We start from the raw sequence: 576716 nt of genomic DNA on the forward strand, positions 1-576716 counted from the left end.
TGTGCTGTACCCTAATACTGACCCAGTGCTCATACCTATGTCATACCTCTCAACATCACCCTCTCCAGGAGGACACAATGCTCTGCTCCTGCTCTTCCCTCTTACTGTATGATTGCCATTACCTGTGCTGTACCCTAATACTGACCCAGTGCTCATACCTATGTCATACCTCCCAACATGACCCTCTCCAGGAGGACACAATGCTCTGCTCCTGCACTTCCCTCTTACTGTATGATTACCATCACCTGTGCTGTACCCTAATACTGACCCAGTGCTCATACCTATGTCATACCTCCCAACATGATCTCTCCAGGAGGACACAATGCTCTGCTCCTGCTCTTCCCTCTTACTGTATGATTACCATCACCTGTGCTGTACCCTAATACTGACCCAGTGCTCATACCTATGTCAAACCTCTCAACATCACCCTCTCCAGGAGGACACAATGCTATGCTCCTGGACTTCCCTCTTACTGTATGATTACCATCACCTGTGCTGTACCCTAATACTGACCCAGTGCTCATACCTATGTCATACCTCCCAACATGACCTCTCCAGGAGGACACAATGCTCTGCTCCTGCTCTTCCCTCTTACTGTATGATTACCATCACCTGTGCTGTACCCTAATACTGACCCAGTGCTCATACCTATGTCATACCTCCCAACATGACCTCTCCAGGAGGACACAATGCTCTGCTCCTGCTATTCCCTCTTACTGTATGATTACCATCACCTGTGCTGTACCCTAATACTGACCCAGTGCTCATACCTATGTCATACCTCCCAACATGACCTCTCCAGGAGGACACAATGCTCTGCTCCTGCTCTTCCCTCTTACTGTATGATTACCATCACCTGTGCTGTACCCTAATACTGACCCAGTGCTCATACCTATGTCATACCTCCCAACATGACCTCTCCAGGAGGACACAATGCTCTGCTCCTGCTATTCCCTCTTACTGTATGATTACCATCACCTGTGCTGTACCCTAATACTGACCCAGTGCTCATACCTATGTCATACCTCCCAACATGATCTCTCCAGGAGGACACAATGCTCTGCTCCTGCTCTTCCCTCTTACTGTATGATTACCATCACCTGTGCTGTACCCTAATACTGACCCAGTGCTCATACCTATGTCATACCTCTCAACATCACCCTCTCCAGGAGGACACAATGCTCTGCTCCTGCTCTTCCCTCTTACTGTATGATTGCCATTACCTGTGCTGTACCCTAATACTGACCCAGTGCTCATACCTATGTCATACCTCCCAACATGACCCTCTCCAGGAGGACACAATGCTCTGCTCCTGCACTTCCCTCTTACTGTATGATTACCATCACCTGTGCTGTACCCTAATACTGACCCAGTGCTCATACCTATGTCATACCTCCCAACATGATCTCTCCAGGAGGACACAATGCTCTGCTCCTGCTCTTCCCTCTTACTGTATGATTACCATCACCTGTGCTGTACCCTAATACTGACCCAGTGCTCATACCTATGTCAAACCTCTCAACATCACCCTCTCCAGGAGGACACAATGCTATGCTCCTGGACTTCCCTCTTACTGTATGATTACCATCACCTGTGCTGTACCCTAATACTGACCCAGTGCTCATACCTATGTCATACCTCCCAACATGACCTCTCCAGGAGGACACAATGCTCTGCTCCTGCTCTTCCCTCTTACTGTATGATTACCATCACCTGTGCTGTACCCTAATACTGACCCAGTGCTCATACCTATGTCATACCTCCCAACATGACCTCTCCAGGAGGACACAATGCTCTGCTCCTGCTATTCCCTCTTACTGTATGATTACCATCACCTGTGCTGTACCCTAATACTGACCCAGTGCTCATACCTATGTCATACCTCCCAACATGATCTCTCCAGGAGGACACAATGCTCTGCTCCTGCTCTTCCCTCTTACTGTATGATTACCATCACCTGTGCTGTACCCTAATACTGACCCAGTGCTCATACCTATGTCATACCTCTCAACATCACCCTCTCCAGGAGGACACAATGCTCTGCTCCTGCTCTTCCCTCTTACTGTATGATTGCCATTACCTGTGCTGTACCCTAATACTGACCCAGTGCTCATACCTATGTCATACCTCCCAACATGACCCTCTCCAGGAGGACACAATGCTCTGCTCCTGCACTTCCCTCTTACTGTATGATTACCATCACCTGTGCTGTACCCTAATACTGACCCAGTGCTCATACCTATGTCATACCTCCCAACATGACCCTCTCCAGGAGGACACAATGCTCTGCTCCTGCACTTCCCTCTTACTGTATGATTACCATCACCTGTGCTGTACCCTAATACTGACCCAGTGCTCATACCTATGTCATACCTCCCAACATGACCTCTCCAGGAGGACACAATGCTCTGCTCCTGCTATTCCCTCTTACTGTATGATTACCATCACCTGTGCTGTACCCTAATACTGACCCAGTGCTCATACCTATGTCATACCTCCCAACATGATCTCTCCAGGAGGACACAATGCTCTGCTCCTGCTCTTCCCTCTTACTGTATGATTACCATCACCTGTGCTGTACCCTAATACTGACCCAGTGCTCATACCTATGTCAAACCTCTCAACATCACCCTCTCCAGGAGGACACAATGCTCTGCTCCTGCTCTTCCCTCTTACTGTATGATTACCATCACCTGTGCTGTACCCTAATACTGACCCAGTGCTCATACCTATGTCATACCTCCCAACATGACCTCTCCAGGAGGACACAATGCTCTGCTCCTGCTATTCCCTCTTACTGTATGATTACCATCACCTGTGCTGTACCCTAATACTGACCCAGTGCTCATACCTATGTCATACCTCCCAACATGATCTCTCCAGGAGGACACAATGCTCTGCTCCTGCTCTTCCCTCTTACTGTATGATTACCATCACCTGTGCTGTACCCTAATACTGACCCAGTGCTCATACCTATGTCATACCTCTCAACATCACCCTCTCCAGGAGGACACAATGCTCTGCTCCTGCTCTTCCCTCTTACTGTATGATTGCCATTACCAGTGCTGTTCCCTAATACTGACCCAGTGCTCATACCTATGTCATACCTCCCAACATGACCCTCTCCAGGAGGACACAATGCTCTGCTCCTGCACTTCCCTCTTACTGTATGATTACCATCACCTGTGCTGTACCCTAATACTGACCCAGTGCTCATACCTATGTCATACCTCCCAACATGACCCTCTCCAGGAGGACACAATGCTCTGCTCCTGCTCTTCCCTCTTACTGTATGATTACCATCACCTGTGCTGTACCCTAATACTGACCCAGTGCTCATACCTATGTCATATCTCCCAACATGACCCTCTCCAGGAGGTCACAATGCTCTGCTCCTGCACTTCCCTCTTACTGTATGATTACCATCACCTGTGCTGTACCCTAATACTGACCCAGTGCTCATACCTATGTCATACCTCATAACATGGCCTCTCCGGGAGGACACAATGCTCTGCTCCTGGACTTCCCTCTTACTGTATGATTACCATCACCTGTGCTGTACCCTAATACTGACCCAGTGCTCATACCTATGTCATACCTCCCAACATGACCTCTCCAGGAGGACACAATGCTCTGCTCCTGCTATTCCCTCTTACTGTATGATTACCATCACCTGTGCTGTACCCTAATACTGACCCAGTGCTCATACCTATGTCATACCTCCCAACATGATCTCTCCAGGAGGACACAATGCTCTGCTCCTGCTCTTCCCTCTTACTGTATGATTACCATCACCTGTGCTGTACCCTAATACTGACCCAGTGCTCATACCTATGTCAAACCTCTCAACATCACCCTCTCCAGGAGGACACAATGCTCTGCTCCTGGACTTCCCTCTTACTGTATGATTACCATCACCTGTGCTGTACCCTAATACTGACCCAGTGCTCATACCTATGTCATACCTCCCAACATGACCTCTCCAGGAGGACACAATGCTCTGCTCCTGCTCTTCCCTCTTACTGTATGATTACCATCACCTGTGCTGTACCCTAATACTGACCCAGTGCTCATACCTATGTCATACCTCCCAACATGACCTCTCCAGGAGGACACAATGCTCTGCTCCTGCTATTCCCTCTTACTGTATGATTACCATCACCTGTGCTGTACCCTAATACTGACCCAGTGCTCATACCTATGTCATACCTCCCAACATGATCTCTCCAGGAGGACACAATGCTCTGCTCCTGCTCTTCCCTCTTACTGTATGATTACCATCACCTGTGCTGTACCCTAATACTGACCCAGTGCTCATACCTATGTCATACCTCTCAACATCACCCTCTCCAGGAGGACACAATGCTCTGCTCCTGCTCTTCCCTCTTACTGTATGATTGCCATTACCTGTGCTGTACCCTAATACTGACCCAGTGCTCATACCTATGTCATACCTCCCAACATGACCCTCTCCAGGAGGACACAATGCTCTGCTCCTGCACTTCCCTCTTACTGTATGATTACCATCACCTGTGCTGTACCCTAATACTGACCCAGTGCTCATACCTATGTCATACCTCCCAACATGACCCTCTCCAGGAGGACACAATGCTCTGCTCCTGCACTTCCCTCTTACTGTATGATTACCATCACCTGTGCTGTACCCTAATACTGACCCAGTGCTCATACCTATGTCATACCTCCCAACATGACCTCTCCAGGAGGACACAATGCTCTGCTCCTGCTATTCCCTCTTACTGTATGATTACCATCACCTGTGCTGTACCCTAATACTGACCCAGTGCTCATACCTATGTCATATCTCCCAACATGACCCTCTCCAGGAGGACACAATGCTCTGCTCCTGCACTTCCCTCTTACTGTATGATTACCATCACCTGTGCTGTACCCTAATACTGACCCAGTGCTCATACCTATGTCAAACCTCTCAACATCACCCTCTCCAGGAGGACACAATGCTCTGCTCCTGGACTTCCCTCTTACTGTATGATTACCATCACCTGTGCTGTACCCTAATACTGACCCAGTGCTCATACCTATGTCATACCTCCCAACATGACCTCTCCAGGAGGACACAATGCTCTGCTCCTGCTCTTCCCTCTTACTGTATGATTACCATCACCTGTGCTGTACCCTAATACTGACCCAGTGCTCATACCTATGTCATACCTCCCAACATGACCTCTCCAGGAGGACACAATGCTCTGCTCCTGCTATTCCCTCTTACTGTATGATTACCATCACCTGTGCTGTACCCTAATACTGACCCAGTGCTCATACCTATGTCATACCTCCCAACATGATCTCTCCAGGAGGACACAATGCTCTGCTCCTGCTCTTCCCTCTTACTGTATGATTACCATCACCTGTGCTGTACCCTAATACTGACCCAGTGCTCATACCTATGTCATACCTCTCAACATCACCCTCTCCAGGAGGACACAATGCTCTGCTCCTGCTCTTCCCTCTTACTGTATGATTGCCATTACCTGTGCTGTACCCTAATACTGACCCAGTGCTCATACCTATGTCATACCTCCCAACATGACCCTCTCCAGGAGGACACAATGCTCTGCTCCTGCACTTCCCTCTTACTGTATGATTACCATCACCTGTGCTGTACCCTAATACTGACCCAGTGCTCATACCTATGTCATACCTCCCAACATGACCCTCTCCAGGAGGACACAATGCTCTGCTCCTGCACTTCCCTCTTACTGTATGATTACCATCACCTGTGCTGTACCCTAATACTGACCCAGTGCTCATACCTATGTCATACCTCCCAACATGACCTCTCCAGGAGGACACAATGCTCTGCTCCTGCTATTCCCTCTTACTGTATGATTACCATCACCTGTGCTGTACCCTAATACTGACCCAGTGCTCATACCTATGTCAAACCTCCCAACATGGTCTCTCCAGGAGGACACAATGCTCTGCTCCTGCACTTCCCTCTTACTGTATGATTACCATCACCTGTGCTGTACCCTAATACTGACCCAGTGCTCATACCTATGTCATACCTCTCAACATCACCCTCTCCAGGAGGACACAATGCTCTGCTCCTGCTCTTCCCTCTTACTGTATGATTGCCATTACCTGTGCTGTACCCTAATACTGACCCAGTGCTCATACCTATGTCATACCTCCCAACATGACCCTCTCCAGGAGGACACAATGCTCTGCTCCTGCACTTCCCTCTTACTGTATGATTACCATCACCTGTGCTGTACCCTAATACTGACCCAGTGCTCATACCTATGTCATACCTCCCAACATGACCCTCTCCAGGAGGACACAATGCTCTGCTCCTGCACTTCCCTCTTACTGTATGATTACCATCACCTGTGCTGTACCCTAATACTGACCCAGTGCTCATACCTATGTCATACCTCCCAACATGACCTCTCCAGGAGGACACAATGCTCTGCTCCTGCTATTCCCTCTTACTGTATGATTACCATCACCTGTGCTGTACCCTAATACTGACCCAGTGCTCATACCTATGTCATACCTCCCAACATGATCTCTCCAGGAGGACACAATGCTCTGCTCCTGCTCTTCCCTCTTACTGTATGATTACCATCACCTGTGCTGTACCCTAATACTGACCCAGTGCTCATACCTATGTCATACCTCTCAACATCACCCTCTCCAGGAGGACACAATGCTCTGCTCCTGGACTTCCCTCTTACTGTATGATTACAATCACCTGTGCTGTACCCTAATACTGACCCAGTGCTCATACCTATGTCATACCTCCCAACATGACCTCTCCAGGAGGACACAATGCTCTGCTCCTGCTCTTCCCTCTTACTGTATGATTACCATCACCTGTGCTGTACCCTAATACTGACCCAGTGCTCATACCTATGTCATACCTCCCAACATGACCTCTCCAGGAGGACACAATGCTCTGCTCCTGCTATTCCCTCTTACTGTATGATTACCATCACCTGTGCTGTACCCTAATACTGACCCAGTGCTCATACCTATGTCATACCTCCCAACATGATCTCTCCAGGAGGACACAATGCTCTGCTCCTGCTCTTCCCTCTTACTGTATGATTACCATCACCTGTGCTGTACCCTAATACTGACCCAGTGCTCATACCTATGTCATACCTCTCAACATCACCCTCTCCAGGAGGACACAATGCTCTGCTCCTGCTCTTCCCTCTTACTGTATGATTGCCATTACCTGTGCTGTACCCTAATACTGACCCAGTGCTCATACCTATGTCATACCTCCCAACATGACCCTCTCCAGGAGGACACAATGCTCTGCTCCTGCACTTCCCTCTTACTGTATGATTACCATCACCTGTGCTGTACCCTAATACTGACCCAGTGCTCATACCTATGTCATACCTCCCAACATGACCCTCTCCAGGAGGACACAATGCTCTGCTCCTGCTCTTCCCTCTTACTGTATGATTACCATCACCTGTGCTGTACCCTAATACTGACCCAGTGCTCATACCTATGTCATATCTCCCAACATGACCCTCTCCAGGAGGACACAATGCTCTGCTCCTGCTCTTCCCTCTTACTGTATGATTACCATCACCTGTGCTGTACCCTAATACTGACCCAGTGCTCATACCTGTGTCATACCTCCCAACATGACCCTCTCCAGGAGGACACAATGCTCTGCTCCTGCTCTTCCCTCTTACTGTATGATTACCATCACCTGTGCTGTACCCTAATACTGACCCAGTGCTCATACCTATGTCATACCTCCCAACATGACCCTCTCCAGGAGGACACAATACTCTGCTCCTGCTCTTCCCTCTTACTGTATGATTACTATCACCTGTGCTGTACCCTAATACTGACCCAGTGCTCATACCTATGTCATACCTCCCAACATGACCCTCTCCAGGAGGACACAATGCTCTGCTCCTGCTCTTCCCTCTTACTGTATGATTACCATCACCTGTGCTGTACCCTAATACTGACCCAGTGCTCATACCTATGTCATACCTCCCAACATGACCCTCTCCAGGAGGACACAATCCTCTGCTCCTGCACTTCCCTCTTACTGTATGATAACCATCACCTGTGCTGTACCCTAATACTGACCCAGTGCTCATACCTATGTCATACCTGCCAACATGACCCTCTCCAGGAGGTCACAATGCTCAACTCCTGCACTTCCCTCTTACTGTATGAATACCATCACCTGTGCTGTACCCTAATACTGACCCAGTGCTCATACCTATGTCATACCTCCCAACATGATCTCTCCAGGAGGACACAATGCTCTGCTCCTGCTCTTCCCTCTTACTGTATGATTACCATCACCTGTGCTGTACCCTAATACTGACCCAGTGCTCATACCTATGTCATACCTCCCAACATGACCTCTCCAGGACACAATACTCTGCTCCTGCTCTTCCCTCTTACTGTATGATTACCATCACCTGTGCTGTACCATAATACTGACCCAGTGCTCATACCTATGTCATACCTCCCAACATGACCTCTCCAGGAGGACACAATACTCTGCTCCTGCTCTTCCCTCTTACTGTATGATTACCATCACCTGTGCTGTACTCTAATACTGACCCAGTGCTCATACCTATGTCATACCTCCCAACATCACCCTCTCCAGGAGGGACACAATGCTCTGCTCCTGCTCTTCCCTCTTACTGTATGATTACCATCACCTGTGCTGTACCCTAATACTGACCCAGTGCTCATACCTATGTCATACCTCCCAACATGACCTCTCCAGGAGGACACAATGCTCTTCTCCTGCTCTTCCCTCTTACTGTATGATTACCATCACCTGTGCTGTACCCTAATACTGACCCAGTGCTCATACCTATGTCATACCTCTCAACATCACCCTCTCCAGGAGGACACAATGCTCTGCTCCTGCTCTTCCCTCTTACTGTATGATTGCCATTACCTGTGCTGTACCCTAATACTGACCCAGTGCTCATACCTATGTCATACCTCTCAACATCACCCTCTCCAGGAGGACACAATGCTCTGCTCCTGCTCTTCCCTCTTACTGTATGATTGCCATTACCAGTGCTGTTCCCTAATACTGACCCAGTGCTCATACCTATGTCATACCTCCCAACATGACCCTCTCCAGGAGGACACAATGCTCTGCTCCTGCACTTCCCTCTTACTGTATGATTACCATCACCTGTGCTGTACCCTAATACTGACCCAGTGCTCATACCTATGTCATACCTCCCAACATGACCCTCTCCAGGAGGACACAATGCTCTGCTCCTGCTCTTCCCTCTTACTGTATGATTACCATCACCTGTGCTGTACCCTAATACTGACCCAGTGCTCATACCTATGTCATATCTCCCAACATGACCCTCTCCAGGAGGACACAATGCTCTGCTCCTGCACTTCCCTCTTACTGTATGATTACCATCACCTGTGCTGTACCCTAATACTGACCCAGTGCTCATACCTATGTCATACCTCATAACATGGCCTCTCCGGGAGGACACAATGCTCTGCTCCTGGACTTCCCTCTTACTGTATGATTACCATCACCTGTGCTGTACCCTAATACTGACCCAGTGCTCATACCTATGTCATACCTCCCAACATGACCTCTCCAGGAGGACACAATGCTCTGCTCCTGCTATTCCCTCTTACTGTATGATTACCATCACCTGTGCTGTACCCTAATACTGACCCAGTGCTCATACCTATGTCATACCTCCCAACATGATCTCTCCAGGAGGACACAATGCTCTGCTCCTGCTCTTCCCTCTTACTGTATGATTACCATCACCTGTGCTGTACCCTAATACTGACCCAGTGCTCATACCTATGTCAAACCTCTCAACATCACCCTCTCCAGGAGGACACAATGCTCTGCTCCTGGACTTCCCTCTTACTGTATGATTACCATCACCTGTGCTGTACCCTAATACTGACCCAGTGCTCATACCTATGTCATACCTCCCAACATGACCTCTCCAGGAGGACACAATGCTCTGCTCCTGCTCTTCCCTCTTACTGTATGATTACCATCACCTGTGCTGTACCCTAATACTGACCCAGTGCTCATACCTATGTCATACCTCCCAACATGACCTCTCCAGGAGGACACAATGCTCTGCTCCTGCTATTCCCTCTTACTGTATGATTACCATCACCTGTGCTGTACCCTAATACTGACCCAGTGCTCATACCTATGTCATACCTCCCAACATGATCTCTCCAGGAGGACACAATGCTCTGCTCCTGCTCTTCCCTCTTACTGTATGATTACCATCACCTGTGCTGTACCCTAATACTGACCCAGTGCTCATACCTATGTCATACCTCTCAACATCACCCTCTCCAGGAGGACACAATGCTCTGCTCCTGCTCTTCCCTCTTACTGTATGATTGCCATTACCTGTGCTGTACCCTAATACTGACCCAGTGCTCATACCTATGTCATACCTCCCAACATGACCCTCTCCAGGAGGACACAATGCTCTGCTCCTGCACTTCCCTCTTACTGTATGATTACCATCACCTGTGCTGTACCCTAATACTGACCCAGTGCTCATACCTATGTCATACCTCCCAACATGACCCTCTCCAGGAGGACACAATGCTCTGCTCCTGCACTTCCCTCTTACTGTATGATTACCATCACCTGTGCTGTACCCTAATACTGACCCAGTGCTCATACCTATGTCATACCTCCCAACATGACCTCTCCAGGAGGACACAATGCTCTGCTCCTGCTATTCCCTCTTACTGTATGATTACCATCACCTGTGCTGTACCCTAATACTGACCCAGTGCTCATACCTATGTCAAACCTCCCAACATGGTCTCTCCAGGAGGACACAATGCTCTGCTCCTGCACTTCCCTCTTACTGTATGATTACCATCACCTGTGCTGTACCCTAATACTGACCCAGTGCTCATACCTATGTCATACCTCTCAACATCACCCTCTCCAGGAGGACACAATGCTCTGCTCCTGCTCTTCCCTCTTACTGTATGATTGCCATTACCTGTGCTGTACCCTAATACTGACCCAGTGCTCATACCTATGTCATACCTCCCAACATGACCCTCTCCAGGAGGACACAATGCTCTGCTCCTGCACTTCCCTCTTACTGTATGATTACCATCACCTGTGCTGTACCCTAATACTGACCCAGTGCTCATACCTATGTCATACCTCCCAACATGACCCTCTCCAGGAGGACACAATGCTCTGCTCCTGCACTTCCCTCTTACTGTATGATTACCATCACCTGTGCTGTACCCTAATACTGACCCAGTGCTCATACCTATGTCATACCTCCCAACATGACCTCTCCAGGAGGACACAATGCTCTGCTCCTGCTATTCCCTCTTACTGTATGATTACCATCACCTGTGCTGTACCCTAATACTGACCCAGTGCTCATACCTATGTCATACCTCCCAACATGATCTCTCCAGGAGGACACAATGCTCTGCTCCTGCTCTTCCCTCTTACTGTATGATTACCATCACCTGTGCTGTACCCTAATACTGACCCAGTGCTCATACCTATGTCATACCTCTCAACATCACCCTCTCCAGGAGGACACAATGCTCTGCTCCTGGACTTCCCTCTTACTGTATGATTACAATCACCTGTGCTGTACCCTAATACTGACCCAGTGCTCATACCTATGTCATACCTCCCAACATGACCTCTCCAGGAGGACACAATGCTCTGCTCCTGCTCTTCCCTCTTACTGTATGATTACCATCACCTGTGCTGTACCCTAATACTGACCCAGTGCTCATACCTATGTCATACCTCCCAACATGACCTCTCCAGGAGGACACAATGCTCTGCTCCTGCTATTCCCTCTTACTGTATGATTACCATCACCTGTGCTGTACCCTAATACTGACCCAGTGCTCATACCTATGTCATACCTCCCAACATGATCTCTCCAGGAGGACACAATGCTCTGCTCCTGCTCTTCCCTCTTACTGTATGATTACCATCACCTGTGCTGTACCCTAATACTGACCCAGTGCTCATACCTATGTCATACCTCTCAACATCACCCTCTCCAGGAGGACACAATGCTCTGCTCCTGCTCTTCCCTCTTACTGTATGATTGCCATTACCTGTGCTGTACCCTAATACTGACCCAGTGCTCATACCTATGTCATACCTCCCAACATGACCCTCTCCAGGAGGACACAATGCTCTGCTCCTGCACTTCCCTCTTACTGTATGATTACCATCACCTGTGCTGTACCCTAATACTGACCCAGTGCTCATACCTATGTCATACCTCCCAACATGACCCTCTCCAGGAGGACACAATGCTCTGCTCCTGCTCTTCCCTCTTACTGTATGATTACCATCACCTGTGCTGTACCCTAATACTGACCCAGTGCTCATACCTATGTCATATCTCCCAACATGACCCTCTCCAGGAGGACACAATGCTCTGCTCCTGCTCTTCCCTCTTACTGTATGATTACCATCACCTGTGCTGTACCCTAATACTGACCCAGTGCTCATACCTGTGTCATACCTCCCAACATGACCCTCTCCAGGAGGACACAATGCTCTGCTCCTGCTCTTCCCTCTTACTGTATGATTACCATCACCTGTGCTGTACCCTAATACTGACCCAGTGCTCATACCTATGTCATACCTCCCAACATGACCCTCTCCAGGAGGACACAATACTCTGCTCCTGCTCTTCCCTCTTACTGTATGATTACTATCACCTGTGCTGTACCCTAATACTGACCCAGTGCTCATACCTATGTCATACCTCCCAACATGACCCTCTCCAGGAGGACACAATGCTCTGCTCCTGCTCTTCCCTCTTACTGTATGATTACCATCACCTGTGCTGTACCCTAATACTGACCCAGTGCTCATACCTATGTCATACCTCCCAACATGACCCTCTCCAGGAGGACACAATCCTCTGCTCCTGCACTTCCCTCTTACTGTATGATAACCATCACCTGTGCTGTACCCTAATACTGACCCAGTGCTCATACCTATGTCATACCTGCCAACATGACCCTCTCCAGGAGGTCACAATGCTCAACTCCTGCACTTCCCTCTTACTGTATGAATACCATCACCTGTGCTGTACCCTAATACTGACCCAGTGCTCATACCTATGTCATACCTCCCAACATGATCTCTCCAGGAGGACACAATGCTCTGCTCCTGCTCTTCCCTCTTACTGTATGATTACCATCACCTGTGCTGTACCCTAATACTGACCCAGTGCTCATACCTATGTCATACCTCCCAACATGACCTCTCCAGGACACAATACTCTGCTCCTGCTCTTCCCTCTTACTGTATGATTACCATCACCTGTGCTGTACCATAATACTGACCCAGTGCTCATACCTATGTCATACCTCCCAACATGACCTCTCCAGGAGGACACAATACTCTGCTCCTGCTCTTCCCTCTTACTGTATGATTACCATCACCTGTGCTGTACTCTAATACTGACCCAGTGCTCATACCTATGTCATACCTCCCAACATCACCCTCTCCAGGAGGGACACAATGCTCTGCTCCTGCTCTTCCCTCTTACTGTATGATTACCATCACCTGTGCTGTACCCTAATACTGACCCAGTGCTCATACCTATGTCATACCTCCCAACATGACCTCTCCAGGAGGACACAATGCTCTGCTCCTGCTCTTCCCTCTTACTGTATGATTACCATCACCTGTGCTGTACCCTAATACTGACCCAGTGCTCATACCTATGTCATACCTCTCAACATCACCCTCTCCAGGAGGACACAATGCTCTGCTCCTGCTCTTCCCTCTTACTGTATGATTGCCATTACCTGTGCTGTACCCTAATACTGACCCAGTGCTCATACCTATGTCATACCTCCCAACATGACCCTCTCCAGGAGGACACAATGCTCTGCTCCTGCACTTCCCTCTTACTGTATGATTACCATCACCTGTGCTGTACCCTAATACTGACCCAGTGCTCATACCTATGTCATACCTCCCAACATGACCCTCTCCAGGAGGACACAATGCTCTGCTCCTGCACTTCCCTCTTACTGTATGATTACCATCACCTGTGCTGTACCCTAATACTGACCCAGTGCTCATACCTATGTCATACCTCCCAACATGACCTCTCCAGGAGGACACAATGCTCTGCTCCTGCTATTCCCTCTTACTGTATGATTACCATCACCTGTGCTGTACCCTAATACTGACCCAGTGCTCATACCTATGTCATACCTCCCAACATGATCTCTCCAGGAGGACACAATGCTCTGCTCCTGCTCTTCCCTCTTACTGTATGATTACCATCACCTGTGCTGTACCCTAATACTGACCCAGTGCTCATACCTATGTCAAACCTCTCAACATCACCCTCTCCAGGAGGACACAATGCTCTGCTCCTGCTCTTCCCTCTTACTGTATGATTACCATCACCTGTGCTGTACCCTAATACTGACCCAGTGCTCATACCTATGTCATACCTCCCAACATGACCTCTCCAGGAGGACACAATGCTCTGCTCCTGCTATTCCCTCTTACTGTATGATTACCATCACCTGTGCTGTACCCTAATACTGACCCAGTGCTCATACCTATGTCATACCTCCCAACATGATCTCTCCAGGAGGACACAATGCTCTGCTCCTGCTCTTCCCTCTTACTGTATGATTACCATCACCTGTGCTGTACCCTAATACTGACCCAGTGCTCATACCTATGTCATACCTCTCAACATCACCCTCTCCAGGAGGACACAATGCTCTGCTCCTGCTCTTCCCTCTTACTGTATGATTGCCATTACCAGTGCTGTTCCCTAATACTGACCCAGTGCTCATACCTATGTCATACCTCCCAACATGACCCTCTCCAGGAGGACACAATGCTCTGCTCCTGCACTTCCCTCTTACTGTATGATTACCATCACCTGTGCTGTACCCTAATACTGACCCAGTGCTCATACCTATGTCATACCTCCCAACATGACCCTCTCCAGGAGGACACAATGCTCTGCTCCTGCTCTTCCCTCTTACTGTATGATTACCATCACCTGTGCTGTACCCTAATACTGACCCAGTGCTCATACCTATGTCATATCTCCCAACATGACCCTCTCTAGGAGGACACAATGCTCTGCTCCTGCACTTCCCTCTTACTGTATGATTACCATCACCTGTGCTGTACCCTAATACTGACCCAGTGCTCATACCTATGTCATACCTCATAACATGGCCTCTCCGGGAGGACACAATGCTCTGCTCCTGGACTTCCCTCTTACTGTATGATTACCATCACCTGTGCTGTACCCTAATACTGACCCAGTGCTCATACCTATGTCATACCTCCCAACATGACCTCTCCAGGAGGACACAATGCTCTGCTCCTGCTATTCCCTCTTACTGTATGATTACCATCACCTGTGCTGTACCCTAATACTGACCCAGTGCTCATACCTATGTCATACCTCCCAACATGATCTCTCCAGGAGGACACAATGCTCTGCTCCTGCTCTTCCCTCTTACTGTATGATTACCATCACCTGTGCTGTACCCTAATACTGACCCAGTGCTCATACCTATGTCAAACCTCTCAACATCACCCTCTCCAGGAGGACACAATGCTCTGCTCCTGGACTTCCCTCTTACTGTATGATTACCATCACCTGTGCTGTACCCTAATACTGACCCAGTGCTCATACCTATGTCATACCTCCCAACATGACCTCTCCAGGAGGACACAATGCTCTGCTCCTGCTCTTCCCTCTTACTGTATGATTACCATCACCTGTGCTGTACCCTAATACTGACCCAGTGCTCATACCTATGTCATACCTCCCAACATGACCTCTCCAGGAGGACACAATGCTCTGCTCCTGCTATTCCCTCTTACTGTATGATTACCATCACCTGTGCTGTACCCTAATACTGACCCAGTGCTCATACCTATGTCATACCTCCCAACATGATCTCTCCAGGAGGACACAATGCTCTGCTCCTGCTCTTCCCTCTTACTGTATGATTACCATCACCTGTGCTGTACCCTAATACTGACCCAGTGCTCATACCTATGTCATACCTCTCAACATCACCCTCTCCAGGAGGACACAATGCTCTGCTCCTGCTCTTCCCTCTTACTGTATGATTGCCATTACCTGTGCTGTACCCTAATACTGACCCAGTGCTCATACCTATGTCATACCTCCCAACATGACCCTCTCCAGGAGGACACAATGCTCTGCTCCTGCACTTCCCTCTTACTGTATGATTACCATCACCTGTGCTGTACCCTAATACTGACCCAGTGCTCATACCTATGTCATACCTCCCAACATGACCCTCTCCAGGAGGACACAATGCTCTGCTCCTGCACTTCCCTCTTACTGTATGATTACCATCACCTGTGCTGTACCCTAATACTGACCCAGTGCTCATACCTATGTCATACCTCCCAACATGACCTCTCCAGGAGGACACAATGCTCTGCTCCTGCTATTCCCTCTTACTGTATGATTACCATCACCTGTGCTGTACCCTAATACTGACCCAGTGCTCATACCTATGTCAAACCTCCCAACATGGTCTCTCCAGGAGGACACAATGCTCTGCTCCTGCTCTTCCCTCTTACTGTATGATTACCATCACCTGTGCTGTACCCTAATACTGACCCAGTGCTCATACCTATGTCATACCTCTCAACATCACCCTCTCCAGGAGGACACAATGCTCTGCTCCTGCTCTTCCCTCTTACTGTATGATTGCCATTACCTGTGCTGTACCCTAATACTGACCCAGTGCTCATACCTATGTCATACCTCCCAACATGACCCTCTCCAGGAGGACACAATGCTCTGCTCCTGCACTTCCCTCTTACTGTATGATTACCATCACCTGTGCTGTACCCTAATACTGACCCAGTGCTCATACCTATGTCATACCTCCCAACATGACCCTCTCCAGGAGGACACAATGCTCTGCTCCTGCACTTCCCTCTTACTGTATGATTACCATCACCTGTGCTGTACCCTAATACTGACCCAGTGCTCATACCTATGTCATACCTCCCAACATGACCTCTCCAGGAGGACACAATGCTCTGCTCCTGCTATTCCCTCTTACTGTATGATTACCATCACCTGTGCTGTACCCTAATACTGACCCAGTGCTCATACCTATGTCATACCTCCCAACATGATCTCTCCAGGAGGACACAATGCTCTGCTCCTGCTCTTCCCTCTTACTGTATGATTACCATCACCTGTGCTGTACCCTAATACTGACCCAGTGCTCATACCTATGTCATACCTCTCAACATCACCCTCTCCAGGAGGACACAATGCTCTGCTCCTGGACTTCCCTCTTACTGTATGATTACAATCACCTGTGCTGTACCCTAATACTGACCCAGTGCTCATACCTATGTCATACCTCCCAACATGACCTCTCCAGGAGGACACAATGCTCTGCTCCTGCTCTTCCCTCTTACTGTATGATTACCATCACCTGTGCTGTACCCTAATACTGACCCAGTGCTCATACCTATGTCATACCTCCCAACATGACCTCTCCAGGAGGACACAATGCTCTGCTCCTGCTATTCCCTCTTACTGTATGATTACCATCACCTGTGCTGTACCCTAATACTGACCCAGTGCTCATACCTATGTCATACCTCCCAACATGATCTCTCCAGGAGGACACAATGCTCTGCTCCTGCTCTTCCCTCTTACTGTATGATTACCATCACCTGTGCTGTACCCTAATACTGACCCAGTGCTCATACCTATGTCATACCTCTCAACATCACCCTCTCCAGGAGGACACAATGCTCTGCTCCTGCTCTTCCCTCTTACTGTATGATTGCCATTACCTGTGCTGTACCCTAATACTGACCCAGTGCTCATACCTATGTCATACCTCCCAACATGACCCTCTCCAGGAGGACACAATGCTCTGCTCCTGCACTTCCCTCTTACTGTATGATTACCATCACCTGTGCTGTACCCTAATACTGACCCAGTGCTCATACCTATGTCATACCTCCCAACATGACCCTCTCCAGGAGGACACAATGCTCTGCTCCTGCTCTTCCCTCTTACTGTATGATTACCATCACCTGTGCTGTACCCTAATACTGACCCAGTGCTCATACCTATGTCATATCTCCCAACATGACCCTCTCCAGGAGGACACAATGCTCTGCTCCTGCTCTTCCCTCTTACTGTATGATTACCATCACCTGTGCTGTACCCTAATACTGACCCAGTGCTCATACCTGTGTCATACCTCCCAACATGACCCTCTCCAGGAGGACACAATGCTCTGCTCCTGCTCTTCCCTCTTACTGTATGATTACCATCACCTGTGCTGTACCCTAATACTGACCCAGTGCTCATACCTATGTCATACCTCCCAACATGACCCTCTCCAGGAGGACACAATACTCTGCTCCTGCTCTTCCCTCTTACTGTATGATTACTATCACCTGTGCTGTACCCTAATACTGACCCAGTGCTCATACCTATGTCATACCTCCCAACATGACCCTCTCCAGGAGGACACAATGCTCTGCTCCTGCTCTTCCCTCTTACTGTATGATTACCATCACCTGTGCTGTACCCTAATACTGACCCAGTGCTCATACCTATGTCATACCTCCCAACATGACCCTCTCCAGGAGGACACAATCCTCTGCTCCTGCACTTCCCTCTTACTGTATGATAACCATCACCTGTGCTGTACCCTAATACTGACCCAGTGCTCATACCTATGTCATACCTGCCAACATGACCCTCTCCAGGAGGTCACAATGCTCAACTCCTGCACTTCCCTCTTACTGTATGAATACCATCACCTGTGCTGTACCCTAATACTGACCCAGTGCTCATACCTATGTCATACCTCCCAACATGATCTCTCCAGGAGGACACAATGCTCTGCTCCTGCTCTTCCCTCTTACTGTATGATTACCATCACCTGTGCTGTACCCTAATACTGACCCAGTGCTCATACCTATGTCATACCTCCCAACATGACCTCTCCAGGACACAATACTCTGCTCCTGCTCTTCCCTCTTACTGTATGATTACCATCACCTGTGCTGTACCATAATACTGACCCAGTGCTCATACCTATGTCATACCTCCCAACATGACCTCTCCAGGAGGACACAATACTCTGCTCCTGCTCTTCCCTCTTACTGTATGATTACCATCACCTGTGCTGTACTCTAATACTGACCCAGTGCTCATACCTATGTCATACCTCCCAACATCACCCTCTCCAGGAGGGACACAATGCTCTGCTCCTGCTCTTCCCTCTTACTGTATGATTACCATCACCTGTGCTGTACCCTAATACTGACCCAGTGCTCATACCTATGTCATACCTCTCAACATCACCCTCTCCAGGAGGACACAATGCTCTGCTCCTGCACTTCCCTCTTACTGTATGATTACCATCACCTGTGCTGTACCCTAATACTGACCCAGTGCTCATACCTATGTCATACCTCCCAACATGAACCTCTCCAGGAGGACACAATGCTCTGCTCCTGCTCTTCCCTCTTACTGTATGATTACCATCACCTGTGCTGTACCCTAATACTGACCCAGTGCTCATACCTATGTCATACCTCCCAACATGACCCTCTCCAGGAGGACACAATGCTCTGCTCCTGCTCTTCCCTCTTACTGTATGATTACCATCACCTGTGCTGTACCCTAATACTGACCCAGTGCTCATACCTATGTCATACCTCCCAACATGACCCTCTCCAGGAGGACACAATCCTCTGCTCCTGCTCTTCCCTCTTACTGTATGATTACTATCACCTGTGCTGTACCCTAATACTGACCCAGTGCTCATACCTATGTCATACCTGCCAACATGACCCTCTCCAGGAGGTCACAATGCTCAACTCCTGCACTTCCCTCTTACTGTATGATTACCATCACCTGTGCTGTACCCTAATACTGACCCAGTGCTCATACCTATGTCATACCTCCCAACATGATCTCTCCAGGAGGACACAATGCTCTGCTCCTGCTCTTCCCTCTTACTGTATGATTACCATCACCTGTGCTGTACCCTAATACTGACCCAGTGCTCATACCTATGTCATACCTCCCAACATGACCTCTCCAGGAGGACACAATACTCTGCTCCTGCTCTTCCCTCTTACTGTATGATTACCATCACCTGTGCTGTACCATAATACTGACCCAGTGCTCATACCTATGTCATACCTCCCAACATGACCTCTCCAGGAGGACACAATACTCTGCTCCTGCTCTTCCCTCTTACTGTATGATTACCATCACCTGTGCTGTACTCTAATACTGACCCAGTGCTCATACCTATGTCATACCTCCCAACATCACCCTCTCCAGGAGGGACACAATGCTCTGCTCCTGCTCTTCCCTCTTACTGTATGATTACCATCACCTGTGCTGTACCCTAATAGTGACCCAGTGCTCATACCTATGTCATACCTCCCAACATGACCTCTCCACGAGGACACAATGCTCTGCTCCTGCACTTCCCTCTTACTGTATGATTACCATCACCTGTGCTGTACCCTAATACTGACCCAGTGCTCATACCTATGTCATACCTGCCAACATGAACTCTCCAGGAGGACACAATGCTCTGCTCCTGCACTTCCCTCTTACTGTATGATTACCATCACCTGTGCTGTACCCTAATACTGACCCAGTGCTCATACCTATGTCATACCTCTCATCCTGACCTCTCCAGGAGGACACAATGCTCTGCTCCTGCACTCCCCTCTTACTGTATGATTATCATCACCTGTGCTGTACCCTAATGCTGACCCAGTGCTCATACCTATGTCATACCTCCCAACATGACCTCTCCAGGAGGACACAATGCTCTGCTCCTGCTCTTCCCTCTTACTGTATGATTACCATCACCTGTGCTGTACCCTAATACTGACCCCGTGCTCATACCTATGTCATACCTCCCAACATGACCCTCTCCAGGAGGACACAATGCTCTGCTCCTGCACTTCCCTCTTACTGTATGATTACCATCACCTGTGCTGTACCCTAATACTGACCCAGTGCTCATACCTATGTCATACCTCCCAACATGACCTCTCCAGGAGGGCACAATGCTCTGCTCCTGCTCTGCCCTCTTACTGTATGATTACCATCACCTGTGCTGTACCCTAATACTGACCCAGTGCTCATACCTATGTCATACCTCCCAACATGACCCTCTCCAGGGGGACACAATGCTCTGCTCCCCCCTCTTACTGTATGATTACCATCACCTGTGCTGTACCCTAATACTGATCCAGTGCTCATACCTATGTCACACCTCCCAACATGACCCTCTCCAGGAGGTCACAATGCTCTACTCCTGCACTTCCCTCTTACTGTATGATAACCATCACCTGTGCTGTACCCTAATACTGACCCAGTGCTCATACCTATGTCATACCTCCCAACATGACCCTCTCCAGGAGGACACAATGCTCTGCTCCTGCTCTTCCCTCTTACTGTATGATTACCATCACCGGTGCTGTACCCTAATACTGACCCAGTGCTCATACCTATGTCATACCTCCCAACATGACCTCTCCAGGAGGAAACAATGCTCTGCTCCTGCACTTCCCTCTTACTGTATGATTACCATCACCTGTGCTGTAACCTAATACTGACCCAGTGCTCATACCTATGTCATACCTCCCGACATGACCTCTCCAGGAGGACACAATGCTCTGCTCCTGCACTTCCCTCTTACTGTATGATAACCATCACCTGTGCTGTACCCTAATACTGACCCAGTGCTCATACCTATGTCATACCTCCCAACATGATCTCTCCAGGAGGACACAATGCTCTGCTCCTGCTCTTCCCTCTTACTGTATGATTACCATCACCTGTGCTGTACCCTAATACTGACCCAGTGCTCATACCTATGTCATACCTCCCAACATGACCCTCTCCAGGAGGGACACAATGCTCTGCTCCTGCTCTTCCCTCTTACTGTATGATTACCATCACCTGTGCTGTACCCTAATACTGACCCAGTGCTCATACCTATGTCATACCTCCCAACATGATCTCTCCAGGAGGACACAATGCTCTGCTCCTGCTCTTCCCTCTTACTGTATGATTACCATCACCTGTGCTGTACCCTAATACTGACCCAGTGCTCATACCTATGTCATACCTCCCAACATGACCTCTCCAGGAGGACACAATGCTCTGCTCCTGCACTTCCCTCTTACTGTATGATTACCATCACCTGTGCTGTATCCTAATACTAACCCAGTGCTCATACCTATGTCATACCTCCCAACATGATCTCTCCAGGAGGACACAATGCTCTGCTCCTGTACTTCCCTCTTACTGTATGATTACCATCACCTGTGCTGTACCCCAATACTGACCCAGTGCTCATACCTATGTCATACCTCCCAACATGACCCTCTCCAGGAGGACACAATGCTCTGCTCCTGCACTTCCCTCTTACTGTATGATTACCATCACCTGTGCTGTACCCTAATACTGACCCAGTGCTCATACCTATGTCATACCTCCCAACATGACCCTCTACAGGAGGACACAATGCTCTGCTCCTGCACTCCCCTCTTACTGTATGATTACCATCACCTGTGCTGTACCCTAATACTGATCAGTGCTCATACCTATGTCACACCTCCCAACATGACCTCTCCAGGAGGACACAATGCTCTGCTCCTGCGCTTCCCTCTTACTGTATGATTACCATCACCTGTGCTGTACCATAATACTGACCCAGTGCTCATACCTATGTCATACCTCCCAACATGACCCTCTACAGGAGGACACAATGCTCTGCTCCTGCTCTTCCCTCTTACTGTATGATTACCATCACCTGTGCTGTACCATAATACTGACCCAGTGCTCATACCTATGTCATACCTCCCAACATGACCCTCTACAGGAGGACACAATGCTCTGCTCCTGCTCTTCCCTCTTACTGTATGATTACCATCACCTGTGCTGTACCCCAATACTGACCCAGTGCTCATACCTATGTCATACCTCCCAACATGACCCTCTCCAGGAGGACACAATGCTCTGCTCCTGCACTTCCCTCTTACTGTATGATTACCATCACCTGTGCTGTACCCTAATACTGACCCAGTGCTCATACCTATGTCATACCTCCCAACATGACCCTCTACAGGAGGACACAATGCTCTGCTCCTGCACTCCCCTCTTACTGTATGATTACCATCACCTGTGCTGTACCCTAATACTGATCAGTGCTCATACCTATGTCACACCTCCCAACATGACCTCTCCAGGAGGACACAATGCTCTGCTCCTGCGCTTCCCTCTTACTGTATGATTACCATCACCTGTGCTGTACCCTAATACTGACCCAGTGCTCATACCTATGTCATACCTCCCAACATGACCTCTCCAGGAGGACACAATGCTCTGCTCCTGCTCTTCCCTCTTACTGTATGATTACCATCACCTGTGCTGTACCCTAATACTGATCCAGTGCTCATACCTATGTCATACCTCCCAACATGACCCTCTCCAGGAGGACACAATGCTCTGCTCCTGCACTCCCCTCTTACTGTATGATTACCATCACCTGTACTGTACCCTAATACTGACCCAGTGCTCATACCTATGTCATACCTCCCAACATGACCTCTCCAGGAGGACACAATGCTCTGCTCCTGCACTTCCCTCTAACTGTATGATTACCATCACCTGTGCTGTACCCTAATACTGACCCAGTGCTCATACCTATGTCATACCTCCCAACATGACCTCTCCAGGAGGACACAATGCTCTGCTCCTGCACTTCCCTCTTACTGTATGATTACCATCACCTGTGCTGTACCCTAATACTGACACAGTGCTCATACCTATGTCCTACCTCCCAACATGACCTCTCCAGGAGGACACAATGCTCTGCTCCTGCTCTTCCCTCTTACTGTATGGTTACCATCACCTGTGCTGTACCCTAATACTGACCCAGTGCTCATACCTATGTCATACCTCCCAACATGACCTCTCCAGGAGGACACAATGCTCTGCTCCTGCTCTTCCCTCTTACTGTATGATTACCATCACCTGTGCTGTACCCTAATACTGACCCAGTGCTCATACCTATGTCATTCCTCCCAACATGACCTCTCCAGGAGGACACAATGCTCTGCTCCTGCACTTCCCTCTTACTGTATGACTACCATCACCTGTGCTGTACCCTAATACTGACCCAGTGCTCATACCTATGTCATACCTCCCAACATGACCCTCTCCAGGAGGACACAATCCTCTGCTCCTGCTCTTCCCTCTTACTGTATGATTACCATCACCTGTGCTGTACCCTAATACTGACCCAGTGCTCATACCTATGTCATACCTCCCAACATGACCCTCTCCAGGAGGACAAAATGCTCTGCTCCTATACTTCCCTCTTACTGTATGATTACCATCACCTGTGCTGTACCCTAATACTGACCCAGTGCTCATACCTATGTCATACCTCCCAACATGACCCTCTCCAGGAGGACACAATCCTCTGCTCCTGCTCTTCCCTCTTACTGTATGATTACCATCACCTGTGCTGTACCCTAATACTGACCCAGTGCTCATACCTATGTCATACCTCCCAACATGACCTCTCCAGGAGGACACAATGCTCTGCACCTGGACTTCCCTCTTACTGTATGATTACCATCACCTGTGCTGTACCCTAATACTGACCCAGGGCTCATACCTATGTCATACCTCCCAACATGACCCTCTCCAGGAGGACACAATGCTCAGCTCCTGCACTTCCCTCTAACTGTATGATTACCATCACCTGTGCTGTACCCTAATACTGACCCAGTGCTCATACCTATGTCATACCTCCCGACATGACCCTCTCCAGGAGGACACAATGCTCTGCTCCTGCACTTCCCTCTTACTGTATGATTACCATCACCTGTGCTGTACCCTAATACTGACCCAGTGTTCATACCTATGTCATACCTCTCAACATGACCCTCTCCAGGAGGACAAAATGCTCTGCTCCTGTACTTCCCTCTTACTGTATGATTACCATCACCTGTGCTGTACCCTAATACTGACCCAGTGCTCATACCTATGTCATACCTCCCGACATGACCCTCTCCAGGAGGACACAATGCTCTGCTCCTGCACTTCCCTCTTACTGTATGATTACCATCACCTGTGCTGTACCCTAATACTGACCCAGTGCTCATACCTATGTCATACCTCCCAACATGACCTCTCCAGGAGGACACAATGCTCTGCTACTGCACTTCCCTCTTACTGTATGATTACCATCACCTGTGCTGTACCCTAATACTGACCCAGTGCTCATACCTATGTCATACCTCCCGACATGACCCTCTCCAGGAGGACACAATGCTCTGCTCCTGCACTTCCCTCTTACTGTATGATTACCATCACCTGTGCTGTACCCTAATACTGACCCAGTGCTCATACCTATGTCATACCTCCCGACATGACCTCTCCGGGAGGACACAGTGCTCTGCTCCTGCTCGTCCCTCTTACTGTATGATTACCATCACCTGTGCTGTACCCTAATACTGACCCAGTGCTCATACCTATGTCATACCTCCCAACATGACCTCTCCGGGAGATCACAATGCTCTGCACCTGCTCTTCCCTCTTACTGTATGATTACCATCACCTGTGCTGTACCCTAATACTGACCCAGTGCTCATACCTATGTCATACCTCCCAACATGACCTCTCCGGGAGGACACAATGCTCTGCACCTGCTCTTCCCTCTTACTGTATGATTACCATCACCTGTGCTGTACCCTAATACTGACCCAGTGCTCATACCTATGTCATATCTCCCAACATGACCTCTCCAGGAGGACACAATGCTCTGCACCTGCTCTTCCCTCTTACTGTATGATTACCATCACCTGTGCTGTACCCTAATACTGACCCAGTGCTCATACCTATGTCATACCTCCCAACATGACCCTCTCCAGGAGGACACAATGCCCTGCTCCTGCTCTTCCCTCTTACTGTATAATTACCATCACCTGTGCTGTACCCTAATACTGACCCAGTGCTCATACCTATGTCATACCTCCCAACATGACCTCTCCAGGAGGACACAATGCTCTGCTCCTGCTCTTCCCTCTTACTGTATGATTACCATCACCTGTGCTGTACCCTAATACTGACAATACTGACCCAGTGCTCATACCTATGTCATACCTCCCAACATGACCCTCTCCAGAAGGACACAATGCTCTGCTCCTGCACTCCCCTCTTACTGTATGATTACCATCACCTGTGCTGTACCCTAATACTGACCCAGTGCTCATACCTATGTCATACCTCCCAACATGACCTCTCCAGGAGGGACACAATGCTCTGCTCCTGCTCTTCCCTCTTACTGTATTATTACCATCACCTGTGCTGTACCCTAATACTGACCCAGTGCTCATACCTATGTCATACCTCCCAACATAACCTCTCCAGGACACAATGCCCTGCTCCTGCTCTTCCCTCTTACTGTATGATTACCATCACCTGTGCTGTACCCTAATACTGACCCAGTGCTCATACCTATGTCATACCTCCCAACATGACCCTCTCCAGGAGGACACAATGCCCTGCTCCTGCTCTTCCCTCTTACTGTATAATTACCATCACCTGTGCTGTACCCTAATACTGACCCAGTGCTCATACCTATGTCATACCTCCCAACATGACCTCTCCAGGAGGACACAATGCTCTGCTCCTGCTCTTCCCTCTTACTGTATGATTACCATCACCTGTGCTGTACCCTAATACTGACAATACTGACCCAGTGCTCATACCTATGTCATACCTCCCAACATGACCCTCTCCAGAAGGACACAATGCTCTGCTCCTGCACTCCCCTCTTACTGTATGATTACCATCACCTGTGCTGTACCCTAATACTGACCCAGTGCTCATACCTATGTCATACCTCCCAACATGACCTCTCCAGGAGGGACACAATGCTCTGCTCCTGCTCTTCCCTCTTACTGTATTATTACCATCACCTGTGCTGTACCCTAATACTGACCCAGTGCTCATACCTATGTCATACCTCCCAACATAACCTCTCCAGGACACAATGCCCTGCTCCTGCTCTTCCCTCTTACTGTATGATTACCATCACCTGTGCTGTACCCTAATACTGACCCAGTGCTCATACCTATGTCATACCTCCCAACATGACCTCTCCAGGAGGGACACAATGCTCTGCTCCTGCTCTTCCCTCTTACTGTATGATTACCATCACCTGTGCTGTACCCTAATACTGACCCAGTGCTCATACCTATGTCATACCTCCCAACATGACCTCTCCAGGAGGACACAATGCTCTGCACCTGCTCTTCCCTCTTACTGTATGATTACCATCACCTGTGCTGTACCCTAATACTGACCCAGTGCTCATACCTATGTCATACCTCCCAACATGATCTCTCCAGGAGGGCACAATGCTCTGCTCCTGCACTTCCCTCTTACTGTATGACTACCATCACCTGTACTGTACCCTAATACTGACCCAGTGCTCATACCTATGTCATACCTCCCAACATGACCTCTCCAGGAGGACACGATGCTCTGCTCCTGCTCTGCCCTCTTACTGTATGATTACCATCACCTGTGCTGTACCCTAATACTGACCCAGTGCTCATACCTATGTCATACCTCCCAACATGATCTCTCCAGGAGGACACAATGCTCTGCTCCTGCACTTCCCTCTTACTGTATGATTACCATCACCTGTGCTGTACCCTAATACTGACCCAGTGCTCATACCTATGTCACACCTCCCAACATGACCTCTCCAGGAGGGACAGAATGCTCTGCTCCTGCTCTTCCCTCTTACTGTATGATTACCATCACCTGTGCTGTACCCTAATACTGACCCAGTGCTCATACCTATGTCATACATCCCAACATGACCTCTCCAGGAGGACACAATGCTCTGCTCCTGCACTTCCCTCTTACTGTATGATTACCATCACCTGTGCTGTACCCTAATACTGACCCAGTGCTCATACCTATGTCATACCTCCCAACATGATCTCTCCAGGAGAACACAATGCTCTGCTCCTGCTCTTCCCTCTTACTGTATGATTACCATCACCTGTGCTGTACCCTAATACTGACCCAGTGCTCATACCTATGTCATACCTCCCAACATGACCTCTCCAGGAGGACACAATGCTCTGCTCCTGCACCTCCCTCTTACTGTATGATTACCATCACCTGTGCTGTACCCTAATACTGACCCAGTGCTCATACCTATGTCATACCTCCCAACATGACCCTCTCCAGGAGGACACAATGCTCTGCTCCTGCACTTCCCTCTTACTGTATGATTACCATCACCTGTGCTGTACCCTAATACTGACCCAGTGCTCATACCTATGTCACACCTCCCAACATGACCTCTCCAGGAGGGACAGAATGCTCTGCTCCTGCTCTTCCCTCTTACTGTATGATTACCATCACCTGTGCTGTACCCTAATACTGACCCAGTGCTCATACCTATGTCATACATCCCAACATGACCTCTCCAGGAGGACACAATGCTCTGCTCCTGCACTTCCCTCTTACTGTATGATTACCATCACCTGTGCTGTACCCTAATACTGACCCAGTGCTCATACCTATGTCATACCTCCCAACATGACCTCTCCAGGAGGACACAATGCTCTGCTCCTGCTCTTCCCTCTTACTGTATGATTACCGTCACCTGTGCTGTACCCTAATACTGACCCAGTGCTCATACCTATGTCACACCTCCCAGCATGACCTCTCCAGGAGAACACAATGCTCTGCTCCTGCACTTCCCTCTTACTGTATGATTACCATCACCTGTGCTGAAACCATACTTACCTACATTGTAAGTCTCCTCTCCGGGAGAAGCCCGGAGAGGAGACGCTGCATGTGTCTTCGGGGGGCGGGGCCGGACTGTGACATCACTAAGCCCCGCTTCCACATCGAAAAATGCCGCGATTCGCGGGTCCGCGGGAAGGGGGCAGGGCTAAAATGACGCGATTTGCATCATTTTAACCACTTCTCCACCCGACGGACCCGCGAATGCGGGAGGTTATCTCTCTATCCTGGTCGCATCACTAGGGTGCGAGCAGGATGCGGGAGACCTGCCCACTCTTCCGGTGGGTGCGGGGGGCTACCCCAAAAAACGGGAGACTCCCGCAGCTTCCGGGAGAGTAGGTAAGTATGGCTGAAAGAAACACCTTTCTTATCCATTAATCTTTTCAGCACAGGTGCCGGCAATCATAAATTAAGAAAAAATTACAGGAGCAGAGCATTGTGTCCCTCCTGGAGAGGGTCATGTTGGGAGGTATGCATTACGTACCCAGGCTGGGATCACACAAAAGTTGGGACTGCCCCAGGAAAGCAGGGACTGCTGCTGCAGTGATAAGGGGCAGACATATAATACAGTATATATATGATGCACCCAGGCTGGGGTCACACACATAATACCCCAGGCTGGGGTCACACACATAATACCCCAGGCTGGGGTCACACACATAATACCCCAGGCTGGAGTAACACAGAAGTTGGGACTGCCCCAGGAAAGCAGGGACCGCTGCTGCAGTGATAAGGGGCAGACACATAATACCCCAGGCTGGGGGTCACACAGTGCACAGTGACGTCACACAGGTGCTTCCCCCGTACACCTGTCTCTGTTGCTAGGGGCCACCTCCCTGTTGCTAGGGACCGGTGTTTGCGTTCCACGCTGAAAGCCGCGGACCGTACCATGTTTGTGGCGGGGAGGGGGGCGTCACGTCCCGCAGGTCAGCGGGAGACCGGCGCCCGGATCACCCCCGCAATACCCGGCCGGGGTTCACCGGGGACCCTCACCGGACTGCCCAGGCCGGCGTCACACCCGCGGGTCATCCTCACGTGACCACACGCCCACCCCCTGTGCCGGGCGCAGTGGTGCGGTCCCGGATTGCAGTGAGCTCCGCTGTCCGGAGGGATAACACAGGGGCCGGCAGAGTGTCAGCTCCGGGGACAAGGAGCCTCCATCCCCCTGTGCCCGGGCTCCCCTCAGACCGGTGAGTGAGTGAAAGAGCGCCCCATGCCCTCAGCTGGAGGAGGAGGAGGAGGGGGGCATGAGTCAGCAGCGGGGGGAGGATGGGGGGCACCTATTATATACTGTATATATATTATATGTCAGCAGCCATTGTTATATAGTGTATTACCCCCTGCTGTGTGTCTTTGTGTGACATTGTCATTATACACTATCACTGTGTGTGTGTGTCAGGTGTATATATACTATGTGGTAGTGTGTCTCTGTGTGACATTGTCATTATACACTATCACTGTGTGTGTGTGGCAGGTGTATATATACTATGTGGTAGTGTGTGGCTCTGTGTGACATTGTCATTATACACTATCACTGTGTGTGTGTGGCAGGTGTATATATACTATGTGGTAGTGTGTGGCTCTGTGTGACATTGTCATTATACACTATCACTGTGTGTGTGTGGCAGGTGTATATATACTATGTGATAGTGTGTGTGTCTCTGTGTGACATTGTCATTATACACTATCACTGTGTGTGTGTGTGTGGCAGGTGTATATATACTATGTGGTAGTGTGTCTCTGTGTGACATTGTCATTATACACTATCACTGTGTGTGTGGCAGGTGTATATATACTATGTGGTAGTGTGTGTCTCTGTGTGACATTGTCATTATACACTATCACTGTGTGTGTGTGTGGCTGGCAGGTGTATATATACTATGTGGTAGTGTCTGTGTGACATTGTCATTATACACTATCACTCTGTGTGTGTGTGGCAGGTGTATATATACTATGTGGTAGTGTGTGGCTCTGTGTGACATTGTCATTATACACTATCACTGTGTGTGTGTGTGTGTGGCAGGTGTTTATATACTATGTGGTAGTGTGTCTCTGTGTGACATTGTCATTATACACTATCACTGTGTGTGTGGCAGGTGTATATATACTATGTGGTAGTGTGTCTCTGTGTGACATTGTCATTATACACTATCACTGTGTGTGTGTGTGGCAGGTGTATATATACTATGTGGTAGTGTGGCTCTGTGTGACATTGTCATTATACACTATCACTGTGTGTGTGTGGCAGGTGTATATATACTATGTGGTAGTGTGTGGCTCTGTGTGACATTGTCATTATACACTATCACTGTGTGTGTGTGTGTGGCAGGTGTTTATATACTATGTGGTAGTGTGTCTCTGTGTGACATTGTCATTATACACTATCACTGTGTGTGTGGCAGGTGTATATATACTATGTGGTAGTGTGTCTCTGTGTGACATTGTCATTATACACTATCACTGTGTGTGTGTGGCAGGTGTATATATACTATGTGGTAGTGTGGCTCTGTGTGACATTGTCATTATACACTATCACTGTGTGTGTGTGGCAGGTGTATATATACTATGTGGTAGTGTGTGGCTCTGTGTGACATTGTCATTATACACTATCACTGTGTGTGTGTGGCAGGTGTATATATACTATGTGGTAGTGTGGCTCTGTGTGACATTGTCATTATACACTATCACTGTGTGTGTGTGGCAGGTGTATATATATTATGTGGTAGTGTGTGGCTCTGTGTGACATTGTCATTATACACTATCACTGTGTGTGTGGCAGGTGTATATATACTATGTGGTAGTGTGGCTCTGTGTGACATTGTCATTATACACTATCACTGTGTGTGTGGCAGGTGTATATATACTATGTGGTAGTGTGTGTCTCTGTGTGACATTGTCATTATACACTATCACTGTGTGTGTGGCAGGTGTATATATACTATGTGGTAGTGTGTGTCTCTGTGTGACATTGTCATTATACACTATCACTGTGTGTGTGGCAGGTGTATATATACTATGTGGTAGTGTGTGTCTCTGTGTGACATTGTCATTATACACTATCACTGTGTGTGTGTGGCAGGTGTATATATACTATGTGGTAGTGTCTGTGTGACATTGTCATTATACACTATCACTCTGTGTGTGTGGCAGGTGTATATATACTATGTGGTAGTGTGTGGCTCTGTGTGACATTGTCATTATACACTATCACTGTGTGTGTGTGGCAGGTGTATATATACTATGTGGTAGTGTCTGTGTGACATTGTCATTATACACTATCACTCTGTGTGTGTGGCAGGTGTATATATACTATGTGGTAGTGTGTGGCTCTGTGTGACATTGTCATTATACACTATCACTGTGTGTGTGTGGCAGGTGTATATATACTATGTGGTAGTGTGGCTCTGTGTGACATTGTCATTATACACTATCACTGTGTGTGTGTGGCAGGTGTATATATATTATGTGGTAGTGTGTCTCTGTGTGACATTGTCATTATGCACTATCACTGTGTGTGTGGCAGGTGTATATATACTATGTGGTAGTGTGTGTCTCTGTGTGACATTGTCATTATACACTATCACTGTGTGTGTGTGGCAGGTGTATATATACTATGTGGTAGTGTCTGTGTGACATTGTCATTATACACTATCACTCTGTGTGTGTGGCAGGTGTATATATACTATGTGGTAGTGTGTGGCTCTGTGTGACATTGTCATTATACACTATCACTGTGTGTGTGTGGCAGGTGTATATATACTATGTGGTAGTGTGTGTCTCTGTGTGACATTGTCATTATACACTATCACTGTGTGTGTGTGTGTGTGGCAGGTGTATATATCAGTGTTTGTATTGCTATTATACTATGTGATAGTGTCTTTGTGGGTGTATAGTGGGGCTGGGGCTGAAATGCCAGCGATCGGAATACTGACCGCGACATCCTGATGGTTAGACAGGGGTCAGGTAAGTATGCTAACCGTAATCCCCCCAACCCCTCAACCCTAACCCCTCAACCCTAACCCCTCATCCCTAACCCCTCATCCCTAACCCTCCCTAGTGTTGCCTAAACTTAACCCCCTCTTTCTGCAACCTAAACCTACTAGATCCCGTATAATGTATGTATGTGTGTCTGGGTCCGGATCCCGTATAATGTATGTATGTGTGTCTGGGACCGGATCCCGTATAATGTATGTATGTGTGTCTGGGACCAGATCCCGTATAATGTATGTATGTGTGTCTGGGTCCGGATCCCGTATAATGTATGTATGTATGTGTGTCTGGGACCGGATCCCGTATAATGTATGTATGTGTGTCTGGGACCGGATCCCGTATAATGTATGTATGTATGTATGTATGTATGTGTGTCTGGGACCGGATCCCGTATAATGTATGTATGTATGTATGTATGTATGTATGTATGTGTGTCTGGGACCGGATCCCGTATAATGTATGTGTGTGTGTCTGGGACCGGATCCCGTATAATGTATGTATGTATGTATGTATGTATGTATGTATGTGTGTCTGGGACCGGATCCCGTATAATGTATGTATGTGTGTCTGGGACCGGATCCCGTATAATGTATGTATGTATGTATGTATGTGTGTCTGGGACCGGATCCCGTATAATGTATGTGTGTGTGTCTGGGACCGGATCCCGTATAATGTATGTATGTGTGTCTGGGACCGGATCCCGTATAATGTATGTATGTGTGTCTGGGACCGGATCCCGTATAATGTATGTATGTGTGTCTGGGACCAGATCCCGTATAATGTATGTATGTGTGTCTGGGACCAGATCCCGTATAATGTATGTATGTGTGTCTGGGTCCGGATCCCGTATAATGTATGTATGTGTGTCTGGGACCGGATCCCGTATAATGTATGTATGTGTGTCTGGGACCGGATCCCGTATAATGTATGTATGTGTGTCTGGGACCGGATCCCGTATAATGTATGTGTGTGTGTCTGGGACCGGATCCCGTATAATGTATGTATGTGTGTCTGGGACCGGATCCCGTATAATGTATGTATGTGTGTCTGGGACCGGATCCCGTATAATGTATGTGTGTGTGTCTGGGACCGGATCCCGTATAATGTATGTATGTGTGTCTGGGACCGGATCCCGTATAATGTATGTGTGTGTATCTGGGACCGGATCCCGTATAATGTATGTATGTGTGTCTGTGTATCACTATCACTCTGGGTGTATAGCGTGTACATAGGGGGTCATTCCGAGTTGTTCGCTCGTTGACGATTTTCGCAACGGAGCGATTAAGGCAAAAATGCTCATGCGCTAAGTATTTTAGCACAAAACTTAGTAGATTTACTCACGCCCGAACGAAGATTTTTCATCGTTGAAGTGATCGGAGTGTGATTGACAGGAAGTAGGTGTTTCTGGGCGGAAACTGGCCGTTTTCTGGGAGTGTGTGGAAAAACGCAGGCGTGCCAGAATAAAACACGGGAGTGTCTGGAGAAACGGGGGAGTGGCTGGCCGAACGCAGGGCGTGTTTGTGACGTCAAACCAGGAACGAAACTGACTGAACTGATCGCTATTTGTGAGTAAGTCTGGAGCTACTCAGAAACTGCTAAGAATTTTCTATTCGCAATTCTGCTAAGCTAAGATACACTCCCAGAGGGCGGCGGCCTAGCGTGTGCAATGCTGCTAAAAGCAGCTAGCGAGCGAACAACTCAGAATGACCCCCATACAGCGGTGAGGTGACTGGCTGGGGAGGCACTGGCTAGTATCAGCACTGATGTACACACACATATATGATTTGGTGGTGAGTTTTGACTATAAAAATGATTAGGATAATACAAAGATAATAATATATGTTATAAATATCTTCTTTGTATTATTCTAATCATTTTTTATAGTCAAAACTCTGGAGTATGACAGGGGGAGGCAGTGCCTACCTACCTCACCTGCCGCACCTCACCACACATCACTGATATACAGTGTGTCTGTGTAGCTATCACTGTACAGTATGTATGAGTACAGTGTATATATGTGTCTTTGTGTTACTGTCACTGAGTATAGTGTGTATGTGTCTTTGTGTTACTGTCACTGAGTATAGTGTATGTGTCTGTGTTACTGTCACTGAGTATAGTGTGTATGTGTCTGTGTTATTGTCACTGAGTATAGTGTATGTGTCTTTGTGTCACTGAGTGAGTATAGTGTATGTGTCTGTGTTACTGTCACTGAGTATAGTGTATGTGTCTGTGTTACTGTCACTGAGTATAGTGTGTATGTGTCTGTGTTATTGTCACTGAGTATAGTGTATGTGTCTTTGTGTCACTGAGTGAGTATAGTGTATGTGTCTGTGTTACTGTCACTGAGTATAGTGTATGTGTCTGTGTTATTGTCACTGAGTATAGTGTATGTGTCTTTGTGTCACTGAGTGAGTATAGTGTATGTGTCTGTGTTACTGTCACTGAGTATAGTGTATGTGTCTGTGTTACTGTCACTGAGTATAGTGTATGTGTCTGTGTTATTGTCACTGAGTATAGTGTGTATGTGTCTGTGTTATTGTCACTGAGTATAGTGTGTATGTGTCTGTGTTATTGTCACTGAGTATAGTGTGTATGTGTCTTTGTGTTACTGTCACTGAGTATAGTGTATGTGTCTTTGTGTCACTGAGTGAGTATAGTGTATGTGTCTTTGTGTTACTGTCACTGAGTATAGTGTGTATGTGTCTGTGTTATTGTCACTGAGTATAGTGTATGTGTCTTTGTGTCACTGAGTGAGTATAGTGTATGTGTCTTTGTGTTACTGTCACTGAGTATAGTGTGTATGTGTCTTTGTGTTACTGTCACTGAGTATAGTGTGTATGTGTCTTTGTGTTACTGTCACTGAGTATAGTGTGTATGTGTCTTTGTGTTACTGTCACTGAGTATAGTGTGTATGTGTCTTTGTGTTACTGTCACTGAGTATAGTGTATATATGTGTCTTTGTGTTAGTGAGTGTGTATATTGTCTGCTCTTTATCACTGAATGTAAAGGTGATGAGTTTTTGTTTCCATGTTGCTTTTGCACTGAATAATTCATGGACAGATAATGGTATATAAATGTGTGTACTGAGCCTGATGCATCGGGCTAGCTAATAGTGCATGCTGTCAGGATAGCCTTGTTGTAAGGACGCAGGGTTCAAGTGTCATTGTGTAATGTCAGGTATAGAGATCTGAGTGATGATGACACAGCTGCACTGGTACCTACCTTTGGTGGCCCTACCCTGAGAGGTGGGTGCTCTGTCTGATCCTCCGGAGCTGGGCTGTATATTAGCTATGTGTATGTCAGGTTGCTGGTGTCTGGAGACGCAGGAATAAGGTACTATAGTGGGGGGACTATGTGCACATTATGTGTAGCCATAATCTAGTGCGCGCAGGTTTCTATATAAATCACTGTTACGCATTATAGACACCAGGGGTCAGTCCAGTTAGGAGAGAGTTTGAAAAAGTGAGTTTGTATATCACATGACTGTGCGCACCCAAGAAATGCAAGATCCAATCAGAATGCCAATCTGCAGCAGTCGCCGGCTCGCGGCAAGTTTGTGCAACTTTTCTACAAAATGCAACGGGGGGGGGTGAAGTGAGGAAACCATCCTGGACCCTGAACAAGTGGCAGCTGTGATAGTAGGACCATATAGAGGCTGGAAGTGGCCATAAGGAAAGTACTGGAGGTTCTTACAAGATCATTTTTGCACTTTTTAGTAACGGTTGATGATTGCAGGCGGCTCTTTCTAGTATTTTGAAGTGAATGTAGAGTTATTTTGAAGCGTTTTTATCAAAGTTTTTAAAACGCTGGAATAAACACTTTTACCTTCCATCTGCAAGTTAAAAAATACCTCTCCCATCAATACAACATCCTCCATGGTGAGACCGGATGGGCCAGCTGGTTCTTATCTGCCGTCACAGTCTATGTTTCTATGGACCTTTTCCACATAATTTACACCTCCACGCAGGACCACCATCAGAGGGGGACTCTTGAGCCTGGACAGAGAGGGGGCCCACCCCTGGCTCCTACTGCGTAACCTGGAGTCTCCTGCAGGCAGGCTCCTCCCCCACACCCTCCCGCAACTGCACTCCTGGCTCCACCTGAGGAATGTGGAGACAGCAGTCACTACGCCGGAGCATCTGGTAAAGTGGCGGAGGGGGTGTGAGCTTGGTGCAGTCATCCATCCTGCCCGGAGAGCGACATCCCCCGTGCCCAGGAGGGGTTTTTAGGAACCACCAAGCAAATAACTACCCAGCCTCAGCCACAGCGCTGCCCAACACAGCTCCTTACCGGGACATGACGACAGCTATGTCCTTGCCCCACGCTGATTTGAGCTGAGGAGCGGCCTCTGCTGCCCCATACATGGTGGAGAGGAGTGGGAATGCAAAATTGCGGGAGCCAGGGATGCCCCCTGTGTCTGCTGCCACTCCATCTGCCCCTTCCCTATGTCTCCCCCGTAATCCCCTGCCTCTGCTGCCCCGTACATGGTGGAGAGGAGTGGGAATGGAAAATTGCGGGAGCCAGGGATGCCCCCTGTGTCTGCTGCCACTCCATCTGCCCCTGCCCCTTCCCTATGTCTCCCCCGTAATCCCCTGCCTCTGTGCTGCCGCTCCATCTGCTCCCGCCCCCTTCCCCATGTCTCCCCCGTTATCCCCTGTTTCTGCTGCCACTCCATCTGCCCCCGCCCCCTTCCCTATGTCTCCCCCGTTATCCCCTGCCTCTGTGCTGCTCCATATGCCCCTTCCCTATGTCTCCCCTGTTATCCCCTGTCTCTGCTGCCGCTCCATCTGCCCCGCCCCTTCCCCATGTCTCCCTCGTTATCCCCTGCCTCTGCTGCCGCTCCATCTGCTTCCGCCCTTTCCCCATGTCTCCCCCGTTATCCCCTGTCTCTGCTGCCACTCCATCTGCCCCCGCCCCCTTCCCTATGTCTCCCCCGTTATCCCCTGCCTCTGTGCTGCTCCATATGCCCCTTCCCTATGTCTCCCCTGTTATCCCCTGTCTCTGCTGCCGCTCCATCTGCCCCGCCCCTTCCCCATGTCTCCCTCGTTATCCCCTGCCTCTGCTGCCGCTCCATCTGCTTCCGCCCTTTCCCCATGTCTCCCCCGTTATCCCCTGTCTCTGCTGCCACTCCATCTGCCCCCGCCCCCTTCCTTATGTCTCCCCCGTTATCCCCTGCCTCTGTGCTGCTCCATATGCCCCTTCCCCATGTCTCCCCCGTTATCCCCTGTCTCTGCTGCCCCGTACATGGTGGAGAGGAGTGGGAATGGAAAATTGCGGGAGCCAGGGATGCCCCCTGTGTCTGCTGCCACTCCATCTGCCCCTGCCCCTTCCCTATGTCTCCCCCGTAATCCCCTGCCTCTGTGCTGCCGCTCCATCTGCTCCCGCCCCCTTCCCCATGTCTCCCCCGTTATCCCCTGTCTCTGCTGCCACTCCATCTGCCCCCGCCCCCTTCCCTATGTCTCCCCCGTTATCCCCTGCCTCTGTGCTGCTCCATATGCCCCTTCCCCATGTCTCCCCCGTTATCCCCTGTCTCTGCTGCAGCTCCATCTGTCCCCTCCCCCTTCCCTATGTCTCCCCTGTTATCCCCTGTCTCTGCTGCTCCATCTGCGCCGCCCCTTCCCCATGTCTCCCCCGTTATCCCCTGCCTCTGCTGCCGCTCCATCTGCTTCCGCCCTTTCCCCATGTCTCCCCCGTTATCCCCTGCCTCTGCTGCCGCTTTATCTGCCCCCCCGCCCCTTCCCTATGTCTCCCCCGTTATCCCTTGCCTCTGCTGCCTCTCCATCTGCCCCCGCCCCCTTCCCCATGTCTCCCCCGTTATCCCCTGCCGCTCCATCTGCTCCCGCCCCTTCTCCGTATAGAGTTACGGCACAGGAAACGTGGCGCATGGGGGCTGTAAACGTGAACCCGGGCCTGGTAGAAGATTTTAATACAGTAACTAGGCGCGGGTCTGGGGAACTGTTTATCTGAGGGGATGATGGGGGGGAACTAAAGAGAAATAACGAGGTAATTATTGTTAATGAACAGGGAAGGGTGTATGAGCTATCGCATTCATCTACGTGGGGTACAGTTATGATAACTGGGGCGCAAAAAAGGGGCACTGTTCCCCCAAACAAGCATGCAACTGGGAAAAGCCATGCTGCACTGCAGGTAGGGCAGATGTAACATGTGCAGAGAGACCTGCGTAACACCATGCTGCACTGCAGGTGGGGCAGATGTAACATGTGCAGAGAGACCTGGGTAACACCATGCTGCACTGCAGGTGGGGCAGATGTAACATGTGCAGAGAGACCTGGGTAACACCATGCTGCACTGCAGGTGGGGCAGATGTAACATGTGCAGAGAGAGTTAAGCTGGGTACACCCTAGTTGACACGTCGTCCGATCCGGCGGATCGGGCCGACATATCGGGCAAATTGTCTAGTGTGTACACGCAGGGCCGATGGGGTATGTGATTAACGAGGCCCATACTGCAGAATGCTGCATGCCCGCTGGGTCTCGTTGCTGCGATATTGGGCTGGGTACACATCGTATAGTGTGTATCCAGCTTTAGATTTGGGTGGGTGGTGTCCAAACTGAAATCTAAATTGCAGTGTAAAAATAAGGCTGTCTAACTTTTGTGGGCTACATGTAAAAGCAGCCGGTATTTACCCTGCACAGAAAGTATATAAATGTATTTCTCTAACGTCCTAGTGGATGCTGGAGACTCTGTAAGGACCATGGGGAATAGACGGGCTCCGCAGGAGACATGAGCACTTTAAGAAAGAATTTAGATTCTGGTGTGCTCTGGCTCCTCCCTCTATGTCCCTCCTCCAGACCTCAGTTTGAGACTGTGCCCGGACGAGCTGGGTGCTGTTCAGTGAGCTCTCCTGAGCTTGCTGTAAGAAAGTATTTTGTTAGGTTTTTTATTTTCAGGGAGATCTGCTGGCAACAGACTCCCTGCATCGTGGGACAGAGGGGAGAGAAGCAGCCCTACTCTCTGAAGATAGGTCCTGCTTCTTAGGCTACTGGACACCATTAGCTCCAGAGGGATCGTACACAGGATCTCACCCTCGTCATCCGATCCCAGAGCCGCGCCGCCGTCCCCCTCGCAGAGCCGGAAGACAGAAGCCGGGTGAGTATGAAAAGCAAGAAGACTTCGAAATCGACGGCAGAAGACTCCGTTCTTCACTGAGGTAACGCACAGCACTGCAGCTGTGCGCCATTGCTCCCACACACCTCACATACTCCGGTCATTGTAAGGGTGCAGGGGGGGGGGGGGGGGGGGGGGGCGCCGCCCTGGGCAGCATATGGACCTCTTTTGGCAAAAGTACACATATATACAGTTGGGCACTGTATATATGTACGAGCCCCCACCAAGTAAATGTATATTTAAGCGGGACAGAAGCCCGCCGTCGAGGGGGCGGGGCTTCTTCCTCAGCACTCACCTGCGCCATTTTTTCTCCACAGGTCCGCTGAGAGGTAGCTCCCCGGGCTCTCCCCTGCAGATACACGGTAGAAGAGGGTAAAAAGAGAGGGGGGGCACATAATTAGGTTCAAAAATCTATGTAAACAGCAGCTACTGGGTTAACATTAAGTTACTGTGTTATTCCTGGGCTTATAGCGCTGGGGTGTGTGCTGGCATACTCTCTCTCTGTCTCTCCAAAGGGCCTTGTGGGGGAATTATCTTCAGATGAGCATTCCCTGAGTGTGTGGTGTGTCGGTACTTGTGTGTCGACATGTCTGAGGTAAAAGGCTCCCCTAAGGAGGAGATGGAGCAAATGTGTGTGTGAGGGGTGTCTCCGTCGACAACGCCGACACCTATTTGGATATGTGTAATTAAGTGCTAAGGTAAATTTATGGCACAAAAGATTAGAGAACAGACAGGAAATCTACCCATGTCTGTCCCTATGTCGCAGAGACCTTTAGAGTCTCTCAATGCTCACTATCCAAAATAATAGACACTGATATCGACACGGAGTCTGACTCCAGTGTCGACTACGATAATGCAAAGTTACAGCCAAAATGGCAGGAAAGTATTCAATATATGATTATTGTAATAAAAGATGATTGCATATCACTGATGACTCATCTGGCCCTGACACAAGGGTACACATGTTAAGGGGAAGAAAGCTGAGGTAAATTTCCCTCCAGACAAGAGACTGCAGCTTCCCACAAAGAATTCTCAGGGAGTATCCTTTCCCTACTAGGGCCAGGATACGATGGGAATCTTCCCCTAGGGTGTCACGTTTGCCCAAAAGGTAGCGCTGACTTAACAGCTATCCTCAGGGATCCTGCAGATAGCGTGCACATTCTGGTACACTACTCAGACCGGCGATTGTGTCGGCATGGGTTTATAACGCTGTAGCAGCGTGGACAGATACCTTATCAGCAGAGATTGAGACCCTAGTATGTATATATATATATATATATATATATCTATATATATATATATAGATATATATATATATAAAAGATGCTGTCTTAGATATATATATATAAAACATGCCCAAAGAGACATTAGTCTACTGGGTTCTAGAGTCAACGCTATGTCGATTTCTGCTTGACGTGTCCTGTGGAACTTGCAACGGACAGGTGATGCCGACTTAAGAGGCATATGGAAGGTTTACCTTACAAGACTGAGGATTGTGTGGAGAAGGGATATCGGACCTGGTCTCCACAGCTATAGCTGGTAATTCTGATCTTTTGCGTTATATTCCAACACAGCCTAGGAAAGCACGACATTATCAAATGCAGTCCTTTCGATCACAAAGAAACAAGAAAGTCCGAGGTGTGTCCTTTCTTGCCAGAGGCAGGGACAGAGGAAAGAAGCTGCACAACACAGCAAGTTCCCAGGAACAGAAGTCCTCCCCGGCCTCTACAAAATCCACTGCATGTCGCTGGGGCTCCACAGGCGGAGCTAGGCCCGGTGGGGGCACGTCTTCGAAATTTCAGCCACAAGTGGGTTCACTCCCTGTTGGATCCCTGGGCAATAGATATGGTGTCTCAGGGATACAAGCTGGACTTCGGGGAGATGCCCCCTCACCGACGGCCCTGCCGGCTTCCCCCCACGAGAGGGAAATAGTGTTAACTGCAATTCACAAATTGTATCTTCAACAGGTGGTGGTCAAGGTTCCCCTCCTTCAACAAGGAGGGGGTTATTATTCGACCATGTTGTAGTCCCGAAACCGGACGGTTCGGTCAGACCCATATTGATTTTAAAATCCCTGAACATATACCTGAAAAGGTTCAAGTTCAAGATGGAATCGCTAAGAGTGGTCGTCGCAAGCCTGGAAGGGGGGGATTTTATGGTGTCTCTGGACATAAAGGATGCATACCTTCATGTCCCCATTTATCCACCTCATCAGGCGTACCTCAGATTTGTGGTACAGGATTGTCATTACCAATTTCAGACGTTGCCGTTTGGTCTCTCCACGGCACCGAGAATATTTACCACGGTAATTGCGGAAATGATGGTACTCCTGCGGAAGCAAGGGGTCGCAATTATCCCATACTTGGACGATCTCCTCATAAAAGCGGGATCAAGAGAGCAGTTGCTGATCAGCGTAGCACTTTCTCTGGAAGTGTAACGGCAACACGGCTGGATTCTAAATATTCCAAAGTCGCAGTTGGTTCCTACGGCTCGTCTGCCTTTCCTAGGCATGATTCTAGACACAGACCAGAAAAGGGTTTATCTCCCGATAGAAAGAGCTCATGACACTAGTCAGGAACCTATTAAAACCAAAACAGGTGTCAGTGCATCACTGCACTCGAGTCCTGGGAAGGATGGTGGCATCATACGAGGCCATTCCCTTTGGCAGGTTCCATGCGAGGACCTTTCAATGGGACTTACTGGACAAGTGGTCCGGATCACATCTTCAGATGCATCAGTTAATCACCCTATCCCCCAGGGCCAGGGTGTCTCTCCTGTGGTGGCTGCAGAGTGCTCACCTTCTCGAGGGCCGCAGATTCGGCATTCAGGACTTGGTCCTGGTGACCACGGATGCAAGCCTCCGAGGGTGGGGAGCAGTGACACAGGGAAGATATTCCAAGGTCTGTGGTCAAGTCAGGAGACTTGCCTTCACATCAACATCCTGGAACTAAGGGCCGAATACAACGCCCTACATCAAGCGGAGACCCTGCTTCGCGACCAACCGGTACTGATTCAGTCAGACACCATCACCGCAGTGGCTCATGTGAACCGACAAGGCGGCACAAGGAGCAGGGTAGCGATGGCGGAAGCCACCAGAGTTCTTCGCTGGGCGGAAAATCACGTAAGCGCACTGTCAATAGTGTTCATCCCGGGAGTGGACAACTGGAAAGCAGACTTCCTCAGCAGACACGACCTCCACCCGGGAGAGTGGGGACTTCATCAGGAAGTCTTTGCACAGACTGCAAGTCGGTGGGTACTGCCACAGGTGGACATGATGGCATCCCGCTTCAACAAAAAATCTACAGAGGTTTTGCGCCAGGTCAAGAGACCCTCAGGCGATAGCTGTAGACGCCCTGGTGACACCGTGGGTGTTCCAGTCGGTCTATGTATTTCCTCCTTTTCCTCTCATACACAAGGTGCTGAGTATAATAAGAAAAAGAGGAGTGAGAACAATACTCATTGTTCCAGATTGGCCACGAAGGGCTTGGTATCCAGATCTGCAAGAAATGCTCACAGAGGACCCGTGGCCTCTTCCTCTAAGACAGGACTTGTTGCAACAGGGGCCCTGTCTGTTCCAAGACTTACCGCGACTGCGTTTGACGGCATGGCGGTTGAACGCCGGATCCTAGCGGAGAAAGGCATTCCGGATGAGGTCATTCCTACGCTGATGAAGACTCGGAAGGACGTAACAGCTCAACATTATCACCGTATATGGCGAAAATATGTTGCTGGGTGTGAGGCCAGGAATGCCCCTACGGAGGAATTCCATCTGGGCCGTTCCTTCACTTCCTACAGTCAGGAGTGAATTTGGCCCTAAATTGGGTTCCATTAGGGTCCAGATTTCGGCCCTATCCATTTTCTTTCAAAAGGAGTTGACTTCTCTACCTGAAGTTCAGACGTTGTAAAGGGAGTGCTGCATATTCAGCCCCCTTTTGTGCCTCCAGTGGCACCTTGGGATCTTAACGTGGTGTTGAGTTTCCTGAAATCCCACTGGTTTGGACCACTCAAAACGGTGGAGTTGAAATATCTCACGTGGAAGGTGGTCTTGCTATTAGCCTTGGCTTCGGCTAGGCGTGTGTCAGAGTTGGCGGCTTTGTCACATAAAAGCCCCTATCTGGTTTTCCATGCGGCTTGAGCAGAATTGCGGACTCGTCCACAATTTCTGTCAAAAGTGGTTTCAGCCGTTCATATAAACCAACCTATTGTGGTGCCTGTGGCTACTACTGACTTGGAGGATTCCGAGTTACTTGATGTGGTCAGGGCTTTGAAGGTTTATGTAGCCAGAACGGCTAGGGTCAGGAAAACAGAATCGTTGTTTATCCTGTATGCTTCCAACAAGCTTGGTGCTCCTGCTTCAAAGCAGACTATTGCTCGCTGGATCTGTAACACGATTCAGCAGGCTCATTCTGCGGCTGGATTGCCGCTGCCAAAATCAGTTAAGGCCCATTCCACTAGGAAGGTAGGCTCTTCTTGGGCGGCTGCCCGAGGGGTCTCGGCATTACAGCTGTGCCGAGCGGCTACTTGGTCAGGTTCAAACACTTTTGCAAAGTTCTTTAAGTTTGATACCCTGGCTGAGGAGGACCTTGTGTTTGCTCATTCAGTGCTGCAGAGTCATCCGCACTCTCCCGCCCGTTTGGGAGCTTTGGTATAATCCCCATGGTCCTTACGGAGTCCCCAGCATCCACTAGGACGTTAGAGAAAATAAGATTTTACTTACCGGTAAATCTATTTCTCGTAGTCCGTAGTGGATGCTGGGCGCTCGTCCCAAGTGCGGACTTATTCTGCAATGCTTGTTTATAGTTATTGCTTCAATAAGGGCTATGTTATGGTTGCCTCAGGGTTGGACCTGATGCTCTGTTGTTCATACTGTTAACTGGTTGTTATAAACACATGTTATACGGTGTGATTGGTGTGGCTGGTATGAGTCTTGCCCTGGATTACCAAAATCCTTTCCTTGTACTGTCGGCTCTTCCGGGCACAGTTTCTCTAACTGAGGTCTGGAGGAGGTACATAAAGGGAGGAGCCAGAGCACACCAGAATCTAAATTCTTTCTTAAAGTGCCCATGTCTCCTGCGGAGCCTGTCTATTCCCCATGGTCCTTACGGAGTCCCCAGCATCCACTACGGACTACGAGAAATAGATTTACCGGTAAGTAAAATCTTATTTTCCTCCCCTTTCATGGCAACAGGGTTTGTTCCAGATACAAAGTTACATGCCGGCCATGGTTCCAAATCTGACTCAGGCCCAGTGTGCCAGCGTGTCTCTTTTTCTGCCTGTGCACACCCATCCCCCGTAAAATCAGTCATTACTGGTCCAGCACATCGTACATCGCCTCTAGCTCCGTCTTGGCACAGGGCCGCCTCCTTCACCAGCCTCCACATTCCTCTAAAATATTGCTGGATTTAACCTCACACCTTAAATCCTATGAGCGAGGGGCAGTTCACTACAGAACGTTTCTGTATTTCCATCACACTAGGAGAAACGTTCTTTCCTTCCTCTGTCTGATCACACTACAAAGTGGCGGAGCTCATTTCAGAGTAGTTTAAAGGGATAATATCTGATTGGAAGTCAGCTGAAGTAGACTGTAAGCTCTGCTGATTATTTCTGTGCTGCTTTGTGAAGTCATTTTGTTGAAAAGTGGGCAAATTTTATATAAATGTTTAAAGCAAATTGGATACAAAATTTGTAACAAAATGTTATAAAGAACCTGTTTAGTGTAACGCCCCCTACAGGTGCTGCCATATCGCAGCGCACTGGCCAGAAACAGCTGGGAAAAGCCGTTGGATTGGCTAGGTTGGCAGGTGACTGCGGATCACAGCTATTGGCCGGTGAGTGTGGGTGGCCGGCTCTCGCCCAATGTGACTAGTACACGCGTGGTTTCTGTCCACTGGCCCTGTAGCTTTAGTTGTAGCCTTTTCTAGTAAGGGCCCTAAATGCATTAATCTCTCTTTGCTGCTTTGATCCTCAGCCCATAATCTTTACTATTCAGTTGCTCTATTTTGGGCCATTTTTCCCACTTTTGGCTCCTCCTGACCCTCTCCTTGCTGAGTATTGATGAGTAATGTTTTTTATTTAGAAGAATGTCACTTTCTACTTTCGGAGTCTCTCTTGTTGCTAGGGAACATGTTTCTGTAAAGTATTTCTTACAGGAACTTTGTTTGCGGCTCTTCCCCGTTTGTGCAGCTGTATCTATAGCCTTGTTACTATTCTTTGCTAAACAAGCTCATGACAAATGCAGGACACACAAAAGTAAACAGTTCACTTCCCCAACTGTCAGCCTGCGTGTTGTGTGCTTTGTATCGGTGTCACAGACTCCCTGAGCTGCGTCGCTTTGATTTCACCTGCACGCCTGCCTTGCTGTAGGTGGCCGCTGGGCAGGTGGTGCTGGCGTCTCGCACGGAATGAGATTATCAGGTCACCCCGTGTGTGGTCGATTGGAGGGGCAGAAGCATGAGAACAATCTGCTGCTCTGTCCTGTGTTTCCATTGTGCAGCATAAGGCACCAGGTGCACAGCGCAGCCTTATCACGCCATGAGATTGTCCCACATTGTAGTGCTCATCCAGTGTCATAATGTGTACAGGTCCCTGCATCCTGTGCCTCGTGTGATAATGTGTACAGGTCCCCGCATCCTGTGCCTCGTGTGATAACGTGTACAGGTCCCCGCATCCTGTGCCTCGTGTGATAACGTGTACAGGTCCTGCATCCTGTGCCTCGTGTGATAATGTGTACAGGTCCCTACACCCTGTGCCTCGTGTGATGTGTGCAGGTCCCTGCACCCTGTGTCTTGTGTGATAACGTGTACAGGTCCCTGCACCCTGTGCCTCGTGTGATAATGTGTGCAGGTCCCTGCATCTTGTGCCTCGTGTGATAATGTGTGCAGGTCCCTGCACTCTGTGCCTCGTGTGATAATGTGTGCAGGTCCCTGCACCCTGTGCCTCGTGTGACAATGTGTGCAGTTCCCTGCATCCTGTGCCTTGTGTGATAATGTGTGCAGGTCCCAGCACTCTGTGCCTCGTGTGATAATGTGTACAGGTCCCTGCATCCTGTGCCTCGTGTGATAATGTGTACAAGTCCCTGTGGTGGTGGTGGGGGGGGTTAGACTGCACACCGTCATTCCAAATGTAATAAGAGGTGCTACCATGCTGAGACTTGCAGTTCCACACAGAAAGAAGAAAAATTGCAGGTGCACACCCTTGGCGCCAAGCACTGCTTATAGCAATAATAATAGTAAACTCTAGTTTAAAAATGAGGTGCTTGGCATAAGTTTTGGCCAAATATATATGGGACCATCCACTGCGTCAAGGTGACCTCATCATCAGGTGGGCCACTAACACTAAGAAACAAATCTAGGGCATGGGACCCCCAAGTCAGCGCAGGCCAGACACCCCAAGGCATCACACTAGTGAGAGGTTAGTGTTAGTAAGTGTTAATAAGAAACATAAGCGATGTGTTACAGAGTGTGACATGGGTGAGAGGTAATAGGTGTTAGGTGCTGAATTAGTTATTACAATGTGGTGCCCCAGGGCAATCGGGCCACACCAAGCCATAGCCCCGGTGCCCCGGACTCATTATGGGATATAAACAACATGGAGTCCTCTTCTGTCCACCATTCTGTGTGTGGGAGTTGGCAAAAGAGAACTGAGCGCCGTGCGATGGGGTGGTGCCATCTAATATATTTCATCTGTCACAGAGCGGCCGGAGGAGGAGCGTTAAATAATAAGCTAATATAAGTGTGAAGTTGACTTCAACGCTTTATACCATTAAACTGTGTGAAATATTAATTCTATACCTCTAATCTAGTCATTATCTGCAGTCATTTCTCATGTTCTATTTCCACTTCCTCTCTCTTTTACTTTTATCATTGGTTCCAAAGGTTAACGCCATTGTGTTACAAACGACTGTGTTATCGTCAGCGACAGATACAGTGTAAGCCAATGGAGGTCGCCACTCATTGGCCTCGCGTCCTGTAAACCCCGAATGGCGAATTACGGGCATTAGTCAGGAAAAAAGGGCAACACGGGAGACTAGGCAGACATTGGGGGGTTATAGAAGAATAATGGGGTAACAGCAATATACCACAGACACACTTCAGTATATAAAATGGTCAGTTTTACTGCGACATACACTTCCGACCAATGCAAGCTCGTTCTTATCCATAGCCGGCATCCGATATACTCATGCATAAATAGTAAGGATTTAAATAGAATCAACCAATGAGTATTAATGGAATGAATTGCGCAGGGTTCAAGGTAACCTATGCAGGCGCAATGTGTGGCAGCTGCCAGTCCTTTCTGATAGTGACTAGTAGTAAGCTAGGCACATAGGCAGCCAATATGGAGGTGGACGCATCTTTGGATGTACACAGCTCCGCGTATGGGCGGGAATGTGCGATTTTTCCAGTGCACTTTTCATTTTGCTACAGACTAAACCTGCCCCTTATTATTTATCCCATGTTACCCTTGTAATAGATAAACCTTCACATGAGCCTATTGCCATAAATATGCCGCTTTAACGCACCTCTGTCCCTCCTGCATTTTGCGAGTTAGTATGGCGGCATTTGCGGAACTGCAGACGTTTCCGGTGGAGATAAATTGGGTGGAGGGAGCGGATTGTTAGCGAATTACAATATTCAGTGAATTGTGTGCATCTGCTAGATGAGATTGTTGAAATTATATAGTGGGCTGGATGCTCCGCTCACCACACAGCAAAATTCACGCTCTGCTCTCGGCTACCTTGCTCCGCAAACCGCGTTCCAAGGCTGGTTTCACACTGATATTTTGTGATTAGTTAGTAAATGACCTTCACTATGTATAGATAAGTGCGTTCCAGTTTACTAAAATCCCATTTTGTGCGTCCTGCGATTGGCAAGGCGGAAATCACGCCCCCATATTCTAACTAAAAAATAAAATATAGAACCTATAGCACCTATAGAACCGATCACATTTGACTATATGGGGGGAATTCATGTGTTTATCGCGCCAACTACACGACCAATCTCCCAGCGAAAGTGATGAGACATCACGGGGCACAATTAAAAAAAATAATTGTGCTTGTCGCTCCCAAACTGACCGGGTTTAGCCGCATAAAATGGCTGAATCTGAACAAAGTGCTGGGCACGACGCGACAAGATGGGTCACTTTTCGCTCATTTCTTCTCGCCACCTCCAGGAGTCGCGAGCTGAAATGCCGGCTGCCGTTCACACCCTGAATGGAATGACTATTAAATTGCTCCATCGGTCACCATCCAGTGTATGACGGTGCTATAAACAGTTGAATTCCCCCTATGAGGGGATCATTTCTTGGCGTATCGCAGACTAGTCGTGTACTAGAGAACGCAGCCTTTCTATAGTGAAGCTGAACCAATGGTGCGTGATTTTTATGGCCATTGGTAAATGCCGCTTACACATGATACTCTGGGGCAGATGTGTTAAGCCTGGAGAAGTGATAAGTGCAAGGTGATAACGCACCAGCCAATCGGCTCCTAACAGTACATTTACATATTGGAGCTGATTGGCTGGTGTGTTATCACCTTGCACTTATCACTGGTTTATCCCTTCTCCAGGCTTATTACATCTGCCCCTGTATTTCTTATCTCTCTCCCTGTGTGTAACATGTCGCTGTGGGACTTGCTGCTTTGATGCGTCATGTTCTCCGTTTAAAGAAAAATGAGCTTAGTTTAGCTGTGCAAATAGTATAATTAGTATCTGGCGTTTTATCTGTGGCGTCTGCGTTTGGACAGACACAGAAATGTATTATTGATTAATAACGGGAGAGCGCACGTGAGCCAAACACAGAGCCCCAATCGTAAAGGCGTTACCGGGAAATGTCACGTTGGAAGATCTGCCTCGTCCGCTGTACGCAGCAATCGTTTCATCTGTGATATTTCCTGAGTGTATTCTGTTATGACGTAGAGAAGCGTGGACTGCGCTGTTCTGTCTCATTCGCACGTTGTCTGGGCTGCCACGTTCCTTTCTCGTAGTCCATCACCTGCTTCCTAGTGCTACTGACTTTGGCGCATTTACGGACATCATTTGACCGGCTAGCGCTGAGTGTGTAAGCCCGAGGGCCGAGCCATGTTCAGGTATATCTCCGATGTTGTTAGATATGCATATATACAGGATGTGCATTGCACCTGCGCAGATAGTTTAGGATTACTGAGATGGCCGACGGCTGCTGGATACTGCTCCGATGGACGCAGCGCTCGGATCTGAGAGGCCGGCAGCGGGAGTCTTTTGACTTCAGACTGCTCCTGCAGCATTGGCTTTTTTTTTAACTTGAAGCCCGAGGTGCGAGGCTTCATCACCCAGTGTCTGTGACCAAACGTGCTGGGGGCGTAGGTTCTTGGACCCTTTCCGAAAGGAGAAGGGCCCCGTTACTCCCCTACCCCTCAGAGCCAAAAGGCCTACTGAGGGGAAAAAGGGAATGTGGGTCCCCCCTTGCCGAAGCGCAGAGGGACCCTCGTGTATCCCCAAGGTTGGCCGAAGCTTCCCCCTGGGGATCGTAAACAGCCTCTGGTCCTCCCCAAAAGGAGAGGGCCTCGGCAACTAGGGGAGAGGGTGGCCAATAAGGGTCTCACCTAAACCCCGAACAAAAAACTGTGACGTGACACACTACAAAACATAAATAAGTGCTGGTGTTGTGCAAAAGTACAAAACACGTGCGTGGGCAAATAAATAAATAAGCCCTAGTCAGAAGGGTGCTAAAAGTGCCTTCGTGCATTGGGGGTCCGAATCCCCAGTGCATTTCCATTCCAGTTCCAGGGGCACAAAACACCTCGAGCTTCTCCCGACCTCTCAGCCAGACCAAGCTTCATACCCACTCTGTGCCAGGGTCAAACCCCAGCCTGCAGCATTGGCATATATTGCACACGCAGCTGCTGTGCTTTTACAGCCATTTCTGAGTCTGGCCCCTGTGCTTGTAGGATAGCTGGATGGGGACCGCCACCAGGGTATCATGGAGCGTGATTACAGTCAGTGGGGGATTCAGATGACTGCCTGGAAGTCTAGAACTGTTCTACACTTGATTCACGTATCTCCAGCAACCCGATATAAATAGAACAATGTTTGTCATCAGCCTGGAGCTTTGTTCCTACGAATATATAAATCAGGCATGTCCAAACTGCGGCCTTCCAGCTGTTGTAAAACTACATATCCCAGCATGCCCTGACACAGTTTTGCTGTCAGAGAATGCTAAAGCTGTGTCAGGGCATGCTGGGATGTGTAGTTTCTCAACAGCTGGAGGGCCACAGTTGGACATGCCTGATATAAATCATTGAGGTTGATGCAGGGTATGCGTCTTCCCGTTACCACGATGAGTGTTAGCGGCACGACAAGCCGCGATCACTCATTCCCGTACTGTCTGTATATTTCAGCATCACTCCAGTCGCAGCATTTGCTGTTTTCTGGAGTCCCACTGGTCCAGCTCTGTCCATCATTCAGTCAGGAGTCCCAACATTTCTTAGGGGAAAATTGGGACTATCGAAGTACCTAAACCACACCCTAATGTGCCCAAACCAAGCGCTTGACAGACAGAATTCAGGACTACCCCATGAAAATCAGGACTCCCGGCAGTATTGTGAGTAGAGGTCTGTTTTCCAGGCCAGCGTCTAGCCGATCTGTGCGGGCGTTAAATGGCTGCGGAGCTGGGCGAGGACCAATCACAAGCTGCAATCAAGATTGTGGCAACTAAAGTTTTTCCTACTGCTCCGTACTCACTCGCACCCCTTCTCTTGGCTGTGGTAGAAATGGAGCAGGGCTACGGGGAGTGGACACCTTAATAAAAATATTGGGGCAGATGTATTAACCTGGAGAAGGCATAAGGAAGTAATAAACCAGTGATATGTGCAAGGTGATATAGGCACCAGCCAATCAGCTCCCATATGTAAATTAACAATTAGGAGCTGATTGGCTGGTGCATTTATCACCTTGCACATATCACTGGTTTATTACTTCCTTATGCCTTCTCCAGGTTAATACATCTGCCCCTCAGTCCTAAGTGGTAATGTAGCTTATGTAGAATAGGAAGCCTCACCGTAGCAGAAACCGCAGGCGCCGTATAACCTCTGCACACACAGTCATAGGGCCTACTTCAGATCTGATCGCAGCAGCAAATTTGTTATCTAATGGGCAAAACCATGTGCACTGCAGGGGGGCAGATGTAACATGTGCAGAGAGAGTTAGATTTGGGTGTGGTGTGTTCAAACTGAAATCTAAAGTGCAGTGTAAAAATAAAGCAGCCAGTATTTACCCTGCACAGAAACAATATAACCCACCCAAATCTAACTCTCTCTGCACATGTTATATCTGCCCCACCTGCAGTGCACATGGGGTAATTCTGAGTTGATCGCAGCAGGAACTTTGTTAGCAGTTGGGCAAAACCATGTGCACTGCAGGGGAGGCAGATGTAACATGTGCAGAGAGAGTTAGATTTGGGTGTGGTGTGTTCAAACTGAAATCTAAATTGCAGTGTAAAAATAAAGCAGCCAGTAATTACCCTGCACAGAAACAAAATACCCCACCCAAATCTAACTCTCTCTGCAAATGTGATATCTGCCCCACCTGCAGTACACATGGTTTTGCCCATTAAATAACAAATTTGCTGCTGCAATCAGATCTGAATTAGGTCCTATGTCTTTACCAGTATTCTGTTACATAAAATATAAATGTTTGTTTGAACTAGTGGGATAAGTAACGCTACTTATTTATCAATATAATTTAGAATAGTTGCAGTGTTTTCAGTCACCAACTGCCCAGTGACAGGAACTAACGCTGTCCCTGTAATTACCAACTGCCCAGAGCTAGGCACTAACGCTGTCCCTGTAATCCCCAACTGCCCAGAGCCAGGAACTAACGCTGTCCATGTAATCCCCAACTGCCCAGAGCCAGGTACTAACGCTGTCGCTGTAATCCCCAACTGCCCAGAGCCAGGTATTAACGCTGTCCCTGTAATCCCCAACTGCCCAGAGCCAGGAACTAACGCTGTCCCTGTAATCCCCAACTGCCCAGAGCCAGGTACTAACGCTGTCGCTGTAATCACCAACTGCCCAGAGCCAGGTATTAACGCTGTCCCTGTAATCCCCAACTGCCCAGAGCCAGGTACTAACGCTGTCCCTGTAATCCCCAACTGCCCAGAGCTGGGAACTAACGCTGTCCCTGTAATCCCCAACTGCCCAGAGCCGGGAACTAACGCTGTCCTGTAATCACCAACTGCCCAGTGACGGGAACTAACGCTGTCCCTGTAATCCCCAACTGCCCAGAGCCAGGTACTAACGCTGTCCCTGTAATCCCCAACTGCCCAGAGCTGGGAACTAACGCTGTCCCTGTAATCCCCAACTGCCCAGAGCCGGGAACTAACGCTGTCCCTGTAATCCCCAACTGCCCAGAGCCAGGTACTAACGCTGTCGCTGTAATCCCCAACTGCCCAGAGCCAGGTACTAACGCTGTCGCTGTAATCCCCAACTGCCCAGAGCCAGGTATTAACGCTGTCCCTGTAATCCCCAACTGCCCAGAGCCAGGTACTAACGCTGTCCCTGTAATCCCCAACTGCCCAGAGCTGGGAACTAACGCTGTCCCTGTAATCCCCAACTGCCCAGAGCCAGGAACTAACGCTGTCCCTGTAATCCCCATCTGCCCAGAGCCGGGAACTAACGCTGTCCCTGTAATCCCCAACTGCCCAGAGCCAGGAACTAATGCTGTCCTGTAATCACCAACTGCCCAGAGCCAGGTACTAACGCTGTCGCTGTAATCCCCAACTGCCCTGAGCCAGGAAATAACGCTGTCCCTGTAATCCCCAACTGCCCAGAGCCAGGATCTAACGCTGTCCCTGTAATCACCAACTGCCCAGAGCCAGGAACTAACGCTGTCCCTGTAATCCCCAACTGCCCAGAGCCAGGTATTAACGCTGTCCCTGTAATCCCCAACTGCCCAGAGCCAGGTACTAACGCTGTCCCTGTAATCCCCAACTGCCCAGAGCCAGGTACTAACGCTGTCCCTGTAATCCCCAACTGTCCAGAGCCGGGAACTAACGCTGTCCCTGTAATCCCCAACTGCCCAGAGCCGGGAACTAACGCTGTCCCTGTAATCCCCAACTGCCCAGAGCCGGGAACTAACGCTGTCCCTGTAATCCCCATCTGCCCAGAGCCGGGAACTAACGCTGTCCCTGTAATCCCCAACTGCCCAGAGCCGGGAACTAACGCTGTCCCTGTAATCCCAAACTGCCCAGAGCCAGGAACTAACGCTGTCCCTGTAATCCCCAACTGCCCAGAGCCAGGAACTAACGCTGTCCCTGTAATCCCCAACTGCCCAGAGCCAGGAACTAACGCTGTCCCTGTAATCCCCAACTGCCCAGAGCCAGGAACTAACGCTGTCCCTGTAATCCCCAACTGCCCAGAGCCAGGAACTAACGCTTTCCTGTAATCACCAACTGCCCAGAGCCAGGAACTAACGCTGTCCTGTAATCCCCAACTGCTCAGAGGCAGGAACCAGCCAGGGACTAACGCTGTCCCTGTAATCACCCACTGCCCAGAGCCAGGAACTAACGCTGTCCCTGTAATCACCCACTGCCCAGAGCCAGGAACTAACGCTGTCCCTGTAATCCCCAACTGCCCAGAGCCAGGAACTAACGCTGTCCCTGTAATCCCCAACTGCCCAGAGCCAGGTATTAACGCTGTCCCTGTAATCCCCAACTGCCCAGAGCCAGGAACTAACGCTGTCCCTGTAATCCCCAACTGCCCAGAGCCAGGTACTAACGCTGTCGCTGTAATCACCAACTGCCCAGAGCCAGGTATTAACGCTGTCCCTGTAATCCCCAACTGCCCAGAGCCAGGTACTAACGCTGTCCCTGTAATCCCCAACTGCCCAGAGCCAGGTACTAACGCTGTCCCTGTAATCCCCAACTGCCCAGAGCTGGGAACTAACGCTGTCCCTGTAATCCCCAACTGCCCAGAGCCGGGAACTAACGCTGTCCTGTAATCACCAACTGCCCAGTGACGGGAACTAACGCTGTCCCTGTAATCCCCAACTGCCCAGAGCCAGGTACTAACGCTGTCCCTGTAATCCCCAACTGCCCAGAGCTGGGAACTAACGCTGTCCCTGTAATCCCCAACTGCCCAGAGCCGGGAACTAACGCTGTCCCTGTAATCCCCAACTGCCCAGAGCCAGGTACTAACGCTGTCGCTGTAATCCCCAACTGCCCAGAGCCAGGTACTAACGCTGTCGCTGTAATCCCCAACTGCCCAGAGCCAGGTATTAACGCTGTCCCTGTAATCCCCAACTGCCCAGAGCCAGGTACTAACGCTGTCCCTGTAATCCCCAACTGCCCAGAGCTGGGAACTAACGCTGTCCCTGTAATCCCCAACTGCCCAGAGCCAGGAACTAACGCTGTCCCTGTAATCCCCATCTGCCCAGAGCCGGGAACTAACGCTGTCCCTGTAATCCCCAACTGCCCAGAGCCAGGAACTAATGCTGTCCTGTAATCACCAACTGCCCAGAGCCAGGTACTAACGCTGTCGCTGTAATCCCCAACTGCCCTGAGCCAGGAAATAACGCTGTCCCTGTAATCCCCAACTGCCCAGAGCCAGGATCTAACGCTGTCCCTGTAATCACCAACTGCCCAGAGCCAGGAACTAACGCTGCCCCTGTAATCCCCAACTGCCCAGAGCCAGGTATTAACGCTGTCCCTGTAATCCCCAACTGCCCAGAGCCAGGTACTAACGCTGTCCCTGTAATCCCCAACTGCCCAGAGCCAGGTACTAACGCTGTCCCTGTAATCCCCAACTGTCCAGAGCCGGGAACTAACGCTGTCCCTGTAATCCCCAACTGCCCAGAGCCGGGAACTAACGCTGTCCCTGTAATCCCCAACTGCCCAGAGCCGGGAACTAACGCTGTCCCTGTAATCCCCATCTGCCCAGAGCCGGGAACTAACGCTGTCCCTGTAATCCCCAACTGCCCAGAGCCAGGAACTAACGCTGTCCCTGTAATCCCCAACTGCCCAGAGCCAGGAACTAACGCTGTCCTGTAATCCCCAACTGCTCAGAGGCAGGAACCAGCCAGGGACTAACGCTGTCCCTGTAATCACCCACTGCCCAGAGCCAGGAACTAACGCTGTCCCTGTAATCACCCACTGCCCAGAGCCAGGAACTAACGCTGTCCCTGTAATCCCCAACTGCCCAGAGCCAGGAACTAACGCTGTCCCTGTAATCCCCAACTGCCCAGAGCCAGGAACTAACGCTGTCCCTGTAATCCCCAACTGCCCAGAGCCAGGAACTAATGCTGTCCTGTAATTACCAACTGCCCAGAGCCAGGAACTAATGCTGTCCTGTAATCACCAACTGCCCAGAGCCAGGAACTAACGCTGTCCCTGTAATCTCCAACTGCCCAGAGCCAGGAACTAACGCTGTCCTGTAATCACCAACTGCCCAGAGCCAGGAACTAACGCTGTCCCTGTAATCACCAACTGCCCAGAGCTAGGAACTAACGCTGTCCCTGTAATCCCCAACTGCCCAGAGCCAGGAACTAACGCTGTCCCTGTAATCCCCAACTGCCCAGAGCCAGGAACTAATGCTGTCCTGTAATTACCAACTGCCCAGAGCCAGGAACTAATGCTGTCCTGTAATCACCAACTGCCCAGAGCCAGGAACTAATACTGTCCTGTAATCACCAACTGCCCAGAGCCAGGAACTAACGCTGTCCCTGTAATCACCAACTGCCCAGAGCCAGGAACTAACGCTGTCCTGTAATCACCAACTGCCCAGAGCCAGGAACCAACGCTGTCCTGTAATCACCAACTGCCCAGAGCCAGGAACTAACGCTGTCCCTGTAATCCCCAATTGCCCAGATCTAGGAACTAACGCTGTTCCTGTAATCCCCAACTGCCCAGAGCCAGGAACTAATGCTGTCCCTGTAATCACCAACTGCCCAGAGCCAGGAACTAATGCTGTCCCTGTAATTACCAACTGCCCAGAGCCAGGAACTAACGCTGTCCTGTAATCACCGACTGCCCAGAGCCAGGAACTAACGCTGTCCCTGTAATTCCCAATTGCCCAGAGCCAGGAACTAACGCTGTCCCTGTAATCCCCTACTGCCCAGAGCCAGGAACTAACACTGTCCCTGTAATCCCCAACTGCCCAGAGCCAGGAAGTAACGCTGTCCCTGTAATCACCTACTGCCCAGAGGCAGGAACCAGCCAGGAACTAACGCTGTCCCTGTAATCACCCACTGCCCAGAGGCAGGAACCAGCCAGGAACTAACGCTGTCCCTGTAATCACCCACTGCCCAGAGCCAGGAACTAATGCTGTCCCTGTAATCCCCAACTGCCCAGAGGCAGGAACCAGCCAGGAACTAACGCTGTCCCTGTAATCACCCACTGCCCAGAGCCAGGAACTAACGCTGTCCTGTAATTACCAACTGCCCAGAGCCAGGAACAAATGCTGTCCCTGTAATCACCAACTGCCCAGAGCCAGGAACTAACGCTGTCCCTGTAATCACCAACTGCCCAGAGCCAGGAACCAATGCTGTCCTGTAATCACCAACTGCCCAGAGCCAGGAACTAACGCTGTCCCTGTAATCCCCAATTGCCCAGATCTAGGAACTAACGCTGTCCCTGTAATCCCCAACTGCCCAGAGCCAGGAACTAACGCTGTCCCTGTAATCACCAACTGCCCAGAGCCAGGAACTAATGCTGTCCCTGTAATCCCCAACTGTCCAGAGCCAGGAACTAATGCTGTCCCTGTAATCCCCAACTGCCCAGAGCCAGGAACTAACGCTGTTCTGTAATCCCCAACTGCCCAGAGGCAGGAACTAACGCTGTTCTGTAATCCCCAACTGCCCAGAGCCAGGAACTAATGCTGTTCCTGTAATCCCCAACTGCCCAGAGGCAGGAACTAACGCTGTCCCTGTAATCCCCAACTGCCCAGAGCCAGGAACTAATGCTGTTCCTGTAATCCCCAACTGCCCAGAGCCGGGTACTAACGCTGTCCCTGTAATCACCAACTGCCCAGAGCCAGGAACTAACGCTGTCCCTGTAATCCCCAACTGCCCAGAGCCAGGAACTAACGCTGTCACTGTAATCCCCAACTGCCCAGAGCCGGGAACTAACGCTGTCCCTGTAATCCCCATCTGCCCAGAGCCGGGAACTAACGCTGTCCCTGTAATCCCCAACTGCCCAGAGACCCGGGAACTAATGCTGTCCATGTAATCCCCAACTGCCCAGAGCCGGGAACTAATGCTGTCCCTGTAATCCCCAACTGCCCAGAGCCGGGAACTAATGCTGTCCCTGTAATCACCAACTGCCCAGAGCCAGGAACTAACGCTGTCCCTGTAATCCCCAACTGCCCAGAGCCAGGAACTAATGCTGTCCTGTAATCACCAACTGCCCAGAGCCAGGAACTAACGCTGTCCTGTAATCCCCAACTGCTCAGAGGCAGGAACCAGCCAGGAACTAACGCTGTCCCTGTAATCACCCACTGCCCAGAGCCAGGAACTAACGTGTCCCTGTAATCCCCAACTGCCCAGAGGCAGGAACCAGCCAGGAACTAACGCTGTTCTGTAATCCCCAACTGCCCAGAGCCAGGAACTAACGCTGTCCCTGTAATCACCAACTGCCCAGAGCCAGGAACTAACGCTGTCCCTGTAATCCCCAACTGTCCAGAGCCAGGAACTAACGCTGTCACTGTAATCCCCAACTGCCCAGAGCCAGGAACTAATGCTGTCCTGTAATTACCAACTGCCCAGAGCCAGGAACTAATGCTGTCCTGTAATCACCAACTGCCCTGAGCCGGGAACTAACGCTGTCCCTGTAATCCCCAACTGTCCAGAGCCAGGAACTAACGCTGTCCCTGTAATCCCCAACTGCCCAGAGCCAGGAACTAATGCTGTCCTGTAATTACCAACTGCCCAGAGCCAGGAACTAATGCTGTCCTGTAATCACCAACTGCCCTGAGCCGGGAACTAACGCTGTCCCTGTAATCCCCAACTGCCCAGAGCCAGGTACTAACGCTGTCCTGTAATTACCAACTGCCCAGAGCCAGGCACTAACGCTGTCCCTGTAATCCCCAACTGCCCAGAGCCAGGCACTAACGCTGTCCCTGTAATCCCCAACTGCCCAGAGCCAGGTACTAACGCTGTCCCTGTAATCCCCAACTGCCCAGAGCCAGGTACTAACGCTGTCCCTGTAATCCCCAACTGCCCAGAGCCAGGTACTAACGCTGTCCCTGTAATCCCCAACTGCCCAGAGCCGTGAACTATCGCTGTCCCTGTAATCCCCAACTGCCCAGAGCCAGGAACTAACGCTGTCCATGTAATCCCCATCTGCCCAGAGCCGGGAACTAACGCTGTCCCTGTAATCCCCAACTGCCCAGAGCCAGGAACTAATGCTGTCCTGTAATCACCAACTGCCCAGAGCCAGGAACTAACGCTGTCCCTGTAATCACCAACTGCCCAGAGCCAGGAACTAACGCTGTCCTGTAATCACCGACTGCCCAGAGCCAGGAACTAACGCTGTCCCTGTAATCCCCAACTACCCAGAGGCAGGAACCAGCCAGGAACTAACGCTGTCCCTGTAATCACCCACTGCCCAGAGCCAGGAACTAACGCTGTCCCTGTAATCCCCAACTGCCCAGAGGCAGGAACCAGCCAGGAACTAACGCTGTTCTGTAATCCCCAACTGCCCAGAGCCAGGAACTAACGCTGTCCCTGTAATCACCAACTGCCCAGAGCCAGGAACTAACGCTGTCCCTGTAATCACCCACTGCCCAGAGCCAGGAACTAACGCTGTCCCTGTAATCCCCAACTGCCCAGAGCCAGGAACTAACGCTGTCCCTGTAATCCCCAACTGCCCAGAGCCAGGAACTAACGCTGTCCCTGTAATCCCCAACTGCCCAGAGCCAGGAACTAATGCTGTCCTGTAATTACCAACTGCCCAGAGCCAGGAACTAATGCTGTCCTGTAATCACCAACTGCCCAGAGCCAGGAACTAACGCTGTCCCTGTAATCACCAACTGCCCAGAGCCAGGAACTAACGCTGTCCTGTAATCACCAACTGCCCAGAGCCAGGAACTAACGCTGTCCCTGTAATCACCAACTGCCCAGAGCTAGGAACTAACGCTGTCCCTGTAATCCCCAACTGCCCAGAGCCAGGAACTAACGCTGTCCCTGTAATCCCCAACTGCTCAGAGCCAGGAACTAATGCTGTCCTGTAATTACCAACTGCCCAGAGCCAGGAACTAATGCTGTCCTGTAATCACCAACTGCCCAGAGCCAGGAACTAATGCTGTCCTGTAATCACCAACTGCCCAGAGCCAGGAACTAACGCTGTCCCTGTAATCACCAACTGCCCAGAGCCAGGAACTAACGCTGTCCTGTAATCACCAACTGCCCAGAGCCAGGAACCAATGCTGTCCTGTAATCACCAACTGCCCAGAGCCAGGAACTAACGCTGTCCCTGTAATCCCCAATTGCCCAGATCTAGGAACTAACGCTGTTCCTGTAATCCCCAACTGCCCAGAGCCAGGAACTAATGCTGTCCCTGTAATCACCAACTGCCCAGAGCCAGGAACTAATGCTGTCCCTGTAATCACCAACTGTCCAGAGCCAGGAACTAACGCTGTCCTGTAATCACCGACTGCCCAGAGCCAGGAACTAACGCTGTCCCTGTAATTCCCAATTGCCCAGAGCCAGGAACTAATGCTGTCCTGTAATTACCAACTGCCCAGAGCCAGGAACTAATGCTGTCCTGTAATCACCAACTGCCCAGAGCCAGGAACTAATGCTGTCCTGTAATCACCAACTGCCCAGAGCAGGGAACTAACGCTGTCCCTGTAATCACCAACTGCCCAGAGCCAGGAACTAACGCTGTCCTGTAATCACCAACTGCCCAGAGCCAGGAACCAACGCTGTCCTGTAATCACCAACTGCCCAGAGCCAGGAACTAACGCTGTCCCTGTAATCCCCAATTGCCCAGATCTAGGAACTAACGCTGTTCCTGTAATCCCCAACTGCCCAGAGCCAGGAACTAATGCTGTCCCTGTAATCACCAACTGCCCAGAGCCAGGAACTAATGCTGTCCCTGTAATCACCAACTGCCCAGAGCCAGGAACTAACGCTGTCCTGTAATCACCGACTGCCCAGAGCCAGGAACTAACGCTGTCCCTGTAATCACCTACTGCCCAGAGGCAGGAACCAGCCAGGAACTAACGCTGTCCCTGTAATCACCCACTGCCCAGAGCCAGGAACTAATGCTGTCCCTGTAATCCCCAACTGCCCAGAGGCAGGAACCAGCCAGGAACTAACGCTGTCCCTGTAATCACCCACTGCCCAGAGCCAGGAACTAACGCTGTCCTGTAATTACCAACTGCCCAGAGCCAGGAACTAACGCTGTCCCTGTAATCACCAACTGCCCAGAGCCAGGAACTAACGCTGTCCCTGTAATCACCAACTGCCCAGAGCCAGGAACCAATGCTGTCCTGTAATCACCAACTGCCCAGAGCCAGGAACTAACGCTGTCCCTGTAATCCCCAATTGCCCAGATCTAGGAACTAACGCTGTCCCTGTAATCCCCAACTGCCCAGAGCCAGGAACTAACGCTGTCCCTGTAATCACCAACTGCCCAGAGCCAGGAACTAATGCTGTCCCTGTAATCCCCAACTGTCCAGAGCCAGGAACTAATGCTGTCCCTGTAATCCCCAACTGCCCAGAGCCAGGAACCAACGCTGTCCCTGTAATCCCCAATTGCCCAGATCTAGGAACTAACGCTGTCCCTGTAATCCCCAATTGCCCAGAGCCAGGAACTAACGCTGTCCCTGTAATCCCCAACTGCCCAGAGCCAGGAACTAATGCTGTCCCTGTAATCCCCAATTGCCCAGATCTAGGAACTAACGCTGTCCCTGTAATCCCCAACTGCCCAGAGCCAGGAACTAACGCTGTCCCTGTAATCACCAACTGCCCAGAGCCAGGAACTAATGCTGTCCCTGTAATCCCCAACTGTCCAGAGCCAGGAACTAATGCTGTCCCTGTAATCCCCAACTGCCCAGAGCCAGGAACCAACGCTGTCCCTGTAATCCCCAATTGCCCAGATCTAGGAACTAACGCTGTCCCTGTAATCCCCAATTGCCCAGAGCCAGGAACTAACGCTGTCCCTGTAATCCCCAATTGCCCAGAGCCAGGAACTAACGCTGTCCCTGTAATCCCCAACTGCCCAGAGCCAGGAACTAATGCTGTTCCTGTAATCCCCAACTGCCCAGATCTAGGAACTAAGGCTGTCCCTGTAATCCCCAACTGCCCAGAGCCGGGTACTAACGCTGTCCCTGTAATCACCAACTGCCCAGAGCCAGGAACTAACGCTGTCCCTGTAATCCCCAACTGCCCAGAGCTAGGAACTAACGCTGTCCCTGTAATCCCCAACTGCCCAGAGCCAGGATCTAACGCTGTCCCTGTAATCCCCAACAGCCTAGATCAGTGTTCCCAAGCCTCGGTCCTCAAGGCACTCTAACAGTCCAGGTTTTAAGGATAGCCATACCTGAGCACAGGAGATTTAATTAGTTCTTTGACTGAACCATCTGTGCTCAAGCATGCTCTTACATGGACCTTACTTACAGAACGATTATCTTCAGTTTGGTTCTGATTCTGAACCTCCTCTCGCTCACTGACATTAGTGGGTCATCCTGACTGCACACACAGCCGCGCTCTCTGCTGATAGCTGGCCATGCAGAGCTGCGCTACCCCCGTCACGGGCAGTTACTGGCAGTGTTCCTCAGCAGCGACGAGCAACATGAGAGCACTTCTCACTAACAGCAACAGAGACAAAGGAGCGGTCTGTGTCAGGAATCGCAGTAATTACACATTGCCTGATCACATGACCACATCCCCTGGGCTCAAGCTGCGTCTTGGTGGGGGGGGGGGGGGGGGGTAGCGGCAATTGTCTCGTTGTGTCAGGGATGATGTCTATGCTATAAAGCATCTTTGTCACTGTCCTAGTGATTGTGTGTGAGGAGCCGTGCAGCGTAATACAGAGACACTTGTCCTGCACATGGGTGATGTGACTTACTGTATACACGTTATATATCTACTGCATGTCTATAGAGAGCCAAAAAGAAACTACCAAAAGGTGAATCGGGCATAACTGGAGCTGTGTTTCTAATAAGTGGGCTGCTACCTGATATAGGTAAGTATATATATATTGTATACAATTTAGTATATAAAAAAAATATGATAATGTTATAGACCCAATACACTTATCTGGTTAATGGAACTTCAATCAGGTGACCGTCATATCGAACATAGAGTATGCAAAAGAAAAAACAGCAAACATAGGGGCAGATGTATTAACCTGGATAAGGCATAAGGAAGTGATAAATGCAAGGTGATACACCACCAGCCAATCAGCTCCAATATGTAAATTAAAAGTTAGGAGCTGATTGGCTGGTGCGTGTATCAACTTGCATTTATCACTGATTTATCACTTCCTTATGCCATCTCCAGATTAATACATCTGCCCCATAGTGTGTACCAATATTGTATACAGTTGTGCTCGTAAGTTTACATACCCTAGCAGAATTTGTGATTTTCTGGCCATTTGTCAGAGAATATGAATGATAACTCACAAACTTTTCTTTCACTCATGGTTAGTGGTTGGGTGAAGCCATTTATTGTCAAACAACTGTGTTTACTCTTTTTAAGTGATAGTGACATCAGAAACTACCCAAATGTCCCTGATCAAAAGTTTACATACCCCAGTTCTCAATACCGTGTATTGGCCCCTTTAACATCAATGACAGCTTGAAGTATTTTGTGGTAGTTGTGGATGAGGCTCTTTATTTTCTCAGATGGTAAAGCTGCCCATTCTTCTTGGCAAAAAGCCTCCAGTTCCTGTAAATTCTTGGGCTGTCTTGCATGAACTGCACGTTTGAGATCTCCCCAGAGTGGCTCAATGATATTGAGCTCAGGAGACTGAGATGGCCACTCCAGAACCTTCACTTTATTCTGCTGTAGCCAATGACAGGTCTACTTGGCCTTGTGTTTTGGATCATTGTCATGTTGGAACGTCCAAGTACGTCCCATGCGCAGCTTCAGGGCTGATGAGTGCAAATTTTCCTCCAGTATTTCTGATAACATGTTGCATTCATCTTGCCATCAATTTTGACCAAGTTTCCAGTGCCTTTGTAGCTCACACATCCCCAAAACATCAGCGATCCACCTCCGTGTTTCACAGTAGGAATGGTGTACCTTTCATCATAGGCCTTGTTGACTCCTCTCCAAATGTAACGTTTATGGTTGTGGCCAAAAAGTTAAATTTTGGTCTCATCACTCCAAATGACTTTGTTCCAGAAGTTTTGAGGCTTGTCTCTGTGCTGTTTGGAGTATTGTAAGCGGGATGCTTTGTGGCATTTGCGTAGTAATGGCTTTCTTCTGGCGATTCGACCATGCAGCCCATTTTTCTTCAAATGCCTCCTTATTGTGCATCTTGAAACAACCACACCACTTTTTTTCAGAGAGTCCTGTTTTTCAGCTAAAGTTTTTTCGTGGATTTTTCTTTGCATCCCGAACAATTTTCCTGGCAGTTGTGGCTGAAATTTTTGTTGGTCTACTTGACCATGATTTGGTTTCCACAGAATCCCTAATTTTCCACTTCTTAATTAGAGTTTGAACACTGCTGATTGGCATTCTCAATTGCTTGGATATCTTTTTATATCCCTTTCCTGTTTTATACAGTTCAGTTACCTTTTCCCGCAGATCCTTTGACAATTCTTTTGCTTTCCCCATGATTCAGAATCCAAACACATCAGTGCAGCACTGGATGAAAGATGCAAGGGTCTTTCAGGAGTCCAGAAACTCACTGACCTTTTATACACGCACACTGATTACAAGCAAACAGATCACAGGTGAGGATGGTTACCTTTAGTAGCCATTCCAACCCGTTTGTGTCAACTTGTGTGCATGTTATCAGGCCAAAATCTCCAGGGTATGTAAACTTTTGATCAGGGTCATTTGGGTAGTTTCTGTTGTCATTATTATTTAAAAAGAGTAAACACAGTTGTTTGACAATAAATGGCTTCACCCAACCACTAACCATGAGTGAAAGAAAAGTTTGTGAGTTATCATTCATATTCTCTGACAAATGGCCAGAAAATCACAAATTCTGCTAGAGTGTGTAAACTTATGAGCAGAACTGTAACTGTCACTGCAAATATATCATGAGGCGAATTAGGGAACAGGCTATTCCCAAGAAACACCTAGCAACCTCAGTATTGAAAAGTTAAAACACACGGTTTAATAAAAGCAATGACATACAATGGCTGAAAAACACACGTACAAGAGGGTGTAGTACTGCTGACCGGCGGTCTCCTGACCGCCGGTCAGCTTACCGACGCCGGGATCCCGGCAGCATACCGACGCCGGGATCCCAGCGGGGAGGGGCGAGTGCAGCAAGCCCCTTGCGGGCTCGCTGCGCTCGCCACGCTGCGGGCTCGGTGGCGACCTGCGTTCGCCACGGGTTCTATTCCCACTCTATGGGTGTCGTGGACACCGACGAGTGGAAATAGTCCCTGTTGGTCGGCATGCCGACCGTCGGGATAGTGACCCGTCGGGCTGGTGGAGGAGGTCATGTGACTGTCTGTCAGCTGACCGGCGGTCACATGAATACCACCCGTACAAGATTACAAGTGTTTCTTGGGAATAGCCTGTTCCCTAATTCAAGGGGAATAATTGGATCTCTTGCTGCGCTTTGGTGAGCTGCTTGGGTTCCGGATCAGGGGATCAATGAATTGGTAATTTTGGCCAAGCGCTATATGTACTAGAATATACTGTGTGGAAAACAAAAATAATATAAATAATAAAAAATAAATAATATATATAAATAAAAAAACAAGGGCAAGGTTTTAAAATAAAAATAAAAAATATGATAATAAATAATAGATAAAAAGAAAGAGATAAGTGCAATAGAAGTCTGAGATAAAAAATAGTTTACAGCTCCTTTCTAGTATTTTTTGGAGCTTTCAGACACTCGGTATTGGCTGGATAGATACAGTTCTTGTGGGCAGAGACTATCCCTGGCTTACCCTGTCTCCACATGCTGTACGATTGCCGCTCTCGGCGCCGGATTGCTGTGACCGGAAGTTCGGGTGTCCGCTTCCGGTGACGTCAGACGCAGGTGGCGGCGGTGCTATCTTCTTCTCCTGTGTCTGCTCCTTCACTCACCAACGCGTTTCGAATCCTGGTGAACAGATAAATTAGGTGCAATAGGATGCGCTAATTGTGAAAATAGCTTATACAATATAGATTTCACTTGTGTGCAATATTAGAAATTGATACTTCCCTTAATACTTCCTATATGCATATGCTCTTAAATTCATTCCACATGTAAAGAGATAGAAAAAAATGCATATAGTGTAGTATATTTAAATAGGGCAAGATTTAATACAATAATGGTCACAATATACAGTGTACATTTAAAAACACACATAAAATGCTGATTAAATTTGTGAATAACTTTTTCACCCAAATGGAGGGTGATAAAGGTGGAGGATTACCAGATGGAAGTGTTCAGTGGGCGTTTCAGATGTAACCTTAGGGTAACTGGCTCCGGAACCGGGTTCCCTCCTCCACGTCCCAATCGTCTGGTCAACCTTTCACCTGCTAAAGGTTCAATGGATACTCCACTCTCCTGCTGCTAATCCTGCTCTAGCTAGCACTAGGCTAATAGCACACATGGATTGTCAAAAATTAATACAATTTATTTTAAGTAATAATGTTAAAATACATACATATGTGATACAATATAAAACAATGAGCTATAGTCAACCTGGGGTGTTAATAATCTTGCCTGTTCCTTATAATGTTCCGGACATACCGTAAATATATGTAAATTCCATTGGTGTTGAATTGACTGACAGCGCAGTCTGGGGAGAGGTAGATGATACACTGGCACCTTTGGAGGATTAATAGTCCCACAATAAAGCTGAATTGGCTGTAGGGTCCTCACCAGAGATACAGTAGCTTCTTTGCGTTTAGTCCAATCCCTTTTAAAGTCCAGTGGAGTAAATAAAAGTCCAGTTGGTTCAGGAAAAGATGAAGTCCATCCAATAAAGTGGGGTGACCAGGGAGCACCCTAACGCGTTTCGCAGCTTCAACCTGCTGCTCTTTCAAAGGTGACTCATAAAGTGAATTGGTAGTATATTTATACCTAACCTAATTGGTCAATCAAGGTCACATGATTAGGACAATCCATCTGTTACAAACTTCATTATAGCAAAAAAACATTTTTATGTGCAAGTAGCTTATTAATATATCGACTCAGAGGCAATTATAACATAAACCATCTTAATATTTTGATGACATAGATATTTATTTAGTTTCATATTGCATAATTCCCGCGTTTTTTCGGACTTGGAACGCAAACAGGGTCACGTGATCTCTAATCCGTGGCCCATGATTTGCATCCCCGTCAAATAAGAAATTGATATCTACAAAGATACCCTCCGTCATGGATCATGTGACACGAGCGCCGGTCACATAATCTCCGTCTGTGACGCGGAGCTCACGTCCAATTACAGCCGCCGTAATGAGCCGGAGGAAATGCTCAATGAAATGGTTCCGGCTACATGCTGTAGAACGCAAGCGCCGGTCACGTGACTTACGTCCGTGACCCGCAGCCGGCGTTATACTGAGTCCGTCATTTATGTTACAAAACTTCTTAGTCTAGTATATTATAATGCATTTACATGTCAGTCTGTAACTGGACCGTGGTGTGATTCCATATTTCTCTGACGTCCTAAGTGGATGCTGGGACTCCGTAAGGACCATGGGGAATAGCGGCTCCGCAGGAGACTGGGCACAACTAAAAGAAAGCTTTAGACTACTGGTGTGCACTGGCTCCTCCCACTATGACCCTCCTCCAGACTTCAGTTAGAATCTTGTGCCCGGCTGAGCTGGATGCACACTAGGGGCTCTCCTGAGCTCCTAGAAAGAAAGTATATTTAGGTTTTTTATTTTACAGTGAGATCTGCTGGCAACAGACTCACTGCAACGAGGGACTAAGGGGAGAAGAAGCGAACCTACCTGACTGGAGGTAGCTTGGGCTTCTTAGGCCACTGGACACCATTAGCTCCAGAGGGATCGAACACAGGACCCGACCTCGATCGTTCGGTCCCGGAGCCGCGCCGCCGGCCCCCTTACAGAGCCAGAAGCAAGAAGTGTTCCGGAAAATCGGCGGCAGAAGACTTCTGTCTTCAACAAGGTAGCGCACAGCACTGCAGCTGTGCGCCATTGCTCCTCATGCACACCTCACACTCCGGTCACTGATGGGTGCAGGACGCTTGGGGGGGGCGCCCTGAGGGCAATATAATACACCTTGGCTGGCAAATCTACACCATATATAGTCAGGAAGGCTATATAGGTGTAAAAATACCCCTGCCAGAATTCCAGAAAAAGCGGGAGAAGTCCGCCGGAAAAGGGGCGGGGCTATCTCCCTCAGCACACTGGCGCCATTTTTCCCTCACAGCTCCGCTGGAAGGACGCTCCCTGGCTCTCCCCTGCAGTGTCCAGCTACATAAGGGTAAAAAAGAGAGGGGGGGCACTAAGTTTAGGCGCAGTATATATAATATAAGCAGCTATAAGGGAAAAAACACTCATTTATAGTGGGATCCCTGTGTTATATAGCGCTCTGGTGTGTGCTGGCATACTCTCTCTCTGTCTCCCCAAAGGGCTTTGTGGGGTCCTGTCCTCTGTCAGAGCATTCCCTGTGTGTATGCGGTGTGTCGGTACGGCTGTGTCGACATGTTTGATGAGGAGGCTTATGTGGAGGCGGAGCAGATGCCTATAAATGTGATGTCACCCCCTGCGGGGCCGACACCTGTGGATGGTTATGTGGAAGGAACTACGTGACAGTGTCGACTCCTTACATAAAAGGTTTGACGACATACCGAATATGGGACAGCTGGCTTCTCAGCCTGTGCCTGCCCAGGCGTCTCAAAAGCCATCAGGGGCTCTAAAACGCCCGCTACCTCAGATGGCAGACACAGATGTCGACACGGATACTGACTCCAGTGTCGACGACGATGAGACTAATGTAACTTCCAATAGGGCCACACGTTACATGATTGAGGCAATGAAAAATGTGTTGCACATTTCTGATGTTACCCCGGGTACCACAAAAAAGGGTATTATGTTTGGAGAGAAAAAACTACCAGTAGTTTTTCCTCCATCTGAGGAATTAAATGAATGGATAAAGCGCTCACACGCTTGTCAAAGAAGGTGGCACTACCGTCTCCGGATAAGGCCGCCCTAAAGGAACCTGCTGATAGAAAGCAGGAGGCTATCCTGAAGTCTGTATATACACACACGGGTATTATACTGAGACCAGCTATTGCTTCAGCATGGATGTGCAGTGCTGCAGCTGCGTGGTCAGATTCCCTGTCGGAAAATATTGATACCCTAGACAGGGACACTATATTGCTAACCGTAGAGCATATTAAAGATGCAGGTTGGCATCTAAAATAAGTGCAATGTCCATTTCTGCCAGGAAAGGGGTTATGGACTCGGCAGTGGACAGGTGATGCAGACTCAAAAAGGCACATGGAAGTTTTGCCTTATAAAGGTGAGGAGTTGTTCGGGGATGGTCTCTCGGACCTAGTTTCCACAGCAACTGCTGGGAAGTCTGCATTTTTACCCCATGTTCCCTCACAGCCAAAGAAAGCACCGTATTATCAGGTAGAGTCCTTTCGGCCCCATAAGGGCAAGCGGGTTAAAGGCGCGTCCTTTCTGCCCAGAGTCAGAGGTAGAGGGAAAAAGCTGCAGCATACAGCCAGTTCCCAGGAGCAAAAGTCCTCCCCCGCTTCCTCTAAGTCCGCCGCATGACGCTGGGGCTCCACAGGCGGAGCCAGGTACGATGGGGGCCCGTCTCAAAAATTTCAGCGATCAGTGGGCTCGCTCACGGGTGGATCCCTGGATCTTTCAAGTAGTATCTCAGGGGTACAAGCTGGAATTCGAGACGTCTCCCCCCCGCCGTTTCCTCAAATCTGCCTTGCCAACAACTCCCTCAGGCAGGGAGGCAGTGATAGAGGCAATTAACAAGCTGTATTCCCAGCAGGTGATAGTAAAGGTGCCCCTACTTCAACAAGGACGGGGTTACTATTCCACAATGTTTGTGGTACCGAAACCGGACGGTTCGGTGAGACCCATTTTAAATTTGAAATCCTTGAACACCTATATAAAAAAATTCAAGTTCAAGATGGAATCACTCAGGGCGGTTATTGCAAGCCTGGACGAGGGGGATTACATGGTATCACTGGACATCAAGGATGCTTACCTGCATGTCCCCATTTACCATCCTCACCAGGAGTACCTCAGATTTGTGGTACAGGATTGTCATTACCAATTCCAGACGTTGCCGTTCGGTCTATCCACGGCTCCGAGGGTCTTTACCAAGGTAATGGCCGAAATGATGATACTCCTTCGAAAGAAGGGAGTTTTAATTATCCCGTACTTGGACGATCTCCTGATAAAGGCGAGGCCCAGGGAGCAGTTGTTGGTCGGGGTAGCACTATCTCGGGAGGTGCTACAACAGCACGGCTGGATTCTAAATATTCCAAAGTCACAGCTGGTCCCTACGACACGTCTACTGTTCCTGGGGATGGTTCTGGACACAGAACAGAAAAAAGTGTTTCTCCCGGAGGGGAAGGCCAAGGAGCTGTCATCTCTAGTCAGAGGCCTCCTAAAACCAAAACAGGTGTCGGTGCATCACTGCACGCGGATCCTGGGAAAGATGGTAGCTTCCTACGAAGCAATTCCATTCGGCAGGTTTCATGCAAGAACCTTTCAGTGGGACCTGTTGGACAAGTGGTCCGGATCGCATCTTCAGATGCATCGACTGATAACCCTGTCTCCAAGGACCAGGGTGTCTCTGCTGTGGTGGCTGCAGAGTGCTCATCTTCAAGAGGGCCGCAGATTCGGCATACAGGACTGGGTCCTGGTGACCACGGATGCCAGCCTTCAAGGCTGGGGGGCAGTCACACAGGGAAGAAACTTCCAAGGACTATGGTCAAGTCAGGAGACTTCACTACACATAAATATTCTGGAACTGAGGGCCATTTACAATGCCCTAAGTCAGGCAAAACCCCTGCTTCAAAACCAGCCGGTACTGATCCAGTCAGACAACATCTCGGCGGTCGCCCATGTAAACCGACAGGGCGGCACAAGAAGCAGGACGGCGATGGCAGAAGCCACAAGGATTCTCCGATGGGCGGAAAATCACGTGTTAGCACTGTCAGCAGTGTTCATTCCGGGAGTGGACAACTGGGAAGCAGACTTCCTCAGCAGGCACGACCTCCACCCGGGAGAGTGGGGACTTCATCCAGAAGTCCTCCAACTGATTGTAAACCGTTGGGAAAGGCCACAGGTGGACATGATGGCGTCCCGCCTAAACAAAAAGCTAGAAAGATATTGCGCCAGGTCAAGGGACCCGCAGGCGATAGCTGTGGACGCTCTAGTGACACCGTGGGTGTACCGGTCGGTTTATGTGTTCCCTCCTCTTCCTCTCATACCAAAGGTACTGAGGATAATAAGGAGAAGAGGAGTAAGAACTATACTCATTGTTCCGGATTGGCCAAGAAGAGCTTGGTACCCGGAACTTCAAGAAATGATTTCAGAGGACCCATGGCCTCTGCCGCTCAGACAGGACCTGCTGCAGCAGGGGCCCTGTCTGTTCCAAGACTTACCGCGGCTGCGTTTGACGGCATGGCGGTTGAACACCGGATCCTGAAGGAAAAGGGCATTCCAGAGGAAGTCATTCCTACGCTGATTAAGCTAGGAAAGAAGTAACCGCAAACCATTATCACCGCATATGGCGAAAATATGTTGCGTGGTGTGAGGCCAGGAAGGCCCCAACGGAGGAATTTCAGCTGGGCCGTTTCCTGCACTTCCTACAGTCAGGGGTGACTATGGGCCTAAAATTGGGTTCCATTAAGGTCCAGATTTCGGCTCTATCGATTTTCTTCCAGAGAGAACTGGCTTCACTACCTGAAGTTCAAACTTTTGTTAAGGGAGTACTGCATATTCAGCCCCCTTTTGTGCCTCCAGTGGCACCTTGGGATCTCAACGTGGTGTTGGATTTCCTAAAGTCACATTGGTTTGAGCCACTTAAAACAGTGGAATTGAAGTATATCACGTGGAAAGTGGTCATGTTGTTGGCCTTGGCTTCGGCCAGGCGTGTATCAGAATTGGCGGCTTTGTCATGTAAAAGCCCTTATCTGATTTTCCATATGGATAGGGCAGAATTGAGGACTCGTCCCCAATTTCTCCCTAAGGTGGTATCAGCCTTTCATCTGAACCAACCTATCGTGGTGCCTGCGGCTACTAAAGACTTGGAGGCTTCCAAGTTGTTGGACGTAGTCAGGGCCCTGAAAATTTATGTTTCCAGGACAGCTGGAGTCAGAAAGACTGACTCGCTATTTATCCTGTATGCGCCCAACAAGTTGGGTGCACCTGCTTCAAAGCAGACTATTGCTCGCTGGATCTGTAGTACGATTCAGCTTGCACATTCTGCGGCTGGACTGCCGCATCCTAAATCAGTGAAAGCCCATTCCACGAGGAAGGTGGGCTCTTCTTGGGCGGCTGCCCGAGCGATCTCGGCTCTACAACTTTGCCGAGCAGCTACTTGGTCAGGGTCAAACACATTTGCTAAATTCTACAAGTTTGACACCCTGGCTGAGGAGGACCTAGAGTTTGCCCATTCGGTGCTGCAGAGTCATCCGCACTCTCCCGCCCGTTTGGGAGCTTTGGTATAATCCCCATGGTCCTTACGGAGTCCCAGCATCCACTTAGGACGTCAGAGAAAATAAGAATTTACTCACCGGTAATTCTATTTCTCGTAGTCCGTAGTGGATGCTGGGCGCCCATCCCAAGTGCGGATTGTCTGCAATACTTGTATATAGTTATTGTTTAACTAAAGGGTTATTGTTGAGCCATCTGTTGAGAGGCTCAGTTGTTATCATACTGTTAACTGGGTATTGTATCACGAGTTATACGGTGTGATTGGTGTGGCTGGTATGAGTCTTACCCGGGATTCAAAATCCTTCCTTATTGTGTCAGCTCTTCCGGGCACAGTATCCTAACTGAAGTCTGGAGGAGGGTCATAGTGGGAGGAGCCAGTGCACACCAGTAGTCTAAAGCTTTCTTTTAGTTGTGCCCAGTCTCCTGCGGAGCCGCTATTCCCCATGGTCCTTACGGAGTCCCAGCATCCACTACGGACTACGAGAAATAGAATTACCGGTGAGTAAATTCTTATTTTATAATCATTTGGAATTATGACTTCCGGAATATGGACCACAATTGATTCTACATATAGAGCTGCTTGGCAAAAAATTAAATATAAAAAAATAAATATAAATATAAAAATAAATATAAAAAAGGAAAGAACTATTAAACCCTTCAAATACAATAACTAATGAGATATAGATGATATAAATACAAACAGAATATTTTACAACAATCACAAGTAACCTCAGTGGTAGACATCTTAACCTTAGATCTTACTTTCTCTGACGTCCTAGTGGATGCTGGGAACTCCGTAAGGACCATGGGGAATAGCGGCTCCGCAGGAGACAGGGCACATCTAAAGAAAGCTTTAGGATCACCTGGTGTGCACTGGCTCCTCCCCCTATGACCCTCCTCCAAGCCTCAGTTAGATTTTCTGTGCCCGACGAGAAGGGTGCACACTAGGGGCTCTCCTGAGCTCTTTGTGAAAGTTTTAGTTTAGGTTTATTATTTTCAGTGAGACCTGCTGGCAACAGGCTCACTGCATCGAGGGACTAAGGGGAGAAGAAGCGAACTCACCTGCGTGCAGAGTGGATTGGGCTTCTTAGGCTACTGGACATTAGCTCCAGAGGGACGATCACAGGTTCAGCCTGGATGGGTCACCGGAGCCGCGCCGCCGGCCCCCTTACAGAGCCAGAAGAGACGAAGAGGTCCGGAAAAATCGGCGGCAGAAGACTTTCCTGTCTTCAGATAAAGGTAGGCGCACAGCACCGCAGCTGTGCGCCATTGCTCTCAGCACACTTCACACTCCGGTCACTGAGGGTGCAGGGCGCTGGGGGGGCAGCGCCCTGAGACGCAATAAATCGATAGAAAACCTTTTATGGCTAAAATAAATGCATCACATATAACTCCTGGGCTATATGGATGCATTTAACCCCTGCCAAAACATACAAGAAAACGGATGATAAGGACGCCGAGAAAGGGGCGGAGCCTATCTCCTCAGCACACTGGCGCCATTTTCCCTCACAGCTCAGTTGGAGGGAAGCTCCCTGGCTCTCCCCTGCAGTCACTACACTACAGAAAGGGGTTAAAAAAGAGAGGGGGGCACAAATTAGGCGCAGTATAAACAATACAGCAGCTATAAAGGGAAAAACACTTATATAAGGTTATCCCTGTATATATATAGCGCTCTGGTGTGTGCTGGCAAACTCTCCCTCTGTCTCCCCAAAGGGCTAGTGGGGTCCTGTCCTCTATCAGAGCATTCCCTGTGTGTGTGCTGTGTGTCGGTACGTTTGTGTCGACATGTATGAGGAGAAAAATGATGAGGAGACGGAGTAGAGTGTCTGTAATAGTGTTGTCACCCCCTGGGGGGTCGACACCTGAGTGGATGTACTGTTGAAATTGCGTGACAGTGTCAGCTTTGTATAAAAGACAGTGGTTGACATGAGACAGCCGGCTACTCAGCTTGTGCATGTCCAGACGTCTCATACAGGGGCTCTAAAGCGCCCGTTACCTCAGATACAGACGCCGATACGGATACTGACTCCTGTGTCGACGGTGAAGAGACAACCGTGATTTCCAATAGGGCCACACATTGCATGATTGAGGCAATGGAAAAAGTTTACACTCTTCTGATAATATAAATACCACCAAAAAAAGGGGTATTATGTTTGGTGAGGAAAAACTTCCTGTAGTTTTCCTGAATCTGAGAAATAAAATGAGGTGTGTGATGATGCGTGGGTTTCCCCCCGATAACAATTGATAATTTCTAAAAAGTTATTGGCAGTATACCTTTTCCCGCCAGAGGTTAGGGTGCGTTGGGAAACACCCCCTAGGGGGGATAAGGCGCTCACACGCTTGTAAGAACAAGGGCTCTACCCTCTCTGGAGATGGCCGCCCTTAGGGATCCTGCTGATAGAAAGCAGGAGGGTATCCTAAAATGTATTTACACACATACTGGTGTTATACTGCGACCAGCAATCGCCTCAGCCTGGATGTGCAGTGCTGGGTTGGCGTGGTCGGATTCCCTGACTGGAAATTTGATATCCTAGATAAGGACAGTATATTATTGCCTATAGAGCAATTAAAAGATGCATTTCTATATATGCATGATGCACAGCGGAATATTTGCCGACTGGCATCAAGTATAAGTGCGTTGTCCAATTATACCAGTAAAGTGGTCAGGTGATGCGGATTCCAAACGGCATTTGGAAGTATTGCCTTAAAAAAAAAGGGGATGTACCCCAGGTCGCCTCTCAAAATAAGACGCCGTATTATCAGGCGCAGTCCTGGTTGGCAAGCGGACAAAAGGGTTCCTCTTTTCTGCTCGTGACAGAGGGAGAGGAAAATGGCTGCAGAGATCAGCCAGTTCCCAGGAACAGAAACCCTTTTCCGCCTCTGCCAAGCTCTCAGTATGACGCTAGGGCTTTACAAGTTCAGGCACGGTGGGGGCCCGTTCTCAATGAATTTCAGTGCGCAGTGGGCTCACTCGCAAGTAGACCCCTGGATCCTTCAGGTAATATTTCAGGGGAGGCAGTTTTGGAAGCCATTCACAAGCTGTATTCCCAGCAGGTGATAATTAAGGTACCCCTCCTGCAACAGGGAACGGGGTATTATTCCACACTATTGTGGTACCGAAGCCAGACGGCTCGGTGAGACCGATTTTAAAATCTAAAATCTAAAATCTTTGAACACTTACATACAGAGGTTCAAATTCAAAATTGAGTCACTCAGAGCAGTGATTGCAAACCTGGAAGAAGGGGACTACATGATGTCTCGGGAAATCAAGGATGCTTACCTTCATGTCAAAATTTACCCTTCTCACCAAGGGTATCTCAGGTTATGGTACAGAACTGTCACTATCAGTTCAGACGCTGCCGTAGGGATGGTCCACGGCACCCCGGGTCTTTACTGAAGTAATGACCGTAATGATGATATTCCTTCGAAGGAAGGGAATTTTAGTTATCCTTTACTTGGACGATTCCCTGATAAGGGTGAGATCCAGGGAACAGTTGGAGATCGGTGTAGCACTACCTCAGGTAGTGTTGCGGCAGCACGATTGGATTCTCAATATTCCAAAATCGCAGCTGGTTCCGACGACTTGTCTTCTGTTCCTAGGGATGATCCTGGACACAGTCCAGAAAGAAGGTGTTTCTCCCGGAGGAGAAAGCCAGGGAGTTATCCGAGCTAGTCAGGAACCTCCAAAAACCGAACCAAGTCTCAGTGCATCAATGCACAAGGGTTCTGGGTAAAAATGGTGGCTTCCTACGAAGCAATCCCATTCGGCAGATTCCACGCAAGACTTTCCAGTGGAACCTACTGGACAAATGGTCCGGGTCGCATCTTCAGATGCTTCAGCGGATAACCCTGTCACCAGGGACAAGGGTATCCCTCCTGTGGTGGTTGCAGAGTGCTCATCTTCTAGAGGGCCGCAGATTCGGCATGCGGGACTGGGTCCTGGTGGCCACGGATGCCAGCCTGCGAGGCTGGGGAGCAGTCACACAGGGAAGGAATATCCAGGGCTTATGGTCAAGCCTGGAGACATCACTTCACATAAATGTCCTGAAGCTAAGGGCCATTTACAATGCTCTAAGCTTAGCAAGACCTCTGCTTCAAGGTCAGCCGGTGTTGATCCAGTCGGACAACATTACGGCAGTCACCCACGTAAACAGACAGGGTGCCACAAGAAGCAGGAGGGCAATGGCAGAAGCTGCAAGGATTCTTCGCGGGGCGAAAAACCATGTGATAGCACTGTCAGCAGTTTTCATTCCGGGAGTGGACAACTGGGAAGCAGTTTTCCTCAGCACGACCTCCACCCGGGAGAGTAAGGACTTCACCCAGAAGTCTTCCACATGATTATAAACCGTTGGGAAAAACTCGACAGGTATTGCGCCACGTCAAGGGACCCTCAGGCAATAGCTGTAGATGCTCTGGTAACACCGTGGGTGTACCAATCAGTGTATGGGTTCCCTCCTCTGCCTCTCATACCCAAGGTACTGAGATTGATAAGATGGAGAGGAGTAAGCACTATATTAGTGGCTCCGGATTGGCCAAGAAGGAATTGGTAAACCGGAACTTCAAGAGATGCTCACGGAGGATCCGTAGCCTCTACCTCTAAGAAGGGACCTGCTCCAGCAAGGACCTTGTCTGTTCCAAGACTTACCGCGGCTGCGTTGACGGCATGGCGGTTGAACGCCGGATCCTGAAGGAAAAAGGCATTCCGGATGAAGTCATCCCTATCCTGATCAAAGCCAGGAAGGATGTAACCGCAAAACATTATCACCGCATTTGGCGAAAATATGTTGCGTGGTGCGAGGCCAGTAAGGCTCGACGGAGGAAATTCAACTGGGTCGATTCCTACATTTCCTGCAAACAGGAGTATCTATGGGCCTGAAATTGGGGTCCATTAAGGTTCAAATTTCGGCTCTGTCAATTTTCTTCCAAAAAAGAACTAGCTTCAGTCCCTGAAGTTCAGACATTTGTTAAAGGGGTACTGCATATACAGCCTCCTTTTGTGCCTTTAGTGGCACTTTTGGGATCTCCAGGTGGTTTTTGGGTTCCAAAAGTCACATTGGTTTGACACACTTAAATCTGTGGAGTTAAAATATCTCACAGAAAAAGTGGTCATGCTGTTGGCTCTGGCCTGGGCCAGGCGCGTGTCAGAATTGGTGGCTTTATCCTGTAAAAGCCCTTATCTGATTTTCCATTCGGACAGGGCGGAATTGAGGACTCGTCCTCAGTTTCTCCCTAAGGTGGTTTCAGCGTTCACCTGAACCAAACCTATTGTGGTGCCTGCGGCTACTAGGGACTTGGAGGACTCCAAGTTGCTAGACGTTGTCAGGACCCGGAAAATATATGTTTCCAGGACGGCTGGAGTCAGGAAATCTGACTCGCTGTTTATCCTCTATGCACCCAACTAGCTGGGTGCTCCTGCTTCTAAGCAGACTATTGCTCGTTGGATTTGTAGTACAATTCAGCTTGCACATTCTGTGGCAGGCCTGCCACAGCCAAAAATCTGTAAATGCCCACTCCACAAGGAAGGTGGGCTCATCTTGGGCAGCTGCCCGAGGGGTCTCGGCTTTACAACTTTGCCGAGCAGTTACTTGGTCAGGAGCAAATACGTTTGTAAAATTCTACAAATTTGATACCCTGGCTGAGGAGGACCGGGAGTTCTCTCATTGGGGGCTGCAGAGTCATCCGCACTCTCCCGCCCGTTTGGGAGCTTTGGTATAATCCCCATGGTCCTTACGGAGTTCCCAGCATCCACTAGGACGTCAGAGAAAATAAGAATTTACTTACCGATAATTCTATTTCTCGTAGTCCGTAGTGGATGCTGGGCGCCCATCCCAAGTGCGGATTGTCTGCAATACTGGTACATAATTATTGTTACCAAAGAATTCGGGTTATTGTTGTAGTGAGCCATCTTTTCTAGAGGCTTCTCTATTATCATGCTGTTAACTGGGTTCAGATCACAAGTTGTACGGTGTGATTGGTGTGGCTGGTATGAGTCTTACCCGGGATTCAAAATCCTTCCTTATTGTGTACGCTCGTCCGGGCACAGTATCCTAACTGAGGCTTGGAGGAGGGTCATAGGGGGAGGAGCCAGTGCACACCAGGTGATCCTAAAGCTTTCTCTAGATGTGCCCTGTCTCCTGCGGAGCCGCTATTCCCCATGGTCCTTACGGAGTTCCCAGCATCCACTACGGACTACGAGAAATAGAATTATCGGTAAGTAAATTCTTATTTTTATCACAGACCATTTTTTACGTAGTCAGGGTATTAGTCCATTTCAAATGAGTTTTAATATTAAAGAATCTTATACATATATGTATAAAAAATATGCGTCATACTATAAGTATCCAGACTTCAGGTATCCAGCAGTGTATATAAAACATAGCATCTTTCTCTTACGTCCTAGCGGATGCTGGAGTCCACATTAGTACCATGGGGTATAGACTGGTCCACTAGGAGCCACTGTCACTTTAAGAGTTTGAGAGTGTGGGCTGCTGGCAGCAGCCTCCCTGCTTCGTGGGACTAAGGGGGGGGGGGGGGAGCAGTGTCCGCCCTGAGGGGTCTGAGCCATTATCTCCGGTGACAGTACACTGAGCTCCTGAGGGTGCTGATCGTTAGCCGCTCCAGGCGACCGTTCACTCCCGCAGCATGCCGCCAACCCCCTTACAGAGCCAGAAGACTTCGGTGGCGAGTGAGTGAGTCGGTGTGAAGATGGCGGCAACAGGGTAGGGAGCGCAGTACTAACTGCGCTCCGGGCTTAGCGGTACATAGTGCGGCGCTGTGAGGGGCGCCCCGAGCCAGCACCTGTACCCTACACTGGTCAGAAAGCCTGTCAGGGTCCCCGGATCGCTGCCAGCAGAAATCCTCAGGCCAGTATAATGTAATGTAGAGCGGGAAGCAGCGCCATGTTTGAGGGGCGGAGCTTCTCAGCAGACCCAGCAGCGTTCAGCGTCATTTCCCTGCCTGCAGTTCCTGTACAGCAGACGCTGACAGAGAGAGCTGTCCCTCCAAGCAACTCCAGCTATCCTGTGCGGTACCAGGGAGTTGTAGAAAGGGTTGGCTCCAATGTCTGTGTCTCTCTGTAGCATACTTGGGAGGAGACTGTGTCTGACCTTTCCCTGTGTGTGGGTGTTATTATCTCCCATAGCCATGTCTAGGGACTCTGTGTCATATGCTGCAGAAGATGTTTCCTCTCAGGAGGGATCCATTCCATGTACACAGGATTCTAATGCTTTATCTCAGATCCCTATTGAGCCTGAGTGGTTAACTTCTATCAAAGGAATGATCTCTCAGATCTCTACTAGGGTAGCTAATACTGAGACTGAAACTCAGGTGTTAAAAGAAGTCTATGGCGGTTTGGTCAGGCTCTGTTCCTATTCTTACAAAATCCCCTAACATGTTGCCACAGAAATGTGCACTTGCCCAAATTATGCAAGATGATACAGACTCTGACACGGCAGGCGGTGATGGGGATGTGCTGAGGCGGGCGGCATCCCTTGCAAAGCGGGTGCAGCTTATGATTGAGACCATTAGAGATGTGTTAAATATTACTGACACAACACCTGAGCAGGTTGAGGAGGCTTACTTCACTGACAATAAGAAAGCCTCGCTAACCTTCCCTGCGTCTAAAGAATTAAACGCTATATTTGAAAAATCCTGGGAAAACCCGGAGAAAAAATTCCAGATCCCAAAAAGGGTTCTGGTTGCTTTTCCCTTCCCTGAGAAAGATAGGAAAAAATGGGAAAACCCACCCATTGTTGACGCATCTGTCTCCAGACTGTCTAAAAAGGTGGTTTTACCTGTCCCTGGATCTACCATGGTAAAAGAACTGGCTGATCGTAAATTTTACGCTAAGCTCAAATCCATTTACACGGCTTCAGGAGTGGCGTTAAGGCCCACTATTGCCTGTGCATGGATTTCTAAAGCCATAGTAAAGTGGTCAGGCACATTACTAGAGGATTTGGATACAATGGATAGTGACATTGAATTGTTTTTACGGAATATACAGGATTCTGCGGGGTTCATGGTGGAATCCATGAAGGACCTTGGTACGCTGACTGCGCGGATTTCTTCCATGTCGGTCTCAGCCCGCAGGGGACTCTGGCTACGCCAATGGTCTGCAGACGCGTAATCCAGGAGAAGTGTGGAGAACCTACCCTACACAGGTCAGGCTCTCTTTGAGGAAGCGTTAGATGCGTGGATTTCCACGGCAACCGCGGGTAAGTCACCTTTCCTCCCCTCTGCTACACCTTCTACGAAGAAACCGTTTTCTTCAGCTGTGCTGCAGTCCTTTCGGACCGCTAAGGCAAAAAAGTCCAAGCCTCCTACCACTTTCTTTAGGGGTGGTCGTGCAAAATCCAAATAGCCTGCACCCACAGGCTCCCTGGACCAGAGACCTGCTTCTGGTTCCTCAAAATCCTCAGCATGACGGTGGACCGCAAAGCCTGGAGGACGGGCTGCGTTTCAGACACGTCTGGGTGTCGTCCGGCCTGGATTCCTGGGTACAGGATATTGTGTCCCAGGGGTACAGACTGGAGTTTCAAGAACTCCCGCCACACCGATTCATCAAATCAGACTTGCCAGCTTTGCTGACAGGCAGGGCTATCCTACAGGAAGCCATCCTAAAATTGGAAAAGTCACATGTCATTGTCCCAGTTCCACCTCATATGCAAAACAAGGGTTATTATTCAAACTTTTTCGTGGTACCGAAACCGGATGGTTCAGTCAGACTAATTTTGAACTTGAAATCGTTGAACCCGTACCTGAAGGTGTTGAAATTCAAAATAGAGTCTCTTAGAGCAGTGATTTCCAGTCTGGAGGAGGGAGAGTTTCTGGTATCCCTGGATATCAAGGATGCGTACCTCCACATTCCGATTTGGCTGCCGCACCAGGCTTATCTCAGATTTGCACTGTTGGACAGTCACTATCAGTTTCAAGCACTGCCATTCGGCCTATCCACAGCAATGAGAGTGTTCACCAAGGTGATGGCAGAGATGATGGTTCTCCTCCGCAGACAGGGGGTGAACATAATCCCATATCTGGACGATCTGCTGATAAAAGCATCGTCCAGGGAGACGTTGCTGCAGTCCATTGCTCTCACGACTCATTTGCTCAGTCACATTTGGAGCCGACAAGGAGGTTGTCTTTTCTGGGAATGATCCTCGTCACGGAAGTGCAGAGGGTGTTTCTGCCAGATGAGCAAGCGTTGGTGATTCAAACAATGGTCCGGGACGTCCTGAAGCCAGCCCGGGTATCTGTTCATCAGTGCATTCGCCTTCTGGGGAAGATGGTTGCCTCTTACGAGGCTCTACAGTACTGAAGGTTTCATGCTCGGTCCTTCCAACTGGATCTCCTGGACAGGTGTTTGGGATCTCATCTACACATGCACCAGAGAATACGTCTGTCTCCAAAGGCCAGGATTTCACTCCTCTGGTGGCTGCAATTACCTCACCTTCTGGAGGGCCGCAGGTTCGGGATTCAGGACTGGATCCTTCTAACCACGGATGCAAGTCTCCGGGGCTGGGGCTCAGTCCCTCAAGGGTAAACCTTCCAAGGAGGGTGGTCAAGTCTGGAAGCCGGCCTGCCGATAAACATTCTGGAACTAAGAGCCGTCTACAACGGTCTTCTACAAGCGGCCCATCTTCGGAGAAATCGGGCCATTCAAGTGCAGTCGGACAATGTAACGACAATGGCTTACATAAACCGACAGGGTGGAACGAAGAGCAGAGCTGCAATGTCAGAGGTAACAAGAATCATCCTCTGGGCAGAAAAATGCGCGTTGGCGCTATCAGCAATCTTCATTCCGGGAGTGGACAACTAGGAAGCGGACTTCCTCAGCAGACACGATCTCCATCCAGGGGAGTGGGGTCTCCATCTGTAGGTGTTCAAGGAGGTAACAGAACTTTGGGGTGTACCTCAAATAGACTCGTCTCAACAAGAAGCTTTGGCGATATTGTTCCAGGTCGAGGGACCCGCAAGCAGTGGCGGTGGACGCCCTAGTGGGTTTTCCAGTCGATGTACGTGTTTCCACCACTCCCACTGATTCCAAGGGTGCTAAAGCTCATAAGGAGAGCAAGGGTTCAAGCGATCCTCATTGCTCCAGACTGGCCAAGAAGGTCTTGGTACGCGGATCTTCTGGATCTACTGCTAGAAGAGCCGAGGCCTCTTCCTCTTCGGGAGGACCTTCTGCAGCTGGGGCCGTTCGCCTATCAAGACTAACCACGGCTTCGCTTGACGGCATGGAGGTTGAACGCCAGATACTAGCTCGGAAAGGCATTCCGAACAAGGTTATTCCTACCCTGATACAGGCTAGGAAAGGAGTAACGTCTAAACATTACCATTTGGAAGAAATATGTATCTTGGTGTGAGTCCAAGAAGTTTCCTACGGTGGAGTTTCAACTGGGACGGTTTCTCCTCTTCCTGCAAGCAGGTGTGGATATGAGCCTGAGGTTAGGATCCATAAAGGTCCAGATTTCGGCCCTATCCATTTTCTTCCAGAAACAGTTGGTTGCCCTCTCTGAGGTTCAGACTTTTTTGAAGGGCGTTCTGCACATCCAACCTCCCTTTGTACCGCCTATGACGCCCTGGGATCTTAACGTGGTGTTGCAGTTCCTCCAGTCGGACTGGTTTGAGCCTCTACAGGAGTTTGAGGTCAAGTTTCTCACGAGAAAGACTGTCACTTTGTTGGCCTTAGCTTCTGCTAGACGTGTGTCGGAGTTGGGGGCTTTGTCATGTAAAAGCCCATACTTGATCTTCCATGAGGCTAGAGCTGAGCTCCGGACAAGTCTGCAGTTCCTTCCAAAGAATGTGTCTGCATTTCATGTCAATCAACCTATTGTGGTGCCAGTTGCGACTGACTCCTCAATTTCATCAAAGTCCTTAGATGTTGTAAGGGCTTTAAAAATGTGAGCCGTTGCTGATGATTCAAGCTAGTTAGCTTGGTTTGCCTTGTATGTGTGAGCTGGTGTGAATCTCGCCACTATCTGTGGAATATCCTTCCCTCGAAGATGTCCGTCTCCTCGGGCACAGTTTCTAGACTGAGTCTGGTAGGAGGGGCATAGAGGGAGGAGCCAGCCCACACTCTCAAACTCTTAAAGTGCCAATGGATCCTGGTAGACCTGTCTGTACCCCATGGTACTAATGTGGACCCCAGCATCCTCTACGGACTACGAGAAAAGGATTTACTGGTAGGTAACCGAAATCCTATTTTTTCTGCTTTTTTATTTTTATTTTTTAGATGCGCATGTGCTCCTGTTGCCCTGGCTACTCAGCTGCATTTACACTTACAGCTCCCTGTGCCGGGGGTGGAGTGTGGATGTGGATAAGTATTGGGAAGGGCATGAAATGTGTCCCACAATGACCGCCTGTCGGGCTCAGATGAGCCTGTTGGCGTGGCATATCTTGTAGGTACTCGCAAGTTGGGATGTGACGACGATGACAGAAGCTGACAGCATCGGATTTATAAGATACACCAGGTTATGCAGCTGTAGAGCTACAGCCTCATAGCAGGATTACATGCCCCCAGACCCGTCTTACCGGAGCTGCACGCCCCGTACCGTACTCCTTGTGCTGATGCCTCAGTGGGGTCGTTGTTAGATAAGACCTCCCCATTGGACTGGGTACCTGCCTTACGGAGGGTGGTCACTGTGCCTCCCCCCAATTCCTCGGGTAGCAGCTGGCAGCATACAGAGAGTGGCTCCTGGAAGTCAGGCTGGATTTAGAGAAGATCACAGGGCATCCATTGTTTGGCAAAAACGAATAACGCACTTAAGTCTCTGTCCCGTCCTTGAATTAACCCATGAGTGTCTTTTGTGCAGCTGACGACCACCTTCGGCTCAGCATGGCTCCGGGTGACTGGGGCCCCCTCTGCCCGGTTGCAGGTGACTCTTAAGTACAAACCCAGTGACTGTTGTTGCCACACATGCTAATACATCCATTAAATGCAATAGTACATGGCATGCAACATAATACTGGGCGAGAGGGGGTGCCAGACGGGCTAATCCTTTCTCTTACCAGAGATGGAGGACAACCCACCCCACCTCAAGTGTCTCAGCGCTTCATGCCTGAAGCAGAGGCCGTGGCAGGTTACAATAGTCCCATACCTCCTTGCAGGGAACTAGAACCTGTTTGCAGTCACATTTCTAACCCTAACAAGGTGCCTTTCCTTCCTGGTGTAACTTCAGCTGTCCCTGTGCATAGACGGAGCTTTGTCTCTCACTATCGCCGGTACAGCATCTGTGATCTGTGGTGTGGGCACCTGAATGGTCTTTCTATCGCTGTATGTCCTGCAATGCAGTCTGACTGCGTCCTGTGGGATTGATTGGACGTTCTGTATTTATGGCTGAGCCGGGTCTGTTAAGCAGTAGGTTTTATGGCTTCTGCTTGTATCGGAGAAAGCTTATTTGTAGCTGTAAGGCGGCATTGATTCTGTGTGGTGGAAAGAGGAAGCGTAATATTTCCGGAAGGTCTCTGGGCTGCTCCCAAGAACAAAACAATTAAGCTTTCTCCACTCCATTCCCTTTATGTGGTTATATTGTGCGTCCTGGTATTACATTGCTCCTAGCGCAGTGCTTGCCATCAGTAGCCGCCTCTCGCCAGAGATGGATAAATTGGCCCTCAGGCTGCTACAGTCACCTAACTGGTCTTCCCAATACATAGGCTCTCACCACTACAATCCATTCTGATTGCAGCTGCGAGGCTAATCTTCCTCGCTAGACGTTCATCGTCTGCAGATCCGCTCTGTCAGTCCCTCCATTGGTTACCGGTATTCCACCGTATTCAATATAAAATACTTTCTCTTATGTCCTAGAGGATGCTGGGGTCCACATTAGTACCATGGGGTATAGACGGGTCCACTAGGAGCCATTGACACTTTAAGAGTTTGAGTGAGTGGGCTGGCTCCTCCCTCTATGCCCCTCCTACCAGACTCAGTTTACAGCTAGGGGAGCTCTACAGAGCTTCTCTGGTAACAGTTTATTTTTAGAGTTTATTATTTTACAGGGAGGCTGCTGGCAACAGCCTCCCTGCTTCGTGGGACTAAGGGGGGGGGGAGTAGTGACCGCCCTGCGGTTTCTGAGCCACTATCTCCGCTGACAGGACACTGAGTTCCTGAGGGGATCGAACGTTCCCCGCCACAGGGGATCGCTCATCCTGGCAGCATGCCGCCACCCCCTTACAGAGCCAGAAGATCAGTGACGAGTCATTCACCGCCCCCCCTAGCAGGTGGGCAGCCGGTGTGAAGATGGCGACAACAGGTTATGGAGCGCAGTACGAACTGCGCTCCGGGGCTCAGCGGTACATAGTGCGGCGCTGTGAGGGGCACCCTGAGCCAGCGTCTACACCCTACACTGACCTCTAAGCCTGTCAGGGTCCCAGGATCGCTGCCAGCATGATTCCTAAGGCCAGTATAATCTTCAGAAGAGCGTGAAGACAGTGCCATTAAGGGGGCGGAGCTTCTCAGAGCGGACCCAGCAGCGTTCAGCTTCATTTTCCTGCCTGCAGAAACGCTGTCGGTGAAGCAGTCCCTCCATATCAACTCCAGTTATCTCTTACGATACCAGGGGGTTGTAGAAGGTGGAGGTGGGGGGGGGGGGGGGGGGGGTAGGCTGTGTACAGACTGTGTAACCTAGTAAGGTGCACAGTCAGCGCTGGTTGGGGTTGCCCTATACCTTGAAAGCGCTGTGTGTGGGTTGACTCCAATCTCTGTGTCTCTCTTGCCATTCTTGGGGGTGAAACTCTGTCTATCCTCCCCTGTGTGTGTGTGCGTGTGTGTGTGTGTGTGTGTGTGTGTGTGTGTGTGTAGTGTTTGGGGTTTCTATTTAGCTATGTCCAGGGACTCTGTGTTATATGCTGCAGAGGATATGTCCTCTCAGGATGATCCCATTCCATGTAATCGGGATTGCACTGTTTTAGCGCAGATACAAGCAAGGGAGTCTGGTTATCCTCTATCAAATTTATGATTTCCCAGATTTCTTCTAGGGTTGCACAGAATGAATCTCAGGTTTTACAGAACTCTATAGCAGTTTGGTCCAATTCTGTTACCTCAGGGCCCCCCACTGTAGGTTCCCATAAATGTGCTCTTGCCCAGATTATGCAAGATGACACGGATACCGATTCTGACATAGCAGACTGTGATGGGGGGTTGTTGCGGGGGGCCGCATCTCTTGATAAAGGGGTGCAGTTGATGATAGAGGCTATTAGGGATGTGTTGAATATTGCTGATACAAAACCTGAGCAGGGTGAGGAGGCTTACTTCACTGACAATAAGAAAGCCTCGCTAACCTTCCCCGCGTCCAAAGAATTAAATGCTATTTTTGAGAAAGCATGGGAAAACCCGGAGAAAAAATGCCAGATCCCTAGAAGGATTGTGGTTGCTTTCCCCTTCCCTGAGGAGGATAGGAAAAAATGGGAAAACCCACCCAAAGTGGAGGCGTCTGTATCCAGACTCTCGAAAAAGGTGGTATTACCTGTTTCAGGATCTACCTCCTTAAAGGAGCCGGCTGATCGCAAAATTGATACTACGCTCAAATCCATATACACTGCTTCAGGGGCGATTCTACGTCCCACTATTGCCTGTGCATGGATTTCCAAAGCTATAGTAAAGTGGTCAGGCACGTTACTTGATGATTTGGATACAATGGATGAAAGTGATGTTGAATTATTTTTACGTAACATTCAGGATTCTGCAGGATTTATGGTGGAATCCATGAAAGACCTGGGTTCCATGGCAGCAGGGATATCTTCCATGTCTGTCTCAGCTCGTAGGGGACTTTGGCTGCGACAGTGGTCTGCCGACGCGGAATACAGGAGAGGTGTGGAGACCCTACCCTGCACAGGTCAGGCTCTCTTTGGGGAAGCGTTGGTACAGCGGGTAAGTCACCTTTTCTTCCCTCAGCTGCACCTGCTACGAAGAAACCTTTTTCTGCATCACAGTCCTTTCGGGTTGCTAAAACAAGAAAGGCCAAATCGTCCATCACCTTCTTTAGAGGAGATCGACCAAAATCCAAGAAACCTGCTGGTTCCCAGGAACAGAAGCCTTCAGGTTCACCAAAGTCCTCAGCATGACGGTGAACCTCGTGGCCTGGAGGTAGGGCCGGTGGGGGCAAGACTCAGACATTTGTCACGTCTGGGTGTTGTCCGGCCTGTATCCCTGGGTACAAGATATTGTGTCCCAGGGGTACCAGCTGGAATCTCAAGATCTCCCTCCTCGCCGGTTCTTCAAATCAGGCTTGCCAGCTTTGCCGGCAGACAGGGCTATCCTACAGGGAGCCATCCAGAGGTTGGTGGAGGCACAGGTTATTGTACCAGTTCCTCCCTAGATGCAAAACAAGGGTTACTATTTGAACCTTTTCGTGGTACCGAAACCGGATGGTTCGGTCAGGCCCATTCTGAACTTAAAATCACTAAACCCCTTTCTGAGGGAGTTCAAGTTCAAAATGGAGTCTCCAAGGGCGGTGATATCAGGTCTGGAGGAGGGGGAATTCCTGGTATGCCTGGATATCAAGGATGCGTACCTCCACATTCCGATTTGGCCGCCGCATCAAGCTTATCTCCGTTTCGCACTGTTGGACTGTCATTTTCAATTCCAGGCCCTGCCATTCGGCCTCTCCACAGCACGAGGGTATTCACCAAGGTGATGGCGGAAATGATGGTTCTCCTCCACACACAGGGAGTGAACATAATTCCATATCTGGACGATCTGCTGATAAAGGCATCGTCCAAGGAGAAGCTGTTATAGTCCATAGCTCTCATGACCCAGCTTCTCAGGGAACATGGTTGGATCCTGAATCTTCCAAAATCACATTTGGAACCAACCAGGATGTTGTCATTTCTGGGAATGATCCTCGACACGGAAGTGCAGAGGGTGTTTTTTCCAGAGGAAAAGCGTTGGTGATACAAACAATGGTCCGGGATTTCCTGAAGCCAGCCCGGGTGTCGGTTCATTGGTGCATTCGCCTTCTGGGGAAGATGGTGGCCTCTTACGAGGCTCTACAGTACGGGAGATTTCATGCTCGGTCCTTCCAACTGGATCTCCTGGACAAATGGTCGTGATCTCATCTACACATGCACCAGAGAATACTTCTGTTGCTGAAGGCCAGGATCTCACTCCACTGGTGGCTGCAATTACCCCACCTTCTGGAGGGCCGCAGGTTCGGGATTCAGGACTGGATCCTTCTAACCACGGATGCAAGTCTCCGTGGCTGGGGCGCAGTCACTCAAGGGGAAACCTTCCAAGGAAGGTGGTCATGGCTGGAAGCCGGCCTGCCGATAAACATTCTGAAATTAAGAGCTGTCTACAACGGTCTTCTCCAAGCGGCCCATCTTCTTAGAAATCGGGCCATTCAAGTGCAGTCGGACAATGTAACGACAGTGGCCTACATAAACCGACAAGGCAGAACGAAGAGCAGAGCTGCATTGTCAGAGGTAAGAAGAATCATCATCTGGGCGGAAAAACACGCGTTGGCGCTGTCGGCTATCTTCATTCCGTGAGTAGACAACTGGAAAGCGGACTTCCTCAGCAGACACGATCTGAGGTGTTCACGGAGGTGACAAATCTTTGGGGTGTACCTCAAATAGACATGATGGCCTCTTGTCTGAACAAGAAGCTTCGGCGGTGTTGTTCCAGGTCGAGGGACCCGCAAGCCGTGGCGGTGGACGCCCTAGTGACTCCGTGGGTGTTCCAGTCGGTATACGTGTTTCCTCCACTTCCAGTCATTCCAAGGGTTCTAAAGCTCATAAGGAGAGCAAGGGTTCAGGCAATCCTCATTCCTTCGGACTGGCCAAGAAAGGCTTGGTACGCGGATCTACTGCTAGAAGAGCCGAGGCCTCTTCCTCTTCAGGAGGACCTGCTACAGCAGGGACCGTTCGCTTATCAAGACTTACCGTGGCTACGTTTGACAGCATGGAGGTTGAACGCCAAATATTAGCTCGGAAGGGCATTCCGACCAAGGTTGGTCGGAATCTCCTTTCCTACCCTGATACAGGCTAGGAAAGGAGTAACGCCAAAGCATTACCATCGCATTTGGAAAAAGTATGTGTCTTGGTGTGAATCCAAGAAGTTTCCTACGGTGGAGTTTAATCTTGGAAGATTTCTCCTCTTCCTCCAGGCAGATATGGGCCTGGGATTAGGTTCCGTAAAGGTACAGATTTCGGCCCTATCCATTTTCTTCCAGAAACAGTTGGCTGCCCTCCCTGAGGTTCAGACTTTTTTGAAGGGAGTTCTGCACATTCAGCCTCCGTTTGTGCCACCTACGGTGCCCTCGGATCTTAACGTGGTGTTGCAGTTCCTCCAGTCGGACTGGTTTGAGCCTCTACAGGAGGTTGAGGTCAAGTTTCTCACGTGGAAGGCGATTACTTTATTGGCCTTGGTTTCTGCTAGACGTGTGAAGTTGGGGGCTTTGTCATGTAAAAGCCCCTGCTTGATCTTCCATGAAGATAGAGCTGAGCTCCGGACACGTCAGCAGTTTCTTCCGAAGGTTGTGTCAGCATTTCATATCAACCAACCAACCAACCAACCAACCAACCAACCAACCAACCAACCAACCAACCTATTGTGGTGCCAGTTGCTACTACTCCTCAGTTTCATCAAAGTCCTTGGATGTTGTAAGGTCTCTGAAAATCTATGTGAAGAGGACTGCTCGTCACAGGAAATCGGACCCTGTTTGCCCTGTATGATCCCAAGAAACTTGGGTGTCCTGCTTCTAAGCAGACAATCTCTCGCTGGATCAGGTTCACTATCCAGCATGCGTATTCTACGGCAGGATTGCTGTGTCCTACGTCTGTTAAGTCCCTCTCTACTTGTAAGGTGGGTTCTTCCTGGGCGGCTGCCCGGGTGTCTTGGCTTTACAGCTTTGCCGAGCGGCTACTTGGTCTGGGTCGAACACGTTTGCAAAGTTCTACAAGTTCGATACTTTGGCCTCTGATGACCTCAAGTTTGGTCAATTGGTTCTGCAGGAGCCTCCGCACTCTCCCTCCCATTCTGGTAGCTTTGGTACATCTTGTAATGGGTTTTTTTTTGCAGAGAAGCAAAAAGGAGACTGCTTTATTGTCTCTCTGGGGCACACTTTGTATCAATAAACTTAATAATGAGATTGATATGTGGTACACTGTGAGTTTAAAGATAAAACTTAACTTTTATTTTTCAGAACAGATGAAAATATTGTTGTATAAATCCACAACAAAATTATTTTTTGAAAAAATGTTTTGTTAAAAAAATATTAAATAACAAGGTAATAATATGTTACTCACTTAATGGAGGTAGGTGGCAGGAAGTTTGTCTGCACATCCACTGTATTTTAGGTGAGTATTAATATTTGACGTTAATCACAGCGAAAGTTTGAGATCCCTTTTTCTCTGTCAACTCATGAATTGTTATATATCAGTACCTTCATAAAAGAGAAACAAGAAACCCGGCTTTTCCAACTCCGGACTCCTTGTAAAGAGTAGGCATAGGCACATATACTGCAATGGATATTCAAGGTGTGGGTTACTTGATTAATCTTGGGTGCAATGATGGAAGGTATATTCCTGAATACTACAGTACCCGGTATTCCCAGAGGGTCACCCTTTCCGGTACTGACCAGGCCCAATGCTGCTTGGCTTCCAAGATCAGACGAGATCGGGCATGTCCAGCATGGTATGACTGTAGATAACTGGGTGAACAACCATCAGCGTGTAAGAATACCCAATGGTAAAAAGAAATATTTGAGCAGAGTTGGACAGAATGGAGTAGTGGATAGGAAAATGCTTGAAGAGAGAAACAAGCAAAATTTGGAAGGAATGGTAATCCAATTTCCTTCAGTCTGTCCTGAAGATGTGTCACAATGCTCATAGATGAGAATCAAATCCAGGAAAGGATTTTATATGGACAGGGGTGCAAATAAACATCGGAACCATATGAGATACTGAATCTTGGTGTTAGTGCTCTGGCAATTATGAAACAGTAACATTGTCAAATAACCAATTGCAAACCCCGGAGGTAGCTTTCAAACAAACCCCAATATTCATATGCGGTTATCCTATATTATGTATAAGGTATGAAAAAATATATTGAGAATACCTAGGAAGGATTTGCACAAGACAGATTCACCACAGGAAAATACTAATAATAATATACCTTGGGGGTCATTCCGAGTTGTTCGCTCGGTAAATTTCTTCGCATCGCAGCGATTTTCCGCTTAGTGCGCATGCGCAATGTTCGCACTGCGACTGCGCCAAGTAAATTTGCTATGCAGTTAGGAATTTTACTCACGGCTTTTTCTTCGTTCTGGTGATCGTAATGTGATTGACAGGAAGTGGGTGTTTCTGGGCGGAAACTGGCCATTTTATGGGCGTGTGGGAAAAAACGCTACAGTTTCTGGGAAAAACGCGGGAGTGGCTGGAGAAACGGGGGAGTGTCTGGGCGAACGCTGGGTGTGTTTGTGACGTCAAACCAGGAACGACAAGCACTGAACTGATCGCACTGGCAGAGTAACTCTCGAGCTACTCAGAAACTGCACAGAGATGTATTTTCGCAATATTGCGAATCTTTCGGTCGCAATTTTAAGAAGCTAAGATTCACTCCCAGTAGGCGGCGGCTTAGCGTGTGTAAAGCTGCTAAAAGCAGCTTGCGAGCGAACAACTCGGAATGGGGGCCCTTATTCACTGACCATATCGAAGTTAGGAATGAGTAACTAAGTGATTCGCAGTAATACCATTTGCTGTCTCTTTAAGAAATAAAAGACATAAAGTTTACACATGGAAACCAGCACACTTTTTGTTAGGTGCACACTGTTGCTAACGGCATAAACTACTGTCTGTCTCTTGCTTCACAATTTGCAAGGGCAGGCAATTGCACAAACACATATATTTCAATAGAATAAACAAGCTCTCTTTAAGCAGGAATACTTATGTTATGTTGCGCTCCTGGCATGGTTAATTGCTGTGTACAAAATAGAAAATTTGCTGGTACACAGATTGAATCCTTATAAATGATCACCCTGTAATATTTGAGTGCACAAAGTTTTAAGTATGTGTGTGCAATATCCAATATCCAGGGAAAAGCAGCAGGTACTGTTGCTGTGGGAGCTAATGCTGGGAAGCACAAATCCCTGTCTGTGCGGCATGCACAGAGCGGGATGAACTTGTCCCCGCTACCAACGTGTAGCGCTAGTGGTAGCTGGGGATAAGAAGCCTGTAGAGAGAGCTAGTAGGAGCAGCAGGGAGCTGTGTTTAATACCTGAGGCTGTGTGCTGGAGATGAGTCCGCTCGCCGGAGCTCCGTTACGGAGATCCCGGAAGTCGGGCGCCGGACCGGAAGTGACGCGCGTTTCGCTGGGAGGAGCTTGTTCACCTGATCATCCTGAGCTTTGTTACATCCCCATGGCACTAATGTGGACCCCAGCATCCTCTAGGACGTAAGAGAAAATAGGATTTTAATTACCTACCGGTAAATCCTTTTCTCGTAGTCCGTAGAGGATGCTGGGCGCCCGGATCCTGCAGTGGTTACTTAGTTCAGTACTGCTTAGTTCTTGGTTTAGTACTGTTTTGTTACTTGGTTAAGTACTGTTGTTCAGCCGTTGCTGATGTTTCAAGCTCGTTAGCTTGGTTTGCCTTGTATGTGTGAGCTGGTGTGACTCTCACCACTATCTGTGTATAATCCTTCTCGAGAAGATGTCAGTCTCCTCGGGCACAGTTTCTAGACTGAGTCTGGTAGGAGGGGCATAGAGGGAGGAGCCAGCCCACACTCTCAAACTCTTAAAATGCCAATGGCTCCTAGTGGACCCGTCTATACCCCATGGTACTAATGTGGACCCCAGCATCCTCTACGGACTACGAGAAAAGGATGTACCGGTAAGTAATTAAAATCCTATTTTTACTCACACACAAGGCTATTAACCAAACAATGTACATCACTTCACTCATCTCATACTATCTCCCTACTAGAGATGAGCGGGTTTGGTGCCTGAGAACCGAACCCCCCCGAACTTCACCACCCGGTCCCGGATCCGAGTCAGGCTCGGGTTTTCCTGTCTGACTTGGAAAACAGAATGAGACAAAACGTCATCATCCCGCTGTCGGATTCTCGCGGGGTTTGGATCCCATATAAACAGCCGCACTTCGCTGCCATTTTCACTCCGGCATTGGAGAGTATAGCGAGAGGACGTGTCTCCGTCCTCAGTGTCCTGCATCAGTACAGTGGTGGTGTCTTGTGCTACATCAGTCCAGTCACAGTGGTGGTGTCCTCTGCAGCCATGTCCAGTGGTGCTGTGTTGTCCTGCATCAGTCCAGTGGTACTGCCATATATGTCCAGCGGTACTGCCGTATATGTCCAGCGGTACTGCCGTATAATTCCAGCGGTACTGCCGTATAATTCCAGTGATCCTGCCGTAAAATACCATTGGTACTGCCGTATAAGTCCAGTCCAGTGGTGCTGTCTTGTGCTGCATCAGTCCAGTCGTGGTGTCCTGTGCTGCATCAGTCCAGTGATGGTGTCCTGCGCTGTATATTATTTACTCCAAATAAAAGGGTTATATACATTACTTATATTATTATCCAAATAATGTTTACAGGATTTGCCCTGTGTGGTGCAGGGGTACGCTCTCCTGTGCCGCATATTATTATAATAGCGCCAAATAAAAGGGTTTTCTCTAACGTCCTAGAGGATGCTGGGGACTCTGTAAGGACCATGGGGATAGACGGGCTCCGCAGGAGACATGGGCACTTTAAGAAAGAATTTAGTTCCTGGTGTGCACTGGCTCCTCCCTCTATGCCCCTCCTCAGTTTGATACTGTGCCCAGAGGAGCTGGGGGCTTTTCAGTGAGCTCTCCTGAGTTTGCTGATAGAAAGTATTTTGTTAGGTTTTTTATTTTCAGGGAGCTCTGCTGGCAACAGACTTCCTGCATCGTGGGACGGAGGGGAGAGAAGCAGCCCTACTCTCTGAGTGCAGGTCCTGCTTCTTAGGCTACTGGACACCATTAGCTCCAGAGGGATTGGTACGCAGGATCTTACCCTCGCCATCCATCCCGGAGCCGCGCCGCCGTCCCCCTCGCAGAGCCGGAAGACAGAAGCCGGGTGAGTATGAGAAGAAAAGAAGACTTCACAGGCGGCAGAAGACTTCATGATCTTCACTGAGGTAACGCACAGCACGGCAGCTGTGCACCATTGCTCCCACACACCTCACATACTCCGGTCACTGTAAGGGTGCAGGGCGCAGGGGGGGCGCCCTGGGCAGCATTTGGGACCTCTGGTTGGCAAAAATAGAACATATATACAGCTGGGCACTGTGTATATGTATCAGCCCCCGCCAAAATTACAGTTTAAGCGGGACAGAAGCCCGCCGCCGAGGGGGTGGGGCTTCTCCCTCAGCACTCACCAGCGCCATTTTTTCTCCACAGCACCGCTGAGAGGAAGCTCCCCGGGCTCTCCCCTGCTGATACACGGTAGAAGATGGTTGAAAAGAGAGGGGGGGGGGGGGGGGCACATAATTAGGCGCAAAAATATTACATACAGCAGCTACTGGGTTAACATTAAGTTACTGTGTTATTCCTGGGATATATAGCGCTGGGGTGTGTGCTGGCATACTCTCTCTCTGTCTCTCCAAATGGCCTGGTGGGGGAACTGTCTTCAGAAAGGACATTCCCTGTGTGTGTGGTGTGTCGGTACGCTTGTGTCGACATGTCTGATGAGGAAGGCTATATTAGAGAGGAGCGGGAGGAAATGAATGTGGTGTCTCCGCCGACGGCGCCGACACCGGATTGGATGGATATGTGGAAGGTTTTAAATGCTAGTGTTAACTCTTTGAACAAAAGATTAGACAAGGCTGAAGCCTTGGGACAGTCAGTGTCTCAACCCGTGCCTGATCCTATGTCGCAGGGACCGTCAGGGTCTCATAAGCGCCCACTATCCCTAATTGTTGACACAGATACCGACATGGATTCTGACTCCAGTGTCGATTACGATGATGCAAAGTTACAGCCAAAATTGGCTAAATCCCTTCGATATATGATTATAGCAATAAAGGATGTTTTGCACATCACAGAGGAAACCCCTGTCCCTGACACGAGGGTGCATATGTATAAGGGAAAGAAGCCTGAGGTAACCTTTCCCCACTCACACGAGCTGAACGAGTTATGTGAAAAAGCTTGGGAATCTCCAGATAAAAGACTGCAGATTTCCAAACGGATTCTTATGGCGTATCCTTTCCCGCTAACGGACAGGTTACGATGGGAATCCTCCCCTAGGGTGGACAAAGCATTAACACGCTTATCCAAGAAGGTAGCCCTGCCGTCCCAGGATTCGGCTACCCTCAAAGATGCTGCTGATCGCAAACAGGAGGTTACCCTAAAGTCCATTTATACACATTCGGGTACCTAACTAAGATCGGCAATCGCGTCGGCCTGGGTGTGTAGTGCTGTAGCAGCATGGACGGATACCTTATCTGAGGAGATTGATACCCTAGATAAGGATACTGTATTATTGACCCTGGGGCATATTAAAGATGCTGTCCTATATATGAGAGATGCTCAAAGAGACATTAGTTTACTGGGTTCTAGAATAAACGCTATGTCGATTTCTGCCAGAAGAGTCCTGTGGACACGGCAGTGGACAGGTGATGCCGACTCAAAAAGGCATATGGAGGTTTTACCTTACAGGGGTGAGGAATTGTTCGGGGAAGGTCTCTCGGACCTGGTCTCCACAGCTACAGCTGGAAAATCAAATGTCTTGCCTTATGTTCCCTCACAGCCTAAGAGAGCACCGCATTATCAAATGCAGTCCTTTCGATCACAAAAAAACAAGAAAGTGCGAGGTGCGTCCTTTCTTGCCAGAGGTAGGGGCAGAGGAAAGAAGCTGCACAACGCAGCTAGTTCCCAGGAACAGAAGTCCTCCCCGGCCTCTACAAAATCCACCGCATGACGCTAGGGCTCCACGGGCGGAGTCCGACCCAGTGGGGGTACGTATTCGGAATTTCAGCCACATATGGGTTCACTCCCAGGTGGATCCCTGGGCAATAGAAATTGTTTCTCAGGGTTACAAGCTGGAATTCGAAGAGATGCCTCCTCGCCGATATTTCAAATCGGCCCTACCAGCTTCTCCCCAAGAGAGGGAGACTGTTCTAAATGCAATACAAAAATTGTATCTTCAACAGGTTGTGGTCAGGGTTCCCCTCCTTCAACAAGGAAGGGGTTATTACTCGTCCATGTTTGTAGTCCCAAAACCGGACGGTTCGGTCAGACCCATAATAAATTTAAAATCTCTGAACCTATACTTGAAAAGGTTCAAGTTCCAGATGGAATCGCTAAGAGCGGTCATCGCAAGCCTAGAAGGGGGGATTTTATGGTGTCTCTGGACATAAAGGATGCATACCTTCATGTCCCCATTTATCCACCTCATCAGGCGTACCTCAGATTTGCGGTACAGGATTGTCATTACCAATTTCAGACGTTGCCGTTTGGTCTCTCCACGGCTCCGAGAATTTTCACCAAGGTAATGGCGGAAATGATGGTGCTCCTGCGGAAGCAAGGTGTCACAATTGTCCCGTACTTGGACGATCTCCTCATAAAAGCGAGATCAAGAGAGCAGTTGCTGAACAGCGTAGCACTTTCACTGGAAGTGTTACAGCAACACGGCTGGATTCTCAATATTCCAAAGTGGCAGTTGGTTCCTACGACTCGTCTGCCTTTCTTGGGCATGATTCTGGACACGGACCAGAAGAGGGTTTATCTCCCGATAGAAAAGGCCCAGGAACTCATGACTCTGGTCAGGAACCTATTGAAACCAAGACAGGTGTCAGTGCATCACTGCACTCGAGTCCTGGGAAAGATGGTGGCATCCTACGAGGCCATTCCCTTCGGCAGGTTCCATGCGAGGACCTTCCAATGGGACCTACTGGACAAGTGGTCCGGGTCACATCTACAGATGCATCGGCTGATCACCCTGTCCCCCAGGGCCAAGGTGTCCCTACTGTGGTGGCTGCAGAGTGCTCACCTTCTCGAGGGCCGCAGATTCGGCATTCAGGACTGGATCCTGGTGACCACGGACGCAAGCCTCCGAGGTTGGGGAGCAGTCACACAGGGAAGAAATTTCCAAGGTCTTTGGTCAAGTCAAGAGACTTGTCTTCACATCAACATCCTGGAGCTAAGGGCCATATACAACGCCCTGCGTCAAGCGGAGACCTTGCTTCGCGACCAACCGGTTCTGATCCAGTCAGACATCACCGCAGTGGCCCATGTAAACCGCCAAGGCGGCACAAGGAGCAGAGTGGCAATGGCGGAGGCCACCAGAATTCTTCGCTGGGCGGAGAATCATGTAAGCGCACTGTCAGCAGTGTTCATTCCGGGAGTGGACAACTGGGAAGCAGACTTCCTCAGCAGACACTACCTACACCCGGGAGAGTGGGGACTTCATCGGGAAGTCTTCGCACAGATTACAAGTCGGTGGGAACTGCCACAGGTGGACATGATGGCGTCCCGCCTCAACAAAAAGCTACAGAGGTATTGCGCCAGGTCAAGAGACCCTCAGGCAGTAGCTGTAGACGCCCTAGTGACACCAAGGGTGTTCCAGTCGGTCTATGTGTTTCCTCCTCTTCCTCTCATACCCAAGGTGTTGAGGATAATAAGAAGAAGAGGAGTGAGAACAATCCTCATTGTTCCAGATTGGCCACGAAGGACCTGGTATCCAGATCTGCAGTAAATGCTCACAGAAGATCCGTGGCCTCTTCCTCTAAGACAGGACCTGTTGCAGCAGGGGCCTTGTCTGTTCCAAGACTTACCGCGGCTGCGTTTGACGGCATGGCGGTTGAACGCCGGATCCTAGCAGAGAAAGGCATTCCGGATGAGGTCATTCCTACGCTAGTAAAGGCTAGGAAGGACGTGACGTCTAAACATTATCACCGTATATGGCGAAAGTATGTTTCTTGGTGTGAGGCCAGGAATGCTCCTACGGAAGAATTCCATCTGGTCCGTTTCCTTCACTTCCTACAAACTGGAGTGAATTTGGGCCTAAAATTAGGCTCTATTAAGGTCCTGATTTCGGCCCTATCCATTTTCTTTCAAAAAGAATTGGCTTCTCTTCCAGAAGTTCAGACTTTCGTGAAGGGAGTGCTGCATATTCAGCCTCCTTTTGTGCCTCCGGTGGCACCTTGGGACCTTAACGTGGTGTTGAGTTTCCTAAAGTCACACTGGTTTGAACCACTTAAAACGGTGGAGTTGAAATATCTTACGTGGAAGGGGGTCATGTTATTAGCCTTTGCTTCGGCTAGGCGAGTGTCAGAATTGGCGGCTTTGTCACATAAAAGCCCCTATCTGGTTTTCCATATGGATAGAGCGGAATTGCGGACCCATCCTCAATTTCTGCCAAAAGTGGTATCATCTTTTCATATGAACCAACCTATTGTGGTGCCTGTGGCTACACGTGACTTGGAGGATTCCGAGTTACTTGATGTAGTCAGGGCTTTCAAAATTTACGTGGCCAGAACGGCTAGAGTCAGAAAAATAGAAGCATTGTTTGTCCTGTATGCTGCCAACAAGGTTGGCGGCCCTGCTTCAAAGCAAACTATTGCTCGCTGGATTTGTAACACGATTCAGCAAGCGCATTCTACGGCTGGATTGCCGTTACCAAAATCGGTCAAGGCCCATTCCACTAGGAAGGTGGGCTCTTCTTGGGCGGCTGCCCGAGGGGTCTCGGCACTACAGCTGTGTCGAGCTGCTACTTGGTCGGGTTCAAACACCTTTGCAAAATTCTATAAGTTTGATACCCTGGCTGAGGAGGACCTCATGTTTGCTCAATCGGTGCTGCAGAGTCATCCGCACTCTCCCGCCCGTTTGGGAGCTTTGGTATAATTTCCATGGTCCTTACGGAGTCCCCAGCATCCACTAGGATGTTAGAGAAAATAAGATTTTAAACCTACCGGTAAATCTTTTTCTCGTAGTCCGTAGAGGATGCTGGGCGCCCGTCCCAAGTGCGGACTACTTCTGCAATACTTGTATATAGTTATTGCTTCAATAAGGGTTACGTTATAGTTGCATCGGGCCTGAACTGATGCTATGTTGTCTTTCATACTGTTAACTAGGTTGTTATCACAAGTTATATGGTGTGATTGGTGTGGCTGGTATGAATCTTGCCCTGGATTTACAAAATCCTTTCCTCGTACTGTCCGTCTCCTCTGGGCACAGTTTCTCTAACTGAGGTCTGGAGGAGGGGCATAGAGGGAGGAGCCAGTGCACACCAGGAACTAAATTCTTTCTTAAAGTGCCCATGTCTCCTGCGGAGCCCCGTCTATCCCCATGGTCCTTACGGAGTCCCCAGCATCCTCTACGGACTACGAGAAAAAGATTTACCGGTAGGTTTAAAATCTTATTATTATCCAAATTATTTTTACAGTCTTTGCCGTGTGTGTGTGTGTGTGTGTGTGTGTGTGTGTGTGTGTGGTTTAGGGGTACGCTCTCCTGTGCCACCAATATTGTGCATGTATTACATCTGGGCAAATTCCAGCACGTCCCATGTTGTTTGTGCCGCACACTTGTGTCGCTTAGCTTAGTCATACAGCCACCTCATTGCACCTCTTTTTCTTCTTTGCATGATGTGCTGTTTGGGGCCTAGTTTTTTTTAAGTGCCACCCTGTCTGCAACTGTAGTGCCCCCCCTAGATGGGCCAGGTGTTTGTGCCGCACACTTGTGTCGCTTAGCTTATTCATACAGCTACCTCATTGCACCTCTTTTACTTCTTTGCATGATGTGCTGTTTGGGGACTAGTTTTTTTAAGTGCCATCCTGTCTGCAACTGCAGTGCCACTCCTAGATGGGCCAGGTGTTTGTGTTGTACACTTGTGTCGCTTAGCTTAGTCACACAGCGACCTCTGTGCAACTTTTAGGCCTAAAAATAATATTGTGAGGTGTGAGGTGTTCAGAATAGACTGGAAATTAGTGGAAATGAATGTTATTGAGGTTAATAATACCGTAGGAGCAAAATTACCCCCAAATTCTGTGATTTTAGCTGTTTTTATGTTTTTTTTAAAAATCATCCAGATCCAAAACACGAGGATGGAACCAGAACAAAAACCAAAACACAAAAAACGAAAAGTGCCCGCCGCACATGTGCTCCAGCGCTGCGTCCGAGGGTGTTCCATCCTGTTCCTCTGTGACCCCATCGGCCGGCCGAGTTACCGCGGCATGAAACCCCGGCAGTCTTCAGCTGCTTTACGAGCGAGGATGCAGGATGCATACTGCACATGCGCAATACGGGTCCTGCGTGCGCAATGTACGGAACATCGCTACACCGCGTGACTTCTGTCACTCCCTCCACTTCTGAATCAGGCCCTGTCTGATTGGTGCCCTGGTTTTGGCAGCACTGAGCGTGACAGTGAGCGCAACGTGCAAGCCACAGTGCACCTCATGCCTCTGTGATGTCACTGGCTCCTAGGGAAATGATTGGCTGCCCTCTCACAGACCGCTGCCTCTATATACAGGTGACCAATGCACTCAGACGTACCGGTTAGTTTATGTCCGCTCTTTCTGCAGGTTCCCCCCCCCCCCACCGCCCTGGTTATGTGATGCCGTGACGGAGCGTGGAAGGTCCCGGAGATGATATGACGACCGGTTCCCGCGAGCTGGGTACGGATTACCAGTACTGACGCTACATTGCCGTATCACCGCACATCATGCCATCCTTGCCTAATGAGTCTGGTATGACCTTTGTGTTCTCACGTACATTCCATTATCACCATGTATTTATGTGCTGCAGCGTAGACGCGATTAACCCTTCAGTGCACCAGCAATCCTTTCATCTTCTCTCCCTTCTCATTTGGAAGATCGCCATGCATCGTCCAGCCTGTCGCTAAGCTCAGCGTTGCCGTACCCGCCCAATGGTCCAAACAGGAGAAAGCTCAGGAAGAAGAGAAAAAATGGCACAATCATGGCCAACGTTGGCGGAACCAAGTATGAGATTGGTGAGTCCGTCTGGCGGAACACATTGTGTTGGTAGTTCTTTGTTGTATGGGTCCACCAGGGTGTCCGCGGTCAGTCCTCTGAGATCCAGGGCACAGGTCACTTGTGTTTCCATAAAATGCTTATACATATAGTACGCCTTTCTCCGCCATTTCCCTGCTCATTTACGGAGAATACCACTCACAGATAGGTTCATCCATAGCCCTATTCACCAGGTACATATAAGGGTTTACACCGGGGATAGCACTGCTGTCACAGCAATGGCGTCCCCATGTATACAAGGCCTATGTAATAAGTATCCCTGCAGCGTTTATACCGACTCCCATAGCGCCATCTCATCATTGCAAGAACACATTAAAACCATCAGGAAAATTATTACTTGAATCACTTTTAAAGCATTTTTTTACATTTCTTGAAATAACTAAATCTATGGCCCGAAATGTAATTAGCCACCGGTTACCTTAATGCAGGTTACCGAGGGTCAAAGGGGGTCATTCCGAGTTGTTCGCTAGCTGCCCTTGTTCACAGCGCAGCGATCAGGCTAAAAATCGGCATTTGTTGTTTTGCACAGGTTCTAGCGAAGTTTTCAGTCGCACTGACGGCCGCAAGAAGATTGACAGGAAGGGGGCGTTTCTGGGTGTCAACTGACCGTTTTCAGGGACTGTTTGCAAAAAGGCAGGCGTGTCTGAAAAAACACAGGCGTGGCTGGGCGCTCACCGGGCGGGTGTATGACGTCAAATCTGGACAGGAATAGGCTGAAGTGATCGCAAGTGCTGAGTAGGTTCAGAGCTACTCAGAAACTGCACAAACTGTTTTTGCTGAGCTCGGCTGCACAAGCGTTCACACTTCTGCTAAGCTAAAATACACTCCCCAGTGGGCGGCGGCATAGCGTTTGCACGGCTGCTAAAACTAGCTAGCGAACGATCAATTCGGGATGACCCCCAAAAACTGATGAGCTGGACTTTTTCTTATTTAAGTCCGTGTACTCTAATGCTTGTCTCAATGGGAGTGAAGACAGAATTAAGGTCGCAGACCCGGAGTAGGTGAAAAGTGGGGACAATTCTTTACTGTCAGGTACTTGGAGATGGGAGTAACAATTGCTTTTTCTTAATTTAAAAAAAAATTGCTTAAAACACATAAAAATCACATAACAGACCTATGTCTTTATACCAAAATAATCTGGAGGCTTCAGGTCCTCATTCAGCTGCAGTTGCAGTTTTGCTATTTTAGTAAAACTGCAACTGGCTGCGACTGCATGCTGTGGGGCCGCCCAGCATGTAAATACCTGGCAGCGGTGCAGTGCAATTGCGACCGCATCGCTGATTTGTGGATGCCCCCTGCCTCCGCAGCCAGGCTGCAAAGGCTTTCTCAGGGCAGGCATTTTATGGGTCGCAGCGGCAGCGTGTGATTTCACGCGGGCATCCCGAACTGCCCCCAGTTTCTGACACCACGCCAGCCGAACGCCACGTCACCACCCATGCAACACCGCGTCGCCACCCCGTGCTGCCCCACGAACGCCTCTTCCTGTCAGTCAGGCAGAGACGTTCATATAACTGAGATGTAGGTACTGCGCGTGCGCACTGCGGGGGCAGATGGTGAGATGCGATCGTATCTCAATTCCGTGTGAAGCTGAATACGCCACTTAGTTTGTTGAACACACCCGCTTACTATCATTTGACACCCTGTGAGAAGCGACGATACGCTGCTTATGGCCACTAACCGCCTTCTACACTTTACCCACAGTTATTTGCCACTTTCTTTGTGGGGGGAGGGGGGGGAGGGGTAATTTTCCCCCTTTTCTCTGCACCTTCCCCGGTGGCGTACCATTGCATTACTGCGCTGTGTTCCTGCTGGCTCCACAAATTTTCTAATTACACCGTGCGACACGCGGGAGCGAACTTGTTGAAAATAACCCATGACGTGAGTGATAATGTAACCCGTGGCTTCTGCGATGGAACTCGCGTCTAAGTGGATAGGTCCCTAAGTGTAACGAGCAGCCCACCTTAGCCTTCCGGTGGTGAGTAGGCCCCTTTAGTGTTGTATTTATGAGTGGGGGGCACTATGATAAATTAAACACGGGGGAAATGTATCAAAGCTTCTAGAGAGATAAAGTGGAGAGAGATAAAATACCAGCCAATCCGCTCCTAACTGCCGTGTTACAGGCTATGGGGTATATTCAATTAGGGTCGAAAGCTGCTGTCTGTTGAAAAGACGGCAGTTTTCGACTTTTTAAGGTCGAATAGTGATTCGACCTATTCAGTCCCAACAGTTTTTATTCGACAAATCGTGGAATTTGACTTGTCGAATAGTACGTGAATTGGCGGTATAGCTGCCGATTCACGTAGGTATAGCTGCCGATTCACATACTTTTGAGTGAAACGGGGCCAAATTCGACAGGATTTGGCCCCGTTTCCAACCATCTCAGTCCGACATAAAAAAATGTCAGGCTGAGATGTGGGACCCAGAGGAGGAGGGGGGGGGGGCGCAGGGAGACGGGGAACAGCCGCCGGCATACAGGGGAGAGAAGCGGTACAGCACAGCGCTGCAGCAGGATGTCACACAGCCGCGCCGCTCATGGCAGCTTCCACCCGGCTCCAGCAAGTGAGGCCACACTTGCTGGAGCCGGGTGGACACTGCCGTCAGGTCGGACGGCTGTGAGACACCCTCCTGCTGCGCTACTGTAGCGCTGATCTCCTCCGTCTACCTGCAACTGTCCACGCTGGTCTCCCCGCGCCCCCCCCCCCCCCCTCTCCTCCTCTGGGTCCCCTCATCTCAATTCGACTTTTTAACAGTCGAATTGAGATGAGATTGAATAGGGGTTGTCGGATCCATTCCAACAAATGCATGTCGGAATGGATCCATCCCTAATTGAATATACCCCTATGTGTGACAAATATCAGGAAGGAGCTGGTTGGTTGGTACTTTGAGGATGATGTATCAAGCAGTGGAAAGAATGGAGAACCAATTAGCTTTTAGGAAGCATTTATCAAGTACACTATATAAGAATGGAGAATTGGAACAAAATAAGCCCCAGACTGCACAAACTCTGCCCTTATTAAGCTCCACAGTTTGGGACTGTCCTGACAGATTGGTAGAGTAGGGGGTGTTGTCCCCTCTCCTTCTGCTTGGATCAGACGAGCAGCGTCGCCGCCACACGGTCGGATATCATAAGAGTGAGAGGATAGAGGTGTGACAGTCTGGGGAGTTGGGCTCCACTTCTCCGCCCCATGGTACGCTGGGTGTTATATAAGCCCGCCATACAGTGTATGCTTTATTTTATTTATGCCGTAATAAACCTCTCCTGCCCCCTCCTGTGTACGGCAGTCCGTGTAGTGATTGAAGAGATGCAGTTTGTGAAGAGTCGGGATGAGGATGAGACGGCCAACCTTATCTGGAGCGACTGCGCGGTACAGCACGAGAAGATTGCGGAGCTCAGGAACTATCAGGTGAGTGTCTGTACAAGGGCGTGGGATTCTCATGTGGCATCTACGGTCTGTATAATGGCCCATTCCGAGTTGATCGCACCCTGCCATTTTTCGCAGCGCAGCGATCAGGTTACTACTGCGCATGCATATGCACCGCAATGCGCAGGCGCGTCGTACGGGTACAAACCGCATCGTTGCTGTGCAATGCTTCTAGCGACGAATTCATTCGCACAGCCGATCGCAAGGAGATTGACAGGAAGAGGGCGTTTATGGGTGTCAACTGACCGTTTTCTGGGAGTGGTAGGGAAAACGCAGGCGTGTCCAGGCATTTGCAGGGCGGGTGTCTAATGTCAATTCCGGGCCCGGACAGGGTGATGTGATCGCAAGGGCTGAGTAAGTTCAGACCTACTCTTAAACTGCAAAAAACTTTTTTGTCCCGCTCGGCTACACATGCGATCGCACACTTGCAAAGCACAAATACACGCGGCGACTATGCGTTTGCACGGCTGCAAAAAGTATCTAGCGAGCGATCAATTTGGAATGTGGGACAAATGTACAGTCAGGCTGCGTTATATACTCAGACTGATATAGCGTGTCTAAAGAGGCCGCCTGATGTTACACAACGTGATGTTACACAAAGCCGATTGTTAGTACATCAAACACCTCACTTTCTTACATATCCCAGGTGACTCCCAAACTTGTGTGTCTGTCCTGGGCTCCCGAGAGAGTGACGTGGGCGGCCTGCTGGCTTGGCGACAGATTTATCCCTGCTGTACAGTGCCACAAATCCCAGCAGCGAGAGCAGGGCGCAGTATTACCCACCCCCCAGCTAGCTGCCCCTTCCGGGTTACATCCTAAGGAGTCACTCTGAAAATGGGCAAATGCGTGTTACAGCGCCCGTGACAATTATTCATTTATAGGCTGTGGAGACAGGAGAGAACTGGTCAGATATGAGAACATCTTCTAATCCACAAAAATCTACACCTTATCACCACACCTGTATGTATGTACGTATCACACCTGTATGTACATATTGCACCTGTATGTACGTGTCACATCTGTAAATATTATTACACCTGCACTTATCACACCTGTACATATTGTTACACCTGCACTTATCACACCTGTACATATTATTACACCTGCACTTATCACACCTGTACATATTGTTACACCTGCACTTATCACACCTGTACATATTGTTACACCTGCACTTATCACACCTGTACATATTGTTACACCTGCACTTATCACACCTGTACATATTGTTACACCTGCACTTATCACACCTGTACATATTGTTACACCTGCACTTATGACACCTGCACATATTATTACACCTGCACTTACAGTATCACACCTGTACATATTGTTACACCTGCACTTACAGTATCACACCTGTACATATTATTACACCTGCACTTATCACACCTGTACATATTATTACACCTGCACTTATCACACCTGTACATATTGTTACACCTGCACTTATGACACCTGCACATATTATTACACCTGCACTTATCACATCTGTACATATTGTTACACCTGCACTTATGACACCTGCACATATTATTACACCTGTACATATTGTTACACCTGCACTTATCACACCTGCACATATTATTACACCTGCACTTATCACACCTGTACATATTGTTACACTTGCACTTATCACACCTGTACATATTATTACACCTGCACTTATCACACCTGTACATATTATTACACCTGCACTTATCACACCTGTACATATTATTACACCTGCAGTTTGTGTCTTGCAGAGATCTCCTGTGTATTATAGTCATACACATAAAGCGTTCTATAGCAGTCACAGTAGCAGGGAATCTGTTAGATCTGACCAGCTGCGTCAGTGAGTGTGATTGTGCAAACGCACTTTGAAAAGAAGAGAAATATTCTAGTTTGGGGGTGTCTCTCTATATACCCCTGTTACACGTCTGTCAGGCGGTACCTTGTGTCACTGGTGTGTAACCAGTGGATAGCGTGTTTGCGATGGTTCCGTGTTACACGTCTGTCAGGTGGTACCTTGTGTCACTGGTGTTTGACCAGTGGATAGCGTGTGTGCGATGGTTCCGTGTTACACGTCTGTCAGGCGGTGCCTTGTGTCACTGGTGTGTAACCAGTAGATAGCGTGCGTGTGATGGTTCCGTGTTACACGTCTGTCAGGCGGTACCTTGTGTCACTGGTGTGTGACCAGTGGATAGCGTGTGTGTGATGGTTCCGTGTTACACGTCTGTCAGGCGGTGCCTTGTGTCACTGGTGTGTGATGGTTCCTTGTTACACGTCTGTCAGGCGGTGCCTTGTGTCACTGGTGTGTAACCAGTAGATAGCGTGTGTGTGATGGTTCCGTGTTACACGTCTGTCAGGCGGTGCCTTGTGTCACTGGTGTGTGATGGTTCCTTGTTACACGTCTGTCAGGCGGTGCCTTGTGTCACTGGTGTGTAACCAGTAGATAGCGTGTGTGTGATGGTTCCGTGTTACACGTCTGTCAGGCGGTGCCTTGTGTCACTGGTGTGTAACCAGTAGATAGCGTGCGTGTGATGGTTCCGTGTTACACGTCTGTCAGGCGGTACCTTGTGTCACTGGTGTGTGACCAGTGGATAGCGTGTGTGTGATGGTTCCGTGTTACACGTCTGTCAGGCGGTGCCTTGTGTCACTGGTGTGTGATGGTTCCTTGTTACACGTCTGTCAGGCGGTGCCTTGTGTCACTGGTGTGTAACCAGTAGATAGCGTGTGTGTGATGGTTCCGTGTTACACGTCTGTCAGGCGGTGCCTTGTGTTATTGGTTCTTAGTTACACTTTGTGTTTCTTGTTGCAGAGACTGAACCATTTCCCGGGCATGGGGGAGATCTGCCGCAAGGACTGCCTGTCCAGGAACATGACCAAGTAAGTTGCGTCGTTTATCTTGGTATATGCCGTAGAAATCTGCGCTGATATCGCTGCTACAAAGATGGCTGATGTCTGGTTTTGTATGGGAGCAGCATGGCTGTAGCGTGGCGCCGTGTGTGAAAATGTGTGTGTATGGGAGCAGCATGGCTGTAGCGTGGCACCGTGTGTGAGAATGTGTGTGTATGGGAGCAGCATGGCTGTAGCGTGGCACCGTGTGTGAGAATGTGTATGTATGGGAGCAGCATGGCTGTAGCGTGGCACCGTGTGTGAGAATGTGTATGTATGGGAGCAGCATGGCTGTAGCGTGGCACCGTGTGTGAGAATGTGTATGTATGGGAGCAGCATGGCTGTAGCGTGGCACCGTGTGTGAGAATGTGTATGTATGGGAGCAGCATGGCTGTAGCGTGGCTCCGTGTGTGAGAATGTGTATGTATGGGAGCAGCATGGCTGTAGCGTGGCTCCGTGTGTGAGAATGTGTGTGTATGGGAGCAGCATGGCTGTAGCGTGGCGCTGTGTGTGAGAATGTGTGTGTATGGGAGCAGCATGGCTGTAGCGTGGCGCTGTGTGTGAGAATGTGTGTGTATGGGAGCAGCATGGCTGTAGCGTGGCTCCGTGTGTGAGAATGTGTATGTATGGGAGCAGCATGGCTGTAGCGTGGCGCTGTGTGTGAGAATGTGTATGTATGGGAGCAGCATGGCTGTAGCGTGGTGCTGTGTGTGAGAATGTGTATGTATGTGAGCAGCATGGCTGTAGTGTGCGTGGCACCGTGTGTGAGAATGTGTATGTATGGGAGCAGCATGGCTGTAGCGTGGCGCTGTGTGTGAGAATGTGTATGTATGGGAGCAGCATGGCTGTAGCGTGGCGCTGTGTGTGAGAATGTGTGTGTATGGGAGCAGCATGGCTGTAGCGTGGCGCTGTGTGTGAGAATGTGTATGTATGTGAGCAGCATGGCTGTAGCGTGGCGCCGTGTGTGAGAATGTGTATGTATGGGAGCAGCATGGCTGTAGCGTGGCTCCGTGTGTGAGAATGTGTATGTATGGGAGCAGCATGGCTGTAGCGTGGCTCCGTGTGTGAGAATGTGTATGTATGGGAGCAGCATGGCTGTAGCGTGGCGCTGTGTGTGAGAATGTGTATGTATGGGAGCAGCATGGCTGTAGCGTGGCACCGTGTGTGAGAATGTGTATGTATGGGAGCAGCATGGCTGTAGCGTGGCGCTGTGTGTGAGAATGTGTATGTATGGGAGCAGCATGGCTGTAGCGTGGCGCCGTGTGTGAGAATGTGTATGTATGGGAGCAGCATGGCTGTAGTGTGGCGCCGTGTGTGAGAATGTGTATGTATGGGAGCAGCATGGCTGTAGCGTGGCGCTGTGTGTGAGAATGTGTATGTATGGGAGCAGCATGGCTGTAGTGTGCGTGGCGCCGTGTGTGAGAATGTGTATGTATGGGAGCAGCATGGCTGTAGTGTGGCACCGTGTGTGAGAATGTGTGTGTATGTATGGGAGCAGCATGGCTGTAGTGTGGCGCTGTGTGTGAGAATGTGTATGTATGGGAGCAGCATGGCTGTAGCGTGGCACCGTGTGTGAGAATGTGTATGTATGGGAGCAGCATGGCTGTAGCGTGGCACCGTGTGTGAGAATGTGTATGTATGGGAGCAGCATGGCTGTAGCGTGGCACCGTGTGTGAGAATGTGTATGTATGGGAGCAGCATGGCTGTAGCGTGGCACCGTGTGTGAGAATGTGTATGTATGGGAGCAGCATGGCTGTAGTGTACGTGGCGCCGTGTGTGAGAATGTGTATGTATGGGAGCAGCATGGCTGTAGCGTGGCGCCGTGTGTGAGAATGTGTATGTATGGGAGCAGCATGGCTGTAGTGTACGTGGCGCTGTGTGAGAGAATGTGTATGTATGGGAGCAGCATAGCTGTAGCGTGGCGCCGTGTGTGAGAATGTGTATGTATGGGAGCAGCATGGCTGTAGTGTGCGTGGCGCCGTGTGTGAGAATGTGTATGTATGGGAGCAGCATGGCTGTAGCGTGGCACCGTGTGTGAGAATGTGTATGTATGGGAGCAGCATGGCTGTAGCGTGGCGCTGTGTGTGAGAATGTGTATGTATGGGAGCAGCATGGCTGTAGCGTGGCGCCGTGTGTGAGAATGTGTATGTATGGGAGCAGCATGGCTGTAGCGTGGCACCGTGTGTGAGAATGTGTATGTATGGGAGCAGCATGGCTGTAGTGTGCGTGGCGCCGTGTGTGAGAATGTGTATGTATGGGAGCAGCATGGCTGTAGCGTGGCGCTGTGTGTGAGAATGTGTATGTATGGGAGCAGCATGGCTGTAGTGTGCGTGGCGCCGTGTGTGAGAATGTGTATGTATGGTGTATGGGAGCAGCATGGCTGTAGCGTGGCGCCGTGTGTGAGAATGTGTATGTATGGGAGCAGCATGGCTGTAGCGTGGCGCTGTGTGTGAGAATGTGTATGTATGGGAGCAGCATGGCTGTAGCGTGGCACCGTGTGTGAGAATGTGTATGTATGGGAGCAGCATGGCTGTAGCGTGGCACCGTGTGTGAGAATGTGTATGTATGGGAGCAGCATGGCTGTAGTGTACGTGGCGCCGTGTGTGAGAATGTGTATGTATGGGAGCAGCATAGCTGTAGCGTGGCGCCGTGTGTGAGAATGTGTATGTATGGGAGCAGCATGGCTGTAGTGTGCGTGGCGCCGTGTGTGAGAATGTGTATGTATGGGAGCAGCATGGCTGTAGCGTGGCGCTGTGTGTGAGAATGTGTATGTATGGGAGCAGCATGGCTGTAGTGTGCGTGGCGCCGTGTGTGAGAATGTGTATGTATGGGAGCAGCATGGCTGTAGCGTGGCACCGTGTGTGAGAATGTGTATGTATGGGAGCAGCATGGCTGTAGCGTGGCACCGTGTGTGAGAATGTGTATGTATGGGAGCAGCATGGCTGTAGCGTGGCACCGTGTGTGAGAATGTGTATGTATGTGAGCAGCATGGCTGTAGCGTGGCGCTGTGTGAGAGAATGTGTATGTATGGGAGCAGCATGGCTGTAGCGTGGCGCCGTGTGTGAGAATGTGTATGTATGGGAGCAGCATGGCTGTAGCGTGGCACCGTGTGTGAGAATGTGTATGTATGGGAGCAGCATGGCTGTAGCGTGGCACCGTGTGTGAGAATGTGTATGTATGGGAGCAGCATGGCTGTAGCGTGGCACCGTGTGTGAGAATGTGTATGTATGGGAGCAGCATGGCTGTAGCGTGGCTCCGTGTGTGAGAATGTGTATGTATGGGAGCAGCATGGCTGTAGCGTGGCACAATGTGTGAGAATGTGTGTGTATGGGAGCAGCATGGCTGTAGTGTGCGTGGCGCCGTGTGTGAGAATGTGTATGTATGGGAGCAGCATGGCTGTAGCGTGGCTCCGCGTGTGAGAATGTGTATGTATGGGAGCAGCATGGCTGTAGTGTGCGTGGCACCGTGTGTGAGAATGTGTGTGTATGTATGGGAGCAGCATGGCTGTAGCGTGGCTCCGCGTGTGAGAATGTGTATGTATGGGAGCAGCATGGCTGTAGCGTGGCTCAGCGTGTGAGAATGTGTATGTATGGGAGCAGCATGGCTGTAGCGTGGCTCCGCGTGTGAGAATGTGTATGTATGGGAGCAGCATGGCTGTAGTGTGGCACCGTGTGTGAGAATGTGTATGTATGGGAGCAGCATGGCTGTAGCGTGGCTCCACGTGTGAGAATGTGTATGTATGGGAGCAGCATGGCTGTAGCGTGGCTCCACGTGTGAGAATGTGTATGTATGGGAGCAGCATGGCTGTAGCGTGGCTCCGCGTGTGAGAATGTGTATGTATGGGAGCAGCATGGCTGTAGCGTGGCTCCGCGTGTGAGAATGTGTATGTATGGGAGCAGCATGGCTGTAGCGTGGCTCAGCGTGTGAGAATGTGTATGTATGGGAGCAGCATGGCTGTAGCGTGGCTCCGCGTGTGAGAATGTGTATGTATGGGAGCAGCATGGCTGTAGCGTGGCTCCGCGTGTGAGAATGTGTATGTATGGGAGCAGCATGGCTGTAGCGTGGCTCCGTGTGTGAGAATGTGTATGTATGGGAGCAGCATGGCTGTAGTGTGGCTCCGCGTGTGAGAATGTGTATGTATGGGAGCAGCATGGCTGTAGCGTGGCTCCGCGTGTGAGAATGTGTATGTATGGGAGCAGCATGGCTGTAGCGTGGCTCCGCGTGTGAGAATGTGTATGTATGGGAGCAGCATGGCTGTAGCGTGGCTCCGCGTGTGAGAATGTGTATGTATGGGAGCAGCATGGCTGTAGTGTGCGTGGCACCATGTGTGAGAATGTGTATGTATGGGAGCAGCATGGCTGTAGTGTGCGTGGCTCCGCGTGTGAGAATGTGTATGTATGGGAGCAGCATGGCTGTAGCGTGGCTCCGCGTGTGAGAATGTGTATGTATGGGAGCAGCATGGCTGTAGCGTGGCTCCGCGTGTGAGAATGTGTATGTATGGGAGCAGCATGGCTGTAGTGTGCGTGGCTCCGCGTGTGAGAATGTGTATGTATGGGAGCAGCATGGCTGTAGCGTGGCTCCGCGTGTGAGAATGTGTTTGTATGGGAGCAGCATGGCTGTAGTGTGCGTGGCACTGTGTGTGAGAATGTGTATGTATGGGAGCAGCATGGCTGTAGTGTGCGTGGCTCCGCGTGTGAGAATGTGTATGTATGGGAGCAGCATGGCTGTAGCGTGGCTCCGTGTGTGAGAATGTGTGTGTATGGGAGCAGCATGGCTGTAGCGTGGCTCCGCGTGTGAGAATGTGTATGGATGGGAGCAGCATGGCTGTAGCGTGGCTCCGCGTGTGAGAATGTGTATGTATGGGAGCAGCATGGCTGTAGCGTGGCTCCGCGTGTGAGAATGTGTATGGATGGATGGTCATAGCTAGCGATCGGTAATGATTCATGAGGTGACTGTTACAGGATGAGTGGAGTACGGGGCGATAGGAGACAAGGACTAGAGAAGTCTGGGAACTCGCTGATAATGTAGCGTAGACTGAGCGGCGCACCTATTACATGTACTGTATAGAAGATAACACCACAGTAATTACTATAGACACCTCGCCTCACGCTGTGCCTCACTCTGTGCCTCATGCTGTGCCTCACGCTCCTCATGTGGCAGCATATGACGGCTGCGTATGACCTCAGGGGCTGGTTATTCTTATCGCTGGATCTCAGGTAAATAATCTTTGGGCACTAATAAAAGAGCCAGCCTACGGCCTAGATGAGAAACACGTGCGCGATGTCACAGGAGGTTTATGCAGCAACTGCCCTTTACTCCCAGGATCTGCCCCTGACTGCATTACCCACAGCTGGTGAGGGGGAGCGGCCTTTACATGTATTCTCATATCCCATTATTGCACTTCTACACCCCAGGCTGACCCCTCCCCCCCCCCGCAAAACTCTACGATGCCTACTGCCCCCACACACGTGTCACAGAAGAGGGGCAGGGCATAGGAAGCTGAGCGCGGGGCAGCTCTCCAGACTATTTCTGGCACCCTGCAAACCACACAGAGGTGGCACCAGCATTGCACATATATTATGTCCGGTGACGCAGTATATGCAGAGATATGTAGGAGGGTTCTGGGTTACATCCCGTGTTCTGCACAGTGAGCTGATCTAGACTTAGAATCAAGATGTTTGTAAATTACTCCTAAAATACCAGCAACTGAGCACCTGGGTAACACCATGCTGCGCTGCAGGGGGGCAGATGTAACATGTGCAGAGAGTTAGGTGTGGGAGGGGTGTGTCCTAGCTTAGAGCTACATTGCAGTGTGAGAATAAAGCTGTCCAGCATGTGTGGGCTACATGCAGAAGCAGCCAGTAACTGAGCACCTGGGTAACACCATGCTGCACTGCAGGGGGGCAGATGTAACATGTGCAGACAGTTAGGTGTGGGAGGGATGTGTCCTAGCTCAGAGCTACATTGCAGTGTGAGAATAAAGCTGTCCAGCATGTGTGGGCTACATGCAGAAGCAGCCAGTATTTACCCTGCATGCAGACATAATAATGTATTTGCCCCCCTTGCAGTGCAGTATGATTGCCCAGGTGCACAGTTAGTTACTGGTGTATTATGATTTGCTCTCCCCTAAGTGTATTTCCGCCAGTGCGTTACTTTTCGGGTGAAGGTGTCAGTACCTGCCTCACATAACACGGTGATACAGGATATATAGCAGGCTCCACACTCTGGATAAGTGCCGGATGCTTGTTTTATGTATTTCTGGAATGATGTCACTAATTTCTTCCAGTTTCTGGGACTTGTTATAAGAACTGAAACTGATATATAAAACATAAAAGGCCCGGATAGTGTAATACTGTGTACCGCTACGGGCCGTCAGAAAAAAAGAACTGATCTCCGCTTTTGGTAAACGTTGCCTGTGTGAGAACGCCCCATCCCACTCCTGTTTCTGCTCTCCGGTGGGAAAGGTTGCTGTGTGCGGAATGCGTATGTCATTGCGTGTTCTCTTTCTGTTCATGTTCAGTGTAAAGTCACAGAAATACTCTACGCTGCCGTCTTATATAGTGTTTTACCTGTCAGATGTGGATAGTTCATGTTCATTTGCTCCGTTCTTATACAGCTCCAACCTGCGATTTGTTTTGCAGAATGATCAAGTGTCAGCCTCACGAGTACAGCTTCATCCCCCGCACATGGATATTCCCAGCAGAGTACACTCAGTTCCAAAACTACGCAAAAGAGTTAAAGAAGAAGAGGAAGCAGAAAACCTTCATCATCAAACCAGCAAACGGAGCAATGGGGCATGGGTAATGCGCCGCGCTATTATCCCGCTATTACTGGAACAACCGGTCATATAACGTGACACACCTCCATCAAGGTGTTATATTGTCATTGGAATGTTATGAGCACCACACACAGACAGGCCTCGTTGTAATCCTACACTGTGTGTGTACGGCAGCGCCATGTTATAAACGGGTGTCACATTAGTCTTAGGTCAGGTTTTATTAAATTGGTGTTTGCGTGTTTGCATAGACTGTGAGCGGCGCAGAATAAACCGTAAGCAGACATTGTATTTCTTAGACAATAAACATTTAACCAATAGTCACCCATTCCAAATCAGGTAACCGGGTATTAATCCTGTAGGTATCTGGCACACGTGTTTGCTCCCGGCCAGTACTGTAACGCAGGGGAAACTCCTGTGTCATTGGATCATTGTGTGCCCGCAGACAGAGGCTTGAGGCGTGTGAAACGCGTTATATGTGTCGCACACGGTTTCCAGCTAAATGCGTAGGGTATTCTGTACTCTCTGCTTTCAGGATATCGCTGATAAGAAACGGGGAAAAGCTGCAGGCGCAGGACCATCTAATCGTGCAGGAATATCTAGACAAACCTTTCCTGCTGGAAGGCTACAAGTTTGACCTGCGGGTGTACATCTTGGTGACGTCCTGCGATCCGCTGCGGATATTTTTGTACAATGACGGACTGGTCAGGATGGGCACGGAGAAGTACCACTCGCCCTCAGACTCTAATTTGGTGAGTTGTGTGATCTGATTTCACTGCTGCCTGATTAGCATTGGATTGTGCCATTTGTCCGCACATATGAGCGGTACCCGTCTTCTGTATGAGACTGCAGTGTATGAGCAGGGTGGCCGTGAGGGGCCTCCGGGATGGGCACTTTGCCACCAGTAACCTCCCTCATTCCTCCTCTCACCCTAGGGACATTAGCGGATATGGTAATGTGCACAGCTGGGCGGTCGCGGCTGGCAGATTGCGGGCGTTCCTTGCTGAGTGTTGCTGCTTCTTGTGTGAGGTTATTTAGGGGATGAGCCCCTCTGTGCGGTCCCGGTCAGGCGCGTGTGGGCAGCTACGCTCCTGCAGTTAGGTTATTTACCAATCAGTGTCTTTTTACTCTTTGCCCTATAATACAGTGACAGCTGCCTCCTAATTGTAATGTTTTACAGTATTGCTGGGTCATTAAGGAGGGTCTGTCATCCAGCTGTATAGACCTTATAATGTAGTCCTTGAGGATTTCTGATATAGAGATATTGTTGTCATAAAATTTGCAGTGTCTATGACCTGTCATGTATGTCAGTATACACCCGTATCTGTAGCCTGATACCGTATAGAGCAGCGATGGGCTGTACTCTGTGCTACAGATGCAGATTACTGCCACCCAGTGGACATTTGTCAAACTGCAACAACCTTTAAATTGATTATTACATTCAAAACTTTTTTCACAGCGGTAGAATCCTAAACTAGTAAAGTGGCATAATAAAGAGGGTGGTTTTAATTGAGTGAAGTAATACACTGTAATGAACTTTGGTGTAGAGAATATACCTGGTGGTAAGTGTTCATTTGGGCAGCGCCATTCGTTTCAGCTCTATGTAGCATGATCTGGCTGCTGTACAGCGCCGCGGCATATGTTGGTGCTTTGTAGTTAGGGGATTGCAAAGATAATAATAAAGTTGGACCTTGACGTGACGTTTTACGTTGCTGCCCAGTGTGTTTTATAGAGGGTCTGGTTTACAGAACTGTTCTGGAATTCCCAGGTTACTGGATGTACACAGAACATATGGGAGAATGTACTGTCTGGCCCCTGTAGCTCTTCCTGCTTTACATCGTATCTCGGCCACATAGTAGCGGATCCGTGTAAGTCTTGTAGCATGTTAGCCTAGTGCTGATGCCCTGTGTTTTCTCTCCTTAGCAGCCATACTGCGCATGTGCAAAATCTCGTAAACATTGGCGGTGGATGCCCACGGACACCCCCATTGCGCAGATCACATACCTGCAGGCAATCCTACTGATATATAGAAAACTTCTAAGCCACAGAGTGTTTTTATCTTTTTTTTTAAAAAAAATCTCTACAAGATTTCCGTCCCCACACGATAGTTAGATGCTCGCAGATGTCATAGAGTAAAGTGTTTTTCTTTGTTTTCTGCTGTCGTACATACCGATGTTCCATGTAAGTGGCACATAGCGCTGGTTACACCCCCTCCATTGTCCTGTGCAATCCTCCTACAATAATCACACATACAGAAGCTTAAACCCACACATTAAAGAGGCTGGAAAATCACTATTGGGCGCAGCAGCAAGCTGATCACATGACAGTCAGGGCGCTGTGCCGCCCCGTTCGCTAAGTATATCCTGCTGCTGCCGCTGAGCCGCCTGGCTGGTAGTGATTAATAAGGGGATTCCCTGCCCTGTAACAGGAATGAATCGATGACGACAAAACAATCTTATTATGTTTAAATTATTCAACATATATTTCTCTATCGTCCTAGTGGATGCTGGGGTTCCTGAAAGGACCATGGGGAATAGCGGCTCCGCAGGAGACAGGGCACAAAAGTAAAGCTTTCCGATCAGGTGGTGTGCACTGGCTCCTCCCCCTATGACCCTCCTCCAAGCCAGTTAGATTTTTGTGCCCGGCCGAGAAGGGTGCAATCTAGGTGGCTCTCCTAAAGAGCTGCTTAGAGAAAGTTTAGCTTAGGTTTTTTATTTTACAGTGAGTCCTGCTGGCAACAGGATCACTGCAACGAGGGACTTAGGGGAGAAGAAGTGAACTCACCTGCGTGCAGGATGGATTGGCTTCTTGGCTACTGGACATCAGCTCCAGAGGGACGATCACAGGTACAGCCTGGATGGTCACCGGAGCCTCGCCGCCGGCCCCCTTGCAGATGCTGAAACATGAAGAGGTCCAGAATCGGCGGCAGAAGACTCCTCAGTCTTCTAAAGGTAGCGCACAGCACTGCAGCTGTGCGCCATTTTCCTCTCAGCACACTTCACACGGCAGTCACTGAGGGTGCAGGGCGCTGGGAGGGGAGCGCCCTGGGAGGCAAATGAAAACCTATTTGGCTAAAAAAATACCTCACATATAGCCTCCGGGGCTATATGGAGATATTTAACCCCTGCCAGAATACACTAAAGAGCGGGAGACGAGCCCGCCGGAAAAGGGGCGGGGCCTATCTCCTCAGCACACAGCGCCATTTTCCTTACACAGCTCCGCTGGTCAGGACGGCTCCCAGGTCTCTCCCCTGCACTGCACTACAGAAACAGGGTAAAACAAGAGAGGGGGGGCAAAATAGTGGCAAAAATTATATTATAAAAGCAGCTATACAGGGAGCACTTATTATAAGGCTATCCCTGTCATATATAGCGCTTTTGGTGTGTGCTGGCAAACTCTCCCTCTGTCTCCCCAAAGGGCTAGTGGGGTCCTGTCTTCGTTAAGAGCATTCCCTGTGTGTCTTCTGTGTGTCGGTACGTGTGTGTCGACATGTATGAGGACGATATTGGTGTGGAGGCGGAGCAATTGCCAAATATGGGGATGTCACCTCCTAGGGGGTCGACACCAGAATGGATGCCTTTATTTATGGAATTACGGGATAGTGTCAACACGCTAAAGCAGTCGTTTGACGACATGAGACGGCCGGACAATCAGTTAGTGCCTGTCCGGGCGCTTCAAACACCGTCAGGGGCTGTAAAACGCCCTTTGCCTCAGTCGGTCGACACAGACCCAGACACAGGCACTGATTCCAGTGGCGACGGTGACGAATCAACCGTATTTTCCAGTAGGGCCACACGTTATATGATTTTGGCAATGAAGGAGGCGTTACATTTAGCTGATACTACAGGTACCACTAAACAGGGTATTATGTGGGGTGTGAAAAAACTACCTATAGTTTTTCCTGAATCAGAAGAACTAAATGATGTATGTGATGAAGCGTGGGTTGCCCCCGATAAAAAGATGCTAATTTCAAAGAAGTTATTAGCTTTATACCCTTTCCCGTCAGAGGTTAGGGCGCGCTGGGAAACACCTCCTAGGGTGGATAAGGCGCTCACACGCTTATCAAAACAAGTGGCGTTACCCTCTCCTGAGACGGCCGCACTTAAAGATCCAACAGATAGGAGGATGGAACATATCCAAAAAAGTATATACACACATACAGGTGTTATACTACGACCAGCTATAGCGTCAGCCTGGATGTGCAGTGCTGGAGTAGTTTGGTCAGAGTCCCTGATTGAAAATATTGATACCCTGGATAGGGACAATGTTTTACTGTCTTTAGAGCAAATAAAGGATGCATTTCTTTATATGCGTGATGCACAGAGGGATATCTGCACACTGGCATCACGGGTAAGTGCTATGTCCATTTCGGCCAGAAGAAGTTTATGGACGCGACAGTGGTCAGGCGATGCGGACTCAAAACGGCATATGGAAGTTTTGCCGTATAAAGGGGAGGAGTTATTTGGAGTCGGTCTATCAGATTTGGTGGCCACGGCTACAGCCGGGAAATCCACCTTTTTACCTCAAGCTACTCCCCAACAGAAAAAGACACCGACTTTTCAACCGCAGCCCTTTCGTTCCTTTAAAAACAAGAGAGCAAAGGGATATTCATATCTGCCACGAGGCAGAGGAAGGGGGAAGAGACACCAACAGGCAGCTCCATCCCAGGAACAGAAGCCCTCCCCCGCTTCTACAAAAGCCTCAGCATGACGCTGGGGCTTCTCAAGCGGACTCGGGGGCGGTGGGCGGTCATCTCAAGAATTTCAGCGCGCAGTGGGCTCACTCGCAGGTAGATCCCTGGATCCTGCAGATAATATCTCAGGGGTACAGGTTGGAACTAGAGACAGATCCGCCTCGCCGTTTCCTGAAGTCTGCTTTACCAACGTCCCCCTCCGAAAGGGAGACGGTTTTGGAAGCCATTCACAAGCTGTACTCTCAGCAGGTGATAGTCAAGGTACCTCTTCTACAACAGGGAAAGGGGTATTATTCCACTCTATTTGTGGTACCGAAGCCGGACGGCTCGGTAAGACCTATTCTAAATCTGAAGTCCTTGAACCTGTACATAAAGAAGTTCAAGTTCAAAATGGAGTCACTCAGAGCAGTGATAGCGAACCTGGAAGAAGGGGACTTTATGGTGTCCTTGGACATCAAGGATGCGTACCTCCACGTTCCAATTTACCCCTCACACCAGGGGTACCTCAGGTTCGTTGTACAAAACTGTCACTATCAGTTTCAGACGCTGCCGTTCGGATTGTCCACGGCACCTCGGGTCTTTACAAAGGTAATGGCCGAGATGATGATTCTTCTTCGAAGAAAAGGCGTATTAATTATCCCATACTTGGACGATCTCCTAATAAGGGCAAGGTCCAGAGAACAGCTAGAGAGGGGATTAGCACTGTCTCAAGAAGTGCTAAAACAGCACGGCTGGATTCTGAATATTCCAAAATCCCAGTTAATGCCGACAACTCGTCTGCTGTTCCTAGGGATGATTCTGGACACGGTTCAGAAAAAGGTTTTTCTCCCGGAGGAAAAAGCCAAGGAGTTGTCCGAGCTTGTCAGGAACCTCCTAAAACCAGGAAAGGTGTCTGTACATCAATGCACAAGAGTCCTGGGAAAAATGGTGGCTTCTTACGAAGCAATTCCATTCGGCAGATTCCATGCACGAATTTTCCAGAGGGATCTGTTAGACAAATGGTCAGGGTCGCATCTTCAGATGCACCAGCGGATAACCCTGTCTCCAAGGACAAGGGTATCTCTTCTGTGGTGGTTGCAGAGTGCTCATCTATTGGAGGGCCGCAGATTCGGCATACAGGATTGGATCCTGGTGACCACGGACGCCAGCCTGAGAGGCTGGGGAGCAGTCACACAAGGAAGAAACTTCCAGGGAGTGTGGACGAGCCTGGAAACGTCTCTTCACATAAACATTCTGGAACTAAGAGCAATCTACAATGCTCTAAGCCAGGCAGAACCTCTGCTTCAAGGAAAACCGGTGTTGATCCAGTCGGACAACATCTCGGCAGTCGCCCATGTAAACAGACAGGGCGGCACAAGAAGCAGGAGTGCAATGGCAGAAGCTGCAAGGATTCTTCGCTGGGCAGAGAATCATGTGATAGCACTGTCAGCAGTGTTCATCCCGGGAGTGGACAACTGGGAAGCAGACTTCCTCAGCAGACACGACCTTCACCCGGGAGAGTGGGGACTTCATCCGGAAGTCTTCCACATGCTGGTAACCCGTTGGGAAAGACCAATGGTGGACATGATGGCGTCTCGCCTCAACAAAAAACTGGACAGGTATTGCGCCAGGTCAAGAGATCCGCAGGCAATAGCTGTGGACGCGCTGGTAACGCCTTGGGTGTACCAGTCGGTGTATGTCTTTCCTCCTCTGCCTCTCATACCAAAAGTATTGAGAATTATACGGCAAAGAGGCGTAAGAACGATACTAGTGGTTCCGGATTGGCCAAGAAGGACTTGGTACCCGGAACTTCAAGAGATGATCACGGAAGATCCGTGGCCTCTACCTCTAAGGAGGGACTTGCTTCAGCAGGGTCCCTGTCTGTTTCAAGACTTACCGCGGCTGCGTTTGACGGCATGGCGGTTGAACGCCGGATCCTAAAGGAAAAAGGCATGCCGGAAGAAGTCATTCCTACTTTGATTAAAGCAAGGAAGGAAGTAACCGTGCAACACTATCACCGCATTTGGCGAAGATATGTTGCGTGGTGCGAGGATCGGAGTGCTCCGACGGAGGAATTTCAACTGGGTCGATTCCTACATTTCCTGCAATCAGGATTGTCTATGGGTCTCAAATTGGGATCTATTAAGGTTCAAATTTCGGCCCTGTCGATTTTCTTTCAAAAAGAATTGGCTTCAGTTCCTGAAGTCCAGACTTTTGTTAAGGGAGTGCTGCATATACAGCCTCCTGTGGTGCCTCCAGTGGCACCGTGGGATCTCAATGTGGTTTTGGAATTTCTAAAATCTCATTGGTTTGAACCACTAAAAAAGGTGGATTTAAAATATCTCACATGGAAAGTGACCATGTTACTAGCCCTGGCTTCGGCCAGGAGAGTGTCAGAACTGGCAGCTTTATCTTACAAAAGCCCATATCTGATTTTCCATTCGGACAGGGCAGAACTGCGGACTCGTCCGCATTTTCTCCCTAAGGTGGTGTCAGCATTTCATCTGAACCAGCCTATTGTAGTGCCTGCGGCTACAAGTGACTTGGAGGACTCCAAGTTACTGGACGTTGTCAGAGCATTAAAAATATATATTGCAAGGACAGCTGGAGTCAGAAAATCTGACTCGTTGTTTATATTGTATGCACCCAACAAGATGGGTGCTCCTGCGTCTAAGCAGACGATTGCTCGTTGGATCTGTAGCACAATCCAACTTGCACATTCTGTGGCAGGCCTGCCACAGCCTAAATCTGTAAAGGCCCACTCCACAAGGAAGGTGGGCTCATCTTGGGCGGCTGCCCGAGGGGTCTCGGCATTACAACTTTGCCGAGCAGCTACGTGGTCAGGGGAGAACACGTTTGTAAAATTTTACAAATTTGATACTCTGGCTAAGGAGGACCTGGAGTTCTCTCATTCGGTGCTGCAGAGTCATCCGCACTCTCCCGCCCGTTTGGGAGCTTTGGTATAATCCCCATGGTCCTTTCAGGAACCCCAGCATCCACTAGGACGATAGAGAAAATAAGAATTTACTTACCGATAATTCTATTTCTCGGAGTCCGTAGTGGATGCTGGGCGCCCATCCCAAGTGCGGATTATCTGCAATAATTGTACATAGTTATTGTTAACTAATTCGGGTTATTGTTTAGGAAGCCATCTTTCAGAGGCTCCTCTGTTATCATACTGTTAACTGGGTTTGATCACAAGTTGTACGGTGTGATTGGTGTGGCTGGTATGAGTCTTACCCGGGATTCAAAATTCCTCCCTTATTGTGTACGCTCGTCCGGGCACAGTACCTAACTGGCTTGGAGGAGGGTCATAGGGGGAGGAGCCAGTGCACACCACCTGATCGGAAAGCTTTACTTTTGTGCCCTGTCTCCTGCGGAGCCGCTATTCCCCATGGTCCTTTCAGGAACCCCAGCATCCACTACGGACTCCGAGAAATAGAATTATCGGTAAGTAAATTCTTATTTTATTCTACAAACATAAAAGTGGAATTGGTGACGGTAATTCCAGTCTGTAGTCTTGTGCTATGTACAGATCATTAGATAATTCGGTGCAGTCTTTTGCTTCTGTCATCTCTGGATGGATGTCCGACCTCGTTCTCAGATTATTGGAGAATTACGGCCTGCGCAGCCTGGCATTGGCGGATGGGTTTATTGCATTGTATGAGCAGTCCGCATTCGGCTAGACTGTTTTGTGCACATGCGTGGCCTTCGTGGTTTGCGCATTCCAGCTGGTAAAAGTTTGTTTCAGCATGGCGCTGATGCCGGGCTGCTGAAACTAACTTACCAGAGAGGTAGGTTTACGCAGGAACTGTCTGTATTGCGCTGCTTTACTAAATCCAGGGTAAAACGGGGTGTGAGACTCAGAGAGCAATGCTGGTTCTTTACATGTGTCCGACAGGAGAACTTTTACAAGACTGGAAGTCAGTTTTCAACAAACAAATTAATCACCCTCCTCCACAATCATAACCATGAGGTTCCCCTGTCCGCTAATCCTAATGGACTCGCCCCGGCCCCTGTGGACATCCATCAGGATTCGGCAACCACTGAATGCAGGGGGCTCATTTAGTGCTAAGAACTCGTACACCTAATAGATCTTCATCTGCTGCTGGGATTGTCTGACAGGCCTGTCCTCTGCGAGCTCACAGCCATTTATATAACATACAAATCGTCTCCATGTGTTTCCTGTGACTGTACGTGGCCTGAGCGTGTGGAATTCTCCATCTATAATCATTCAGGAGTCTCTCTGCCCGGTGATTACCTGCAGAGGTCGCCTGTACGGATAGTGCGAGTCCGGAATCCCGACAGGGTTTTGTTTTTATTAGTTTTTACTTTTGTTGTAAGGAAGCCTCACCCCTCAGAAGGGAATTACATTACTTATTTCACTTTAATGTACAAGCTTCTTATAGATTGCTGTTATCAAATACGTCCCATTTTGACAATACAAGTGTCGCTGCGTCCTTTACAGCCTGGCATACAGAATTTACTGAATGCACAGAAAGTGTGTGGACAGTGGGTTACAATGGACAATCAGACGCAATCACTAATGTAACAACATTTAGTGAAATGCAGCTGCTGTCAATGATACAATCACAGATACTAAGTAATCATGGGCATTTAGGGGTAGGGGAGAGGAGCGGGGAAGGGAGAGGAGAGAAGTGGGAAGGGTAGAGAGGGGAGGAGTGGGAGAGGAGTGAGGAAGGGAGAGGAGAGAAGTGGAAATGGTAGAGAGGGGAGGAGTGGGAGAGGGGTGGGGAAGGGAGAGGAGAGGAGAGAAGTGGGAAGGGTAGAGAGGGGAGGAGTGGGAGAGGGGTGGGGAAGGGAGAGGAGGAGGAAAGAGTAGAGGGGAGGAGTGGGAGAGGGGTGGGGAAGGGAGAGGAGAGAAGTGGGAAGGGTAGAGAGGGGAGGAGCGGGAGAGGGGTGGGGAAGGGAGAGGAGGAGGAAAGAGTAGAGGGGAGGAGTGGGAGAGGGGTGGGGAAGGGAGAGGAGAGAAGTGGGAAGGGTAGAGAGGGGAGGAGCGGGAGAGGAGGAGGAAAGGGTAGAGAGGGGAGGAGTGGGAGAGGGGTCACCCACGTGCGCTGGACGGTCATTATTTATTTCTGGAGTCTGTCCACTTAATTCAGGAAAATCTGTGACACTCGTATGCCATACACTTTTATAGCTGTTCTAGAGACTCGGTGGAGTCTTGGTGCAGACACAACACGTTCCCGGCTCCTTTCTTATAGGGACCGATGAGGAACATTTCTCTGACGTCCTAGTGGATGCTGGGAACTCCTTAAGGACCATGGGGAATAGCGGCTCCGCAGGAGACTGGGCACAACTAAGAAAGATTTAGGACTACCTGGTGTGCACTGGCTCCTCCCTCTATGCCCCTCCTCCAGACCTCAGTTAGAATTTTGTGCCCGGCCGAGCTGGATGCACACTAGGGGCTCTCCTGAGCTCCTAGAAAAGAAAGTATATTTTAGGTTTTTTATTTTCAGTGAGATCTGCTGGCAACAGACTCACTGCTACGTGGGACTAAGGGGAGAGAAGCGAACCTACCTGCTTGCAGCTAGCTTGGGCTTCTAGGCTACTGGACACCATTAGCTCCAGAGGGATCGAACACAGACCCAGCCTCGGTCGTCCGGTCCCGGAGCCGCGCCGCCGTCCCCCTTACAGAGCCAGAAGCAAGAAGACATTCCTGGAAATCGGCGGCAGAAGACTTCGGTCTTCATCAAGGTAGCGCACAGCACTGCAGCTGTGCGCCATTGCTCCCCATGCACACCACATACTCCGGTCACTGATGGGTGCAGGGCGCTGGGGGGGGGGCGCCCTGGGCTGCAATAAGAGTACCTTGCTGGAAAATACCACATAATATAGTCATAAAGACTATATATGTGTAAAATACCCCTGCCAAATATACATTTAAAAAGCGGGAGAAGTCAGCCGGAAAAGGGGCGGGGCTATCTCCCTCAGCACACTGGCGCCATTTTCCCTCACAGCTCCGCTGGAAGGACGCTCCCAAGGCTCTCCTCTGCAGTTTCCAGACTACATAGGGTAAAAAAGAGAGGGGGGGGCACTAAATTTAGGCGCATATAATATATATATAGCTGCTATAGGGAAAAATCACTTGTGTAGTATGTATCCCTGCATTATATAGCGCTCTGGTGTGTGCTGGCATACTCTCTCTCTGTCTCCCCAAAGGACTTTGTGGGGTCCTGTCCTCGTTCAGAGCATTCCCTGTGTGTGTGCGGTGTGTCGGTACGGCTGTGTCGACATGTTCGATGAGGCTTATGTGGAGGCGGAGCAGGGGCCGATAAATGTGATGTCACCCCCTGCGGGGTCGACACCTGAATGGATGGACATGTGGAAGGAATTACGTGACAGTGTCAACTTCTTACATAAAAGGTTTGACGACATAGCAGATGTGGGACAGCCGGCTTCTCAGCTCGTGCCTGCCCAGGCGTCTCAAAAGCCATCAGGGGCTCTAAAACGCCCGCTACCTCAGATGGCAGACACAGATGTCGACACGGATACTGACTCCAGTGTCGACGATGATGAGACTAGTGTACATTCCAATAGAGCCACCCGTTACATGATTGAGGCAATGAAGAATGTGTTGCACATTTCTGATATTACCCCAGGTACCACGAAAAAGGGTATTATGTTTGGGGAGAAAAAACTACCAGTGATTTTTCCCCCTTCTGATGAATTAAATGAAGTATGTGAAGAAGCGTGGGCTTCCCCCGATAAGAAACTGTTAATTTCTAAAAAGTTACTAATAGCGTACCCTTTCCCGCCAGAGGATAGGTCACGTTGGGAGACATCCCCTAGGGTGGATAAAGCGCTCACACGCCTGTCAAAGAAGGTGGCACTACCGTCTCCGGACACGGCCGCCCTAAAGGAACCTGCTGATAGGAAGCAGGAGGCTATCCTGAAGTCTGTATATACACACTCAGGAATTATACTGAGACCAGCTATTGCTTCAGCATGGATGTGCAGTGCTGCAGCTGCGTGGTCAGATTCCCTGTCGGAAAACATTGATACCCTAGACAGGGACACTATATTGCTAACCGTAGAGCATATTAAAGATGCTGTCTTATACATGAGAGATGCACAGAGGAATATTTGCCGGCTGGCATCTAAAATAAACGCAATGTCCATTTCTGCCAGGAGAGGATTGTGGACTCGGCAGTGGACAGGAGATACAGATTCTAAAAGGCACATGGAAGTTTTGCCTTACAAGGGTGAGGAATTGTTCGGGGATGGTCTCTCGGACCTCGTTTCCACAGCGACAGCTGGGAAGTCAGCATTTTTACCCCATGTTCCCTCACAGCCAAAGAAAGCACCGTATTATCAGGTACAGTCCTTTCGGCCCCAAAAAGGTAAGCGGGTTAGAGGCGCGTCCTTTCTGCCCAGAGGCAGAGGTAGAGGGAAAAAGCTGCAACATACAGCCAGTTCCCAGGAACAAAAGTCCTCCCCCGCTTCCTCTAAGTCCACCGCATGACGCTGGGGCTCCACAGGCGGAGCCAGGTACGGTGGGGGCCCGTCTCAAGAACTTCAGCAACCAGTGGGCTCGTTCACGGGTGGATCCCTGGATTCTACAGGTAGTATCTCAGGGGTACAAGCTGGAATTCGAGACGTCTCCCCCTCGCCGTTTCCTCAAATCTGCCTTGCCGACAGCTCCCCCGGACAGGGAGGCAGTGCTGGAGGCGATTCACAAGCTGTATTCTCAGCAGGTGATAATCAAGGTACCCCTCCTTCAACAAGGACGGGGTTACTATTCCACAATGTTTGTGGTACCGAAACCGGACGGTTCGGTGAGACCCATTTTAAATTTAAAATCTTTGAACACTTATATAAGAAGGTTCAAGTTCAAGATGGAATCGCTCAGAGCGGTGATTACAAGCCTGGACGAGGGGGATTACATGGTGTCACTGGACATCAAGGATGCTTACCTGCATGTCCCCATTTACCCTCCTCACCAGGAGTACCTCAGATTTGTGGTACAGGACTGTCATTACCAATTCCAGACGTTGCCGTTTGGTCTGTCCACGGCACCGAGGGATATTTACCAAGGTAATGGCCGAAATGATGATACTCCTTCGGAAAAAGGGAGTTTTAATTATCCCGTACTTGGACGATCTCCTTATAAAGGCGAGGTCCAGGGAACAGTTGTTGGTCGGAGTAGCACTAGCTCGGGAAGTGCTACAACAGCACGGCTGGATCCTGAATATTCCAAAGTCGCAGCTGGTTCCTACAACACGTCTACTGTTCCTGGGGATGGTTCTGGACACAGAACAGAAAAAAGTGTTTCTCCCGGAGGAGAAGGCCAAGGAGTTATCGTCTCTAGTCAGAGACCTCCTAAAACCAAAACAGGTGTCGGTGCACCACTGCACGCGAGTCCTGGGAAAGATGGTGGCTTCTTACGAAGCAATTCCATTCGGAAGGTTCCATGCAAGGATCTTTCAGTGGGATCTGTTGGACAAGTGGTCCGGGTCGCATCTTCAGATGCATCGGTTGATAACCCTGTCTCCAAGGGCCAGGGTGTCGCTACTGTGGTGGCTTCAGAGTGCTCATCTTCTAGAGGGCCGCAGATTCGGCATACAGGACTGGATCCTGGTGACCACACAGGGAAGAAACTTCCAAGGACTATGGACAAGTCAGGAGACTTCCCTACACATAAATATTCTGGAACTAAGGGCCATTTACAATGCCCTAAGTCAGGCAAGACCCCTGCTTCAACACCAGCCGGTGCTGATACAGTCAGACAACATCACGGCGGTCGCCCATGTAAATCGTCAGGGCGGCACAAGAAGCAGGATGGCGATGGCAGAAGACACAAGGATTCTCCGATGGGCGGAAAATCATGTGTTAGCACTGTCAGCAGTGTTCATTCCGGGAGTGGACAACTGGGAAGCAGACTTCCTCAGCAGGCACGACCTCCACCCGGGAGAGTGGGGACTTCATCCAGAAGTCTTCCAAATGATTGTACACCATTGGGAAAGGCCACAGGTGGACATGATGGCGTCCCGCCTCAACAAAAAGCTAAAAAGATATTGAGCCAGGTCAAGGGACCCTCAGGCGATAGCTGTGGACGCTCTAGTGACACCGTGGGTGTACCAGTCGGTTTATGTGTTCCCTCCTCTGCCTCTCATACCCAAGGTACTGAGAATAATAATAAGAAGGAGAGGAGTAAGAACTATACTTGTGGTTCCGGATTGGCCAAGAAGAGCTTGGTACCCAGAACTTCAAGAAATGATCTCAGAGGACCCATGGCCTCTGCCGCTCAGACAGGACCTGCTGCAGCAGGGACCCTGTCTGTTCCAAGACTTACTGCGACTGCGTTTGACGGCATGGCGGTTGAACGCCGGATCCTGAAGGAAAAGGGCATTCCGGAGGAGGTCATACCTACGCTGATTAAAGCTAGGAAGGAGGTGACCGCAAACCATTATCACCGCATATGGCGAAAATATGTTGCGTGGTGTGAGGCCAGAAGGGCCCCAATGGAGGAATTTCAGCTGGGTCGATTTCTGCACTTCCTACAGTCAGGGGTGACTATGGGCCTCAAATTAGGTTCCATTAAGGTCCAGATTTCGGCTCTGTCGATTTTCTTCCAAAAAGAACTGGCTTCACTGCCTGAAGTTCAGACGTTTGTTAAAGGAGTGCTGCATATTCAGCCCCCTTTTGTGCCTCCAGTGGCACCTTGGGATCTCAACGTGGTGTTGGATTTCCTTAAGTCACATTGGTTTGAGCCACTTAAAACCGTGGAACTAAAATATCTCACGTGGAAAGTGGTCATGCTGTTGGCCTTGGCTTCGGCCAGGCGTGTGTCAGAATTGGCGGCTTTGTCATGTAAAAGCCCTTATCTGATTTTCCATATGGATAGGGCAGAATTGAGGACTCGTCCCCAATTTCTTCCTAAGGTGGTATCTGCTTTTCATTTGAACCAACCTATTGTGGTGCCTTCGGCCACTAAGGACTTGGAGGATTCCAAGTTGCTGGACGTGGTCAGGGCCCTGAAAATTTATGTTTCCAGGACGGCTGGAGTCAGGAAAACTGACTCGCTATTTATCCTGTATGCGCCCAACAAGCTGGGTGCTCCTGCTTCAAAGCAGACTATTGCTCGCTGGATTTGTAGTACGATTCAACTTGCACATTCTGCGGCTGGAATGCCGCATCCTAAATCTGTAAAAGCCCATTCCACGAGGAAAGTGGGCTCTTCTTGGGCGGCTGCCCGAGGGGTCTCGGCTTTACAACTTTGCCGAGCTGCTACTTGGTCGGGTTCAAACACGTTTGCTAAGGACCTTGCTTTTGCTCATTCGGTGCTGCAGAGTCATCCGCACTCTCCCGCCCGTTTGGGAGCTTTGGTATAATCCCCATGGTCCTTACGGAGTTCCCAGCATCCACTAGGACGTCAGAGAAAATAAGAATTTACTCACCGGTAATTCTATTTCTTGTAGTCCGTAGTGGATGCTGGGCGCCCATCCCAAGTGCGGATTGTCTGCAATACTTGTATATAGTTATTGCCTAACTAAAGGGTTATTGTTGAGCCATCTGTTGAGAGGCTCAGTTATTTTTCATACTGTTAACTGGGTATAGTATCACGAGTTATACGGTGTGATTGGTGTGGCTGGTATGAGTCTTACCCGGGATTCCAAAATCCTTTCCTTATTGTGTCAGCTCTTCCGGGCACAGTATCCTAACTGAGGTCTGGAGGAGGGGCATAGAGGGAGGAGCCAGTGCACACCAGGTAGTCCTAAATCTTTCTTAGTTGTGCCCAGTTTCCTGCGGAGCCGCTATTCCCCATGGTCCTTACGGAGTTCCCAGCATCCACTACGGACTACGAGAAATAGAATTACCGGTGAGTAAATTCTTATTTTTTTTAAGATGTTACAAATATAGATTATTTCAAAATTGGTAAAAAAATAGGTGTTAAACATATGATTATTACACAGTATACTGTGTAAGTGTATACTGTGTAAGTGTAAAAATATAAACTAGGGGAGAAAGGTAATAAATATAAAATATAAAATATAAAATATAAACTAGGGGAGAAAGGTAATAAAAATGAAAAAGAAGAGGAATGTAAGGCGTGGTCAGCATGTCACAGTTACTATGGAGACTGTAAAGATATTGACAACAGATTTTGTCACGTCGACACAGTTAATATGTCGACATTCAACATGTTGACACCTGAAGAATGTCACTCAACACGCTTGAAAAGTTGACATATGACAAGGCTACATGGTGGAAATGTCAAGGTTAGCACTAGGGTTAGGGTAAAAAATGGCTATTACCAAAACTTACAGAACCCTTGTAAGAGCGTGAAACCTCTTCCGTACCCTGAGGAAGCTAGCGGCAGCCGCGGAACGTGTGGCTTTCAGCAGAGTTCTTGTCGTGGTGGATTTAGATGCCATTACTGTTCTCATTTTACCTGTGTACGCCCCTGGCGCTCCTCTCCAGCTTGGGATGCGCAGAACTCCTTAACGCCACCATGTGGAATGTATTTGCTCTATAGAAATGTTTATTTTTAAGCAACAAAAGAAATGTCAAATTCTGGGGCAATGTTCACTATGACCACTTTTATGTGACCACGAGGTAGAAGACCTCTTCCAGACTGCCAAATCGGGAGGTAGTTAATACGTCAACATTCAGAATGTTACTTTGTGTACAGATTCAGAGACTTAGTCGCACACTGATATACAAGTGTCACGTATCAAAGCAGCACAGTCTCCAGGTGCGACCTTGTCTCATTGCGTTGCTACCAAGACGCATACAGACGCATGCCACTAGCAGAGTCTCTCAGGACCCGGTGCACTGAGAGGGGCAATTTGGCGCAATAGTTACAATTCTTAAAATAACATTACTATGTGTCGGCATTCTCTTGTCGACATTCTAAATGTTTACAGATCATCCTGAATTTGCCAAATCTTTATTATTAAGAGAAGAGATGGGAGGCCGATTGTATATAGCGTATGTACAGGGATAGCTGTGACCTCACATACTGCTTCACATTACATTTCTGTATGAATTGATCTTTGGCCCAAGTGTAATTAGTGCGTGAGTTGTGCGCGGTGGCGGAAGGCAAAACCAGACCCGGAAATCTCGCCGCTTTCCGTAGCTCTAACCGGCTGTTACGTTGGGGCCTTAATCTGCAGGAGGTTGTAGCTTGCTGAGATAGTATTGATGGGGTGATGTTTAGGGTCTCAGTCAGTGCGGGGTGTAAATGCAAGTTGCGGTTTTATGTCTCTGCGACTCTATAAGTGCACGTGCTATTTAATGCGCGATTCACATCTTTTGCCTGGGTGACTCAAATGCGTTTACCACTTATGACTCCCTGCGCCGAGGGGGCAGGACGGGGCTTGGAGGGGGAAGGGGAAGGCTGCTGATACGGTTATTTGTGTAGACTTTAAAATAGTTAAAATTCTATGGGCGGGAGGTAATGAAGTCCACGTTTGGCGGCCGTGCAGGATACTGGCCGCACTGTGAAGGTTTTTTTTTTTAAAGGGGCAATGAGTTACAAGCCTAAACCATGCCCTGTAAATGATTGCCCCTTTAAAAAAAAATGTCCAAGTTCGGACGGCAACCCGCCCCGCCGCCAAACTTGGAACTTCATTACCTCCCGTCCTGTGTTTGTATCTTGCTCGATTTCCTTTTCACAGGCTCCATGTGCCTTGGGGCTTATTATCTACACTTTCCGCCCATCTAGTACAAAGTGCAGGATTTTTGTCCTGTGTTTGTGCGCACAGTGAAGCCGCACCTGTCGCATTCCCTGCGCACCTGCTCCTGTTACGTGTTGGGGAGGGAGGCGCATTTTCCTATACATGCCGCATTGTCGGCATCTGCCATTTGCAGCCTAAGGTGCAAAAATGTGATTTTATTTGGGAGGCATTTTATGCTTCTGCGGAGACGCAGCTTGCGTTCAGCGGCATAAGGAATCCGGGTACTGAATGCAGAAGTTGTAGCGTACGGGGTGTTTTGGGGATGATCAAGAGCCAACATCATTATCCGTAACTGTATATGCGGCATCCATACATATTACACCTGGGGGTTTTCTTCAGCAGACCGTGTAATATGAATAGGGGCAGATTCAAATCGTCACAGACTTAAGGCCGTATCAACTGCGCGGTAAGCCTTCAGCTAATGCGCGGTAAGCCGTAGCTCCTAGGTTACGTGCCCCGGAGCTATGCATTTACTGCCAGCGGTGAGCCTGCGACTAGATAACGCAGATTTCTGTTTGCACCTCTGGAAGTTGCCATCAGAAATCCGCGTTAAGTGCGCCCCTGGGCTATTTGCAGGCTTACCGCGGGCAGTAATTAAATAGCACCTAACTCGGGAGATAAAACCCCACAGTAAGTCCGCAGCTAATTGATTTCCTGCCATAGACTCCCGGGAAAGGCGAGGACCGTGTTCCCAAAATGGCCAGAACAGTGGTTTTATTTTTGTTGTTGTTTGGTTTTTGTTTTTTCTTTTTATTGAAATTGGAAGAACATGAACTGAAAGCTTCATAAATCCACCTTTCTACACCGGCAACCACAGGATACTGCAGCAGCAATACACAGTAACATCTGCACTAGGTAATGAGAATGTCATGTTTTCTTTCTGCTGTCTTGTTCTGGCCTGACCAACATGAATAACATCTGTAGGAGCCCAGTAAAAATTCAGTTCCAGTATGGTTACTATAAGGGGTCGATCCTATTATCCGCGAAGGGTGCGATGTGCCGTTGCCGCAGCGTTTTAATGCCGACAACAGCACTTGACCTTGCACCCTTTGCAGGCTGGTTTCGGGCTGAATTCACAACAAATTGCTCGAAGCCCTATGGGGTAGTGAGCACTTTTTTGCGAAACTGGGCCGCCGTAAAGTGCCGCTGCTGTTGCTGCGATGACTCGCACCCGCAAAATCATCATGGCTAATAGGATTGACCCCTTAGTCTCTGCTCAGTTCTCCAGTTCAAGTCTGGTTCTACAGAGACACTGTTCTAATAACACCTGCCCAGTTTTAGTCCGGTTGCCAATCCGGTTCCAGTCTGGTCACTTCTCCTAGTCCAGCCCGGTCACCTCTCTGGTTCCAATCTGGTCACTTCTCCTAGTCCACCCCGGTCACCTCTCCCGTTCCAGTCTGGTCACTTCTCCTAGTCCAGCCCGGTCATCTCTCCGGTTCCAGTCTGGTCACTTCTCCTAGTCCAGCCCGGTCACCTCTTCAGTTCCAGTCTGGTCACTTCTCCTAGTCCAGCCCGGTCTTCTCTCTGGTTCCAGTCTGGTCACTTCTCCTAGTCCAGCCCGGTCTCCTCTCCGGTTCCAGTCTGGTCACTTCTCTGGTTCCAGTCTGGTCACCTCTCCGGTTCCAGTCTGGTCAGTTCTACTGCCTCTACTAGTCTCCTAGTTCCATGAGTGGGAGCTAGATCAAGACTCCCTGCTTCCTCCACGTCCCATCAATTCCAGCTCCACCCACCCACGCCTACCCAAGCCATACCCAACCCTCACCCAACCCTCAGGTGTGACAAAGATGATGCCACCTCCTACTTCTGAGTATACGGTTTTCCCTGACGCTGTTGAGTACAGAGGGTCTTGGCGTACTACTAGTGTCAGATTGCCACCAGTAGATATCCTTCGTATGTGTAGTTTTGGTAAGTTAGCGCCGGAATAAGGAATTATATCATATGGTGAGCAGAGATCACTGATGCTTGTGTTCATAGACACATAATGATAGACAAAGAATTACCTTTGAAAAAGCTGTCTAAGGACAGCGAAATGCGTCAGACCTTGCTTCCCCCTTGGTCAGTGGGCCACAAAGAGGACATCTCTTGGTACGGGATTACAACGGTGGAATCTTGATTGTGCATGGTCCAAGCATTGAAGGTTAAAGGGACTCCTGCAAAATGCACCTCCATTTGCTACCATCCAAACAGGATTGACGCTAATCGGACTTTCCCTTAAGAAATACCTCAGGACCGGTAACTAGTGATGAGCGGATTCGGTTTTACTCGGTTCTCAAAACGGCATCTTATTGGCTCACGGATGTCACGTGTTTTGGATAGCCAATAAGATTCTGTTTTGAGAACCGAGTAAAACCGAATCCGCTCATCACTACCGGTAACTATATCCATCTTTGGGAACTTTGCTTATGGTCCACGTTTAAACGCTGTAATTTCAGTGGACTCTAAACCAATCTAGGTCCTATCGGAACATTGTAATCCCAGCGGATTCTAAACCAGTACAGGACCTAAATAGTGAGCCCACACATCTGACCATTTCAAGGGGTTGTAATTACCTTTTTATTTTTTGTTGTTTTAACAGAACATATGTATTGATCTATATCCATATATGCATGCTTCATATACACTTACCTCTTGTTAGAGAGAATTGTTGCAAATCAGTTTAAGCACATTTTAAATAATAAACAATCTGTTTGATTAGATCACCATGTGATATATTTGTTATTTATAATACGATTTCATCTAAGCGCTGTTTCCTTTTGTGTATATTGTTTGTTTAAGAAGTGTGACTATGTCCTATACAGCTGCTGGGAGAACCAGCCCTGGTAGCGCCCGTTTTGGTTTCTCTTGGTTGATTTACCTCTTTTAAAGAATTTGCTTTTACTTGGCAAACACGAGTTAATCGGAGCAGCCAAGATAAGAGGTAAAACAAGGAAAATTTGTAAGTTAAAAAAATAAAGATTGCAAAATCACTAGGAACCGGTATTGCCGCAGCGACACGAGGCGCGGTTATTGGCTAACACCCCAGAGTGGTTGTCAAAGAGAATTTTGGGGACTGCGCATAATGCGACTCTTTTTGTATTCTCTATAAATGAAGCGTGGAGCTGACGAGTTGTCCTTATGACACACATCTGCTCAGACCACCCATCCGTACTCGGCGCACAGCGAATGGTGACTAACACTGATACAGAGTAAACACTGAAACGGGCAATATCATCTATTGTAATTAAATATTATAAATGGATTATTTTGTAAACAGGAAGCCAGGCCGTGCCCAGGGCTAAACAATATGATTATGAGAAATGCCGCACATCTCACCGGGAGATGAAGTTTTCTGATTCTCTAAGTGAAACCATCTGGAGATTTGTCAGGGCGAGGGGCTCTCCGAGGATCAATTCATTAACCTGGGATTCTTTAAAGTTAATAACCCAAGTAAAGCGTATTTCAGTGTGTATGTTGTATATACTGTATGTAGATGGGACATATAAGTGATTGCTGCCATGGGGGGCACCAGCAGAGATTACTTACACATTTCTCTGACTACAATCATATTGAGATGTTTCCAGACAACAGGGGGGATTACAGGCACAATGTAAATGATATGAAGCATAATACAGACCGTCTCTGCTGTACGTGGGGAAGCACTTCAGCTGCTGGTACCTCCTAATATCTCACATAAACAAACATGATATCCTATGATAATGTGATACAAATCAGATACATTTTGAGCATAGGAATCTGCAATATGAGCACTGTCTATTAGGCAGGGGAGGCAGAGTCTGATCACTGGGCAGTGACGTGCGGTCAGGGGAGGCAGAGTCTGAGCACTGGGCAGTGACGTGTGGTCAGAGGAGGCAGAGTCTGAGCACTAGGTAGTGATGTGCGGTCAGGGGAGGTAGAGTCTGAGCACTAGGCGGTGACGTATGGTCAGGGGAGGCAGAGTCTGAGCACTAGGCAGTGATGTGCGGTCAGGGGAGGCAGAGTCTGAGCACTAGGCAGTGACGTGTGGTCAGAGGAGGCAGAGTCTGAGCACTAGGTAGTGATGTGCGGTCAGGGGAGGTAGAGTCTGAGCACTAGGCGGTGACGTATGGTCAGGGGAGGCAGAGTCTGAGCACTAGGCAGTGATGTGCGGTCAGGGGAGGCAGAGTCTGAGCACTAGGCAGTGACGTGCAGTCAGGGAAGGCAGAGTCTGAGCACTAGGTAGTGATGTGCGGTCAGGGGAGGCAGAGTCTGAGCACTAGGCAGTGACGTGCAGTCAGGGGAGGCAGAGTCTGAGCACTGGGCAGTGATGTGCGGTCAGGGGAGGCAGAGTCTGAGCACTAGGCAGTGACGTGCAGTCAGGGGAGGCAGAGTCTGAGCACTGGGCAGTGGTGTGCGGTCAGGGGAGGCAGAGTCTGAGCACTAGGTAGTGATGTGCGGTCAGGGGAGGCAGAGTCTGAGCACTAGGCAGTGACGTGCGGTCAGGGGAGACAGAGTCTGAGCACTAGGCAGTGACGTGCGGTCAGGGGAGACAGAGTCTGAGCACTAGGCAGTGACGTGCGGTCAGGGGAGGTAGAGTCTGAGCACTAGGCGGTGACGTATGGTCAGGGGAGGCAGAGTCTGAGCACTAGGCAGTGATGTGCGGTCAGGGGAGGCAGAGTCTGAGCACTAGGCAGTGATGTGCGGTCAGGGGAGGTAGAGTCTGAGCACTAGGCAGTGATGTGCGGTCAGGGGAGGCAGAGTCTGAGCACTAGGTAGTGATGTGCGGTCAGGGAAGGCAGAGTCTGAGCACTAGGCAGTGACGTGCGGTCAGGGGAGGCAGAGTCTGAGCACTAGGTAGTGATGTGCGGTCAGGGAAGGCAGAGTCTGAGCACTAGGCAGTGACGTGCGGTCAGGGGAGGCAGAGTCTGAGCACTAGGCGGTGATGTGTGGTCAGGGGAGGCAGAGTCTGAGCACTAGGCAGTGACGTGCCGTCAGGGGAGGCAGAGGCTGATCACTAGGCAGTGATGTGCGGTCAGGGGAGGCAGAGTCTGAGCACTGGGCAGTGATGTGCGGTCAGGGGAGGCAGAGGCTGGTCACTAGGCAGTGACGTGCCGTCAGGGGAGGCAGAGGCTGATCACTAGGCAGTGACGTGCCGTCAGGGGAGGCAGAGTCTGAGCACTAGGTAGTGATGTGCGGTCAGGGGAGGCAGAGTCTGAGCACTGGGCAGTGACGTGCCGTCAGGGGAGGCAGAGTCTGAGCACTAGGCGGTGATGTGTGGTCAGGGGAGGCAGAGTCTGAGCACTAGGCAGTGACGTGCGGTCAGGGGAGGCAGAGTCTGAGCACTGGGCAGTGACGTGCCGTCAGGGGAGGCAGAGTCTGAGCACTAGGCGGTGATGTGTGGTCAGGGGAGGCAGAGTCTGAGCACTAGGCAGTGACGTGCCGTCAGGGGAGGCAGAGTCTGAGCACTAGGCGGTGATGTGTGGTCAGGGGAGGCAGAGTCTGAGCACTAGGCAGTGACGTGCCGTCAGGGGAGGCAGAGTCTGAGCACTAGGCAGTGACGTGCCATCAGGGGAGGCAGAGTCTGAGCACTAGGCAGTGACGTGCAGTCAGGGAAGGCAGAGTCTGAACACTAGGTAGTGATGTGCGGTCAGGGGAGGCAGAGTCTGAGCACTAGGCGGTGACGTATGGTCAGGGGAGGCAGAGTCTGAGCACTGGGCAGTGATGTGCGGTCAGGGGAGGCATAGTCTGAGCACTAGGCAGTGACGTGCCGTCAGGGGAGGCAGAGGCTGATCACTAGGCAGTGACGTGTGGTCAGGGGAGGCAGAGTCTGAGCACTAGGCAGTGACGTGCCGTCAGGGGAGGCAGAGGCTGATCACTAGGCAGTGACGTGCCGTCAGGGGAGGCAGAGTCTGAGCACTAGGCAGTGATTTGCGGTCAGGGGTGGCAGAGTCTGAGCACTAGGCAGTGATGTGTGGTCATGAGAGGCAGAGTCTGAGCACTAGGCAGTGACGTGCGGTCAGGGGTGGCAGAGTTTGAGCACTAGGCAGTGACGTGCGGTCAGGGGTGGCAGAGTTTGAGCACTAGGCAGTGACGTGCGGTCAGGGGTGGCAGAGTCTGAACACTAGGCAGTGACGTGCGGTCAGGGGAGGCAGAGTCTGAGCACCAAGCAGTGACGTGCAGTCAGGGGAGACAGAGGGGTATATTTACTAAGATTCGTGTTTGTGTCGATTTGGTGGGAGATTAAATACGAATGACATCGAATGTGTGCATTTGCAACTTTTTGATTTTTTTACGCCTCATTTACTATGCTGTTGTATTCTGCATTTTCGTGTTTTCCGATGTCGATGTCATTTGTAATTTCGGACAGTGTTTTACGGGAGTGATTAGTAAAACACTGCCGAACTTAACACAATGAATCCCGGCCGGATCTGTGAGATCCGTGCAGGGCTTCATTGTGTACCTTAAGAAAAGTGTTTAAAGTGTTAAAAAACCTGAAAAAAATTGCGTGGGGTCCCCCCTCCTAAGCATAACCAGCCTCGGGCTCTTTGAGCCGGTCCTGGTTGTAAAAATACGGGGAAAAAATTGACAGGGGTTCCCCCATATTTTAACAACCAGCACCGGGCTCTGCGCCTGGTCCTGGTGCAAAAAATACGGGGGACAAAAGACGTAGGGGTCCCCCGTATGTTTAACACCAGCACCGGGCTCCACTAGTCAGAGAGATAAAGCCACAGCCGGGGGACACTTTTATACCGGTCCCTGCGGCCGTGGCATTAAATCACCAACTAGTCACCCCTGGACGGGGTACCTTGGAGGAGTAGGGAACCCTTAAATCAAGGGGTCCCCCCCCTCCAGCCACCCAAGGGCCAGGGGTGAAGCCCGAGGCTGCCCCCCCCATCCAAGGGCGGCGGATGGGAGGCTGATAGCCTTTTGTGTAAAAAAATGAATTTTGTTTTTTGTAGCAGAACTACAAGTCCCAGCAAGCCTCCCCCGCAAGCTGGTACTTGGAGTTTTTTTTATTTTACCAAGTCCCTGGATTACAAACCTAAAGAAGAGGACCGATCTACCCCGGATTTTTTGTGAGTATAATTTTTATTTACAGGTACCCCGTGGATTCTACGGGAGAAGAGGACCGACTGCTTCGTGTCAACATAGGTAAGTATGTGTGTATGTTTTTTGTAGTAGAACTACAGGTACCAGCGGGCCCGTTTTACCCCTGCATGCTGGTACTTGTGGTTCTCCAAGTACCAGCTTGCGGGGGAGGCTTGCTGGGACTTGTATTTCTGCTACAAAAAACAATATTCATTTTTTTACACAAGGCTATCAGCCCGCCATCCGCCGCTCTTGGATGGGGGGGACAGCCTCGGGCTTCACCCCTGGCCCTTGGGTGGCTGGAGGGGGGGGACCCCTTGATTTAAGGGGTCCCCACTCCTCCACGGTACCCCGGCCAGGGGTGACTAGTTGGTGATTTAATGCCAGGGCCGCAGGGACCGGTATAAAAGTGTCCCCCGGCTGTGGCTTCATCTCTCTGACTAGTGGAGCCCGGTGCTGGTGTTAAAAATATAGGGGACCCCTACGTCTTTTGTCCCCCTTATTTTTTGCACCAGGACCAGGCGCAGAGCCCGGTGCTGGTTGTTAAAATATGGGGGATCCCCTGTCAATTTCCCCCCCGTTTTTTACAACCAGGACCGGCTCAAAGAACCCGAGGCTGGTTATGCTTAGGAGGGGGGACCCCACGCAATTTTTTTTCTGATTTTTAACCATTTCACACCCCCCTTCCCACTGATAAACATGCACGGATCTCACTGATCCGTGCATGCCTATCAGAACACGGTAAAAAAAAGCAGGTCTGTTTTAAAACTGCTTTTTTTTATGATTTGCATTTTTTCACGGCAGTGTTTGGCTATTGCTGGCAGTGATTGTGAATTTGAATTTTTAGTAAATTACCGAGTTGTATAAAATAACAGGCGTATTTGACCGATGGTGCATTCATTCGTATTTCTCTGACGTCCTAGTGGATGCTGGGAACTCCGTAAGGACCATGGGGAATAGCGGGCTCCGAAGGAGGCTGGGCACTCTAGAAAGATTTATGACTACCTGGTGTGCACTGGCTCCTCCCACTATGACCCTCCTCCAAGCCTCAGTTAGATCTTGTGCCCGGCCGAGGTTGGATGCACACTAGGGGCTCTCCTGAGCCCTTAGAAAGAAAGTATAGATTTAGGTTTTTTATTTTCAGTGAGACCTGCTGGCAACAGGCTCACTGCAGCGAGGGACTAAGGGGAGAAGAAGCGAACTCGCCTGCTTGCAGCCGGATTGGGCTTCTTAGGCTACTGGACACCATTAGCTCCAGAGGGATCGACCGCAGGCCCAGTCCTTGGTGTTCGGTCCCGGAGCCGCGCCGCCGTCCCCCTTACAGAGCCAGAAGCAAGAAGAGGTCCGGAAAAACGGCGTCAGAAGACATCAGTCTTCACCAAGGTAGCGCACAGCACTGCAGCTGTGCGCCATTGCTCCTCATACACACTTCACACTCCGGTCACTGAGGGTGCAGGGCGCTTGGGGGGGGCGCCCTGAGCAGCAATAAAAACACCTTGGCTGGCAAAAATACCACAATATATAGCCCCAGAGGCTATATATGTGGTAAATACCCCTGCCAGAATCCAAAAAAAAGCGGGAGAATAGGCCACGGAAAAGGGGCGGGGCTATCTCCCTCAGACACACTGGCGCCAATTTCTCTTCACAGTGCAACTGGAAGAAAGCTCCCCAGGCTCTCCCCTGTAGTTTTCAGGCTCAAAGGGTAAAAAAGAGAGGGGGGGCACTAAATTTAGGCGCAATATTGTATATACAAGCAGCTATGGGGGAAAATTCACTCAGTTATAGTGTTAATCCCCTCATTATATAGCGCTCTGGTGTGTGCTGGCATATTCTCTCTCTGTCTCCCCAAAGGGCTTTGTGGGTCCTGTCCTCAGTCAGAGCATTCCCTGTGTGTGTGCGGTCATAGTGGGAGGAGCCAGTGCACACCAGGTAGTCATAAATCTTTCTAGAGTGCCCAGCCTCCTTCGGAGCCCGCTATTCCCCATGGTCCTTACGGAGTTCCCAGCATCCACTACGGACTACGAGAAATAGATTTACCGGTGAGTAAAATCTTATTTTTTTTTCTTTGACTTCCAAAAAAATACGAATGCCCTCATCACTGCCGAGATTTGAGTTTAGTAAATTCCCGAGATGATACTTTGATGAAAAAACACCAAATCGGACAAAATCGGGAGCTAAGTAAATATACCCCCGTGTCTGAGCACTAGGCAGTGATGTGCGGTCAGGGGTGGCAGAGTCTGAGCACTAGGCAGTGATGTACAGTCAGGGGAGACAGAGTCTGAGCACTAGGCAGTGACGTGCGGTCAGGGGAGACAGAGTCTGAGCACTAGGCAGTGACGTGCGGTCAGGGGAGACAGAGTCTGAGCACTGGGCAGTGACGTGCGGTCAGGGAGACAGAGTCTGAGCACTAGGCAGTGATGTACAGTCAGGAGAGGCAGAGCACCAAGCAGTGACGTGCAGTCAGGGGAGGCAGAGTCTGAGCACTAGGCAGTGATGTACAGTCAGGAGAGGCAGAGCACCAAGCAGTGACGTGCAGTCAGGGGAGGCAGAGTCTGAACACTAGGCAGTGATGTACAGTCAGGAGAGGCAGAGCACCAAGCAGTGATGTGCAGTCAGGGGAGGCAGAGTCTGAACACTAGGCAGTGATGTACAGTCAGGAGAGGCAGAGCACCAAGCAGTGACGTGCAGTCAGGGGAGGCAGAGTCTGAGCACTAAGCAGTGACGTGCAGTCAGGGGAGGCAGAGTCTGAACACTAGGCAGTGATGTACAGTCAGGAGAGGCAGAGCACCAAGCAGTGACGTGCAGTCAGGGGAGGCAGAGTCTGAGCACTAAGCAGTGACGTGCAGTCAGGGGAGGCAGAGTCTGAGCACTAGGCAGTGATGAATATTTGCCTGAGTGTGATGTGTGTTGCAGTACTGAGGTCGGCCGGTAGATATAAGTGCTGACCTGGCGAAGGAGTAATGGGCAGTTACCTTGGGCAGAGGTTTTGCATTCGGACCAGAGCACAATAGGCTCCTAGTTACCCGGTACTATGACACATGACGGTCTTCTGCACTATCTGCAGCATCTGATTGGCCGATTGCAGGCTCACTTCTAAAGCTGCTTTCATCATTCATCTGGGATATATTATCATTTTATGGCCGAATATTAAAATTTAGATTTTTCCACTACTTTCCTTTATACATAGGAAGGAATATTCTATCATATCGGGCCCAATAGAGATTGCAGGTTTTTTTGCTATCAAAACAAATATTAACAAATGTTCCTGGTGCTTATAACCTGGTTGTGTTCTACTTACCTGTATCATCATCCCGTCAGTGTACAGTACTGTGTTAGGCCACAGCTTTATAAATACAGGATGATCATTTTAGTAACTGTAACAATCTGAAACAAATGAATCTCTTATTAATTTTGGTGCTGTTAAATATGGAGTGTGTAAACCTACAGCTGACCACTAGGTGGCAGGCACGCCGCACACATCCTGTAAAACCAGCCCGTTGTAATCACTGTGGTTTTAGATGACAATTGACTGAATATTTGCATTCTAAGCTCTTCTAAAATGTTAATTGTCTGTTTTCATTTTGTGTCAGAATGTATCTGCTTAACACAAATCACCAATTACCAAGTACTTTCCATTGTGTATATAAACATAGTGTAAGAAGCTGGACAGTGTCGTTAGTGGCAGTGGCACTCTTAGGGAATTGCAGAGTGAGAATTCCTATATTCTTCTGACCGGTCAACTGCAATAAGCCCTGAGACGCAGATGTGTATATATACGGTATCTATGTATCTATGCATTATATTATGTATATATGCACTCGGTAACATGTTCGGCTATTAGAGCTCTGTTCAGACTCATTCTTGATGCAGCTTTTTAATGTAACAATGAATGCCCTATAGGCGTGATCCGCACCCACAGCCGATGTCTGACGTAGTTTATCACGCTGTCATCACTTACAGACATCTTATATCTATAGGTGTGCTCTCATACACTGCGGCTTCAGTCGTACCAAACAGCCCCTCTCCGTGCACCAAAGTGTGCGTCTTACTGAGACAGCCGGTAGCGGCAGAACTACATCACTAGGTGACACTAGGTGACAGTGTTGATGTGCGACTGAACCTGAATGTGACACTAATTCTGTGCGGTTATAGTCGCAGTGCGGCGTCTGTAGTGCACTGCGGGCTGTGTCACCGCTCCTGCTAATTATGTGCAAAATGGCATGAAAACGTCATTACGCTGCACCTCTCGGAGCGGCTCAACCACACGGACGCCTCGTGCTGTATGGCGTATTGAGGCTAGGTGTATGAGAACATATCTGTGTTATAGAATGTATATGTGCACATTGCAGCGGGAGCGTCCCTGCACCAGAACACGTTGGTATCGCTCCTGTGGTAGGGTCCCTGGCGTCGGTAACCTGCTAGTTTGCCGCCTGCCCTCTGAGCACGGTCTTCTCTCCTGGATTCAGCTCAGTAGCTGTCTTCATATTGGAGGTTATTCAGGTCACATCGCTAATCAACACGTCCGCAATAACACCGTTGGCGGTGCTAGTGCGCACGTGCAGATCCCGTCCGGACAGGCAGAGGCGACGACGAAGCGTTCCGGGGCCTGCGTGGGCAAAATGAAGGCGGATCGGTTGCGTTTTTGGGGTGGCTGTGTGACATCACACGCAGCCGCTCTGATCAAGAAAATGGCGGCGTCCACAGTTTCTGCCACATCCGCTGGGCAGGCCGTTCAGCATGCAATAGAAAGGATTGCAGATTCAGCTGTTTAGCAGAATCTGCAATCCGTACTGAATAACCCCCATAATCTGGTAATCTCTCAGATGACGTATGTGTGTACTGCAGTGTGGTCTATTAGGGTACTGTCTACGTGTTATCCTTTCATCCTATACACCCCCTCGCCCACTTTAACATCCGCACGATCAGCATTTTATTACATTCTTGTAACATTGGTCATTGACCCGTTAGTCTAGTTGTGCGGAGTGCTGGAACACATGCTGGCCTCCGATAAATGTCTGCTTCGCCCACACAGGAGGCCTGGCGTGAATCCTCTATGGGAACGGCGGTTGTTATAGGCAACGTTGTGGTTCTGGTGCTGGCAGAGTAGTATTTATGGGATGAAGAACATGTCATCAGGTGCAAAAGTTTGTCCTGTTCACACACCAGACCACCATGGATGTTTTACTGACTTATTAATCATGTCGGCATTTTCTCAGTGCCGGCACAACTCACCACACCTGTATCTATAACAGTCGCAATGTGCCGCTTGTCATCTCCAGGCTGACGTCTCTTGGGATGGCTCTTCCTAAAAGAGAAACCGCCTCACACCTGGGCATTGCTTCCATCTGGAGGGTAAATGACCTGACCGACCTTTACCCTCCTCAGGGGTACTAAAAAGACCATCCAAAGTCAGCGGTTACGTATAGAATGTATCCCTTTTGTAGCACAACCCTTCCTCTTGCAGCCCCCACTCTTTGCAGAACCACATATACATGAATGTCTGCAGGGCTGCGCTCATTGGTCTGTGAGATCCCGTCGTTATATCCATTGCTATACGGTCTGTAGACGCGTCCCTCGGCCCAGTAGCCGCGAGCAGGCGTGAGGACCTGTCTGTAGAACGTCTCGTACAATGCAGACCCAGAGAACGGAGAGCACGGGCGTCCAAGATTGGGCAGACGGAGAGGTCATCTGGCGCAGATCTGACATTGCTGGGAATAGGCTGATACTGAACGCTGCACAAATTCTCCTTTCATGTCATTGTCGCTGCGGTAACTCTTACAGCTCGCACCATGGTAACGGTTTGATAAGTGAATCAAAATATTGAGCTTTGGAATTAGGCTGGTGGTGCCGTACTATTGGTTGAGATTCTGGGACCTCGCTGTTGCTACGGCAGCGGTGGCGCCAGGCTGAGTGTAATCAGAACAGACTGTTCCGTCTCTCCTAGGCCCAGTTGTACATGCACCTGACCAACTACTCCGTCAATAAACACAACGAGAACTTTGAGAGGGATGAGACCGAGGATCGAGGCAGCAAGCGTTCCATCCGGTGGTTTACGGAGTTCCTGCGTGCCAACGACCATGATGTAGCCAAATTTTGGAACGACATTTCTGTAAGTACCAATACGGTTGTTTTCTGCCGCTGAGTGTGAGCAACGGAACTATGGTGTCATTGGTAATAATGTTCCAGGAATGGGCGTTCTTCTGGTTGTGCTCTACCTCTGTGTAACGTATCTGCCAAATAATTCCCCCCGATCGTCTGTAGCCACATGTGTATACATCATTATCCTCTCCATGTCCCTATGCCCACTCCCAGTGCCGCTATCCTCTCCCACTCCCAGTGCCGCTATCCTCTCCCACTCCCAGTGCCGCTATCCTCTCCCAGTCCCAGTGCCAGTATCCTCTCCCAGTCCCAGTACTGTTATCCTCTCCCAGTCCCAGTGCCGTTATTCTCTCCCAGTCCCAGTGCCGTTATTCTCTCCCAGTCCCAGTGCCGTTATTCTCTCCCACTCCCAGTGCCGTTATTCTCTCCCAGTCCCAGTGCCGTTATTCTCTCCCACTCCCAGTGCCGTTATTCTCTCCCACTCCCAGTGCCGTTATTCTCTCCCAGTCCCAGTGCCGTTATTCTCTCCCACTCCCAGTGCCGTTATTCTCTCCCACTCCCAGTGCCGTTATTCTCTCCCACTCCCAGTGCCGTTATTCTCTCCCACTCCCAGTGCTGTTATCCTCTCCCACTCCCAGTGCCGTTATTCTCTCCCACTCCCAGTGCCGTTATCCTCTCCCACTCCCAGTGCCGTTATTCTCTCCCACTCCCAGTGCTGTTATTCTCTCCCACTCCCAGTGCCGTTATTCTCTCCCAGTCCCAGTACCGTTATTCTCTCCCACTCCCAGTGCCGTTATTCTCTCCCACTCCCAGTGCTGTTATCCTCTCCCACTCCCAGTGCTGTTATCCTCTCCCAGTCCCAGTGCCGTTATTCTCTCCCAGTCCCAGTGCCGTTATTCTCTCCCACTCCCAGTGCCGTTATTCTCTCCCAGTCCCAGTGCTGTTATCCTCTCCCACTCCCAGTGCCGTTATTCTCTCCCACTCCCAGTGCTGTTATCCTCTCCCACTCCCAGTGCCGTTATTCTCTCCCACTCCCAGTGCCGTTATTCTCTCCCACTCCCAGTGCTGTTATCCTCTCCCACTCCCAGTGCCGTTATTCTCTCCCACTCCCAGTGCCGTTATTCTCTCCCACTCCCAGTGCCGTTATTCTCTCCCACTCCCAGTGCCGTTATTCTCTCCCAGTCCCAGTGCCGTTATTCTCTCCCACTCCCAGTGCCGTTATTCTCTCCCACTCCCAGTGCCGTTATTCTCTCCCACTCCCAGTGCCGTTATTCTCTCCCAGTCCCAGTGCCGTTATTCTCTCCCACTCCCAGTGCCGTTATTCTCTCCCACTCCCAGTGCTGTTATCCTCTCCCACTCCCAGTGCCGTTATTCTCTCCCACTCCCAGTGCCGTTATTCTCTCCCACTCCCAGTGCCGTTATTCTCTCCCAGTCCCAGTGCCGTTATTCTCTCCCAGTCCCAGTACCGTTATTCTCTCCCACTCCCAGTGCCGTTATTCTCTCCCACTCCCAGTGCTGTTATCCTCTCCCAGTCCCAGTGCCGTTATTCTCTCCCAGTCCCAGTGCCGTTATTCTCTCCCACTCCCAGTGCCGTTATTCTCTCCCACTCCCAGTGCCGTTATTCTCTCCCACTCCCAGTGCCGTTATTCTCTCCCACTCCCAGTGCTGTTATTCTCTCCCACTCCCAGTGCCGTTATTCTCTCCCACTCCCAGTGCTGTTATTCTCTCGCACTCTCAGTGCCGTTATTCTCTCCCAGTCCCAGTGCCGTTATTCTCTCCCACTCCCAGTGCCGTTATTCTCTCCCACTCCCAGTGCCGTTATTCTCTCCCACTCCCAGTGCTGTTATTCTCTCCCACTCCCAGTGCCGTTATTCTCTCCTGACAATGCTAAATTCCTTGTCGTATAAACAACCCTTTATGAAGCTAAGAACACTGTACGCTGTTTGCTCAAGAAGTACCGTAATGGTACGCTATTGGCGTAGCGATCGCTCAGCCGTAGGCGAGACGCTCAAGCGTCACGTTCGCTCGCGGCCCAGTGATCACAGGACACGTTATTGGTTATGTCTAGGGGAATGATTCGCTGTAGCGTAGCTTACGCTCGAGACCACGAGGAGGTCACCAGCGATGCAGACGCTTACAACACTATACCTTTATGTTAAAACCTTATACCAATGAAATACACAGAATACCTTAATGTGAGTACAGGGTGTAAGTGCAACCTTGTGTAACCTGACTATCTACAAAGCTGCTTGAGCGTCACCGACGCTCAAGTGAACACTTAACACTATAGAAAATACACAGATACTGGTTTAGGTTCCAAGGCCTATTAACTGTATTATATCTAATATACTTGTAAAAAGGGGGTAACAGTACAAATGATACACTACAATATAACAGAGACTTCCTAACCACAGATCTAAACAATAAATACAAAAAGACAATACTACACTGACCTAAATGCAATACAGTACAATACTATAATACTATGAGAGATATAAGAGAAAAGAGGAGAGAGAGAGAGAGAGAGAGAGAGAGAGAGAGAGAGACGGAGAGAGATGAGAGAAATTGGCTCACAATAACATTAAAAAACAATATGGTTGCAGCGAAGCTTACACATGTGAGGAACAATCGCTGCGCAGTTAATAAATGCTGAGAATCTTTGTTTAGAAAGTACTTGAGCTTACCCATGCTGCCTGTCCCTATATACACAACACCCAGCTACACAATCGTCCCTACAATGCCGCATGGGGCAGAAGCTAGACTCCATTTTATTCCAAAATGTCCAAGCCTCAAAACAATGCATATGTTCTGATTTTACAATTCCAAACAATCTAAATCACCTTTCACAATGTAATCCAACTTCCTAGAACCATCTCATAATTTCACATCCCAAACAACTTCAGTATCTCTATAACCAGAGCATATGAGTTATCACAAGACCAGACCACCAGGTACTCACAAGTATCAGCCTGCCATTGCTACCAGCACATATTCAAAAGTACTGCATGGTGGTATTTATGATTAACAAGATCCCAGCTACCATCACAGATTCCACAGGGCACCAACACAAACACCCAACAATCATACAACCAAGTTACAATATCCTATTTAAACCAGAAAGCAATCTATCTGTTTCCTTATCTAGCCATGTGAAGTTCAATACTTAGCCTTTGGGAAGGAATTCTGTCCTGGGGATGTAGCCGCCATGCTGCTTGATGCTAGCTTAGTTCTGAGTGAGAGAGTCAGCCCTGTGATCTCCAGTGGGTATATCATACCTGCATTCCAGCTGTGGGGGTGTGTCAACCACAAGAAGTGTGTGTCCCTCCCAGCATGTGAGCCAGCTGCATCAGTGGCCTTGGTTATGTAACACAATGGGTGATGACCAACACATTCCTGTCTAGTGAGAAGCTATTGTTTGGCGAATACAAACCCAGAATCCTGTCTGGGTTTTGTTCTATATTCATGATGTCCACTTTCAGTTGAGACAATGACATCTCAGCCCTCATTCTCCTGTATACAAATCCAGCCCCATTTGTAAACACAGGTGTTGGCCTTCCTCATTGAGTCTCAAAAGCTCAGTGTAATTACAGACTATTGTACTCCGTCTGCGGGAAAGATACTGATTTGGAGTACAATTGATCTTCAATTACTATTCCTGTGTTTACCTTATGCATGTGTAGGTATGAGGCCCTCTTAACATGCAAACTATTGTTTGGGGGATCCCTGAGGTCAAAGAGACATTTGAGACCTACTGATGCCTGTCTCCAACTGTTCAGATGCATGACTAAGTAAGGACAAATAAATAAATGGACATAACTTCTTATGTCCATAACTATTCGCACGAGCGATTAATCTGCTCCAAACCAACACCGGAATATTGCTATTTAAATACTCTTCCGATGGGTACCAAACACTGCTGTATGACCCCTGTTAGATCCTTCGCACAATACAAAGAGGGATTCCTCCGTTCAGGGACATTCTATATTAACCAAACTTTCAGAATCTATCAAAGGGACCATAATCTATAAACTACATTAATTGTGAACATTTGTAACGAATGAGTCGCACGCTACGATCACATAAACTCTACCGTAAATGCGCATACCGCGCCTGCGTGTGCACGCTATTGCGGGTATGCGCCTCCACGGGAGAGCGTACGCACGCGCAGCACGGACCAGTGTGCGGTGCAAATATGGCAGTGTGCATTGAGACATTTTTCTGACTTTGACAGTCCACCCTTTGGCAGTCAATAATAACTGCCACAAAATATTTAAGGAGAAAAATGTAAGTCAGGGGTTAATTGATTTCCATGGTGGGGTAAGGAAGAAGAGAGGAGTAGGTGTGAAAAGGGTATGACCTAGTGAGAGAGTAGGAGCATGTGTGTATGAGTCCATGTTTGGAGGGTCATGTATCATCGTGCCGTACGTGTGGTAAATCAAGCTTCGAGGTATTGCGAAGTATACATTTGAATTCCTTCTTATCCTGTGGTACAGGTCTGTGGATGGGCTGTCAAACTCTACCGAGCTCATTTCGGCTGTGGTTGTAACAAAATGGGGATGCACATTTTAGTTGATGATACATGAATGGGGGAGGTATGTGGTTGCTGCTATCTGTGCCTGTATTCCCTATCGTCTATGTGTGTCGTTACCTGAGGGTTGTAGAGATGAAGATAAAGAACACTTATGGAAAATGCAATGATATTCTATGTCAGGGGAATGTACATCTGTCGTCGAAGTCGTTTTCGGTATCTGTTGAGAGTCGTCTTCTTTGCGCTGTTTTGCTCCTTAAGCATGAGCAAATAGCTTTGTCTAAGCCATCAGATTTACAAAAAATGTTGGGCTAGCGTGAATTTAAAAGTACTAGGGAAACTGGGGATCCATGGCAAAGTTCATCAAGTGTCCATATTTAAAGTTGTCAAATCTTCTTCATCTTTGGTCTTGTCTGTGGTCTTTGTCTGTATACCGTCTCGTCAACTTCCTCGTCCAAGGGGGTCTTTGTATCTTGGGGAAAAGCAGAAAAACAGGTGAAAGAAACGGACCGTATAATCGCATTTTCATCACATTCTGGTTTCTATCATTGGGTCATAAATCAAATCCAGGTTAATTACAGTTTCCTCACTCCTCAAGCTCATCACTTTTGTACTTTGTTTGCACCTCATTAAAGCCTGCCCGCATCTAAATATCAATCCAATCGATATAATGACACCCAAGATACATAGTAGAAACTTTCCAACATCCATTATGACTCCTTGAGCCCAGTCTCCCAAACCGGAGAACCAATTTCGCGGGTTCAACCATGACACCCAACCAGTCAGCTCATTACCTACAGCAGCAAGGGTGAGATTGTGTTTTCGACGAAATTCCCGCTTCAATTGGAGAATATCGTCCATCTTTTGGTCTATGACCTCTACCGGATCCTCGGTGCTATTTGTGATATACGTGCAACACTTTATGCCGTACTGTGTTGCCAATGTAACACAATATCCACCTGTTACTGCTGTAAGATAATTAAGAACCATTCTATGCTGAACTAGTTCTGTTTTGTAAGCTTGAAGTTCTCTTCCAGTGTATCTAAACGTGTCATCATACATTTCAGTGATATTATCTAACAAATTGGCGAGTGCGGAAATGTATTTATAATTCATCACACCTCGAGCGGTGCGAGTGAAATCTAACGCTACCAGAACCTGAATCCCGGTGGATTCATGGATAAGATCAGAGGCCGGATGCTCTAACCTTTCTGACAGTTGTCTTTTAACCCGGTGCTCGTAGTGAGTGTGAGTATAAGGAGCTTGGGCACCACGGTGTATGTCCTTCATTTTGTCATGTGTAAAAGTCATCACTTCAGGCAATACTTTTCCAATATAACACAATCCTTCAGAGTTTGGGGCAAGCCACTTGTACGCCTTTCTCCCGCATATGAAATATGCATCATCGGGGAGAACATAAGGGACGGAGAAGGACATGACCATGTTACAAACCTTCCAGGTGAAATCTCCTGACCCTAATTCTTCCATCTGTCTAATGCACGTATCAGTTTGTACGATATGTGCACAGTATCCTGGTGATACCTCTCCAACTCTAGTAATCCTATTCCCTAAGGTATATCGATACCGGAAAGATTTTCCTCTACTGGCTATGTGGCGTACGAGCTCTGTATCTGTAGGCATTCTATCTGCTCTGTGTGAAAAGGTCATGGTAAGGTTGCTCCATGACACTTCCCAATTTCCCGGCTTACGGGGATTGGAGATATTAAAACATAAGAGGGACCTATCCACATGGTATTGGTGGAGCTTCAAACTAGGAGGGCTGGAGATGTTAAACCTCCGGTCCACCGGTCTCCCACCACTTAGCTCAAGTACCTCCCCTAACGTTAAAGGAAATGGTACTAGCCCTGATTTGCTGTGTCCCTGAGGTACTTGAGAGCATACCCAACAATCGGTCTTGTTTAATACGTTACCCACTAAGGAGTGATAGTCACTCAATGGATGCCGGTCCATATGGATATTAAAACTAGATTGGCATTTCTTTGTTACAGAGCCTACAGATACAACTTTCTTTTTGAACTAACATTCCTTCACAGTTGTTTACAAATAACATGGTTGTTAGATCGTGCCCGGTACTCGCCTTTGCTTGGTGATTGGGTTGCTATTGGAAATTTACACCTCCGTCTCAGTCATCAGGACCTTTCTGGATCCTTTCTCGACCTCACTGGTACTCTCACCGAAACAGACTGCTCTGGTCAACATCATGGTCAACAGGAAAATCCATATCACAGTCTCTTGGGGCAAGTCCATCTTACAGGAGGAGAAAAGAAGAAATTTGTAAAGGGGGTATAAGAAAATCAGTTTGAGGGGGAGAGAACTCGTTACGATAATAAGTTCTCTCGTTTTGTTGTTCTTCTTGTTCTGCTGTCCTCTCAAAAGGTGCTGTCTCTCAGTCTTCCAAACGAACATTCTGGTGATGCAATATTCCTTCCTAACCGGCGATCTTTCTGTAAGGAGAAAAAAAAATCTGGCATTACCATTGGTCCAACTGAGGGGTGACATACCATCTTTAAACCATGGAAACATGAGTGAGAAGAGAGAGAAAATAAAAAAAAACAAAAGAGATAGAGAACAATTCATGTGCATATATACATTACATAACTCGACAATAACCATCAATAAGAAAAGAGAAACAAAGCATTTTTAAACATTGTAAGAAAACATTGTTAGCATTAGAAAAACATTGTCAGACTTATTAGGCTGTCATATCTATGTATCTACTGGTCTCCTTGAGCAGTCCCTCCCCACCAGCACTTGCATTACTCCACTGTCTGTATCTGGCCAGAATACATAGTGGCGGATAGGTCATGCTGGGGTTTGGTAGACTTCTGCAAGGACCAAGTGGGTATGCAATGTGTGAATTCTTACCAATACTCGTCAGAGATGGGGATAGAGAGTGAGAAAAGAGAAAAAGATTTTCACGAATACATTTACAACTTTTCACCCGGTCATTCCTGTGTCTTCAGGGAATGACCTCCCACTTCATTAACCGTTACCTCAGGCTTACCATCAGTCCTAATGATCACCTTTCCTGACCACATATCATGGGTGTGGCCCAAAATTCTTCCTATGTGATCCCTGCTTGTAATTTGGTGTGTCATAACTTTTGCTCATTTTCATGTCTAGGGGGTTGGTATGCCTTCTGTGAATCTTTGATCATACAGTTAGATCTTTCCTAGGATCTGGGTAATCAGACATGATTGATCTCAATTCTGTCCGGGACCAGGGATGGCGCATTGCACTGTCCTTGACGGGAATGGTTCCCTGATCATCAGTCTTCCCATTGGGGACTGTGATCACCCTGACAGGACTAAACTCAATCACATCACCTTGTTTTGGTCTTACAATATGGGGTACATTTGTTTGTGCGTGATATAAAACATTGTACGTACCTGTGGACACGACCTCACCTGACCCTCCGTTAGGGGGTTTGATTATTGCCTTTACCAATTTGGTCGCGTCCACCTGGATGTCTTGTAGGATGGCTTCTGGAAGAGGTGCCGACATCGTTCTGGGCTCACTTTCTTGTTTGTATTCCTGAGGAAAGTTTAACATGGGGTGCGACTTGCATGGGTTAATAGTTGTACATTCAACAGTATTACAATAATCATTGTTACATTTATTACACTTATTCTTATAATCTATATTACAGTTGCTAAGAGCGTTTTTATTGTTCCACCTTTGTGCTTTTCTCTCCGCAATCAACTCCTCTCCTGCTGCCATATCTCTCCTCTCAAGATAAGAGTCAGAAAAGTCAATAGACTCTTTTTGTAATTCACTTTCCTGTTGCCATAACTGTAAACAATCATCATGTTTAACTCGTTGTTTCCAGGATTTTATGAGACTGATCCTTTGCCTTAAATTATGCAACACCTCTGAGTCAAAACTACCTATCCCGGGAAATGGTGCCTTATCCCCCGCAGTCATTCGTGTCCATTCATCACAAAAGGTCTCAGTGTGGGGACCATATTTCCCCCACATTACTAACCGAGCAGACCCTCGGTGTCTGCAAGCCTCTGGAGTCTGAATCCTGACCTCCGACCGTCTCTGTGTTGTGCACTTGGCTGCCATTGTGGACCTTTTTAACACAGAAAAACTTCCTAAAATGCACCAAACACAGAACTTCGTTGGAAATCCTTAAAGCTCTTCCACTGAACTTCTTCTGCTCCGGGTATCCCCGTTCCGCCTTCTAGCAGACACGTGTAGCCGTTGCAGGCCCTATCTCTAGAGATTTTCCTGAGAAAATTCCCTTCCTTTTTCTTTACACAAATCACGCTTGCATGTGCTCCCTACAACACGTATGAGGGCAAGATTTACGCATGGATATACGACCTCATATCACGTTGCGTTATTGGTCACACATACAACCGTGCGGTCCAATCGTACCACTTATAGACACTTGTTGCCCATAAATGGTAGGATCATTGGAGTCTCCCTACTGTGCTCCAAAACAGCCAGAGCGTAATACAACGAAAACTTTATCACACTCTGTTGCACGTTTTCACTCAGATCGTGCTCATCACGTTCCACATAGATCACACAGATCACAAAGTCCACAAAGCGGAATTCAATACCGTTTTATCACATAGATCACAAAGTCCACAAAGCGGGATTCAATACACTCATACCGTTTTCAACCCACTATCATTCTTATAGTTTTCTGATCAGAAAAATCATTTCCCGTAGTCTGATAGCTCTCCCCAGAGGCGTTACAGTAAAGTAAGGTATTTAAACTAAATTTTGGAAACTGAACAAATGTGTGCTATTGTCTTGTGGCTTCTGTATCGCCTTACTATAAGCGATATTTCACTATATAAACGCTTACCAAACACCACACAGTATCTTCTATGCTGTGTGCTTGTTTTTTTCTCAGCACGTTATCAATGCAAATGGCAAACAGGAAGGTGAGATGTGAAACTTACACAGATAAAAATGCAATTCTAAATTTAATCTAATAACATACATTGATGTAAGCACACGCATATGAAATTACATATAAGTACCAATCACTATTACTTATGATTGACTATGATATAGATTAAATAAATGCATTAAAAAAAACCTCATTAAATGATGATTTCTTTTTGACAGTGGATGGCTGATTGTTTCCTGAGTCAACTGAAAACCAGCCGCTCAGAAAAAAAAAAAAATTTGACCTTCCCAAAATGGCCGCTGCTCCTCCCCCTTCCACCTCCATGAGGGTCACACAAAATGGTGGACAGACCATGCGGCCTCTTGTCACAAAGAAAGTCATCATTCAAAACTCCTAAAGTTATTCTAGGCCTGAGTGTGTAGTTGGCACCAAATTGAAATAAAAACCAGATTTTCAAAGACAATAGCGTACTGTTCTTACCTCCGGTTACCGGGTTCCTTCAGCACTCTTTATCTAAGCGAAGCAGACGCTTATCCCGTCAGCACTGTGAGACAACCTCCCACCCTTTGCTGGAGGGATAATGTCTGCTGATCTACCTAGTGCAGATATGAGAAGTATAGGACGAGCCCGCAATTGACAATGCTAAATTCCTTGTCGTATAAACAACCCTTTATGAAGCTAAGAACACTGTACGCTGTTTGCTCAAGAAGTACCGTAATGGTACGCTATTGGCGTAGCGATCGCTCAGCCGTAGGCGAGACGCTCAAGCGTCACGTTCGCTCGCGGCCCAGTGATCACAGGACACGTTATTGGTTATGTCTAGGGGAATGATTCGCTGTAGCGTAGCTTACGCTCGAGACCACGAGGAGGTCACCAGCGATGCAGACGCTTACAACACTATACCTTTATGTTAAAACCTTATACCAATGAAATACACAGAATACCTTAATGTGAGTACAGGGTGTAAGTGCAACCTTGTGTAACCTGACTATCTACAAAGCTGCTTGAGCGTCACCGACGCTCAAGTGAACACTTAACACTATAGAAAATACACAGATACTGGTTTAGGTTCCAAGGCCTATTAACTGTATTATATCTAATATACTTGTAAAAAGGGGGTAACAGTACAAATGATACACTACAATATAACAGAGACTTCCTAACCACAGATCTAAACAATAAATACAAAAAGACAATACTACACTGACCTAAATGCAATACAGTACAATACTATAATACTATGAGAGATATAAGAGAAAAGAGGAGAGAGAGAGAGAGAGAGAGAGAGAGAGAGAGAGACGGAGAGAGATGAGAGAAATTGGCTCACAATAACATTAAAAAACAATATGGTTGCAGCGAAGCTTACACATGTGAGGAACAATCGCTGCGCAGTTAATAAATGCTGAGAATCTTTGTTTAGAAAGTACTTGAGCTTACCCATGCTGCCTGTCCCTATATACACAACACCCAGCTACACAATCGTCCCTACAATGCCGCATGGGGCAGAAGCTAGACTCCATTTTATTCCAAAATGTCCAAGCCTCAAAACAATGCATATGTTCTGATTTTACAATTCCAAACAATCTAAATCACCTTTCACAATGTAATCCAACTTCCTAGAACCATCTCATAATTTCACATCCCAAACAACTTCAGTATCTCTATAACCAGAGCATATGAGTTATCACAAGACCAGACCACCAGGTACTCACAAGTATCAGCCTGCCATTGCTACCAGCACATATTCAAAAGTACTGCATGGTGGTATTTATGATTAACAAGATCCCAGCTACCATCACAGATTCCACAGGGCACCAACACAAACACCCAACAATCATACAACCAAGTTACAATATCCTATTTAAACCAGAAAGCAATCTATCTGTTTCCTTATCTAGCCATGTGAAGTTCAATACTTAGCCTTTGGGAAGGAATTCTGTCCTGGGGATGTAGCCGCCATGCTGCTTGATGCTAGCTTAGTTCTGAGTGAGAGAGTCAGCCCTGTGATCTCCAGTGGGTATATCATACCTGCATTCCAGCTGTGGGGGTGTGTCAACCACAAGAAGTGTGTGTCCCTCCCAGCATGTGAGCCAGCTGCATCAGTGGCCTTGGTTATGTAACACAATGGGTGATGACCAACACATTCCTGTCTAGTGAGAAGCTATTGTTTGGCGAATACAAACCCAGAATCCTGTCTGGGTTTTGTTCTATATTCATGATGTCCACTTTCAGTTGAGACAATGACATCTCAGCCCTCATTCTCCTGTATACAAATCCAGCCCCATTTGTAAACACAGGTGTTGGCCTTCCTCATTGAGTCTCAAAAGCTCAGTGTAATTACAGACTATTGTACTCCGTCTGCGGGAAAGATACTGATTTGGAGTACAATTGATCTTCAATTACTATTCCTGTGTTTACCTTATGCATGTGTAGGTATGAGGCCCTCTTAACATGCAAACTATTGTTTGGGGGATCCCTGAGGTCAAAGAGACATTTGAGACCTACTGATGCCTGTCTCCAACTGTTCAGATGCATGACTAAGTAAGGACAAATAAATAAATGGACATAACTTCTTATGTCCATAACTATTCGCACGAGCGATTAATCTGCTCCAAACCAACACCGGAATATTGCTATTTAAATACTCTTCCGATGGGTACCAAACACTGCTGTATGACCCCTGTTAGATCCTTCGCACAATACAAAGAGGGATTCCTCCGTTCAGGGACATTCTATATTAACCAAACTTTCAGAATCTATCAAAGGGACCATAATCTATAAACTACATTAATTGTGAACATTTGTAACGAATGAGTCGCACGCTACGATCACATAAACTCTACCGTAAATGCGCATACCGCGCCTGCGTGTGCACGCTATTGCGGGTATGCGCCTCCACGGGAGAGCGTACGCACGCGCAGCACGGACCAGTGTGCGGTGCAAATATGGCAGTGTGCATTGAGACATTTTTCTGACTTTGACACTCCCACTCCCAGTGCCGTTATTCTCTCCCACTCCCAGTGCCGTTATTCTCTCCCACTCCCAGTGCCGTTATTCTCTCCCACTCCCAGTGCTGTTATCCTCTCCCACTCCCAGTGCCGTTATTCTCTCCCACTCCCAGTGCCGTTATTCTCTCCCACTCCCAGTGCCGTTATTCTCTCCAACTCCCAGTGCCGTTATTCTCTCCAACTCCCAGTGCCGTTATTCTCTCCCACTCCCAGTGCCGTTATCCTCTCCCACTCCCAGTGCCGTTATTCTCTCCCACTCCCAGTGCTGTTATTCTCTCCCACTCCCAGTGCCGTTATTCTCTCCCACTCCCAGTGCCGTTATTCTCTCCCACTCCCAGTGCCGTTATTCTCTCCCACTCCCAGTGCCGTTATTCTCTCCCACTCCCAGTGCCGTTATTCTCTCCCACTCCCAGTGCCGTTATTCTCTCCCACTCCCAGTGCCGTTATTCTCTCCCACTCCCAGTGCTGTTATCCTCTCCCACTCCCAGTGCTGTTATCCTCTCTACCCCCTGGTGCCAGTATCCTCTCCCACTCCCAGTGCGGTTATTCTCTCCACCTCCTGCTGCCGTTATCCTCTCCATATCCCGGTGCTGTTATCCTCTCCACATCCCGGTGCCGTTATCTCGTCGCCCCAGTGCTGTTATCCTCTTCTTACCCCAGTGCCGTTATCCTCTCCACATCCCAGTGCCGTTATCCTCTCCACGTCCCAGTGCTGTTATCCTCTCCACGTCCCAGTGCTGTTATCCTCTTCTCGCCCCAATGCCGTTATCCTCTTCTCGCCCCAATGCCGTTATCCTCTCCATATCCCAGTGCTGTTATCCTCTTCACATCCCGGTGCTGTTATCCTCTCCATATCCCAGTGCTGTTATCCTCTCCATATCCCAGTGCTGTTATCCTCTCCATATCCCAGTGCTGTTATCCTCTCCATATCCCAGTGCTGTTATCCTCTCCATATCCCAGTGCTGTTATCCTCTCCATATCCCAGTGCTGTTATCCTCTCCATATCCCAGTGCTGTTATCCTCTCCACATCCCGGTGCTGTTATCCTCTCCATATCCCAGTGCTGTTATCCTCTCCATATCCCAGTGCTGTTATCCTCTTCATATCCCGGTGCTGTTATCCTCTCCACATCTTGGTGCTGTTATCCTCTCCATATCCCAGTGCTGTTATCCTCTCCATATCCCAGTGCTGTTATCCTCTCCATATCCCCGTGCTGTTATCCTCTCCATATCCCAGTGCTGTTATCCTCTCCATATCCCGGTGCTGTTATCATCTCCCAGCCCCAGTGCGTTATCTTCCCCACATCCTAGTTCTATCCTCTTCTCGCCCCAGTGCCGTTATCCTCTCCACTTCCCGATGCTGTTATCTTCTCCCAGTGCTATTATGATCTCCATGTCCTGGTTCTGTTGTCTTCTCCTCGCCCCAGTGTCTTTATCCTCTCCACGTCCCAGTGCCGTTATACTCTTCTCGCCTCAGTATCATTATATTCTTCTCGCCCCAGTGTTGTTATCCTCTCCACGCCCCGGTCCTGTTATCTTCTTTTCATTGCAGTGCTGTTATCCTCTCCCAGTCCCAGTGCTGTTATCCTCTCCCAGTCCCAGTGCTGTTATCCTCTTCCAGTCCCGGTGCTGTTATCCTCTCCCAGTCCCAGTGCTGTTATCCTCTCCCAGTCCCGGTGCTGTTATCCTCTTCCAGTCCCGGTGCTGTTATCCTCTCCCAGTCCCGGTGCTGTTATCCTCTTCCAGTCCCGGTGCTGTTATCCTCTTCCAGTCCCGGTGCTGTTATCCTCTTCCAGTCCCGGTGCTGTTATCCTCTCCCAGTCCCGGTGCTGTTATCCTCTTCCAGTCCCGGTGCTGTTATCCTCTCCCAGTCCCGGTGCTGTTATCCTCTCCCAGTCCTGGTGCTGTTATCCTCTTCCAGTCCCGGTGCTGTTATCCTCTTCCAGTCCCGGTGCTGTTATCCTCTTCCAGTCCCGGTGCTGTAATCCTCTTCCAGTCCCGGTGCTGTAATCCTCTTCCAGTCCCGGTGCTGTTATCCTCTCCCAGTCCCAGTGCTGTTATCCTCTTCCAGTCCCGGTGCTGTTATCCTCTTCCAGTCCCGGTGCTGTTATCCTCTTCTAGTCCCGGTGCTGTTATCCTCTTCCAGTCCTGGTGCTGTTATCCTCTTCCAGTCCTGGTGCTGTTATCCTCTTCCAGTCCTGGTGCTGTTATCCTCTTCCAGTCCCGGTGCTGTTATCCTCTTCCAGTCCCGGTGCTGTTATCCTCTTCCAGTCCCGGTGCTGTAATCCTCTTCCAGTCCCGGTGCTGTTATCCTCTTCCAGTCCCGGTGCTGTTATCCTCTCCCAGTCCCGGTGCTGTTATCCTCTTCCAGTCCCGGTGCTGTTATCCTCTTCCAGTCCCGGTGCTGTTATCCTCTTCTAGTCCCGGTGCTGTTATCCTCTTCCAGTCCTGGTGCTGTTATCCTCTTCCAGTCCTGGTGCTGTTATCCTCTTCCAGTCCTGGTGCTGTTATCCTCTTCCAGTCCTGGTGCTGTTATCCGCTCCACCTCCTGGTGCTGTTATCCTCTTCCAGTCCCGGTGCTGTTATCCTCTCCACCTCCTGGTGCTGTTATCCTCTCCACCACCTGGTGCCCTTATCCTCTCCCAGTCCCAGTGCCATTATCCTCTCCACCTCCCAGTGCCATTATCCTCTCCCAGTCCCAGTGCCGTTATCCTCTCCACCTCCCGGTGCGGTTATCCTCTCCACCTCCCGGTGCGGTTATCCTCTCCCAGTCCCAGTGCCATTATCCTCTCCCAGTCCCAGTGCCATTATCCTCTCCCAGTCCCAGTGCCATTATCCTCTCCACCTCCCGGTGCGGTTATCCTCTCCCAGTCCCAGTGCCATTATCCTCTCCCAGTCCCAGTGCCGTTATCCTCTCCCAGTCCCAGTGCCATTATCCTCTCCACCTCCCGGTGCGGTTATCCTCTCCACCTACCGGTGCGGTTATCCTCTCCTCGCCCCAGTGCTGTTATCCTCTCCATCTCCTGGAGTGGTTATCATCTCCTCGCCCCAGTGCTGTTATCCTGTCCTCGTCCCAGTGCTGTTATCCTCTCCACCTCCCGGTGCGGTTATCCTCTCCTCGCCCCAGTGCCGTTATCCTCTCCTCGCCCCAGTGCCGTTATCCTCTCCACCTCCCGGTGCGGTTATCCTCTCTTCGCCCCAGTGCGTTTATCCTCACCACCTCCCGGTGCGGTTATCCTCTCCACCTCCCGGTGCGGTTATCCTCTCCTCGCCCCAGTGCCGTTATCCTCTCCACCTCCCGGTGCGGTTATCCTCTCCTCGCCCCAGTGCGGTTATCCTCACCACCTCCCGGTGCGGTTATCCTCTCCCCCTCCTGGTGCGGTTATCCTCTCCTCGCCCCAGTGCCGTTATCCTCTCCTCGCCCCAGTGCCGTTATCCTCTCCACCTCCCGGTGCGGTTATCCTCTCCTCGCCCCAGGGCGGTTATCCTCACCACCTCCCGGTGCGGTTATCCTCTCCACCTCCCGGTGCGGTTATCCTCTCCTCGCCCCAGTGCCGTTATCCTCTCCACCTCCCGGTGCGGTTATCCTCTCCTCGCCCCAGTGCGGTTATCCTCTCCTATTCCGGTGTAATTATCCTCCCTGTGTACAGAAGGCATTGTCCTCTCCCTGTGTTTTTGTCTCTATATACCAGTGTCATTGTCACCTGTGACACAAAGCTTAGTGTATGTGATCTCTGCTGCACCGCACATGGTGCAGGCTCCTGGGATGTGACCGTTTCTCTTCCTTCCCCAGGAGTTGGTTGTGAAGACCCTGATAGTAGCGGAACCTCACGTGCTCCATGCATACCGGATGTGTCGGCCTGGACAACAGCCAGGCAGCAACAGCGTCTGCTTCGAAGTGTTAGGGTTTGACATAATTCTGGACAGGAAGCTGAAGCCCTGGCTGCTGGAGGTACGCTCAGCTCTTTCATTACTCATTTATATAGCTAATGTATGCTGGCCTGTCATCCAGACCGACGCTGACATTTCCCATAATCCCATTTATCAGGGCGACCCCATAGACACAGACAGTGTAATGGCCCCATGAATAATATCTGCTCACACTGAGGGGAAGCAATTTCCCAGCGCACACACTGGACATGGCAGTTTTATTTTTCTAGTGGATTTTATGACTATCTAGTATAATATTCATTGCGCTAACATATGGTATAGCGCAGTACAATTACGGAGAAAGATTGAACATTCAAATAATAAACTGTTAATAAACATACAGTAACAATATACTAGAATAAGATGTAACAGATGGGATTGTGGTCTCTAGAGCTTACACTCTTACGGGGATACAGGGATTGGAATGTTTCATACAGAGAATCTGCAGGATGTTTAGCGGTGCTGTGAGGACCGCCCATATACACTGTGCTGTGTGCCTGTAACACTTATTAACATTTAAACCTCTCGCTCATGTGATGCCTGGTATGGTTGTCTTGTGCTGGCCTAGGCGGTCCCATGCCCTCAACTTGAACCTTAGTGTTAGGGACCCACTAGATGAGGTCACCTGATTGCGGTTGGTGCGCTCATATTATTGGCCAAAATGATGCTAAGCTCTATATTAGATTACAGAGTGTATTATAACTATTCTGAGTAGCAGTGCTTAGTACTATAGAGTGTGCACCTGCATTTTTTCTGTTTTCTGTGTGGAACTACAAGTCTCAGTATGGTAGCACCATTTATTATATTTAGAATTAGGGTGTGCAGTTCATAGTCCCCGTTCCCCTCCATATTTGCTTAGATTTGTAGTCCGCATAAGAGCAATTCTAATAATACCGTGCAGTCGATTTTTCCATCTATAATTATTGGGAGTATGGGATATGGGGATGAGTGTGAGGTCACTATAATTATTGGGAGTATGGGATATGGGGATGAGTGTGAGGTCACTATAATTATTGGGAGTATGGGATATGGGGATGAGTGTGAGGTCACTATAATTATTGGGAGTATAGGATATGGGGATGAGTGAGAGGTCACTATAATTATTGGGGGTATAGGATATGGGGATGAGTGTGAGGTCACTATAATTATTGGGAGTATAGGATATGGGGATGAGTGAGGTCACTATAATTATTGGGAGTATATGATATGGGGATGAGTGTGAGGTCACTAATTATTGGGAGTATAGGATATGGGGATGAGTGAGGTCACTATAATTATTGGCAGTATAGGATATGGGGATGAGTGTGAGGTCACTATAATTATTGGGAGTATAGGATATGGGGATGAGTGAGGTCACTATAATTATTAGGAGTATGGGATATGGGGATAAGTGAGAGGTCACTATAATTATTGGTAGTATGGGATATGGGGATGAGTGTGAGGTCACTATAATTATTGGGAGTATGGAATATGGGGATGAGTGAGAGGTCACTATAATTATTGGGAGTATAAGATATGGGGATGAGTGAGAGGTCACTATAATTATTGGGAGTATGGGATATGGGGATGAGTGAGAGGTCACTATAATAATTGGGAGTATAGGATATGGGGATGAGTGTGAGGTCACTATAATTATTGGGAGTATAGGATATGTGGATGAGTGAGAGGTCACTATAATTATTGGGGATATAGGATATGTGGATGAGTGTGAGGTCACTATAATTATTGGGAGTATGGGATATGGGGATGAGTGTGAGGTCACTATAATTATTGGGAGTATAGGATATGGGGATGAGTGTGAGGTCACTATAATTATTGGGGGTATAGGATATGTGGATGAGTGTGAGGTCACTATAATTATTGGGAGTATGGGATATGGGGATGAGTGTGAGGTCACTATAATTATTGGGAGTATGGGATATGGGGATGAGTGTGAGGTCACTATAATTATTGGGAGTATGGGATATGGGGATGAGTGTGAGGTCACTATAATTAATGGGAGTATGGGATATGGGGATGAGTGTGAGGTCACTATAATTATTGGGAGTATAGGATATGGGGATGAGTGTGAGGTCACTAATTATTGGGAGTATAGGATATGGGGATGAGTGTGAGGTCACTAATTATTGGGAGTATAGGATATGGGGATGAGTGTAAGGTCACTATAATTATTGGGAGTATGGGATATGGGGATGAGTGTCAGGTCACTATAATTATTGGGAGTATGGGATATGGGGATGAGTGTGAGGTCACTATAATTATTGGGGGTATAGGATATGGGGATGCGTGTGAGGTCACTATAATTATTGGAAGTATGGAATATGGGGATGAGTGTGAGGTCACTATAATTATTGGGAGTATATGATATGAGGATGAGTGTGAGGTCACTATAATTATTGGGGGTATAGGATATGGGGATGAGTGAGGTCACTATAATTGGAGTACGGGATATGGGGATGAGTGTGAGGTTACTATAATTATTGGGAGTATAGGATATGGGGATGAGTGTGAGGTCACTATAATTATTGGGGGTATAGGATATGGGGATGAGTGAGGTCACTATAATTATTAGGAGTATGGGATATGGGGAAGAGTGTGAGGTCACTATAATTATTGGGAGTATAGGATATGGGCATGCGTGTGAGGTCACTATAATTATTGGGAGTATAGGATATGGGGATGAGTGTGAGGTCACTATAATTATTGAGGGTATAGGATATGGGGATGAGTGTGAGGTCACTAATTATTGGGGGTATAGGATATGGGGATGAGTGTGAGGTCACTATAATTATTGGGAGTATAGGATATGGGCATGCGTGTGAGGTCACTATAATTATTGGGAGTATAGGATATGGGGATGAGTGTGAGGTCACTATAATTATTGGGGGTATAGGATATGGGGATGAGTGTGAGGTCACTATAATTATTGGCAGTATAGGATATGGGGATGAGTGTGAGGTCACTATAATTATTGGGAGTATAGGATATGGGGATGAGTGTGAGGTCACTAATTATTGGGAGTATAGGATATGGGGATGAGTGTGAGGTCACTATAATTATTGGGGGTATAGAATATGGGGATGAGTGTGAGGTCACTATAATTATTGGCAGTATAGGATATGGGGATGAGTGTGAGGTCACTATAATTATTGGGAGTATGGGATATGGGGATGAGTGCGAGGTCACTATAATTATTGGGAGTATGGGATATGGGGATGAGTGCGAGGTCACTATAATTATTGGGAGTATGGGATATGGGGATGAGTGCGAGGTCACTATAATTATTGGGAGTATGGGATATGGGGATGAGTGCGAGGTCACTATAATTATTGGGAGTATGGGATATGGGGATGAGTGCGAGGTCACTATAATTATTGGGAGTATGGGATATGGGGATGAGTGTGAGGTCACTATAATTATTGGGAGTATAGGATATGGGGATGAGTGTGAGATCACTATAATTATTAGGAGTATAGGATATGGGGATGAGTGTAAGGTCACTATAATTATTGGAAGTATGGGATATGGGGATGAGTGCGAGGTCACTATAATTATTGGGAGTATGGGATATGGGGATGAGTGTGAGGTCACTATAATTTCTCTGACGTCCTAGTGGATGCTGGGTACTCCGTAAGGACCATGGGGAATAGACGGGCTCCGCAGGAGACTTGGCACTCTAAAAGAAAGATTAGGTACTATCTGGTGTGCACTGGCTCCTCCCTCTATGCCCCTCCTCCAGACCTCAGTTAGAATCTGTGCCCGGCTCGAGCTGGTTGCACACTAGGGGCTCTCCTGAGCTCTTAGTAAAGAAAGTATTTGTTAGGTTTTTTATTTTCAGTGAGATCTGCTGGCAACAGACTCACTGCTACGAGGGACTAAGGGGAGAGAAGCGAACCTACCTGCTTGCAGCTAGCTTGGGCTTCTAGGCTACTGGACACCATTAGCTCCAGAGGGATCGAACACAGTCCCAGCCTCGGTCGTCCGGTCCCGGACCCGCGCCGCCGTCCCCCTTGCAGAGCCAGAAGACGGAAGATTCCGAGGAGAAAATCGGCGGCTGAAGACTCCGGTCTTCATTAAGGTAGCGCACAGCACTGTAGCTGTGCGCCATTGCTCCCCATGCACACCACATACTCCGGTCACTGATGGGTGCAGGGCGCTGTGGGGGGGGGGGGTGTTGGGGGGGGGGGGGCGCCCTGGGCTGCAATTAGATTACCTTAAAAATGGCAAAAAACACATAATATAGTCTAATAAACTATATATGTGTAAAAATCCCCTGCCATAATATTAATAAAAGAGCAGGTGAAGTCCGCCGTGAAAGGGGCGGGGCTATCTCCCTCAGCACACTGGCGCCATTTTCTCTTCACAGTTCCGCTGGAAGACAGCTCCCCAGGCTCTCCCCTGCAGTTTCCAGGCTCAAAGGGTTAAAAAGAGAGGGGGGGGCACTAAATTTAGGCGCAAACTATACATGTTAAGCAGCTATAGGGAAAAATCACTTTCTGTAATAGTGTAAATCCCTAATTATATAGCGCTCTGGTGTGTGCTGGCATACTCTCTCTCTGTCTCCCCAAAGGACTTTGTGGGGTCCTGTCCTCAGTCAGAGCATTCCCTGTGTGTGTGCGGTGTGTCGGTACGGCTGTGTCGACATGTTTGATGAGGAGGCTTATGTGGAGGCGGAGCAGATGCCGATAAATGTGATGTCGACACCAGAGTGGATGGATATGTGGAAGGTATTAACCGACAGTGTCAACTCCTTACATAAAAGGCTGGATGACGTAACAGCCGTGGGACAGCCGGCTTCTCAGCCCGTGCCTGCCCAGGCGTCTCAAAGACCATCAGGGGCTCACAAACGCCCGCTACCTCAGATGGCAGATACAGATGTCGACACGGAGTCTGACTCCAGTGTCGACGAGGATAAGACATATACACAATCCACAAGGGGCATCCGTTGCATGATTACGGCAATGAAAAATGTGTTACACATTTCTGACATTAACCCAGGTACCACTAAAAAAGGGTATTATGTTTGGGGAGAAAAAGCAGCCAGTGTTTTTTCCCCCATCAGATGAGTTGAATGAAGTGTGTGAAGAAGCGTGGGGTTTCCCCGATAAGAAACTGGTAATTTCTAAAAAAAATTACTGATGGCGTACCCTTTCCCGCCAGAGGATAGGTCACGTTGGGAGATATCTCCTAGGGTGGATAAGGCGCTCACACGCTTGTCAAAAAAGGTGGCACTGCCGTCTCAGGATACGGCCGCCTTGAAGGAACCTGCTGATAGAAAGCAGGAGGCTATCCTGAAGTCTGTATATACACACTCAGGTACTATACTAAGACCTGCAATTGCTTCAGCATGGATGTGTAGTGCTGCAGCAGCGTGGTCTGATACCCTGTCAGATAATATTGATACCCTCGACAGGGATACTATATTGCTAACCATAGAGCATATTAAAGACGTCGTCTTATATATGAGGGATGCACAGAGGGATATTTGCCGGCTGGCATCTAGAATTAATGCAATGTCCATTTCTGCCAGGAGGGTATTATGGACCCGGCAGTGGACAGGTGATGCTGATTCTAAAAGGCACATGGAGGTTTTGCCTTATAAGGGTGAGGAATTGTTTGGGGATGGTCTCTCGGACCTTCTATCCACAGCAACAGCTGGGAAATCGATATTTTTACCTCAGGCTCCCTCACAACCTAAGAAAGCACCGTACTATCAGGTACAGTCCTTTCGGCCTCAGAAAGGCAAGCGGATCAAAGGTGCTTCCTTTCTGCCCAGAGGCAGGGGGAGAGGGAAAAGCTGCACCAGACAGCCAGTTCCCAGGAACAAAAATCCTCCCCTGCTTCTACTGAGTCCACCGCATGACGCTGGGGCTCCACAGACAGGTGCGGTAGGGGCGCGTCTCCGGAACTTCAGCGACCAGTGGGTTCGCTCACAGGTGGATCTCTGGGTTCTACAAGTGGTATCGCAGGGCTACAAGCTGGAATTCGAGGCGTCTCCCCCTCGCCGTTACCTCAAATCAGCCTTGCTAACTACTCCCCTGGACAGGGAGGTAGTACTGGCGGCAATTCACAAGCTGTACCTCCAGCAGGTGATAATAAAAGTTCCCCTCCTTCAACAGGGACGGGGTTACTATTCCACAATGTTTGTGGTACCGAAACCAGACGGTTCGTGAGACCCATTCTAAATTTGAAATCCTTGAACACTTATATAAGGAAGTTCGAGTTCAAAATGGAATCGCTCAGGGCGGTTATTGCAAGCCTGGAAGAGGGGGATTACATGGTATCACTGGACATCATGGATGCTTACCTGCATGTCCCCATTTACCCACCTCACCAGGAGTACCTCAAGGTTGTGGTACAGAACTGCCATTACCAATTCCAGACGTTGCCGTTTGGTCTGTCCACGGCACCGAGGGTGTGTTCCAAGGTAATGGCCAAAAATGATGATATTCCTTCGAAAGAAGGGAGTTATAATTATCCCGTACTTGGACGATCTCCTTATAAAGGGGAGGTCCAAGGAGCAGTCGTTGATCGGAGTAGCACTGTCTCAGGAAGTGCTACCACAGCACGGCTGGATTCTGAATATCCCAAAGTCGCAGCTGGTTCCTGCGACGCGTCTGCTGATATTGGGCATGTTTCTGGACACAGAACATAAGAAGGTGTTTCTCCCGGAGGAGAAGGCCAAGGAGTTGTCATCTCGGGTCAGAGACCTCCTAAAAACTAAAACAGGTGTCGGTGCATCATTGCACGCGAGTCCGGGAAAAGGTGGTAGCTTCTTACGAAGCAATTCCCTTCGGCAGGTTCCATGCAAGGGACTTTTCAGTGGGACCTGTTAGACAAGTGAGGATTGCATCTTCAGATGCATCTGCTGATCACCCTGTCCCCGGGGCCAGGGTGTCTTTGCTGTGGTGGCTGCAGAGTGCTCATCTTCTCGACGGCCGCAGATTCGGCATTCAGGACTGGGTCCTGGTGACCACGGATGCAAGCCTCCGAGGTTGGGGAGCAGTCACTCAGGGAAGAAATTTCCAAGGACAATGGTCGAATCAGGAGACTTCCCTACATAAATATTCTGGACCTAAGGGCCAGTTACAATGCCATAAGGCAAGCAGAACCACTGCTTCAAAACCAGCCGGTGCTGATTCAGTCAGACAACACCACGGCTGTCGCCCATGTAAACCGACAAGGCGGCACAAGAAGCAGGATGACTTTGGCAGAAGCCACAAGGATTCTCCGATGGGCGGAGTATCACGTGCTAACACTGTCAGCAGTGTTCATTCCGGGTGTGGAAAACTAGGAAGCAGACTTCCTCAGCAGGCACGACCTCCACTCGGGAGAGTGGGGACTTCATCTAGAAGTTTTCACGCAGATTGTGAACCGTTGGGAACGGCCACAGGTGGACATGATGGCGTCCCGCCTCAACAAAAAGCTACAAAAGTATTGCGCCAGGTCAAGAGACCCTCAGGCGATAGCTGCGGACGCACTAGTGACACCGTGGGTGTACCAGTAGGTTTATGTGTTCCCTCCTCTTCCTCTCATACCCAAGGTACTGAGGATAGTAAGTAAGAGAGGAGTAAGAACTATACTCGTAGTTCCGGATTGGCCAGGTAGAACTTGGTACCCAGAACTACAAGAAATGATCTCGGAGGACCCATGGCCTCTGTGTCTCAGATGGACCTGTTACTGCAGGGGCCCTGTCTGTTCCAAGACTTACCGCGGCTGCGTTTGAAGGCTTGGTGGTTGAACGCAGGATCCTAACGGAAAAGGGCGTTCCAGATGAAATAATTCTTACGCTATTAAAGGCTAGGAAAGACGCTGCCTGAAGTTCAGACGTTGTTAAGGGAGTGCTGCATATTCAGCCCCTTTTGTGCCTCCAGTGGCACCTTGGGATCTCAACGTAGTGTTGGTTTTCCTAAAATCACATTGTTTGAGCCACTTCAGAACGTGGAGTTGAAGTATCTCACGTGGAAAGTGGTCATATATATATATATATATATATATATATATATTTCTCTAACGTCCTAAGTGGATGCTGGGACTCCGTAAGGACCATGGGGAATAGCGGCTCCGCAGGAGACTGGGCACAAAAGTAAAAGCTTGAACTAGCTGGTGTGCACTGGCTCCTCCCCCTATGACCCTCCTCCAAGCCTCAGTTAGATTTTTGTGCCCGAACGAGAAGGGTGCATGCTAGGTGGCTCTCCTGAGCTGCTTAGAGTAAAAGTTTATTTTAGGTTTTTTATTTTCAGTGAGTCCTGCTGGCAACAGGCTCACTGCATCGTGGGACTAAGGGGAGAAGAAACGAACTCACCTGCATGCAGAGTGGATTGGGTTTCTTAGGCTACTGGACATTAGCTCCAGAGGGACGATCACAGGTTCAGCCTGGATGGGTCCCGGAGCCGCGCCGCCGGCCCCCTTACAGAGCCAGAAGAACGAAGAGGTCCGGTGAAATCGGCGGCAGAAGACGTTCCTGTCTTCAACTAAGGTAGCGCACAGCACTGCAGCTGTGCGCCATTGCTCTCAGCACACTTCACACTCCGGTCACTGAGGGTGCAGGGCGCTGGGGGGGAGCGCCCTGAGACGCAATAAAAACAGAAATACCTTAGGATGGCAAAAGAAATACATCACATATAGCACATATAGCTCCAGAAAAAAGCGGGAGATAAGGCCGTCGTGAAGGGGCGGAGCCTATCTCCTCAGCACACAAGCGCCATTTTCCCTCACAGTTCCGCTGGAAGGACGGCTCCCTGACTCTCCCCTGCAGTCCCTACAGAATCAGGGTAAAAACGAGAGAGGGGGGGCACTATTGGCAGCTAAATTATAAACAGCAGCTATAAAAGGGAGTAACACTTATATAAGGTTATCCCTATATATATATATATAGCGCTCTGGTGTGTGCTGGCAAACTCTCCCTCTGTCTCCCCAAAGGGCTAGTGGGGTCCTGTCCTCTATCAGAGCTTTCCCTGTGTGTGTGCTGGGTGTCGGTACGATTGTGTCGACATGTATGAGGAGGAAAATGATGTGGAAGCAGAGCAATTGCCTGTATTAGTGATGTCACCCCCTAGGGAGTCGACACCTGACTGGATGGTTGTATTTAAAGAACTACGTGACAATGTCAGCACTTTACAAAAAACTGTTGACGACATGAGACAGCCGACAAATCAATTAGTGCCTGTCCAGGCGTCTCAGACACCGTCAGGGGCGATAAAACGCCCGTTACCTCAGTGGGTCGACACAGACCCAGACACGGATACTGAGTCCAGTGTCGACGGTGAGGAGACAAACGTAATGTCCAGTAGGGCCACACGTTACATGATCACGGCAATGAAGGAGGCATTGAACATTTCTGACACTACAAGTACCACAAAGAAGGGTATTATGTGGGGAGTGAAAAAACTACCAGTAGCTTTTCCTGAGTCGGATGAATTAAATGAGGTGTGTGATAAAGCGTGGGTTTCCCCCGATAAAAAAGTGCTAATTTCTAATAAATTATTGGCACTATACCCTTTCCCGCCAGAGGTTAGGGCGCGTTGGGAAACACCCCCTAGAGTAGATAAAGCGCTCACACGTTTATCTAAACAAGTAGCGATACCGTCTCCTGATACGGCCGCCCTCAAAGAACCAGCGGATAGAAGGCTGGAAAATATCCTGAAGGGTACGTACACACATACTGGTGTTATACTGCGACCAGCAATCGCATCAGCCTGGATGTGCAGTGCTGGAGTGGCGTGGTCGGATTCCCTGACTGAAAATATTGATACCCTGGATAGGGACAGTATATTACTAACTATAGAGCATTTGAAGGATGCATTACTATATATGCGTGATGCACAGAGGGATATTTGCACCCTGGCATCAAGAGTGAGTGCTATGTCCATTTCTGCCAGAAGAGCGTTATGGATGCGACAGTGGTCAGGGGATGCGGATTCCAAACGACATATGGAAGTATTGCCGTTTAAAGGGGAGGAGTTATTTGGGGCCGGTCTATCGGACCTGGTGGCCACGGCAACGGCCGGAAAGTCCACCTTTTTACCCCAGGTCACCTCTCAGCAAAAAAAAAAAAAAAAAAAGACACCGTCTTTTCAAACTCAGTCCTTTCGTTCCCATAAGTACAGGCGGGCAAAAGGCCACTCATTTCTGCCCCGGGGCAGAGGAAGAGGAAAAAGACTGCACCAGGCAGCCTCTTCCCAGAAGCAGAAGCCCTCCTCTGCTTCTGCCAAGTCTTCAGCATGACGCTGGGGCTTTACAAGCGGACTCGGACACGGTGTGGGCCCGTCTCAAAAATTTCAACGCGCAGTGGGCTCACTCGCAAGTGGACCCCTGGATTCTGCAGGTAGTATCACGGGTACAAACTGGAATTCGAGACGTCTCCCCCTCGCCGGTTCCTGAAGTCTGCTCTACCAAAGTCTCCCTCCGACAGGGAGGCAGTTTTGGAAGCCATTCACAAGCTGTATTCCCAGCAGGTGATAATCAAGGTACCTCTCCTACAACAGGGAAAGGGGTATTATTCCACGCTGTTTGTGGTACCGAAGCCGGACGGCTCGGTGAGACCAATTTTAAATCTAAAATCCTTGAACACTTACATAAAGAGGTTCAAATTCAAGATGGAGTCACTCAGAGCAGTGATAGCAAACCTGGAAGAAGGGGACTATATGGTGTCTCTGGACATCAAAGATGCTTATCTCCACGTCCCAATCTACCCTTCTCACCAAGGGTACCTCAGGTTTGTAGTACAAAACTGTCATTATCAGTTTCAGACGCTGCCGTTTGGATTGTCCACGGCACCTCGGGTCTTTACCAAGGTAATGGCCGAAATGATGATTCTTCTTCGAAGAAAAGGCGTTTTAATTATCCCTTACTTGGACGATCTCCTGATAAGGGCAAGGTCCAGGGAACAGTTAGAAGTCGGAGTAGCACTATCTCAGTTAGTGTTACGTCAGCACGGGTGGATTCTAAATATTCCAAAATCGCAGCTGATTCCAACGACACGTCTCCTGTTCCTAGGAATGATTCTGGACACAGTCCAGAAAAAGGTGTTTCTCCCAGAGGAGAAGGCCAGGGAGTTATCCGAGCTAGTCAGGAATCTCCTAAAACCAGGCCAGGTGTCAGTGCATCAGTGCACGAGGGTCCTGGGAAAAATGGTGGCTTCTTACGAAGCGATTCCATTCGGAAGATTCCATGCAAGAACGTTTCAGTGGGATCTTCTGGACAAATGGTCCGGATCGCATCTTCAGATGCATCAGCGGATAACCCTGTCGCCAAGGACAAGGGTGTGGTGGCTGCAGAGTGCTCATCTACTAGAGGGCCGCAGATTCGGCATTCAGGATTGGATCCTGGTGACCACAGATGCCAGCCTGAGAGGCTGGGGAGCAGTCACACAGGGACAAAATTTCCAGGGCTTGTGGTCAAGCATGGAAACATCTCTTCATATATACATTCTGGAACTAAGGGCCATTTACAATGCCCTAAGTCAAGCAAAACCCCTGCTTCAGGGTCAGGCGGTATTGATCCAATCGGACAACATCACGTCAGTCACCCACGTAAACAGACAGGGCGGCACGAGAAGCAGGAGGGCAATGGCAGAAGCTGCAAGGATTCTTCGCTGGGCGGAGAATCATGTGATAGCACTGTCAGCAGTGTTCATTCCGGGAGTGGACAACTGGGAAGCGGACTTCCTCAGCAGACACGACCTTCACCCGGGGGAGTGGGGACTTCATCCAGAAGTCTTCCAAGAGATGGTAAACCGTTGGGAAAAACCAAAGGTGGACATGATGGCGTCCCGTCTCAACAAAAAACTAGACAGATATTGCGCCAGGTCAAGGGACCCTCAGGCAATAGCGGTGGACGCTCTGGTAACACCATGGGTGTACCAGTCAGTGTATGTGTTCCCTCCTCTGCCTCTCATACCAAAAGTACTGAGAATCATAAAAAGGAGAGGAGTAAGAACTATACTCGTGGTTCCGGATTGGCCAAGAAGGACTTGGTACCCGGAACTTCAAGAGATGCTCACGGAGGACCCGTGGCCTCTACCTCTAAGAAAGGACCTGCTCCAGCAGGGACCTTGTCTGTTCCAAGACTTACCGCGGCTGCGTTTGACGGCATGGCGGTTGAACGCCGGATCCTGAAGGAAAAAGGCATTCCAGAAGAAGTCATCCCTACCCTGATAAAGGCCAGGAAGGATGTAACCGCGAAACATTATCACCGCATTTGGCGAAAATATGTTGCGTGGTGTGAGGCCAAAGAGGCCCCTACAGAGGAATTTCAACTGGGTCGCTTCCTACATTTCCTGCAAACAGGACTGTCTATGGGCCTAAAATTAGGGTCCATTAAGGTTCAAATTTCGGCCCTGTCGATTTTCTTCCAAAAAGAACTGGCTTCAGTGCCTGAAGTCCAGACGTTTGTCAAAGGGGTACTGCATATACAGCCTCCTTTTGTGCCCCCGGTGGCACCTTGGGATCTCAATGTGGTTTTGGGGTTCATAAAATCACATTGGTTTGAACCACTCACCACTGTGGAATTAAAATATCTCACATGGAAGGTGGTAATGCTGTTAGCCCTGGCTTCAGCCAGGCGTGTCTCAGAATTGGCGGCTTTATCTTATAAAAGCCCTTACCTGATTTTTCACACGGATAGGGCAGAATTGAGGACTCGTCCTCAATTTCTCCCAAAGGTGGTTTCAGCGTTTCACGTGAACCAGCCTATTGTGGTGCCTGTGGCTACTAGGGACTTGGAGGACTCCAAGTTACTGGACGTAGTCAGGGCCCTGAAAATATATATTTCCAGGACGGCTGGAGTTAGGAAATCTGACTCGCTGTTTATCTTGTATGCACCCAACAAGCTGGGTGCTCCTGCTTCTAAGCAGACGATTGCTCGTTGGATTTGTAGTACAATTCAGCTTGCACATTCTGTGGCAGGCCTGCCACAGCCAAAATCTGTAAAAGCCCATTCCACAAGGAAGGTGGGCTCATCTTGGGCGGCTGCCCGAGGGGTCTCGGCTTTACAACTTTGCCGAGCAGCTACTTGGTCAGGGGCAAACACGTTTGCTAAATTCTACAAATTTGATACCCTGGCTGAGGAGGACCTGGAGTTCTCTCATTCGGTGCTGCAGAGTTATCCGCACTCTCCCGCCCGTTTGGGAGCTTTGGTATAATCCCCATGGTCCTTACGGAGTCCCAGCATCCACTTAGGACGTTAGAGAAAATAAGAATTTACTTACCGATAATTCTATTTCTCATAGTCCGTAGTGGATGCTGGGCGCCCATCCCAAGTGCGGATTGTCTGCAATACTTGTATATAGTTATTGTTACAAAATTCGGGTTATTATTGTTGTGAGCCATCTTTTCAGAGGCTCCTTCGTTTATCATACTGTTAACTGGGTTCAGATCACAGGTTGTACGGTGTGATTGGTGTGGCTGGTATGAGTCTTACCCGGGATTCAATATCCTTCCTTATTATGTACGCTCGTCCGGGCACAGTATCCTAACTGAGGCTTGGAGGAGGGTCATAGGGGGAGGAGCCAGTGCACACCAGCTAGTTCAAGCTTTTACTTTTGTGCCCAGTCTCCTGCGGAGCCGCTATTCCCCATGGTCCTTACGGAGTCCCAGCATCCACTACGGACTATGAGAAATAGAATTATCGGTAAGTAAATTCTTATTATATATATATATATATATATATTTGGCCTTGGCTTCGGCTAGGCGTGTGTCAGAAGTGGCGGCTTTGTCATGTGAAAAGCCCTTATCTGATCTTCCATATGGACAGGGCAGAATTGGGTACTCGTCCCAAATTTCTCCCTAAGGTGGTATCAGCGTGTCATTTGAACCAACCTTTTGTAGTGCCTGCGGCTACTCGGGATTTGGAGGCCTCCAAGTTGCTGGATGTAGTCCGGGCCCTGAAAATTTATGTTTCGCTGTTATCCTGCATGCACCCAACAAACTGGGTGCTCCTGCTTCTAAGCAGACTATTGCTCGCTGGATCTGTAGCACGATTCAACTTGCACATTCTGCGGCTGGACTGCCGCATCCTAAATCAGTAAAAGCCCATTCCACGAGGAAGGGGGCTCTTCTTGGGCGGCTGCCCAAGGGGTCTCGGCATAACAACTTTGCCGAGCTGCTACCTGGTCGGGGTCAAACACGTTTGCAAAATTCTACAAGTTTGATACCCTGGCTGAGGAGAACCTTGAGTTTGCTCATTCGGTGCTGCAGAGTCATCCGCACTCTCCCGCCCGTTTGGGAGCTTTGGTATAATCCCCATGGTCCTTACGGAGTACCCAGCATCCACTAGGACGTCAGAGAAAATAAGAATTTACTCACCGGTAATTCTATTTCTCGTAGTCCGTAGTGGATGCTGGGAGCCCGTCCCAAGTGCGGACTGTCTGCAATACGTGTATATAGTTATTGCTTAACTAAAGGGTTTTGTTATGAGCCATCTGTTCATGAGGCTCATTTGTTGTTCATACTGTTAACTGGGTATAGTTATCACGAGTTGTATGGTGTGATTGGTGTGGCTGGTATGAGTCTTACCCGGGATTCCAAATCCTTTCCTTATAGTGTCAGCTCTTCTGGGCACAGTTTCCCTAACTGAGGTCTGGAGGAGGGGCATAGAGGGAGGAGCCAGTGCACACCAGATAGTACCTAATCTTTCTTTTAGAGTGCCCAGTCTCCTGCGGAGCCCGTCTATTCCCCATGGTCCTTACGGAGTACCCAGCATCCACTACGGACTACGAGAAATAGAATTACCGGTGAGTAAATTCTTATTTATTGGGGGTATAGGATATGGGGATGAGTGAGGTCACTATAATTATTAGGAGTATGGGATATGGGGATGAGTGTGAGGTCACTATAATTATTGGGAGTATAGGATATGGAGATGATTGAGAGGTCACTATAATTATTGGCAGTATAGGATTTGGGGATGAGTGTGAGGTCACTATAATTATTGGCAGTATAGGATATGGGGATGTGTGTGAGGTCACTATAATTATTGGGAGTATAGGATATGGGGATGAGTGTGAGGTCACTATAATTATTGGCAGTATAGGATATGGGGATGAGTGTGAGGACACTATAATTATTGGGAGTATGGGATATGGGGATGAGTGAGGTCACTATAATTATTTGGAGTATAGAATTTGGGGATTCTTGTGAGGTCACTATAATAATTGGAAGTATAGGGTTTGGAGATGCGTGTGATGTCACTATAATTTCTCTTGCGTCCTAGAGGATGCTGGGGACTCCATAAGGACAATGGGGTATAGACGGGCTCCGCAGGAGACATGGGCACTATAAAGAACTTTTAGTATGGGTGTGCACTGGCTCCTCCCTCTATGCCCCTCCTCCAGACCTCAGTTAGATTCTGTGCCCAGAGGAGATAGGGTGCACTACAGGGGAGCTCTACTGAGTTTCTCTGAATAAAGAGTTTTGTTAGGTTTTTTATTTTCAGGGAGCACTCCTGGCAACAGGCTCCCTGCATCGTGGGACTGAGGGGAGAGAAGCAGACCTACTTGAATGATAGGCTCTGCTTCTTAGGCTACTGGACACCATTAGCTCCAGAGGGAGTCGGAAACGCAGGTAACCCCCTGCCGTTCGTCTCAGAGCCGCGCCGCCGTCCTCCTTGCAGAGCCGGAAGATAGAAGCCGGGTGAGTATAAGAAGAAAGAAGACTTCAAAGGCGGCAGAAGACTTCAGATCTTCAATGAGGTAACGCGCAGCCATTGCTCCCACGCTACACACACACTACAGGCACTGATGGGTGCAGGGCGCAGGGGGGGCGCCCTGGGCAGCAATAAACCTCTAGGACTGGCTAAATGAGATATATAGGCTACAGTAGCAGTATATACTTTAATACCCCACCAGTATAAATAAAATTGAGCGGGACCGAAGCCCGCCGCTGAGGGGGTGGGGCTTGATCTCATAGCACTAACCAGCACCATTTTGTCCACAGCACACTGCAGAAGCTGGCTCCCCGGACTCTCCCCTGCTGAACACGGTGACAGAGGGCTAAAAAAGAGGGAGGGGGGGCACTTTTGTAAGGCGCAGTGAGTGTATAGATTTATCTATATCAGTATATAAAAGCGCTTTGTGTCTGGGAATTTTATTTCCTGGGTCATATAGCGCTGGGGTGTGTGCTGGCATACTCTCTCTCTGTCTCTCCAAAGGGCCTTATTGGGGGAATTGTCTCCATATTAATATATACAATCCCTGTGTGTGTGGGGGTGTCGGTACGCGTGTCGGCATGTCTGAAATGGAAGGCTCTTCTAGAGAGGAGGTGGAGCAGATGATTGGGGGGTCTCAGTCGGCAACACCGGCACCGGATTGGTTGGACATGTGGAACGTTTTTAATGCGAATGTTACCTTGTTGCATCAGAGATTGGACACAGCAGAGTACAGAGAAGAGGGCCCTTCAGGGTCTCAAAAGCGTCCCCTATCCCAGATAGCTGACACTGATACCGACACGGATACTGACTCCAGTGTCGACTATGATGATGCGAGGTTACACCCAAGGGTGGCCAAAAGTATTCATTATATGATTATTGCAATAAAAGATGTTTTGCATATCACTGATGACCCCACTGTCCCTGACACGAGGGTACACATGTTTAAGGAAAAGAAACCTGAGGTAACATTTCCCCCATCTTATGAGCCGAACGCTGTATTTGAAAAAGCTTGGAAAACTCCAGACAAAAAGCTGCAGATTCCCAAGAGAATTCTTATGGCGAATCCTTTCCCTGCGCAGAACAGGGTAAGGTGAGAATCCTCGCCCAGGGTAGACAAGGCGTTGACGCGCTTATCCAAGAAGGTGGCGCTACCGTCCCCTGACACGGCAGCTCTCAAAGATCCTGCTGATCGCAGACAGGAAACAACTTTGAAATCAATTTATACACATACTGGTGCTTTACTCAGACCGGCTATAGCATCGGCTTTGGTCTGTAGCGCGGTAGCTGCTTGGACAGATACCTTGTCAGCTGATATTGATACCCTAGATAGGGATACCATTTTGTTGACCTTGGGTCACATCAAAGACGCAGTCTTATATATGAGAGACGCTCAAAGAGACGTCGGACTGCTAGGTTCAAGGGCCAACGCCATGGTGGTCTTAGCTAGGCGGGCTCTGTGGACCCGCCAATGGACGGGTGATGCCGACTCAAAGAAGCATATGGAAGTTTTACCTTACAAGGGTGAGGTTTTGTTTGAGGAAGGTCTCGAGGACCTAGTTTCCACAGCTACTGCGGGTAAATCCACTTTTTTGCCTTATGTTCCCCCACAGCAAAAGAAAACTCCACAATATCAGATGCAGTCCTTTTGGTCGCATAAGTCCAGAAGAGGTCGGGGCTCTTCCTTCCTTGGCAGAGGTAAGGGCAGAGGAAAAAGAACGCCTGCTACGGCTAGTTCCCAGGAGCAGAAGTCCTCCCCGGCTTCTACTAAATCCACCACATGCCGCTGGGGCTCCACTGAAGGAGTCCGCATCGGTGGGGGCACGTCTTCGACTCTTCAGCCAGGTCTGGGTTCTGTCAGACGTGGATCCTTGGGCGATGGAAATTGTTTCCCAAGGCTACAAACTGGAATTCGAAGAGGTGCCCCCCTCGACGATTTTTCAAGTTGGCCTTGCCAGCTTCTCCCCCAGAGAGGGAAGTAGTGTTAGCTGCAATTCAAAAGCTGTGTCAACAGCAAGTGATTATCAAGGTTCCCCTGGCCCAACAGGGGAAAGGGTACTATTCAACCCTGTTCGTGGTCCCAAAGCCGGATGGTTCGGTCAGACCCATTTTAAATCTAAAATCCCTAAACCTGTACTTGAAAAAGTTCAAATTCAAGACGGAATCACTCGGGCTGTGATATCCAGGCCGAAAGGGGGGGATTTTATGGTGTCACTGGACGTAAAGGATGCATACCTTCATGTCCCCATATATCCTCCTCATCAGGAGTATCTGAGATTCGCTGTACAGGACGGTCATTACCAGTTTCAGACGTTGCCGTTTGGGCTTTCCACGGCACCGAGGATTTTCACCAAGGTGATCGCGGAGATGATGGTGCTCCTGCGCAGGCAGGGTGTCACAATTATCTCATACTTGGACGATCTCCTGATAAAGGCGAGATCGAGAGAGCAATTGCTGAAGAGCGTGTCGCTCTCCCTGAGAGTGCTACAACAGCACGGTTGGATTCTCAATCTGCCAAAGTCGCAATTGATTCCAACGACTGGACTATCATTCCTAGGCATGATTCTGGACACGAAACAGAAGAGGGTTTTTCTCCCAATGGAAAAAGCCCAGGACCTCCAGAACATGGTCAGAGACCTGCTAAAACCAAAAAGAGTGTCGGTTCATCAATGCACTCGAGTTCTGGGGAAAATGGTGGTAGCTTACGAGGCCATCCCCTTCGGCAGGTTCCATGCGAGGACTTTTCAGTGGGACCTTCTGGACAAGTGGTCAGGGTCCCATCTACAAATACATCAAAAGATAAGCCTGTCCCCCAGGGCCATGGTGTCTCTCCTGTGGTGGCTAGAGGGTCGCAGGGTCAGCATTCAAGACTGGGTTCTGGTGACCACGGACGCGAGCCTCCGAGGATGGGGAGCAGTCACACAAGGAAGAAATTTTCAGGGACTATGGTCAAGCCAGGAGGCTTGTCCACACATCAACGTGCTGGAATTGAGGACCATATACAACAGGCTACGACAAGCGGAGAATCTTCTTCGCGACCTACCGGTGCTGATTCAATCAGACAACGTCACAGCCGTGGCTCATGTAAACCGCCAAGGCGGGACAAGGAGGAGAGGACTTCATCAAGAAGTTTTTGCAGAGATAACAAGTTATTGGGGACTTCCTCAAATAGACATGATGGCGTCACGCCTCAACAAGAAGCTTCGGAGGTATTGTGCCAGGTCAAGGGACCCTCAGGCAGTAGCGGTAGACGCCCTGGTGACACCGTGGGTGTTTCAGTCGGTCTATGTGTTCCCTCCTCTTCCTCTCATCTCAAAAATTTTGAGAATCATAAGAAGAAAAAGAGTGCAGACAATACTCATTGTTCCAGATTGGCCTCGAAGGGCCTGGTATTCAGATCTTCAGGAAATGCTCACAGAAGATCCGTGGCCTCTCCCTCTCAGGGAGGACCTGTTGCAGCAGGGGCCCTGCGTGTTCCAAGACTTACCGCAGTTACGTTTGACGGCATAGCGGTTGAACACCGAATCCTAGCTGGAAAAGGTATTCCGGAAAAAGTCATCCCTACTCTGATAAAGGCTAGGAAGGAGGTGACGGCGAAACATTATCACCGTATCTGGAGGAAGTATGTATCTTGGTGTGAAGCCAAGAATGCTCCTACGGAAGATTTCCATCTGGGCCGTTTTCTCCACTTTCTACAGACAGGAGTGGATATGGGCCTGAAGTTAGGCTCCATTAAGGTACAGATCTCGGCCCTATCTATATTCTTTCAGAAGGAATTGGCTTCTCTCCCAGAAGACCAGACTTTTGTGAAGGGGGTGCTGCACATCCAGCCTCCTTTTGTGCCCCCAGTAACACCATGGGACCTTAACGTGGTATTAAGTTTCCTGATATCTCACTGAACCTCTTCAAACGGTTGAATTGAAATTTCTCACTCGGAAGGTGGTCATGTTATTGGCCTTGGCATCTGCAAGGCGGGTGTCAGAGTTGGCGGCCTTGTCTCACAAGAGCCCCTATTTGATTTCCATGAGGATAGAGCAGAGTTGAGGACTCGGCCTCAATTTTTGCCTAAGGTGGTTTCTTAATTTCATATGAACCAATCTATTGTGGTGCCTGTGGCTACGGGCGGCTTGAAGGACTCCAAGTCCCTGGATGTAGTCAGGGCCTTAAAAAATTATGTAGCCAGAACGGCTAGAGTTAGGAAAACAGAGGCTCTGTTTGTCCTGTATGCAGCCAACAAGGTTGGCGTTCCTGCTTCTAAGCAGACTATTGCTCACTGGATCTGTAACACGATTCAGCAGGCTCATTCTACGGCTGGATTCGGTAAAGGCCCACTCCACTAGGAAGGTGGGCTTTTCTTGGGCGGATGCCCGAAGCGTCTCGGCATTACAGCTTTGCCGAGCGGCTACTTGGTCGGGTTCAAACACTTTTGCAAAATTCTACAAGTTTGATACCCTGGCTGATGAGGACCTCGCGTTTGCTCAATCGGTGCTGCAGTGTCATCCGCACTCTCCCGCCCGGTTTGGAGCTTTGGTATAAACCCCATGGTCCTTACGGAGTCCCCAGCATCCTCTAGGACGTAAGAGAAAATAAGATTTTAAACCTACCGGTAAATCTTTTTCTCCTAGTCCGTAGAGGATGCTGGGCGCCCGTCCCAGTGAGGACTAAATCTGCAAGACTTGTATACAGTTGTTGCTTATGTTACAGTTGAGATCGGTCTTTGACTGATACTGTTTTTGTTCATACTGTTAACTGGTTGCGTATATTCCAGGTTATACTGTGTAGTTGGTGTGGGCTGGTATGAATCTTGTCCTTAGATTACAAAATCCTTTCCTCATATTGTCCATCTCCTCTGGGCACAGTTTCTCTAACTGAGGTCTGGAGGAGGGGCATAGAGGGAGGAGCCAGTGCACACCCATACTAATAGTTCTTTATAGTGCCCATGTCTCCTGCGGAGCCCGTCTATACCCCATGGTCCTTACGGAGTCCCCAGCATCCTCTTCGGACTAGGAGAAAAAGATTTACCGGTAGGTTTAAAATCTTATTTATTGGGAGTATAGGATATGGGGATGAGTGTGAGGTCACTATAATTATTGAGGGTATAGGATATGGGGATGAGTGAGGTCACTATAATTATTAGGAGTATGGGATATGGGGATGAGTGAGAGGTCACTATAATTATTGTGAGTATGGGATATGGGGATGAGTGTGAGGTCACTATAATTATTGGGAGTATGGGATATGGGGATGAGTGTGAGGTCACTATAATTATTAGGAGTATGGGATATGAGGATGAGTGAGAGGTCACTATAATTATTGGGAGTATGGGATATGGGGATGAGTGTGAGGTCACTATAATTATTGGGAGTATAGGATATGGGGATGTGTGTGAGGTCACTATAATTATTGGGAGTATGGGATATGGGGATGAGTGAGAGGTCACTATAATTATTGGCAGTATAGGATATGGGGATGAGTGTGAGGTCACTATAATTATTGGGAGTATAGAATATGGGGATGAGTGAGAGGTCACTATAATTATTGGCAGTATAGGAAATGGGGATGAGTGTGAGGTCACTATAATTATTGGGAGTATAGGATTATGGGGATGAGTGTGAGGTCACTATAATTATTTGGAGTATGGGATATGGGGATGAGTGAGGTCACTATAATTATTTGGAGTATAGAATTTAGGGATTCTTGTGAGGTCACTATAATAATTGGAAGTACAGGTTGAGTATCCCTTATCCAAAATGCTTGGGACCAGAGGTATTTTGGATATCGGATTTTTCCGTATTTTGGAATAATTGCATACCATAATGAGATATCATGGTGATGGGACCTAAATCTAAGCACAGAATGCATTTATGTTACTTACACGCCTTATACACACAGCCTGAAGGTAATTGTAGCCAATATTTTTTATAACTTTGTGCATTAAACAAAGTGTGTGTACATTCACACAATTCATTTTTGTTTCATATACACCTTATACACACAGCCTGAGGGTCATTTAATACAATATTTTTAATAACTTTGTGTATTAAACAAAGTTTGTTACATTGAGCCATCAGAAAACAAAGGTTTCACTATCTCACTCTCACTCAAAAAAGTCCGTATTTCGGAATATTCCGTATTTCGGAATATTTGGATATGGGATACTCAACCTGTATAGGGTTTGGAGATTCGTGTGATGTCACTATAATTATTGGGAGTATAGGATATGGGGATGCGTGTAAGGTCACTATAATTTTTTGGGGAATAGGATATGGGGATGAGTGTGAGGTCACTATAATTATTGGGGGTATAGGATATGGGGATGAGTGTGAGGTTACTATAATTATTGGGAGTATGGGATATGGGGATGCGTGTGAGGTCACTATAATTATTGGGAGTATAGGATATGGGGATGCATGTAAGGTCACTATAATTATTGGATGTATAGGATATGGGGATGTGTGTGAGGTCACTATAATTATTGGGAGTTTAGGATATGGGGATGCGCGTGAGGTCACTATAATTATTAGGAGTATTGGACATGGGGATGAGTGTGAGGTCACTATAATTATTAGGAGTATTGGATATGGGGATGAGTGTGAGGTCACTAATTATTGGGAGTATAGGATATGGGGATGAGTGTGAGGTCACTATAATTATTGGGAGTATAGGATATGGGGATGAGTGTGAGGTCACTATAATTATTGGGAGTATGGGATTTGGGGATGAGTGAGGTCACTATAATTATTGGTAGTATATGATATGGGGATGAGTGTGAGGTCACTATAATTATTGGCAGTATAGGATATGGGGATGTGTGTGAGGTCACTATAATTATTGGATGTATAGGATATGAGGATGTGTGTGAGGTCACTATAATAATAGGAAGTATAGGGTTTGGAGATGCGTGTGATGTCACTATAATTATTGGGAGTATGGGATATATGGATGAGTGTGAGGTCACTATAATTATTGGGAGTATAGGATATGGGGATGAGTGTGAGGTCACTATAATTATTGGCAGTATAGGATATGGGGATGTGTGTGAGGTCACTATAATTATTGGGAGTTTAGGATATGGGGATGCGCGTGAGGTCACTATAATTATTGGGGGTATAGGATATGGGGATGAGTGAGGTCACTATAATTATTAGGAGTATTGGATATGGGGATGAGTGTGAGGTCACTATAATTATTGGGAGTATAGGATATGGGGATGAGTGTGAGGTCACTATAATTATTGGCAGTATAGGATATGGGGATGTGTGTGAGGTCACTAATTATTGGGAGATTAGGATATGGGGATGCGCGTGAGGTCACTATAATTATTGGGAGTATGGGATATGGGGATGAGTGAGGTCACTATAATTATTTTGAGTATAGAATTTGGGGATTCTTGTGAGGTCACTATAATAATTGGAAGTATAGGGTTTGGAGATGCGTGTGATGTCACTATAAATATTGGGAGTATGGGATATGGGGGTGAGTGTGAGGTCACTATAATTATTGGGAGTGTAGGATATGGGGATGAGTGTGAGGTCACTATAATTATTGGCAGTATAGGATATGGGGATGCGGTGAGGTCACTATAATTATTGGGAGTGTAGAATATGGGGATGAGTGTGAGGTCACTATAATTATTGGGAGTATAGGATATGGGGATGCATTTAAGGTCACTATAATTATTGGAAGTATGGGATATGGGGATGAGTGTGAGGTCACTATAATTATTGGGAGTATAGGATATGGGGATGCATTTAAGGTCACTATAATTATTGGAAGTATGGGATATGGGGATGAGTGTGAGGTCACTATAATTATTGGGGGTATAGGATATGGGGATGAGTGAGGTCACTATAATTATTGGGAGTATGGGATATGGGGATGCGTGTGAGGTCACTATAATTATTGGGAGTATAGGATATGGGGATGCATGTAAGGTCACTATAATTATTGGATGTATAGGATATGGGGATGTGTGTGAGGTCACTATAATTATTGGGAGTTTAGGATATGGGGATGCGCGTGAGGTCACTATAATTATTAGGAGTATTGGACATGGGGATGAGTGTGAGGTCACTATAATTATTAGGAGTATTGGATATGGGGATGAGTGTGAGGTCACTAATTATTGGGAGTATAGGATATGGGGATGAGTGTGAGGTCACTATAATTATTGGGAGTATAGGATATGGGGATGAGTGTGAGGTCACTATAATTATTGGGAGTATGGGATTTGGGGATGAGTGAGGTCACTATAATTATTGGTAGTATATGATATGGGGATGAGTGTGAGGTCACTATAATTATTGGCAGTATAGGATATGGGGATGTGTGTGAGGTCACTATAATTATTGGATGTATAGGATATGAGGATGTGTGTGAGGTCACTATAATAATAGGAAGTATAGGGTTTGGAGATGCGTGTGATGTCACTATAATTATTGGGAGTATGGGATATATGGATGAGTGTGAGGTCACTATAATTATTGGGAGTATAGGATATGGGGATGAGTGTGAGGTCACTATAATTATTGGCAGTATAGGATATGGGGATGTGTGTGAGGTCACTATAATTATTGGGAGTTTAGGATATGGGGATGCGCGTGAGGTCACTATAATTATTGGGGGTATAGGATATGGGGATGAGTGAGGTCACTATAATTATTAGGAGTATTGGATATGGGGATGAGTGTGAGGTCACTATAATTATTGGGAGTATAGGATATGGGGATGAGTGTGAGGTCACTATAATTATTGGCAGTATAGGATATGGGGATGTGTGTGAGGTCACTAATTATTGGGAGATTAGGATATGGGGATGCGCGTGAGGTCACTATAATTATTGGGAGTATGGGATATGGGGATGAGTGAGGTCACTATAATTATTTTGAGTATAGAATTTGGGGATTCTTGTGAGGTCACTATAATAATTGGAAGTATAGGGTTTGGAGATGCGTGTGATGTCACTATAAATATTGGGAGTATGGGATATGGGGGTGAGTGTGAGGTCACTATAATTATTGGGAGTGTAGGATATGGGGATGAGTGTGAGGTCACTATAATTATTGGCAGTATAGGATATGGGGATGCGGTGAGGTCACTATAATTATTGGGAGTGTAGAATATGGGGATGAGTGTGAGGTCACTATAATTATTGGGAGTATAGGATATGGGGATGCATTTAAGGTCACTATAATTATTGGAAGTATGGGATATGGGGATGAGTGTGAGGTCACTATAATTATTGGGAGTATAGGATATGGGGATGCATTTAAGGTCACTATAATTATTGGGGGTATAGGATATGGGGATGAGTGAGGTCACTATAATTATTAGGAGTATGGGATATGGGGATGAGTGTGAGGTCACTATAATTATTGGGAGTATAGAATATGGGGATGAGTGAGAGGTCACTATAATTATTGGCAGTATAGGATATGGGGATGAGTGTGAGGTCACTATAATTATTGGGGGTATAGGATATGGGGATGAGTGAGGTCACTATAATTATTAGGAGTATGGGATATGGGGATGAGTGTGAGGTCACTATAATTATTGGGAGTATAGAATATGGGGATGAGTGAGAGGTCACTATAATTATTGGCAGTATAGGATATGGGGATGAGTGTGAGGTCACTATAATTATTGGGAGTATAGGATTATGGGGATGAGTGTGAGGTCACTATAATTATTGGCAGTATAGGATATGGGGATGTGTGTGAGGTCACTATAATTATTGGGAGTATGGGATATGGGGATGAGTGAGGTCACTATAATTATTTGGAGTATAGAATTTAGGGATTCTTGTGAGGTCACAATAATAATTGGAAGTATAGGGTTTGGAGATGCGTGTGATGTCACTATAATTATTGGGAGTATGGGATATGGGGATGAGTGTGAGGTCACTCTAATTATTGGGAGTATAGGATATGGGGATGCGTGTAAGGTCACTATAATTTTTGGGGGAATAGGATATGGGGATGAGTGTGAGGTCACTATAATTATTGGGAGTATAGGATATGGGGATGCATGTAAGGTCACTATAATTATTGGATGTATGGGATATGGGGATGAGTGTGAGGTCACTCTAATTATTGGGGGTATAGGATATGGGGATGAGTGAGGTCACTATAATTTTCTCTATCGTCCTAGTGGATGCTGGGGTTCCTGAAAGGACCATGGGGAATAGCGGCTCCGCAGGAGACAGGGCACAAAAGTAAAGCTTTTACAGGTCAGGTGGTGTGTACTGGCTCCTCCCCCTATGACCCTCCTCCAGACTCCAGTTAGATTTTTGTGCCCGGCCGAGAAGGGTGCAATTCTAGGTGGCTCTCATAAAGAGCTGCTTAGAGAGTTTAGCTTAGGTTTTTTATTTTACAGTGATTCCTGCTGGCAACAGGATCACTGCAACGAGGGACAGAGGGGAGAAGAAGTGAACTCACCTGCGTGCAGGATGGATTGGCTTCTTGGCTACTGGACATGAAGCTCCAGAGGGACGATCACAGGTACAGCCTGGATGGTCACCGGAGCCACGCCGCCGGCCCCCTCACAGATGCTGAAGCAAGAAGAGGTCCAGAATCGGCGGCTGAAGACTCCTGCAGTCTTCTTAAGGTAGCGCACAGCACTGCAGCTGTGCGCCATTTTCCTCTCAGCACACTTCACACGGCAGTCACTGAGGGTGCAGGGCGCTGGGGGGGGGGCGCCCTGGGAGGCAAATGAAAACCTTTAAAAAGGCTAAAAATACCTCACATATAGCCCCAGAGGCTATATGGAGATATTTACCCCTGCCTAAATGTACTAAATAGCGGGAGACGAGCCCGCCGGAAAAGGGGCGGGGCCTATCTCCTCAGCACACGGCGCCATTTTCTGTCACAGCTCCGCTGGTCAGGAAGGCTCCCAGGTCTCTCCCCTGCACTGCACTACAGAAACAGGGTATAACAGAGAGGGGGGGCAAAATAAATGGCTATATATATATTAATATAAAAGCAGCTATAAGGGAGCACTTAATCATAAGGCTATCCCTGTCATATATAGCGCTTTTTGGTGTGTGCTGGCAGACTTTAGTCGGTCGACACAGACACAGACAGGGACACTGAATCCAGTGTCGACGGTGAATAAACAAACGTATTCCTTATTAGGGCCACACGTTAAAGGCAATGAAGGAGGTGTTACGTATTTCTGATACTACAAGTACCACAAAAGAGGGTATTATGTGGGATGTGAAAAAACTACCATAGTTTTTCCTGAATCAGATAAATTAAATAAAGTGTGTGATGATGCGTGGGTTCCCCCCGATAGAAAATTATGGGCGGTATACCCTTTCCCGCCAGAAGTTAGGGCGCGTTGGGAAACACCCCTTAAGGTGGATAAGGCGCTCACACGCTTATCAAAACAAGTGGCGGTACCGTCTATAGATAGGGCCGTCCTCAAGGACCAGCTGACAAGGCTGGAAAATATAATAAAAAGTATATACACACATAAGATGTTATGGACACGACAGTGGTCAGGTGATGCAGATTCCAAACGGCACAGTATGGCCGTATAAAGGAAGAGGACTTGTTTGGGGTCGGTCCATCGGACCTGGTGGTCACGGCAACTGCTGGAAAATCCACCGTTTTTTACCCTAAGTCACATCTCTGCAGAAAAAGACACCGTCTTTTCAGCCTCAGTCCTCTCGTCCCTATAAGATCATATCTGCCCAGGGATAGAGGAAAGGGAAGAAGACTGCAGCAGGCAGCCCATTCCCAGGAACAGAAGCGTTCCACCGCGTCTGACAAGTTCTCAGCATGGCGCTGAGACCGTACAGGACCCCTGGATCCTACAAGTAGTATCCCGGGGGTACAGATGGGAATGTCGAGACGTTTCCCCTTCGCAGGCTCCTGAAGTCTGCTTTACCAAGTCTCCCTCCGACAAGGAGGTAGTATGGAAAAAAAAAAAAAAAAATTCACAAGCTGTATTCCCAGCAGGTGATAATTAAATTACCCCTCCTACTACAGAAAAGGGGTATTATTCCACACTATATTGTGGTACTGAAGCCAGAAGGCTAGGTGAGACTTATTCTAAAAATTTTTTTTTGAACACTTACAAAGGTTCAAATTAAGATGAAGTCACTCAGAGCAGTGATAACGAACCAGGAAGAAGGGGACTATATAGTGTCCCGGGACATCAGGGATGCTTACCTCTATGTCCCAAATTTGCCCTTCTCACTAAGGGTACCTCAGGTTCGTGGTGCAGAACTGTCACTATCAGTTTCAGACGCTGCCGTTTGGATTGTCCACGGCACCCCGGGGTCTTTACCAAGGTAATGGCCGAATTGATGATTCTTCTTCGAAGAAAAGGCGTCTTAATTATCCCTTACTTGGACGATCTCCTGATAGGGGCATAGTCCAGGGAACAGTTGGAGGTCGGAGTAGCACTATCTCGGATACTGCTACAATCAGCACGGGTGGATTCTAAATATTCCAAAATCGCAGCTGATCCTGACGACACGTCTGCTGTGCCTAGGGATGTTTCTGGACACAGTCCAGAAAAAGGTGTTTCTCCCGGAAGAGAAAGCCAGGGAGTTATCCGAGCAAGTCAGGAACCTCCTAAAAACAGTGCATCATTGCACAAGGGTCCTGGTAAAAATGGTGGCTTCCTACGAAGCAATTCCATTCGGCAGATTTCACGTAAGAACTTTTCAGTGGGATCTGCTGGACAAATGGTCCGGATCGCATCTTCAGATGCATCAGCGGATAACCCAATATCCAAGGACAAGGGTGTCTCTCCTGTGGTGGTTATAGAGTGCTCATCTTCTAGAGGGCCGCAGATTCGGCATTCAGGATTGGATGCTGGTAACCACGGAGCCCAGCCTGAGAGGCTGGGGAGCAGTCACACAAGGGAAAAATTTCCAGGGAGTGTGATCAAGTATGGAGACTTTTCTCCACATAAATATACTGGAGCTAAGGGTAAATTTATAATGCTCTAAGCTTAGCAAGACCTCTGCTTCAAGGTCAGCCGGTATTGATCCAGTGGGAAAAACATCACGGCAGTCGCCCACGTAAACAGACAGGACGACACAAGAAGCAGGAGGGCAATGGCAGAAACTGCAAGGACTTTTCGCTGGGCGGAAAATCATGTGATAACACTGTCAGCAGTTTTTCATCCCGGGAATGGAAACTGGGAAGCAGACTTCCTCAGCACGACCTCCACCCGGGAGAGTGGAAACTTCATTGAGAAGTTTTTTCCACATGATTGTAAACCGTTGGGAAATACCAAAGGTGGACATGATGGCGTCCCGTCTGAACAAAAAACGGGACAGGTATTGCGCCAGGTCAAGAGACAACAGATGTGGACGTTCTGGTAACACCGTGGGTGTACCAGTCGGTGTATGTGTTCCCTCCTCTGCTTCTCATACCTAAGGTGCTGAGAATTATAAGACGTAGAGGAGTAAGAACTATACTCATGGCTCCGGATTGGCCAAGAAGGACTTGGTACCCGGAACTTCAAGAGATGCTTACAGAGGTCTTATGGCCTCTGCCGCTAAGAAGGGACTTGCTTCAGCAAGTACCATGTCTGTTCCAAGACTTACCGCAGCTGCGTTTGTCGGCATGGCGATGGAAAGCCGGATCCTAAGGGAAAAAAGGCATTCCGGAAGAGGTCATTCCTACCCTGGTCAAAGCCAGAAAGGAGGTGACCGCACAACATTATCACCACGTGTGGCGAAAATATGTTGCGTGGTGTGAGGCCAGGAAGGCCCCACAAAGAAATTTCAACTCGGTCGTTTCCTGCATTTCCTGCAAACAGGAGTGTCTATGGGCCTCAAATTGGGGTCCATTAAGGTTCAAATTCGGCCCTGTAAATTTTCTTCCAGAAAGAATTGGCTTCAGTTCCTGAAGTCCAGAAGTTTGTCAAGGGAGTATTGCATATACAAACCCCTTTTTTGTGCCTCCAGTGGCACTGTGGGATCTCAACGTAGTTCTGGGATTCCTCAAATCACATTGGTTTAAAACCAGTCAAATATGTGGATTTGAAGCATCTCACATAAAAAGTGACCATGCTCTTGGCCCTGGCCTGGACCAGGCGAGTGTCAAATTGGTGGTTTTTTCTCAAAAAAGCCCATATCTGTTTGTCCATTCGGACAGGGCAGAGCTGCGGACTCGTCCCCAGTTCTCTCCCTAAGGTGGTGTCAGTGTTTCACCTGAACCAGCTTATTGTGGTGCCTTGCACCTACTAGGGACTTGGAGGACTCCAAGTTGCTAGAAGTTGTCAGGGCCCTGAAAATATGTTCCAGGACAGCTGGAGTCAGAAAATCTGACTCGCTGTTTATACTGTATGCACCCAACAAGTTGGGTGCGCCTGCTTCTAAGCAGTCGATTGCTCGTTGGATTTGTAACACAATTCAACTTGCACATGCTGAGGCAGGCCTGCCACAGTCTAAATCGGTTAAGGCCCATTCCACAAGGAAGGTGGGCTCATCTTGGGCGGCTGCCCGAGAGGTCTCGGCATTACAACTCTGCCGAGCAGATACGTGGTCAGGGGAGAACACGTTTGTAAAATTCTACAAATTTGATATCCTGGCAAAAGAGGACCTGGAGTTCTCTCATTCGGTGCTGCAGAGTCATCCGCACTCTCCCGCCCGTTTGGGAGCTTTGGTATAATCCCCATGGTCCTTTCAGGAACCCCAGCATCCACTAGGACGATAGAGAAAATAAGAATTTACTTACCGATAATTCTATTTCTCGGAGTCCGTAGTGGATGCTGGGCGCCCATCCCAAGTGCGGATTATCTGCAATACTTGTACATAGTTACAAAAATCGGGTTATTATTGTTGTGAGCCATCTTTTCAGAGGCTCCGCTGTTATCATACTGTTAACTGGGTTTAGATCACAAGTTGTACGGTGTGATTGGTGTGGCTGGTATGAGTCTTACCCGGGATTCAAAATTCCTCCCTTATTGTGTACGCTCGTCCGGGCACAGTACCTAACTGGCTTGGAGGAGGGTCATAGGGGGAGGAGCCAGTGCACACCACCTGATCCTAAAGCTTTACTTTTTGTGCCCTGTCTCCTGCGGAGCCGCTATTCCCCATGGTCCTTTCAGGAACCCCAGCATCCACTACGGACTCCGAGAAATAGAATTATCGGTAAGTAAATTCTTATTATTAGGAGTATTGGATATGGGGATGAGTGTGAGGTCACTATAATTATTGGGAGTATGGGATCTGGGGATGAGTGTGAGGTCACTATAATTATTGGGGGTATGGGATATGGGGATGAGTGAGGTCACTATAATTATTTGGAGTATAGAATTTGGGGATACTTGTGAGGTCACTATAATAATTGGAAGTATAGGGTTTGGAGATGCGTGTGATGTCACTATAATTATTGGGAGTATGGGATATGGGGATGAGTGTGAGGTCACTATAATTATTGGGAGTGTAGGATATGGGGATGCGTGTGAGGTCACTATAATTATTGAGAGTATGGGATATGGGGATGAGTGTGAGGTCACTATAATTATTGGGGGTATGGGATATGGGGATGAGTGTGAGGTTACTATAATTATTGGGAGTATAGGATATGGGGATGCATTTAAGGTCACTATAATTTTTGGAAGTATGGGATATGGGGATGAGTGTGAGGTCACTATAATTATTGGGGGTACAGGATATGGGGATGAGTGAGGTCACTATAATTATTAGGAGTATGGGATATGGGGATGAGTGTGAGGTCACTATAATTATTGGGAGTATAGAATATGGGGATGAGTGAGAGGTCACTATAATTATTGGCAGTATAGGATATGGGGATGAGTGTGAGGTCACTATAATTATTGGGAGTATAGGATTATGGGGATGAGTGTGAGGTCACTATAATTATTGGCAGTATAGGATATGGGGATGTGTGTGAGGTCACTATAATTATTGGGAGTATGGGATATGGGGATGAGTGAGGTCACTATAATTATTGGGAGTATGGGATATGAGAATGAGTGTGAGGTCACTATAATTATTGGGGGTATAGGATATGGGGATGAGTGTGAGGTTACTATAATTATTGGGAGTATGGGATATGGGGATGCGTGTGAGGTCACTATAATTATTGGCAGTATAGGATATGGGGATGTGTGTGAGGGCACTATAATTGTTGGGAGTTTAGGATATGGGGATGCGCGTGAGGTCACTATAATTATTGGGAGTATGGGATATGGGGATGAGTGTGAGGTCACTATAATTATTGGGGGTATGGGATATGGGGATGAGTGTGAGGTTACTATAATTATTGGGAGTATAGGATATGGGGATGCATTTAAGGTCACTATAATTATTGGAAGTATGGGATATGGGATGAGTGTGAGGTCACTATAATTATTGGGGATATAGGATATGGGGATGAGTGAGGTCACTATAATTATTAGGAGTATGGGATATGGGGATGAGTGTGAGGTCACTATAATTATTGGGAGTATAGGATTATGGGGATGAGTGTGAGGTCACTATAATTATTGGCAGTATAGGATATGGGGATGCATGTAAGGTCACTATAATTAATATTATTGGATGTATGGGATATGGGGATGAGTGTGAGGTCACTATAATTATTGGGGGTATAGGATATGGGGATGAGTGAGGTCACTATAATTATTAGGAGTATGGGATATGGGGATGAGTGTGAGGTCACTATAATTATTGGGAGTATAGAATATGGGGATGAGTGAGAGGTCACTATAATTATTGGCAGTATAGGATATGGGGATGAGTGTGAGGTCACTATAATTATTGGGAGTATAGGATTATGGGGATGAGTGTGAGGTCACTATAATTATTGGCAGTATAGGATATGGGGATGTGTGTGAGGTCACTATAATTATTGATAGTATGGGATATGGGGATGAGTGAGGTCACTATAATTATTGGTAGTATATGATATGGGGATGAGTGTGAGGTCACTATAATTATTGGCAGTATAGGATATGGGGATGTGTGTGAGGTCACTATAATTATTGGATGTATAGGATATGGGGATGTGTGTGAGGTCACTATTATAATTGGAAGTATAGGGTTTGGAGATGCGTGTGAGGTCACTATAATTATTGGGAGTATAGGATATGGGGATGCGTGTAAGGTCACTATAATTTTTGTGGGAATAGGATATGGGGATGAGTGTGAGGTCACTATAATTATTGGGAGTATGGGATATGGGGATTAGTGTGATGTCACTATAATTATTGGGAGTATGGGATATGGGGATGAGTGTGAGGTCACTAAAATTATTGGGAGTGTAGGATATGGGGATGCGTGTGAGGTCACTATAATTATTGGGAGTATGGGATATGGGGATGAGTGTGAGGTCACTATAATTATTGGGGATATGGGGATGAGTGTGAGGTCACTATAATTATTGGGGGTACAGGATATGGGGATGAGTGAGGTCACTATAATTATTAGGAGTATGGGATATGGGGATGAGTGTGAGGTCACTATAATTATTGGGAGTATAGAATATGGGGATGAGTGAGAGGTCACTATAATTATTGGCAGTATAGGATATGGGGATGAGTGTGAGGTCACTATAATTATTGGGAGTATAGGATTATGGGGATGAGTGTGAGGTCACTATAATTATTGGCAGTATAGGATATTTGGATGTGTGTGAGGTCACTATAATTATTGGGAGTATGGGATATGGGGATGAGTGAGGTCACTATAATTATTGGGAGTATGGGATATGAGAATGAGTGTGAGGTCACTATAATTATTGGGAGTATAGGATATGGGGATGCGTGTAAGGTCACTATAATTTTTTGGGGAATAGGATATGGGGATGAGTGTGAGGTCACTATAATTTTTGGGGGAATAGGATATGGGGATGAGTGTGAGGTTACTATAAGTATTGGGAGTATGGGATATGGGGATGCGTGTGAGGTCACTATAATTATTGGGAGTATAGGATATGGGGATGCATGTAAGGTCACTATAATTATTGGATGTATGGGATATGGGGATGAGTGTGAGGTCACTCTAATTATTGGGGGTATAGGATATGGGGATGAGTGAGGTCAATATAATTATTAGGAGTATGGGATATGGGGATGAGTGTGAGGTCACTATAATTATTGGGAGTATAGGATTATGGGGATGAGTGTGAGGTCACTATAATTATTGGCAGTATAGGATATGCGGATGTGTGTGAGGTCACTATAATTATTGGGAGTATGGGATATGGGGATGAGTGAGGTCACTATAATTATTTGGAGTATAGAATTTAGGGATTCTTGTGAGGTCACTATAATAATTGGAAGTATAGGGTTTGGAGATGCGTGTGAGGTCACTATAATTATTGGGAGTATAGGATATGGGGATGCGTGTAAGGTCACTATAATTTTTGGGGGAATAGGATATGGGGATGAGTGTGAGGTCACTATAATTATTGGGGGTATAGGATATGGGGATGAGTGTGAGGTTACTATAATTATTGGATGTATGGGATATGGGGATGAGTGTGAGGTCACTATAATTATTGGCAGTACAGGATATGGGGATGTGTGTGAGGTCACTATAATTATTGGGAGTATAGGATATGGGGATGCGCGTGAGATCACTATAATTATTGGGAGTATGGGATATGGGGATGAGTGAGGTCACTATAATTATTTGGAGTATAGAATTTGGGGATTCTTGTGAGGTCACTATAATAATTGGAAGTATAGGGTTTGGAGATGCGTGTGATGTCACTATAATTATTGGGAGTATGGGATATGGGGATGAGTGTGCGGTCACTATAATAATTGGAAGTATAGGGTTTGGAGATGCGTGTGATGTCACTATAATTATTGGGAGTATCGGATATGGGGATGAGTGTGAGGTCACTATAATTATTGGGAGTATAGGATATGGGGATGCGTGTGAGGTCACTATAATTATTGGGAGTATAGGATATGGGGATGCATGTAAGGTCACTATAATTATTGGATGTATAGGATATGGGGATGTGTGTGATGTCACTATAATTTTTGGGAGTTTAGGATATGGGGATGCGCGTGAGGTCACTATAATTATTAGGAGTATTGGATATGGGGATGAGTGTGAGGTCACTATAATTATTAGGAGCATTGGATATGGGGATGAGTGTGAGGTCACTAATTATTGGGAGTATAGGATATGGGGATGAGTGTGAGGTCACTATAATTATTGGGAGTATAGGATATGGGGATGAGTGTGAGGTCACTGTAATTATTGGGAGTATGGGATATGGGGATGAGTGAGGTCACTATAATTATTGGTAGTATATGATATGGGGATGAGTGTGAGGTCACTATAATTATTGGCAGTATAGGATATGGGGATGTGTGTGAGGTCACTATAATTTTCTCTATCGTCCTAGTGGATGCTGGGGTTCCTGAAAGGACCATGGGGAATAGCGGCTCCGCAGGAGACAGGGCACAAAAAGTAAAGCTTTAGGATCAGGTGGTGTGCACTGGCTCCTCCCCCTATGACCCTCCTCCAAGCCTCAGTTAGGTTTTTGTGCCCGGCCGAGAAGGGTGCAATCTAGGTGGCTCTCCTAAAGAGCTGCTTAGAAAAGTTTAGCTTAGGTTTTTTATTTTACAGTGAGTCCTGCTGGCAACAGGATCACTGCATCGAGGGACTTAGGGGAGAAGAAGTGAACTCACCTGCGTGCAGGATGGATTGGCTTCTTTGGCTACTGGACATTAGCTCCAGAGGGACGATCACAGGTACAGCCTGGATGGTCACCGGAGCCTCGCCGCCGGCCCCCTTGCAGATGCTGAAAAGAGAAGAAGGTCCAGAATCGGCGGCAGAAGACTCCTCAGTCTTCTTAAGGTAGCGCACAGCACTGCAGCTGTGCGCCATTGCTCTCAGCACACTTCACACGGCAGTCACTGAGGGTGCAGGGCGCTGGGGGGGGCGCCCTGGGCAGCAATGAAAATCCTTTTTTTGGCAAAAAATACCTCACATATAGCCTCCGGGGCTATATGGAGATATTTAACCCCTGCCAGAATCCATTTTTAAGCGGGAGACGAGCCCGCCGAAAAGGGGGCGGGGCCTATCTCCTCAGCACACAGCGCCATTTCCTCACACAGTTCCGCTGGTCAGGAAGGCTCCCAGGCTCTCCCCTGCACTGCACTACAGAAACAGGGTTAAATCAAGAGAGGGGGGGCAAAATTTGGCGAAATTGTGATTTTATAAAAGCAGCTATAAGGGAGCACTTATTATAAGGCTATCCCTGTAAAATATAGCGCTTTGGTGTGTGCTGGCAAACTCTCCCTCTGTCTCCCCAAGGGGCTAGTGGGGTCCTGTCCTCTATCAGAGCATTCCCTGTGTGTGTGTGCTATATGTCGGTACGTGTGTGTCGACATGTATGAGGACGATGTTGGTGAGGAGGCGGAGCAAATTGCCTGTAATGGTGATGTCACTCTCTAGGGAGTCGACACCGGAATGGATGGCTTATTTATGGAATTACGTGATAATGTCAACACGCTGCAAGGTCGGTTGGCGACATGAGACGGCTGGCAAACAAATTAGTACCTGTCCAGGCGTCTCAAACACCGTCAGGGGCGTTAAAACGTCCTTTTACCTCAGTCGGTCGACAGACACAGACACGGACACTGATTTCAGTGTCGACGGTGAAGAAACAAACGTATTTCCCTTTAGGGCCACACGTTACTTGTTAAGGGCAATGAAGGAGGTGTTACATATTTCTGATACTACAAGTACCACAAAAGAGGGTATTATGTGGGATGTGAAAAAACTACCTGTAGTTTTTCCTGAATCAGATAAATTAAATGAAGTGTGTGATGATGCGTGGGTTCCCCCCGATAGAAAATTATTGGCGGTATACCCTTTCCTGCCAGAAGTTAGGGCGCGGTGGGAAACACCCCTTAGGGTGGATAAGGCGCTCACACGCTTATCAAAACAAGTGGCGGTACCGTCTATAGATAGGGCCGTCCTCAAGGAGCCAGCTGACAGGAGGCTGGAAAATATCATAAAAAGTATATACACACATACTGGTGTTATACTGCGACCAGCGATCGCCTCAGCCTGGATGTGCAGAGCTGGGGTGGCTTGGTCGGATTCCCTGACTAAAAATATTGATACCCTTGACAGGGACAGTATTTTATTGACTATAGAGCATTTAAAGGATGCATTTCTATATATACGAGATGCACAGAGGGATATTTGCACTCTGGCATCAAGAGTAAGTGCGATGTCCATATCTGCCAGAAGATGTTTATGGACACGACAGTGGTCAGGTGATGCAGATTCCAAACGGCACAAAGGTGTATTGCCGTATAAAGGAAGAGGAGTTATTTGGGGTCGGTCCATCGGACCTGGTGGCCACGGCAACTGCTGGAAAATCCACCGTTTTTACCCTAAGTCACATCTCTGCAGAAAAAGACACCGTCTTTTCAGCCTCAGTCCTTTCGTCCCTATAAGAGTCATATCTGCCCAGGGATAGAGGAAAGGGAAGAAGACTGCAGCAGGCAGCCCATTCCCAGGAACAGAAGCCTTCCACCGCTTCTGCCAAGCTCTCAGCATGACGCTGGGACCGTACAGGACCCCTGGATCCTACAAGTAGTATCCCAGGGGTACAGATTGGAATGTCGAGACGTTTCCCCCTCGCAGGCTCCTGAAGTCTGCTTTACCAAGGTCTCCCTCCGACAAGGAGGCAGTATGGGAAACAATTCACAAGCTGTATTCCCAGCAGGTGATAATCAAATTACCCCTCCTACAACAAGGAAAGGGGTATTATTCCACACTATATTGTGGTACTGAAGCCAGAAGGCTAGGTGAGACCTATTCTAAATATAAAAAATTTGAACACTTACAAAGGTTCAAATCAAGATGGAGTCACTCAGAGCAGTGATAACGAACCAGGAAGAAGGGGACTATATAGTGTCCCGGGACATCAGGGATGCTTACCTCCATGTCCCAAATTTGCCCTTCTCACTAAGGGTACTTCAGGTTCGTGGTACAGAACTGTCACTATCAGTTTCAGACGCTGCCGTTTGGATTGTCCACGGCACCCCGGGTCTTTACCAAGGTAATGGCCGAAATGATGATTCTTCTTCGAAGAAAAGGCGTCTTAATTATCCTTTACTTGGACGATCTCCTGATAAGGGCAAAGTCCAGGGAACAGTTGGAGGTCGGAGTAGCACTATCTCGGATACTGCTACAACAGCACGGGTGGATTCTAAATATTCCAAAATCGCAGCTGATCCCGACGACACGTCTGCTGTGCCTAGGGATGATTCTGGACACAGTCCAGAAAAAGGTGTTTCTCCCGGAAGAGAAAGCCAGGGAGTTATCCGAGCTAGTCAGGAACCTCCTAAAACCAGGAAAAGTGTCAGTGCATCATTGCACAAGGGTCCTGGTAAAAATGGTGGCTTCCTACGAAGCAATTCCATTCGGCAGATTTCACGCAAGAACTTTTCAGTGGGATCTGCTGGACAAATGGTCCGGATCGCATCTTCAGATGCATCAGCGGATAACCCTATATCCAAGGACAAGGGTGTCTCTCCTGTGGTGGTTACAGAGTGCTCATCTTCTAGAGGGCCGCAGATTCGGCATTCAGGATTGGATGCTGGTGACCACGGAGGCCAGCCCGAGAGGCTGGGGAGCAGTCACACAAGGAAAAAATTTCCAGGGAGTGTGATCAAGTCTGGAGACTTTTCTCCACATAAATATACTGGAGCTAAGGGTAATTTTATAATGCTCTAAGCTTAGCAAGACCTCTGCTTCAAGGTCAGCCGGTATTGATCCAGTGGGAAAAACATCACGGCAGTCGCCCACGTAAACAGGCAGGGCGGCACAAGAAGCAGGAGGGCAATGGCAAAAACTGCAAGGACTTTTCGCTGGACGGAAGATCATGTGATAGCACTGTCAGCAGTGTTTCATTCCGGGAATGGAAACTGGGAAGCAGACTTCCTCAGCAGGCACGACCTCCACCCGGGAGAGTGGAAACTTCATCGGGAAGTTTTTCCACATGATTGTGAACCGTTGGGAAATACCAAAGGTGGACATGATGGCGTCCCGTCTGAACAAAAAACGGGACAGGTATTGCGCCAGGTCAAGAGACCCTCAGGCAATAGCTGTGGACGTTCTGGTAACACCGTGGGTGTACCAGTCGGTGTATGTGTTCCCTCCTCTGCTTCTCATACCTAAGGTACTGAGAATTACAAGACGTAGAGGAGTAAGAACTATACTCATGGCTCCGGATTGGCCAAGAAGGACTTGGTACCCGGAACTTCAAGAGATGCTCACAGAGGACTTATGGCCTCTGCCGCTAAGAAGGGACTTGCTTCAGCAAGTACCATGTCTGTTCCAAGACTTACCGCAGCTGCGTTTGACGGCATGGCGGTGGAACGCCGGATCCTAAGGGAAAAAGGCATTCCGGAAGAGGTCATTCCTACCCTGGTCAAAGCCAGGAAGGAGGTGACCGCACAACATTATCACCACATGTGGCGAAAATATGTTGCGTGGTGTGAGGCCAGGAAGGCCCCACGAAGAAATTTCAACTCGGTCGATTCCTGCATTTCCTGCAAACAGGAGTGTCTATGGGCCTCAAATTGGGGTCCATTAAGGTTCAAATTTCGGCCCTGTCGATTTTCTTCCAGAAAGAATTGGCTTCAGTTCCTGAAGTCCAGAAGTTTGTCAAGGGAGTATTGCATATACAACCCCCTTTTGTGCCTCCAGTGGCACTGTGGGATCTCAACGTAGTTCTGGGATTCCTCAAATCACATTGGTTTAAAACCAGTCAAATCTGTGGATTTGAAGCATCTCACATGAAAAGTGACCATGCTCTTGGCCCTGGCCTGGGCCAGGCGAGTGTCAAATTGGTGGTTTTTTTCTCAAAAAAGCCCATATCTGTTTGTCCATTCGGACAGGGCAGAGCTGCGGACTCGTCCCCAGTTCTCTCCCTAAGGTGGTGTCAGTGTTTCACCTGAACCAGCTTATTGTGGTGCCTTGCGCCTACTAGGGACTTGGAGGACTCCAAGTTGCTAGATGTTGTCAGGGCCCTGAAAATATAGGTTCCAGAACGGCTGGAGTCAGGAAAACTGACTTGCTGTTATCCTGTATGCACCCAACAAACTGGGTGCTCTTGCTTCTAAGCAGACTATTGCTAGTTGGATGTGTAATACAATTCAGCTTGCACATTCTGTGGCAGGCCTGCCACAGCCAAAATATGTAAATGCCCATTCCACAAGGAAGGTGGGCTCATCTTGGGCGGCTGCCCGAGGGGTCTCGGCTTTACAACTTTGCCGAGCGGCTACTTAGTCAGGGGAAAACACGTTTGTAAAATCCTACAAATTTGATACCCTGGCTAAGGAGGACCTGGAGTTCTCTCATTCGGTGCTGCAGAGTCATCCGCACTCTCCCGCCCGTTTGGGAGCTTTGGTATAATCCCCATGGTCCTTTCAGGAACCCCAGCATCCACTAGGACGATAGAGAAAATAAGAATTTACTTACCGATAATTCTATTTCTCGGAGTCCGTAGTGGATGCTGGGCGCCCATCCCAAGTGCGGATTATCTGCAATACTTGTACATAGTTACAAAAATCGGGTTATTATTGTTGTGAGCCATCTTTTCAGAGGCTCCGCTGTTATCATACTGTTAACTGGGTTCAGATCACAGGTTGTACAGTGTGATTGGTGTGGCTGGTATGAGTCTTACCCGGGATTCAAAATCCTTCCTTATTGTGTACGCTCGTCCGGGCACAGTATCCTAACTGAGGCTTGGAGGAGGGTCATAGGGGGAGGAGCCAGTGCACACCACCTGATCCTAAAGCTTTACTTTTTGTGCCCTGTCTCCTGCGGAGCCGCTATTCCCCATGGTCCTTTCAGGAACCCCAGCATCCACTACGGACTCCGAGAAATAGAATTATCGGTAAGTAAATTCTTATTATTGGATGTATAGGATATGGGGATGTGTGTGAGGTCACTATTATAATTGGAAGTATAGGGTTTGGAGATGCGTGTGATGTCACTATAATTATTGGGAGTATGGGATATATGGATGAGTGTGAGGTCACTATAATTATTGGGAGTATAGGATATGGGGATGAGTGTGAGGTCACTATAATTATTGGCAGTATAGGATATGGGGATGTGTGTGAGGTCACTATAATTATTGGGAGTTTAGGATATGGGGATGCGCGTGAGGTCACTATAATTATTGGGGGTATAGGATATGGGGATGAGTGAGGTCACTATAATTATTAGGAGTATTGGATATGGGGATGAGTGTGAGGTCACTATAATTATTGGGAGTATACGATATTGGGATGAGTGTGAGGTCACTATAATTATTGGCAGTATAGGATATGGGGATGTGTGTGAGGTCACTATAATTATTGGGAGTTTAGGATATGGGGATGCGCGTGAGGTCACTATAATTATTGGGAGTATGGAATATGGGGATGAGTGAGGTCACTATAATTATTTTGAGTATAGCATTTGGGGATTCTTGTGAGGTCACTATAATAATTGGAAGTATAGGGTTTGGAGATGCGTGTGATGTCACTACAAATATTGGGAGTATGGGATATGGGGGTGAGTGTGAGGTCACTATAATTATTGGGAGTGTAGGATATGGGGATGAGTGTGAGGTCACTATAATTATTGGCAGTATAGGATATGGGGATGCGTGTGAGGTCACTATAATTATTGGGAGTGTAGGATATGGGGATGAGTGTGAGGTCACTATAATTATTGGGAGTATAGGATATGGGGATGCATTTAAGGTCACTATAATTATTGGAAGTATGGGATATGGGGATGAGTGTGAGGTCACTATAATTATTGGGAGTATAGGATATAGGGATGCATTTAAGGTCACTATAATTATTGGAAGTATGGGATATGGGGATGAGTGTGAGGTCACTATAATTATTGGGGGTATAGGATATGGGGATGAGTGAGGTCACTATAATTATTAGGAGTATGGGATATGGGGATGAGTGTGAGGTCACTATAATTATTGGGAGTATAGAATATGGGGATGAGTGAGAGGTCACTATAATTATTGGCAGTATAGGATATGGGGATGAGTGTGAGGTCACTATAATTATTGGGAGTATAGGATTATGGGGATGAGTGTGAGGTCACTATAATTATTGGCAGTATAGGATATGGGGATGTGTGTGAGGTCACTATAATTATTGGGAGTATGGGATATGGGGATGAGTGAGGTCACTATAATTATTTGGAGTATAGAATTTAGGGATTCTTGTGAGGTCACTATAATAATTGGAAGTATAGGGGTTGGAGATGCGTGTGATGTCACTATAATTATTGGGAGTATGGGATATGGGGATGAGTGTGAGGTCACTCTAATTATTGGGAGTATAGGATATGGGGATGCGTGTAAGGTCACTATAATTTTGGGAGGAATAGGATATGAGGATGAGTGTGAGGTCACTATAATTATTGGGGGTATAGGATATGGGGATGAGTGTGAGGTTACTATAATTATTGGGAGTAAGGGATATGGGGATGCGTGTGAGGTCACTATAATTATTGGGAGTATAGGATATGGGGATGAGTGTGATGTCACTATAATTATTGGGAGTATGGGATATGGGGATGAGTGTGAGGTCACTATAATTATTGGGAGTGTAGGATATGGGGATGCGTGTGAGGTCACTATAATTATTGGGAGTATGGGATATGGGGATGAGTGTGAGGTCACTATAATTATTGGGGGTATGGGATATGGGGATGAGTGTGAGGTTACTATAATTATTGGGAGTATAGGATATGGGGATGCATTTAAGGTCACTATAATTTTTGGAAGTATGGGATATGGGGATGAGTGTGAGGTCACTATAATTATTGGGTGTACAGGATATGGGGATGAGTGAGGTCACTATAATTATTAGGAGTATGGGATATGGGGATGAGTGTGAGGTCACTATAATTATTGGGAATATAGAATATGGGGATGAGTGAGAGGTCACTATAATTATTGGCAGTATAGGATATGGGGATGAGTGTGAGGTCACTATAATTATTGGGAGTATAGGATTATGGGGATGAGTGTGAGGTCACTATAAATATTGGCAGTATAGGATATGGGGATGTGTGTGAGGTCACTATAATTATTGGGAGTATGGGATATGGGGATGAGTGAGGTCACTATAATTATTGGGATTATGGGATATGAGAATGAGTGTGAGGTCACTATAGTTATTGGGAGTGTAGGATATGGGGATGCGTGTGAGTTCACTATAATTATTGGGAGTATGGGATATGGGGATGAGTGTGAGGTCACTATAATTATTGGGGGTATGGGATATGGGGATGAGTGTGAGGTTACTATAATTATTGGGAGTATAGGATATGGGGATGCATTTAAGGTCACTATAATTATTGTAAGTATGGGATATGGGGATGAGTGTGAGGTCACTATAATTATTGGGGGTATAGGATATGGGGATGAGTGAGGTCACTATAATTATTAGGAGTATGGGATATGGGGATGAGTGTGAGGTCACTATAATTATTGGGAGTATAGGATTATGGGGATGAGTGTGAGGTCACTATAATTATTGGCAGTATAGGATATGGGGATGCATGTAAGGTCACTATAATTAATATTATTGGATGTATGGGATATGGGGATGAGTGTGAGGTCACTATAATTATTGGGAGTATAGGATATGGGGATGAGTGTGAGGTCACTATAATTATTAGCAGTATAGGATATGGGGATGAGTGAGGTCACTATAATTATTTGGAGTATATAATTTGGGGATTCTTGTGAGGTCACTATAATAATTGGAAGTATAGGGTTTGGAGATGCGTGTGATGTCACTATAATTATTGGGAGTATGGGATATGGGGATGAGTGTGAGGTCACTATAATTATTGGGAGTGTAGGATATGGGGATGCGTGTGATGTCACTATAATTATTGGGAGTATGGGATATGGGGATGAGTGTGAGGTCACTATAATTATTGGGGGTATGGGATATGGGGATGAGTGTGAGGTTACTATAATTATTGGGAGTATAGGATATGGGGATGCATTTAAGGTCACTATAATTTTTGGAAGTATGAGATATGGGGATGAGTGTGAGGTCACTATAATTATTGGGGGTACAGGATATGGGGATGAGTGAGGTCACTATAATTATTAGGAGTATAGGATATGGGGATGAGTGTGAGGTCACTATAATTATTGGGAGTATAGAATATGGGGATGAGTGAGAGGTCACTATAATTATTGGCAGTATAGGATATGGGGATGAGTGTGAGGTCACTATAATTATTGGGAGTATAGGATTATGGGGATGAGTGTGAGGTCACTATAATTATTGGCAGTATAGGATATGGGGATGTGTGTGAGGTCACTATAATTATTGGGAGTATGGGATATGGGGATGAGTGAGGTCACTATAATTATTGGGATTATGGGATATGAGAATGAGTGTGAGGTCACTATAATTATTGGGAGTATAGGATATGGGGATGCGTGTAAGGTCACTATAATTTTTTGGGGAATAGGATATGGGGATGAGTGTGAGGTCACTATAATTATTGGGGGTATAGGATATGGGGATGAGTGTGAGGTTACTATAATTATTGGGAGTATGGGATATGGGGATGCGTGTGAGGTCACTATAATTATTGGGAGTATAGGATATGGGGATGCATGTAAGGTCACTATAATTATTGGATGTATAGGATATGGGGATGAGTGTGAGGTCACTCTAATTATTGGGGGTATAGGATATGGGGATGAGTGAGGTCACTATAATTATTAGGAGTATGGGATATGGGGATGAGTGTGAGGTCACTATAATTATTGGCAGTATAGGATATGGGGATGTGTGTGAGGTCACTATAATTATTGGGAGTATGGGATATGGGGATGAGTGAGGTCAATATAATTATTTGGAGTATAGAATTTAGGGATTCTTGTGAGGTCACTATAATAATTGGAAGTATAGGGTTTGGAGATGCGTGTGATGTCACTATAATTATTGGGAGTATGGGATATGGGAATGAGTGTGAGGTCACTATAATTATTGGGAGTATAGGATATGGGGATGCGTGTAAGGTCACTATAATTTTTGGGGGAATAGGATATGGGGATGAGTGTGAGGTCACTATAATTATTGGGGGTATAGGATATGGGGATGAGTGTGAGGTTACTATAATTATTGGATGTATGGGGTATGGGGATGAGTGTGAGGTCACTAATTATTGGGGGTATAGGATATGGGGATGAGTGAGGTCACTATAATTATTAGGAGTATTGGATATGGGGATGAGTGTGAGGTCACTATAATTATTGGCAGTATAGGATATGGGGATGAGTGTGAGGTCACTATAATGGCAGTATAGGATATGGGGATGAGTGTGAGGTCACTATAATTATTGGCAGTATAGGATATGGGGATGTGTGTGAGGTCACTATAATTATTGGGAGTATATGATATGGGGATGAGTGTGAGATCACTATAATTATTGGGAGTATGGGATATGGGGATGAGTGAGGTCACTATAATTATTTGGAGTATAGAATTTGGGGATTCTTGTGAGGTCACTATAATAATTGGAAGTATAGGGTTTGGAGATGCGTGTGATGTCACTATAATTATTGGGAGTATGGGATATGGGGATGAGTGTGAGGTCACTATAATACTTGGAAGTATAGGGTTTGGAGATGCGTGTGATGTCACTATAATTATTGGGAGTATGGGATATGGGGATGAGTGTGAGGTCACTATAATTATTGGGAGTATAGGATATGGGGATGCGTGTGAGGTCACTATAATTATTGGATGTATAGGATATGGGGATGTGTGTGAGGTCACTATAATTATTGGGAGTTTAGGATATGGGGATGAGTGTGAGGTCACTATAATTATTAGGAGTATGGGATATGGGGATGCGCGTGAGGTCACTATAATTATTAGGAGTATTGGATATGGGGATGAGTGAGGTCACTATAATTATTAGGAGTATGGGATATGGGGATGAGTGTGAGGTCACTATAATTATTGGGGGTACAGGATATGGGGATGAGTGAGGTCACTATAATTATTAGGAGTATGGGATATGGGGATGAGTGTGAGGTCACTATAATTATTGGGAGTATAGAATATGGGGATGAGTGAGAGGTCACTATAATTATTGGCAGTATAGGATATGGGGATGAGTGTGAGGTCACTATAATTATTGGGAGTATAGGATTATGGGGATGAGTGTGAGGTCACTATAATTATTGGCAGTATAGGATATGGGGATGTGTGTGAGGTCACTATAATTATTGGGAGTATGGGATATGGGGATGAGTGAGGTCACTATAATTATTGGGAGTATGGGATATGAGAATGAGTGTGAGGTCACTATAATTATTGGGAGTATAGGGTATGGGGATGCGTGTAAGGTCACTATAATTTTTGGGGGAATAGGATATGGGGATGAGTGTGAGGTCACTATAATTATTGGGGGTATAGGATATGGGGATGAGTGTGAGGTTACTATAATTATTGGGAGTATGGGATATGGGGATGCGTGTAAGGTCACTATAATTATTGGGAGTATAGGATATGGGGATGCATGTAAGGTCACTATAATTATTGGATGTATGGGATATGGGGATGAGGTGTGAGGTCACTCTAATTATTGGGGGTATAGGATATGGGGATGAGTGAGGTCACTAGAATTATTAGGAGTATTGGATATGGGGATGAGTGTGAGGTCACTATAATTATTGGGAGTATAGGATATGGTGATGAGTGTGAGGTCACTATAATTATTGGCAGTATAGGATATGGGGATGTGTGTGAGGGCACTATAATTGATATTATTGGATGTATGGGATATGGGGATGAGTGTGAGGTCACTCTAATTATTGGGGGTATAGGATATGGGGATGCATGTAAGGTCACTATAATTATTGGATATGGATATGGGGATGAGGTGTGAGGTCACTCTAATTATTGGGGGTATAGGATATGGGGATGTGTGAGGTCACTATAATTATTAGGAGTATTGGATATGGGGATGAGTGTGAGGTCACTATAATTATTGGGAGTATAGGATATGGGGATGAGTGTGAGGTCACTATAATTATTGGCAGTATAGGATATGGGGATGAGTGAGGTCACTATAATTATTTGGAGTATAGAATTTGGGGATTCTTGCGAGGTCACTATAATAATTGGAAGTATAGGATATGGGGATGCGTGTAAGGTCACTATAATTTTTTGGGGAATAGGATATGGGGATGAGTGTGAGGTAACTATAATTATTGGGAGTGTAGGATATGGGGATGCGTGTGAGGTCACTATAATTATTGGGAGTATGGGATATGGGGATGAGTGTGAGGTCACTATAATTATTGGGGGTATGGGATATGGGGATGAGTCTGAGGTTACTATAATTATTGGGAGTATAGGATATGGGGATGAGTGAGGTCACTATAATTATTAGGAGTATGGGATATGAGGATGAGTGTGAGGTCACTATAATTATTGGGAGTATAGAATATGGGGATGAGTGAGAGGTCACTATAATTATTGGCAGTATAGGATATGGGGATGAGTGTGAGGTCACTATAATTATTGGGAGTATAGGATTATGGGGATGAGTGTGAGGTCACTATAATTATTGGGAGTAAGGGATATGGGGATGAGTGAGGTCATTATAATTATTGGGAGTATGGGATATGAGAATGAGTGTGAGGTCACTATAATTATTGGGAGTATAGGATATGGGGATGCGTGTAAGGTCACTATAATTTTTTGGGGAATAGGATATGGGGATGAGTGTGAGGTCACTATAATTATTGGCAGTATAGGATATGGGGATGAGTGTGAGGTCACTATAATTATTGGGGGTATAGAATATGGGGATGAGTGTGAAGTTACTTTAATTTTTGGGAGTATGGGATATGGGGATGCGTGTGAGGTCACTATAATTATTGGGAGTATAGGATATGGGGATGCATGTACGGTCACTATAATTATTGGATGTATGGGATATGGGGATGAGTGTGAGGTCACTCTAATTATTGGGGGTATAGGATATGGGGATGAGTGAGGTCACTATAATTATTAGGAGTATGGGATATGGGGATGAGTGTGAGGTCACTATAATTATTGGGAGTATAGGATTATGGGGATGAGTGTGAGGTCACTATAATTATTGGCAGTATAGGATATGGGGATGTGTGTGAGGTCACTATAATTATTGGGAGTATGGGATATGGGGATGAGTGAGGTCACTATAATTATTTGGAGTATAGAATTTAGGGATTCTTGTGAGGTCACTATAATAATTGGAAGTATAGGGTTTGGAGATGCGTGTGATGTCACTATAATTATTGCGAGTATGGGATATGGGAATGAGTGTGAGGTCACTATAATTATTGGGAGTATAGGATATGGGGATGCGTGTAAGGTCACTATAATTTTTTTGGGAATAGGATATGGGGATGAGTGTGAGGTCACTATAATTATTGGGGGTATAGGATATGGGGATGAGTGAGGTCACTATAATTATTAGGAGTATTGGATATGGGGATGAGTGTGAGGTCACTATAATTATTGGCAGTATAGGATATGGGGATGTGTGTGAGGTCACTATAATTATTGGGATTATAGGATATGGGGATGCGCGTGAGATCACTAATTATTGGGAGTATGGGATATGGGGATGAGTGAGGTCACTATAATTATTTGGAGTATAGAATTTGGGGATTCTTGTGAGGTCACTATAATAATTGGAAGTATAGGGTTTGGAGATGCGTGTGATGTCACTATAATTATTGGGAGTATGGGATATGAGTGTGAGGTCACTAATTATTGGGAGTATAGGATATGGGGATGCGTGTGAGGTCACTATAATTATTGGGAGTATAGGATATGGGGATGCGTGTGAGGTCACTATAATTATTGGGAGTGTAGGATATGGGGATGAGTGAGAGGTCACTATAATTATTGGGGTTATAAGATATGGGAATGCGTGTAAGGTCACTATAATTATTGGGAGTATGGGATATGGGGATGAGTGTGAGGTCACTATAATTATTGGGAGTATAGGACATGGGGATGCGTGTGAGGTCACTATAATTATTGGGAGTATCAGATATGGGAATGCGTGTGAGGTCACTATAAATATTGGGAGTATAGGATATGGGGATGTGTGTGAGGGTACTATAACTATTGGGGGTGTCACGGAAATATCATAATTTCTCATGTGAGCTGTCCTCAGATTTGTGTATTGTCAAAACTATATGTGACGTTGTAAAAAGGGATTGCATTACTACATCTAAAGCATGTGTTCAAAGCAGATATTGCCAAGCTCTGGACATTGAGGTCTGATACGCCCAATTAGTTTGTTATGCCAACAGGGGGGGGGGGGCTCTGTACACAGAACAGGGAAGTGTGACAAATATCCCTGCCTGAAAGGAATGCCCAGATATCCTATTTCATGAATAGCGTCATAAACCTCTGCAGCTTCAATACACAACTGAAGATGTCACACACAGATCACAGGCCTTCTATAGATATTACAAGGAGAGTGAACTTCCACTGCTGGATATGAATGGGCCCAGGAGAGTAAGGGTTAACCTTTCTAAGAGGTGGGGGCTGATGTGCTGAGGAGCCTGGGGAACTATAACCGTGAATCACTGATAGATTCATGTTCATTCTGATGGAAGTGGCTACCAATGCCTGAATGGATATCTAGGTGGTTATTCCGAGTTGTTCGCTCGTTGCCGATTTTCGCTATGCTGCGATTTGTTGCTAAATGTGCATGCGCATGGTACGCAGCGCGCATGCCCTCAGTTATTTAACTAAAAACGTAGCAGTTTTGCTGTTGATCGTGCGGCGCTTTTTAGTCGCACTGCTGATCGGTGAGTGATTGACAGGAAAGGGGCGTTTCTGGGTGGTAACTGAGCGTTTTCCGGGAGTGTTAAAAAACGCAGGCGTGCCAGGGAAAAACGCGGGAGTGTCTGGAGAAACGGGGGAGTGGCTGGCCGAACGCAGGGCGTGTTTGTGACGTCAAACCAGGAACTAAACGGACCGAGCCTTTCGAAATCTAGGAGTAGGTCTAGAGCTACTCAGAAACTGCAAGAAAATATTTAGTAGCAATTCTGCTAATCTTTCGTTCGCTTTTCTGCTAAGCTAAGATACACTCCCAGAGGGCGGCGGCCTAGCGTTTGCAATGCTGCTAAAAGCAGCTAGCGAGCGAACAACTCGGAATGAGGGCCCTACTTTCTTGTGAAGCTTCCTCACCCAAAACTTAATGCACTACATAAGAGTAATTAGGTTCTGATTTCTTTATTCCCTTTTTGTTTATTGAGGCTGCTAGTAACCTGTATATCTTTTTCTAAAACTCCTTATATTCTTTGTAATTTTTTTACCTTTGTAAACCCGAAGATATTTCTTAATTATAATAAAAATATAATTTTAGTTCTGACTGCTGTGTTCTTGAACTCAAGTCAAGCGAACTCCATGTTACCTATTTTTTCATGAGATATTGAAATTTGTGGTTACAGGTAAAGCTAAAGACGCCTGCAACGTCCGTAATACATTGAAAAGTCTTTGCTGGTAGCAGAGTTGATTCGCACGGCACTGGCGCAACTCTGGGATTTGTGTATCCGGAGAGTGGGCGGCTGGGGTCCGTGACAGGGGATATGCGGATGCGTGTGATGTCACTATAATTATTGGGAGTATGAGATATGGGGATGCGTGTGAGGTCACTATAATTATTGGGAGTATAGGATATGGGGATGAGTGTGAGGTCACTATAATTATTGGGAGTATAGGATATGGGGATGCGTGTGAGGTTACTATAATTATTGGAAGTATAGGGTTTGGAGATGCGTGTGAGGTCACTATAATTATTGGGAGTATAGGATATGGGGATGCGTGTGAGGTCACTATAATTATTGGGAGTATAGGATATAGGGATGAGTGTGAGGTCACTATAATTATTGGCAGTATAGGATATGGGGATGCGTGTGAGGTCACTATAATTATTGGCAGTATAGGATATGGGGATGCGTGTGAGGTTACTATAATTTTCTCTATCGTCCTAGTGGATGCTGGGGTTCCTGAAAGGACCATGGGGAATAGCGGCTCCGCAGGAGACAGGGCACAAAAGTAAAGCTTTCCGATCAGGTGGTGTGCACTGGCTCCTCCCCCTATGACCCTCCTCCAAGCCAGTTAGATTTTTGTGCCCGGCCGAGAAGGGTGCAATCTAGGTGGCTCTCCTAAAGAGCTGCTTAGAAAAGTTTAGCTTAGGTTTTTTATTTTACAGTGAGTCCTGCTGGCAACAGGATCACTGCAACGAGGGACTTAGGGGAGAAGAAGTGAACTCACCTGCGTGCAGGATGGATTGGCTTCTTGGCTACTGGACATCAGCTCCAGAGGGACGATCACAGGTACAGCCTGGATGGTCACCGGAGCCTTGCCGCCGGCCCCCTTGCAGATGCTGAAGTAAGAAGAGGTCCAGAATCGGCGGCAGAAGACTCCTCAGTCTTCTAAAGGTAGCGCACAGCACTGCAGCTGTGCGCCATTTTCCTCTCAGCACACTTCACACGGCAGTCACTGAGGGTGCAGGGCGCTGGGAGGGGGGCGCCCTGGGAGGCAAATGAATACCTATTTTGGCTAAAAATACCTCACATATAGCCTCCGGAGGCTATATGGAGATATTTAACCCCTGCCAGAATCCGTTAAGAGCGGGAGACGAGGCCGCCGAAAAAGGGGCGGGGCCTATCTCCTCAGCACACAGCGCCATTTTCCCTCACAGAAAGGCTGGAGGGAAGGCTCCCAGGCTCTCCCCTGCACTGCACTACAGAAACAGGGTTAAAACAGAGAGGGGGGGCACTAAATTGGCGTTAGAAATATATAAAAAAGATGCTATAAGGGAAAACACTTATATAAGGTTGTCCCTATATAATTATAGCGTTTTTGGTGTGTGCTGGTAAACTCTCCCTCTGTCTCTCCAAAGGGCTAGTGGGTCCTGTCCTCTATCAGAGCATTCCCTGTGTGTGTGCTGTGTGTCGGTACGTGTGTGTCGACATGTATGAGGACGATGTTGGTGAGGAGGCGGAGCAATTGCCTGTAATGGTGATGTCACTCTCTAGGGAGTCGACACCGGAATGGATGGCTTATTTAGGAAATTACGTGATAATGTCAACACGCTGCAAGGTCGGTTGACGACATGAGACGGCCGACAAACAATTAGTACCGGTCCAGACGTCTCAAAAACACCGTCAGGGGTTTTAAAACGCCCGTTTACTTTAGTCGGTCGACACAGACACAGACAGGGACACTGAATCCAGTGTCGACGGTGAATAAACAAACGTATTCCTTATTAGGGCCACACGTTAAAGGCAATGAAGGAGGTGTTACATATTTCTGATACTACAAGTACCACAAGAGAGGGTATTATGTGGGATGTGAAAAAACTACCGTAGTTTTTCCTGAATCAGATAAATTAAATAAAGTGTGTGATGATGCGTGGGTTCCCCCCGATAGAAAATTATGGGCGGTATACCCTTTCCCGCCAGAAGTTAGGGCGCGTTGGGAAACACCCCTTAGGGTGGATAAGGCGCTCACACGCTTATCAAAACAAGTGGCGGTACCGTCTATAGATAGGGCCGTCCTCAAGGACCAGCTGACAGGAGGCTGGAAAATATCATAAAAAGTATATACACACATACTGGTGTTATACTGCGACCAGCGATCACCTCAGCCTGGATGTGCAGAGCTGGGGTGGCTTGGTCGGATTCCCTGACTAAAAATATTGGCCCTCATTCCGAGTTGTTCGCTCGCAAGGCGAATGTAGCAGAGTTACACACGCTAAGCCGCCGCCTACTGGGAGTGAATCTTAGCTTCTTAAAATTGCGACCGACGTACGCGCAATATTGCGATTACAAACGAGTTAGCAGTTTCTGAGTAGCTTCAGACTTACTCTGCCTGTGCGATCAGTTCAGTGCTTTTCGTTCCTGGCTGACGTCATAAACACACCCAGCGTTCGCCCAGGCACTCCCACCGTTTCTCCGGCCACTCCTGCGTTTTTTCCGGAAACGGTAGCGTTTCCAGCCACACGCCCCTAAAACGCCGTGCATCCGCCCAGTAACACCCATTTCCTGTCAATCACAATGCGAACGTCGGAGCGATGAAAATGCCGTGAGTAAACTTACTTTCATCATAGTAAAGTTACTTGGCGCAGTCGCAGTGCGAACATTGCGCATGCGCACTAAGAGAATTCTCACTGCGATGCGATGAAAATCTCCGAGCGAACAACTCGGAATGAGGGCCATTGATACCCTTGACAGGGACAGTATTTTATTGACTATAGAGCATTTAAAGGATGCATTTCTATATATGCGAGATGCACAGAGGGATATTTGCACTCTGGCATCAAGAGTAAATGCGATGTCCATATCTGCCAGAAGATGTTATGGACACGACAGTGGTCAGGTGATGCAGATTCCAAACGGCACAAAGGTGTATTGCCGTATAAAGGAAGAGGAGTTATTTGGGGTCGGTCCATCGGACCTGGTGGCCACGGCAACTGCTGGAAAATCCGCCGTTTTTACCCTAAGTCACATCTCTGCAGAAAAAGACACCGTCTTTTCAGCCTCAGTCCTTTCGTCCCTATAAGATCATATCTGCCCAGGGATAGAGGAAAGGGAAGAAGACTGCAGCAGGCAGCCCATTCCCAGGAACAGAAGCGTTCCACCGCTTCTGACAAGTTCTCAGCATGGCGCTGAGACCGTACAGGACCCCTGGATCCTACAAGTAGTATCCCAGGGGTACAGATTGGAATGTCGAGACGTTTCCCCTTCGCAGGCTCCTGAAGTCTGCTTTACCAAGGTCTCCCTCCGACAAGGAGGCAGTATGGGAAAAAATTCACAAGCTGTATTCCCAGCAGGTGATAATTAAATTACCCCTCCTACTACAAGAAAAGGGGTATTATTCCACACTATATTGTGGTACTGAAGCCAGAAGGCTAGGTGAGACTTATTCTAAAAATTTTTTTGAACACTTACAAAGGTTCAAATCAAGATGGAGTCACTCAGAGCAGTGATAACGAACCAGGAAGAAGGGGACTATATAGTGTCCCGGGACATCAGGGATGCTTACCTCTATGTCCCAAATTTGCCCTTCTCACTAAGGGTACCTCAGGTTCGTGGTGCAGAACTGTCACTATCAGTTTCAGACGCTGCCGTTTGGATTGTCCACGGCACCCCGAGTCTTTACCAAGGTAATGGCCGAAATGATGATTCTTCTTCGAAGAAAAGGCGTATTAATTATCCCTTACTTGGACGATCTCCTGATAAGGGCATAGTCCAGGCAACAGTTGGAGTAGCACTATCTCGGATACTGCTACAACAGCACGGGTGGATTCTAAATATTCCAAAATCGCAGCTGATCCCGACGACACGTCTGCTGTGCCTAGGGATGATTCTGGACACAGTCCAGAAAAAGGTGTTTCTCCCGGAAGAGAAAGCCAGGGAGTTATCCGAGCTAGTCAGGAACCTCCTAAAAACAGTGCATCATTGCACAAGGGTCCTGGTAAAAATGGTGGCTTCCTACGAAGCAATTCCATTCGGCAGATTTCACGCAAGAACTTTTCAGTGGGATCTGCTGGACAAATGGTCCGGATCGCATCTTCAGATGCATCAGCGGATAACCCTATATCCAAGGACAAGGGTGTCTCTCCTGTGGTGGTTATAGAGTGCTCATCTTCTAGAGGGCCGCAGATTCGGCATTCAGGATTGGATGCTGGTGACCACGGAGCCCAGCCCGAGAGGCTGGGGAGCAGTCACACAAGGAAAAAATTTCCAGGGAGTGTGATCAAGTCTGGAGACTTTTCTCCACATAAATATACTGGAGCTAAGGGTAAATTTATAATGCTCTAAGCTTAGCAAGACCTCTGCTTCAAGGTCAGCCGGTATTGATCCAGTGGGAAAAACATCACGGCAGTCGCCCACGTAAACAGACAGGGCGACACAAGAAGCAGGAGGGCAATGGCAAAAACTGCAAGGACTTTTCGCTGGGCGGAAAATCATGTGATAGCACTGTCAGCAGTGTTTCATCCCGGGAATGGAAACTGGGAAGCAGACTTTCCTCAGCAGGCACGACCTCCACCCGGGAGAGTGGAAACTTCATCGGGAAGTTTTTTTCCACATGATTGTAAACCGTTGGGAAATACCAAAGGTGGACATGATGGCGTCCCGTCTGAACAAAAAACGGGACAGGTATTGCGCCAGGTCAAGAGACCCTCAGGCAATAGCTGTGGACGTTCTGGTAACACCGTGGGTGTACCAGTCGGTGTATGTGTTCCCTCCTCTGCTTCTCATACCTAAGGTGCTGAGAAGTATAAGACGTAGAGGAGTAAGAACTATACTCATGGCTCCGGATTGGCCAAGAAGCACTTGGTACCCGGAACTTCAAGAGATGCTTACAGAGGTCTTATGGCCTCTGCCGCTAAGAAGGGACTTGCTTCAGCAAGTACCATGTCTGTTCCAAGACTTACCGCAGCTGCGTTTGTCGGCATGGCGGTGGAAAGCCGGATCCTAAGGGAAAAAGGCATTCCGGAAGAGGTCATTCCTACCCTGGTCAAAGCCAGAAAGGAGGTGACCGCACAACATTATCACCACATGTGGCGAAAATATGTTGCGTGGTGTGAGGCCAGGAAGGCCCCACAAAGAAATTTCAACTCGGTCGTTTCCTGCATTTCCTGCAAACAGGAGTGTCTATGGGCCTCAAATTGGGGTCCATTAAGGTTCAAATTTCGGCCCTGTCGATTTTCTTCCAGAAAGAATTGGCTTCAGTTCCTGAAGTCCAGAAGTTTGTCAAGGGAGTATTGCATATACAACCCCCTTTTGTGCCTCCAGTGGCACTGTGGGATCTCAACGTAGTTCTGGGATTCCTCAAATCACATTGGTTTAAAACCAGTCAAATCTGTGGATTTGAAGCATCTCACATGAAAAGTGACCATGCTCTTGGCCCTGGCCTGGACCAGGCGAGTGTCAAATTGGTGGTTTTTTCTCAAAAAAGCCCATATCTGTTTGTCCATTCGGACAGGGCAGAGCTGCGGACTCGTCCCCAGTTCTCTCCCTAAGGTGGTGTCAGTGTTTCACCTGAACCAGCTTATTGTGGTGCCTTGCACCTACTAGGGACTTGGAGGACTCCAAGTTGCTAGATGTTGTCGGGGCCCTGAAAATATGTTCCAGGACGGCTGGAGTCAGGAAAACTGACTTGCTGTTATCCTGTATGCACCCAACAAACTGGGTGCTCTTGCTTCTAAGCAGACTATTGCTAGTTGGATGTGTAATACAATTCAGCTTGCACATTCTGTGGCAGGCCTGCCACAGCCAAAATATGTAAATGCCCATTCCACAAGGAAGGTGGGCTCATCTTGGGCGGCTGCCCGAGGGGTCTCGGCTTTACAACTTTGCCGAGCAGCTACTTGGTCAGGGGCAAACACGTTTGCTAAATTCTACAAATTTGATACCCTGGCTAAGGAGGACCTGGAGTTCTCTCATTCGGTGCTGCAGAGTCATCCGCACTCTCCCGCCCGTTTGGGAGCTTTGGTATAATCCCCATGGTCCTTTCAGGAACCCCAGCATCCACTAGGACGATAGAGAAAATAAGAATTTACTTACCGATAATTCTATTTCTCGGAGTCCGTAGTGGATGCTGGGCGCCCATCCCAAGTGCGGATTATCTGCAATACTTGTACATAGTTACAAAAATCGGGTTATTATTGTTGTGAGCCATCTTTTCAGAGGCTCCGCTGTTATCATACTGTTAACTGGGTTTAGATCACAAGTTGTACGGTGTGATTGGTGTGGGTGGTATGAGTCTTACCCGGGATTCAAAATTCCTCCCTTATTGTGTACGCTCGTCCGGGCACAGTACCTAACTGGCTTGGAGGAGGGTCATAGGGGGAGGAGCCAGTGCACACCACCTGATCGGAAAGCTTTACTTTTGTGCCCTGTCTCCTGCGGAGCCGCTATTCCCCATGGTCCTTTCAGGAACCCCAGCATCCACTACGGACTCCGAGAAATAGAATTATCGGTAAGTAAATTCTTATTATTGGAAGTATAAGATATGGGGATGCATGTGAGGTCACTATAATTATTAGGAGTATAGGATATGGGGATGAGTGTGAGGTCACTATAATTATTGGGAGCATATGATATGGGGATGAGTGTGAGGTCACTATAATTATTGGGGGTATAGGATATGGGCATGCGTGTGAGGTCACTATAATTATTAGGAGTATAGGATATGGGGATGAGTGTGAGGTCACTATAATTATTGGGAGTATGGGATATGGGGATGAGTGTGAGGTCACTATAATTATTGGGAGTATGGGATATGGGGATGAGTGTGAGGTCACTATAATTATTGGGGGTATAGGATATGGGGATGAGTGTGAGGTCACTATAATTATTGGGAGTATGGGATATGGGGATGAGTGCGAGGTCACTATAATTATTGGGAGTATGGGATATGGGGTTGAGTGCGAGGTCACTATAATTATTGGGAGTATAGGATATGGGGATGAGTGTAAGGTTACTATAATTATTGGGTGTATAGGATATGGGGATGAGTGCGAGGTCACTATAATTATTGGGAGTATAGTATATGGGGATGCGTGTGAGGTCACTATAGTTATTGGGAGTATAGCATATGGGGATGAGTGTGAGGTCACTATAATTATTGGGAGTATAGGATATGGGGATGAGTGTGAGGTCACTATAATTATTGGGAGTATAGGATATGTTAATGCGTGTGAGGTCACTATAATTATTGGGAGTATAAGATATGGGGATGAGTGTGAGGTCACTATAATTATTGGGAGTATGGGATATGGGGATGCGTGTGAGGTCACTATAATTATTGGGAGTATGGGATATGGGGATCAGTGAGAGGTCACTATAATTATTGGGAGTATAAGATATGGGCATGCGTGTGAGGTCACTATAATTATTGGGAGTATAGGATATGGGCATGCGTGTGAGGTCACTATAATTATTGGGAGTATGGGATATGGGGATGCGTGTGAGGTCACTATAATTATTGCGAGTATAGGATATGGGGATGAGTGAGAGGTCACTATAATTATTGGGAGTATAGGATATGGGGATGAGTGAGAGGTCACTATAATTATTGGGAGTATGGGATATGGGGATGCGTGTGAGTTCACTATAATTATTGGTAGTATAGTATATGGGCATGCGTGTGAGGTCACTATAATTATTGGGAGTATAGGATATGAAGATGAGTGAGAGGTCACTATAATTATTGGGAGTATAGGATATGGAGATGAGTGTGAGGTCACTATAATTATTGGGGGTATAGGATATGGGCATTCGTGTGAGGTCACTATAGTTATTGGGAGTATAGGATATGGAGATGAGTGTGAGGTCACTATAATTATTGGGAGTATAGGATATGGGGATGAGTGAGAGGTCACTATAATTATTGGGAGTATAGGATATGGGGATGAGTGTGAGTTCACTATAATTATTGGTAGTATAGTATATGGGCATGCGTGTGAGGTCACTATAATTATTGAGAGTATAGGATATGGGGATGAGTGTGAGGTCACTATAATTATTGGGTGTATAGGATATGGAGATGAGTGTGAGGTCACTATAATTATTGGGGGTATAGGATATGGGCATTCGTGTGAGGTCACTATAGTTATTGGGAGTATAGGATATGGAGATGAGTGTGAGGTCACTATAATTATTGGGAGTATAGGATATGGGGATGAGTGAGGTCACTATAATTATTGGGAGTATAGGATATGGGGATGCGCGTGAGGTCACTATAATTATTGGGAGTATAGGATATGGGCATGCGTGTGAGGTCACTATAATTATTGGGAGTATAGGAACTGGAGGTGAGTGTGAGGTCACTATAATTATTGGGGGTATAGGATATGGGGATGAGTGAGAGGTCACTATAATTATTAGGAGTACTAGGTGCTTCATCGCGCCCTACGGGCGCTCTTCACACCGTCGCAAGGGGCTACGCCCCCTTAACCCTTGCATGCCTTTCTGGGGTTTAATATTTGTATTATATGGAGTATTACCTGCATTCCTTTGTTAGTGGTTAAATATTCCACAATGAAAGGGCGTGCGATGGTGAAGGAGGCGCAGCCCCTTGCGACGGCGTGAACAGCACCTGCAGGGCACGATGTACAGAATGTAGCGGGTGCGGGGGGGACTGCGGATGGTGTCTGTAGATGCTGCGGGTGGAGGGGAGGCAGAAGTGGGGGTGGGGCCCGGATGGGGAAGGTTCGGGAGGTGCTGCGCGTGGGGGAGGGGCAGAGGAGTGGGGGATGCAGATGGGGGAGGGGTCCGGAGGCACTGCAGGTGGGGGAGGGGCAGGGGTGCCACGGGTGGGAGAGGGGCAGGTGTGGGGATGTTGTGGATGGGTGAAGGGTTCCGGAGGTGCTGTGGGATGGGTGTGCCGGGGGTTGGGTAGGGGACCGCAGGCACCATGGGTAGGGTAGGGGCAGGTACGGGTGTTGCGGCGGATGGGAAAGGAGGTCCGGAGGTGCTGCAGGTGGTGGAGGGGTAGGTGCGGGGGTGCCATTGGTGGGGGAGAGGTGGGTGAGGGGGTGACCGCTGATGGAGGAGGGTGTCTGCAGATGCTGCGGGTGGAGGGGGGCAGGTGTGGGGGGAGACGTATAAGGGGGGTGAATGGTGGAAGGGGCCTGGAGGTGCTGTGGGTGGTGAAGGGGTGGAGGAGTGGGAGCCACGGGTGGTGTAGGGGGTCTGGAGGCACAGCATCTTGGGGAGGGGTGGAGTGCCGCATGTGGTGGAGGGGAAGGTGCGGAGGTGTAGTGCATTGGGGAGAGGTCTGGAGGCGCTGCGGGTACTGTACATGCCATAAAAGGTAGTTGGAGGGTATACAGTAACAGGGCCAGGACAGGGGTGACAGGGTCAGTACAGGGTTGACGGGGCCAGGACAGGGGTGACGGTGCCAGGACAGGGGTGACGGGCCAGGACAGGGGTGACAGGGCCAGGACAGAAATGATAGGGACAGGATAGGGGTGACAGGGCCAGGGTAGGGGCGGCAGGACCAGGACAGGGGTGATGGGGCCAGTATAGGGTTGACAGGGCAAGCACAGGGGTGACAGGGCCAGGATAGGGGTAACAGGGCCAGCATAAGGGTGACAGGGCCAGGATAAGGGTGAAAGGGCCAGGATAAGGGTGAAAGGCCAGAATAAGGGTGGCAGGGCAAGGCCAGGGGTGACAGGGACATGACAGAACACAGGGCACGGGAGAGATTGGTATTAGGGACAAAACAGTGGTGACATTCAGATGTGTCTTACCGGAGTCACTGCTGCTGGCTGCTGCTGTTCCATTCCAACCTGTTGGGATCTGCTGCTGCTGGAGACTTGGCATGGCTGACTCTCTCAGGCTGGAGTCCTGCTTTCTCTGCCAGTCCGCATCCCTCCCCCCCTCCTCAGTCACACACCGCAGACCTCGCGCAGCTGCCGGGCACTGTGGTAAGGGGAGACTGGAAATGACTGGTTAGCTCCCAGGAGATGCTGCGGCTGGAGGGAGGAGGGGGTCATAGCATGCACGTGGCGCGGACCTCACGGCTTCCGGGCACTGTGGTAAGGGGAGACTGGGAGTGACTGGTTAGCTCCCAGGAGACGCTGCGGCTGGAGGGAGGAGTGGGTCAGAGCCTGCAAGCAGCTTGGATTTTTGCAGCGCTACCCGCCAGCTAAAGTGTGTGAATGAGCTGGGCGCACTCCACTGCGGGTGGCAGCGCTGCAGCTAGCGGTGGGGTTGCCGGGGCTGGAGATAACAGAGGCAGTATGGAACCTGCACAGCGGCAGGTGCCCCACTAAACTGCAGCTAAGAAGCGTGGAGTGTGTCAGAAAGTGACGCTCCTCCGCACCAGAGAGACCCTGCTGAGTATGCCGATGTGGGGGGTCAAGCACACAGTGAGCCGGTGCCCGTCTGTCTGTATGACATACCCCTCACACACCCCCATACCTCCCAAATGTCCCGATTTTCGCGGGACAGTCCCATTTTTTGGGGTCTGTCCCGCTGTCCCACCCGCGGGTCGCAGTGTCCGGCGGTGGGGGGGGGCAGTTGGAAAGCTCCTGTACTCGCTGTTCTGCTTAGCAGAGCAGCGGTGAATAGTGGAGACAGAGGGAGAGGGGGCATCAGGGGGTACGGATTAATGGGGGGGTTCCAGCAGCAGAGCCGGATTAAGGGGGGGGGGGGGTGGCCAGGGGATACGTACCGTTGGCCCCACAGTTTTAGGGGGCCCCCCGGCTGGAGTAGCTCTGTCCCAGCTCAGAAGCTCCCCCCGTCCTGCCAGCAACAGCGGCAGCATTGTGCTACAGTCAGCACACGCTGCTGCATATTGGCAGGTCTGTGGTGTTGCAGGGAGGCAGCAGTCTCCCTGCTTTCTTCTCCCTGTGCGGGTGTGTAGGGGGAGCGACCACGTCCTCTGGATTTAGCCCTAGCTGAGGGGTCAAAATCCCATAAAAAGAATAAAAATAAAAATCGGAATTTGCATAAGGGGGCGTGGCCGCGCGGGCCACGATTAGGCCACGCCCCCAACCCACAGCAGGCACAGCAATGAGATAGGGCTCCCCTGTCTCAAGTGCCCTGTGCCCCCCGGACTCATAATCAGCCCTGGGGGCATGCCAGCAGCTCACAGAGCGCTGGGCAAGCCCCCTCACTGACGAAAACGGGGGCCCTCCCGTGAAGCCACGCCCCCTTTTCGCCGAGTGTGTTTCCCTCCTTCTGCCTGGAGAAAGCTCCTGCAGAAAGCTGGGAGGTATGCACCCCTGCCTGTGCCATGCCCAATGCCCATGCTATCTGCTTCTGCTCCTAGTCTCCTGTAGATTTGGCCAGATCTCTGTGACTCATTTGAATAACTCCGCCCACTGTTGTGACTCCGCCCAGCGTTAGCAAATGAATCACAAGGTCACAGAATAGGGCTATTATATAGGAGATGGGATATGGGGATGAGTGTGAGGTCACTATAATTATTAGGAGTATAGGATATGGGGCTGAGTGAGAGGTCATTATAATTATTGGGAGTATAGGATATGGGGGTGAGTGAGAGGTCACTATAATTATTAGGAGTATAAGATATGAGTATGCGTGTGAGGTCACTATAATTATTGGGAGTATGGGATATGGGGATGAGTGTGAAGTCACTATAATTATTGGGAGTATGGGATATGGGGATGCGCGTGAGGTCACTATAATTATTGGGAGTATAGGATATGGGCATGCGTGCGAGGTCACTATAATTATTGGGAGTATAGGATATGGAGATGAGTATGAGGTCACTATAATTATTGGGAGTATAGGATATGGGGATGAGTGTGAGGTCACTATAATTATTGGGAGTATAGGATATGGGGATGCGCGTGAGGTCACTATAATTATTGGGAGAATAGGATATGGGCATGCGTGTGAGGTCACTATAATTATTGGGAGTATAGGATATGGGGATGAGTGAGAGGTCACTATTATTATTGGGGGTATAGGACATGGGGATGAGTGAGAGGTCACTATAATTATTAGGAGTATGGGATATGGGGATGAGTGTGAGGTAACTATAATTATTGGTAGTACAGGATATGGAGATGAGTGTGAGGTCACTATAATTATTAGGAGTATAGGATATGGGGATGAGTGAGAGGACACTACAATTATTGGTAGTATAGGATATGGGGATGAGTGAGAGGTTACTATAATTATTGGGAGTATATGATATGGGGATGAGTGTGAGGTCACTATAATTATTGGGAGAATAGGATATGGGCATGCGTGTGAGGTCACTATAATTATTGGGAGTATAGGATATGGGGATGAGTGAGAGGTCACTATTATTATTGGGGGTATAGGACATGGGGATGAGTGAGAGGTCACTATAATTATTAGGAGTATGGGATATGGGGATGAGTGTGAGGTCACTATAATTATTGGTAGTACAGGATATGGAGATGAGTGTGAGGTCACTATAATTATTAGGAGTATAGGATATGGGGATGAGTGAGAGGTCACTATAATTATTGGGAGTATGGTATATGGGGATGCGTGTGAGGTCACTATAATTATTGGGAGTATAGGATATGGGCATGCGTGTGAGGTCACTATAATTATTGGGAGTATAGGATATGTGGATGCGTGTGAGGTCACTATAATTATTGGGAGTATGGGATATGGGGATGAGTGTGAGGTCACTATAATTATTGGGAGTATAGGATATGGGCATGCGTGTGAGGTCACTATAATTATTGGGAGTATAGGATATGGGGATGCATGTAAGGTCACTATAATTATTGGATGTATAGGATATGGGGATGTGTGTGAGGTCACTATAATTATTGGGAGTTTAGGATATGGGGATGAGTATGAGGTCACTATAATTATTAGGAGTATGGGATATGGGGATGCGCGTGAGGTCACTATAATTATTAGGAGTATGGGATATGGGGATGCGCGTGAGGTCACTATAATTATTAGGAGTATTGGATATGGGGATGAGTGAGGTCACTATAATTATTAGGAGTATGGGATATGGGGATGAGTGTGAGGTCACTATAATTATTGGGAGTATAGAATATGGGGATGAGTGAGAGGTTACTATAATTATTGGCAGTATAGGATATGGGGATGAGTGTGAGGTCACTATAATTATTGGGAGTATAGGATTATGGGGATGAGTGTGAGGTCACTATAATTATTGGCAGTATAGGATATGGGGATGTGTGTGAGGTCACTATAATTATTGGGAGTATGGGATATGGGGATGAGTGAGGTCACTATAATTATTGGGAGTATGGGATATGAGAATGAGTGTGAGGTCACTATAATTATTGGGAGTATAGGGTATGGGGATGCGTGTAAGGTCACTATAATTTTTTGGGGAATAGGATATGGGGATGAGTGTGAGGTCACTATAATTATTGGGGGTATAGGATATGGGGATGAGTGTGAGGTTACTATAATTATTGGGAGTATGGGATATGGGGATGCGTGTGAGGTCACTATAATTATTGGGAGTATAGGATATGGGGATGCATGTAAGGTCACTATAATTATTGGATGTATTGGATATGGGGATGAGTGTGAGGTCACTATAATTATTGGGAGTATAGGATATGGGGATGAGTGTGAGGTCACTATAATTATTGGCAGTATAGGATATGGGGATGTGTGTGAAGGCACTATAATTAATATTACAGGTTGAGTATCCCATATCCAAATATTCCGAAATACGGAATATTCCGAAATACGGACTTTTTTGAGTGAGACTGAGATAGTGAAACCTTTGTTTTCTGATGGCTCAATGTACACACACTTTGTTTAATACTCAAAGTTATTAAAAATATTGTATTAAATGACCTTCAGGCTGTGTGTATAAGGTGTATATGAAACATAAATGAATTGTGTGAATGTACACACACTTTGTTTAATGCACAAAGTTATAAAAAATATTGGCTAAAATGACCTTCAGGCTGTGTGTATAAGGTATATATGTAACATAAATGCATTCTGTGCTTAGATTTAGGTTCCATCACCATAATATCTCATTATGGTATGCAATTATTCCAAAATACGGAAAAATCCGATATCCAAAATACCTCTGGTCCCAAGCATTTTGGATAAGGGATACTCAACCTGTATTGGATGTATGGGATATGGGGATGAGTGTGAGGTCACTCTAATTATTGGGGGTATAGGATATGGGGATGAGTGAGGTCACTATAATTATTTGGAGTATAGGATATGGGGATGCATGTAAGGTTACTATAATTATTGGATATATGGGATATGGGGATGAGGTGTGAGGTCACTATAATTATTGGGGGGTATAGGATATGGGGATGAGTGAGGTCACTATAATTATTAGGAGTATTGGATATGGGGATGAGTGTGAGGTCACTATAATTATTGGGAGTATAGGATATGGGGATGAGTGTGGGGTGGTCTTCTGTTTGCCGGCGGTCGGGCTCCCGGCGCTCAGTATACCGGCGCCGGGAGCCCGACAGCCGGAATACCGACAATTATTTTCCCTCGTGGGGGTCCACGACCCCCATAGAGTGAGAATAAAATAGTGTGGCGCGCATAGCGCGCCACCGTGCCCGTAGCGTGGCGAGCGCAGCGAGCCCGCAAGGGGCTCATTTGCGCTCGCCAAGCTGTCGGTAAGCCGGCGGTCGGGCTCCCGGCGCCGGGATGCTGGTCGCCGGGAGCCCGACCGCCGGCCAGCCGTAGTGAACCCATGAGTGTGAGGTCACTATAATTATTGGCAGTATAGGATATGGGGATGAGTGAGGTCACTATAATTATTTGGAGTATAGAATTTGGGGATTCTTGCGAGGTCACTATAATAATTGGAAGTATAGGGTTTGGAGATGCGTGTGATGTCACTATAATTATTGGGAGTATGGGATATGGGGATGAGTGTGAGGTCACTATAATTATTGGGAGTGTAGGATATGGGGATGCGTGTGAGGTCACTATAATTATTGGGAGTATGGGATATGGGGATGAGTGTGAGGTCACTATAATTATTGGGGGTATGGGATATGGGGATGAGTGTGAGGTTACTATAATTATTGGGAGTATAGGATATGGGGATGCATTTAAGGTCACTATAATTTTTGGAAGTATGGGATATGGGGATGAGTGTGAGGTCACTATAATTATTGGGGGTACAGGATATGGGGATGAGTGAGGTCACTATAATTATTATGAGTATAGGATATGGGGATGAGTGTGAGGTCACTATAATTATTGGGAGTATAGAATATGGGGATGAGTGAGAGGTCACTATAATTATTGGCAGTATAGGATATGGGGATGAGTGTGAGGTCACTATAATTATTGGGAGTATAGGATTATGGGGATGAGTGTGAGGTCACTATAATTATTGGGAGTATGGGATATGGGGATGAGTGAGGTCACTATAATTATTGGGAGTATGGGATATGAGAATGAATGTGAGGTCACTATAATTATTGGGAGTATAGGATATGGGGATGCGTGTAAGGTCACTATAATTTTTGGGGGAATAGGATATGGGGATGAGTGTGAGGTCACTATAATTATTGGCAGTATAGGATATGGGGATGAGTGAGGTCACTATAATTATTTGGAGTATAGAATTTGGGGATTCTTGCGAGGTCACTATAATAATTGGAAGTATAGGGTTTGGAGATGCGTGTGATGTCACTATAATTATTGGGAGTATGGGATATGGGGATGAGTGTGAGGTCACTATAATTATTGGGAGTGTAGGATATGGGGATGCGTGTGAGGTCACTATAATTATTGGGAGTATGGGATATGGGGATGAGTGTGAGGTCACTATAATTATTGGGGGTATGGGATATGGGGATGAGTGTGAGGTTACTATAATTATTGGGAGTATAGGATATGGGGATGCATTTAAGGTCACTATAATTTTTGGAAGTATGGGATATGGGGATGAGTGTGAGGTCACTATAATTATTGGGGGTACAGGATATGGGGATGAGTGAGGTCACTATAATTATTATGAGTATAGGATATGGGGATGAGTGTGAGGTCACTATAATTATTGGGAGTATAGAATATGGGGATGAGTGAGAGGTCACTATAATTATTGGCAGTATAGGATATGGGGATGAGTGTGAGGTCACTATAATTATTGGGGGTATGGGATATGGGGATGAGTGAGGTCACTATAATTATTTGGAGTATAGAATTTGGGGATTCTTGTGAGGTCACTATAATAATTGGAAGTATAGGGTTTGGAGATGCGTGTGATGTCACTATAATTATTGGGAGTATGGGATATGGGGATGAGTGTGAGGTCACTATAATTATTGGGAGTATAGGATATGGGGATGCGTGTGAGGTCACTATAATTATTGGGAGTATGGGATATGGGGATGAGTGTGAGGTCACTATAATTATTGGGGGTATGGGATATGGGGATGAGTGTGAGGTTACTATAATTATTGGGAGTATAGGATATGGGGATGCATTTAAGGTCACTATAATTTTTGGAAGTATGGGATATGGGGATGAGTGTGAGGTCACTATAATTATTGGGGGTACAGGATATGGGGATGAGTGAGGTCACTATAATTATTATGAGTATAGGATATGGGGATGAGTGTGAGGTCACTATAATTATTGGGAGTATAGAATATGGGGATGAGTGAGAGGTCACTATAATTATTGGCAGTATAGGATATGGGGATGAGTGTGAGGTCACTATAATTATTGGGGGTATGGCATATGGGGATGAGTGAGGTCACTATAATTATTTGGAGTATAGAATTTGGGGATTCTTGTGAGGTCACTATAATAATTGGAAGTATAGGGTTTGGAGATGCGTGTGATGTCACTATAATTATTGGGAGTATGGGATATGGGGATGAGTGTGAGGTCACTATAATTATTGGGAGTATAGGATATGGGGATGCGTGTGAGGTCACTATAATTATTGGGAGTATAGGATATGGGGATGCGTGTGAGGTCACTATAATTATTGGGAGTATAGGATATGGGGATGCATGTAAGGTCACTATAATTATTGGATGTATAGGATATGGGGATGAGTGTGAGGTCACTCTAATTATTGGGGGTATAGGATATGGGGATGAGTGAGGTCACTATAATTATTAGGAGTATGGGATATGGGGATGAGTGTGAGGTCACTATAATTATTGGGGGTATAGAATATGGGGATGAGTGTGAGGTTACTTTAATTATTGGGAGTATGGGATATGGGGATGCGTGTGAGGTCACTATAATTATTGGGAGTATAGGATATGGGGATGCATGTAAGGTCACTATAATTATTGGATGTATGGGATATGGGGATGAGTGTGAGGTCACTCTAATTATTGGGGGTATAGGATATGGGGATGAGTGAGGTCACTATAATTATTAGGAGTATGGGATATGGGGATGATTGTGAGGTCACTATAATTATTGGGAGTATAGGATTATGGGGATGCGTGTAAGGTCACTATAATTTTTTGGGGAATAGGATATGGGGATGAGTGTGAGGTCACTATAATTATTGGGGGTATAGGATATGGGGATGAGTGTGAGGTTACTATAATTATTGGGAGTATGGGATATGGGGATGCGTGTGAGGTCACTATAATTATTGGGAGTATAGGATATGGGGATGCATGTAAGGTCACTATAATTATTGGATGTATAGGATATGGGGATGAGTGTGAGGTCACTCTAATTATTGGGGGTATAGGATATGGGGATGAGTGAGGTCACTATAATTATTAGGAGTATGGGATATGGGGATGAGTGTGAGGTCACTATAATTATTGGGGGTATAGAATATGGGGATGAGTGTGAGGTTACTTTAATTATTGGGAGTATGGGATATGGGGATGCGTGTGAGGTCACTATAATTATTGGGAGTATAGGATATGGGGATGCATGTAAGGTCACTATAATTATTGGATGTATGGGATATGGGGATGAGTGTGAGGTCACTCTAATTATTGGGGGTATAGGATATGGGGATGAGTGAGGTCACTATAATTATTAGGAGTATGGGATATGGGGATGAGTGTGAGGTCACTATAATTATTGGGAGTATAGGATTATGGGGATGCGTGTAAGGTCACTATAATTTTTTGGGGAATAGGATATGGGGATGAGTGTGAGGTCACTATAATTATTGGGGGTATAGGATATGGGGATGAGTGTGAGGTTACTATAATTATTGGGAGTATGGGATATGGGGATGCGTGTGAGGTCACTATAATTATTGGGAGTATAGGATATGGGGATGCATGTAAGGTCACTATAATTATTGGATGTATAGGATATGGGGATGAGTGTGAGGTCACTCTAATTATTGGGGGTATAGGATATGGGGATGAGTGAGGTCACTATAATTATTAGGAGTATGGGATATGGGGATGAGTGTGAGGTCACTATAATTATTGGGAGTATAGGATTATGGGGATGAGTGTGAGGTCACTATAATTATTGGCAGTATAGGATATGGGGATGTGTGTGAGGTCACTATAATTATTGGGAGTATGGGATATGGGGATGAGTGAGGTCACTATAATTATTTGGAGTATAGAATTTAGGGATTCTTGTGAGGTCACTATAATAATTGGAAGTATAGGGTTTGGAGATGCGTGTGATGTCACTATAATTATTGGGAGTATGGGATATGGGAATGAGTGTGAGGTCACTATAATTATTGGGAGTATAGGATATGGGGATGCGTGTAAGGTCACTATAATTTTTTTGGGAATAGGATATGGGGATGAGTGTGAGGTCACTATAATTATTGGGGGTATAGGATATGGGGATGAGTGTGAGGTTACTATAATTATTGGATGTATGGGATATGGGGATGAGTGTGAGGTCACTATAATTATTGGGGGTATAGGATATGGGGATGAGTGAGGTCACTATAATTATTAGGAGTATTGGATATGGGGATGAGTGTGAGGTCACTATAATTATTGGCAGTATAGGATATGGGGATGAGTGTGAGGTCACTATAATTATTGGGAGTATAGGATATGGGGATGCGCGTGAGATCACTAATTATTGGGCGTATGGGATATGGGGATGAGTGAGGTCACTATAATTATTTGGAGTATAGAATTTGGGGATTCTTGTGAGGTCACTATAATAATTGGAAGTATAGGGTTTGGAGATGCGTGTGATGTCACTATAATTATTGGGAGTATGGGATATGGGGATGAGTGTGAGGTAACTATAATTATTGGGAGTATAGGATATGGGGATGCGTGTGAGGTCACTATAATTATTGGGAGTATAGGATATGGGGATGCGTGTGAGGTCACTATAATTATTGGGAGTGTAGGATATGGGGATGAGTGAGAGGTCACTATAATTATTGGGAGTATAGGACATGGGGATGCGTGTGAGGTCACTATAATTATTGGGAGTATCAGATATGGGAATGCGTGTGAGGTCACTATAAATATTGGGAGTATAGGATATGGGGATGTGTGTGAGGGTACTATAACTATTGGGGGTGTCACGGAAATATCATAATTTCTCCTGTGAGCTGTCCTCAGATTTGTGTATTGTCAAAACTATATGTGACGTTGTAAAAAGGGATTGCATTACTACATCTAAAGCATGTGTTCAAAGCAGATATTGCCAAGCTCTGGACATTGAGGTCTGATACGCCCAATTAGTTTGTTATGTCAACAGGGGGGGCTCTGTACACAGACCAGGGAAGTGTGACAAATATCCCTGCCTGAAAAGAATGCCCAGATATCCTATTTCATGAATAGCGTCATAAACCTCTGCAGCTTCAATACACAACTGAAGATGTCACACACAGATCACAGGCCTTCTATAGATATTACAAGGAGAGTGAACTTCCACTGCTGGATATGAATGGGCCCAGGAGAGTAAGGGTTAACCTTTCTAAGAGGTGGGGGCTGATGTGCTGAGGAGCCTGGGGAACTATAACTGCGTGAATCACTGATAGATTCATGTTCATTCTGATGGAAGTGGCTACCAATGCCTGAATGGATATCTAGGTGGTTATTCCGAGTTGTTCGCTCGTTGCCGATTTTCGCTATGCTGCGATTTGTTGCTAAATGTGCATGCGCATGGTACGCAGCGCGCATGCCCTCAGTTATTTAACTAAAAACTTAGCAGTTTTGCTGTTGATCGTGCGGCGCTTTTTAGTCGCACTGCTGATCGGTGAGTGATTGACAGGAAAGGGGCGTTTCTGGGTGGTCACTGAGCGTTTTCCGGGAGTGTTAAAAAACGCAGGCGTGCCAGGGAAAAACGCGGGAGTGTCTGGAGAAACGGGGGAGTGGCTGGACGAACGCAGGGCGTGTTTGTGACGTCAAACCAGGAACTAAACAGACCGAGCCTTTCGCAATCTAGGAGTAGGTGTTAGGCGCCGAGGGTCCGCTCGTCAGTGCGGCCCGGCGCCTAGCAACTAGGGACGCCACATGCGGACAGCCGCCGGCTCCCTAGCAACGCTGGACGCCGGGCGCACGGAGCCGCACAGACCCTAGCAACGGGGACGCCACTGTCGGACCGCGTTCCCCGTTGCTGGGTCTAAGTTAATCACCTCACTGGTTCCTGGCCGTGCAGCATGCAGCTGCACGGCATGTTGTAATTAGCCCTGTCTGGCTCCTGATTGGAGGGCTCCCATTTAAAGGCACTCTCAGGACTTCTCACAGACGCCGGTAATAGCTTCCTGTTTGCTGTGTCAGTTGCAGAGAGTTTTCCAGTCCTGTTCTATCCGGTCGTTCCTGTCCTCAGTGATCCTGTACTCGGAAGTTGTCATCTTTTCCTGGAGTCCAGACCGCGCACCTTTAACATCCTGTGGTGTTCGTGAGTCGCGGCGTAGCCGTGTGTTGCGGCTTGACCGCTTACTATTTATTATTTGGTTATATTGTGTTTCGGAGCTTTTTGCGGAGGATTCCGCTCCCACAAATCCACTCTGGTATCCAGCGGTGCTGGATAGGAGTAACGGATTAGTGGATTTTTGGTTGTCCTTTTCCCTGGCGGTTTGTCCGCACATACTTCTGGTTTAAGTTAGTTAGCTTGTAGCCCCTGGCCTGGTTGCTTAGTCAGAGGGCCCCTTGTTATCACCCTGTCTCGGATTTCCCTTTGTCTCCCATTAAGACCTGAGGGGGCATCGGAGTTGGGCAGACATAATCCGCCCTTCAAACGCGGCTGCCATGGGCTCAAGCAACCATAGTCTCGCAGGGTATTTCTGATTACACGGGCGAGACAACGGAGTTAGGGCGCCAGGGGTTACTAGGCTTTCCCGCTCCCGTAACCAGCATTTCCTTCCAGTACTCTGGCCTCTGTCATAAGATCTCCTCTGGTCAGAAGTACTGGAATCATAACAGTAGGTCTAGAGCTACTCAGAAACTGCAAGAAAATATTTAGTATCAATTCTGCTAATCTTTCGTTCGCTTTTCTGCTAAGCTAAGATACACTCCCAGAGGGCGGCGGCCTAGCGTTTGCAATGCTGCTAAAAGCAGCTAGCGAGCGAACAACTCGGAATGAGGGCCCTACTTTCTTGTGAAGCTTCCTCACCCAAAACTTAATGCACTACATAAGAGTAATTAGGTTCTGATTTCTTTATTCCCTTTTTGTTTATTGAGGCTGCTAGTAACCTGTATATCTTTTTCTAAAACTCCTTATATTCTTTGTAATCTTTTTACCTTTGTAAACCCGAAGATATTTCTTAATTATAATAAAAATATAATTTTAGTTCTGACTGCTGTGTTCTTGAACTCAAGTCAAGCGAACTCCATGTTACCTATTTCTCTGACGTCCTAGTGGATGCTGGGAACTCCGTAAGGACCATGGGGAATAGCGGCTCCGCAGGAGACTGGGCACAAAAGTAAAAGCTTTAGGACTAGCTGGTGTGCACTGGCTCCTCCCCCTATGACCCTCCTCCAAGCCTCAGTTAGATTTTTGTGCCCGGCCGAGAAGGGTGCATGCTAGGTAGCTCTCCAGAGCTGCTTAGAGTAAAAGTTTTAAATAGGTTTTTTTATTTTCAGTGAGACCTGCTGGCAACAGGCTCACTGCATCGTGGGACTAAGGGGAGAAGAAGCGAACTCACCTGAATGCAGAGTGGATTGGGCTTCTTGGCTACTGGACATTAGCTCCAGAGGGACGATCACAGGTTCAGCCTGGATGGGTCCCGGAGCCGCGCCGCCGGCCCCCTTACAGAGCCAGAAGAGCGAAGAGGTCCGGAAAAATCGGCGGCAGAAGACGTTCCTGTCTTCAATAAGGTAGCGCACAGCACTGCAGCTGTGCGCCATTGCTCTCAGCACACTTCACACTCCGGTCACTGAGGGTGCAGGGCGCTGGGGGGGAGCGCCCTGAGACGCAATAAAACATGTTTTAAACCTTATATGGCTAAAGAAATGCATCACATATAGCTCCTGGGCTATATGGATGCATTTAACCCCTGCCAGTTTTCCTAAAAAAAGCGGGAGAAAAGGCCGTCGAAAAGGGGGCGGAGCCTATCTCCTCAGCACACAAGCGCCATTTTCCCTCACAGCTCCGCTGGAAGGACGGCTCCCTGACTCTCCCCTGCAGTCCTGCTACAGAATCAGGGTAAAACAATAGAGGGGGGGCACTAATTGGCAGAAAATACATATACAGCAGCTATAGAAGGGAGAAACACTTATATAAGGTTATCCCTGCATATATATAGCGCTCTGGTGTGTGCTGGCAAACTCTCCCTCTGTCTCCCCAAAGGGCTCGTGGGGTCCTGTCCTCTATCAGAGCATTCCCTGTGTGTGTGCTGTGTGTCGGTACGATTGTGTCGACATGTATGAGGAGGAAAATGATGTGGAGGGGAGCAATTGCCTGTAATAGTGATGTCACCCCCTAGGGAGTCGACACCTGACTGGATGGTCGTATGGAAGGAATTACGTGACAGTGTCAGCACTTTGCAAAAAACTGTTGACGACATGAGACAGCCGGCAAATCAGTTAGTGCCTGTCCAGGCGTCTCAAACACCGTCAGGGGCTCTAAAGCGCCCGTTACCTCAGATGGTCGACACAGACCCAGACACGGATACTGACTCCAGTGTCGACGGTGACGAGACAAACGTAATGTCCAGTAGGGCCACACGTTACATGATCACGGCAATGAAGGAGGCTTTGAACATTTCTGATACTACAAGTACCACAAAAAAGGGTATTATGTGGGGTGTGAAAAAACTACCCATAGTTTTTCCTGAATCAGATGAATTAAATGAGGTGTGTGACAAAGCGTGGGTTTCCCCCGATAAAAAACTGCTGATTTCTAATAAATTATTGGCATTATACCCTTTCCCGCCAGAGGTTAGGGCGCGTTGGGAAACACCCCCTAGGGTAGATAAGGCGCTCACACGCTTATCAAAACAAGTGGCGTTACCGTCTCCTGATACGGCCGCCCTCAAGGAACCAGCTGATAGAAAGCTGGAAAATATCCTAAAAGGTATATACACACATACTGGTGTTATACTACGACCAGCAATCGCCTCAGCCTGGATGTGCAGCGCTGGAGTGGCTTGGTCGGATTCCCTGACTGAAAATATTGATACCCTGCATAGGGACAGTATATTATTGACTATAGAGCATTTAAAGGATGCATTACTATATATGCGAGATGCACAGAGGGATATTTGCACCCTGGCATCAAGAGTAAGTGCGTTGTCCATTTCTGCCAGAAGAAGTTTATGGACACGACAGTGGTCAGGTGATGCGGATTCAAAACGGCATATGGAAGTTTTGCCGTTAAAGGGGAGGAGTTATTTGGGGTCGGTCTATCAGACCTGGTGGCCACGGCGATGGCTGGAAAATCCACCTTTTTACCCCAGGTCACCTCTCAGCAGAAAAAGACACCGTCTTTTCAAACTCAGTCCTTTCGTCCCCATAAGGGCAAGCGGGCAAAAGGCCACTCATTTCTGCCCCGGGGCAGAGGAAGGGGAAAAAGACTGCAGCAAGCAGCCTCTTCCCAGGATCAGAAGCCCTCCCCCGCTTCTGCCAAGTCTTCAGCATGACGCTGGGGCTTTACAAGCGGACTCAGGCACGGTGGGGGCCCGTCTCAAAAATTTCAACGCGCAGTGGGCTCACTCGCAAGTGGACCCCTGGATCCTGCAGGTAGTATCACAGGGGTACAAATTGGAATTCGAGACGTCTCCCCCTCGCCGGTTCCTGAAGTCTGCTCTACCAACGTCTCCCTCCGACAGGGAGGCAGTATTGGAAGCTATTCACAAGCTGTATTCCCAGCAGGTGATAATCAAGGTACCCCTCCTACAGCAGGGAAAGGGGTATTATTCCACGCTGTTTGTGGTACCGAAGCCGGACGGCTCGGTGAGACCGATTTTAAATCTGAAATCATTGAACACTTACATAAAAAGGTTCAAATTCAAGATGGAATCACTCAGAGCAGTGATAGCGAACCTGGAAGAAGGGGACTATATGGTGTCTCTGGACATCAAAGATGCTTATCTCCATGTCCCAATCTACCCTTCTCACCAAGGGTACCTCAGGTTTGTGGTACAGAACTGTCATTATCAGTTTCAGACGCTGCCGTTTGGATTGTCCACGGCACCACGGGTCTTTACCAAGGTAATGGCCGAAATGATGATTCTTCTTCGAAGAAAAGGCGTCTTAATTATCCCTTACTTGGACGATCTCCTGATAAGGGCAAGGTCCAGGGAACAGTTAGAGGTCGGAGTAGCACTATCTCAGGTGGTGCTACGTCAGCACGGGTGGATTCTAAATATTCCAAAATCGCAGCTGATTCCAACAACACGTCTACTGTTCCTAGGGATGATTCTGGACACAGTCCAGAAAAAGGTGTTTCTCCCGGAGGAGAAGGCCAGGGAGTTATCCGAGCTAGTCAGGAACCTCCTGAAACCAGGACAAGTGTCAGTGCATCAATGCACAAGGGTACTGGGAAAGATGGTGGCTTCTTACGAAGCGATTCCATTCGGAAGATTCCATGCAAGAACGTTTCAGTGGGATCTGCTGGACAAATGGTCCGGATCGCATCTTCAGATGCATCAGCGGATAACCCTATCTCCAAGGACAAGGGTGTCTCTCCTGTGGTGGTTGCAGAGTGCTCATCTTCTAGAGGGCCGCAGATTCGGCATTCAGGACTGGATTCTGGTGACCACGGATGCCAGCCTGAGAGGCTGGGGAGCAGTCACACAGGGAAGAAATTTCCAGGGCTTGTGGTCAAGCATGGAAACGTCCCTTCACATAAATATCCTGGAACTAAGGGCAATTTACAATGCCCTAAGTCAAGCAAGGCCTCTGCTTCAGGGTCAGTCGGTTTTGATCCATTCGGACAACATCACGGCAGTCGCCCACGTAAACAGACAGGGCGGCACAAGAAGCAGGAGGGCAATGGCAGAAGCTGCAAGAATTCTTCGCTGGGCGGAAAATCATGTGACAGCACTGTCAGCGGTGTTCATTCCGGGAGTGGACAACTGGGAAGCAGACTTCCTCAGCAGACACGACCTCCACCCGGGGGAGTGGGGACTTCACCCAGAAGTCTTCCACGTGATTGTAAACCGTTGGGAAAAACCAAAGGTGGACATGATGGCGTCTCGTCTCAACAAGAAACTAGACAGATATTGCGCCAGGTCAAGGGACCCTCAGGCAATAGCGGTGGACGCTCTGGTAACACCGTGGGTGTACCAGTCAGTGTATGTGTTCCCTCCTCTGCCTCTCATACCCAAAGTACTGAGAATCATAAGAAGGAGAGGAGTAAGAACTATACTCGTGGCTCCGGATTGGCCAAGAAGGACTTGGTACCCGGAACTTCAAGAGATGCTCACGGAGGACCCGTGGCCTCTACCTCTCAGAAAGGACCTGCTCCAGCAGGGACCTTGTCTGTTCCAAGACTTACCGCGGCTGCGTTTGACGGCATGGAGGTTGAACGCCGGATCCTGAAGGAAAAAGGCATTCCAGATGAAGTCATCCCTACCCTGGTCAAGGCCAGAAAGGATGTAACCGCAAAACATTATCACCGCATTTGGCGAAAATATGTTGCGTGGTGTGAGGCCAAGAAGGCCCCTACAGAGGAATTTCAACTGGGTCGTTTCCTGCATTTCCTGCAATCAGGACTATCTATGGGCCTAAAATTAGGGTCCATTAAGGTTCAAATTTCGGCCCTGTCAATCTTCTTCCAAAAAGAACTGGCTTCAGTGCCTGAAGTTCAGACGTTTGTCAAAGGGGTACTGCATATACAGCCTCCTTTTGTGCCTCCAGTGGCACCTTGGGATCTCAATGTAGTGTTGAGTCTCCTAAAATCACATTGGTTTGAACCACTCACCACTGTGGAATTGAAATATCTCACATGGAAAGTGGTCATGCTGTTAGCCCTGGCTTCAGCCAGGCGTGTCTCAGAATTGGCGGCTTTATCATATAAAAGCCCTTACCTAATTTTTCATTCAGACAGGGCAGAACTGAGGACTCGCCCTCAATTTCTCCCTAAGGTGGTTTCAGCGTTTCACATGAACCAGCCTATTGTGGTACCTGCGGCTACTAGGGACTTGGAGGACTCCAAGTTGCTGGACGTAGTCAGGGCCCTGAAAATATATGTTTCCAGGACGGCTGGAGTCAGAAAATCTGACTCGCTGTTTATCCTGTATGCACCCAACAAGCTGGGTGCTCCTGCTTCTAAGCAGACGATTGCTCGTTGGATTTGTAGTACAATTCAGCTTGCACATTCTGTGGCAGGCCTGCCACAGCCAAAATCTGTAAAAGCCCATTCCACAAGGAAAGTGGGCTCATCTTGGGCGGCTGCCCGAGGGGTCTCGGCTTTACAACTTTGCCGAGCAGCTACTTGGTCAGGGGCAAACACGTTTGCTAAATTTTACAAATTCGATACCCTGGCTGAGGAGGACCTGGAGTTCTCTCATTCGGTGCTGCAGAGTCATCCGCACTCTCCCGCCCGTTTGGGAGCTTTGGTATAATCCCCATGGTCCTTACGGAGTTCCCAGCATCCACTAGGACGTCAGAGAAAATAAGAATTTACTTACCGATAATTCTATTTCTCATAGTCCGTAGTGGATGCTGGGCGCCCATCCCAAGTGCGGATTGTCTGCAATACTTGTATATAGTTATTGTTACAAAAATCGGGTTGTTTATTGTTGTGAGCCATCTTTTCAGAGGCTCCTACGTTTATCATACTGTTAACTGGGTTCAGATCACAAGTTGTACGGTGTGATTGGTGTGGCTGGTATGAGTCTTACCCGGGATTCAAGATCCTTCCTTATTATGTACGCTCGTCCGGGCACAGTATCCTAACTGAGGCTTGGAGGAGGGTCATAGGGGGAGGAGCCAGTGCACACCAGCTAGTCCTAAAGCTTTTACTTTTGTGCCCAGTCTCCTGCGGAGCCGCTATTCCCCATGGTCCTTACGGAGTTCCCAGCATCCACTACGGACTATGAGAAATAGAATTATCGGTAAGTAAATTCTTATTTTTTTCATGAGATATTGAAATTTGTGGTTACAGGTAAAGCTAAAGACGCCTGCAACGTCCGTAATACATTGAAAAGTCTTTGCTGGTAGCAGAGTTGATTCGCACGGCACTGGCGCAACTCTCGGATTGGTGTATCCGGAGAGTGGGCGGCCGGGGTCCGTGACAGGGGATATGGGGATGCGTGTGAGGTCACTATAATTATTGGGAGTATGAGATATGGGGATGCGTGTGAGGTCACTATAATTATTGGGAGTATAGGATATGGGGATGAGTGTGAGGTCACTATAATTATTGGGAGTATAGGATATGGGGATGCGTGTGAGGTTACTATAATTATTGGAAGTATTGGGTTTGGAGATGCGTGTGAGGTCACTATAATTATTGGGAGTATAGGATATGGGGATGCGTGTGAGGTCACTATAATTATTGGCAGTATAGGATATAGGGATGCGTGTGAGGTCACTATAATTATTGGCAGTATAGGATATGGGGATGCGTGTGAGGTTACTATAATTATTGGAAGTATAAGATATGGGGATGCATGTGAGGTCACTATAATTATTAGGAGTATAGGATATGGGGATGAGTGTGAGGTCACTATAATTATTGGGAGCATATGATATGGGGATGAGTGTGAGGTCACTATAATTATTGGGGGTATAGGATAATGGCATGCGTGTGAGGTCACTATAATTATTGGGAGTATAGGATATGGGCATGCGTGTGAGGTCACTATAATTATTAGGAGTATAGGATATGGGGATGAGTGTGAGGTCACTATAATTATTGGGAGTATGGGATATGGGGATGAGTGTGAGGTCACTATAATTATTGGGAGTATGGGATATGGGGATGAGTGTGAGGTCACTATAATTATTGGGGGTATAGGATATGGGGATGAGTGTGAGGTCACTATAATTATTGGGAGTATGGGATATGGGGATGAGTGCGAGGTCACTATAATTATTGGGAGTATGGGATATGGGGATGAGTGCGAGGTCACTATAATTATTGGGAGTATAGGATATGGGGATGAGTGTGAGGTCACTATAATTATTGGGAGTATAGGATATGGGGATGAGTGCGAGGTCACTATAATTATTGGGAGTATAGTATATGGGGATGCGTGTGAGGTCACTATAGTTATTGGGAGTATAGCATATGGGGATGAGTGTGAGGTTACTATAATTATTGGGAGTATAGGATATGGGGATGAGTGTGAGGTCACTATAATTATTGGGAGTATAGTATATGGGGATGCGTGTGAGGTCACTATAGTTATTGGGAGTATAGCATATGGGGATGAGTGTGAGGTCACTATAATTATTGGGAGTATAGGATATGGGGATGAGTGCGAGGTCACTATAATTATTGGGAGTATAGTATATGGGGATGCATGTGAGGTCACTATAGTTATTGGGAGTATAGCATATGGGGATGAGTGTGAGGTCACTATAATTATTGGGAGTATAGGATATGGGGATGAGTGTGAGGTCACTATAATTATTGGGAGTATAGGATATGTTAATGCGTGTGAGGTCACTATAATTATTGGGAGTATAAGATATGGGGATGTGTGTGAGGTCACTATAATTATTGGGAGTATGGGATATGGGGATGCGTGTGAGGTCACTATAATTATTGGGAGTATGGAATATGGGGATCAGTGAGAGGTCACTATAATTATTGGGAGTATAAGATATGGGCATGCGTGTGAGGTCACTATAATTATTGGGAGTATAGGATATGGGCATGCGTGTGAGGTCACTATAATTATTGGGAGTATGGGATATGGGGATGCGTGTGAGGTCACTATAATTATTGCGAGTATAGGATATGGGGATGAGTGAGAGGTCACTATAATTATTGGGAGTATAGGATATGGGGATGAGTGAGAGGTCACTAATTATTGGGGGTATAGGATATGGGGATGAGTGTGAGGTCACTATAATTATTGGGAGTATAGGATATGGGGATGCGCGTGAGGTCACTATAATTATTGGGAGTATAGGATATGAAGATGAGTGAGAGGTTACAAATTATTGGGGGTATAGGATATGGGGATGAGTGTGAGGTCACTATAATTATTGGGAGTATAGGATATGGAGATGAGTGTGAGGTCACTATAATTATTGGGGGTATAGGATATGGGCATTCGTGTGAGGTCACTATAGTTATTGGGAGTATAGGATATGGAGATGAGTGTGAGGTCACTATAATTATTGGGAGTATAGGATATGGGGATGAGTGAGGTCACTATAATTATTGGGAGTATAGGATATGGGGATGCGCGTGAGGTCACTATAATTATTGGGAGTATAGGATATTGCCATGCGTGTGAGGTCACTATAATTATTGGGAGTATAGGAACTGGAGGTGAGTGTGAGGTCACTATAATTATTGGGAGTTTAGGATATGGGGATGAGTGTGAGGTCACTATAATTATTGGGAGTATGGGATATGGGGATGAGTGTGAGGTCACTATAATTATTGGGAGTATAGGATATGGAGATGAATGTGAGGTCACTATAATTATTAGGAGTATAGGATATGGGGATGAGTGAGAGGTCACTACAATTATTGGTAGTATAGGATATGGGGATGAGTGAGAGGTTACTATAATTATTGGGAGTATATGATATGGGCATGAGTGAGAGGTCACTATAATTATTAGGAGTATGGGATATGGGGATGAGTGTGAGGTCACTATAATTATTGGGAGTATATGATATAGGGATGAGTGTGAGGTCACTATAATTATTAGGAGTATAGGATATGGGCATGCGTGTGAGGTCACTATAATTATTGGGAGTATAGGATATGTGGATGAGTGTGAGGTCACTATAATTATTGGGAGTATAGGATATGGGGATGCGTGTGAGGTCACTATAATTATTGGGAGTATAGGATATGTGGATGCGTGTGAGGTCACTATAATTATTGGGAGTATAGGATATGGGCATGCGTGTGAGGTCACTATAATTATTGGGAGTATGGGATATGGGGATGAGTGTGAGGTCACTATAATTATTGGGAGTATTGGATATGGGCATGCGTGTGAGGTCACTATAATTATTGGGAGTTTAGGATATGGGGATGAGTGTGAGGTCACTATAATTATTGGGAGTATGGGATATGGGGATGAGTGTGAGGTCACTATAATTATTAGGAGTATAGGATATGGGGATGAGTGAGAGGTCACTACAATTATTGGTAGTATAGGATATGGGGATGAGTGAGAGGTTACTATAATTATTGGGATTATATGATAAGGGCATGAGTCAGAGGTCACTAATTATTGGTAGTATAGGATATGGGGATGAGTGAGAGGTCACTATAATTATTGGGGGTATAGGACATGGGGATGAGTGAGAGGTCACTATAATTATTAGGAGTATGGGATATGGGGATGAGTGTGAGGTCACTATAATTATTGGGAGTATAGGATATGGAGATGAATGTGAGGTCACTATAATTATTAGGAGTATAGGATATGGGGATGAGTGAGAGGTCACTACAATTATTGGTAGTATAGGATATGGGGATGAGTGAGAGGTTACTATAATTATTGGGAGTATATGATATGGGCATGAGTGAGAGGTCACTATAATTATTAGGAGTATGGGATATGGGGATGAGTGTGAGGTCACTATAATTATTGGGAGTATATGATATAGGGATGAGTGTGAGGTCACTATAATTATTAGGAGTATAGGATATGGGCATGCGTGTGAGGTCACTAAAATTATTGGGAGTATAGGATATGTGGATGAGTGTGAGGTCACTATAATTATTGGGAGTATAGGATATGGGCATGCGTGTGAGGTCACTATAATTATTGGGAGTATAGGATATGTGGATGCGTGTGAGGTCACTATAATTATTGGGAGTATAGGATATGGGCATGCGTGTGAGGTCAGTATAATTATTGGGAGTATGGGATATGGGGATGAGTGTGAGGTCACTATAATTATTGGGAGTATTGGATATGGGCATGCGTGTGAGGTCACTATAATTATTGGGAGTTTAGGATATGGGGATGAGTGTGAGGTCACTATAATTATTGGGAGTATGGGATATGGGGATGAGTGTGAGGTCACTATAATTATTGGGAGTATAGGTTATGGAGATGAGTGTGAGGTCACTATAATTATTAGGAGTATAGGATATGGGGATGAGTGAGAGGTCACTACAATTATTTGTAGTATAGGATATGGGGATGAGTGAGAGGTTACTATAATTATTGGGAGTATATGATATGGGCATGAGTGAGAGGTCACTATAATTATTGGTAGTATAGGATATGGGGATGAGTGAGAAGTCACTATAATTATTGGGGGTATAGGACATGGGGATGAGTGAGAGGTCACTATAATTATTAGGAGTATGGGATATGGGGATGAGTGTGAGGTCACTATAATTATTGGGAGTATATGATATAGGGATGAGTGTGAGGTCACTATAATTATTAGGAGTATAGGATATGGGCATGCGTGTGAGGTCACTATAATTATTGGGAGTATAGGATATGGGGATGAGTGTGAGGTCACTATAATTATTGGGAGTATTGGATATGGGCATGCGTGTGAGGTCACTATAATTATTGGGAGTATAGGATATGGGCATGCGTGTGAGGTCACTATAATTATGGGAGTATGGGATATGGGGATGAGTGTGAGATCACTATAATTATTGGGGGTATAGGATATGGGGATGAGTGAGGTCACTATAATTATTGGGAGTATAGGATATGGGTATGCGTGTGAGATCACTAGAATTATTGGGAGTATGGGATATGGGGATGAGTGAGGTCTCTAATTATTGGGAGTATGGGATATGGGGATGAGTGTGAGGTCACTATAATTATTGGGAGTATAGGATATGGGGATGAGTGTGAGGTCACTATAATTATTGGTAGTATGGGATATGGGGATGAGTGTGAGGTCACTATAATTATTGGTAGTATGGGATATGGGGATGAGTGTGGGGTCACTATAATTATTTGGAGTATGGGATATGTGGATGCGTGTGAGGTCTCTATAATTATTGTCAGTATAGGATATGGGGATGAGTGTGAGGTCACTATAATTATTGGTAGTATAGGATATGGGGATGAGTGTGAGGTCACTATAATTATTGGGGGTATAGGATATGGGGATGAGTGAGGTCACTATAATTATTAGGAGTATTGGATATGGGGATGAGTGTGAAGTCACTATAATTATTGGGAGTATAGGATATGGGGATGAGTGTGAGGTCACTATAATTATTGGGAGTATAGGATATGATGATGAGTGTGAGGTCACTATAATTATTGGGAGTATAGGATATGGGGATGTGTGTGAGGTCACTATTATTATTGGGAGTATGGGATATGGGGATGAGTGTGAGGTCACTATAATTATTGGGAGTATGGTATATGGGGATGCGTGTGAGGTCACTATAATTATTGGGAGTATAGGATATGGGCATGCGTGTGAGGTCACTATAATTATTGGGAGTATAGGATATGTGGATGCGTGTGAGGTCACTATAATTATTGGGAGTATGGGATATGGGGATGAGTGTGAGGTCACTATAATTATTGGGAGTATAGGATATGGGCATGCGTGTGAGGTCACTATAATTATTGGGAGTATAGGATATGTGGATGCGTGTGAGGTCACTATAATTATTGGGAGTATAGGATATGGGCATGCGTGTGAGGTCACTATAATTATTGGGAGTATGGGATATGGGGATGAGTGTGAGGTCACTATAATTATTGGGAGTATTGGATATGGGCATGCGTGTGAGGTCACTATAATTATTGGGAGTTTAGGATATGGGGATGAGTGTGAGGTCACTATAATTATTGGGAGTATGGGATATGGGGATGAGTGTGAGGTCACTATAATTATTAGGAGTATAGGATATGGGGATGAGTGAGAGGTCACTACAATTATTGGTAGTATAGGATATGGGGATGAGTGAGAGGTTACTATAATTATTGGGAGTATATGATATGGGCATGAGTGAGAGGTCACTATAATTATTGGTAGTATAGGATATGGGGATGAGTGAAAGGTCACTATAATTATTGGGGGTATAGGACATGGGGATGAGTGAGAGGTCACTATAATTATTAGGAGTATGGGATATGGGGATGAGTGTGAGGTCACTATAATTATTGGGAGTATATGATATAGGGATGAGTGTGAGGTCACTATAATTATTAGGAGTATAGGATATGGGCATGCGTGTGAGGTCACTATAATTATTGGGAGTATAGGATATGTGGATGAGTGTGAGGTCACTATAATTATTGGGAGTATAGGATATGGGCATGCGTGTGAGGTCACTATAATTATTGGGAGTATAGGATATGTGGATGCGTGTGAGGTCACTATAATTATTGGGAGTATAGGATATGGGCATGCGTGTGAGGTCACTATAATTATTGGGAGTATGGGATATGGGGATGAGTGTGAGGTCACTATAATTATTGGGAGTATTGGATATGGGCATGCGTGTGAGGTCACTATAATTATTGGGAGTTTAGGATATGGGGATGAGTGTGAGGTCACTATAATTATTGGGAGTATGGGATATGGGGATGAGTGTGAGGTCACTATAATTATTGGGAGTATAGGATATGGAGATGAGTGTGAGGTCACTATAATTATTAGGAGTATAGGATTTGGGGATGAGTGAGAGGTCACTACAATTATTGGTAGTATAGGATATGGGGATGAGTGAGAGGTTACTATAATTATTGGGAGTATATGATATGGGCATGAGTGAGAGGTCACTATAATTATTGGTAGTATAGGATATGGGGATGAGTGAGAAGTCACTATAATTATTGGGGGTATAGGACATGGGGATGAGTGAGAGGTCACTATAATTATTAGGAGTATGGGATATGGGGATGAGTGTGAGATCACTATAATTATTGGGGGTATAGGATATGGGGATGAGTGAGGTCACTATAATTATTGGGAGTATAGGATATGGGTATGCGTGTGAGATCACTAGAATTATTGGGAGTATGGGATATGGGGATGAGTGAGGTCTCTAATTATTGGGAGTATGGGATATGGGGATGAGTGTGAGGTCACTATAATTATTGGGAGTATAGGATATGGGGATGAGTGTGAGGTCACTATAATTATTGGTAGTATGGGATATGGGGATGAGTGTGAGGTCACTATAATTATTGGTAGTATGGGATATGGGGATGAGTGTGGGGTCACTATAATTATTGGGAGTATGGGATATGTGGATGCGTGTGAGGTCACTATAATTATTGGCAGTATAGGATATGGGGATGAGTGTGAGGTCACTATAATTATTGGGAGTATAGGATATGGGGATGAGTGTGAGGTCACTATAATTATTGGGGGTATAGGATATGGGGATGAGTGAGGTCACTATAATTATTAGGAGTATTGGATATGGGGATGAGTGTGAGGTCACTATAATTATTGGGAGTATAGGATATGGGGATGAGTGTGAGGTCACTATAATTATTGGGAGTATAGGATATGGGGATGAGTGTGAGGTCACTATAATTATTGGGAATATAGGATATGGGGATGTGTGTGAGGTCACTATTATTATTGGGAGTATGGGATATGGGGATGAGTGTGAGGTCACTATAATTATTGGGAGTATGGTATATGGGGATGCGTGTGAGGTCACTATAATTATTGGGAGTATAGGATATGGGCATGCGTGTGAGGTCACTATAATTATTGGGAGTATAGGATATGGGCATGCGTGTGAGGTCACTATAATTATGGGAGTATGGGATATGGGGATGAGTGTGAGATCACTATAATTATTGTGAGTATGGGATATGGGGTTGAGTGAGGTCTCTAATTATTGGGAGTATGGGATATGGGGATGAGTGTGAGGTCACTATAATTATTGGGAGTATAGGATATGGGGATGAGTGTGAGGTCACTATAATTATTGGTAGTATGGGATATGGGGATGAGTGTGAGGTCACTATAATTATTGGTAGTATGGGATATGGGGATGAGTGTGGGGTCACTATAATTATTGGGAGTATGGGATATGTGGATGCGTGTGAGGTCACTATAATTATTGGCAGTATAGGATATGGGGATGAGTGTGAGGTCACTATAATTATTGGTAGTATAGGATATGGAGATGAGTGTGAGGTCACTATAATTATTGGGAGTATAGGATATGGGGATGAGTGTGAGGTCACTATAATTATTGGGGGTATAGGATATGGGGATGAGTGAGGTCACTATAATTATTAGGAGTATTGGATATGGGGATGAGTGTGAGGTCACTATAATTATTGGGAGTATAGGATATGGGGATGAGTGTGAGGTCACTATAATTATTGGGAGTATAGGATATGATGATGAGTGTGAGGTCACTATAATTATTGGGAGTATAGGATATGGGGATGAGTGTGAGGTCACTATAATTATTGGGAGTATAGGATATGGGGATGTGTGTGAGGTCACTATTATTATTGGGAGTATGGGATATGGGGATGAGTGTGAGGTCACTATAATTATTGGGAGTATGGTATATGGGGATGCGTGTGAGGTCACTATAATTATTGGGAGTATAGGATATGGGCATGCGTGTGAGGTCACTATAATTATTGGGAGTATAGGATATGTGGATGCGTGTGAGGTCACTATAATTATTGGGAGTATGGGATATGGGGATGAGTGTGAGGTCACTAGAATTATTGGGACTATAGGATATGGGCATGCGTGTGAGGTCACTATAATTATTGGGAGTATAGGATATGTGGATGTGTGTGAGGTCACTATAATTATTGGGAGTATAGGATATGGGCATGCGTGTGAGGTCACTATAATTATTGGGAGTATGGGATATGGGGATGAGTGTGAGGTCACTATAATTATTGGGAGTATTGGAAATGGGCATGCGTGTGAGGTCACTATAATTATTGGGAGTTTAGGATATGGGGATGAGTGTGAGGTCACTATAATTATTGGGAGTATGGGATATGGGGATGAGTGTGAGGTCACTATAATTATTAGGAGTATAGGATATGGGGATAAGTGAGAGGTCACTACAATTATTGGTAGTATAGGATATGGGGATGAGTGAGAGGTTACTATAATTATTGGGAGTATATGATATGGGCATGAGTGAGAGGTCACTATAATTATTGGTAGTATAGGATATGGGGATGAGTGAGAGGTCACTATAATTATTGGGGGTATAGGACATGGGGATGAGTGAGAGGTCACTATAATTATTAGGAGTATGGGATATGGGGATGAGTGTGAGGTCACTATAATTATTGGGAGTATATGATATAGGGATGAGTTTGAGGTCACTATAATTATTAGGAGTATAGGATATGGGCATGCGTGTGAGGTCACTATAATTATTGGTAGTATAGGATATGTGGATGAGTGTGAGGTCACTATAATTATTGGGAGTATAGGATATGGGCATGCGTGTGAGGTCACTATAATTATTGGGAGTATAGGATATGTGGATGCGTGTGAGGTCACTATAATTATTGGGAGTATAGGATATGGGCATGCGTGTGAGGTCACTATAATTATTGGGAGTATGGGATATGGGGATGAGTGTGAGGTCACTATAATTATTGGGAGTATTGGATATGGGCATGCGTGTGAGGTCACTATAATTATTGGGAGTTTAGGATATGGGGATGAGTGTGAGGTCACTATAATTATTGGGAGTATGGGATATGGGGATGAGTGTGAGGTCACTATAATTATTAGGAGTATAGGATATGGGGATGAGTGAGAGGTCACTACAATTATTGGTAGTATAGGATATGGGGATGAGTGAGAGGTTACTATAATTATTGGGAGTATATGATATGGGCATGAGTGAGAGGTCACTATAATTATTGGTAGTATAGGATATGGGGATGAGTGAGAGGTCACTATAATTATTGGGGGTATAGGACATGGGGATGAGTGAGAGGTCACTATAATTATTAGGAGTATGGGATATGGGGATGAGTGTGAGGTCACTATAATTATTGGGAGTATATGATATAGGGATGAGTGAGAGGTCACTATAATTATTAGGAGTATGGGATATGGGGATGAGTGTGAGGTCACTATAATTATTGGGAGTATTGGATATGGGCATGCGTGTGAGGTCACTATAATTATTGGGAGTTTAGGATATGGGGATGAGTGTGAGGTCACTATAATTATTGGGAGTATGGGATATGGGGATGAGTGTGAGGTCACTATAATTATTGGGAGTATAGGATATGGAGATGAGTGTGAGGTCACTATAATTATTAGGAGTATAGGATATGGGGATGAGTGAGGTCACTACAATTATTGGTAGTATAGGATATGGGGATGAGTGAGAGGTTACTATAATTATTGGGAGTATATGATATGGGCATGAGTGAGAGGTCACTATAATTATTGGTAGTATAGGATTTGGGGATGAGTGAGAGGTTACTATAATTATTGGGAGTATGTGATATGGGCATGAGTGAGAGGTCACTATAATTATTGGTAGTATAGGATATGGGGATGAGTGAGAGGTCACTATAATTATTGGGGGTATAGGACATGGGGATGAGTGAGAGGTCACTATAATTATTAGGAGTATGGGATATGGGGATGAGTGTGAGGTCACTATAATTATTGGGAGTATGGGATATGGGGATGAGTGTGAGGTCACTATAATTATTGGGAGTTTAGGATATGGGGATGAGTGTGAGGTCACTATAATTATTGGGAGTATGGGATATGGGGATGAGTGTGAGGTCACTATAATTATTGGGAGTATAGGATATGGAGATGAGTGTGAGGTCACTATAATTATTAGGAGTATAGGATATGGGGATGAGTGAGGTCACTACAATTATTGGTAGTATAGGATATGGGGATGAGTGAGAGGTTACTATAATTATTGGGAGTATATGATATGGGCATGAGTGAGAGGTCACTGTAATTATTGGTAGTATAGGATTTGGGGATGAGTGAGAGGTTACTATAATTATTGGGAGTATATGATATGGGCATGAGTGAGAGGTCACTATAATTATTGGTAGTATAGGATATGGGGATGAGTGAGAGGTCACTATAATTATTGGGGGTATAGGACATGGGGATGAGTGAGAGGTCACTATAATTATTAGGAGTATGGGATATGGGGATGAGTGTGAGGTCACTATAATTATTGGGAGTATATGATATAGGGATGAGTGTGAGGTCACTATAATTATTAGGAGTATAGGATATGGGCATGCGTGTGAGGTCACTATAATTATTGGGAGTATAGGATATGTGGATGAGTGTGAGGTCACTATAATTATTGGGAGTATAGGATATGGGTATGCGTGTGGGGTCACTATAATTATTGGGAGTATAGGATATGTGGATGCGTGTGAGGTCACTATAATTATTGGGAGTATAGGATATGGGCATGCGTGTGAGGTCACTATAATTATTGGGAGTTTAGGATATGGGGATGAGTGTGAGGTCACTATAATTATTGGGAGTATGGGATATGGGGATGAGTGTGAGGTCACTATAATTATTGGGAGTATTGGATATGGGCATGCGTGTGAGGTCACTATAATTATTGGGAGTTTAGGATATGGGGATGAGTGTGAGGTCACTATAATTATTGGGAGTATGGGATATGGGGATGAGTGTGAGGTCACTATAATTATTGGGAGTATAGGATATGGGGATGAGTGAGGTCACTACAATTATTGGTAGTATAGGATATGGGGATGAGTGAGAGGTTACTATAATTATTGGGAGTATATGATATGGGCATGAGTGAGAGGTCACTATAATTATTGGTAGTATAGGATTTGGGGATGAGTGAGAGGTCACTATAATTATTGGGGGTATAGGACATGGGGATGAGTGAGAGGTCACTATAATTATTAGGAGTATGGGATATGGGGATGAGTGTGAGGTCACTATAATTATTGGGAGTATATGATATAGGGATGAGTGTGAGGTCACTACAATTATTGGGAGTATTGGATATGGGCATGCGTGTGAGGTCACTATAATTATTGGGAGTATAGGATATGGGCATGCGTGTGAGATCACTATAATTATTGGGAGTATGGGATATGGGGATGAGTGTGAGATCACTATAATTATTGGGGGTATAGGATATGGGGATGAGTGAGGTCACATAATTATTGGGAGTATAGGATATGGGTATGCGTGTGAGATCACTAGAATTATTGGGAGTATGGGATATGGGGATGAGTGAGGTCTCTAATTATTGGGAGTATGGGATATGGGGATGAGTGTGAGGTAACTATAATTATTGGGAGTATAGGATATGGGGATGAGTGTGAGGTCACTATAATTATTGGTAGTATGGGATATGGGGATGAGTGTGAGGTCAATATAATTATTGGTAGTATGGGATATGGGGATGAGTGTGGGGTCACTATAATTATTGGGAGTATGGGATATGTGGATGCGTGTGAGGTCACTATAATTATTGGGAGTATAAGATATGGGGATGAGTGTGAGGTCACTATAATTATTGGGGGTATAGGATATGGGGATGAGTGAGGTCACTATAATTATTAAGAGTATTGGATATGGGGATGAGTGTGAGGTCACTATAATTATTGGGAGTATAGGATATGGGGATGAGTGTGAGGTCACTATAATTATTGGGAGTATAGGATATGGGGATGTGTGTGAGGTCACTATTATTATTGGGAGTATGGGATATGGGGATGAGTGTGAGGTCACTATAATTATTGGGAGTATAGGATATGGGGATGAGTGAGAGGTCACTAATTATTGGGAGTATAGGATATGGGGATGAGTGTGAGGTCATTATTATTATTGGGAGTATGGGATATGGGGATGAGTGTGAGGTCACTATAATTATTGGGAGTATGGGATATGGGGATGAGTGTGAGGTCACTATAATTATTGGGAGTATGGGATATGGGGATGATTTTGAGGTCACTATAATTATTGGGAGTATGGGATATGGGGATGAGTGTGAGGTCACTATAATTATTGGGAGTATGGGATATGGGGATGAGTGTGAGGTCACTATAATTATTGGGAGTATGGGATATGGGGATGAGTGTGAGGTCACTATAATTATTGGGAGTATGGGATATGGGGATGAGTGTGAGGTCACTATAATTATTGGGAGTATAGGATATGGGGATGAGTGTGAGGTCACTATAATTATTGGGAGTATAGGAAATCTCACTGTATATGTTTTGGGGATTATGGCGGAGATTTACTAAGCAGTGAAAAGAATGGAGAAGTGAAACAATAAAGAAGTTGTCAATGGCAACCAATCAGCTACTCTGTATAATTTTATAGTATGCCAATTATAAATGTTACTACAATGCTGATTGGTTACCATGGGCAACTTCTCCACTGGCTCACTTCTCCACACTTTTCACTGCTTCGTACATGTTCCCCTATGTTTGAGCCTGCCATCGTTAGTGGTCGCGTATGAACCCCAGTATATAGCACATTATACAGAGGTTGTGCATGTAGTGTATATAGCCGCTATCCACTCTTCCATTAATGCAGACACGTAATGGGCTGGTTTCCTGTAGGAAGACGTTGGGGAGAACATTACATTCTTGGATCCGTTTCTTCTCTTGTTAGCTGCCAGTTTACCAGTCTAATACTGTAATCATTTGCAATTGTAAATGCCATAATTAGAGGCAGCACATGCTGGGTACATTTGTATCGGCTTATATGAGTACTTTTAATTATGCATGTTGACATAATGATTAAAAATAGATTTTCACTCAGGCGGTGCTGTTTGCTTTTACAGTTAAATCTGTTGCCCGTGTCTGTTGTACGAGGCTGCTTTGTGATGTTAATTAAAACCTAAGAAAAGGACAGAAATTGGGTTATTGAATGGCTCTTGTGAGCCGTCTTCATTTACAGCCTCACATCTCATTACAGAACGATGCAAGGGGGGAGAACGTACCCCGTATGGGAAGCCGCGTTCTCCGGACGGGATCACAGCGACAGACCCGTGCCGGTTTGGATGATTGTTTGGCATTTACACAGGCCTAGGCATGTCGTTATTTTCCTGGCACTGCATGCTGGGTACTATAGTTTAACAACCACTTGTGTGAAATGCGATGGTGGCACGGGGGCTGCGTTCACCTCAGAGGATTCGCCTGGAAGCGCCAGCGGCGCACTCAAACATTTATCAGCAGGGCCCTTTGGAGACGCATTCTTACCAGCGTATGAAATCGCCACCGAGGGGCACGTAAAACTAGTTTCAATTAAAACACATGTATGTAAACACATATTTGCTTTGGCAGACGTGCTGATGCAGAGAAACATAAAGCGTGACTTATACCGTGCAGCGATACGTGTTACAGAACAAGTGGAAGGTCAGATTCGCTCATGTAAAAGTTTCTCTCCAGTTTCCGCAGACTCTTCTATAACAGTGGGCAGCAGAGATATAGTTCCCCTGGATGTACCCCCTTCCCCCCCTTCCCCGCGCTCTGCTGACCGTATTATACTGTATCATCAGCTCTTCTGAAGATGACAGCCGGCTGCCCATCCTGTCCATGACGAGAGCACGGAACGCAGTGCTTTGTACATAGCATTGCCGCCTAGTGTCAACCCTCAGCCAGGCTATGTTCCTAGTGAAGCAGAGAAAAGATGGCCACAGTGTATGAGGCATGTCACCGATCTAGCCGTATGTCCTGCCGCTGGTTATCCTGGAGGTAATGTATCCCCAGGAGAGGCATCGCTCTGGCTGGGCACACGGAGAATAGAACACACTGCTTTTCCATGTTCTTCTAGCGCTCATGTGCGTATGTAGCAGACGTTTATCAGACAGGTCACTAATGTCGGCAGGAGGCGTTAGGCGGTGCTCACCGGGCTGTTACGCAGCTGAATACATCATGTTTCGGTGGCTGTGACTGATTCAAGTCTGCTCACTAGTTACTGTATTGCTGGTGAGAATACGGACATGCATTGGTGACACGGTTATATGGTTTGCTGGACCAGTCCTTTGGCTGCAATATGTATTTGACATGTTTCGGTGGCAGAATGTGGCCTATGGTGTTTCCAGGCCTTCCCCAGCCTAACCATACAGAAGAATACATTGACCTTCGCCCTGTGATTGAGGCTGAATTAGATCTTTTTCCGAGGTGCAGTATGTTACCTAGGTACTGAGTAACCCTTAGTGGAGTCTGGGTGTTGTAGTGGGTAATCCCACACAACAGTAAGTAGCCCTGTCCTAGGAACAGAGGCCTGTCACGGAATATAATGCTGCTCAAATTATATAAATTGTTTAAAGTGTTTCTATAATGTTCTCCTAAAACTACGGTGACGCATGTTTTTTAAAAATGTATCTGTCGGCCGGCAAAGAACGACCAACCTGGCAATGTTTAGAGTGAAATAATGTTAGCAGGAGTCATATTACATTATCATATCATTTCATTATCAAGACGGACTCCGTAATATTGCGTTTCTTGCTCCCTATGTCGCTGGTTTAAGAGTTTTCGATAAGGCGGGGTGTTACTTTTTTGTCGCACATTTTTATTTCCACCTCAGTCACAGTATAATCCACGAACTGACCCCTTTTATAATAAACCTACGGAAATACTTCTTTCTCTTTGCTTCTTCTATTAACATGTCACTTATATCAAGAAGGAAATAAAAGCATGTAACCCGGCATAAACGCTCCGCAGTGTGTAGCAACACATTTCATGGCTGTAAGGACACAGGAGGGAAAGGGGGGGGGGGGGGGGGGGGGGGTTGGCCACAAACCCAGCCCAAATGATCTAGATCCTGTAGGAAAACATCACCTCCTAAGGAATATTTACTAAGCAGAAAAAGGAGAAAATGCAGGTGCACACTCTTAACCACTAAGAACACTGGCAAGCAGAACAATTATAGTAAACTCTGCAATTTAACATGGAGTAAGTTTGAGGTTCTTAGCATCATTTGTGGCCAAAATATATGGGCCCACCTGCTATGGCTAGGTGACCTCATCTGGTGGGTCTCTAACTTTCCTAAGGTTCAAGTCCAGAGCACGGGACTCCCCGGGCCAGCACAACCCAACCGCCCTAATGCATCACACTATTAAGAAGTAGCACTTTAAGTGTTAAAAGTTTTTACTTTAACAAGAAGTAGCAGCTCAGAGCTACAAGTATTACGTAAGTGAGAAGTAGTAATTAGGGTGTTAAAAACAGTTACTTTAGAGATAAGCAGTTTAGGTACTAATTAGTGTTAGATTAAGTGTTAAAATAATGATGCCCTGAAGCAGCCCGGCCACACCAACCCAGAGGACCCAAACCCATTTCTAATCTCCTATATAATAGCCCAGATCTGTGACTCTGTGCCTGGGCCTTTAATGCTGGGCGGAGTCACAGAGCTGGGCGGAGTCACAGATCTGCTGGGCGGAGTAACAGAGCTGGGCGGAGTCACAGATCTGCCCTACTATATAGGTCCTGCAGCAGCTGAGCCCTTGTCCCCCCATCGGTAATACCTGCCAGCATCACTTGCTGGTCTGCGCTGTCGGGTGACGGAGGAACCTGGAGAGGCCTCCACGCTGCGCCGCGCCGTGCAGCGGCCGTGGTGGGGCGCCAAGCTACGATTGTGCGGCGGAATGGGGATCCCTGGGGACCGCTGTCTGTCACCGGCTGGAGGACGCGGCTACGGAGAGCAGCAGCGTCCCGGTCAGCCAATACCACAGCGCCTGCACGAACACCACCCCGGCCGCCAGGCAGCAGCATGGCACAGGGGGTGGTGGGGAGGAGAGACCACCAATGGCGGCAGCACAGGCCTGGCCACCAATCACTCACTCTGCCTGAGGGAAAGAGGGGGGCTCCCTGTGTAACCCCTGACAGGAGAATAACCCATAGGGGGCTCCCTGGGTAACCCATGACAGGAGAGATTACAATACATCCACATCATCGCCCCCCCCCCCCCCAATTGTCCTTAAACACGGGGCTTATAACTCCCCCAGCCCGCACCACACCCGCACCCTCGCATGGGGACTCTTGCCTGCCGTAATGTGTAAAATGGGCACACGGGCCTGCCGTAACGTGTAAAATGGGGACTCTTACCTGCCGCAATGTGTAAAATGGGGACACTAGCCTGCTGTAATGTGTAAAATGGGGACACTTGCCTGCCGTAATGTGTAAAATAGGGACTCTTGCCTCCAGTCATATGTAAAATGGGGATTTAATGTATCAAGGGCATTGCGGTGTGTGCCATAATATGGTGCAGGAGTCATTACTGTGTGGGCTTTATTATGGTGGAATTATTTTTTTTCCCCTGTGGTGCCGGTGATCTGTTGGTGCAGGGGCACAAACTGGGGTGTGAGGTTGTCTTTTTACACGAGGCCACGCTCATTTTACCGGAGTCACGCACATTTTAACAAGGCCACTCCCCCATGCCGGGCGCACACACAATTTTTGTTTATAAATCTGGGGGGGGGGGCACTTTTTTATGTCAATGGTAAGGGGAGGGGGGGGAAAGCATTTTTAGGTCCCCCTCTGGGAGCCAAATTGCCTACAAACAGCTCTCAGGTAATACTCCGTATAATACGAGTATTTAACCCCAGAAAGGCGTGCAGGGGTTAAGGGGGCGTAGCCCCTTGCGAAGGTGTGAAGAGCGCCCGCAGGCGCCATGAAGCACCTTGTATTGATATATTTATCCAGGACTTACCAATCATTGTGCCTACTATAATATGTAGTTTGCAACTATGTGATACTTTGCACCATTGTGATGCTTTGGGGCAGTTGGGTTGTTGGGTTGTGCTAGCCCGCGAATGTCCCGTGCTCTGGCCGTGGTAGGTGGGCCTATATTTTTTGGCCAGAAATGATGCTAAGAACCTCAGTTTTACTCCATGTTAAATTGCAGAGTTTATTATAATTGTTCTGATTGCCAGTGTTCTTAGTGTTTAGAGTGTGCACCTGCATTTCCTTTTTTTTCTGTGTGGCAGCATGGTGGCACCTCTCTTTATGTTTAGAGTTAAAGTGTGCAGTCCTGCCCCCAGTAAAACACCCCCCCCCCATATATTTATTTACAAAACGTTGGGTTCGAAAGCCAAGCACTTCCCATCATGTTTATGTCCGAAAATTTTAAAGGGCAATGAATTTAATTGCTGTGTTTTACTAATTAAATCATTTCCCGTTTATATTTCTGGACATAGCAATGACTGTAAGTGCCACACTTAGTAAATAAGCCCCCAGACTCCTCCCCCAACCCCAAAAGTTTCCCGACTCTTCCATTTGAAATATAACCCTCTGTTTTTTATAAGTTGTTTTTTCATTTTTCTAGATAAATCGAGCTCCCAGCTTTGGAACAGACCAGAAGATTGACTTCGATGTGAAGAAAGGAGTTTTGCTAAATGCATTAAAACTTCTGAACATCAGGTAATGCATTTCATCCTCTCCGTCCTGTAATCACAGTGTCCGAGGGACACACAGGAGATTGCAGTGCGCAGAAAGCCATTTTCTCCGTCTTTTTATTGTTAGCCGGCGTGATTGATTTGACAGCTAGAGCTGTAGGTTGTCGGGGAAGTAATTCCGGCATCATATCAACAGATCCAAAATGAAGCTTTTGATTTGAAAATAATGTTAAAAGATATTTATAATTATGGGGAAACTTTGTATTTGCTCTCGCGTGCCATATGCCTGTATCCCTCGCTGGTGCACACTGCCATACGTGCTGATGACACCAGTTCCGATCCCGTTTTTCGGCTTCTTGGGCTCTTGGACTTCCCTTTTGTGTGTACTTATCCCAGGCAAGTGTCAGCTTGATTAGCCAAACGAACTCCGTGTAATGTACAGCACCGAGTAATCTGCGTGCTTTATCAATTGCTAGTAATATTATAATTATCATATACTTATATAGTGCCACCATTTACTTAGCGCTGTACAGAGAGAATTGTGATAATTAGCTGCAATCCCTGCCGCATTGGAGCTTACAGTCTAAACACACAAACTCCATGCTGATAGGGCCATGGTCAGGAATTCCAGCAGCTCTGCAGTGCTAACCACTGTGCCACTGAACTATCGTCTTAGATATTGACATTGCTGCTGGATATTAAACCTCTGGTCTCATGTTTTTGTGTAATTTTCTGTTTAGTAATCACCGTACTGTACAGCGCTGAGTAATAAATTATATTGATGCTTTGTAAATAAAGAAAAATGAAAAAGTGCAGATAATTATCTAGAGTTCAGATTCTAGATGGAACAATCGCTCCAATTCCTATTCTATGGCCAAATCTTCCTCTGTATATTGGAATTTTCTGTCCTATGTAGACATATCTCCCCAAAACATCCAAAATCTTGTGTAGAATTCAGAGCCATAACGAGACATTTTGGTGCCCTATGTCCTTTGAGACTGACTTGTTTTGATCTCTATGATCACCTTCCTAAGCACCCACTGTGCACAAGGAGGAGGTGACAGCTTGGGGAAGAAGAGGCAGGGCACAGGGAGGAGGACGAGGTGGCAGAACAAGAAGTTGAAGGTGGCAGCTTGGGGAAGAAGAGGCAGGGAGGAGTACGAGGTGGCAGAACAAGAAGTTGAAGGTGACAGCTTGGGGAAGAAGAGGCGGGGCACGGGGAGGAGGACGAGGTGGCAGAACAAGAAGTTGAAGGTGACAGCTTGGTGAAGAAGAGGCGGGGCACGGGGAGGAGAACGAGGTGGCAGAACAAGAAGTTGAAGGTGGCAGCTTGGGGAAGAAGAGGCAGGGCACAGGGAGGAGTACGAGGTGGCAGAACAAGAAGTTGAAGGTGACAGCTTGGGGAAGAAGAGGCGGGGCACGGGGAGGAGGACGAGGGGGCAGAACAAGAAGATGAAGGTGGCAGCTTGGGGAAGAAGAGGCAGGGCACAGGGAGGAGGACGAGGTGGCAGAACAAGAAGTTGAAGGTGGCAGCTTGGGGAAGAAGAGGCAGGGCACAGGGAGGAGTACGAGGTGGCAGAACAAGAAGTTGAAGGTGACAGCTTGGGGAAGAAGAGGCGGGGCACGGGGAGGAGGACGAGGTGGGAGAACAAGAAGTTGAAGGTGGCAGCTTGGGGAAGAAGAGGCGGGGCACAGGGAGGAGTACGAGGTGGCAGAACAAGAAGTTGAAGGTGACAGCTTGGGGAAGAAGAGGCGGGGCACGGGGAGGAGGACGAGGTGGGAGAACAAGAAGTTGAAGGTGGCAGCTTGGGGAAGAAGAGGCAGGGCACAGGGAGGAGTACGAGGTGGCAGAACAAGAAGTTGAAGGTGACAGCTTAGGGAAGAAGAGGCGGGGCACGGGGAGGATGACGAGGTGGGAGAACAAGAAGTTGAAGGTGGCAACTTGGGGAAGAAGAGGCGGGTCACAGGGAGGAGGACGAGTTGGCAGAACAAGAAGTTGAAGGTGGCAGCATGGGGAAGAAGAGGCAGGGCACAGGGAGGAGGACGAGGGGGCAGAACAAGAAGTTGAAGGTGGCAGCATGGGGAATAAGGGGCAGGGCACAGGGAGGACGACGAGGTGGCAGAACAAGAAGTTGAAGGTGGCAGCATGGGGAATAAGGGGCAGGGCACAGGGAGGAGGACGAGGTGGCAGAACAAGAAGTTGAAGGTGGCAGCATGGGGAAGAAGAGGCAGGTCACAGGGAGGAGGACGAGTTGGCAGAACAAGAAGTTGAAGGTGGCAGCATGGGGAAGAAGAGGCAGGGCACAGGGAGGAGGTCGAGGGGGCAGAACAAGAAGTTGAAGGTGGCAGCATGGGGAAGAAGAGGCAGGGCACGGGGAGGAGGACGAGGTGGCAGAACAAGAAGTTGAAGGTGGCAGCATGGGGAAGAAGAGGCAGGGCACAGGGAGGAGGACAAGGTGGCAGAACAAGAAGTTGAAGGTGGCAGCTTGGGGAAGAAGAGGCACGGCACAGGGAGGAGGACAAGGTGACAGAATAAGAAGTTGAAGGTGGCAGCATGGGGAAGAAGAGGCAGGGCACAGGGAGGAGGACAAGGTGGCAGAACAAGAAGTTGAAGGTGGCAGCATGGGGAAGAAGAGGCAGGACACGGAGGAGGACGAGGTGGCAGAACAAGAAGATGAAGATGGCAGCTTGGGGAAGAAGAGGCAGGGCACGGAGGAGGACGAGGTGGCAGAACAAGAAGATGAAGATGGCAGCTTGGGGAAGAAGAGGCAGGGCACAGGGAGGAGGATGAGGGGGCAGAACAAGAAGTTGACGGTGGCAGCTTGGGGAAGTAGAGGCAGGGCACAGGGAGGAGGACAAGGTGGCAGAACAAGAAGTTGACGGTGGCAGCTTGGGGAAGAAGAGGCACGGCACAGGGAGGAGGACAAGGTGGCAGAAAAAGAAGTTGACGGTGGCAGCTTGGGGAAGAAGAGGCAGGGCACAGGGATGAGGATGAGGTGGCAGAACAAGAAGATGAAGGTGGCAGCATGGGGAAGAAGAGGCAGGGCACAGGGAGGAGGACGAGGTGGAAGAACAGGAAGATGAAGGTGGCAGCATGGGGAATAAGGGGCAGGGCACAGGGAGGAGGACGAGGGGGCAGAACAAGAAGTTGAAGGTGGCAGCTTGGGGAAGAAGAGGCAGGGCACAGGGAGGAGGACGAGGGGGCAGAACAAGAAGTTGAAGGTAGCAGCTTGGGGAAGAAGAGGCAGGGCACAGGGAGGAGGACGAGGAGGCAGAACAAGAAGATGAAGGTGGCAGCATGGGGAAGAAGAGGCGGGGCACAGGGAGGAGGACGAGGTGGCGGAAGAAGAAGTTGAAGGTGGCAGCTTGGGGACGAAGAGGCGGGGCACGGGAAGGAGGTCGAGGTGGCAGAACAAGAAGTTGAAGGTGGCAGCTTGGGGAAGAAGAGGCGGGCCACGGGAAGGAGGTCGAGGTGGCAGAACAAGAAGTTGAAGTTGGCAGCTTGGGGAAGAAGAGGCGGGCCACGGGAAGGAGGCTGAGGTGGCAGAACAAGAAGTTGAAGGTGGCAGCTTGGGGAAGAAGAGGCAGGGCACAGGGAGGAGGACAAGGTGGCAGAACAAGAAGATGAAGGTGGCAGCTTGGGGAAGAAGAGGCAGGGCACAGGGATGAGGATGAGGTGGCAGAATAAGAAGATGAAGGTGGCAGCATGGGGAAGAAGAGGCATGGCACAGGGAGGAGGACGACGAGGTGGCAGAACAGGAAGATGAAGGTGGCAGCATGGGGAATAAGGGGCAGGGCACAGGGAGGAGGACGAGGGGGCAGAACAAGAAGTTGAAGGTGGCAGCTTAGGGAAGAAGAGGCAGGGCACAGGGAGGAGGACGAGGTGGCAGAACAAGGAGTTGAAGGTGGCAGCTTGGGGAAGAAGAGGCAGGGCACAGGGAGGAGGACGAGGTGGCAGAACAAGGAGGTGAAGGTGGCAGCTTGGGTAAGAAGAGGCAGGGCACATGTAGGACCAGGTGACAGGTATACTGTATTTCACCTGCATTTATTCCCTTACCGGTACACTGCGCCGAGCCACTGTGCCAGCGGGTGTGCTGCTGCTCACTGCAGCAGGTCAGCGGTCACCCCTTGTAGCCGTATGCACTCCCCACACAGGATCTGGAAGGCTTCCCTGGGACTTAGCTGAGTACAATGCAGTAACAGGCGTGCTGCTGCTAGCTGTGTGTAAGATCAGTGGAACAGCGCCCCCTGCCTTGCAGCTCTCTGTGCTGTTGCACATGTCGCACCACCCTAGTTATGGCCCTGGTACAATTTATTCTCCAACATACGCAACATATTTGTAATTTTAGATTTACAGAACGTTCTCCGCAATTCCTCCTTTTATTGGTCTCTGTCTAACAAGTTACTGTATAGAAAAACATAGGGATTGTTAGATGTATGTATTACAGGCTGTGAGGGACTATGGCAGGCCTGGCGGGACGTCTCTAGTACCCTGCCTGCATGGACTGCCCTGCACGTGTCATAGAGTAATTTCTCCATCACGACGCAGATGCTGAATCTGGCGCTGACTACCAGGGATTAATAATTAGCGTCTTGTCCGTCATTTCTATAGCAACTTTTACATCTGTACAAAGTATAATTACGTATCCTCTGGGCTCTTTTCCAACCAGAGGGAAGCTGCAGTCACAGGAACTATATATAATATTACAGGAGAATCGGTGATCAGACAGAGGTACGGGGAGATAATGTGACTTTCAGCATCTCCCACAGCAATCAGGGGCAGTCACACTGTGTGTTTGATGGATGGCTCGGTCCGAGATGTTCTTCTCTTTATACTATCTTAGGAGGTCATTCCGAGTTGATCGCTCGCTAGCTATTTTTTGCAGCGCTGCGAACAGAAAGTCGCCGCCTATAGGGGAGTGTATTTTAGCTGTGCAAGTGTGGAACCCCTGTGCAGCCGGCGGTACAAAAAAGTTTTGTGCAGTTTCTGAGTAGCCCAGAACTTACTCAGCTGCTGTGATCACTTCAGCCTGTCCAGGGCTGGAATTAACGCCAGACACCCGCCCTGCAAACGCTTGGACACGCCTGTGTTTTTCCAACCACTCCCAGAAAACGGTCAGCTGACACCCACAAACGCCCTCTTCCTGTCAGTCTCCTTGCGATCGGCTGTGCAAATGGATTCTTTGTTAAATCCATCGCTCAGCAACGATCCGCTTTGTACCCGTACGACGCGCTTGTGCATTGCGGTGCATACGCAGTTCTCTCCTGATTGCTGCGCTGCGAAAAACAGCAGCGTGCGATCAGGTCGGAATGACCCCCTTAGTGCAGTGCAGGTAAACCTGAAAATACCCACGCGCATCTCCTAACATTGTAAAATCAGAAGGAAATAAGCTCCTCCCCTGGCTGTTCCAAACCACGCCCCCTGGACAAAACTCCATGATACGCAACGGGTGAGGATACAAAGGGTAGATTGCGAGGTCCCGGCTTCTACATAAAATGATTTTTGCTATAAATGAATAAAATGTTCTAATAATGACTAAATAAATACATAAATAGAATGACTACTAATTAATTTTATTTCCTAAGAACATATATTAATAATATCAAGCTCCCTAAAATAACAATACATTGATCGTTTGGAAAACAAGCAGCAATTTAATTCCTGGGATTGTTTCACTGTCCCCCCAAGCTGTTTCCTACGCGGCAGTCTTTGTTTGAGATCAGTCTTGATAATTGGCACATAGGGTAGCAATGGTTCATTAGCCTTTGTTGTATTCTATTATTTAGTATTCAGGTTTGCCGGCTGCACAAAGGGAAGCATCATCTGTTTGTTGTTTTGCAGGTAATTTATAAACCTGTTACCGAAAGATGCTAATTGTTTAATCCTTGAGAGTAAAGTCACTTGGGACATGTTCTCTGCAGGCCCTTCTTAGTAATAAAGTTATACGAGCTGGCATTTTAATATTTCATTACCGAGGTAACGATTTGTCTTTTTTTGTAGAGCAAGCGATAAAAAGAAGAATCTGGCCAAGCAGAAAGCCGAGGCGCAGAGGAGACTCTATGGTCAGGGATCCATGAAGAAGCTGTCGCCGGGATCTTCTGACTGGGAGAAACAGCGCCACACGCTGGAGAGGAGGAAGGAGGAACTGGTAACCACCCAATCACTAGCTGTACAGCGATCTGTAGCTCCCGCGTTGCACTCCGGTAGCGATGTGTGATCTCACTGCATTTTTTTTTTCTTAAATGATTTTGGAGAAATCTTGGACTAAAGAAGCTGCTGTGTTGAAGCTACTGGGGGTAAATGTTCATCAGTTTAAAAGTTGAAAATGCGCCTTTTTATAGTTGCGAAAACCGCATTGCATTCTGCGTGTTGAGAGGTCATTGGCGAGATTGGTCATATCGCTTGTGAGTATGAGGCCTGTACAAAGGTGCCTGGATATACAGTTTATGGCTAAGATGAAGCCAGAAAAATGAGTTTACACACTAGTTTTATAGGTGCCACAGATGGATCAAAAACAGAGGTGTGCACTAGGCTACACAAGGGTACGCGTCCTACAAACCGTAGATAAAAAAGTACGTTAGGCGTAATTGGAAGCATTGCATAAGGTTCACTCAGGTACAACCAGTTTTTGCATGATCCATTTGCAGCAAATCAGTGGTTTTTAGTAATTGAATGCTGCAATGTTTGTTTGAATACCTTATTCAATTGGGGCCAATTCAGGGTGGATTGAATTGGGCCAGGAAGAAGCTCCTAGTTCTATTCAATTCAGCGAGCTGTTATGTCGGAGAAGACAGAGTTCACTATACAGCATGTATAGTCGCGAGAACCGCCATTCTCCTCCGACACGTTGTTGTTTCCGTCGCAGTTAGGGCAGAAAACAGCATTGCGCCAGTACTTTGTCGTATTTCTGCTCCCCCCCCGTAGGGCATCACATTGCGCTGAATTGAATAACTCCGGGAGCTACCTCTCAGCCATATTCAATCCGCTCTGATTTGAATTAGATAGAGGTTTTAAGATTGTATATAAATTTTGATTCCCCACCTCCTAATAATAAGAAATTATATCCTGCAGGGTACAGGTAGGAAATTGCCCCCGAGTGGCCTGATATTGGATAATCACAAAACTTTATTGCTCTGATCGTCTAATTTACAGCCAGCATACACAGGAGCTTTCATACACCTTATTTATTTTATTCATTTAGTTATATAGCGCCATCATATGTTGTTGTTCTTTACAGTTGGGTAGTAGTACAGAATAGCAATAAGACAAGACTGGGTAATATCAGACAGACAAAGCGGTAAGAGGGCCCTGCTCGCAGGCTTACACTCTATGGATCCATCAACCTTGATAGAGCTTTTAGGGACCTATTTACTAAGCCAGAGGATGGAGATAAAGTACTAGCGAATCAGCTCCTAACTGCCATGTCACAGGCTGGGTTTGAAAAATGACAGTTAGGAGCTGATTGGTTGGTACTTTATCTCCGGCTTAGTAAATAGACCCCTTAGTTTGTGTCACAGCCGAGAGAAGAGGGACGACAGGTGGATAAATGCACACAAATGGTCATTGATCCCCATAAAGATAGACATTCCAAATCTGCTCCTATCCTGTTTTCTAGAAGGAACGCCTGGCCCAGGTCCGGAAACAGATCTCCAAGGAAGAGTACGAAAACAGACATATGGGGAACTACAGGTATTTCGGTTCTTCCTCATTTACTTTCATGGCTGTTAGTGCCCAATTTATACCACGAGAGAACAGCGGAACACAGAAAGGACATTGTTTGTATGTGACGTTAAAACAGTCCTGAAGAATTTAGACTAGTTTCGATGTCTGTAACCATCTGGCCGGGAGACCCGGGGAGAATCCTCACCCCCCACCAGTAGGTGGCTAAAATTCCTGAAGGCTTAAATGTAATAACAAGAATGGTAGAGATTTTACAGGTGGCCCCGACGTCCCCCTGCCTGGGTAAAGGAGGCGTTGGACAGCGTTGTTCTCGTGCGCCTCCCTTTTCCCAGGACAGTGGCGGTTTTTGACACTAGAATTTATCGACTCAAGATGCTGAGTTTCCCAGAACTTCTGATGCTTTCGGGATTGGTGGGAATAGATTCCTAGAACTGTTTGGCATCCACTAGGAAGCACAGTGCTGCTTTTATAGACCCTCGGAACGCCGCGCCAAATGAGTGTCCCAGCTTTCTGGTTTAAATTTACGAGAGCTGAACGCATTACTCCTTATGTTTTACTGAGAAAGAAAGCCCCGTTCCCAGCGTTCCCCGCACAGTGGTAAGCGGTGCCCTGTAGCAAAGCCTTCCCAATTAGCTGGATGCAATGCGAGTTATAGTCATGGTCTGTAAGCTCAGGTGTCCTAAGCGTGATATGGACAGACAGTGGTTCCAGCAACCGGTACGCACGCAACCTAACTAGATCTACACAGCAGAGGTTAAACCCAAGATGGGAACAAGCTTTAAAATACATAATAAATACTATTAAATAAATACCAGCAGTGGCGTATAAAGATCATTAGGTTTGAGCGGAGAAATCTTGGCTCGGGGCTGGGTGGAAGACTGTCTGAACCTTTGCTTGGCTGAAGCCCAGAATCTGGGAGCAGTAATTGAATCCAAGTGTGTTCTTGGTGGGGAAAGGAGTGATTAGCCGAGTTGTTGGGGTTCGCGCCTGGCTGGGCAGCGGGGAAGTCTGGAAATAGGGCGTCTGTCAATGCTAGTCCTCCGCATCCCTGACATATTTATATTTATTTTCTTCTAAATATAATTAAGGCTTTTCTCTCCCTTGTGGCGTGGGTAGAGAACACATTCTGCTCTCACGCTTTCTTGGCGTAGAACCCGCCAGTGAGCTCATCTTCCCAAATATTTATTTGTAGGCCAGACGTCCGGCGTTCTGCGCTGCTAACACCTGTGTTACGTTACTCCGTGTCCGCTTCACGCAATCCCGCGAGTTCTGTTTCCTCTTTTTTCTCTATGTCATGTTATGAGTGTGACCTGTTGGCTTTGTGCAGACAGAGATAAATTCAGCAAGTTGGGCAGAGATCATGGGGTGTACGCCCACTAAAAATGCAGAGTCCGAAAATATGGACGCAGATATACGCAAATCCTCACAATGATCTCCGCTATGTTACAGAACCATCGTTATGCTACAATATTTATCTATTTGTCATAGTGCAGGAATGAGCCCCGTTGTGTTACAGAACCATCGTTATGCTATAATACTTATATATTTGTCATAGTGCAGGAATGAGCCCCGTTGTGTTACAGAATCATTGTTACGCTATAATACTTATATATTTGTCATAGTGCAGGAATGAGCCCCGTTGTGTTACAGAATCATTGTTACGCTATAATACTTATTTCTCTAACGTCCTAAGTGGATGCTGGGGACTCCGTAAGGACCATGGGGAATAGCGGCTCCGCAGGAGACTGGGCACATCTAAAGAAAGCTTTAGGACTAACTGGTGTGCACTGGCTCCTCCCCCTATGACCCTCCTCCAAGCCTCAGTTAGATTTCTGTGCCCGACGAGAAGGGTGCACACTAGGGGCTCTCCTGAGCTTCTTAGTGAAAGTTTTAGTTTAGGTTTGTTATTTTCAGTGAGACCTGCTGGCAACAGGCTCACTGCATCGAGGGACTAAGGGGAGAAGAAGCGAACTCACCTGCGTGCAGAGTGGATTGGGCTTCTTGGCTACTGGACATTAGCTCCAGAGGGACGATCACAGGCCCAGCCTGGATGGGTCCCGGAGCCGCGCCGCCGGCCCCCTTACAGAGCCAGAAGAGCGAAGAGGTCCGGAAAAATCGGCGGCAGAAGACGTTCCTGTCTTCAATAAGGTAGCGCACAGCACTGCAGCTGTGCGCCATTGCTCTCAGCACACTTCATACTCCGGTCACTGAGGGTGCAGGGCGCTGGGGGGGGCGCCCTGAGACGCAATAAAACATGATAAAAATACCTTACATGGCAAAAAAATACATCACATATAGCTCCTGGGCTATATGGATGCATTTAACCCCTGCCAGAATATACAGAAAAACGGGAGATAAGGCCGCCGAAAAGGGGGCGGAGCCTATCTCCTCAGCACACTGGCGCCATTTTCCCTCACAGCTCAGTTGGAGGGAAGCTCCCTGGCTCTTCCCTGCAGTCACTACACTACAGAAAGGGTTAAAAAAAGAGAGGGGGGCACTAATTCGGCGCAGTATTAAAACATACAGCAGCTATAAGGGGAAAAACACTTATATAAGGTTATCCCTATATATATATATAGCGCTCTGGTGTGTGCTGGCATACTCTCCCTCTGTCTCCCCAAAGGGCTAGTGGGGTCCTGTCCTCTATCAGAGCATTCCCTGTGTGTGTGCTGTGTGTCGGTACGTTTGTGTCGACATGTATGAGGAGAAAAATGATGTGGAGACGGAGCAGAGTGTCTGTAACAGTGATGTCACCACCTAGGGGGTCGACACCTGAGTGGATGTACTGTTGAAAATTACGTGACAGTGTCAGCTCTGTATAAAAAAAAAACCAAAAAAAAAAAAACCAGTGGTTGACATGAGACAGCCGGCTACTCAGCTTGTGCCTGTCCAGACGTCTCATAGGCCGTCAGGGGCTCTAAAGCGCCCGTTACCTCAGATGGCAGATACAGACGCCGACACGGATACTGACTCCTGTGTCGACGGTGAAGAGACAACCGTGATTTCCAGTAGGGCCACACGTTACATGATTGAGACAATGGAAAATGTTTTATACATTTCTGATAATACGAGTACCACCAAAAAGGGGTATTATGTTCGGTGAGGGAAAAACTACCTGTAGTTTTCCTAAATCTGAGAAATAAAATGAGGTGTGTGATGATGCGTGGGTTTCCCCCCGATAAAAATTTCTTAAAAAGTATTGGTGTATACCCTTTCCCGCCAGAGGTTAGGGTGCGTTGGGAAACACCCCCTAGGGGGGATAAGGCGCTCACACGCTTGTAAGAACAAGGGCTCTACCCTCTCATGAGATGGCCGCCCTTAAGGATCCTGCTGATAGAAAGCAGGAGGGTATCCAAAAATGTATTCACACACATACTGGTGTTATACTGCGACCAGCAATCGCCTCAGCCTGGAGGTGCAGTGCTGGGTTGGCATGGTCGGATTCCCTGACTGGAAATATTGATATCCTAGATAAGGATAGTATATTATTGCCTATAGAGCATTTAAAAGATGCATTTCTATATATGCGTGATGCACAGCGGAATATTTGCCGACTGGCATCAAGTATAAGTGCGTTGTCCAATTCTACCAGTAAAATGGTCAGGTGATGCGGATTCCAAACGGCATTTGGAAGTATTGCCTTTGAAAAGGGACATTTGGGGTCGGTCTTTTAGACCTGGTGGCCACGGCAACAACTGGGAAATCCACGTTTGTACCCCAGGTCGCCTCTCAAAATAAGACGCCGTATTATCAGGCGCAGTCCTTTGTTGGCAAGCGGACAAAAGGTTCCTCTTTTCTGCTCGTGACAGAGGGAGAGGAAAAAGGCTGAAGAGATTAGCCAGTTCCCAGGAACAGAAACCCTTTCCCGCCTCTGCCAAGCCCTCAGTATGACGCTAGGGCCTTACAAGCTCAGGCACGGTGGGGGCCCGTTCTCAATGAATTTCAGTGCGCAGTGGGCTCACTCGCAAGTAGACCCCTGGATCCTTCAGGTAATATCTCAAGGGTACATATTGGAATTCGAGACGTCTCCCCCTCGCCGTTTCCAAAAGTCGGCTTTACCGACGTCTCCCTCTGACAGGGAGGCAGTTTTGGAAGCCATTCACAAGCTGTATTCCCAGCAGGTGATAATCAAGGTACCCCTCCTGCAACAGGGAACGGGGTATTATTCCACACTATTGTGGTACCGAAGCCAGACGGCTCGGTGAGACCGATTCTAAATCTAAATCTAAAATCTAAAATCTTTGAACACTTACATACAGAGGTTCAAATTCAAGATTGAGTCACTCAGAGCAGTGATTGCGAACCTGGAAGAAGGGGACTACATGATGTCTCGGGACATCAAGGATGCTTACCTTCATGTCAAAATTTACCCTTCTCACCAAGGGTACCTCAGGTTATGGTACAGAACTGTAACTATCAGTTCAGACGCTGCCGTAGGGATGGTCCACGGCACCCCGGGTCTTTACCAAGGTAATGGCCGAAATGATATCCCTTCGAAGGAAGGGAATTTTAGTTATCCCTTACTTGGACGATTCCCTGATAAGGGTAAGATCCAGGGAACAGTTGGAAGTCGGTGTAGCACTATCTCAGGTAGTGTTGCGGCAGCACGATTGGATTCTCAATATTCCAAAATCGCAGCTGGTTCCGACGACTTGTCTTCTGTTTCCTAGGGATGTTCCTGGACACAGTCCAGAAAAAAGGTGTTTCTCCCGGAAGAGAAAGCCAGGGAGTTATCCGAGCTAGTCAGGAACCTCCTAAAACCGAACCAAGTCTCAGTGCATCAATGCACAAGGGTTCTGGGTAAAAATGGTGGCTTCCTACGAAGCAATCCCATTCGTTAGATTCCACGCAAGAACTTTCCAGTGGAACCTACTGGACAAATGGTCCGGGTCGCATTTTCAGATGCATCAGCGGATAACCCTGTCACCAAGGACAAGGGTATCCATCCTGTGGTGGTTGCAGAGTGCTCATCTTCTAGAGGGCCGCAGATTCGGCATTCAGGACTGGGTCCTGGTGACCACGGATGCCAGCCTGCGAGGCTGGGGAGCAGTCACACAGGGAAGGAATATCCAGGGCTTAGGGTCAAGCCTGGATACATCACTTCACATAAATATCCTGAAGCTAAGGGCCATTTACAATGCTCTAAGCTTAGCAAGACCTCTGCTTCAAGGTCAGCCGGTGTTGATCCAGTCGGACAACATCATGGCAGTCACCCACGTAAACAGACAGGGTGGCACAAGAAGCAGGAGGGCAATGGCAGAAGCTGCAGGGATTCTTCGCTGGGCGGAAAATCATGTGATAGCACTGTCAACAGTATTCATTCCGGGAGTGGACAACTGGGAAGCAGACTTCCTCAGCACGACCTCCACCCGGGAGAGTGGGGACTTCACCCAGAAGTCGTCCACATGATTAAAAAACTCGACAGGTATTGCGCCAGGTCAAGAGACCCTCAGGCAATAGTTGTAGACGCTCTGGTAACACCGTGGGTGTACCAGTCAGTGTATGTGTTCCCTCCTCTGCCTCTCATACCCAAGGTACTGAAATTGATAAGATGGAGAGGAGAAAGCACTATATTCGTGGCTCCGGATTGGCCAAGAAGGACTTGGTAACCGGAACTTCAAGAGATGCTCACGGAGGATCCGTGGCCTCTACCTCTAAGAAGGGACCTGCTCCAGCAAGGACCCTGTCTGTTCCAAGACTTACCGCGGCTGCGTTTGACGGCATGCCGGTTGAACACCGGATCCTGAAGGAAAAAAGGCATTCCGGATGAAGTCATCCATATCCTGATCTAAAGCCAGGAAGGATGTAACTGCAAAAACATTATCACCGCAATTGGCGAAAATATGTTGCGTAGTGCGAGGCCAGTAAGGCCCGACGGAGGAAATTCAACTGGGTCGATTCCTACATTTCCTGCAAACAGGAGTGTCTATGGGCCTGAAATTGGGTTCCATTAAGGTTCAGATTTCGGCACTGTCAATTTTCTTCCAAAAAAGAACTAGCTTCAGTCCCTGAAGTTTAGACGTTTGTAAAAGGGGTACTGCATATACAGCCTCCTTTTGTGCCTCCAGTGGCAATTTGGGATCTCAATGTAGTTTGGGTTCCAAAAGTCACATTGGTTTGAACCACTTAAATCTGTGGAGTTAAAATATCTCACATGGAAAGTGGTCATGCTGTTGGCCCTGGCCTGGGCCAGGCGCGTGTCAGAATTGGCGGCTTTATCCTGTAAAAGCCCTTATCTGATTTTCCATTCGGACAGGGCGGAATTGAGGACTCGTCCTCAGTTTCTCCCTAAGGTGGTTCCAGCGTTTTCACCTGAACCAACCTATTGTGGTGCCTGCGGCTACTAGGGACTTGGAGGAATCCAAGTTGCTGGATGTTGTCAGGGCCCTGAAAATATTTCCAGGACGGCTGAAGTCAGGAAATCTGTCTCGCTGTTTATCCTGTATGCACCCAACAAGCTGGGTGCTCCTGCTTCTAAGCAGACTATTGCTCGTTGGATTTGTAGTACAATTCAGCTTGCACATTCTGTGACAGGCCTGCCACAGCTAAAATCTGTAAAAGCCCGTTCCACAAGGAAAGTGGGCTCATCTTGGGCGGCTGCCCGAGGGGTCTCGGCTTTACAACTTTGCCGAGCAGCTACTTGGTCAGGGGCAAACACGTTTGCTAAATTCTACAAATTTGATACCCTGGCTGAGGAGGACCTGGAGTTCTCTCATTCGGTGCTGCAGAGTCATCCGCACTCTCCCGCCCGTTTGGGAGCTTTGGTATAATCCCCATGGTCCTTACGGAGTCCCCAGCATCCGCTTAGGACGTTAGAGAAAATAAGAATTTACTTACCGATAATTCTATTTCTCATAGTCCGTAGTGGATGCTGGGCGCCCATCCCAAGTGCGGATTGCCTGCAATACTTGTACATAGTTATTGTTACAAAAATCGGGTTATTATTGTTGGGAGCCATCTTTTCAGAGGCTCCTCTGTTATCATACTGTTAACTGGGTTCAGATCACAAGTTATACGGTGTGATTGGTGTGGCTGGTATGAGTCTTACCCGGGATTCAAAATCCTTCCTTATTGTGTACGCTCGTCCGGGCACAGTATCCTAACTGAGGCTTGGAGGAGGGTCATAGGGGGAGGAGCCAGTGCACACCAGTTAGTCCTAAAGCTTTCTTTAGATGTGCCCAGTCTCCTGCGGAGCCGCTATTCCCCATGGTCCTTACGGAGTCCCCAGCATCCACTACGGACTATGAGAAATAGAATTATCGGTAAGTAAATTCTTATTATATTTGTCATAGTGCAGGATTGAGCCCCGTTGTATTACATTATCATTGTTACGCTATAATACTTATATTTTTGTCATAGTGCAGGAATGAGCCCCATTGTGTTACAGAATCATTGTTACGCTATAATACTTATATATTTGTCATAGTGCAGGAATGAGCCCCGTTGTGTTACAAAATCATTGTTACGCTATAATACTTATATATTTGTCATAGTGCAGGAATGAGCCCCGTTGTGTTACAAAATCATTGTTACGCTATAATACTTATATATTTGTCATAGTGCAGGAATGAGCCCCGTTGTGTTACAAAATCATTGTTACGCTATAATACTTATATATTTGTCATAGTGCAGGAATGAGCCCTGTTGTATTACACTATCATTGTTACGCTATAATACTTATATATTTGTCATAGTGCAGGAATGAGCCCCGTTGTGTTACAGAACCATCGTTACGCTATAATACTTATATATTTGTCATAGTGCAGGAATGAGCCCCGTTGTGTTACAGAACCATCGTTACGCTATAATACTTATATATTTGTCATAGTGCAGGAATGAGCCTCATTGTATTACAGAATCATTGTTACGCTATAATACTTATATATTTGTCATAGTGCAGGAATGAGGTCCGTTGTGTTACAGAACCATTGTTACGCTATAATACTTATATATTTGTCATAGTGCAGGAATGAGCCCCGTTGTGTTACAGAATCATTGTTACGCTATAATACTTATATATTTGTCATAGTGCAGGAATGAGCCCCGTTGTGTTACAGAACCATTGTTACGCTATAATACTTATATATTTGTCATAGTGCAGGAATGAGCCCCGTTGTGTTACAGAACCATCATTACGCTATAATACTTATATATTTGTCATAGTGCAGGAATGAGCCCCGTTGTGTTACAGAACCATTGTTACGCTATAATACTTATATATGTGTCATAGTGCAGGAATGAGCCCTGTTGTGTTACAGAACCATTGTTACGCTATAATACTTATATATTTGTCATAGTGCAGGAATGAGCCCCGTTGTGTTACAAAATCATTGTTACGCTATAATACTTATATATTTGTCATAGTGCAGGAATGAGCCCCGTTGTGTTACAAAATCATTGTTACGCTATAATACTTATATATTTGTCATAGTGCAGGAATGAGCCCCATTGTGTTACAGAATCATTGTTACGCTATAATACTTATATATTTGTCATAGTGCAGGAATGAGCCCCGTTGTGTTACAGAATCATTGTTACACTATAATATCTATTAGTCATGGTGCAGGAATGAGCCCCGTTGTGTTACAGAATCATTGTTACGCTATAATACTTAGATATTTGTCATAGTGCAGGAATGAGCACCGTTGTGTTACAGAATCATTGTTACGCTATAATACTTATATATTTGTCATAGTGCAGGAATGAGCCCCGTTGTGTTACAGAACCATCGTTACGCTATAATACTTATATATGTGTCATAGTGCAGGAATGAGCCCTGTTGTGTTACAGAATCATTGTTACACTATAATATCTATTTGTCATAGTGCAGGAATGAGCCCCGTTGTGTTACAGAATCATTGTTACGCTATAATACTTATATATTTGTCATACTGCAAGAATGAGCCCCGTTGTGTTACAGAATCATTGTTACGCTATAATACTTATATATTTGTCACAGTGCAGGAATGAGCCCCGTTGTGTTACAGAACCATCGTTACGCTATAATACTTATATATTTGTCATAGTGCAGGAATGAGCCCCGTTGTGTTACAGAACCATCGTTACGCTATAATACTTATATATTTGTCACAGTGCAGGAATGAGCCCCGTTGTGTTACAGAATCATTGTTACGCTATAATACTTATATATTTGTCATAGTGCAGGAATGAGCCCCGTTGTGTTACAGAACCATCGTTACGCTATAATACTTATATATTTGTCATAGTGCAGGAATGAGCCCTGTTGTGTTACAGAACCATCGTTACGCTATAATACTTATATATTTGTCATAGTGCAGGAATGAGCCCCGTTGTGTTACAGAATCATTGTTACGCTATAATACTTAGATATTTGTCATAGTGCAGGAATGAGCCCCGTTGTGTTACAGAACCATTGTTACACTATAATATATATTTGTCATAGTGCAGGAATGAGCCCCGTTGTGTTACAGAACCATTGTTACGCTATAATACTTATATATTTGTCATAGTGCAGGAATGAGCCCCGTTGTGTTACAGAATCATTGTTACGCTATAATACTTATATATTTGTCATAGTGCAGGAATGAGCCCCGTTGTGTTACAGAATCATTGTTACGCTATAATACTTATATATTTGTCATAGTGCAGGAATGAGCCCCGTTGTGTTACAGGATCATCGTTACACTATAGTACTTATATATATGTCACAGTGCAGGAATGAGCCCCGTTGTGTTACAGAACCATCATTACGCTATAATACTTATATATTTGTCATAGTGCAGGAATGAGCCCCGTTGTGTTACAGAACCATTGTTACACTATAATATATATTTGTCATAGTGCAGGAATGAGCCCCGTTGTGTTACAGAACCATTGTTACGCTATAATACTTATATATTTGTCATAGTGCAGGAATGAGCCCCGTTGTGTTACAGAATCATTGTTACGCTATAATACTTATATATTTGTCATAGTGCAGGAATGAGCCCCATTGTGTTACAGAATCATTGTTACGCTATAATACTTATATATTTGTCATAGTGCAGGAATGAGCCCCGTTGTGTTACAGAATCATTGTTACACTATAATATCTATTTGTCATGATGCAGGAATGAGCCCCGTTGTGTTACAGAATCATTGTTACGCTATAATACTTATATATTTGTCATAGTGCAGGAATGAGCCCTGTTGTGTTACAGAATCATTGTTACACTATAATATCTATTTGTCATAGTGCAGGAATGAGCCCCGTTGTGTTACAGAGCCATTGTTACGCTATAATACTTATATATTTGTCATAGTGCAGGAATGAGCCCCGTTGTGTTACAGAACCATTGTTACGCTATAATACTTATATATTTGTCATAGTGCAGGAATGAGCCCCGTTGTGTTACAGAACCATTGTTACGCTATAATACTTATATATTTGTCATAGTGCAGGAATGAGCCCCGTTGTGTTACAAAATCATTGTTACGCTATAATACTTATATATTTGTCATAGTGCAGGAATGAGCCCCGTTGTGTTACAGAACCATTGTTACGCTATAATACTTATATATTTGTCATAGTGCAGGAATGAGCCCCATTGTGTTACAAAATCATTGTTACGCTATAATACTTATATATTTGTCATAGTGCAGGAATAAGTCCCGTTGTGTTACAGAATTATTGTTACGCTATAATACTTATATATTTGTCATAGTGCAGGAATGAGCCCCGTTGTGTTACAAAATCATTGTTACGCTATAATACTTATATATTTGTCATAGTGCAGGAATGAGCCCCGTTGTGTTACAGAATCATTGTTACGCTATAATACTTATATATTTGTCATAGTGCAGGAATGAGCCCCATTGTGTTACAAAATCATTGTTACGCTATAATACTTATATATTTGTCATAGTGCAGGAATGAGCCCCGTTGTGTTACAGAATTATTGTTACGCTATAATACTTATATATTTGTCATAGTGCAGGAATGAGCCCCGTTGTGTTACAGAATCATTGTTACGCTATAATACTTATATATTTGTCATAGTGCAGGAATGAGCCCCGTTGTGTTACAAAATCATTGTTACGCTATAATACTTATATATTTGTCATAGTGCAGGAATGAGCCCCGTTGTGTTACAGAATCATTGTTACGCTATAATACTTATATATTTGTCATAGTGCAGGAATGAGCCCCGTTGTGTTACAGAAACATTGTTACGCTATAATACTTATATATGTGTCATAGTGCAGGAATGAGCCCCGTTGTGTTACAGAACCATTGTTACGCTATAATACTTATATATTTGTCATAGTGCAGGAATGAGCCCCGTTGTGTTACAGAATCATTGTTACGCTATAATACTTATATATTTGTCATAGTGCAGGAATGAGCTCCGTTGTGTTACAGAATCATTGTTACGCTATAATACTTATATATTTGTCATAGTGCAGGAATGAGCCCCGTTGTGTTACAGAATCACCGTTACGCTATAATACTTATATATTTGTCATAGTGCAGGAATGAGCCCCGTTGTGTTACAGAATCATTGTTACGCTATAATACTTATATATTTGTCATAGTGCAGGAATGAGCCCCGTTGTGTTACAGAATCACCGTTACGCTATAATACTTATATATTTGTCATAGTGCAGGAATGAGCCCCGTTGTGTTACAGAATCACCGTTACGCTATAATACTTATATATTTGTCATAGTGCAGGAATGAGCCCCGTTGTGTTACAGAACCATCGTTACGCTATAATACTTATATATTTGTCATAGTGCAGGAATGAGCCCCGTTGTGTTACAGAATCATTGTTACGCTATAATACTTATATATTTGTCATAGTGCAGGAATGAGCCCCGTTGTGTTACAGAATCATCGTTACACTATAATACTTATATATTTGTCATAGTGCAGGAATGAGCCCCGTTGTGTTACAGAACCATCGTTACGCTATAATACTTATATATTTGTCATAGTACAGGAATGAGCCCCGTTGTGTTACAGAACCATTGTTACGCTATAATACTAATCTATTTGTCATAGTGCAGGAATGAGCCCCGTTGTGTTACAGAACCATTGTTACGCTATAATACTTATATATTTGTCATAGTGCAGGAATGAGCCCCGTTGTGTTACAGAACCATTGTTACGCTATAATACTTATATATTTGTCATAGTGCAGGAATGAGCCCCGTTGTGTTACAGAACCATCGTTACGCTATAATACTTATATATTTGTCATAGTGCAGGAATGAGCCCCGTTGTGTTACAGAATCATTGTTACGCTATAATACTTATATATTTGTCATAGTGCAGGAATGAGCCCCGTTGTGTTACAGAACCACCGTTACGCTATAATACTTATATATTTGTCATACTGCAAGAATGAGCCCCGTTGTGTTACAGAACCATCGTTACGCTATAATACTTATATATTTGTCATAGTGCAGGAATGAGCCCCGTTGTGTTACAGAACCATTGTTACGCTATAATACTTATATATTTGTCATAGTGCAGGAATGAGCCCCGTTGTGTTACAGAACCATTGTTACGCTATAATACTTATATATTTGTCATAGTGCAGGAATGAGCCCCGTTGTGTTACAGAACCATCGTTACGCTATAATACTTATATATTTGTCATAGTGCAGGAATGAGCCCCATTGTGTTACAGAACCATTGTTACGCTATAATACTTATATATTTGTCATAGTGCAGGAATGAGCCCCATTGTGTTACAGAACCATTGTTACGCTACAATATTTATCTATTTGTCATAGTGCAGGAATGAGCCCCGTTGTGTTACAGAATCATTGTTACGCTATAATACTTATATATTTGTCACAGTGCAGGAATGAGCCCCGTTGTGTTACAGAACCATTGTTACGCTATAATACTTATATATTTGTCATAGTGCAGGAATGAGCCCCGTTGTGTTACAGAATCATTGTTACGCTATAATACTTATATATTTGTCATAGTGCAGGAATGAGCCCCGTTGTGTTACAGAATCATTGTTACGCTATAATACTTATATATTTGTCATAGTGCAGGAATGAGCCCCGTTGTGTTACAGGATCATCGTTACACTATAGTACTTATATATATGTCACAGTGCAGGAATGAGCCCCGTTGTGTTACAGAACCATCATTACGCTATAATACTTATATATTTGTCATAGTGCAGGAATGAGCCCCGTTGTGTTACAGAACCATTGTTACACTATAATATATATTTGTCATAGTGCAGGAATGAGCCCCGTTGTGTTACAGAACCATTGTTACGCTATAATACTTATATATTTGTCATAGTGCAGGAATGAGCCCCGTTGTGTTACAGAATCATTGTTACGCTATAATACTTATATATTTGTCATAGTGCAGGAATGAGCCCCATTGTGTTACAGAATCATTGTTACGCTATAATACTTATATATTTGTCATAGTGCAGGAATGAGCCCCGTTGTGTTACAGAATCATTGTTACACTATAATATCTATTTGTCATGATGCAGGAATGAGCCCCGTTGTGTTACAGAATCATTGTTACGCTATAATACTTATATATTTGTCATAGTGCAGGAATGAGCCCTGTTGTGTTACAGAATCATTGTTACACTATAATATCTATTTGTCATAGTGCAGGAATGAGCCCCGTTGTGTTACAGAACCATTGTTACGCTATAATACTTATATATTTGTCATAGTGCAGGAATGAGCCCCGTTGTGTTACAGAACCATTGTTACGCTATAATACTTATATATTTGTCATAGTGCAGGAATGAGCCCCGTTGTGTTACAGAACCATTGTTACGCTATAATACTTATATATTTGTCATAGTGCAGGAATGAGCCCCGTTGTGTTACAAAATCATTGTTACGCTATAATACTTATATATTTGTCATAGTGCAGGAATGAGCCCCGTTGTGTTACAGAACCATTGTTACGCTATAATACTTATATATTTGTCATAGTGCAGGAATGAGCCCCATTGTGTTACAAAATCATTGTTACGCTATAATACTTATATATTTGTCATAGTGCAGGAATAAGTCCCGTTGTGTTACAGAATTATTGTTACGCTATAATACTTATATATTTGTCATAGTGCAGGAATGAGCCCCGTTGTGTTACAAAATCATTGTTACGCTATAATACTTATATATTTGTCATAGTGCAGGAATGAGCCCCGTTGTGTTACAGAATCATTGTTACGCTATAATACTTATATATTTGTCATAGTGCAGGAATGAGCCCCATTGTGTTACAAAATCATTGTTACGCTATAATACTTATATATTTGTCATAGTGCAGGAATGAGCCCCGTTGTGTTACAGAATTATTGTTACGCTATAATACTTATATATTTGTCATAGTGCAGGAATGAGCCCCGTTGTGTTACAGAATCATTGTTACGCTATAATACTTATATATTTGTCATAGTGCAGGAATGAGCCCCGTTGTGTTACAAAATCATTGTTACGCTATAATACTTATATATTTGTCATAGTGCAGGAATGAGCCCCGTTGTGTTACAGAATCATTGTTACGCTATAATACTTATATATTTGTCATAGTGCAGGAATGAGCCCCGTTGTGTTACAGAAACATTGTTACGCTATAATACTTATATATGTGTCATAGTGCAGGAATGAGCCCCGTTGTGTTACAGAACCATTGTTACGCTATAATACTTATATATTTGTCATAGTGCAGGAATGAGCCCCGTTGTGTTACAGAATCATTGTTACGCTATAATACTTATATATTTGTCATAGTGCAGGAATGAGCTCCGTTGTGTTACAGAATCATTGTTACGCTATAATACTTATATATTTGTCATAGTGCAGGAATGAGCCCCGTTGTGTTACAGAATCACCGTTACGCTATAATACTTATATATTTGTCATAGTGCAGGAATGAGCCCCGTTGTGTTACAGAATCATTGTTACGCTATAATACTTATATATTTGTCATAGTGCAGGAATGAGCCCCGTTGTGTTACAGAATCACCGTTACGCTATAATACTTATATATTTGTCATAGTGCAGGAATGAGCCCCGTTGTGTTACAGAATCACCGTTACGCTATAATACTTATATATTTGTCATAGTGCAGGAATGAGCCCCGTTGTGTTACAGAACCATCGTTACGCTATAATACTTATATATTTGTCATAGTGCAGGAATGAGCCCCATTGTGTTACAGAACCATTGTTACGCTATAATACTTATATATTTGTCATAGTGCAGGAATGAGCCCCATTGTGTTACAGAACCATTGTTACGCTACAATATTTATCTATTTGTCATAGTGCAGGAATGAGCCCCGTTGTGTTACAGAATCATTGTTACGCTATAATACTTATATATTTGTCACAGTGCAGGAATGAGCCCCGTTGTGTTACAGAATCATTGTTACGCTATAATACTTATATATTTGTCATAGTGCAGGAATGAGCCCCGTTGTGTTACAGAATCATTGTTACGCTATAATACTTATATATTTGTCATAGTGCAGGAATGAGCCCCGTTGTGTTACAGAACCATTGTTACGCTATAATACTTATATATTTGTCATAGTGCAGGAATGAGCCCCGTTGTGTTACAGAACCATTGTTACGCTATAATACTTATATATTTGTCATAGTGCAGGAATGAGCCCCGTTGTGTTACAGAACCATCGTTACGCTATAATACTTATATATTTGTCATAGTGCAGGAATGAGCCCCGTTGTGTTACAGAATCATTGTTACGCTATAATACTTATATATTTGTCATAGTGCAGGAATGAGCCCCGTTGTGTTACAGAACCACCGTTACGCTATAATACTTATATATTTGTCATACTGCAAGAATGAGCCCCGTTGTGTTACAGAACCATCGTTACGCTATAATACTTATATATTTGTCATAGTGCAGGAATGAGCCCCGTTGTGTTACAGAACCATTGTTACGCTATAATACTTATATATTTGTCATAGTGCAGGAATGAGCCCCGTTGTGTTACAGAACCATTGTTACGCTATAATACTTATATATTTGTCATAGTGCAGGAATGAGCCCCGTTGTGTTACAGAACCATCGTTACGCTATAATACTTATATATTTGTCATAGTGCAGGAATGAGCCCCATTGTGTTACAGAACCATTGTTACGCTATAATACTTATATATTTGTCATAGTGCAGGAATGAGCCCCATTGTGTTACAGAACCATTGTTACGCTACAATATTTATCTATTTGTCATAGTGCAGGAATGAGCCCCGTTGTGTTACAGAATCATTGTTACGCTATAATACTTATATATTTGTCACAGTGCAGGAATGAGCCCCGTTGTGTTACAGAATCATTGTTACGCTATAATACTTATATATTTGTCATAGTGCAGGAATGAGCCCCGTTGTGTTACAGAACCATTGTTACGCTATAATACTTATCTATTTGTCATAGTGCAGGAATGAGCCCCGTTGTGTTACAGAACCACCGTCATGCTATAATACTTATATATTTGTCATAGTGCAGGAATGAGCCCCGTTGTGTTACAGAATCATTGTTACGCTATAATACTTATATATTTGTCATAGTGCAGGAATGAGCCCCGTTGTGTTACAGAATCATTGTTACGCTATAATACTTATATATTTGTCATAGTGCAGGAATGAGCCCCGTTGTGTTACAGAACCATTGTAACGCTATAATACATATATATTTGTTATAGTGCAGGAATGAGCCCCGTTATGTTACAGAAACATTGTTACGCTATAATACTTATATATGTGTCATAGTGCAGGAATGAGCCCCGTTGTGTTACAGAACCATTGTAACGCTATAATACTTATATATTTGTCATAGTGCAGGAATGAGCCCCGTTGTGTTACAGAATCATTGTTACGCTATAATACTTATATATTTGTCATAGTGCAGGAATGAGCCCCGTTGTGTTACAGAATCATTGTTACGCTATAATACTTATATATTTGTCATAGTGCAGGAATGACCCCCGTTGTGTTACAGAAACATTGTTACGCTATAATACTTATATATGTGTCATAGTGCAGGAATGAGCCCCGTTGTGTTACAGAATCATTGTTACGCTATAATACTTATATATTTGTCATAGTGCAGGAATGAGCCCCGTTGTGTTACAGAACCATTGTTACACTATAATACTTATATATTTGTCATAGTGCAGGAATGAGCCCCGTTGTGTTACAGAATCATTGTTACGCTATAATACTTATATATTTGTCATAGTGCAGGAATGAGCCCCGTTGTGTTACAGAATCATTGTTACGCTATAATACTTATATATTTGTCATAGTGCAGGAATGAGCCCCGTTGTGTTACAGAACCATTGTTACGCTATAATACTTATATATTTGTCATAGTGCAGGAATGAGCCCCGTTGTGTTACAGAATCATTGTTACGCTATAATACTTATATATTTGTCATAGTGCAGGAATGAGCCCCGTTGTGTTACAGAACCATTGTTACGCTATAATACTTATATATTTGTCATAGTGCAGGAATGAGCCCCGTTGTGTTACAGAATCATTGTTACGCTATAATACTTATATATTTGTCATAGTGCAGGAATGAGCCCCGTTGTGTTACAGAAACATTGTTACGCTATAATACTTATATATTTGTCATAGTGCAGGAATGACCCCCGTTGTGTTACAGAATCATTGTTATGCTATAATACTTATATATTTGTCATAGTGCAGGAATGGCCCCCGTTGTGTTACAGAACCACCGTTACGCTATAATACTTATATATGTGTCATAGTGCAGGAATGAGCCCCGTTGTGTTACAGAATCATTGTTACGCTATAATACTTATATATTTGTCATAGTGCAGGAATGAGCCCCGTTGTGTTACAGAATCATTGTTACGCTATAATACTTATATATTTGTCATAGTGCAGGAATGAGCCCCGTTGTGTTACAGAATCATTGTTACGCTATAATATTTATATATTTGTCATAGTGCAGGAATGAGCCCCGTTGTGTTACAGAAACATTGTTACGCTATAATACTTATATATTTGTCATAGTGCAGGAATGAGCCCCGTTGTGTTACAGAATCATTGTTACGCTATAATACTTATATATTTGTCATAGTGCAGGAATGAGCCCCATTGTGTTACAGAATCATTGTTACGCTATAATACTTATATATTTGTCATAGTGCAGGAATGAGCCCCGTTGTGTTACAGAATCATTGTTACACTATAATATCTATTTGTCATGATGCAGGAATGAGCCCCGTTGTGTTACAGAATCATTGTTACGCTATAATACTTATATATTTGTCATAGTGCAGGAATGAGCCCTGTTGTGTTACAGAATCATTGTTACACTATAATATCTATTTGTCATAGTGCAGGAATGAGCCCCGTTGTGTTACAGAACCATTGTTACGCTATAATACTTATATATTTGTCATAGTGCAGGAATGAGCCCCGTTGTGTTACAGAACCATTGTTCCGCTATAATACTTATATATTTGTCATAGTGCAGGAATGAGCCCCGTTGTGTTACAGAACCATTGTTACGCTATAATACTTATATATTTGTCATAGTGCAGGAATGAGCCCCGTTGTGTTACAAAATCATTGTTACGCTATAATACTTATATATTTGTCATAGTGCAGGAATGAGCCCCGTTGTGTTACAGAACCATTGTTACGCTATAATACTTATATATTTGTCATAGTGCAGGAATGAGCCCCATTGTGTTACAAAATCATTGTTACGCTATAATACTTATATATTTGTCATAGTGCAGGAATAAGTCCCGTTGTGTTACAGAATTATTGTTACGCTATAATACTTATATATTTGTCATAGTGCAGGAATGAGCCCCGTTGTGTTACAAAATCATTGTTACGCTATAATACTTATATATTTGTCATAGTGCAGGAATGAGCCCCGTTGTGTTACAGAATCATTGTTACGCTATAATACTTATATATTTGTCATAGTGCAGGAATGAGCCCCATTGTGTTACAAAATCATTGTTACGCTATAATACTTATATATTTGTCATAGTGCAGGAATGAGCCCCGTTGTGTTACAGAATTATTGTTACGCTATAATACTTATATATTTGTCATAGTGCAGGAATGAGCCCCGTTGTGTTACAGAATCATTGTTACGCTATAATACTTATATATTTGTCATAGTGCAGGAATGAGCCCCGTTGTGTTACAAAATCATTGTTACGCTATAATACTTATATATTTGTCATAGTGCAGGAATGAGCCCCGTTGTGTTACAGAATCATTGTTACGCTATAATACTTATATATTTGTCATAGTGCAGGAATGAGCCCCGTTGTGTTACAGAAACATTGTTACGCTATAATACTTATATATGTGTCATAGTGCAGGAATGAGCCCCGTTGTGTTACAGAACCATTGTTACGCTATAATACTTATATATTTGTCATAGTGCAGGAATGAGCCCCGTTGTGTTACAGAATCATTGTTACGCTATAATACTTATATATTTGTCATAGTGCAGGAATGAGCTCCGTTGTGTTACAGAATCATTGTTACGCTATAATACTTATATATTTGTCATAGTGCAGGAATGAGCCCCGTTGTGTTACAGAATCACCGTTACGCTATAATACTTATATATTTGTCATAGTGCAGGAATGAGCCCCGTTGTGTTACAGAATCATTGTTACGCTATAATACTTATATATTTGTCATAGTGCAGGAATGAGCCCCGTTGTGTTACAGAATCACCGTTACGCTATAATACTTATATATTTGTCATAGTGCAGGAATGAGCCCCGTTGTGTTACAGAATCACCGTTACGCTATAATACTTATATATTTGTCATAGTGCAGGAATGAGCCCCGTTGTGTTACAGAACCATCGTTACGCTATAATACTTATATATTTGTCATAGTGCAGGAATGAGCCCCGTTGTGTTACAGAACCATCGTTACGCTATAATACTTATATATTTGTCATAGTGCAGGAATGAGCCCCGTTGTGTTACAGAATCATTGTTACGCTATAATACTTATATATTTGTCATAGTGCAGGAATGAGCCCCGTTGTGTTACAGAATCATCGTTACACTATAATACTTATATATTTGTCATAGTGCAGGAATGAGCCCCGTTGTGTTACAGAACCATCGTTACGCTATAATACTTATATATTTGTCATAGTACAGGAATGAGCCCCGTTGTGTTACAGAACCATTGTTACGCTATAATACTAATCTATTTGTCATAGTGCAGGAATGAGCCCCGTTGTGTTACAGAACCATTGTTACGCTATAATACTTATATATTTGTCATAGTGCAGGAATGAGCCCCGTTGTGTTACAGAACCATTGTTACGCTATAATACTTATATATTTGTCATAGTGCAGGAATGAGCCCCGTTGTGTTACAGAACCATCGTTACGCTATAATACTTATATATTTGTCATAGTGCAGGAATGAGCCCCGTTGTGTTACAGAATCATTGTTACGCTATAATACTTATATATTTGTCATAGTGCAGGAATGAGCCCCGTTGTGTTACAGAACCACCGTTACGCTATAATACTTATATATTTGTCATACTGCAAGAATGAGCCCCGTTGTGTTACAGAACCATCGTTACGCTATAATACTTATATATTTGTCATAGTGCAGGAATGAGCCCCGTTGTGTTACAGAACCATTGTTACGCTATAATACTTATATATTTGTCATAGTGCAGGAATGAGCCCCGTTGTGTTACAGAACCATTGTTACGCTATAATACTTATATATTTGTCATAGTGCAGGAATGAGCCCCGTTGTGTTACAGAACCATCGTTACGCTATAATACTTATATATTTGTCATAGTGCAGGAATGAGCCCCATTGTGTTACAGAACAATTGTTACGCTATAATACTTATATATTTGTCATAGTGCAGGAATGAGCCCCATTGTGTTACAGAACCATTGTTACGCTACAATATTTATCTATTTGTCATAGTGCAGGAATGAGCCCCGTTGTGTTACAGAATCATTGTTACGCTATAATACTTATATATTTGTCACAGTGCAGGAATGAGCCCCGTTGTGTTACAGAATCATTGTTACGCTATAATACTTATATATTTGTCATAGTGCAGGAATGAGCCCCGTTGTGTTACAGAACCATTGTTACGCTATAATACTTATCTATTTGTCATAGTGCAGGAATGAGCCCCGTTGTGTTACAGAACCACCGTCATGCTATAATACTTATATATTTGTCATAGTGCAGGAATGAGCCCCGTTGTGTTACAGAATCATTGTTACGCTATAATACTTATATATTTGTCATAGTGCAGGAATGAGCCCCGTTGTGTTACAGAATCATTGTTACGCTATAATACTTATATATTTGTCATAGTGCAGGAATGAGCCCCGTTGTGTTACAGAACCATTGTAACGCTATAATACTTATATATTTGTTATAGTGCAGGAATGAGCCCCGTTATGTTACAGAAACATTGTTACGCTATAATACTTATATATGTGTCATAGTGCAGGAATGAGCCCCGTTGTGTTACAGAACCATTGTAACGCTATAATACTTATATATTTGTCATAGTGCAGGAATGAGCCCCGTTGTGTTACAGAATCATTGTTACGCTATAATACTTATATATTTGTCATAGTGCAGGAATGACCCCCGTTGTGTTACAGAAACATTGTTACGCTATAATACTTATATATGTGTCATAGTGCAGGAATGAGCCCCGTTGTGTTACAGAATCATTGTTACGCTATAATACTTATATATTTGTCATAGTGCAGGAATGAGCCCCGTTGTGTTACAGAACCATTGTTACACTATAATACTTATATATTTGTCATAGTGCAGGAATGAGCCCCGTTGTGTTACAGAATCATTGTTACGCTATAATACTTATATATTTGTCATAGTGCAGGAATGAGCCCCGTTGTGTTACAGAATCATTGTTACGCTATAATACTTATATATTTGTCATAGTGCAGGAATGAGCCCCGTTGTGTTACAGAACCATTGTTACGCTATAATACTTATATATTTGTCATAGTGCAGGAATGAGCCCCGTTGTGTTACAGAATCATTGTTACGCTATAATACTTATATATTTGTCATAGTGCAGGAATGAGCCCCGTTGTGTTACAGAACCATTGTTACGCTATAATACTTATATATTTGTCATAGTGCAGGAATGAGCCCCGTTGTGTTACAGAATCATTGTTACGCTATAATACTTATATATTTGTCATAGTGCAGGAATGAGCCCCGTTGTGTTACAGAAACATTGTTACGCTATAATACTTATATATTTGTCATAGTGCAGGAATGAGCCCCGTTGTGTTACAGAACCATTGTTACGCTATAATACTTATATATTTGTCATAATGCAGGAATGAGCCCCGTTGTGTTACAGAACCATTGTTACGCTATAATACTTATATATTTGTCATAGTGCAGCAATGACCCCCGTTGTGTTACAGAACCATCGTTACGCTATAATACTTATATATTTGTCATGGTGCAGGAATGAGCCCCGTTGTGTTACAGAATCATTGTTACGCTATAATACTTATATATTTGTCATAATGCAGGAATGAGCCCCGTTGTGTTACAGAACCATTGTTACGCTATAATACTTATATATTTGTCATAGTGCAGGAATGACCCCCGTTGTGTTACAGAACCATCGTTACGCTATAATACTTATATATTTGTCATAGTGCAGGAATGAGCCCCGTTGTGTTACAGAATCATTGTTACGCTATAATACTTATATATTTGTCATAGTGCAGGAATGAGCCCCGTTGTGTTACAGAATCATTGTTACGCTATAATACTTATATATTTGTCATAGTGCAGGAATGAGCCCCGTTGTGTTACAGAACCACCGTTACGCTATAATACTTATATATTTGTCATAGTGCAGGAATGAGCCCCGTTGTGTTACAGAATCATTGTTACGCTATAATACTTATATATTTGTCATAGTGCTGGAATGAGCCTCGTTGTGTTACAGAACCACCGTTACGCTATAATACTTATATATTTGTCATAGTGCAGGAATGAGCCCCGTTGTGTTACAGAACCATTGTTACGCTATAATACTTATATATTTGTCATAGTGCAGGAATGAGCCCCGTTGTGTTACAGAATCATTGTTACGCTATAATACTTATATATTTGTCATAGTGCAGGAATGACCCCCGTTGTGTTACAGAACCATCGTTACGCTATAATACTTATATATTTGTCATAGTGCAGGAATGAGCCCCGTTGTGTTACAGAATCACCGTTACGCTATAATACTTATATATTTGTCATAGTGCAGGAATGAGCACCGTTGTGTTACAGAACCATCGTTACGCTATAATACTTATATATTTGTCATAGTGCAGGAATGAGCCCCGTTGTGTTACAGAACCATTGTTACGCTATAATACTTATATATTTGTCATAGTGCAGGAATGAGCCCCGTTGTGTTACAGAACCATTGTTACGCTATAATACTTATATATTTGTCATAGTGCAGGAATGAGCCCCGTTGTGTAATAGAACCATTGTTACGCTATAATACTTATATATTTGTCATAGTGCAGGAATGAGCTCCGTTGTGTAATTGAACCATTGTTACGCTATAATACTTATATATTTGTCATAGTGCAGGAATGAGCCCCGTTGTGTTACAGAATCATTGTTACGCTATAATACTTATATATTTGTCATAGTGCAGGAATGAGCTCCGTTGTGTTACAGAATCATTGTTACGCTATAATACTTATATATTTGTCATAGTGCAGGAATGAGCCCCGTTGTGTTACAGAACCACCGTTACGCTATAATACTTATATATTTGTCATAGTGCAGGAATGAGCCCCGTTGTGTTACAGAACCATCGGTACGCTATAATACTTATATATGTGTCATAGTGCAGGAATGAGCCCCGTTGTGTTACAGAACCATTGTTACGCTATAATACTTATATATTTGTCATAGTGCAGGAATGAGCTCCGTTGTGTTACAGAACCATTGTTACGCTATAATACTTATATATTTGTCATAGTGCAGGAATGAGCCCCGTTGTGTTACAGAACCATCGTTACGCTATAATACTTATATATTTGTCATAGTGCAGGAATGAGCCCCGTTGTGTTACAGAACCATCGTTACGCTATAATACTTATATATTTGTCATAGTGCAGGAATGAGCCCCGTTGTGTTACAGAACCATCGTTACGCTATAATACTTATATATTTGTCATAGTGCAGGAATGAGCCCGTTGTGTTACAGAATCATTGTTACGCTATAATACTTATATATTTGTCATAGTGCAGGAATGAGCCCCGTTGTGTTACAGAACCATCGTTACGCTATAATACTTATATATTTGTCATAGTGCAGGAATGAGCTCCGTTGTGTTACAGAACCATTGTTACGCTATAATACTTATATATTTGTCATAGTGCAGGAATGAGCCCCGTTGTGTTACAGAACCATTGTTACGCTATAATACTTATATATTTGTCATAGTGCAGGAATGAGCCCCGTTGTGTTACAGAACCATCGTTACGCTATAATACTTATATATTTGTCATAGTGCATGAATGAGCCCCGTTGTGTTACAGAACCATCGTTACGCTATAATACTTATATATTTGTCATAGTGCAGGAATGAGCCCCGTTGTGTTACAGAACCATCGTTACGCTATAATACTTATATATTTGTCATAGTGCAGGAATGAGCCCGTTGTGTTACAGAATCATTGTTACGCTATAATACTTATATATTTGTCATAGTGCAGGAATGAGCCCCGTTGTGTTACAGAACCATCGTTACGCTATAATACTTATATATTTGTCATAGTGCAGGAATGAGCCCGTTGTGTTACAGAATCATTGTTACGCTATAATACTTATATATTTGTCATAGTGCAGGAATGAGCCCCGTTGTGTTACAGAACCATCGTTACGCTATAATACTTATATATTTGTCATAGTGCAGGAATGAGCCCGTTGTGTTACAGAATCATTGTTACGCTATAATACTTATATATTTGTCATAGTGCAGGAATGAGCCCCGTTGTGTTACAGAATCATTGTTACGCTATAATACTTATATATTTGTCATAGTGCAGGAATGAGCCCCGTTGTGTTACAGAACCATTGTTACGCTATAATACTTATATATTTGTCATAGTGCAGGAATGAGCCCCGTTGTGTTACAGAACCATCGTTACGCTATAATACTTATATATTTGTCATAGTGCAGGAATGAGCCCCGTTGTGTTACAGAACCATCGTTACGCTATAATACTTATATATTTGTCATAGTGCAGGAATGAGCCCCGTTGTGTTACAGAAACATTGTTACGCTATAATACTTATATATTTGTCATAGTGCAGGAATGACCCCCGTTGTGTTACAGAAACATTGTTACGCTATAATACTTATATATTTGTCATAGTGCAGGAATGAGCCCCGTTGTGTTACAGAAACATCGTTACGCTATAATACTTATATATTTGTCATAGTGCAGGAATGACCCCCGTTGTGTTACAGAACCATTGTTATGCTATAATACTTATATATTTGTCATAGTGCAGGAATGAGGCCCGTTGTGTTACAGAACCACCGTTACGCTATAATACTTATATATTTGTCATAGTGCAGGAATGAGCCCCGTTGTGTTACAGAAACATCGTTACGCTATAATACTTATATATTTGTCATAGTGCATGAATGAGCCCCGTTGTGTTACATAACCATTGTTACGCTATAATACTTATATATTTGTCATAGTGCAGGAATGAGCCCCGTTGTGTTACAGAATCATTGTAACGCTATAATACTTATATATTTGTTATAGTGCAGGAATGAGCCCCGTTGTGTTACAGAATCATCGTTACACTATAATATCTATTTGTCACAGTGCAGGAATGAGCCCCGTTGTGTTACAGAATCATTGTTACACTATAATATCTATTTGTCATAGTGCAGGAATGAGCCCCGTTGTGTTACAGAACCATCGTTACGCTATAATACTTATATATTTGTCATAGTGCAGGAATGAGCCCCGTTGTGTTACAGAAACATTGTTACGCTATAATATCTATTTGTCATAGTGCAGGAATGAGCCCCGTTGTGTTACAGAAGCATCGTTACGCTATAATACTTATATATTTGTCATAGTGCAGGAATGAGCCCCGTTGTGTTACAGAAACATTGTTACGCTATAATATCTATTTGTCATAGTGCAGGAATGAGCCCCGTTGTGTTACAGAACCATTGTAACGCTATAATACTTATATATTTGTTATAGTGCAGGAATGAGCCCCGTTGTGTTACAGAAACATTGTTACGCTATAATACTTATATATTTGTCATAGTGCAGGAATGAGCCCCGTTGTGTTACAGAACCATTGTAACGCTATAATACTTATATATTTGTCATAGTGCAGGAATGAGCCCCGTTGTGTTACAGAAACATTGTTACGCTATAATACTTATATATTTGTCATAGTGCAGGAATGAGCCCCGTTGTGTTACAGAATCATCGTTACACTATAATATCTATTTGTCATAGTGCAGGAATGAGCCCCGTTGTGTTACAGAACCATCGTTACGCTATAATACTTACCGTATATACTCGAGTATAAGTCGACCCGAATATAAGCCGAGATACCTAATTTTACCACAAAAAAATGGGAAAAATGACTGACTCGAGTATAAGCCTAGGGTGGGAAATGTACGGTGCCAGGGGTGTTCATGCTCAGGGTGTCATGCTCGTTGCCAGGGGTTTCATGCGGTAGGTGTTATGCTTGTTGCCAGGGGGTAATGCTTGTTGCTAGGGTTGTGCCCCCAGTGCCACATATACCCCCAGTAACAGATATCCCCCCACAGTGCCAGATAAAAACATGCTGCCGTTGCTTTGCCCCCAGTAGTTATGCCCCTTCTTTGCCCCCAGTAGTTGTGCCCCTCTTTCTTTGCCCCCAGTAGTTGTGCCCCCTTTCATTGCCCCCAGTAGTTGTGCCCCCTTTCATTGCCCCCAGTAGTTGTGCCTCCTTCTTTCTTTGCCCCCTGTTGCAGTGCCCCCTTCTTTCTTTGCCCCCTGTTGCAGTGCCCCCTTCTTTCTTTGCCCCCTGTTGCAGTGCCCCCTTCTTTCTTTGCCCCCTGTTGCAGTGCCCCCTTCTTTCTTTGCCCCCTGTTGCAGTGCCCCCTTCTTTCTTTGCCCCCTGTTGCAGTGCCCCCGTCTCCGCTTACAAACACACAAACACACACAAAAACAATACTTACCACTGCCCCGCTCCTGCTTCCCGACCGCTTCTTCTGCTGCTGCGCTGCTCCGCTCCGTCCGTCCGCTCGCTCCATCCGGCCGCACGCTCCGTCCGGCCGCCGCTCTGTGCGGCCGCCCGCTCCCCGGCACCCGATCATCTCTATGGGAGAGACGTTGCAGTGCCCCCTTCTTTCTTTGCCCCCTGTTGCAGTGCCCCCTTCTTTCTTTGCCCCCTGTTGCAGTGCCCCCGTCGCCGCTTACAAACACACAAACACACACAAAAACAATACTTACCACTGCCCCGCTCCTGCTTCCCGACCGCTTCTTCTGCTGCTGCGCTGCTCCGCTCCGTCCGTCCGCTCGCTCCATCCGGCCGCACGCTCCGTCCGGCCGCCGCTCTGTGCGGCCGCCCGCTCCCCGGCACCCGATCATCTCTATGGGAGAGACGTCATGACGTCTCTCCCATAGCAACGCGCACAGACACTAGAGGTCAATAATGACCTCTAGTGTCTGTCCTGGAGCCGGCTGCAGCGGACGCCCACACAGCCCACGGCGTCTGCTGCAGCCATTGACTCGAGTATAAGCCGAGGGGGGCTTTTTCAGCACAGAAAAATGTGCTGAAAAAGTCGGCTTATACTCGAGTATATACGGTATATATTTGTCATAGTGTAGGAATGAGCCCCGTTGTGTTACAGAAACATTGTTACGCTATAATACTTATATATTTGTCATAGCGCAGTGCTGAACTCCTCATTCTTTATGTCATTACATATTATAATAGCCATTAATCATGTCCCTGCCCAATTCGTTACAATTCACATCAATGTCCTAATTCATTACACCACCGCTCCACCTAATTTATTATTATACCCCGCTACCCATATAAATAAAAGCACACATTCCCAATCCAGCATAATAATAAAAACTAAGCGCCCTGAGTAGATTATAAACAATCCTGTCGACTTCTGAATTCATTATTGAAAACAAAAGATCCCATATAAAATTCTGCAGCTGTCTCCCAGCCCTAATATACTGTACATCATCACTTCATGTAAGATCAAACCTGTAACCATAAAACTATGTTCTACCTGCATATAAATTCTGGAACAGTCACACACCAATTCCGACAGGTTTACTATAGACTGTGTATAATAAGTGATAATGTCGATATTATCTTAAACTATAAAGCTATACCTCTAGATACACTATTACCTTGGAGCCGCTATGGCCGCTAGACTGAATATATACGCTACGCACTTTGCACGCTATTTGCGTACGGAGTTCCGTAAGTTGTACGGTCTTAACGTACCAGTGCCGCGCTGGAGGTACAAAGTACACACAGCGCGCGCACACCCAATTGATAACCTTTAAACCTTATTAGTAATACAATGTAATGATATGATTATACTTTAAACCTTTATGCAGCAAAGCATTGCAATGATGTTATACCTTAAACCTTAAGTAGCGCTGGCGGTATAAAGTACCCGCAGTGCGTACACCTTATCAATACACTCTTAAACCTTATATAGTTACATACGCTTTAAACCCTAGCAGGGAAATGAGGACACAACACCGATATGTAGTTGCCTACACGGTTCTAAGGCCACAGTGGATTATTTCAAAAGGGATAACAGTACAAATTATACACTACAGGCTAACAAGATAAATCTACAACAGAATAATGGCTACAGTCAATGTACATACGTGAGAATGTTCGCTTGCGCAACCTGGACCAGTCCTCCGCTTATCAGGTAGAAAGCGTTCAGAGTCTTCTGACCGGCCAGGCAACAACAGGCTTTTTATACACAACTTACATACGCAATACAATGGTTTCTGTAATCTCATTGTCCATTGGACACAGAGATGTGTCTTTACATTACAGGAGAGGTCATAGGTTGATTCGAAAAGGTGGGCGATGTCTTTATCAACTGCTCTTGGGGGTGGTATCCTCTGGATTCCCGCCGCATACATAATATACAGTAAATACAGTTTATATCTATATTCTACTTCTGCACATAACTATACGCTGGAACATGCAATCTTTCTCTAACCAACACCGGAATGTTACCCTTAAAATACCCTACAGCTGGATACTAGACATCACCCTATAACCTTTGTCTGTCCCTTCCTATCATGCAAAGGCGAATCCCTTAGTCCTGGAATCATTTAAACTGTTGATACTTGCTGATGTGGTGCAGGGGGGCTATGTGTAAAATGTGCACTATTTGGGTTAAATATGTAATGTTCTGATAACCCTCTATGCGCTCACAAACCCCGCCATAAATACCCATACCACGCGCAGGAACGCGGGAGCGATCATACGCAAATAGCGGATATGTGCACGCACTGCGGAACAAGTGCACGCGCAGCGGGCATGTGTATGGGGTTAGTACATGGTGAATGCATTACAATATTTTTCGACTTTGACATAAGGCGCATGGTAACCAGCCTGAGACGCGGCTAGTGCGCCCGGCCTGAGACGCGGCTAGTGCGCCCGGCCTGAGACGCGGCTAGTGCGCCCGGCCTGAGACGCGGCTAGTGCGCCCCGGCCTGAGACGCGGCTAGTGCGCCCCGGCCTGAGACGTGACTAGTGCGCCCCGGCCTGAGACGCGGCTAGTGCGCCCGTCCTGAAACGCGGCTTGTGCGCCCGACCTGAGACACGGCTTGTGCGCCCGGCCTGAGACGCGGCTAGTGCGCCCCGGCCTGAGACGCGGCTAGTGCGCCCCGGCCTGAGACGTGACTAGTGCGCCCCGGCCTGAGACGCGGCTAGTGCGCCCGTCCTGAAACGCGGCTTGTGCGCCCGACCTGAGACACGGCTTGTGCGCCCGGCCTGAGACGCGACTTGCCAAGTATTAGAGCTGACAGGGGGGTCTGGGTGCTGTCAGGATCTATGTGTCTGTACAGCCCTATAGCGCACAATCTCTTTTGTACACAATTATGCATCTTGTAATAAAGAAAAGACACAGACGGAAGCAGACAGGTAAATTATTATATGTAGGAGGGTGTGTTCTAGCCAATTTCATTAAAGTTGCCCAAATGTGTAGAACCCTTAAGTGGTTAAACAGTAACTTAGCGCTGCAGCTGAGATGTAACCCTCTGATAACTGACAGGCCAGACCGGCTAGTGCGCAATGTAACAGTAACTTAGCGCTGCAGCTGAGATGTAACCCTCTGATAACTGACAGGCCAGACCGGCTAGTGCGCAATGTAACAGTAACTTAGCGCTGCAGCTGAGATGTAACCCTCTGATAACTGACAGGCCAGACCGGCTAGTGCGCAGCGTAACAGTAACTTAGCGCTGCAGCTGAGATGTAACCCTCTGATAACTGACAGGCCAGACCGGCTAGTGCGCAGTGTAACAGTAACTTAGCGCTGCAGCTGAGATGTAACCCTCTGATAACGGACAGGCCAGACCGGCTAGGACGCAGCGTAACAATAACTTAGCGCTGCAGCTGTGATGTAACCCTCTGATAACTGACAGGCCAGACCGGCTAGTGCGCACTGTAACAGTAACTTAGCGCTGCAGCTGTGATGTAACCCTCTGATAACTGACAGGCCAGACCGGCTAGTGCGCAGCGTAACAGTAACTTAGCACTGCAGCTGTTATGTAACCCTCTGATAACTGACAGGCCAGACCGGCTAGTGCGCAGCGTAACAGTAACTTAGCACTGCAGCTGTTATGTAACCCTCTGATAACTGACAGGCCAGACCGGCTAGTGCGCAGTGTAACAGTAACAGCGCTGCAGCTGAGATGTAACCCTCTGATAACTGACAGGCCAGACCGGCTAGTGCGCAGTGTAACAGTAACTTATTGCTGCAGCTGAGATTTAACCCTCTGATAACTGACAGGCCAGACCGGCTAGTGCACAGCTTAACAGTAACTTAGCGCTGCAGCTGTTATGTAACCCTCTGATAACTGACAGGCCAGACCGGCTAGTGCGCAATGTAACAGTAACTTAGCGCTGCAGCTGTTATGTAACCCTCTGATAACTGACAGGCCAGACCGGCTAGTGCACAGCGTAACAGTAACTTAGCGCTGCAGCTGAGATGTAACCCTCTGATAACTGACAGGCCAGACCGGCTAGTGCGCAGCGTAACAGTAACTTAGCACTGCAGCTGTTATGTAACCCTCTGATAACTGACAGGCCAGACCGGCTAGTGCGCAGCGTAACAGTAACTTAGCACTGCAGCTGTTATGTAACCCTCTGATAACTGACAGGCCAGACCGGCTAGTGCGCAGTGTAACAGTAACAGCGCTGCAGCTGAGATGTAACCCTCTGATAACTGACAGGCCAGACCGGCTAGTGCGCAGTGTAACAGTAACTTATTGCTGCAGCTGAGATTTAACCCTCTGATAACTGACAGGCCAGACCGGCTAGTGCACAGCTTAACAGTAACTTAGCGCTGCAGCTGTTATGTAACCCTCTGATAACTGACAGGCCAGACCGGCTAGTGCGCAATGTAACAGTAACTTAGCGCTGCAGCTGTTATGTAACCCTCTGATAACTGACAGGCCAGACCGGCTAGTGCACAGCGTAACAGTAACTTAGCGCTGCAGCTGAGATGTAACCCTCTGATAACTGACAGGCCAGACCGGATAGTGAGCAGTGTAACAGTAACTTATTGCTGCAGCTGAGATTTAACCCTCTGATAACTGACAGGCCAGACCGGCTAGTGCACAGCTTAACAGTAACTTAGCGCTGCAGCTGTTATGTAACCCTCTGATAACTGACAGGCCAGACCGGCTAGTGCGCAATGTAACAGTAACTTAGCGCTGCAGCTGTTATGTAACCCTCTGATAACTGACAGGCCAGACCGGCTAGAGCGCAGTGTAACAGTAACAGCGCTGCAGCTGTGATGTAACCCTCTGATAACTGACAGGCCAGACCGGCTAGTGCGCAATGTAACAGTAACTTAGCGCTGCAGCTGTGATGTAACCCTCTGATAACTGACAGGCCAGACCGGCTAGTGCGCAATGTAACAGTAACTTAGCGCTGCAGCTGTGATGTAACCCTCTGATAACTGACAGGCCAGACCGGCTAGTGCGCAATGTAACAGTAACTTAATAATAATAATAATAATTTTATTTATATAGCGCTCTTTCTCCAACAGGACTCAAGGCGCTTTACAGATATCAGAAACAATGCACATGATACAGAGGATTTGAGTAATACAACAATAGATAAGCAACAGACATAAAAGAAAACCTTAAGTCACAGAAGCATAACGCAGGGTTGGTGAAGGCATTTTGGGTAATAACTTCCAAGGGTTGTGTATTACACCCTCACAAGGTACCAGGTGCGGCAGCCATCTTGGGCGCTCAGCGTAGGATTACCCAGGGTGGAATAGTCCACCCCTAGAAGAGATGACACAAAATGGGGTTGATTTCAGAGTCCTACAGTTCAGAGTAGGGTTCCATCAAAACCATCAGGCCTATGTATTTTTCATCCCATCCACAAGTGTACCATATGGGGCAGCCATGTTGGGCGCACTTTGGAGGTTACACTGTGGGAGGTGAGCCATACAAGGGCCAAATTCATATATGGGAAAACTGACGCTTATGTAGTAGTATGATGTACCCTGCATGTAGGGCACAATGGCAGGGTGTGCAATCAGTGGAGGTAAACAGTACAGGAAAACACATGGTGGGGTGGAAGCTAGGAATGGGAAAACTTAGCACTGCAGCTGTGATGTAACCCCCTGATAACTGACAGGCCAGACCGGCAAGTGCGCAGTGTAACAGTAACTTAGCACTGCAGCTGTTATGTAACCCTCTGATAACTGACAGGCCAGACCGGCTAGTGCGCAGCGTAACAGTAACTTAGCACTGCAGCTGTTATGTAACCCTCTGATAACTGACAGGCCAGACCGGCTAGTGCGCAGTGTAACAGTAACAGCGCTGCAGCTGAGATGTAACCCTCTGATAACTGACAGGCCAGACCGGCTAGTGCACAGCGTTACAGTAACAGCGCTGCAGCTGAGATGTAACCCCCTGATAACTGACAGGCCAGACCGGCTAGTGCGCAGTGTAACAGTAACTTAGCACTGCAGCTGTTATGCAACCCTCTGATAACTGACAGGCCAGACCGGCTAGAGCGCAGCGTAACAGTAACTTAGCGCTGCAGCTGAGATGTAACCCTCTGATAACTGACAGGCCAGACCGGCTAGTGCGCAGTGTAACAGTAACTTAGCACTGCAGCTGTTATGCAACCCTCTGATAACTGACAGGCCAGACCGGCTAGAGCGCAGCGTAACAGTAACTTAGCGCTGCAGCTGAGATGTAACCCTCTGATAACTGACAGGCCAGACCGGCTAGTGCGCAATGTAACAGTAACTTAGCACTGCAGCTGTTATGCAACCCTCTGATAACTGACAGGCCAGACCGGCTAGAGCGCAGCGTAACAGTAACTTAGCGCTGCAGCTGAGATGTAACCCCCTGATAACTGACAGACCAGACCAGCTAGTGCGCAGTGTTACAGTAACTTAGCACTGCAGCTGTTATGCAACCCTCTGATAACTGACAGGCCAGACCGGCTAGTGCGCAGTGTAACAGTAACTTAGCACTGCAGCTGTTATGCAACCCTCTGATAACTGACAGGCCAGACCGGCTAGAGCGCAGCGTAACAGTAACTTAGCGCTGCAGCTGTTATGTAACCCTCTGATAACTGACAGGCCAGACCGGCAAGTGTGCAGTGTAACAGTAACTAAGCGCTGCAGCTGAGATGTAACCCTCTGATAACTGACAGGCCAGACCGGCTAGTGCGCAGCGTAACAGTAACAGCGCTGCAGCTGAGATGTAACCCTCTGATAACTGACAGGCCAGACCGGCTAGTGCGCAGCGTAACAGTAACTTAGTGCTGCAGCTGAGATGTAACCCCCTGATAACTGACAGGCCAGACCGGCTAGAGCGCAGCGTAACAGTAACAGCGCTGCAGCTGAGATGTAACCCCCTGATAACTGACAGGCCAGACCGACTAGTGCGCAGCGTAACAGTAACAGCGCTGCAGCTGAGATGTAACCCTCTGATAACTGACAGGCCAGACCGGCTAGTGCGCAGCGTAACAGTAACAGCGCTGCAGCTGAGATGTAACCCCCTGATAACTGACAGGCCAGACCGGCTAGTGCGCAGCGTAACAGTAACAGCGCTGCAGCTGAGATGTAACCCTCTGATAACTGACAGGCCAGACCGGCTAGTGCGCAGCGTTACAGTAACAGCGCTGCAGCTGAGATGTAACCCCCTGATAACTGACAGGCCAGACCGGCTAGTGCGCAATGTAACAGTAACTTAGCACTGCAGCTGTTATGTAACCCTCTGATAACTGACAGGCCAGACCGGCTAGTGCGCAGCGTTACAGTAACAGCGCTGCAGCTGAGATGTAACCCCCTGATAACTGACAGGCCAGACCAGCTAGTGCGCAATGTAACAGTAACTTAGCACTGCAGCTGTTATGTAACCCTCTGATAACTGACAGGCCAGACCAGCTAGTGCGCAATGTAACAGTAACTTAGCACTGCAGCTGTTATGTAACCCTCTGATAACTGACAGGCCAGACCGGCTAGAGCGCAGCGTAACAGTAACTTAGCGCTGCAGCTGAGATGTAACCCTCTGATAACTGACAGGCCAGACCGGCTAGTGCGCAATGTAACAGTAACTTAGCACTGCAGCTGTTATGTAACCCTCTGATAACTGACAGGCCAGACCGGCTAGTGCGCAGCGTAACAGTAACAGCGCTGCAGCTGAGATGTAACCCCCTGATAACTGACAGGCCAGACCGGCAAGTGTGCAGTGTAACAGTAACTAAGCGCTGCAGCTGAGATGTAACCCTCTGATAACTGACAGGCCAGACCGGCAAGTGTGCAGTGTAACAGTAACTTAGCGCTGCAGCTGAGATGTAACCCTCTGATGATAACTGACAGGCCAGACCGGCTAGTGCGCAGCGTAACAGTAACAGCGCTGCAGCTGAGATGTAACCCTCTGATAACTGACAGGCCAGACCGGCTAGAGCGCAGTGTAACAGTAACTTAGCGCTGCAGCTGAGATGTAACCCCCTGATAACTGACAGGCCAGACCGGCTAGAGCGCAGTGTAACAGTAACTTAGCGCTGCAGCTGAGATGTAACCCTCTGATAACTGACAGGCCAGACCGGCTAGTGCGCAATGTAACAGTAACTTAGCGCTGCAGCTGAGATGTAACCTCTGATAACTGACAGGCCAGACCGGCTAGTGCGCAATGTAACAGTAACTTAGCGCTGCAGCTGAGATGTAACCTCTGATAACTGACAGGCCAGACCGGCTAGTGCGCAGCGTAACAGTAACAGCGCTGCAGCTGTGATGTAACCCCCTGATAACTGACAGGCCAGACCGGCTAGAGCGCAGCGTTACAGTAACTTAGCGCTGCAGCTGTGATGTAACCCTCTGATAACTGACAGGCCAGACCGGCTAGAGCGCAGCGTTACAGTAACTTAGCGCTGCAGCTGAGATGTAACCCTCTGATAACTGACAGGCCAGACCGGCTAGTGCGCAGTGTAACAGTAACAGCGCTGCATATGAGATGTAACCCTCTGATAACTGACAGGCCAGACCGGCTAGTGCGCAGCGTAACAGTAACAGCGCTGCAGCTGAGATGTAACCCCCTGATAACTGACAGGCCAGACCGGATAGTGCGCAATGTAACAGTAACTTAGCACTGCAGCTGTTATGTAACCCTCTGATAACTGACAGGCCAGACCGGCTAGTGCGCAGCGTTACAGTAACAGCGCTGCAGCTGAGATGTAACCCCCTGATAACTGACAGGCCAGACCGGATAGTGAGCAGCGTAACAGTAACTTAGCGCTGCAGATGAGATGTAACCCTCTGATAACTGACAGGCCAGACCGGCTAGAGCGCAGTGTAACAGTAACTTAGCGCTGCAGCTGTTATGTAACCCTCTGATAACTGACAGGCCAGACCGGCTAGTGCGCAGTGTAACAGTAACAACGCTACAGCTGAGATGTAACCCCCTGATAACTGACAGGCCAGACCGGCTAGTGCGCAGCGTAACAGTAACTTAGCGCTGCAGCTGTGATGTAACCCTCTGATAACTGACAGGCCAGACCGGCTAGTGCGCAATGTAACAGTAACTTAGCGCTGCAGCTGAGATGTAACCCTCTGATAACTGACAGGTCAGACCGGCTAGTGCGCAGCGTAACAGTAACTTAGCGCTGCAGCTGAGATGTAACCCTCTGATAACTGACAGGTCAGACCGGCTAGTGCGCAGCGTAACAGTAACTTAGCGCTGCAGCTGAGATGTAACCCTCTGATAACTGACAGGTCAGACCGGCTAGTGCGCAGTGTAACAGTAACTTAGCGCTGCAGCTGAGATGTAACCCTCTGATAACTGACAGGCCAGACCGGCTAGTGCGCAATGTAACAGTAACTTAGTGCTGCAGCTGAGATGTAACCCCCTGATAACTGACAGGTCAGACCGGCTAGAGCGCAGCGTAACAGTAACTTAGCGCTGCAGCTGAGATGTAACCCCCTGATAACTGACAGGCCAGACCGGCTAGAGCGCAGCGTTACAGTAACTTAGCGCTGCAGCTGAGATGTAACCCTCTGATAACTGACAGGCCAGACCGGCTAGAGCGCAGCGTTACAGTAACTTAGCGCTGCAGCTGAGATGTAACCCTCTGATAACTGACAGGCCAGACCGGCTAGTGCGCAATGTAACAGTAACTTAGCGCTGCAGCTGTTATGTAACCCTCTGATAACTGACAGGCCAGACCGGCTAGTGTGCAGTGTAACAGTAACTTAGCACTGCAGCTGTTATGTAACCCTCTGATAACTGACAGGCCAGACCGGCTAGTGCGCAATGTAACAGTAACTTAGCACTGCAGCTGTTATGTAACCCTCTGATAACTGACAGGCCAGACCGGCTAGTGCGCAGCGTAACAGTAACTTAGCGCTGCAGCTGTGATGTAACCCTCTGATAACTGACAGGCCAGACCGGCTAGTGCGCAATGTAACAGTAACTTAGCGCTGCAGCTGAGATGTAACCCTCTGATAACTGACAGGTCAGACCGGCTAGTGCGCAGCGTAACAGTAACTTAGCGCTGCAGCTGAGATGTAACCCTCTGATAACTGACAGGTCAGACCGGCTAGTGCGCAGCGTAACAGTAACTTAGCGCTGCAGCTGAGATGTAACCCTCTGATAACTGACAGGTCAGACCGGCTAGTGCGCAGTGTAACAGTAACTTAGCGCTGCAGCTGAGATGTAACCCTCTGATAACTGACAGGCCAGACCGGCTAGTGCGCAATGTAACAGTAACTTAGTGCTGCAGCTGAGATGTAACCCCCTGATAACTGACAGGCCAGACCGGCTAGAGCGCAGCGTAACAGTAACTTAGCGCTGCAGCTGAGATGTAACCCTCTGATAACTGACAGGCCAGACCGGCTAGTGCGCAATGTAACAGTAACTTAGCACTGCAGCTGTTATGTAACCCTCTGATAACTGACAGGCCAGACCGGCTAGAGCGCAGCGTAACAGTAACTTAGCGCTGCAGCTGAGATGTAACCCTCTGATAACTGACAGGCCAGACCGGCTAGTGTGCAGTGTAACAGTAACTTAGCGCTGCAGCTGAGATGTAACCCTCTGATAACTGACAGGTCAGACCGGCTAGAGCGCAGCGTAACAGTAACTTAGCGCTGCAGCTGAGATGTAACCCTCTGATAACTGACAGGTCAGACCGGCTAGAGCGCAGCGTAACAGTAACTTAGCGCTGCAGCTGAGATGTAACCCCCCTGATAACTGACAGGCCAGACCGGCTAGTGCGCAATGTAACAGTAACTTAGCGCTGCAGCTGAGATGTAACCCCCTGATAACTGACAGGTCAGACCGGCTAGTGCACAATGTAACAGTAGATAAAACATGATTGGGATTTTAAGCCGAAACATTTTCTAATTAGCCACCTAGAAGCAAATAACTTCCAATCTCTGTTCTAAGGGCTGGTTAATAGACTGCCAGAGGCGATGTGCTTGTACGTCATTAGACTCGCACGCAGCGTTCTGTAATAGGAAGAAAGCTGCCATTTTGCCTTTGTACTTCTTCACTTTTCATTTTGATTTAAGTGATTTTTCCCCCACCTCGAATCTAATTCCTTCTTAATGTTCCTCAACTTTCCTGATTGAAAGTTATCAAGAAAATATATTTTAAAGTTGAACTAAACTTGGAAACTAACTAATTCTATTACACTCCTGGATATAATCATTACACGATATTACCTCATAATGACGGGAGACGGCCAATTGTTCCTGGCAGGTAGGCTCAGTCTTCATTTCTCATACAGCTTTCTACCCCTAACTTTTACAGGGGCAGTGACATGATGTGAGGAGGGGAATGGAGGCAGCAGGAAGCCACAGACTGAGAGTTATATAGTGGGAGGAGCAGGGTCCCCAGCAGCACAGAGTATATCAGGACATGAATGATATGTCAGTGAGGACAGGGCTGCATGTGACAGGGGCAGTGACATGATGTGAGGAGGGGAATGGAGGCAGCAGGAAGCCACAGACTGAGAGTTATATAGTGGGAGGAGCAGGGTCCCCAGCAGCACAGAGTATATCAGGAGATGAGTGATGTGTCAGTGAGGACAGGGCTGCATGTGACAGGGGCAGTGACATGATGTGAGGAGGGGAATGGAGGCAGCAGGAAGCCACAGACTGAGAGTTATATAGTGGGAGGAGCAGGGTCCCCAGCAGCACAGAGTATATCAGGAGATGAGTGATGTGTCAGTGAGGACAGGGCTGCATGTGACAGGGGCAGTGACATGATGTGAGGAGAGGAATGGAGGCAGCAGGAAGCCACAGACTGAGAGTTATATAGTGGGAGGAGCAGGGTCCCCAGCAGCACAGAGTATATCAGGAGATGAGTGATGTGTCAGTGAGGACAGGGCTGCATGTGACAGGGGCAGTGACATGATGTGAGGAGGGGAATGGAGGCAGCAGGAAGCCACAGACTGAGAGTTATATAGTGGGAGGAGCAGGGTCCCCAGCAGCACAGAGTATATCAGGAGATGAGTGATGTGTCAGTGAGGACAGGGCTGCACGTGACAGGGGCAGTGACATGATGTGAGGAGAGGAATGGAGGCAGCAGGAAGCCACAGACTGAGAGTTATATAGTGGCAGGAGCAGGGTCACCAGCAGCACAGAGTATATCAGGAGATGAGTGATGTGTCAGTGAGGACAGGGCTGCATGTGACAGGGGCAGTGACATGATGTGAGGAGGGGAATGGAGGCAGCAGGAAGCCACAGACTGAGAGTTATATAGTGGGAGGAGCAGGGTCCCCAGCAGCACAGAGTATATCAGGAGATGTGTGATGTGTCAGTAAGGACAGGGCTGCATGTGACAGGGGCAGTGACATGATGTGAGGAGGGGAATGGAGGCAGCAGGAAGCCACAGACTGAGAGTTATATAGTGGGAGGAGCAGGGTCCCCAGCAGCACAGAGTATATCAGGAGATGTGTGATGTGTCAGTAAGGACAGGGCTGCATGTGACAGGGGCAGTGACATGATGTGAGGAGGGGAATGGAGGCAGCAGCAAGCCACAGACTGAGAGTTATATAGTGGGAGGAGCAGGGTCCCCAGCAGTACAGAGTATATCAGGAGATGAGTGATGTGTCAGTGAGGACAGGGCGGCATGTGACAGGGGCAGTGACATGATGTGAGGAGGGGAATGGAGGCAGCAGGAGGGGAATGGAGGCAGCAGGAAGACACAGACTGAGAGTTATATAGTGGGAGGAGCAGGGTCCCCAGCAGCACAGAGTATATCAGGAGATGAGTGATGTGTCAGTGAGGACAGCGCTGCATGTGACAGGGGCAGTGACATGATGTGAGGAGGGGAATGGAGGCAGCAGGAAGCCACAGACTGAGAGTTATATAGTGGGAGGAGCAGGGTCCCCAGCAGCACAGAGTATATCAGGAGATGAGTGATATCAGTGAGGACAGGGCTGCATGTGACAGGGCAGTGACATGATGTGAGGAGGGGAATGGAGGCAGCAGGAAGCCACAGACTGAGAGTTATATAGTGGGAGGAGCAGGGTCCCCAGCAGCACAGAGTATATCAGGAGATGAGTGATGTGCTAGTGAGGACAGGGCTGCATGTGACAGGGGCAGTGATATGATGTGAGGAGGGGAATGGAGGCAGCAGGAAGCCACAGACTGAGAGTTATATAGTGGGAGGAGCAGGGTCCCCAGCAGCACAGAGTATATCAGGAGATGTGTGATGTGTCAGTAAGGACAGGGCTGCATGTGACAGGGGCAGTGACATGATGTGAGGAGGGGAATGGAGGCAGCAGGAAGCCACAGACTGAGAGTTATATAGTGGGAGGAGCAGGGTCCCCAGCAGCACAGAGTATATCAGGAGATGAGTGATGTGTCAGTGAGGACAGGGCTGCATGTGACGGGCAGTGACATGATGTGAGGTGGGGAATGGAGGCAGCAGGAAGCCACAGACTGAGAGTTATATAGTGGGAGGAGCAGGGTCCCCAGCAGCACAGAGTATATCAGGAGATGAGTGATGTGTCAGTGAGGACAGGGCTGCATGTGACAGGAGCAGTGACATGATGTGAGGGGAATGGAGGCAGCAGGAAGCCACAGACTGAGAGTTATATAGTGGGAGGAGCAGGGTCCCCATCAGCACAGAGTATATCAGGAGATGAGTGATGTGTCAGTGAGGACAGGGCTGCATGTGACAGGAGCAGTGACATGATGTGAGGGGAATGGAGGCAGCAGGAAACCACAGACTGAGAGTTATATAGTAGAAGGCATGGCAATATTAACAATGAGGTGGATGGGACTACAGCTCCAGGGGCAACATTTACTAACGTTCAATTTTGGTGACTCAAGGGTTTGGCATTCTGTTTCAATTCGATTTCCATTCTATTTGGGTTGAACAGATTTACTAAAGCCCAAATCGAATGTCTAATCGATTCTAAAGGCAGATTCAACTCCTGTCCCAATAGAAATCGAATTTCTGAAAAACATCAATGTTTTCCCATAGAACCACATGAAATCCCCAAATTTACTAACGTTCAATTCGAAATCAACCTCAAAATCGAACCTGAATTCTCCAAATGTTTAGAATGGTCTTAGACATTGACTAATTTTAAGTACCCAAAAACACATAGGGCAGTGTGGAAGTAGCAAAAATAGTTGCCCAAGGGTATGGTATGTTGTGCACCTACCTACACAATGCAAAACACCACCTGACCTAAGAAATCCCTGGAGGATCAATCTGAGCACCATCAGCAGCTTCATGAGTTGACTAGAGCACATATTTATACTTATAGACTTATTTATTTATTTTTTATTATTTAATAGATTGCACCAGAGCACAATATTGAGCAATTTTGCTGAAAAATACATTGGACTTTACCAAAAACATGATGAAGTATCTGCCTATCCTGATTCAGCCCATGATGCCTACATCCTCAGCAATTCATCCCTATCTATCAAAAATCTTGTTGGACAAATGCCAGAGGGATGGTTGTTGTGTGAGATACCAGTATGTGTTGATAAAACATCTAATAAAGAGGCACATATAGCCACCCAATCCATGACAGAATGCATCTATTTTTTTTTCTACATTTTTTTATTCAAAATGCATATTTTTATATCATTTTGCAAAAAAGTTGACATTGTGTCCTGCTGCCGTCAATTGCATAATTGTGCAAAAAAAAAAAAACAAATTAAAAAAATCAATTATGTTTTCATGTTTAAAACGGTGTAAAGAGAGCGCTTCCCCTTTAATTTGTGTGCATGTGATACATTTGGACCAATAGGAAGCAAATAGGGTGTTCTATTCAATTTTACATTCTATTTTGCTGGGGATTTGAATGGGGATTTGAGGTTCGATTTTGAAGGGGTTTCATACATTCAATTCTAAATCCCTTCCAAACATAATCCACATTGAATTCGATTTCAAAATCGAATGCAAAATCGATTTTTAGTAAATAAGGCAATTTTCAAAAAGTTTAGAAACACCAAAAGGAATCGATTTCAATCTATTTGGAAGATTCATAAAGTCCTTTCCAAAATTTAATTTTTGTAAATATACCCCCAGGTCTCCACATAAAAATAGGCCCATGACTGAATAATGATGAGCAGACACCCAGCTCCCCACCCTGTTGGTCAAAAATCATAAGTGGTAAAATTGTATTTCTATTTTGTTCACAAAGTGACTCCATTTTTTTACTTTTTCGTATTTAGGTAGACCTAGGTACTGATAGTATAAGGGGTGTACACGCCCACATGGTACACAGCACTTGTCAGTTAGTTATTTCTAATCCCAGGCCCACATGTGGCCCGTTATCCGCCCTGTCCCTGGCAGCAGATAGGTAGGTGGAATATTGCGCTATCAGACGAGGCTCTTTATTCATAATCCAGAGTGTTGCCATTTGTAAATACAGGTTGAGTATCCCATATCCAAATATTCCGAAATACGGAATATTCCGAAATACGGACTTTTTTGAGTGAGCGTGAGATAGTGAAACCTTTGTTTTCTGATGGCTCAATGTACACAAACTTTGTTTAATACTCAAAGTTATTAAAAATATTGTGTTAAATGACCTTCAGGCTGTGTGTATAAGGTGTATATGAAACATAAATGAATTGTGCGAATGTACACACACTTTGTTTAATGCACAAAGTTATAAAAAATATTGTCTAAAATGACCTTCAGGCTGTGTGTATAAGGTGCATATGTAACATAAATGCATTCTGTGCTTAGACTTGGGTCCCATCACCATGATATCTCATTATGGTATGCAATTATTCCATAATACGGAAAAATCCCATATCCAAAATACTTCTGGTCCCAAGCATTCTGGATAAGGGAGACTCAACCTGTAACTATTTTTGAACAATGAGAGTTTTAACAAAGCCTGCTGCGTAATTCACTGAATCTGCAAATCAACGTCTCAGGTTAAATATACAGAAATACCTGCTGAGGAGATAAAACCAATATGGTATAATGTAAGAGGTCATAGTTCATCCTGCACTATGTCCTATTAAATCTATTTATTTCCGTATGGTTTCTCCATAATGCGGCCATTTGTGCACTTTTCAGAGCATCTTACATTCTGTACAGCGGTCGTGGTGGGAAAATTCTCTTCCAAACCCATTAAATAAAGTACTGCGCTTCAGCGTCTCCACGGCGGCCCGCCTGCGCAGCTTTGCAATGTAGCTTGTTTGCCGGTTCCTCAGGACGGCACATTTATTTTAATGCAGCAGCATTGTGCTCTGCTTATTATATAAATGCACTGACTGGCTGGCATGTGTGTGTTTCCTCTCTCCTTATCTCAGGCGAATCTACCCACCTGAGGATAAACTGCTGTTAGAGAAATACGAGGGTCTTCTTAGCTCAGCCTTCCAGACGTTCCTAGCCGGCAGAGCAGCCTCCCTCCAGCGAGAGATGAATAATCCTCTGAAAAGGATGAAGGTGATTTCTTTGTGATACTGTGCCTGAGTATGTTATCTGCACTGAACGCGTCCTCGGCGTGCCGCGTCCTCCACAGTTTTCAGGCCATCACACTGCGCACCCTGCAACTAAGATACAATTAGACCGTTATTCAATTAATTCAAGTGGCCTAGTCACAGTGCTGTGTCCTCAGGAGGGTTTCAGTGAGTAAATAAGATAATTGGGATGAAGTGGAACAGTCCGTAGTGCAGGATATGGGGAAAATGACGGATTAAGCTCACATCCACAATCGTCGCTGAGACGTTCAGATGAGCTCGGGAACTGAGAGCCGGCACTAACGCCGCTGTAGCTGAGAGCGTCGTATGATGGAGATTTATAGCACATTTCAAACATTCTACTCTTTATGGGTTTTTGGATAATACACTAATAAGTATATTTCTCCCTGGGCTCGGAGACATCACCAATTAAAGTTCCCCTTTTCATTGCACCTTCTATTAATGGGGTTACTACCTGTTGGCATCACTGACACCCACCGACTATAGTCCACCTATTACTGAGGTTACTAGTGCCGGAGGGGAGTATAACTGGTACCCCGGACTATAGTCCACCTATTACTGAGGTTACTAGTGCCGGAGGGGAGTATCGCTGGCACCCCGGACTATAGTCCACCTATTACTGAGGTTACTAGTGCCGGAGGGGAGTATCGCTGGCACCCCGGACTATAATCCACCTATTACTGAGGTTACTAGTGCCGGAGGGGAGTATCGCTGGCACCCCGGACTATAGTCCACCTATTACTGAGGTTACTAGTGCCGGAGGGGAGTATCGCTGGCACCCCGGACTATAGTCCACCTATTACTGAGGTTACTAGTGCCGGAGGGGAGTATCGCTAGCACCCCGGACTATAGTCCACCTATTACTGAGGTTACTAGTGCCGGAGGGGAGTATCGCTAGCACCCCGGACTATATTCCACCTATTACTGAGGTTACTAGTGCCAGAGGGGAGTATAACTGGCACCCCGGACTATAGTCCACCTATTACTGAGGTTACTAGTGCCGGAGGGGAGTATCACTGACACCCACCGACTATAGTCCACCTATTACTGAGGTTACTAGTGCCGGAGGGGAGTATCGCTGACACCCACCGACTATAGTCCACCTATTACTGAGGTTACTAGTGCCGGAGGGGAGTATCGCTGGCACCCCGGACTATAGTCCACCTATTACTGAGGTTACTAGTGCCGGAGGGGCGTATCGCTGGCAACCCGGACTATAGTCCACCTATTACTGAGGTTACTAGTGCCGGAGGGGAGTATCGCTGGTACCCCGGACTATAGTCCACCTATTACTGAGGTTACTAGTGCCGGAGGGGAGTATCGCTGGCAACCCGGACTATAGTCCACCTATTACTGAGGTTACTAGTGCCGGAGGGGCGTATCGCTGGTACCCCGGACTATAGTCCACCTATTACTGAGGTTACTAGTGCCGGAGGGGAGTATCGCTGGCAACCCGGACTATAGTCCACCTATTACTGAGGTTACTAGTGCCGGAGGGGCGTATCGCTGGCAACCCGGACTATAGTCCACCTATTACTGAGGTTACTAGTGCCGGAGGGGAGTATAACTGGTACCCCGGACTATAGTCCATCTATTACTGAGGTTACTAGTGCCGGAGGGGAGTATCGCTGGCACCCCAGACTATAGTCCACCTATTACTGAGGTTACTAGTGCCGGAGGGGAGCATCACTGACACCCACCGACTATAGTCCACCTATTACTGAGGTTACTAGTGCCGGAGGGGAGTATCGCTGGCACCCCGGACTATAGTCCACCTATTACTGAGGTTACTAGTGCCGGAGGGGAGTATCGCTAGCACCCCGGACTATAGTCCACCTATTACTGAGGTTACTAGTGCCGGAGGGGAGTATCGCTAGCACCCCGGACTATATTCCACCTATTACTGAGGTTACTAGTGCCAGAGGGGAGTATAACTGGCACCCCGGACTATAGTCCACCTATTACTGAGGTTACTAGTGCCGGAGGGGAGTATCACTGACACCCACCGACTATAGTCCACCTATTACTGAGGTTACTAGTGCCGGAGGGGAGTATCGCTGACACCCACCGACTATAGTCCACCTATTACTGAGGTTACTAGTGCCGGAGGGGAGTATCGCTGGCACCCCGGACTATAGTCCACCTATTACTGAGGTTACTAGTGCCGGAGGGGCGTATCGCTGGCAACCCGGACTATAGTCCACCTATTACTGAGGTTACTAGTGCCGGAGGGGAGTATCGCTGGTACCCCGGACTATAGTCCACCTATTACTGAGGTTACTAGTGCCGGAGGGGAGTATCGCTGGCAACCCGGACTATAGTCCACCTATTACTGAGGTTACTAGTGCCGGAGGGGCGTATCGCTGGTACCCCGGACTATAGTCCACCTATTACTGAGGTTACTAGTGCCGGAGGGGAGTATCGCTGGCAACCCGGACTATAGTCCACCTATTACTGAGGTTACTAGTGCCGGAGGGGCGTATCGCTGGCAACCCGGACTATAGTCCACCTATTACTGAGGTTACTAGTGCCGGAGGGGAGTATAACTGGTACCCCGGACTATAGTCCATCTATTACTGAGGTTACTAGTGCCGGAGGTGAGTATCGCTGGCACCCCAGACTATAGTCCACCTATTACTGAGGTTACTAGTGCCGGAGGGGAGCATCACTGACACCCACCGACTATAGTCCACCTATTACTGAGGTTACTAGTGCCGGAGGGGAGTATCGCTGGCACCCCGGACTATAGTCCACCTATTACTGAGGTTACTAGTGCCGGAGGGGAGTATCGCTGGCACCCCGGACTATAGTCCACCTATTACTGAGGTTACTAGTGCCGGAGGGGAGTATCGCTGGCACCCCGGACTATAGTCCACCTATTACTGAGGTTACTAGTGCCGGAGGGGAGTATCGCTGGCACCCCGAACTATAGTCCACCTATTACTGAGGTGTTAGGGTCTCCTGCCCTGTGCTGCCACGTCGTCATGGCAACCGGGAGACAAGTGCTAGCGGAGTAACCTGAGCGTAGCTGATACTCCGGTTCGGGTCTTTTGCTGTGCAGTGGTTACAGGCTCTGTGCACGGCAGGGGATCCGGTGCTGGTTTTTGTGCTCACAGTCTGTGAGGTCTGAGTGGGGCGTGGACAGCACCTGCTTTATAAACCCTCTTCTCAGGTTAAGCAGATGCTGCTGAATCTTTGTTGGTTAGTCAGTTCCTGAAAGCTAGCCAGTACTGTGTAGCTTTGTATTTGTTGTTGCTTACTGCAAATAGGCCTGGGGATTTGGTACTACACTCTGCCAATCCAGACCTAGCAGTAAGACTGGAGTCAGTCGTTTAACTTGCTGGGGTTCTTTTGCTACTCTGTGAACCTAGCAAGTTTGCGGCTGTATTCTCAGATTTGCCTGCCTAAATCCTGTCTCACTGTGCAAGGTGTTCAGGTGTCAGTTTAGTGGCAGTAAGCTGAACCTGTGCACTGCAAGTGAGGATTAGGATTGTGGAGACTCTCCTTGTGTCTATCATTCCATCTCTGACCAAGGAGTTTACTGCCACACCCGTTGGTAACCCTTTAGGGTTTTGCTGTTGCCCTTAGCAACAGCATTTCGGGTTCTCTACGTATTAAAACACAACATCTTGCTTTTTCCATCTGAGCATTCCTAATAATAGGGAGACACCCAGTTTCTTAGCCTCTGGGCTTCTCTGTTCACTTTGTGTTTATTTTGTTACCCTATCACCTTCTGTGTACGTAATGTCATATTCCCCAGTCTGTCTGTGAGTTCATTTGTTTTGCATCCCTATCCGTTCAGACACCAGTACATTCCTGCAGGCACTGGTGTGCATAACAGTTCAGACACCAGTACATTCCTGCAGGCACTGGTGTGCATAACAGTTCAGACACCAGTACATTCCTGCAGGCACTGGTGTGCATAACATATTCAGCAGCCTAATACTCCTGTTGAAATTTTGTGGGAATATGGAGCATACCCCTCAAAATACGTTGCAACAGGTGGTCGATCAGGTGCAGGTCCTGACTCGACAATTTAATGATTTGTCCATTAAAATGCACACCTCCCAGGCCGCTGGCGGAGCTCCCGCAGCAGCAGCACCTTCAGGGGTTAAGGAGCCGAAAGTAAATCTCCCGGATCGTTTTTCTGGAGATCGCTCGCAGTTCTTTTGTTTCAAGGAGAGCTGCAAGCTGTACTTCCGGCTTAGGCCTCAGTCTTCTGGGTCGGAGATTCAGCGGGTGGGCATAGTGATTTCCTTGCTACAAGGAGACCCACAGGTCTGGGCATATGGGTTGCAGCCTGACTGTCCGTCGCTTAAAAGTGTTGATGCTTTTTTTACGGCACTGGGCATGTTGTATGATGACCCTGACAAGACGGCCTCAGCCGAGGCTCAGATTTCGATCCTTAAGCAAGGGCGAAGGCCAGTTGAGGTTTACTGTACGGAGTTTCAGAGGTTGGCCCATGATACCCAGTGGAATGACCCAGCCCTGAGACACCAGTACCGAAGAGGTCTTTCTAACCAGATAAAAGACCAACTGGTACAATATCCCTTGCCTGATAGCTTGGATCAGCTCATGCAGTTATCCATCCGGGTGGATAGACGGCTGAGAGAGCGTAGGCTTGAAAGGGAGACCGAGGTTTCCTTCTTTCCCAAGGGAACCTCAGACTCTGAGGAATTTTCCGAGGAGCCTATGCAGATTGGGGCTACCCGCCTCTCCTCGCGTGAGAAGACGCGGAGGAGACAGCAGGTGTTGTGTTTGTACTGTGGGAATAAAGGTCATGTGGTAGTATCATGCCCAGAAAAGCCGGAAAACTTCAGGGCCTGAGGGTGATGGGAAATATCCTGTCAGGCCAGAAGTCAGAATTTCCCAAGAAGACTTTTATCATTCCGGTGACCTTGAAGATCCTCGGTCAAACTGTCAAGACTGAGGCCTTTGTGGACAGTGGGGCCGACGGGGTTTTTATGGACCGCCAATTCGCCCTGAAACACTCTGTTCCCTTAGTACCCTTGGCATCGGAAATTGAGATTTGTGGGTTAAACGGGGAACCATTATCCCAAGGTAAAATTACCTCTTGCACTAGCCAGATTTCTTTGTTTATTGGAGCCACACACTCTGAAAAATTGTCCTTTTATGTGACTGTCTGTACTTTTGCCCCATTGGTGTTGGGGTTACCCTGGTTAAGGGCCCACAATCCTCAATTTGACTGGGTCTCTGGGGAGATTCTTAGTTGGGGTACTGATTGTTTCAGGAGTTGCTTGAGCCTTCCAGTCAGGCTCTCGCAGCTAAGTTTGCCAGGATTGCCAGGGTGTTATGCAGATTTTGCGGACGTGTTCTCCAAAAAAGTTGCAGAGGTACTACCTCCCCATCGCCCCTATGACTGTGCCATTGATTTGTTGCCAAATGCTAAGCTTCCCAAGAGCAGGTTGTACTCCCTGTCACGTCCTGAGACTCAGGCTATGGCAGAGTACATTCAGGAGAACTTGGCTAAGGGATTTATCAGACCTTCACAGTCTCCAGTTGGGTCGGGGTTCTTCTTCGTGGGTAAAAAGGACGGTTCGTTGCGACCCTGCATCGACTTCAGGGAATTGAACCGTATCACGATTAAAAACTCATACCCACTGCCTCTCATTTCGGTCTTGTTTGACCAGCTTCGTACTGCCACCATTTTTTCTAAGATTGACCTACGCGGGGCGTACAATCTAATCCGAATAAGAGAGGGGGATGAATGGAAGACTGCCTTTAATACCCACTCAGGGCATTATGAATATTTGGTGATGCCTTTTGGGCTCTGTAATGCCCCGGCAGTCTTCCAGGATTTCATGAACGATGTACTCAGGGAATATTTGGATAGATTCTTAGTTGTATACTTAGATGACATCCTAATCTTCTCCCATTCCCTGGAGGAACATCGGAAGCATGTACGCTTAGTCCTCCAGAAACTCAGAGACCACCGGCTTGGAGCGAAGCTGGAGAAGTGCGAATTTGAAGTTCAGCAAATCGCATTTCTAGGATATATTATCTCCCCAGAAGGTTTCCAAATGGAGGGTTCCAAGGTACAGGCAGTCCTGGATTGGGTGCAGCCCACTAGTTTGAAGGCGCTTCAGCGTTTCCTGGGCTTTGCAAATTTTTATAGACGATTTATCGCTGGATTTTCGTCTATAGTGGCGCCCTTGGTGGCACTCACTAAGAAAGGGGCGGATGTTGCTCACTGGTCTTGTGAGGCTAAAGCGGCTTTTGCCCGTCTCAAAAGGGCATTTGTCTCGGCCAAGGTGCTGCGACACCCAGATCCAGAGCGTCCTTTTGTGGTGGAGGTGGATGCCTCTGAGATGGGTATTGGGGCAGTGCTCTCTCAGATGGGAGTGTCTGATAATCGCCTTCATCCCTGTGCTTACTTTTCCCGTAAATTTTCGCCTGCCGAGATGAATTATGACGTGGGTAACCGGGAATTGTTGGCTATTAAGGATGCACTCGAGGAGTGGAGACACTGGCTTGAGGGGGCTAAGTTTGTGGTCTCAATTCTCACCGACCATAAGAATCTTGCATATTTAGAGTCAGCGAAGCGTCTCAATGCCAGGCAGGCACGATGGGCTTTGTTTTTTGCTCGCTTTAATTTTTTGATAACATATCGCCCTGGGTCAAAAAACATCAAGGCTGATGCGCTCTCGCTGAGTTTTGCTCCAATCCAGGAGACCACGAGGAGCCGTTGCCCATTGTGTCCCCATCATGTATTAAAGTGTGCATTACCCAGGACCTCTTGTCATTAGTCCTTAGAGCACAGTAGCAGGCTCCTTCAGACCTTCCGGTAGGTCTTTTGTTTGTGCCTCCTAGGTTAAGACAGCGAGTGTTCCTGGAATTCCATGCCAAGAAGTCGGCAGGTCACCCGGGTATTGCCAGAACTCGGGAGTTGCTATCTAGGGCGGTGTGGTGGCCCTCGGTGGCTAAGGATGTGGATCAGTGGGTTCGGGCATGTGACATCTGTGCCCGAAATAAGACTCCTAGAGGGGTTCCTGTTGGCCCATTACATCCACTCTCTATCCCATCTAAGCCATGGACTCACATTTCAATGGATTTTGTGGTGGACTTGCCCAAATCCTCGGGGATGACGGCCATCTGGGTTGTCGTTGACAGGTTTTCGAAGATGGCGCACTTCGTTCCACTGGTTGGGCTGCCATCGGCCAGACGCCTGTCTGAATTATTTATGCTGCGTGTTGTGCGTCTCCACGGGTTGCCACTTGATGTGGTCTCTGACCGCGGATCCCAGTTTGTGGCCAAATTCTGGAGGGCATTTTGTTCCGATCTCCAGATTTCTGTCAGCTTGTCGTCAGGCTACCATCCGCAGTCTAATGGGCAGACTGAAAGGGTGAACCAGTCCTTGGAGCAGTTCCTCAGGTGTTATGTCTCCAAGTGTCAGACTGACTGGGTTGCTCATCTGTCCATGGCGGAGTTTGCCTATAACAACGCGGCTCACTCTGCTACAGGGATCTCTCCCTTCCTTTGTGTGTATGGGCATCATCCTAAGGCCAATTCTTTTGACCCCCTGGACTCCACGCCTGGTGGTTCCTCTGTGGTTTCGGTCCTTAGAGGTATTTGGAGGAAAGTGAAGAAAGCCCTTGTGTCTGTGTCATTAGTGACCAAAAGGGTTTTTGATAAGCGGAAAAGACCCTGCAGCTTCAAATTAGGAGACTTCGTCTGGTTGTCTACCAAGAATTTGAAGTTGAGACAGCCATCTCATAAGTTAGGCCCCCGGTTCATCGGCCCTTATAAGATCACCAGGGTTATCAATCCGGTGGCATTTCAGTTAGATCTGCCCCGTTCTTTGGGTATCAATAAAACATTTCATTGTTCCCTTTTAAAACGGGCGATTAGTAATCCTTCTTCCAGTGGAAGACCTTCCCCTCTTCTGATACGTGGCCAGAAGGAGTTTGTTGTTGAAAGGATTCTTGACTCCAAGATGGTTCGGGGTCGGCTGTCATTTTTGGTGCACTGGAAGGGGTATGGCCCGGAGGAGCGGTCGTGGGTGCGCAGTTGTGATCTTCATGCCCCCAGACTGATACGCTCTTTCTTCTCGCAGTTCCCCGATAAACCCGGTGGTAGGGGTTCTTTGACCCCTCGTCAGAGGGGGGTTACTGTTAGGGTCTCCTGCCCTGTGCTGCCACGTCGTCATGGCAACCGGGAGACAAGTGCTAGCGGAGTAACCTGAGCGCAGCTGATACTCCGGTTCGGGTCTTTTGCTGTGCAGTGGTTACAGGCTCTGTGCACGGCAGGGGATCCGGTGCTGGTTTTTGTGCTCACAGTCTGTGAGGTCTGAGTGGGGCGTGGACAGCACCTGCTTTATAAACCCTCTTCTCAGGTTAAGCAGATGCTGCTGAATCTTTGTTGGTTAGTTAGTTCCTGAAAGTTAGCCAGTACTGTGTAGCTTTGTATTTGTTGTTGCTTACTGCAAATAGGCCTGGGGATTTGGTACTACACTCTGCCAATCCAGACCTAGCAGTAAGACTGGAGTCAGTCGTTTAACTTGCTGGGGTTCTTTTGCTACTCTGTGAACCTAGCAAGTTTGCGGCTGTATTCTCAGACTTGCCTGCCTAAATCCTGTCTCACTGTGCAAGGTGTTCAGGTGTCAGTTTAGTGGCAGTAAGCTGAACCTGTGCACTGCAAGTGAGGATTAGGATTGTGGAGACTCTCCTTGTGTCTATCATTCCATCTCTGACCAAGGAGTTTACTGCCACACCCGTTGGTAGCCCTTTAGGGTTTTGCTGTTGCCCTTAGCAACAGCATTTCGGGTTCTCTACGTATTAAAACACAACATCTTGCTTTTTCCATCTGAGCATTCCTAATAATAGGGAGACACCCAGTTTCTTAGCGGCTGGGCTTCTCTGTTCACTTTGTGTTTATTTTGTTACCCTCTCACCTTCTGTGTACGTACTGTCATATTCCCCAGTCTGTCTGTGAGTTCATTTGTTTTGCATCCCTATCCGTTCAGACACCAGTACATTCCTGCAGGCACTGGTGTGCATAACAGTTCAGACACCAGTACATTCCTGCAGGCACTGGTGTGCATAACAGTTCAGACACCAGTACATTCCTGCAGGCACTGGTGTGCATAACAGTTCAGACACCAGTACATTCCTGCAGGCACTGGTGTGCATAACATGAGGTTACTAGTGCTGGAGGGGAGTATCGCTGGCACCCCGGACTATAGTCCACCTATTACTGAGGTTACTAGTGCCGGAAGGGAGCATCGCTGGCAACCCGGACTATAGTCCACCTATTACTGAGGTTACTAGTGCCGGAGGGGAGCATCGCTGACAACCCGGACTATAGTCCACCTATTACTGAGGTTACTAGTGCCGGAAGGGAGCATCGCTGGCAACCTGGACTATAGTCCACCTATTACTGAGGTTACTAGTGCTGGAGGGGAGTATCGCTGGCACCACGGACTATAGTCCACCTATTACTGAGGTTACTAGGGCCGGAAGGGAGCATCGCTGGCAACCCGGACTATAGTCCACCTATTACTGAGGTTACTAGTGCCGGAGGGGAGTATCACTGGCACCCCAGACTATATTCCACCTATTACTGAGGTTACTAGTGCCGGAAGGGAGCATCGCTGGCAACCCGGACTATAGTCCACCTATTACTGAGGTTACTAGTGCTGGAGGGGAGCATCGCTAGCACCCCGGATTATAGTCCACCTATTACTGAGGTTACTAGTGCCGGAAGGGAGCATCGCTGGCAACCCGGACTATAGTCCACCTATTACTGAGGTTACTAGTGCTGGAGGGGAGCATCGCTAGCACCCCGGATTACAGTCCACCTATTACTGAGGTTACTAGTGCCGGAGGGGAGTATCGCTGGCAGCCCGGACTATAGTCCACCTATTACTGAGGTTACTAGTGCCGGAAGGGAGCATCGCTGGCAACCCGGACTATAATCCACCTATTACTGAGGTTACTAGTGCTGGAGGGGAGTATCGCTGGCACCCCGGACTATAATCCACCTATTACTGAGGTTACTAGTGCTGGTGGGGAGCATCGCTAGCACCCCGGACTATAGTCCACCTATTACTGAGGTTACTAGTGCCGGAGGGGAGTATCGCTGGCAACCCGGACTATAGGCCACCTATTACTGAGGTTACTAGTGCCGGAAGGGAGCATTGCTGGCAACCCGGACTATAGGCCACCTATTACTGAGGTTACTAGTGCCAGAGGGGAGTATCACTGGCACCCCGGACTATAGTCCACCTATTACTGAGGTTACTAGTGCCGGAAGGGAGCATCGCTGGCAACCCGGACTATAGGCCACCTATTACTGAGGTTACTAGTGCCGGAGGGGCGTATCGCTGGCACCCCGGACTATATTCCACCTATTACTGAGGTTACTAGTGCCAGAGGGGAGTATCGCTGGCACCCCGGACTATATTCCACCTATTACTGAGGTTACTAGTGCTGGAGGGGAGTATCGCTGGCACCCCGGACTATAATCCACCTATTACTGAGGTTACTAGGGCCGGAAGGGAGCATCGCTGGCAACCCGGACTATAGTCCACCTATTACTGAGGTTACTAGTGCCGGAGGGGAGTATCGCTGGCACCCGGACTATAATCCACCTATTACTGAGGTTACTAGTGCCGGAGGGGAGTATTGCTGGCACCCCGGACTATAATCCACCTATTACTGAGGTTACTAGTGCCGGAGGGGCGTATCGCTGGCACCCCGGACTATAATCCACCTATTACTGAGGTTACTAGTGCCGGAGGGGAGTATCGCTGGCACCCCAGACTATATTCCACCTATTACTGAGGTTACTAGTGCCGGAGGGGAGTATCGCTGGCACCCCAGACTATATTCCACCTATTACTGAGGTTACTAGTGCCGGAGGGGAGTATCGCTGGCACCCCGGGCTATAATCCACCTATTACTGAGGTTACTAGTGCCGGAGGGGAGTATCGCTGGCACTCCGGGCTATAGTCCACCTATTACTTAGGTTACTAGTGCTGGAGGGGAGTATCGCTGGCACCCCGGGCTATAATCCACCTATTACTGAGGTTACTAGTGCCGGAGGGGAGTATCGCTGGCACCCCGGGCTATAATCCACCTATTACTGAGGTTACTAGTGCCGGAGGGGAGTATCGCTGGCACCCCGGGCTATAATCCACCTATTACTGAGGTTACTAGTGCCGGAGGGGAGTATCGCTGGCACCCCGGGCTATAGTCCACCTATTACTGAGGTTACTAGTGCTGGAGGGGAGTATCGCTGGCACCCCGGGCTATAATCCACCTATTACTGAGGTTACTAGTGCCGGAGGGGAGTATCGCTGGCACCCCGGGCTATAATCCACCTATTACTGAGGTTACTAGTGCCGGAGGGGAGTATCGTCGACACCCACTACTATAGTCCATCTGTTAATGAGGTTACCACAGGCGGTGGTGAATTTCCCGCTGACTACAGTCCAATTATTAATTTGGTTACTATCGTCCGTAATCATCACTGTCACGCACGGATTGCAGTCTCCCCTGTGACTCTGTGTGGAGGGAGCTGTGTATCCTGTATTGTAGTGGATGAAGGTAACTAAAAGAATAGTCTGAGAGAAATGATTTGCAATAAACACTATTTTTCCCCAGACCAGAAATGATTACAGTGACTGGGCTGCTGCCATGCCTAGCTCCCGGCCCCCAGCCCCAGCCTAGCTCCCGGCCCCCAGCCCCAGCCTAGCTCCCGGCCCCCAGCCTGCTCCCAGCCTAGCTCCCGGCCCCCGGCCTAGCTCCCGGCCCCCGGCCTAGCTCCCGGCCCCCAGCCTAGCTCCCGGCCCCCAGCCTGCTCCCGGCCTAGCTCCCGGCCCCCGGCCTGCTCCCGGCCCCCAGCCTAGCTCCTGGCCCCCAGCCTAGCTCCTGGCCCCCAGCCTAGCTCCCGGCCCCCAGCCCCAACCTAGCTCCTGGCCCCCAGCCTAGCTCCCGGCCCCCAGCCCCAGCCTAGCTCCTGGCCTCCAGCCCCAGCCTAGCTCCTGGCCCCCAGCCTAGCTCCTGGCCCCCAGCCCCAGCCTAGCTCCTGGCCCCCAGCCCCAGCCTAGCTCCTGGCCCCCAGCTCCCGGCCCCCAGCCTGCTCCCAGCCTAGCTCCCGGCCCACGGCCTGCTCCCGGCCTAGCTCCCGGCCCCCGGCCTAGCTCCCGGCCCCCGGCCTAGCTCCCGGCCCCCAGCCTAGCTCCCGGCCCCCAGCCTAGCTCCCGGCCCCCAGCCTGCTCCCGGCCTAGCTCCCGGCCCCCGGCCTGCTCCCGGCCCCCAGCCTAGCTACTGGCCCCCAGCCTAGCTCCTGGCCCCCAGCCTAGCTCCCGGCCCCCAGCCCCAACCTAGCTCCTGGCCCCCAGCCTAGCTCCCGGCCCCCAGCCCCAGCCTAGCTCCTGGCCTCCAGCCCCAGCCTAGCTCCTGGCCCCCAGCCTAGCTCCTGGCCCCCAGCCCCAGCCTAGCTCCTGGCCCCCAGCCCCAGCCTAGCTCCTGGCCCCCAGCCTAGCTCCCGGCCCCCAGCCTGCTCCCGGCCTAGTCCCCGGCCTGCTCCCGGCCCCCGGCCTGCTCCCGGCCTAGCTCCCGGCCCCCAGCCTGCTCCCGGCCTAGCTCCTGGCCCCCAGCCTAGCTTCCAGCCCCCAGCCTGCTTCCGGCCCCCAGCCTGCTCCCGGCCTAGCTCCCGGCCCCCGTTCTGTTCCCGGCCTAGCTCCCGGCCTAGCTCCCGGCCTAGCTCCTAGCCCCCGGCCTGCTCCCGGCCCCCAGCCTAGCTCCTGGCCCTCAGGCTCCTCTCGGCCCCCAGCCTACTCCCGGCCTAGCTCCCGGCCCCCGGCCTGCTCCCGGCCTAGCTCCCGGCCCCCGGCCTGCTTCCGGCCCCCAGCCTAGCTCCTGGCCCCCAGCCTCCTCCCGGCCCCCAGCCTCCTCCCGGCCCCCAGCCTAGCTCCCGGACTAGCTCCTTGCCCCCAGCCTCCTCCCGGCTCCCAGCCTAGCTCCCGGCCTAGCTCCTTGCCCCCAGCCTCCTCCCGGCTCCCAGCCTAGCTCCTTGCTCCCGGCCCCCAGCCTAGCTCCCGACCCTCAGCCTAGCTCCCGGCCCCTAGCCTAGCTCCCGGCCCCCAGCCTAGCTCCTGGCCCCCAGCCTAGCTCCCTGCTCCCGGCCCCCAGCCTGCTCCCGGCCCCCAGCCTAGCTCCATGCTCCCGGCCCCCAGCCTGCTCGCGGACCCCAGCCTAGCTCCCTGTCCCCAGCCTAGCTCCCGGCCCCCAGCCTAGCTCCCGACCCCCAGCCTGCTCCCGGCCCCCAGCCTAGCTCTCTGCTCCCGGCCGCCAGCCCGCTACCGGCCCCCAGCCTAGCTCCCGGCCCCCAGCCTGCTTCCGGCCCCCAGCCTAGGTCCCTGCTTCCGGCCCCCAGCCTAGCTCCCGGCCCCCAGCCTAGCTCCCTGCTCCCGGCCGCCAGCCCGCTACCGGCCCCCAGCCTAGCTCCCGGCCCCCAGCCTAGCTCCCTGCTCCCGGCCGCCAGCCCGCTACTGGCCCCCAGCCTGCTCGCGGCCCCCAGCCTAGCTCCCAGCCCCAGCCTAGCTCCCGGCCCCCGGCCTAGCTCCCTGCTCCCGGCCCCCAGCCTCCTCCCGGCCCCCAGCCTAGCTGCCGGACTAGCTCCTTGCCCCCAGCCTCCTCCCGGCTCCCAGCCTAGCTTCCGGCCTAGCTCCTTGCCCCCAGCCTCCTCCCGGCTCCCAGCCTAGCTCCTTGCTCCCGGCCCCCAGCCTTGCTCCCAGCCCCCAGCCTAGCTCCCTGCTCCCGGCCCTCAGCCTTGCTCCCGGCCCACAGCCTAGCTCCCTGCTCCCGGCCCCTAGCCTAGCTCCCTGCTCCCGGCCCCTAGCCTAGCTCCCTGCTCCCGGCCCCTAGCTTGCTACCAGTCCGCAGATACGCTCAGTAGCACAGATTGGAGTCTACGGTCTATTAGTTATTCTTCTCGCATCGACTCATTTTCTCCCATGTGCGGTCTCATGCGCTGCCCAGTCAGATTTGTCACACAACCCATAAACATGTCACAACCCTCACACAGATTGTAAATGAGCCCCTTCAGTTAAAGACGTCAAAAAATGACAACTGGTTCCTGCAGAAAATACAGGGTGTACGGTACATCCACACCGCGCATAGAGATGATCATTCGGTATCCTCTCCGGATCCCCCCGCGCAGCTTGGAAAGGGCCGACTGAGAAGTCTCACTCTACTGAAATAATAATACATTCCGCCTCTTATGCCGTCTCAGCGCGTCTGTCCGGCATATATAATGCACACTATGAAAGCTCAGAATTCCGTACCGCTACGGTGAGCACTTACCTGAGGCTGACAGACGAAGAGAGGAGACTTGGGATTTTTCTTATTTGAACATTGCAGAGAATCGTCTTTTGCGGGAGTTACGACGGGCGATGTTCCATGTGATCAGTGAGCATCTAATATTAATGGAGAAACAGATGCCGCAAGCTTTGTAGAGATGAAGAATAAAGTGCCCTGGCGATAAAGCAGAAAGTACAATCTGCTTGTTACAGATGAGCGGCTCGTTACAGTGTGATACATAATGGGAAACGCCTAACCCAGAATATCGCCTCACTCACTATGTGCTGCACTGCGCCAATCCTCATAATCAAATTAACATTCATAGCAATAACTTTAGAAGAAGGTTTAATGTCTTACCCAGCAGAATCTGAAATCATTTTAGTAGTAGTTCACTGCTTGCTGCCATATTTCTGCAAAGCTCCATCTCCTAATAGAAGTCATTGACTTGAATGAGTACATACTGTAAACTGCCATTTAACAGCAGACATTTCATAGGTTTTTTTGTTATCGCACTTAGGGGTCAATCCAATTAGCTGCGTTTAATCGCCGGCAGCGGCACCCGATCTCACACCCTTCACAGACAGGATTCTGCCGGAATATTTTTGAGCAAGTTCGGTACGCCATCAAATGCAGCCGCTGCCGCGATGATTCGCTCCCGCAGTGTAATCGCGGTTAATTAGATTAACCCCTTAGATTGTATCTCCTGTTATATACAAGTTATAGATATGTATAAACGGGTTGGGAATTGGGTGACTGGCGTTTGGGATACCAGCGGTCAGCCACCGTAACGAAGCCCCTTGCGGGCTATAGTCCCTGTTAGTCGTCAGGCCAACTGTTGGGATTTTAAGGGTTCGGGATGCAGGCGTCTCATGACCGCATAACTACATCCCGTATAAACTCCTGTAATTTCTTTCCATATAAAGAGTGAGTTCTGATGTCATCAATTCACTTCAATCGTACATCTATCCCACGGTCTCATATTAGTGTAATGGGGGATCCGGCAAATAGACTGAATTGGTGTAAGGTGGTATAACGGGGCAGTTTATAACAGTCACACGTATGAATAGAACGTTGTCCCTATATTTCTCTATCGTCCTAGTGGATGCTGGGGTTCCTGAAAGGACCATGGGGAATAGCGGCTCCGCAGGAGACAGGGCACAAAAAGTAAAGCTTTAGGATCAGGTGGTGTGCACTGGCTCCTCCCCCTATGACCCTCCTCCAAGCCTCAGTTAGATTTTTGTGCCCGGCCGAGAAGGGTGCAATCTAGGTGGCTCTCCTAAAGAGCTGCTTAGAAAAGTTTAGCTTAGGTTTTTTATTTTACAGTGAGTCCTGCTGGCAACAGGATCACTGCAACGAGGGACTTAGGGGAGAAGAAGTGAACTCACCTGCGTGCAGGATGGATTGGCTTCTTTGGCTACTGGACATTAGCTCCAGAGGGACGATCACAGGTACAGCCTGGATGGTCACCGGAGCCTCGCCGCCGGCCCCCTTGCAGATGCTGAAACAAGAAGAAGGTCCAGAATCGGCGGCATGAAGACTCCTCAGTCTTCTTAAGGTAGCGCACAGCACTGCAGCTGTGCGCCATTTCCTCTCAGCACACTTCACACGGCAGTCACTGAGGGTGCAGGGCGCTGGAAGGGGGGCGCCCTGGGAGGCAATGAAAACCTAATTTTGGCTAAAAATACCTCACATATAGCCTCCGGGGGCTATATGGAGATATTTAACCCCTGCCAGAATCCGTTACGAGCGGGAGACGAGGCCGCCGAAAAAGGGGCGGGGCCTATCTCCTCAGCACACAGCGCCATTTTCCCTCACAGAAAGGCTGGAGGGAAGGCTCCCAGGCTCTCCCCTGCACTGCACTACAGAAACAGGGTTAAAACAGAGAGGGGGGGCACTAATTTGGCGTTAGAAATATATAAAAAAGATGCTATAAGGGAAAACACTTATATAAGGTTGTCCCTATATAATTATAGCGTTTTTGGTGTGTGCTGGCAAACTCTCCCTCTGTCTCTCCAAAGGGCTAGTAGGTCCTGTCCTCTATCAGAGCATTCCCTGTGTGTGTGCTGTGTGTCGGTACGTGTGTGTCGACATGTATGAGGACGATGTTGGTGAGGAGGCGGAGCAATTGCCTGTAATGGTGATGTCACTCTCTAGGGAGTCGACACCGGAATGGATGGCTTATTTAGGGAATTACGTGATAATGTCAACACGCGGCAAGGTCGGTTGACGACATGAGACGGCCGGCAAACAATTAGTACCGGTCCAGACGTCTCAAAAACACCGTCAGGGGTTTTAAAACGCCCGTTTACTTTAGTCGGTCGACACAGACACAGACAGGGACACTGAATCCAGTGTCGACGGTGAATAAACAAACGTATTCCTTATTAGGGCCACACGTTAAGGGCAATGAAGGAGGTGTTACATATTTCTGATACTACAAGTACCACAAAAGAGGGTATTATGTGGGATGTGAAAAAACTACCGTAGTTTTTCCTGAATCAGATAAATTAAATGAAGTGTGTGATGATGCGTGGGTTCCCCCCGATAGAAAATATGGGCGGTATACCCTTTCCCGCCAGAAGTTAGGGCGCGTTGGGAAACACCCCTTAGGGTGGATAAGGCGCTCACACGCTTATCAGAACAAGTGGCGGTACCGTCTATAGATAGGGCCGTCCTCAAGGAGCCAGCTGACAGGAGGCTGGAAAATATCATAAAAAGTATATACACACATACTGGTGTTATACTGCGACCAGCGATCGCCTCAGCCTGGATGTGCAGAGCTGGGGTGGCTTGGTCGGATTCCCTGACTAAAAATATTGATACCCTTGACAGGGACAGTATTTTATTGACTATAGAGCATTTAAAGGATGCATTTCTATATATGCGAGATGCACAGAGGGATATTTGCACTCTGGCATCAAGAGTAAGTGCGATGTCCATATCTGCCAGAAGATGTTTATGGACACGACAGTGGTCAGGTGATGCAGATTCCAAACGGCACAAAGGTGTATTGCCGTATAAAGGAAGAGGAGTTATTTGGGGTCGGTCCATCGGACCTGGTGGCCACGGCAACTGCTGGAAAATCCACCGTTTTTACCCTAAGTCACATCTCTGCAGAAAAAGACACCGTCTTTTCAGCTTCAGTCCTTTCGTCCCTATAAGAGTCATATCTGCCCAGGGATAGAGGAAAGGGAAGAAGACTGCAGCAGGCAGCCCATTCCCAGGAACAGAAGCGTTCCACCGCTTCTGACAAGCTCTCAGCATGACGCTGAGACCGTACAGGACCCCTGGATCCTACAAGTAGCATCCCAGGGGTACAGATTGGAATGTCGAGACGTTTCCCCTGCGCAGGCTCCTGAAGTCTGCTTTACCAAGGTCTCCCTCCGACAAGGAGGCAGTATGGGAAACAATTCACGAGCTGTATTCCCAGCAGGTGATAATTAAATTACCCCTCCTACAACAAGAAAAGGGGTATTATTCCACACTATATTGTGGTACTGAAGCCAGAAGGCTAGGTGAGACCTATTCTAAATCTAAAAAAATTTGAACACTTACAAATGTTCAAATCAAGATGGAGTCACTCAGAGCAGTGATAACGAACCGGGAAGAAGGGGACTATATGGTGTCCCGAGACATCAGGGATGCTTACCTCCATGTCCCAAATTTGCCCTTATCACTAAGGGTACCTCAGGTTCGTGGTACAGAACTGTCACTATCAGTTTCAGACGCTGCCGTTTGGATTGTCCACGGCACCCCGGGTCTTTACCAAGGTAATGGCCGAAATGATGGTTCTTCTTCGAAGAAAAGGCGTCTTAATTATCCCTTACTTGGACGATCTCCTGATAAGGGCAAAGTCCAGGGAACAGTTGGAGGTCGGAGTAGCACTATCTCGGATACTGTTACAACAGCAGGGGTGGATTCTAAATATTCCAAAATCGCAGCTGATCCCGACAACAAGTCTCCTGTGCTTAGGGATGATTCTGGACACAGTCCAGAAAAAGGTGTTTCTCCCGGAAGAGAAAGCCAGGGAGTTATCCGAGCTAGTCAGGAACCTCCTAAAATCAGTGCATCATTGCACAAGGGCCATGGTAAAAAAAATGGTGACTTCCTTCGAAGCAATTCCAGTCGGCAGATTTCATGCAAGAACTTTTCAGTGGGATCTGCTGGACAAATGGTCCGGATCGCATTTTCAGATGCATCAGCGGATAACCCTATATCCAAGGACAAGGGTGTCTCTCCTGTGGTGGTTACAGAGTGCTCATCTTCTAGAGGGCCGCAGATTCGGCATTCAGTTTTGGATGTTGGTGACCACGGAGGCCAGCCCGAGAGGCTGGGGAGCAGTCACACAAGGAAAAAATTTCCAGGGAGTGTGATCAAGTCTGGAGACTTTTCTCCACATAAATATAGCTAAGGGTAAATTTATAATGCTCTAAGCTTAGCAAGACCTCTGCTTCAAGGTCAGCCGGTATTGATCCAGTGGGATAAAACATCACGGCAGTCGCCCACGTAAATAGACAGGGCGGCACAAGAAGCAGGAGGGCAGTGGCAAAAACTGCAAGGACTTTTCGCTGGGCGGAAAATCATGTGATAGCACTGTCAGCAGTGTTTCATTCCGGGAATGGAAACTGGGAAGCAGACTTCCTCAGTAGGCACGACCTCCACCCGGCAGAGTGGGAACTTCATGGGGAAGTTTTCCACATGATTGTAAACCGTTGGGAATTACCAAAGGTGGACATGATGGCGTCCCGTCTGAACAAAAAACGGGACAGGTATTGCGCCAGGTTAAGAGACCCTCAGGCAATAGCTGTGGACGTTCTGGTAACACCGTGGGTGTACCAGTCGGTGTATGTGTTCCATCCTCTGCTTTTCATACCTAAGGTACTGAGAATTATAAGACGTAGAGGAGTAAGAACTATACTCATGGCTCCGGATTGGCCAAGAAGGACTTGGTACCCGGAACTTCAAGAGATGCTCACAGAGGACTTATGGCCTCTGCCGCTAAGAAGGGACTTGTTTCAGCAAGTACCATGTCTGTTCCAAGACTTACCGCAGCTGCGTTTGACGGCATGGCGGTGGAACGCCGGATCCTAAGGGAAAAGGCATTCAGGAAGAGGTCATTCCTACCCTGGTCAAAGCCAGAAAGGAGGTGACCGCACAACATTATCACCACATGTGGCGAAAATATGTTGCGTGGTGTGAGGCCAGGAAGGCCCCACGAAGAAATTTCAACTCGGTCGATTCCTGCATTTCCTGCAAACAGGAGTGTCTATGGGCCTCAAATTGGGGTCCATTAAGGTTCAAATTTCGGCCCGGTCGATTTTTCTTCCAGAAAGAATTGGCTTCAGTTCCTGAAGTCCAGAAGTTTGTCAAGGGAGTATTGCATATACAACCCCCCTTTGTGCCTCCAGTGGCACTGTGGGATCTCAACGTAGTTCTGGGATTCCTCAAAACACATTGGTTTAAAACCAGTCAAATCTGTGGATTTGAAGCATCTCACATGAAAAGTGAACATGCTCTTGGACCTGGCCTGGACCAGGCGAGTGTCAAATTGGTGGTTTTTTTCTCAAAAAAGCCCATATCTGTTTGTCCATTCGGACAGGGCAGAGCTGCGGACTCGTCCCCAGTTCTCTCCCTAAGGTGGTGTCAGTGTTTCACCTGAACCAGCTTATTGTGGTGTCTTGCGCCTACTAGGGACTTGGAGGACTCCAAGTTGCTAGATGTGGTCAGGGCCCTGAAAATATAGGTTCCAGGACGGCTGGAGTCAGGAAAACTGACTTGCTGTTATCCTGTATGCACCCAACAAACTGGGTGCTCTTGCTTCTAAGCAGACTTTTGCTAGTTGGATGTGTAATACAATTCAGCTTGCACATTCTGTGGCAGGCCTGCCACAGCCAAAATATGTAAATGCCCATTCCACAAGGAAGGTGGGCTCATCTTGGGCGGCTGCCCGAGGGGTCTCGGCTTTACAACTTTACCGAGCGGCTATTTAGTCAGGGGCAAACACGTTTGTAAAATCCTACAAATTTGATAACCTGGCTAAGGAGGACCTGGAGTTCTCTCATTCGGTGCTGCAGAGTCATCCGCACTCTCCCGCCCGTTTGGGAGCTTTGGTATAATCCCCATGGTCCTTTCAGGAACCCCAGCATCCACTAGGACGATAGAGAAAATAAGAATTTACTTACCGATAATTCTATTTCTCGGAGTCCGTAGTGGATGCTGGGCGCCCATCCCAAGTGCGGATTATCTGCAATACTTGTACATAGTTACAAAAATCGGGTTATTATTGTTGTGAGCCATCTTTTCAGAGGCTCCTCTGTTATCATACTGTTAACTGGGTTCAGATCACAGGTTGTACGGTGTGATTGGTGTGGCTGGTATGAGTCTTACCCGGGATTCAAAATCCTTCCTTATTGTGTACGCTCGTCCGGGCACAGTATCCTAACTGAGGCTTGGAGGAGGGTCATAGGGGGAGGAGCCAGTGCACACCACCTGATCCTAAAGCTTTACTTTTTGTGCCCTGTCTCCTGCGGAGCCGCTATTCCCCATGGTCCTTTCAGGAACCCCAGCATCCACTACGGACTCCGAGAAATAGAATTATCGGTAAGTAAATTCTTATTATCGCATGCAGGGCCAGTTGCACATGTACCTGTAATTAAGTCGTGTCCTGGTAAAGAGGAAATCCCTATGTAATGTGTTGTATTACGGTAGCTTGCTGGTCTCTAACTGGACCGTTCCTCTGTTTCCTGTAACGTCTAATGGGCAACACATGGAGATATTCAGCCGTAACACGTATAACGAGCCTCCTCTCCCCCTCGTTATAAGCCTTGTTCCAGACTTTCTCTGTCTGGCTGCTCGTCTTGTAATGTCTGAATCATTCCCTGGATATAGCTGCCATTCTGTGGGTGTTCTATATAGGTACCTGTATGCTGATGATGGGTTATATAGTGATTATTAAAGCAATTTGTCGCTAATCTCTTGTAAATTGATTCCTCTGTGTACGATGGATTGAAAGCAATGTGTGACCTTGATATAATATTTCAGACCCTTTCAATGGGGAACTATAATTGAGAATAAAGCTATATGGCGTGTTTCGTATGGAAACGCAAGCTATGCTATTCTACCTTTCATTGAATCGCCAAACATTCTGTTTCATCAAAGCGTGATTCAAAATAGGCTCAGTGCATGTTGCCATATTTCTATGGCAGCCTGTCCCACGTCCCAAGTCACCTTGATAGATGCAGAAACTGCGGTGCTTGTCATAGTGTTATTATTCGTACACTTTATTTATAGGGCGCCACAAGGGGTCCGCAGCACCATACATACGGCAAGCAATAAGACTGTACAGGGTGAACAGAACAGTACAGGAAACAGAACATATCAGTACGTACCAGTTGAAACACCAGTACTCAGTATACAATACAACTAGGAAACAAGGGGTGGGTTGGAATCCATATCCCATAGCGACAGCACAACTGGCAAGTAACATCAGGTGCAGGAGATGACCGGCTACCAGTGAGTGGAGTACAGTGCTATAGGGCCACGGAGTAGGTGAAGGCTGTAATTGATGCGACATAGAAGAGGGCTGTGAGAGCCGGAGGGTGGAGGACCCTGCTCCTAGGAGCTTACAATCTAAGGGGAAGTGGGAGACAGATGACTTGAGGTGGTGGATGGGGACCTGAGAGCAGGGAGGTAAGAGAGGTAGTGGTGGGCGAGGCAGGAGGGTGGGGTGAGTTACGTGCATTATAGACTATCAGGCCAGAGTATTCTGCGTTATACCCCCAGTGTGCACAGCACTGCACCACCCACATTCACTGGCAATGTAATGGCAGAATACACCCACATATATCACGTTCTACAGATACGCCTGCGATAGGGTTACCTGCAGGGCGGGTTGTTAATCTTCCGCATTGTATTTTACACAGGAAGAAGATATTTTGGACCTCCTGGAACAGTGCGAGTTGGATGATGAGAAACTGTCGGGAAAATCTACGCGGCACAGAGAACCGCGGGTACGTAACGCTAAACGGCGACATAATCCAATGCCAAATATAAAAAGAAAAAAGAGAGAAGACACAGAATAAATATATATTATATAAATCCTTCCTTCAGTATTAATAAAATATTGTATATATAAATAAAAGTAGCGTCTAACTGCGTAAGCTGCGAGTCACAGTGGAGGAACACTATGATTCCAGCGCATCCTGCTCAGAGACCAGCAATCGCTGCGGCCGCAGGCTGGGAAATCTCTGCATCATAAAGCATTGTGCGAATGTCCAGCACACCGTTACAGAAGCTGCGAGGAGCTGTACATCCGGGTGATTCTTATCCCAGCACACTGATACAGAAGCTGCGAGGAGCCGCACATCCGGGTGATTCTTATCCCAGCACACTGATACAGAAGCTGTGAGGAGCCGCACATCCGGGTGATTCTTATCCCAGCACACTGATACAGAAGCTACGAGGAGCCGCACATCCGGGTGATTCTTATCCCAGCACACTGATACAGAAGCTGTGAGGAGCCGCACATCCGGGTGATTCTTATCCCAGCACACTGTTACAGAAGCTGCGAGGAGCCGCACATCCGGGTGATTCTTATCCCAGCACACTGATACAGAAGCTGCGGGGAGCCGCACATCCGGGTGATTCTTATCCCAGCACACTGATACAGAAGCTGCGAGGAGCCGCACATCCGGGTGATTCTTATCCCAGCACACTGATACAGAAGCTGCGAGGAGCCGTACATCCGGGTGATTCTTATCCCAGCACACTGATACAGAAGCTGTGAGGAGCCGCACATCCGGGTGATTCTTATCCCAGCACACTGATACAGAAGCTGCGAGGAGCCGTACATCCGGGTGATTCTTATCCCAGCACACTGATACAGAAGCTGCGAGGAGCCGCACATCCGGGTGATTCTTATCCCAGCACACTGATACAGAAGCTGTGAGGAGCCGCACATCCGGGTGATTCTTATCCCAGCACACTGATACAGAAGCTGCGAGGAGCCGCACATCCGGGTGATTCTTATCCCAGCACACTGATACAGAAGCTGCGAGGAGCCGCACATCCGGGTGATTCTTATCCCAGCACACTGTTACAGAAGCTGCGAGGAGCCGCACATCCGGGTGATTCTTATCCCAGCACACTGATACAGAAGCTGCGAGGAGCCGCACATCCGGGTGATTCTTATCCCAGCACACTGATACAGAAGCTGCGAGGAGCCGCACATCCGGGTGATTCTTATCCCAGCACACTGATACAGAAGCTGCGAGGAGCCGTACATCCGGGTGATTCTTATCCCAGCACACTGATACAGAAGCTGTGAGGAGCCGTACATCCGGGTGATTCTTATCCCAGCACACTGATACAGAAGCTGCGAGGAGCCGTACATCCGGGTGATTCTTATCCCAGCACACTGATACAGAAGCTGTGAGGAGCCGCACATCCGGGTGATTCTTATCCCAGCACACTGATACAGAAGCTGCGAGGAGCCGCACATCCGGGTGATTCTTATCCCAGCACACTGATACAGAAGCTGTGAGGAGCCGCACATCCGGGTGATTCTTATCCCAGCACACTGATACAGAAGCTGTGAGGAGCCGCACATCCGGGTGATTCTTATCCCAGCACACTGATACAGAAGCTGTGAGGAGCCGCACATCCGGGTGATTCTTATCCCAGCACACTGATACAGAAGCTGTGAGGAGCCGTACACCCGGGTGATTCTTATCCCAGCACACTGATACAGTAGCTGCGAGGAACCGTACATCCGGGTGATTCTTATCCCAGCACACTGATACAGAAGCTGCGAGGAGCCGCACATCCGGGTGATTCTTATCCCAGCACACTGATACAGAAGCTGCGAGGAGCCGCACATCCGGGTGATTCTTATCCCAGCACACTGATACAGAAGCTGCGAGGAGCCGCACATCTGGGTGATTCTTATCCCAGCACACTGATACAGAAGCTGCGAGGAGCCGCACATCCGGGTGATTCTTATCCCAGCACACTGATACAGAAGCTGTGAGGAGCCGCACATCCGGGTGATTCTTATCCCAGCACACTGATACAGTAGCTGCGAGGAGCCGCACATCCGGGTGATTCTTATCCCAGCACACTGATACAGAAGCTGCGAGGAGCCGCACATCCGGATGATTCTTATCCCAGCACACTGATACAGAAGCTGCGAGGAGCCGCACATCTAGGTGATTCTTATCCCAGCACACTGATACAGAAGCTGTGAGGAGCTGTACATCTGGGTGATTCTTATCCCAGCACACTGATACAGAAGCTGCGAGGAGCCGCACATCCGGGTGATTCTTATCCCAGCACACTGATACAGAAGCTGCGAGGAGCCGCACATCCGGGTGATTCTTATCCCAGCACACTGATACAGAAGTTGTGAGGAGCCGCACATCCGGGTGATTCTTATCCCAGCACCCTGATACAGAAGCTGTGAGGAGCCGCACATCCGGGTGATTCTTATCCCAGCACACTGATACAGAAGTTGTGAGGAGCTGCACATCCGGGTGATTCTTATCCCAGCACACTGATACAGAAGTTGTGAGGAGCCGCACATCCGTGTGATTCTTATCCCAGCACCCTGATACAGAAGCTGTGAGGAGCCGCACATCCGGGTGATTCTTATCCCAGCACACTGATACAGAAGTTGTGAGGAGCCGCACATCCGGGTGATTCTTATCCCAGCACCCTGATACAGAAGCTGCGAGGAGCCGCACATCCGGGTGATTCTTATCCCAGCACACTGATACAGAAGCTGCGAGGAGCCGCACATCCGGGTGATTCTTATCTCAGCACACTGATACAGAAGCTGCGAGGAGCCGCACATCCGGGTGATTCTTATCCCAGCACCCTGATACAGAAGCTGCGAGGAACTGTACATCCGGGTGATTCTTATCCCAGCACACTGATACAGAAGCTGCGAGGAACTGTACATCCGGGTGATTCTTATCTCAGCACACTGATACAGAAGCTGCGAGGAACTGTACATCCGGGTGATTCTTATCCCAGCACCCTGATACAGAAGCTACGAGGAGCCGCACATCCGGGTGATTCTTATCCCAGCACCCTGATACAGAAGCTGCGAGGAGCCGCACATCCGGGTGATTCTTATCCCAGCACACTGATACAGAAGCTGCGAGGAGCCGCACATCCGGGTGATTCTTATCCCAGCACACTGATACAGAAGCTGCGAGGAGCTGCACATCCGGGTGATTCTTATCCCAGCACACTGATACAGAAGCTGCGAGGATCCGTACATCCGGGTGATTCTTATCCCAGCACACTGATACAGAAGCTGCGAGGATCCGCACATCCGGGTGATTCTTATCCCAGCACCCTGATACAGAAGCTGTGAGGATCCGCACATCCGGGTGATTCTTATCCCAGCACACTGATACAGAAGCTGCGAGGAGCCGCACATCCGGGTGATTCTTATCCCAGCACACTGATACAGAAGCTGTGAGGATCCGCACATCCGGGTGATTCTTATCCCAGCACACTGATACAGAAGCTGCGAGGAGCCGCACATCCGGGTGATTCTTATCCCAGCACACTGATACAGAAGCTGTGAGGATCCGCACATCCGGGTGATTCTTATCCCAGCACACTGATACAGAAGCTGCGAGGAGCCGCACATCCGGGTGATTCTTATCCCAGCACACTGATACAGAAGCTGCGAGGAGCCGCACATCCGGGTGATTCTTATCCCAGCACACTGATACAGAAGCTGCGAGGAGCTGTACATCCGGGTGATTCTTATCCCAGCACACTGATACAGAAGCTGCGAGGAGCTGTACATCCGGGTGATTCTTATCCCAGCACACTGATACAGAAGCTGCGAGGAGCCGCACATCCGGGTGATTCTTATCCCAGCACACTGATACAGAAGCTGCGAGGAGCCGCACATCCGGGTGATTCTTATCCCAGCACACTGATACAGAAGCTGCGAGGAGCCGCACATCCGGGTGATTCTTATCCCAGCACACTGATACAGAAGCTGTGAGGAGCCGCACATCCGGGTGATTCTTATCCCAGCACACTGATACAGAAGCTGCGAGGAGCCGCACATCCGGGTGATTCTTATCCCAGCACCCTGATACAGAAGCTGCGAGGATCCGCACATCCGGGTGATTCTTATCCCAGCACCCTGATACAGAAGCTGCGAGGATCCGCACATCCGGGTGATTCTTATCCCAGCACACTGATACAGAAGCTGCGAGGAGCCGCACATCCGGGTGATTCTTATCCCAGCACACTGATACAGAAGCTGTGAGGAGCCGCACATCCGGGTGATTCTTATCCCAGCACACTGATACAGAAGCTGCGAGGAGCCGCACATCCGGGTGATTCTTATCCCAGCACACTGATACAGAAGCTGCGAGGAGCCGCACATCCGGGTGATTCTTATCCCAGCACACTGATACAGAAGCTGCGAGGATCCGCACATCCGGGTGATTCTTATACCAGCACCCTGATACAGAAGCTGCGAGGATCCGCACATCCGGGTGATTCTTATCCCAGCACACTGATACAGAAGCTGCGAGGAGCCGTACACCCGGGTGATTCTTATCCCAGCACACTGATACAGAAGCTGCGAGGAGCCGCACATCCGGGTGATTCTTATCCCAGCACACTGATACAGAAGCTGCGAGGAGCCGCACATCCGGGTGATTCTTATCCCAGCACACTGTTACAGAAGCTGCGAGGAGCTGCACATCCTGGTGATTCTTATCCCAGCACACTGATACAGAAGCTGCGAGGATCCGTACACCCGGGTGATTCTTATCCCAGCACACTGATACAGAAGCTGCGAGGAGCTGCACATCCGGGTGATTCTTATCCCAGCACACTGATACAGAAGCTGCGAGGAGCCGCACATCCGGGTGATTCTTATCCCAGCACACTGATACAGAAGCTGTGAGGAGCTGCACATCCGGGTGATTCTTATCCCAGCACACTGATACAGAAGCTGCGAGGAGCCGCACACGGGTGATTCTTATCCCAGCACCCTGATACAGAAGCTGCGAGGATCCGCACATCCGGGTGATTCTTATCCCAGCACACTGATACAGTAGCTGCGAGGAGCCGCACATCCGGGTGATTCTTATCCCAGCACACTGATACAGAAGCTGTGAGGAGCCGCACATCCGGGTGATTCTTATCCCAGCACCCTGATACAGAAGCTGCGAGGAGCCGCACATCCGGGTGATTCTTATCCCAGCACACTGATACAGTAGCTGCGAGGAGCCGCACATCCGGGTGATTCTTATTCCAGCACACTGATACAGAAGCTGCGAGGATCCGCACATCCGGGTGATTCTTATCCCAGCACACTGATACAGTAGCTGCGAGGAGCCGCACATCCGGGTGATTCTTATTCCAGCACACTGATACAGAAGCTGCGAGGAGCCGCACATCCGGGTGATTCTTATCCCAGCACACTGATACAGAAGCTGCGAGGAGCCGTACATCCGGGTGATTCTTATCCCAGCACACTGATACAGAAGCTGCGAGGAGCCGCACATCCGGGTGATTCTTATCCCAGCACACTGATACAGAAGCTGTGAGGAGCCGCACATCCGGGTGATTCTTATCCCAGCACACTGATACAGAAGCTGCGAGGAGCCGCACATCCGGGTGATTCTTATCCCAGCACACTGATACAGAAGCTGTGAGGAGCCGCACATCCGGGTGATTCTTATCCCAGCACACTGATACAGAAGCTGTGAGGAGCCGCACATCCGGGTGATTCTTATCCCAGCACACTGATACAGAAGCTGTGAGGAGCCGCACATCCGGGTGATTCTTATCCCAGCACACTGATACAGAAGCTGTGAGGAGCCGTACACCCGGGTGATTCTTATCCCAGCACACTGATACAGTAGCTGCGAGGAACCGTACATCCGGGTGATTCTTATCCCAGCACACTGATACAGAAGCTGCGAGGAGCCGCACATCCGGGTGATTCTTATCCCAGCACACTGATACAGAAGCTGCGAGGAGCCGCACATCCGGGTGATTCTTATCCCAGCACACTGATACAGAAGCTGCGAGGAGCCGCACATCTGGGTGATTCTTATCCCAGCACACTGATACAGAAGCTGCGAGGAGCCGCACATCCGGGTGATTCTTATCCCAGCACACTGATACAGAAGCTGTGAGGAGCCGCACATCTGGGTGATTCTTATCCCAGCACACTGATACAGTAGCTGCGAGGAGCCGCACATCCGGGTGATTCTTATCCCAGCACACTGATACAGAAGCTGCGAGGAGCCGCACATCCGGATGATTCTTATCCCAGCACACTGATACAGAAGCTGCGAGGAGCCGCACATCTAGGTGATTCTTATCCCAGCACACTGATACAGAAGCTGTGAGGAGCTGTACATCTGGGTGATTCTTATCCCAGCACACTGATACAGAAGCTGCGAGGAGCCGCACATCCGGGTGATTCTTATCCCAGCACACTGATACAGAAGCTGCGAGGAGCCGCACATCCGGGTGATTCTTATCCCAGCACACTGATACAGAAGTTGTGAGGAGCCGCACATCCGGGTGATTCTTATCCCAGCACCCTGATACAGAAGCTGTGAGGAGCCGCACATCCGGGTGATTCTTATCCCAGCACACTGATACAGAAGTTGTGAGGAGCTGCACATCCGGGTGATTCTTATCCCAGCACACTGATACAGAAGTTGTGAGGAGCCGCACATCCGTGTGATTCTTATCCCAGCACCCTGATACAGAAGCTGTGAGGAGCCGCACATCCGGGTGATTCTTATCCCAGCACACTGATACAGAAGTTGTGAGGAGCCGCACATCCGGGTGATTCTTATCCCAGCACCCTGATACAGAAGCTGCGAGGAGCCGCACATCCGGGTGATTCTTATCCCAGCACACTGATACAGAAGCTGCGAGGAGCCGCACATCCGGGTGATTCTTATCTCAGCACACTGATACAGAAGCTGCGAGGAGCCGCACATCCGGGTGATTCTTATCCCAGCACCCTGATACAGAAGCTGCGAGGAACTGTACATCCGGGTGATTCTTATCCCAGCACACTGATACAGAAGCTGCGAGGAACTGTACATCCGGGTGATTCTTATCCCAGCACACTGATACAGAAGCTGCGAGGAACTGTACATCCGGGTGATTCTTATCCCAGCACCCTGATACAGAAGCTACGAGGAGCCGCACATCCGGGTGATTCTTATCCCAGCACCCTGATACAGAAGCTGCGAGGAGCCGCACATCCGGGTGATTCTTATCCCAGCACACTGATACAGAAGCTGCGAGGAGCCGCACATCCGGGTGATTCTTATCCCAGCACACTGATACAGAAGCTGCGAGGAGCTGCACATCCGGGTGATTCTTATCCCAGCACACTGATACAGAAGCTGCGAGGATCCGTACATCCGGGTGATTCTTATCCCAGCACACTGATACAGAAGCTGCGAGGATCCGCACATCCGGGTGATTCTTATCCCAGCACCCTGATACAGAAGCTGTGAGGATCCGCACATCCGGGTGATTCTTATCCCAGCACACTGATACAGAAGCTGCGAGGAGCCGCACATCCGGGTGATTCTTATCCCAGCACACTGATACAGAAGCTGTGAGGATCCGCACATCCGGGTGATTCTTATCCCAGCACACTGATACAGAAGCTGCGAGGAGCCGCACATCCGGGTGATTCTTATCCCAGCACACTGATACAGAAGCTGTGAGGATCCGCACATCCGGGTGATTCTTATCCCAGCACACTGATACAGAAGCTGCGAGGAGCCGCACATCCGGGTGATTCTTATCCCAGCACACTGATACAGAAGCTGCGAGGAGCCGCACATCCGGGTGATTCTTATCCCAGCACACTGATACAGAAGCTGCGAGGAGCTGTACATCCGGGTGATTCTTATCCCAGCACACTGATACAGAAGCTGCGAGGAGCTGTACATCCGGGTGATTCTTATCCCAGCACACTGATACAGAAGCTGCGAGGAGCCGCACATCCGGGTGATTCTTATCCCAGCACACTGATACAGAAGCTGCGAGGAGCCGCACATCCGGGTGATTCTTATCCCAGCACACTGATACAGAAGCTGCGAGGAGCCGCACATCCGGGTGATTCTTATCCCAGCACACTGATACAGAAGCTGTGAGGAGCCGCACATCCGGGTGATTCTTATCCCAGCACACTGATACAGAAGCTGCGAGGAGCCGCACATCCGGGTGATTCTTATCCCAGCACCCTGATACAGAAGCTGCGAGGATCCGCACATCCGGGTGATTCTTATCCCAGCACCCTGATACAGAAGCTGCGAGGATCCGCACATCCGGGTGATTCTTATCCCAGCACACTGATACAGAAGCTGCGAGGAGCCGCACATCCGGGTGATTCTTATCCCAGCACACTGATACAGAAGCTGTGAGGAGCCGCACATCCGGGTGATTCTTATCCCAGCACACTGATACAGAAGCTGCGAGGAGCCGCACATCCGGGTGATTCTTATCCCAGCACACTGATACAGAAGCTGCGAGGAGCCGCACATCCGGGTGATTCTTATCCCAGCACACTGATACAGAAGCTGCGAGGATCCGCACATCCGGGTGATTCTTATACCAGCACCCTGATACAGAAGCTGCGAGGATCCGCACATCCGGGTGATTCTTATCCCAGCACACTGATACAGAAGCTGCGAGGAGCCGCACATCCGGGTGATTCTTATCCCAGCACACTGATACAGAAGCTGCGAGGAGCCGCACATCCGGGTGATTCTTATCCCAGCACACTGTTACAGAAGCTGCGAGGAGCTGCACATCCTGGTGATTCTTATCCCAGCACACTGATACAGAAGCTGCGAGGATCCGTACACCCGGGTGATTCTTATCCCAGCACACTGATACAGAAGCTGCGAGGAGCTGCACATCCGGGTGATTCTTATCCCAGCACACTGATACAGAAGCTGCGAGGAGCCGCACATCCGGGTGATTCTTATCCCAGCACACTGATACAGAAGCTGTGAGGAGCTGCACATCCGGGTGATTCTTATCCCAGCACACTGATACAGAAGCTGCGAGGAGCCGCACACGGGTGATTCTTATCCCAGCACCCTGATACAGAAGCTGCGAGGATCCGCACATCCGGGTGATTCTTATCCCAGCACACTGATACAGTAGCTGCGAGGAGCCGCACATCCGGGTGATTCTTATTCCAGCACACTGATACAGAAGCTGCGAGGATCCGCACATCCGGGTGATTCTTATCCCAGCACACTGATACAGTAGCTGCGAGGAGCCGCACATCCGGGTGATTCTTATTCCAGCACACTGATACAGAAGCTGCGAGGATCCGCACATCCGGGTGATTCTTATCCCAGCACACTGATACAGTAGCTGCGAGGAGCCGCACATCCGGGTGATTCTTATTCCAGCACACTGATACAGAAGCTGCGAGGAGCCGTACATCCGGGTGATTCTTATCCCAGCACACTGATACAGAAGCTGCGAGGAGCCGCACATCCGGGTGATTCTTATCCCAGCACACTGATACAGAAGCTGCGAGGAGCCGCACATCCGGGTGATTCTTATCCCAGCACACTGATACAGAAGCTGCGAGGAGCCGCACATCCGGGTGATTCTTATCCCAGCACACTGATACAGAAGCTGCGAGGAGCCGCACATCCGGGTGATTCTTATCCCAGCACACTGATACAGAAGCTGCGAGGAGCCGCACATCCGGGTGATTCTTATCCCAGCACACTGATACAGAAGCTGTGAGGAGCCGTACATCCGGGTGATTCTTATCCCAGCACACTGATACAGAAGCTGCGAGGAGCCGCACATCCGGGTGATTCTTATCCCAGCACTCTGATACAGAAGCTGCGAGGAGCCGCACATCCGGGTGATTCTTATCCCAGCACACTGATACAGAAGCTGCGAGGAGCCGCACATCCGGGTGATTCTTATCCCAGCACACTGATACAGAAGCTGCGAGGATCCGTACATCCGGGTGATTCTTATCTCAGCACACTGATACAGAAGCTGCGAGGATCCGTACATCCGGGTGATTCTTATCCCAGCACACTGATACAGAAGCTGCGAGGAGCCGCACATCCGGGTGATTCTTATCCCAGCACTCTGATACAGAAGCTGCGAGGAGCCGCACATCCGGGTGATTCTTATCCCAGCACACTGATACAGAAGCTGCGAGGAGCCGCACATCCGGGTGATTCTTATCCCAGCACACTGATACAGAAGCTGCGAGGATCCGTACATCCGGGTGATTCTTATCTCAGCACACTGATACAGAAGCTGCGAGGATCCGTACATCCGGGTGATTCTTATCCCAGCACACTGATACAGAAGCTGCGAGGAGCCGCACATCCGGGTGATTCTTATCCCAGCACACTGATACAGAAGCTGTGAGGAGCCGCACATCCGGGTGATTCTTATCCCAGCACACTGATACAGAAGCTGTGAGGAGCCGCACATCCGGGTGATTCTTATCCCAGCACACTGTTACAGAAGCTGCGAGGAGCTGCACATCCTGGTGATTCTTATCCCAGCACACTGATACAGAAGCTGTGAGGAGCCGCACATCCGGGTGATTCTTATCCCAGCACACTGATACAGAAGCTGCGAGGAGCTGCACATCCTGGTGATTCTTATCCCAGCACACTGATACAGAAGCTGCGAGGAGCCGCACATCCGGGTGATTCTTATCCCAGCACACTGATACAGAAGCTGCGAGGAGCCGCACATCCGGGTGATTCTTATCCCAGCACACTGATACAGAAGCTGCGAGGAGCCGCACATCCGGTTGATTCTTATCCCAGCACACTGATACAGAAGCTGTGAGGAGCCGCACATCCGGGTGATTCTTATCCCAGCACACTGATACAGAAGCTGCGAGGAGCCGCACATCCGGGTGATTCTTATCCCAGCACACTGATACAGAAGCTGCGAGGATCCGTACATCCGGGTGATTCTTATCTCAGCACACTGATACAGAAGCTGCGAGGATCCGTACATCCGGGTGATTCTTATCTCAGCACACTGATACAGAAGCTGCGAGGATCCGTACATCCGGGTGATTCTTATCCCAGCACACTGATACAGAAGCTGCGAGGAGCCGCACATCCGGGTGATTCTTATCCCAGCACACTGATACAGAAGCTGTGAGGAGCCGTACATCCGGGTGATTCTTATCCCAGCACACTGATACAGAAGCTGCGAGGAGCTGCACATCCGGGTGATTCTTATCCCAGCACACTGATACAGAAGCTGCGAGGAGCTGCACATCCGGGTGATTCTTATCCCAGCACACTGATACAGAAGCTGTTAGGAGCCGCACATCCGGGTGATTCTTATCCCAGCACCCTGATACAGAAGCTGCGAGGAGCTGCACATCCGGGTGATTCTTATCCCAGCACACTGATACAGAAGCTGTTAGGAGCCGCACATCCGGGTGATTCTTATCCCAGCACACTGATACAGAAGCTGTGAGGAGCCGCACATCCGGGTGATTCTTATCCCAGCATACTGATACAGAAGCTGCGAGGAGCTGCACATCCGGGTGATTCTTATCCCAGCACACTGATACAGAAGCTGCGAGGAGCCGCACATCCGGGTGATTCTTATCCCAGCACACTGATACAGAAGCTGAGAGGAGCCGCACATCCGGGTGATTCTTATCCCAGCACCCTGATACAGAAGCTGCGAGGAGCCGCACATCTGGGTGATTCTTATCCCAGCACACTGATACAGAAGCTGCGAGGAGTCGCACATCCGGGTGATTCTTATCCCAGCACCCTGATACAGAAGCTGTGAGGAGCCGCACATCCGGGTGATTCTTATCCCAGCACACTGATACAGAAGCTGTGAGGAGCCGCACATCCGGGTGATTCTTATCCCAGCACACTGATACAGAAGCTGCGAGGAGCCGCATATCCGGGTGATTCTTATCTCAGCACACTGATACAGAAGCTGCGAGGAGCCGCACATCCGGGTGATTCTCATCCCAGCACACTGATACAGAAGCTGTGAGGAGCCGTACACCCGGGTGATTCTTATCCCAGCACCCTGATACAGAAGCTGTGAGGAGCCGCACATCCGGGTGATTCTTATCCCAGCACCCTGATACAGAAGCTGTGAGGAGCTGTACATCCGGGTGATTCTTATCCCAGCACACTGATACAGAAGCTGTGAGGAGCCGTACACCCGGGTGATTCTTATTCCAGCACACTGATACAGAAGCTGTGAGGAGCCGTACATCCGGGTGATTCTTATTCCAGCACACTGATACAGAAGCTGTGAGGAGCTGTACATCTGGGTGATTCTTATCCCAGCACACTGATACAGAAGCTGTGAGGAGCCGCACATCCGGGTGATTCTTATCCCAGCACCCTGATACAGAAGCTGTGAGGAGCTGTACATCCGGGTGATTCTTATCCCAGCACACTGATACAGAAGCTGTGAGGAGCCGTACACCCGGGTGATTCTTATTCCAGCACACTGATACAGAAGCTGCGAGGAGCTGTACATCCGGGTGATTCTTATCCCAGCACACTGATACAGAAGCTGCGAGGAGCCGCACATCCGGGTGATTCTTATCCCAGCACACTGATACAGAAGCTGTGAGGAGCCGCACATCCGGGTGATTCTTATCCCAGCACACTGATACAGAAGCTGCGAGGAGCCGCACATCCGGGTGATTCTTATCCCAGCACACTGATACAGAAGCTGCGAGGAGCCGCACATCCGGGTGATTCTTATCCCAGCACACTGATACAGAAGCTGCGAGGAGCCGCACATCCGGGTGATTCTTATCCCAGCACTCTGATACAGAAGCTGCGAGGAGCCGCACATCCGGGTGATTCTTATCCCAGCACACTGATACAGAAGCTGCGAGGAGCCGCACATCCGGGTGATTCTTATCCCAGCACACTGATACAGAAGCTGCGAGGAGCCGCACATCCGGGTGATTCTTATCCCAGCACACTGATACAGAAGCTGCGAGGAGCCGCACATCCGGGTGATTCTTATCCCAGCACACTGATACAGAAGCTGCGAGGAGCCGCACATCCGGGTGATTCTTATTCCAGCACACTGATACAGAAGCTGTGAGGAGCCGTACACCCGGGTGATTCTTATTCCAGCACACTGATACAGAAGCTGTGAGGAGCCTCACATCCGGGTGATTCTTATCCCAGCACACTGATACAGAAGCTGCGAGGAGCCGCACATCCGGGTGATTCTTATTCCAGCACACTGATACAGAAGCTGTGAGGAGCCGTACACCCGGGTGATTCTTATTCCAGCACACTGATACAGAAGCTGTGAGGAGCTGTACATCTGGGTGATTCTTATCCCAGCACACTGATACAGAAGCTGTGAGGAGCCGCACATCCGGGTGATTCTTATCCCAGCACACTGATACAGAAGCTGCGAGGAGCTGTACATCCGGGTGATTCTTATCCCAGCACACTGATACAGAAGCTGCGAGGAGCCGCACATCCGGGTGATTCTTATCCCAGCACACTGATACAGAAGCTGCGAGGAGCCGCACATCCGGGTGATTCTTATCCCAGCACACTGATACAGAAGCTGCGAGGAGCTGCACATCCGGGTGATTCTTATCCCAGCACACTGATACAGAAGCTGCGAGGAGCTGTACATCCGGGTGATTCTTATCCCAGCACACTGATACAGAAGCTGTGAGGAGCTGTACATCCGGGTGATTCTTATCCCAGCACACTGATACAGAAGCTGTGAGGAGCCGCACATCCGGGTGATTCTTATCCCAGCACCCTACTTGGTATATGATGGCGTTGGTGTATCCAGACTCAGTCTTATTATTCCTATAGGCTAATGTACCATCCACATTGATTGTGTATTTTGTAGCGCCTAGTATTGTTGTATTGTATTTGTCTAATAATCAGATGCTCTGCATTAAGCTTAGATTGTGCAGAGCCGCTGGGTCTGGTGGTGCGGTCGGAAGACGGCTTCGCACGTTGATAGCGTCATCTTCCCGCCACAGTTACCAATGTCTCTGTCAGTTATCGGGCACTGCAATTGTTTTGGTCCTATGTATATATCTGGCGGTTAGTTGCCAGTGTTGCTGCCATATACCGTAAGAAGATGTGTGGCTGGCGTGTAACTAGCTGCGAGATTATAAGTCTAGGTAATTGGTAGTAGTACTACGCTTTGCTCTGCGACGCCTTATCAGGGGTACACATCTCGCACAAACCAGTCCCATCTCTGCTTGCAGTTGAATTGGCATTTTGGCCTATAGGGAAGCATTCGGGCGGAGGCGGGGGTGTTGGTATAAATGCGGGCTGCGCAGAGTTGTGCGTACACGTAGCTACGTCTTCGAATGATATGATACAGAGAAATCTTTCATTGTCCGTCGTGCACTGATGTGCCCCATCCTCATGAGCCCCCGCATATAGCCGTATCACAGCAGCCTGGCTTATTGTATGCTATGGTATGGAGGCGATGCCTTACGATGTCCGGGGGTCTCTGGTGTAGGATTCTGGTCCTCTCAGCATTGTACTGGATGTAGATCTGCGGCCTGCTAAGTTTTGCTCTCCCCTAGTTTCTACGTGTGCAAAAGAACAAGAACGTGGATTAAGACCCCAGAGGAATCGCTCTCACAGCCCCAAACTCCCTCGCCGTTCCCTCCCGATGTTCCGTGATACTGCAGGGGAGGAAGGGATGCAATCCTGCTATCTGTAGCGCAGCACACATTTTTGGGGGTTTTGGAAACCAGCAGTGGCGGCGCCAGAGGAGGGGCTGCGGAACAGTCCAAAATTCAAATAGGGGAACCACACCCACTGCCAGTGAGTCCCAGCTGGCGATGTGTGGCGGTATTTGGGGTGACAGTCGGTGTGCCTCCTCTTGTATTAATCGACATACCTTTAGAGATCATTCATTACTGAGTACCCGCAGTGCTGTACTTATTCATTTATAGACACAGACTCTGCACCTTTCTACAAAACATCAAACAGGCTTTCAAGACCCCCTTCTTTATCAAAGCCTTCCAGCTCTCACCCCTACCCACCGCTCTATGGGGATAATACAGACCTGATCGCTAGGCTGCGTTTCATACAGCGGGCGATCAGGTCAGAACCGCACATGCGTATGCACTGCAGTGCGCAGGCTCGTCGCACGGGTACAAAGCGGATCTCCGCTCAGCGATGGGTTTGTGCGAAGAATTCATTCGCATGGGCGTTCGCAAGGAGATTGACAGGAAGAGGGCGCTTATGGGTGTCAACTGACCATTTTCTGGGAGAGGTTAGAAAAACGCAGGCGTGTCCAAGCGTTTGCAGGGCGGGTGTCTGACGTCAGTTCCGGTCCTGGACAGGCTGATGTGATCGCAGCGGCTGAGTAAGTTCTGAGCTACTCAGAGAGACTGCACAAGATCTTTTTGTACAGCTCGGCAGCACATGCGATCACACACTTGTAAAGCTGAAATACACTCCCCTATAGGCGACGACTATGCGAACGCAGGACTACAAAATATCCCTAGCGAGCAAACAGGTCTGAATTAGGTTCTACACTTGTCGCTCACTGTCTCTCTCCTCTGTGTCACCACTGTCTGTCTGTCCCTTACCTATAGAGTGTAAGCTCTCAGCCCTACCCACCGCTCTATGTTCCTCACTCACTGTCTCTCCTCTGTGTCACCCCTGTCTGTCTGTCCTTCCCCTATAGAGTGTAATCTCTCATCCTAACCCACCGCTGTATGCTCCTCGCTCACTGTCTCTCCTCTGTGTCACCCGTCTATCTGTCCCTCCCCTATAGAGTGTAATCTCTCATCCTAACCCACCGCTCTATGCTCCTCGCTCACTGTCTCTCCTCTGTGTCACCCCTGTCTGTCTGCCCCTCCCCTATAGAGTGTAATCTCTCATCCTAACCCACCGCTCTATGCTCCTCGCTCACTGTCTCTCCTATGTGTCACCCCTGTCTGTCTGTCCCTCCCCTATAGAGTGTAATCTCTCATCCTAACCCACCGCTCTATGCTCCTCGCTCACTGTCTCTCCTCTGTCTCTCCTCTGTGTCACTCCTGTCTGTCTGTCCCTCCTCTAGAGAGTGTAAGCTCTCATCCTAACCCACCGCTCTATGCTCCTCACTCACTGTCTCTCCTCTGTGTCACCCCTGTCTGTCTGTCCCTTCCCTATAGAGTGTAATCTCTCATCCTAACCCACCGCTCTATGCTCCTCGCTCACTGTCTCTCCTCTGTGTCACCTCTGTCTGTCTGTCCCTCCCCTATAGAGTGTAATCTCTCATCCTAACCCACCGCTCTATGCTCCTCACTCACTGTCTCTCCTCTGTGTCACCCCTGTCTGTCCCTCCCCTATAGAGTGTAATCTCTCATCCTAACCCACCGCTCTATGCTCCTCGCTCACTGTCTCTCCTATGTGTCACCCCTGTCTGTCTGTCCCTCCCCTATAGAGTGTAATCTCTCATCCTAACCCACCGCTCTATGCTCCTCGCTCACTGTCTCTCCTATGTGTCACCCCTGTCTGTCTGTCCCTCCCCTATAGAGTGTAATCTCTCATCCTAACCCACCGCTCTATGCTCCTCGCTCACTATCTCTCCTCTGTGTCACTCCTGTCTGTCTGTCCCTCCTCTAGAGAGTGTAAGCTCTCATCCTAACCCACCGCTCTATGCTCCTCACTCACTGTCTCTCCTCTGTGTCACCCCTGTCTGTCTGTCCCTCCCCTATAGAGTGTAAGCTCTCATCCTAACCCACCGCTCTATGCTCCTCACTCACTGTCTCTCCTCTGTGTCACCCCTGTCTGTCCCTCCCCTATAGAGTGTAATCTCTCATCCTCACCCACCACTCTATGCTCCTCGCTCACTGTCTCTCCTCTGTCACCCCTGTCTGTCTGCCCCTCCCCTATAGAGTGTAAGCTCTCATCCTCACCCACCACTCTATGCTCCTCGCTCACTGTCTCTCCTCTGTTACCTGTCTGTCTGCCTGTCACGAGCAGGGCCCTCTTCCGCCCTGTGTTTTTACTTAATTTATACCGTTTACAACTGCACCTAACTCTTAGGTTCTGCCACCCTGCTGCTGATGTGGGTCCTATGACGTCTGCATAAGCTAAGTCTTACTGACCATCAGAACCCCTCAGCCGGGTACAGAAAGTCTGTGTCCTGTGCTCAGCACCCCTACAAAACGAGGGTGACCCTTCCCCGTTGTGTACTACAGTCCCCCGCAAACACCGCAGCATGGCTCTCAGGCTGCAGCTCAGAGGGGGCTGCGAGCGTTATCACACGTTCTACACGTGCGCAGAGCCACAAACATCTGATTAGTAGGTAAACCGTCGGCTTTACGTATAATGTGAATCAGGAACAATAATAATATAAATAGAGTATGGATAGGACACTTCCAAGGAAAACAAATATGGCTGATATAATTCACGACTAGTTCTGACCATTCATCTGTGAGTAATACAACTACTTAGAAAAGTAATTAGAAAGAAAATGAGTGGGAGGGCTTCGTTAATAATTATATTAATGAGGAACCTGCCAAGTGTAAGACGCTTGCTGAGATGCAGCTCATTTATTCTTTTTAACGACAATAATTTTTATTCAGGTTTTTTTGTTATGCAAAACAGGGGTACAGAAAGAAGAAGAGGGAGGGAGGGGAGGGTAGCAGTAAATACATATATGAGACAATATGTATACTTATACATACAATTCAAATCGATCAAACGTGTATCAGAAGAACTACAATGGACGTAATGTAGTAAGGGGTACATAATGAAAAAAACACTGAGTCCACAATAATGCAAATTGCAACCATGAGCACAGAGCGATTCCAGACTCAGGAAGAGGAGGGGTCTCCATCTAGGGGAGGGGTGTGAGGGTGTATGTCCGGGGAGGAGGATCGCAGTACTAAATTGGCTCCCTCACCCTCCGTGGTAAAAAGCAGCCAAGGCTTCCAGCGCACCAGAGGGGACTTGGCAGAAAGGGAGCAAGGCATATACTCAGTCTCCATCAAGAATTGCTTCTGAATTTTATGTATGACTTTCATTAAGGGGGGGGGGGGGGTATGGATTGTTTCCAATTCTGGGCTAAGACCGCACGAGCTGCAAGGCAAATATGACCTAAAACGTACTGTAAATTAGCACCTACGGTGCGCGGGTAGACATTTAGTAAAGCAATGAGGGGGGTGGGGGACAGAGTGAGTCCAAATACTTTATTAATCAGCCCAAACACCTCGACCCAGTACAACTTAATAGAGGGACAGGTCCAAAAAATATGAAAAAGATGGCCCACCTCGCCGCAGAGGCGCCAGCAAAACTTCGAGCATGCAGGCCAAATCGTATGCAACCTATCGGGTGTGAGATATAACCTATGCAGTAACTTGACGTGCATCTCAGAATGGTTTAGGCATTTAGACATAGTAAAGGACGACATAAAAATGTGTTGCCATTGGGGGTCGGTAAGGGTACAGCCAATATCCACCTCCCACCTGATTTGGGCTCTAGTTTTAAGAACGGGAACCAATGCTAGTAGTGTTTTGTACCAGAAGGAGATCTCACCTGCAGAAGCATCTTTAGAAAGACGACCCAGGACCTGAGACATAGGAGGGTGCAATGGGGAGGGGGCAAGGTGGAGGCTGTTCCACCAATGTTGTATTTGATAGTATCTGAGCCTCTCAGATTCAGGTAAAGCAAAGCGTTCTTGGATGGTAGAGAAGGAGCTAAGCACGGACCCATTTAACAGGTCTCCCAGTAGACCAATCCCCCTAGAACGCCAACCTGCCAAATTGAGATTAGGGATTAGGGCGGCTACTGTGCGTAGGGAAATTCGAGGCAAGGTATGAAAGGGAGAAGATAAGCCCATGGTCAGTCTGTCCCAGACCTGTAGAGTGGCTCGGGTTGAGGGGAGAAGGCGTAGATCCGGAGGTCGCATAGATTTGGGTAGCCAAAAAAGATCCCTCAAGGGGAACCTGGGGCAGGCTAGTCCCTCCAAACACGTCCACTCCGAATGGGCATCATTAGAGAGAGCTTTAACCTGGGCTAAGAGGCAGGCTACCTGGTATAGGGAAAGGTTAGGCATGTCGAGGCCACCAACTCTTCTAGGCAATGACATCCTGGCGCGGGACAATTTAGGCGGTCGCGAAGACCAGACATAGTTGGGGAGGATAGTAGTAGCCTTATCTAAATATTTCTTGGGGAAGACAAAGGGGATTGTGCGAAACAGGAACATTAATTTGGGAAGCAACAACATTTTAAAGGCGGCCAGACGTCCCAGCCATGATATCTCATAATTAAGCCACGATTTGGTGGACAATTGTAGCGCAATCAGTAAAGGGGGGAGGTTAACGTCAAATACAGAAGAGGAGGATGGGGGGATATAGATACCCAAATACTGTAGTTTGCCAATTGTAGGGGTATTTAGCACGCAAAGGAACCATGGAGTGAGTGAGATTAATAGGCAGGGCATCAGTTTTAGTTGTGTTTAATTTGTAATAGGACCCTGCAGAGTACCTCTCTAAAATATCATGTAAATGAGGGAGTGAGGTGCAGGGGTCGGTTACAAATAAAAGAACATCATCGGCAAATAAACACAGTTTATGGGAGGCGGTGCCGAGTTGGAGTCCTGGGAGCTGCGGGTCCGCCCGGATCTTAGCTGCCAAAGGTTCAATCGCCAGGACAAAAATGAGAGGGGAGAAGGGGCAGCCCTGACGCGTGCCGTTGTAAATTGGGAAGGGGGAAGACAGAAAACCATTACTAAAGACCCGGGCCGAGGGCGAGCTATACAAGGCTAGTATTAATGACAGAATTCGGTCGCGGAAGCCAAATTTCAATAATACTTCCCGTATGTAGGTCCAGTTTATGCGGTCAAAAGCCTTCTCCGCATCTAAGGATAACAGGAGAAGGCCCTGTTCACGGGCTATGGAGTCTACGAGGTTAAATACTCTACGAGTATTATCAGACGCTTGTCGACCAGGGATAAATCCGACCTGATCGGGGTGTATCAAGGAGGGAAGGAGGGCGTTCAATCGGTGAGCTATTAATTTAGCATATATTTTAATGTCTCCGTTTAATAGCACGATGGGGCGGTAGTTTTGGCAAGAAGTCAAGTCCTTACCTGGTTTGGGGATCGTGACAATGCGATGGGAGAGTGCCCTCAGAAGTGATTTCATTATAAACTGTTACCAGAGATGGAGCCAGGAGGTCCTGGAGTGAAACATAAAAATCATTAATAAAGTCATCTGGGCCTGGCGCCTTATCTTTAGGGAGGGATTTAATCGCCCTTAGCGTGTCCTATTTCCGGTCTGCCGCACACCCTATACTGACGGCCTGGAATTATTTCACATTCCGGTATTTAGATTTTTGTATTTATGTGTTGTAGTTGTTTCCATGTTAGAGGCCTTATTTACAGTGCATCCGGAAAGTATTCACAGCGCTTCACGTTTTCCACATTTTGTTATGTCACTGGCTTATTCCAAAATGGAATAAATTATTTTTTTCCCTCCAAATTCTACACACAATACCCCATAGTGACAACGTGAAAAAAGTTTTTTTGAGATTTTTGCAAATTTATTAAAAATAAAAACCGTCCAATCAAATTCAGTTGATTGGACATGATTTGGAAAGGCACACACCTCTCTATATAAGGTCACACACTTCACAGTGCGTCTGAGCACAAACCAAACATGAAGTCAAAGGAATTGTCTGTAGACCTCCGAGACAGGATTGTCTCGAAGCACAAATCTGGGGAAGGGTACAGAAAAATATCTGCTGCTTTTGAAGGTCCCAATGAGCACAGTGGCCTCCATCTTCCGTAATTGGAAGGAGTTTGGAACCACCAGGACTCTTCCTAGAGCTGGCTGGCCGTCTAAACTGAGCGATCGGGGGAGAAGGGCCCTAGTCAGGGAGGTGACCAAGAACCCGATGCTTACTCTGTCAGAGCTACAGCATTCCTCTGTGGAGAGAGGAGAACCTTCCAGAAGGACAACCATCTCTGCAGCAATCCACAAATCAGGCCTGTATGGTAGAGTGGCCAGACAGAATCCACTCCTTAGTAGAAAGCACATGGCAGCCTGTCTGGAGTTTACCAAATTCACCTAAAGGACTCTCAGACCATGAGAAACAAAATTCTCTGGTCTGATGAGACAAAGATTGAACTCTTTGGCGTGAATGCCAGGCGTCCTGTTTGGAGGAAACCAGGCACCGCTCATCACCAGGCCAATACCATCCCTACAGTGAAGCATGGTGGTGGCAGCATCATGCTGTGGGGATGCTTTTCAGTGGCAGGAACTGGAAGACTAGTCAGGATAGAGGGAAAGATGAATGCAGCAATGTACAGACACATCCTGGATGAGAACCTGCTTCAGAGCGCTCTTGACCTCATACTGGGGCGAGGGTTCATCTTTCAGCAGGACAACGACCCTAAGCACACAGCCAAGATATCAAAGGAGTGGTTTCAGGACAACTCTGTGAATGTCCTTGAGTGGCCCAGCCACAGCCCAGACTTGAATCCGATTGAACATCTCTGGAGAGATCTGAAAATGGCTGTGCACCGACGCTTCCCATCCAACCTGATGGAGCTTGAGAGGTGCTACAAAGAGGAATGGGCAAAACTATCCAAAGATAGGTGTGCCAAGCTTGTGGCATCATATTCAAAAAGACTTGAGGCTGTAATTTCTGCCAAAGGTGCATCAACAAAGTATTGAGCAAAGGCTGTGAATACTTATGTACATGTGATTTCTTAGTTTTTTATTATTAATAAATTTACAAAAATCTCAAAAACACTTTTTTCACGTTGTCATTATGAAGTATTGTGTGTAGAATTTTGAGGGAAAAAATGAATTTATTCCAATTTGGAATAAGGCTGCAACATAACAAAATGTGGAAAAAGTGAAGCGCAGTGAATACTTTCCGGATGTACTGTATACACGGAGCAATGTTACCATTACATAGCCATTGTTATTTATTTGAAGTACGGATGATTGGTCAGCCCATAACACATCAAGGTGCTCGTGTATTCTTTATCTCAAGAGACACCTTTGCAGACTACAAGCACTCCCCATTGTGCGGCGATGTGGAACGCTGTGAAGAGGCTCAGTGAGCGGAAGTGAAAATGTCACATTTAACCAGTGCTGTCAGTATGAGGGGACAGTTCTAATACTTTTATTGCATGTGGCACTTTGTGTCTGCGTATGAAGCTTTTGTTTTATACCGCTCAGACTGTGCTCCACATGCGTTGCTCCACCCAGTGTAGGAAGACACCTTTTCTCTGCCAACTGCAGGCTGGCATAATTCCTTTTTTCCAAGTGGAAATAGCTGAGTGCCCATCACAAAGCAAGGAATCTCCGTAACCTGTATACTCTCCATTCTTTGTCTCGTTTCACTGATCTATCTCCTTAGATTATAATCTGATTTTTGCACTGGTCAGCAAAGCTACGGGCACTGGTTCACCTCCTCCCCTCTGCGCTTCTGCAGACTTCAGCTCCGCCACACACAGCACCATCCGGCTCTGTGCTTGTGCAAATTGATATATTTACACATTTATTCACTAAAAGAGACATTTTTATCAAGCGATGCAAGTTAAAAACCAAATAAACAGCTATGACGAGAAATCAGGGAGCTGTGAGGCAATGGAAGTGAAGACTTTGAGAGCCGCCTGTTGGACATCACTGCTATGGGGGAATTTTATTCACATCAATTACCTATAGTTGACACAGCTTCCACAACTCTTTACAGCCTGCATACGGTCATTATGCAGATGGTACACCTGGTTCCAGAGTAGTGATGGCGGATGTTCTAGCTGTGTAGCCGGGAGCCACCTCTGAGATCTGGAGCCAGAGTAGTGATGGCAATGTTCTAGCTTTGTAGCCAGGAACCAGCTCTGAGATCTGGAGCCACAGTAGGGATGATGGATGTTCTAGCTTTGTAGCCAGGAGCCAGCTCTGAGATCTGGAGCCAGAGTAGGGATGATGGATGTTCTAGCTGTGTAGTGAGGAGCCTGCTCTAAGATCTGGAGCCAGAGTAGTGATGGCAATGTTCTAGCTTTGTAGCCAGGAGCCAGTTCTGAGAGCTGGAGCCAGAGTAGTGATGGCAGATGTTCTAGCTGTGTAGCCGGGAGCCACCTCTGAGATCTGGAGCCAGAGTAGTGATGGCAATGTTCTAGCTTTGTAGCCAGGAGCCAGCTCTGAGATCTAGAGCCATAGTATTGATGGCAATGTTCTTGCTTTATAGCCAGGAACCAGCTCTGAGATCTGGAGCCACAGTAGGGATGATGTATGTTCTAGCTTTGTAGCCAGGAGCCAGCTCTGAGATCTGGAGCCAGAGTAGGGATGGTGGATGTTCTAGCTGTGTAGTGAGGAGCCTGCTCTAAGATCTGGAGCCAGAGTAGTGATGGCAATGTTCTAGCTTTGTAGCCAGGAGCCAGTTCTGAGAGCTGGAGCCAGAGTAGTGATGGCAGATGTTCTAGCTGTGTAGCCAGGAGCCTGCTCTGAGATCTAGAGCCAGAGTATTGATGGCAATGTTCTAGCTTTGTAGCCAGGACCCATCTCTGAGATCTAGAGCCATAGTATTGATGGCAATGTTCTTGCTCTGTAGCCAGAAACCAGCTCTGAGATCTGGAGCCACAGTAGGGATGATGGATGTTCTAGCTTTGTAGCCAGGAGCCAGCTCTGAGATCTGGAACCAGAGTAGGGATGATGGATGTTCTAGATTGGTAGCCAGGAGCCTGCCCTGAGATCTGGAGCCAGAGTAGTGATGGTGGATGTTCTAGCTTTGTAGCCAGGAGCCAGTTCTGAGATCTAGAGCCATAGTATGAATGGCAATGTTCTTGCTTTGTAGCCATGAGGCAGCTCTGAGATCTAGAGCCAAAGTATTGATGGCAATGTTCTAGCTTTGTAGCCAGGAGACAGCTCTAAGATCTGGAGCCAGAGTAGGGATGATGGGTGTTCTAGTTGTGTACCCAGGAGCCAGCTCTGAGATCTGGAGTAGGGTGGCCAATCCTGGGCCATTCTTTTCAATCCCTGGTATCGGGATTGAAAAATGGTCAATCCCGGGATACCTGGGATTGGCTTTTCCCTATGTGTTCGCCCCTCTTGCCCCACCCCGCACACATAACTCACCATACGACTGGGACAGGAGGGCATGACACATTCTTCAGGCTCGGCGGTGGTCAATGGCGGGTGATGGCGAACGGCTGACTGCGCAGCGTGACCTGTTACTGCACGTCACGCTGTTCAGGGGGAGCCGGGAGGAGGGAGCCGGGCAGTGTCTGACCGTCCTGAGGATGCTCAGTGCAGCCGGCTTTAAAAACACAAGGGCCGCATGATCTCTCAGTTCCCGGGATTGGATCCCGGACGATTTTTGGCCTGAATCATGTGATCCCGCCGATCCAAATCCCGCTATTGGCCACTTTAACCTGGAGCTCTGTAGCCAGAATATGTCACGCTCGGCGTAAGTTGGGGTTCCGACAACCGAGTTTTGGCTAAAGGGACAGCTGCCTGTGAGGTGAATAAACGAGGTGGCTGAATGTAATTCCTCCTCATGGGGTGGAGGCCCAATTAAGTGGTAGCGTTGGCAGGAGGGCGTAGGAACTAGGAGGAATCTGTAAGAATATAACTGTAGGTTTAATGAATAACAGGTTATACAAAAATACTTGAGGAATCGAAAGAAACTGAATTAAAAAACTGGAGTCTATGGTTATACGACTTGAAGAATGAAGCTGAAACACTCCGGTACTGAAGGACTGTGGTTTATGATAGAAAGACAAGGCTGAAGAACTTTGATTTTGAAGAAGTGGATGCTGTGGCTGGTGATTGAAAGACGAGGCTGAAGAACTCTGATTTTGAAGAAGTGGATGCTGTGGCTGGTGATTGAAAGACGAGGCTGCGGGAACCACCATTAGCACCTCTACAACCTGGGGACCCGTGAGTGCTTCCACGAGTGGCGACGGGCTTAGACAACAGGACTGCAGCAGCGTTAGGGTACCGACGGATGAGAGCAACCAGGACCAGGGCACCAGTAGCAACCTGGGAGCACAGAGCTAGAGCACCTTTCATAGGAAAGTAACTTGAAGCACTGGCACTCTCCCTCTGGGCCAGCCCCCTTTTGTAAGGGGAAATCACACAGGATTGGCTGGACACCGAGTGGGAACTTCATTGGCAATCCTCTGGTCTCCAACATGGCTGCCCCCAGCACAGGAAACATACTCAGCTGTAGCACACAGCTTTAGCCCAGCTCCAGCCTCTAACACCCTGAGGCTGTGTCATACTAGAGGACCCTGCTGCAGCGACTCCTGTTGCAGCGCCCGGCTCTCCGGACCCCCGGCCCTCGGAAACCACACACCCGTCCAGGATGACCCGCCGCCAGCAGTTCCCTGTCGCTGCAGCTGCACCAACCACCGGCATGGCAATCCCCGGGAGCCCCCGCCGGAGGTAAGGCTCCGGATACTGACAGAATAGAGCCATCTGAGAGATCTAGAGCCAAAACTGAGATGATCAGATTGTGTGTTTCTATTTTATTTTTCCTATGTTCTAAAAGTCGAGCAGAGCTGTATTCTGGAGCTGCAATTCCGTATATCATGACCACCTTGGGTTTTAGAGCGGCACTCTGGGGCATAGAGCGGCACTCTGGGGCATAGAGCGGGACTACTGGACTTGAGCTCAGCTTGGGTAGTTGCTCCTCCACATTCTAGTAGTGTAACGTGTGGAATTCTGTTCTGTTGATACAATCTTTAGGTTACCTCTTTGCTCTTCCATTCTGCTTGTACCATGCCATGTAATAAAATAAATCATTACAAATAGGCCCTCCCAAATCCTGCCCCAGCCCCAGTGCGCCCGATGTTTACCTCCACAAAATGATTTTGGGTGTCAGCCATTAGTTTCACGCTCCAGTCGTGCGCAGTTTCTGTAGAATTTATATGTGTGCACACACCCATGAATTGTGATAAAGAAGCTGTGAAGTGGTATCCGTTGCATTCACCTCTCTGTTCCTCTGCATCCATTGTAATGGGGCATGGTCTGTGATTAAGGAGAACTCTCTCCCCAGCATATAGTACTGAAATGCCTCTATGGCCCACTTTATATCCAGGCACTCCTTCTCTACGTAGCTTACTACATAGCTTACTACTCAAGTACAATACAGGGTGTTCTACTCCCTTGCTTTCCTAGGACAGGACTGCACCTAAGCAGAGGAAAAATGTGCACGCTGGTGCTTGTAGTACAGGAGAGGTACAAAGGGCCAGACAGAGATCTGCCCATGCGGTTTTAGCAAGACTGGTCCACTCCAGCCGATCAGGACAGCGTTTGTTTTTTTTGGGGGGGGGTTTACAGCAAGTCTAGTAATGGAGCCGCTCTAGTTGCAAAGTGACTGACCTATAGTAACCTACCAAGTCCAGGAAGGTTCTCAACTGCAACGTGGTCTTAGGCTTCAACCAATTATTGACCCTGTCCAACTATGTAATCAAAATACGAGGCTTCTCTTAGGTCACTGCACATTTCTCAGCTGTTCCACCACTCTCTCCTGTACAGTGCTTACTCTACTGTATATGGGCAATCATTTTTAATCACAAAGTAGGGCCCTCCCTTTGACGGTGTGGCTACTCGAGGCAGCCTGTTTACCTCTGTCACTGCCTTAAAGGCTTGGTCCTGGGTAGCATCATTAACTTGGTCCTGTGCTAAGTCTTGTAATGGAAATGTCTCTGCATCGTTGACCAGTCCACGTCCTTATTGGGCCCTGGGATTGGCTCGTCTGTGGGTTCACCCAGGAGGACCATGAACAATTGGCCTGTATCCTTTAACCGTTGCAGGTTCCATGAAGCCTTGCTTGCGGTCGCTGGAGCAGCTACCTGCAATGGCAACTCCATTGTCGCTAAGTGTAGATCCTGTTCTACCTTGGGCATATCCTTTAAAACCAAAGACCCGGCTGGTGAATCAGTTGCCGGTATGTCCGATCGGACTTGCTCTAAGATCACCTCCTGGAATAATGGGAAGTCATATCCCTGCAGTGTCGAACACTCCATCCGGATGTGTCCTGGCTCCCCACATTAAAACACGTCCGCTTAACCACCTTCTGGTTCACCTCTTTGCCCACGGGTGTTCTCACCATCTAGCTGGGGCATAGCCCCAGTTTTTATCTTTGCATAGGTTTTGGCACAAAACTTAGAGGCTTAGCCATTTGCTGCAACGGCCCCAAATCTTTCCACTGGTGCGGCGAGTTCCTTAGGGGTTTGGGGGTCTGCCTAAATCACTCACTTTTGCAGACCCCAGCCCAAAGTCCTGACCCAGTGATCAAATGCCAGCAGCTCCGCCATCCAATGTGGCAAGTTTTCCTCCGGTTTCAACCACTTCCCCAGTATTTTGATCAAGGTGGTCAACTGAGTTCTGACCGGAGTTTCTTTGGAGAAACGCCACTCATGGAATCGCTGAGTTCGGCCTGGAACGGTAACGCTGACACACCCCAGTATCTCGTTCTTTAAGGTCGAGTATGCTGATGTCTTCCTCTCCTCGAGGTCCATATACACCCACTGGGCCTCACCAAACAAGTATGGTGCCAGCTTCCCCACTCAGGCTTCCGGTGGCCATTGTGCTTTATTTAGTTTTCTCTCGAAGGTGGCAAGGTAGGCTTCTATGTCATCATCAGCTGACATTTTCTGAAGTTTGGGCTCCTCCTTAGGACCCAGCTGCTGTTGCTGGCATTGCAGCAGCAGCCGTTCATACCACAATTCTTGCTGCTCTTACATCTGTATCAGCTGCTGCTGACTTTGCTTCTGCCTGCTCATGAGGGTTACTTCTTCGTGGGTTGGGAAGCGGAAACTAGCTTTCCTTAGCATCCCATGGACACCACATGTGACAAAGAAGCTGTGCAGTGGAATCACACACTGACTCTGGACTTCTTCACCACGGTTTTATTTTGCCAGTAACTATTATACAGTAAACATTCATGGCCCTGTCATTTACTAACAGAGACCTACTCCCTAGTGACCGGACAGCTTTTGAGGCGTTGTTCATATAGACAAATTGCCCAGACAGACATTATATATCTTAGACTCCACCTCCCCCTCCCAGACTGACAGGCAAATGATCTTTCCTCTGATGAAACGACCGGGGCTAATGGTCGAGAAACGCGTTAGATGACGGCTTTGGAGTGACCTCTTATTCTGACCATCTAATACTGCTCTTTTGCTGGGTAATAAGCATATAATTTTAACCCGCTGCAAGGGACTCCGTATATCTGACTACGGCTCTAAAGGATTACCCAGCCGCGCCATCTGGCTAGCATCCAGGCAGCGAGGCGGATGCCGTGACACAAAGCAGAGACAGCGGAGGTCCTGGGTTATCCCGGCACGATTACTAGTGCGGGTGCCGGTGAGAGACAACAACGGTTTACCGATATTAACATCTTCCAGTGAACAGCCATCCATTTCGGTAGCACAGGAGATCAGGTACCGCTCAGCTGCAGGGAACACTTTCTAATCATCTATGCTCCCTGGCTGGAACGGTATGACGCGGTTCTAATTGCAGGGGGATTTCCTTTCAATTTCTATACTCTGGAACTGTGTTACAGATATTCTATATACCTATTGACGGATTTCTTGGATGAATTCCAGCTAGCCATTTATTTCTCATTCAAAACAGGCTGGCCAGCCAGTGTGGACATTAATATAAAGGTAGTGAGTCGGTGCACCGACGTAAGATTGCAATCTGGGAATACATTCTGTATTGTTACAATTTTATTAGTTTAAGATGTTACATTTTAGAAAGATTGATATATTTCTTTCTGTTTTAATGTACGAGATTCAGATGGTCTTAATGTAATAGTGAGATTCATTATATTATTATATTTGTGAGGTCATTTTTGAAGATTTTATTATCTTTAATTTTTCCAATATTGGATTATTAATTAAATAAATCATATTTTAATTGTGATCCTTTTGCGCACATATTGGTTCTTTGCCTTGACTGGCAAATGACACTCCCGTCTTGCCTTTTAAAGGAAGCTCTTCACAGCTGCTCTGATTTGACCAGTCACATGCCTTCAGCTGTGCTAGGCTGTAGGGAGAGACACTGAAAGCAACAAACAGTAAGACACATGTATTTAAAAAAACAAACTCTGCAGCACACTGTTCCCATTGCCGCAGTATATACAAAAGTGATATAAGTATTAGAATGAGCAGTATTTTAGGGGAAACTTCTAATTACTGTATGTAATAAATCGGACTAGACAGTGAAGTGACATTATTGCCATCCAATCACGGCTTGGTATGGTCATTGAATGTTAATTAACCAAACAATCGCTATTCCGATATTTGTTTTGTACACGAAGCTGTAAAAAGTTCTACTCTGTAAAAATTGTTGTATGTTGTTAAAACCCCCACTAATTACAGTATATATCAGATTCATTTTAAAATCAAGATTCATAACACAACTTCGAGCCTCAATTAATTTTTAATATTGTGTCTTTATTTCATGGGAGAGGAAAGATGTTATTTATTAGTAACACTGAGCGTTCTGGAATATTGCTTGCTCTCATCTGCGCTAATGAAAGGTTTAATGTAACTCCGAGGACACCACATTGAAAGGATTTGTGGCATCTGAAAATGATGTTCTCAAACAAAATGAGACCTTTCAGCGACGCTTCGGATCCATTCCAACTTTTAAGAACATTCCACTCCCACGAAACTGTGAAAAATTGAAATGAAAAGGGAACATACTTCACAGACTGTAAGATCTCTATAAATCTCACAGTGCATTGACGGAGGATGATTAGATGGCTAGTAATTATAACCTGACAACGTTATTGCAAATAACTTCCTCATGACTTCACCATCTCTTGTTTATCCTTGGGAAATGAGTAGAACTTGGATCGCTGACAAAAATCTCTAGTAATAAGGTGCATAGATAAGGAAGAACTACGTCCACATTCAGAGGCGGCGATGTCGCACGGAAAACCGCCTGTGTAAGTCTGTGCATGCGTTCCGATGGTTAGCGCTCAGGGATGCAGGCTCTGTGGATTTTAGCGGGTGTACCCGTGGAGTAACGGGGGGTGGCTGAGCAGATGTGGGTGTGTCGCTAAAAGCGGCTGCACCCAAAGACACTAAACCGCTTACACAGGAGGGCATACACAGACGTTTGAGAACGCTAATTGGGTGGTCGTCCGTGTTCTCAAGAAAGGACTGGGGTTCAGCCAATCACATCTCTCCTGTCTTCTCCAGCTAAAGGACCAAACATTATGGAGTCAACACTTGGGGGGTATTTGCCCCAAATGACATGGGCACCTGATCTTCTACATGCGGGTATTTTGTTGGCTTTGAGATGCGTCAAGCTCTACTTAGAAGACTGAGAATGTGTCGGTCATTGCACAACGTAACCTCCAATTTATGGAGCTCTGGAATGTGCCATCAGTTCTGCCAACGCACTGACTGAAAGGGCTGGTATATATATAAATATATATGCCATTTCACCAATGTCCGTTCTGCAGAATAGATGAGGCGTGTTTCAGCATTAGCCTGAAGCATTAGATTTAAATTACCCGCAGCCTAGTCGTGGCTTCAGTGACATATAGAATTTCATTCTCGATCCCAGGTTGTGGTCGGCTCACACAAGTAACCTGCTGATTACATATAAAGGCTGTTGTGTTCCATGGAGATTCCCTGCCTCGCTCATTTGCAACCCTTAACGTTGCCCCCTACTGGTGCATCAGCCCAGTGCCGTAACTAGACATTGTAGTGCTATGTGCAAGGCACCACTGGCACACACCTAGTTACGGCCCTGCATCACCCCCATCTCTGTAGCTGGTTTTCATATTTTCTATCAGAACCATGTATTCCCTTTGTAAGAAAATGTGATGCAGGGAAAATTATTCATAATAATATTCTGCTCCTTCTTAATACAGACAAAGTCATTTACGCAGCTCATTTTCCTATTTTATGCTTCATTTAAAATACAACACAAATTGGAAGATGAAACGGCGGCAGTATGGCTTTAGCATCTGTGTTCCAGTTAATAACATTCTGACAAAAGACGAGCAATACCAATAAACCATCTACTGGGAAAATCGGTCAGTAATTATAATATGGCTGCTTAAAATATGACACGTTCATCTCGCCGTGGTAGGCCTGCCGCGAGATCCATTACACCAGATGACAATATAGCAGCATGCAGGGGTTGTGTGATGCCGGAACACTCTTTGTACTCCGTTCCCTGACATATAACTAGCAGACGCTCTCCGCTACGGCAAGGGAAAGTTTCTCTTCTGTTACTGATTATTTGCCGCACAGAATACACTGACGAGGGGTTTGCACCTTTATAAAGCAGCCCCCTCCCCCCTAAATCTCTGAATACATTGTGCTGATGTTACAGACTGAACAGCAGGTGGCACTCTGCAAGAATCAGAATTAATTTCTTCACGCTGTGCTAGCATCGCAGATTTGGCTAGAATTCTACTACTCATATTATGTGTCATGTGTTCGGCTTTGAAATGTGTGTTGATTGAATAATTTATTTAGCATTATCCGAGATCCCTCTTTCTTTCTACCAAAACATCAAATAATTTGATTTAAACTACATTTACTTTTCTCTCTCGCATCAGCCCATCACCATTCTGCAGCTAATAGACAGGGAATTTGCTCATTTAAATTAAACGTGCGGAATATTCAAGGCCGTCAGTGCTGCGGTGTCAGGTAACGGTACGGGCATGGCAGTGTGTTTCTGTAAACTCGCTAGTGTCGGCGCCGCTACCTGTTGTCTGTCAGGGCTGACATCACGCTACTGGGAACTAGCGAAAGAGCTTTTGAAATAAAAACAGGGACATTTCCGTCAGGTAAAGCGCTTTGTGCAGGAATAAAATAAAGAATGGGACTTTGCATAACGTTCTAGGATGAGAAGAGGTCTCACCAGCCAGCGGTAAATCCGACCGTCTCCTTCACGTTCAGGGGAGATTTTCAGGCACAAGTACAGCTCTGGCGAGTCGGCCCTTATATTTTTTAAAGCGACAGTAATTTAAAAGGCGAGACCAGCCCGTGTTTACTTAAGGCCCCTGTATCTTCAAGATCAGACCACATTTCCAAGATACGTTGGTCTTGTTGGGAATGGTGAGATCCCCCCCCCCCCCTCCCAGCCAGCAGCCTGACTGTAATAACATTGAATATAATCCCTGATGACATCACAGGGCTCCCTATTGCCAATGTGGAAGCCTGTGCATCCGCCCCGATGTCTACACAGTGTCCACATCAAATGTGCTGTGACCGGGAAGCAAAAGTAATCGTTCCTATCCAAAACCTGGAACCCAGTAAATTATCAAGTGGATAGCCGCCCAACCTGCTGTCGTTAGTTCACTATAACAGAAATAAAATCATCTCTGTAAATCTGTTATTGTCAATTAATCTTAAATAAAATTTTTTTTTTCCCTTTTATATTTATCTGCTATGTAGCAGCGACATTTTTGAAATGATTCTGCAAAAATTTCCCCTCGTTCTACCTCTGGCCATGAAATTTTCCATGTTTCGCTGATGATTTTGCACTTAAACGTTCCCAGTTATACTCCAAAAACACAGCGTAATGGATTTACTGTCTCATCTCGGCGCCATTCACCGCTATTCATTTTGCCAAATGCGAGCTTACGGTACTGAACACCATACCGCCTAATGACGAAGCAAAAACAGAACTAGATTGTGTCGCCGGAACCTTGCATGAACTCAGAGAGGCCGCCATGATGAAGGTGATGGCATCCCGCACTGTCTCTGCGCATTTCTTCCTTGTAACCTACAGTATAGGGCTTTGCAGGAAAATAAGCAAAGATTGCCTATAGTAATAGACAGTAATGTGCGCAGGGGAACATTGCGGCCACGGGCCTGGGTACTGAGTGTTCAAATCTGGGGAGCAGTGGCCATAACCCCTCAAAAAAATAATATTCATTAAATCTTTTTCCTGGAGAATGCACATGGGGTGCCAGCGGTGCAAAGGGAGATGGTGTCCCCCTTAGCAGGTGACCCTCCAACAAGCCCGGGCACAGGTAAGTAGTACCCGCTCCCTCTCAGCGCCCCTGGGCACATTGCAAAAAATCTAATTGTCTGCCGTTTCTGATTTCCCTACAATAACACGTCGCCGCAGAATTAAGTCCGTGTCCACTAAACATCAGGCTGCTTTGCTGTGAACCGACAATGCAGTTGTTTCCATCTATCACTTATAAAATGAGATGTAACATGATAGATCTTCTGGAGGACTGTTATTGCTGAGGTGTATTTCCAGTGCGGGCGCAATGACTTCAGCCAATTACACCGCTTGTAGCTGAGTGTTCCTGATCTGCGCAGAGTTCTGTGAGCGGCTCGGACAGGAATAGTAACAGGAGCCATCCATCACAGGCGGTAATAACTCAGCCCGGCCGGTGCTGTTTTTGTTGATGTTTTTACAATCCAGTCTATTCACTGGAAGTTCATCCATGACTGAAGCGGGTTTAGTAACCTGCTGAGAACACTTTAGTCATTTAATGGTTATTAAATGCTTGTGAAATGGTGATAATCATGTGTAAGCCATATTCTCCTCTCCCCGCCTGAAGCCTGAGCAGCATAGTAATGAGGTTTGGTGTGGGAGAGACATCACACAGCTCCTGACTGCGGGGCTTTAGCTATTGGCCTGCGATTGTAGTGTCTGTGACCGCCACGTGGGCCGTATCAATACACCGTTCATTCTGTTACACTCTATCAGGGCAACGCAAATATCTGTCAATAAACTTTATTCATATGTATATGGTTGTTTTTTTTAAACAACCGTTATAGCCTGCGAATTGCAGGCCGCCATTTGATTGCAGCGATTTAGCCGCTATATATAAAGTAGCAATTAAAAAAAAAAATAAGAATTTACTTACCGATAATTCTATTTCTCGGAGTCCGTAGTGGATGCTGGGGTTCCTGAAAGGACCATGGGGAATAGCGGCTCCGCAGGAGACAGGGCACAAAAAGTAAAGCTTTACGATCAGGTGGTGTGTACTGGCTCCTCCCCCTATGACCCTCCTCCAAGCCTCAGTTAGGTACTGTGCCCGGACGAGCGTACACAATAAGGAAGGATTTTGAATCCCGGGTAAGACTCATACCAGCCACACCAATCACACTGTACAACCTGTGATCTGAACCCAGTTAACAGTATGATAACAGCGGAGCCTCTGAAAAGATGGCTCACAACAATAATAACCCGATTTTTGTAACTATGTACAAGTATTGCAGACAATCCGCACTTGGGATGGGCGCCCAGCATCCACTACGGACTCCGAGAAATAGAATTATCGGTAAGTAAATTCTTATTTTCTCTATCGTCCTAGTGGATGCTGGGGTTCCTGAAAGGACCATGGGGATAATACCAAAGCTCCCAAACGGGCGGGAGAGTGCGGATGACTCTGCAGCACCGAATGAGAGAACTCCAGGTCCTCCTTAGCCAGGGTATCAAATTTGTAGGATTTTACAAACGTGTTTGCCCCTGACTAAATAACCGCTCGGCAAAGTTGTAAAGCCGAGACCCCTCGGGCAGCCGCCCAAGATGAGCCCACCTTCCTTGTGGAATGGGCATTTACATATTTTGGCTGTGGCAGGCCTGCCACAGAATGTGCAAGCTGAATTGTATTACACATCCAACTAGCAATAGTCTGCTTAGAAGCAAGAGCACCCAGTTTGTTGGGTGCATACAGGATAACAGCAAGTCAGTTTTCCTGACTCCAGCCGTCCTGGAACATATTTTCAGGGCCCTGACAACATCTAGCAACTTGGAGTCCTCCAAGTCCCTAGTAGGTGCAAGGCACCACAATAAGCTGGTTCAGGTGAAACACTGACACCACCTTAGGGAGAGAACTGGGGACGAGTCCGCAGCTCTGCCCTGTCCGAATGGACAAACAGATATGGGCTTTTTTGAGAAAAAACCACCAATTTGACACTCGCCTGGTCCAGGCCAGGGCCAAGAGCATGGTCACTTTTCATGTGAGATGCTTCAAATCCACAGATTTGACTGGTTTTAAACCAATGTGATTTGAGGAATCCCAGAACTACGTTGAGATCCCACAGTGCCACTGGAGGCACAAAAGGGGGTTGTATATGCAATACTCCCTTGACAAACTTCTGGACTTCAGGAACTGAAGCCAATTCTTTCTGGAAGAAAATCGACAGGGCCGAAATTTGAACCTTAATGGACCCCAATTTGCGGCCCATAGACACTCCTGTTTGCAGGAAATGCAGGAAACGACCGAGTTGAAATTTCTTTGTGGGTCCATCCTGGCCTCACACCACGCAACATATTTTCGCCACATGTGGTGATAATGTTGTGCGGTCACCTCCTTTCTGGCTTTGACCAGGGTAGGAATGACCTCTTCCGGAATGCCTTTTTCCCTTAGGATCCGGCGTTCCACCGCCATGCCGACAAACGCAGCTGCGGTAAGTCTTGGAACAGACATGGTACTTGCTGAAGCAAATCCCTTCTTAGCAGCAGAGGCCATAAGACCTCTGTAAGCATCTCTTGAAGTTCCGGGTACCAAGTCCTTCTTGGCCAATCCGGAGCCATGAGTATAGTTCTTACTCCTCTACGTCTTATAATTCTCAGCACCTTAGGTATGAGAAGCAGAGGAGGGAACACATACACCGACTGGTACACCCACGGTGTTACCAGAACGTCCAGAGCTATTGCCTGAGGGTCTCTTGACCTGGCGCAATACCTGTCCCGTTTTTTGTTCAGACGGGACGCCATCATGTCCACCTTTGGTATTTCCCAACGGTTTACAATCATGTGGAAAAAACTTCCCGATGAAGTTTCCACTCTCCCGGGTGGAGGTCGTGCCTGCTGAGGAAGTCTGCTTCCCAGTTTCCATTCCCGGGATGAAACACTGCTGACAGTGCTATCACATGATTTTCCGCCCAGCGAAAAGTCCTTGCAGTTTTTGCCATTGCCCTCCTGCTTCTTGTGTCGCCCTGTCTGTTTACGTGGGCGACTGCCGTGATGTTTTTCCCACTGGATCAATACCGGCTGACCTTGAAGCAGAGGTCTTGCTAAGCTTAGAGCATTATAATTTTACCCTTAGCTCCAGTATATTTATGTGGAGAAAAGTCTCCAGACTTGATCACACTCCCTGGAAATTTTTTCCTTGTGTGACTGCTCCCCAGCCTCTCGGGCTGGGCTCCGTGGTCACCAGCATCCAATCCTGAATGCCGAATCTGCGGCCCTCTAGAAGATGAGCACTCTATAACCACCACAGGAGAGACACCCTTGTCCTTGGATATAGGGTTATCCGCTGATGCATCTGAAGATGCGATCCGGACCATTTGTCCAGCAGATCCCACTGAAAAGTTCTTGCGTGAAATCTGCCGAATGGAATTGCTTCGTAGGAAGCCACCATTTTTACCAGGACCCTTGTGCAATGATGCACTGTTTTTAGGAGGTTCCTGACTAGCTCGGATAACTCCCTGGCTTTCTCTTCCGGGAGAAACACCTTTTTCTGGACTGTGTCCAGAATCATCCCTAGGCACAGCAGACGTGTCGTCGGGATCAGCTGCGATTTTGGAATATTTAGAATCCACCCGTGCTGTTGTAGCAGTATCCGAGATAGTGCTACTCCGACCTCCAACTGTTCCCTGGACTATGCCCTTATCAGGAGATCGTCCAAGTAAGGGATAATTAAGACGCCTTTTCTTCGAAGAAGAATCATCATTTCGGCCATTACCTTGGTAAAGACCCGGGGTGCCGTGGACAATCCAAACGGCAGCGTCTGAAACTGATAGTGACAGTTCTGCACCACGAACCTGAGGACCCTTAGTGAGAAGGGCAAATTTGGGACATAGAGGTAAGCATCCCTGATGTCCCGGGACACTATATAGTCCCCTTCTTCCTGGTTCGTTATCACTGCTCTGAGTGACTCCATCTTGATTTGAACCTTTGTAAGTGTTCAAAAAAATTTTAGAATAAGTCTCACCTAGCCTTCTGGCTTCAGTACCACAATATAGTGTGGAATAATACCCCTTTTCTTGTAGTAGGAGAGGTAATTTAATTATCACCTGCTGGGAATACAGCTTGTGAATTTTTTCCCATACTGCCTCCTTGTCGGAGGGAGACCTTGGTAAAGCAGACTTCAGGAGCCTGCGAAGGGGAAACGTCTCGACATTCCAATCTGTACCCCTGGGATACTACTTGTAGGATCCAGGGGTCCTGTACGGTCTCAGCGCCATGCTGAGAACTTGTCAGAAGCGGTGGAACGCTTCTGTTCCTGGGAATGGGCTGCCTGCTGCAGTCTTCTTCCCTTTCCTCTATCCCTGGGCAGATATGATCTTATAGGGACGAAAGGACTGAGGCTGAAAAGACGGTGTCTTTTTCTGCAGAGATGTGACTTAGGGTAAAAACGGTGGATTTTCCAGCAGTTGCCGTGGCCACCAGGTCCGATGGACCGACCCCAAATAACTCCTCTTCCTTTATACGGCAATACACCTTTGTGCCGTTTGGAATCTGCATCACCTGACCACTGTCGTGTCCATAACATCTTCTGGCAGATATGGACATCGCATTTACTCTTGATGCCAGAGTGCAAATATCCCTCTGTGCATCTCGCATATATAGAAATGCATCCTTTAAATGCTCTATAGTCAATAAAATACTGTCCCTGTCAAGGGTATCAATATTTTTAGTCAGGGAATCCGACCAAGCCACCCCAGCTCTGCACATCCAGGCTGAGGCGATCGCTGGTCGCAGTATAACACCAGTATGTGTGTATATACTTTTTATGATATTTTCCAGCCTCCTGTCAGCTGGTCCTTGAGGACGGCCCTATCTATAGACGGTACCGCCACTTGTTTTGATAAGCGTGTGAGCGCCTTAGCCACCCTAAGGGGTGTTTCCCAACGCGCCCTAACTTCTGGCGGGAAAGGGTATACCGCCCCTAATTTTCTATCGGGGGGAACCCACGCATCATCACACACTTTATTTAATTTATCTGATTCAGGAAAAACTACGGTAGTTTTTTCACATCCCACATAATACCCTCTTTTGTGGTACTTGTAGTATCAGAAATATGTAACACCTCCTTCATTGCCTTTAACGTGTGGCCCTAATAAGGAATACGTTTGTTTATTCACCGTCGACACTGGATTCAGTGTCCCTGTCTGTGTCTGTGTCGACCGACTAAAGTAAACGGGCGTTTTAAAACCCCTGACGGTGTTTTTGAGACGTCTGGACTGGTACTAATTTTTTGTCGGCCGTCTCATGTCGTCAACCGACCTTGCAGCGTGTTGACATTATCACGTAATTCCCTAAATAAGCCATCCATTCTGGTGTCGACTCCCTAGAGAGTGACATCACCATTACAGGCAATTGCTCCGCCTCCTCACCAACATCGTCCTCATACATGTCGACACACACGTACCGACACACAGCACACACACAGGGAATGCTCTGATAGAGGACAGGACCCACTAGCCCTTTGGAGAGACAGAGGGAGAGTTTGCCAGCACACACCAAAAACGCTATAATTATATAGGGACAACCTTATATAAGTGTTTTCCCTTATAGCATCTTTATTATATATTTCTAACGCCAAATTAGTGCCCCCCCTCTCTGTTTTAACCCTGTTTCTGTAGTGCAGTGCAGGGGAGAGCCTGGGAGCCTTCCCTCCAGCCTTTCTGTGAGGGAAAATGGCGCTGTGTGCTGAGGAGATAGGCCCCGCCCCTTTTTCGGCGGCCTCGTCTCCCGCTCTTAACGGATTCTGGCAGGGGTTAAATATCTCCATATAGCCTCCGGAGGCTATATGTGAGGTATTTTTAGCCAAAATAGGTTTTCATTTGCCTCCCAGGGCGCCCCCCTCCCAGCGCCCTGCACCCTCAGTGACTGCCGTGTGAAGTGTGCTGAGAGGAAAATGGCGCACAGCTGCAGTGCTGTGCGCTACCTTTAGAAGACTGAGGAGTCTTCTGCCGCCGATTCTGGACCTCTTCTTACTTCAGCATCTGCAAGGGGGCCGGCGGCAAGGCTCCGGTGACCATCCAGGCTGTACCTGTGATCGTCCCTCTGGAGCTGATGTCCAGTAGCCAAGAAGCCAATCCATCCTGCACGCAGGTGAGTTCACTTCTTCTCCCCTAAGTCCCTCGTTGCAGTGATCCTGTTGCCAGCAGGACTCACTGTAAAATAAAAAACCTAAGCTAAACTTTTCTAAGCAGCTCTTTAGGAGAGCCACCTAGATTGCACCCTGCTCGGACGGGCACAAAAATCTAACTGAGGCTTGGAGGAGGGTCATAGGGGGAGGAGCCAGTACACACCACCTGATCGTAAAGCTTTACTTTTTGTGCCCTGTCTCCTGCGGAGCCGCTATTCCCCATGGTCCTTTCAGGAACCCCAGCATCCACTAGGACGATAGAGAAAAGGCAAAACCCACCTGCACAATAAGATTCCTCTTTTCTTGTTATCTGGTCTTCTAGTCTGGGCTTTATACAGTGATATTTGAATGTTTAAAATGTAAAAACGTATGATACAATCAGATTGTGGTAAGAAGATACTATGGGGATTATAGTTCTCCAAGGTCAGTATAGTGTATGATACGCTTAATTGCAGACATTCCGCAAAAAGTATCCCAGGAGGCTATGCAGATTAGGCGGTGGTTACTTTTAGATACGAATTATGAGGGTCATTCCGAGTTGATCGCTAGCAGAAAATGTTCGCTGTGCAGCGATGATGCAAAAAAGCGGCACTTCTGCACATGCGTATGCGGCGCAATGCGCATGCACAACTTACTTTCACAACGGCCGATGTGGTTTCACACAAGGTGTAGCGAATCTTTTCAGTCGCACTGCTGGCCGCAGAGTGCTTGACATGAAGTGGGCGTTTCTGGGTGTCAACTGGCCGTTTTCAGGGAGTGGTCGAAAAAAAGCAGGCGTGCCTGGAAAAACGCAGGCGTGGCTGGACGAACGCAGGGCGTGTTTGTGACGTCAAAACAGGAACTGAACAGTCTGAAGTGATCGCAAGCGCTGAGTGGGATTTGAGCTACTCTAAAACTGCACAAAAAACTTTGTAGCCACACTGTGATCCTTTCGTTCGCACTTCTGCTAAGCTAAGATACACTCCCAGTGGGAGGCGCATAGCGTTTGCACGGCTGCTAATAACAGCTAGCGAGCGAACAACTCGGAATGACCCACTATGTTCCTAAAAATCTTTTCCCCGGTGCTAGAAAGAGGACATGGCCAATCATGGGAAGGGGAGGGGTAAACTGTACCCACTCCCATCTTGGCGCCCCCTGATGGTTGCTATAACAAGGCGTCACTCATGTATATGTTTGTCAGATTCGGAATAGTGTAACCTCTGTACATTATAACTGTTACTATTACATATTAAATGTAACCAGTATATAGACTTTATTATATGGAGCATTTGTACATTGCTGCATTGGTCAGATCACTGTTGTTTCTACGGTTCCACAGATAATAACGTGTAAATTCTATGCCGTCTGCGAATCATATGCCGATGTATGTTGTATTATTTCCCTATAATACGTCTTCTCCAGGCCCCACACCCACCAATGCTTATTAAATTCGTCTTACATGCGGTATCACGCTAGAAACCATTGCCAATGTCACTGACCGCTATTTTGTATCGCCGCATTACCGCCGCGTTATCCCAGCATCTTCTTATTTTATTTTTCTCAATGCTGGTTTTTAAAAAAAATAATCTTGTATTTTGGAGGCTCTGCATGACGGGAAAGAAATCCACTAGTCACAAAATGTAGAAAGCAAAGAATCCTAAAGCCGGTCCCACAGTGAGAACATAACATTATAATGCAGCGGGTTTTATATTTTCTAATATGACCACAAAGGTCTAGATAATAATCATCTGCTCAATAGCAGTTGTCAGCAATAAATAGTTAAAATATGAATTGAAAAAAAAAAACCCCCAGAAAATTCAGGTGCACGCTCTTAATACTAAGCACTGCTCATCACAACAATTATAATAAACTCTAAAATTGAGGTGCTTAGCATAATTTGGGCCAACAATATAGGCCCACCTACCAGGCAACCTCATTGTGTGGGTCCCTAACATTCCTTAGGTTCAAGTGCAGAGTATGGGACCCACCGTGCCAGCACAACCCACTTACCCCAAGCCATCCCACTAGTGAGAAGTAGCAGCTATGGGCCTAATTCAGACCTGATTGCAAAAGCAAAATCTTCCTCTAATGGGCAAAACCATGCTGCACTGCAGCTGGGGCAGATGTAACATGTGCAGAGAGAGTTAGATGTGGGTGGGTGTGTTTAAACTGAAATCTAAATTGCAGTGTAAAAATAAAGCACCCAGTATTTACCCTGCACAGAAACACTATAACCCACCCAAATCTGACTCTCTCTGCACATGTTACATCTGCCCCACCTGCTGTGCACATGGTTTTGTCCATTAAAGAAAGAGTTTGCTGCTGCAATCAGGTCTGAATTTAGGCCCAATGTGTAAAAAATGTTACATAGATCAGAGGTAATAATTAGGGCGTTAAAAAGTGTTCCATTAGTAAAAAAACAAATTAGATGCTAAAAAATGTTAGATTACGATATGATGCCCCGCAACCTCCCGGCCTCACCAACCCAGGGGCCCCACGCCATGAACTCACCCCTAATACTTAAGATGCACAAACACTTACCGAGAAAGTAAATGGCATCGCTCATTTTCACCCTTCCTGAGCGATGTTGTTTACTTTCTCGGCAAGTTAGTATGCCGGCGTCGACGAGCGATGCGCGGCCCCGTGGGTTGCTAACGATCCTCGCTGTCGGCCGTGCATGCAGCTCAATCTGGACTGTCGTCCGAGAGCTGCCTGCCCAGCCACGGGGTGACGTCACTGAGCGATATGTTCGTCATATCGCTCAGTGTGTACGCCCTGCCGCCGACTGCCCGGCCCGGGAGGGGAAAACACTAGGCGACGTCGCTCACAGAGGTGTGGAACAACAATAAAACACAACAGAAGTATCGGTAAGCGGCTCCGTACCTGTTGGTATTTAGGTATCGTATCATTTAAAAGGGAGGTAATATATTCCATAGAGGAAACGTGCCACAGGCCATTGACGAGCATTCTGGGTGGGAGATTGAGGGGATTTGCAGAGTTCGGCTATTAGCCAGCTCTCGGCACAGTGCAGGAGTCAACCGCACTGCTACTACTGCCACAGGCCAAAACTGCTGGATGACGGGAGTTATGGGAAAAGGTGCCCGCCATTCCGCAGTTACGCCAACGTTAGTCAGGAGAATGCGGATACAAATGATGAGGAGTCCTGTGTCATCGAGTATAAACTTCAGAAGCCGTTTCCCTGATCCTGTACAGCACCTGTGTGCACGTTCTAGGTGCAGATCCACCAGGCAGCATAGACCTAGCGCGTGCATGACTCTAATCAGGACTCTCTGTGTTACAGACTCTCTCCTCCATGCCGGAGTGCACTCAGTCCTACAAGAAGAAAAACTACAGCAACAGCAGCAGCTCCGCTTCCGACAGCAGCTCCGACATTGAGGACGAGAAGCCGCCGAGAGAGAAGAAGGTTTCCTACGACCTGGAAGAGCAGAAGTACAAATCCCTGGAGCGATCCAGTACGTGCGGTTCCGGTGACAGCGCTCTGGCCGTGCGCCTTTGTTGTCTCAGTCTCAGTATTGCGATTACATTGGGCTTACCATACTATCCCTTTACACCAGGGGACACATGAATTACACAGGTTCTGGGGCTGGTGACTTCAAGCCTGCATCTCACCTGGTTTTACTCCGCCACGGAACCTGTGTAATCCATGAGCGTCCCCGTGTAAAGGGATAGTACGGTAATCCTATATTAAATATCATTCCATAGTGATGTCTTATCATGTGCAGCCCTGTAACACAAGAGAATTACTCCGACCACACACGCTGCGATCATGCCGTGCCGCAACTGGACCAGTAGCGCCAATTGTCTGGCCGCTCAATGCCCGATAATGAGGATATCAATGTCCATCAGATTATCAGGGATGTCAGGTGGTTGCTGTTGGCAACGTTCTCTCACATACTGAAGTAACCTTGTTCCATTCATCAAGAAAAGGTTCTAGAAAATGCAGAGAAGCCTAATTCATAGTCCAAGCCCATATATATCTGCAAATGAGTTTTATGTTTTAGTATAAGGGGCCTAATTCAGACCTGATCGCAGCAGCAAATTTGTTAGCTAATGGGCAAAACCATGTGCACTGCAGGTGGGGCAGATGTAACGTGCATTGCAGGTGGGGCAGATGTAACATGTGCAGAGAGAGTTAGATTTGGGTGGGGTGTGTTCAAACTGAAATCTAATTTGCAGTGTAAAAATAAAGCAGCCAGTATTTACCCTGCACAGAAACACTATAACCCACCCAAATCTAACTCTCTCTGCACATGTTACACCTGCAGTGCAGATGGGGGTTCATTCAGACCAGATCGCTGCTGTGCGTTTTCGCACAGCGGGCGATCAGGTGTGAACTGCGCATGCGCCACAGTGCGCTTGTGTATGCCAGAGATACGATCGGCATCTCAGCCCAGCGATCGCCTCTGCAAAGGCGTTCACTGGGCGAGAGGGGGCGGGCCAGCTGCGTTTTTTTCCGCCGTTTTGGGGGCGGGCCGCAGTGACTGCTACGACCTGGGACGCGTTGAAAAGTCACCTAACAGCGCAGCAATGCTGTGCAGGTAGGTACTTACTCGCCGGGTGCCACAGCATCGCTGCCGTGCGATGCTATTGCACCCGTGCGGCGGGGTGAGGGCCAGACATGCGGGGCGGACTAGCCTTGTGCTGGGCGTCACCCCCGCATGTCAGGGTGGCTACGATCAGGTCTGAATTACCCCTATGGTTTTGCCCATTATCTAACAAATTTGCTGTTGCGATCAGATCTGAATTAGGCCCAAAGTCCCTTTAAATGATTGCTGCATGTTGCGTGCTGGGTGTCATGTAGACGGAACGATATGAGCGCAGTGGTTTCTAGGTAGCCTGAAGGGAGGTCCTGCAGCACGTCCTGTATCTGCCATGTGTACCTAGAACAGGTTCCCGTTATCATTGCATTTCAGTCACTGTCAGCCGGAGCCGCAGCCCATGACACGCAGCAAGTCTGTGTACCTGGTCATTATCCAGCGCTGGCCGGCTGGCTTCTCCCGGTGATTACCTGGCCTTTGTATCAGGCTTCATCGGTAACGCTGATCGCAGTGTACAGTACAATTGTGCTCTTGGTTTAGAACATTAACAAATGCTATATCTGGTTTTGCTTTGATAGAATAACCTGTGGGTCTTTCCTCTGTAATCTTGATGTAACCATTACTGACACAGAGGAGGGCATTTATCAACATGTCACATCATCTTCCATTACTCAGCTCCGCCGCGTTCTACAGTTCCAGCAGTAATATAACTGGTCATCGTCAGCACATTTCAGCGCTGGCTGCGTCCCAGAGTTCCCGTATATCATTGTACTCCGTGACCCTTATTTTTTTAAAGTGAAGTACATGAATAATTGTCTCTAAGTACCCAAAAGTACAAAGTGACATATTTTCATTATAATTAAGCTCATTTTAGAGCCGTGTTTAATGGAAATGATACATTTAATGGAACGATAGGTGTGTACAGTACTTGGCGATCACCTTTCCCCTAGAAGTGTTAAGAATCATTTGTTGGTTTATAGATGCAGCGAATTCTAGGTCTGGTTTCCGTCCGTGTTTTTCACCAAAGTCTAGGCAGAGTTCTTTATAGAATTGTGATTGGATACGACACAGATCAGCGGCGATATGTGCATTGGAAATTCACCTAAAGTTCTGTGTTGTGTTCAAGGACAACTAAAATAAACAACTCTGGATGATATAAAGGCCTTGGTGAAAGTCACAGACAGATTAAAAAAAAATGCATTCAATGACGTTGGAAAAGAACTTGGTCATGACGATGCCTGGAAGCCGGGAAACGCCTGGAAATGTGACCCACATTACTTATGTATTGTGGACATTTACCTGGAACAGTGCAAGGCAGAAAACGAGATGTTCTTAGAACAATAGACTGTTATAAGCAATTCTTTCCTGATATCACCGTAGAAATGACTGTAATCACTGATTGCTTATGTAACTTATGTGTTGTATTGTTGCCGGGGGTTTCTGCACATGCTCGGTCCCGCTGACCGCGCACGTACGTTAACCGTTGCTGGGGAGGGTTCCGGGGGATCTCTCGTGGCTCACTATGCATAGTGTAGCACATGGGCTATCTGCAGATGGCGGCAGCTGCGGGGACCAGTCTCCGGAATGCTTTGTGGATGCGGCTCCTGGTGGGATTGCAGCAGGTATTGGAGATATCTGCTGCGGTGCCTCAGTGACACGGCTCTCCCCAGCGGCGCTGTACACTCCCGAGCCCTGGTTGCCGGGTAACTACAGCGGAGGCTCTGGTTTTCTTCACGTCAGGCACACACGACGGGAGCTCTCCGGGATCGCGTGGCCGCGCTTCGGGAGGTGGTAAGTGGGTCCCGCTTGCGGGACCCGGTCTTTATCGTGATCCGGCGCGGTCAGTGGGAGGCGGGCCGTGCGCGCTGGCGGTGGACACTGTGGCAGTACAGGCGATCCCACTAGATCACCAGGGCATGGGTGCAGGTCAGGTTTTCTCTCTAAACCAGTTTAATAAGAGCCCGCAGTACCCGGTGGTTTTGCCAGCAAGGGGATAAGGCTTAGACCTGAAGCCCCTCCCCCAGCCCCAGGGCGCCATTTCCAGCAAGTGTTCCCACCCTGGAGCTGCATCTCTGTCTTTTCCTCACTCCCTGTCAGTGTCTGCGGCGCCATTATTCCTCGGCTCACTGTTCCTGGGACTGCTTGGGCAAATCCTCCTGTGTAAAGCCGCCTGGTTGTCAGCGCTGTGACTTTACATGGCACTTAAGTATTCTACCTGCCTTTTTAGTCAGTGTTAGTAAGAAAGAGTGCATTTAGTCAGGGGTTTATAGTACAATTACCCTGTGATATACATCCAGTTCTTACTGTGCAGTGTTATATCTATTGTTATATAGCTGTGTAAGCTAGTCCAGTGCAGTATTATTGTCTGTAATAACTAGAGATGAGCGCCGGAAATTTTTCGGGTTTTGTGTTTTGGTTTTGTGTTCGGTTCCGCGGCCGTGTTTTGGGTTCGACCGCGTTTTGGCAAAACCTAACCGAATTTTTTTTGTCGGATTCGGGTGTGTTTTGTATTCGGGTGTTTTTTTCCAAAAAACCTAAAAAACAGCTTAAATCATAGAATTTGGGGGTCATTTTGATCCCAAAGTATTATTAACCTCAAAAACCATAATTTCCACTCATTTTCAGTCTATTCTGAATACCTCACACCTCACAATATTATTTTTAGTCCTAAAATTTGCACCGAGGTCGCTGGATGGCTAAGCTAAGCGACCCTAGTGGCCGACACAAACACCTGGCCCATCTAGGAGTGGCACTGCAGTGTCACGCAGGATGTCCCTTCCAAAAAACCCTCCCCAAACAGCACATGACGCAAAGAAAAAAAGAGGCGCAATGAGGTAGCTGTGTGAGTAAGATAAGCGACCCTAGTGGCCGACACAAACACCGGGCCCATCTAGGAGTGGCACTGCAGTGTCACGCAGGATGTCCCTTCCAAAAAACCCTCCCCAAACAGCACATGACGCAAAGAAAAAAAGAGGCGCAATGAGGTAGCTGTGTGAGTAAGATAAGCGACCCTAGTGGCCGACACAAACACCGGGCCCATCTAGGAGTGGCACTGCAGTGTCACGCAGGATGTCCCTTCCAAAAAACCCTCCCCAAACAGCACATGACGCAAAGAAAAAAAGAGGCGCAATGAGGTAGCTGTGTGAGTAAGATAAGCGACCCTAGTGGCCGACACAAACACCGGGCCCATCTAGGAGTGGCACTGCAGTGTCACGCAGGATGTCCCTTCCAAAAAACCCTCCCCAAACAGCACATGACGCAAAGAAAAAAAGAGGCGCAATGAGGTAGCTGTGTGAGTAAGATAAGCGACCCTAGTGGCCGACACAAACACCGGGCCCATCTAGGAGTGGCACTGCAGTGTCACGCAGGATGTCCCTTCCAAAAAACCCTCCCCAAACAGCACATGACGCAAAGAAAAAAAGAGGCGCAATGAGGTAGCTGTGTGAGTAAGATAAGCGACCCTAGTGGCCGACACAAACACCGGGCCCATCTAGGAGTGGCACTGCAGTGTCACGCAGGATGGCCCTTCCAAAAAACACTCCCCAAACAGCACATGACGCAAAGAAAAAAAGAGGCGCAATGAGGTAGCTGTGTGAGTAAGATAAGCGACCCTAGTGGCCGACACAAACACCGGGCCCATCTAGGAGTGGCACTGCAGTGTCACGCAGGATGGCCCTTCCAAAAAACACTCCCCAAACAGCACATGACGCAAAGAAAAATTAAAGAAAAAAGAGGTGCAAGATGGAATTGTCCTTGGGCCCTCCCACCCACCCTTATGTTGTATAAACAGGACATGCACACTTTAACCAACCCATCATTTCAGTGACAGGGTCTGCCACACGACTGTGACTGATATGACGGGTTGGTTTGGACCCCCACCAAAAAAGAAGCAATTAATCTCTCCTTGCACAAACTGGCTCTACAGAGGCAAGATGTCCACCTCATCATCATCCTCCGATATATCACCGTGTACATCCCCCCTCCTCACAGATTATCAATTCGTCCCCACTGGAATCCACCATCTCAGCTCCCTGTGTACTTTGTGGAGGCAATTGCTGCTGGTCAATGTCTCCGCGGAGGAATTGATTATAATTCATTTTAATGAACATCATCTTCTCCACATTTTCTGGATGTAACCTCGTACGCCGATTGCTGACAAGGTGAGCGGCGGCACTAAACACTCTTTCGGAGTACACACTTGTGGGAGGGCAACTTAGGTAGAATAAAGCCAGTTTGTGCAAGGGCCTCCAAATTGCCTCTTTTTCCTGCCAGTATAAGTACGGACTGTGTGACGTGCCTACTTGGATGCGGTCACTCATATAATCCTCCACCATTCTTTCAATGTTGAGAGAATCATATGCAGTGACAGTAGACGACATGTCCGTAATCGTTGTCAGGTCCTTCAGTCCGGACCAGATGTCAGCATCAGCAGTCGCTCCAGACTGCCCTGCATCACCGCCAGCGGGTGGGCTCGGAATTCTGAGCCTTTTCCTCGCACCCCCAGTTGCGGGAGAATGTGAAGGAGGAGATGTTGACAGGTCGCGTTCCGCTTGACTTGACAATTTTCTCACCAGCAGGTCTTTCAACCCCAGCAGACTTGTGTCTGCCGGAAAGAGAGATCCAAGGTAGGCTTTAAATCTAGGATCGAGCACGGTGGCCAAAATGTAGTGCTCTGATTTCAACAGATTGACCACCCGTGAATCCTTGTTAAGCGAATTAAGGGCTCCATCCACAAGTCCCACATGCCTAGCGGAATCGCTCCGTGTTAGCTCCTCCTTCAATGTCTCCAGCTTCTTCTGCAAAAGCCTGATGAGGGGAATGACCTGACTCAGGCTGGCAGTGTCTGAACTGACTTCACGTGTGGCAAGTTCAAAGGGCATCAGAACCTTGCACAACGTTGAAATCATTCTCCACTGCGCTTGAGACAGGTGCATTCCACCTCCTATATCGTGCTCAATTGTATAGGCTTGAATGGCCTTTTGCTGCTCCTCCAACCTCTGAAGCATATAGAGGGTTGAATTCCACCTCGTTACCACTTCTTGCTTCAGATGATGGCAGGGCAGGTTCAGTAGTTTTTGGTGGTGCTCCAGTCTTCTGTACGTGGTGCCTGTACGCCGAAAGTGTCCCGCAATTCTTCTGGCCACCGACAGCATCTCTTGCACGCCCCTGTCGTTTTTTAAAAAATTCTGCACCACCAAAGTCAAGGTTTGTGCAAAACATGGGACGTGCTGGAATTTGCCCATATTTAATGCACACACAATATTGCTGGCGTTGTCCGATGCCACAAATCCACAGGAGAGTCCAATTGGGGTAAGCCATTCCGCGATGATCTTCCTCAGTTGCCGTAAGAGGTTTTCAGCTGTGTGCGTATTCTGGAAACCGGTGATACAAAGCGTAGCCTGCCTAGGAAAGAGTTGGCGTTTGCGAGATGCTGCTACTGGTGCCGCCGCTGCTGTTCTTGCGGCGGGAGTCCATACATCTACCCAGTGGGCTGTCACAGTCATATAGTCCTGACCCTGCCCTGCTCCACTTGTCCACATGTCCGTGGTTAAGTGGACATTGGGTACAGCTGCATTTTTTAGGACACTGGTGACTCTTTTTCTGAGGTCTGTGTACATTTTCGGTATCGCCTGCCTAGAGAAATGGAACCTAGATGGTATTTGGTACCGGGGACACAGTACCTCCAACAAGTCTCTAGTTGGCTCTGCAGTAATGATGGATACCGGAACCACGTTTCTCACCACCCAGGATGCCAAGGCCTCAGTTATCCGCTTTGCAGTAGGATGACTGCTGTGATATTTCATCTTCCTCGCAAAGGACTGTTGAACAGTCAATTGCTTACTGGAAGTAGTACAAGTGGGCTTACGACTTCCCCTCTGGGATGACCATCGACTCCCAGCAGCAACAACAGCAGCGCCAGCAGCAGTAGGCGTTACACGCAAGGATGCATCGGAGGAATCCCAGGCAGGAGAGGACTCGTCAGAATTGCCAGTGACATGGCCTGCAGGACTATTGGCATTCCTGGGGAAGGAGGAAATTGACACTGAGGGAGTTGGTGGGGTGGTTTGCGTGAGCTTGGTTACAAGAGGAAGGGATTTACTGGTCAGTGGACTGCTTCCGCTGTCGCCCAAAGTTTTTGAACTTGTCACTGACTTATTATGAATGCGCTGCAGGTGACGTATAAGGGAGGATGTTCCGAGGTGGTTAACGTCCTTACCCCTACTTATTACAGCTTGACAAAGGCAACACACGGCTTGACACCTGTTGTCCGCATTTCTGTTGAAATACTTCCACACCGAAGAGCTGATTTTTTTGGATTTTTCACCAGGCATGTCAGTGGCCATATTCCTCCCACGGACAACAGGTGTCTCCCCGGGTGCCTGACTTAAACAAACCACCTCACCATCAGAATCCTCCTGGTCAATTTCCTCCCCAGCGCCAGCAACACCCATATCCTCCTCATCCTGGTGTACTTCAACACTGACATCTTCAATCTGACTATCAGGAACTGGACTGCGGGTGCTCCTTCCAGCACTTGCAGGGGGCGTGCAAATGGTGGAAGGCGCATGCTCTTCACGTCCAGTGTTGGGAAGGTCAGGCATCGCAACCGACACAATTGGACTCTCCTTGTGGATTTGGGATTTCGAAGAACGCACAGTTCTTTGCGGTGCTTTTGCCAGCTTGAGTCTTTTCAGTTTTCTAGCGAGAGGCTGAGTGCTTCCATCCTCATGTGAAGCTGAACCACTAGCCATGAACATAGGCCAGGGCCTCAGCCGTTCCTTGCCACTCCGTGTGGTAAATGGCATATTGGCAAGTTTACGCTTCTCCTCCGACAATTTTATTTTAGGTTTTGGAGTCCTTTTTTTACTGATATTTGGTGTTTTGGATTTGACATGCTCTGTACTATGACATTGGGCATCGGCCTTGGCAGACGACGTTGCTGGCATTTCATCGTCTCGGCCATGACTAGTGGCAGCAGCTTCAGCACGAGGTGGAAGTGGATCTTGATCTTTCCCTAATTTTGGAACCTCAACATTTTTGTTCTCCATATTTTAATAGGCACAACTAAAAGGCACCTCAGGTAAACAATGGAGATGGATGGATACTAGTATACAATTATGGATGGACTGCCGAGTGCCGACACAGAGGTAGCTACAGCCGTGGACTACCGTACTGTGTCTGCTGCTAATATAGACTGGTTGATAATGAGATGTAGTATGTATAAAGAAGAAAGAAAAAAAAACCACGGGTAGGTGGTATACAATTATGGATGGACTGCCGAGTGCCGACACAGAGGTAGCTACAGCCGTGGACTACCGTACTGTGTCTGCTGCTAATATAGACTGGATGATAATGAGATGTAGTATGTATAAAGAAGAAAGAAAAAAAAACCCACGGGTAGGTGGTATACAATTATGGATGGACTGCCGAGTGCCGACACAGAGGTAGCTACAGCCGTGGACTACCGTACTGTGTCTGCTGCTAATATAGACTGGATGATAATGAGATGTAGTATGTATAAAGAAGAAAGAAAAAAAAAACCACGGGTAGGTGGTATACAATTATGGATGGACTGCCGAGTGCCGACACAGAGATAGCTACAGCCGTGGACTACCGTACTGTGTCTGCTGCTAATATAGACTGGTTGATAATGAGATGTAGTATGTATAAAGAAGAAAGAAAAAAAAAACCACGGGTAGGTGGTATACAATTATGGATGGACTGCCGAGTGCCGACACAGAAGTAGCTACAGCCGTGGACTACCGTACTGTGTCTGCTGCTAATATAGACTGGTTGATAATGAGATGTAGTATGTATAAAGAAGAAAAAAAAAAAAACCACGGGTAGGTGGTATACAATTATGGATGGACTGCCGAGTGCCGACACAGAGATAGCTACAGCCGTGGACTACCGTACTGTACTGTGTCTGCTGCTAATATAGACTGGATGATAATGAGATGTAGTATGTATAAAGAAGAAAGAAAAAAAAAACCACGGGTAGGTGGTATACAATTATGGATGGACTGCCGAGTGCCGACACAGAGGTAGCTACAGCCGTGAACTACCGTACTGTGTCTGCTGCTAGTATAGACTGGATGATAAATAATGATATAAAAAATATATATATATCACTACTGCAGCCGGACAGGTATATATTATATAATGACGGACCTGCTGGACACTGTCTGTCAGCAGAATGAGTTTTTTATAGAATAAAAAAACACCACACAAGTCACACGACGAGTGTTTAACTTTTTCAGGCAGACAATCACAATATACTGGTGGTCAGTGTGGTCAGGTCACTGGTCAGTCACACTGGCAGTGGCACTCTGGCAGCAAAAGTGTGCACTGTTTAATATGTACTCCTGGCTCCTGCTATAACCTATAACTGCTCCCCAGTCTCCCCCACAATTAAGCTGTGTGAGCACAGTCAGATATTATACATAGATGATGCAGCACACTGGGCTGAGCACAGATATGGTATGTGACTGAGTCACTGTGTATCGTTTTTTTCAGGCAGAGAACGGATTATATTAAATAATAATAAAACTGCACTGGTGGTCTCACTGGTCAGTCACTAGTATAACTAACTAACTACTATCAGCAAAATTCTGCACTCTCTGAGTACTCCTCCTAAGCTCCAGTAAATGAAGTGTCTCACTCTCACTCTCCTATCTATTTCTAAACGGAGAGGACGCCAGCCACGTCCTCTCCCTATCAATCTCAATGCACGTGTGAAAATGGCGGCGACGCGCGGCTCCTTATATAGAATCCGAGTCTCGCGATAGAATCCGAGCCTCGCGAGAATCCGACAGCGTGATGATGACGTTCGGGCGCGCTCGGGTTAACCGAGCAAGGCGGGAAGATCCGAGTCGCTAGGACCCGTGTAAAAAAACATGAAGTTCGGGCGGGTTCGGATTCAGAGGAACCGAACCCGCTCATCTCTAGTAATAACCTCTGCATTGTACAGACTGTGACTATCTGTGTGTGCATTGATAGCTGAGTGTTGTCCATTTCGTGTCTTTCACTCAACTTGCTATCCCTATATTCTATAACCTGAGGGGGCTTGGTGCGTCAGGTTTTATCTAATACAGGATTTTCACAAAGATATACTGTATTACGTATTTTTCTCTGTGATTTAGTCGCCATATCTCTCCTTTATCTCTGCTGGTGCTGACTACACTGCGCAGGGGTTTGGATTTAGGGATATAGTGCTGCTAATAATTGTACTGTGTTACCTGATACTGCAAGTTATATCATGTCTCCTTCTGAGGGTAACGGTTCTGGGGCGGAACACACTGCCGGTGTTGCTGAAGCCGCAGATACCTATGAGGGGAATATAGCAGCTGTGGGCTCTGGTTCTGGGGGCTCCTTGCCCCCCAGTGGGACTGTGGCAACGGAGGCACATAATGACCCGCCGTGGGACGCTTTTTCCACGCTTCTGCATACGCTAGTTCATAAACTAACACCCCCTATGGGACCCCCAATTGCGGTACAACCGTATATGGTCCCTGCAGCTAACTCGCCGTGGGCGGACGATTTATCTGCTCAGTTAAAGAAGTTGAACCAGTCCCTGACTACTAAAAAGTCTGACCATCGCTCGCCTAAGTCCAAGGGGTCCTCTAAGCGAGCGCTTGTCTCCTCACAATCCACTGCTGTCACTGACACCTCATCTGATGAAGACAGTACATACACTGACCCCACAGGTTCTGACTCAGATACTGCTGATGGGGAGGGTAGTTCACATGTGGATGTTCCTGATCTTTTGGAGGCTATTAAGTTACTTTTACAGATTACGGATGATCCCGAGCCATCCGTCCCTCCTAAGAAACCAGATAGGTTCAAGCGTCAGAAGGTGGTTAAGCAAGTTTTACCTCACTCTGATCACCTAGTGGATATACGTCGGGAACCCTGGGAAAACCCGGGTACGAAGTTTGTGCCTCACAAGAAGATGCTGGTTCGCTATCCCCTCGCGCCAGAGCTGTCTAAGAATTGGGAAACGCCTCCTCCAGTGGACTCACATGTGGCTAGGATGGTGGTCTCCTCAGCTCTACCTGTCACTACCGTCACGTCTCTAAAAGAGCATACAGATAAACGTGTGGAGGGTTGTCTGAAAGCGATTTACACCCTCACGGGTACTGCACAAAGGCCCACTATTGCAGCTACATGGGCTGCAGAGGCTATTGAAGCATGGGCCTTGGAGTTAGAAGCTGAAATCTCCTCTGACCATGCTAGACAATGCTTGTCATATATTGTCACAGCTTCTCGTTATATTAAAGAGGCGGCTTCGGATGCCGGTATCCTAGCAGCCAAGGCCTCTACTACGTCAGTCCTGGCTCGCCGGATATTGTGGCTGAGATCCTGTTTTGTGGATCTAGACTCTAGAAAAACCCTGGAGGTACTCCATTTCAAGGGAGATATTCTGTTTGGGAAGGACTTAAATAAAATTGTGGCTGACTTGGCTACTGCCAAAACTGCCTGTCTGCCAAGTACCGCTCCTTCTGTGTCGAAGGCTAAAGGTGCGTCCTTTCGCCCCTTTCGTCCTTTAGGTAAAGCAAAAGGTCAGGTGTACAACAAGCAGGCCCGCACTTCCAAACCTGGTAAGCCGAAGCCAAAAAGAGCCTGGGCGGCCCATCAGCCAGCTTCCAAGGACGATAAGCCTGCCGCATGACGGGGCGGGCCTCCCCCTGGGGAATCCCAGGGTGGGGGGCCGGCTTCTAGGGTATACCCAGGAATGGTTGAAAACCACTTCAGATGCCTGGGTACAGGAAGTCGTCACTCGAGGTTACGCCATAGCCTTCAAAAACCGACCCCCTCATCGATTTTGCCAGACAGACGTCCCGTCGGACCAGACAAAGGCAAACACTCTGCATTCGGTGGTACAGACCCTCCTGGATACAGGAGTCGTAGTACAGGTGCCTCTTGCTCAGAGGGGCCGGGGGTACTATTCTCCGCTGTTTCTAGTCCCGAAACCGAATGGGTCCTCCCGGCCCATTCTCAGCCTCAAGGCATTGAACAGGTTTGTGAAGGTTTCCAAGTTCCGTATGGAAACCCTTCGCTCTATAGTTCTAGCCTTGGAACCTGGGGACTACATGGTCTCCCTGGACATACAGGATGCTTACCTGCATATTCCTATAGCAGCGTCACATCAGCAATACCTGATGTTTGCTATTGGCAACCTCCATTACCAGTTTCGGGCGTTTCCTTTTGGTTTAACAACGGCTCCGCGAGTCTTCACCAAAGTAATGGCTGTGATGACGGTGGTACTCCGCCGTCAAGGGGTCAGGATACTGCCGTATCTGGACGACTTGTTAATCCTGCCAAATTCCCCAGAACTTCTCCTACGTCATCTGGATATGACGGTCCGGTTTCTACAAGCCCACGGGTGGCTCATCAACTGGAAGAAATCCTCCCTAATCCTGGCTCAGAGCATGGTGCATCTGGGGGTGCTATTGGACACTCACAACCAGAGGTTGTTCTTGTGTCAGGAGAAGGTCCTGAAGCTTCAGGACAGGATTCGTTGCTTCCTTTCTCGTCCGCAAGTGTCGATACATTCGGCGTTGCAGGTGCTGGGCCTCATGGTGTCAGCATTCGACATGGTGGAGTATGCTCAATTCCATTCTCGCCCCCTCCAGAGGCTGATTCTAGCCAAGTGGGATGGCCTGCCTCACCAGATCAGGTCTCAAATGATCTCATTGACTCCGGAGGTCCGTCTGTCGCTGCTCTGGTGGCTCCAGGACCAACAACTGTGCAGGGGCCGTCCCTTAGATGCCAGTCTAAGAGGTTGGGGCGCGGTGCTGGAGCAACACTCCCTTCAGGGTCGGTGGACCAAGGAGGAATCTCTCCTCTCGATTAATATTCTGGAATTGCGGGCGGTCTTCAATGCATTGAACCTGGCCCAGCATTTAGTTCAGAACCGTCCTGTTCAAGTACAGTCGGATAACGCCACCACAGTGGCTTACATAAATCATCAAGGCGGCACTCGAAGCCGTTTGGCAATGAAGGAAGTCTCACGGATTCTACATTGGGCGGAACGCCATCTATCGGCCATATCGGCAATATTCATTCCGGGAGTCCTGAATTGGGAAGCAGACTTTTTCAGTCGTCAGGACGTGCATGCCGGCGAGTGGGGCCTCCATCCAGAAGTGTTTCAACTCCTAGTGGAAAAGTGGGGTCTTCCAGATGTAGATCTGATGGCGTCTCGACACAATCACAAGGTTCCGGTCTTCGGAGCAAGGACAAGGGATCCTCAAGCAGCATTCGTGGATGCACTGGCGGTGCCGTGGAGGTTTCGACTGCCGTACGTGTTCCCACCGGTGTCACTCCTGCCCAGGGTAATTCGGAAGTTCAAGCAAGAAAAAGGAAATATGCTTCTCATAGCTCCAGCGTGGCCCAGACGGCACTGGTTCTCAGACCTGCAGGGCCTATCGTTAGAGCGTCCAATTCTACTTCCACAACGCCCAGACCTCCTCGTTCAGGGCCCCTGTGTCTACCAGGACCTAGCCCGTCTGTCTTTGACGGCGTGGCTCTTGAAGCTTCCGTCTTGAGGGCTAATGGTTTTTTTGAAGAGGTCATTAAAACTATGTTGCGGGCCCGTAAACCGGCTTCTGCCCGGATTTACCATAGGGTCTGGCATTCCTACTTTGTTTGGTGCGCATCTAACAATTATGACGCTTCCAAGTTTAGTACTGCCAAACTTTTGGCTTTTCTGCAACAGGGCCTGGATTTAGGCCTGCGTCTGGTCTCCCTCAAGGTTCATATTTCTGCCTTGCCGGTGTGGTTTCAGAGAAAAATTGCGACTTTCACTCAGGGTGTGTTGCGTATCCAACCTCCCTATGTCCCGCCTGTGGCTCCTTGGGATTTGTCGGTGGTTTTGGAGGCGTTGCAGGAGCCTCCGTTTGAACCCCTTGGTTCAGCTGATCTTAAGTGGCTTTCCCTTAAGGTGGTGTTCTTGCTGGCTATTGCCTCTGCTAGAAGAGTGTCGGATTTGGGGGCCCTTTCCTGTAGTTCCCCATATCTGATTTTTCACCGTGACCGGGCGGTACTTAGGACTCATCCCGGTTATTTACCGTAGGTGGTGTCCTCGTTCCACCTTAATCAGGAGATTGTGGTTCCGGCCTTTGTCTCTCCTGATTTGTCTCCCAAAGACTGGTCTTTGGATGTGGTACGGGCTCTCCGTATCTATGTGAAGAGAACTGCTTCTGTTAGGAAATCTGATTCTCTATACTGTTTGGGTTTCATAAACGGGGCTGGCCTGCTCACAAGCAGACCCTGGCCAGGTGGATTAGAATGGTGATTGCACATGCTTATGTGAAAGCTGGTTTGTCAGCTCCTGCTCACATTACGGCCCATTCTACTCGGTCTGTTGGACCTTCTTGGGCGGCCCAACGTGGTGCGACCCTTGACCAATTGTGCAAGGCGGCTACGTGGTCCTCAGTGAACACGTTCATAAGGTTCTATGCCTTCGATACTGCCGCTTCCCAGGATGCTTCCTTTGGACGCCGGGTTCTTGTGCCCGCTACAGTGCGTCCCCTCCCATAAGGAACTGCTTTAGGACATCCCCATTGTCCATCCTTGTGGAGCCCAGTGTACCCCGCAGCAGAAAACGAGTTTTATGGTAAGAACTTACCGTTGCTAAAACTCTTTCTGTGAGGTACACTGGGCTCCACAAGGCGCCCACCCTGACGCACTTAGCTTCTTCGGGTTGGTATGGCATTAGCCGCTGACACTTCTCTTGTCGTGAGAGTGTGGTGTATGTGGCTACTAACCGTTGTCGTCTCTTTTCCTGCTACTGCATTGGGCTGGTTAACTAAAAACTGAGCTCCTGTGCAGGGAGGCGGGGTTATAGAGGAGGCGGCGCTGTGCATTCTGGGAACAGTCAAAGCTTTGAGCCTGTTGGTGCCTCGGATCAAGATCCTACTCTACACCCCATTGTCCATCCTTGTGTAGCCCAGTGTACCTCGCAGAAAGAGTTTTAACAACGGTAAGTTCTTACCATAAAACTCGTTATTTGCGGCTAATCCCTGCTAATGGGTGTTTTCCAGAGATTGAGCCGCAAATATTCAATGATAAACGGGCCCCATAGACTCTCAGTGGGCGTCTCAGCCCTGCACAGTCAGACGCAGGATTGTTCACCAGGGAAGAGCTGATATTAGCATCAAGTCACAGACGGGTCTACAGCAAAAGTCGCTGAAGTTGTCGCTGCAGCCTGTGACTCACAATCGGGCCCGTTGTGTGTTTTGTGTTGTGATATCTGTTTTCAGATTCATTAGAGGTGATTGTGCAGCAACGTTTGTGAGAAGTAGGAAAATGACCGTGATACAGGGAAAAGTCGCCACAGGGCAGGTTCTGCTACTTAGCAAACACGCAACAGGCTCTGATCCCCTTCCATATTAGAATGACGCATAAACTGTTCCCACCAGCCGTAACGCTGCTCAACTAACATCGGAGGCGGCGAGGATTCTGTACGAACGTGAAGCTTTTCCACTAAATGCTGTGCAGGGTTCAGGGCTCGGTGCGCCGTGCATAAAAAGGAAAAGTTTTGGGGACGTCTGTGATAACCGGGAATAACACTGTTTTCCTTTGCACTTGTGCAGGTAGAATTCATTGTAAGCCTCCCATTAAGACGCGGCCATTTTCCTATTCATCTCCGTCATCGTCCACTCCGATAAGGCGCTCTGTGAGCTGCCCACGCTCCATAACTGCGCTCAACACCCAGTCTCCGCACAGCGAGCAGCGACCGCTCTCATCGAAAGTTTCTGCACAAGTCTCCAGGCCGTCCTCAGGAAACAGGACCAACTCGCTGAATCGCAGCTTCTCATCGCACAGAGTGCCGCACACCGGGACATGCGGCAGTATGTACCCGAGGCAGGTGAGTGATTGTCAGCTCCGCGTTTATCACAGTAGAGGCAGAGGTCAGACCTCCGGGAGGCTTCCTGCACAGGGTGGATTAATAGGTGAGAGAGATGGGGAATGCTTATTGTCAGGGGCGCAGCGCCAAACTGAATAAATACACCCCTTACAGCTCCGCAGAGAGCAGCGCGATAAACACGGAGAATAATACGTAGGAGGTGTAGTTACTATCAGGCTACATTCTCATCTGTATAAAGCACTGACTCCTATCTGCAGTCATCACAGATAACTGATGTACATATTACATTGTATTCCTCATTGCTTTAATAAGGTAATGGTGCTGCCTGTACTGTACAGCAAGTGACCCGTACATTATACGCTGAAAATAAGATTGTAGACCTGTAATCAGAGTTGTTTTATCTCTGTGGCGTACGTGTCCCTCCCATACTCAGCACACATATTCCGCAGCGCTGTATTTGACCATTCACATCAGTCCCTGCCCCAGTGGAGCTTACAATCTATATTCCCTACCACACGTACTCACTAGGGTTAATTTTGTTGGGAGCCAATTAACCTACCAGTATATTTTTGGATTGTGGGAGGAAACCGGAGTACTCGGAGGAAACCCATGCAAGTACGGGGAGAACATACAAACTCCACACAGTTTGAGCCATGGTGGGAATGGAACCCATGACATCAGTGCTGTGAGGTGGTAATGCTAACCATTACAGCTGCCCGTACTTCTTTATGTGCCTGTGGCATTTCTGTAGCACGTAGGTAAGTCTCGGCCGGGCAGCGTCTGCAGTGGCGACTCCACAGAGATAACTTCTCTTTTTATAGCTGCGGTGAGTGCAGTTGTGTCTAGCGGAGAGAGTTCTGAAGCCAAAGCGGCTCCTTTGTTATCCTGTCAGTGTTCGGTCCCTGTTACTTCTCTGCTCGCGCCTTTGATATTCTTTCTTTATGCAGCGATCTCTGACTGTTAATCTTTGTCTTTAGAATGAGACTGCCTTACATCACCTAACAAATGACCAGGAAGAGGAGCTGACACGGCAGACTTTACTCGTCCTCCAAGACATGAGAATCCGATTTCCAGGGAAAGTGGATGAAGATGAAACATACGCTATTATAGAGGAAGTAAGTGCGCGGCACCGCGCTGCATCACGCAGCTCTCCGTTCTACAGCGTCATATGTCTCTGCGCCCTATGGCGTTTCGGTTGTGTGCAATGGGCTTTCTCTGGTATGGGATGAGGGTGTAAAAGAGACTACACAGAGGAGACTCTCTTTCTATTTGAAACTGTATGTATATGTGTATACTGCCTGCGATGATGTAATCACAGGCAATATACCCACTACACTATGGAAAGTTAACAGAGGCACAGTGTATACACATAAATTAATGTTTTTCCTGCAATCCATGTTATGCAAATATTTCCCAAATTATTTATTTTTTGATGCATAAAATATTGGCTATTCATCTTACTTCTGCACCTCCTTGAAAGTAGCGTAGATTCCCGTCTTGCGTGATAAAGAAACAAAAAGTATTTTTGGAGAATATACAGAAAAAAAAAAAAAAAACAAGGCGTGACTTCACTAAATAGTGCAGAAAGACCACGAACAGTGCAGCTGGAATGTGACAATCCACAGAAGACCTAATATAATAGGGGGTAATTCAGATCTGGTCGCAGCAGCAAATTTGTTAGCAGTTGGGCAAAACCATGTGCACTGCAGGGGAGGCAGATGTAACATGTGCAGAGAGAGTTCGATTTGGGTGGGGTGTGTTCAAACTGAAATCTAAATTGCAGTGTAGAAATAAAGCAGCCAGTATTTACCCTGCACAGAAACAAAATACCCACCCAAATCTAACTCTCTCTGCACATGTTACATCTGCAACCCTGCAGTGCACATGTGTCGTAATTCAGACCTGATCCCTCGCTAGCGTTGTTTGCAGCGCTGTGATCAGGTCAGAACTGCGCATGCGTATGCACCGCAATGCGCAGGCGCGTCATACAGGTACAAAGGTGATCGTTGCTGTGCGATGGGTTTTACAAAGGATCCACACGCACAGTCGATCACAAGGAGATTGACAGGAAGAAGGCGTTTATGGGTGTCAACTGACCGTTTTCTGGGAGTGGTTGAAAAAATGCAGGCGTGTCCAAGCGTTTGCAGGGCGGGTGTCTGACGTCAATTTCGGACAAGAACAGGCTGAAGTGGTCGCAGCGGCTGAGTAAGTTCTGGGCAACTCAGAAACTGCACAAAGTTTTTTTTTGTACCGCTCGGCTGCACATGCGATCGCACACTTGCACAGCTAAAATACACTCCCCTTTGGGCGGCGACTATGCGAACGCAGGACTGCAGGTTTTGTCCAACAAATTTGCTGCTACGATCAGGTCTGAATTACCCCCATAGGCTCAGCACAGGGATTAAAAAATAGTCTGCAGCAAAAGGGTTAAATGATCTGGAAGGTCCCAGTACAGGAATTGTGTCCCTGTGGCGTGTCTATATGGCCGTACTGTGCAGAGCTGTGGAACATCTTTTCTCTAGGTATCAGTTTTGATTGTTAGTCTTCGAAAAAAATAAAAGTAATCTTAAAAAGAAGCATTTGATAAAATGATCGGTGATAAAAAAAATAAAGATGTGTTAAATAAACTGAAGCCGGCGTGTTGCAGGCATCACTGGTGTCTGCCGGGATGGTGAGAGTGGACGGCTGGCTGTTCCGTTATCTCTCCTGTGCGCAGTGGGATTGGAGGAGGCGTATAGGGATGAATGCCATTGTGTTGTCTAGGGGGCATTTTGATTTTCCTGTAAAAGGCTGAATACACACTCCTGCTGTGTCTACTCTGCTCGGAAAATCTGGGACCTTCATAATTAAGTTCAAATGAAGCAAATGAACATTCTACTCAAAACAAAACACTTTTAATGAGACTTTTGTTTGCGTGTAATCTGTGCAGTTGTTGCAGAACATCCTGGCAATGCACAGTGACAATCCAGCCGGATCTTTTCTCTTAGTTCTGACCCTGTAACAGCGGAATATTGCCCAGCTGTTACAGGTCTGACATGCTGCAAGGAAAGATTTATGTTCCTATTTTTACAACCTTTGGATGCTCTTCAGGGAAAGCTCTCAGTGGGCACCAAACATTTCTACTACTGTGATCAAATAACTTACCAAACGGAAACAGCAAAAGTATTTTCTTAGTTTACAGCTGTGGTGGAAATGGACCTTGGAGAGCGTTTACATCGGAGGTAACGTTTACTCAATACCAATGTTTCCCAGGCTGAAAAATCATCAGCGGCACAGTCCAAAAGCCGTCATGACTGAAATACGCTCCGGCTGCAGGGACCAGTGACGCAGTGCGCGCTGCCTCTGCCATTAAACATTGGAACACTGGGAATTTCCTACAGAAAAAGTAGCCCATAAAATAGCAATAGTGATCAACAGTGCTAAAGGCCGACAGTTCCTCATCAGATGGATGACACGGGCTATATGTGTGTCATAGCATGGTGCTACCCCACTGCATGTTTGTCATAGCATCACGCTACCCCACTGCATTTATGTCATAGCATCACGCTACCCCACTGCATGTATGTCATAGCATCACGCTACCCCACTGCATGTATGTCATAGCATCACGCTACCCCACTGTCTGTACATGTGTCATAGCATCACGCTACCCCACTGCCTGCACATGTGTCATAGCATCACGCTACCCCACTGTCTGCACATGTGTCATAGCATCACGCTACCCCACTGTCTGCACATGTGTCATAGCATCACGCTACCCCACTGTCTGCACATGTGTCATAGCATCACGCTACCCCACTGTCTGCACATGTGTCATAGCATCACGCTACCCCACTGTCTGCACATGTGTCATAGCATCACGCTACCCCACTGTCTGCACATGTGTCATAGCATCACGCTACCCCACTGTCTGCACATGTGTCATAGCATCACGCTACCCCACTGTCTGCACATGTGTCATAGCATCATGCTACCCCACTGTCTGCACATGTGTCATAGCATCACGCTACCCCACTGTCTGCACATGTGTCATAGCATGGCGCTTCCCCACTGTCTGTACATATGTCATAGCATCACGCTACCCCACTGTCTGCACATGTGTCATAGCATCACGCTACCCCACTGTCTGCACATGTGTCATAGCATGGCGCTACCCCACTGTCTGTACATGTGTCATAGCATCACGCTACCCCACTGTCTGCACATGTGTCATAGCATGGCGCTACCCCTCTGTCTGTACATGTGTCATAGCATCACGCTACCCCACTGTCTGCACATGTGTCATAGCATCACGCTACCCCACTGTCTGCACATGTGTCATAGCATGGCGCTACCCCACTGTCTGTACATGTGTCATAGCATCACGCTACCCCACTGTTTGCACATGTGTCATAGCATCACGCTACCCCACTGCCTGCACATGTGTCATAGCATCACGCTACCCCACTGTCTGTACATGTGTCATAGCATGGCGCTACCCCACTGTCTGCACATGTGTCATAGCATCACGCTACCCCACTGTCTGCACATGTATCATAGCATCACGCTACCCCACTGTCTGTACATGTCATAGCATCTCGCTACCCCACTGTCTGTACTTGTGTCATAGCATCACGCTACCCCACTGTCTGCACATGTGTCATAGCATCACGCTACCCCACTGTCTGCACATGTGTCATAGCATCTCGCTACCCCACTGTCTGCACATGTGTCATAGCATCACGCTTCCCCACTGTCTGTACATGTGTCATAGCATCACGCTACCCCACTGTCTGTACATGTGTCATAGCATCACGCTACCCCACTGTCTGCACATGTGTCATAGCATCACGCTACCCCACTGTCTGCACATGTGTCATAGCATCACGCTACCCCACTGTCTGTACATGTGTCATAGCATCACGCTACCTCACTGTCTGCACATGTGTCTTAGCATGGTGCTACCCCACTGTCTGCACATGTGTCATAGCATCACGCTACCTCACTGTCTGCACATGTGTCATAGCATCACGCTACCCCACTGTCTGCATGTATAGCCTTGCATGTATTACCCCACTGCCTGCATGAATATCTTTGCATGGTAATACCCCACTGTCTGCACATGTCATAGCATCACGCTACCCCACTGTCTGCACATGTGTCATAGCATCACGCTACCCCACTGTCTGCACATGTGTCATAGCATCACGCTACCTCACTGTGTGCACGTGTGTCATAGCATCACGCTACCTCACTGTCTGCACGTGTGTCATAGCATGGCGCTACCCCACTGTCTGCACATGTGTCATAGCATCACGCTACCTCACTGTCTGCACGTGTGTCATAGCATCACGCTACCTCACTGTCTGCACGTGTGTCATAGCATCACGCTACCCCACTGTCTGCATGTATAGCCTTGCATGGTAATACCCCACTGTCTGCATGTATAGCCTTGCATGTATTACCCCACTGTCTGCATGTATATCCTTGCATGTATTACCCCACTGTCTGCATGTATATCCTTGCATGTATTACCCCACTGCCTGCATGTATATCCTAGCATGTATTACCCCACTGCCTGCATGTATATCCTTGCATGTATTACCCCACTGCCTGCATGTATATCCTTGCATGTATTACCCCACTGTCTGCATGTATATCTTTGCATGTATTACCCCACTGCCTGCATGTATATCCTTGCATGTATTACCCCACTGCCTGCATGTATATCCTTGCATGTATTACCCCACTGCCTGCATGTATATCCTTGCATGTATATCCTTGCATGTATTACCCCACTGTCTGCATGTATATCCTTGCATGTATTACCCCACTGCCTGCATGTATATCCTTGCATGTATTACCCCACTGCCTGCATGTATATCCTTGCATGTATTACCCCACTGCCTGCATGTATATCCTAGCATGTATTACCCCACTGCCTGCATGTATATCCTTGCATGTATTACCCCACTGTCTACACATGTGTCTTTGCATGGATAGACATAAATACTCCTATTTGCAGACACATTAATAACATTCTTACCTACATTTACTTATTTAGAACCTACAAACAAATGGATGTACAGAGAGCGTGATGAGCCAAACTCATCATAAATTCACCAGAAAACCCAAACCACAAGTTTCTTCTAGTAACGCTATAAATCCTGATGTACAGTAATAAGTTATCAGCGTCAGGATGTCCGCCAGCCACAGCGAATAATATGCCGGCTGCGAGATCGCTGCAATCGCTTTATTTGTAAAGGTGACATATGTACAACATGGGGCGGAGCTGTCGGTGCATAGCCCGGGTATGTCCGCATTGCACATGCTCAGAAGATGGCCGCATGTCGGCACAGCAATGCTAACTCCTACGCATTTTCACTGCGTCTCTACTTATAACCAGGGAGGCAGAAAGGGGGCGGGAGGGGCATCGCGCAAATGCGTCTCATTCATCTCTTGTACACACTGTATGGCAGCTGCAAATACACAATGATGACAATGACTAGTAGCACAGCGCGTGCATATGCTGCACACTCTATATATGTGTAACTATACACCTTGTATCCATGTGTTTGGGTAATATACACCTGATGTGTGTGGCGCAGCCCCCGTCAGTTGCGCAGTACGGTCCTTCCCTCTGCAGAGGTCGCACAGTGAATAATGTATTTGTCCTGCTCTTTGTGCGGCGTTGCTGTTTCATTCAGTGTAGTCATACTGTAGTAACACACAGGGACACAACTATACAAGGCCATGTTTATTTGTTCCTATAAACAGTTGATTAAATAGGGGTGAGGGCAGGTAAACAGTATGCAGTTGCCGCTCGGACCCAATTCCCTGGCGGCAGCCATCTTTGTTATTTATGTCTCTGACTTCTGTCTTACAGATAATGGATAATTGGAGATATCACAAACCCAAGGTGGCATCATACTGGTTGATAAAACTGGATTCAGTAAAGCAGAGAAAGGTGAGACCGTCTGTCTGCTATGAGAAGTGTTAGCACGCCGTAAATGACAATCAGTAACTCGCACATAGCGTCGGCGGCCATTTTGTAAATCCGTGTGAATGGATCAGTTACATAGGATCTAGTGGAGTCATTGCGGCAGCATGTGAAAATATTGGTTCTGCCCACATTATGGCTGCCGTCACTGCATACCTCACAGAGCGCCGCAGTGATGTCACTAGTTCCTAGTAATGACTTGGGCTGTACTCATCTGAATATTGGCCCTCATTCCGAGTTGTTCGCTCGCTAGCTGCTTTTAGCAGCATTGCACACGCTCTGCCGCCGCCCTCTGGGTGTGTATCTTAGCTTAGCAGAATTGCGAACGAATGATTAGCAGAATTGCTACTAAATAATTCTTTGTAGATTCTGTGTAGCTCCAGACCTACTCCTACACTGCGATCACCTGAGTCCGTTTAGTTCCTGGTTTGACGTCACAAACACGCCCTGCGTTCGGCCAGCCACTCCCCCGTTTCTCCAGCCACTCCTGCGTTTTTTCCTGGCACGCCTGCGGTTTTTAGCACACTCCCTGAAAACGCAGAGTTGCCGCCCAGAAACACCCCTTTCCTGTCAATCATACTACGAACACTCGAGCGACTGAAAAACGTCGCTCGAGCTTGTGTAAAACTACAAAGTTTTGTTTGAAAGTACTTAGCGCATGCGCGCTGCGTACCATGCGCATGCGCAGAATTGCCGCTTTTTCACTTGATCGCTGTGCTGCGAAAAACGGCAGCGAACGATCAACTCGGAATGCGGGCCATTGTGTCATCTCAGAAAATGGCCATCCCATGTCATTGAGGGAAAGAACATTTCAGTTTCACACAAGGTTTTTTCTGTGTATGTCAGGAGATTGCTAAATACATTCTCTGGAACATATGGCCGGCATGGCGTGTGACGTGTTTACATGCATGTTATGTATTATACAGAGGAAATGTGAGGTAGCTAGGTGGTACATACGGCCGGCATGGCGTGTATCGTGTTTACATGCATGTTATGTATTATACCGAGGAAATGTGAGGTAGCTAGGTGGTACATACGGCCGGCATGGCGTGTATCGTGTTTACATGCATGTTATGTATTATACCGAGGAAATGTGAGGTAGCTAGGTGGTACATACGGCCGGCATGGCGTGTAACGTGTTTACATGCATGTTATGTATTATACAGAGGAAATGTGAGGTAGCTAGGTGGTACATACGGCCGGCATGGCGTGTAACGTGTTTACATGCATGTTATGTATTATACAGAGGAAATGTGAGGTAGCTAGGTGGTACATACGGCCGGCATGGCGTGTAACGTGTTTACATGCATGTTATGTATTATACAGAGGGAATGTGAGGTAGCTAGGTGGCACATACGGCCGGCATGGCGTGTATCGTGTTTACATGCATGTTATGTATTATACAGAGGGAATGTGAGGTAACTAGGTGGTACATACGTCCAGCATGGCGTGTATCGTGTTTACATGCATGTTATGTATTATACAGAGGGAATGTGAGGTAGCTAGATGGTACATATACGGCCAGCATGGCGTGTATCGTGTTTACATGCATGTTATGTATTATACAGAGGGAATGTGAGGTAACTAGGTGGTACATACGGCCAGCATGGCGTGTATCGTGTTAACATGCATGTTATGTATTATACAGATGGAATGTGAGGTAGCTAGGTGGTACATACGGCCGGCATGGCGTGTAACGTGTTTACATGCATGTTATTTATTATACAGAGGGAATGTGAGGTAGCTAGGTGGCACATACGGCCGGCATGGCGTGTATCGTGTTTACATGCATGTTATGTATTATACAGAGGGAATGTGAGGTAGCTAGGTGGTACATATACGGCCAGAATGGCGTGTATCGTGTTTACATGCATGTTATGTATTATACAGAGGGAATGTGAGGTAACTAGGTGGTACATATACGGCCAGCATGGCGTGTATCGTGTTTACATGCATGTTATGTATTATACAGAGGGAATGTGAGGTAACTAGGTGGTACATACGGCCAGCATGGCGTGTATCGTGTTTACATGCATGTTATGTATTATACAGATGTAATGTGAGGTAGCTAGGTGGTACATACGGCCAGCATGGCGTGTATCGTGTTTACATGCATGTTATGTATTATACAGAGGGAATGTGAGGTAGCTAGGTGGTACATACGGCCGGCATGGCGTGTAACGTGTTTACATGCATGTTATGTATTATACCGAGGAAATGTGAGGTAGCTAGGTGGTACATACGGCCGGCATGGCGTGTAACGTGTTTACATGCATGTTATGTATTATACAGAGGGAATGTGAGGTAGCTAGGTGGCACATACGGCCAGCATGGCGTGTATCGTGTTTACATGCATGTTATGTATTATACAGAGGGAATGTGAGGTAGCTAGGTGGAACACATGCCAGCATGGCGTGTATCGTGTTTACATGCATGTTATGTATTATACAGAGGGAATGTGAGGTAGCTAGGTGGAACACATGCCAGCATGGCGTGTATCGTGTTTACATGCATGTTATGTATTATAGAGAGGGAAGGTGAGGTAGCTAGGTGGAACACATGCCAGCATGATGTGTAATGGGTTTACATGCATGTTATGTATTAGAACCAGGAAACGTGAGGTAGCTACACGGTGCATACAGCTAGCATGGCCTGTAGCTTTTTTACATACGTGTTATGGGTTAGAATCAGGATATGAGAGGTACCTAAGTGGAACATATGGCCAACATGATGTGTAGCGTGTTTACATATGTGTTAGGTATTAGAGCAAGGAAGTGTGAGGTAGCTATATGGAAAAATATTGCCAGCATGGCATGTAGCGTGTTTTCATATGTATTATTTAATAGAACCAGGCAATGCGAGGTAGCTAGGTGGAACATATGGCCAGCATTACATGTAGTATGTTTACATACGTGTTAGCATATGACCAGCATGACATGTACGGTGTTCACATACGTGTTATGTATTAGACCCAGCATGAGCGAGGTATCTAGGTGGAGCATATGGCTAGCATGATGTGTAGCGTGTTCACATACGTGTCATGTATTAGAACCAGCGTGTGTGAGGTAGCTCGCTGTGCGGCGCCTGTGTTTATGTGCTAGGTATGACAGGAAATATATTATGTTGAGTCTGTGTTAAAGCAGCATAGAGTCTTCCTGCAGGATTATGGGAACGCTCCCAGTGTAATGTGAAGTATAACACAACGCCGCTCAGAGCCACATGAGACAACGCTCCCCTGCCCGCACCATTGTCATCACTGTTTGGCAGCAGTAGGTAAACGATTATATCAGAGTATGGGCAGTGTGTCCAAGACGAGGGCGACTGCCATCTCATTTCTCACCCGATAGGTCCGTCTGTCTCTACTTAGATGTTTTATGGCCACACACAACGTGTCCCGTACCAACTGATGCCTCCTTCAGTGATCGTGCTGAGCGTCCCAGGGACCCCTAATCCACTGTTTCTGTGTCCCATGTCAGTGTATGGTGCGAGCTCCCTATACGCCATCAGACCACCCTACACGCCCTGCACATACTATACACTATGGAGAGTCACACTTCTATTTCCAGTACAGATAATGCCTACAGGTGCAGTGCTGGGGGCAGAAAGGGGCTACGAGCAGGCAGCAGATGGGGTAAGGAGAGGGTAAGGGTAGATAGCAGCTGGGGCAGTACTGGGGGTAGGGTAGATAGCAGCTGGGGCAGTACTGGGGGTAGGTTAGATAGCATCTGGGGCAGTACTGGGGGTAGGGTAGATAGCATCTGGGGCAGTACTGGGGGTAGGGTAGATGGCAGTTGGGCAGTACTGGGGGTAGGGTAGATAGCAGCTGGGGCAGTATTGGGGGTAGGGTAGATAGCATCTGGGGCAGTACTGGGGTTAGGGTAGATAGCAGCTGGGGCAGTACTGGGGGTAGGGTAGATGGCAGTTGGGCAGTACTGGGACTAGGGTAGATAGCAGCTGGGGCAGTACTGGGGGTAGGGTAGATAGCATCTGGGGCAGTACTGGGGGTAGGGTAGATAGCAGCTGGGGCAGTACTGGGGGTAGGGTAGATAGCAGCTGGGGCAGTACTGGGGGTAGGGTAGTTGGCAGTTGGGCAGTACTGGGGGTAGGGTAGATAACAGCTGGGGCAGTACTAGGGGTAGGGTAGATAGCAGCTGGGGCAGTACTGGGGGTAGGGTAGATAGCAGCTGGGGCAGTACTGGGGGTAGGGTAGATAGCAGCTGGGGCAGTACTGGGGGTAGGGTAGATAGCAGCTGGGGCAGTACTGGGGGTAGGGTAGATAGCAGCTGGGGCAGTACTGGGGGTAGGGTAGATAGCAGCTGGGGCAGTACTGGGGGTAGGGTAGATAGCAGCTGGGGCAGTACTGGGGGTAGGGTAGATAGCAGCTGGGGCAGTACTGGGGGTAGGGTAGATAGCAGCTGAGGCAGTACTGGGGGTAGGGTAGATAGCAGCTGGGGCAGTATTGAGGGTAGGGTAGATAGCAGCTGGGGCAGTACTGGGGGTAGGGTAGATAGCAGCTGGGGCAGTACTGGGGGTAGGGTAGATGGCAGTTGGGCAGTACTGGGGGTAGGGTAGATAGCAGCTGGGGCAGTACTGGGGGTAGGGTAGATAGCAGCTGGGGCAGTACTGGGGGTAGGGTAGATAGCAGCTGGGGCAGTACTGGGGGTAGGGTAGATAGCAGCTGGGGCAGTACTGGGGGTAGGGTAGTTGGCAGTTGGGCAGTACTGGGGGTAGGGTAGATAGCAGCTGGGGCAGTACTGGGGGTAGGGTAGATAGCAGCTGGGGCAGTACTGGGGGTAGGGTAGATAGCAGCTGGGGCAGTACTGGGGGTAGGGTAGATAGCAGCTGGGGCAGTACTGGGGGTAGGGTAGATAGCAGCTGTGGCAGTACTGGGGGTAGGGTAGATAGCAGTTGGGCAGTACTGGGGGTAGGGTAGATAGCAGCTGGGGCAGTACTGGGGGTAGGGTAGATAGCAGCTGGGGCAGTACTGGGGGTAGGGTAGATAGCAGCTGGGGCAGTACTGGGGGTAGGGTAGATAGCAGCTGGGGCAGTACTGGGGGTAGGGTAGATAGCAGCTGGGGCATTACTGGGGGTAGGGTAGATAGCAGCTGGGGCATTAGTTACCTCATTCCTCCAGCTGGGAGCCCCCGGTCGGGTCACTGTGGTTTGCCACTAGCTTGAGCTGCGTGCGGAGTGCTGGCTGAAGTAATTGGGGACGGAGTGCAGGCTACTGGAGGGGCCCGGCACAACGACATTATGGGGCAACAACACTGCGGCTGCAGCTGGTACGTCTCAGGGTGGGTGACAGAGGTTTGCAGAGCATTGTGAGAGGGTGAGCTGGATTCCGAGGGGGATATCCGATGCAGAGCCTGGAGCGCTACTATAGGTTAAATGATGCCAATGGCTGAGTGCTGGTGGGCAGGAAGAGAGGTCTCTGGCGACGACTGGCTGGGGGGACTCTGACAGTGACTATGGGCTGGCGGAACACTGCCGGCGGTAAAATAAATAAAATAAGTGCGTTACTGTACTGTAAATCATCCTGACTACCTGTAAGAACATGAACACTTGGGGATATCCTGCATGTAACCATGGCACCCACAGGCACATGACATACAGTATGATGTATGGGGCAGAGAGCGGCCAACACGCCACTGCCATCATGTGACCAACCAGGATCCTGGTGACTGACTCTGGTTACACGCTTTCCCGGGAACCCATACAGAGGTAATAAGTTGAAATGCAGCCTTTCATATGTAGTTGGGATCTGGTTTGGTTGTGCTCCTCAGCCACCTGTAAATCTCCGCGACTCTGCGGAGGTCAGTCTCATCTCCACGTCCTGTACACATTGCACTGATTCATACTGATCAGCCAATAATAGCATTATTAGGGCCTAATTCAAGTTGATTGCAGAACAACATTTTCCTCTAATCGGCAAAACCATTTGCAGTGCAGGGGGGGGGTGCAGATATAACGTGTAGAGAGAGTTAGATTTGGGTGGGTTACATTGTTCCTGTGCTGCTTTATTTTTACACTGCAATTTAGATTTCCGTTTGAACACACCCCACCCAAATCTAACACTCTCTGCACATGTTCCATCTGCCCTGCCCAAATCTAACTCTCTCTGCACATGTTCCATCTGCCCCGCCCAAATCTAACTCTCTCTGCACATGTTCCATCTGCCCCCCCCTGCAGTGAACATGGTTTTGCCCATTAGAGGAAAATGGTGTTTTACAATCAACCATGAAGTAGGTTATGTGAGATGCTATGTGTGATAATTATGTTTGTTGCGGTCTGCAGCATCCATTAATTCTTTGTCTTCCCAGAAGGTGCGTGAGCAATGTAGCGCAAAGCCCAGCTTTCCGCACCCCTAGTCCGCTGACTAAATACCTAAAAATATATTCCATTTCTCTTTTTTTAAGTATATTGGAAAATATATTATGGATTTATGTTTTATTTTATTGAGTTAAAAAAAAATGCTTTCCTGCACAAACACGTTGGGAAGCCGTCTCTGGTGAAGCTCGTGGCACCTTATAGTCTGCAGGGTTACTGGCAGCGGCGCCAATCTTTTCCATTTATTGTGTGAAGCGATAAGGAACAGTGGTGCACCCAGGGGGGGTTCCGAGCACCCAGAAAACCCCTCCACTTAAATAAAAATGTTTTATTTTTTATTTTAGCTGCATGAGTATTATTAATGGCTGTCTAGCGTCCTCTGCAGCCTGCTGTCTTCCTGGTGGCACTTGTAAGTGCAATAAAAGTTTACTTTATTTTAATTATAGTACATATATATCCATGTGCATACATATATACACATGTATATACATACATACATATAAACACACACACACACACACACACACACATGATAGATATATATATATATATATATATATACATGTGTATATATATGTGTACTGTATGTGTGTGTACATATATATATATATATATGTGTGCATGTTTAATATGCTATGTATGTGTGTATATATATATATATATGTGTGTGTGTGTATATATATGTATGTATATATATATATATATATATATATATATACACACACATACAGACACACTAGTTTTACGGACCCAGCATATACTGGGTCACCTCAGTCCGCACCCCCATGATTGGCTCCGCCCAGTTCTGGAAACCCCCCCCATGCAAATCCTGCGTTTGCCACTGATTTATCCATAGATAAATGTTCCCCTGTATGAGTAAGCCAGGCTTGGATTCGAGGCCCGGTTATAGGCCAGAATAGTTGCAGGGACGTCGTTACTTCTGTTACTCTTTTTGTATATGAATAATTTATTATTGGCCTGTTAAATAGTATGTATTTACCATGTACAGTTAGCATGTAGTGGGGATGGAACGATGGCAAGCACTGGGGACAGGAACTATGGGTAGTGTAGTGGTTAGCATTACTACCTCACAGCACTGAGATCATGAGTTCAATTCCCACCACGGCCTTAACTGTGTGGAGTTTGTATATTCTCCCTGTGCTTGCGTGGGTTTCCTCCGGGTACTACGGTTTCCTGCCACAATCCTAAAATATACTGGTAGGTTATTTGGTTCTCAACCAAAATTAACCCTAACGTGTGTGTGTACAGGGGCAGACTAGATGGGCCCAAGTGGTTCTTATCTGCCGTCACATTCTATGTTTCTGTGTAACTAGGGAATGGCACAGGACAAGTGGGATAGGGGGTGAAGAACATTAATCGTGGTCTATAATTACTAATAACGTGATCGGTACTTGGGGAGACTTACCAGCGATACTCGACCATAGCCTACCCCAGTGGCAGCCATTGATAAATAGCAATAAAGCACAATTTGCAGACAGAATGTCTCAGGACTTAATAAATAGACTCCTTTATCTAGTTAGCAGCGTTTCTAGTTACAGTAAGAGTCTTTGGTTACAGAGCTCACAGCGTGTAGACCGCCCCGGAATACACCACCCCTGTGTGCAGCCAGGTATACAGTCAGTTAGCGGTGCCTTTGGCTGCAGTTCCGGCTGCGCCTCTTCCAGTATTGCACAGCTGGACACGGCAGTGTTCCCTCATTCTTCTCTGCAGTATTCCTCACGTTTCATCAGCTCGGATACGTTAGTAAACAGTAATTATAGAATCATTACACAAATTCTCAATGGGATTGAGGTCTGGACCCGCTACAGGACTCCACTCCAGCAATTAGGAAAAAGCTCTAATGTTTTGTTTACCTCACGTCGCTGAGTATTGTGTGTTGGTTGGGGGGAGAATTCCGGAAAAAAATCCATTTTGACCAAATAGTGTAATAAAATGGAACAAGGGCAAAGATAGTAAATACTTTTTATAGGTATTGCTAGGTACTGTACAGGTAAATGATCTCCTCGTTTTCCTGTTTCAGTCACTGTAAGGAGCACTGCTAATAGTCTAATGAGACGGATATGTCTAGGTGAGGAGCACTGCTAACAATCTAGTTAGACTGGAATGTCACTGTGAGGAGCACTGCTAATAGTCTAATGAGACGAAAATGTCACTGAGGAGCACTGCTAACAATCTAATGAGACTGGAATGTCACTGTGAGGAGCACTGCTAATAATCTAATGAGACTGGAATGTCACCTTGAGGAGCACTGCTAACAATCTCATGGGAAGGGAATGTCACTGTGAGGAGCACTGCTAATAATCTAATGAGACTGGAATGTCACTGTGAAGAGCACTGCTAATAATCTAATGAGACTGGAATGTCACTGTGAGGAGCACTGCTAACAATCTCATGGGAAGGGAATGTCACTGTGAGGAGCACTGCTAACAGTCTAATGACACTGGAATGTCACTGTGAGGAGCACTGCTAACAATCTCATGGGAAGGGAATGTCACTGTGAGGAGCACTGCTAACAGTCTAATGAGACTGGAATGTCACTGAGGAGCACTGCTAATAATCTAATGAGAATGGAATGTCACTGTGAGGAGCACTGCTAACAATCTAATGAGACTGGAATGTCACTGTGAGGAGCACTGCTAATAATCTAATGAGAATGGAATGTCACTGTGAGGAGCACTGCTAACAGTCTAATGAGACTGGAATGTCACTGAGGAGCACTGCTAATAATCTAATGAGAATGGAATGTCACTGTGAGGAGCACTGCTAACAGTCTAATGAGACTGGAATGTCACTGTGAGGAGCACTGCTAACAGTCTAATGAGACTGGAATGTCACTGTGAGGAGCACTGCTAATAATCTGCTGGGAAGGGAATGTCACAGTGAGGACCACTGCTAACAATCTAATGGGAGGGGAATGTCACAGTCACTGTGAAGAGCACTGCTAACAATCTGTGAAGAGCACTGCTAACAATCTAATGAGAATGGAATGTCACTGCGAGGAGCACTGCTAACAATCTAATAGGAAGGGAATGTCACTATGAGGAGCACTGCTAACAGTCTAATGGGAAGTGAATGTCACAGTCACTGTGAAGAGCACTGCTAACAATCTAATGGGAAGGGAATGTCACAGTCACAGAGGAGCACCGGTAACTAATGAGAAGGGAATGTCACAGTCACTGTGAAGAGCACTGCTAATAATCTAATGAGAAGGGAATGTCACAGTCACTGTGAGGAGCACTGCAATAATCTGCTGGGAAGGGAATGTCACAGTGAGGAGCACTGCTAACAATCTAATGGGAAGGGAATGTCACAGTGAGGAGCACTGCTAAGAATCTAATGAGACTGGAATGTCACTATGAAGAGCACTGCTAATAGTCTAATGAGACGGAAATGTCACTGAGGAGCACTGCAAACAATCTAATGAGAATGGAATGTCACTGTGAGGAGCAGTGCTAACAATCTAATGGGAAGGGAATGTCACTGTGAGGAGCAGTGCTAACAATCTAATGGGAAGGGAATGTCACAGTCACTGTGAGGAGCACTGCTAATAATCTAATGGGAAGGGAATGTCACAGTCACTGTGAGGAGCACTGCTAACAATCTAATGGGAAGGGAATTTCACAGTCACTGTGAGGAGCACTGCTAATAATCTACTGGGAAGGGAATGTCACAGTCACTGTGAAGAGCACTGCTAATAAACTAACGAAAAGGGAATGTCACTGTGAGGAGCACTGCTATCAATCTAGTGGGAAGGGAATGTCACAGTCACTGTTAAGAGCACTGCTAATAAACTAACGAAAAGGGAATGTCACTGTGAGGAGCACTGATAACAATCTAGTGGGAAGGGAATGTCACAGTCACTGTGAAAAGCACTGCTAATAATCTAATGAGAAGAAAATGTCACTGTGAGGAGCACTGCTAACAATCTAATGAGACTGGAATTTCACTGTGAGGGGCACTGCTAATTATCTAATGAGAATGGAATGTCACTGTGAGGAGCACTGCTAACAATCTCATGGGAAGGGAATGTCACTGAGGAGCACTGCTAACAGTCTAATGAGACTGGAATGTCACTGTGAGGAGCACTGCTAATAATCTAATGAGAATGGAATGTCACTGTGAGGAGCACTGCTAACAATCTAATGGAAAGGGAATGTCACAGTCACTGAAGAGCACTGCTAACAATCTGTGAAGAGCACTGCTAACAATCTAATGGGAAGGGAATGTCACAGTGAGGAGCAATGCTAATAATCTGATAAGAATGGAATGTCACTGTGAGGAGCACTGCTAATAGTCTGATGAGACTGAAATGTCACTGTGAGGAGCACTGCTAACAATATAATGAGAATGGAATGTCACTGTGAGGAGCACTGCTAACAATCTCATGGGAAGAGAATATCACTGTGAGGAGCACTGCTAACAATCTAATGGGAAAGGAATGTCACTGTGTGGAGCACTGCTAATAGTCTAATGGGAAGGGAATGTCACTGTGAGGAGCACTGCTAACAATCTAATGAGAAGGGAATGTCACAGTGAGGAGCACTGCTAACAATCTAATGGGAAGAGAATGTCACAGTCACTGTGAAGAGCACTGCTAACAATCTGTGAAGAGCACTGCTAACAATCTAACGGGAAGGGAATGTCACAGTGAGGAGCACTGCTAACAATCTAATGGGAAGGGAATGTCACAGTCACTGTGAAGAGCACTGCTAACAATCTGTGAAGAGCACTGCTAACAATCTAATGGGAAGGGAATGTCACAGTGAGGAGCACTGCTAACAATCTAATGGGAAGGGAATGTCACAGTCACTGGGAAGAGCTCTGCTAACAATCTGTGAAGAGCACTGCTAACAATCTAATGGTAAGGGAATGTCACAGTGAGGAGCACTGCTAACAAACTAATGGGAAGGGAATGTCACAGTCACTGTGAAGAGCACTGCTAACAATCTAATGGGAAGGGAATGTCACAGTCACTGTGAAGAGCACTGCTAACAATCTAATGGGAAGGGAATGTCACTGTGAGGAGCACTGCTAATAATCTAATGAGAATGGAATGTCACTGCGAGGAGCACTGCTAATAGTCTGATGAGACGGAAATGTCACTGTGAGGAGCACTGCTAACAATATAATGAGAATGGAATGTCACTGTGAGGAGCACTGCTAACAATCTCATGGGAAGAGAATGTCACTGTAAGGAGCAGTGCTAACAATCTAATCGGAAAGAAATGTCACTGTGAGGAGCACTGCTAATAGTCTAATGGGAAGGGAATGTGACTGTGAGGAGCACTGCTAACAATCTAATGAGAAGGGAATGTCACAGCGAGGAGCACTGCTAACAATCAAATGGGAAGGGAATGTCACAGTCACTGTGAAGAGCACTGCTAACAATCTAATTGGAAGGGAAGTAACAGTCACTGTGAGGAGCACTGCTAACAATCTAATGGGAAGGCAATGTCACTGTGAGGAGCACTGCTAACAGTCTAATGAGACTGGAATGTCACTATGAAGAGCACTGCTAATAGTCTAATGAGACGGAAATGTCACTGTGAGGAGCACTGCAAACAATCTAATGAGAATGGAATGTCACTTTGAGGACCAGTGCTAACAATCTAATGGGAAGGGAATGTCACAGTCACTTTGAGGAGCACTGCTAATAATCTAATGAGACTGGAATGTCAATGTGAGGAGCACTGCTAACAATCTCATGGGAAGGGAATGTCACTGTGAGGAGCACTGCTAACAGTCTAATGAGACTGGAATGTCACTGTGAGGAGCACTGCTAACAATCTAATGAGAATGGAATGTCACTGTGAGGAGCACTGCTAACAATCTAATGAGACTGGAATGTCACTGTGAGGAGCACTGCTAATAATCTAATGAGAATGGAATGGTACTGTGAGGAGCACTGCTAACAGTCTAATGAGACTAGAATGTCACTGTGAGGAGCACTGCTAATAATCTAATGAGAATGGAATGTCACTGTGAGGAGCACTGTTAACAATCTCATGGGAAGGGAATGTCACTGTGAGGAGCACTGCTAACAGTCTAATGAGACTGGAATGTCACTGTGAAGAGCACTGCTAATAATCTAATGAGAATGTAATGTCACTGTGAGGAGCACTGCTAACAATCTAATGGGAAAGGAATGTCACAGTCACTGTGAAGAGCACTGCTAACTGTGAAGAGCACTGCTAACAATCTAATGAGAATGGAATGTCACTGCGAGGAGCACTGCTAACAATCTAATAGGAAGGGAATGTCACAGTCACTGTGAAGAGCACTGCTAACAATCTAATGGGAAGTGAATGTCACAGTCACTGTGAAGAGCACTGCTAACAGTCTAATGGGAAGTGAATGTCACAGTCACTGTGAGGAGCACTGCTAACAATCTAATGGGAAGGGAATGTCACAGTCACAGAGGAGCACCGGTAACTAATGAGAAGGGAATGTCACAGTAACTGTGAAGAGCACTGCTAATAATCTAATGAGAAGGGAATGTCATAGTCACTGAGGAGCACTGCTAACTAATGAGAGGGGAATGTCATAGTTACTGTGAGGAGCACTGCTAATAATCTACTGGGAAGGGAATGTCACAGTGAGGAGCACTGCTAATAATCTACTGGGAAGGGAATGTCACAGTGAGGAGCACTGCTAACAATCTAATGGGAGGGGCATGTCACAGTCACTGTGAAGAGCACTGCTAACAATCTGTGAAGAGCACTGCTAACAATCTAATGGGAAGGGAATGTCACAGTGAGGAGCACTGCTAAGAATCTAATGAGACTGGAATGTCACTATGAAGAGCACTGCTAATAGTCTAATGAGACGGAAATGTCACTGTGAGGAGCACTGCTGCAAACAATCTAATGAGAATGGAATGTCACTTTGAGGAGCAGTGCTAACAATCTAATGGGAAGGGAATGTCACAGTCACTGTAAGGAGCACTGCTAATAATCTAATGGGAAGGGAATGTCACAGTCACTGTGAGGAGCACTGCTAACAATCTAATGGGAAGGGATTTTCACAGTCACTGTGAGGAGCACTGCTAATAATCTACGGGGAAGGGAATGTCACAGTCACTGTGAAGAGCACTGCTAATAAACTAACGAGAAGGGAATGTCACTGTGAGGAGCACTGATAATCTAGTGGGAAGGGAATGTCACAGTCACTGTGAAAAACACTGCTAATAGTCTAAAGAGAAGGGAATGTCACTGTGAGAAGCATTGCTAACAATCTAATGGGAAGGGAATGTCGCAGTCACTGTAAGGAGCACTGCTAATAATCTGGGAAGGGAATGTCACAGTCACTGTGAAGAGCACTGCTAATAATTAATGAGAAGAAAATGTCACTGTGAGGAGTGCTGCTAACAATCTAATGGGAAGGGAATGTCACAGTCACTGTGAGGAGCACTGCTAACAATCTAATGAGACTGGAATTTCACTGTGAGGAGCACTGCTAATTATCTAATGAGGATGGAATGTCACTGTGAGGAGCACTGCTAACAATCTCATGGGAAGGGAATGTCACTGTGAGGAGCACTGCTAACAGTCTAATGAGACTGGAATGTCACTGTGAGGAGCACTGCTAATAATCTAATGAGAATGGAATGTCACTGTGAGGAGCACTGCTAACAATCTAATGGAAATGGAATGTCACAGTCACTGAAGAGCACTGCTAACAATCTGTGAAGAGCACTGCTAACAATCTAATGGGAAGGGAATGTCACAGTGAGGAGCACTGCTAATAATCTAATGAGAATGGAATGTCACTGTGAGGAGCACTGCTAATAGTCTGATGAGACGGAAATGTCACTGTGAGGAGCACTGCTAACAATATAATGAGAATGGAATATCACTGTGAGGAGCACTGCTAACAATCTCATGGGAAGAGAATGTCACTGTGAAGAGCACTGCTAACAATCTAATGGGAAAGGAATGTCACTGTGAGGAGCACTGCTAACAATCTAATGAGAAGGGAATGTCACAGTGAGGAGCACTGCTAACAATCTAATGGGAAGGGAATGTCACAGTCACTGTGAAGAGCACTGCTAACAATCTGTGAAGAGCACTGCTAACAATCTATTGGGAAGGGAATGTCACAGTGAGGAGCACTGTTAACAATCTAATGGGAAGGGAATGTCACAGTCACTGGGAAGAGCACTGCTAACAATCTGTGAAGAGCACTGCTAACAATCTAATGGTAAGGGAATGTCACAGTCACTGTGAAGAGCACTTCTAACAATCTGTGAAGAGCACTGCTAACAATCTAACGGGAAGGGAATGTCACAGTGAGGAGCACTGCTAACAATCTAATGGGAAGGGAATGTCACAGTCACTGTGAAGAGCACTGCTAACAATCTAATAGGAAGGGAATGTCACAGTCACTGTGAAGAGCACTGCTAACAATCTAATGGGAAGGGAATGTCACTGTGAGGAGCACTACTAATAATCTAATGAGAATGGAATGTCACTGCGAGGAGCACTGAGAATCTAATTGGAAGGGAAGTAACAGTCACTGTGAGGAGCACTGCTAACAATCTAATGGGAAGGCAATGTCACTGGCAGGAGCACTGCTAACAATCTAATGAGACTGGAATGTCACTATGAAGAGCACTGCTAATAGTCTAATGAGACGGAAATGTCACTGTGAGGAGCACTGCAAACAATCTAATGAGAATGGAATGTCACTGAGGAGCAGTGCTAACAATCTAATGGGAAGGGAATGTCACAGTCACTGTGAGGAGCACTGCTAATAATCTAATGGGAAGGGAATGTCACAGTCACTGTGAGGAGCACTGCTAACAATCTAATGGGAAGGGAATGTCACAGTCACTGTGAAGAGCACTGCTAACAATCTAGTGGGAAGGGAATGTCACAGTCACTGTGAAGAGCACTGCTAATAAACTAACGAGAAGGGAATGTCACTGTGAGGAGCACTAATAACAATCTAGTGGGAAGGGGATGTCACAGTCACTGAAGAGCACTGCTAATAGTCTAATGGGAAGGGAATGTCACTGTGAGAAGCATTGCTAACAATCTAATGGGAAGGGAATGTCGCAGTCACTGTAAGGAGCACTGCTAATAATCTGGGAAGGGAATGTCACAGTCACTGAAGAGCACTGCTAATATTCTAATAAGAAGAAAATGTCACTGTAAGGACTGCTGCTAACAATCTAATGGGAAGGGAATGTCACAGTCACTGTGAGGAGCACTGCTAACAATCTAATGAGACTGGAATTTCACTGTGAGGAGCACTGCTAATTATCTAATGAGGATGGAATGTCACTGTGAGGAGCACTGCTAACAATCTCATGGGAAGGGAATGTCACTGTGAGGAGCACTGCTAACAATCTCATGGGAAGGGAATGTCACTGTGAGGAGCACTGCTAACAGTCTAATGAGACTGGAATGTCACTGTGAGGAGCACTGCTAATAATCTAATGAGAATGGAATGTCACTGTGAGGAGCACTGCTAACAATCTAATGGAAAGGGAATGTCACAGTCACTGAAGAGCACTGCTAACAATCTGTGAAGAGCACTGCTAACAATCTAATGGGAAGGGAATGTCACAGTGAGGAGCACTGCTAATAATCTAATGAGAATGGAATGTCACTGTGAGGAGCACTGCTAATAGTCTGATGAGACGGAAATGTCACTGTGAGGAGCACTGCTAACAATATAATGAGAATGGAATATCACTGTGAGGAGCACTGCTAACAATCTCATGGGAAGAGAATGTCACTGTGAAGAGCACTGCTAACAATCTAATGGGAAAGGAATGTCACTGTGAGGAGCACTGCTAATAGTCTAATGGGAAGGGAATGTCACTGTGAGGAGCACTGCTAACAATCTAATGAGAAGGGAATGTCACAGTGAGGAGCACTGCTAACAATCTAATGGGAAGGGAATGTCACAGTCACTGTGAAGAGCACTGCTAACAATCTGTGAAGAGCACTGCTAACAATCTATTGGGAAGGGAATGTCACAGTGAGGAGCACTGTTAACAATCTAATGGGAAGGGAATGTCACAGTCACTGGGAAGAGCACTGCTAACAATCTGTGAAGAGCACTGCTAACAATTTAATGGGAAGGGAATATCACAGTGAGGAGCACTGCTAACAATCTAATGGGAAGGGAATGTCACAGTCACTGGGAAGAGCACTGCTAACAATCTGTGAGGAGCACTGCTAACAATCTAATGAGAAGGGAATGTCACAGTGAGGAGCACTGCTAACAATCTGATGGGAAGGGAATGTCACAGTCACTGAAGAGCACTTCTAACAATCTGTGAAGAGCACTGCTAACAATCTAATGGTAAGGGAATGTCACAGTCACTGTGAAGAGCACTTCTAACAATCTGTGAAGAGCACTGCTAACAATCTAATGGGAAGGGAATGTCACAGTGAGGAGCACTGCTAACAATCTAATGGGAAGGGAATGTCACAGTCACTGTGAAGAGCACTGCTAACAGTCTAATGGGAAGGGAATGTTACAGTCACTGTGAAGAGCACTGCTAACAATCTAATGGGAAGGGAATGTCACTGTGAGGAGCACTACTAATAATCTAATGAGAATGGAATGTCACTGCGAGGAGCACTGATAACAATCTAATTGGAAGGGAAGTAACAGTCACTGTGAGGAGCACTGCTAACAATCTAATGGGAAGGCAATGTCACTGTGAGGAGCACTGCTAACAATCTAATGAGACTGGAATGTCACTATGAAGAGCACTGCTAATAGTCTAATGGGAAGGGAATGTCACTGTGAGGAGCACTGCTAACAATCTAATGAGAAGGGAATGTCACAGTGAGGAGCACTGCTAACAATCTAATGGGAAGGGAATGTCACAGTCACTGTGAAGAGCACTGCTAACAATCTGTGAAGAGCACTGCTAACAATCTAATGGGAAGGGAATGTCACAGCGAGGAGCACTGTTAACAATCTAATGGGAAGGGAATGTCACAGTCACTGGGAAGAGCACTGCTAACAATCTGTGAAGAGCACTGCTAACAATCTAATGAGAAGGGAATGTCACAGTGAGGAGCACTGCTAACAATCTGATGGGAAGGGAATGTCACAGTCAATGAAGAGCACTTCTAACAATCTGTGAAGAGCACTACTAACAATCTAATGGTAAGGGAATGTCACAGTCACTGTGAAGAGCACTTCTAACAATCTGTGAAGAGCACTGCTAACAATCTAATGGGAAGGGAATGTCACAGTGAGGAGCACTGCTAACAATCTAATGGGAAGGGAATGTCACAGTCACTGTGAAGAGCACTGCTAACAGTCTAATGGGAAGGGAATGTTACAGTCACTGTGAAGAGCACTGCTAACAAACTAATGGGAAGGGAATGTCACTGTGAGGAGCACTACTAATAATCTAATGAGAATGGAATGTCACTGCGAGGAGCACTGATAACAATCTAATTGGAAGGGAAGTAACAGTCACTGTGAGGAGCACTGCTAACAATCTAATGGGAAGGCAATGTCACTGTGAGGAGCACTGCTAACAATCTAATGAGACTGGAATGTCACTATGAAGAGCACTGCTAATAGTCTAATGAGACGGAAATGTCACTGTGAGGAGCACTGCAAACAATCTAATGAGAATGGAATGTCACTGAGGAGCAGTGCTAACAATCTAATGGGAAGGGAATGTCACAGTCACTTTGAGGAGCACTGCTAATAATCTAATGGGAAGGGAATGTCACAGTCACTGTGAGGAGCACTGCTAACAATCTAATGGGAAGGGAATTTCACAGTCACTGTGAGGAGCACTGGTAACAATCTAATGGGAAGGGAATGTCACAGTCACTGTGAAGAGCACTGCTAACAATCTAGTGGGAAGGGAATGTCACAGTCACTGTGAAGAGCACTGCTAATAAACTAACGAGAAGGGAATGTCACTGTGAGGAGCACTAATAACAATCTAGTGGGAAGGTGATGTCACAGTCACTGAAGAGCACTGCTAATAGTCTAATGGGAAGGGAATGTCACTGTGAGAAGCATTGCTAACAATCTAATGGGAAGGGAATGTCGCAGTCACTGTAAGGAGCACTGCTAATAATCTGGGAAGGGAATGTCACAGTCACTGAAGAGCACTGCTAATAATCTAATAAGAAGAAAATGTCACTGTGAGGAGTGCTGCTAACAATCTAATGGGAAGGGAATGTCACAGTCACTGCGAGGAGCACTGCTAACAATCTAATGAGACTGGAATGTCACTGTGAGGAGCAGTGCTAATAATCTAATGAGAATGGAATGTCACTGTGAGGAGCACTGCTAATAATCTAATGAGAATGGAATGTCACTGTGAGGAGCACTGCTAATAATCTAATGAGAATGGAATGTCGCTGTGAGGAGCACTGCTAACAATCTAATGGAAAGGGAATGTCACAGTCACTGAAGAGCACTGCTAACAATCTGTGAAGAGCACTGCTAACAATCTAATGGGAAGGGAATGTCACAGTGAGGAGCACTGCTAATAATCTGATGAGAATGGAATGTCACTGTGAGGAGCACTGCTAATAGTCTGATGAGACGGAAATGTCACTGTGAGGAGCACTGCTAACAATATAATGAGAATGGAATGTCACTGTGAGGAGCACTGCTAACAATCATGGGAAGAGAATGTCACTGTGAGGAGCACTGCTAACAATCTAATGGGAAGGGAATGTCACTGTGAGGAGCACTGCTAATAGTCTAATGGGATGGTAATGTCACTGTGAGGAGCACTGCTAACAATCTAATGAGAAGGGAATGTCACAGTGAGGAGCACTGCTAACAATCTAATGGGAAGTGAATGTCACAGTCACTGTGAAGAGCACTGCTAACAATCTGTGAAGAGCACTGCTAACAATCTAATGGGAAGGGAATATCACAGTGAGGAGCACTGCTAACAATCTAATGGGAAGGGAATGTCACAGTCACTGGGAAGAGCACTGCTAACAATCTGTGAGGAGCACTGCTAACAATCTAATGAGAAGTGAATGTCACAGTGAGGAGCACTGCTAACAATCTGATGGGAAGGGAATGTCACAGTCACTGAAGAGCACTTCTAACAATCTGTGAAGAGCACTGCTAACAATCTAACGGGAAGGGAATGTCACAGTGAGGAGCACTGCTAACAATCTAATGGGAAGGGAATGTCACTGCGAGGAGCACTGCTAACAATCTAATAGGAAGGGAATGTTACTATGAGGAGCACTGCTAACAGTCTAATGGGAAGTGAATGTCACAGTCACCGTGAAGAGCACTGCTAACAATCTAATGGGAAGGGAATGTCACAGTCACTGTGAAGAGCACTGCTAACAATCTAATGAGAATGGAATGTCGCTGCGAGGAGCACTGCTAACAAACTAATGGGAAGGGAATGTCACTGAGGAGCACTGCTAACAATCTAATGAGACGGAAATGTCACTGTGAGGAGCACTGCAAACAATCTAATGAGAATGGAATGTCACTGTGAGGAGCACTGCTACCAATCTAATGGGAAGGGAATGTCACAGTCACAGAGGAGCACCGGTAACTAATGAGAAGGGAATGTCACAGTCACTGTGAGGAGCACTGCTAATAATCTAATGAGAAGGGAATGTCATAGTCACTGAGGAGCACTGCTAACTAATGAGAAGGGAATGTCACAGTCACTGTGAGGAGCAGTGCTAATAATCTACTGGGAAGGGAATGTCACAGTCACTGTGAAGAGCACTGCTAATAAACTAACGAGAAGGGAATGTCACTGTGAGGAGCACTGATAACAATCTAGTGGGAAGGGGATGTCACAGTCACTGTGAAGAGCACTGCTAATAGTCTAATGAGAAGAAAATGTCACTGTGAGGAGTGCTGCTAACAATCTAATGGGAAGGGAATGTCACTGTGAGGAGCAGTGCTAACAATCTAATGGGAAGGGAAGTAACAGTCGCTGCGAGGAGCACTGCTAATAGTCTAATGGGAAGGGAATGTCACAGTCACTGTGAGGAGCACTGCTAACAATCTAATGGGAAGGCAATGTCATAGACACTGTGAGGAGCACTGCTAACAATCTAATGGGAAGGCAATGTCATAGACACTGTGAGGAGCACTGCTAACAATCTAATGGGAAGGACATGTCACAGTCACTGTGAGGAGCACTGCTAACAATCTAATGGGAAGGGAATGTCACAGTCACTGTGAGGAGCACTGCTAACAATCTAATGGGAAGGGAATGTCATAGACACTGTGAGGAGCACTGCAAACAATCTAATGAGGATGGAATGTCACTGAGGAGCAGTGCTAACAATCTAATGGGAAGGGAATGTCACTGTGAGGAGCACTGCTAACAATCTAATGGGAAGGACATGTCACAGTCACTGTGAGGAGCACTGCTAACAATCTAATGGGAAGGGAATGTCACAGTCACTGTGAGGAGCACTGCTAACAATCTAATGGGAAGGGAATGTCATAGACACTGTGAGGAGCACTGCAAACAATCTAATGAGGATGGAATGTCACTGAGGAGCAGTGCTAACAATCTAATGGGAAGGGAATGTCACTGTGAGGAGCACTGATAACAATCTAATTGGAAGGGAAGTAACAGTCACTGTGAGGAGCACTGCTAACAATCTAATGAGACTGGAATGTCACTATGAAGAGCACTGCTAATAGTCTAATGAGACGGAAATGTCACTGTGAGGAGCACTGCAAACAATCTAATGAGAATGGAATGTCACTGTGAGGAGCACTGCTAACAATCTAATAGGAAGGGAATGTCACAGTCACTGTGAGGAGCACTGCTAACAATCTAATGGGAAGGGAATGTCACAGTCACTGTGAGGAGCACTGCTAATAATCTAATGGGAAGGGAATGTCACAGTCACTGTGAGGAGCACTGCTAATAATCTAATGGGAAGGGAATGTCACAGTCACTGTGAGGAGCACTGCTAATAATCTAATGGGAAGGGAATGTCACTGTCACTGTGAGGAGCACTGCTAATAATCTAATGGGAAGGGAATGTCACAGTCACTGTGAGGAGCACTGCTAATAATCTAATGGGAAGGGAATGTCACAGTCACTGTGAGGAGCACTGCTAATAATCTAATGGGAAGGGAATGTCACAGTCACTGTGAGGAGCACTGCTAACAATCTAATGGGAAGGGAATGTCACAGTCACTGTGAGGAGCACTGCTAACAATCTAATGGGAAGGGAATGTCACAGTCACTGTGAGGAGCACTGCTAATAATCTAATGGGAAGGGAATGTCACAGTCACTGTGAGGAGCACTGCTAACAATCTAATGGGAAGGGAATGTCACAGTCAATGTGAGGAGCACTGCTAATAATCTAATGGGAAGGGAATGTCACAGTCACTGTGAGGAGCACTGCTAAACAATCTTATGGGAATGTAATGTCACAGTGCTCCTCACAGTGACTCTGACATTCCGCTCTTATTAGATTGTTTTGCTCCAAACAGTGACTGTAGCAGGATAAATGTGGTGATCAGTTATCTATGCTCATCAAGTTTAGGTAAATGCTAACACTAAAGCGAATGGAATGCCACTATGAGAAACACTGCTCAAATTATAAGGGAATGCACCTATCACTATGAGGAGCACTGCTCTAATAAGGGAATGTAACTGTCACTATGAGGAGCACTGCTCTAATAATAGGGGAATGTAACTCACTATGAGGAGCACTGTTCTAATAAGGGAATGCAACAGTCACTATGAGGAGCACTGCTCTAATAATAAGGGAATGCAACAGTCACTATGAGGAGCACTGCTCTAATGAGGGAATATAATAGTCACTATGAGGAGCACTGCTCTAATAAGCGAGTGCAACTGTCACTATGAGGAGCACTGCTCTAATAATAAGGGAATGCAACAGTCACTATGAGGAGCACTGCTCTAATAATAGGGGAATGTAACTGTCACTATGAGGAGCACTGCTCTAATAATAGGGGAATGTAACTGTCACTATGAGGAGCACTGCTCTAATAATAAGGGAATGTAACTGTCACTATGAGGAGCACTGCTCTAATAATAGGGGAATGTAACTGTCACTATGAGGAGCACTGCTCTAATAATAGGGGAATGTAACTGTCACTATGAGGAGCACTGCTCTAATAATAAGGGAATGCAACAGTCACTATGAGGAGCACTGCTCTAATAATAGGGGAATGTAACTGTCACTATGAGGAGCACTGCTCTAATAATAAGGGAATGCAACAGTCACTATGAGGAGCACTGCTCTAATAATAAGGGAATGCAACTGTCACTATGAGGAGCACTGCTCTAATAATAAGGGAAAGCAACTGTCACTGGGAGGAGCACTGCTCTAATAATAAGGGAATGCAACAGTCACTATGAGGAGCACTGCTCTAATAATAGGGGAATGTAACTGTCACTATGAGGAGCACTGCTCTAATAATAAGGGAATGCATCAGTCACTATGAGGAGCACTGCTCTAATAATAAGGGAATGCAACTGTCACTATGAGGAGCACTGCTCTAATAGTAAGGGAATGCAACTGTCACTATGTGGAGCACTGCTCTAATAATAAGGGAATGCAACTGTCACTATGAGGAGCACTGCTCTAATAATAGGGGAATGTAACTGTCACTATGAGGAGCACTGCTCTAATAATAAGGGAATGCATCAGTCACTATGAGGAGCACTGCTCTAATAATAAGGGAATGCAACTGTCACTATGAGGAGCACTGCTCTAATAATAAGGGAATGCAACTGTCACTGGGAGGAGCACTGCTCTAATAATAAGGGAATGCAACAGTCACTATGAGGAGCACTGCTCTAATAAGGGAATGTAACTGTCACTATGAGGAGCACTGCTCTAATAAGGAAATGTGACTGTCACTATGAGGAGCACTGCTGTAATAATAAGGGAATGCAACTGTCACTGAGGAGCACTGCTCTAATAATAAGGGAATGCAACTGTCACTATGAGGAGCACTGCTCTAATAAGGGAATGTAACAGTCACTATGAGGAGCACTGCTGTAATAATAGGGGAAGGTAACTGTCACTATGAGGAGCACTGCTCTAATAAGGAAATGTGACTGTCACTATGAGGAGCACTGCTGTAATAATAAGGGAATGCAACTGTCACTATGAGGAGCACTACTCTAATAATAAGGGAATGCAACTGTCACTATGAGGAGCACTGCTCTAATAATAAGGGAATGCAACTGTCACTATGAGGAGCACTGCTCTAATAAGGGAATGTAACTGTCACCATGAGGAGCACTGTTCTAATAATAAGGGAATGCAACTATCACTATGAGGAGCACTGCTCTAATAAGGGAATGCAACAGTCACTATGAGGAGCACTGCTCTAATAAGTGAATGCATCAGTCACTATGAGGAGCACTGCTCTAATAATAAGAAGAGAATGCAACAGTCACTATGAGGAGCACTGCTCTAATAATAAGGGACTGCAACAGTCACTATGAGGAGCACTGCTCTAATAATAAGGGAATGCAACAGTCACTATGAGGAGCACTGCTCTAATAATAAGGGAATGTAACTGTCACTATGAGGAGCACTGTCCTAATAATAAGGGAATGCAACAGTCACTATGAGGAGCACTGCTCTAATAATAAGGGAATGTAACTGTCACTATGAGGAACACTGCCCTAATAATAAGGGAATGTAACTGTCACTATGAGGAGCACTGCTCTAATAAGGGAATGTAACTGTCACTATGAGGAGCACTGCCCTAATAATAAGGGAATGCAACAGTCACTATGAGGAGCACTGCTCTAATAAGGGAATGTAACTGTCACTATGAGGAGCACTGCTCTAATAATAAGGGAATGTAACTGTCACTATGAGGAGCACTGCCCTAATAATAAGGGAATGCAACAGTCACTATGAGGAGCACTGCTCTAATAATAAGGGAATGCAACAGTCACTATGAGGAGCACTGCTCTAATAATAAGGGGATGCATCAGTCACTATGAGGAGCACTGCTCTAATAATAAGAGAATGCAACAGTCACTATGAGGAGCACTACTCTAATAATAAGGGAATGCAACAGTCACTATGAGGAGCACTGCTCTAATAATAAGGGAATGCAACTGTCACTATGAGGAGCACTGCTCTAATAATAAGGGAATGCAACTGTCACTATGAGGAGCACTGCTCTAATAATAAGGGAATGCAACAGTCACTATGAGGAGCATTGCTCTAATAATAAGAGAATGCAACAGTCACTATGAGGAGCACTGCTCTAATAATAAGGGGATGCATCAGTCACTATGAGGAGCACTGCTCTAATAATAAGAGAATGCAACAGTCACTATGAGGAGCACTGCTCTAATAATAAGGGAATGCATCAGTCACTATGAGGAGCACTGCTCTAATAATAAGAGAATGCAACAGTCACTATGAGGAGCACTACTCTAATAATAAGGGAATGCAACAGTCACTATGAGGAGCACTTCTCTAATAAGGGAATGTAACAGTCACTATGAGGAGCACTACTCTAATAATAAGAGAATGTAACATTCACTATGAGGAGCACTGCTCTAATAATAAGAGAATGCAACAGTCACTATGAGGAGCACTGCTCTAATAATAAGGGAATGCAACAGTCACTATGAGGAGCACTGCTCTAATAATAAGGGACTGCAACAGTCACTATGAGGAGCACTACTCTAATAATAAGGGAATGCAACAGTCACTATGAGGAGCACTGCTCTAATAATAAGGGAATGCAACAGTCACTATGAGGAGCACTGCTCTAATAATAAGAGAATGCAACAGTCACTATGAGGAGCACTTCTCTAATAAGGGAATGTAACTGTCACTCTGAGGAGCACTGCTCTAATAATAAGGGAATGCATCAGTCACTATGAGGAGCACTGCTCTAATAATAAGGGAATGCATCAGTCACTATGAGGAGCACTGCTCTAATAATAAGGGAATGCATCAGTCACTATGAGGAGCACTGCTCTAATAATAAGAGAATGCAACAGTCACTATGAGGGGCACTGCTCTAATAATAAGGGAATGCAACAGTCACTATGAGGAGCACTGCTCTAATAATAAGAGAATGCATCAGTCACTCTGAGGAGCACTGCTCTAATAATAAGGGAATGCATCAGTCACTATGAGGAGCACTGCTCTAATAATAAGAGAATGCAACAGTCACTATGAGGAGCACTGCTCTAATAATAAGGGAATGCAACAGTCACTATGAGGAGCACTACTCTAATAATAAGAGAATGTAACAGTCACTATGAGGAGCACTGCTCTAATAATAAGAGAATGCAACAGTCACTATGAGGGGCACTGCTCTAATAATAAGGGAATGCAACAGTCACTATGAGGAGCACTGCTCTAATAATAAGAGAATGCATCAGTCACTATGAGGAGCACTACTCTAATAAGGGAATGTAACAGTCACTATGAGGAGCACTACTCTAATAATAAGAGAATGTAACAGTCACTATGAGGAGCACTGCTCTAATAATAAGGGAATGCAACAGTCACTATGAGGAGCACTGCTCTAATAATAAGAGAATGCATCAGTCACTATGAGGAGCACTGCTCTAATAAGGGAATGCATCAGTCACTATGAGGAGCACTACTCTAATAATAAGGGAATGCAACAGTCACTATGAGGAGCACTGCTCTAATAATAAGAGAATGCAACAGTCACTATGAGGCGCACTGCTCTAATAATAAGAGAATGCAACAGTCACTATGAGGAGCACTGCTCTAATAATAAAGGAATGCAACAGTCACTATGAGGAGCACTGCTCTAATAATAAGGGAATGTAACAGTCACTATGAGGAGCACTACTCTAATAATAAGAGAATGTAACAGTCACTATGAGGAGCACTGCTCTAATAATAAGAGAATGCAACAGTCACTATGAGGAGCACTGCTCTAATAATAAGGGAATGCAACAGTCACTATGAGGAGCACTGCTCTAATAATAAGAGAATGTAACAGTCACTATGAGGAGCACTGCTCTAATAATAAGGGAATGTAACAGTCACTATGAGGAGCACTACTCTAATAATAAGAGAATGTAACAGTCACTATGAGGAGCACTGCTCTAATAATAAGGGAATGCAACAGTCACTATGAGGAGCACTGCTCTAATAATAAGAGAATGCATCAGTCACTATGAGGAGCACTGCTCTAATAAGGGAATGTAACAGTCACTATGAGGAGCACTACTCTAATAATAAGAGAATGTAACAGTCACTATGAGGAGCACTGCTCTAATAATAAGGGAATGCAACAGTCACTATGAGGAGCACTGCTCTAATAATAAGGGAATGCAACAGTCACTATGAGGAGCACTGCTCTAATAATAAGAGAATGCATCAGTCACTATGAGGAGCACTGCTCTAATAATAAGGGAATGCAACAGTCACTATGAGGAGCACTGCTCTAATAAGGGAATGCATCAGTCACTATGAGGAGCACTGCTCTAATAATAAGGGAATGCAACAGTCACTATGAGGAGCACTGCTCTAATAATAAGAGAATGTAACAGTCACTATGAGGAGCACTACTCTAATAATAAGAGAATGTAACAGTCACTATGAGGAGCACTGCTCTAATAATAAGGGAATGCAACAGTCACTATGAGGAGCACTGCTCTAATAATAAGAGAATGCATCAGTCACTATGAGGAGCACTGCTCTAATAAGGGAATGTAACAGTCACTATGAGGAGCACTACTCTAATAATAAGAGAATGCAACAGTCACTATGAGGAGCACTGCTCTAATAATAAGAGAATGCATCAGTCACTATGAGGAGCACTACTCTAATAATAAGAGAATGCAACAGTCACTATGAGGAGCACTGCTCTAATAATAAGGGAATGCAACTGTCACTATGAGGAGCACTGCTCTAATAATAAGAGAATGCATCAGTCACTATGAGGAGCACTGCTCTAATAAGGGAATGTAACAGTCACTATGAGGAGCACTACTCTAATAATAAGAGAATGCAACAGTCACTATGAGGAGCACTGCTCTAATAATAAGAGAATGCATCAGTCACTATGAGGAGCACTACTCTAATAATAAGAGAATGCAACAGTCACTATGAGGAGCACTGCTCTAATAATAAGAGAATGCATCAGTCACTATGAGGAGCACTGCTCTAATAAGGGAATGTAACAGTCACTATGAGGAGCACTACTCTAATAATAAGAGAATGTAACAGTCACTATGAGGAGCACTGCTCTAATAATAAGGGAATGCATCAGTCACTATGAGGAGCACTGCTCTAATAATAAGGGAATGCAACAGTCACTATGAGGAGCACTGCTCTAATAAGGGAATGCATCAGTCACTATGAGGAGCACTGCTCTAATAATAAGGGAATGCAACAGTCACTATGAGGAGCACTGCTCTAATAATAAGAGAATGCAACAATCACTATGAGGAGCACTACTCTAATAATAAGGGAATGCATCAGTCACTATGAGGAGCACTACTCTAATAATAAGGGAATGCAACAGTCACTATGAGGAGCACTGCTCTAATAATAAGAGAATGCAACAATCACTATGAGGAGCACTGCTCTAATAATAAGGGAATGCAACAGTCACTATGAGGAGCACTGCTCTAATAATAAGGGGATGCAACAGTCACTATGAGGAGCACTGCTCTAATAATAAGGGAATGTAACAGTCACTATGAGGAGCACTGCTCTAATAATAAGGGAATGTAACAGTCACTATGAGGAGCACTTCTCTAATAATAAGTGCAAGGTGATAACGCACCAGCCAGTCAGCTCCTGACCTAACCTATAATGATTGGCTGGTGCGTTATCACTGTGCCTTATCACTGCTTTATCATTTCTCCAGGTTAATACATATTCCCCATAGTTCAGTATAAGCATTGTGCTCCAAATCATTTAAAAACCTTGGAAATGTCCAAGTTTTAACATTTTTCTTATTTATTTCCAGATCTTGGACATAGTGAGAACCAACATTCGCTCGGTCCTGCAGCGCGTCTGGAAGGTGTCTGACGTGGAGTGTTTACACTTGTACAGGAGTTTTAACCGCGTGTTTAACCGTCTGCTCTGGAGTCACGGCCAGGGCCTGTGGAGCTGTTTCTGCGACTCGGGGTACGTATTCTTTCTCCTCCATCTCCTTGTCTTTAGCTATATGCTAGCGATAGCGTAACTGTAGCTGTGCTTACACGCTGGATGTCAGGGCATTGTGCATTTTTTAAATACCTTCTAAATGAGGCTTTCAGCTGTTTATAGAAAACTGTGTTCAACTGTGTCATAAAACTGACTGACGGCTCGGTGGTTACATTTGGCTTCATTTCATGATCATTCTCTGCTCTGATCTAAATGAAAAGTATCTCTCAGAATTGTTGCAGTTCACATTGAAATCTAATTTCCCTGCTTGTAATATATTGTGGGATGAGCGGTACCTGAATGCGGCTGCCTTGGAGCTGAAAGCTCTGCGGAGATGTCAGACACATCAGCATTGTCTGCTCTGTGCGGGAGCATTGTGCTATACAAAGTGCACTATTTGTTTAGATCTGTTCTCATTAAATAAAAAGCAGCTGTTTTAACATTAATATTTATGAAATGCAGTTTATTACTTTCCACCTGATGTGCTTATAGTCAAGAGAATCTGCCCGTGTGGCTCTTTTTTACCTCTGTGTAGCACATATAGCCATTGTACGAGGGAGGTGCCACCAGTGTGTGAGTGACAGATGTCCAGGTTGCTCTGTGCGGATTGGTGGATTCATACATGGGGCAGGAACAGTGATGTCACAGCAGCTTAACTGACTGGAAGTTCAGATTTTAACCTGTATTGTATGCTTCCAACATATATCTATATATTGGAGCAGTGGTTCTCAGACGTGTTCCCCAAGGCGTCTTAACAGTCCAGGTTTCACTGCTATCCATGCTTGTGCACAGATGGTACAATTAAACTGACTGAGATACTAATTAAGTCACCTGTGCTTTAGCATGGATAGCTTTAAAACCTGGACTGTTAGTGCCTTGATGGCCAAGTTTGGGAACCATTGTATTGGACCATTGTGACCGGACAGTTCCGTACAAAAGCCCTCGCCGCCTTGCGTCCCACGGTCACAGAATGCCTTTTACTGTAGGTCACACGGGACCTGGCCGATTAGCGGATTCCCGCTTACCGTCAATAACCGCCTGTTACTTACTCCACCCACTGCGTAGTGGGTGGGTACTACGCTGCCACCAACAGGCTCCTCCCTGTTGTGGCGTCTAGAGCCACGGTTCTGGCTCCTACCGCCGGCACCTGAAAACCACTTGCTGCTGTGTATGCGTCGTACCAGTTGCCACACTTCCTGTCTGGTGGCAGTTGTCCCTCACTGGTCGTAGACCTAGACCAGAGCCAGTATGGTAGCCTGGCAGAGGGTTGAACTTGGAGACGCTAGGTTTCCCTGGACAGACAAAGAACGGGGCTATGTTTGGCATACCCCTGCAGGTCACAAGATAAAGCGGTCCTCTTACGGCAGAAGATGTTTATTTGCTATAGTTCTAAGGAGAACTCTTCCCTGTCGCTAGGGGAAACAGCATACAGCAAGATGTTTACAGCAAAATGAAAACGGTATAATACACTTTTCATAGGGCCACAGTCCTCCTTTTATCCTTCTCCAATACACAATGTGGGTCATTCCGAGTTGATCGCTAGCTGCCGTTGTTCGCTGCGCAGCGATCAGTGTAAAAAATGGCTAATCTGCGCATGCGTAGGCACCGCAATGCCCAGGTGCGTCGTACGGGTACAAAGTCCATTGTGCTTTTGCACTGGTTCTAGCGACGATTCCAATCGCATAGACGGCCGCAAGGTGATTGACAGAAAGAGGGCGTTTCTGGGTGTCAACTGACCGTTTTCAGGGAGTGCTTAGAAAAACGCAGGCGTGTCGGGGAAAACGCAGGCGTGGCTGGGCGGGTTTGTGACATCAAAAGCCGTCCCTCCGTCGTTAGAATCAACGCACAGGATAAGTAACTACAGTGCTGGTCTTGTTTTGCACAAAAAGATTTTGCAGGCGATTTGCTGCACATGCGTTCGCACTTCTGCAAAGCGAAAATACACTCCCCGGTGGGCGGCGACAATGCGTGTGCACGGCTGCTAAAAACTGCTAGCGAGCGATCAACTCGGAATGACCCCCAATACCACAGGGGGTAAGCCCCTCCTGTTGTTACCAACCAATCATTGTTTTTACACAGCTACCAGTGTCTTCTATGGACAGTGGGGAGTGGTCACTCTCCTTTGACCGTCCCATCCTGGAGGGTCGGTATCCGCCCTGGTGACGCTCAGTTCAGGCCGCGGGAAGTTTTCCCGCCTAAACTTACTTCCAGGAATCTGCCTGCCCAGCTCACCATCTGCAGCCTGAAATCGGGCTCCAGAGATGGACAGCCTAGATCCCCGGTCAGGGTTTCCTGCCCCCTGAGGGTGATCCCTATGGAGCTCCAGAAAACTACTCAGCTTGTTTAAAAGCTGAGCTGCCCCTCTCTCTCACCATGGTACTTTCATGTGGGAGGCTAAGATGGGAAGGCATTCCGTTTTTGGGGAAATGGACTGGAGGAATCCAACAGCCTGCAGAGCCATGGATTCCCCCCTCCTGGGACACAATCAACCAAGTTAGTGCATTTTCCTTTAAATCACATTTTAAATACACTTTCCACATTGTTGCTTAAATATACACTGAGCTTGTGCCCTGCACAGGCTCCACATACCCAGGCACTGCAGTGCCTCACAGCACAATATATATATATATATATATATCTATCTATATATACACACAAACACGTTTAAACATTTCTTCCTGTGTGTGCTCAGCGCTGGGCTCCCTTAGCCCTGCAGCCTCACTGCTAGGGCTCTCCCCAGGGTCAGCAGGGTGCACTCGGGGGAGCTGGCTGCATCAGGGGCTAACTCCGCTGCTGACTCCCCCATCACCGAGTGTGGCTGAAATTGCTGCTTCACCGCAGCCTCCCGATCCGTGGCTGTGGCGCACCCACTATCCCTTGCTGAAGCCCGGCAGCCTGGGACACTCATCCTGGCCGCCATGGCTCTGTCTCCTAGGAGCACTGAGGCGCCAGGAGCATAGATCCCAGTGCCCTACACACTCCCCGCCTGGTCCCCCGTGAGCGGCGCACCCCCCCCCCCCCCAGCAGTCCAGGATGCTCATCCCGGCTGCCACGGCTTGCCACTTCCGTAGCGCAGAGGAGGCACACACACAGCGCTGCAGCGAGAGGTGATCTGTATGCAGCAGCTCCCCACCGCGGCCACCGCTCCCGGACCCCGGCGGTCAGCACTGAGCGCTGCAGTGGGAGCTGGTCTCCCGGCTGCAGCGGCTCCTAACCCGCTGTCCTTCTCGCTACCGGCACAGCACAATGAGAGCCAGCGGTTCTGGACTCCCAGCCGCCGCGCCGGGCGACCACAGCAACTTGCTCCTCCCTCTCCTTTACCCCCTCTGCCTCCTGTCCATTCCCTTAATCCGCTGCTGAGGTCTCATCCTTTGCTCCTCTCTACCTTTCCCCCTCTGCCTCTTGACCATCCCTGAGTCCATTGCTTGGGTCTCATCCCTGGCTCCTCCCTCTCCTTTCCCCCCTCTCCCTCCTGGCCACTCCCTATTCTGCTGCGGAGGGTCTCATCCCTGGCTCCTCCCTCTCCTTTACCCCTCTGCCTCCTGGCCATCCCTGAGTCCACTGCTTAGGTCTCATCCCTGGCTCCTCCCTCTCCTTCCTGGCCATTCTCTATTCTGCTGCTGAGGGTCTCATACTTGGCTCCTTCCTCATCTTTCCTCCCTCTCCCTCCTAGCTGCTCAGTGAGTCCGCTGCTTGTGTGTCATCCTTGGCTCCTCCCTCTCCCCCCCCTCCCCCCCTACCTCTGCCTCATGGTCGTTTCTTGAGTCCGTTGCTGGCTTTCCCCTCTTCCGGTGTCCGTTGCTGCGGTCTCATCCCTGGCATCTCACTCCTCCCCCCCCCCCATCCCTCCTGGCTGTTCCCTGAGCCCATTGCTGGGGTCTCATCTCTGGCTCCTCATTCTCCTTTCCCCCTCTAACTACTGGCTGTTCTCTGTGTCTGCTGCTGGGGTCTCATCCTTGGCTCCTACCCCTCCCCCCCACCCCCGCTTAGGGGCGGATTTAGGGGTGAAGGCGCCCCTAAGCACAACAGTAACTGCTGCCCCCCACCTGCCTAATTTTTATTTTTTTGTATTGATTGGTTATAATATATAATATATATAATATAGATATAAATATATAACTATACAAGAGAGCGCATACTATTATACTATCTTGCGCTCTCTTGTATAGTTATATATTTCTATCTATATTATATATTGTTCATCAGGGGATTACAGAAACCCCTTATGGGAGCTGCAGCTATTTATTAAATGCATTAGTGTGAATTTATATTACAATTTTTACCATAAGCGCCTGTATTGATTTTGCTTTGTTAGGAATATCAATATTATTTGTACATGATTGGTTATAAGCCTTCATTTGATGATAGCCAATTTAATAAAATAATAAAAAAGCTACTATACATATTTACTAAGTAGGACACTTACAGGGGCATTATGTGCATGTTCTACCCATTTACACTCCACTCAAGATGACATATGGTACAGTACAGTGGAAATATTTTGCAGTTATTGGTACTTTTTGGGCTGCCAGTCACCAACGCAAGCATCCAACTGCCGCCCCCAAACAAGTGCCGCCCCTAGGCACCTGCCTCACGTGCCTAATGGGAAATTCGCCACTGCCTCCTGGCTGTCCAGTGAGTCCGCTGCTTGGTAATCATGCTTGGCTCCTCCCTCTCCATTACCCCCTCTCTCTCCTGGCTGTTCCCTGAGTCCGCTGCTGGTGTCTCATCCTTGGCTCCCCCATCTTCCTCCTGGCCGGTCCCTGACTCTGCTGCTGGGGTCTCATCTGTGGCTCCTAGCCGCTCCCTGAGTCCGCTGCTGGAGTCTTATCCTTGGCTCCCTCCTGGCCGTTTTCCCCGAGTCCGCTGCTGGGGTCTCATCCTTGGCTCCTCCCTCTCCCTCCTTCCCGCTCTCCCTGAGTCTGCTGCTGGGGTCTCATCCTTGGCTCCTCCCTCTCCCTCCTGCCCGCTCTCCCTGAGTCTGCTGCTGGGGTCTCATCCTTGGCTCCCCCCCTCTCCCTCCTGCCCGCTCTCCCTGAGTCCGCTGCTGGGGTCTCATCCTTGGCTTTCCCCCTCTCCCTCCTGGCCGGTCCCTGACTCTGCTGCTGGGGTCTCATCTGTGGCTCCTAGCCGCTCCCTGAGTCCGCTGCTGGGGTCTCATCCTTGGCTCCCCCCTCTACCCCCTGCCCGCTCGCTGAGTCCGCTGCTGGGGTCTCATCCTTGGCTCCCCCCCTTTCCCTCCTGTCCGCTTTCCCTGAGTCCGCTGCTGGGGTCCCATCCTTGGCTCCCTCCTGTCCGCTTTCCCTGAGTCCGCTGCTGGGGTCTCATCCTTGGCTCCCTCCTGCCCGCTCTCCCTGAGTCCGCTGCTAGTGTCTCATCCTTGGCTCCCCCCTCTCCCTCCTGCCCGCTCTCCCTGAGTCCACTGCTGGGGTCTCATCTTTAGCTCCTCCCTCTCCCTCCTGCCCGCTCTCCCTGAGTCCGCTGCTGGTGTCTCATCCTTAGCTCCCCCCGTCTACCTCCTGCCCGCTCTCCCTGAGTCCGCTGCTGGGGTCTCATCCTTGGCTCCCCCCCTCTCCCTCCTGGCCGGTCCCTGACTCTGCTGCTGGGGTCTCATCTGTGGTTCCTAGCCGCTCCCTGAGTCCGCTGCTGGGGTCTCATCCTTGGCTCCCCCCCCCTCTACCTCCTGCCTGCTCTCCCTGAGTCCGCTGCTGAGGTCTCATCCTTGGCTCCTCCCTCTCCCTCCTGGCCGCTCCCTGAGTCCGCTGCTGGGGTCTCATCCTTGGCTCCCCCCCCCTCTACCTCCTGTCTGCTTTCCCTGAGTCTGCTGCTGGGGTCTCATCCTTGGCTCCTCCCTCTCCCTCCTGGCCGCTCCCTGAGTCCGCTGCTGGGGTCTCATCCTTGGCTTCCCTCCTCTCCCTCCTGTCTGCTTTCCCTGAGTCCGCTGCTGGGGTCTCATCCTTGACTCTCCCCCTCTCCCTCCTGTCCGCTTTCCCTGAGTCCGCTGCTGGTGTCTCATCCTTGGCTCCTCCCTCTCCCTCCTGCCCGCTTACCCTGAGTCTGCCGCTGGGGTTTCATCCTTGGCTCCTCCCTCTCCCTCCTGCCCGCTTTCCCTTAGTCCGCTGCTGGGGTCTCACCCTTGGCTCCCTCCTCTCCCTCCTGGCTGCTCCCTGAGTCCGCTGCTGGTGTCTCATCCTTGGCTCCTCCCTCTCCCTCCTGGCCGCTCCCTGAGTCCGCTGCTGGTGTCTCATCCTTGGCTCCCCCCTCTCCCTCCTGCCCACTCTCCCTGAGTCCGCTGCTGGGGTCTCATCCTTGGCTCCTCCCTCTCCCTCCTGGCCGCTCCCTGAGTCTGTTGCTGGAGTTTCATCCTTGGCTCCCTTCCCCCCCCCTCCCTCCTGCCCGTTTTCCCTGAGTCCGTTGCTGGGGTCTCATCCTTGGCTCCCCCCTCTCCCTCCTGCCCGCTTTCCCTGAGTCCGCTGCTGGGGTTTCATCCTTGGCTCCTCCCTCTCCCTCCTGCCTGCTTTCCCTGAGTCCGCTGCTGGGGTCTCATCCTTGGCTCCCCCCCTCTACCTCCTGCCCGCTTTCCCTGAGTCCGCTGCTGGGATCTCATCCTTGGCTCCCCCCTCTCCCTCCTGCCCGCTTTCCCTGAGTCCGCTGCTCGGGTCTCACCCTTGGCTCTCCCCCTCTATCTCCTGCCCGCTTTCCCTGAGTCTGCTGCTGGGGTCTCATCCTTGGCTCCTCCCTCTCCCTCCTACCTGCTTTCCCTGAGTCTGCTGATGGGGTCTCGTCCTTGGCTCCCCCCTCTCCCTCATGCCCGCTCTCCCTGAGTCCGCTGCTGGGGTCTCACCCGTGGCTCCCCCCTCTCCCTCCTGCCCGCTCTCCCTGAGTACGCTGCTGGCGTCTCATCCTTGTCCCCCCCCTCTCACTGAGTCCGCAGCTGGAGTCTCACCCTTGGCTCCCCCCTCTCCCTCCTGCCCGCTCTCCCTGAGTCCGCTGCTGGGGACTCATCCTTGGCTCCTCCCTCTCCCTCCTGGCCGCTCCCTGAGTCCGCTGCTGGGGTCTCATCCTTGGCTCCCCCCCCCTCTACCTCCTGTCTGCTTTCCCTGAGTCTGCTGCTGGGGTCTCATCCTTGGCTCCTCCCTCTCCCTCCTGGCCGCTCCCTGAGTCCGCTGCTGGGGTCTCATCCTTGGCTTCCCTCCTCTCCCTCCTGTCTGCTTTCCCTGAGTCCGCTGCTGGGGTCTCATCCTTGACTCTCCCCCTCTCCTTCCTGTCCGCTTTCCCTGAGTCCGCTGCTGGTGTCTCATCCTTGGCTCCTCCCTCTCCCTCCTGCCCGCTTACCCTGAGTCTGCCGCTGGGGTTTCATCCTTGGCTCCTCCCTCTCCCTCCTGCCCGCTTTCCCTTAGTCCGCTGCTGGGGTCTCACCCTTGGCTCCCTCCTCTCCCTCCTGGCTGCTCCCTGAGTCCGCTGCTGGTGTCTCATCCTTGGCTCCTCCCTCTCCCTCCTGGCCGCTCCCTGAGTCCGCTGCTGGTGTCTCATCCTTGGCTCCCCCCTCTCCCTCCTGCCCACTCTCCCTGAGTCCGCTGCTGGGGTCTCATCCTTGGCTCCTCCCTCTCCCTCCTGGCCGCTCCCTGAGTCTGCTGCTGGAGTTTCATCCTTGGCTCCTCCCTCTCCCTCCTACCTGCTTTCCCTGAGTCCGCTGCTGGGGTCTCATCCTTGGCTCCCCCCTCTCCCTCATGCCCGCTCTACCCGAGTCAACTGCTGGGGTCTCACCCGTGGCTCCCCCTCTCCCTCCTGCCCGCTCTACCTGAGTCCGCTGCTGGGGTCTCATCCTTGGCTCCCCCCCTCTCCCTGAGTCCACTGCTGGGGTCTCGCCCTTGGCTCCCCCCTCTCCCTCCTGCCCGCTCTCCCTGAGTCCGCTGCTGGGGTCTCATCCTTGGCTCCCCCCTCTCCCTCATGCCCGCTCTCCCTGAGTCCGCTGCTGGGGTCTCATCCTTGGCTCCTCCCTCTCCCTCCTACCCACTCTCCCTGAGTCCGCTCACACATTACATCTGTATCGCATTCTGCCCATTTCTCTCTCCTAAACCTCTCTTAAATCACCCCTGATGCCACCAAGGCTGAAATGTGCCAAGTTTCTAAAGAGTGGAGAAGTTGCCCATAGTAACCAATCATCTGAGGTAGCATTTATCAGATACATTCTATACAATGATAGGTATGCGCTGCTTTCTATGGACAAGGTCTCCATTTGCCTTTAGAAGACTTGATACATCTCACCCCACATCCGAAAGCATTTGTAAAGAGCAGGAATGTGTTCCGTCTCCCAGGGCCAGCTTAAGACATATTTAAACGTGGTGATTGAAACATTGTAACTATTTTAAAATTCAGTTGAAAGTCAGCGTTTGAGGGTCCTGAAGATGGGCTCGGTTATCAGGTTGCCGTCAGGGTTTTTTGTCTGCGTGACGTAATTGCTAAAATCACTTCAGGTTACAGCAACTCAAGGGGTTAAATGTAATAGCCTGCGAAGTGCAAGCATCTGCGGGTCCCCGGACAGTCTGACTGATGTCTGAAAGTAGCAATCTTTTAGGGCAGAACCAAAAACGAGCGCCTCTGAGCACCTAGAAAAACGAGCGCCTCTGAGCACCTAGAAAAACGAGCGCCTAGATAAACGAGCGCCTCTGAGCGCCTAGAAAAACGAGCGCCTCTGAGCGCCTAGAAAAACGAGCGCCTAGAAAAACGAGCGCCTCTGAGCGCCTTTAAAAACGAGCGCCTCCGAGCGCCTAGAAAAACGAGCGCCTCTGAGCGCCTAGATAAACGAGCGCCTCTGAGCGCCTAGATAAACGAGCGCCTAGAAAAACGAGCGCCTACGAGCGCCTAGAAAAACGAGCGCCTCCGAGCGCCTAGAAAAACGAGCGCCTCCGAGCGCCTAGAAAAATGAGCGCCTCTGTATTGTGTCTGTATGACTTTATCCCCATCTCCAATAAACAGGATGAAGCTGCAGAGCTGGGAAGGGAGACGGTCATTAGGTTGACCACTATTGGTTGACATGCATTAGATCGACAGGGTCACTAGGCCGACATGGTAATTAGGTTGACATGTACTAGGTTGACAGTTCAAAAGGTCGACATGAGTTTTTGACATTTTGACATTTTTTTTTACTTTTTCATACTTGACGATCCACGTGGACTACGATTGGGAACGGTAACCTGAGCGCAGCGGTAGCAGAGCGAGGCACCTTGCCCGCAAGGGGACACGATGCACTAATTGCGGTTCCCATTCACTCTACAAAGAAAACGACACCAAAATAAGTAAAAAAAAAAAAAAAAAAACACCTCATGTCGACCTTTTGACCTATCACCTAGTACATGTCAACCAATAGTGGTTGACCTAATGACTGTCGACCTAAGTTGTAGTGACCCATACCCGCCGGGAAAATCCACATTTATTTTCTCTCTCTTCTCGTTTCCGTCGTCTTCTTCTCTCTCCGGCACATTTTGGCAGTTCTCCCACCGACATTCTCTACACTTCATTTCTCCCAATATTTGCTTCTGTATTATCCTATTACACATACATACTTAGGATTTTGCTGGTAATCATCCTTAGTACATACCGTCTAATTTGTTTCATTCACCTTCAACTCTATTCCACAAAATCCCAGGCTCCGAGCCAGCGTGACAATATCCTATTATTCAGTTAGAAAAGTTCAGGGGATTTTTTTTTTTTTTAATATTTCATAAAGTCCTGCAAAAGTTTTTGAGCGTTTAATCTCCCGTTTTGCTGGTGTCTGCGTTGCTCTCACTGCAGCGTTAAACCCCCAGGCAATATGATATATATATATATATTTTTTTTCTTAAAGAAAACTATTTACTTTAAGCATATTTCCGCTTGTTTGTGATGCTGACTGCGTACGCCGCTCTGCAAACATTTTCCAGGCTCCCATCTTGGCTGTCATGACATTTTTTCATTAGCGAGCCCTGGAAGTTGCCCAGAAAATTACCTTACTTATATCAAACTGTATAATACGCAGCTTTTGATGTGAATTCTCTTTTCAATGACTCTCTTTGTATAGTGATTTGGCAAATATATGGAAGACTTTATTTTTTGGGAATATTAAAGAATTGGCTTTTTTTTATCAGGAGAAAATATACTTGGCGATGATCTATTTGCAGATTGTAAAACCTGAAGTCCATTTTCTGAATAGATAACTTTTATCTCTTTGGCTCCAGTCTGGGGGAAAAAAACAACAACTTTAAATCACAATGTACCCGTGGCTTTGGAAATAGCTGAATAAATCTCATAAAAGAGGCTTGTTTAAAGTTATCAGCCAATGGAAATACGAACAGTCCGCTCGGGGGAGAGAGAAATGTTTCCTGACAGAACCGGCTGACAGCGGACAGCGTTGCATTTTTTAAGTTTTTGATTGGATTATTGAGCTTTTGTAAAGGGAGCTCACAAAATGTGTCTCCGTCTTATGCTAAGATGCCGCAGAGAGAACCGTATCCTCAGCCTGGTGTAAGGACGGGAGGGTGGGGGTACTTGGTGCCAATCAAAATAAAATGTTTTCAATTAAATAACTGTGACACCTACTAATCGGAGCGCGGACGCGGCAGGCCCGCAGACAGAGGAGAATTTTTACCCCGAATGATCTTTTGTATCGCACTTTGCAGGCCAGCAATTCATCCTCCTCTCCTTGTGCCATCGCCAGTAAATCTGTGTTTAGATTGAGTTTAGCATCCTGACCTTTTATTTGTCTAGCAGACTGGGGTGTTTAATATTCTCTGCGCCATGCCTCGTCTTTATCTCGCTGCTGATCACTGCACCGAACTCCAACCCCGAACAGTACCATCTGTCTTTCCTGTTACTCCGGCTGTCACCGCGCCAGCCTGCGCTTCTTGTGCCACCGACAAGGTCACATCGCAGCTAGCTGCTGAGGCGGCCGGCCGACATCTGATCTGTGCCCGGTTACGTGTGACACAGCTGACAGCGCGGGAGCTGGCGCCTCTTTATAGTGCGTGTACAGTATCACAGCAGGTATATATATGAAAAGTGAACAATGTTACACGGATGGAAGCCTCGTCACTGTTGTAGAAATGACACATTCTCTATGGCAGGGGTTCTCAAACTCGGTCCTCAGGACCCCACACAGTGCATGTTTTGCAGGTAACCCAGCAGGTGCACAGGTGTATTAATTACTCACTGACACATTTTAAAAGGTCCACAGGTGGAGCTAATTATTTCACTTTTGATTCTGTGAGGAGACCTGCAAAACATGCACTGTGTGGGGGATGCAGTCAGTTTACCTCCAATCAAAATCCCCACGTTCAAAATCCCGACACCAATTGACCGATGGTCAAAATCCAGACAAGGTCAAAATCCCGACAGGTCAAAATACCGACATGAGGTTTTCATGATTTTTTTGATTGAAACCGACTTGTTCATACTTTACCATCCCAGTGGACCTGGAGGGGGAATATAATAGTGTGCCGAGCGCAGCGAGCCATGCAAGGGGACGCGGTACACTTTATATGGTGTCCATGTTGACTTATGTCGACATACACACACAAAAACAACAAGAACCGCATGTCGGCATTTTGACATGTCGGTATTTTGACCTTGTCGGTATTTTAAATGTCGGTATTTTGTCCATGTCGGTATTTTGACCTTGTCGGGATTTTGACCATCGGTCAATTGGTGTCGGGATTTTGATTGGAGGTATTTCATACCGATCCCCTGTGTGGGGTCCTGAGGACCGAGTTTGAGAACCTGTGCTCTATGGTATTAAAGGTTTTGATGCCATCACAGAGTCACCATTACATCCACGCCCCGTATTCGTCTTATGGCGGGCTGTCTTGTCTCACTGAGTCCCTGATTCAGAGGTGGATGTAATTGTAGCTGCGATCGCGTCTTTGTCCGCAGTGCGACTACGATGTTATGCTAATGCTGCAGCCAATGGGCTTCCTCCTGAGACAGAGCTAATCGCAGCTGTGCGTACAAAGACGCACCATCAGATATTGCGCCAGCACTATGGAGGAGCAGAATGTCCGTCTGAATATGGCCGCCGGAGCCAGTGTGACACACCTGCGACACTCCCTCGCGTGGATATTCACACCCACTTTCCCCCCGTTACCTGGAACGCTCACTGGAATTGTCTCTCTGCATCCAAATTTGCTCTGTGACTCCTGGCGGTTACTATCGGGACACTTGCGCAGAGCGCCCAACTGCTGACATAAGGCGACGTACACAGATGGAGAAACTGCGCCTGCATAGCAGCGTCTCGGTCCTTGCACATTCTTACGCACGTATGCTCTCCAGGGAAGGATTTTGCAGCGGCATTTGCATAAAGTCATAGATGGCGACTGGCAATCGACGCGACCGCAGGCGCATCTGCGCCCGCTCTGAATCAGAGGTCTTTTCCAGTTTGTGTAGGCGTCTCCCCAGCTCGGAGAGAATCGCACTCAGCGGACCACCCTAGCACTGCGGTCGTGAATATGAACTCTGAGGATGATTCAGGTGCGGTCACAAAGTGGCTTATTGTGCGCACATCGGTCAATGTTTTCTTACTGCGCATGCGTCTGAGTCACAGTGCTCATGCGCAACGAGTGTAATGCGATTGCGGTTGTACCGTGGAATTAGTCGCAGAGTGAGTGACAGGTAGACAGCGTTTGAGGGTGGTAACGGGGAGTGGTCGGGTAAATGTAGGCGTGTCATGGCCGCACAGATGGCATTTTCTGGGCGTGCATAATTTAGCAGCTGCGATCTTACTTACTACTGGAGAGCCCTCTGCGTCCTGGGAGAGCAGCGCAGCCTGCGCGTCTACAGAGGCGCTCACACCCTGCCACATGACCTGATCTGCAATGATGATTCCGATGTATCGGCAGTTATACGCCGTCGGGCGGAGATGAGACAACAGTGGGTGTCCCTTTGCTCATGTTAGCTTCTGCCCATATTAGCATACAGTCACAGTTGCATATAGCAAAATACAGCAGCAGCAGCAAGAACAACTGCACCTAGATTATACCCTGAGTGTCCTTCATAACAAGGACGTCTCTCTGTGCTGACTACAGCTGGCCCAGGCATGTCATGTTTTCTGTAAGACCCCTGATTGGATGGTCACAGCGCTCGTACAGATAAGTGCTCATTTCTAACTATTGGGCGTCTTTAAAATAGGTTGTAAAATGTGCCTTAACCACTTAACTGATGATTTATTTCGCCAAAAGACGCTCTGAAATTGTTGGGGTATTTTATGAGTGAATTAGGTGAAGAACATGAATTTAACCCTTTCCCAAATGATTTAAGAAAAAAAAATTTAAAAAAAATATTTTTAAATCATTTTTTCCTAACGTCGAAACATCAATCGGGAACATTGCGACCATCGGAACATCGTGATCATCGCGGCTTTCATTTTAAAAGCCGGGACAGCCTCCAGGTATACAGGGGGGGTCTGGGGGTGGCTTGGAAGGGTTAATTTACACTCCCCAGCGGCTGCCATTGTCTGCAGCCGCTGGAGGGGGAGATCCTGCCGTGCTGACCGGTCAATCAGTGGGGGAGAGTGCGGGGAGGCGGAGGGACCTTCCGGTGCTAACACTCTCTATCTGACTGGTCGCATTTGATGTCACCATGCCAGGCAAGTGGTTAAACCATAGTTTCTCAAACAGTGCATGTTTTCCAGGTCTCCTCGCAGAATCACTTGTGAAATAATTAGCTTCACCTGCGGATCTTTTCAAATGTGACAGTGAGTAATGAGTACACCTGTGCACCTGCTGGGTGACCTGGGAACTGTGTCAGTGAGTAATGAGTACACCTGTGCACCTGCTGGGTGACCTGGGAACTGTGTCAGTGAGTAATGAGTACACCTGTGCACCTGCTGGGTGACCTGGGAAATGTGTCAGTGAGTAAGGAGTACACCTGTGCACTTGCTGGGTGACCTGGGAACTGTGTCAGTGAGTAATGAGTACACCTGTGCACCTGCTGGGTGACCTGGGAACTGTGTCAGTGAGTAATGAGTACACCTGTGCACCTGCTGGGTGACCTGGGAACTGTGTCAGTGAGTAATGAGTACACCTGTGCACCTGCTGTGTGACCTGGGAAATGTGTCAGTGAGTAATGAATACACCTGTGCACCTGCTGTGTGACCTGGGAAATGTGTCAGTAAGTAATGAGTACACCTGTGCACCTGCTGGGTGACCTGGGAACTGTGTCAGTGAGTGATGAATACACCTGTGCACGTGCTGGGTGACCTGGGAACTGTGTCAGTGAGTAATGAGTACACCTGTGCACCTGCCGGGTGACCTGGGAAATGTGTCAGTGAGTAATGAATACACCTGTGCACCTGCTGGGTGACCTGGGAACTGTGTCAGTGAGTGATGAGTACACCTGTGCACCTGCTGTGTGACCTGGGAACTGTGTCAGTGAGTGATGAATACACCTGTGTGACCTGGGAAATGTGTCAGTGAGTAATGAATACACCTGTGCACCTGCTGGGTGACCTGGGAAATGTGTCAGTGAGTAATGAGTACACATGTGCACCTGCTGTGTGACCTGGGAAATGGGTCAGTGAGTAATGAATACACCTGTGCACCTGCTGTGTGACCTGGGAAATGTGTCAGTGAGTAATGAGTACACCTGTGCACCTGCTGTGTGACCTGGGAAATGTGTCAGTGAGTAATGAGTACACCTGTGCACCTGCTGGGTGACCTGGGAACTGTGTCAGTGAGTAATGAGTACACCTGTGCACCTGCTGGGTAACCTGGGAAATGTGTCAGTGAGTAATGAGTACACCTGTGCACCTGCTAGGTGACCTGGGAAATGTGTCAGTGAGTAATGAGTACACCTGTATACCTACTGGGTGACCTGGGAAATGTGTCGGTGAGTAATGAGTACACCTGTGCACCTGCTGGGTGACCTGGGAAATGTGTTGGTGAGTAATGGGTACACCTGTGCACCTGCCGGGTGACCTGGGAAATGTGTCGGTGAGTAATGAGTACACCTGTGCACCTGCCGGGTGACCTGGGAAATGTGTCAGTGAGTAATGAATACACCTGTGCGCCTGCTGGGAGACCTGGGAAATGTGTCAGTGAGTAATGAGCACACCTGTGCACCTGCTGTGTGACCTAGGAACTGTGTCAGTAATGAGTATACCTGTGCACCTGCTGGGTGATCTGGGAATTGTGTCAGTGAGTAATGAGTACACTTGTGCACCTGCTGGTTGGCCCGGGAAATGTGTCGGTGAGTAATGAGTACACCTGTGCTTCTGCTTTGTGACCTGGGAAATGTGTAGGTGAGTAGTGAGTACACTTATGCACCTGCTGGGTGACCTAGGAAATGTGTCAGTGAGTAATGAGTACACCTGTGCCCCTGCCGGGTGACCTGGGAAATGTGTCAGTGAGTAATGAGTACACCTGTGCACCTGCCGGGTGACCTGGGAAATGTGTAAGTGAGTAATGAATACACCTGTGCACCTGCTAGGTGAACTGGGAAATGTGTCAGTGAGTAGTGAGTACACTTCTTCACCTGCTGGGTGACCTGGGAAATGTGTCAGTAAGTAAGGAATACACCTGTGCACCTGCTGGGTGACTTAGGAAATGTGTCCATGAGTAATGAGTACACCTGTGCACCTGCTAGGTGAACTGGGAAATGTGTCAGTGAGTAGTGAGTACACTTCTTCACCTGCTGGGTGACCTGGGAAATGTGTCAGTGAGTAATGAGTACACCTGTGCTCCTGCTGGGTGACCTGGGAACTGTGTCAGTGAGTGATGAATACACTTGTGTGACCTGGGAAATGTGTCAGTGAGTAATGAGTACACCTGTGCACCTGCTGCGTGACCTGGAAATGTGTCAGTAATAAGTACACCTGTGCACCTGCTGGGTGACCTGGGAGATTTGTCACCTGTGCTCCTGCCGGGTGACCTGGGAAATGTGTCAGTGAGTAATGAGTGCACCTGCTGTGTGACTTGGGAAATGTGTCAGTGAGTAATTAGTACACCTGTGTCCCTGTAGTGTGACCTGGCAAATGTGTCAGTGAGTAATGAGTACACCTGTGCACCTGCCGAGTGACCTGGGAAATGTATCAGTGAGTAATGAGTACACCTGTGCACCTGCTGTGTGACCTGGGAACTGTGTCAGTGAGTGATGAATACACCTGTGTGACCTGGGAAATGTGTTAGTGAGTGATGAATACACCTGTGCACTTGCTGGGTGACCTGGGAACTGTGTCAGTGAGTAATGAGTACACCTGTGCACCTGCCGGGTGACCTGGGAAATGTGTCAGTGAGTAATGAGTACACCTGTGCTCCTGCTGGGTGACCTGGGAAATGTGTCAGTGAGTGATGAATACACCTGTGTGACCTGGGAAATGTGTCAGTGAGTGATGAATACACCTGTGCACCTGCCGGGTGACCTGGGAAATGTGTCAGTGAGTAATGAGTACACCTGTGCTCCTGCTGGGTGACCTGGGAAATGTGTCAGTGAGTGATGAATACACCTGTGTGACCTGGGAAATGTGTCAGTGAGTAATGAATACACCTGTGCACCTGCTGGGTGACCTGGGAACTGTGTCAGTGAGTGATGAGTACACCTGTGCACCTGCTGGGTGACCTGGGAACTGTGTCAGTGAGTAATGAGTACTCCTGTGCACCTGCCGGGTGACCTGGGAAATGTGTTAGTGAGTAATGAATACACCTGTGCACCTGCTGGGTGACCTGGGAACTGTGTCAGTGACTAATGAGTACACCTGTGCACCTGCCGGGTGACTTGGGAAATGTGTCAGTGAGTAATTAGTACACCTGTGTCCCTGTTGTGTGACCTGGCAAATGTGTCAGTGAGTAATGAATACACCTGTGCACCTGCTGGGTGACCTGGGAACTGTGTCAGTGAGTAATGAGTACACCTGTGCACCTGCTGTGTGACCTGGGAAATGTGTCAGTGAGTAATGAATGCACCTGCTGTGTGACCTGGGAAATGTGTCAGTAAGTAATGAGTACACCTGTGCACCTGCTGGGTGACCTGGGAACTGTGTCAGTGAGTGATGAATACACCTGTGCACGTGCTGGGTGACCTGGGAACTGTGTCAGTGAGTAATGAGTACACCTGTGCACCTGCCGGGTGACCTGGGAAATGTGTCAGTGAGTAATGAATACACCTGTGCACCTGCTGGGTGACCTGGGAACTGTGTCAGTGAGTGATGAGTACACCTGTGCACCTGCTGTGTGACCTGGGAACTGTGTCAGTGAGTGATGAATACACCTGTGTGACCTGGGAAATGTGTCAGTGAGTAATGAATACACCTGTGCACCTGCTGGGTGACCTGGGAAATGTGTCAGTGAGTACACATGTGCACCTGCTGTGTGACCTGGGAAATGGGTCAGTGAGTAATGAATACACCTGTGCACCTGCTGTGTGACCTGGGAAATGTGTCAGTGAGTAATGAGTACACCTGTGCACCTGCTGTGTGACCTGGGAAATGTGTCAGTGAGTAATGAGTACACCTGTGCACCTGCTGGGTGACCTGGGAACTGTGTCAGTGAGTAATGAGTACACCTGTGCACCTGCTCGGTAACCTGGGAAATGTGTCAGTGAGTAATGAGTACACCTGTGCACCTGCTGGGTGACCTGGGAAATGTGTCAGTGAGTAATGAGTACACCTGTGCACCTGCTGTGTGACCTGGGAAATGTGTCAGTGAGTAATGAGTACACCTGTATACCTACTGGGTGACCTGGGAAATGTGTCGGTGAGTAATGAGTACACCTGTGCACCTGCTGGGTGACCTGGGAAATGTGTTGGTGAGTAATGGGTACACCTGTGCACCTGCCGGGTGACCTGGGAAATGTGTCGGTGAGTAATGAGTACACCTGTGCACCTGCCGGGTGACCTGGGAAATGTGTCAGTGAGTAATGAATACACCTGTGCGCCTGCTGGGAGACCTGGGAATTGTGTCAGTGAGTAATGAGTACACTTGTGCACCTGCTGGTTGGCCCGGGAAATGTGTCGGTGAGTAATGAGTACACCTGTGCTCCTGCTTTGTGACCTGGGAAATGTGTAGGTGAGTAGTGAGTACACTTATGCACCTGCTGGGTGACCTGGGAAATGTGTCAGTGAGTAATGAGTACACCTGTGCCCCTGCCGGGTGACCTGGGAAATGTGTCAGTGAGTAATGAATACACCTGTGCACCTGCTAGGTGAACTGGGAAATGTGTCAGTGAGTAGTGAGTACACTTCTTCACCTGCTGGGTGACCTGGGAAATGTGTCAGTAAGTAAGGAATACACCTGTGCACCTGCTGGGTGACTTAGGAAATGTGTCCATGAGTAATGAGTACACCTGTGCACCTGCCGGGTGACCTGGGAAATGTGTCAGTGAGTAATGAGTACACCTGTGCTCCTGCTGGGTGACCTGGGAATTGTGTCAGTGAGTGATGAATACACATGTGTGACCTGGGAAATGTGTCATTGAGTAATGAGTACACCTGTGCACCTGCTGCGTGACCTGGAAATGTGTCAGTAATAAGTACACCTGTGCACCTGCTGGGTGACCTGGGAGATTTGTCACCTGTGCTCCTGCCAGGTGACCTGGGAAATGTGTCAGTGAGTAATGAGTGCACCTGCTGTGTGACTTGGGAAATGTGTCAGTGAGTAATTAGTACACCTGTGTCCCTGTTGTGTGACCTGGCAAATGTGTCAGTGAGTAATGAGTACACCTGTGCACCTGCCGGGTGACCTGGGAAATGTATCAGTGAGTAATGAGTACACCTGTGCACCTGCTGTGTGACCTGGGAACTGTGTCAGTGAGTGATGAATACACCTGTGTGACCTGGGAAATGTGTTAGTGAGTGATGAATACACCTGTGCACTTGCTGGGTGACCTGGGAACTGTGTCAGTGAGTAATGAGTACACCTGTGCACCTGCCGGGTGACCTGGGAAATGTGTCAGTGAGTAATGAGTACACCTGTGCTCCTGCTGGGTGACCTGGGAACTGTGTCAGTGAGTGATGAATACACCTGTGTGACCTGGGAAATGTGTCAGTGAGTAATGAATACACCTGTGCACCTGCTGGGTGACCTGGGAACTGTGTCAGTGAGTGATGAGTACACCTGTGCACCTGCTGGGTGACCTGGGAACTGTGTCAGTGAGTAATGAGTACACCTGTGCACCTGCCGGGTGACCTGGGAAATGTGTTAGTGAGTAATGAATACACCTGTGCACCTGCTGGGTGACCTGGGAACTGTGTCAGTGACTAATGAGTACACCTGTGCACCTGCCGGGTGACTTGGGAAATGTGTCAGTGAGTAATTAGTACACCTGTGTCCCTGTTGTGTGACCTGGCAAATGTGTCAGTGAGTAATGAATACACCTGTGCACCTGCTGGGTGACCTGGGAACTGTGTCAGTGAGTAATGAGTACACCTGTGCACCTGCCGGGTGACCTGGGAAATGTATCAGTGAGTAATGAGTACACCTGTGCACCTGCTGTGTGACCTGGGAAATGTGTCAGTGAGTAATGAATACACCTGTGCACCTGCTGTGTGACCTGGGAAATGTGTCAGTGAGTAATGAGTACACCTGTGCACCTGCTGGGTGACCTGGGAACTGTGTCAGTGAGTGATGAATACACCTGTGCACGTGCTGGGTGACCTGGGAACTGTGTCGGTGAGTAATGAGTACACCTGTGCACCTGCCGGGTGACCTGGGAAATGTGTCAGTGAGTAATGAATACACCTGTGCACCTGCTGGGTGACCTGGGAACTGTGTCAGTGAGTGATGAGTACACCTGTGCACCTGCTGTGTGACCTGGGAACTGTGTCAGTGAGTGATGAATACACCTGTGTGACCTGGGAAATGTGTCAGTGAGTAATGAATACACCTGTGCACCTGCTGGGTGACCTGGGAAATGTGTCAGTGAGTAATGAGTACACATGTGCACCTGCTGTGTGACCTGGGAAATGGGTCAGTGAGTAATGAATACACCTGTGCACCTGCTGTGTGACCTGGGAAATGTGTCAGTGAGTAATGAGTACACCTGTGCACCTGCTGTGTGACCTGGGAAATGGGTCAGTGAGTAATGAGTACACCTGTGCACCTGCTGGGTGACCTGGGAACTGTGTCAGTAAGTAATGAGTACACCTGTGCACCTGCTGGGTGACCTGGGAACTGTGTCAGTGAGTGAAGAATACACCTGTGCACCTGCTGGGTGACCTGGGAACTGTGTCAGTGAGTAATGAGTACACCTGTATACCTACTGGGTGACCTGGGAAATGTGTCGGTGAGTAATGAGTACACCTGTGCACCTGCTGGGTGACCTGGGAACTGTGTCAGTGAGTAATGAGTACACCTGTGCACCTGCTGTGTGACCTGGGAAATGTGTCAGTGAGTAATGAATACACCTGTGCACCTGCTGTGTGACCTGGGAAATGTGTCAGTAAGTAATGAGTACACCTGTGCACCTGCTGGGTGACCTGGGAACTGTGTCAGTGAGTGATGAATACACCTGTGCACGTGCTGGGTGACCTGGGAACTGTGTCAGTGAGTAATGAGTACACCTGTGCACCTGCCGGGTGACCTGGGAAATGTGTCAGTGAGTAATGAATACACCTGTGCACCTGCTGGGTGACCTGGGAACTGTGTCAGTGAGTGATGAGTAGACCTGTGCACCTGCTGTGTGACCTGGGAACTGTGTCAGTGAGTGATGAATACACCTGTGTGACCTGGGAAATGTGTCAGTGAGTAATGAATACACCTGTGCACCTGCTGGGTGACCTGGGAAATGTGTCAGTGAGTAATGAATACACCTGTGCACCTGCTAGGTGAACTGGGAAATGTGTCAGTGAGTAGTGAATACACTTCTTCACCTGCTGGGTGACCTGGGAAATGTGTCATTAAGTAAGGAATACACCTGTGCACCTGCTGGGTGACTTAGGAAATGTGTCCATGAGTAATGAGTACACCTGTGCACCTGCCGGGTGACCTGGGAAATGTGTCAGTGAGTAATGAGTACACCTGTGCTCCTGCTGGGTGACCTGGGAACTGTGTCAGTGAGTGATGAATACACTTGTGTGACCTGGGAAATGTGTCAGTGAGTAATGAGTACACCTGTGCACCTGCTGCGTGACCTGGAAATCTGTCAGTAATAAGTACACCTGTGCACCTGCTGGGTGACCTGGGAGATTTGTCACCTGTGCTCCTGCCGGGTGACCTGGGAAATGTGTCAGTGAGTAATGAGTGCACCTGCTGTGTGACTTGGGAAATGTGTCAGTGAGTAATTAGTACACCTGTGTCCCTGTTGTGTGACCTGGCAAATGTGTCAGTGAGTAATGAGTACACCTGTGCACCTGCCGGGTGACCTGGGAAATGTGTCAGTGAGTAATGAGTACACCTGTGCTCCTGCTGGGTGACCTGGGAACTGTGTCAGTAAGTGATGAATACACCTGTGTGACCTGGGAAATGTGTTAGTGAGTGATGAATACACCTGTGCACCTGCTGGGTGACCTGGGAACTGTGTCAGTGAGTAATGAGTACACCTGTGCACCTGCCGGGTGACCTGGGAAATGTGTCAGTGAGTAATGAGTACACCTGTGCTCCTGCTGGGTGACCTGGGAACTGTGTCAGTAAGTGATGAATACACCTGTGTGACCTGGGAAATGTGTTAGTGAGTGATGAATACACCTGTGCACCTGCTGGGTGACCTGGGAACTGTGTCAGTGAGTAATGAGTACACCTGTGCACCTGCCGGGTGACCTGGGAAATGTGTCAGTGAGTAATGAGTACACCTGTGCTCCTGCTGGGTGACCTGGGAACTGTGTCAGTGAGTGATGAATACACCTGTGTGACCTGGGAACTGTGTCAGTGAGTAATGAATACACCTGTGCACCTGCTGTGTGACCTGGGAAATGTGTCAGTGAGTAATGAGTACACCTGTGCACCTGCTGGGTGACCTGGGAACTGTCAGTGAGTAATGAGTACACCTGTGCACCTGCTCGGTAACCTGGGAAATGTGTCAGTGAGTAATGAGTACACCTGTGCACCTGCTGGGTGACCTGGGAAATGTGTCAGTGAGTAATGAGTACACCTGTGCACCTGCTGTTTGACCTGGGAAATGTGTCAGTGAGTAATGAGTACACCTGTATACCTACTGGGTGACCTGGGAAATGTGTCGGTGAGTAATGAGTACACCTGTGCACCTGCTGGGTGACCTGGGAAATGTGTTGGTGAGTATTGGGTACACCTGTGCACCTGCCGGGTGACCTGGGAAATGTGTCGGTGAGTAATGAGTACACCTGTGCACCTGCCGGGTGACCTGGGAAATGTGTCAGTGAGTAATGAATACACCTGTGCGCCTGCTGGGAGACCTGGGAAATGTGTCAGTGAGTAATGAGCACACCTGTGCACCTGCTGTGTGACCTAGGAACTGTGTCAGTAATGAGTATACCTGTGCACCTGCTGGGTGATCTGGGAATTGTGTCAGTGAGTAATGAGTACACTTGTGCACCTGCTGGTTGGCCCGGGAAATGTGTCGGTGAGTAATGAGTACACCTGTGCTCCTGCTTTGTGACCTGGGAAATGTGTAGGTGAGTAGTGAGTACACTTATGCACCTGCTGGGTGACCTGGGAAATGTGTCAGTGAGTAATGAGTACACCTGTGCCCCTGCCGGGTGACCTGGGAAATGTGTCAGTGAGTAATGAATACACCTGTGCACCTGCTAGGTGAACTGGGAAATGTGTCAGTGAGTAGTGAGTACACTTCTTCACCTGCTGGGTGACCTGGGAAATGTGTCAGTAAGTAAGGAATACACCTGTGCACCTGCTGGGTGACTTAGGAAATGTGTCCATGAGTAATGAGTACACCTGTGCACCTGCCGGGTGACCTGGGAAATGTGTCAGTGAGTAATGAGTACACCTGTGCTCCTGCTGGGTGACCTGGGAACTGTGTCAGTGAGTGATGAATACACATGTGTGACCTGGGAAATGTGTCATTGAGTAATGAGTACACCTGTGCACCTGCTGCGTGACCTGGAAATGTGTCAGTAATAAGTACACCTGTGCACCTGCTGGGTGACCTGGGAGATTTGTCACCTGTGCTCCTGCCAGGTGACCTGGGAAATGTGTCAGTGAGTAATGAGTGCACCTGCTGTGTGACTTGGGAAATGTGTCAGTGAGTAATTAGTACACCTGTGTCCCTGTTGTGTGACCTGGCAAATGTGTCAGTGAGTAATGAGTACACCTGTGCACCTGCCGGGTGACCTGGGAAATGTATCAGTGAGTAATGAGTACACCTGTGCACCTGCTGTGTGACCTGGGAACTGTGTCAGTGAGTGATGAATACACCTGTGTGACCTGGGAAATGTGTTAGTGAGTGATGAATACACCTGTGCACTTGCTGGGTGACCTGGGAAATGTGTCCATGAGTAATGAGTACACCTGTGCACCTGCCGGGTGACCTGGGAAATGTGTCAGTGAGTAATGAGTACACCTGTGCTCCTGCTGGGTGACCTGGGAACTGTGTCAGTGAGTGATGAATACACCTGTGTGACCTGGGAAATGTGTCAGTGAGTAATGAATACACCTGTGCACCTGCTGGGTGACCTGGGAACTGTGTCAGTGAGTGATGAGTACACCTGTGCACCTGCTGGGTGACCTGGGAACTGTGTCAGTGAGTAATGAGTACACCTGTGCACCTGCTGGGTGACCTGGGAAATGTGTTGGTGAGTAATGGGTACACCTGTGCACCTGCCGGGTGACCTGGGAAATGTGTCGGTGAGTAATGAGTACACCTGTGCACCTGCCGGGTGACCTGGGAAATGTGTCAGTGAGTAATGAATACACCTGTGCGCCTGCTGGGAGACCTGGGAAATGTGTCAGTGAGTAATGAGCACACCTGTGCACCTGCTGTGTGACCTAGGAACTGTGTCAGTAATGAGTATACCTGTGCACCTGCTGGGTGATCTGGGAATTGTGTCAGTGAGTAATGAGTACACTTGTGCACCTGCTGGTTGGCCCGGGAAATGTGTCGGTGAGTAATGAGTACACCTGTGCTCCTGCTTTGTGACCTGGGAAATGTGTAGGTGAGTAGTGAGTACACTTATGCACCTGCTGGGTGACCTGGGAAATGTGTCAGTGAGTAATGAGTACACCTGTGCCCCTGCCGGGTGACCTGGGAAATGTGTCAGTGAGTAATGAGTACACCTGTGCACCTGCCGGGTGACCTGGGAAATGTGTAAGTGAGTAATGAATACACCTGTGCACCTGCTAGGTGAACTGGGAAATGTGTCAGTGAGTAATGAGTACACCTGTGCACCTGCCGGGTGACCTGGGAAATGTGTAAGTGAGTAATGAATACACCTGTGCACCTGCTAGGTGAACTGGGAAATGTGTCAGTGAGTAGTGAATACACTTCTTCACCTGCTGGGTGACCTGGGAAATGTGTCATTAAGTAAGGAATACACCTGTGCACCTGCTGGGTGACTTAGGAAATGTGTCCATGAGTAATGAGTACACCTGTGCTCCTGCTGGGTGACCTGGGAACTGTGTCAGTGAGTGATGAATACACTTGTGTGACCTGGGAAATGTGTCAGTGAGTAATGAGTACACCTGTGCACCTGCTGCGTGACCTGGAAACGTGTCAGTAATAAGTACACCTGTGCACCTGCTGGGTGACCTGGGAGATTTGTCACCTGTGCTCCTGCCGGGTGACCTGGGAAATGTGTCAGTGAGTAATGAGTGCACCTGCTGTGTGACTTGGGAAATGTGTCAGTGAGTAATTAGTACACCTGTGTCCCTGTTGTGTGACCTGGCAAATGTGTCAGTGAGTAATGAGTACACCTGTGCACCTGCCGGGTGACCTGGGAAATGTGTCAGTGAGTAATGAGTACACCTGTGCTCCTGCTGGGTGACCTGGGAACTGTGTCAGTAAGTGATGAATACACCTGTGTGACCTGGGAAATGTGTTAGTGAGTGATGAATACACCTGTGCACCTGCTGGGTGACCTGGGAACTGTGTCAGTGAGTAATGAGTACACCTGTGCACCTGCCGGGTGACCTGGGAAATGTGTCAGTGAGTAATGAGTACACCTGTGCTCCTGCTGGGTGACCTGGGAACTGTGTCAGTGAGTGATGAATACACCTGTGTGACCTGGGAAATGTGTCAGTGAGTAATGAATACACCTGTGCACCTGCTGTGTGACCTGGGAAATGTGTCAGTGAGTAATGAGTACACCTGTGCACCTGCTGGGTGACCTGGGAACTGTGTCAGTGAGTAATGAGTACACCTGTGCACCTGCTCGGTAACCTGGGAAATGTGTCAGTGAGTAATGAGTACACCTGTGCACCTGCTGGGTGACCTGGGAAATGTGTCAGTGAGTAATGAGTACACCTGTGCACCTGCTGTGTGACCTGGGAAATGTGTCAGTGAGTAATGAGTACACCTGTATACCTACTGGGTGACCTGGGAAATGTGTCGGTGAGTAATGAGTACACCTGTGCACCTGCTGGGTGACCTGGGAAATGTGTTGGTGAGTAATGGGTACACCTGTGCACCTGCCGGGTGACCTGGGAAATGTGTCGGTGAGTAATGAGTACACCTGTGCACCTGCCGGGTGACCTGGGAAATGTGTAAGTGAGTAATGAATACACCTGTGCGCCTGCTGGGAGACCTGGGAAATGTGTCAGTGAGTAATGAGCACACCTGTGCACCTGCTGTGTGACCTAGGAACTGTGTCAGTAATGAGTATACCTGTGCACCTGCTGGGTGATCTGGGAATTGTGTCAGTGAGTAATGAGTACACTTGTGCACCTGCTGGTTGGCCCGGGAAATGTGTCGGTGAGTAATGAGTACACCTGTGCTCCTGCTTTGTGACCTGGGAAATGTGTAGGTGAGTAGTGAGTACACTTATGCACCTGCTGGGTGACCTGGGAAATGTGTCAGTGAGTAATGAGTACACCTGTGCCCCTGCCGGGTGACCTGGGAAATGTGTCAGTGAGTAATGAATACACCTGTGCACCTGCTAGGTGAACTGGGAAATGTGTCAGTGAGTAGTGAGTACACTTCTTCACCTGCTGGGTGACCTGGGAAATGTGTCAGTAAGTAAGGAATACACCTGTGCACCTGCTGGGTGACTTAGGAAATGTGTCCATGAGTAATGAGTACACCTGTGCACCTGCCGGGTGACCTGGGAAATGTGTCAGTGAGTAATGAGTACACCTGTGCTCCTGCTGGGTGACCTGGGAACTGTGTCAGTGAGTGATGAATACACATGTGTGACCTGGGAAATGTGTCATTGAGTAATGAGTACACCTGTGCACCTGCTGCGTGACCTGGAAATGTGTCAGTAATAAGTACACCTGTGCACCTGCTGGGTGACCTGGGAGATTTGTCACCTGTGCTCCTGCCAGGTGACCTGGGAAATGTGTCAGTGAGTAATGAGTGCACCTGCTGTGTGACTTGGGAAATGTGTCAGTGAGTAATTAGTACACCTGTGTCCCTGTTGTGTGACCTGGCAAATGTGTCAGTGAGTAATGAGTACACCTGTGCACCTGCCGGGTGACCTGGGAAATGTATCAGTGAGTAATGAGTACACCTGTGCACCTGCTGTGTGACCTGGGAACTGTGTCAGTGAGTGATGAATACACCTGTGTGACCTGGGAAATGTCTTAGTGAGTGATGAATACACCTGTGCACTTGCTGGGTGACCTGGGAACTGTGTCAGTGAGTAATGAGTACACCTGTGCACCTGCCGGGTGACCTGGGAAATGTGTCAGTGAGTAATGAGTACACCTGTGCTCCTGCTGGGTGACCTGGGAACTGTGTCAGTGAGTGATGAATACACCTGTGTGACCTGGGAAATGTGTCAGTGAGTAATGAATACACCTGTGCACCTGCTGGGTGACCTGGGAACTGTGTCAGTGAGTGATGAGTACACCTGTGCACCTGCTGGGTGACCTGGGAACTGTGTCAGTGAGTAATGAGTACACCTGTGCGCCTGCCGGGTGACCTGGGAAATGTGTTAGTGAGTAATGAATACACCTGTGCACCTGCTGGGTGACCTGGGAACTGTGTCAGTGACTAATGAGTACACCTGTGCACCTGCCGGGTGACTTGGGAAATGTGTCAGTGAGTAATTAGTACACCTGTGTCCCTGTTGTGTGACCTGGCAAATGTGTCAGTGAGTAATGAATACACCTGTGCACCTGCTGGGTGACCTGGGAACTGTGTCAGTGAGTAATGAGTACACCTGTGCACCTGCCGGGTGACCTGGGAAATGTATCAGTGAGTAATGAGTACACCTGTGCACCTGCTGTGTGACCTGGGAAATGTGTCAGTGAGTAATGAATACACCTGTGCACCTGCTGTGTGACCTGGGAAATGTGTCAGTAAGTAATGAGTACACCTGTGCACCTGCTGGGTGACCTGGGAACTGTGTCAGTGAGTGATGAATACACCTGTGCACGTTCTGGGTGACCTGGGAACTGTGTCGGTGAGTAATGAGTACACCTGTGCACCTGCCGGGTGACCTGGGAAATGTGTCAGTGAGTAATGAATACACCTGTGCACCTGCTGGGTGACCTGGGAACTGTGTCAGTGAGTGATGAGTACACCTGTGCACCTGCTGTGTGACCTGGGAACTGTGTCAGTGAGTGATGAATACACCTGTGTGACCTGGGAAATGTGTCAGTGAGTAATGAATACACCTGTGCACCTGCTGGGTGACCTGGGAAATGTGTCAGTGAGTAATGAGTACACATGTGCACCTGCTGTGTGACCTGGGAAATGGGTCAGTGAGTAATGAATACACCTGTGCACCTGCTGTGTGACCTGGGAAATGTGTCAGTGAGTAATGAGTACACCTGTGCACCTGCTGTGTGACCTGGGAAATGGGTCAGTGAGTAATGAATACACCTGTGCACCTGCTGGGTGACCTGGGAACTGTGTCAGTGACTAATGAGTACACCTGTGCACCTGCTGGGTGACCTGGGAACTGTGTCAATGAGTACACCTGTGCACCTGCTGGGTAACCTGGGAAATGTGTCAGTGAGTAATGAGTACACCTGTGCACCTGCTGGGTGACCTGGGAAATGTGTCAGTGAGTAATGAGTACACCTGTGCACCTGCTGTGTGACCTGGGAAATGTGTCAGTGAGTAATGAGTACACCTGTATACCTACTGGGTGACCTGGGAAATGTGTCGGTGAGTAATGAGTACACCTGTGCACCTGCTGGGTGACCTGGGAAATGTGTTGGTGAGTAATGGGTACACCTGTGCACCTGCCGGGTGACCTGGGAAATGTGTCGGTGAGTAATGAGTACACCTGTGCACCTGCCGGGTGACCTGGGAAATGTGTCAGTGAGTAATGAATACACCTGTGCGCCTGCTGGGAGACCTGGGAAATGTGTCAGTGAGTAATGAGCACACCTGTGCACCTGCTGTGTGACCTAGGAACTGTGTCAGTAATGAGTATACCTGTGCACCTGCTGGGTGATCTGGGAATTGTGTCAGTGAGTAATGAGTACACTTGTGCACCTGCTGGTTGGCCCGGGAAATGTGTCGGTGAGTAATGAGTACACATGTGCTCCTGCTTTGTGACCTGGGAAATGTGTAGGTGAGTAGTGAGTACACTTATGCACCTGCTGGGTGACCTGGGAAATGTGTCAGTGAGTAATGAGTACACCTGTGCCCCTGCCGGGTGACCTGGGAAATGTGTCAGTGAGTAATGAGTACACCTGTGCACCTGCCGGGTGACCTGGGAAATGTGTAAGTGAGTAATGAATACACCTGTGCACCTGCTAGGTGAACTGGGAAATGTGTCAGTGAGTAGTGAATACACTTCTTCACCTGCTGGGTGACCTGGGAAATGTGTCATTAAGTAAGGAATACACCTGTGCACCTGCTGGGTGACTTAGGAAATGTGTCCATGAGTAATGAGTACACCTGTGCACCTGCCGGGTGACCTGGGAAATGTGTCAGTGAGTAATGAGTACACCTGTGCTCCTGCTGGGTGACCTGGGAACTGTGTCAGTGAGTGATGAATACACTTGTGTGACCTGGGAAATGTGTCAGTGAGTAATGAGTACACCTGTGCACCTGCTGCGTGACCTGGAAATGTGTCAGTAATAAGTACACCTGTGCACCTGCTGGGTGACCTGGGAGATTTGTCACCTGTGCTCCTGCCGGGTGACCTGGGAAATGTGTCAGTGAGTAATGAGTGCACCTGCTGTGTGACTTGGGAAATGTGTCAGTGAGTAATTAGTACACCTGTGTCCCTGTTGTGTGACCTGGCAAATGTGTCAGTGAGTAATGAGTACACCTGTGCACCTGCCGGGTGACCTGGGAAATGTGTCAGTGAGTAATGAGTACACCTGTGCTCCTGCTGGGTGACCTGGGAACTGTGTCAGTAAGTGATGAATACACCTGTGTGACCTGGGAAATGTGTTAGTGAGTGATGAATACACCTGTGCACCTGCTGGGTGACCTGGGAACTGTGTCAGTGAGTAATGAGTACACCTGTGCACCTGCCGGGTGACCTGGGAAATGTGTCAGTGAGTAATGAGTACACCTGTGCTCCTGCTGGGTGACCTGGGAACTGTGTCAGTAAGTGATGAATACACCTGTGTGACCTGGGAAATGTGTTAGTGAGTGATGAATACACCTGTGCACCTGCTGGGTGACCTGGGAACTGTGTCAGTGAGTAATGAGTACACCTGTGCACCTGCCGGGTGACCTGGGAAATGTGTCAGTGAGTAATAAGTACACCTGTGCTCCTGCTGGGTGACCTGGGAACTGTGTCAGTGAGTGATGAATACACCTGTGTGACCTGGGAAATGTGTCAGTGAGTAATGAATACACCTGTGCACCTGCTGGGTGACCTGGGAACTGTGTCAGTGAGTGATGAGTACACCTGTGCACCTGCTGGGTGACCTGGGAACTGTGTCAGTGAGTAATGAGTACACCTGTGCACCTGCCGGGTGACCTGGGAAATGTGTTAGTGAGTAATGAATACACCTGTGCACCTGCTGGGTGACCTGGGAACTGTGTCAGTGACTAATGAGTACACCTGTGCACCTGCCGGGTGACTTGGGAAATGTGTCAGTGAGTAATTAGTACACCTGTGCCCCTGTTGTGTGACCTGGCAAATGTGTCAGTGAGTAATGAATACACCTGTGCACCTGCTGGGTGACCTGGGAACTGTGTCAGTGAGTAATGAGTACACCTGTGCACCTGCCGGGTGACCTGGGAAATGTATCAGTGAGTAATGAGTACACCTGTGCACCTGCCGGGTGACCTGGGAAATGTGTCAGTGAGTGATGAATACACCTGTGTGACCTGGGAAATGTGTTAGTGAGTGATGAATACACCTGTGCACCTGCCGGGTGACCTGGGAAATGTGTCAGTGAGTGATGAATACACCTGTGTGACCTGGGAAATGTGTCAGTGAGTGATGAATACACCTGTGCTCCTGCTGGGTGACCTGGGAACTGTGTCAGTGAGTGATGAATACACCTGTGTGACCTGGGAAATGTGTTAGTGAGTGATGAATACACCTGTGCACCTGCTGGATGACCTGGGAACTGTGTCAGTGAGTAATGACTACACCTGTGCACCTGCTGGGTGACCTGGGAACTGTGTCAGTGAGTAATGAGTACACCTGTGCACCTGCCGGGTGACCTGGGAAATGTGTCAGTGAGTAATGAATGCACCTGTGCTCCTTCTACATGACCTGTTGGGGATCCTGACAATCACTGCCTTAAACCATGCCAGCCAATCACAACTTGCCTTCATTCTCTAACTTGCGCTAGATGAAATGTGATTGCGGATTGGCAGCTACTGTTCAGTACAATTGCTGCGCCTGAATACACTACTGGAGGCCGCACATGGAGGCTTGCTGAGCGTGTGGGGGAGTGGTAGTCAGACTACAGGGTGTGTATGCAGGGGATCCAGGTCACCCCCAGCTCCTCCCTGAATACCCCACCAGTGGAAGTACTGTACGAGGTATTGAGTGACACAGCTACCACGCCAATCCTGATCACTGTCCGTCCTGCTTGCACCACCACCGGCGCTCCGCTGCCCATTGATAAAATAGCTTTCGCTTTCCAAACTGTAATTAGACTATTTGCGATATATGGACTAATCCTGTGTTACAAGAGAGATGTTGCCGTTAGCGACAGCCCCGTGATGACAGAACCTCCTCAGATCTACCAGGCTGGTATTTTTTTGTTTTTGTTTTATTTTACAAAGTATTTCCTTGGTTTTTGTTGACACACATCAAATAGAAAAAGAAGCAAATTGATCCGGGGGGACGCCGGCGCGCACTTCCCTTCAATCAGAGTCATTTCAAGTACATCAACGCTCTTACACAAGTGAGATTTGGGAGCTGGTCAGGCAGTCAAAAGAAAATGGAAATCATTAAGATTTTATTACGCTGAGAAACAAGCAGGAGTCGCCAAATATATTTACATCTAGTTTTTCTCTCTCTCTCTGTTCCTCTGTGCTTGTTTGATCGACGCAGAGCAACGTGAATTGAATTTTCTCCTGTCGGTTATTTATTAGTTTACTCTTTGCAGTTCTCCAAAGTTTATTTAGAATCTAGATTTGCGCCCAAACATTAACTGTTAATAGCGTGTGACGGTAAATCCATGTGTGATCGCTGCCCTGGTTGGTAGACCTTCCGGGGGACGAGTTGAATAATAACTTTTGGGCATTTTCTAACTGAAAGATGAACTTTTATTCTCCCTCTATGGCCCTCATTCCGAGTTGTTCGCTCGGTATTTTTCATCGCATCGCAGTGAAAATCCGCTTAGTACGCATGCGCAATGTTCGCACTGCGACTGCGCCAAGTAACTTTACTATGAAGAAAGTATTTTTACTCACGGCTTTTTCTTCGCTCCGGCGATCGTAATGTGATTGACAGGAAATGGGTGTTACTGGGCGGAAACACGGCGTTTCAGGGGCGTGTGGCTGAAAACGCTACCGTTTCCGGAAAAAACGCAGGAGTGGCCGGAGAAACGGTGGGAGTGCCTGGGCGAACGCTGGGTGTGTTTGTGACGTCAACCAGGAACGACAAGCACTGAACTGATCGCACAGGCAGAGTAAGTCTGGAGCTACTCTGAAACTGCTAAGTAGTTAGTAATCGCAATATTGCGAATACATCGGTCGCAATTTTAAGAAGCTAAGATTCACTCCCAGTAGGCGGCGGCTTAGCGTGTGTAACTCTGCTAAATTCGCCTTGCGAGCGATCAACTCGGAATGAGGGCCTATGTTCTCCATCTGTCTGCATTTGGCTTAAGCTATTTAGGTACATTCCAGTTCTGCGCCGAGAGGTCACTTGTCATATCTCCGGCACAGCTAAGCCTTGTGTTTTGTTTAATGCTCTGCTTTTGGCGTTTGCGTCCGTGAGCGAGAGGTCATGAGTGTTGTCTTCTGCCAGCAGAACGTCCTGGGAGACCATCTTCAGTAAAAGCACGGAGGTGGTGACGCCCGATCAGCTGCAATGCTGCCACCGACTGGTCCAGCTCTGCAAAGACTGCCTGCTAGTGGTTTACAGATATGCAACCGGACCACACGGCTGCCTGACGGGCGCCGGCCCAGATGGGAGCGACGCAAGGTACTTATTATAACCCGTATAAATGTATCGCTAGTAAATTATCTTACAGCCGCCTTTTATATCAATGTAAACACTCTCTGAGGCCAGGTTTGCGGACACTGACTTATCTGAGGAGTGAAGTGTTTTCAGGAGCGTTTCTCAGGATACGCGGAACATACGGATAAATAATCTTCTCCGTATCTGCAAAACCAGCCAGCAAACTCCTAGTGGAAAGCACCGCCTGGATACAGAGAGCAGTTTCCTCCCCAAGGTGGAGAACAATGCAGGATGAGCAGCTAGGATGTTTCCTCCCTAATAAACTACTTTATATATCATTTTTATATATAGATTTTTTTAATTTACAAGCGTTAAGGGGCCTGTCTTGTCCAGGGCTGTAAGTCATGCCTCGCTAATGGGAAACAGACATGGGCTGTGTTTTGCATTCCAGGGAAATCTCATTAGCCCACAGGCTTTGGCTCTCCCACTGTACTGTAGTTGGTAATGTAGTCACTAGGGGGCACTGTGACATAGATGGCTGACATCTCAGATGGGGACACAATATGGTGCCTCACACTCCCATTAATACATTCACATATTCAGAGAAAGTAGCTTCTGTGTAGAATAATTTATCGCTCTGTATCTTATTCAGTATTTCTAAAGGAAAAAATACAGGCTGTCTGACAGCACTTGTACCTAGTGGGCTACATACAGTAGCAACCAGTAACTGAGCACCTGGGTAACACCATGCTGCACCGCAGGGGACAGATGTAACATGTGCAGAGAGTCAGGTGTGGGAGGGATGTGTCCTAGCTCAGAGCTACATTGCAGTGTGAGAATAAAGCTGCCCAGCATGTGTGGGCTACATGCAGAAGCAGCCAGTAACTGAGCACCTAGGTAACACCATGCTGCACTGCAGGGGGGCAGATGTAACATGTGCAGAGAGTTAGGTGTGGGAGGAGCGTGTCCTAGCTCAGATCTACATTGCAGTGTGAGAATAAAGCTGCCCAGCATGTGTGTGCTACATGCAGAAGCAGCCAGTAACTGAGCACCTGGGTAACACCATGCTGCACTGCAGGGAGCAGATGTAACATGTGCAGACAGTTAGGTGTGGGAGGGGTGTCCTACCTCAGATCTACGTTGCAGTGTGAGAATAAAGCCGCCCAGCATGTGTGGGCTACATGCAGAAGCAGCCAGTAACTGAGCACCTGGGTAACACCATGCTGCACTGCAGGGGGGCAGATGTAACATGTGCAGAGAGTCAGGTGTGGGAGGGATGTGTCCTAGCTCAGAGCTACATTGCAGTGTGAGAATAAAGCTGGCCAGCATGTGTGGGCTACATGCAGAAACTGGCAGTGTTTACCCTGCATGCAGTAATAATACATGTATTTGCGCCGCCCCCCCCCCCCCCCCCCCCCCCCTTTCCTTTGTATTGCAGCAGCATTCGTCCAGGCGCACAGTTACTGGCATATGTTGCTGTGCTCCCACCTCAGACTCAGGCATTACAGGTATATGTGCAGCTGTGACGACCCCCGTCCTATAGAGCTTCCCCGTTTTATCCCGATTTCTCCCTCCGTCCTGTTTGTGCAACCAGACACCCCGTGAACCGTGTCATTACACGTCTCATGCACGCGATCCGCCGCATTACAGCTTGTACATACCTGTGTCTCCGCCATTATCCATGCACGTCACTCTCCCTCTCTTCATCTTCACGTTATTAAATAAATACCTCATTTCAGGGAAAAGAGAAAATGGACAATTCTGACTCTAACAAGCTAGGGGAACATCTGAAAAACATTTCAAAAATAATTGGAGCCAGCGGCGTGTCGGCATAGGAGTCAATTGTGTGTGTAATACTCCAATGGAGTGTGAAGTGTTTAGTGCGAGTGGATTGTCTGTGCGCGGGAACGAGGATTAGCCGTCTGGTGATACTAACACTTTCCTCCGTCACCTCACAGCTCAGCGACAGGGAGATACATTGTGTCCCTTATATACACGGCTCTCACCGCAATATGTGATAGGACACAGGAACAGGGAGGACGGCGAGAAAACGGGGACGGTTACAGAAAGAAATGATCCCATCGTTACGGTTATCCAGATTTAACCCTTTAAATTATTTTGTAGTTCTACAGCCCCTGCATTGTGCGGTATTGCCAGAATATACAGTATATTAATTAGGATGCAATCTGATAAATGGGATGCGGTTAGCATTCTGTCGATCTGATGCCGGTGGTCAGGTGACCGACGCCAGAATTCCAACACCACTCGGAATCCCACCGCCAGAACCCCGACTGCTGGAATTCCAATAGTAAGTATTGGGGCGAGGGTTGGGGCCCCGGGGGGGGGGCTTAGGTATTTCCTATCACACCCCTCCTCTAGCGCTTTTGATGTTCGGGTGTGGGTTTTAAAAACCTAACCGCCGCCATCTTTGGCCGTGAGTCCAACAAAGCTCTCTGGGGTATAGAATATATCAGAGCTTTTTCACCGGCCAAGACCGCTGCCTGGATGCCTATGAGTTGCAGCTGAAATATTCCGATCTTTCGATGTGGCAAACGGTTTACCGTCTAACTGACTTTGTGTTGCAGGTTCTTACTGCCGGTGGTCCCACAATTCAGCATTAAAATGGCGTCTTCCAATGTCGGCTCGTCTGGATTATCCCGCTCCGGCTTCGTGTTTACCTCCAGGCTGCACCAGCACTGACGGAACAGAATGTTTAGTGCCCTGTAAATATTAGCAATTTTTATTTTATTTTATTTTTTTAATTCAGATTTCACATGGTGCTAAGCACAGCGCCCATATGGCACCTATGGAGAAAGACTGAGTACTTGCCGCAGATGTTATGTAAAGTATGCGCATTTGTTTACAAGATCCTGGAATGTCTAGACGCAGAAGTAGTTTATCAGGCGAAGCCTTTGTTATTTTCTGGCACCGTATACAGTGTGTATACCGTAGAACGCTAACTTATTTTGCTTGTATAAGGAATGATGTGCTATTTATTATTATATATTACCCTCCGGCTAAAGTTCACCGGTCACCTAGGGCCCAGTGCAGGCGGCCATTTTGTGTGCTTAGAGAGGGCTCCCAGTTCATTTGATGGGCTTCAGTCATATTGATTCATCACACAAAATGGCCTCTTCCACTCTGTGCCGGTGAGGTGAACATGCTGACATGCCGACAAAGCCTGACGTAGATCAGTAGAATAAACAATACGGAGGGAAATGCGTTTATCTCTGCAGCAGCCAAACATTACCGTACAATAACCACTTCATGACTAGAAATGGCTGCATTTATTGTAGAATATACACAGTGGAGACTGAATCATGCCTGGATAAATATTACTTCAGACGTAAGTAAATAGCAGTCCTTCGATAACTTCATTCTTTTTTGTTGGTTTAACCAATTTCCATCAAGATCAGAGAATAGTGTAAGGCAGATAATGTGGATTCAGGCTGCTCCATCCCCTGCACACGTGCTCCTAATTCCTTGTCCAGCATGTGTCAGGGGTGCACAACCCACTTCCTGTCCCCTGAACCTGCTCTCACACAAGGGTGTACACTAGAAATATGTCCCTTTTACGTGTAGGTGTATCTTAATTTCCTCCACCTCTAAATCGGTGGAATAAAAGTTCTGCGCGTCCCCCAGTGCCTTCACACCCCCTCCTCCAGCTCATGTCAATAATCCGTCCGTAGAAAGAACTCTAATTGTAGTCAGTCGCCCCCCTCATTTCTCCACTCCGCACCCACAAGGATTCCACCATTTTGGCTCCTTATCCATGTTGACTTCTTTCAAATTTGATGCACTTACGGAACAGTGTACGCATGACGTCACAAGGATTATTTGTGCTGCAGATTTGCATTTTTGCACGGTGATAAAAAGGCCTTGTGCGTAAACGCGGGGGGTGAGGGGTTTGTCGCAGTAATATTACATATGTTTTACCACCCACATTTTCCTGAACATAGGTCTGTAAACGATCTGTCTTATGGTGAACTTTTTTTGGTCAAGATGGTGCCATTATTGCTACGCTTCCGCAGGTGTCAGGAGGCGCTATATATATATATATATATATATATATATATATATATATACACACAGTAGATAGATAGATTTGAAGATTTTTTTTATATTTATTTATTTTTACATTTTTATTACCTTATGTTTAATTTTAAATTGCTGTTCTATTTTGTACAACGTGGTCTCTAGTATGTACAGTAGATGAGTTTCCTAACGAGCCTAATGTCTAATGTACTCATTTGCATTTTCCGTTTATTTCTTAATGCATCGTTAAGGCATTTTTAATTGCGGAGTGTAATAATTGTACTGTAAACATTCCCCATTGTTGTAACACACATTGAAATGTAAATTGTGACATTTTGTACCTTAGCAACTTGTTAAGGGGGGGTCCGTGTGTGTTAGCTGCGAGATACGAATCATTATTTTGTGCAATGGCCATTATAATAACATCCAAACAGTCTTTCCCTTACACAGCAGCTGGTCACACGCTGCATTCACGCCTCCCATTACCCGCTAACAATTACACGTTACATAGGTGTTACCGCGTACTGTCAGAGACAAGTTTAGGACACTTTGTAGCCTCAGCTTAGAAATTCTCTTTCACAGTTATTAGGAGTAGAACGTAGCTCAAAAATAATATTTTGGAACATTCACAAATGGAAAATTTTCCATACATTGGCATTACGTTATGTGTTACATCTTACAGTACATCCAGGGTCGTACTTACGGCGAGGCACGCCAAAGATAGCAAACCTAGAAAATGTGGTTACACGTATGTACAAGGAACACGCAAACTCCTACAGTGTCAACGCACTATAACTTGACATGGGGAGGGGGTACTTTCCTAATAGTAAAATCAGATGAAGCCCCTGGATGATGTCTGTCAATAATTTTAGCTAAATACCATTTCTTTCAGAAGATTCCAATCCATCGGAATTTGCCAGCAATCCTTTCTTTGAGCTCATTACCCTTACAGTAAAGAATCCTTCCTATCTTTGTAGCGATGAATCCATCTTTCTTCCATCTGTAAGGGCCTTAGAGCCTAATTCTTGTTTACGCAATGCCGATGTTCACACAACGGAGCTATTTAATTAATGTTAAAAAACTGAATTCCAAAGTAAAATGAAATCAAGATGAAATAAATGTCCTGCTCGGACGAGTGTTCTAGATCCCAGCACTTGAAGCTGCCACACGAAGATATTGGAAAGGAATAGTAAATTAAAAAATGTTCTGGGATAATGAAGAATTGCGCAGCGCTCCATCTTGCAGCAGAGAGTCCCCGATAAAGGGATGTGTGGGTGCAAGCCACGTATGCCGGCACTGTGTATCGTCGGCGGCTGCTCTGTCGGAGAATGGCGTCATGTCTCTTGCTCAGCGGTCCTGATGTAACTACAATAATAAGGATGACTTTTTATTTTGAAGGTTGTATTTTATGATCACGTCTGGTCCTAAAATCCCATCTGCCCCCCCGTTGCTCAGCAGGCCCCCCCCTTTACCACCCAGAACCACATACATTATATTATCACCGTAATATCCTCCTGTCCTGCGCTCTGTTTCCGCAACTAATTTCTGCCTGGTTCCCTCTCGCTCTGCCAACGCATAATCACGTCCGCCATACACAAGCGTCGCGCTGTCCACTCTGTACACTGTGCTTATCCTGATCATCGCTCGTTGTGATTCGCTAACATTTATAGAAGACCTTTGCACGGTCCCCGTCTACGTGGGCTATTCCACGCGGCGCCCAATCCAATACTAGCTTTCAATCGTTTAGCTTGCCGCTGACCGATACAATTATAACACTGTGTCCGATCAGTTTCTAGGGGTCTGTGGCACATTTGCGCAGGTCGCCCCTTATTATATCATTCTTCCTATGTACTATGGAAAGACCAGGACAAGAACTGCACTGACTGTAACTAATGGGAATGTTGTGTTGCTAATTCTTGCCAAAATGCTTTGGATGTTAGATGATGTCATTGTAGCGTAGACTGAACATCCTCAGGATAAACGCTGATCTTTTATAACATACGACATGACCACTGTATTCCGTAAACAGGAGGAAATATTTTGAACTTCAGAATAAACTCGATGCTACTTGACCGTTGTCTGGAAATTGTGTTTACTTGTAACAACATTGGTGATCTCTCATTTTGTCTCAGCGGGGAAAGTAACATTAGCCAACAAATGTATCGTCTGGATTAGAGATGATTCCGGACAGCTGGAAGTGATACAAGCTGGCTGTCCGGGCCTCTTGTCTTCAGTAAGTACTAGGTGTACGGTCTGTGAAAGCCGCAGCTAATGTCTTTGCAAGTTAGCAAAGATTTCAGGGATTACCCTTTCCAGAACAGTCTTCAAAAGTAGTGGATTTCAGCCATAAGGCAGCAGTAGAATGATCCTCTTCAGGAATACAGAGCCGATCCGTGCAGATCTGTTTATTGTAGGGAAAGAATCCATTTCAGCTGTTTTTGCTAATGATGGGGCTTCTCCACAATGCTGCGTGTCTTATACAGAATCAGCCCCCGTCGCACACAGATGTACAAATGTCACACATTACAACCTAGCACACTAGTTGTCGTTCCCAGGGGGTAATTCAGAGTTGATCGGAGCAGCAAATTTTTTAGCAGTTGGGCAAAACCATGTGCACTGCAGGGGGGGCAGATGTAACATGTGCAGAGAGCAGGGCCGGTTCCGGGGCTTCTGGCGCCCGGGCGGCATTAGGGGGCGTGGCTTCGTACAGGGGGCGTGGTCATTTACGCCCCCTGTACAGACTGAAATGATGTGCGGTGCGCGATGACGTCATCGTGCACCGCACAGCAAAGGTCCTCTCCACGAAGGGAAACTAGACGCGTACGCGTCTAGTTTCCCTTCCCAGCGGTAGGGCAGCGGCAGCGGGGGGCACACAGCAGCAGCGGATCTTGCCCTGGTGCGGCGCCCTCCGGATGGCGCCCTCCGGAAGGCGGCGCCCCGGGCAAAAGTCCTGCTTGCCCGTGGCAAGATCCGCTACTGGCAGAGAGAGTTAGATTTGGGTGGGTTATATTGTTTCTGTGCAGGGTAAATACTGCCTGCTTTATTTTTATACTGCAATTTAGATTTAAGTTTGAACACACCCCACCCAAATCTAACTCTCTCTGCACATGTTACATCTGCCCCACCTGCAGTGCACATGGTTTTGCCCAACTGCTAACAAATTTGCTGCTGCGATCAGATCTGAATGACCCCCCTAGTTTTATTTATGCAAATAAGACGCACCAAGCGAGAAAGGTGCAGTCGTTCCATCTGTTCTCCTACAGCCTGGCTTCCCCCTGAGCGTGCAGGGCTATCGGATGAGTAAAAGAAAGAGGTAGGTGATTTTTGTATTATTAATTATTATTTTATTCCTTAATAGAATTCCCAAAGGGACGTGACCTCAGATCTTGTTTTAAGGAAACAGGAAAGAAAAGGAATAACGTATCTGGAAAATAATCTGTTAGAAGTCGCTTCTATTTACTGAAGGGCTGACAGCGCGTTTATGGGCGCATTCCGCGCGCTTCGATTCTGGTGCCATTTTGCAGAAAGTGATTAATCTGCCCGGTTGGCGTGTTGTGTTTGGAGGATCAATCATACGCAGTCTGGGACAGTTTCTACCCCAAAGCTGTTTTTTTTCCCTTTTTTGTGGGAATGTCAGAACCATTAAATGGTTTGCTCAGATTTGTGAGACCCCCAGTGCTGTAATTACAGCGAGGTCACTTTAATTATTTTCTTTAAAAAAAAAAAGAAAGCAGGTCTGTTGTCTAGCTGATTGGATGGGACTGTAATGTAAACAAGGAAATGGCTGTGTTTGGGAAATGCGGCCATTATGGGGAGAACGCGCCCGCTTTCCGACGGAGCCTTGACAATATCTTCACCCGCAGCGATGCTCGGTGAGAAGACGGCTGTGCAGTCGGTGTAACCTGCAGCAACACGGGTATGCGCAGTGTCACGTTTCTCCTGGTGTCCTGACAGACTGAGCAATTTCATGTTATTACGCCGTATACAAGAGGCACAGACTGGCCTTGTCTGAGGAGCGGCCCAGTAATTGCCCGTTACGTAGCGCCTCAGGCTCCCAGTCTGTAATCGGCGTCTGGGAAGGCCTGATCTAGTTCAGAATTTGCTCTTTGTGGGAGATATGTACTAAGCTGTGGAGAGAGATAAAGTAGCAGCCAATCAGTTCCTAACTGCCATGTTACCGGCTGTGTTTAAAAAATGACAGGAGCTGGTTGGTACTTTATCTCCACTTTATCTCTCTCCAAGGCTTAGTACATTTCCCCTTGTTAAGGGTCTATTTACTAAACCTTGGAGAGAGCTGGGGCATATGTACAAATCCTTGGAGAGAGATAAAGTACAAACCAATCAGCTCCTGTCATTTGTCGAACACAGCCTGTAACATGGCAGTTAGGAGCTGATTGGCTGCTACTTTATCTCTCTCTACGGCTTGGTGTATCTCCCCCTGTGCCTAAAGGGGAAAGGCTTTACTCCCTTATTCAAATATTCCAATGAGTCACAGGGGTAGATTTACCAAGCGGTGGCTTTTCCTATTATAAAATTGCAATAATATTAAGTATATAGGTTTTGCATTTAATATGAATCCCATTTTAAATCCTGCCGGCAAATGGTCGTCGTAAAACTGTCGCTTAGTAAATATTCGCAACTACTTAATAAGTAGTTATTGGAAACAAATTCCTTGTGTATTATGTGCTGATACACTCGGCAATAAACTGATTCTGATTCTGATCTTCCAAATACTGTAGCACAGAAAATGTTGACATTTTCTCTAAGACATTGAAATTCAGAGTTTCCGGATAAACGTATTTGTCACAGAAACATTATGTTTGTGCTAGTGAAAGTGTTGTCAGTGTCGGTAAACGCGTGTAATGCGCTTTGTGCCATAAATCACATTTGTTCTTGTACAAAAAAAAAAAAATCATTATAAACACATCAAAGCCACAGAAATGCATAAAAAATACACAGCATATATAAATTATTAAAAATGTATTATTGTGTAATGTGTTTGTAATTTGCTTATACAGAAGAGACGGTACAACAGTGTAAACAGTCTGTATCAAGCACCAAAGTGCATTAAATATGCATTAAGGAAAGCGTTACACAGTGAGTGTTACAATGTATCACTACGGAACATAGAATAAGAATGTGACATAACAGAGACAGATCTGCAGATTGTATGATCCTGCCACAGAACTGATTACATGATGTCATTATGTTTCTGTAGTTACATGGGCCCTATCTATCTATCTATCTATCTATCTATCTATCTATCTATCTATCTATCTATCTATCTATCTCATATCTGTCTATCTCATATCTATCTATCTCATATCTATCTTATAAGTATGTCATTATGTTTCTGTAGTTACAAAGTGCTGCCCTTACATGGTCCCTATCTGTCTGTCTGTCTATCTATCTATCTATCTATCTATCTATCTCATATCTATCTATCTTATAAGTATGTCATTATGTTTCTGTAGTTACAAAGTGCATGGTCCCTATCTATCTATCTATCTATCTATCTATCTATCTATCTATCATATATCTATCTATCTATCTATCTATCTATCATATATTTATCTCATATCTATCTATCTATCTATCTATCTATCTATCTATCTATCTATCTATCATATATCTATCTCATATCTATCTATCTATCTATCTATCTATCTATCTATCTATCTATCTATCTATCTATCTATCTATCATATATCTATCTATCATATATCTATCTATCTATCTATCTATCTATCTAAAGCAAAGAAAAGATATTGTCCTATGTCCAGGGCGCTCTAACATAAAATATCACAATCCACATATGTTAAAAAGGGAAAAAAGGAATACGTCCCTTTTGTATGGCAGATAATCGATAATTCCAGATACTCTTTGATCTGAGCAGAAGTTTAGGTTCAGAGTTTCTCAGGTCACTTGGAATGGGTTCATCAGGCTCATACCAAAGAAAGAAACAAAGAACAAAATATGTGTAGACCAATTTTAGAGAAAATAGAAGTAGGCACCCCTGGCTTATTCCACAAGAGGGAGCGTACCCCACTCACATAAATGATGGTAAGTATAAGCACATCAAGGTATCTTTGGGAAGTTAACCATGGATACTTCATACATTCTTTACCAGGCTCAAATTCCCTTTGGACTCAACAAAATTCATTTAGAGTATGGTTCAGCGTACCCCACACTCTCACAGGATATATTTGAAGACTCATATAAAGGTATCTTTATGGCTAGTACAGGCTAGCCGGATGCATACCCAAACTCACTTGTGTCATGGGTTGTAGAATCTCATCAAGGTTTCTTTATTATGTCCGTCCACAATGTATTGTGCACATTGGGGGTCGAATGATATTCCCAAAGCAATCACAAGATAAAGGGAGGTATATTACCAAAACTCCAAGCGTTTTTAACATAGTTCAGCATAGATACAAAAAAAAAATCCACAGCATACAAAAAATACCTAAAAATAATAAAAAAGTTTTGTCTTGATAAAGGTCAGTTCATTGACCGAAACGTGTCAACTTTTGCACTGTGAGTAGCCTAAAAGGAAACTATTTGTTCCTATTTTTTTGCAACTCTTTTCTGGATTTTAAAACTTTATTATTTTTATGTCATTTTTGTATGCTGTGGATTTTTTTATTTTTACCTTGCCCGAAGCATGGTCGACCTAATGACCATATCCCGAAGAATCTTTGCAGTCTCAGCACATGTGAGTAAGCCTTCGGCTGCCACTAATCTGCGGCTGAGACGGCCTGGAAGTGGTCTGCGCTGATGTCAGAGACTCTCCCCAAAAACGACTGGGCACGCCTATATTTTTTCGGACACACCCAGAAAACGGCAGGTTTCTGCCCAGAAACGCCGGCTTCCTGTCAGTCAAACAGCGGCTGCAGTGTGATTATGATCTGTATGCATTTTCTGTTGCTATTACCCCTCGTGCGTGCGCAGTGCGGACACTACACACGCGCAGTCATTTGATAATCACTTGATTTGTGAACAGCGTTCCACGCCCTGTGTATGCAAACATTTTACTATACGGTTAATGTGGAGTACCTGGTTCCATCCCATACCTACTGTATGATCACTTACCAGCCGGGAGTTCTAATGTCATTACTGGAGTAACAGTGAGAGTGGATTGCTGGAGTAACAGGGTGGATTGCTGGAGTATCAGTGAGGGTGGATTGCTGGAGTAACAGTGAGGGTGAATTGCTGGAGTAACAGGGTGGATTGCTGGAGTAACAGTGAGAGTGGATTGCTGGAGTAACAGTGAGGGTGTATTGCTGGAGTAACAGTGAGGGTGGATTGCTGGAGTAACAGTGAGGGTGGATTTCTGGAGTAACAGGGTGGATTGCTGGAGTAACAGTGAGGTTGGATTGCTGGAGTAACAGTGGGGGTGGATTGCTGGAGTAACAGTGAGGGTGGATTGCTGGAGTAACAGTGAGGGTGGATTGCTGGAGTAACAGTGAGGGTGGATTGCTGGAGTAACAGTGGGGGTGGATTGCTGGAGTAACAGTGAGGGTGTATTGCTGGAGTAACAGTGAGGGTGGATTGCTGGAGTAACAGTGAGGGTGGATTTCTGGAGTAACGGTGGATTGCTGGAGTAACAGTGAGGGTGGATTGCTGGAGTAACAGTGGGGGTGGATTGCTGGAGTAACAGTGAGGGTGGATTGCTGGAGTAACAGTGAGGGTGGATTGCTGGAGTAACAGTGGGGGTGGATTGCTCGAGTAACAGTGGGGGTGGATTGCTGGAGTAACAGTGAGGGTGGATTGCTGGAGTAACAGTGGGGGTGGATTGCTGGAGTAACAGTAAGGGTGGATTGCTGGAGTAACTGAGGGTGGATTGCTGGAGTAACAGTGAGGGTGGATTGCTGGAGTAACAGTGAGGGTGGATTGCTGGAGTAACAGTGAGGGTGGATTGCTGGAGTAACAGTGGGGGTGGATTGCTGGAGTAACAGTGGGGGTGGATTGCTGGAGTAACTGAGGGTGGATTGCTGGAGTAACAGTGAGGGTGGATTGCTGGAGTAACAGTGGGGGTGGATTGCTGGAGTAACAGTGAGGGTGGATTGCTGGAGTAACAGTGAGGGTGGATTGCCGGAGTAACAGTGAGGGTGGATTTCCGGAGTAACAGTGAGGGTGGATTGCCGGAGTAACAGTGGGGGTGGATTGCTGGAGTAACAGTGAGGGTGGATTGCTGGAGTAACAGTGAGGGTGTATTGCTGGAGTAACAGTGAGGGTGTATTGCTGGAGTAACAGTGAGGGTGGATTGCTGGAGTAACAGTGAGGGTGGATTGCTGGAGTAACAGTGAGGGTGGATTTCTGGAGTAACAGGGTGGATTGCTGGAGTAACAGTGAGGGTGGATTGCTGGAGTAACAGTGGGGGTGGATTGCTGGAGTAACAGTGAGGGTGGATTGCTGGAGTAACAGTGAGGCTGGATTGCTGGAGTAACAGTGGGGGTGGATTGCTCAAGTAACAGTGGGGGTGGATTGCTGGAGTAACAGTGAGGGTGGATTGATGGAGTAACAGTGGGGGTGGATTGCTGGAGTAACAGTGAGGGTGGATTGCTGGAGTAACAGTGAGGGTGGATTGCTGGAGTAACAGTGAAGGTGGATTGCTGGAGTAACAGTGAGGGTGGATTGCTGGAGTAACAGTGAGGGTGGATTTCTGGAGTAACAGGGTGGATTGCTGGAGTAACAGTGAGGGTGGATTGCTGGAGTAACAGTGGGGGTTGATTGCTGGAGTAACAGTGAGGGTGGATTGCTGGAGTAACAGTGAGGGTGGATTGCTGGAGTAACAGGGTGGATTGCTGGAGTAACAGTGAGGGTGGATTGCTGGAGTAACAGTGAGGGTGGATTGCTGGAGTAACAGTGAGGGCGGATTGCTGGAGGAACAGTGGGGATGGATTGCTGGAGTAACAGTGAGGGTGTATTGCTGGAGTAACAGTGAGGGTGGATTGCTGGAGTAGCAGTGAGGGTGGATTGCTGGAGTAACAGTGAGGGTGGATTTCTGGAGTAACAGGGTGGATTGCTGGAGTAACAGTGAGGGTGGATTGCTGGAGTAACAGTGGGGGTGGATTGCTGGAGTAACAGTGAGGGTGGATTGCTGGAGTAACAGTGAGGGTGGATTGCTGGAGTAACAGTGGGGGTGGATTGCTCGAGTAACAGTGGGGGTGGATTGCTGGAGTAACAGTGAGGGTGGATTGCTGGAGTAACAGTGAGGGTGGATTGCTGGAGTAACAGTGAGGGTGGATTGCTGGAGTAACAGTGGGGGTGGATTGCTGGAGTAACAGTGAGGGTGGATTGCTGGAGTAACAGTGAGGGTGGATTGCTGGAGTAACAGTGGGGGTGGATTGCTGGAGTAACAGTGAGGGTGGATTTCTGGAGTAACAGGGTGGATTGCTGGAGTATCAGTGAGGGTGGATTGCTGGAGTAACAGTGAGGGTGAATTGCTGGAGTAACAGGGTGGATTGCTGGAGTAACAGTGAGAGTGGATTGCTGGAGTAACAGTGAGGGTGTATTGCTGGAGTAACAGTGAGGGTGGATTGCTGGAGTAACAGTGAGGGTGGATTTCTGGAGTAACGGTGGATTGCTGGAGTAACAGTGAGGGTGGATTGCTGGAGTAACAGTGGGGGTGGATTGCTGGAGTAACAGTGAGGGTGGATTGCTGGAGTAACAGTGAGGGTGGATTGCTGGAGTAACAGTGGGGGTGGATTGCTCGAGTAACAGTGGGGGTGGATTGCTGGAGTAACAGTGAGGGTGGATTTCTGGAGTAACAGTGAGGGTGGATTGCTGGAGTAACAGTGAGGGTGGATTGCTGGAGTAACAGTGGGGGTGGATTGCTGGAGTAACAGTGGGGGTGGATTGCTGGAGTAACAGTGAGGGTGGATTGCTGGAGTAACATTGAGGGTGGATTGCTGGAGTAACAGTGGGGGTGGATTGCTGGAGTAACAGTGAGGGTGGATTGCTGGAGTAACAGTGAGGGTGGATTGCCGGAGTAACAGTGAGGGTGGATTTCCGGAGTAACAGTGAGGGTGGATTGCCGGAGTAACAGTGGGGGTGGATTGCTGGAGTAACAGTGAGGGTGGAATGCTGGAGTAACAGTGAGGGTGTATTGCTGGAGTAACAGTGAGGGTGGATTGCTGGAGTAACAGTGAGGGTGGATTGCTGGAGTAACAGTGAGGGTGGATTGCTGGAGTAACAGTGAGGGTTGATTTCTGGAGTAACAGGGTGGATTGCTGGAGTAACAGTGAGGGTGGATTGCTGGAGTAACAGTGGGGGTGGATTGCTGGAGTAACAGTGGGGGTGGATTGCTGGAGTAACAGTGAGGGTGGATTGCTGGAGTAACAGTGAGGGTGGATTGCTGGAGTAACAGTGGGGGTGGATTGCTCGAGTAACAGTGGGGGTGGATTGCTGGAGTAACAGTGAGGGTGGATTTCTGGAGTAACAGTGAGGGTGGATTGCTGGAGTAACAGTGAGGGTGGATTGCTGGAGTAACAGTGGGGGTGGATTGCTGGAGTAACAGTGTGGGTGGATTGCTGGAGTAACAGTGAGGGTGGATTGCTGGAGTAACATTGAGGGTGGATTGCTGGAGTAACAGTGGGGGTGGATTGCTGGAGTAACAGTGAGGGTGGATTGCTGGAGTAACAGTGAGGGTGGATTGCCGGAGTAACAGTGAGGGTGGATTTCCGGAGTAACAGTGAGGGTGGATTGCCGGAGTAACAGTGGGGGTGGATTGCTGGAGTAACAGTGAGGGTGGAATGCTGGAGTAACAGTGAGGGTGTATTGCTGGAGTAACAGTGAGGGTGGATTGCTGGAGTAACAGTGAGGGTGGATTGCTGGAGTAACAGTGAGGGTTGATTTCTGGAGTAACAGGGTGGATTGCTGGAGTAACAGTGAGGGTGGATTGCTGGAGTAACAGTGGGGGTGGATTGCTGGAGTAACAGTGAGGGTGGATTGCTGGAGTAACAGTGAGGCTGGATTGCTGGAGTAACAGTGGGGGTGGATTGCTCAAGTAACAGTGGGGGTGGATTGCTGGAGTAACAGTGAGGGTGGATTGCTGGAGTAACAGTGGGGGTGGATTGCTGGAGTAACAGTGAGGGTGGATTGCTGGAGTAACAGTGAGGGTGGATTGCTGGAGTAACAGTGAAGGTGGATTGCTGGAGTAACAGTGAGGGTGGATTGCTGGAGTAACAGTGAGGGTGGATTTCTGGAGTAACAGGGTGGATTGCTGGAGTAACAGTGAGGGTGGATTGCTGGAGTAACAGTGGGGGTTGATTGCTGGAGTAACAGTGAGGGTGGATTGCTGGAGTAACAGTGAGGGTGGATTGCTGGAGTAACAGTGAGGGTGGATTGCTGGAGTAACAGGGTGGATTGCTGGAGTAACAGGGTGGATTGCTGGAGTAACAGTGAGGGTGGATTGCTGGAGTAACAGTGAGGGTGGATTGCTGGAGGAACAGTGGGGATGGATTGCTGGAGTAACAGTGAGGGTGTATTGCTGGAGTAACAGTGAGGGTGGATTGCTGGAGTAACAGTGAGGGTGGATTGCTGGAGTAACAGTGAGGGTGGATTTCTGGAGTAACAGGGTGGATTGCTGGAGTAACAGTGAGGGTGGATTGCTGGAGTAACAGTGGGGGTGGATTGCTGGAGTAACAGTGAGGGTGGATTGCTGGAGTAACAGTGAGGGTGGATTGCTGGAGTAACAGTGGGGGTGGATTGCTCGAGTAACAGTGGGGGTGGATTGCTGGAGTAACAGTGAGGGTGGATTGCTGGAGTAACAGTGAGGGTGGATTGCTGGAGTAACAGTGAGGGTGGATTGCTGGAGTAACAGTGGGGGTGGATTGCTGGAGTAACAGTGGGGGTGGATTGCTGGAGTAACAGTGAGGGTGGATTGCTGGAGTAACAGTGAGGGTGGATTGCTGGAGTAACAGTGAGGGTGGATTGCTGGAGTAACAGTGAGGGGGGATTTCTGGAGTAACAGGGTGGATTGCTGGAGTATCAGTGAGGGTGGATTGCTGGAGTAACAGTGAGGGTGAATTGCTGGAGTAACAGGGTGGATTGCTGGAGTAACAGTGAGGGTGGATTGCTGGAGTAACGGTGGATTGCTGGAGTAACAGTGAGGGTGGATTGCTGGAGTAACAGTGGGGGTGGATTTCTGGAGTAACGGTGGATTGCTGGAGTAACAGTGAGGGTGGATTGCTGGAGTAACAGTGGGGGTGGATTGCTTGAGTAACAGTGAGGGTGGATTTCTGGAGTAACAGTGAGGGTGGATTGCTGGAGTAACAGTGAGGGTGGATTGCTGGAGTAACAGTGGGGGTGGATTGCTGGAGTAACAGTGTGGGTGGATTGCTGGAGTAACAGTGAGGGTGGATTGCTGGAGTAACATTGAGGGTGGATTGCTGGAGTAACAGTGGGGGTGGATTGCTGGAGTAACAGTGAGGGTGGATTGCTGGAGTAACAGTGAGGGTGGATTGCCGGAGTAACAGTGAGGGTGGATTTCCGGAGTAACAGTGAGGGTGGATTGCCGGAGTAACAGTGGGGGTGGATTGCTGGAGTAACAGTGAGGGTGGAATGCTGGAGTAACAGTGAGGGTGTATTGCTGGAGTAACAGTGAGGGTGGATTGCTGGAGTAACAGTGAGGGTGGATTGCTGGAGTAACAGTGAGGGTTGATTTCTGGAGTAACAGGGTGGATTGCTGGAGTAACAGTGAGGGTGGATTGCTGGAGTAACAGTGGGGGTGGATTGCTGGAGTAACAGTGAGGGTGGATTGCTGGAGTAACAGTGAGGCTGGATTGCTGGAGTAACAGTGGGGGTGGATTGCTCAAGTAACAGTGGGGGTGGATTGCTGGAGTAACAGTGAGGGTGGATTGCTGGAGTAACAGTGGGGGTGGATTGCTGGAGTAACAGTGAGGGTGGATTGCTGGAGTAACAGTGAGGGTGGATTGCTGGAGTAACAGTGAAGGTGGATTGCTGGAGTAACAGTGAGGGTGGATTGCTGGAGTAACAGTGAGGGTGGATTTCTGGAGTAACAGGGTGGATTGCTGGAGTAACAGTGAGGGTGGATTGCTGGAGTAACAGTGGGGGTTGATTGCTGGAGTAACAGTGAGGGTGGATTGCTGGAGTAACAGTGAGGGTGGATTGCTGGAGTAACAGTGAGGGTGGATTGCTGGAGTAACAGGGTGGATTGCTGGAGTAACAGGGTGGATTGCTGGAGTAACAGTGAGGGTGGATTGCTGGAGTAACAGTGAGGGTGGATTGCTGGAGGAACAGTGGGGATGGATTGCTGGAGTAACAGTGAGGGTGTATTGCTGGAGTAACAGTGAGGGTGGATTGCTGGAGTAACAGTGAGGGTGGATTGCTGGAGTAACAGTGAGGGTGGATTTCTGGAGTAACAGGGTGGATTGCTGGAGTAACAGTGAGGGTGGATTGCTGGAGTAACAGTGGGGGTGGATTGCTGGAGTAACAGTGAGGGTGGATTGCTGGAGTAACAGTGAGGGTGGATTGCTGGAGTAACAGTGGGGGTGGATTGCTCGAGTAACAGTGGGGGTGGATTGCTGGAGTAACAGTGAGGGTGGATTGCTGGAGTAACAGTGAGGGTGGATTGCTGGAGTAACAGTGAGGGTGGATTGCTGGAGTAACAGTGGGGGTGGATTGCTGGAGTAACAGTGGGGGTGGATTGCTGGAGTAACAGTGAGGGTGGATTGCTGGAGTAACAGTGAGGGTGGATTGCTGGAGTAACAGTGAGGGTGGATTGCTGGAGTAACAGTGAGGGGGGATTTCTGGAGTAACAGGGTGGATTGCTGGAGTATCAGTGAGGGTGGATTGCTGGAGTAACAGTGAGGGTGAATTGCTGGAGTAACAGGGTGGATTGCTGGAGTAACAGTGAGGGTGGATTGCTGGAGTAACGGTGGATTGCTGGAGTAACAGTGAGGGTGGATTGCTGGAGTAACAGTGGGGGTGGATTTCTGGAGTAACGGTGGATTGCTGGAGTAACAGTGAGGGTGGATTGCTGGAGTAACAGTGGGGGTGGATTGCTGGAGTAACAGTGAGGGTGGATTGCTGGAGTAACAGTGAGGGTGGATTGCTGGAGTAACAGTGGGGGTGGATTGCTCGAGTAACAGTGGGGGTGGATTGCTGGAGTAACAGTGAGGGTGGATTGCTGGAGTAACAGTGGGGGTGGATTGCTGGAGTAACAGTGAGGGTGGATTGCTGGAGTAACAGTGAGGGTGGATTTCTGGAGTAACAGTGAGGGTGGATTGCTGGAGTAACAGTGGGGGTGGATTGCTGGAGTAACAGTGAGGGTGGATTGCTGGAGTAACAGTGAGGGTGGATTGCTGGAGTAACAGTGAGGGTGGATTGCTGGAGTAACAGTGGGGGTGGATTGCTGGAGTAACAGTGAGGGTGGATTGCTGGAGTAACAGTGAGGGTGGATTGCTGGAGTAACAGTGAGGGTGGATTGCCGGAGTAACAGTGAGGGTGGATTTCCGGAGTAACAGTGAGGGTGGATTGCCGGAGTAACAGTGGGGGTGGATTGCCGGAGTAACAGTGAGGGTGGATTGCCGGAGTAACAGTGAGGGTGTATTGCCGGAGTAACAGTGAGGGTGTATTGCTGGAGTAACAGTGAGGGTGTATTGCTGGAGTAACAGTGAGGGTGGATTGCTGGAGTAACAGTGAGGGTGGATTGCTGGAGTAACAGTGAGGGTGGATTTCTGGAGTAACAGGGTGGATTGCTGGAGTAACAGTGGGGGTGGATTGCTGGAGTAACAGTGAGGGTGGATTGCTGGAGTAACAGTGAGGCTGGATTGCTGGAGTAACAGTGGGGGTGGATTGCTCAAGTAACAGTGGGGGTGGATTGCTGGAGTAACAGTGGGGGTGGATTGCTGGAGTAACAGTGGGGGTGGATTGCTGGAGTAACAGTGAGGGTGGATTGCTGGAGTAACAGTGAGGGTGGATTGCTGGAGTAACAGTGAGGGTGGATTGCTGGAGTAACAGTGAGGGTGGATTGCTGGAGTAACAGTGAGGGTGGATTTCTGGAGTAACAGGGTGGATTGCTGGAGTAACAGTGAGGGTGGATTGCTGGAGTAACAGTGGGGGTTGATTGCTGGAGTAACAGTGAGGGTGGATTGCTGGAGTAACAGTGAGGGTGGATTGCTGGAGTAACAGGGTGGATTGCTGGAGTAACAGTGAGGGTGGATTGCTGGAGTAACAGTGAGGGTGGATTGCTGAAGTAACAGTGAGGGTGGATTGCTGGAGTAACAGTGAGGGTGGATTTCTGGAGTAACAGGGTGGATTGCTGGAGTAACAGTGAGGGTGGATTGCTGGAGTAACAGTGGGGGTTGATTGCTGGAGTAACAGTGAGGGTGGATTGCTGGAGTAACAGTGAGGGTGGATTGCTGGAGTAACAGGGTGGATTGCTGGAGTAACAGTGGGGGTGGATTGCTGGAGTAACAGTGAGGGTGGATTGCTGGAGTAACAGTGAAGGTGGATTGCTGGAGTAACAGTGAGGGTGGATTGCTGGAGTAACAGTGAGGGTGGATTTCTGGAGTAACAGGGTGGATTGCTGGAGTAACAGTGAGGGTGGATTGCTGGAGTAACAGCGGGGGTGGATTGCTGGAGTAACAGTGAGGGTGGATTGCTGGAGTAACAGTGAGGGTGGATTGCTGGAGTAACAGTGGGGGTGGATTGCTCGAGTAACAGTGGGGGTGGATTGCTGGAGTAACAGTGAGGGTGGATTGCTGGAGTAACAGTGAGGGTGGATTGCTGGAGTAACAGTGAGGGTGGATTGCTGGAGTAACAGTGGGGGTGGATTGCTGGAGTAACAGTGAGGGTGGATTGCTGGAGTAACTGAGGGTGGATTGCTGGAGTAACAGTGAGGGTGGATTGCTGGAGTAACAGTGAGGGTGGATTGCTGGAGTAACAGTGGGGGTGGATTGCTGGAGTAACAGTGAGGGTGGATTTCTGGAGTAACAGGGTGGATTGCTGGAGTATCAGTGAGGGTGGATTGCTGGAGTAACAGTGAGGGTGAATTGCTGGAGTAACAGGGTGGATTGCTGGAGTAACAGTGAGAGTGGATTGCTGGAGTAACAGTGAGGGTGTATTGCTGGAGTAACAGTGAGGGTGGATTGCTGGAGTAACAGTGAGGGTGGATTTCTGGAGTAACGGTGGATTGCTGGAGTAACAGTGAGGGTGGATTGCTGGAGTAACAGTGGGGGTGGATTGCTGGAGTAACAGTGAGGGTGGATTGCTGGAGTAACAGTGAGGGTGGATTGCTGGAGTAACAGTGGGGGTGGATTGCTCGAGTAACAGTGAGGGTGGATTGCTGGAGTAACTGAGGGTGGATTGCTGGAGTAACAGTGAGGGTGGATTGCTGGAGTAACAGTGAGGGTGGATTGCTGGAGTAACAGTGGGGGTGGATTGCTGGAGTAACAGTGAGGGTGGATTTCTGGAGTAACAGGGTGGATTGCTGGAGTATCAGTGAGGGTGGATTGCTGGAGTAACAGTGAGGGTGAATTGCTGGAGTAACAGGGTGGATTGCTGGAGTAACAGTGAGAGTGGATTGCTGGAGTAACAGTGAGGGTGTATTGCTGGAGTAACAGTGAGGGTGGATTGCTGGAGTAACAGTGAGGGTGGATTTCTGGAGTAACGGTGGATTGCTGGAGTAACAGTGAGGGTGGATTGCTGGAGTAACAGTGGGGGTGGATTGCTGGAGTAACAGTGAGGGTGGATTGCTGGAGTAACAGTGAGGGTGGATTGCTGGAGTAACAGTGGGGGTGGATTGCTCGAGTAACAGTGGGGGTGGATTGCTTGAGTAACAGTGAGGGTGGATTTCTGGAGTAACAGTGAGGGTGGATTGCTGGAGTAACAGTGAGGGTGGATTGCTGGAGTAACAGTGGGGGTGGATTGCTGGAGTAACAGTGGGGGTGGATTGCTGGAGTAACAGTGAGGGTGGATTGCTGGAGTAACATTGAGGGTGGATTGCTGGAGTAACAGTGGGGGTGGATTGCTGGAGTAACAGTGAGGGTGGATTGCTGGAGTAACAGTGAGGGTGGATTGCCGGAGTAACAGTGAGGGTGGATTTCCGGAGTAACAGTGAGGGTGGATTGCCGGAGTAACAGTGGGGGTGGATTGCTGGAGTAACAGTGAGGGTGGAATGCTGGAGTAACAGTGAGGGTGTATTGCTGGAGTAACAGTGAGGGTGTATTGCTGGAGTAACAGTGAGGGTGGATTGCTGGAGTAACAGTGAGGGTGGATTGCTGGAGTAACAGTGAGGGTTGATTTCTGGAGTAACAGGGTGGATTGCTGGAGTAACAGTGAGGGTGGATTGCTGGAGTAACAGTGGGGGTGGATTGCTGGAGTAACAGTGGGGGTGGATTGCTGGAGTAACAGTGAGGGTGGATTGCTGGAGTAACAGTGAGGGTGGATTGCTGGAGTAACAGTGGGGGTGGATTGCTCGAGTAACAGTGGGGGTGGATTGCTGGAGTAACAGTGAGGGTGGATTTCTGGAGTAACAGTGAGGGTGGATTGCTGGAGTAACAGTGAGGGTGGATTGCTGGAGTAACAGTGGGGGTGGATTGCTGGAGTAACAGTGTGGGTGGATTGCTGGAGTAACAGTGAGGGTGGATTGCTGGAGTAACATTGAGGGTGGATTGCTGGAGTAACAGTGGGGGTGGATTGCTGGAGTAACAGTGAGGGTGGATTGCTGGAGTAACAGTGAGGGTGGATTGCCGGAGTAACAGTGAGGGTGGATTTCCGGAGTAACAGTGAGGGTGGATTGCCGGAGTAACAGTGGGGGTGGATTGCTGGAGTAACAGTGAGGGTGGAATGCTGGAGTAACAGTGAGGGTGTATTGCTGGAGTAACAGTGAGGGTGGATTGCTGGAGTAACAGTGAGGGTGGATTGCTGGAGTAACAGTGAGGGTTGATTTCTGGAGTAACAGGGTGGATTGCTGGAGTAACAGTGAGGGTGGATTGCTGGAGTAACAGTGGGGGTGGATTGCTGGAGTAACAGTGAGGGTGGATTGCTGGAGTAACAGTGAGGCTGGATTGCTGGAGTAACAGTGGGGGGGGATTGCTCAAGTAACAGTGGGGGTGGATTGCTGGAGTAACAGTGAGGGTGGATTGCTGGAGTAACAGTGGGGGTGGATTGCTGGAGTAACAGTGAGGGTGGATTGCTGGAGTAACAGTGAGGGTGGATTGCTGGAGTAACAGTGAAGGTGGATTGCTGGAGTAACAGTGAGGGTGGATTGCTGGAGTAACAGTGAGGGTGGATTTCTGGAGTAACAGGGTGGATTGCTGGAGTAACAGTGAGGGTGGATTGCTGGAGTAACAGTGGGGGTTGATTGCTGGAGTAACAGTGAGGGTGGATTGCTGGAGTAACAGTGAGGGTGGATTGCTGGAGTAACAGTGAGGGTGGATTGCTGGAGTAACAGGGTGGATTGCTGGAGTAACAGGGTGGATTGCTGGAGTAACAGTGAGGGTGGATTGCTGGAGTAACAGTGAGGGTGGATTGCTGGAGGAACAGTGGGGATGGATTGCTGGAGTAACAGTGAGGGTGTATTGCTGGAGTAACAGTGAGGGTGGATTGCTGGAGTAACAGTGAGGGTGGATTGCTGGAGTAACAGTGAGGGTGGATTTCTGGAGTAACAGGGTGGATTGCTGGAGTAACAGTGAGGGTGGATTGCTGGAGTAACAGTGGGGGTGGATTGCTGGAGTAACAGTGAGGGTGGATTGCTGGAGTAACAGTGAGGGTGGATTGCTGGAGTAACAGTGGGGGTGGATTGCTCGAGTAACAGTGGGGGTGGATTGCTGGAGTAACAGTGAGGGTGGATTGCTGGAGTAACAGTGAGGGTGGATTGCTGGAGTAACAGTGAGGGTGGATTGCTGGAGTAACAGTGGGGGTGGATTGCTGGAGTAACAGTGGGGGTGGATTGCTGGAGTAACAGTGAGGGTGGATTGCTGGAGTAACAGTGAGGGTGGATTGCTGGAGTAACAGTGAGGGTGGATTGCTGGAGTAACAGTGAGGGGGGATTTCTGGAGTAACAGGGTGGATTGCTGGAGTATCAGTGAGGGTGGATTGCTGGAGTAACAGTGAGGGTGAATTGCTGGAGTAACAGGGTGGATTGCTGGAGTAACAGTGAGGGTGGATTGCTGGAGTAACGGTGGATTGCTGGAGTAACAGTGAGGGTGGATTGCTGGAGTAACAGTGGGGGTGGATTTCTGGAGTAACGGTGGATTGCTGGAGTAACAGTGAGGGTGGATTGCTGGAGTAACAGTGGGGGTGGATTGCTGGAGTAACAGTGAGGGTGGATTGCTGGAGTAACAGTGAGGGTGGATTGCTGGAGTAACAGTGGGGGTGGATTGCTCGATTAACAGTGGGGGTGGATTGCTGGAGTAACAGTGAGGGTGGATTGAGGAGTAACAGTGGGGGTGGATTGCTGGAGTAACAGTAAGGGTGGATTGCTGGAGTAACAGTGAGGGTGGATTGCTGGAGTAACAGTGAGGGTGGATTTCTGGAGTAACAGTGAGGGTGGATTTCTGGAGTAACAGTGAGGGTGGATTGCTGGAGTAACAGTGGGGGTGGATTGCTGGAGTAACAGTGAGGGTGGATTGCTGGAGTAACAGTGGGGGTGGATTGCTGGAGTAACAGTGAGGGTGGATTGCTGGAGTAACAGTGGGGGTGGATTGCTGGAGTAACAGTGAGGGTGGATTGCTGGAGTAACAGTGAGGGTGGATTGCTGGAGTAACAGTGAGGGTGGATTGCTGGAGTAACAGTGAGGGTGGATTGCTGGAGTAACAGTGAGGGTGGATTGCTGGAGTAACAGTGAGGGTGGATTTCTGGAGTAACAGGGTGGATTGCTGGAGTAACAGTGAGGGTGGATTGCTGGAGTAACAGTGGGGGTTGATTGCTGGAGTAACAGTGAGGGTGGATTGCTGGAGTAACAGTGAGGGTGGATTGCTGGAGTAACAGGGTGGATTGCTGGAGTAACAGTGAGGGTGGATTGCTGGAGTAACAGTGAGGGTGGATTGCTGGAGTAACAGTGAGGGTGGATTGCTGGAGTAACAGTGAGGGTGGATTGCTGGAGGAACAGTGGGGATGGATTGCTGGAGTAACAGTGAGGGTGGATTGCTGGAGTAACAGTGAGGGTGGATTGCTGGAGTAACAGTGAGGCTGGATTGCTGGAGTAACAGTGGGGGTGGATTGCTCAAGTAACAGTGGGGGTGGATTGCTGGAGTAACAGTGAGGGTGGATTGCTGGAGTAACAGTGGGGGTGGATTGCTGGAGTAACAGTGAGGGTGGATTGCTGGAGTAACAGTGAGGGTGGATTGCTGGAGTAACAGTGAGGGTGGATTGCTGGAGTAACAGTGAGGGTGGATTGCTGGAGTAACAGTGGGGGTTGATTGCTGGAGTAACAGTGAGGGTGGATTGCTGGAGTAACAGTGAGGGTGGATTGCTGGAGTAACAGGGTGGATTGCTGGAGTAACAGTGAGGGTGGATTGCTGGAGTAACAGTGAGGGTGGATTGCTGGAGGAACAGTGGGGATGGATTGCTGGAGTAACAGTGAGGGTGGATTGCTGGAGTAACAGTGAGGGTGGATTTCTGGAGTAACAGGGTGGATTGCTGGAGTAACAGTGAGGGTGGATTGCTGGAGTAACAGTGGGGGTGGATTGCTGGAGTAACAGTGAGGGTGGATTGCTGGAGTAACAGTGGGGGTGGATTGCTCGAGTAACAGTGGGGGTGGATTGCTGGAGTAACAGTGAGGGTGGATTGCTGGAGTAACAGTGGGGGTGGATTGCTGGAGTAACAGTGAGGGTGGATTGCTGGAGTAACAGTGAGGGTGGATTGCTGGAGTAACAGTGAGGGTGGATTGCTGGAGTAACAGTGAGGGTGGATTTCTGGAGTAACAGGGTGGATTGCTGGAGTAACAGTGAGGGTGGATTGCTGGAGTAACAGTGGGGGTGGATTGCTGGAGTAACAGTGAGGGTGGATTGCTGGAGTAACAGTGAGGGTGGATTGCTGGAGTAACAGTGAGGGTGGATTGCTGGAGTAACAGTGAGGGTGGATTGCTGGAGTAACAGTGGGGGTGGATTGCTCGAGTAACAGTGAGGGTGGATTGCTGGAGTAACAGTGAGGGTGGATTGCTGGAGTAACAGTGAGGGTGGATTGCTGGAGTAACAGTGGGGGTGGATTGCTCGAGTAACAGTGAGGGTGGATTGCTGGAGTAACAGTGAGGGTGGATTGCCGGAGTAACAGTGAGGGTGGATTGCCGGAGTAACAGTGGGGGTGGATTGCTGGAGTAACAGTGAGGGTGGACTGCTGGAGTAACAGGGTGGATTGCTGGAGTAACAGTGAGGGTGGATTGCTGGAGTAACAGTGGGGGTTGATTGCTGGAGTAACAGTGAGGGTGGATTGCTGGAGTAACAGGGTGGATTGCTGGAGTAACAGTGGGGGTGGATTTCTGGAGTAACAGTGAGGGTGGATTGCTGGAGTAACAGGGTGGATTGCTGGAGTAACAGGGTGGATTGCTGGAGTAACAGTGAGGGTGGATTGCTGGAGTAACAGTGAGGGTGGATTGCCTGAGTAACAGGGTGGATTTTTGGAGTAACAGTGAGGGTGGATTGCTGGAATAACAGGGTGGATTGCTGGAGTAACGGTGGATTGCTGGAGTAACAGTGAGGGTGGATTGCTGGAGTAACAGTGAGGGTGGATTGCTGGAGTAACAGTGAGGGTGGATTGCTGGAGTAACAGTGGGGGTTGATTGCTGTAGTAACAGTGAGGGTGGATTGCTGGAGTAACAGGGTGGATTGCTGGAGTAACAGTGGGGGTGGATTGCTGGAGTAACAGTGAGGGTGGATTGCTGGAGTAACAGTGAGGGTGGATTGCTGGAGTAACAGTGAGGGTGGATTGCCTGAGTAACAGGGTGGATTTCTGGAGTAACAGTGAGGGTGGATTGCTGGAGTAACAGTGAGGGTGGATTGCTGGAGTAACAGTGAGGGTGGATTGCTGGAGTAACAGGGTGGATTGCTGGAGTAACGGTGGATTGCTGGAGTAACAGTGAGGGTGGATTGCTGGAGTAACAGGGTGGATTTCTGGAGTAACAGCGAGGGTGGATTGCTGGAGTAACGGTGGATTGCTGGAGTAACAGTGAGGGTGGATTGCTGGAGTAACGAGGTGGATTGCTGGAGTAACAGGGTGGATTTCTGGAGTAACAGGATGGATTGCTGGAGTAACAGTGAGGGTGCATTGCTGGAGTAACAGTGAGGGTGGATTGCTGGAGTAACAGTGAGGGTGGACAGACATTCATGAAAGTGCGAGGTGTCTATTCTCCCATTCACATTATACCCCCCAGTGTGTGCAGTTCTTATTATGTCACAAATTGCACCACTTCAAATTATGCCACTTTGCAGTGCCCCAAGTGCATAGTACACTACATTGCAGTGCCCCAAGTGCATAGTACGCTACATTGCAGTGCCCCAAGTGCATAGTACGCTACATTGCAGTGCCCCAAGTGCATAGTACGCTACATTGCAGTGCCCCAAGTGCATAGTACGCTACATTGCAGTGCCCCAAGTGCATAGTATGCTACATTGCAGTGCTCCAAGTGCACAATACGCTACATAGCAGTGCCCCAAGTGCATAGTACGCTACATTGCAGTGCCCCAAGTGCATAGTATGCTACATTGCAGTGCCCCAAGTGCATAGTACGCTACATTGCAGTGCCCCAAGTGCATAGTACGCTACATTGCAGTGCCCCAAGTGCATAGTACGCTACATTGCAGTGCCCCAAGTGCATAGTACGCTACATTGCAGTGCCCCAAGTGCATAGTATGCTACATTGCAGTGCTCCAAGTGCACAATACGCTACATTGCAGTGCCCCAAGTGCATAGTACGCTACATTGCAGTGCCCCAAGTGCACAATACGCTACATTGCAGTGCCCCAAGTGCATAGTACGCTACATTGCAGTGCCCCAAGTGCATAGTACGCTACATTGCAGTGCCCCAAGTGCATAGTACGCTACATTGCAGTGCCCCAAGTGCATAGTACGCTACATTGCAGTGCCCCAAGTGCATAGTATGCTACATTGCAGTACTCCAAGTGCACAATACGCTACATTGCAGTACCCCAAGTGCATAGTACGCTACATTGCAGTGCCCCAAGTGCATAGTATGCTACATTGCAGTGCCCCAAGTGCATAGTACGCTACATTGCAGTGCCCCAAGTGCATAGTACGCTACATTGCAGTGCCCCAAGTGCATAGTACGCTACATTGCAGTGCCCCAAGTGCATAGTACTCTACATTGCAGTGCCCCAAGTGCATAGTACGCTACATTGCAGTGCTCCAAGTGCACAATACGCTACATTGCAGTGCCCCAAGTGCATAGTACGCTACATTGCAGTGCCCCAAGTGCACAATACGCTACATTGCAGTGCCCCAAGTGCATAGTACACTACATTGCAGTGCCCCAAGTGCATAGTACGCTACATTGCAGTGCCCCAAGTGCATAGTACGCTACATTGCAGTGCCCCAAGTGCATAGTACGCTACATTGCAGTGCCCCAAGTGCATAGTATGCTACATTGCAGTGCTCCAAGTGCACAATACGCTACATTGCAGTGCCCCAAGTGCACAATACGCTACATTGCAGTGCCCCAAGTGCATAGTACGCTACATTGCAGTGCCCCAAGTGCATAGTATGCTACATTGCAGTGCTCCAAGTGCACAATACGCTACATTGCAGTGCCCCAAGTGCATAGTACGCTACATTGCAGTGCCCCAGGTGCATAGTACGCTACATTGCAGTGCCCCAGGTGCATAGTACGCTACATTGCAGTGCCCCAAGTACATAGTACGCTACATTGCAGTGTCCCAAGTGCATAGTATGCTACATTTCAGTGCCCCAAGTGCATAGTACGCTACATTGCAGTGCTCCAAGTGCATAGTACGCTACATTGCAGTGCTCCAAGTGCATAGTACGCTACATTGCAGTGCTCCAAGTGCATAGTACGCTACATTGCAGTGCCCCAAGTGCATAGTACGCTACATTGCAGTGCCCCAAGTGCACAATACGCTACATTGCAGTGCTCCAAGTGCATAGTACGCTATATTGCAGTGCTCCAAGTGCATAGTACGCTACATTGCAGTGCTCCAAGTGCATAGTACGCTACATTGCAGTGCTCCAAGTGCATAGTACGCTACATTGCAGTGCCCCAAGTGCATAGTACGCTACATTGCAGTGCCCCAAGTGCACAATACGCTACATTGCAGTGCTCCAAGTGCATAGTACGCTATATTGCAGTGCTCCAAGTGCATAGTACGCTACATTGCAGTGCTCCAAGTGCATAGTACGCTACATTGCAGTGCTCCAAGTGCATAGTACGCTACATTGCAGTGCCCCAAGTGCATTTTACACTACATTGCAGTGCCCCAAGTGCACAATACGCTACATTGTAGAGCCCTCGGTTCCCATTATGCCTCAAAGTGCCCCCAATTCATACCACAGCAACCACAGTTCATATTGACACCTTGGCCGCTCTCTTCCCTGGTGCTTCCTAGAGGCGGCAGGCTGGTAGAAAGGGACAGTATATAAACTACTGGCCATGATATAGGGCAGTGTTTCCCAACCACGGTCCTCAAGGCACACTAACACTCCTGGTTTTAAGGATAGCCATACCTGAGCACAGGTGACTTATTTAGCACCTCAGTTATTTTGATTAAACCATTTGTGCTCAAACATGGTTATCACTAAAACCTGGACTGTTGGTGTGCCTTGAGGACCGTGGTTGGGAAACACAGATATAGGGGGTCATTCCGAGTTGATCGCTGAAAATGTTCGCTGCAGTGCGATTAAGGAAAAAAACGGCGCAATGTACTTTCACAACGGGTGATGTAGTTTTACACAAGGCCTAGCGAAGCATTTCAGTCGCACTTGTGGCCGAAGAGTGATCGACATGAAGTGGGCGTTTCTGGGTGTCAACTGACCGTTTTCAGGGAGTGTTCGAAAAAACGCAGGCGTGGCTGGGCGAACGCAGGGCGTGTTCGTGACATCAAAACAGGAACTGAACAGTCTGAAGTCATCGCAAGCGCTGAGTAGGTCTGAAGCTACCCTGAAACAGCACAAAATTATTTTGTAGCCGCTCTGCCATCCTTTCGTTGGCACTTCTGCTAAGCTAAAATACACTCCCAGTGGGAGGCGGCATAGCGTTTGCATGGCTGCTAAAAACTGTTAGCGAACGATCAACTCGGAATGACCACCATAGTCTATACAATACACTAGAACATTGAATACGTTAGTTTATTGGTGAGTAGTTTGTAGACTGTCCCTTTCTAGATGCGATACAGTGTCACCCGTTCTTACCATTACAGATGGCGATATAAGGTGGGGGCAGGGGAGGCAGGCCCCCTAAGTCTCTGGGCCCCATACCAACAGCACCCACTATAGTTATGCCCCATTTCCCAGTGGGACAGTCCTGATTTTATAGGATTGTCCTGTCCTCAGGGAGGTGTTCCCACGGCGTTATGTATAAAGGCGTATGCCCCAGTGTCCGCAGCTACACCCCTATTCCGCCTTGGAGACCTCCGGTGTTGGGAGCTATGAAGAAGATGCCCATTATGCTACCCTTATGCTGTCTGATGCTGCTATATTGCATTTGTGCTCCTGACTGAGGCAGAATACATAGATATTCTGCGTGGATGCAGACAGAACCCAGGACAACCGCGTGGGGAGCAGACACCAGTGGGATCCAGTGACCCCTGCCCCCTCCCAGCTGCAATTCATCTGAATACAGAAACATTCCAGTTAGGTTATTGCATTTGAAAATAAGAATCCACCCAGTGACCTCTGACATACAGCATGAGCCCCCCTATCCACGAGCCATTGTGTATATTCACGCCTGTCTATGATCTGTGTAATATATACATTGCATTGCAAGGTGCTCTGGCTGTACAGATGTATATACAGAGCTTTGCTTTCTCCCCCTATAACAATTATTCCGGCCTCTACAAGTCACATAATATTAGAATATCTGATTTATTGTCATTATGGGCCATATATAGTCCTCTTCCCGGGGGCTCTGGCCCACCACAAGCTGTGAAAACCTAATTACACAAATAATACTTTCATGGATTTCTTGTCCTCTTTGCATTTCATACGCTGGGTGTGACTACGGGTGGCGTACCGTTCTCTGCCCATGTTATAGATCATACATATAGATCACACTCGCTTACAAAGCCCTCACCCACTCCTCTCCCATCTACATCTCTGACCTTATCTCCCTTTACTCTCCCACCCGTCCTCTTCGCTCTGCTAATGCACGCCGACTCTCCTGCCTACGGATTACTTCCTACCACTCCTTCCTCCAAGATTTTTCACGTGCTGCTCCCTTACTCTGGAATTCCCTACCTCTCTCCCTCAGACTCTCCACCTCTCTACAAAACTTCAAACGGGCTCTCAAGACCCACTTCTTCACCAAACACAGCCAAATCTCATCCTAACCCTCTGTTCTACGCTCTCTATGTACCCCATCTGTGTCACCCCTGTCTGTCTACCCCTCCCCTTTAGAATGTAAGCTCTCACAAGCAGGGCCCTCTTCCCTCATGTGCTTATCCTTTCTTACTTTAATAATCTTCAACTGCACCAAATTCAGCAGTCTTCTGCCACCTGATACTTATTCCAGTGTCATCTGCTGATGTAGCTATGTTTATTTCTCTGATGTCCTAGTGGATGCTGGGAACTCCGTAAGGACCATGGGGAATAGCGGGCTCCGAAGGAGGCTGGGCACTCTAGAAAGATCTTAGACTACCTGGTGTGCACTGGCTCCTCCCACTATGACCCTCCTCCAAGCCTCAGTTAGATTTCGTGCCCGGCCGAGGTTGGATGCACACTAGGGGCTCTCCTGAGCTCTTAGAAAGTTATAGTCTTAGAATTTGTTATTTTCAGTGAGACCTGCTGGCAACAGGCTCACTGCAGCGAGGGACTAAGGGGAGAAGAAGCGAACTCGCCTGCTTGCAGCCGGATTGGGCTTCTTAGGCTACTGGACACCATTAGCTCCAGAGGGATCGACCGCAGGCCCAGCCTTGATGTTCGGTCCCGGAGCCGCGCCGCCGTCCCCCTTACAGAGCCAGAAGCAAGAAGATGGTCCGGAAAATCGGCGGCATGAAGACATCCTGTCTTCACCAAGGTAGCGCACAGCACTGCAGCTGTGCGCCATTGCTCCTCATACACACTTCACACTCCGGTCACTGAGGGTGCAGGGCGCTGGGGGGGGGCGCCCTGAGGCAGCAATAAAAACACCTTGGCTGGCTAAAATACCTCAATATATAGCCCCTGGGGCTATATATGAGGTAAATACCCCTGCCAGAATCCCATAAAAAGCGGGAGAATACGCCGCGAAAAAGGGGCGGAGCCTATCTCCTCAGCACACTGGCACCATTTTTCCCTCACAGCTCGGCTGGAAGGAAGCTCCCTGGCTCTTCCCTGCAATTCTACAGTACAGTAAGAGGGAAAAGAGAGGGGGGGGGGGGGGGGGGCATTAAAATTGGCACTGTATACAGTATATTATATTGAAAAGCAGCTATTAGGGACATAACTCAGTTAGTCCCTATATATATATAGCGCTCTGGTGTGTGCTGGCATACTCTTACTCTGTCCCACCAAAGGGCTTTTGTGGGTCCTGTCCTCTGTTTGAGCATTCCCTGTGTGTGTGGAGTGTGTCGGTACGGCTGTGTCGACATGTTTGAGGAGGATAATGATGTGGAGGGGGAGCAGATGCCTTTAGCAGGGATGTCACCCCCTGGGGGTCAGACACCTGAGTGGATGGTATTATGGCAGGAAATGAGTGCACGTATAGACTCCTTGCATAAAAAATTTGACGACATGCCGACTGTGGGACAGCCGAGTCTTCAGCTCGTGCCTGTCCAGGTGTCTCAAAAGTCATCAGGGGCTCTGAAACGCCCGCTATCTCAGGTGGCACAAGTAGATGTCGACACGGATACTGACACCAGTGTCGACGACGATGAGTCAAATTTAATGCCCGTTAAGGCCATTCACTGCATGATTGAGGCAATGAAAGAGGTGTTAAATATTTCTGATTTACATCCAGGTACCACAAAAAAGGGTATTATGTTTGGGGAGAAAAAACTACCTGTAGTTTTTCCCCCGTCAGATGAATTAAATGAAGTGTGTGAAGAAGCGTGGGCTTCCCCTGATAAGAAATTTGTAATTCCTAAGAAGCTACTAATGGCGTTCCCTTTCCCGCCAGAGGATAGGTTACGTTGGGAAACACCCTCGAGGGTGGATAAAGCGCTCACACGTTTGTCTAAAAAGGTGGCACTACCGTCCCAGGATACGGCCGCCCTTAAGGAACCTGCTGATAGAAAGCAGGAGGCGATCCTGAAGTCTGTATATACACACTCAGGCATTATACTCAGACCAGCTATTGCGTCAGCATGGATGTGCAGTGCTGCCGCTGCGTGGTCAGATAAACTGTCAGAAAATATTGACACGTTAGACAGAGACACGATCCTGCTAACAATTGACCATATCAAAGACTCAGTCTTATACATGAGAGATGCACAGAGGGAAATCTGCCGGCTGGCATCTAAAGTAAGTGCATTATCCATCTCTGCTAGGAGATGCTTATGGACTCGCCAGTGGACTGGAGATGCAGATTCCAAAAGGCACATGGAAGTTTTGCCTTATAAGGGGGAGGAATTATTTGGGGATGGTCTCTCCGACCTAGTTTCCACAGCAACGTCTGGGAAGTCAGCATTTTTACCCCATGTCCCCTCACAGCCTAAGAAGGCGCCATTTTATCAGGTTCAGTCCTTTCGGTCCCAGAAAAATAAGCGGGGAAAAGGAGGGTCTTTTCTGTCAAGAGGCAGAGGCAGGGGAAAAAGGCTGCAGCAAACAGCAGGTTCCCAGGAACAAAAGTCCTCCCCCGCTTCCTCTTCCAAGTCCGCCGCATGACGGTGGGGCTTCACAGGCGGAGCCAGGTACGGTGGGGGCCCGCCTCAGGAATTTCAGCGATCAGTGGGCTCGCTCACAGGTGGATCCCTGGATCCTTCAAATAGTATCTCAGGGATACAGGCTGGAATTCGAGGCGACTCCACCCCGCCGTTTCCTAAAATCCACCTTGCCGATTGCTCCCTCAGACAGGGAGGCGGTGCTAGCAGCGATTCACAAGCTGTATTCCCAGCAGGTGATAATCAAGGTACCCCTACTTCAACAAGGCCGGGGTTACTATTCCACACTATTTGTGGTGCCGAAACCGGACGGTTCGGTGAGACCCATTTTAAATTTGAAATCCTTGAACACATACATAAAAAAATTCAAGTTCAAGATGGAATCGCTCAGGGCGGTTATTGCAAGCCTGGACGAGGGGGATTACATGGTATCCCTGGACATCAAGGATGCTTACCTGCATGTCCCCATTTTCAATTCTTACCAGGAGTACCTCAGATTTGTGGTACAGGATTGCCATTACCAATTCCAGACGCTGCCGTTTGGACTCTCCACGGCACCGAGGGTATTTACCAAGGTTATGGCGGAAATGATGATACTCCTTCGAAAAAAGGGAGTTTTAATTATCCCATACTTGGACGATCTCCTAATAAAGGCACGATCCAAGGAACAGTTGTTAGTGGGAGTAGCACTATCTCAGGAAGTGCTGAGCCAGCACGGCTGGATTCTGAATATCCCAAAGTCACAGCTGGTCCCCACGATACGTCTAATGTTCCTTGGAATGATTCTGGACACGGCCCAGAAAAAAGTGTTTCTCCCGGAGGAGAAAGCCAGGGAGTTGTCTTCTCTAGTCAGAGACCTCCTAAAACCAAAACAGGTATCGGTGCATCACTGCACGCGGGTCCTGGGAAAGATGGTAACTTCTTACGAAGCAATTCCATTCGGCAGTTTCCATGCCAGAATTTTTCAGTGGGACCTGTTGGACAAGTGGTCCGGATCGCATCTTCAGATGCATCGTTTAATCACCCTGTCTCCACGAACCAGGGTGTCTCTTCTGTGGTGGCTGCACAGTGCTCATCTTCTGGAGGGCCGCAGATTCGGCATACAGGACTGGGTCCTGGTGACCACGAATGCCAGCCTACGAGGCTGGGGGGCAGTCACAAAGGGAAGAAATTTCCAAGGACTATGGTCAAGTCAGGAGACTGCCCTTCACATAAATATTCTGGAACTAAGGGCCATTTACATTGCCCTAAGTCAAGCAAAATCCCTGCTCCTACACCAGCCGGTGCTGATCCAGTCAGACAACATCACGGCAGTCGCCCATGTGAATCGACAGGGCGGCACAAGAAGCAGGACGGCGATGGCAGAAGCCACAAAAATTCTCCGATGGGCGGAGAATCATGTACTAGCACTGTCAGCAGTGTTCATCCCGGGAGTGGACAACTGGGAAGCAGACTTTCTCAGCAGGCACGACCTCCACCCGGGAGAGTGGGGACTTCATCCAGAAGTCTTCCAAATGATTGTAAATCAATGGGGTCGTCCACAGGTGGACATGATGGCGTCCCGCCTAAACAAAAAACTAGAGAAGTATTGCGCCAGGTCAAGAGACCCTCAGGCGATAGCTGTGGACGCTCTAGTGACACCGTGGGTGTACCGGTCAGTTTATGTGTTCCCTCCTCTACCTCTCATACCAAAGGTATTGAGAATAATAAGAAAGCGAGGAGTAAACACAATTCTCGTGGTTCCGGATTGGCCGAGAAGAGCGTGGTACCCGGAACTTCAAGAGATGATCTCAGAGGACCCGTGGTCTCTGCCGCTCAGACAGGACCTGCTGCAGCAGGGCCCCTGTCTGTTCCAAGACTTACCGCAGCTGCGTTTGACGGCATGGCGGTTGAACGCCGGATCCTAAAGGAAAAGTGCATTCCGGAGGAAGTCATTCCTACGCTTATTAAAGCCAGGAAAGAGGTCACAGCAACTCATTATCACCGCATATGGCGGAGGTATGTTGCATGGTGTGAGGCCGAAAAGGCCCCAACGGAGGAATTTCAACTAGGTCGATTTCTGCATTTCCCTCAAGCAGGAGTAAATATGGGCCTAAAACTGGGCTCCATTAAGGGCCCTCATTCCGAGTTGATCGCTCGGTAATTTTCTTCGCATCGCAGTGAAATTCCGCTTAGTACGCATGCGCAATATTCGCACTGCGACTGCGCCAAGTAATTTTACAATGAAGATAGTATTTTTACTCACGGCTTTTTCTTCGCTCTGGCGAACGTAGTGTGATTGACAGGAAATGGGTGTTACTGGGCGGAAACACAGCGTTTTCGGGGCGTGTGGATAAAAACGCTACCGTTTCCGGAAAAAACGCAGGAGTGGCCGGAGAAACGGGGGAGTGTCTGGGCGAACACTGGGTGTGTTTATGACGTCAAACCAGGAACGACAAGCACTGAACTGAACGCAGATGCCGAGTAAGTCTGAAGCTACTCTGAAACTGCTAAGTAGTTTGTAATCGCAATATTGCGAATACATCGGTCGCAATTTTAAGAAGCTAAGATACACTCCCAGTAGGCGTAGGCTTAGCGTGAGCAACTCTGCTAAATTCGCCTTGCGAGCGATCAACTCGGAATGAGGGCCAAGGTACAGATCTCGGCTCTGTCAATTTTCTTTCAAAAAGAACTAGCTTCAGTACCTGAAGTTCAGACATTTGTGAAAGGAGTGCTGCATATTCAGCCCCCATTTGTGCCTCCTGTGGCACCTTGGGATCTCAACGTGATGTTGAGTTTCTTAAAATCACATTGGTTTGAGCCACTAAAAACCGTGGATCTGAAATATCTCACGTGGAAAGTGGTCATGTTATTGGCCTTGGCTTCAGCCAGGCGAGTGTCAGAGTTGGCGGCTTTATCATGTAAAAGCCCTTATCTGATTTTCCATATGGATAGGGCAGAATTGATGACTCGTCCCCAGTTTCTCCCTAAGGTGGTGTCAGCGTTTCACCTGAACCAGCCTATTGTGGTGCCTGCGGCTACTAAGGATTTGGAGGACTCCAAGTTGCTAGACGTTGTCAGGGCACTGAAAATATATGTTTCCAGGACGGCTGGAGTCAGAAAATCTGACTCGCTGTTTATCCTGTATGCACCCAACAAGCTGGGTGCTCCTGCTTCTAAGCAGACTATTGCTTGTTGGATTTGTAGTACAATTCAGCTTGCACATACTGTGGCAGGCCTGCCACAGCCAAAATCTGTCAATGCCCATTCCACAAGGAAGGTGGGCTCATCTTGGGCGGCTGCCCGAGGGGTCTCGGCTTTACAACTTTGCCGAGCTGCTACTTGGTCAGGGGCAAACACCTTTGCAAAATTCTATAAATTTGATACCCTGGCTGAGGAGGACCTGGAGTTCTCTCATTCGGTGCTGCAGAGTCATCCGCACTCTCCCGCCCGTTTGGGAGCTTTGGTATAATCCCCATGGTCCTTACGGAGTTCCCAGCATCCACTAGGACGTCAGAGAAAATAAGAATTTACTCACCGGTAATTCTATTTCTCGTAGTCCGTAGTGGATGCTGGGCGCCCATCCCAAGTGCGGTTTATCTGCAATACTTGTACATAGTTATTGTTAACTAAATCGGGTTATTGTTGAGCCATCTGTTGAGAGGCTCCTCTGTTATCATGCTGTTAACTGTGTTTCATATCACGAGTTGTACGGTGTGATTGGTGTGGCTGGTATGAGTCTTACCCGGGATTCAAAATCCTTCCTTATTGTGTACGCTCGTCCGGGCACAGTACCTAACTGAGGCTTGGAGGAGGGTCATAGTGGGAGGAGCCAGTGCACACCAGGTAGTCTAAGATCTTTCTAGAGTGCCCAGCCTCCTTCGGAGCCCGCTATTCCCCATGGTCCTTACGGAGTTCCCAGCATCCACTACGGACTACGAGAAATAGAATTACCGGTGAGTAAATTCTTATTTTACCCTGTACTTGTCCTATATTGTCATCAACTGTAAGTTGCTGTTTTCCTGTTTGATTATTCATGTACTCTGTAATTGGGCGCTGCGGAACCCTTGTGGCGCCATATAAATAAAGGATAATAATAATAATACATTGCCCCCCACAGTGCCAGGTATACATTGCCCGCCACAGTGCCAGGTATACATTGCCCCCCACAGTGCCAGGTATACATTGCCCCCCACAGTGCCAGGTATACATTGCCCCCCACAGTGCCAGATATACATTGCCCACCACAGTGCCAGATATACATTGCCCCCACAGTGCCAGGTATACTGTAATCTCCTCCTGACTGGCATTCCTGACAAACAGCTCTCTCCACTCCAATCTATCCTCAATGCTGCTGCCCGGATCATCTTCCTCACCAAACGCACTACGTCTACCTCTCCTCTCTTACTAGACCTTCACTGACTCCCCTTCCCTTTCAGAATCCATTTCAACCTTCTCACACTCTCTTACAAAGCCCTCACCCACTCCTCTCCCACCTACATCTCTGACCTTATCTCCCTTTACATTCCCACACGTTCTCTTCGCTCTGCTAATGCACGACGACTTTCCTGCCTACGGATCACCTCCTCCCACTCCTACCTCCTAGATTTTTCGTGTGCTGCACCACTTCTCTGGAATTCCCTACCTCTCCCCCTCAGACTCTCCACCTCTCTACAAAACTTCAAACGGGCTCTCAAGACCCATTTCTTCACCAAACCCAGCCAAATCTCATCCTAACCCTCTGTTCTACACTCTCTATGTACCCCATCTGTCTCACCCCTGTCTGTCTACCCCTCCCCGTTAGAATGTAAGCTCTCACGAGCAGGGCCCTCTTCCCTCATGTGCTTATCCTTTGTCTTACTTTAATAATCTTCAACTGCATCAACTCCAGCAGTCTTCTGCCACCTGATACTTATTCCAGTGTCATCTGCTGATGTAACTATGTGTATTTACCCTGTACTTGTCCTATACTGTCATCAACTGTAAGTTGCTGTTTTCCTGTTTGATTATTCATGTACTCTGTAATTGGGCGCTGCGGAACCCTTGTGGCGCCATATAAATAAAGGATAATAATAATAATACAGGAAAATAGTGATGTACTGTATGGTGGTGAGCGCTCTATGGGCAAATATATCAGTCCAGCTAGCGGTGGGCACTGGCGATGCGTGACAGCCATTTTACGCCAGCCATGAGCGCTGTAATATAGCCTGTGTGGCCGGAATGCTCAGCGACGACCCTGTGCAAATGATCAATGGCCGTGTCTATAAACGTGGTGTGAGGATGACCCGTGCCAGCCTGTGTGCAGACCCCATTGCTGGTGGACGTATTGGAGTTATTGCCCTGTGGCCAGGTGCTCATGCAGAGTGGCAGGATCAGTCTCATATTAAGATCTGACAATAGAGAGGGGCACCAGTGGTGGGCACAGGAGCACTCCGTAACCATAGCACTTTCCCTTATCTCAGATCTGTATGGAGGAGGGAGCAGGGCCTATTGGCGTATGTAACATGGGTACAGGTGTGAGAGCATACGTCATACATGCCCCCCAGCCTCTAGTTATCACTGTGTATACGAGACTAGGGCAGAGGGGGGCATATGTGACATAGGGAAGATGGGGCAGTAGTATAATGTGCGATCAGGGAAGGTGAGTGGGCAAAATGCCACCCAGAACCAGGATGAACGGCAGCAACACATTTACCTGATATATAGGTTTGTGTTTTTTAAAGAGATTATGGGGGTCATTCCGAGTTGTTCGCTCGTTGCCGATTAAGGCAAAAATGCGCATGGTTCGCAGTGCGCATGCACTAAGTATTTTAGCACAAAACTTAGTAGATTTACTCACGTCCGAACAAAGAATTTTCATCGTTGAAGTGATTGGAGTGTGATTGACAGGAAGTGGGTGTTTCTGGGCGGAAACTGACAGTTTTCTGGCAGTGTGCGGAAAAGCGGAGGCGTGCCAGGATAAAACGCGGGAGTGTCTGGAGAAACGGGGGAGTGGCTGGCCGAACGCAGGGCGTGTTTGTGACGTCAAACCAGGAACGAAACGGGCTGAACTGATCGCAGTGTAGGAGTAAGTCTCGAACTGCTAAGAATTTTCTATTCGCAATTCTGCTAAGCTAAGATACACTCCCAGAGGGCGGCGGCCTAGCGTGTGCAATACTGCTAAAATCTGCTAGCGAGCGAACAACTCGGAATGACCCCCAATGTCACATCAGCCCCTGGCGTGTGCACGGGCCCCTCCATCCGTGCAGCAGGGCCCCACTACCAGCACATGCCCGCAAGACATCAAGGGTTCTGCAGGGTGTGCGCCCATTACAGATACACTACTGGTCCCTGCCCCAGTGGAGCTTACAATCTATATCCCCTACCAATTGGACACGTACACACTGGGGTTCATTTCTGTCCGTATCAAATTATCCTACCAGTATGATTTTGGAGTGTTGGTGGAATATTCTATGTACAAAACACACGAAGAACATACAAACTCCCCACAGATAGGGTTGGAATCAAACTGATGACCTTAGTGCTGGGAGGCAGCAAATCTAGCCATTGCCTCACCATCATTACGTAATATCTACTACAGAATACACATACAACGGCCAGGTGAGCGTTACACAGCGTCACACAGTGCATGGCGCGCTGCATACTGTATATTGCACTACATTAGTTATGGCTGATGTGTGGGATGAGTCCGTTATGTACAGCACAAGGCATTGACCCCCGAAATATGTAACCGACCATCAAACAGCGGAGACAGAGGACACATAACTGGATGTTATTCTTGTAGTATTTAAAAAAAAGAAATGTCTGTCACATTATTTGTCTGAAACCCCTGGTACATTATTACCCCGCCGTGGCCTGTAATAAGCGCTGCAAGGACCCGAAGGCGTCATCTACCATTGCATCACACACAGGAGTGGTTACACACAGAGTTACACATTCAGTACAGATGGAGCTGCTTTCATTTTAAATATCGTTCTCAATTACTGTACATGAAGCGTCGCTGGAGAACAAGATCAGCGGCAAAATACAAAGGGAGCGTCGCCGCAATGTGATTCTGTTTTCTCAGCTGTCGCAATCAGAACAGTGTCCATGTACATCTGATGTTTAGATGCCAATAATGAGCACAAATGGAAAAGGCAGAATATTGCTCCGTACGAGCGCTGTAGGCTGAGCTCCGAGCTGCAGGGACGTTGGGCCTAATTCAGACCTGATTGCAGCAGCAAACTTTTTCTCTAATGGGCAAGACCATGGGCCTGATTCATTCCTGATCACTGCTGTACGTTTTCACACAGGTCCTAACTGCGCATGTGTATGCAATGTGCACGCGCGTCGGACAACAAAGGACATCGCCGGTCAACGACGGGATGGTGCGGAAAATCCGATTGCATGGGCGTTCGCATGGTGATTGACAGGAAGAGGGCGTTTCTGGGTGGTAACTGACCGTTTACTGGGAGTGTCAGGAAGAACGCAGGCGTGCCCAAGCGTTTTCAGGGAGGGTGTGTGACGTCAGCTCCGGCCCCGATCAGCCCGTTCTCATCGCACTGTAGGAGTAAGTCCTGGCCTGCGCACACACTGCACACACTGGATTTTCGCAGCTCGGCGTACACATGCGATCACACACTTGCACGGCATATTTACACTCCCCCTGGAGGCGGCGACTATCTGAACGCAGGACAGCAAAATTAGCAGCCAGCGATCAGATCTGAATCCCCCCCATAGTACATTAATGGGGCTTGTTTGTGGCAGAAAAGTGAAAAAAAAATTTTTACAAAAAATTTGTGTCTACCTTGTTTGTGTTGACCATTTTCATGTCGACCTTTTGACCCTATCGCCCTTTCCTAGTGTCTACCTATTATATGTCGACCTGTAGACCTTTTTAGTGTAGGTCTAATAATCCACGCCCGCACGTACTGTGCCGCCTGCACAAGACAGACGAGATGCGGCGCCCTATTGTGTGTTACACACCGGGAGGCAAATGTTTGTATCTCTGCACTGGAGCAAAAACTATAACACACAAATAGGGGCCGGTTCATTACTTAGAAAAATGCGTTCAGCCCCCTATAAATGACTGGGGGTGGGGGATGCGCATTTTAGAGTATTAGGCCATTTTACCAGGGTGTACCAGGGAGAGAGCCGCTGAGTCATAGTGCCCAGTGGCTGTAGGAGCGCTCCCCTGTATCACCTTCCCTTCAGTAAGTGGATCGGGCTCCCACTGGGACCATCCAACAAGTCCGGGTCTGGGTAATCAGTACCTGACCCCCTCTCACTGTTTCTGCCCATGTTCCCGCATCTGCCTCAGCATAAACAGCTTCAACAGAACAGTTACTATGTAGATCCATAACATGGTGTCATTTGTATGTAGTCTGCCAACAAGGTAGAACCTGTCCTGTTACATTTGTGCAGCAGGATATTCAGCACTTTTGCTCCCCATGATTCTGGACATTGCCCCAATTTCCCTCATTACTGTCAAATTATAAAACGCAACGGAATATGCTGGCGCTATGTACATAGATGTTAATTACTTCTGCTGTGTGTTGACCCCTGCAGTGGATGGGCACAGGTGGCACAGAGACCCCAGCAGCGGAAGAGCACAGGTGGCGCAGAGAAGGGCAGACATGGGTGGGGGGGTTGCTATACCAAGGGCATCATTTGGCCAGATCAGGAGAAATGCTTTGCGACACTGAGAGGAGCTCATTTGCTGCTTACAGAGAGCGGTGGACGCCATTTTGTGGGTGCGTAGCCAGCGTTCCGCACTATTATGAGGCATGCGTATGAAGGAGGGACCCCTGTTTCTGAAAGATCGTTTGCACCCCGCGGTGGGGCCAGTGTAAGAACGGAAACGAATAATGGCGGCTGCACCTGCGACACCAGAACAGTGGGTGAAGTGGCTATGCTCATGAACCTGTGCAGATACTTGAATTTGCATAAGGTAAGTATATCTGGCGGCCGTCGGCGACTCAGAATCAGATCCTTAGTGTGTGATTTACGCTTTGTATCATCCGAAAGTCAAAAGTATAAAGATTACGCTTATAGCAAAGTGTTACTATAACGAGGACTAATTAGAAATCTTCTTTACATTCCCCTACTCTTGTGAGGGCAAAAGTTGGACCATTGGGCCTCATTCATGTTTGCATGTAATTGCGGTTCTCTAGGCAACGCAGCTGCTAATATTAGGGAGTGAAGCTGCCATCCAGCAGTGAAAAGAGACGGTCACTGGAGACCGGACTCATCACAAGGGGTGTAGGACATCTGTGTATGAGCTGGGGGTGGTGTGTGTGCCAGAGCCCCCAGAAGGGATGGTCGTGGGTGAGGACATCTGTGGATGAGCTGGGGGTGATGTGTGTATCAGAGCCCCCAGAAGGGCTGGTCGTGGGTGAGGACATCTGTGGATGAGCTGGGGGTGGTGTGTGTGGCATAGCCCCCAGAAGGGCTGGTCGTGGGGGTAGGACATCTGTGGATGAGCTGGGGGTGGTGTGTGTGGCAGAGCCCCCAGTAGGGCTGGTCGTGGGTGTAGGACATCTGTGGATGTGCTGGGGGTGGTGTGTGTGTCAGAGCCCCCAGAAGGGCTGGTCGTGGGTGAGGACATCTGTGGATGAGCTGGGGGTGATGTGTGTGGCAGAGCCCCCAGTAGGGCTGGTCGTGGGTGTAGGACATCTGTGGATGAGCTGGGGGTGATGTGTGTGGCAGAGCCCCCAGAAGGGCTGGTCATGGGTGAGGACATCTGTGGATGAGCTGGGGGTGGTTTGTGTGGCAGAGCCCCCAGAAGGTCTGGTCGTGGGTGAGGACATCTGTGGATGAGCTGGGGGTGGTGTGTGTGGCATAGCCCCCAGAAGGGCTGGTCGTGGGGGTAGGACATCTGTGGATGAGCTGGGGGTGGTGTGTGTGGCAGAGCCCCCAGTAGGGCTGGTCGTGGGTGTAGGACATCTGTGGATGAGCTGGGGGTGGTGTGTGTGGCAGAGCCCCCAGAAGGATTCGTCGTGGGTGTAGGACATCTGTGGATGAGCTGGGGGTGGTGTGTGTGGCAGAGCCCCCAGTAGGGCTGGTCGTGGGTGTAGGACATCTGTGGATGAGCTGGGGGTGATGTGTGTGGCAGAGCCCCCAGAAGGATTGGTCGTGGGTGTAGGACATCTGTGGATGAGCTGGGGGTGGTGTGTGTGGCAGAGCCCCCAGTAGGGCTGGTCGTGGGTGTAGGACATCTGTGGGGGTGGTGGGGGTGGCAGAGCCTGGTCGTGAAGGCCTGGTTGTGGGTGATGACATCTGTGGATGAGCTGGGGGTGGCAGGAGATGTATGCACAGGAGCCATGAGCTGATGTGGCTCCTCTCGGCACACTGATAGTTGTAGTTCATCCAGGCCGGCTCCTCTCTCTCATTGCTGAATGTAAGTGGACTTTCCCTCAGATATCAGCGAGCGCAGTAACTGGGTCAGGGGGCAATGCTCACAGAATGACTTGTCCCGTCTCATACAGTAGCACAGTCACTGTGTCGGTATTGGAGCCACTTTGCCAGCAAAATTTAGCGCAGTCATTAGCTGGGAAAACGCTGACGTGGCTGATTCGTGGCGTGAGATGATGAATAGCCTGTGACACTCATTTACTGATTGGCGCTAGCAGTGACTCGGGATTCTGAGCGTCTACTGAACTGTACAATGTTTTATTGATTACGTTCCCATTGTCTGGAAACAGTGCAATTGGATGAGGTTGCACGGGGCTGGTATTCTCTGTATACAGAGACGGGGATCTTCCTATAACTCCTGTATTAGAGCTGAGATGATACATAACACTACGGAAACACAAGTATATAGCACGTGTCCTATAGTCTGTGGCCGCATCAGAATTCTAAGGGCGTATTCACACCCTTATGCTTTTTTGGACATTTCAGTGGTTTGTCTTAAGGGGGGTACTCACGGGAGAGATGTGTGCTGAGCGATCTTAACACAGACCGCTCAGCACACATCTCTCACCCCGCTCAGCACAGCGCGATGTGCTGAGCGAGGGGGAAAGCCGACGGGGAGCCGCTCACTTCACACAACGGTGAAGTGAGCGACCCGCTAGATTGAGCCTGCATGCAGCTCAATCTAGCATCGGCGATAGCGATGCGCGGGGCCGCGCATCGCTATCGCTGGAGGGCATACACACGGCAGATCCGTGCTTAAAATCTAAGCAATCTAGCAAGATTGCTTAGATTTTAAGCACGGATCTCTCCGTGTGTACCCCCCTTTAGTCAGTAGGGTGAATGGTGCTGTACCGGTAACAGCGCTCTCTGCTGCACAATCTAATCGCCAGCTTGTGCCCCCGGTGCAATGGCTGCTAGTAATAATGACGCGACACGTGCAGAGCGCCTGGAGAATGCGTTAGACTGAAGTGTGCGTTAGCTGACCTCCATGTTTCCCCCGCACATACGGGTGTAACTACAGTGTGTAAGGAATAAGCACCTTCACCATTCAGAGGTTGAACATTAATTAATAAAAAAATCCCACAAATACACTTATAAGAGTATTAACTATAAGAAGCATAAGAAATGTGTGGTTGCCCTAGGGCAGTCACAGACTATATATAATAACTAGGTGACTCATTGCGGGCGCTCTTCACACCGTCGCAAGGGACTAGGCCCCCTTAACCCTTGCAGGCCTTTGAGGCGTGCAATATTTGTATTATATGGAGTATTACCTCCAATCATGATTTTGTAAGTGGTTAAATATTGCACAGACAAAGGGCGTGCGATGGTTAAGGGGCCGTAGCCCCTTGTGACGGCGTGAACAGCGCACACACGGCCTGATGAATCACCTAGTAGGTGCTGTGGTTGGTGGAGTGGCGGAGAAGGGGAGACGCGGATGGGGGAGGGGCCCGGGGGTGCCGCGGGTGGAGGAGGGGTGGTTGTGGGGGTGACGTGGGGGAGGGGCAGGTGTGGTTGTGCTGCGGGTGGTGGAGGGCCGGGTGCCGCGGGAGGGGGTGGGAGTCCAGAGCCACCGCGGGTGGGTCCAGGGGTGCTGCGGGTGGGGGAGGCGCGGTTGCGGGGTTGGCGCGGATGGGGGAGGGTCGGGTGCGCCGGGCAGGACGGAGATAGACGCTGCTCTCTGCCGTTACTCTGGGATCCCAGCTGTTAGCACAGCTCCCAGCAAGCTTATCTCTTCCAGTCTATAGCTGTGGCCGCACGGGTGCTTGGGAGTTGTAGTCTCCGGCCGCTCGTCCCTCTTCTCAGGTGCAGCGCACAGGACTACGTATCCCGGCGGCCCCTCACAGTGGTGGGACAGCGCATTACAGGCCAGCTCTCTGTAGGCAGACAGGCTCCTCTCGGTGTATGGCAGGTGAGTAGGTGCGCAGGGTGCTCTGTCCTGGGGCCCGTGGGGCCCTTCCCTGCATTCCCTGTATGTACTCAGGGGGGGGGGGAGAGGGGGTCTCACAGTTATGCTGTGGTCAGGATATTTATATTGGCCAGATCCGTGACTGTGACTCCGCCCAGTGCTGTGACTCCGCCCAGGGTTAGTCACAGAGTCACAGATCTGGGCTATTATATAGGAGATAATAATAATAATATTATATAATATAATAAATACTGGAAAACAATCAGGAACAATAGGTTAGAATCTTGTCGCATATATTACCCTGGAACACAAGAATAAAGTCAGCGGAGTAAACATATAATGTTATGAGAGCTTCGCTCTGCGAGTGGCCCTTCCAATGATCATCTAGAATACATGTAATGCAGTAAAATCTGCCAGAGCCCAAACACATACACCCATACGCTTACACTCAAACACGTGTGTTCTGAAATAAATGCGTGAAGCTAACACCCGCTTTACAGGTATGTATATTTTATAAATGCGTCTTACAAATGCCATCTATTGCACCGGAGATGCGCATTAACGCATGCAGAATATCTCTCGCTGCATTCTGCTTTCCTAAGTGCAAGGATGAGATTTCAGAACACAGTGCTGGGACCAGGCCCACAGGAAATCATGTGCCCCATTTCTTTATGCTTTACAGAAAAACGCATAAGCGACGGCTAGATGTGAATGAGCCTTAAGGAACAGTAAAGTGGACACATACGTGGCAGGCACGCGGCATAAATTCCCTCTGTATACCCTGTGTGTGGCATTTGGTGCCTGTGTCCTGGCTCGGCCTGTGCAGAAATACCGCAGTCCCTGCAGTGTCTCTGTTAGGCCTGATCCAGCCGCCAGACAGCCGGACGCTGCTGCGTCGGAGCGACGCTATCCTTCACATTTATATTACTGTCAGCTCATTTTCTGGGAGGGAAAGTAAAGGACATATATAAAGCAGAGTAATTACATCTAGCACTAACGCTCTGCTATTAAATACAGCTGTGAAAGTTTCTGGTCCTCAGCGCTGGGCGCAGTCACCCTTCCTGGTTCTGCAGTAACTTTGTGCACAGAGAACGCCAAAGCTGTAGCAGAGACGTGTCTGCCACGTGTAGGGCCTCAGTGTCTGTTACAGGAGAGACCGGCTGGACACGTGGGCACTGAACCAAATGTTGAAAAATTTGGGTCTATTCGTGAAGCAGTCTAAGAGTGGAGAAGTGAACCAGTGGAGAAGTTGCCTATGGCAACCAATCAGCATTGACTATACTATACAATTGTACAGAGCAGCTGATTGGTTGCCATGAGCAACTTCTCCACTCTTTTCACTGCTTCATGAATAGACCCTTAAGCCTTGGATGGAGATAAAGAAGACAGAGATAAAGTACCAGCCAATCAGCTCCTAACTGTTATGTCACAGACTAGGTTTGAAAAATGACAGTTAGGAGCTGATTGTCTACTTTATCTCCATCCCAGGCTTAGTAAATAGACCCCTGAGTCTTACACTCACAGATCAATAGTCATAGCGGTGAAATATCAGACGTACCTAGGGGGGCTGCCTCTTCTGGACATCTGTCCTTAGATTGTCTTCCAGCCCCTTCAGTAATGAGGTGGTCCCCAATGTCACCTTTTGTTGTGCGTTGTGTATTGGCAGCTGCAGCGCCTCACCGCGTAAGAGGTCTCATATCGCCCAATTACATAGGGCTTAGCGGAGAGTTGTGTGCTGGATGCCCCCATTTAGGCGGGACAGGCCCGGGATGCCCCTCTGTCCTGCTAGTTACTCCCCTGAGAAGCTGGAGGCAAATCACTGCACCATGGTAATCGGGGATCACACCCAGGTGAGTGTGGGGGGTGATTCCAGGCTTTTCCGGGAAGGGGAAGTGGTTAGGGGGTGGCCTGGTAACTCGTGGGTGCTCAGTACCCTCCCTGGGGACGTATTGCAATCTACTCATTAATCGGAAAATACTCCAAAGCAGTGCATCTAGATGGTGCCCAATAAAAGCATTGGGTGGGCTCTGATTACTGTCTGCCGCTCCCAAGGTGTCATTATCCGGTCATGTCTAATGGCTAAAACAGCGACCCTTCCAAATATCCTCCCATTAATGTACCTCAAAATGTCTCATTCCTCAAACTGAAATCCATGCTTTAATGACTCTGCACAGAATACTCTGATCAGTGTATCCATGTACATTACCTCACCAGCCCATTACATGCATAGGCAAATGCAGGGGGGGTTCCAGTTGCATGGAAGCCCCTCTTCCCCACAGCCTGGCTAACAACCATTACATGCTACATGCAGTGTAAAGTGTGGAATGGAGTACATGCTTCACTGTTTACCACAGACTATAGCTTATTACATGTTATCTATGCCTCATGTATGGCCTGGAAACAATCCAGCATTTTGGAAACACCCCTCTAGAAGTCCTTTCTCTGCCCCTGACATGCCCATAATGTTGGATGAAATAACGGGTTGGGTACGGGATGCCGGCGTTCAGAATACAGACACCAGCATCCCGACTGCCAAAATCCCAACAAGTGCCCGCGACTAAACTAAACCTAACCCTACCCCTCCCTTCCCACAGCCTAACCCTAACCATTCCCTCCCACAGCGTAACCCTAACCCTCCCACAGCGTAACCCTAACCATTCCCTCCCACAGCGTAACCCTACCCCTCCCTTCCCACAGCCTAACCCTAACCATTCCCTCCCACAGCGTAACCCTACCCCTCCCTTCCCACAGCCTAACCCTAACCATTCCCTCCCACAGCGTAACCCTAACCATTCCCTCCCGCAGCGTAACCCTACCCCTCCCTTCCCACAGTTTAACCCTAACCCTCCCACAGCGTAACCCTAACCGCCCCTTAGCCTAACCCTCCCCTAACGCACCATAACCCTCCTCCCGTAGCCCAACCCTAACCCTCCTCCTGTAGCATAACCCTAACACTCCCCTCCTGCAGCCTAACCCTCCTCCTGTAGCATAACCCTAACACTCCCCTCCTGCAGCCTAACCCTCCTCCTGTAGCATAACCCTAACACTCCCCTCCTGCAGCCTAACCCTCCTCCCATAGCATAACCCTAACCTTACCTTCCTGCAGCCTAACCCTCCTCCCATAGCATAACCCTAACCTTACCTTCCTGCAGCCTAACCCTCCTCCCGTAGCATAACCCTAACCTTACCTTCCTGCAGCCTAACCCTCCTCCCGTAGCATAACCCTCCTGTAGCATAACCCTAACCCTCCTTCCGCAGCATAACCCTCCTCCCATAGCATAACCCTAACCCTCCTCCCATAGCATAACCCTAACCTTACCTTCCTGCACCCTAACCCTCCTGTAGCATAACCCTAACCCTCCTTCCGCAGCATAACCCTAACCCTCCTCCCGTAGCATAGCCCTAACCCCCCTCCCATAGCACAACCCTAACCTTACCTTCCTGCAGCCTAACCCTCCTCCCATAGCATAACCCTAACACTCCCCTCCTGCAGCCTAACCCTCCTCCCATAGCATAACCCTAACCTTACCTTCCTGCAGCCTAACCCTCCTCCTGCAGCATAGCCCTAACCCTCCTCCCGTAGCATAGCCCTAACCCTCCTCCCGCAGCATAACCCTAACCCTCCTCCCGTAGCATAACCCTAACCCTCCTCCCGTAGCATAACCGTAACCCTCCTCCTGTAGCATAACCGTAACCCTCCTCCCATAGCATAACCCTAACCTTACCTTCCTGCAGCCTAACCCTCCTCCCATAACATAACCCTAACCTTACCTTCCTGCACCCTGACCCTCCTCCCGTAGCATAACCCTAACCCTGCTCCCGTAGCACAACCCTATCCTTACCTTCCTGCAGCCTAACCCTAACCCTCCTCCCATAACATAACCCTAACCTTACCTTCCTGCACCCTAACCCTCCTCCCATAGCATAACCCTAACCCTCCTCCCGTAGCATACCCCTAACCCTCCTCCCGTAGCATAACCCTAACCATACCTTCGTGCAGCCTAACCCTCCTCCCGCAGCATAACCCTTACCCTCCTCCCGCAGCATAACCCTAACCTTACCTTCCTGCAGCCTAACCCTAACCCTCCTCCCATAGCATAGCCCTAACCTTACCCTCTGCAGCATAATCGAATCCTTCCCCCTGCCTAACCCTACCCCTCCCTTCACGCAGCCTAACCCTATCCGTGCTGCCTATCCCTCCCCGGCATACTTATGTTTGGGATTCCGGCTGTACGTATTCCAACGCCGGTCTTCTGACTGCCGGGATCCCGTACGTCAGGATGTACATCCCAAAACAACTTTAACATTTCATCCATGTATAAAAAATGGGTTTTAGTAAATCACCCATAACTAAAATAGTACATTTCTGACTGGGGTCTGTTTTCTGGTTGCAGTGTTTTTCCCTCCCAGTAAAGAACTGTTAATTTTGCACTGCTTAGCGCATGGTAAAATTCACGGTCGTTGGAGATTAGCAATGTATGGTAGCGTATGTATTGTATGAGATTAGCAATGTATTATATCATATATTGTATGAGATTAACAATGTATTATAGCATATGTTTTGTATGAGATTAGCAATGTATGGTAGCGTATGTATTGTATGAGATTAGCAATGTATTGTAGCGTATGTATTGTATGAGATTAGCAATGTATTGTAGCGTATGTATTGTATGAGATTAGCAATGTATTGTAGCGTATGTATTGTATGAGATTAGCAATGTATTGTAGCGTATGTATTGTATGAGATTAGCAATGTATTGTAGCGTATGTATTGTATGAGATTAGCAATGTATTGTAGCGTATGTATTGTATGAGATTAGCAATGTATGGAAGAGTATGTATGTTATGAAATTACCACTGTGTGGTAGCATATATGTTGTATGAGATTATCAATGTATGGTAGTGTATGTATTGTATGAGATTAGCAATGTATTATAGCGTATGTATTGTATGAGATTAGCAATGTATTATAGTGTATGTATTGTATGAGATTAGCAATGGATTATAGCGTATGTATTGTATGAGATTAGCAATGTATTATAGCGTATGTATTATATGAGATTAGCAATGTATTATAGCGTATGCATTGTATGAGATTAGCAGTGTATTATAGCGTATGTGTTATATGATATTAGCGATGTATAATAGCGTATGTATTGTATGAGATTAGCAATGTATTATATCATATGTATTATATGAGATTAGCTATGTATTGATGCGTATGTATTGTATGAGATTAGCAATGTATTATAGCATATGTATTATATGAGATTAGCAATGTATTATAGGGTATGTATTGTATGAGATTAGCAATGTTTAGTAGCGAATGTCTTGTATGAGATTAGCAATTTATTATAGCGTATGTATTGTATGATATTAGCAATGTATTATATCATATATATTATATGAGATTAGCAATGTATTATACCGTTATGTTTTGTATGAGATTAGCAATGTATTATAGCGTATATATTATATGAGATTAGCAATGAATTATAGCGTATGTATTATATGAGATTAGCAATGTATTATAACATATGTATTGTATGAGATTAGCAATGTATTATAGCGTATGTATTATATGAGATTAGCAATGTATTATAGCATATGCATTGTATGAGATTAGCAATGTATTATATCATATATATTGTATGAGATTAGCAATGTATTATACCGTTATGTTTTGTATGAGATTAGCAATGTATTATAGTGTATATATTATATGAGATTAGCAATGTATTATAGCGTATGTATTATATGAGATTAGCAATGTATTATAGCATATGTATTGTATGAGATTAGCAATGTATTATAGCGTATGTATTATATGAGATTAGCAATGTATTATAGCATATGTATTGTATGAGATTAGCAATGTATTATAGCGTATGTATTATATGAGATTAGCAATGTGTTATAGCATATGTATTGTATGAGATTAGCAATGTATAGTAGCGTATGTATTGTATGAGATTAGCAATGTATTATAGCGTATGTATTATATGAGATTAGCAATGTATTGTAGCGTATGTATTGTATGAGATTAGCAATGTATGGAAGAGTATGTATGTTATGAAATTACCACTGTATGGTAGCATATATGTTGTATGAGATTAGCAATGTATTATAGCGTATGTATTGTATGAGATTAGCAATGTATTATAGCGTATGTATTGTGTGAGATTAGCAATGTATTATAGCGTATGTATTGTATGAGATTAGCAATGGATTATAGCGTATGTATTGTATGAGATTAGCAATGTATTATAGCATATGTATTGTATGAGATTAGCAATGTATTATAGCGTATGTATTGTGTGAGATTAGCAATGTATTATAGTGTATGTATTGTATGAGATTAGCAATGGATTATAGCGTATGTATTGTATGAGATTAGCAATGTATTATATCATATGTATTGTATGAGATTAGCAATGTATTATACCATATGTATTATATGAGATTAGCTATGTATTGATGCATATGTATTGTATGAGATTAGCAATGTATTATAGCATATGTATTATATGAGATTAGCAATGTATTATAGGGTATGTATTGTATGAGATTAGCAATGTTTAGTAGCGAATGTCTTGTATGAGATTAGCAATTTATTATAGCATATGTATTGTATGAGATTAGCAATGTATTATATCATATATATTGTATGAGATTAGCAATGTATTATACCGTTATGTTTTGTATGAGATTAGCAATGTATTATAGCGTATATATTATATGAGATTAGCAATGTATTATAGCGTATGTATTATATGAGATTAGCAATGTATTATAGCATATGTATTGTATGAGATTAGCAATGTATTATAGCGTATGTATTATATGAGATAAACAATGTATTATAGCATATGTATTGTATGAGATTAGCAATGTATTATATCATATATATTGTATGAGATTAGCAATGTATTATACCGTTATGTTTTGTATGAGATTAGCAATGTATTATAGCGTATATATTATATGAGATTAGCAATGTATTTTCTCTGACGTCCTAGTGGATGCTGGGAACTCCGTAAGGACCATGGGGAATAGCGGGCTCCGAAGGAGACTGGGCACTCTAGAAAGATTTATGACTACCTGGTGTGCACTGGCTCCTCCCACTATGACCCTCCTCCAAGCCTCAGTTAGATCTTGTGCCCGGCCGAGGTTGGATGCACACTAGGGGCTCTCCTGAGCCCTTAGAAAGAAAGTATAGATTTAGGTTTTTTATTTTCAGTGAGACCTGCTGGCAACAGGCTCACTGCAGCGAGGGACTAAGGGGAGAAGAAGCGAACTCGCCTGCTTGCAGCCGGATTGGGCTTCTTAGGCTAGTGGACACCATTAGCTCCAGAGGGATCGACCGCAGGCCCAGTCCTTGGTGTTCGGTCCCGGAGCCGCGCCGCCGTCCCCCTTACAGAGCCAGAAGCAAGAAGAGGTCCGGAAAAACGGCGGCAGAAGACATCAGTCTTCACCAAGGTAGCGCACAGCACTGCAGCTGTGCGCCATTACTCCTCATATACACTTCACACTCCGGTCACTCAGGGTGCAGGGCGCTTGGGGGGGGCGCCCTGAGCAGCAATAAAAACACCTTGGCTGGCAAAAATACCACAATATATAGCCCCAGAGGCTATATATGTGGTAAATACCCCTGCCAGAATCCAGAAAAAAGCGGGAGAATAGGCCGCGGAAAAGGGGCGGAGCTATCTCCCTCAGACACACTGGCGCCATTTTCTCTTCACAGTGCAGCTGGAAGAAAGCTCCCCAGGCTCTCCCCTGTAGTTTTCAGGCTCAAAGGGTTAAAAAGAGAGGGGGGGCACTAAATTTAGGCGCAATATTGTATATACAAGCAGCTATGGGGGAAAATTCACTCAGTTATAGTGTTAATCCCCTCATTATATAGCGCTCTGGTGTGTGCTGGCATACTCTCTCTCTGTCTCCCCAAAGGGCTTTGTGGGTCCTGTCCTCATTCCCTGTGTGTGTGCGGTGTGTCGGTACAGCTGTGTCGACATGTTTGAGGATGAGGCTTATATAGTGACGGAGCAGATGCCGATAAATGTGATGTCGCCCCCTGTGGGGCCGACACCAGAGTGGATGATTAGGTAAAAGGTATTAACCGACAGTGTCAACTCCTTACATAAAAGGGTGGATGACGTAACAGCTGTGGGACAGCCGGCTTCTCAGCCCGTGCCTGCCCAGGCGTCTCAAAGGCCATCAGGGGCTCAAAAACGCCCGCTCATTCAGATGGCAGACACAGATGTCGACACGGAGTCTGACTCCAGTGTCGACAAGGTTGAGACATATACACAATCCACTAGGAACATCCGTGACTTGATCCCGGCAATAAAAAATGTGTTACACATTTCTGACATTAACCTCTAAAAATGGGTTTTTATGTTTGGGGAGAAAAAGCAGGCAGTGTTTTGTTCCCCCATCAGATGAATGAATGAAGTGTGTGAAAAGCGTGGGTTCCCCCTGATAAGAAACTGGTAATTTCTAAAAAGTTACTGATGGCGTACCTTTTCCCGCCAGAGGATAAGTTACGCTGGGAGATATCCCCTAGGGTGGATAAGGCGCTCACACGGTTGTCAAAATAGGTGGCACTGCCGTCTTAGGATACGGCCACTTTGAAGGTACCTGTTGATAAAAAGCAGGAGGCTATCCTGAAGTCTGTATTTACACACTCAGGTACTAGACTGAAACCTGCAGAGCGTGCTGCTGCAGCGTGGTCGGTGACCCTGTCAAACATACTAGTTTGCTAACATGAGAACATATTAAAGACGTCGTCTTATATATGGGGGATGCACAGAGGGATATTTTGCCGGCTGGCATCCAAAATGAATGTAATGTCCATTCTGTCAGGAGGGTATTAGAGACCTGTCACTGGACAGGTGATGCTGACCTTAAAAGGCGCATAGAGATTCTGCCTTATAAGGGTGAGGAATTATTTGGGGATGGTTTCTGGGACCTCGTATCCGCAGCAACAGCTGGGAAGAAATATTTTTACCTCAGTTTTCCTCACAGACTAAGAAAGCACTGTATTATCAGGTACAGTCCTTTCGGCTTCAGAAAAGCAAGCGGGTCAAAGGCGCTTCCTTTCTGTACAAAGACAAGGGAAGAGGGAAAAAGCTGCACCAGTCAGCCTGTTCCCAGAATCATAATTCTTCTCTCGCTTCCTCTGAGTCCACAGCATGACGCGGGGGCTCCACAGGTGTAGCCAGGTACGGTGGGGGGCCGTCTCAAAAATTTCAGCGATCAGTGGGCTCGCTCACAGGTGGATCCCTGTTTCATTCAAGTAGTATTTCAGGGGTACAAGCTGGAATTCGAGATGTCTTCCCCCCGCCGTTTCCTCAAATATGCCTTGCCGACAACTCCCTCAGGCAGGGAGGCTGTGCTAGAGGCAATTAATAAGCTGTATTCCCAGCAGGTAATACTTAAGGTGCCCCTACTCCAACAAGGACGGGGTTACTATTCCACACGGTTTGGGGTACCGAAACCGCATGGTTCGGTGTGACCCTTTTCTATATTTAAAATCCTTGAACACATACATAAAAATTCAAGTTCAAGATGGAATCGCTCAGGGCGGTTATTGCAAGCCTGGACGAGGGGGATTACATGGTATCCCGGGACATCAAGGATGCTTACCTGCATGTCCCTATTTACTAGCCTCGCCAGGAGTACCTCAGATTTGTGGTACAGGATTACCATTACCATGTCCAGACTCTGCCGTTTGGACTGTACATGGCACCGAGGGTGTTACCATGGTAATGGCCGGAATGATGATGCTCCTTCGAAAAAGGGGAGTTTTAATTATCCCGTACTTGGACAATCTCCTTATAAGGGCGAGGTCCAAGGAGCAGTTGCTAGTCGGGGTAGCACTATTTTGGAAAGTGCTACAACAGCACGGTTGGATTCTAAACAGTCCAGAGTCACAGCTGGTTCCTACGACACGTCTACTGTTCCTGGGGATGGTTCTGGACACAGACCAGAAATAAGTGTTTCTCCCGGAGGAGAAAGCCAAGGAGCTGTCATCTCTAGTCAGAGACCTCCTGAAGCCAAAACAGTTATCGGTGCATCATTGCACGCGAGTCCTGGGAAAAATGATAGCTTCCTACAAAGCAATCCCATTCGGCAGGTTCCATGCAAGAACTTTTCAGGGGGACCTGTTAGACAAGTGGTCCGGGTCGCATCTTCAGATGCATTAGGCTGATAACCCTGTCTCCAAGGACCAGGGTATCTCTAATGTAGTGGCTGCAGAGTGCCCATCTTCAAGAGGGCCGCAGGTTCGACATACAAGACTAGGTCCTAGTGACCATGGATGCCAGCCTTTGAGGCTGGGGGGCAGTCACACAGGGAAGAACCTTCCAGGGACTTTGGTCAAGTCAGGTGACTTCCCTACATAAATATTCTGGAACAGAGGGCCATTTACAATGCCCTGAGTCAGGCAAGGCCTCTGCTTCAAAACCAGCCGGTCCTGATCCAATCAGGCAACATCACGGCAGTCGCCCATGTAAACCAACAGGGCGGCACAAGAAGCAGGATGGCGATGGCAGAAGCCACAAGGATTCTCCGATGGGCGGAAAATCATGTGTTAGCACTGTCAGCAGTGTTCATTCCCGGAGTGGACAACTGGGAAGCAGATCTTCTCAGCAGACACGACTTCCACCCGAGAGTGTGGGGACTTCATCCAGAAGTCTTCCAAAGGATTGTACACCATTGGGAAAGGCCACAGGTGGACATGAAGGCGTCCCGCCTCAACAAAAAGCTATAAAAGATATTGTGCCAGGTCAAGGGACCTTCAGGCGATAGCTGTGGACGCTCTGGTAACACCGTCGGTGTACCAGTCGGTTTATGTGTTCCCCCCTCTGCCTCTCATACCAAAGGTACTGAGAATAATAAGAAGGCGAGGAGTAAGAACGATACTCGTGGTTCCGGATTGGCCAAGAAGAGCCTGGTACCCAGAACTTCAAGAAAATATATCAGAGGACCCATGGCCTCTGCCGCTCAGACAGGACCTGCTGCAGCAGGGGCCCTGTCTGTTCCAAGACTTACCGCGGCTACGTTTTGATGGCATGGCGGTTGAACGCCGGATCCTAAAGGAAAAGGGCATTCCGGAGGAAGTCATTCCTACGCTGATTCAAGCCAGGAAAGATGTAACTGCAAAACATTATCACCGCATATGGCGGAAATATGTTGCTTGGTGTGAGGCCAAAAAAGGCCCCAACAGAGGAATTTCAACTAGGTCGATTTCTGCATTTCCTACAAGCAGGAGTGTCTATGGGCCTAAAATTAGGCTCCATTAAGATACAGATCTCGGCTCTGTCGATTTTCTTCCAGAAAGCATTAGCTTCAGTACCTGAAGTTCAGACATTGTAAAAGGAGTGCTGCATATTCAGCCCCCGGTTGTGCCTCCAGTGGCACCTTGGGATCTCAACGTGGTGTTGAGTTTCTTAAAATCACATTGGTTTGAACCACTAAAAACCGTGGATCTAAAATATCTCACGTTGAAAGTGGTCATGTTATTGGCCTTGGTTTCGGCCAGGCGTGTATCAGAATTGGCGGCTTTGTCATATAAAAGTCCTTATCTGATTTTCCATATGGATAGGGCAGAATTGAGGACTCGTCCCCAGTTTCTCCCTAAGGTGGTATCAGCTTTTCACTTGAACCAACCTATTGTGGTGCCTGCGGCTACTAGGGACTTGGAGGATTCCAAGTTACTGGACGTAGTCAGGGCCTTGAAAAATTATGTTTCCAGGACGGCTAGAGTCAGGAAAATTGACTCGCTATTTATCCTGTATGCACCCAACAGGCTGGGTGCTCCTGCTTCTAAGCAGACTATCGCTCGCTGGATCTGTGACACGATTCAGCAGGCGCATTCTGCGGCTGGACTGCCGCATCTTAAATCAGTGAAAGCCCATTCCACAGGGAAGGTGGGCTCATCTTGGGCGGCTGCCCGAGCGGTCTCGGCTTTACAACTTTGCCGAGCTGTTACTTGGTCAGGGGCAAACACGTTTGCAAAATTCTACAAAATTGATACCCTGGCTGAGGAGGACCTGGAGTTCTCTCATTCGGTGCTGCAGAGTCACCCGCACTCTCCCGCCCGTTTGGGAGCTTTGGTATAATCCCCATGGTCCTTACGGAGTTCCCAGCATCCACTAGGACGTCAGAGAAAATAAGATTTTACTCACCGGTAAATCTATTTCTCGTAGTCCGTAGTGGATGCTGGGCGCCCATCCCAAGTGCGGATTGTCTGCAATACTTGTATATAGTAATTGCCTAACTAAAGGGTTATTGTTGAGCCATCTGTTGAGAGGCTCAGTTATATTCATACTGTTAACTGGGTATAGTATCACGAGTTATACAGTGTGATTGGTGTGGCTGGTATGAGTCTTACCCGGGATTCAAAATCCTTCCTTATTATGTCAGCTCGTCCGGGCACAGTGTCCTAACTGAGGCTTGGAGGAGGGTCATAGTGGGAGGAGCCAGTGCACACCAGGTAGTCATAAATCTTTCTAGAGTGCCCAGCCTCCTTCGGAGCCCGCTATTCCCCATGGTCCTTACGGAGATCCCAGCATCCACTACGGACTACGAGAAATAGATTTACCGGTGAGTAAAATCTTATTATAGCGTATGTATTATATGAGATTATCAATGTATTATAGCATATGTATTGTATGAGATTAGCAATGTATTATACCGTTATGTTTTGTATTAGATTAGCAATGTATTATAGCATATATTATATGAGATTAGCAATGTATTATAGCGTATGTATTATATGAGATTAGCAATGTATTATAGCGTATGTATTATATGACATTAGCAATGTGTTATAGCGTATGTAAGTAATTGCGCAGTCCCCAGAGAGCTATACTGTATAGGGACAGCGGTATCCGGCCGTCTTTAGGTTTTCAGTATATAACCTTTATTTTACAATGACTCTTTGTTGGGTGAAAGTGGTGCGGGGGTTTGGTTAATAGGCCTCCCAGTTTTATTTTTACTGTGCTTTTTTTCCGGTAGGGGACGGGGGTCATATTCCCCAAGCTGTCTGCAAAAATGATAAGAAAAACTGAACCCTTATGAAACGAGCAAACGATTGTATAGCCATAATGACACATCTATGGAATATTTCCTGCACGTCCCACCAGGGAGAGCTGAACCCCCTCCGGTATTGGGGGAATGTGATATTATACTATGTAACGCTGCAACTTCCAAGCGTAAAGATTCCTAGTGAAAGCGGAGTCTGATAACTGGTTCCCGGAGGACAGTCCATCGCGTTTCAGCTCAGTCTCTGGTGTTTTCGTACATGTCGGAGTCTAAATGGTCCCCCCGTGATGTCACGTTTCCCAGGGCTTTTCGCGGCTTCAGAAGCTCCGGGACGCTGAGCTGTTTGGAGAGGCTGAATCAGAACGAGGTGCGAATGGCTTTAATATATCCAGCTCTGAGCTGATAGCCTGTGAGGAAGCTGCAGCGACACATCTATCACACATCGGGCCAGGCAGCGCACATTAGGCGGAACTCCTTTTCTAAAGGACGAGGCGTTACTAATATTAGGAGGAAGGAAAGAACTAGATGATATCACAGACTGTGAAGCCTGCAGACACTTAAATGTCTATCATTCCCAGGCTGTGAGAATCGGACGTGAAGTTCTGTGTTGTGAACATGACAGGTGCATGACAAGTGAATATATCTTATTACTGGCGCAGGCGAGCCAGGAACAGGAGCAAATTGGACGGGAAAACAGGTGTTTATAGAAATGGGCTTTGACAAAAATGTCATTGTTTGCAGTCGCTGACAGAGGCGGCATCTCTGTATCGCTCAGGCTCTGTAGATTGCAAGCTCTGTGGGCATGGAACTATTTTCTGCTGCATATGGCTGACTATACTTGCTGTTGCAACAACATTTACGTCCCCTGAGCAGCGAGGCGCTGTATACTGTATATGGAGCGGCACCATACAAATAATCTTATACTGGGAATATTGGCCCTCATTCCGAGTTGATCGCTAGCTGCTTTCGGTTGCAGCGCGGCGATTAGTTGAAAAAGCGGCATTTCTACGCATGCGTACGGGCCGCAGTACGCACGCACAAAGTACTTTCACACAGAACTATGCAGTTTTACACAAGGTCGAGCGACACCTTTCTGTCGCTCTGTTGATCGGTGAATGATTGACAGGAAGTGGGTGTTTCTGGGAGGTAACTGACCGTTTTCCGGGAGTGTGCTAAAAAACGCAGGCGTGTCAGGTAAAAACGCAGACGTGCCTGGGGAAATGGGGGAGTGGCTGGCCGAACGCAGGGCGTGTTTGTGACGTCAAAGCAGGAACTAAACTGTCTGCAATGATCGCAAGGAAGGAGTAGGTCTGAAGCTACTCAGAAACTGCATGAAAATTTTTACGAGCAATTCTGCTAACCTTTCGTTCGCACTTCTGCTAAGCTAAGATACACTCCCAGAGGGCGGCGACCTAGCGTTTGCACTAAAAGCACCTAGCAAGCGGTCAACTTGGAATGAGGGCCATTGTGTGTTACTGCTGGGTAATGTAAAGTAAAGAGGTGCTCCGATTACTGCAGATGGGAACATTCTCACACTCCCCAGCATCCATGAGAAAACCCTCTATGTGCCCTGTACGAGGGCTTACTGCATGTATGGATCACGGCATTAACCCTCCTTTTTAGGCTGTAAGCTCTAACGAGCAGGGCCCTCACCACTCTAGGGCCCTCATTCCAAGTTGTTCGCTCGCTAGCTGCTTTTAGCAGCATTGCACACGCTAGGTCGCCGCCCTCTGGGAGTGTATCTTAGCTTAGCAGAAGTGCGAACGAAAGGTTAGCAGAACTGCTCGTAAACATTTTCATGCAGTTTCTGAGCAGCTCCAGACCTACTCCTACCTTGCGATCACTACAGTCAGTTTAGTGCCTGCTTTGACGTCATAAACACGCCCTACGTTCCTCCAGCCATTCCCCCGTTTCCCAGGCACGCCTGCGTTTTTAAGCACACTCCCTGAAAACGCTGAGTTGCAGCCCAGAAACACCCACTTCCGGTCAATCAAACAACGAACACTTGAGCGACTGAAAAGCGTCGCTGGAGCTTGTGTGAAAGTACTTAGCGCATGAGCATAAATGCCGTTTTTTCACCTGATCGCTGCGCTGCGAAAATCGGCAGCGAGCGATCAACTCGAAATGAGGGCCAATGTTCCTACCTTATCTCCAACATTGAATGTCCTTATTGTGTTCCTTCTGTGCTTCTTTTCTCTCCACTGTCTGGCCCTGTAGGATATTATTGGGCTCATTTATCAATGAGTGATACATTTCACTGTGAGTGATACGACTCCCAACAGTCATTTTTCAAATACATGACAGTTGGGAGCTGATTGGCTGAGGCAACACTTATCATACGCAACTAGTTTTATCACCCACAGTGAAATGTATCACTCGTTGATAAATCAGCCCATATACATGATGATAATGTTTAGTGTGTCAGCAATAGCCCCAGGGCTTCTGCCCTTTGAGTGAGGGGGGGAAGCGGGCTGGGGGGTATTTTCCTCTATTGCCTGTGTAACGTTCATGTATAGCATGGGAGGCCCAGTCACACAGCTGACAGTGAGGCCTCCTCTTTATATTACGAAACAGGCTGGGAGCTGATCGATGTGTGAGGCACCTTGTGACCACCGGTCACATAACTACATCCCACCCCGCCTGATGTATCTGATGCAGACTGTGGCAGCCAGTCTCTAATCCGCCGTGAGAAGAAGCCCCCCCTGTATACTGTGGCACAGAAAACTGTTTAATTCCTCTTGAATCCTCTTAATTTTGCCCATGCAGAAAGTCAGCGTCTCTGACCTTCAGTTCAGCTGTAAAAGGAATTTTGTTTTCAGATGAAAAATGAATGAGAGCAATCGATAGGATCAGCTTCTGGCATGACTCTCACCGAAGAGTGGCAGAAAATGTGCAGAATTAACGTTACTTGTTCTGTCTGTGACTCATCGCAGCGGGAAAAAGCTCACTGCTTGGTATAATGGTGCCAAATAACACAGTGGGGCTGTAACCATAGCAACGATAACCAACGTTTTACAATTTGTGGTGGTGCTCACATTGACCCTCATTGCTGGCACCTTATGCCCCCCTACTGCCTTACCCCAGTCACCCATTCCCCATCAGTAGCTACAATTGTTGTACTGTTATGGGGGTAATTCAGACCTGATCGTAGCAGCAAATTTGTTAGCAGTTGGGCAAAACCATGTGCACTGCAGGGGAGGCAGATGTAACATGTGCAGAGAGGGTTAGATTTGGGTGGGTTATATTGTTTCTGTGCAGGGTAAATACTGGCTGCTTTATTTTTACACTGCAATTTAGATTTCAGTTTGAACACACCCCACCCAAATCTAACTCTCTCTGCACATGTTACATCTGCCCCACCTGCTGTGCACATGGAGGGTGATCCACGAACAGGGTTGTGACTCCGCACCAGTCCTCAAAATTTCAAAGGAAAATTTATTGAACCAGAATTATGATCATATGTATGGTAGGTATACCTACAAATAATTGTACCTGGTGGTGCACCCAGAGTCAGGGAGAAACTAGAGAAAAAACAACTTTGCAGAAGACTCTTGTGTGGGTGCACTCTTGTTTTTGTTATATGACTATTTATTAAAACATAACTTTTATTAATTCATTTAAAATAAATCCTCACTCTTATACTCCACCATGTTTGGTTAATAGGATGTATTTATATCTATACACAAAAAAGTGCTTCAAAAATTGGAAATGTTCTGGTTAGTCTATCACCAAAAGACTTGTAGGGTGATGTAGACACTATAGTTCTACATCCAATTCCTAACCAACCAGTACAAGCGAAGCGCGTTTTAATGAGACCTCAAATGGGTCATAATTGACCGGACCATTCTTATCAGGAGTATGTGTCGTAACAGAAGTATATGCACATATAGGGGTGCCTGCTAGATTCCCCCGTAATTTGGAGACAATAAGTTTAGCTAATTTTAGCTTTAGATATCTAACAGAAAAAAGAAACCAGAAGAGAATAGGGAAAAGAAAGGGGGGAGAGAGAAAGTGGTGATCCTGCTGTTGGTATCCGGTCGGAGAGGGTCATTAATTACAACACCGGGTATTCTCTGGGGGTCTCCCTCACAGGTACTGACCCAGCCCGCCACCGTTTTGCTTCCAAGATCGGACGAGATCGGGTTCTGTCGGTGGGGTATGGTAGTAACTTTTTGACGCAATTGGTCGACCCACCAATGAGAGTGCACCGATTAAAGATTCCAGAAAAAAGACAAACTGCGGATCTGCTGTCTACGTTAGGCGCAGGTTTTCACCTGTGAATCATAGATGAGAGTCCGCTGATATAAGGAAAATTTAGGCTAAAGATAAAGGTAGGATAAGATTAAAGGTAAACGATAACTGAAGAGGCTGTATTATAATGAAAAAATATGCCAGACCAGTGTATGCTAAATATAGCCTATGTTAAATTAGCCCCAGTTTATCCCACCTATAAACGCAATATATTGTACCGCTAGGCAGAGAACATTGAGAAATCAATATCAAAGAGATCAGGTGTTGTTTTCAATAGGTACTGTCAATTTGTTTGAGAACTTAGACATACATATTTTATATCTAGAATCCCTGCTGTGGGCTAGATTGGACTGGAACGGCTATAGCACATATACCAAAAAATTGGAAGTGAACAAGCCCGCAGGACGGGTGAAACGCGTTTTCCTCTTTTTCCTCTTCTGACCAAGGACATCAGGAGTATGATGCAGATCTTCCTAACTCCAGACTGACCCAGGGACCTGGGCAGGGACTGGTATTTTCTGTATCTTTCCACATAGAATTTTTGTGTATATTTTTTTCAACTTGTTATAACCAATATCAGTTAAGCAGCACCAAAACCTACCCTGGTTTTCTCAGATTGATACAGTGTTAATTTTGCCTGCTATAGACGGGACATGATAAACGTACCTGTCTTTTTCACATTCTGTTTATTCTTTATCATTATCTGTTACCTTATAGATAACTGAGAGCAGGTGATAATTTTGTTTGAATGGACACCCCTCTCCAATAGCTGTCTTTCCCAGTATAACAGCTCCATATTTTGGGTTGCATTTACAATCATAATTTTTATGGGGGATTTTTTTGGTATATGTGCTATAGCCGTTCCAGTCCAATCTAGCCCACAGCAGGGATTCTAGATATAAAATATGTATGTCTAAGTTCTCAAACAAATTGACAGTACCTATTGAAAACAACACCTGATCTCTTTGATATTGATTTCTCAATGTTCTCTGCCTAGCGGTACAATATATTGCGTTTATAGGTGGGATAAACTGGGGCTAATTTAACATAGGCTATATTTAGCATACACTGGTCTGGCATATTTTTTCATTATAATACAGCCTCTTCAGTTATCGTTTACCTTTACTCTTATCCTACCTTTATCTTTATCTTTAGCCTAAATTTTCCTTATATCAGCGGACTCTCATCTATGATTCACAGGGGAAAACCTGCGCCTAAAGTAGACAGCAGATCCGCAGTTTGTCTTTTTTCTGGAATCTTTAATTGGTGCACTCTCATTGGTGGGTCGACCAATTGCGTCAAAAAGTTACTACCATACCCCACCGACAGAGCCCGATCTCGTCCGATCTTGGAAGCAAAACGGTGGCGGGCTGGGTCAGTACCTGTGAGGGAGACCCCCAGAGAATACCCGGTGTTGTAATTAATGACCCTCTCCGACCGGATACCAACAGCAGGATCACCACTTTCTCTCTCCCCCCTTTCTTTTCCCTCTTCTCTTCTGGTTTCTTTTTTCTGTTAGATATCTAAAGCTAAAATTAGCTAAACTTATTGTCTCCAAATTACGGGGGAATCTAGCAGGCACCCCTATATGTGCATATACTTCTGTTACGACACATACTCCTGATAAGAATGGTCCGGTCAATTATGACCCATTTGAGGTCTCATTAAAACGCGCTTCGCTTGTGCTGGTTGGTTAGGAATTGGATGTAGAACTATAGTGTCTACATCACCCTACAAGTCTTTTGGTGATAGACTAACCAGAACATTTCCAATTTTTGAAGCACTTTTTTGTGTATAGATATAAATACATCCTATTAACCAAACATGGTGGAGTATAAGAGTGAGGATTTATTTTAAATGAATTAATAAAAGTTATGTTTTAATAAATAGTCATATAACAAAAACAAGAGTGCACCCACACAAGAGTCTTCTGCAATATTGTTTTTTCACATGGAGAGTGATTCAGACCTGATTGTAGATCAGCTTCCCTGACATGTGGGGGGACGCCCAGCACAGGGATAGTCCGCCCCGCACGTCAGGGCTAAACCCCCTACCCCGCCTTCCTGCACAAGTAGAGTAGCTACCCGTCCCAGCCCAGGTTGCGGCTGTGTATGATGTCACACAGCAGTTGCGGCCCACCCACCCCAACGATCTGGGCACGCCTGTGTTACCCGGACCGCGCCCTCCAAACAGCGGCTAAACGCCGCCAGCCCGCCCCCTCCCGCCCAGCGACTGCCACTGCCTGTCAATCAGGCAGAGGCGATCGCAGGGCTAAGATAGCCATCGGCTGTCTGCCATGCGCTGGCGCATTGTGGCACCGGCGAATGCGCAGTTCAGGCCTGATCGCTGCTGTGCGAACATGCACAGCACCGATTAGTTCTGAATTAGCCCCTGTGTGTCAGGTGTTCCTCACAGTTCTTAGATTGTAAGCTCCTTTGTCCAGGGCCATCATTGTTTTGTTTTTTTTCATTATATGTCCTTTATTTTGTCATGATTCCCCCCATGCACAATAATAAGTAATGAGCCAGAGCTTTTTAAATGACAAATAATAATTATAGCAAAGCGTTACTGGAAAGTAATAATTGCGATTGTCTAACGTTTTCTGTCTTGTGAGATAAGACAAAGCGTTACCTGGTGAGTCAGAGCAGCGAGGGCTCGGTGGGAAGAGCGCGGCCTGCAGGCGGTATATGAACCTGTAGGTGGGGTATGGCAGGGAGCACGTTACTCCGCACCGGCACCATGTGAGGCCTCCTTTGCATACAGTGTTCCGTGCAGGTTCCGTCTGTAAATGAGAATGTGATATTTCTGTAGACGGAAGACACTGAATAGCAATCAGGTAATTTGCCGGTGTGTCTGGAGCAAGCGGATATAGCGGTATTTTCAGTCTGCTCATATACTCGTTTGGAAATAATAAAAGTATTCAAGTGCTAAGTTTTAAAGAAAATACACGCAGTCATCTAAAGTGTTTTTATCCATCAATCTCACTAACTCCGGCTTCCTCCATCTCCATCTATCTCCGTCTCCTCGCTGGGAACTGGGAACACACTGCGTTCCTGCTGCTGATTCCACCAAAGGCATTACATCCAGCCTCAGATAACTCCCATGATTGGCGACATTCCATGGGCAACGGCGAACCGGCATTTTATGTGGATTAGATCGTTAGGCCCAAAATGTATTGAACAACGCAGCAAGCCTGCCTGAGGCACGGTGTCTGCAGGCCGCAGGCTGTGCGCGGAATGTGTGGTGAATGTTACAGACCGGCAGCAACCTGGTGCCAAAGCCAACCTTCTACTTCCCAGACAAGGGAGGCAAGTGGAGGCAAGTGGAGGCACTATAATGTGACATAGTATGAATTGGAGGCACTGTAGTGTGGTATAGTAGGAAGTGGAGGCACTGTAGTGTGGTATAGTATGAAGTGGAGGCACTGTAGTGTAGTGTGGCATAGTGTGAAGTGGAGGCACTGTAGTGTGGTATAGTAGGAAGTGGAGGCACTGTAGTGTGGTATAGTATGAAGTGGAGGCACTGTAGTGTAGTGTGGCATAGTGTGAAGTGGAGGCACTGTAGTGTGGCATAGTATGAAGTGGAGGCACTGTAGTGTGACATAGTATGAAGTGGAGGCACTGTAGTGTGGCATAGTATGAAGTGGAGGCACTGTACTGTGGCATAGTATGAAGAGGAGACACTGTAGTGTGGCATAGTATGAAGTGGAGGCACTGTAGTGTGGCATAGAATGAAGTGGAGGCACTGTAGTGTGGCATAGTATGAAGTGGAGGCACTGTAGCGTGGCATAGTATGAAGTGGAGGCACTGTAGTGTGGCATACTATGAAGTGGAGGCGCTGTAGTGTGGCATAGTATGAAGTGGAGGCACTGTAGAGTGACATAGTATGAAGTGGAGGCACTGTAGTGTGGCATATTATGAAGTGGAGGCACTGTAGTGTGGCATAGTATGAAGTGGAGGCACTGTAGTGTGGCATAGTATGAAGTGGAGGCACTGTAGTGTGGCATAGTATGAAGTGGAGGCACTGTAGTGTGGCATAGTATGAAGTGGAGGCACTGTAGAGTGACATAGTATGAAGTGGAGGCACTGTAGTGTGGCATAGTATGAAGTGGAGGCGCTGTAGTGTGGCATAGTATGAAGTGGAGGCGCTGTAGTGTGGCATAGTATGAAGTGGAGGCACTGTAGTGTGGCATAGTATGAAGTGGAGGCACTGTAGTGTGGCATAATATGAAGTGGAGGCACTGTAGTGTGGCATAGTATGAACTGGGAACACATAATGTGAGTGGGTGTAGTGTTATATAATGTGTACTGGCAGCCCTACAATGTGATATAACATAAACTAGGGCACTATTATGGGGCATAACATTAACTAGGGCACTATTATGGGGCATAACATTAACTAGGACACTACTATGGGGCATAACATTAACTAGGGCACTACTATGGGGCATAACATTAACTAGGGCACTACTATGGGGCATAACATTAACTAGGGCACTACTATGGGGCATAACATTAACTAGGGCACTACTATGGGGCATAACATTAACTAGAGCACTACTATGGGGCATAACATTAACTAGAGCACTACTACGGGGCATAACATTAACTAGGGCACTACTATAGAGCATAACATTAACTAGGGCACTACTATAGAGCATAACATTAACTAGGGCACTACTATGGGGCATAACATTAACTAGGGCACTACTATGGGGCATAACATTAACTAGGGCACTACTATGGGGCATAACATTAACTAGGGCACTACTATGGGGCATAACATTAACTAGGGCACTACTATGGGGCATAACATTAACTAGAGCACTACTATAGAGCATAACATTAACTAGGGCACTACTATGAGGCATAACATTAACTAGAGCACTACTATAGAGCATAACATTAACTAGAGCACTACTATAGAGCATAACATTAACTAGGGCACTACTATAGAGCATAACATTAACTAGAGCACTACTATAGAGCATAACATTAACTAGAGCACTACTATAGAGCATAACATTAACTAGGGCACTACTATGGGGCATAACATTAACTAGAGCACTACTATGGGGCATAACATTAACTAGGGCACTACTATAAAGCATAACATTAACTAGAGCACTACTATGGGGCATAACATTAACTAGGACACTACTATGGGGCATAACATTAACTAGAGCACTACTATGGGGCATAACATTAACTAGGACACTACTACTATGGGGCATAACATTAACTAGAGCACTACTATGGGGCATAACATTAACTAGGGCACTGCTATAGAGCATAACATTAACTAGGGCACTACTATGGGGCATAACATTAACTAGGGCACTACTATGGGGCATAACATTAACTAGGGCACTACTATAGAGCATAACATTAACTAGGGCACTACTATGGGGCATATCATTAACTAGGGCACTACTATAGAGCATAACATTAACTAGGGCACTACTATGGGGCATAACATTAACTAGGGCACTACTATGGGGCATAACATTAACTAGAGCACTACTATGGGGCATAACATTAACTAGAGCACTACTATGGGGCATAACATTAACTAGGGCACTACTATAGAGCATAACATTAACTAGGGCACTACTATGGGGCATAACATTAACTAGGGCACTACTATGGGGTATAACATTAACTAGGGCACTACTATAGGGCATAACATTAACTAGGACACTACTATGGGGTATAACAGTAACTAGGACACTACTATGGGGCATAACATTAACTAGAGCACAACTATGGGGCATAACATTACCTAGGGCACTACTATGGGGCATAACATTAACTAGGACACTACTATGGGGCATAACATTAACTAGGGCACTATTATGGGGCATAAGATTAACTAGAGCACTACTATGGGGCATAACATTAACTAGGGCACTATTATGGGGCATAACATTAACTAGGGCACTATTATGGGGCATAACATTAACTAGGGCACTATTATGGGGCATAACATTAACTAGGGCACTACTATGGGGCATAACATTAACTAGGACACTACTATGGGTCATAAGATTAACTAGAGCACTGCTATGGGGCATAACATTAACTAGGGCACTATTATGGGGTATAACATTAAATAGGGCATTATTATGGGGTATAACAGTAACTAGAGCACTACTATGGGGCATAACATTAACTAGGGCACTACTATGGGGCATAACATTAACTAGGGCACTACTATGGGGCATAACATTACCTAGGGCACTACTATGGGGCATAACATTAACTAGAGCACTACTATGGTGCATAACATTAACTAGAGCACTACTATGGGGCATAACATTAACTAGGGCACTACTATGGGGCATAACATTAACTAGGGCACTACTATGGGGCATAACATTAACTAGAGCACTACTATGGTGCATAACATTAACTAGGGCACTATTATGGGGCATAAGATTAACTAGAGCACTACTATGGGGCATAACATTAACTAGGGCACTATTATGGGGCATAACATTAACTAGGGCACTATTATGGGGTATAACATTAACTAGGGCACTACTATGGGGTATAACAGTAACTAGAGCACTACTATAGAGCATAACATTAACTAGGGCACTACTATAGAGCATAACATTAACTAGGGCACTACTATAGAGCATAACATTAACTAGGGCACTATTATGGGGTATAACAGTAACTAGAGCACTACTATAGAGCATAACATTAACTAGGGCACTACTATAGAGCATAACATTAACTAGGGCACTACTATAGAGCATAACATTAACTAGGGCACTACTATGGGGCATAACATTAACTAGAGCACTACTATGGGGCATAACATTAACTAGGGCACTACTATAGAGCATAACATTAACTAGAGCACTATTATAGAGCATAACATTAACTAGAGCACTACTATGGGGCATAACATTAACTAGGGCACTACTATAGAGCATAACATTAACTAGAGCACTACTATAGAGCATAACATTAACTAGAGCACTATTATAGAGCATAACATTAACTAGAGCACTACTATGGGGCATAACATTAACTAGGGCACTACTATAGAGCATAACATTAACTAGAGCACTACTATAGAGCATAACATTAACTAGGGCACTACTATAGAGCATAACATTAACTAGAGCACTACTATAGAGCATAACATTAACTAGAGCACTATTATAGAGCATAACATTAACTAGAGCACTACTATGGGGCATAACATTAACTAGGGCACTACTATAGAGCTTAACATTAACTAGAGCACTACTATAGAGCATAACATTAACTAGGGCACTACTATAGAGCATAACATTAACTAGGGCACTACTATGGGGCATAACATTAACTAGGACACTACTATGGGGCATAACATTAACTAGAGCACTACTATGGGGCATAACATTAACTAGGGCACTACTATAGAGCATAACATTAACTAGAGCACTACTATGGGGCATAACATTAACTAGGACACTACTATGGGGCATAACATTAACTAGAGCACTACTATGGGGCATAACATTAACTAGGGCACTACTATGGGGCATAACATTAACTAGGGCACTACTATAGAGCATAACATTAATTAGAGCACTACTATGGGGCATAACATTAACTAGGACACTACTATGGGGCATAACATTAACTAGAGCACTACTATGGGGCATAACATTAACTAGGGCACTACTATAGAGCATAACATTAACTAGGGCACTACTATGGGGCATAACATTAACTAGGGCACTACTATGGGGCATAACATTAACTAGGGCACTACTATAGAGCATAACATTAACTAGGGCACTACTATGGGGCATATCATTAACTAGGGCACTACTATAGAGCATAACATTAACTAGGGCACTACTATGGGGCATAACATTAACTAGGGCACTACTATGGGGCATAACATTAACTAGAGCACTACTATGGGGCATAACATTAACTAGAGCACTACTATGGGGCATAACATTAACTAGGGCACTACTATAGAGCATAACATTAACTAGGGCACTACTATGGGGCATAACATTAACTAGGGCACTACTATGGGGTATAACATTAACTAGGGCACTACTATAGGGCATAACATTAACTAGGACACTACTATGGGGTATAACAGTAACTAGGACACTACTATGGGGCATAACATTAACTAGAGCACAACTATGGGGCATAACATTACCTAGGGCACTACTATGGGGCATAACATTAACTAGGACACTACTATGGGGCATAACATTAACTAGGGCACTATTATGGGGCATAAGATTAACTAGAGCACTACTATGGGGCATAACATTAACTAGGGCACTATTATGGGGCATAACATTAACTAGGGCACTATTATGGGGCATAACATTAACTAGGGCACTATTATGGGGCATAACATTAACTAGGGCACTATTATAGGGCATAACATTAACTAGGGCACTATTATGGGGCATAACATTAACTAGGGCACTATTATGGGGCATAACATTAACTAGGGCACTATTATGGGGCATAACATTAACTAGGGCACTATTATAGGGCATAACATTAACTAGGGCACTATTATGGGGCATAACATTAACTAGGGCACTATTATGGGGCATAACATTAACTAGGGCACTACTATGGGGCATAACATTAACTAGGGCACTATTATGGGGCATAACATTAACTAGGACACTACTATGGGGCATAACATTAACTAGGGCACTATTATGGGGCATAACATTAACTAGGGCACTACTATGGGGCATAACATTAACTAGGGCACTATTATGGGGCATAACATTAACTAGGGCACTACTATGAGGCATAACATTAACTAGGACACTACTATGGGTCATAAGATTAACTAGAGCACTGCTATGGGGCATAACATTAACTAGGGCACTATTATGGGGTATAACATTAACTAGGGCATTATTATGGGGCATAACATTAACTAGGGCACTACTATAGAGCATAACATTAACTAGGGCACTACTATGGGGCATAACATTAACTAGTGCACTACTATGGGGCATAACATTAACTAGGACACTACTATGGGGCATAACATTAACTAGAGCACTACTATGGGGCATAACATTACCTAGGGCACTACTATGGGGCATAACATTAACTAGGACAGTACTATGGGGCATAACATTAACTAGAGCACTACTATGGGGCATAACATTAACTAGGGCACTACTATGGGGCATAACATTAACTAGGGCACTACTATGGGGCATAACATTACCTAGGGCACTACTATGGGGCATAACATTAACTAGAGCACTACTATGGTGCATAACATTAACTAGGGCACTATTATGGGGCATAAGATTAACTAGAGCACTACTATGGGGCATAACATTAACTAGGGCACTATTATGGGGCATAACATTAACTAGGGCACTATTATGGGGCATAACATTAACTAGGGCACTACTATAGAGCATAACATTAACTAGGGCACTACTATAGAGCATAACATTAACTAGGGCACTACTATGGGGCATAACATTAACTAGGGCACTATTATGGTGCATAACATTAACTAGGGCACTACTATGGGGCATAACATTAACTAGAGCACTACTATGGGGCATAACATTAACTAGGGCACTATTATGGGGCATAACATTAACTAGGGCACTATTATGGGGCATAACATTAACTAGAGCACTACTATGGGGCATAACATTAACTAGAGCACTACTATGGGGCATAACATTAACTAGGGCACTATTATGGGGCATAACATTAACTAGGGCACTATTATGGGGTATAACATTAACTAGGGCACTACTATGGGGCATAACATTAGGGCACTACTATGGGGCATAACATTAACTAGTGCACTACTATGGGGCATAACATTAACTAGGGCACTGCTATGGGGCATAACATTAACTAGGGCACTACTATGGGGCATAACATTAACTAGAGCACTACTATGGGGCATAACATTACCTAGGGCACTACTATGGGGCATAACATTAACTAGGGCACTACTATGGGGCATAACATTAACTAGGGCACTACTATGGGGCATAACATTAACTAGGGCACTACTATGGGGCATAACATTAACTAGGGCACTATTATGGTTCAGAAAATTAAATAGGGCACTACTATGGGGAAAATAATTAGCAACTGCACTGGAGAGGTGTCTCTTTCTAGAAGCTTTGGGACAGGGCTCCTTCAAAGTATTGCAATGGGGCCCACAAAGTTTTGTCTACACCCCTGTTCCCAGAGTACCGCCACTGTTTGAGCAGAACCTGGTACCTGGTTCAGTTTTCTCTGGTGGTTCCATGCAGACCGGCAGCCCTGACACAGACATACCGCCACCTGCCAAGTCATACGTCCCCGCATTGTGCAGCCATTAGTTGCTTTATAGGCACATTGGGCTACATGGGGACATCACTGAGCTCTATGATGCCATATATGAGACTAAACCCGGCATAAAGCCATATACCAGCATATTATATACTGTAGTAGCATTATTGCTCTGTGTGAGAACATGATACGGCGGTGTGTGAGTATTACACGCTATGTGGCCATGTACTGTACTAGCATTACAGTGGCGGCATGGGGCTGACATTCTGCCAGTGTTACTGTACGTGTGGCCATTGTGAAAGTGTTTTGTACATTGTTGCTATTACACATAAGCTGCTTGATGTTCTTTTATACACTGTTACACCACAATAAATATGCCCACCAGGAATTTTCCCTGCCTCCCGGTGGGTCAATCCCACCTGCTGCAAACTCTATATCTTACTACTGATTGGGCTGCCGGACACTTCCTGCTTCTCGCACTCATGGTGACGCCAGCGCGACCTGTTATAGGACTCATCGCCAGAGCCAGCAGTTACTGCCACCGCTGTCGCTGAGAAGTTTTTCCTGATTAGCAGGGAAAAGAAAAGAGAAAAAACATATATTGTGACGATGTTGTCCAAAAATATTCGGTTGCTGAATAGAGTCCTAAGGGGGTCATTCCGAGTTGATCGCTAGCTGCATTTGTTCGCAGCGCAACGATCAGGCTAAAAAACGGCAGTTCTGTGCATGCATATGCGGCGCAATGCACACTCGCGTCATACAGGCACAACAAACTATGTAGTTTTGCACAGGGTCTAGCAAAGCTTTTCAGTCGCACTGCTTGCCGCAGAGTGATTGACAGGAAGTGGGTGTTTCTGGGTGGCAACTGACCGTTTTCAGGGAGTGTCCGGAAAAACGCAGGCGTGCCAGGAAAAACGCAGGTGTGCCAGAAATAACGCAGGCGTGGCTGGGCGAACGCAGGGCGTGTTTGTGACGTCAAAACAGGAACTAAACAGTCTGAAGTGATCGCAAGCGCTGAGTAGTCTGAAGCTACTTTGAAACTGCACAAAAAAACTTTGTAGCCGCTCTGTGATCCTTTCGTTCGCACTTCTGCTAAGCTAAGATACACTCCCAGTGGGTGGCGGCATAGCGTTTGCACGGCTGCTAAAAACTGCTAGCGAGCGATCAACTCGGAATGACCCCCTAAGACCTCACCAAATGCTCTTCCATGTACCAACCCCCCACCAAAAGCCTGGCTGGTAATAATAATATTGTGCGTTATAAATGCATGTATACAATTAGAGATGTGCACTTGAAATTTTTCGGGTTTTGTGTTTTGGTTTTGGGTTCGGTTCCGCGGCCGTGTTTTGGGTTCGACCGCGTTTTGGCAAAACCTCACCGAATTTTTTTTTGTCGGATTCGGGTGTGTTTTGGATTCGGGTGTTTTTTTTAAAAAACACTAAAAAACAGCTTAAATCATAGAATTTTGGGGTCATTTTGATCCCAAAGTATTATTAACCTCAAAAACCATAATTTACACTCATTTTCAGTCTATTCTGAATACCTCACACCTCACAATATTATTTTTAGTCCTAAAATTTGCACCTAGGTCGCTGGATGACTAAGCTAAGCGACCCTAGTGGCCGACACAAACACCGGGCCCATCTAGGAGTGGCACTGCAGTGTCACGCAGGATGTCCCTTCCAAAAAACCCTCCCCAAACAGCACATGACGCAAAGAAAAAAAGAGGCGCAATGAGGTAGCTGTGTGAGTAAGATAAGCGACCCTAGTGGCCGACACAAACACCGGGCCCATCTAGGAGTGGCACTGCAGTGTCACGCAGGATGTCCCTTCCAAAAAACCCTCCCCAAACAGCACATGACGCAAAGAAAAAAAGAGGCGCAATGAGGTAGCTGTGTGAGTAAGATAAGCGACCCTAGTGGCCGACACAAACACCGGGCCCATCTAGGAGTGGCACTGCAGTGTCACGCAGGATGTCCCTTCCAAAAAACCCTCCCCAAACAGCACATGACGCAAAGAAAAAAAGAGGCGCAATGAGGTAGCTGTGTGAGTAAGATAAGCGACCCTAGTGGCCGACACAAACACCGGGCCCATCTAGGAGTGGCACTGCAGTGTCACGCAGGATGGCCCTTCCAAAAAACCCTCCCCAAACAGCACATGACGCAAAGAAAAAAAGAGGCGCAATGAGGTAGCTGTGTGAGTAAGATAAGCGACCCTAGTGGCCGACACAAACACCGGGCCCATCTAGGAGTGGCACTGCAGTGTCACGCAGGATGGCCCTTCCAAAAAACCCTCCCCAAACAGCACATGACGCAAAGAAAAAAAGAGGCGCAATGAGGTAGCTGTGTAAGATAAGCGACCCTAGTGGCCGACACAAACACCGGGCCCATCTAGGAGTGGCACTGCAGTGTCACGCAGGATGTCCCTTCCAAAAAACCCTCCCCAAACAGCACATGACGCAAAGAAAAAAAGAGGCGCAATGAGGTAGCTGTGTGAGTAAGATAAGCGACCCTAGTGGCCGACACAAACACCGGGCCCATCTAGGAGTGGCACTGCAGTGTCACGCAGGATGGCCCTTCCAAAAAACCCTCCCCAAACAGCACATGACGCAAAGAAAAAAAGGCGCAATGAGGAAGCTGTGTGAGTAAGATAAGCGACCCTAGTGGCCGACACACCGGGCCCATCTAGGAGTGGCACTGCAGTGTCACGCAGGATGGCCCTTCCAAAAAACCCTCCCCAAACAGCACATGACGCAAAGAAAAAAAGAGGCGCAATGAGGTAGCTGTGTGAGTAAGATAAGCGACCCTAGTGGCCGACACAAACACCGGGCCCATCTAGGAGTGGCACTGCAGTGTCACACAGGATGGCCCTTCCAAAAAACATTCCACAAACAGCACATGACGCAAAGAAAAATTAAAGAAAAAAGAGGTGCAAGATGGAATTGTCCTTGGGCCCTCCCACCCACCCTTATGTTGTATAAACAGGACATGCACACTTTAACCAACCCATCATTTCAGTGACAGGGTCTGCCACACGACTGTGACTGAAATGACGGGTTGGTTTGGACCCCCACCAAAAAAGAAGCAATTAATCTCTCCTTGCACAAACTGGCTCTACAGAGGCAAGATGTCCACCTCATCATCATCCTCCGATATATCACCGTGTACATCCCCCTCCTCACAGATTATCAATTCGTCCCCACTGGAATCCACCATCTCAGCTCCCTGTGTACTTTGTGGAGGCAATTGCTGCTGGTCAATGTCTCCACGGAGGAATTGATTATAATTCATTTTAATGAACATCATCTTCTCCACATTTTCTGGATGTAACCTCGTACGCCGATTGCTGACAAGGTGAGCGGCGGCACTAAACACTCTTTCGGAGTACACACTTGTGGGAGGGCAACTTAGGTAGAATAAAGCCAGTTTGTGCAAGGGCCTCCAAATTGCCTCTTTTTCCTGCCAGTAGAAGTACGGACTGTGTGACGTGCCTACTTGGATGCGGTCACTCATATAATCCTCCACCATTCTTTCAATGGTGAGAGAATCATATGCAGTGACAGTAGACGACATGTCCGTAATCGTTGTCAGGTCCTTCAGTCCGGACCAGATGTCAGCATCAGCAGTCGCTCCAGACTGCCCTGCATCACTGCCAGCGGGTGGGCTCGGAATTCTGAGCCTTTTCCTCGCACCCCCAGTTGCGGGAGAATGTGAAGGAGGAGATGTTGACAGGTCGCGTTCCGCTTGACTTGACAATTTTCTCACCAGCAGGTCTTTCAACCCCAGCAGACTTGTGTCTGCCGGAAAGAGAGATCCAAGGTAGGCTTTAAATCTAGGATCGAGCACGGTGGCCAAAATGTAGTGCTCTGATTTCAACAGATTGACCACCCGTGAATCCTTGTTAAGCGAATTAAGGGCTCCATCCACAAGTCCCACATGCCTAGCGGAATCGCTCCGTGTTAGCTCCTCCTTCAATGTCTCCAGCTTCTTCTGCAAAAGCCTGATGAGGGGAATGACCTGACTCAGGCTGGCAGTGTCTGAACTGACTTCACGTGTGGCAAGTTCAAAGGGCATCAGAACCTTGCACAACATTGAAATCATTCTCCACTGCACTTGAGACAGGTGCATTCCACCTCCTATATCGTGCTCAATTGTATAGGCTTGAATGGCCTTTTGCTGCTCCTCCAACCTCTGAAGCATATAGAGGGTTGAATTCCACCTCGTTACCACTTCTTGCTTCAGATGATGGCAGGGCAGGTTCAGTAGTTTTTGGTGGTGCTCCAGTCTTCTGTACGTGGTGCCTGTACGCCGAAAGTGTCCCGCAATTCTTCTGGCCACCGACAGCATCTCTTGCACGCCCCTGTCGTTTTTAAAAAAATTCTGCACCACCAAATTCAAGGTATGTGCAAAACATGGGACGTGCTGGAATTTGCCCATATTTAATGCACACACAATATTGCTGGCGTTGTCCGATGCCACAAATCCACAGGAGAGTCCAATTGGGGTAAGCTATTCCGCGATGATCTTCCTCAGTTGCCGTAAGAGGTTTTCAGCTGTGTGCGTATTCTGGAAAGCGGTGATACAAAGCGTAGCCTGCCTAGGAAAGAGTTGGCGTTTGCGAGATGCTGCTACTGGTGCCGCCGCTGCTGTTCTTGCGGCGGGAGTCCATACATCTACCCAGTGGGCTGTCACAGTCATATAGTCCTGACCCTGCCCTGCTCCACTTGTCCACATGTCCGTGGTTAAGTGGACATTGGGTACAGCTGCATTTTTTAGGACACTGGTGAGTCTTTTTCTGAGGTCTGTGTACATTTTCGGTATCGCCTGCCTAGAGAAGTGGAACCTAGATGGTATTTGGTAACGGGGGCACACTACCTCAAGAAATTGTCTAGTTCCCTGTGAACTAACGGCGGATACCGGACGCACGTCTAACACCAACATAGTTGTCAAGGCCTCAGTTATCCGCTTTGCAGCAGGATGACTGCTGTGATATTTCATCTTCCTCGCAAAGGACTGTTGGACAGTCAATTGCTTACTGGAAGTAGTACAAGTGGTCTTCCGACTTCCCCTCTGGGATGACCATCGACTCCCAGCAGCAACAACAGCAGCGCCAGCAGCAGTAGGCGTTACACGCAAGGATGCATCGGAGGAATCCCAGGCAGGAGAGGACTCGTCAGAATTGCCAGTGACATGGCCTGCAGGACTATTGGCATTCCTGGGGAAGGAGGAAATTGACACTGAGGGAGTTGGTGGGGTGGTTTGCGTGAGCTTGGTTACAAGAGGAAGGGATTTACTGGTCAGTGGACTGCTTCCGCTGTCACCCAAAGTTTTTGAACTTGTCACTGACTTATTATGAATGCGCTGCAGGTGACGTATAAGGGAGGATGTTCCGAGGTGGTTAACGTCCTTACCCCTACTTATTACAGCTTGACAAAGGCAACACACGGCTTGACACCTGTTGTCCGCATTTCTGTTGAAATACCTCCACACTGAAGAGCTGATTTTTTTGGTATTTTCACCAGGCATGTCAACGGCCATATTCCTCCCACGGACAACAGGTGTCTCCCCGGGTGCCTGACTTAAACAAACCACCTCACCATCAGAATCCTCCTGGTCAATTTCCTCCCCAGCGCCAGCAACACCCATATCCTCCTCATCCTGGTGTACTTCAACACTGACATCTTCAATCTGACTATCAGGAACTGGACTGCGGGTGCTCCTTCCAGCACTTGCAGGGGGCGTGCAAATGGTGGAAGGCGCATGCTCTTCACGTCCAGTGTTGGGAAGGTCAGGCATCGCAACCGACACAATTGGACTCTCCTTGTGGATTTGGGATTTCGAAGAACGCACAGTTCTTTGCGGTGCTTTTGCCAGCTTGAGTCTTTTCAGTTTTCTAGCGAGAGGCTGAGTGCTTCCATCCTCATGTGAAGCTGAACCACTAGCCATGAACATAGGCCAGGGCCTCAGCCGTTCCTTGCCACTCCGTGTGGTAAATGGCATATTGGCAAGTTTACGCTTCTCCGACGACAATTTTATTTTAGGTTTTGGAGTCCTTTTTTTACTGATATTTGGTGTTTTGGATTTGACATGCTCTGTACTATGACATTGGGTATCGGCCTTGGCAGACGACGTTGCTGGCATTTCATCGTCTCGGCCATGACTAGTGGCAGCAGCTTCAGCACGAGGTGGAAGTGGATCTTGATCTTTCCCTAATTTTGGAACCTCAACATTTTTGTTCTCCATATTTTAATAGGCACAACTAAAAGGCACCTCAGGTAAACAATGGAGATGGATGGATACTAGTATACTTATGGATGGACTGCCGAGTGCCGACACAGAGGTAGCTACAGCCGTGGACTACCGTACTGTGTCTGCTGCTAATATAGACTGGATGATTGATAATGAGATGAAATCAATATATATATGTATGTATATATAATATCACTAGTACTGCAGCCGGACAGGTAGATAATATATTTATTAGGTAATGATGACTGATGACGGACCTGCTGGACACTGTCAGCTCAGCAGCACCGCAGACTGCTACAGTAAGCTACTATACTATAGTAGTATGTACAAAGAAGAAAGAAAAAAAAAAACCACGGGTAGGTGGTATACAATTATGGATGGACTGCCGAGTGCCGACACAGAGGTAGCTACAGCCGTGGACTAACGTACTGTGTCTGCTGCTAATATAGACTGGATGATTGATAATGAGATGAAATCAATATATATATGTATGTATATATAATATCACTAGTACTGCAGCCGGACAGGTAGATAATATATTTATTAGGTAATGATGACGGACCTGCTGGACACTGTCAGCTCAGCAGCACCGCAGACTGCTACAGTAAGCTACTATTCTATAGTAGTATTCACAAAGAAGAAAGAAAAAAAAAACCACGGGTAGGTGGTATACAATTATGGATGGACTGCCGAGTGCCGACACAGAGGTAGCTACAGCCGTGGACTAACGTACTGTGTCTGCTGCTAATATAGACTGGATGATTGATAATGAGATGAAATCAATATATATATGTATGTATATATAATATCACTAGTACTGCAGCCGGACAGGTAGATAATATATTTATTAGGTAATGATGACTGATGACGGACCTGCTGGACACTGTCAGCTCAGCAGCACCGCAGACTGCTACAGTAAGCTACTATACTATAGTAGTATGTACAAAGAAGAAAGAAAAAAAAAAACCACGGGTAGGTGGTATACAATTATGGATGGACTGCCGAGTGCCGACACAGAGGTAGCTACAGCCGTGGACTAACGTACTGTGTCTGCTGCTAATATAGAGTCTAGACTGGATGATAAATTATTGATAATGAGATGAAATCAATATAATATCACTAGTACTGCAGCCGGACAGGTACTATATATATTTATTATGTAATGACTGATGACGGACCTGCTGGACACTGTCAGGTCAGCAGCACCGCAGACTGCTACAGTAAGCTACTATAGTAGTATGTATAAAGAAGAATGAAAAAAAAAAAAAACCACGGGTAGGTGGTATACAATATTATATATATATATATATTATATGCAATTATATATATATATATATATATTAAACTGGTGGTGATTGATTATTAAACTGGTGGTCACTTCAGGACAGGTCACGTTGCAACTTGCAACTAGTACTCCGAGGCCTAAGCAGACAATCACAAAATATATTATTATACTGGTGGTCAGTGTGGTCACAACAATGGCAGTGTGGCACTGACTCTGGCAGCAAAAGTGTGCACTGTACGTTATATGTACTCCTGAGTCCTGCTCTCAGACTCTAACTGCTCCCCACTGTCAGTGTCTCCCCCACAAGTCAGATAATACAATACACTTACAGTCACACTATCTAATCTATATCACTTCAGCAAGTAGTATAGTAGTATAGTAGTACTCCTCCTAATAATGCTCCCCAAAATTACTACTACTGTGTCTCTCTCGTCTCTACTGTGTCTCTCTCTTCTCTAAACGGAGAGGACGCCAGCCACGTCCTCTCCCTATGACTCTCAATGCACGTGTGAAAATGGTGGCGACGCGCGGCTCCTTATATAGAATCCGAGTCTCGCGATAGAATCCGAGCCTCGCGAGAATCCGACAGCGGGATGATGACGTTCGGGCGCGCTCGGGTTAACCGAGCAAGGCGGGAAGATCCGAGTCGCTCGGACCCGTGAAAAAAAACATGAAGTTCGGGCGGGTTCGGATTCAGAGGAACCGAACCCGCTCATCTCTATATACAATAGGACAGCCTGTGAGTGCTGCAACTACACGAGGAAGCTCCTAAAAACATCACCCAGGGGTATTTCATTCTGAGATTTCCCCGGCCACATACGCGGCATTTGCTTCTATCTCATGGTTTAGTTACTCTACCGGACAGTTGTGTAACCTGGAACCCTCAGTAACATCTGAACATTGCATAAAACTTTATATTTCCATTGGAACTAATGCCTTAAATTCCATATTTATGGTCTTGGACTAAACGGTGGATTTTAGGGGCTTTCAGCCAAATAAACTGAGTTCGTATATAATATTCTAATTTTGCTGGGATGGGAGACGGAACCATTTATCTCTGCCTGGCTGCTGGTTCCGGTCACTACTACTCTTGGGTCCATCGTGAAAGTGCGACTCCGACTGATGAGAGTATGGGGAGACGCACTGGTCCCGGGGTCCCGCCATACACAGTGGGTGGAATGGGCTGTTAGCAGTCACTGGGAAAGTAATAACACAAGGTCTGAGATTCCTACAAGTCTTTATATCCTACGGGCTCCGAGCTGATCCTTACAATCTGTTCAATATGTTTTCCTTTTAATGACAAGAGGGCTTGGTATTAACCAGCTCTTAATTCAGGCTGTGCCGGTGGCCGGTTTAATAGTCGACGCAGTAGTGCGAGGCCACACACTCACTGTCCTGAAAATCCCAGACTCTTCCATTAACATTTACATACTTGTCTCATGAATTACAGCCCATCTTGTCACTGGATTCATTCCTCCTAAGGAGAAACAGATGGGGAATTATTTCACAATCCCGACGCTCTACAAGTTCTGGGATCACTTTGAAAAAAAAATAAAAAAAATGTTAATATGGAAAATTCAGCGAGATATTGGAAACAGAGGAGCGAGATTTACAGACAATGGTGTATTGCGACGAGGAACGGGGGCTTATAAGCAGAATCTTGTTTTACAGGCAGTAATGGTTATAGGGGGTAATTCCAAGTTGATCGCAGCAGGATTTTTGTTAGCAATTGGGCAAAACCATGTGCACTGCAGGGGGGGCAGATGTAACATGTGCAGAGAGAGTTAGATTTGGGTGGGTTATTTTGTTTCTGTGCAGGGTAAATACTGGCTGCTTTATTTTTACACTGCAAATTAGATTGCAGATTGAACACACCACACCCAAATCTAACTCTCTCTGCACATGTTATATCTGCCCCCCTGCAGTGCACATGGTTTTGCCCAATTACTAACAGAAATCCTGCTGCGATCAACTTGGAATTACCCCCAATGTTCCGTCCACCCCTCCCAGTGTAAGTGCGTGATTATTTTTTATTGTAAATATGACCAACATGAAGCAGCCACAGATTCAGACACTTATTTAGACCCCCAAATTACTGGTTTCAGAACAATTCTCCCACCATTTTGCCCTCACGAAATGTGATAGAACATGGATGTGTGTGTGTGCGGTGGCAGAGCAATAGCCCCCGCAGTGGCTTGTGGGCGCTGGGGGTCTGCGGGGGCTATTGCTACGCCACTGCTTGGTCCTGGATACTTGTCTGCAGTTCTGTCGCGTCTGCCCACATTGAAACTGGCCCTCCCAAAATGGCCACCGCCTCAGAGGAGACAGTTATTAGGAATGCTAGAGAAGGCAACGGGGCCACAAACCCGTGGTAACAGCCGTAAGGTGTATGTGTGTGGGGGAATTCCCTAACAATGAGTGTAAACCCCTGACAACAAGCAGGTATGGGGAGCGGTACGGCCAACGCAGGCGTGGCCGTGACAAACGCAGGCTCGGCAGTGACAAGCAACTCCCGGCCAGCAGTAGGAGCTGCGCTGGCCGGGAGTTGCTCCAGAAATACAAAAGCATCGCCGCTTTGTGATGCTTTTGTATTTGTGCGGGGGGGGGGAGGGGCCGCACTGACATGCGTGGCAAACTAGCCCTGTGCTGGGCGTCCCCCCTGCATGTCAGGGAAGATGATCGTAGCTGTGCTAAACTCGGAATGACCCCTATAGAGTGTAAGCTCATTGGGACAGAGCCTGATGTGACTGATATATTCTCTGTAATTGTCTATCAAAGTGTATCCTTGCCAACCACCATTTTGTCAGACAAACCAGAATCCATGACGATATAGCCTATGTCACCAAAGCCTGGTATTTTTTTGCAAACATGGGAAGGACATATAAACTCCAAACAGACCGGGTTCATAACCAATGGAGCCAGTGTTGTGAGGCAGCAATGCTAACCACTGTGCCACCCGTGTTGTGAAGTTTTTAAGTGACGCTAGACCAAGAGCATTGTCATAGCTGAGAGGACACCATGGCTGCCCCTTGTTTGCTCAAACGGCACCAGCACAGGCCTCCTTAAGAAGCCGCCAGGCACGGCTCCGAGGAGATGCCACCGATTTCACCTGAACTAATAGTCTCCTATTAATGCTGGCTCCGCCTACAACATGGGTGCCGCTGGTATGGGCACAGTGGCTGCCGCACTGGCTATATGGAGTATTCATTCTGTATAGGCCTTCAGCAAAAGCAGCTCTAGTAAATATATATTCATTTATAAGAACACAATGACGTCCCTTAGAGATATTTATCCAGAGTCCTGTGATGTGGTAATAGAAAAACAGCCGTAATACAGTATAATCATTGATTTACCTCAGCGAGCGTTCGCTTTCCAGGTACACAAACAGGTTTTAAATTAGAAAAAGAAGATTGATGTAGACTTGTTTGATATATTATATATATATATTTTCAGCAGAATAATAATAGAAAAGTAAGTTGTATTTCACGGGAAACACATGTACTAAATACATCACACATTTGTGAATATATCTTATTTTCTTTAATGCAATAGATTTAATCTATTTTAAATTACAGCCACCAGCTAGGCCGAGGCGGCTGCTCAGACAATATATATACATGGCGGGCCGGCTGTTTGTGCTGATCCGGGAGATCTGACAGTCTGTTCCTTCAGTCTCTGAGCAGAGAGTGAGATTTCCCCCACAGCGCTCCGCTCTGTATTCAAAGCCGCGCAGCGACAAATATCTCCGGAAATCTAGTGTAAAAAATACAATTATGGAATTTTTTTCTTCTTCTGCGCTTGTAATAAACACACGATATACAGGTACTGATAAACGGCAAAGGGAAAACTTAGCGAGAATGTTAGGGGTTTATGCGCAGCTGTACACGTCGCTGAAGGCTATGGGGCCTATTCATCAAGAGAGAAAATAATATTTTGTTTTGAACTGGCATCGAGTTCAGTGCGCACGAAGGAGCGTTCATCGCGCCTCATTTACTAATATGTCACTTCCGATAAGCTGCGCTATCAGCGGAGTCAACTATTCGGAAGTTTTGGAGTTTCCTCCTCCCATAGTCTTCGCAGCCACACATGCGCCGTGGACATTGGGGGTCATTCCGAGTTGATCGCTAGCTACATTCTGTCGCTGTGCAGCGATGAGGCAAAAAAAGGCACTTCTGCGCGTGCGTATGAGGCACAATGCGCACGTGCGTCGTACTTTTACAAGGGCCAATGTAGTTTCACACAGGGTCTAGCGAAGCATTTCATTCGCACTGCTGACCGCAGAGTGATTGACATGAAGAGGGCGTTTCTGGGTGTCAACTGACCAATTTCAGGGAGTGTTCAGAAAAACGCAGGCGTGCCAGGAAAAACGCAGGCGTGGCTGGGCGAACGCAGGGCGTGTTTGTGACGTCAAAACAGGAACTGAACAGTCTGAAGTGATCGCAAGCACTGAGTAGGTCTGGAGCTACTCTGAAACTGCACAAAAAAACTGTCGCCGCTCTGCGATCCTTTCGTTCGCACTTTTGCTAAGCTAAAATACACTCCCAGTGGGAGGCGGCATAGCGTTTGCACGGCTGCTAAAAGCTGCTAGCGAGCGAACAACTCGGAATGACCACAATTGTGCACATACGTGGGATGCTGCATGGGCATCGGCGGTCGAGCTGTCACTCACAAGGCCCCGCCCCCAGATCCGGCGGTAATGAAAAAAATCAGCACGGATAATGGGGATCCCGTTGTGTGGGACCCGCTGACTGCGGGTGCTGTGTAATACATCGGCCTGGTACAATCGCATATTGCAATGCGATCCTGGGCACTAAAATCGCACCCAGATCGTATTGAATTTGCGGTTAATGATAAATAGACCCCTAAGGGATGAGGAACAGGCCCCTTGCATTCGCAGCTGTGAAGTGCGCAGATGTTGCTGCTGCCTGGATTTGTATTGAGACTCCCATTGGCAGCTTTGCAAATCCTAGCGGCTATGTACAAAGATTCAGCGTCCGTCAAGACTGTCAATCACTTCACGAATAAATCTTCACTGCGATCACTGTCGCAAGACCATCGCGGAACATGCGCTATGCGACTTAGACGTCTGAGGAGACTGGCGGTAATCACTCAACTGCGGGAAAAATTGTATCAAAGTCATTATACAGGATTAGCTACGTGTTAATGTGTGCACATATGTTTTATTTGATATAATGAACATGGACATGTTTTAATTAGAGTTTGGTACTTCGGAAATCCAAATTTTGTGGATCCGAACTGAACCAAAACCCGGTCCGGATCTCCCGTGGAGTTCCGATCCGAACAGAGTCCCGGTTCTGAGCTTCCTGCGGTTTGAAATTTGGATTTTAAATCTGAATTTCAGGTTTTGGATTGCAAAAATGACATGATTGATTATAGCTATTTCATCAGTTTTTATTAATGTTTATCGATTTATTTTTATTGCTTTTTAAACTTATCAAAAACCGAATCCGAACCAAAACACTTGAAGGTGGTTTTGCCAAAAGCGCGCACAACTCTAGATTTAATATATTTCTATGTGTATGTTGTCGTCAGTCTTAGGGAATATTGGGCCCGATTCAGCATGAGTTGTAGTTTTGCTAAAAGTAGCAAAACTACAACTCTTTTCACTAGCATGCCGGGGGTCGCCCAGTACAGGGCAAGGACGCCACGCCTGCCGGCTCTTGCCCCCACGCTAACATACGAGCACTTCGCTAAACAGCAAAGCGCTCCCATGATAAGGGTATCCCCCTGTCAGAGGGCCGCCATCTTTTGGGTCGCAGTGGATACATGTGACATCACGCAGCCGCTGCGGCCCGCCCCACAAATGGTCCGCACATGCCTGCGTTGTCCGGACTGCGCCCCCCAAATGGTGCATTGATGCTCAGAAAACGCGGCATCGACACCCCGTCACTGCACCCTACCAGCTCTTAAACAGTGATCGCAGTTTAGACCTCGCGCATGTGCACACTGCTGTGTGCGCATGCGCAGAAATAGCGATTTCCGCACTTTTGTGGTGCTTACTGCGCTTCTGTTGCGGTTGCCGCACAAACTGGGTTTTCGCTGTTGGGGGAAATAATTCTTTGTTACATCAAAAGTGTTTGATACTTTGGAAAACCTGTAATCACATTCTACCTCAATAAAGAATCCGTACGAGTTGTTGCCTAAACAAAGCAGACGTGAGCGTGAATTTGTATTTATGGGGCTGCCACGCGGACTCTGTGCTTATCCTGGCTGCGACATTTTACGGATGACGCTTCATCGGCCATCTGAATTGTAAACACAAACCCCATGATGTTTTATTTTGTGCCTCACAGAAGCGACGCTGACTGTTCTTCATTCCTGCGGTGTAACACCGACGCATTTCATATTGTAATTTACTTATCAGCCATGGAAAAACAAAGAATGCCATTAAATAAAGCTGCAATATAGATTGTTCCTGGGAACATATACCGCTAGGCGGGGAGAGTACGCAAAGCTCTTTAACATTCAGCAGAAGACACATATTTCATATGATATGTCACGGCAGAACATATTTACATTTCTCTTGAAATATTCATAATCCAGTACATATCCCAGCAGCCTTACATCACTTTCACCATTCTGTGCACAACGCAGCCAGCTCAGGAGACCGGAGAGGTGGCAGAGCCTTCACAATTGGAAGGATGAAAGCTCACAGCCCCTGTAACAGCGCGGGGCAGACAGGTCAGGCCATTCCCAGTAACCGGCTAATCACTGTCATTTACATGGAATCATTGCAGGAATAAATAACGCCTGCTCACACATCCACTGTGCTCCAGGTCTCAGAGTGATTGCTGCACCCCCCTCCCACAGGTGCTCACACAGCCGCTGTGCTCCAGGTCTCAGAGTGATTGCTGCACCCCCCTCCCACAGGCGCTCACACAGCCGCTGTGCTCCAGACCCCAGAGTGATTGCTGCACCCACCTCCCACAGGTGCTCACACAGCCGCTGTGCTCCAGGCCTCAGAGTGATTGCCCCACCCACCTCCCATAGGAACACACACAGCCGCTGTGCTCCAGACCTCAGAGTGATTGCTGCACCCACCTCCCACAGGTGCTCACACAGCCGCTGTGCTCCAGGCCTCAGAGTGATTGCTGCACCCACCTCCCACAGGTGCTCACACAGCCGCTGTGCTCCAGGCCTCAGAGTGATTGCTGCACCCACCTCCCACAGGCGCTCACACAGCCGCTGTGCTCCAGACCCCAGAGTGATTGCTGCACCCACCTCCCACAGGTGCTCACACAGCCGCTGTGCTCCAGACCCCAGAGTGATTGCTGCACCCACCTCCCACAGGTGCTCACACAGCCGCTGTGCTCCAGGCCTCAGAGTGGTTGCTGCACCCCCCTCCCACAGGCGCTCACACAGCCGCTGTGCTCCAGGCCTCAGAGTGATTGCTGCACCCACCTCCCACAGGTGCTCACACAACCGCTGTGCTCCAGGCCTCAGAGTGGTTGCTGCACCCCCCTCCCACAGGCGCTCACACAGCCGCTGTGCTCCAGGCCTCAGAGTGATTGCTGCACCCACCTCCCACAGGTGCTCACACAACCGCTGTGCTCCAGGCCTCAGAGTGGTTGCTGCACCCCCCTCCCACAGGCGCTCACACAGCCGCTGTGCTCCAGGCCTCAGAGTGATTGCTGCACCCCCCTCCCACAGGCGCTCACACAGCCGCTGTGCTCCAGGCCTCAGAGTGATTGCTGCACCCACCTCCCACAGGCGCTCACACAGCCGCTGTGCTCCAGACCCCAGAGTGATTGCTGCACCCACCTCCCACAGGTGCTCACACAGCCGCTGTGCTCCAGACCCCAGAGTGATTGCTGCACCCACCTCCCACAGGTGCTCACACAGCCGCTGTGCTCCAGGCCTCAGAGTGGTTGCTGCACCCCCCTCCCACAGGCGCTCACACAGCCGCTGTGCTCCAGGCCTCAGAGTGATTGCTGCACCCACCTCCCACAGGTGCTCACACAACCGCTGTGCTCCAGGCCTCAGAGTGGTTGCTGCACCCCCCTCACACAGATGCTCACACAGCCGCTGTGCTCCAGGCCTCAGAGTGATTGCCCCACCCACCTCCCATAGGAACACACACAGCCGCTGTGCTCCAGACCTCAGAGTGATTGCTGCACCCACTTCCCACAGGTGCTCACACAACCGCTGTGCTCCAGGCCTCAGAGTGATTGCTGCACCCACCTCCCACAGGTGCTCACACAGCCGCTGTGCTCCAGACCTCAGAGTGATTGCTGCACCCACTTCCCACAGGTGCTCACACAACCGCTGTGCTCCAGGCCTCAGAGTGATTGCTGCACCCACCTCCCACAGGCGCTCACGCAGCCGCTGTGCTCCAGGCCTCAGAGTCATGGCTGCACTCCCCTCACACAGCCGCTGTACCTCAGAGTGATTGCTGCACCCACCTCCCACAGGCGCTTATGTAAGAGGTGCGGCTGCGCGTGTGGTGGTGCCTGCTGCCGTGCAGGTGTAGTCTCGGTACTCACCAGGCGCCGCTCTCTCTCACCTTCAGGTACCGGAACCTTCAACGGACCTGGCAAATCTTCCGTCGGATCCGGACACGGCGATTCCCTCTCGGAGCTGACCGACGACCGAGCTGAGGAGAGAATAGTTTACCTTAAAGGGGGTATCAACCCTTCTTCCACCGGAAAAGGGGATACCCCAGGGGTGACCGCGACCTTCAACGGTTGGGTGAAAGGTCATCACCGGCACAAAGCCTCAGCCACCCAGATTTCACACACTCGCGCTCTCGCACGTAGTGTGATGAAAAGGATTCTCACGTCCGTGAGCAATCCCGACTCCGGCGCTCGGGGACAGACAAGGGACAAACGTACACGGATGCTACTCACCGTCACAAGTCTTGCACTCCGATCTTCTCCACTTACAGGTCCCTGTAAGGAGGCAAAGAGAAACAGCCGTGCAGGGCCAAGAACTACCCTAGTGTGCGTCCGCTACACTAGCTACATAAACAGAGCCCTCAAACTAGCTCGTGTGGGTGGTTCAACACAACTATGCACAACTTAAACAACGCATACACTTTGCACTGCACGGTAACAACCTACATCACAATATCGGAATACAAGATCACACGGTGCTGTCCCTTTAAATCCCTCCCGCTGGAAAGGGGGTGGGCGCCGCACGGCCTACCCACCTCCTGTACCTTCCCTTATGTGGGCCCCAGGCCTGCCTACCTAAATACCTCAGAGTGGCCTGGGCCTAGCGCCCAGTGCCACCTTTATTCACCTCGGGGATCTTATTCACTGGGCCTAGCGCCCCCTAGCTGCACACAGGCCGGAGGCCTGATTTCGCCCACGGGCCTAGCGCCCGCCTAACTTGTTGCCCGTTGGGTGACCTGGGCCTTGTGCCCAAGGTCACCTTATCATATCCCTAATCGGCCAAAATACACTAGGGCCTAATGCCCCCTATTTGGCCCCCAGGCCTAGTGCCTGTTTCACCCCTCGGGCCTAATGCCCGCCTAACTGTCTCGCAGCCCTGTGGCCTGACTATCCGGGCCGGGGGGTTCCCCGGCTACTCATGGCCACGGGCCTGGAGGGCCCGACTAAATGCCCCACGGGCCGGGAGGGCCCGACTACTTGCCCACAGGCCGGGAGGGCCTGACTGTGCCCACGGGCCTAATGCCCGAACACCCGGTGGTCTAGGGAGGAGCGGGTACAGGGGCACCTGAAAAGGGCCTACCTGACCCGCTGGGAGAGGCACCAGGGGGGAGCTTCGCCAGCCCTTTGCTTCCCACCCCTGGTGACCTCTCTGGCGCTCTTCTTTAATCTTCGGCCGCTGGCCCGTCCTGGCCAGCGGCACCGCCGTCGCCTCGCCGCGTCCAGCCGCCGCTGGACATCTTCTTCCTGCCGCCGGACGTCTTCAGGCCTCTTCCGCGGCCACCCAAGCTTCCACCGCGACGTCTTCTTCCTCGCGCCGCCGGGATCTTCGCCGCTCCTCGGCGCGGCCTCCTCTCTCTGCTCTTCCCGCCCGGCGTCCTCCTCTTCCTTCGCGCCCCAGCGCGTGGTCTTTTCTTCAGGCTCCCGCCCGGCGTCTGACGTCAGACGCCGGGAGCGGGGCCTATGACGCGGCGAGCGCCGATTGGCTCGCCGCGACCCTCTCCGATTGGCTGCCGCGCCGGGAGCCGCGATTGGCTCCCGGAGGGCGCCAACATTCAAATGCCCCCGCAGCCTCTGGTCCGGTGCAGGGAAAAGGGTAATCCCTGCACCGGACACCCGCCGCCACACACTGACAGGCGCTGGGGACAGACAAGCTGTCCCAGCGCTGTCAGCGACGTTGTCCCGCAGGGGACATAGGCTCCCTGGCTGCTGCAGCTGGAATGTGTCCTGTAAAACTGGACACATTCCCACATTTCCCCCCCCTTTTTCCTTTGTAGTCCCTACAAAGGTCTCCACGACGTCCCTTGTCCGCGGGTCAGGGAATTCCGAGGTCCCGCCGGCGAGGTTGTGTTCGAGGGCCCAGCCCGGACGGGCTGTGACCCCACATCCTTCCACCTCCAGCTCCGGGTTCCTCTTCTTCGTTCCTCCTGACCTCCATCGGTGGATCCTCTGGGGAAGTGGCATCTCCCCACGGTCGCTCAACGTGGGCCACCAAGGGGAATCTTCCTCCACGGGGACAGCAGTCCCCCACTCTTGTCGTTCCAGATCGTCTGGGACATCGTCCCTGTCTTCAGGGCGTGGTACCGACCACCACCCAACAGCGGAATCCTCCGGGGCATCCATTTCCTCCCGGGCAACAGCCATCATATGTCGAATTTCCTCGTGGGGCATCTCCAAAGGTCCTATGTCTTCCTCTGGAACGGGTCCTCCCACGGCATCACGATCCTCTCCCCGTCCGTCCGTCCATTTCAGCACTTCCGGCAGGTATTCTTGCTCCAGGACTATCTCCTCCTTTTCACGGAGGGCATTCAACTGGGAGCACGACTCCACCCGATCCTGCCAGTCACTCTCGTCGGCGCTTCCGATGCCAGAATCGTCCTCCATCTGTTCTTGGAGGGATTCGTCGGCGGACAGCTCACCGTAGTCCGAGTCCTCCTCCGATATCTGGACTGGGGTATTATTTTCCTCCCCAGCGTACTTAGTCTCTTCCGCTGGTACCTCTGCTTCCTCAGCGTACTCCTTCGCTTCCGCTGGCATCGTTACTTCCTCAGCGTACTCCTTCGCTTCCGCTGGCATCTCTAGGTACCCAGGACACATCTGTTCCGCACGTCCTGGACGTGGACGGTTCCATCGCGGGGAGATTCCGGACGTCTCCGTCACTGGGTCTTCACGCTTTTCTTCACAGCGTGGTCTCTTCACCTCCCAGTCGTCCACCTCCGCCTTATGCGGGAAAGGATTCTGCCTTACTGGGGTCACTTTCATGGGACAAAGTAGGTCCGCGGCATCTTCCCAGGGGCACTCACTGGCCGCATGTCCTAGTCGCCGACACTTCCAACAAGGGAGGGCCACTGCCACCTTCTCCAAGACGGGTTCCTTGTTCACCTCCTTCACTGGGGAATCTTCACCCGCTGGTTCCGGCTCAGAGGAAATGGGCACCTGCGAACTAACTTCAAGCAGGATCTTCCGCTCCATTTCCCTGGTTTCCTCCTCCCATCTCTGGGCGCGACCATCTGCAATCATCCGGTCTTCATTCCACGGACAATCGGGAAGCGCATGTCCTCTCGCCTCGCAGAGCGCACACACAGGCTCTGCAGCCACCCGGTCCCAAAGCTGCTGACGAGACTCCGTCATCTGCTTCACCGTGGCCTCGTAGTCCGTCCTGTCTTCAGTCCATGGACATTCCAGGAGCCGATGCCGGGGATCTCCACAGCTTTCACACCAGGAATCAACCTCGTCTTCGCTCCACTCTTCATCCCAGGGACAACTGTTATGCTCATGCCCGTAGTTTCCGCAGAGCAAACACCAGGACTCCTTCTTCACTTGGCCCTGCTGACGTCTTCGGTCCGCTCCCTGGACCACCTTCTTTGGGGACGTCTCTCGCCACGTACACTCGTCGGCAAAGTGCCCTGTTTGCCGACATCTCTTGCAGGGCGTCACAGCGGCCTTCTTGCGCCCCTTCTCCCGGCGCTCTTCTTTTCCACGCTGGACTGACCGCTGCACCATCTTCAGGAGGTCTGCCCCAGATACCGTTACCTAGTCGCTCTGGTCCACACACGTCCGGGGGTGAGTCTGTTCCGGAGCCGTCCGCAGGGAGGTCTTCTTGGTGGCGTTCCACATCGTGTCCGTGGTCCGGTATCCTTGATCCTGCCGACTACGCCAAAATGTAAGAGGTGCGGCTGCGCGTGTGGTGGTGCCTGCTGCCGTGCAGGTGTAGTCTCGGTACTCACCAGGCGCCGCTCTCTCTCACCTTCAGGTACCGGAACCTTCAACGGACCTGGCAAATCTTCCGTCGGATCCGGACACGGCGATTCCCTCTCGGAGCTGACCGACGACCGAGCTGAGGAGAGAATAGTTTACCTTAAAGGGGGTATCAACCCTTCTTCCACCGGAAAAGGGGATACCCCAGGGGTGACCGCGACCTTCACCGGTTGGGTGAAAGGTCATCACCGGCACAAAGCCTCAGCCACCCAGATTTCACACACTCGCGCTCTCGCACGTAGTGTGATGAAAAGGATTCTCACGTCCGTGAGCAATCCCGACTCCGGCGCTCGGGGACAGACAAGGGACAAACGTACACGGATGCTACTCACCGTCACAAGTCTTGCACTCCGATCTTCTCCACTTACAGGTCCCTGTAAGGAGGCAAAGAGAAACAGCCGTGCAGGGCCAAGAACTACCCTAGTGTGCGTCCGCTACACTAGCTACATAAACAGAGCCCTCAAACTAGCTCGTGTGGGTGGTGCGACACAACTATGCACAACTTAAACAACGCATACACTTTGCCCTGCACGGTAACAACATACATCACAATATCGGAATTCAAGATCACACGGTGCTGTCCCTTTAAATCCCTCCCGCTGGAAAGGGGGTGGGCGCCGCACGGCCTACCCACCTCCTGTACCTTCCCTTATGTGGGCCCCAGGCCTGCCTACCTAAATACCTCAGGGTGGCCTGGGCCTAGCGCCCAGTGCCACCTTTATTCACCTCGGGGGTCTTATTCACTGGGCCTAGCGCCCCCTAGCTGCACACAGGCCGGAGGCCTGATTTCGCCCACGGGCCTAGCGCCCGCCTAACTTGTTGCCCGTTGGGTGACCTGGGCCTTGTGCCCAAGGTCACCTTATCATATCCCTAATCGGCCAAAATACACTAGGGCCTAATGCCCCCTATTTGGCCCCCAGGCCTAGCGCCTGTTTCACCCCTCGGGCCTAATGCCCGCCTAACTGTCTCGCAGCCCTGTGGCCTGACTATCCGGGCCGGGGGGTTCCCCGGCTACTCATGGCCACGGGCCTGGAGGGCCCGACTAAATGCCCCACGGGCCGGGAGGGCCCGACTACTTGCCCACAGGCCGGGAGGGCCTGACTGTGCCCACGGGCCTAATGCCCGAACACCCGGTGGTCTAGGGAGGAGCGGGTACAGGGGCACCTGAAAAGGGCCTACCTGACCCGCTGGGAGAGGCACCAGGGGGGAGCTTCGCCAGCCCTTTGCTTCCCACCCCTGGTGACCTCTCTGGCGCTCTTCTTTAATCTTCGGCCGCTGGCCCGTCCTGGCCAGCGGCGCCGCCGTCGCCTCGCCGCGTCCAGCCGCCGCTGGACATCTTCTTCCTGCCGCCGGACGTCTTCAGGCCTCTTCCGCGGCCACCCGAGCTCCCACCGCGACGTCTTCTTCCTCGCGCCGCCGGGATCTTCGCCGCTCCTCGGCGCGGCCTCCTCTCTCTGCTCTTCCCGCCCGGCGTCCTCCTCTTCCTTCGCGCCCCCGCGCGCGGTCTTTTCTTCAGGCTCCAGCCCGGCGTCTGACGTCAGACGCCGGGGGCGGGGCCTATGACGCGGCGAGCGCCGATTGGCTCGCCGCGACCCTCTCCGATTGGCTGCCGCGCCGGGAGCCGCGATTGGCTCCCGGAGGGCGCCAACATTTAAATGCCCCCGCAGCCTCTGGTCCGGTGCAGGGAAAAGGGTAATCCCTGCACCAGACACCCGCCGCCACACACTGACAGGCGCTGGGGACAGACAAGCTGTCCCAGCGCTGTCAGCGACGTTGTCCCGCAGGGGACATAGGCTCCCTGGCTGCTGCAGCTGGAATGTGTCCTGTAAAACAGGACACATTCCCACACTTACACAGCCGCTGTGCTCCAGGCCTTAGAGTGATTGCTGCACCCCCTCCCACAGGCGCTCACACAGCCACCGTTCTCCAGGCCTTAGAGTGATTGCTGCACCCACCTCCCACAGACCCTCACACAGCTGCTGTGCTCCAGGCCTCAGAGTGATTGCTGCACTCCTTCCCACAGACCCTCACACAGCCGCTGTGCTCCAGGCCTCAGAGTGATTGCTGCACCCACCTCCCACAGGTGCTCACACAGCCGCTGTGCTCCAGGCCTCAGAGTGATTGCTGCACCCACCTCCCACAGGCCCTCACACAGCCGCTGTGCTCCAGGCCTCAGAGTGATTTCTGCACCCACCTCCCACAGGCGCTCACACAGCCGCTGTGCTCCAGGCCTCAGAGTGATTGCTGCACCCACCTCCCACAGACTCTCACACAGCCGCTGTGCTCCAGGTCCCAGAGTGATTGCTGCACCCACATCCCACAGGCGCTCACACAGCCGCTGTGCTCCAGACCCCAGAGTGATTGCTGCACCCACCTCACACAGGCACTCACACAGCCGCTGTGCTCCAGACCTCAGAGTGATTGCTGCACCCCCTTCCACAGGCGCTCACACAGCCGCTGTGCTCCAGGCCTCAGAGTGATTGCTGCACCCACCTCCCACAGGCCCTCACACAGCCGCTGTGCTCCAGGCCTCAGAGTGATTGCTGCACCCACCTCCCACAGACCCTCACACAGCTGCCGTGCTCCAGGCCTCAGAGTGATTGCTGCACCCACCTCCCACAGAAGCTCACACAGCCGCTGTGCTCCAGGCCACAGAGTGATTGCTGCACCCATCTCCCACAGGTGCTCACACAGCCACTGTGCTCCAGGCCCCAGATTGATTGCTGCACCCACCTCCCACAGGCCCTCACACAGCCGCTGTACTCCAGGCCTCAGAGTGATTGGTGCACCCACCTCCCACAGGCCCTCACACAGCTGCTGTGCTTCAGGCCACAGAGTGATTGCTGCACCCACCTCCCACAGATGCTCACACAGCCGCTGTGCTCCAGGCCTCAGAGTGATTGCTTCACCCACCTCCCACAGGCCCTCACACAGCCGCTGTGCTCCAGGCCACAGAGTGATTGCTGCACCCACCTCCCACAAGTGCTCACACAGCTGCTGTGCTCCAGGCCACAGAGTGATTGCTGCACCCACCTCCCACAGACTCTCACACAGCCGCTGTGCTCCAGGTCCCAGAGTGATTGCTGCACCAACCTCCCACAGGCCCTCACACAGCCGCTGTGCTCCTGGTCCCAGAGTGATTGCTGCACCCACCTCCCACAGGTGCTCACACAGCCACTGTGCTCCAGGCCCCAGAGTGATTGCTGCACCCACCTCCCACAGGCCCTCACACAGCCACTGTGCTCCAGGCCTAGAGTGATTGCTGCACTCCCTCACACAGACCCTCACACAGCCGCCGTGCTCCAGGCCTCAGAGTGATTGCTGCACCCACCTCGCACAGGCGCTCACACAGCTGCTGTGCTTCAGGCCACAGAGTGATTGCTGCACCCACCTCCCACAGGCCCTCACACAGCTGCCGTGCTCCAGGCCTCAGAGTGATTGCTGCACCCACCTCCCACAGATGCTCACACAGCCGCTGTGCTCCAGGCCTCAGAGTGATTGCTTCACCCACCTCCCACAGGCGCTCACACAGCCGCTGTGCTCCAGGTCCCAGAGTGATTGCTGCACCCACCTCCCACAGGCGCTCACACAGCCGCTGTGCTCCAGATCCCAGAGTGATTGCTGCACCCACCTCCCACAGGTGCTCACACAGCCGCTGTGCTCCAGGCCTCAGAGTGATTGCTGCACCCACCTCCCACAGACTCTCACACAGCCGCTGTGCTCCAGGTCCCAGAGTGATTGCTGCACCCACCTCCCACAGGCCCTCACACAGCTTCTGTGCTCCAGGCCACAGAGTGATTGCTGCACCCATCTCCCACAGGTGCTCACACAGCCACTGTGCTCCAGGCCCCAGAGTGATTGCTGCACCCACCTCCCACATGCCCTCACACAGCCGCTGTACTCCAGGCCTCAGAGTGATTGCTGCACCCACCTCCCACAGACTCTCACACAGCCGCTGTGCTCCAGGCCTCAGAGTGATTGCTGCACCCACCTCAGCACTCACACAGCCACTGTGCTCCAGGCCTAGAGTGATTGCTGCATCCACCTCCCACAGATGCTCACACAGCCGCTGTGCTCCAGGCCTCAGAGTGATTGCTTCACCCACCTCCCACAGGCCCTCACACAGCCGCTGTGCTCCAAGCCTCAGAGTGATTGCTGCACCCCCTCCCACAGGCGCTCACACAGCCGCTGATCTCCAGGCCACAGAGTGATTGCTGCACCCACCTCCCACAGTCGCTCACACAGCTGCTGTGCTCCAGGCCTCAGAGTGATTGCTGCACCCACCTCCCACAGGCGCTCACACAGCCGCTGTGCTCCAGGCCTCAGAGTTATTGCTGCATCCACCTCCCACAGGTGCTCACACAGCCGCTGTGCTCCAGGTCTCAGAGTGATTGCTGCATCCACCTCCCATAGGAACGCACACACAGCCGCTGTGCTCCAGGCCTCAGAGTGGTTGCTGCACCCACCTCCCACAGGCGCTCACACAGCAGCTGGGCTCCAGGCCACAGAGTGATTGCTGCACCCACCTCCCACAGGCGCTCACACAGCTGCTGTGCTTCAGGCCACAGAGTGATTGCTGCACCCACCTCCCACAGGCCCTCACACAGCTGCCGTGCTCCAGGCCTCAGAGTGATTGCTGCACCCACCTCCCACAGATGCTCACACAGCCGCTGTGCTCCAGGCCTCAGAGTGATTGCTTCACCCACCTCCCACAAGCCCTCACACAGCTGCTGTGCTCCAGGCCACAGAGTGATTGCTGCACCCACCTCCCACAGGCGCTCACACAGCCGCTGTGCTCCAGGTCCCAGAGTGATTGCTGCACCCACCTCCCACAGGCGCTCACACAGCCGCTGTGCTCCAGATCCCAGAGTGATTGCTGCACCCACCTCCCACAGGTGCTCACACAGCCGCTGTGCTCCAGGCCTCAGAGTGATTGCTGCACCCACCTCCCACAGACTCTCACACAGCCGCTGTGCTCCAGGTCCCAGAGTGATTGCTGCACCCACCTCCCACAGGCCCTCACACAGCTTCTGTGCTCCAGGCCACAGAGTGATTGCTGCACCCATCTCCCACAGGTGCTCACACAGCCACTGTGCTCCAGGCCCCAGAGTGATTGCTGCACCCACCTCCCACATGCCCTCACACAGCCGCTGTACTCCAGGCCTCAGAGTGATTGCTGCACCCACCTCCCACAGACTCTCACACAGCCGCTGTGCTCCAGGCCTCAGAGTGATTGCTGCACCCACCTCAGCACTCACACAGCCACTGTGCTCCAGGCCTAGAGTGATTGCTGCATCCACCTGCCACAGATGCTCACACAGCCGCTGTGCTCCAGGCCTCAGAGTGATTGCTTCACCCACCTCCCACAGGCCCTCACACAGCCGCTGTGCTCCAAGCCTCAGAGTGATTGCTGCACCCCCTCCCACAGGCGCTCACACAGCCGCTGATCTCCAGGCCACAGAGTGATTGCTCACCCACCTCCCACAGTCGCTCACACAGCTGCTGTGCTCCAGGCCTCAGAGTGATTGCTGCACCCACCTCCCACAGGCGCTCACACAGCCGCTGTGCTCCAGGCCTCAGAGTTATTGCTGCATCCACCTCCCACAGGTGCTCACACAGCCGCTGTGCTCCAGGTCTCAGAGTGATTGCTGCATCCACCTCCCATAGGAACGCACACACAGCCGCTGTGCTCCAGGCCTCAGAGTGGTTGCTGCACCCACCTCCCACAGGCGCTCACACAGCAGCTGGGCTCCAGGCCACAGAGTGATTGCTGCACCCACCTCCCACAGGCGCTAACACAGCCGCTGTGCTCCAGGCCTCAGAGTGATTGCTGCACCCATCTCCCACAGGCGTTCACACAGCTGCTGTGCTCCAGGCCACAGAGTGATTGCTGCACCCACCTCCCACAGGTGCTCACACAGCCGCTGTGCTCCAGGCCTCAGAATGATTGCTGCACCCATCTCCCACAGATGCTCACACAGCCGCTGTGCTCCAGGTCTCAGAGTGATTGCTGCATCCACCTCCCTTAGGAACGCACACACAGCCGCTGTGCTCCAGGCCTCAGAGTGGTTGCTGCACCCACCTCCCACAGGCGCTCACACAGCAGCTGGGCTCCAGGCCACAGAGTGATTGCTGCACCCACCTCCCACAGGCGCTCACACAGCCGCTGTGCTCCAGGCCTCAGAGTGATTGCTGCACCCATCTCCCACAGGCGTTCACACAGCTGCTGTGCTCCAGGCCACAGAGTGATTGCTGCACCCCCCTCCCACAGGCGCTCACACAGCCGCTGTGCTCCAGGCCTCAGAATGATTGCTGCACCCATCTCCCACAGATGCTCACACAGCCGCTGTGCTCCAGGCCTCAGAGTGGTTGCTGCACCCACCTCCCACAGGCGCTCACACAGCAGCTGGGCTCCAGGCCTCAGAGTGATTGCTGCACCCATCTCCCACAGGCGTTCACACAGCTGCTGTGCTCCAGGCCACAGAGTGATTGCTGCACCCACCTCCCACAGGTGCTCACACAGCCGCTGTGCTCCAGGCCTCAGAGTGATTGCTGCACCCACCTCCCACAGGCGCTCACACAGCTGCTGTGCTCTAGACCTCAGAGTGATTGCTGCACTCCCCTCACACAGCCTCTGTACTGCAGGCCACAGAGTGATTGCTGCACCCCCCTCACACAGCCTCTGTACTCCAGGCCTCAGAGTGATTGCTGCACCCACCTCCCACAGGCGCCCACACAGCCGCTGTGCTCCAGGCCTCAGAGTGATTGCTGCACCCACCTCCCACAGGTGCTCACACAGCCGCTGTACCTCAGAGTGATTGCTGCACCCACCTCCCACAGGTGCTCACACAGCCGCTGTGCTCCAGGTCCCAGAGTGATTGCTGCACCCACCTCCCATAGGCACCCACACAGCCGCTGTGCTCCAGGCCTCAGAGTGATTGCTGCACCCACCTCCCACAGGTGCTCACACAGCCACCGTGCTCCAGGTCTCAGAGTGATTGCTGCACCCACCTCCCACAGGTGCTCACACAGCCGCTGTGCTCCAGACCCCAGAGTGATTGCTGCACACACCTCCCACAGGTGCTCACACAGCCGCTGTGCTCCAGGCCTCAGAGTGATTGCTGCACCCCCCTCACACAGGCCCTCACACAGCCGCTGTGCTCCAGACCTCAGAGTGATTGCCGCACCCACCTCCCACAGGCGCTCACACAGCCGCTGTGCTCCAGGCCTCAGAGTGATTGCCGCACCGATCTCCCACAGGCGCTCACACAGCCGCTGTGCTCCAGGTCTCAGAATGATTGCTGCAACCACCTCCCACAGGCGCTCACACAGCCGCTGTGCTCCACGCCTCAGAGTGATTGCTGCACCCACCTTCCACAGGCACTCACACAGCCGCTGTGCTCCACGCCTCAGAGTGATTGCTGCACCCACCTCCCACAGGCGCTTACACAGCCACTGTGCTCCAGGCCTCAGAGTGATTGCTGCACCCTCCTCCCACAGGCGCTCACACAGCCGCTGTGCTCCAGGACTCAGAGCGTTTTCTGGATGCAGCACAGTGAGTGCCCACGCACCTGTGCTTGCACCTGCAGGCATGGAACTCAGAGTTATGGGCGTACTGCGCACTTCACTATTCGTCTGAAGTGTCTAAGAGATTCTCACAATTCCAAGAGTGTTCCCACAGTCCAGGGAGCGTATTAGGCCACAGGATTTGCTTTGCCCGCTGATGCCTCAAGTTAGCAGCATTGCACAGTGGAAGGCGAGACTGCGATGAGGCAATTTGCAACTCCATGTAATTAGGGACAGGGGCCGACGTATTGCTGGGAAAACAGGAGCAGACTAGGTAGCGGCAGGTATGGTATGGTGAAAACATTTGCATTATCAAAATGATGTTGCGATGGCACTGTAATTAACAAAGAGAGATTTTATTTTTTAACTGTAGCCCTTGTGAGAGGCAGGTATATAGTATATATGGAATCCTCTGCCCTGCTCCAGTGAAGCAGACCGGCCTGAATACAGCTGCAAGGCAGGCGGCTTGCAGTAAATTATTATTATTATTATTATCCTTTATATATATTATGCCACATAGGATCCGCAGCGCCCAATTAAAAAATCAAAACAGGACAATAGTGATTTACAGGTGAAGACAGTATAGGACAAGTACAGGGTATATAAACATAACTACATCAGCAGACGACACTGACACAAGTATCACAGTGGCAGAAACCGTGGGATTAGGTGCCATTGAGGATGTTTAAGTAAGAGAAGGATACGTACATGAGGGCTGAGGGCCCTGCTCGTGAGAGCTTACATTCTAAAGGGGTAATAACAGACATAGAGGTAGGAAGGCCCTGCTCACAAGCTTACACTCTATGGGCCTAGGGGGTCATTCAGAGTTGATCGGTTGTTAGCAATTGGGCAAAACCATGGGGGTCATTCCAAGTTGATCGCTCGCTGGCAACTTTTTGCAGCGTTGCGATCAGGTCAAAACACGGCAAAACTGCGCATGCATGTGCACCGCAATGCGCAGGCGCATTGTATGGGTACAAAGCGGATCATTGCTGGGCGATTGATTTAATGAAGAATCCATTCGCACAGGTGATTGCAAGGAGATTGACAGGAAGAGGGCGTTGTGGGTGGCAACTGACCGTTTTCAGGGAAAAAACGCAGGCACGTCCAAGCGTTTGCAGGGTGGGTGTCTGACGTCAATTCCCGGTCCAAAAAGACTGAAGTGATCGCAGTGGCTGAGTAAGTCCAGACCTACTCAGAAACTGCAAAAAACTTTTTTGTACCACTCGGCTGCACATGTGATCGTACACTTGCAAAGCGAAAATACACTCCCCCGTGGGCGGCGACTATCTGATCGCAGCGCTGCAAAAAATAGCTAGCAAGCGATTAACTCGGAATGATCCCCCATGTGCACTGCAGGTGGGGCAGATGTAACATGTGCAGAGAGAGATAGATTTGGGTGGGTTATTTTGTTTCTGTGCAGGGTAAATACTGGCTGCTTTATTTTTACTCTGCAATTTATATTTCAGATTGAACTCACCCCACCCAAATCTAATGGGCCCTACACACTGGCCGACATAACTGCACGATATGAACGATCTCGTTCATTAATGAGTCAGAGAAAGAGAGATCAGTGGCGAGACAGACAGGGGTCAGAGAGAGAGAGAGAGACAGGGGTCAGAGAGAGAGAGATCAGTGGCGAGACAGACGGGTCAGAGAGAGAGAGAGAGAGAGATCAGGGGTTCTGAAGGAAAGAACATGGCATAATGGGCACATCTGACTCTTACCCCACCCAGATGCCCAGCTTCAACTGGGATCTGTCCAGGTTCTCCATGTAATCACCCAGGAGCCCATCACAAGATCTGCTACCACAGCCTATAGCATGCTGCCGCTAGGCAGGAAGTGTCGGTGCGAGGAAGCGGACAGGCTGTGTGTGCTAGGGACAGGAGAGTGCGGCCGGGAGCGGGTCAGAGTGTCGTTGCCGCTGACACAAGTGGTGCGATACAATGGCGCTACTGTAAATAGCCTTTTTTGAAGAAAAAAAAATAAGGGCCCTCATTCCGAGTTGTTCGCTCGCAAGGCGATTTTAGCAGAGTTGCTCACGCTAAGCCGCCGCCTACTGGGAGTGAATCTTAGCATCTTAAAATTGCGAACGAAGTAATCGCAATATTGCGATTACACACCTCGTAGCAGTTTCTGAGTAGCTTCAGACTTACTCGGCATCTGCGATCAGTTCAGTGCTTGTCGTTCCTGGTTTGACGTCACAAACACACCCAGCGTTCGCCCAGACACTCCTCCGTTTCTCCGGCCACTCCTGCGTTTTTTCTGGAAAAGGTAGCGTTTTTTCCCATACGCCCATAAAACGGCCTGTTTCCGCCCAGTAACACCCATTTCCTGTCAATAACATTACGATCGCCAGAACGATGAAAAAGCCGTGAGTAAAATTACTAAGTGCATAGCAAATTTACTTGGCGCAGTCGCAGTGCGAACATTGCGCATGCGCATTAAGCGGAAAATCGCTGCGATGCGAAGATTTTTTCCGAGCGAACAACTCGGAATGAGGGCCAAGGATGGAGAATGTCTTAATGTGGCAATGAGATGCTCACAGATCTGGTGCTTGTGCCAAAACGTCACTTTCTCCAATTTTTAGTAGATTAAAACATATATTGAAGCAAAAAACTGCAGAGCGTCTCATTGCCGTACAAGTAAGACCTTTATTTGGGGGGGGGTCTCCTTCTATCCTTATTTATCATTTTATAATCCTTTTTTCTCTATCGTCCTAGTGGATGCTGGGGACTCCGTAAGGACCATGGGGAATGGACGGGCTCCGCAGGAGACATGGGCACTTTAAGAAAGAATTTGGATTCTGGTGTGCTCTGGCTCCTCCCTCTATGTCCCTCCTCCAGACCTCAGTTTGAATCTGTGCCCGGACGAGCTGGGTGCTTTTCAGTGAGCTCTCCTGAGCTTGCTGTCAGAAAGTATATTTGTTAGGTTTTTTTATTTTCAGGGAGCTCTGCTGGCAACAGACTCCCTGCATTGTGGGACTGAGAGGAGAGAAGCAGCTCTACTCTCTGAAGATAGGTCCTGCTTCTTAGGCTACTGGACACCATTAGCTCCAGAGGGATCGTACGCAGGATCTCACCCTCGTCGTCCGATCCCAGAGCCGCGCCGCCGTCCCCCTCGCAGAGCCGGAAGACAGAAGCCGGGTGAAAGAAGCAAGAAGACTTCGAAATCGGCGGCAGAAGACTCCAGTCTTCACTGAGGTAGCGCACAGCACTGCAGCTGCGCGCCGTTGCTCCCACACTACACCCACATACTCCGGTCACTGTAGGGTGCAGGGCGCAGGGGGGGGCGTCCTGGGCAGCAATTAGGACCTCTTGGCAAAAGTTGGACATATATACAGTTGGGCACTGTATATATGTATGAGCCCCCGCCATAATTTTGTACATAAACGCGGGACAGAAGCCCGCCGCTGAGGGGGCGGGGCTTCTTCCTCAGCACTCACCAGCGCCATTTTTTCTCCACAGCTCCGCTGAGAGGAAGTTCCCCAGGCTCTCCCCTGCAGATTCACGGTAGAAGAGGGTAAAAAGAGAGGGGGGGCACATAAATTAGGCGCAAAAACATAATATACAGCAGCTACTGGGTTAACACTAAGTTACTGTGTGATTCCTGGGACATATAGCGCTGGGGTGTGTGCTGGCATACTCTCTCTCTGTCTCTCCAAAGGGCCTTGTGGGGGAACTGTCTTCAAAAAGAGCATCCCCTGTGTGTGTGGTGTGTCGGTACGTTTGTGTCGACATGTTTGACGAAGAAGGCTATGTGGAAGCAGAGCGGGAGCAAATGAATGTGGTGTCTCCGCCGACGGCGCCGACACCTGATTGGATGGATATGTGGAAGGTTTTAAATGATAATGTTAATTCCTTGCATAAAAGGTTGGATAAAGCTGAAACCTTAGAACAGTCGGGGTCTCAGCCCGTGCCTGATCCTATGTCGCAGAGGCCGTCAGGGTCTCAGAAGCGCCCACTATCCCAAATTGTTGACACAGATACCGACATGGATTCTGACTCCAGTGTCGATTACGATGATGCAAAGTTACAGCCTAAATTGGCTAAATCCATCCGTTATATGATTATAGCAATTAAGGATGTGTTGCACATCACAGAGGAAACCCCAGTCCCTGACAAGAGGGTTCATATGTATGGGGAAAAAAGGCAGGTGGTGACCTTTCCCCCTTCGCATGAGCTAAATGAGTTATGTGAAAAGGCTTGGGAATCTCCAGATAAAAAACTGCAGATTTCCAAACGGATGCTTATGGCGTATCCCTTCCCGCCAACGGACAGGTTACGCTGGGAATCCTCCCCTAGGGTGGACAAAGCTTTAACACGCTTATCCAAGAGGGTAGCCCTGCCGTCACAGGATACGGCCACCCTAAAAGATGCTGCGGATAGAAGGCAAGAGGGTACCCTGAAGTCCATTTATACACATTCAGGTACCTTACTAAGGCCGGCAATTGCGTCGGCCTGGGTGTGTAGTGCTGTAGCAGCATGGACGGATACCTTAACTGAGGAACTTGATACCTTAGACAAGGATACTATATTAATGACCCTGGGGCATATAAAAGACGCTGTCCTATATATGAGAGATGCTCAAAGAGACATTAGCCTACTGGGCTCTAGAATAAAGGCAATGTCGATTTCTGCCAGAAGGGTCCTGTGGACTCTGCAATGGACAGGTGATGCCGACTCAAAAAGGCACATGGAGGTTTTACCTTACAAGGGTGAGGAACTGTTTGGGGAGGGTCTCTCGGACCTGGGAGGTCATTCCGAGTTGTTCGCTCGCAAGCGGATTTTAGCAGATTTGCTCATGCTAAGCCGCCGCCTACTGGGAGTGAATCTTAGCATCTTAAAATTGCGAACGATGTATTCGCAATATTGCGATTACACACCTCGTAGCAGTTTCTGAGTAGCTCCAGACTTACTCGGCATCTGCGATCAGTTCAGTGCTTGTCGTTCCTGGTTTGACGTCACAAACACACCCAGCGTTCGCCCAGACACTCCTCCGTTTCTCCGGCCACTCCTGCGTTTTTTACGGAAACGGTAGCGTTTTTTCCCACACGCCCATAAAACGGCCTGTTTCCGCCCAGTAACACCCATTTCCTGTCAATCACATTACGATCGCCAGAACGATGAAAAAGCCGTGAGTAAAATTACTAAGTGCATAGCAAATTTACTTGGCGCAGTCGCAGTGCGAACATTGCGCATGCGCATTAAGCGGAAAATCGCTGCGATGCGAAGATTTTTACCGAGCGAACAACTCGGAATGAGGGCCCTGGTCTCCACAGCTACTGCTGGAAAGTAAACATTTTTGCCATATGTTCCCTCACAACCTAAGAAAGCACCGTATTACCAAATGCAGTCCTTTCGATCACAAAAAGGCAAGAAAGTCCGAGGTGCGTCCTTTCTTGCCAGAGGCAGGGGCAGAGGAAGGAAGCTGCACAACACAGCTAGTTCCCAGGAACAGAAGTCCTCCCCGGCTTCCACTAAATCCACCGCATGACGCTGGGGCTCCACAGGCGGAGCTAGGCCCGGTGGGGGCGCGTCTCCGAAATTTCAGCTACAAGTGGGTTCACTCCCAGGTGGATCCCTGGGCGATAGAGATTGTGTCTCAGGGATACAAGCTGGAATTCGAAGAGATGCCCCCTCACCGATACCTCAAATCGGCCCTGCCAGCTTCCCCCTTAGAGAGGGAAATAGTGTTAGCTGCAATTCACAAATTGTATCTTCAGCAGGTGGTGGTCAAGGTTCCCCTCCTTCAACAAGGAAAGGGTTATTATTCGACCATGTTTGTGGTACCGAAACCGGACGGTTCGGTCAGACCCATATTGAATTTAAAATCCCTGAACATATACCTGAAAAGGTTCAAGTTCAAGATGGAATCACTCAGAGCGGTCATCGCAAGCCTGGAAGGGGGGGATTTTATGGTGTCTCTGGACATAAAGGATGCATACCTTCATGTCCCCATTTATCCACCTCATCAGGCGTACCTCAGATTTGTGGTACAGGATTGTCATTACAATTCCAGACGTTGCCGTTTGGTCTCTCCACGGCACCGAGAATATTTACCATGGTGATGGCGGAAATGATGGTGCTCCTGCGAAAGCAAGGGGTCACAATTATCCCATACTTGGACGATCTCCTCATAAAGGCGAGATCCAGAGAGCAGTTGCTGATCAGCGTAGCACGCTCTCGGGAAGTGTTACAACAGCACGGCTGGATTCTAAATATTCCAAAGTCGCAGTTGATTCCTACGACTCGTCTGCCTTTCCTGGGCATGAATCTGGACACAGACCAGAAGAGGGTTTATCTCCCGATGGAGAAGGCTCAGGAGCTCATGACACTGGTCAGAGACCTATTGAAACCAAAACAGGTGTCGGTGCATCACTGCACGCGAGTCCTGGAAAAGATGGTGGCATCATACGAGGCCATTCCCTTCGGCAGGTTCCATGCAAGGACCTTTCAATGGGATCTGTTGGACAAGTGGTCCGGATCACATCTTCAGATGCATCGGTTGATCACCCTATCCCCCAGGGCCAGGGTGTCTCTCCTGTGGTGGCTGCAGAGTGCTCACCTTCTCGAAGGTCGCAGATTCGGCATTCAGGACAGGGTCCTGGTGACCACGGATGCAAGCCTCCGAGGGTGGGGGGCAGTCACACAGGGAAGAAATTTCCAAGGGCTGTGGTCAAGTCAGGAGACTTGCCTTCACATCAACATCTTGGAACTAAGGGCCATATACAACGCCCTACGTCAAGCGGAGTCCCTGCTTCGCGACCAACCGGTTCTGATTCAGTCAGACAACATCACCGCAGTGGCTCATGTAAACCGCCAAGGCGGCACACGGAGCAGGGTGGCGATGGTAGAAGCCACCAGAATTCTTCGCTGGGCGGAGAATCACGTAAGCGCACTGTCAGCAGTGTTCATTCCGGGAGTGGACAACTGGGAAGCAGACTTCCTCAGCAGGCACGACCTCCACCCGGGAGAATGGGGACTTCATCAAGAAGTCTTTGCGCAGGTTGCAAGTCGGTGGGAGCTGCCACAGGTGGACATGATGGCATCCCGCCTCAACAAAAAGCTACAGAAGTATTGCGCCAGGTCAAGAGACCCTCAGGCGCGTGTTCCAGTCGGTCTATGTATTTCCTCCTCTTCCTCTCATACCCAAGGTGCTGAGAATCATAAGAAAAAGAGGAGTGAGAAAAATACTCATTGTTCCGGATTGGCCAAGAAGGACTTGGTATCCAGATCTGCAAGAAATGCTCACAGAGGACCCGTGGCCTCTGCCTCTAAGACAGGACTTGTTGCAACAGGGGCCCTGCCTGTTCCAAGACTTACCGCGGCTGCGTTTGACGGCATGGCGGTTGAACGCCGGATCCTAGCAGAAAAAGGCATTCCGGATGAGGTCATTCCTACGCTAATAAAGGCTAGGAAGGACGTGACGGCTCAACATTATCACCGTATATGGCGAAAATATGTTGCTTGGTGTGAGGCCAGGAATGCCCCCACGGAGGAATTCCAGCTGGGCCGTTTCCTTCACTTCCTACAGTCGGGAGTGACTTTGGGGCTAAAATTGGGTTCCATTAAGGTCCAGATTTCGGCCCTATCCATTTTCTTTCAAAAAGAACTGGCTTCTCTGCCTGAAGTTCAGACTTTTGTAAAGGGAGTGCTGCATATTCAGCCCCCTTTTGTGCCTCCAGTGGCACCTTGGGATCTTAACGTGGTGTTGAGTTTCCTGAAATCACACTGGTTTGAACCACTCAAGATGGTGGAATTGAAATATCTCACCTGGAAGGTGGTCATGCTACTAGCCTTGGCTTCGGCTAGGCGTGTGTCAGAATTGGCGGCTTTGTCACATCAAAGCCCTTATCTGGTTTTCCATGCGGATAGAGCAGAATTGCGGACCCGCCCACAATTTCTGCCAAAAGTGGTTTCATCCTTTCATATAAAACAACCTATTGTGGTGCCTGTGGCTACTACTGACTTGGAGGATTCCGAGTTACTGGATGTGGTCAGGGCTTTGAAGGTTTATGTAGCCAGAACGGCTAGGGTCAGGAAAACAGAATCTTTGTTTATCCTGTATGCTTCCAACAAGCTTGGGGCGCCTGCTTCAAAGCAGACTATTGCTCGCTGGATCTGTAACACGATTCAGCAGGCTCATTCTGCGGCTGGATTGCCGCTGCCTAAATCAGTTAAGGCCCATTCCACAAGGAAGGTGGGCTCTTCTTGGGCGGCTGCCCGAGGGGTCTCGGCATTACAGCTTTGCCGAGCGGCTACTTGGTCAGGTTCAAACACCTTTGCAAAGTTCTACAAGTTTGATACCCTGGCTGAGGAGGACCTCGTGTTTGCTCATTCGGTGCTGCAGAGTCATCCGCACTCTCCCGCCCGTTTGGGAGCTTTGATATAATCCCCATGGTCCTTACGGAGTCCCCAGCATCCACTAGGACGTTAGAGAAAATAAGATTTTACTTACCGGTAAATCTATTTCTCGTAGTCCGTAGTGGATGCTGGACACCCGTCCCAAGTGCGGACTTCTTCTGCAATGCTTGTATATAGTTATTGCTTAAATAAGGGTTATGTATAGTTGCATCAGGGTTGATCTGATGCTCTGTTGTTGTTCATACTGTTAACTGGGTAAAGTTATCACAAGTTATACGGTGTGATTGGTGTGGCTGGTATGAGTCTTACCCTGGATTCCCAAAATCCTTTCCTTGTACTGTCAGCTCTTCCGGGCACAGTTTCTCTAACTGAGGTCTGGAGGAGGGACATAGAGGGAGGAGCCAGAGCACACCAGAATCCAAATTCTTTCTTAAAGTGCCCATGTCTCCTGCGGAGCCCGTCTATTCCCCATGGTCCTTACGGAGTCCCCAGCATCCACTACGGACTACGAGAAATAGATTTACCGGTAAGTAAAATCTTATTTTTTATAAGAGTGTAGGTCGTAAGACCTATTTAAATAAACTTTTCAAGGCTGGTTTTTGTGACTCATCATTGTTAAAAAATCGCAAAAGCTTGTGCACAGCCCTTTAGACTATGTCATACCCTCCAACGTTTTACACATAAAAATCGGTACAAATGAGAAAAGTGGGCGTGGTCACGGGGAAAGGGATGTGACCACGCCCCCTTTCCTATACTTTCAATGGAAGTTTGGAGAGCAAAAAATTGGTACAGACCATAAAAAAAAGGTACTGTACCTGTTAAAAAGGTACAGTTGGAGGGTATGCTATGTGTCTCTTTTTTGCAAACAGAGATGAGCCTTTACCAGCAGGAGAAAAAGTGGGTAAAGATGGTCGCTGAGTAGGAGAGAGCTGTGAGTGAAATGTGTTGAGAAGAGGGCTTTGACAACAAGAGGAAAGAAGGCCCTGCTCTGAAGAGCTAACAATCTAGTGGGAAGGGGCGACAGACAGATGACATGAGGTGCAAACAAGCGGGAGGAAGCCTGATGGCAGTATGTAAGCAAAGCAGAGATGTTCAAGGCATGAGGCATGGGGGTGGAGGAGCGGCCTCAGGACTAGGTTATGCATCGGGAGGGTACGCTTTGATGAATAGGTGGGTTTTTAGTGCCCGATTGAAGCTATGCAAGGTCGGGGAGAGTCTAATGGAGCGGAGAAGCGCGTTCAACTGAAGGGGTGCAGCATGGGCAAAATCTTGAACTCGAGCATGGGAAGCAGTGACCAGGGTAGAGTAGAGGCGATGGTCATTGGCCGACCGTAGGGGACGGGAGGGAGTATGAAGGTAGAGGAGGTTGGAGATGTAGGGTGCAGTGGAATTAGAGATGGCCTGGTATGTGAGGGTGAGGAGTGTGAAGAGGATTCTGTAGGGGAATGGGAGCCAGTGTAGATTTTGTTGAAGGGGAGTGGCAGATGTGGAGTGGCGAGAGAGGAAGATAAGCCTAGCTGCGGAGTTGAGGACAGATTGGAGGGGAGCAAGATGGGAACAAGCAAGGCCAGTGAGGAGAACGTTGCAGTAGTTGAGTCGTGAGATGACCAGTGAGTGATGATAAGTTTAGTTGCACTCTGGGAGAAAAATGGCCTGATATGAGCAATGTTGTGTAGCTGGAACCGACAGGATTGTGCCAGAACTTGGATGTGGGGTGCAAAGGAGAGGGAGGAGTCAAGAGTGACGCCCAAGCAGAGTTGGGGAACAGGTAAGATGATGGTGTTGTCAACAGTGATAAAGATAATGGTCGGGGGTGTTGCCCTGGATGCCGGAAAGATAATGAGTTCAGTTTTGTCCATGTTGAGCTTCAGAGAGCACTCAGCCATCCAGGAGGAAATGGCGGAGAAGCAGCTGGAAACCTGACAGAGGGGGACAGATCAGGAGAGGTAGAGTTGTGTGTCATCATCATAGAGGTGGTATTGAAGGCCAAAGGAGTTAATGAGCGCACCCAGGGAAGAGGTGTACAGGGAGAACAGAAGGGGGCCTAGGACAGAACCCGGAGGGACACCAACAGGAAGGATGGAAGGGCGTGAGGTGGTGCCGGAGGCAGACACAGAAGAGGAACGGTTAGTGAGGTAAGAGCTAAACCAGTCAAGGACAGTGCTAGAGAGGCCAATGTTTTGGAGTGTGCAGAGGAAGAGAGGATGATCCACGGTGTCAAAGGCAGCAGGGAGGTCCAGAAGGATAAGCAGGAGGAAGTGGCCCCTGGATTTGGCCGACAGCAGGTCGTTGGTGACTTTCACCAGGGCAGTCTCAGTGGAGTGGAGTGCAGTGGACGAAAAACAGATTGTAGTGGATCAAGGATGGAATTGTCAGAGAGGTAACTTGTGAGATGTCTGTAGACCAGTCATTCAAGTAGTTTGGAGGCGAAAGGGAGAAGAGAGATGGGGCGGTAGCTAGTGAGTGATGAAGGGTCGAGGTTGTGCTTTTAGAGAAAAGGTGAGACCAGAGCATGTTTTAATGGTGAGGGAAAGATGTGTAAGGTGCATTATGTTTATAAGGACATTAATAATGTGTGTCATATGTGTAAGGGGCATTAATATGTGGTATTATGTGTAAAAGGTGCTCTACTGTGTAGCATAATGTATAGAAAGGGCATTACTATGTGGTTTAATGTGAATAAAGAGCAATATGGTGTGGTGTAATGTGAATAAGGAGCAATTCAGTGTGATGTAATGTGAATAAGGGCTACTATGAGGAATAACGTATAGAAGATAAAGTGGTACTACCGTATGATGTAACGTGAATAAGGGACACTATAACATGATAAAATGTGAATAATGTTGCACTACTGTGTGGCATAATTTGAATTGGGGGTATAATTGTGTGGCCATGCCCCTTCCTAGCAAGAACACGCCCCTTTTTGAGCTGTGCGCCGAATGTGTGTACTGTTCCTATTTAAAATATAGGGGTATAAAAAATGTGTATACCAGCGCTGGCTAACAAATTAATACAAAGATGGTTTGCTTCATGTATAAAATTATGAACAATTTATTATCATATCATATATAAAACAATTAAAAAAAGAAATATATCCCTAATACCACTAGTTGGCAATGTAAATTCATTCGTCTTATCTGGATAAACTGATTGTGCAATTTACCACTTTCCTATATGACCAAAGTCAAATCCTTAGGGCTAGATGCACAATGTGCCAGCACATGGAACGCAAAACTGTATGCATCCCTATTCCAGATTCAAAAGAGAAATATTTCCTCAAATCGTTCATGAATTGTGATTCCAAGTTCGTGATATATGTGTTAACATATGGTTGTGGCCTGAATTATGTGGGCAGAACAACAAGAGCAATCCACACACGGTTCATGGAACATCGACGAAACATAATACGGAAATTCGGGGCACACAGTGTATCACGACATTACTTGAACAAACACGGAAGTAATCCCGCATGTCTGTCCATTAACTGTCTTGAACATATCACCCCAACAGAAAGGGGGGGAGATAGGTTCAATCAGTTATGTCGTAGGGAGGTCTTCTGGATGCTCAAATTTAATTCTTTGCATCCAGATGGACTGAATGAAGCTATAGAATTGAATTCTGTTATTTAGGAGGCTAAGGGCAGATTACATGGGGGTTATACCACCTGTTAAGGTGCTGGGATAGTAGGAATATGGCCTATATTGAGGGGGACTATTTACATATATATACAGCAGACAGGTTTTTGCACATTGCTGTTTTTAAACACACCTTTTTGTTGATTATAGGAAAGGGTGAGCCCCGAAATGGGTATCTATTATTATTGTCATGACATATATATGGTGATTGTGATGCCACATATAGCATAATAGATGTAATATATAGGGATTTTTCATGTTATTTCTCTTCTTTTTTGTAATTATAAAATATTACATTCATAACTGATCAGTAGGATCAGGAGAGATGATATATAAAGGATTACACTGTACTGTATGTGGAGATTTGGACTTTACAGCTCTTTTGCATGGATTAGAAATGTATATTGAAATGTGAGTGAGTTAAGAATTATTTATTGCCTATGTATATTTCCTCTATTATCAATATATTTAAATAGTATAAGGATATACATAATTGGACTATTGAATATCAGTATACCAATTGGATATGTGCCTATCACCCTTTGTATACGAGTTTCCATAGTAACCAATAAACAGTTATGGTGGGGAAGGTCCAAAGTGTGAGTAACATCCTTATTTGGTCATTTGTTAAGTGTTTCCGGCCCTTGACGCTTGCCGAGGATACAGTGACACACGGACGGCGCGGTCATGTGACACACGGACGGCGCGGTCATGAGACCGAGGGAACGACGTCCTTTGTGACGTAAATGCGCACTCCGTCACGTGTCAACATTTAGACCAACGGGATAGACCCACACTTTAAAGATCCACAAAAAACACCAGTGTACCCCAGGCGAAGGGGATTTATGACACCCGGTCATGTGATTAGAACCACATGACCGTGAGTTGTTCATTCGACCAATGGGACTGCCAGAATAGCCGATCATGTGATGTGATACATCACATGATCAGTAGGTTGTAATTATACTGTCAAACGTTTCTTCTTAATAAACAAGGATACAATACTAGTTTTCAGTCGATATTTATTGCATGGATAGATATGATTATCATGATCTTGATTGTAAGGTTTTTATACTATTTTTATGGATGGTTTGCTTCGAGGTATTTTGTGACTAAACAGGTGATGTTTATTGAATCATTAAGAAGGGTATAAATAGAGTACCCAGTGCTTATAGGATTTATGCTCCTGAGGAAGCTGGATTGTATTTGTGCCAGTGAAACGCGTTGAGCTCTTTCTACATCTATCTGGACCCCACTTTCCAAACAGACCTACAGGACTCCTGTCATCCCCTGGCAAAAATTGGACTCTTTCTCCCATCACTGGATAAACTATATTCAACCGGTTTGGCCCACACCTGCAGCTCTAAATGAATTTGTCCTAACGCTGATGCCCATCAATTTGTGGATCCGGTAATTATTTACAAAACACAGTGAATGCATCTTGGGAGACTGTCCTAGCCCTAAGGATTTGACTTTGGTCATATAGGAAAGTGGTAAATTGCACAATCAGTTTATCCAGATAAGACGAATTAATTTACATTGCCAACTAGTGGTATTAGCGATATATTTATTTTTTTTAATTGTTTTATATATGATATGATAATAAATTGTTCATCATTTTATACATGAAGCAAACCATCTTTGTATTAATTTGTTAGCCAGCGCTGGTATACACATTTTTTATACTCCAATTTACATTTGAGGATCTGACCTTCCTCATATCAGCTGCTGTTGGTTGCGCATTTACATATTTCTCTATCTTTTAAAATATAGGGGGTAGGAGCACCAAAATGAACGAGGAAGGGGGGGGGGGTTGTGCACCAGCCAAAATCTTGCATAGGACAGCATATTGGTTAGGGACGACTCTGTATCTGAGTGTCTACCTATCTATAAACTGTATCTATCTATCTATCTATCTATCTATCTATCTATACATACATAGTAACATAGTTTTTGTGGTTGAAAAAAGGAAATTTTTCCATCGAGTTCAACCTATTAATCTTAAAATATTGCAGTTGATGAATGTTTAACTGATATGTCCATTCCTCTTTTTTTTTTTTTATAGTTATTTTATTTTATTATTAAAGTGCATGATTTACCCACCATAACCCTGAATATCCTTATCCAGTAGGAATTTATCTAGCCCATTCTTAAAAGTAGTGACCAAGTCCGCCATTACTACTCTCTCAGGCAGGGAATTCCAAATACGTATTGCCCTTACTGTGAAGAAACCTTTCCGTCTCTGTGTGCAAAATCTCCTCTCCTCTAACCCAAACGGGTGTCCACGTGTCCTCTGTGTTGATCTTACCAAAAACAGATCCCCTGCTAGCTCTGTGTATTGACCCCTTATATATTTGTAAATATTAATCATGTCCCCTCTTAATCTCCTTTTTCCTAGTGTAAACATGCCTAGCCTAGTAAGCCTTTCCTCGTATTCCAGCGTCTGCATACCCTTAATCAGTTTGGTTGCCCGTCTTTGAACCCTTTTCTAGTTTCAGGATATCCTTTTTCTAGTATGGTGCCCATAGTTGTGCACAGTATTCGTGATGTGGCCTCACTAGTGATTTATATAATGGGAGTATAGCACTCTCATTCCTTGCATCAATTCCCCACTTTATACATGTTAATAGTTAATACCTTGTTTGCCTTCTTTGCTGCAATCCTACTTTGGGTACTGCTGCTACGTTTGTTATCTATGTCAGTGGTTCTCATCCTCGGTGCTCAAGTACCCCCAACAGTTCATGTTTTCCAGGTCACCTAGCAGTTGATCAAGTGTATTTATTACTCACTGAGACATTTTAAAAGACCCACAGGTGGAGCAAATTATTTCACTTGCAATCCTGTGCGGAGACCTGGAAAACATGAACTGTTGGGGGTACTTGAGGACCGCGGTTGAGAACCACTGATCTATGTGAACACCTAAATCTTTTTCCAGTACAGAATCCCCTAGTTTTACCCCATTTAGTATGTAGGTAGTATTTCTGTTCTTGCTACCAAAGTGCATTACCTTACACTTGTCTTTGTTGAACCGCATTCTCCATTTTGCTGCCCATGGTGGTCATTCCGAGTTGTTCGCTCGCTAGCAGTTTTTAGCAGCCGTGCAAACGCTATGCCGCCGCCCACTGGGAGTGTATTTTAGCTTAGCAGAAGTGCGAACGAAAGGATCGCAGAGCGGCTACAAAATAATTTTGTGCAGCTTCAGAGTAGCTTCAGACCTACTCAGTGCTTGCGATCACTTCAGACCATTCAGTTCCTGATTTGACGTCACCAACATGCCCTGCGTTCGCCCAGACACGCCTGCGTTTTTCCTGGCACGCCTGCGTTTTTCCGAACACTCCTTGAAATTGGTCAGTTGACACCCAGAAACGCCCTCTTCCTGTCAATCACTCTGCGGCTGCCTGTGCGACTGAAAAGCTTTGCTAGACCCTGTGTGAAACTACATCGTTCATTGTAATAGTACCCCGCGCGTGCACATTGCGCCACATACGCATGCTCAGAAGTGCAGGTTTTTTGCCTCATCGCTGCACAGCGAACGAATGCAGCTAGCGATCAACTCAGAATGACCCCCCCATGTTTCTACACAACTGTAAATAAGTCATTCTGTAGAGACTTAACATCCCCCTCCGAATTTATAACCTTACACAGTTTGGTATTGTCTGCAAAAAATGATACTATGCTCTCTAGACTATCTATCTATCTATATATCTATATATATATATGTATACCTACTGTACAGTGTGTAAGGTGACGAGGGCGCTCTCACTGCTCATTACAATGTAAGTTATGAGGCTTTTTACCAAGTACTGTGTACAATACATTCCTCCCTTCCCCGCGTTCTGATAATGTACAGGAGCCGCTCCCTGAAAGGGCAATTAACACAGCATGGCTAATAACACCTTATTACTGGTACTGCTGTAATAAAATGAATGATCTTAGAGGCAGGAGGCCGCGCGTAGGGGTATACTGTAGGTCAGCTCTAATGGTCACTTCTGTAAGAAGGCTCCGTGTCACTAATGCACTGTATATAACAGTGTTTAGGTGTAAAGTTATATTATCCGTAATCTCACTGGCCACGTGTTTGACAACAAGCGGCACAAGTGCCATTACTAGTACACTGTACTCTCCTGCGTGCCCTAATTATGTCTGATTGCTGCCCTAGCAGGCACAAGGCTACATGGCAATGGCCACTCACTGCTGCGGGCTTGAAACTGCACTGCCGGGTATTCCGTGTACTGCATGCGAGGCTGCTAACACATCGGGGGTCATTCCGAGTTGTTTGCTCGTTGCTGATTTTCGCAACGGAGCGATTAAGGCAAAAATGCGCATGCGCATGCATGGTACGCAGTGCGCATACGCTAAGTAATTTAGCACAAAACTTAGTAGATTTACTCACGTCCGAATGAAGAATTTTCATTGTTGAAGTGATCGGAGTGTGATTGACAGGAAGTGGGTGTTTCTGGGCGGAAACTGACCGTTTTCTGGGAGTGTGCGGAAAAACGCAGGCGTGCCAGGATAAAACGCGGGAGTGTCTGGAGAAACGGGGGAGTGGCTGGCCGAACGCTGGGTGTGTTTGTGACGTCAAACCAGGAACGAAACGGACTGAGCTGATCGCAGTGTAGGAGTAGGTCTGGAGCTACTCAGAAACTGCTAAGAATTATTTATTCGCAATTCTGCTTATCTTTCGTTCGCAATTCTGTTAAACTAAGATACACTCCCAGAGGGCGGCGGCCTAGCGTGTGCAATGCTGCTAAAAGCAGCTAGCGAGCGAACAACTCGGAATGAGGGCCATCGTTCCCTCTCTAACGTCACATCTTTCTTCAATCAGGAGCTTTGCCGTAAATGAAAAATACCCTAAAGGTGAGTTGCAATATCTGAATACAAAGTGTAGTATTATTTATAATGTTTCTGCTGGAAGACAAACTAAAGACTAGAGATGAGCGGGTTCGGTTCCTCGGAATCCGAACCCGCCCGAACTTCAGCTTTTTTTACACGGATCCGAGCGACTCGGATCTTCCCGCCTTGCTCGGTTAACCCGAGCGCGCCCGAACGTCATCATGACGCTGTCGGATTCTCGCGAGGCTCGGATTCTATCGCGAGACTCGGATTCTATATAAGGAGCCGCGCGTCGCCGCCATTTTACACGTGCATTGAGATTGATAGTGAGAGGACGTGGCTGGCGTCCTCTCCGTTTAGAGAAGAAATAGATAGGAGAGTGAGAGTGAGACAGTGACACTTCATTTACTGGAGCTTAGGAGGAGTACTCAGACAGAGAGTGCAGAATTTTGCTGATAGTATTAGTTAGTTATACTAGTGACTGACCAGTGACCACCAGTGCAGTTTTATATTATTTAATATAATCCGTTCTCTGCCTGAAAAAACGATACACAGTGACTCAGTCACATACCATATCTGTGCTCAGCCCAGTGTGCTGCTGCATCATCTATGTATAATATCTGACTGTGCTCACACAGCTTAATTGTGGGGGAGACTGGGGAGCAGTTAGGTTATAGCAGGAGCCAGGAGTACATATTAAAATTAAACAGTGCACACTTTTTTTCTGCAGGAGTGCCACTGCCAGTGTGACTGACCAGTGACCTGACCACCAGTATATAGTATACTATATTGTATTGTGAATGTCTGCCTGTAAAAGTTAAACACACGTCGTGTGACTTGTGTGGTGTTTTTTTATTCTATAAAATAAAAAACTCATTCTGCTGACAGACAGTGTCCAGCAGGTCCGTCATTATATAATATATACCTGTCCGGCTGCAGTAGTGATATATATATATTTTTTATATCATTATTTATCATCCAGTCACAGCAGACACAGTACGGTAGTTCACGGCTGTAGCTACCTCTGTGTCGGCACTCGGCAGTCCATCCATAATTGTATACCACCTACCCGTGGTTTTTTTTTTCTTTCTTCTTTATACATACTACATCTCATTATCATCCAGTCTATATTAGCAGCAGACACAGTACAGTACGGTAGTCCACGGCTGTAGCTACCTCTGTGTCGGCACTCGGCAGTCCGTCCATAATTGTATACCACCTACCCGTGTTTTTTTTTTTCTTCTTTATACATACTACATCTCATTATCAACCAGTCTATATTAGCAGCAGACACAGTACGGTAGTCCACGGCTGTAGCTACCTCTGTGTCGGCACTCGGCAGTCCATCCATAATTGTATACCACCTACCCGTGGTTTTTTTTTCTTTCTTCTTTATACATACTACATCTCATTATCATCCAGTCTATATTAGCAGCAGACACAGTACAGTACGGTAGTCCACGGCTGTAGCTACCTCTGTGTCGGCACTCGGCAGTCCATCCATAATTGTATACCACCTACCCGTGGTTTTTTTTT

The 576716-nt window shown here is 48.1% G+C and overlaps 1 protein-coding gene and 3 pseudogenes across 3 annotated transcripts; 2 read left to right on the forward strand and 2 right to left on the reverse strand.

The window, feature by feature from the left end:
- Window positions 1-29806: 29806 nt before the first annotated feature.
- Window positions 29807-464084, forward strand: TTLL7 (tubulin tyrosine ligase like 7). Of its 3 annotated transcripts, XM_063938974.1 has the most exons (21): window positions 29807-30124; window positions 101294-101386; window positions 101584-101721; window positions 105044-105165; window positions 107984-108051; window positions 114702-114860; window positions 115371-115587; window positions 145200-145364; window positions 161573-161731; window positions 257618-257712; window positions 263689-263836; window positions 265304-265377; window positions 308977-309112; window positions 331397-331483; window positions 373863-374034; window positions 389718-389992; window positions 390970-391107; window positions 396858-396938; window positions 425254-425414; window positions 457825-458001; window positions 460563-464084. In XM_063938974.1, the coding sequence occupies exons 2-21, from the start codon at window positions 101362-101364 to the stop codon at window positions 460675-460677; spliced, it is 2712 nt and encodes a 903-aa protein (XP_063795044.1). In that variant the 5' UTR covers window positions 29807-30124; window positions 101294-101361; the 3' UTR covers window positions 460678-464084. The 3 variants fall into 3 exon arrangements, with proteins under 3 accessions (XP_063795044.1, XP_063795043.1, XP_063795045.1); XM_063938973.1 differs by lacking the exon at window positions 29807-30124 and having other exon boundaries at window positions 101299-101458; XM_063938975.1 differs by lacking the exon at window positions 29807-30124 and having other exon boundaries at window positions 101299-101458; window positions 457828-458001.
- LOC134960489 (5S ribosomal RNA) lies at window positions 91332-91450 on the reverse strand (annotated as a pseudogene).
- A 56261-nt stretch (window positions 464085-520345) lies between the features above and the next one.
- On the reverse strand, window positions 520346-520464 carry LOC134964548 (5S ribosomal RNA; annotated as a pseudogene).
- A 1385-nt stretch (window positions 520465-521849) lies between these two features.
- LOC134964828 (5S ribosomal RNA) lies at window positions 521850-521968 on the forward strand (annotated as a pseudogene).
- The last annotated feature ends 54748 nt before the right edge of the window (window positions 521969-576716 follow it).

The sequence above is a fragment of the Pseudophryne corroboree genome, chromosome 9 (genome assembly GCF_028390025.1).
Source record: "Pseudophryne corroboree isolate aPseCor3 chromosome 9, aPseCor3.hap2, whole genome shotgun sequence".
Taxonomy (NCBI): Eukaryota; Metazoa; Chordata; class Amphibia; order Anura; family Myobatrachidae; genus Pseudophryne; species Pseudophryne corroboree.

Coding starts and splice junctions, on each gene's coding strand:
- TTLL7 (XM_063938974.1), top strand. CDS start 101,362: ATGACGACCGGTTCCCGCGAGCTGG. Junction 389,993..390,969: donor GCAGTATGTACCCGAGGCAG/GTGAGTGATTGT, acceptor CTTTGTCTTTAG/AATGAGACTGCCTTACATCA. Junction 458,002..460,562: donor CCAGATGGGAGCGACGCAAG/GTACTTATTATA, acceptor TTTGTGTTGCAG/GTTCTTACTGCCGGTGGTCC.